The 498,879-nt window shown below is 42.6% G+C and overlaps 7 protein-coding genes across 21 annotated transcripts in view; 3 read left to right on the forward strand and 4 right to left on the reverse strand.

Annotated features, from left to right (window-relative positions):
* RASSF8 (Ras association domain family member 8) lies at positions 1-71,715 on the forward strand. Of its 5 annotated transcripts, XM_039708051.1 has the most exons (7): positions 60-104; positions 11,125-11,195; positions 37,918-38,000; positions 54,589-54,782; positions 66,629-67,518; positions 69,443-69,587; positions 70,696-71,715. In XM_039708051.1, exons 4-7 carry the CDS (start codon positions 54,680-54,682, stop codon positions 70,815-70,817), a joined length of 1,260 nt encoding a protein of 419 aa, XP_039563985.1. In that variant the 5' UTR covers positions 60-104; positions 11,125-11,195; positions 37,918-38,000; positions 54,589-54,679; the 3' UTR covers positions 70,818-71,715. The 5 variants fall into 5 exon arrangements, with proteins under 5 accessions (XP_039563984.1, XP_039563985.1, XP_039563987.1 ...); XM_039708050.1 differs by lacking the exon at positions 11,125-11,195 and having other exon boundaries at positions 1-104; XM_039708053.1 differs by lacking the exons at positions 60-104; positions 11,125-11,195 and adding an exon at positions 5,382-5,821.
* A 17,673-nt stretch (positions 71,716-89,388) lies between these two features.
* BHLHE41 (basic helix-loop-helix family member e41) lies at positions 89,389-93,563 on the reverse strand. 2 transcript variants are annotated; one of them, XM_039708049.1, is made up of 5 exons: positions 93,210-93,561; positions 92,889-92,952; positions 92,499-92,606; positions 92,211-92,322; positions 89,389-92,087 (listed from the first exon to the last, which is right to left on the reverse strand). In XM_039708049.1, exons 1-5 carry the CDS (start codon positions 93,269-93,271, stop codon positions 91,081-91,083), a joined length of 1,353 nt encoding a protein of 450 aa, XP_039563983.1. In that variant the 5' UTR covers positions 93,272-93,561; the 3' UTR covers positions 89,389-91,080. The 2 variants fall into 2 exon arrangements, with proteins under 2 accessions (XP_039563983.1, XP_039563982.1); XM_039708048.1 differs by having other exon boundaries at positions 89,389-92,322; positions 93,210-93,563.
* A 26,490-nt stretch (positions 93,564-120,053) lies between these two features.
* SSPN (sarcospan) lies at positions 120,054-139,102 on the forward strand. The gene is given in 4 exon segments (XM_039708090.1): positions 120,054-120,083; positions 120,085-120,543; positions 130,880-130,966; positions 135,831-139,102. Coding segments are annotated over 4 exon segments (942 nt in total). The 3' UTR covers positions 136,197-139,102.
* A 27,508-nt stretch (positions 139,103-166,610) lies between these two features.
* Positions 166,611-411,095, reverse strand: ITPR2 (inositol 1,4,5-trisphosphate receptor type 2). 7 transcript variants are annotated; one of them, XM_039708062.1, is made up of 58 exons: positions 410,796-411,095; positions 381,586-381,656; positions 374,507-374,622; positions 373,965-374,069; positions 373,276-373,362; positions 372,446-372,604; positions 368,524-368,622; positions 367,294-367,377; positions 366,322-366,468; positions 365,011-365,106; positions 352,722-352,766; positions 344,448-344,602; positions 342,984-343,083; positions 342,686-342,846; positions 340,366-340,507; positions 339,455-339,613; positions 338,406-338,578; positions 336,131-336,250; positions 335,844-336,029; positions 335,005-335,256; positions 334,009-334,153; positions 332,913-333,063; positions 317,120-317,313; positions 314,689-314,821; positions 313,698-313,755; positions 312,014-312,179; positions 309,917-310,090; positions 305,106-305,195; positions 304,820-304,945; positions 303,636-303,758; positions 301,920-302,120; positions 298,304-298,555; positions 296,737-296,862; positions 291,641-291,769; positions 290,942-291,062; positions 280,258-280,448; positions 278,926-279,068; positions 276,811-276,919; positions 242,061-242,169; positions 240,326-240,513; positions 239,072-239,255; positions 238,222-238,478; positions 237,118-237,318; positions 235,080-235,190; positions 230,265-230,360; positions 228,987-229,106; positions 209,988-210,095; positions 208,282-208,474; positions 205,126-205,251; positions 201,925-202,100; positions 200,466-200,630; positions 198,226-198,421; positions 196,036-196,128; positions 191,445-191,572; positions 189,946-190,111; positions 188,535-188,695; positions 167,997-168,158; positions 166,611-166,771 (listed from the first exon to the last, which is right to left on the reverse strand). In XM_039708062.1, the coding sequence occupies exons 1-58, from the start codon at positions 410,885-410,887 to the stop codon at positions 166,685-166,687; spliced, it is 8,208 nt and encodes a 2,735-aa protein (XP_039563996.1). In that variant the 5' UTR covers positions 410,888-411,095; the 3' UTR covers positions 166,611-166,684. The 7 variants fall into 7 exon arrangements, with proteins under 7 accessions (XP_039563996.1, XP_039563997.1, XP_039563999.1 ...); XM_039708063.1 differs by lacking the exon at positions 352,722-352,766; XM_039708065.1 differs by lacking the exon at positions 373,965-374,069 and having other exon boundaries at positions 344,448-344,599; positions 410,796-410,887.
* Positions 411,096-449,204: 38,109 nt separating this feature from the next.
* INTS13 (integrator complex subunit 13) lies at positions 449,205-466,776 on the reverse strand. Its single transcript, XM_039708074.1, has 17 exons — positions 466,309-466,776; positions 465,013-465,244; positions 464,014-464,088; positions 463,073-463,275; positions 462,742-462,822; positions 461,505-461,595; positions 460,364-460,492; positions 458,660-458,744; positions 456,842-456,931; positions 456,299-456,388; positions 455,188-455,366; positions 454,269-454,439; positions 453,743-453,897; positions 452,555-452,785; positions 451,503-451,642; positions 450,707-450,842; positions 449,205-449,911 (listed from the first exon to the last, which is right to left on the reverse strand). Exons 2-17 carry the CDS (start codon positions 465,235-465,237, stop codon positions 449,872-449,874), a joined length of 2,121 nt encoding a protein of 706 aa, XP_039564008.1. The 5' UTR covers positions 465,238-465,244; positions 466,309-466,776; the 3' UTR covers positions 449,205-449,871.
* A 956-nt stretch (positions 466,777-467,732) lies between these two features.
* Positions 467,733-478,658, forward strand: FGFR1OP2 (FGFR1 oncogene partner 2). Its single transcript, XM_039707863.1, has 6 exons — positions 467,733-467,851; positions 470,691-470,827; positions 471,925-472,042; positions 472,929-473,071; positions 476,072-476,185; positions 476,532-478,658. The coding sequence occupies exons 1-6, from the start codon at positions 467,848-467,850 to the stop codon at positions 476,667-476,669; spliced, it is 654 nt and encodes a 217-aa protein (XP_039563797.1). The 5' UTR covers positions 467,733-467,847; the 3' UTR covers positions 476,670-478,658.
* Positions 478,659-479,248: 590 nt separating this feature from the next.
* The window catches only part of TM7SF3 (transmembrane 7 superfamily member 3), a 20,354-nt gene continuing 723 nt past the window's right edge, over positions 479,249-498,879 (reverse strand). The window contains exons 2-13 of one of the 4 annotated variants that reach the window (XR_005627327.1): positions 492,989-493,143; positions 491,036-491,186; positions 489,806-489,926; positions 488,888-489,059; positions 488,396-488,573; positions 487,261-487,347; positions 486,774-486,854; positions 485,985-486,137; positions 484,773-484,870; positions 484,048-484,210; positions 482,856-483,594; positions 479,249-479,831 (exon numbers count right to left, since the gene is read on the reverse strand). Coding sequence is in view for 2 of the 4 variants with exons in the window: in XM_039707862.1 (XP_039563796.1) it covers positions 483,332-483,594; positions 484,048-484,210; positions 484,773-484,870; positions 485,985-486,137; positions 486,774-486,854; positions 487,261-487,347; positions 488,396-488,573; positions 488,888-489,059; positions 489,806-489,926; positions 491,036-491,186; positions 492,989-493,143 (1,622 nt within the window). In the remaining 2 variants the exon portion in view is untranslated. Of the gene's footprint in view, positions 479,832-481,422; positions 483,595-484,047; positions 484,211-484,772; positions 484,871-485,984; positions 486,138-486,773; positions 486,855-487,260; positions 487,348-488,395; positions 488,574-488,887; positions 489,060-489,805; positions 489,927-491,035; positions 491,187-492,988; positions 493,144-498,879 lie in introns of those variants that run through there. The other 3 variants (XR_005627326.1, XM_039707862.1, XM_039707861.1) reach the window with 3 other exon arrangements.

Raw genomic sequence — 498,879 nt, forward strand, 5'->3', positions numbered from 1 at the left:
AGGCACTGCTCCGGCCGCGCCGCCCCCCGCGGGCAGCGAGGCGGGGCCGGGCCGCTGGCGCTGCCCCGGAGCGGGTGCCGGCGCGGCGAGCGAGGGGACGGGCGGTAAGTCCTGTTCCCCTGCTCTGCTCCCCTGCCCCGCTCGCTCCCTCCCTCCGTCCCTCGCTCACTCTCCTGGTTCCGCGACCCCTCTCCGGCAGCTCCCGGCTCCTCCGCGCTGGGGCGTTTGTGACCCTTCCTTGCCTCCTCCTCACTCGCCAACTTTCCTGTCCCTCTCGCCCGTTTCCAGTCTCCCTTCGGATTTTCGTGGGGTTTTTCGCTTTCTTGTTTCTGTGGGTTTTTTTTTTGTTTGTTTTTGGTTTTTTTTGGCAATTTTTGGCTCTGCCGTTCCCTCTCTCGCCTCTTCCTAGCCCTCTCGCTCTCGCTGCTGTCCTTTCGCTTCTTCCTTCGCTACTTCCTCGGCTTCCTCCGGCTTTTCTCTGTCTTGGCATCCGCTGGGCATCGTGTGGAAAAGTAAGGGATATTTTTCCGTGTCCTTGAGGAAGGGAATTCAAAATCTACTTTTCTTACACAAGGAAATCTTTGTAGTAGTTTTCTTTTCCCTTCTCTTCCTGTCACCGGAAAGAAAATTAAACCTATTTTTCTCCTTTTCATTCCCCCCCCCCTCTTTTGCTACGTGGACTGTTTGTTTTGGTATTTTTTTATTCTCCTCCTTCTTCGGGCAGTGCCGGTTTGTTTCACGATTAATCTCTTTTATTCCTGCCCCAACACCTCCCTCTCTCTTTTTCTTCCCTAGTTAGAAGAAAGAGTAGAAGAAAATGTGTTTTGCCGGCAGGGAATGCATGAGATTTTTTTTTTTTTTTTTTTTTTTTCTGGTGGGGTACTATTGATGAGTAAAGCTTAAGCAAATACAGTGCGATAGGGCGATACAGAGGCATGAACTTTAAAGGCTAAGGAAATGGATTCTGCTGCTTCCTTTATACAGCTCTGAAGTGGTGTTGGGGAGGTCTGCTCTAGGGTCCGGTTTGGGGTTGTGCTAGTCTGGTGTGTGCCAGCCTGTTTTCTGTCCAGCAGAGTGGTGATTTAAACGCAGTCCTAAACTGTATTTCAGGGTTGTCCGTGGGTTTGGTCAGTGTGGGGAATAAGGAGGCGGGGGAAGGTTACAGATTCCCGTGACCCCTTTGGAATTACTCGTCACGCCTCCCATCCCCAAGCTGCAGGTGTGTCGGAGGTTGACACATTTAACAAAATCGCAGGAAGCTGCCCACGTCTGTGGCAAAAAGTGCTGCTGGAGGTTTAGGAAGTCTGATTCGGAGGACCTGTGAATTTCTGCCTCAGCTCTGGTCGGTATCACACGTTGAAATTGAATGTTTCTCGGGCTGTGGAGAGCGAGAAATCAATTGCCTAATGATTTCTGCAAGACACCTGTTTAAGGACTTTCAGGCTCCCTGCTAATTGTTTGGGCGCGGTGCGATTGTGTTAAGCGCCGTGAAAGTAAAGGGCTCTGTCTTTTTCTGTAGAGAATGTGTAGCTTGTGAATGAACTGCCGACTCTTTTGATTGGGGGTGGTTCTTACTTCTGTTACCTTGCCTCTTCTGATAGATACTGTTCCAAAACACCACGTGGCTGATCTGGAAATAAAATCAGCCTTACTTTTCCCCCCGATTTTTTTTTTTTTTGAAGAAGAGAGAAAATTTAATTTCGGATTAACTTTTTGTTTGATGATCTCATTCGAAAGTAGACTAGACATGAAATTGGAAGTACTTCTCTAAGTCTTAGAGAAAAAGAAATTGATACGGAATGAATTGCTGAGGGAACTGAAATGACTGCTTGGGGTTCATTGTACTTAGTTGTGTGCCCTTTAGGACAACTGAGAGATAAAGGTGATTCACTTCTTACAGTTAAATAATTTCTCCATCTTTTCCACCTTTGGGAGCTCAGTAGAATTTGATCCATTGTTTGAATTAATCTTGTTTTTAATCTTTTCTGGAGATGAAAAAGTTTGGCATAGTGGGAAATAGGAGGAGAAAAATACCAAGTCATACTTAGCAAGAAGTTTTAAGTCTTTCAAAACTACTTTGAACCATTACTGGAAACACCAGCAACAATTCTGAAGAGCCAAATTAAGTTGATTAATATAACTTCTTAAAATCTGCTTGAGGGAAGCTCTGAAAAGGAATGAAGGAGATTGAGTTGCTGAAAGTGCAGAGTTGAGCACTGATGGTGGTAGGTTCTGTTCCTGCTTCTGCCATCGCAGGGCAGTGTGACCTGCTAAACTGCCTTCCTGCCTACACCTTCCAGGATACTGAGATTGCCCCGATTCTCTTAAGTGCTATTTCATATTGTTTGTAAGAATAATTGCATGTAAATCTTCAGTTGTCGTCCTGATTGCTGATAAGGTGGTAGTTTGGCTCGTGCTGATACTCCTTCTTAGAAAGTTGTAGGGATCTTAAGCAGCACCATTTATTTGGAGCAACACTGGATTTTTGCATTGCTGCAAAGGTTTTGAGACTAGGGCTGTTTTTATCCTCTGAATATCTCTGACAGTATCAGCACATGCTTTTTCTGTGGTCCCTTAAGTCTGCCTCAAGCTGACTGTGAAGGACAGCATTGACCTCTCCAGAAAGAAACTGTTAAACTGAGTGGAAAACTGTGCTGTGGGGACTGGGCTGAGGACCCCCCTCGGCGTGATGCTTGCTGTTCATGATAATTTTATTTTGTGAGGTCTGTAATTATGAACTTAGCTCAGTCCACCAGTGTGTTTGTTTTCTAATTTTAGGGTTTTGTTTGGATTTTCAAGTCTTTAAGACTTGTATCTTGACACTAAATGTAAATGTTTTCTGGGGCTTTTTTGAAAGCCTGAGTTTTCCTATTTTTTTCATAGTGGGGTTGGGACTTTACAGTGTGATGAGATTTATTACAATCTCAATGCCTGCCTTCCTGTAACATTTGAGACCTGGGGTACTTTGTAAGTGTGGGGCTTTGACCTGTTGCTTTTCTCTAGGGAAAACGATACTCGGTTCTGTAAACAGTTGTTATTGGGCAAGTATAGGTGTGTTTGTGTGTATATACATTTTCTGTGTTTATAACTTTCTGTCCTCCTGCATATGCACGTAGCCAGCTCTGTGCTTCTGAATCTGGGCAGCAAATCTAGTCTCAAATTCAGTTTCATAAATAACTAATTCTTCTTACCCTTACCATTCCCCTTCAAAGCATGCAGTGATCTCATGCCTTTGACAGGAGTGGTTTTCCTGGCTGATAAGGGGATGGTCATGGTGTTTTCTCCCCTGGCTCTTCTGAGGGCTGCATGTAATCTCTCTCTGTGCTGATAAAGTGTGGGGAGGGGGTTGAGTGGTCTGTGTGCACTAAGCAGTGCCATCCTGCTCAGTCTCTCTCTAGTTTGTCACCTGTGAAGCTGAGATCACAGAACTTATCCTGCTTGGGAAAGGTAGGTGGGTTTGAGCTGTAGATCCAGGGGGTTGTCACATCTGCCAGGGGAACTGCAGACCCCTCTGGGTTGTTACTTCACTTGTATCTCTGCAGGCATCTGGTCATATTTGATGACAAATATGGAGAGTGTTAATGTGTCTGAGAGGACTCTAGAAGACAGGCACTGTGAGCTTTCAGCTGGCAGGCACTTGAGAAATTCGCATAATTCATCTTTCTGCATTTGAGTCACTCCTTAAGGAGGGAGGAATCTGTTTACTTTCTTGTTGTGCTTGGAAAATGGGCTCACCCACACCAAAAGACCCTGTAATGCTTGCTGTAGTGCAGGATTATTGCACAAAAGCATCTTGCTGTGCAGTGCTGTGGCTGTGCTCAGCGTTGTATGATAACACATGTTTCTCAGCTGTTGTTGATTCCTCGGTGGAACAGAATTCAAAGGAATGCGCTGAAAGAGAGCTGCATCCAGGGAAAAATGGGGTTTGTTCCAGTGGCCTGTACCATCCATCTGTTTAAATACTCTACTGAACTGTTCCAGAGTGGTCAGGCATCCAGTTAGGACTGATGAGCAATTACAGCTGGGAGTAGAGCCTGCTGCAAGGGACCACCTAGGGGAGGCTTAGGTTCTGTGGGCCAGAGCCCCCCTGCCCTCCCAGCCAGCCAGGAGAGATGAGGCTCCTCCTCTGGGGTATCTTTCAACATGACATTGTCTAATTCCTAATGCTGTTGAGGATTTATTTATTTTTACTCTTCATGCTATCTTTAGCACAGGAAGGGAGGAATGGTAATGAGGACAGACGGTTATCTCTGTAGTCTCCTCTGTGTAGGTAGCAAGATAGATCTGTAATTTAAATTAGTAAATATTTGTAAAAAGATTTTTTTTTCCCCTATATGGATGGGATAGTTCACAGAGAGTGATCTGTTGATCACTTGTGTCTCCCAAGGTAGTGATATACATTACTGGGTTAACTTCAGCTCCAACATATGAGCAGTAAAGTTATATGGCAGCCAATTACATTGTGCTCTTTCAAACTGAGTTTGGGGAAACACTTCACAACTTCATCCATAGTAACTAAAAAAACCTCCAGTGTACTGCATTATAATACAGGAGGATGCTGCCAATTCCAAGTATTATAAGTTACGTTTTTACTTAAATTCCAGTATTGGAGTCTGCTGTGCAAGACACGTGTACACCCATCGTTGCCAACTGAATCTTCATATCATCGTCTGTGTGTTCTATGTGGTCCCAGACAGTGGAACTCAGAGGAAATATTAGCAGAGAGGCTACAAGTAATCCATGGATAACCTGTGAAGTTCCCTGAAGTTTTTCTGTATGGGACTGACATTAATTTTGAGGATTGGAATGAGCACAGTAGATAGAGCAATGTGTGTTTCAGCTAAGAGGGTTTAACCTTCTTTGTCAATGGAAAATGCTCATGCAGATGCACTAAGAGGATATTTGAGCTTGGAAGAGTTGTGAGGCACTCCAGGATTTGTTTTTTGCCAGCAAGCAAGCATCACAGCTTTAAAGGTGAGCTTGAATGTTGTCCTCTCCTGTGGTATTGCTCCCTCCTTAGTACTGTGATGTGACATTTATGCCTTTGAGAGTTCAGTGCTGGCGGTCATGATGGTTTCATGGTATTTTGAGACATCAGGTTTTATTGCCTTACTACCCCTTTGAGTGGAAAGGGGAGGGAAACTTCTAGAAATGTGTAATGGAACTGACTTCCCAGCTTCTGCCCTTGCTCCAGGCTTGACATCATAGTTTGAATTTATTTACTTGCTTTGAAAGTTGTACTCAATGTAACCTTGAGTTTTACTTCCCTTCCTGCAACAGTATCTGACATGTTTCCAGCCTGTACCTTGATGTGCTTCTGCATTGTCCAGTTTTAAACTGGCCAGGCTCTCAGTGCTTTCTTTATATTGTGTTCTCCCCAGGAATCTTCAGAGCTGGAACTTCCTTTTGCTTCAAGTGAACTGGAAGTATTTTGCTAAAATATTTTTGGACTCCTGAAGTGTTTGTCAATGTTTCCAAGCTGTTGTTTGAAAGGAGTTTGGAGTTTCCGGAAGAACCTTTGGAAACTTAAGGTTTTACTCTCAGTCAGCAGTTCTGTGAGCATGGATAAAGAGAGGCTGTAATTCCACTGAGCAGCCAGATGTTTTGTGTCTGTGCTGAAGTGGGGAGACAGTGTGGCTTTAGGGGTTGAACGGTCTGCTGTTCTTGTCACGGGGCTGTTTGGAGATCTTCAACAGATCTGATCTGCTTTCTCTCTTCTCCCTTCTGTTCCCTCCTGCCATCCCTGTGCTGATGGTAATTACCTCCTTCTGAGTAAAATGGGATTATTGAGAGCAGAGCATAATTTCTTGCTTTCTAAAAGGTAGGTATTTGCTTGTCAGTCTGTGTTTCTTAAATACTAAGCTTGAAGCCATATAAAAGCTGCATGTATCTTGATAATTAGTGAATTAATAGCAATTATCCAATAGATTAATTCTAATGCTTATTCTGACTAGTGTTGCATTAAGTGAAATGTATAAAGAAATCAGCTTGCCTTGCAAACAGAAGAGAGCACTCATTGATGCAAATCCCCCAGTTCCATATTAAATTGCACCATTTTAGGCACTTAAACACTTGTAAAATCTGTGTCTGTCCTTGTCTTTCTTCTCCCTCTTCTATGTGACCTATGAGGGAAAGCTAAAAGGAACTCATCAGTGGTTGCACATGTCAGCATCTTCCTGGAGAAGAAAGTACGAAGATGCTACACCTGATAATATTTAGAAGTTGGTATTGGGAATCAAGAGAGCACATTCTTGAATGTGCCATTGTAGCTAGCTGTGTAGCTGGCAATATTAACTAAGTTGTTTCTGGAATAATAATCCCTATCTGGAGAAAAACATATGGCAGTGGTTGAAACCCTTGTCCTTGCCCACCAGGAAGTGATTATAGTGGTTTTTCAGTTTTTTGGGGTTGGTTTGTTTTTTGTTTTGGTTTTTTTTTGGTGTTTTTTGTTTTGTTTTTTTTTTAGCAAGTTTGCTTTGGGCTTCCTCCCTGCCTCCAAGTCAATCCAAGCATTTGCACTGTTTTCACTGGGGGGCAAGGACAGAAACTTTGAATAAGCTGAGTTGGAGACTTTGTGTTTTGAGCAGTGGAAGTGGCACAGAGGAGCTCGGGACTAACAAAGAACAGTCACACTGAATACAATGCAGTGTTTTCATGCAGCTAATTGGATTGGAATTGGTAACCTGATACTCCAAAGAGATAACAAAGGCTGTTTAGCATACAAGGGAACATAGGGTTATTTTTTTTTAAGGAGTTGGTAGAGTGTAGCAGAATCTTTTGTCAGAACTCATTCTAGTGAACAAGTTCTGGCAGAAAATGATAAATTAATAAGAATTTGACACACTCTGAATAGAAATTGAATATTTTTTTACTACCTGTGTTCTTTCACTGCAGTTTATGTATTTGCTTAGCAGTTTACCTGCTTCCCTCATGTCCTGTGAACTTAGTCTTTGTTTCAAACTGAAATATACCATAAATTTAAAGTCTTTGGGCTTTTCTTCCAAGAATGGAAGAGGGGAGCAAAACAAAATTAAATGTACAAAGTTGTCATAACGAATCGGGTACCCTGCTGTGCCCTTATTTCCCAGGAACTGACCAGAAAGAGACTGGCTTGATACAGACCACAGCAGTGCTACTTGCGGTTAAGTTGTCCTGTGTGAGACCACAGAGAACTGTCTTTAGATGGCTTTTGATGTCGTGAGGATGAACATCTGTGATGGTGATCAGCTGAAGAAAATCTAGTCCGATCTCATAACTAAAGAATTAAGATAATATTGTACTTTAGGCCTGCTGCTTGCCTCCCTTGTGGTTTCAGTGAATCAAAGGAACTTGCAGTCCATGTGGGCAAGGCTGGAAGATAAGAGGCACATACCTTTAGGAAGTGGTGTGTGCTACAGGAAGAGAGCTGGGTTGGCAAGTTGTGTACCATGGGCTGGTCATTTTTCTGAGACAGAACTTAGGGGAAGAGGCTCACCTTCCTTAGGTAGGGTGTGAGAGATCTGGGCTCCTGACAGCAGCCAGAAATTACAATTTAAAATGTTATCCTGTGGTGGGTTTGGTTTTACTTAAACTTTTGGCAAGACAGAAGGGGGGTTGGGTCTATTAGGAGTTGCTGGTTCTTCTGTTTGTAACTCATTGCAAAGCTCCTCATCAGCCTTGATCAGCAACCTGGGCTGGTGGCAGGTGTCCCTGCCCATGGCAGGGGGTTGGAATGAGATGGTCTTTAGGCCCCTTCCAACCCAGAGCATTCTGTGATTCTGTGCTGGATTCATAGTGTGCCTTCCAAAACACAGGGCTCTTTCCCAACTCTTGCTGCTCTCCTGCTGCCATTCTTTTAGCACTTCCCAATAGTGACTTGTTCCTGTGCTCCCTGTGTCTGCCTGATGGCACTGCCACCCCTTTCTGCCCTGCCACCAGGCTTCCCAAACACTCCCTCATGACTTTGTGGCTTTCCAGATGCCCCTCTTAAGTTGCAGCCCAGCTTTTGGTTTTGGATGGGAGGGAAAGACCCTGGCACTTGCATCTCCCAGCAACAGAGCATTCCTCCAATTCCTCTACTGCTGAGCTATTTGGAGTAGAGCGGGGGGAACACTTGCTTTGCTGTTTTGTTGTCCAGGAGTTGGATTTAACTTGCACGAAGCACCTGTCCTGTTGTGATCCTGACATCCTGTCAGTGCTCGTTTCCCCTGTTCCTTGAGAGACAGCGTTTTTGTTGCTGGCAGCTCTCTGCCTTAGCCTTCTAGGGAAGCCCAACCAGAAATATTCTAGAATTCTTCCACTCTCTCCCTCCTCTTGTCCTTCACTGACCTCTAACCACATTTTTATCTTTCTTGACAAGGTGCTTAGTTTCATTTATCAGCTGCTTTTCCATTCATTCTTCAGCTTTGATTATTTTTCCAGAAGCTGCTTAGAAACATTAACCATTACAGATGTGCAGAATTGTCAAATACAGTCACATTCCTTAGTGTTTTGGTTTATTTTATTGTACTCTAATACTCAAGTGCCTGTGGCAGGTAAATATTTTTTTAGGTACACTACTTGTCATGACAAAAATATTCATCCTCAGCACAGAATAAGGAAATGCAGTTGGCTGTATTTTCATATTATTATATATCAGTATTACTAGCTGCAAGAGCCCTGTGTTTCCCTCCCTGAGCATAAACTAGTGTAGTAAGTTGTGACTTTTTTTAAAGTCATTAACATTTTCTGAATTTTTATTTACACACTGTAAGATAAAAATGTGACATAAATAGAAAGAAATGGCAAGTACAATTTTTTGTCTTAGTCTTGTGACATCCTAAGTGCTTGATAAATGCTGTGCCATCTCTAAACAATATTATTTTGTTCTAAAAAACTTAAATATTACCTAAACTTTTGTAAAAATGTGTTTGCTTCAACTGTGGATAGCAGAGCAAAGGATGACTGGATTTATTTAAATATATGCTACAAGGGTATTTCTTTCCTATTTTACAGTGCCCTTCATGCTTGTCATTGTAAGTGTATATGCAAAAGCCTAAATAATTGGAAATCTATATGCTTCCTGAACATGGTTTACTTCAATAGTCCACAATGATCTTTGGACAAACTATATTTTATTTCAAAAGACCTCCATTATCCTCAGCTTGACCAGTATGAATGAGAATAGCATTCAATGTATACACCATTTTTAAGAATACCCTTCTTTTTCTTGCTGACATAGACATAATGCATGGGGTAAGGTGAAGACAGTTCTATAATGGAGTAGAAAATTAAACAAGAGGGAAGAAGGAGGTATGGCTTCAAGTTTATAGAGAGGAAGTTTAGATGGGATATTAGGAAGAAATTCTTTCCTGTGAGGGTGATGAGGCACTGGAAGAGATTGCCCAGAGAAGCTCTGGATGCCCCATCCCTGGAAGTGTTCAAGGATCTTATGAAAAAAGAATATTTAAGTCCCTTGTGGTGATGTCACAATGTGTAGCTATAATGTGTAGCCTCTTCATTGCTGGGATTTCAAGTACAAGGCAGATGGGAATGTCTGGTCTGATTTTAATGTTGGCAGGGGGAGCCATCTGTGTTGCTTCATTCAGGGTTCAAACCATAGTTTGAACAAGATTACAGGGTGAACTTCCTTTGGACATTCTCTTGTGGACTACTTATCAGAGGCTTTTTTTCGTGTAAAAATAAAAGGTATGGCTACTAGATGAATAATTAAACCATAAATCAGCAGTTGGTAGGTGCATGTCCCACCCTCAGTGGGCGAGCCTGTTGGCATGCCCAAGGATAATGTCTCTGTAATGAAGTCCAGCTCTGGAACAAGTTCTTGATTAACCTGTGTAGCAACTTGACAGCCTATGTTGTACCCTGAAAGGCTCCTCAGCCAGGCTGGAGTGGCAGAGGCACAGATGTAGAGTAATGATGGCCAAACGGTGCCACCTGCGAGCCACTCTGTAAGTCACTGAGGCTGTGTGTGCTGTGGCTATCACATCACCAAGGGGAAATGCCTGGAAATGATGTTAAGCTAATTTACCTGGTACCTTGAATGGGATAACAGCAGGCATGTAGCTGAGGTACAGCTTCTCTGATAGCAAGAAGCTCAAGCAAAAGGAAATGTAAACTAGAGTGTTCTTTTGGAATACTGAACATTTTAAGGGATGAGTATCAAAGAAAGGCTCATCTTTTTATGAGAGGAGGTGACTGGAAGAGTCAGATTTGTTGTAAGATAATTGGAAGCAGCCATGAATTGTTACTGTACCCTGTCGATTCCAGGGGCTGGGAAGGTTGTAAAGAGTAATCCAGCAGTTGGTACCCAGATACTGTGCGGCAAATAAGCCACTGGCTGTTCTTACATCTTTTCTTGCAACTTTTACTTCCATTTTCCTGAAGGATAGTAACTCCAATGCCAGTGCTCCAGTGCTGTTTGAGCATACAGAGCTGTCTGGGAGGGTTTGTATGTTCTTCTGATGGAAGTTCAAAATAATCTTGCTGTACAGCCAATTTTCATTTTGCTCTGTGTTGTGTTCTTCTTTTCCCTGTCTTCCTGACTCCTGCAGTATTTTAATAAAGTCAGTCCTGTGCTTTTTGAGCTAGGAAAAAGGAAATAACTGTAATGCTCCAACATGGATTCTTTCTAATACACCTGACATTCAAGTAAGACATTAAAGCCAAGGTAAACCTTGTAGTTTGACTTGGTTCATTTTCATAGTCCTTTTCCAAAACATGCATTTTTGTCATGATTTCCTGCAGTGGATTTATTCCTCATGTTGAGATTTAATACAGACCTTCAAGGCAATCACAAAGTAAACAATCAGTATTAGTTTAGAAGCTTTTACTGTGTTTTTTTTTTTAAATTCATACAGTAGCAAATTGGTGGGCATATCCTTTGAGAAATTCTTTACCATCAGTTCTATTAAAACAATTCTAGATTCTATTTTGCTGTGCTGAGCCCATCATCAGGGTGTCTGACTGGTTACCTTATATTCTTAGCACTCTTGAGGTGCAAATGGTGTCTGTTCTTCTTCTGTTCTTCTGAACCCTGTGGATTTGTTAAAAGATGTTCTTACTGTGCTTCGTTCATGTCACTTAATTTCATTAAAGCAAAGGCCAAGCATGTCCTGAAATCTGTAACAATATTGTTTGCTCTCCTAGTACCTGTTTGCTCAGTGTCACCAATTTGACAGTGTGTGAACCTGAGGCAGAGCTTGACTATGTGGGAATTGGTGAGTTGTGCCTGCATTTGCCTCTTCTTAGGGAAATTTCAGGTTTGGGTTTTTTTTTTTTTTTTTTTTGGGGGGGGGGGTGGGGTTTGGGTTTTTTTGTGGGTTTTTTTTTTTGTTTGTTGGTTTTTTGGGGGTTTTTGTGGGTTGTTTTTTTTTTTTTTTTTTTTTGTTTTGTTTTGTTTTGTTTCATTAACATTTACCAGACGTGGGTTTTATTTGAAAAGGAAGAGGAAAAAACCTTAAAATATGGATTTATGTAGGCCTGTAAAAATGTGTTGCTTTGTCAGCTTATGCCATTAAAAATATACCATATGTAGGAAATAATCTGTTGGTCTTGATGTAAGATGCTCTTTCATTTAATAAGTGCCAAAGCTTATTTGAAGCATTGGAAATGTGTGTAGAGGGTGAGGTAAAGAGTGATTAGGCACAAGTCAATTTGAGCCATCATCCCCAAACAAATCTTGTGACCCAAACCATGTAGGTAAGATTGCTTTTAAGTGTTTGCTTGTTTGGGTTTGTCTTTTTGTAAATCAGTTTGGGAACTGATTTATTTGTGGTGTGTCTTGGATCGAGGGGACAGCAAAGCAGTTGTGATGGCTGGTATTAAAAACTAGTGTGCAAACGTACCTCTATGGGTTATTTCTACAAAATTCAAATTGATTTATTCCACCTTGTCCCAGGCTGGGAGAAAACCAGCTACTTACTTGGAGTCAACACTGGTTGTCCTAAGAGCTGACATTCCAGCTCTGCTTGCGTTGATGTAGTCATTTGTGAGAATATCTTGCTTTAAAATGTATTCAGCATCAATAATAGGGGGTACTTTTTGCACTTTATTAAAAACTCTTAGAATGTATTGGGAAACTGGAGTAATTCAGTGGCTCTGAATTTCATTAACTTTAGAAGTATTTAAAGCAATTTAAGATTTGTCACTGGCTTAGGGCTAGTGGGAGGTCTCTGATCTATGTCATTATTAATGACCATACATAAAGAAGGCTTTAATTTTCTAGGGAAGCGTCTTCATCCTTTGAGTCAGTTTTCAGACTCAGCTGGTGCAGGCAACCTGGTCTGAATGGAGCACTGGCCTTGCTTTGAGCAGGAGGCTGGGCTCCAGCAGCTCCTTCCTGCCTGAAGGGTTCTGACTTTTGGTTTATTTTCTTTAAGAGGTGTTTGTACCACACAACCACCGTCAGCTGTAATGGGATTGCCTTGCTGATACTGCCAGCAGTTAAGCCAGAGTGGTAAATAAATCCTTGCTTGTAAGTAATTAAAAAAAAAAAACAACTTTTTTTTTTTTGCTTATCTTTATAGAACTTCAGTTGGATAAATGCAGAACATGTAGGATTTTCTTCGCATCTTGTTTTCTGGCTGCTGCAGAACCTTTGTTTAAAGAGGTAGAGTAGGGTATTATTATGACCTTCCTCTAAACTGTAGGGTAAGTTCTCAACTTTCCAAGAGCTGGATTTTATATGGAATCTAATGATTCTGTACTTGAATGCAGCAGACAACCTGTGTTCTAGGGAAACTTGTCACAAATGTATAATATATTTAAATTACCCATGAATTATTGAGTTGGAAAAAAAGCTATAAACATAGCAAATATTAAATGTGATAAAGAAGAGAAAGGAAAACTTTTATCCAAAGTACTTCTAACAGAATGCAGTGTATGCATTTATGTGGTAAGACTTTAAACAAGGAGTTAAAAATACAGATTTTTTTATAGGAATGTTTATGCACATACATGGGTAAGGTGATATGGGAAAAATACATGCCTGGTGATGAATCTAGGATTTCAGGGCTGCTTGTTCACACACCAGCTTGCTTTGTGCAAGGGATAGTAGAGTGGGCATTCCTTTATGTGTCTGGACTGGTGTCACAGAGGAGCCTGGTGACAGCCGAGATTTAGAGAGTCATCCCACTCTGGACCCAACAGGAAAAATCAGGCTTTCATCTGGAAGCTTTGAAGTGCGAGCAAAAGAAGAGATTTTTAATGAAGTTGAAGGGGAATAAGTGATTAATATCCTGTGCTTCACTAGGTGCTACATCACTGGAATTTTTTTATTGAATTTAAATCCTTGATCAAACCATTCTGCTGTTTCTTTATTTGTTGAATGAAAGGGGTCCCCTTTGGTTCAAGTACTGTCATATAATTTTTATATAGTTGATGGTTGAGTAGGTGGCTTGATGTACCTTTTTCATGGAAATCTGATTTCCCTCCTTTCAGTTAATTGTTTGGTTTTTTTTCTTTTCTGGTAAAGCAATGCTTGAACATACTATGAAAAAGGGACAAATTAATTAATTCTTCATTATTTTTTACTTCTAGGTGAAATGATCTTGAGAAAGGCAATGATAGATGGAATAGAGATAAATAAAACTTTGCAGGAGTAAGGACACAAAGGAAACTCACTGGGTGGTCACCTGTGCAAAATCAGTCAGCAACTACAGCATCAATTCTTAGAAATTTTGGCAAATACCTGAACATGACAGCATGTGTTTAGTTATTTATGTAAAGGCACCTGAATTGCAAAATCTTGAGTTTCTTAATTTAAAAATCAGTAAATTGAAAGTACATTTAATAGAGCTTGCACCATGAGTCAAGAGAGGTTAAAAGGGAAATGTCAGGACAGTGGTGTAATCTGGCATCATCTGCTGATTGTTTGATCATGTGCATCCGTAGTTATCTACCCTAATGATAACTTTGATTTTCTAAATCAAGATTAGGTAGAAATTTGGAGTCACTGTGGTATCTCAGTTGGTTTCCTGAGAATCATTTTTGTATCCCTTCCTGGTTTTGATAAAGTGTAAGACTTGATTTAACTGCTTGCTGGCTTGTGTTGGAAGCTTATGGGTTTAGCTCCTTAGTTTATTTACTAAAAATGATGATATGCTGGAATTTGAGCATGGGGCTCTGAATACACACTTGCTGCACTGGTTCTGCAGCCAGTGGCCCCGTGCCAGCTGGGGTGGGCAGAGCTGGAACTGAGCCACTGTAAAACACCTCTCCAGTCACAATCATCTGTGCCATGGGAAGCTGCTGTGCCATGAGCACAGGGGGAGGAGGAGTAACATAATTTGGATTGGATTTTAATTTTTTTTGTAAAGATAGGTGGGAGTAGGAAGGTTAATTGCAGTAGAGGCCGTGTCTGTTGGGATGTGGAGCTGCAATATTTTAGAGTTGAAATAAACCCTGTAGTGTTCGGGCGCTGCCAGCAGTACACCAAGATGCAGGCTCATGGCCAGAGCTGTTGTAAAAGCAGTCGTAGCAGCTCTTGTAAGCAGGTCCTGGAGGCCACTGAAGTGGCAGTCTGGGACCTGTAAGCTCTAACTACTGACCATGTGTGGAAGTAGGATCTGCTGGATCTTGGAGAGCTTCCTGTAGTGGATCAGCTGCAAACCATGGTATTGATACTGCATGGAAGTGTACTGGTATTACTGGGAGCTTTTTTATATATAGATGGCATTTGAAGATCTGGGAACGCTGAGCTTGTCATGTGTTTCTTTAGCATGCTTTAGCCAACTTTCAGCCATTTGTGTTAGTAGACTGCTGAAATAAATGGCTTTTTGATGATGTGATTCTCTTAAAGGGATCAATTGATTAAAGTGTTTGTTAAAAGTTCGCTGGTCAAGCAACACTTAGGAATCCTGTCTTCTTTTGATGGGACTTTAAATAGCAGAGCAACTGTGTACTTGCATCTAACTTTTTGAATGGGGAAAAAGAAGCTTCCATATTTTCCCAGCAATAATTAAAAAATACTTATTGTTGCCTATGGAGCTTTTTCTAGCTGTCTATTTTCACGTGAGAATTTTGCATTTCCTTTGCAGTGATGATTTATGGTGGAAAAGCATGGGTTTTTTTGGCAGTCTTCTCAAAAGAACCCAGGTTAAGATCTTTGACCTACAGCTGTTGTAAATGCAAGTCTTTTTGTTCTAAAGCCTTGTGGAGTTCTTCCCTTTTTGTGTTAAGTGATAAAAATGTGTGCTGGGTTGGCCCAAGTTCCTCTTGATAATTGGGTAAAATGAAGACCCAGAATAGATAGAAAAATCAACACTACACCTTCCTTTTGGGGGAAGTTGATTATTATTTTGATGGACTCTTCTTGCCTGCTGTAGGCCGATACACACACAGATATATATGTATGTATGTGTGTGTTTTAGCCTTGAGACCCCTTAGACTGACACTGCACTTCACCAGGTCTGTCTCAATGTACAGAACAGATGGTTAATTCAAAACCAAGAGTATTAAAGCTGAGTAGGCAAATCTGATCTCCTGAAAACAAGGTTGCCAAAACAAGCTGCTGTATTTGCTATAGGTGCTGAATTGGTAGTTTATCTGCTACAAAGGCAAACCTGAGTCAAATGCCTAAATGCAAAGAGGTTGGTAATGTCCAAAGTTTTTCAGCTTTCAGTTTCTCTCTCAGCCTGTAACTTGAAGCAGGAAGTTGCTTACATATTGTAGGGGTTCTGGAAGAGAAAGAGGCTCGTTTCAAATCCATTGTTTTTTTCTGGGTTTATCACCGTGGTCCTGGATTTTTGAAGTAACAAAATTGCAGCAGTAGAATGAGACTGATGTCTGTTTTTCACGTGCTGAAATTTGCTTTTGTCTTCTATTTAGGTGGTCAGTGAAATGAGAAGAAAAGGGCAGATTGTTAGCAGAAAGAATTTGCCTGTAAACACAGTAATCCTTTCTCTGGTTGTCAGGAAATAGGATAGAAAATTTGAGACAGGTGTGCTAGAAGAAACCTTTAGATGTTGAATCCAACCTGCACACCACAGATCCTGGTTATCTCTGGACAGGCCTAATAAATATGTGCTGTACAAAAGGGATTAAAGCATTTATTTCCTGCATTTACTGTTGGGATTATTTCCTAGGGATGCCATTTCACACTAACATACTTTCCTGAAATGTAATGAAACATGAGCAAGCTGATGCTTTTTATCTCAATTCTTGGGGGTTAAATACTTACAATTCTTATGTGAGCTGCTGAAAGTCATAGTCACTTTTCAGGAATCTCTGACCCTGTAATCCATTTTCCTGTGGTGGATTCATCTTAAAAAAGAATGCTGTATGTGACTTTTGAGGGGTTATTTTTCACTTATATGATGCTGTAAGATGAGCTCTTACATTTTTAGGACTACTTTATCTTGAGTGCATGGCATCAAGGTAGTGTGATCCTTGTATAAAAGTTGGAGACAACAGCCAAGTTACTTGTGTATGCTTCTGCTTTGATAAATTCCCTAAAGTTGAAAAAAAAATCAGGCTTCCCAATCTTTATTTGCTTTTGCTGCTTTGTTTAATGTTTAACTCTGGCAAATGGGTACAAATAAATAGGTGAATCCTTCCTTCTTTGATTTACATCACAAGTTTTGTGGGTAGAACTGCACTTGCTGCATAAGCATCTGAAATCTTATATTTTTTGGGGGTAGGCCACTATTTGCCATAGAGAGGGTATGGCTTTACTTGCTTGCATATTTAAATGCTAGGGAAAATATTGATTTCCATAGGACTTCTGGGCTTTTCTTAAAATAATGAGTTAGTTTAGGTCCTTTTAAAATTCTGCTTCTTCTCATTGGCCTGGACCCTTTTATTTCAGGGATTTTGCCAATTCTGTTGATGCCATCAGCCACATCCTCAGGCTTCTGGAAGTGATGGTCTTAAGAGGGGGAGTTAATTTGAAATCTGTTTGCTGATCTGTGTGTTTGGGCATGGGATAGGTGTTCACATCTCAACTTGAAATGTCCTCTTCAAACATGGTAGAAGTGCAGGAAGCAGAGAAGCCTTGGCAAAGCTTGGAGGGAGCACCACATTAGGGAAGAAGTCGGCAGAGGCACTGAAGTGTTTGAGAGCAGGTGGAGTGTTGTCATGAGCTGCAAAATCAATGTAAATACTTCCAGAAAATTATTCTTCCTCTGCTTTTGCCAAACAGAAGGAACAGGAGCCATAAAAACCATTGGCAAATTGTTTTAGCTGCCAGTGAGCCTGCTTACAGTTGGAATTCTCCCTTGCAGCACTAGGCAGCCACTGCTGCAGGAGCGTTGCATTAGTGGTGATAAAATAGACTTTTTTTTGTTTCTTGCCTGAAGATTTACGGTTGGAAAATCCCATAGTTCTGTGCAGTTCTGTTGGGTCATACCAACAATAAAAATAAGAATTTCATTACTGATTGTGCTGTATGGCACAACTTCCCTATTTTGGGTGGTTCAGCATGGGGTTGTAAAGCAGCTATTTCATGTCTATTAGCATTATGTAACTGGGAACCCAGTCCTCCCAGATGGACAGTTTTGGGATACTGTCATGTTTATAAACGTCTGGCTGGCTGCTGCTGAATTGATGGCTCTGGTGCCCGGTTTAGAAGGGGCTGGCAACCACTAAATGAAAATGGGGAGCCACAAGGCACGGTGAGTTACTGGATCACAAATGTGTGTGGCGTTTGTGCCTCTCTTGACCCCTTATTACCCAGGAAAATGAATGCTGGAATAGAGCATAGAAGATGGAGAGTGTTGGGTTTTAAATTCTGAAATCCCTGTTCGTACTGATCCAAATTCCATTTTCATGGAAACTGGAAGTTTAGTACTCTCACTTGTCAACTTCAGCTTCTGGCTGGCTTTGGGGAGACTAAAATTGTTCCCTTATACTAAACCTTCCAGATCTCAGAGTCATGTCAGGATATTAGCACCACGTATTTTGTGGAGACTGAGAAATTATAACTGTAATTACTTCATGCAATTATTTTCTGAGAGATGCTTAACTTCAGCTGCTTACAGATAAGAAATCTGAATGTTCAGAGCCTGTGCCATGTAATCTAATGGTGGAATTTTCATGTGCATGATGTCTAAGATCATAGTTTCTAGTGGGGATGGTTTCTTCATTGCTGGCCTGGTTTTGCAGATGCTGAAGAAAGCCCATTTTATTAAATTAGCTGACTGCAGTAGTGCAGGTGTCCTCCCTTGCTGTGCACACACCATCTGCAGCAACAACTTTACTGTAACCATGATATTTTATGAAAAATCCTTTTGGCAGGATTTTTCCTCTCCTGAGGAGCTGAGTGCCTCAGGAAAGAAATGTAAACAATAACTGTCTGCTGCTGTGGAATGCAACAGGTGCATCTTCCATTGGTCCATGTGGATTGTTTTCACTTGATGACCAATCACAGCCACCTGTGCCAAGGCTGTGAGCAGTCACAAGATTTTGTTATGCACTCTATTCTATTCCTATTCGTCAAGCCTTCTGATCATTCTTTTGTCTCTGTTCTTCTAGTATAGTTTTTATGTAGTATTTTAATATAAATAACAAGATAATAAATCAGCCTTCTGAGAAAATGGAGTCAAGCCTCGTGTCTCAACACATGGAGTGTTCCCCTCAACACTTTATCCCTAAAGACATCATCAATCCACACGTTCCTGGGGTTCATCATGAAGAATTTGAGTTCTTGTGCTGCCCTTGCCAGCAAAACAGGGCTGCCAGGTGAGATCTGCCTGGAGCGTGTGCTGACAGAAGGGTTGTGTCAGGCCTGGGAGGGAAGCAGTGGAAGGCTGAACTTTCTGGGAGAAGCCCTGAAGGAGCTGATGGCTCTTCCTGCCTCTGAGTAGAATGGAATTGGAAGACTGTGGAGACTCTAAAGAATGTACCACTATGATGTGGAGCTGAGAGCAGAAACCTGCAGTCCATTGGTCAATCAGTGAGTGTGGGAAGGTAAGTTTTCTTCTCTTGAAGCTTGGCTGGTGAAGTGAAACTCTTGCTAATGATTTAGACATACTTTTATCAGTGTTCTGCTTTCACTTAGAGCTGCTTTGGGAGAATTATCATCACTGCAACTGCTGTTTGAAAGTAAGTATTCTTTATGGATTGGCATTTCTGTGTTTCTGTAACTTTAATGTGCAAGAACATACCACAGTAATGGTATATTGAGTATGAGAGGAAGCAGCATTATGTTAGAGATTTGTAACCTGAAATTTTTTCACTTTTTTCTTGGTGTAGAATAGTAGTGTAAATTAGTGTAGCAGTGCCTTTGTGAGCTATTAACTCTGTATGTTTGGATGCCAATTCTGCATGTAGCTTCACCAGAAACACTGATGCCAGCTTTCAACAGGTGCATTAAACTTGAAATTCTCTTCTCTGAGTCTTTAAATACTCAGCTGTCAGTCAGGGCAGGTGACCTTCCCCTTAGGTGCTGTATTCCGTGAGCACAACTGGCTGTCCTGCATGTTTGAACTAAAACATTGAAGGAGAGAGCTCCTCTCACTTCTTTTGTGCAGTAATAAGGCAGTTTGAAAGAAGATAATATCTTTTTGGTAGGTAAATAGGGCTACTTTTAAAACAAAATTTAAAAAAACCCCTAATCTTTCAGCATCATAAATAAGTTACAGCAAGGTAACATTTTGATTTTGAAACATGAGTAAGGTGGTTCTGAAGTAGTGCCTGAGATCTTGGAAGAGATGTCTCCCAAAAACTTAAGGAAAAAATTGTTTACAATTAAGAACTTAGATGTAATTCTGTGCATTTTAAGGTTTCTTTTATCTGGCAGAAGTGTGAAAAGAGAGGATAATTTGATTTGCACTTCTGTCACGAGCTGGAGTTTGCTGGAGATCCATCTTCCTGCTTCGATTTCTTGAATTCCCAGTGCTTTTTTAGGTGCAGTATGGTAAGCTTGTTTAAGGGAAGGAACATGTAGCATCACTGCTCTGATGGCCTTGTCTGTCTTCAGGTAGAAGGTTGCAGGTTCTTTCTAAAATGTGGGCAACTCTTCCCTGCTGTGATGGCTGGAATTTGATTGGAATTTGCCAGTATAAGCCAGCAGCTGGGAGAAAGAGACTTGGATTTTTTCTTACAGCACAGATACAGGGTTATGAGAGAAACAGTCAGAAATTAGCATAATTAAATAATTCTGATGTTACCTGTAAAGCCAAGAAACCTTATTTGTTTGTATTAGAAAATTTGCCTTATGCTTGAAAGGTGTTGCCATAATGATAATTTGGCAAAGGCTTCTGTTCTCTGTTCCAGCAATCAGTAAGTTTAAAAGCTAAAGACAAGTTCTAAAAAGGTACATGTGCAAGGTAATAAACTTGAATTAGGGAGAAAATTCCCAAACTACCTGCAGCTAAATGCAGGAACATCGTGTAATCCAATGGAGCTTCTAATCTTCTTTGAAATGTTACTTGAGGAGCTGCTTTAACATGCAAAAATTGTTTTGTTGTGCTGGTGTTTCTGATCTTGTATATGAATTTAAATAGACAAATATGAAAACCTGAATGAAGCTTCAGCACAGCTTCTCTTCCTGTGTCATGGGTGTTATTTAAAGGATCAACACAGGATATCTGTATGCACAGCTGGGCAATTATTCAGCTGCTTGTTTCATGCCTGGTGATCAGTTCTCCTATAATTACTTGACTTCTCACTACTTGTGTAGGTCACAGATTTAAAGAAAAAAAAAATTAAAAATCAGTAATAATGGAAAAGATGAGTATTAGTGCATGAAATCTTTGTGTGAAAGAAGTGTGTCATTACTGACTAGCTCAAAATCCTGTGATATTTCATTCTTTTCACAAGTGGGAGTTATCTTGTTCCCATTGAAAAAGGCTTTCTGTCCATGCTGTTTAATGCAGTTAGAGCATAACAGATTATGTTTACCAGGGATTTTGTTACCTAGGCTCTGTTCAGTGTATGTAGAAAGCCAAGATGAAGGTAAACTTTAGAAATACAGAAAGGCTGAACTCTTGTCCACCTTCATGTAATATGTGTGGATAATAGACATAAAAATAATCACATACAAACAAATAAATAAAAAAGTCCGTTTTGTGGTGATAATAGTCCATTGTTGATGGCTGTGAGTAGGTCCTTGTCCCACCCAGAATCTTAGAGCTGAGATTCTTATTCACATCATTCTTAGATGCAGTTTGCTCACCAATAGTCACTCTCCTTCTATTATACTCCTTATTTTTAGAAGGCTCAAGGAGTTGTGTTGTAATTGAATTACTCTAAAGAGTGTTCTGATCCATTATCTAGCACACACTCAGTCCTGGTCAAGTGGCTTTTAATGGCATTAAAAAATAACCTCATTAGTACTCAGAATATCTGTGTTTTCCCCAGAATCATTGTTTAAGGATGGAAAAAACAGCAGCATGTCATAGTCTTGTGTTGTAACACAGCTGAGGAAAAGGGAAGCACTTAGGATGCTCTGGGTCAGAGACATTTGGCCATTCTATCCATAAAAGAGGTAGGGGCTTGTACTTGAGTATAACTGATTTTACTTTATGTGAGGGTTTTAAGTACTGTGCTGTGAGCAGCAGACAAAACCACCTCTCTCATGCCTCTCAAACCCATGGGGATGTTGGTAGGGGCGGATCTGCAGTTAGATTTGCTTCCAGAAGAAGATGGTGACTTCCAACTCTCGACTTGGAGGAGATGAAGAGCTCCCCTTGCTGATGACAGCAACACCCTGGGTTAAACTGGTTTTGCCTTGTGACTTAGCTCTAAATCTTACATTTCTAGGGTTTATGTAGACCATAAATCATGCTATAAATATAGCTTTTGGCCTTTCAACTAATATGCATAATAAGTCAATTCTGAAGTCCATAGAATACTAATTATGGTTGGTTTGTGAGCATATGTCTTAAACTGATGGTTTTCCCCTGCACCCCTTTATGACAGTGCCTCGGGGTTTTCTTTCTGGTTGAGATGATCCCGAGGTGTGTTAAAAAAGTGTCTTTTCCCCAACCCAGCTGTCCGAGGAAAAAGTCAGACATCTTCGGCTGTTGTTCTCAAGGCTGTTTATTATTTCTTATCTAAAACGTTTTCCGTCTGATCTGTTCTGCAGGTCAGTCTGAGGCACACACCCTGCCCACGGGGCTGGTGTTGTCTTTTATACTACAAACTACATATTTGATATTTACAGTTATTTTCCAATACCTATCACCTGTGTTAGACAGTGACTTTCTACTCTAAACCAATCTCAAAATGCCACCATCACCAAGAAGATGGAGGCTAGGAAGAAGAAGGAAGGACAGGACAATGCCCAGATTCCTCCATCTTGGCCCTAGACCCCCATAGTAAAATTCTTCAAAATTCCACCTTTCACCCTGTGACAACTACTGTTATGGTACTTAAACTTTTGTGACTTGTCATTCTTCATATAAGGCTGGTAGTTTGCTCCTTGGGTTAAGACTGAATTCCCAAGTGTGTTTGGCTTCCTGCCAGGGTCTCTGACCCCCCTGCCAGGGCTTTGAGCCATCCAGGGCATCCAGAGGGATGTCCTGGGTTCCAACAACAGTGTATACTGTGCATAGTTCCAGGTTAATTTTAGGCAGTGTGTATTTAATTAATGTGGCTGGCTAAACAGAATCAGCCTCTGTGCTCCAAATGATAATTCCTTTTGGAGTCTAAACAGCTATTTGAGATACTGCGTCTTGCTTTGATTTTAATGTGAACCATTCTTAGAGCTTAACATTGGTGTCAAGCCATTGCTTAGTCTCTTGTTTTCCTTCAAGTGGTGTGTAAAAATGGGATTTTCCCTTCTGTTACTGCATTGTGACTTGCCTTTTGGGGTGCTTGGTATCTGCTTTCACATGGTGCAGCAGTGCTGGTTCTGTACTTGACGATGCATCGGTTGTAGCACTGAACTGGACCGCATGTGGGTTATTTCTTCATGCTGCAAATAGAGATGAAAGATTTGATCTTCCCGTTCCTACAGCAATAACAGATAAAATAGTTTGAATGATGGTGAACAGATTTTAGGAAGAAACTGTTCCCTGTGAGGGTGCTGAGGCCCTGGCACAGGTTGCCCAGAGAAGCTGTGCCTGCCCGTGGATCCCTGGAAGTGTCCAAGGCCGGGTTGGACAGAGCTTGGAGCAGCCTGAGATAGTGGAATTGGTTGGAGTGAGATGATTTTTGGGGTCCTTTCCAACCGAAACCACTGTAATTACTTGATGCAGTATACCACAGGCATTCCACTCATGTTTTTCAGGTTTTCAGGTTGGTTTTGGGTTAGGCTTTTTGTAGCTGTGCATTATTGCTGTGACTTTAGAGCACCACCTGTTCTGCTTTATACTTATGAGGAACTTTCTGAATTTTCCATTTTGTCTAATTTTTGCTTCTTTTTGGATTAAAAAAATGTGCAAGAGAGGTTTATGTTCCAAATACACAGCTTTGTTTTGATGAATGAACTTGCAGTTCAAAATGGTGAGATGAAAGCAATTATTTGTGTGGGGAAATCATGGTCTAGGTTTGTTTTGCCCTTCAGATTTCCCTGTGAGTCTTCCATCTACATCTATGGCAAAGCTGCTGCTGGGCACAAGGGCTTTTCTAGGATGTGCAGCTAGGGTGCTGCAATGTTAAATTTTATTACGTTTAAATTATATTTTAATAATTTAATAAAATAATATTTATATTTTAATGCAGTAATATCCAATGTATGAGGCGCTCTTCTGGTCAAGTGACAGGAGTCTTGCCTGTACTGCATTAGTTCAAGTAATGTAAACTAATTTCACCTAATGTTGGGTAGGAAGCAAGCTTGAAATGGAATAACTTTTAAGTTGGATTGCTACCAGCTTGCTACACTGGCAGAAATGAAATTATTTGTCTGTTAATGGCAAACTGTCAAGAAAATGCTGATTCTGATTTTAATGTGTTTCCAAAGATTATTTATTAATAATTGTGTAACAGCATACTGGGATGTTAACATTGCAGCTTTGGTGGGTTCAACCTAAAAACTGATTTTAATTTTTTTTAAGATTGTGTTTCCAAGAATGAAGCATAAAGAATATGGGGTTTGTGTTATATGGTGGAATTTTTTTATTGTGAATATGCAAGCTTGGTGAAATGTCTTACCTGTATGCACTCTTTTATTATAATGTGTTCTTTTGGAGGTGACTGAACCAATGTTTTTTGTTCTATCTTATATCCATCTTAAAAATATTTTCTATAGCAAAGAAATAATTTCATGGTGATGCCAGGTCACTTTTACTAAAATCTAGTAATTGTTCTCATATGGGGTATTGTGTCCTATGTCAAGTATGTGCTTTTCTATACGAAATGAATCTCAAGGGCAAGAAGGACAGAAATGACTGGAATCAATAGTAGAGAAATATAATTTCTATTTTCAAATAATAAAAAAATAATGTCCTTTCTAAAACATAACTGAGAAAAATGAACAGCAAGAGTGTCTGGTTGTATTAATGTTGGTGGAGTTTGATAATTTTGTTCCTCAGCTACCCATCAAATATAGATAACTCTTTTTGCTCCTAATCCTCATCACTGTTGGACATGGCTTTAAAAAATTTAGCTTCCTCCTCTAAAGATCTGGGCTAATTAAACTTACATTCATCTTCTGAAACAAAAAATGCAGTGTTTCACTCTGCTCTTGGCTTCTGCAGAGAAGGTACCACGGGCATCAGTGCATCCAGTACCTGGCAATGTGGCACTCCTGGGCTGTTTTACTGAATATCTTTATTTCCAAAGCCTTTCTCCATCACTTGCAAAGTTGTTCCAGGTTGTATAATGCTTTTTTGTCCTGCTGAACTCCTCCTCTGGCCATTAGTGGTGAATGAATGCCTGAAGAACAGAGTTTCTACCACCAGCACACTGGGGTGTGGAGATCTTAATTCCTTAACCAACATGTCCTCCTCATGCTGTGTCAAATAATTTTAAGGTTTGGTTCATGGTGCGGCTGTGTTTCAGATTTGGGGTTTTTTTGTGTGTGGGTCAGCTGTTAGATTTTTCTATCAGTTCTAGCAGGCTGTTACTTGTGGTCAGGGAAGGCTGTTACTTGTGGTCAGGGAAGGCTTGTTCCTGAAAATGCTGATAGGAGGCTGAGATAAGCAGTGAGTGAGTCACATTGATTCCTGTGTAGCACAGTGGTGAAAGTCTTGCGTTGCTGTGCTTCATATTGGTTTTTCCCCTTGTTTCTGGGTGCCTCCTGTGGATGTTGGAAAAATCTAAAACCTGATGGAATGCTTTGCCAACCATACTGTTGTAGTCCTTTTGCCAGAATTACTAACATGAATCCTGTGATTCATATACATACAGAATTATTTTAAAACTGCTTACCTGGCCTCTACATCTCTTCCTTTCCTTGGTGCCTTGCAGACCTGGACTAACACAAAGAACAAGGAGCTACAGTGTTCCTGAAGGAAATTTGGCAAAGGAAAGTAGAACTAACCCACAATTGGTCGATTTTGGTAGCAAAATAAATCTTTTTGGTGACAAGTTAAAAGTGCTTCTGTCTGGCACTGTCACCCCATTGCTCTGTGTTTTTTTTAGCCCAGAGTATCCACGTGGCAAGTTAAGGTTGGGCCCTCATAACCAATATGTAGAATGTTGTTTTGTTTATAGAACTCTAGAAGTTACCTAAGCAGTAGTTTCAGTTGAAAACTCTGATATTAGAAATATGGAAGAGAAGTCTCAACACAGGAAGTTGGTGCTGTGGCAGAGAACCAGTTTACAGTATAGAATGATTTAGCTGTAATCCATCAGGTGAAAAATTAATTATTTTTTTTAACTTCTGTCAGCAAACAGGATTCTCAGTCAATTCAGCTGAATTTAATATTGTGTGCAACTGGTGTATTATGTTATAAAGAGTGCTGTAGGTTGATACTTTTTTATGAAGCTGAATAAAATTTTCATTGCTATAGATGTCTCTTCCAGCTGAAGAGATTGCCTGAACTCAGATGTTGTCCAGTGATTACAAACAGCAGTGTCAAGTAAAAATGTTTGAATGTGGCTTTTAACTCAAAAAATTGAGATGTCGGTAATGTACTGAGAAGTGGCCCGTTTTCTCACCACGAAGTAGGATTTTCACTTAGTGTTTGGCTAATCTTGGAAACTATGTAAACGTCCTTTAAAGCTTTTGATCGTTTTAATGCATAACTATGCTAAGTCAACTGAGTTGGTGTGTCCTTAACATAATACTTACGGATTATTATTAATAACTGAGTGTTCTTTGTGGGGTTTTTTTCCACAAAGAATTAGCTTAAAGAGTATGCTGTGCAGATTGTACTTGATGGTGCAACAAGAAAGCACACAATAGAAGGAATACAAATGCAGACCTTCTGGTGATACTTGTTTCTGCCCAGTGGAAGTTTAGATGTCTATATTGCATTTCTGTAAGGAAGTATTTGCCTGCTTAAGGGCATCATTGAGGCACATTGAGGTAATTACTGGTTTGTACTGATTTCTTTGGAGGTGGAATTGTCTTGTGTCCTTGTAGGAATTAGCAAAGGGATGAATGAGCCAATCAAATTCCTGGTCTGTATGTGTCTTGAGTAAATACAGAAAAGTTAGTGAGGATTTTCTTGTTCAGCTCCCAGCTATCCTGTCACCGGCTAAGTATTCCCAAGATCTGAGCTTTTTGTTTGGGTCGTTTCATCACTTGGTACCTTCTGAGCCTTTCACTAAGTGGTATGAAACATAAAGAATTTTTCCTGAAATAATTTTCAGAGAGCTAGTGCTGTCCTGCAGGTTTGTGATGGAGTTTGGTCACTATGCAAGTCTTGTGCTCTCAGTTTGGTTGTTTCTGTGTCTCAGCTCTCTGGTGGTGTTGTGTACCCACCTGCTGTTTGGGTGTTGCAGCAAGAGAGTATTTTTAAATAAGTCAGCATTAGACTTTTTATAGAAACAAGCTGTGCATCTCTTAGCCTCCAAAAGCCTTTTAACATTGTTAGTCTGTTATTTTCATAGAAGGTTAAAACATTCTGTTCAGCCTCTTTGTTACATTTGCAGTTTCAAAAGCTGATTCATTGATTATGTTCATTTCAGGCAATATTTACACTTTGCTATTGACTGTTTTCTAAATTTTGTGTGTAGGTGGATTCCGTTTGCCCCCAGGGAAGAAACTAGCCTAAGGCTTTAATTAGCTGTTTCTTGGTTTTCATATAAATTCTGGAAATTGAAAGTGTGAGAGCTCATCAGAATTGGTGTAATTTGGATGGGATCTGAGTCAATTTTAACTAAAATAATCTCAAAATCCCAGCACAGGAACGAGAGGGAGCTGCTGGAGAGAGTGCAAAGGAGAGGCACTAAGGAGATCAGAGGGATGGAGCAGCTCTGCTGGGAGGAAAGGCTGAGGGAATTGGGGTTGTTCAGCCTGGAGAAGAGAAGGCTTTGAAGTGATCTCATTGTGCCCTTCCAGTGCCTAAAGTGAGCCCAGAGGAAACACGTAGAGAGACTCTTGACAAGGGCCTGGAGTGACAGGACAAGTGGTAATGGCTTCACACTGACAGAGAGCGGGTTTAGATTGGATGTGAAGAAGAAATTGCTCCATCTGAGGGTGGTGAGGTCCTGGCACAGGGTGCCCAGAGAAGCTGTGGCTGCCCCTGGATCCCTGACAGTGTCCAAAGCCAGGTTGGATGGGGTTCTGAGCAAGCTGGGATAGTGGAAGGTGTCCCTGCCCATGGCAGGGGGCTGGGACGGGATGATCTTTAGGGTCCTTTCCATTCCAGGCCATTCTGTGATACTGTGAATTAGATTTGTAATGCCTTTAACAAAATGTTTGCAGTTTTGCAAACAACTATGTTTGCGGAGGAGGAGAACTTATAAAATTGTGTCTGGATGTGATTGAAAGAAGAGCTTTGATAAAAACACACAGCAAAAAATGGCAAAATCATCAAAAGAACCAGACTTAGTGTTGCATATCAGTAGACCAGGACAGCCTATTTTTTGGTCACTTTGCTTCAGGTCTGCCTTGACTGAGCAGGACTCTGAAAGGTATCAGTACATCTTTACAACATGTTGGTCTCGTGTGTTTGCAGCTCTCTGGCTTTCAACAGCAGTTGGACCTCCCACGTGTTGTTACAGTGCATGGAACCTTTTCAATGGGAATTTGGGGGGTTTGCTGGCCAGTGCTGTAAATCAGGAGAGAGACGGTTCCAAAGAAGTCTGAAAACAGTGTAACAGGCACAATGGGCATTATTGCTGCTTTTCTTTATCTTGATTATTATCCTGTTTTTTCTGCTAATGGCAGCAGGACTTCAGTCCTGCTTTTGAACTCTGAAGAAATCTTTCCATTTTGTCTGGCTTATGTTGAGCACTTAATTTTAGGTAATGAGTCTGACAGTCCCCTACCAACACCAAGCAAACAAAAAAGTAAGTAGCTGGTTGTTAAACTGTAAGGGTCTTTGAATAAAAGTGTTGACTTCTGCCTTGGTCTGACTCTGGGGTTAATGTGAGGACTTTATTAATCAGGAAAATTTAAAAAAGAAAGTATTCCCTGCTTTGAAGATCTTGTGAAGAAAAAGCTTTGTGTATATGAAGATTTTTCTCTCATTTCACTGTTCCAGTGCTTGGAGAATCTGGTTATCTAGAATCACAGACTGATTTAGGTTGAAAGGGAGCTTAAAGATCATCTTGGTCTAAACCCCCTCCACAGGCAGAGATGCCGTTAAGATTTATAGATTTATTTTCACTTTGCTATACAAGGTATTTTTTTAATCCGCCCAGTATCATCTTTGCTGTTAAAAACCTTTTTGTGATTGCTTTCCTTTTTTTATTTGAGCTAGTAGACTTGAGCACTCATCTATAAAAGTAGCTTTTCCTTGTCTCCCATTCCATGCCTTGCATGTCACCCCCAAAACCACACCTTTTTCAGAGAATTCAAGTACTGACTGTTAGGGGTCATGTTTGTATAAGAAAACTTGGTTTGAATGTTTGCATTAAAATTATTTACATTTAGCAACTCCATTATTGAGATGTGAGGAGGTGGATTTAACAGTGCAGCACCAGTCTTTGCCATAAGCTGAACAGTACAACTGGACAGTAAAGTGTTGCTTTCTCCTTGATTATTTAGTGACCTTTGAAGTGTTTAGTTGCGTTGCCAATGACAAAAATTAAGTTTTGTAGTAGATGAAGCAAGAACTTGTTATGTACCTTTATACTATCAAATAAACAAATAAGTTTCAAAGACTTTAATAGCATCAATTGCTTTTCCTGGCAGCTGATGATGAGTTGGCCCTTGTCTCTCCCAGGTGCTAATTAACTACCAGTAAGTGTCTAACTAGAGATTGTAATTAGTTTTGAAACTGCTGTGCCTCGATCACTTTCTGCAGGGTTTCTCCTAAGTCTCAAGAGAGAGAAATGCTGTGGCTTTACTTCCTACTGTTTGGGAAGGAGGCAGTGGCTTGCAATAGAGAAATTAACTTTTCTCTCTCTCACATTTGCCTTACGCTTGCACCTGTGCAAGGTCCAAATGTACCTGGAATTTGTTGCACAGAGGGTTGATTAAATTTCCTCGGACAGAGTGTAGTAAATCCAGCAAAAATCAGCTCCGTGTTTGTCTTCCATTGACTCCCAGGTAACTGCAAGGAAAGAAAAAGGAACTTTGGCATCTCTTGACTACATAATGAAGTGAGAGATTAAAGCTCCACATGAAAAGAAATCTGTGGTTATATAATAGCAGTAGCTGCTGTAAGATGTGTATTTCTTTGGTTAGGGAAATGGGGTGTTATAATCCGTATAATATTTCCTCACACAGCCTGAGAGGGGAACGCGATGGCACAGGACAGGGACGTTGGATGAAGGACTGATGGCGTGTACTCATCTTCCCCAAGGACAGTGCTTGTGGAGCAAGCTGGAAATCTGCAAGCTTGCAGGCCTGGCTTTGCTCTCTGCAGGTGCCATCTGCAACTGTTTTTTACAGACATCAAACAAGTAACAGCTGCTCACTTTAGTATTTTACGTCTTATTAGCCAGTGTGTGTTGGGATTCATTTTGGGGGGGGGGGGCACCCCAGTGGGCCCCCTAGGCTGTGAGTTCACTGGCAGCAGCAGGCAGGCAAGGAAACTCCACATAGCTTCTGAGGGTGCTGATTAGAAGAGGGTTTATTGGGGGTCCCATCCCCGGGAACAGCACGGTTACTGAGGGGGAAGGAGGGGGAGAGGAGGAGAGGGCCTAGGGGATGGAAGGGCCAAGAGGTGGGGAAGGCTAAGAGAGCGACTGGTCTCGCTCGCATGGTTTGAGAGGGAGAATGAAAATGGGCACGGAATCAGACTTGTGCTAATGGGATTACAGATACATAATGGTTCAGGGCAGGACCACAGGCTTCAGATATACCATACATTTTGGAGGGGTGAGACAGAGCATACCATTTAAATAAAATGCAATACTGCAACTCTGTGCTTTCAGTTAAACACATTTGAAGTTCATTAGATGGAAGCTATTTGCAGGCACAAGTTACCTGAAAGAAATTATTGCATAACAAACTTACTGTATTACTCTTACACTGAAATTGAGTTACTTTGAGGGTGTTTCGACATAAACAAGAAAACTACATATTGTCCATTTTTCCATATTTCACATACATTAATGAAGTTGTTTTCAAGACATCTCAAATAAAGATGTCTTAATGTGTTGATATATATTCTCTTTGGCCCTTGAGCATTTTGCCTTGTGTACCAAGGCAGAACCAAGGGATGGGCTTTTGATGGCTCTCATGAGTGAAAATTGTTTGCTTTGGTGGGGTCCTTTCCTTGTGGATGAGCACTGGCATAGCCAGGGAGGAATTCACAGGCTCCTTTTATCCTCTCAGCAGTTTTGTTTTATTGGCTTATGCATATTGCTGGACTCTTGTGAGCTTCTGGCTCTTACAAATATGGATCTGATTGCTGACCCAGTTCACTCAGAACTGAGGGGCACCACGTGGCCCAGACAGAAAGGGAGCAGGCAGGAGAATGGTATAGTTCAGAATTCTGCTTTCAAGTGTCAGTGGAGCTGTGTGCTTTGGAAACGGGGAAAAGATGAGTTTGTGGAATCCGATGGAAGGCTGCAGCAATGCGCTGCCTGCAAGGTGGCAGTCACAAAAGAGATCACTGCAGGCCATTGGAACAAGGGCTGGATTTCTCTGTCAGCTGCCAAGTTTTGCTGCTGCTGAGAGTACTGTCTTAAATGTTTTGCTTTGTCCTGTGCATTTCTAAGAAGTCTGGAATCGGGGTTATTAGCAGGGGCTTATGACTCCTTGCCAAGAAAAGGGTAATTGAAGTTAACCTTTAGACCATCTGTAAAATCACTGGTTTGGGTGAGAGCAGTCTTGAAAGGGTTATTTGGAAATGCAGAATGATGTTGAATATTCTGCTGATGTTACAGATGAAAGTGACCTGACACTGGATATTTTTGCTGGCTTGGGTTAATCCTAAACTGGATCAATTTGAATTTACAAATAGTCACTGTTTAATCCTGATATCTTAATTATTTTATGCTCCTGATGCTCTGCAAACTAACCTACCTCGGTGCTCATACAAAACCAGGCTAAATCATCACACAAAGGGATGCTGTGTAAACAACCTAGAGAAGCAGAAAAGAAGAGCTTGTACTTGCAAAAATAGCAGCAGTCTTTCATTATTTTCAAAAATAGAACAGGCTCTCAAGAATTGCCTAGAAATTAATATGATGTGGAAATGGAAATTTTCTGGCAGTGTCTAGAAAGTGGAGCATTGTTTAGTCAAGAATTGTGCTATCAACTGTGAGCGAGATGGAGGGGCTGTTGGGTTCTGGCTGTACTGCAGATACAGGCTGCATGGCGAGCCACTGCTTTGCCACCAGTGCAGTCATTCTGCAGGCAGGGACACCTGCTCAGTGGTAAAGGGATCATAAACTCTTTCAATAGCTTGGGTTGGAAGGGATTTGAAATCTCATCCTGCTCCAATCCCCCTGCCATGCGGGATTCCACTATCCCAGGTTTCTCAGAGCCCCATCCAGCCTGGCCTTGGATACTTCCAGGGATGGGACAGTCACAGCTCCTCTGGAAAGGGAGATTTGGGTTTGTTTTTCATTAGTTCTACATAGTTTTAACTATACAAATGGAAATAAACCAGAATCTTATTACTTTTTTTTTTTTTAGTTACTGTCAAATATCCTCAAAGAAAAACTAAAACAAATGCCATGTCATTATACTTCTGTTTTTGTGTGCTACCCCTTCTATGTTGCCTAAATACCTGGATGACTTTTCCAACTGTACTTTTTCAGAGATGTGCATGATAATGAAATACATGTTTTAACTTGAATCATTCCTTTAAAGTGCCTTCTTGTAGTTCCAGCCACTAGGATTAATAACAAGAGCTAACCTCCAACCCAAACAGGTCAGTGGGTATGTGAATAGCCAGGCCTAATCCTGATTTCTGCTAAATGCTGCTTGACTGTATTACTCAGTCTCTTGTTCTTTTTCTTTAAATATGCTTCCTTATACATGCTTTTCTGAGAACCAGTGCAAAATACTTAGTCATAGGTAGGTATGGCAGGAGTTTGCTGTGTTTGAAGAATTAGTAGTCAAGTGTGAAATTGTGCAGGTAAGGCAGGAATGTAAAGTGAGGGAGATGCTCCCTTTAAATCAAAGGGTAGACTTGGGTTTGACAGTGAGTGAAAAAGAAATTTTCAACAACAAAGCGAATTATTGCCATGACTTTCTCTGTTGTTCTGTTCTGTTGAATAATTACCTTGTGAAGTAAGCCTGACTGTGGAACCACAGCGGTGTGGCCAGGGCAGTGTTTTGGGAGGGAATCCTCTGATCAGCAGCTTGTTGGAACCATCCTGCTTTCAGGGCTGCTGAAGGAAGCAGAGGAAAGCATTCCTCCTGTCAGTGAGTGTGACACCTCAGTGCCTCCTGTGTTGAAAAAAACAAAGTGGTCTTGCTGACAAGAAGAGAAGCTCCTGGTTTCTGTACAATTCGCCTGGTGTTTTCCAGGCACAGCTGCGAGGATGAGGGAATAGAGTTGGATGTGCAGGTGAGTCTGTGGGTGAGCTGTGATGGTTCTCTGCTGTATCAGCACCCCCTTTTCATCCTGGAGTAATAGGGTTTTAATCACCAGGGTCGCAAAATAAAGCGTTCATTTGGAGGAAGAGAAAGCAACATGCTCTACCTGTGGGTATTCTGCTCTGATGTCCTCTAAGATCATGTGCCAGGGCTCTCCTGGCTGTGTTGTTTAAACAAAAAGAAAATAAATCACTTCAAGTGTTTTTCTTCTTCTCTTTTCTCAACAACTGTAACTCTAAAGGCTTAGAAACGTATTAAATGAATTCAAGCCTCTTGTTCCTCAAAATCAGATGCCCTTCATGTACTTGCAAGGAGACAAATGACAGGCAGAACTCTGGAGATCTCAGTCAAGACTTTTCTTTTACATCTTTTTCTTTATAATTTTAATTTCACTCTTCTTGGTTTATGTGTCAACATTTTTTTAGCCCTTGCTTTTCATCAACACAGTAGACCTTAAAGAACTAGGATGCATTGTTGTGGGCAAATAAGGAGTAGTTTGGGGCTGAATTTGAACGTAAGCAGTTTTTTTCTCTTCCTGAAAAGAGCTAAATAGCAGTAACAAAGAAGCACCTTTTCTGGGATGTAAATGGTGTTGCTCCTGCTAAAACAGGGTGTGGGACTTAATGGTGCAGTGAAGTCTGGGCTGGACAAATCCTTTCTCAATTCTATTTGAGGTGTTAGGTTGCTCAGGGAAGAGAGGCAATAAAATTTTTGGATCTTATGACTGGCCACTTCAACAGTCAAGTGAGGACATGAACAACAAGTGGCTTCAGTCAGTGAAGACATGAAGAGCTTCATGCTCTTTATATTCTCCAAATAATGTATCTTGCTTCCAGTTTGGATCAGTTTTGTTCCCATAGGTAACAGCGGTAGACAAAGCAGGGTGATAGAGATCCTGTTAACTTGGGAGCACATGCTGTTTATCAATAGGGTCAGGGCAGAGAAGAGTGAGCTGACAGGAGGGAGAACTGCCTTTTCCTCCCCATTGGTGTGCCCCTAAGTTTTCACACCTGATGCAAAGACACCATCTTGCACCTGCAGAGCTTCATACAACAGGCTTGTAAATGAGACTCCAAGACAGGATGCTGCCTGCACTGACTGACTTGTGACAGGCAAGCTCTCCCCTTTCTAGAAGCCAAACACCAATCCCAGGTTTATTTTTACATAGGTTATTATATAGCTGCTGAAGGATGACTTCTGATTAGCAGTGATGAGAAGATAATTGGGACCATCTGCCCCAGATGTGGTAAAAGGCTTCCCTAGCTGGCAGCACCTGATCTTCCTTACTGCCTTGTCCAAAACAAACACACCTTTCATCACTACCTCAAGGCATCCACAAATCCATCTGTACTTTGGATATGATGTTGTATCTTTCTAGGCTGTGGCCTCAAGGCTAATAATTTATAGTGGTGTAGGCTCCAAGTGATATCTGCAGTCTTTCAGAGTTGTCATTGCCTTGATAGGAGTAGAAGCTAACATCTTGTATTTCCCATTACCCACAAGAACTGACTGAAATGTTCTGACCTTGTTAACATTAGATGTTTCTCCTTGAAGATGACTCAAACTTTCTAAGCTCTGTATTTTTTTCTTCTTCTTTGTGGCTAATTGTTATTTAATTCAATGAAGACAGAAAGGGATGTAATTTCAAAGATTTCCTGCATTTAATCAAGAATGCTGCTTTCCTGAATTAAAAAAAAAAGCAAACACCACCCCCCCACCCCAAAAAAAAAAAAAGAAGAAAAGAATAAAACCAAAACAAAACCACCTTGCTCCAAGTTTTGGAAAGTGAACTTCACACCTTTTTAAATGCTCTTTCTCTGTAAGGTCTTTGTCAGTGTCATAAGCTGCTTTGCGTTTCCTGAACTTCATTTAAACAGAGGGTTGTTTTTGCTGACATGAACTGTGGAACAGTTTTGGTCATTCAGTAAGTTGTAGGCCAGCTGTGAAGAAAATAAAACACGATTTAAGGTAAAAAGATTTGTTGCCATGCCGATCTTGTTTTCCTTCCATGTGAGTGGAAGGGCCACAATTGCTTTAGAAGTGTGTGACTGCAAGAGACCACCTGAGTTGGAAAGTAATTTCTTGTTCTTCCCAGTCTTCCTGCACTGCAGACTATTGACTAATGAAATTTCAGTCAAAGAAGTTTTGGGAAAAGCCTGCATGGGAATAGATCATCAAAACAGGCAGCTTGCATTTCCAGCAGTCCCTCCAGTGTATGTTTAGTTTGGTGAAAGAATGACTCTGGTTAGGTTTGGGTTTAGTGTTCTTCTCCCTGCTTTCAAAGGAGTGGGAGATCTTTCCACCTTCTGGAAAGGGAGTTTTCCACCTACAAGAAGTAGAAATCTTGCTGCTTTCTGTATCCTCCCTCCTGCTGAGTTCCTTTCATGTGGGGAAGTCCTTTTTTGTGGCATCTCTTAAGAGAAGCTCTTCCTTTGAGCTACTTGTGGCATTTGCATGTGTGCATCTCCTCAGAGCCTTGTGGGAATAGACTTTTAATGCCTCTCTTATTTTACCTACTTCTGTTAATTATGTTTTCTTTGTAACTTTTGGTTTTTTGAGATAGTATGCCAGTGGACCTAGGTAGCAATTTATACTCTATCTCTGCTAAGATTCAACTAAGCTGGACTCCTTTCTTGTTGGTTTGACTGACTTCTCTCTATGTCTGTATCTCTGCATTTTATGTGAGGATCTCCTTCTACAAGTACGAACTGGAACTGGGGCTGCAATGTGAGAACAAAGACCGCTTCAGTATTTTCCTCGGGACTTTCATAAAATAAAATACGTAAAACATCTCCATTAAAATGTCTGGATTGATGAAGGGAAAGGGGGGGAAAAAAGCCTTTTGCTCTAGCAGTGGCTTTGATTAATGGATTTATTGTTTGTACAGATTTTGTCAGGAAGCCGTATGGCTTGAGGAAAACAAAGAGGAAATGGCTGAATAGAGGTCCCTAAGGACAGAATGTGGCTCTTATCCTTACTCCTTCCCACTCAGTTTGCAGAGTGGTCTGAGAGGAGCTTTAGGGTTTCAACAGAGCTGCAGATAATGCAGCTCTGTTGGAGCAGAAGTGTCAGTGCCTGCTGCTGGATCAGCATCACAGCCACTCTACTCCCAGGTTCAGAATCTACTCTTCTCTGTATAAAGTGTCCTGGGGTAATTAAAAAACAGTGGTAATTGAGATGTTTGCTATTTGTGTATTGGCAGTTTATCAGTTTGCAGTAGATGAAGACAATTTTAGCATCTCAAACCTAAGTTTTCATAGTTTAGGGTGATTATTTCTCTCTTCTCTATCTCTCCCTCCCTCAGCAAAATTCAAGCATCTGTTCCTCTGGATTAACTAATTCACCATCTGTATTCTAAAACCAGATTTATTTTCCTAATCTAACATGTGTAAGTGGGGATTGTAAGTGACTGGGGCTCAAGCACTGGTGCTTTAACCTGATGTGTTGGATTAGATGAATGTTCTGCATTTTCTATGACTGTTTGACCCTACTTAGGACTATGCAGTGAATAAACCTGAGTAGAGAACTTAAAGGAATGCTCTCTGATGGAACTGCAATGAAGTAAATTAAGGAGATTAATAAGCATATCTTCCTTCTATTAAGTTACAGCTTCTCAGTTGAGAAATGTAAATTCGCAAAAAATTATTCTGTTCATTTCAGAGCTAAATGCTCATGCGAACTGTTAGTAAATGTTAGTGGGTCTGCAGAGTGGAAAGCACAAAACATCACAAAAACATACAGTGGCAACCCAGAAATTTAATTAATATCAGTTTATGAATGAAAGCTGCATATTCGATCAGTCATGGTAAAAATTATATGTGCCTGAGACTTTTGGAGCTCCTGAATGTGCTGTTGTGGCGTTTTGGGCTATAATGAGAGATGCAGTTACTTCTGTAGGACTTTGATGCATGGTGTGCATGGTTTAGTATTTTACAGACTTCCCTTCTTTCCAGATCGTTAGGAGGATTTTGTTGTTTTCTGAACTCTTATGATGTTCTTATGCTGGAGTTGGTACTTATTACATCTTTCCATCAGATAGCTATTAGGAGACAGACATTTTGTCTGGACAAAATTCAATGTCTGACAACAGTGGTAGAGGAGATGCTGAAATACCAGTGGCAAGTTTTTCTGATTTAGAGCTGTTTTTCCATGCTGCACTCTATAAAGTTCCCATGTAGAGTTACACATAATAGATATATTCCTTTAGAATATAACTCAAATATTTGGTCATGAAGGCTTAAAAATAACCACATCTCACATGTTCTCCTTGGCTGTGCCATAATGTTAGGCCATGTCTGTCACAATGATGCTGTTAAACATTGTTCTAGTAAGCATCCCTTCCAAGCTGATTATTAGTCTTAATCAGCAGTTGGGATTTGTTACCTTTTGCCCAGTTTGTTTGGCTGTTTGTGCATACATTGCTTGCGATTCACTGCCGTGAGGGAGTCAGGGTGTGCAGCACTGGAGCACTTGGAGGGTTATACACTGGAAGTTATCCAGTCTGAGGATTATTTTCCCTAAAAAGAAAAATGGGAAAGATTATTTCACAATCTCCTATATTGACAATTTACCAGTGGTAGATGCTCCTGACTACCTAATACAGTGCTTAGGATTTGGTTGGGTTTTTTTTGTTTGTTTTTGTGGTTTTTTGTTTTGTTTTGTTTTTTGTTTTGTTTTTTGGGGGGGTTGTTTGTTTGGTTGGTTTTTTTCCTCCTGATGTTCTGGAAAGCTGTTGAATTGTTGTTTACCACACTTAGTTATTTATAGCAGGAACATGTCACACCAGGTATAAGAAGCGGCAAATAGCAGTATTCCAAGTTTCTTTTGCATTAACTTTTCAAAGATAAAATACCGCTTGTGTGTACCAGGCTGTTGTAGATCTATAGGTGCCAGGTGAACATGGTGTTTTTCCAAAAGACTGAAGGAGGACGAATAAAACTTCATCCTCAAGAAGTTTGTTTCACTAATGTATAACAATATTTATCTTTTTCTCCTTCTAGGAACTGCCCTCGTCAGCAGAGTGAACACTGATGCCTGGAGTAGCAGATTGTGCATAAGCGGACATCTCTGTCTTTATCTGCAGGTAAGAAGCTAGCACCAAAACCCTCCAAGAAAGAGTTTCCCTGCTCTCTTCTGAAAGTACTTCCACATAAAGCATTCAGAAAACTCTAAAACTTAGAGTCACAGAATGGCCTGGGTTGGAAGGGACCTTAAAGATTGTCCGTTCCACCCCCTTCCATGAGTAGGGACACCCTCCACCAGACCATGTTGCTCAGAGCCCCGTCCAACCTGGCCCTAAACACTTCCAGGGATGGGGCAGCTTCATAAGTTCATCACTCCCCCTTTTTTCCTAAGATGAGTAACCTGAGCAAGATCCCAGGTCCCCTGCTCTGTGCAATGTCTTCTCTAACCAGTTGTGTTCTGGCCAGACCTGCCCTGCTGAGTTTTTCTCTCCTATGGTGGTGTGATCTCCATGGATATGCACCTTCCTTCTGTGTAAGAGGGGGGCCCACAGTTAACCTGTCACTAGGGAGTGTGAAATGAAAGGAGGCTTTTGTCCTTGGCTCCTCTGCTTGTTGGATGATCCTGGGCAGCAGATCTTCACTTGAGAAAGAATTTCTTTACTGAAAGGCTTGTTAAGCATTGGAATGGGCTGCCCAGAGAGGAAGAGTCACCATCCTTGGAGGTGTTCAAGAAACAACTGGTGTTTCTTTTTGGTTTGGTTGACAAGGTGGTGTTTGATCAAAGGTTGGACTCCGTGATATTGGAGATCTTTTTCAACCTTAATGATTCTGTGATTTACTGTAAGGAGTTGTCCCCAGCTTGGCCACTCAGACATTGCCAAAAATCAAAAAAAGTAGCAGGTGGTGTTTTTCCTGGCAACGTGATGAATCCTTGATACAGGAAAAACATCAGAATTTAGACTGAAATACATACTTTCAGATTACGCATTTGTTTTTTCTTATTGGTTTGAGTTTTTGAGTCCCTGTTTTATGATGTGGCTGGTGAATCAAGTGAGAAAAAGCCTGAGAATGCAGCTTCTTCTCTGGCTTGTCACCATTTACAGGCCTTGTTTAAAGCTGATTTGCCTTTTGTGTACACATCAGCTTCTCAGTGATAGACTTTCATAGCAGTCACACCACCTTTTTCATTTCTGTGTGTATATTGCCATTTTACCACTCCTTCTATTGCAAATGTAGTATTTGTAGCCGTCTTATGTTGATAACTGAAGCAGCTGAGGGACCAATAGAACAAAATAAATTAAAATGCCTTATTCATTTGCCACAATGACAGCTTGTCCCATGCTCTGTGTATCAGAGGTACAGATAAGGATAAAGGTACAACGGCTTTATCTTACTACAGGAAAAGCTGAAGCAAAGCAGCATTGGATGGATGCTTTCATGATCCTTAATACAGTGTAGAACTAGTAGAAATATCAATGCACATACAGAAAATGCACTCTTTATGGTGAAGAGGAGCTTTGCTGAAGGGTGGTACGTCTGTGGATGCATCTGTCCATATGTACAGCACCCAAAATGCTGTGTTGGCTAGAGTCTGGCTTCAGGCTTGTCTTAAGTTGCCTCAGTTTGAGAGGTGTTTTGGGTTATTCATTAAAGCACTTTCAGCCCTACATTCTAGGCATGTTACATGCCTCTTTAATGCACATAAGTGGATTAATTCTAAAGCAAACCTATCCAGAGCATTAATTGCTGCCCTCAGCCAACAACATCTTCTTGCTAAAGGGGTGCAATGGTTTGTGTGGGAGGTGGTACCAGCCATGGGGACAGTCCTGCTGGCTGAACCAGCACACAGAATTTAGACACTGGTCTCTTATTTTTCTCGGGTGACACTTAGCCAGAGCAAATATACGTATGTTAACCTGGAACTCCAGGAAGGTTGGAATATAGTGGTGTTGAGCCAGGTTTTCTTCTGCCAAGTTGAAATATTTAAGAATTTGTTGTTGACTCTATCTTGAATAAATTCCTTTCAGTGGAGCGAGTTTGTGGCCAGCTGCCAGGTGACTGCAGTGTCACTCCTTTATTTGTCACTTTGAAACAGGTCATGTGAGTTACTGTCTCTGAATGATTTTTTGTATGAGAGCAGAAGTTATTTGCCTGCTGGAAATTCATTAGGATGGTGCCTGCGCATCCTCACATGGGGAGAGTGACTTATCTACCTTTGCTTGTTTTGAATAAACCAGTTTGGGTTTTTTGCCTTAAGCATCACTAATGTAATTTGTTGTTGTTACATGACTTTATTTTGCTGTCTGCTTTGGGGCACAAGACAGGGTCCGCTTGTACTATGTGTTTTAATAAATTTTTTTTTCCCCAGCTGAAATCATGGAGTAATGATAGATTTTTGTACTTTTAAGAAAAAAAAAAATCCACTTTTATTCAGTGTTAATCCATAAATAAAATAATGAAGAAAAGGAACAGAACTTTTACTCACTCTGGCAGCACAAGTGGGCACTAAATCAGAGGAGTTAACTTTGGGAAATATTTTTCTTTCAATATTTAAACTTTAAATATGAAGAGCAGACAAAAATAGATATAACTTTTTCTTTGAAGTTCAGAGTAGGTATAATGAGTTGAATTAACTCATACAAAGTCTTAAATACACTTGACAAAAATGTTTTAGGACTCACTTCAGAAGCTTTCACTCACAGAATGCTGCTTCATGTTTTTCTGCATAGTGGTATTGCATTTTCTGGGATGTTTGATAAGCAACAAAGCCAGACTGTTGGTTTGTGAGCACTGACGATTTGTATCCACCAGCTGTTTTGTGGCCTGTGTTTGTCATGGTTTAGATGTCTTTGACCTACCTGGGCTGGGCAGATACTTCTGCTGGCTGGGCTTAGAAATGTGTGTGCTCCCTTCCAGAGCCATGGAAGCAGAGTGCAATTCCTTTTTCATCAGAGTGTCATGAATCAGAAAATACTCCATTCATTGAGCTCATGATTTTCTGCCCTTCACCTTTGAGTGGTATCTACTGACAGGCATTAATAGGTGGGAGAAATTCCTGGATGCTCTCCGAGAGGATCTCTGGCTCAGGGAGAGTTTTGTTTTGACATGCTGGTGAGTTCTGCTTGAGGTGAGGAATAATCTCAAGCAAAAACTGCTGCCTCTCAGGTTCTCATTGCTTATCCTGTCTGTCTCAGCTTTGCTGGATGCATACCTTTCTCCTGCTGCCTGCGCACTGAGTCACTACAGGAAAAAAGTTTTCTTTGACAGTGGTGTTGTTGGGATCCTTGAGTTTTGCTCCATTCTTTGCATTACAAGAGATACTTTTCATCTCTCATCTCTCTTCCCCACTTGAGAACCTCACACTGCACAAAGTACCTCTTGTTTCCTTGCTGTCTGTGTTGCACTTGTTCAGACGGGTGGGGTGGCAGATCTGAAAATGAAGATACCATGTCATGTGCACTAATTTCTTTCCTATTCCTCACTTGGTCACATTTTTATTATGTGAGGTTTCTTGCTTTCTCATTTAAGGCTTCTTTTCCTTTACTTTACAGTCCTGTGTAAATCTGTCCTTACATAAAACGTGGCTCTTATATCTACATCTGGATGGTTTCTTTGCATTTGAAACAGCAGTATTTCAAGTATTTGAAATGCATTTCAAGTTGAATAGTTTGAAAGTGTTTCTGAAGAAATACAGTGCTCTGATAGTTGGGGGGAAAAAAAAATCTTCCAGTGGTTTTTCAGAGTTGGGATTCATCTTGTGCTTGCCAGCTGAGGGCAAACTGAAAATGGAATGTAAGTGGAGACAGGATGTCTGGAAAGGACAGAAGTATTGATAGTAAATGATGGGGGGGGGTGGTGTGTGGAAGTGCCACTTACATGAAGAGACAGTAGTCCCTAGCTTTTCTGGTTCAAAAATATTTGTTTCTTGAGACGTGGGTTGCTCCATCCAAGCCCTGACTGTTGCAGGCAAATAATTTCCTCCTTTTTTTTTTTCATTAATTTATCAAGCTTGGCAAGGTTTGCATCCCTCACTTGCTGTGGAACAGTGGGAAAAACAGAATTATGCAATTCCTGTGGACTCTAAAGATAAAATTACTTCATTTGGATTTTATTAATTTATCAATCACTAGGGAATTCTGAAATATTCTAATCTTTACATTACCAAAATGGGGAAGACCTCACCTCATGGGTGTTTAATGATTCACTGTCATTAAACATTTGAGAGGAAAAATGTGCTTATTACCCAATTCAAAAGTTTTTTCGCTTTATTTACTGCAGTGTAAACATCAAACTGTAGTTTTTTCCAGTCTGCAACTGCAAAGATAGTATTATTTTTTGCACTAATTACAATGCACATTAGTAATTTCTCTCTCTGGCAGGAAAGAAACTCGGCTTTTTGAAGGCATGTCATTCTGATAAAATCTCTTCTCTTTGTTCCATGTAGTTTTGGAACAGATTGCAGATTTTTTTGCAGATTGCTTCTACAAAGGATAGTTGCACAATGTTTGAAAATGAGAATTTCTGGGCTTTAAAGAAACAAAAGTTTGTTTTGAATTGTATTTGTTAAGGAAACATGCTTTAGTATTTGATATCTTAGAGTGAGGAAGAAAAAATAGTGGCTAAGTGAAGTCAAATGCATCTCATTTGTCAAATTGTAAAAATCTTACAAATACCTGCAAATTAGTATTCAGCTTATTCATAACTAAATAGGAAGAGAAATGTGAATCCCTGTCTTACCTCACTTAGTAAGCCTTTGTACTTTTATTTATAAGAATTTTATAAAGAATAATATAAGATTTCTTTCATATAACCTTTCCTAGGTCTGAGAAAACTTATGTTTGATTTTAATTTAAATGTTATGTTTTGGATGTTTTTATGATTTAAAGCTCTAAATTTTGCACAGTTTTAGGTGTTTATTTGCTTACTATCTCATGATTAGCACAACATTCTGTGGGCATTTCCCCTTGAGTTCTTTCCAGGATTTACATTGCGTGCCAGGCTCTTTTCATTGAGTTTCCTCACACACTTCTAAATCCTTAACCCTGCCTATTATTCAGTGCTACCAGTGGCTTTCCTGACTGCACAGCCTCTCCTCTGTTTCTGTGGAGAAACAGGATCCACAGATACTGGGGTGCTTCTAATTAAGAAAGACTGGGGAAACTAAAAAATGTCCTAATTAGATCTCTTGGTTTTGGTTTGTTGTTGTTGGGTGTGGTTTTTTTTTTGTTTGTTTGTTTTGGTTTTTTTTCTGCTTCCGTAGAGAAATGCAAGCTGGGCTTTGTCCATCATAAGCAGGGTGATGATAACCCAGAGAATTCATCACAGCAATTCAAGCAGCAGTGCTGAGATGCTCTTTTTTGTTTAATTTGGACTCTCTCTCAGGAAGGCTTCAGGAAGAATTTCTTCATTGAAAGGGTGGTCAGGCATTGGAAGGGGCTGCCCAGAGAGGTAGTAGAGTCACCATCCCTGGAGATCTTTAAGAAAAGACTGGATGTGGCACTGTAGCCATGATATTTTAGTGAAAAATGTTCTGCTAAGATTTTTCCTGTCCTGAGGAGTTGAGAGCCTCAAGAAAGAAATGTAAACAATAACTATCTGCTGCTGTGGAAGGCCACAAGTACATCTTCCATTGGTCCATGTGGATTGTTTTCAATCAGTGACCAATCACAGCCAGCTGTGCCAAGGCTGTGAGCAGTCACAGGATTTTGTTATTCATTCCAATTCTATTCTTGTCTTGGTAGCCTTCTGATCTTCTTCTCTCTGTTCTTTTAGTATAGTTTTAATGTAGTATTTTAGTATAATATATAACATAATAAATCAGCCTTCTGATGAAAATAGAGTCAAGCCTCGTGTCCTCGCACAAAGGGTCTCAGCCTAAACAAGATGGCACCTAGCTGACAAGGTGGTGTTCAGAGGTTGAACTCAATGATCTTTGAGAACTTTTCCAATGTCAATAATTGTGTTCTTCAGTACCAGTGTCTGGCATCCCAGGCATCTTGTAAGCTCAGAAAAAATGGTGAAGATCCACCATGATAGGAGGAATGATGATAAAATTCCTTTTGGAGGGATGAGTGTACTTCCAGAAAGTTTTGATTACATTGCCCATCATCTGGGTGCTTTGCAGGAGCTCTTTAAAGCAGAACTGTGCTTGTCTTGGCCTCTCTGAAAGGCAGCAAAGAGAAGGTGCAACCTGCCGAGGGTGTGGAGGTGAATAGAGTAAGCTGAATCAGCCCAAAAAGCAGTAGGGTCTCACCTGCTGATCCCTTGTGTTTTGGTAGGTGCTCTGCACAAGTGGGTTAAGGGACAGCATGAAGAAGGATAAAGAGATTTACCCAGTAACTTGGTGGAATTCACTTCCCATGTGCATGTCTGAGGTGACAGGCGAGTGAGCCATAAAAAGTTCCTGGGTAAACTGAGCAAGAAGTGAATAAGAAGGGCAGAGATCAGTGTGGAAGGACTTCCTGAGGGAAAATAAGTTGATCAGGTGAAGAAAGGAGAGGGCTGCTTTGCCCTGCCTGCATTTAGCAGGACTGCATACTCCAGAAATCTGTCCTGACATCCTCGTGCTGGGCAAATGGACACGATGGGGTTGCTGAGGGTGCAGTGAGGAGGAGAATGTAGCCATTAGGAGCTGAGAAGAAAGTCTGTGACTGCATGGCCAGCAGTGAAAGGCTCCATCACAGAAAGTGCAAAATGTAGCTGCTGTCTGAAAATATGGAGGGAAGTTTTACTGGTTTAAAAATTGTTGCCATGGAGAAAGAAGGCAGGAGCAGGAAAAATAAAAATTTTCCCCCCTTGCCATATTGAATTTGACCTAACATCTATTTTCCATTGGCATTGCTGGCTGACTTCTGTTAATTGCTGTCAGTTTTTTGGCAGAGAATCATGTTTTTCCTGAAGAACTCTTTGCTGGGTCTTTCTATGAACATGATAAGTGACCTTCATTGGACTTCCAAGGGGAAGTGTATTTGCCATTATGTTCATATCTGCCCTTCTCACTCCTTCCAGTGAATTTTGGAGTTTAGGTGAGTTTCAGCAACACTTATAGATAATTAGGGGTTTAGAAAGTACAAAGTTTGTAACACTTTCCCTGAAATTATCAGCTGAATAGAGAACCTAAGCATCCTCATCTCCTGAAGTGGAATTTGATTCCACGTCCATTCTGTGCAGTGTGGCCAGTTGGCCAAAGAGGTGTAGGCTTCTCTTGCAGCTGTTGTGGCAATGCCCCAGAACCATGGGAATTCAGACTGAAAACTGTGGGGATTTCAAACTGAAAGAGGGGGAAATTAGGTGAGATATAGAGAAGAAATGGTTCCTGTTAAGGCCCTGCCACAGGTTGCCCAGAGAAGCTGTGGCTGCCCCTGGATCCCTGGAAGTGCCCAAGGCAAGGCTGGACGGGGCTTGGAGCAACCTGGGATAGTGGAAGGTGTCCCTGCTCACGGCAGCTGGATGGGAATGAGATGGGCTTTTTCCACCCTAACATGTTCCATGATTCCGTGAATTAAGTAATACAATTTGAATATTTCAGCCCATAAGCTATTGCTGTGTGTTACGATTACCTCAGGTTTTGCTCTAATAAAATTAGCTAAGCTCAAGGGAGGGGAAATACTTAAGTGATCCAGCTGAGTCCTATAAATAGAGAATAGAAGAAGCAAAGAAGTTCTTTTGTGCCTGAGGAAATATGGAAGTAAGCAAAGCCAAGTGGAAATTTTAGAAATTGATGGGTTCCCCCCACTCATTTATCTTGCTTAACTGTTTAAAGACTCCTCACAGTAATAGCTCTGTTCTGTCTTGCAGACTTTTCTAGGTTGCCTGGAGAGCAACTTGAAATTTCTTAGGTAACGTTTAATGAATAATGGAGCTGCTCACTGAATAAAGCTTTGAGATTATAATTTCTTGGAATAGTTATGTTGCTTAAGTTGAAAGTGCCTCACCTTGTTTCTATTTCAGAAATTGCATTTCATTACAGTGAGATTTTGGTAGTTGGGTCATACCATGACTTTAAACCTTGTGCTTTTTAGACTTTTATTAATTCAAATTTAAGTAGATTTCAGTTGTGGGATATATTTTATTTCCTACATACTTCAGTGCAAGCTCTGAAGGGGAGTCATGGGCTCATTTGTATGCAAGGTTCACCACAATATAGAGGAAGAATGTGTTATGTTTTGGCCCATATTTTGAAATGTGGGAAGTGTAACAAGTTTCTTGTACTTTTATTTTTTTTCTGGAATTTGCCCTCAGCTCACATTTGAGGTGGGGGGGAACACCTCTGAAAACTGAGACTCAGGGTGGCTGTAGTCAAATGACAAAGCAAATGCTGGGCTTAAGTGTAAAGAACAGATTCAGCCGTACAAAAGCAAGAGTTAATGCAGTTCTTGCCAAAAGGGAGCAGATGAGCTCATTGCCTCATTCATGTAAATATTGGCAATTACACAGGAATGTCTTCAGTCCCTCTCCTGGGTGTGAGTGTGGATAAGGCCTGAAGAAAGGGAGAGGGGAAAAGTTGAATGGGTGGAGGTGTGTCTTCCTTGGAACCAGTTTGGAGAATGACCTATTTTGTCTCCTTTGAAGCCAGGGCATTTCCAGGTCTAAGGCAACTTTTGAAGTAACGTGTATTGTAGCTTGTGTATAAATATTTCCCCTGCAATGAACCAGCTTGCTTATTTCTCTGCTCCTTGTTTTCTTTCACACCCACCCTATATAGACCATATTAGAGAGGTACAGATAGGACTTCCACCTAATGCTGCTGTTTATTAATAAAGTGGTGTGTAATAAAGCTGTTTTCTCAAATGCACTATATATTTACTACTAATGAGGAACAAATACTTACACAGCTTTGGAAGACATTACAGTGCAATAAATGTCTGCCTGTTAACTGAGATGATGAATCAGGAGATGTTTATTTAATGCACGTGTCTTTTTTTGAGCTGTTTGTCACAGCATTTATGTGCAGTGCAGGCTCCTTGGCTAACATATCTGGAAAAAGATATTCCTCTGCCACAGAATAAATCCATCCCAGCTGCTGTCTGAACCTCTGCTGTGATGCCACCAGCTATCCTGCCGGAGCCAGTCTGCAAGAGGGACACCAAGGGGATCAGAGGGATGGAGCAGCTTTTGCTGAGAGGAAAGGCTGAGGGAATTCAGCCTGGAGAAGAGAAGGCTTTGGGGTGACCTCATTGTGGCCTTCCAGTGCCTGAAGGAAGCCCAAAGGAAAGATGGAGATCCCCTTTACAAGGGCCCCCAGGACAAGGGGGAATGGGTCACACTGACAAAGAGCCGGTTTAAATTGGATATGAAGAAGAAATTATTCCCTGTGAGACCACGGTTGCCTAGAGAAGCTGTGGCTGCCCCTGGATCCCTGGAAATGTCCAAGGCCAGGCTGGATGGGGCTTGGGGCAACCTGGGATAGTGGAAGTGCTGCTCCCCATGGCAGGTGGTGGGAACTGGATGATCTTTAAGGTCCCTTCCAGCTGAGACCATTGTATAATTCTATGATCCAGTCCTTCCTAGAAGAGTGGTCGCCAGTGAAGCTTTCTAGGATGAATCCACTCAATCCTGCTTCTCTAGGATTGTGATGTTTCATACTGATGATTTTGTTTGTTAGTAGCTAAGCTAGAGAATGAGGAAAAGGAGTGCTGTGTGTAAAATGAAGGTGATACTTCAGTCCTAATCCTGAAACAGATTTAGGGTTGGGATTTAGTGAGTAAACCTGCTTGAATTGAATTCACACTTGTATCAGAGTAAATCCTGTCTCAAGAGCTGAAAGAAGTGCTGCATCAGATATTGTTTTGATTTGCTGGTACATGTCCTAACTATATATACTGCTCTTAAGTTTTAAATGTTTAAATTTCTGCTTTAGAAACTCTAACTGGAATCTAATAGAAGCAAGGATCCTTGAAACTCTGTCTTGAGTGCTGTCACCATTTCCAAAATACCTTTGGGTTTTTGTCCCACAAGTCCATGTAGAGTTGACATGCTTTTTTATATCTAATCTTAGGGAAAGGAGAGTATCAATTTCAGAGTTGTTGTTCCTGTTGAATTAATTCAAGTGCAAGAGTGTGAAACTTACTGTTAAAAATGTGAGGTTATGCTCTCAGCAGTGACCAAATACACAGAACTTCACTAAGCCATCTGTTTCCTTGGCTTACCTGCTGGCTTGCTTCCTTTCCAATATTTTGTGGGGATTTGAAAATATTTTGCAGCAGAGTTGGGTCAAGCCTGGTAGCTCCAAAGTGTTACAGACTGTGATGGGAGCACTATCACTCCAGCCATCAATCTGTGTTTGTGACAGCTGGTTGGAACTCACTTTTCTATGAAGGCCATGAGAATTTTAGACACAGTTAATAACTGTGAAGGTTTGTAACTATGTCATCACCTGTATCCCAGGTTGGATAAATGTTTTGTGCTGTGCTGAAGTTAAATCTCTACTAATTCGTGTCTCTGGTTTCTTCAGATTGTCACATGTGATTTAGATTAAAACATTGTGCAGGAACATGTCCTAAAGGCTTAACACACTTGCTGAAGTCAGAGATCAGTCTTAGAATTAAAATACTGAAGACAAAAATAAAATTTTCAAGATGGAAGAATCATTTCAGGTAATAACTGAATAGTTGCCATTAACAAACTGTATCTTTGTAAGAGCTGACGAGAAGCGTGGTTGAATGCTTTATCTCCTCCTCTCATTTCTCCGCCCCCAAAAGAAAACAATTTAATTCATTCTAGCTAATTCTCACCGTTACAAAGAGAAGAGACAATTTGTTTTTTCTATGCTGTAAAGATTGCAGGTCAAGGAGAGATTGTAGCTCAGGGAGAGGTCAGAAATGTTCTCTAATTAGGCAAAATACCAGTTGTAGCATTCAGTGCTTCAGAACAGTGTTTCTTTCCCTCATTTTTTCCCACCAAATTGTTAGCTGTATTGCAGCAGGAGAAATTGCAATGCAAGCAGTAGTTCATGTTCTAGCCAGCGGAGGGTTCCTGGATAGAAGTCAACTGGTAATTTGTCTGGGAAACTGCGACTTGGGGGAATTTTGGGTTATCCAGAGGCATGATTTCATGCAGCCTTTTTTGCCAGAAACACACAACCAAACTGCCTGCACATCAATGCTTGTACAAACTCCTGTGTTGGTGCTGTGCTGTCCTCCCACAGGTGAGGGTGTGTGTGTTGTGTGTGTTTAGATATCACTTGTGGCACCAGGATTTTGGCCTGTTTGACACAGATGGCAGAACATCTCTTGGCCAGTCTCATGGAGGAAAATGCCTTGGTCCTAAACACACTCTCAGGCTTGTTCTCAACACTGTCACTGTCATGGTTGTGGGACCTCTGGTTTATTTGTTTCAAGCAGTGCTTATTATCTCAGAGCATTCTTCTGGAATAGCAAAAAAGTAACCTCTATGAGGGTTAGTCCCACAAAAAAATCTCAGTGTAAACACTCTTCTTTTCAAAGAAAGTTGTGGGCTGATTTCAAACCCATAACCTGTTCCTTTCAGTAAAAGTTTTGTCTGCAGAAGACTTTCACTTGATATTTTTTACTTGAACCTGACATGAAATGTTTTTGCCCATTTACTTATGGGAGGCTGCATATCTTGTAAGATATTTCTTCTTCATCAGTCTAAAGGAGGAGCCTTTTTGGTAAATACTAGGGAGCTTAGTTTGGTAAATAGTAGGGAGCTTATACAGTAGCCTATTCTGTATTTGCAGTCAATTTCATCTGGAAAATGTTCCTTGGCTCCATACCTGGATTCTTCTGGTTGGGAAGACCTCCCAAATGCATCCCTGTTCATGCTCTTCTAGATGGCTTAGAAACTTTCTGGGTATCTGGACTGGCTTCTTTGTGCTCATTTGTTTGGTATTTTCCAATCAGGCCTTACTAGCACTGAGTAATTATTCTTATTAATGGCTCACAGCATAGGTTGAACAAGCTGCCTGTTTGTCCAGGGCCCTACCTGGTGTCATAGTAGGGAAAAACAAGGAGCACAACTTTGCCATAGTGCACAGGGAATGGAAAATAAAGGGTAAATGCCAAACTCCAAATGATGTTTGGTTATTACTAATTACAAATGAAAGCACCCTGACTTTCAAGTGTATTAAACAATATGCTGGTGACTTGCTGGGGCTACAGAAAGTCACTGAACTGGTTGGTCAAAATTCGACTGCAGCAGGATTTTAGCCCTGATTTGAGGTGCATGATGCTTTCAGGTGGTGTGAACCTTCTAAAAAGTAGAAATGAGGGAAGTTGGCGTCTCGATTTTAGCTCTTGGGTTTCCTTGTGACTTAACGTTTATGGCAAGATGTCTTGCAAACATCTGCTTGGAATATTGTTTCTTCCTAAATGCTAAAAAAGTCCTTTGCACTTAGTGTGATCTGCTTGTCTTTTGTGAAGCTTCAGCCTTTTCTATATTTTGTAAACAAGTTGTGGAGAGATAGCTAAATAGTAGCATATATATGCTATATATATTTGTGAGTGTGTATATGTATATATATATGCTGGATTTTCTTTACACTTAAACTGAATAAATACCTGAAAGAGTAAGATACCATCAGCTAATTAGGATAAAAGGGGAATTTAGGGAAAATGCTTAATGCATGGTAAACAAGGTAATTGGGGAAACTTCAGGCAAGGTAATGGAGAAGTGGGGGAAGGAAGTAGCTGTGGAATGCCACATTTCCAGTGCTTGGTTCCAAGCACAACTGTGTGTGGCTGTGGAGCTGATGGCTGACAAACTGGGGAAAAGCTGTTGTGATCCCAGGCGTGCCTTGGCTTGCATGCCTCTCGGCAAATTAGTTTTGCATTCCTATTCCCAGTCATTGCTGAAATTAATTGCATGAGGTGAACTGGTTTTGAACTTAGGGGATTGAGAAACCTGAAGTGAGATTTCCTCCCCCCCCAACCCAGCCCTTCCACTGATTTCAGAAAGAAATTTGCACAGTGTTATAGGTAAGGCTTATTTTGCCTCCTATAAGATAAAAGCACAATCTGCATTAGGGGCATAGATTTCAGGTCAAAAAATATATTTGGAGCTGCTGTCGAATGACCATCAGTGGGGAGGCAAATCAGCTTTTACTGGTATGAAGGTTAACTAACAGCAGATGGAGAACAGAATACCTATAAAGGAAAACCAAACACTAATAAAACAGTGCTACAGAGTTATATTTGGGCAGCAGAGGATAAGCACATGACCAGAAAATTTTCTGGTTTTCGGATCTCTCTGTGAACTTCTACTGCACAATCCTAGAAACCAAACCAGTCCTAGATATATATATATATATATTTTTTTTTTACATAGTACAGATGAGCTTTGCTTGGAAACTCTAATGAGGCACAGTGATTTCAGCACAGAGTTCTTACATTTCTGATGTGAGTATGTGTTCCTAGTGGCAGGTCCCCAAAAGGGAATCCTGTGAGCTCTTGTGGGGCACATGGAATCCCAGAATCCATGGAGGAAAAGACCTCCGAGATCATTGAGTCCTACCTGTGATTGATCCTCACCTTGTCAACTAAACCAGAGCACTGAGTGTCACATCCAGTTGTTCCATGAACACCTCCAGGGATGGGGACTTCACCTGGGCAGCCCTTTTATGAACACACTCCTTTAATTCTCCCCTGCCTCTTGGTCTGAGGGATGAATGTACCACAAATTCTTAATCTTATTTGGTATATTAAAACTATTTGTCTTGTAAGAAATGAATGGGAATATTTCCCCTGAGCTTGAACTGATTCAAAGGCACTATGTTCAGATCATCTGCATCTTTGGTGAATGCTTTCTTCAAACATGGAAGTGTCAGCAAATAGTTCTTTATTATATGATGCTTCTCTTTAGTCTTTGCTTTTTTTTAAGATGGACTGTAGGAAAACAAATGACCAAACCTGATCTGCACTGAGCACAAGACTGTACATTGTGTGCTGACTGGGGGAAAAATGCATTTGCTGGCTTGCTAAATTGAGGTAATACTTTGGATGTTGACAGACAGAAAAACAATTAGAGCTGTTGGATGCTTTGCTGACATGTGCGTTGTCACATGGAGAGATGGCTTGGTCAGTGCCAGGAAGTCTCAACTGTTCAACCCTCAGCAAGTTAAGTTTATTAATTAAGTTCCTTACAGCTGGGCTTGGAATGTGAGGTCTGTTTATTTCTGAAGACAGCTGGTCCAAGAATAAATAACAGAGGTCACTGATGAGGCCTGTGAGGTGTTTTCTCAGTCACTGTTATGTTACAGGCTGGTAAAAGATTTTCTTGTGCTTAGTTTATTGGTACATTAAAATGGTGTTAACCTGAGTGAAGTGTTTCTTTGTTTGTACATGGTTAATGTTTGTGCAGTTAGATGTTTTCTTTGAATTACCTAGCTTTATGTGGGTTTATCGAAACCTCTTTGGATTTTCAGGTTCTTGTTCATGTCTCAAAAGACTATTTCTGTATACATCGATATTCTTCAAAGTGATCACTTTTCTATTGAGTATGCAACTCTATCTGAGACCTGGTTTTACTTACAAACTTTATCTATACTTCTGAACAGGTAGGTTTTGCCAGGATTTTGGGGGTGTTTGTTGGCGTGACTTTACTGCTTGGTGCTTTTCTGCTAAAGCTCATTCTGTTGGTGTGGTGGGGCTCTAACCGGCTCTGAGGTTATTTCTGCCCCAGCCAGTTAGGTGAGGAACTTCCAGTTGTCCTCTTCATCATGTGTTAGTATTTGTCATCTGCTGGGTGAACTGTTTGGTTGTAGATAGGAAGTAATTTTTTCCCTTCTAGCTTGGGGGATGCAGTGGTGCATCTTTTAGATACAGGAAGAGATGTTCATATCCCCAGGAAAAAGCAGCTCTAGTTACACTGTAAATGTGAACACATTAACCATTTGCATAGCATTCTCTGCACCATTTCTGCCTCCATGCGGTGCAGTTCTGTTCAATCCATCAGCATCATCAGATTCCATGTTTCTTGCGTAAACCTGCCTATCTTCACTAATCTACCCTAATTTTCAGATTTCTTTTATTCCATCCCTGTGTTATCCATTTTCCTGGTACTTAACTCTTTAAAAAATATTGTCTTTAGTTTTATCACTTTATCCATATGGGATTACCTGATTACATGAGCTTCTTTTATTGTGTTATCACCATTTATTTTCCCTCTATCTGCTTAAGGAGCCCAGCTGTCTCATTAGGTTTTCTTTATTTGATTTTGGTTTTTTGTTGTTGGGTGGTTTTTGGGTGTTTGCTTTCTTGTTAGTTTCTGGGGTTTTGTAGGATTTAATCATCATTACTGGTGACTTGGTTTTTGTTTCATTTTTGAGGGAACATTCTATCTTTTGAAGACAACAATTTTTACTGGGTTTACTATGAATTTTTTTGCATAGTATCATTGTAGAGCCTAGGGAAAAACCTAGGAAACGACATTAGAAAACATCTGGTTCCTCACAGAACCAGCATAGTGCTGGCAGGGGTTAAACCCCCCTAGAACACTTTCCCTGATGTATCTCTTTGTTTTAGAGGGAGAGAGAAGCAATATCTGTCTCCTCGCTTTGCTCTCTGTGTTCTGCTACAAAATGCATGGGTTTTTTGGGAATAGGAACATTCAGCTGCTTCTGCAGGGACACAAAAGTCTCTCATGGATGGTTGTAGTTAAAAATGTTTCCCTCTTGTTTTTCTGCAGCTCCACCTGATAGAAATTATTGAACAAACACTGAAAGCATCCTTACTAGTCCCTGGAAGCATTCAGGCAGCATATAAAGGAGTAAGGGCACCTGTTACTGGAAACTGTTATGAGTTTATTCTGGAGTTGTTTATTTAGTGCTTTTTCTCTGCGTGCTCTTTTTGTAACAACTTACAAAATTTCAGGAAATAAACTGTAATGAAGCTTTGGGTAAGTCTGCAGAAGAGGCAGACATTGTTGAAGCAAGGGATTCTAGAATGCAACCACAGAATTATTGAGGTTGGACAAGAACACCAAGTCCAGCCTGTGCCTGATCCCCACCTTGTCACCCAGTCCAGAGCACTGAGTGCCACATCCAGTCCTTTCTTGGACACCTCCAGTGGTAGGGACTATGAACCTACCTGGGCAGCCCCTTCCAGTGCTTGACAAACCTTTCATTATTAAATTCCTCTGAATATCCAACCGAGCCTCCTCTGGCACAACTTGAGGCTGTTCCCTGGGAGCAGAGCCCAACCAGTCCCTGGCTCTCCCCTCCTGTCAGGGAGTTGTGGAGAGCCAGAAGGTTTCCCCTCTGAGCCTTCTTTTTTCCAGCCCAGCTCCCTCAGCTGCTCCTTATCAGGCTTGTGCTCCAGCCCCTTCCCCAGCTCTGTTCCCTTCCCTGGACATGCTCTAGTCCCTCCATGTCCTTCCTGAAGTGAGAAGCCCAGAACTGGACACAGATTTGAGGTGTGGCGTCACCAATGCCCACAACAGGGGGACAGTCACTGCTCTGGCTCTGCTGGCCACACCATTGCTGACCCAGCCCAGGTGCCAGTGACACACTTGCCTACCTGGGCATAGCTGGCTCATATTCAGCTGCTGTTGACCAGCACCTGCTGTCCTTTTCTGCTGGGCACTTTCCAGCCACTCTGCCCCCAAAATGCATAAATATGTGGTTCTTGTTGTTGTTTTCAAAGAAAGGAGGTTGTGTTGGCTCTTCTGCCTGTTAGATGTCAAGGTGAAGTTGTCAACTTTTCAAATTGGTGATTCTTTGCTCTAAACACCAGGATTTTTTTTCCATTCCAGCTGCTGCAGGAAGTCGGCTGCATGTCTCTGGTACAGCTGCAAGAATGACTTGACTGATTTGCATTCATGGTCTTGGATGATCTGGTGAACCATGGAGCTCAAAGTATGGGTGGATGGAGTGCAGAGAATCGTGTGTGGGGTCACCGAAGTCACAACATGCCAGGAAGTTGTAATAGCCCTTGCTCAGGCTATTGGTGAGTACTGCCAGATGGGAAGTGGGGTGAAGCTTTTCTTGTGAAGCTAAACCCACGGGAGGTGGGGGAGCACTGGGTACCAGCAGAGCAGAAAATACAGTGCACAGTGGGATAGTCTTGCAGTGTAAACTTGTAGCCTTGGATTTTTCACCTGCCAGAGACTGAAAAGACAGAAAAGAAACATTTTGAAATCTATAACCTTCCCTTCAGTAAAAATTTATTCTTTATATAATAATAACTATGCTGCCATTGGTTGTTGTAAATAAAGCCTGGACTAAGGAAGGTGCTAAACTGTCAATATTCTGAGTACCAAAGAAAATATAAAAGCAGTGCAATATAATTGGTTGGCTAATGATGTTCATTGAAATTATACCCACTGTATCTTTAGCTATATTGGGAATAGTATAGGTCAATGAAATAGATCCTTCAGGGTCTCCTCTGACTCCTGCATGCTACATAACTCACTGCTCATGAAAGGGTAACTTGGAAGTCTTTACACTGTTAGCCCTTTGCTGAACAGTTTAGAAGAGAAAAATAAGATCTTTCAGGCTCCACCACAGGAAAGTCTTGTCAGATATTTCTCAGTGATTAAGAGCATCCTGAATAAGCCTCAACCTTATCCCGTCAGTATTTCCTATGCTGATACTTATTCTTCACTAAAATGTTATAATTTGCTTTATATACCATTTAAATTTATGCATTAAAACCTATGTTTTACCTAAAATTAATAGTTTAAAGGTAAGCTTCTGCGTTTTTCAGTATGCCAGCAGTTTTGCAAGATTGTATTAGCAGTCTGACTCAATTTGAAAATAATGATTTTCTAACAGAAAATTAGATCTGTGAATGTCAGCAAGGTATTCTCCCTGTAAGCACAAAGTCAATTTCTCTGAAATTGATGTTTATTTAAATATTAAACTTCTAAACATAATTTCCATCTACTTACATCTGATGGAGTGGAAGACTGGCATTTTTTTAATTTTATACTTTAAGAGGATTGAACAAAATGCTAGCATGTGCTTATCTATATGCACCAAATAGCTTTTAAAACTTCATTCAAAAATTGTAGAAAATCAGTTTGTTTCTCAAATCTTGTAGTTGATGTTAAACTGTTAAATGTTTCTTTACTGGTTTAGTTGCAGCTTTTTGTTTAATGGTAATTGGTTCATCAGTTGCTTCCATATCTCATTTTCTTCCTGCAGAGAAACATTCTCAAAAGTTTTGAGAAACAATTCTGCTAGCGTGATCATTTTCTAGTCATGATTAAGTGATACATGTTTAGAAATAATGAAGTGGTTGTGACACTTTTGTTCTTCACTTTGTTTTCAATATCCCTTTCATTCTGTTTCCTTCGCCTTCTCCCACAAAAATGTCAGACTCCCAGTTCTAGACAGTAACTTAATGTTCTCCTGTGTAATTTCTCCTTGGGTTTTCTTCTGTATCCTCAGTTATTAGCCTGAACTTGGTAAAGACTCCCTCAGCCTTGGAAATGCACACAGGTTTTGTCAGCTCTGCAGACTTCATTTTCTGTAACATGTCACCAGTTTGTCTGGGACGGGTGACACTGCTTCCATGCTGAGATAAATTTCAGCTGCAAGCAGAGTCAAATCAAGATAATCCTTTGGAAATTCCTTTCCAAGGTAAATACTCTCTCTAGAAAACCCCCAGAACAATCCCCCTCTTGCTGGGACAGCTAGGACAGTATCAAGCACCATATAAATTACACCTGTGCACGTCTTTGGCAGGGAGGGCTTCCCCAGCTCTCCTGTCAGGCCATTCATCAGGACAGAACTATCTGGCTGCCCCTGTGACTTGGCTGTAGGTCCCAGCTTACCAGGAGTAATTGTCACTTGAATTTGAATGGGAATCTATGAAAATGGATCCCTCTAACTCTCACCTGACATTTGGTGGTGGAAAGTAGCCAGTCTTAGTTGGCTTCCTCCTTGCTTGGCTCTGATGGGATTTTCCACTTTGCAGTCTGGCTCCTTCAGCAGTCACATAACTTGGCCGTACTCATGATTATTTTGTCTTTCTGTAAAGTTTGTGAGATACTTCTTTTGTTTTGTTGTGCCTTCCGGTTTATTAGGTCCTTGACTTAAAGCATACAACACACAAAACAGTCGTCCTCACTGAGCTTGAAATGTGAATTGCAAGAATGTATTATTTTCTTGAAGTGCATGTCTGGAATATCTGAAAATTGGCTTATTTTACAGCCATATCCACTGAGGAAAGCACAAGCCAAAGATACCTGGATTAAGACATCCATAGTTAAGAAGCTTCTCATGGACAAATGAAGCTGCCTCTGTTCTAGACATGTGAAAAATAAAGCTTTGTCCAGTACTTCAAAAAGAGGAAAATCAAAATTAGTATAGAGCTGTGGTTAGAAGGCATCTTCGGACACTATCCAACTCTGCTGCTCAGAGTAGGACCAGGCAGAGCAGATTGCTCAGGACCAGGGGCAGTTGGGTTCTCAATGTGCACAAGTGTGGAGACCTGACTGTAGTAGTGTTCACTCACCCTGGCAGTCAGAGTGTGTTGTCCTTAAATGGAATTTCTTGTATTTTAAAAAGCGCCTTTTGCTGTCACTTGATCAGATGCATGGTCCTGTCTCCTGATCTCCTGCTGTGATAAAAGCAACAAAAAGATTTCCATCTATGCACTTTCCAACTCTTCCCGCATATCACGAAAATTCAATAACAACTTCAGGATACAAGTTTCTTGGGGTTTTTTTTAATTTTATTTTTTTATGTTCTAGGGCTATTTTAGCATAAAAAAAAATCAAGTTATACTGGGCTATGAGCCTTTGTAAGAGGTTCTGTTCCATATCCAGTATCTAATCCTTTGGCCATGGCACTGTGTCACTAAAACCTGCCTGGCTAATGCTCTTTGATTCCTTAGAAATTGGAGCTGTTCCAGTAAAAAGTCTCTCTCTGGGGCTGTACTCCTGATAAATAACATTGGTGTTACCTGTTCTTGCACTGTGAGATCCTTCCCTTTCCCCTGCTGTCCACCTCTTGATCACTGCAGAACAGGAAATGACTACCCAAAGTAAGAATTTTAAGGTTTTTTGATTGGTTGTGGTTTTAGGTTTTTTAAAATTTCTGTTTGAAGTTAAATCTCAGTCTCAAATGCCCCCTCATTCTTTAAAACAAAAGAAAAAAATGGGAGAGTTGTCTCATTTGGTGCCCGAACAAAGCTTATTTTCAAAAATGTGTATGTAATTTGTTGACTGCAAGAGAGAATAATATCACTTTGGATACTAAAATTATCTGTATCTGTAACTTAGACTTCTGAGTTGGAATTGCCTTAGCTGGAGGGCGGGTCACTGGCATTCTGTTCAGGATAGACATAAAACTATTCAGTTACAAGTTTCCAGAGAGTGAAATCATCTCTCACTGGGATCTTAAAGAACACTCGGTACTACCTTTTATGAGTTATATCTAGCTCTGCTTTATTTTCTTTTTAACTCAAACCGTTTGCAACTGACAAAAAAGATTTGGCTTTAATACAAATAAGAGAAGTGATTGTTTAATTATGAGAAACAAAGCCCTCTCCAAAACAAAAATACATCACAGCACACAGTGTAAATAGAGAACCATGACTCTTGTTTTTAAAATATTTTTGCCAGGAGAGATGAGCTTTTCCAAGGTTCATCCTCACCTCTTTTAAAAATGTGCCTTTGACAGCCCATTCTCCGCTAAGTTTTCTGTGCATTTTGTGAAAACCAGAATGGCTTCATATAAACATTGCTTGATCATTTTGATTCCTCTTCATAATTTGGACAACTGAAAAAAAGTAAAAGGAGTTGTTGTTACTTTTAAACTTTGTGATGAGCTGATTGATGAATCCAGCCAAAGGTCTGTTTTGAATGTGTGTGAGCATAGACTCCTCTCAAAAAGTCATTGTAATAGTGAGGGGAAAAGAAGGTCTAGCCTGAAAAAGTGAGTCAGTCATTTTAGCTGATGGTTAGGCAAATGCAGTTTAACTATATATATTTTTAATGGGCTTTTACTGGTTGTTTTCCATTCAAACACAAAAAAGAAAAAATCTTCCAAATGAATGTGGTGACAAATAGTGCAGTCACAAATACGCTTGTCCTGTTCCTTCAGAAGTGCTGCTCTCCCACTTCTAGCCCCCATGAAGATTTTTATTGAATTTGTTGTGATTTTTTTTTAGAATGCATCTCCTCTGCTCAGAATGACATTTGTTTTCTAGAAAGTGAATATTTCAGTCTAGAGACATGAAGCTTGAATTTCTTACCAAAATAAACCTTCTGCCTCCTCCCTGAAATTTTCTGTGGCAAATAATTAAATTGGCAGACTTGCTTTAAATAATGCTGTGGATTTTAGTGCTCCTGGCTGGAGAATCATGAGTGGCACTTCACTGAACAAGAAGTACAGCTGTCTCCTTCTAAAATTAAAGAAATGCAGCCATCAGGGTTCTTTTTTCCTTCCAGTTCAGTATTTTTCCTCAAAGGTAAATGGAGTATATTTATTAAAATGTCAGGGCTGTCTCAAACATGTGTTAGAGCATTGTAGAGCTCAGCCAATGTTGTATCTGGAAAGATCAAATAAATTATTTTACAAAACCATATAGTGACAGGACAAGGGGCAATGGCTTTACACTGACAGAGAGGAGGTTTAGATTGGATATGATGAAGGAAATCGTCCCTGTGAAGGTGGGGAGGCGCTGGCACAGGTTGCTGTGGCTGCCCCATTCCTGGAACTGTTCAAGGTCAGGTTGGACAGGGCTCTGAACAACCTGGGATAGTGGGAGGTGTCCCTGCTAAGGATCTGCTTAGAATTTGTGTTTTTTCAACCCCAAGATTTCATCCTCTGCCTCTTCAAATAGTGACATTAAGAGCAATAATAAGTACAGGAAATCTGCGCTTTGTGGTGATCCCATGGTGTGATCATATAAACTTTCTGGTTCAGAAATCTGGTGACAGTAATGTCACTGAGAGGGACCTGGGCTGCTATATGTGCTTTGCCATGTGCTGCTGTGTGACCTCAGCCAAAATTCCCCATTGTTTCACCTATTTAGGACACAGCTCTAAAATAAGCGTGGTACCTCAGGGTGCTTGGAAAAAAGGCAGTTGAAAGTATGAAGTGATGACTGAGAGCTTTGTTCTGTTGGTCTGTTGGGTTGTGATAAAGTCCTGCGTACTCTCTCTTTTTTTTTTTTTTTTTTTTTTTTTTTTTTTTTTTTTTTTTTTTTTTAAGAAGAAGAAGAAGAAGCAAGTAGGTACTGAGGATTGTAACCATGCTAATTTAGGATGTCTGTCATACCGCGTCCCTTTTTTTTTTTTTTTTTTTTTTTTTTTTTTTTTTTTTTTTTTTTTTTTTTAGAGCAAGGATAATAGTAATGAACTAAGGCTTCAGCCCTGATAAAGACATAGAGAGATGGCTGTGCCTGGAGAATTCAGCAGACCTTCAATGGAGCCTGTATATCTCTGGATGTTTCTTCCTAGGACTGGACAACTCCTCTCACTCTTTATTTTATATTTTATTTCATACTTGTGGTTGCAAAATAAATATAGCATGAGTTAAGAAATCAGAGAAATGCAAACTCTAACCTCTATTTTGAAGGGGTTTTTTTCCTCTTAATCTTAGTTATTTATTGAGTTTCAGGTAGCCAGAATGGCATTTTTTAAAAAAATTGCTATGGATGTTAACTTAAGGATCACATAATGAATGAAAGAAATGTCAGCTTCATATTTCAAAGATACTGAGTTCAAATCATTCTGGATTGATTAAAATTGCCAGCAATTACTTTTCTGTCAGTGCTGTTAAAGATTCAGGAGTTAATGCTGTTGTCCCTTTGGTAAGGCAGAGCATTTTCACCCACATGTTCCACATATTAAGAGTTCGTAGAAGATTCTACCCACATGCAATTACTTTTTCTTTGCATAGCCTTGTTAAGGAAGACAGCCTAGGGCTGGAAGGCTGTCTCTGGGAAACCAAGTGGGTCAGAAAGGTGTATCCATGTGCATTTTTCAGTGCTCTGGGCGGTCTGGATTTGGCTTGGGCCAGCTGTTGGCAGGTCTGGTTTTACCTCCATGGAGACCGGTGTGCAGGCAGGTGACAGTGTCTTTATTCTTATTATGCACTGTGATAAGTCTGGGGTGCTCATTCAGATTCAGCTCAAGACTGAGTCTAGTGCAACTTCTCTTTTAGTGTGGCTCTCTTAAAACTTATGTCTTAGGTGACCATTTTCTTTTTTACCCTTCCCACCCCCCCTCCCCCCCCCAAGACTGTTCAGAGTGCTACTTTGCAGGGCAGACTCTTGGCACAGCTGCTGTGCAGCAGAGGTGATGGCATCCCTGGGGAAAATGGGAGCTAAGGAATGTGTCTGTCAGGGAAGTTCCCTGGCACTGAGTGCATCCTGGTGGTCTCAGGGAAAGAGTTAAAACTGGAAGCAAGACTGCATTGAAGGGTTTGGGAGCAAGTCCTGTGAGGAGTGGCTGAAGGAGCTGGGGGGGGCTCAGCCTGGAGAAAAGGAGGTTCAGGGGGGACCTGGCTCTGCACAGGTCCCTGACAGGAGAGGGGAGCCTGGGGAGGTTGGATTCTGCTCCCAGGGAACAACAGACAGGACAAGAGGGAATGGCCTCAAGCTGTGCCAGGTAAGGTTCAGGTTGGACATCAGCAGGAATTTCTTCATGGAAAGGGTTGTTAAGCATTGGAAAGGACTGCTCAGGAAGTCCCCATCCCTGGAGGTGTCTAGGGAATGACTGGATGTGGTACTTGGTGCTCTGCACTGGGTGGCAAGGTGGGCATCGGGCACAGCTTGGGCTTAATGATCTTGGCAGGCTTTTCTAGCCTAAATGATTCTATGACCTCTGGTGACAAAGACCTGCTCCTGCCAACCTCAACCCCTATTCTAGGGAAGGACAGGTACCCTCATGTTTAAGACTGCTCATCCCACCACTTTTCCCAGAAATTATGTGAGACCAGGGCAATGAGTCACCTGCTTGCACTGACTCACTGCTGTAGGTTCTGGCTCTGAAGCATGGGAGACACTTAATGGAAAGATGGATCTTGCTTGGTGCTTGGCATAAACATTTGTAGCCTGATGGGAAAGATAATACACAGGTTTTTGGGGTTTTTTTCCGTGGTGTACCATACTACCTGCAAAATAAATGTAGTGCCTGAAAGGCTTTGCTTGTAGAGGATGATGGACTTCTGTGTGGGATTAATGGAATGAATAATTTCTGTCCTGAAAAAGGGAATTGATGACCTCGCAGGTTACAGTCCTGCCAAGACTGTTGCTACTGCTGCTTTCCTTTGGAGTTTCATTTTCGCTTTTGGCAGCAGAAATGGTTGCTCTGTCTACTGTGTCAGCTGCAAATATTAAAGCATATAGAGGAGCTTGAAGTGAGTAATGTTGTCCTACTACCTTCATGGAGTAAAATTTAAAAATCTGCCTCTCGAGTCTAAAAAATGTTCATTACCTTGTACCTATATTTCATTAGTTTAATCACTGTTCATTATGATAGAATCTGTGTTTAAATTAGAAAATTATATCAATCCCAAGCTAAGACTACAGTGGCTGGGCATGTGGCTGTGGAGCAGAGCCAGATCTAGGACACTGAGTGCAGTTTACCATTCAATGTCATAGGAAATCCAGATTCAAACCACTCATGACCACTATTTGCAGGGTGTCAGAGCATTCTGGATTCTGTATATTTCCTTTCTTGATGTCTTTCTCAATTTTGAAATAAATTATTCTTTTGAAGGTGTGCCTGTATTAATAGAACCTGTCATAAGTTTGTGTGCTTAGAGAGCTGTAGGTAGAAACTTAACCTATTAACCTTGACACTGCCATTAATGCAGATGCAGTGTATTTTAGGGATGTAAATATGTCTCCTGTTATTGTTTGTCATTTGCTGTCTGCAAAACAGATCCAAGTTCTTGGGAATTGCTTTAAGATGGCAGTGTCATATGGCACATGTAGGGTCCCCATTCTGGGGACCATGTAGTAATCACAGAATGGCCTGGGTTGGAAGGGACCCTAAAGATCATCCCATCCCAGCTCCCTGCCATGAGCAGGGACACCTTCCACTATCCCAGTTTGCTCAGAACCCTGTCTGGACTTGGACACTGCCAGGGGCAGTCACAGATTCTCTGGGCAACCTGTGCCAGGGCCTCACCACCCTGACAGGGAACAATTTATTACATATACCCAATCTAAACCTTCTCTGTCAGTGTGAAGCCATTGCCCCTTGTCCTGTCCCTTGTCAAGCATCTCTCTCCATCTTTCCTGTGGGCTCCCTTCAGGCATGGCAAGGCCACAATGAGTCATCCCAAAGCCTTCTCCTACCCAGGCTGAACACTCCCACTTCCCTCAGCCTTTCCTCATAGCAGAGCTGCTTCATCCCTCTGATCCCCTTGGTGTCCCTGCTCTGGTCTGGCTCCAGCAGCTCCCTGTAGCTGGACCTGAAATGGGGTGCAGAGGTTCTGTTCTTTTTCCAGCCCTTGATTTCCTCTTTTCTGAAGAGGAAACTACAGAACACAGCACTACTTGTGCTATTTTAGGGCCTGAATGGTTTTCTCTACCATTCCCATCAATACAAGGTTTTGATAGTAGTATTTTAAAAAAATAAGTCTAATATGTTCTAGTTGCAGTTAAAGCAAAATTTTATTTCAGAAATTTTAGGGGGATTCACTGCTGAACTGGTCACTGAACCTTCCATGGAGACATTGCCAAGTTCTGGGTGTGATTCAATATAATATTCAGCTAGAGAAACACACTGTAATTTGATGAATGCTGTGCATTGCTGATACATGGCCATTACCTGAATGCAACTCCAACTTAATTTTTAAAATAATAAGGTTGCATGAATGAGGCTGGACTGAGTTCTGCCAGGTGCTTTTTGTGTCCAGAAGCTTGTGGACAAACACACAGGGCAAGAATCAGCATGCAGGTGTTGAACTGTTCCTCATCAACAACCCAGGCAAGCTGCTTTCTCCTTGTCAGTGGTGGCTGCACATCAAAACCAGCAGTTTGCTACAGGGACGCCTGTGTTCTGAAATACTCTGTCATTAGTTCTGAATTAATTCATTCACCCTTTCATTTGTGAATTAATCCCCTCTAATGCAGGCAAACATCACAGTTGTGGTTGTCTGGGTATTGTTAATCTGCGTCATGCACAGGCTGAGCACTAGACCTGGGTAATGATCTTGGAAGAGAACAGCTTTGTTTTAGAACAGTCCTGAGCTGCAGGTCTGGTTGCTGAACTGTGCAAGTATTACCTCTACAAAACACTTTCTTTTATGTGGATCTTGAGTGCCAAGTTCATTATTTAGGGCTGTGTGTTGATTTGGAACCCTAAGCTAAGATGAAAATAGTTCTTGGCAAGTCTGTGCTTAATTCTTTAATTCACTTTTGGTCAAGGTTGTTAAGAGTTTTATCCTCCTCCCCCCCTCTTATTTATTTTCCTTTTCTTTTGTGTCTTCTGTTACATTTCTTTTAAGTAATGAATTTAATAGCAGAGTGAATAGAAACTGCACTCTCCTCGCTCCCCTAGTGGTACCTACTCTAGTTTGCAATTTCAGGACGTTAAACCTGATTGTTTCTGACCTGACATGAACATTAGTAGCACAACCATGATTACAAGCTCAAAATTTCTAAGATTAACAAAACAGAGCAGTGCAGTGCAGTCTTTGTCCTGGGGTATGTTTTTACTAAATTATTCTTCTCCAGGATTTATTGTCCGTATGCTATGGCAAACAGCACTAGGTTTATTTTCCTATAACAACACCCATGCCTACTACAAATTATACATCTTCATGGATCAATTAGCGATATTGTGAGTTAGCAAAAATCTCTCACTTTACACCATATACCTTTATAAACTTGATTTTGAAGAACTTTATTAGAAAAAGTCTTAAATCTCTTTCTGAGGGTGTTAGCCAAGCATGTTAGTATGCTGACAGGTTTGGGGCGTTTTCCCACTTTTTTCTCCCAGTCCCTACCCAGAGTTATTTATTTATATGGCATTTGGGGTGGTGGATTCCTGTTCTCATGCTGCCTGCCTTGTTTTCCTGACTTCCATCAGCCAAATATTTCAGTCCTTACTCCTAACTTGGACGTGAACATGGATATTTTGGTTTCTGACTGGGAAAGCAATCCCCCTGGGATGAGCCATGAGCCAAAACCTCCTGTTATCCAGGTGGTGCCTCTGCAGACAGTTTTTGTTCTTATTCGTTACTTTGGTAGTTAATTGTGAGAAAGTGAGAACAGAGGAACATTTCCAATGCAGTACTAGTAGCTTGGGAAGCTCTTTAGAAGGCAGTGTTTTATTTTAGAGGGGTGTATGGTGTGTTAAGCACCACAGTGCAGCTTGTTTCCTACAAATCTGAAGTGAGGAGTCCATGTGAGTGTTGTGACTGGAGTCAGGGGTAGATCCCCAGCCTGAGATAAGAATATTTTTGTCCTTTTGAGAAAAGTGTGATAATTGGGAAGGTAGTATAACATAAGAGAAAACATCAAATGCATTACCACTGATAATGACTCCTCCTCTCTGTAGTTGCACATATGACAGGTATTTCAGGCTTTTATGTGTTGAAATAAATTATTTGAATGATCATTTCTCATGAAAATGAATGTAGGTAATGCATTAAAGTAGCTAATAAGGCTTTTAAGGTTAACTGCAATTGTGGAGCTGTTCAGAAATTCATTAGCATGAAATGCTATAAAAGCAGTTGATCTTTCCCATCTTTTTGTAAATAATGTTGTGGCTTTTAAGCGAGGTTACTTTGACAGGGGAAATTCTTCTGGAGAGGGAGCATGCTGTATTTCAGAGTAGTGCGAGTGCTTAGAAAAATATCCCATAAGTGGTGTTGGAGGAGGAAGACTGGTGAACTGAATTTGTGTTTGATAAGAACCCAAATGAAGCCATGAACATAAGTTGTATTGTCAATGGAGCGATTAGAAAAACTCAGCATTTACAGAAAGCTTCTTCCTGAAGGCTGGGATCCCAGTGGGCATGTGGGAGCCGCTGTTACAGATGATGACATTGAGCAGGGAGCCCGATTGCTCGTTCACAGCTTAGGCAGCCTCTGCTGCTCTTGTCCCTGTGATCTCCTCAGTGAAGGTTTGTCACATCAGCAACACTGCCATGGGCATCACAGGCTATGCCCCAGCCTGGATCAGTGTCTGAATGAACTGGAGGGCATGAACAGGGGAGCGGAGGCTCTGTCAGTCATTAACAGCTGCCTCTGATTGATGAAAGTTTAACAGCAAACACCGTGCCCCCACATTTGATATTTCCTTGTGGTTGCATAAAAGATCTGGGACTCCTGTTCTTGTTTTCTTGCCCTGGAGGTTCTCATATTTACGTCGTCGTTACCAACACTGCCGGGTCACTTGCTTTATTGTTCCCTGTGAGGGTGGTGAGGCCCTGGCTCAGGTTGCCTAGGGAAGCTGTGACTGCCCCTGGGTCACTGGCAGTGTCCAAGGCCAGGATGGATGGGGCTCTGAGCAAGCTGGGATAGTGGAAGATGTCCCTGCCATGGCAGGGGGATGGAACTGGCTGATCTTCAGATCCATTCCAACCCAAACCTCTGCGCGATTCCATGAATCCCATTTGTCGCAGCCTGCCGGCAGCCCGGGATTGCGCAGTTCCGCGGTTCTCCTTCACTGCTGCCGCTCCCGCCCTGCGCGGGGAGGGTTTAGAGGCGAACTCGGTGATGTGCGGACAGCGTGTGCTGCGACAGGGGCAGTGCTGCAACAGCCTGTGGGCGACGGGAGCGTCCTGTCCTGCCGTGTCCCCCTGTCCCGGTGCCGTCCCTCACGGGCGGAGCGGTGGCGCCCCCCCGCGGCCATGCTGACGCTGTGCTCCCTTGCAGGGCGCACCGGGCGCTACACGCTGATCGAGAAGTGGCGGGACACGGAGCGGCACCTGGCGCCGCACGAGAATCCCATCGTGTCCCTCAACAAGTGGGGACAGTACGCCAGCGACGTGCAGCTGATCCTGCGGCGCACCGGGCCCTCCCTGAGCGAGCGGCCCACGTCGGACAGCGTGGCGCGGATCCCCGAGAGGACTCTGTACCGGCAGAGCTTGCCGCCCCTGGCCAAGCTGAGGCAGCCTGGGGACAAGGCCATGAAGAGGAGGGAGCCGAAAAGGAAATCCCTCACCTTCACCGGTGGCGCCAAGGGGCTAATGGACATCTTCGGGAAGAGCAAGGAATCAGAGTTCAAGCAAAAGGTGCTCAACAACTGTAAAACAACAGCGGATGAGTTGAAGAAACTGATCCACCTCCAGACGGAGAAGCTTCAGTGCATCGAGAAGCAGCTGGAGTCCAATGAAGCAGAGATCCGCTACTGGGAGCAAAAGTATAATGCCAGCCTGGAAGAAGAAATCCTCAAACTGGAGCAGAAGATTAAACGGAATGAAGTGGAGATTGAGGAGGAAGAGTTCTGGGAAAACGAGCTGCAGATTGAACAAGAGAATGAAAAGCAGCTGATGGAGCAGCTGCAGGAGATGAGGCAGAGGATCCTGGAGTGTGAGAGTAAGCTTAAGGACTATGTGTCTCAGATCCACAATATGGAGAGTGGCCTTGAAGCAGAGAAGCTGCAGCGAGAAGTTCAAGAGTCCCAGGTGAATGAAGAGGAGGTCAAGGAAAAGATTGAGAAGGTGAAGGGAGAAATTGATGTTCAAGGCCAGCAGAGTCTGAGATTGGAAAATGGCATTAAAGCAGTAGAAAGGTCTTTGGGCCAAGCTACCAAGCGATTACAGGTAAGACTGTAATTTCATCCATAGCTAGAGAGAGTCAAAGACTGTGACTAATTTCTCTTACACAAATCTGAAGCCTATGAAAGACAACACAAAATAAGTTTCCAAAGTGAATCAGGGTAAAAGGCAAAATGTGTTGCTTTCATTTTCAAGTCACATTTCAGCTTGTGGGTGTTTTTTGGAGAGCAGACAGTTTTTATTTCACCTGTGTTTAATTTGCTCATTTAAACTGTCTAAGAAGAAAAGCAGTAATTTGCACCATCATAGCCTTTTCTGAGGATAAACTTCTGCTCTTTGCTAGGTTTGTCTGCCACCAAAAGAGATGAATTACAAAGAACAGTCCAAAAGCAGCACTTGGAAAGATACAGAGCTAAAGCACCTGCAATGTTACAGGGCTTTGGTTTTAGAACAGCATCCCTCTTTTCCTGGCTGACTGGCTGGTGTTCAGGATTTTATTTTCTCCATGCCTCAGGCATTTGGGGCACATGTGTCAAAAGAGAATCCAGTCCCTGTTTCCTTGTTAAAGTTAATGATATCACCTGGAACTTGATAGAGCATGAAAGAATAAAGGAACTCCACTGCTAGCTGGATGAGGTGGAGGAAATATTGGAGCTCCTGGGATAATGTGCCACGTAAGGTAGTCCTAAGGCACCACACATCAGTTGGAGTTGTGGTTCATGCTGATTCCCAGAATTCACGGTTAGTATATTCACAGTCAGTATTGCAGCAGCAGTAAGGTGATTCCACTGTGAATATGTAAAGGGATTTAGTTTCCTTACTTCTGCCTTAGAACCATGTCAGTATGAGCTGGTTTTCCTGAGGGGGTGGGGGGGAGAGGAAGGGAATTAATCTTTTCATGGGTGAAAACTGTAAGCAGTTTGGCCATGATTGTCTATGCTAAATTTCCAGACATACTACACATAAAGATTTGCACTGATAGAAAGCTTCAAGTCCTCTTTATGTGTTTTATCTATCCTCAGTCACATTCACTGAGGCTATGCTGGAGTTCAAAATATTTCTGGCTTGGTTCTTTTCATAGTCTGTTTTCTTGGGAAAGCTCCCATTCAATTCAGATCTTCCAGTCTTGTTCTAAACCTAAAGGTGCACAAATCTGGAAGTCCACAAGAAAATAAACTGAGCTTTGCCTTATGGAGCTTTGAGAGGGAGGAAACAGACAAATATTTTATTGCATACCTGAAGTTAAAGATTAAAGCAGCTCAACCTCTGTGTGTGGGAATAATAATAGTCCAAGACTGTTATAATGTATCAGAGCTGTAACTTTTGCATGACAGAAGTACAGAAAAAGATCCTAAATGATCATCTGTGCTTTGAAGGAGTGGGGAACCAGCCAGGCTTGGGCTTCGTTACACAGAACCCTTGCAGAGTGAGAAGATTCTGGCCAAAAAAGTTAAAATAGAAAATGCAAAGAACAAGAAGAAAAAATATTTTTACTCCATTTAAGATCAGAATAATTAAATGAGCTGTCCAAGCCATGCTGGACGCTTCAGGAAGAAGTAAGACTTGGTGCCAGACTGCTGCTCAGTTGATTATTTTTTCAGCATTCACACTATTACCTTTGTTTGCTGATGTGCCAAAATATTTCTCAGGTGCTATGAGAAACATCTGCTAGTCATCCAAGAAGAATATAAAAATAAAATACATTAAGAAAAAGCCAATTTAGGCTCGTGGGTTGGACTTAATGACCTTAGAGGTCTTTTCCAACCTAATAGATTCTGTAAGTGCTAGCAAGTGTTGACTGGCTTTTTAAATTAAAAGATGAAAATACCTTTCAACTAATCAATTTGCTTTTGAGCTTTAAAAATTGAAGGCTTTCTCATCAAGAAGAGAAGCATTAGTTGCCCAGCTGTACCTATGGTCATGAAATGCTGCTTTATTTGCTCAGCAGATGTTTTCTGTTTCCTGGCAGGACAGGGAACAAGAACTGGAGCAACTGACCAAGGAGCTGCGCCAGGTGAACCTGCAGCAGTTCATCCAGCAAACAGGAACCAAGGTGACGGTGCTGCCGGCAGACCCCGTGGAGGTGGAGGCCCCACATGTGGAGCTTGAGAGAGGTGCAGCCCTCGGAATGCTTTGGGAGAGAGGGAAGGAGGGAGAAGGGGCGGGCAGTGCCTTTATTGCCAGTATTAATGTTAATGCTGGCAGTCCTACATGAAGTGAATACTCCTTTAGTGAAGACATTAGCAAAACACTATAAGAGCGAGAGAGCGCATTGTACTTCTTTTCATTCCAGGGGTTTAGCAGGCTTTAAATAAAGAGCAGTATGTGGAGAACTTCTCTCCCACTGTGCCCGGGCATGCGTTTGTCCCATCAGCAATGCATTGCATTAAGGCTGCAACTTTCAAGAGTGGCCACCATGGCTGGTTGCCAGCATGGAACGTGATTGTACATCTGACATTCGTCTGGGTTCTTCCTCTTTTGGTGGGGGTGTTGTCAAAGCAGAAAAAGGAATGTGTCTGGATCCCAAGAAACCCCAGACAGCAGCTGCATGGGAATAGGAGCCAATCCAGCTGGGCTGCCAGCCGTGCAGAAGTCCTGCACAGATGGCTATTATGACGAGTGCGAATTGACTTTGCCCCCAGTGAGGTCAGCACAGCCTGCATGTGCCTACATCTGGATTCAGAATTTCCTAGGCAGAACCACGGGAGCGTTTTGAATGCGTGTCAGAGCTGCAGCACCAGCATAGTCATGTGCTTTTTCCAGCACTCTCCTTCCAAAGGCCTCTTTGTCTCAGCATTCTCCTGTGCTTTTCTGTCCCTCTGCTCAGAAAACTTTATAACCAAAAGGCACTGTGAGGGCAAGGGGGTGGGGAGAGAAGAAAAGACAACCAGGCCTTCAAATGCAGCACTTGTAGGGACTTTTAAGTGGGAAGGAAGGTGAAGTTTTGAGTCATGTTACACGTTCAAACTCTTTCTGCACATTAGCATATCAGTGTGTGTGTGTCTGTGTACATGTTTCTCGTGGGAGGGTAATTCTTCTGTGTGGGCTTCGTTCTGTTATGAAGTGAGTAGGAAGTGTGCACCTTAGATCTCCTCACTTCCTAGCCAAGCACTTCAGTAGTTTGTTACATGTGGAATTAGTTTTTCTGTATTGCATTAAGCAGGAGGAGGAGAGGTGCACCCCTGCTGAATGACTTTTCTAATTGCCCTTTTTCTCATGCAGAGCCAGCCTTTCAGTCTGGGTCACTGAAGCGCCCTGGCTCATCGAGGCAACTCCCCAGTAACCTTCGGATCCTACAGAACCCCTTGTCATCTGGTTTTAACCCAGAGGGCATTTATGTATGACAGTATGTACCTCTTCTAGAGAGGACCTAGCAAGGTACTCTGGACAAGATACACTTTATTTTATTCAGCCAATGATAAATGGAAGAAGTTTGTCTTGTTTTGGTTTTTTGTTACTCCACCGTATTATTTTTTATTCTTCCTCCAACACTACTTGGAGCCATACGCTGTGCACTGATGCTAAAGAGACAGGAACTGTCTCGATTCATGACTGGCAAGGATGACCTTGCTGTCAACACAGCTTGAGTGCAAAAACCTTCATTGTTTTTGCCACTTCAGAAGTATTTGGGAAAGTATTGTTCCTTGTATAGTCATAAATGGAAGACTGAGGGTAAAGGAAACTGTGTATGCAACTTACCTGAGGTTTAATTTATTCCCTTTAATCAATGCACCTGTGAATGTTGATCTTTTATATTTTTATTTTTAACTTGTGAATTATTATGTATGACTGTGTGTCAGTCTGATGAGGTGACTTTAATTTGTGTGTACCAACATCCCCCATCTGATGAAGTAGAGCAACCTGCAATGCAGAGTTCTGAGGGGTGCTGAACCATTGCAGTGGTTTCTCACCACTAAGTGTTCATTTCTGTTATGGGTCATCATATGTCATGTTCCATCCATTGCTACCTTTTATGGCTTGAAAAGAGAGCTTGTGGGGTTTACTTGCTGTTGTGTCTTGCCTTGAATGAAGCACCTAGTGTTCAAAAGATTTATGGATTTTAAATCTTGGCTTGGTAAAAATATTTCCAGCATATGATTGAGGATGCACTAGTTAGATGATATTTTATTATATAGAATGTATATTTGAAATATTTTGCCACATTGTATATGCCTTTTGAGAAAAGAACAATATAAGAAGTTGTCTTCATATATCTTACCAAAAGAGAGTAGGAGGCTTTCACTGTGTGTGATTTTGTACTTCATTTTTTCCACTAGCCATTACAGTGTTCTTGTTTCGTTACAAATCTTGCTGTTGGAGGGGAAGAAAGACACAACACAAATGAGTATCCACTTCCAACCTTCCAGAATCCTCTCAAGTTTTGTGAAGGGAATAAACCTGGCAGAATCCCAAGAAGTCAATAGCAGAGTTCTTATTGACAGGAGTGAAGCCAGGATTTCATTCAGCTCCCTGGTGGAGACATTTGGTCCCTTTGAAAGACAGTTACTTAGAGAAGTAGTAGGTAATATATAGCTTCCAAGCAGAAAATTCACACATTTGGTGGTCATTTTTCTGCAAAACATATGAAAAAAGAACATTATCACATCTTCATGTTGCACTAATGCAATCAAAGCTAATTAAAAATTAGACAACAAGGGTTTTCTGCACAAAGTAGCTGCTCCCAAATAGCTCATTGGTTGCAGGCCTTGAAGTGAGATTGCTGCAGGGTTTGTGGAGAAAGGGACTGGCATCAGTGGGACATACTGTAAATGTTGGGGGCTGGCCTCATGGATGAGTTAGGGAAGGGATGGGCCTTCCCTGGTTCGGATTTCTGGTTCTAACAGCAACTCACAGCATCATCCGCTTGGAGATCCCCTGGGCACAAGACGGGGACACTGTGCCCTCACTGCAGTGCTGAAGACTTGGACTCCTGATGCCCTCCTTGGCAGGGTCAGGATTTTACCACTGCTAGGAAACTCCAAGCTTTTAGCCGTACAAAAATACTTAACTCCCAGCAGCCTCTTGTATTGATTCACTGATGTGCAGATAAATTTTAATTTAAGTCTCCTTTTCTAAAAAAGGAGCTTTCTGACAAATTGAAATTTTAAAAGATATAGCAGAAAATGAAGGATTCTTGAGTGTTTAATGCATTTTTTTCCCTTTCCACTTATTAATGGCATCATATATTCTAAAAATACTGCTGTAACAGATAAGGCTGTAAATATATAAACAACCTTTCCAAATGGACTCTGAATTTTTACAGTTTGACTTATCAGGTCTTTTTTTTTTTTTTTTTAATCTTCCTTTGTGAGCAAACTGGAAAATGAGATATTCCTACCGGACGAATAGTGCTCACCCATTTCACTGTTAGTTTATAACAATTCTGTGCTCATGTTTACTGTGCCCATAAATTTGTAATTAAAAAAAAAAATTGGTGTGTGTATATATATATATATAGTGTAAAATATACATAGTTTGGGGACAATATCTGTCCAAGGTACTTAAGCATATATGCCTTACAGTCTGGGTTCAATTTACAGAAATGAAATGGCCCTCTCCAGTGGATATCTTGCATTTTCAGCACCTCTTGATGTTAGAGAATTGAGGCACTCAGCACCTTGCAAAGTCTGGCCCAAATTATGCTGCATGGGGTGGGGGGGGAGTCTTGTCCTGAGATGAAGTATTTTTAAGGCAGATCAGCATATTTACCCCAGCTAATGATTTTGTCATATTCTGTGACTGGTCCATCTTCCACAGATGTCAGTTTGAGCTGAACTGGGCTCTTGTATCATAAAACCTGCTCTCTTTCTCTGCCAGGTTATTCTGCAAGACAAGGGGAGGAGGAAAAGGATTAAAGGGAGAGTAAGAACAACTTTGGAGGTCTTGAATTACAGATTTGTCACAGAATCAAGGGAGGAATTTGCCATTTGAGTTAAAAACTAGCACCTGGTGACTGCAGCAGCTGTTGGACACAGAAGCCGGCCTGGAGCTGGCTCAGGAGTGACCACTTCAGCACCCCTGAGTGGCCCCTCCTTTGGCATATGTCAAGGTGATCTGAAAAAACGTTTGCAGCTTCAGCCACTCCTATGGCCAAGGAGAGGCTTTGATGTCCAGACCTGCCAGTTGTGAGACACTGACAAATTCCCCTGCCCCCACCATACTCCTCTTGCTTATTGAATTTCACTCAGGCTGAAGTTCCATAACATTTTCACCCTCTCTGTAAATAAACCAAAAAGAAACGGCATGCTCTTGCATTAAATGTGAATTGACCTATGTGTAAGAGTTAGAAAAATCCCTCACACTATGGCGTTTAGAGTTTTGCTTCAGATCAACTGCAGAAACTCACTCTTTCTTTACAACTGTACAAAAAGTCAATTTTCAGAAGTGTTCCAACCTCCTAGGGCATTAGCAGAAAGGAAGCTACACATACTAATTTTAACAAGTGCCATATTATTTACTGGGCAGCATGATAAAAATGGGGTTTTTTTGCTTGCATTAAATAGATGAATACACAAGGAATACACAGGGAATTTATATGGAGAACTCCTGTTATTTATTACTAATGGAAATTAACTGTTACCTCTCTCATTCATGAGGATGGAGATGCTGTGTTGTTAGGGGAAAAGAGGGGGGTGATCATCTGAAAAGCCAGTAGGTTAAAGCTAAGGTGAACAGTTTGAATGCCTGAGCAAGGGAGAAACCAAATCCTACTTTAAAAAGTCAGTTACCAGTGTCTTTTAGTGGGACTTAGGTTCCCAAGTGCCTGAATTGCTTCTGGAAATGGTATGTTAGTTTTGAGATTGCTTGTTTTTCTAAACCCTAGCAAGTTTGGAGGAAGTTCTTGAAGAATAGAACTACCACTGCTAGCATTAACAATATGCAAACATGTGAGGTAAGAGGGAAAAGGATCCTTTAGTGAAATAAACATCTCCTCTTGGGGCAGCAGTTGCCTTGTTTTTAGTGTGGAGAGTATTGCATTATTTTAGTGAACTGGGATCATATGAGTATGATCAAAGAAACATCAATCTTGTGATTTTTACTGAGTTACCTTGAAGCATATAAGTTCCTGATGTGCATTAACTTGAGTGAATTAGGCCTTAATGATACATGTAAATAACAAAACTGTATTCAGATATTTTTTCCAGAAAATAGTCTCTAATGGTCTGTACTGTATCAAAAAAGTGTCAAAGTGTTACTTTTGTATTACACCTCTCTTTTTTTTTTTTTTTTTTTTTTTGTTTTGTTTGTTTGGGGTTTGGGTTTTTTTTAGAACATTGAAATGTGCATGTTTGTTCTATTTGCTACAGTATTTTAATGTTTTGGATGAAGGCCATCAGTTGTATGGAGATGACAAAACAATCATTCTGTCTATTTATTCAGTATTGCTGCTTAAAGTTTTCAAAAATAAAGCTTTCAATGCCAATATAGTGAGTGATTGAAAGCTGTTCTAGCTCTCTTCAGGTGTTTTTTATTTTCTATATTTGTAGAAAACTAAATAAGTGAAACTTGGTGTATGAGCTATTATACCAGCAAAGAATTATTGGAATAATACTGGGGGCTGGCTGTAAGTGTGTGTAGTAAATACCAATGTATGCATTCAGTGAATGCCTTTAGGTTTCTAAGTGGAGTCCTGAAAAATGTTAAATTCTTTGTGATCTTGCAAGAACTTTACACATGTGACCAAGTACTGGTTAGAGCTTTGTGCCCATGTGTGCATGTGAGAAGGGGGTCACAAAGGATCAACTCAGAGCCCTTTGAACCAGACTGGATTTAAGGACATTTTTGAGTGTTCCACAGATGTGTGTCTGACTGGGGCCTAAAAAACATGTTCTGATACAAAACCCTTTCAGTTGCAGCAAGGATGCCTCAATTGCAGCTGGTACCTCTGAAAATTTTAGTAGTTCTGAAATGGATCAAGTGTGCCTGCGGTACTTGTGAAGTGTGTCAGAATGCTGAGAGTGTTCACCCTCACCATCACCCCATGAAACTGCTAACTAGGGGTTCTGACTGGAACACTTGAGTTGCTGATGCTTTAACCTAGAGAAGCAACACAAACTGTGAAAACACAAGTGAGCATTTTATTACTGCTCTGCTTCAATGCAAGATGAAAATCTGTATTATATGTAACCATATTTTTTGTCATTTAAAAAGCTTCTATTTTTTATTATTCTCATGAATGGTTGACAAAAAGTATTGGATATGCTCCCATACAATAAATTCCCCTCTGAAACTTTGGGTCTTTACAGTTCATGGTTTGCTGGGATTGCATTGTTCATGTCGCACACATTTCACAACAGAGCTGCTGGGACCCTGTCAGAGAACACCAGGCCTGAAGGCAGGGCCAAGGCTCCTTTACTGTAAGCATGCCGTAATCTCAATCAGATAAAGCCCAGGCACTGCAAGAGTGAAGAGGAGCTTGTTTTCAGTTGAAGAACTGTTACTAAAATTAAGAATAACTCCAACATGACAGAATTGGTCAGTGACTCGCGAGAAGTGTAACTTAAAGCAAAGAGGCAGAGGTTCACTTGGTGGGAAGAATCTGTACATTCAGTTCACCTCCACAAATGCAGGGTGCCCTGATGCTTCAGTGAGCAGAAAGAAATTAATCTTTGAACAAGGAGCAGAAGGCCTTTTAGGCCAGGTTCAGGTGTAGTTACTGTGCTGAGACCAGAGAGGGTGTGAAACTTGCTTGAGATCATTTGAGCTAATCAAGGCTGGGAACTTGCTACAGTGGAGACTTGGGATTTAAGCCATCCAAATGCAGTCCTTACTCTAATATTCCAACAAACTGATGTTCCTAAGCTAACTGGAGCCTAATCTCGTTAGATGTGAGGAGAAGTGAGCTAACAGTAGTGGCCCTATTTACTGGCAGTAGGACAATGCCACAAACTCCACTGAAGCCCTAGCACATGGCACTGTTGTTGTCAGGGCTCTGGAAGTTGTGGAGGCCCTGTGCTCTGAAAAGTGCCCTTTCCTGTGCCAGTCAGCTGGCTGGCTTTTGTGGTAACTAAGGTTTCCCAGCATGCTCAGCTGACCCAGGGCTACAGCTGATGTTTCTGATCTTTTGCTTTGCCTTTAAAGAACAAAGTGGTGTATTTGTATGTGCTGCTGCAGCACTAACAAGCTCAGTGCAACTGGACCACTAATGAGTTGCAAAACCAGACCAGATCAATGATCCATTTTGTTCAGAAGCCATACTGAATTCTTCTGCCTGTTATGTCTGTGTCAGCTAGGTATTATTCCTTTATAAGCCAAATTTTTAATGATTGTTTCAACTAAGATGTCCGGTGTCTGAAGCAGGACACAATGAGCAATGGTGCCCATTATTGCCATACTTGAAAATTATATATTTGCTACCTTTGATATTGTAGCTAGTGTTAATGAGTATTTTCTCGGTCAGCCACTGCTTCATCATTAACTTTCTCCAGAAATACTGGATGGAGACAATCTCAGTTGGTCTATTTTGTCCCCTTTTTTTCCAGGTGGATATCCTGTGTACTTTTTTCCCCCATCCTTTACAATGAGTTCTGTGTACTATCCAGGGCTGACTGGAAAGGAGCCTCTTTGGCATTTGCTAGTGCAACAAGGAACTGATGCAATCAGAGGTGATAAACTTCCCTGAGCAACCTCACCACTTGTCTGAGCAGCTCAGGCACTGCCAGTGTTCTCATGCCACTTCTGGTGACTCTGTGTGTGCCTCCTTCCTTGCTGCCACACAGGCAGCCCTGGAGCTTCTCCCCCATGCAATCTGAAGTTTGATTTCTAGAAGCTTTTTGGATCTGAATTCATTGCTGTGGAAAGGCTACAGGGATCTCTGGAAGACTGAGAGTGTCATCACACTTCTGTTCAGACACCTGGAAGGTGATAGAGGTGAAATACCACTACACCAGACTGTGCTTACTGTTTCAGCGACATGGTTTGTCTTGTTTTACCCCTCTGCAAAAGGAGGAAGATAGTTGTTAATTGGCAAACTTAGTAGAAAAATGCAGCATAAAAGATCTAATATTCAATCCTGGGTCAAGTTATAGGAAAGAAAAGTTTTCTGTGATTTATTTTTAATGAGCAAAAGTTTGAACAAAAAATATTGAGAAGAGCTCTAGCTGGGCTTGTGGAAAGTGCTTAAAAAACCCACCTAATCCAATGCAACACAAATGAGTGCCAATAATTACCTGCCTAGGTATTTTTTAAAGGTAGGCTTCTGGTTAAAATAGAAACAAACAAAAAAAACCCCAAAACCCAACAACAACAAAAAAAGGGAGGTTGATGGAAGGAAGGGAGTGGGAAGTAAAACACCTTTAACCTGATTTGTATTTGCCCTGAAGTCTCTTCCAGTGCCAGTGTGATGGAAAGTGAATTATGCAGCTTTGGAGCCAGTGACATGGTATCACAGAAGTACCATCAGGAGCTATTGCTAAAATGAAATTCAGGCCAGCTTTTAAGTGTGAAATAACTGGAATTTCTTTGTGGTTGCCTGTGGAGTTTCTCCTAAATCACTACCTGCCACAACTTTTATTGTGTGTATCAAACTGCTGGTCATGAAATGTTTTGTGCGCAGAACAGGTGATTTGGCTTTAGCAGTCCAAATCAGCCTGAGGTGGAACTGGCCCTCCTGGCACACTGAAGGGAAACCCCAGTGTGCCAGCTGACCTTTGACAACATTTTGTTGCTACAACATTGTCTTAAGTGTTTCCTTGACCTGGCAGATCTGCAGTGTGCCTGCCAAAACTATGACCTGGATTCTGCACTGTCATGTTGCTTGTGTCACGCACAAAACAAGCGTGAATAAGACAGTGACAGAGCAAATGAGAAAAGCAACAGTGTGTATTAGCTGTAGGGCTGGGGTAGAAGGTTATGCAGGGGCAGGCACCAGATAGTCTGGTCTCCTCGACCGTGTCAACACTGCAGTTCCTAGTAGGCCCACACGAGAGGGCAGCAGTACACGCAGCAGCCACACACTGACGGGAAGCAGGTTTTCTAGGAATACACAGCACATGGTAGGGAATTGTGTAAGGCACCCCACATTCCAACTTTAAAGGTGTTTTTTTCAGAAAGGACACAGTAATACTTAGACATGTCTTATTCACAGTGTCAGTGTAACTGATGCACAAATGATGCCATTCCTGCAGTTTCTGAGCAGGCCTGAAAGCTTTCTGAAACCCGTACAGATGTGGGTTGAAACATTCCATTTTAGATACTGTCCTGTGACTGGTGTATTTGCCTGTGCCTGGGAAGCTCTTGTTTCATTTCCCAGCTCTGCTACAGATTTCCTGTGTGTGACCTTGGGCACGTTACTATAATCCCTGTGGATTGGAGTCCCCCAGCTGTAAGCCTGAGATAATACTGCCTCATCCCCTTTGTCTTCGTCTATATATACGGCAGGCCCTGTGGGGAATAGCATCTCGATTCCTGTTTGTTTGGCAAATAGTACTGAGCACAACATGGTCCTGAACTTGGTTGTGCCATTCAGATACAGCAGCGTGAAGTGTATTTTTGTATCCTACCCAGAGGGTGACAAGAAGTCATTCAGAGTTAGCTGTACCTTGCAGTGAGAGCAAGATGCAGGTGGGCTGAGGGAAGCTGGGGGTTTCTGAAGGTGAATTCTTGTTTAGCTTTAAGTAGATTTCTTTTTCTAAAGGGGTTATAAGGAAAAGCAAGTAAAGGAATAGAACCTCATTTCAACTTTTGCTCAACACTCTTCTTGCAAAGTGCCACTATTGCCAAAGGCAGCCTAAATCCTTTTGCAGGTGCTACTTGGGAGTATGTTGTACCTAATCAACTGACTGAACAGGCTGAGATTTGCTTGGTGGTCCTAAATGTTCCAGTGTTTCTGCAAGTCTTAGGATGTTCTAACAATGTGCATGTAACCAGTAATGCACCATGACAGGCTGCCATCTCAGTATTCCATTGATACCCAAGTGCCCTTTGGTATTAGTGGCTGAAGAGATAAAGCACACAAGAGTTAGAATTGTAGGAAAGTGCCTTTTCTCATAGTTTTCCAACTCCAAAGTATTTTCTACATGCTCCAAATAAATTCAATTAACTAACAAACACCTCAGCTGCACTTACACCAGCATCTTGCTGAGAATGAGCATCCTTCAGCATGTCTGAGCACAGAGAGTCCTTGCTGCTCAGTTCTGAGGTCAAAGGTCATTTAAAGATGATGGCCATCTGAATGTATTTCAGTACAATCAGTGCAGCTGCTGGCATCTGACAGAACAATAACCATTTGCACATTATCCAAGGAACTTTACAGCAGGAGGCACCTACTTCCAGGAACATCTTCCACTTTTGGTAGGAAGAATAGACTGCCCCCAGGGTGCAGTCACACTGGCCGGGCATGTAATTCAGGTGTTGTGAGCAAGTGCAAAAGCAGGAATCTGGGCAGTGTGAATACCTTAACATCTTTGTTCAGTGGCAGAACACAGCCTAAAATTCCAAGGAAAAACTATTTTCTTACGTTACTAGGACTATCACAATGATCCAAATCATACAATTTATGTGTATGCACACACATATAGTCAGCTTATTAGATGTCATTATCCCTTTTGTCAGCTTGGGAAACTGAAGCCCAGGGAAGTGCAGGGCTTTCCAAGAAGGAGTACAAGCCCTTCATCTCCATTTACTGCCTTTTGCACATGGGTCATTTGCTGAAAAGTCTGTTCTGAGCAACACAGAGTTGTCACGCAATGGTTCAGTCAGGCTGGGGGCCACCTGGCCTAACATTCTGCCTTGAGCTCTATAGAAAGAGCTGACTGGGCACATGAAGCTCAGCAGTAAACTACCCTTGGTGTGGTGTTGCCAAAATAACCTACTTGCAGAGGAAGCTTTAACTAACCCTTCAGTCAGAGGTTAAACCTCTTCCTGATAGCAGAGGATTTCTATTCCATCTAAACTGAATAACAAGAGCACTTCAAAGGAACTAAGACTTATTCTCTCCTTTAGCAAGTATTGCGCCAGGTTCAACCAATAAAGATTTTACCTTTGAGATCTAATTGATTCATTTGTTTCAAACTTAAAACTTTGCAAAATCAGTATCTTCATTTACTGTTGATTTTAGCACACTGGTGTCAGCATATGCAGGAGTTCAGCTCCTTGCATGATTTGAGTCTGTTCTGATTTCCTCTTCAGGTAACTGCCTAGTTATTATATTATTATATGATTGCTTTTCCCGTCAGCCAGAGGCTCACAAGATTCCTGCACTGTGGAGGTGCCTTCAGTTGAGGAGTCAGGCTTGCATCCCAAAGGCACTGCTGTGTGGGTGCATCAGGAACATCTGGGGAAAGGAGGAGATCCCTCTTCACAGAGTTGTACAAATAAAGATGGTTTGATGTCATTGTGCCCTTCCAGTGCATGAAGGGAGCCTACAGAAAGTCTAGACAAGGGCCTGGAGTGACAGGATAAGGGGAAATGGCTTCACACTGACAGAGGAGGTTTAGATTGGATATTGGGAAGAAATTGTTCCTTGTGAGGGTGCTGAGGCCCTGGCACAGGGTGCCCAGAGAAGCTGTGGCTGCCCCTGGATCCCTGACAGTGTCCAAAGTCAGGCTGGATGTGGCTCTGAGCAAGCTGGGACAGTGGAAGGCATCCCTGCCCATGGCAGAGGGTGGAACTGGATGATCTTTAGGGTCCTTTCTATTCCAGGCCATTCTGTGATTCTGCTCTATGATGTGACTGTACACACTAGGGAAAGTGCTACGTTAGCCCTAAACTACCACCGTGCTGCCCCAGCTCAGGCAGCTTTGTTCCTGAAGGTAAAGGTAGTGATCTCTGTGGAAAACAAAAGTCAGGGACAAGCAGTGCCTTCCCACTGGCTCTGCCAGGCAGCTGAATTGCCCTCTACTCCTTGGAATGCACTGCCCTAGGATTGCTAAACTCAAGCAAGCCCGTGACATTACTGTGTATTTTTAAAAGCAGGTATTGCAGACTCTGCATGTTCAGCAATCATAGCAAACAGCTGGAGTCCTGGAAATGCCTTCTGGGCCTGGCAGGACACTTATGGGAGCATGCTTCTCTCAGCTGGCTCCTGGGGTATGGCACACAGATTGCTCTCAAAGGTCATCTTAAATAAATGTACTTACCTCGTAATTTACAACACCAGCATTAGCCCCATGACCAATTAGGCATTTTTCAAAGCCACTTCACATTTTGCAGACACATTTTGGATGTATCTTTATGTTCTCGTTTCTGCACTCTGCAGAGCAAACTGCACTCCAAACACAACTTCTCTGCTGTGCCAAAGAGCAGGAACTCATGCAGCCCAGGTTCACACAAACACATTTTCATTTGCAGACTAGGAGTGCCAAGGAGCATTATCTGATGATGGCAGTTTGATAAGCAAAGGTAGCTCCTTCTCTCTCAGAGAACAGATGTCAAAGGGAGCACAGCCTTAACTCTGACCCTTGTCTACACACATTCCCAAACCCTTCAATTACCTTTGTAGCAGCAGTTAAGGAATTATTGCTTATTCTACATGTGTTTCTACTGTTTAAGCATTTTTTCCTAGTCATGTTGGTCCATTTGTCTCTACACGTTTCATTTCTGACTTTACTCTGGAAAAGGAAGTCTTGATGGCAGTGCATTCTGCATGACAGACCCTGTGTCCAAACTAGAGCATCTGTAAGAGTCTGCAGCACTGGAGTAAACAAAAGAACCTCACATTGGTGATTTCAATTCCCTAACTCCCAGCAGCTTCTCCCTGGAACAACAGAGGGCACCACTCCTCACGCAAAATGCTGGAAGAGGAGCAGCCCTGCCTTTGAGTCACAGTTCAGGACCTAGAGTATTTATCTCTCAGTAGGTGATTGAGATTGAATATTCTTCCTCCCAGGAGGTTCACCTCTGCATCTCCTGCTCCCTGTGCCAAAAGCTGCTCTCAGAGATGTGTGCACTGTTCCTCTGGTGGATCTTGTCCTACTTTGCACAGAATGATTAAGCAGTTACTTAATGAGAAATAGCTTTAGCCTGCTTGATTAGAATCTGCCCTTGAGGAAGCCACCATGCCAGCTCCTACCCCTGCCCTGTGAAGATCTGTTTTTATTCCAGTGAGTTTACAACATAAAATGCATAAACACACAGCGTATCACGGCTGGAGCCTCAGTTTCTCCTCTCAGGTGGCTGTGTTATCTTTTGATCTTGCTGTTCTGTCCAACCAGTGCCACCATGTCAGTGCTGCCACCACCATTTTGAAACAAAGGGACCTACAAGAGGCTACAGGAAAGATGGAGGGAGGATATTTACAAGGCCTGGAGTGACAGGGCAAGGGGGAATGACTTCACACTGAGAGAGAGGAGGGAAGAAATGTTCTCTGTGGGGGTGGTGAGGCCCTGGCACAGGTTGCCCAGAGAAGCTGTGGCTGCTCCTGGATTCCTGGAAGTGTCCAAGGCCAGGTTGGACAGGGCTCTCAGCAAGCTGGGATAGTGAAAGGTGTCCCTGCCCATGGCAAGGGAGTGTAACTGGATGGTGTATAAAGTCCCTTCCAGCCCAGGCCATTCTGTGATTCCATATCACAGTAACAACATTGTTATTTCAGAAGAATCTAAGTTTAAAAACAGCATCTACTAAGGTTTTCCCTGATTTATTAACCCTCCAGCTGATGACCTCAGGGTGTAATTATTAATTTCTATACAGAATTGGCCCATATGCGCATAATGTTGCATTCTGTTTGCTCAATGTGCATGAGCAAAATTCCTGAATGACAGGACTCTGAACCCCTTGCAACCCTTTCTGAGAGGACAGGGGAGGTTTAGGTTGCATATTACAGAATCACAGCTGAGTTGGAAGGGACCCACAAGGATCATCAAGTCCAACTCCTGTCCCTACACACACACTCCCCAGGAGTCACATCATGTGCCCAAGAGTTGTCCAAAAGCTCCTGGAGCTGTCAGGCTTGGGACTGTGACCATCCCTGGGGAGCCTGTTCAGTGCCTCTAGGGGAAGAACCTTTTCCTAATATCCACCCTAACCCTCCCCTGACACAGCTCCAGCCATTCCCTCGGATCCTGTCCTTGGTCACCACAGAGCAGAGATCAGGGCCTCTGCTTCATGAGGAAGCTGCAGAACTGCTGTGAGCTCTGACTTCACTCTGCTATTCTACAGCTAAACAGACCAAGTGCCCTCAGCTGCTCCGTGTGTGCGGCTTCACCTCAAGGTCCCTCACCACTCTCTTGCAGCATAATCTCCTTCCTACGTTGCAGTGACCAAAACTACACCCAATCATCAAGGAGAGACCGCAACAGTGCAGAGTAGGAAGAATTTGTTCACAGAAAGGGCGATCATACATCGGAATGGGCTGCCCAGGGAGGTGGTGAAATCACCGTCCCTGGAAGTGTTTTAGGAAAGGCTGGACGTGGCACTGGGTGCCATGGTCTGGTTGACGCGGTGGTGTTCGGTCACAGGTTGAACTCGACGGTCACAGAGGACCAGCCTAATCGACCCCGTGATTCTGTCAGAGGAGCCCTGGCGCCTCCCGCCGCAGGGGCAGCCATTCCTTCGGGGCGGTGGGGCTCCGTGAGGGGAGGCTGACCGCGAGCCGCGCGCCGGCCAATGGCAGCCGCCGCCGCCCAATCCCCCTCCCTCCCTCCCCGCTGCGGGCGCGGCTCCGCGCGCACGTGCCAAGCAGCGTGCGCGGCGGTCACGCGGGCGTACGCGTGACGGCGGCGGCGGTGGCGGCCTGAGGGGCGGGCGCGCACTTCGGACCGGGAAGGGAGCCGGGGAGGGAGCCGGGCAGGGAGCCGGGCAGGGAGCCGGGCGGGGCGGGGGGAAGAGTAGCGGTCCGGAGCAGGGCGGGGTCGCCAGGGAACCGGCCGGGCGGCTGGGGAGTCTGTAGCGCAGTCCCCGTGAAGCAGCCCCACGGCCCCCTGCGGTGCCTCCCGGGAGTGCTACCCGCACTGACGCTCCTGGTGCGTGCGCAGGTACTGCCCGAGCTCTCCTGCCCTCCGGACAAACCCGGAGTGGGGCAGACCTTTTCTTTTCACAGCACCACAGAAGCATTTAGTCTGGAAAAGTCCTTTGAGATCATCGAGTCCAACCTATGACCGAAGACCACCGTGTCAAGCAGACCATGGCACTGAGGGCCACATCCATTCTTTTCATAAAAACTTATAAGGGACCGTGACTCCATCTCCCTGGGCAGGCAGTTTCAATGTCTGATCACCCGTACAGTTAAAAAAATTTCCCACATGTCCAAGCTAATCCTACCCCTGTGCAGCTTAAGACTGATGCCCTCTTGTTTCAAGCAAAGCATAAAAAGATTTTCCATCTTTTTTTTTTTTTTCCCCAGCCTCTTCGTCCCACACAGAAGAAGAGAATTCAACTTACATGTTAAAAGGAGGCACTTTCTCCTACTGGTAGTCCTGAAAACACTTCTGGAACTCTTGATGCCAAGAGATGATGTGGAATCTTCCTCACTAGAGAGATTCCAGAACCATCTGGATGCAAGCCTGTGCCATGTGCTCTGGGATGGTCCTGTCTGAACAGGAGGTGGGACCAGATAATCCACTGTGGCCCCTTCCAGCCTGACCCATTCTGATATTCTGTGAAGAGAAGGGGTTTTTTTCCACATTTCAGGCTGCCTTATTGCTACAGAGTCTGCTCTTGGTGGCTTATGACTGTTTTTGGTGGAGGTACTCATATTCCAGGTTTTGCAGCTGGAACCTAGGGCCCAGCCTCAAGCTTTGCTGGAAGCTGTGATATCCATACCACAGAAATGCTGATCTGGGTCACTACTCACAGGTTCCAAACCTGAAACCAATGCACTGAACCCAACCACACCTATAAGTATTAGGCTCATGCAGAGGGGCTGCTGCTCCCACCTGGATGGGCTCTTTTGCCAACAACATCTTTGTAAGGAAGGCTGTGGGCCTGCCTGCCACTCACAGGAGGGCTGGAGCCTTGGCAACCTTCTATGGTGAGAACAGAATCCACTTCAGCATCTGTTGGCTCATCTGGCTTTGTGCTGCAGGTATTAATTCAAATACACTTGGAGAGACAATTTTCTCTTGAGGAAGAAGGTGCCATACCTACATGGCTCTTTTCCTGACATTATTCCCTAGAAATTACACTGTTGTGAGAGTGCCTTGGTCTCATCCTTATAAAACACCTTTCAAAAAGCCAAGTAAAAAACCCAACCAACCAACCAACAAGGCTTTATGGAGGCAGTAGAAACAACTCTCCTTGGTCCCTATGACCCAGTAGAGCTGCCTGGGATCAAATTCCCTGCTTGCTGAAATATAAGGGAATCTTTTCTCGCCTGTCCCAGGCATCACCTGCATCCTCTGGGGTGCCGGGAGGGCCATGCAGGGCGGGGAACGTTTGCAGCGGCGGCAGCAGCAGGTGCACTGCCACTGGGTGCCCGTGAGTTCAGCGAGGCAGAACAGCCTGTCCCAGGCAGGGCAGCTCCTGTAGCCCGCGGCAGTGCCGACATCGAGGCTGCCCTGAATTTAGTGCTTGTGACAGACTGACAGCCCTGCAGGCTGAAAGGCTGGAGCCGCGGGAAGGATGCAGAGAGCGGAGCAGCTCAGCTCTGCTCACATCCAGCCCACACGTGTCCAGGCCTCACGCAGCTGCTGCTGGCAGCAGGTGAGCCACAGGCTTGTCTCTGCTGCTTCCCAGCGAGCTGCTCTGAGCCTGCAGGAGAACCAGAGACAGTCAATAGAGATTCAGACTTTCCTGAGTGAAACTGGCTTTAAAACATCCAAGGCTTTTTTCACAGAGAAAATTCAGCATTTTTGTTACTTTCTTTCTCTGAGGTTGTACCTTCATGTCCATTTCTGCAACTAGAAGGCAGGAAACTTCTCAAAGAAGGCTGGCATCACATGATTCCAGGAGCTGAAGTTTGAAGGGAAAAGGAAATGTGTTGCAAGACCCAGGCTACAAGGCAGGCCAGGAATTAAGAAGTGCTGAAACACACCATGCGCACAGTCCCCAGACTTGCTGGATGTCAGACATTCAGTCTGCCCCTACTAAAGTGAAAATTAAACAAACAAGGCCCAAACCACAAACTCGGGACCTACTCCAAGGCCCACTGTGCTCCAGAAAAGGAATCATATGGCTTAAATGGCAGGTCAGGCCTTTCTCAAACAGAGCTGATAGTCAAGATCTGTAACTGTAACACTCCCAAATATAAAAATACCTTGTCCTTCTGTTGAAGGTACATTATATTGCCTTCCATTGGCTTAACAATCCCAACCATCTTAATTTAACATACTTTATTGGCGCTGTCATGCCACTATGATATACTGGATTATAAAATCTGTTTTCAGCATTTATTGCTTAAGAAATCTAGCTTGCATCACTTATCTTGTGGTTTATGGGACAACAGAATATGGATTCAAGTGTAAACGGTAAATGTAGCACCCAGTCCTGCACTCTCAGTGTTTCCCTAAGGGAATGGGTATTTAAAGGTGGGAAGCTCTTGTCCCATGTTCTGTGATTGTTTTTAACCTCAAGAAAATTCAAGACATACAATTGATTTAGACTCCAAAGGGATCTGAGGAAGCCTGAAATTTAATAATTAAGGCTGACACTAGGGTCCCTCCTTGTCATTTGCCTTTTGCCTCCAGGAGCAGTGGGCTATCAGCCTCAATTACAAACCTTTTTCCCATATTTGCTTTCGTTAGGCATTGGGATTATCAGTAAACACATAATTTGTCTTTATGTTTTATATCATAAAATGTAATAGATTTCACTGTAATAGATTTCACAGTTGATGCTGCAACTTGGCATGAAGTCATTTGGCACGTTTAATTCAAGGGCTAATAAAAACAAGCCTTCCTGTTACTGTACCTGGTGAATACTGAAATTTATAAAGCCTTCTAAGGATCTGGGTTTATAGCCCATGAAACCTAAATGGATTCATATTCTCAAAGGAAGAAAATCTGAAGGAGACCTAAAACCTTGCTGACGCTCAGGTTTTAAGCTGAGCTCTTCATGATGGGCACAGGTTTTTATGAAGTGCTTGTGGCTCCAGCCTTTTTGTTGGGGCAGTGATCTGGCGGGAAGAGCTTTGCACTCAGTTAGGCCGATTGCCCAGCTGGCAGGAGGACTTGGAATACACAAGCATCTTCATCCCAGACTAAATGCTGGCCTAACAAGTGTTAAGCTGTTCAAGTATGCAGGTCAAAGTTACCAAACGGAAGGGCTGAGCCCAGCTCACTTTCATTCCTGTGAAAACACAGTAAGCAGAACCAGATCTAAAGACAGATGGAGGCAGACACAGACTTTTTCCCATTTCCCTACCTAGTAATTTACTTCGTCAGGAAAAGTGGTGCACTGTGGCAGCCTTTGGTCCATTATTTATGGAAAAAAAAATGTGTCCATTGGTATTTAGATAGTCTGCCTGTATCTCTAATTGGAATTAAATTTACTACAGCTTCCATGTGAAGATGCCTATTTCTTAGCAATCCTACTCGACTAATTTAAAAGAAGTGCTTCTTTTTCATCCAATTTATAATTCATCCTGTGTTTTAAGGGATTGATGGAATTAACACAAGTTTTAGGAACTTTTTATTCCATTCCAGCTTCATTCCTTGTCACTGTAGTCACCGGTACTGGAGAGCCAGCAGAGGGAGCACGGAACGTTCCCCTCATCTCTCTCTTACGTAAACACTGGCTACTGTTTGAGGCGTTCCTTTAATTTTATTTCCCTTCAATAATTTTTGGAAGGAAAGGTGATCTACAGCTCTGCTATTCAATCTGTTGAAGCCTTTAGGGTGCTGCATTTCCCTGCTAGGAATGATCTGCCTGCTTCCACTCCATTCCTCTCCCTCTCCCTCTCCCTCTCCCTCTCTCTCTTTCTCTCTCCCTCACCACAAAATATTTGGTTTTTGTACAGTATTTCCAAGCTGGGACACCCATCATTCATTCCTGCAGAGATTATAATACATCATTAGATTGTTAGGCAAATCATAAAGTTTGTTCCTTGTGAGCAAAGAGAGCTCCCATGCAGCACCAGGGCTGACAAGTGTTAATTTTAAAGATTAGTATTTTGCAAAAAGAAGAGGAAAAAAGTAGATGTCAGGAAGAAACCTGTGTGTTCCACACTTTGCTTTGTGAAGTGAGCACATATTAAACCAGAGTTTGCCAGAGTTAAAGGAAACACAGCAAATTCAAACCCAGATTAAAAATGTGAATTAAATCATCAGCCACTCAATCATACAATTTGAAGCTCAATGCACCAATTATTATGTATTATCATTGCATTTTAAATTAGTAGACAGCCCCATTTTGTATATTAAAGTTTTTATTCCTTATTAAGAATTTTTTAAATCACAAAATAGTGTGGAAATATTTATATAATAGAATTCATGGAGTGCTGGAAAATACTGAATATAAAGATTGATTTCTAATGTATCACATATTAAACTGTTCTAAAACAGCTGGTTTCTTGCAGACAGGATTTATTTTTTTAAATAATTTAAGACAGCATAAGCTTGTATCAAGCATCCCCCTCCTCCCCTCCCTCTCCCTCTCCCTCTCTCTCTCTCTCTCTCTCTCTCCCTCACCACAAAATATTTGGTTTTTGTACAGTATTTCCAAGCTGGGACACCCATCATTCATTCCTGCAGAGATTATGATACGTCATTAGATTGTTAGGCAAATCATAAAGTTTGTTCCTTGTGAGCAAAGAGAGCTCCCATGCAGCACCAGGGCTGACAAGTGTTAATTTTAAAGATTAGTATTTTGCAAAAAGAAGAGGAAAAAAGTAGATGTCAGGAAGAAACCTGTGTGTTCCACACTTTGCTTTGTGAAGTGAGCACATATTAAACCAGAGTTTGCCAGAGTTAAAGGAAACACAGCAAATTCAAACCCAGATTAAAAATGTGAATTAAATCATCAGCCACTCAATCATACAATTTGAAGCTCAATGCACCAATTATTATGTATTATCATTGCATTTTAAATTAGTAGACAGCCCCATTTTGTATATTAAAGTTTTTATTCCTTATTAAGAATTTTTTAAATCACAAAATAGTGTGGAAATATTTATATAATAGAATTCATGGAGTGCTGGAAAATACTGAATATAAAGATTGATTTCTAATGTATCACATATTAAACTGTTCTAAAACAGCTGGTTTCTTGCAGACAGGATTTATTTTTTTAAATAATTTAAGACAGCATAAGCTTGTATCAAGCATAAGCATTGTAACAAAAGTGCAACTTTTTAGCAAATCTTCCCAAAAGATATTTAACTCAAAATATCATTAACACATATTTTTCTCCCTACAAAAATAGCATGTCAGACGTCATTAATTGGATGTATTAACAACTATTTACATACAGCCACTCTGTAGGCTAGTAAGATTTTTTTTTTTTGTAACGTTGTTTAAACACAGCGTTTGAGGCAAACAGTAGCAACAGCAGCAGCAGATGCACCAAACGGACTGACGGACTCCGGACACGCACACACTCCTTGCCAGGCTGTGGTGTCTCACCTCTTACATAACATTCAAGTGAGATTTCTCAAAGTGCTACCTTGGCAACAAACTAAAAATATCTAGGCAAGGTCTTAGTTTAAGCCTTATTATCTGTGTGATTATCTGGTGTCTGGTTTGTCTCCAGAAAGGGAAAACGCGGTATTTGAGCATGGGATGAGGGAAAAACCCATATGGGAAACTTACCCCAACTGGGTTAATTGTTTCTGGTTGCACAGCAAGGTGTTTATCTACGGCCTCCAGTTTGTGTCACTCGGAATTTAGGATAAAATGAGTTCAGGCTGACAAACTGCTCTGTGTTTTCTTGGGGGAAGAGAAGGGGGTTTCTTTTTGTAGTTCAGTGCAGTAACATTCATTTTATACAGCAAGGTTTTGGGGGGGAAATAAATCTCTTGTGAACATAGTGAATTAAATAAAGATGGGGTGAGAACAAATGCACTTGCCACACCTGTATACCTTAGCCAAAAAAGAAATTAAAAAAAAAAAGGAAATAAACACAAGGTTATGTAATGGGTCTGACCCTCCTTTCCTTGCACACCCAAAACTTGCTGGAGCCAGCGGCATCCCCGGGTGCTCAAGGCACGGCAGGTTTGGGCTCAGGGTGCATCCTCCACACTCCAGCTCTCCACAAAGTGCTAGCACAGGTGCTGGGCTCTGCCCTTCCTCCCTCGCCTCGTTCCCCGCCCTCACCCTGAACCCATCCAGGTCTCCTGGACAACAAGTGCAAGTTCCCAAATGGAACTTAGGGACACACTGTGTAAACCCACTCCAAATAAGGTGCCACATTTAATTACTCTATATATATATAGAGAGGAAAAAAAAACCAAAAACCAAAACAAAAAAAAACCGGATCCTTACTATGTTTTCTTCCTTCTTCTTCTTCTTCTTTTTTTTTTTGTTATCCTTATTTATGCATTTATAAAGCCAAACATTAAAAAAATACTGAGTAACAAATTTTATCCTCGACGGTCCTCTGCGGGGGCCGCTCCGGGACCTGCCGCCCCGGCAGCGGAACACCCCCGGGCCGGGCGCGACATCCCGCGGCCGCCAGCTCTCGGCGATCACCGGCCCCGGCGACCCCTGCCCTCCGTAGGAACCCGGGGGCGCAAGTGCGGGCCCGACGGCCCCTCAGTCCGAGGGGAGGGCAGCGGCGGCGAGGAGCCCCCGGGGCGTCTCACGGGCCCTCGGCGCAGGGCTCCTCGGCAGCTGCGGGCTCGGGCTCCTCGCCGGGCTCGGCGGCGGCAGCGAAGGGGTGCGGGAGGTGGGGCGTCGGGGGCAGCCCGGTGGCGGCCGCCGCCGCCTTCTCGGGGCCGAGCACGGAGGAGAGGCAGGGAAAGGAGGCGGCGGCGGCTGCCGCGGCGGCGGCCGCCTGGGCCGAGATGCCCGGGTAAAGGAGCGGGATGGGGGCGGCGGGGTAGAGATACTTCTCCAGACTGCTTTTATCCAGGAAGGGCTGCATGTAGGCGGCGGCGGCCGAGGGGGAGATGAAGTAGAAGGGCAGGCAGAAAGGGGCCGCCGGCGGCTGTCCGAAGGGGCCACCGCCGCCGCCCGCTCCCAGGGCCATCAGCGAGCCCAGCAGGGCGGCGTCGGGTCTGACCAGCGCCGCCGCCGCTGCCGCCGCCGCCGCCTCGGCTCCCCGCGCCGCTAGCCCCGGCGGGCCGGGCATGGGGCTCCCGCCGCGATCCAGCTTCAGCCGTTTGGGCGCAGGGGGCAGCTCGTCCCCCGACGGCTCCTGCTTGATGGCCAGGGCGGGCAGCGCTCCCCCAGCCGCCGCCGCGGGGCCGCGCTCGGGGCGCGCCTCGCCCTCCCCGCCGTAGCCGCTGTCCGTGTCCGTGTCGGTCTCGGCGCTGAGCTCGGCGGCGTGAGTCCGCTGGATGACGGGCACGCAGTTAGCCTGGCCCTCCGGCTTGTGGCCCGGCGCGCAGGGGGGGGCGGGCGGGGAGGAAGAGGAGGAGGATCCCTTGCTGAGGGGGCCCGGCGGTGGGGAGAGGAGCTGAGGGCCGGAGAGGAACTGCGACGAGATGGAGTGCAGGTGGCCGAGGAGCTGCGCGCATCGCTGCTCGCGGGGGGTCCAGCTCTCGAAGCGGGAGAGGTACTGCAGCACTTCCTTCGCGCACGTCTGGAAGCCCGAGTGGAAGGCGTCCAGGTCGGCCTGCACCGGAGACTTCATGGACCGCTCCCCTGCGGGAGAGACCGAGCGGGGACAGCGTTTACCCGCGGCTCCAGCATGGGGTGCCCCGCTCCGCGGCCCCCCCGCCCGCCTCCGGTGTGCCCTAGCGGCGGTGTCCCCCAGACTCCGCTTACCATTCTGCAAAGCAATTATCTTCTGGTGCTGCTGCTCTGTTAAGGCTGTTAGCGCTTTCAAGTGCTTCAAAGTCAGTTCCAGCACCACCGCTTTCTCCAGGTGTCCCAGCGTCTGCAAAGGCAAGGGTAGGAGGCGGCTCGGCTACCTCCCGGCACGTTTTTGCTACCCTCAAATGCCACCTCCATTAACTTCGGTGAGACCGGTCCCCGAGGCATTAGGGGGACGGCGGACGGGCAGGCTGCCGGCGCCTGCATCTGCACGGGCATGTAAGCTCCTGGGCACCTTACCGTTAGTTTCAGATGCTCGGGCAGTAAATCCTTCAGCTGAGCAATGCATTCGTTAATCCTGTCTCGCCTCTTCTTTTCTATCAATCTATGTGGCAGTTTGTACGTTTCCTAATTAGCAAAACCCGGAAAAGCCAAGTGTTAGGCAGAGTCCCTCGGAACGCTGATCAAAACCAAAACAAATGTCATGCGGACCACATGCCGCGCAAATTATCGTCAAGGCACCGCTCTCCCGGCCGTGCCAGCTCGTTCGTAAACCCACTTGTGATTCGGGAGGCAGGTTGTATGCGCAGCCCCCCGGGGATGCTCTTGGGAGCGAAGGTACTCTGCAAAAATCAGCAAGCCCCAATTAAGCGGTTAAGCCAGAAGAGAGCCCCAGAAACTTATCCTTACCTTGCTGTCGTCCCTCTTCACTCCTCTTTTGGGTTTGCACACATACAGGGCAGGGTAGTCCAGCCTGGAGAAAAACAGAAAGATCCAGCATCGGCAAGGGCAGCGATAGCTTGCCTAGCACCTCCTCGAGTGGGCACACGGGCGCCGAGCACTCTGCCCGAAGGGCCGGGCAAGGGCTCTCCCGCGTCCGCCAGCGGAGGGAGGCGGCGAGCCCCGCGCCCCGCCGGGGAGCCGGCGCCGCTCCCAGCGCTTCGCAGCACTTTCTCAAGAAGACGAAACGCCGTAGAGATACGAGACGGAGATAGTGCCCCGGCGCCTTACCCTATAAAATCCCTATGCTCCAGTAGCTGCCTCTCCGGCAGGCGGGAGATTCCTTCATCCATGTCTGGCAGCGGCTGATGTTTCGTCGCTGCTTTTTACTGAGCCTGCGGGATGCTGAGATCAGTCTCGGGAGATCCGCGAGCGACGCTGCGCACATGCAGCCTCCGTCCCCCCTCTCCCGTCCAGTGGCCAAAAGTGTGCGGCAGTTCGTCCCCCTCCTCCAAGTGCCTCCGCCGCCGCTGCCGCTCCCCCCTGCCCGCCTTCGCTGCGCTCCCTGCGCACACGCCCGCAGCTCCCGCCGTCGCTCCCGCCGCCGCCGCTCCTGCCCGCGGGGCACGCGCGCCGCCAGCCAGCTCCGCACCCGGCTCACGTGCGGCGCGGGCGGGGGCGGGACCGGGGAGGGGACGGGGGGGTCCCGTCGCCCGCCCAGGGCCGCCCTGCGAGACAGCGGCGTCCCCCCGTGTTACTGCTGCTGCCGCTGTCGCTGTCACCGTCAGCGTTACCGCCGTGATGATTCCCACTCTCGCTGTGTTTTTATGATTTTTCTAATTTCAATAATTATGAAATAATTGTACTCTTATTATTGTATTTTTTTTTTTAAATTTGCATCCAGGGAGGAGACACGCCAGTGGAAAACGTGGCCATGGGATAAAGAGGGTAATAATCGAGCCCCTCTCTTGGGGGGGTGCCGTTGGGGCGTCACGTTCGCCATACGTTTTCTGTAGATTTCTGTAGGATGCGTGGGAACGAACAGGCGCACGCACACGCGTGTTACTGCGCGGAGCGCTCCCTGGCCCAGCGCCGCCGTGCCGCAGCTCTCGTCCCCCGGTGCTCCCACCCGGCCTCCGCTGCCCGCGGCAGCTCTCCTTTCCGACCTTTGGACGGGAGCCGGATCTGCCTGCAACGCCAGACCGCGGCAGAAGCGCTCCTTCAGTACAGACGGACTCACGTATAGAGGCACATACATATAAAAATATGTCTATCTCTAATGTAAACACATCTGCTGTTGACGCTGCCCTCTGGCAGCCCGCATCCCTGAGGGGCGCAGGGGATGACACTGGCAGAGGATTTGCACCGGTGCAGCGTGACCGACCGCAGCAGCCTCGGGACGGGGCGGGAACCCCCCGCCCCCCCTCCCGCATCCCTGCGCGCCGGGCGCGCCCGCGCAGCACCCGCTCCCCGCCGGCGGCGGCGGCACCGACAGCCGCCTCTCTAATCCCGTCTCACACTGGTACGAGCACAGGGCCGGCAACGTGACCGGACCTGCTGCCACATCACTGCCGCCGGGCTGCACCGGTCGGCCCTGCCTTGCCGCCCCCCGCTAGCAGGCGGTGGTACCGGGCACCCCCGGCACGGGCTACCGCGGGCCGTGCCACTCCAGCCTCGGGCAGCCCCGCGCCCCTCGCCCCTCGTCGGGCAGCCCGCCAGGACCCTCCTGCCAGCGGAAGGCCGGGGTGCCAGTGCCCGAGGGAAGGGGATGCTCTTCTTTCCCGTGCTCCGTCAAAGGCGCTGTCTGTGGGTGCGTGTGTGTCCCTGCGTGTGCGTGTCCCGGCCTGTGTGTCCCCGCGTGTCCCCGTGTGTGCGCCGTGCCTGCACGCCGGCGCGGCATGTGTGGCCCTGCAACGTGCGGGGTGTGCAGCGTGTGCGGGGAGCCCAGCGGCCCCGGCCCCACGTGCGGGGCGGGGGGAGTGGACATCCCCGACACCACCACCCCCTCTCAGAGCTGGGCCGGCGGGTTTCTCTCCGGTATTCCTGCCGGGGACCGCAGGCGGGAAGTGTCAGCTGAGGCGATCCATAGCGATGTATTTATCCCCGCCGTCAGCGCTGACCGCTTGCTTTTCACTTGGTTTAATTTTGCTCTCTCCCTTCCGCGGGCTCCGGCTCCAGGAGGTGCGTGACCTCCAAACCCGGGTTCCCACGGAATCCGGGCGGCTGGGGGAGGCGGGGGAATTAACCCAGTAAATACCAAACACGCCACCGCCTGCCAAAATAGAGACGGGAACCTCACATCATTCTTGTCTAAAGATCGTGCTTTACAGGTGTTCTGTATTCTGGCCAGAGGGGTAACTCGTGTTTTTGTGTGCCGGGGGCGGGGGGGGGAGGGGGGGGTGCTGCCGAACCGCACTGCCCGTATGTAAAGTGCGAATGAGTTTTAGGAGCAGCAGCGAAGGCTCTGATGAGGTGTTGGAGGCTCCTGCTTGGCAAGCAGCAAGCGGCACTGCGGGCTTGTACAGCTCTCTCCCTTTTAACTTGATGGCATTTCCACACTGTCCGAAACTAAACCGGGGACAAAAAAAAATAACATACATTTGTGCCATGTGTGTATAGGTTATAGGGGTGGGAGGTCAGAAGGAGAGGCTTGTGGACTGCTACAGAGGTGGGTGGGAGAATCTGCTGCTGCTGCGAAAAGCAAATTGTTACACATGTTCAAAGGGACAGAATATTCTGAGTTGGAAGGGACTCAGAAGGATCCTGGAGTCCAGCTCCAGACTCTCCACAGGACAATCCTACCAAGTGCCTGTCCAAATGCTTCTTGAGCTCTGTGAGTCTTGAGGCTGTGGTCACTTCCCTGGGGAGCCTGTCCCAGTGCTCAACCACTGTCTGGGGGAAGAACTTTTTCCTGATATCCAACCTAAATCTCCCCTGGGACATTATCTTGGGTAAGCCTGGACTACAGAGCAGTTCCCTTGGGAAGGAGGACCACAGACTGCAAGGGAAACATGCTCATCAGGGACATATTGCTTGCCTCATGTCAGTCATCCAAGCTGGACATCCAAGGTAGAGCTCCAGGCTCTCTTGTTAGTGAGTGGAGAGAAACAAGGAGCTTCAGCATGAAATATCTCTCCTCCTCACTGGACTGGTCCTTGAAAAAGTGTCAAGAAAACAGCCCAAGTAAAAGGAGCTTAACCCTGAACTAAAACACATGGAGACCTTTTGGGGGAGTGCTGACTCAAAGGGAGCTTGAACTCTGAAAGAAGACAGTTCCCTGCAGGTGATTCCTCCCATGGGCAGGAAAGGGCTTTGCGTGGTTTCTGTAACTAACAGACAAGGTGGGGAGCAGGGGGGCGGGGGGTGAGAATTTCTGGAGTAACCTTTTTGTGGAACACCTGGAACATTTCTTTGCCATCTTCATTCTCTCTGGAACAACCTGCATATCTTCAAATTATGGAAAGAATGTCCAGGGTGAGACTCAGCTTCTAGGAGAAGTCCTAATTCTGGAATTCCTCTGGAGCCAAGTGGGAACAGAAATTAAAAATTACCAAAGACTCAAAACGTGAGCCAAGACAGCTGGAAACTTTGCAAAAGGAGTTCAAGCAACATCTGGAAACTTCTAAGAGTTTTATAAGAGGTCACCTGGAGACAACGATAAAATACTTCAGTGTCCAGAGAGAATGCAAAATTCTTCTGGAAGATTCCCAGTTTAAAAATGCAGGTTGGATCAAAGAGGTGATCAGCAGCTTGAGTATCATGCAAAATAATGTTTTCCAGAAAATAAGAGGCATAACAAAAGCTTTGGCCAATTTATAATCCAAGATGAACCACAACAAGGAGTTAAGAAATTGAGAAAACCAGTGAGAAAAGGATATAAAAGGCTTGCAGGTTGCAGCAGGAAAAAACAGCCTTCTGCTGCAGACAAGCTGGCCAGCACACAGCCTACCACCATCATCCACCAGCATTTCCAGTCTCCAGGAGGAAGGAATCAGATCATTTGTCCCATCTGAATCAGCACAAAAGCCACAGTGTTTGAGGAAAATGCACCTGGGAGATTTGTTCAGCTCTGTCCATAACCACGGCATGAGGGAATGGCACTGAAATAGGAGGCCTAGGAGCCATTTGATGGGGTCAGCTCTTATGTCAGTGAGCACTTGCCTTCAGGAAAAGAGATTAAATTATCTAGTCTGGCTGTATGACTAGAATCAACCATCAAATTAGAGAGAGCTCGTCAGCTGTGTGCCACAAAGTGGGGGACAAAGAGAATTCAGCTGAAGGATCTGGATTATTTTGGTTGAATAACAAGGTATTCAACCAGGGGAAATTGGACAGTGACTTAATAATAGATTTTTCAGTAAGGGAATGACCAGATTTAGTTCAGGGAAAAAGGGAAATGTAAGCACATAAAAATCTGAGCTGGGTCAGACAAAAGGTCCTGTAGTCCTGGAGTCCAGGAAGAGATGCTTTGGGAGGAGCAGACAAACAGCATGGACGCAATGCAAGCTCCCTATGCCAGTCTCCCAGGTTCTGGTGGCCTGCAGAGCAGAGACTTCCTGAGCCAGGAAGGATATCTCTGTGTTTAATGGGAGGCCAAAGATGCCCTGAGAGGCTGAGGAATGTGCCAAGTCTTTAAATGATGGGCTGCAGCAGAGCATTAGGCCAGTTAGCAGGCAGTGGTGAGAAGGTGATCAGTCCTGCCAGCACAGTGCTGTGGCTCACGTGTGGACAAGAAAAGAGAACTTCCACCTCAGAGAGTACCACACACACCCAGCATATGTAAAGCAAGAGAGACAGGGGCCATGCAAAAACAGAGCTGAGCTCAGAAGCAGAAATAAAATAACCCGAGTGTGGTAAGGTGGTGGGCCAAGACAAGACACAACATGCAGCAAGCCCTTTGCAGAGTTGCAAAATGAGGAAATGGGGGGAGATCCAGCTGGGGGACAGTCAGGACCACATTTTTGTGGAGGACTGGTGCAAAAACCTTACCAGGGGGACACTGGTCGCAGTCTGGAATACTTTGGCCCATCTTAGGCCATGTGAAATGCACCGGTGATACCAGAGATGGGCCAGTCTTCCAAACCAGCCTGTGGTCTAATGGTAACCAAGCGAATCAGCTTATAGTGGATAGTGGTGATAGGAGAATGTAGACACTTCCCAAACCTGGGGAAGTCAGAAACAAGGCACTGGAGCAATAAGTAAGGTGTGGTGATGTCCTGATAAACACCAGGAACTGTGCCTTATCCCATCAATATGGAAATTCTCATTAAAGGTATGTTTCCAGTGAAGCTCATTGTTTGCAGGTAGCTGAGAACCCGTCCTGCCTTCAGGGACAGTAAAAAAATAAAGGTGGCTCCACTCTGAGGTCACTGCCAGCCCTGACTGATGGGCGAGTCTGAAGCTTGTCTGGAATCCTGGGACCTTCAGAGACTCTTCCCCAACAGGTCAGTCAGACCTTGGGTATGTGTTACAGAAAGGATCTCGATCTGTCTGTGGGATGCCTTCTGGGAACATCAACCAGGAACAAGTAAAATAAGCTTTCCCTAAGTTCCCCCTCTAAAGTCCCTGGAAAGAAGCTCTGTCTGAGCATGAAGGCTCCTTGGATGATGGGTTCAGTTTTGTCAGTCCCAAGAGATCTGAAAGGTGTATATCAACAGGCAGAAAAGACAAAGAAAGAAAATTGCTTTCTCAGCAAAGCCCAGCCTGACAGTTTAGTGATGGTTGGGGGCTTATGTAAAGCCCCAGCTGCACTGGAGAGGCTGGTAGAGAATGTAGAGCACACCATGCCAACAGGAGGCCTTGGATGGCCTCAACCTTCCAAGAGGTCTGTCGTGCTTAGGCTATTTATGGGTACATGCCTAGACCTTTGAACAAGTGGTAGGTGCATGGACAACGTGGGCTCTGATAAGTTCAAGGCTGACAGTCTCTAACTGGTCCCAAAGGAAAGGGAGCTTTTCCAAGAGCAGGTGACTTCAGCCTGCTGCACCAACTGGTGGTGGGGAATTTCCACTGAAAAAAGCAAAAGTGAGAGTGCCCAGAGCTGGCCCGCTCCCTGGAGCTGCAGGTCCACAGGACTCTGCTCCTGTTACAGAAGGAGATGGGCTGTTTGTAGATGTGCTAACATTGCAAAACCTTGCTTGGGCACAGTGTCAGAGGGAAGCATTTCAGTGGCCAGCAGAATGAGATTTAGCAGTTTCCACCTGTGCAATTCTTGCCAGTGGTTAAATTTACTGATGAGCTCTGCTGGTGTTTGCACAGGAGGAACAGTGTAATCAGTGTACTGATTTGTACAGGGGTGTAGGCCATGAATCCCTGCACTAGCTCATTTTGTGGGATTCCCAAATGCAATTTACCCAAGTCTTTAGGAAAATGGCAATTTTGCAACTGCACCATTTACTACACCTCTGGTCATAAGTTGAGTAGCAGGGATGCTGAATACAGGCAGAACCTTTGGGACCCAGTGCAACAGTGTCACAAAGAGTTGATTCTTCGGAGGGATGAATGCAGAGAGGGAGATGCTTATTTCCTTTCAAACCACTTATGGATGTGCAAATACTTCCAGTTCACTCAGGAGAACCAAGGAAGGGAAGTGCCAGAGGAGAAATGTGGGCTCCTGAAGGTTCATCACAGAAAGAATCCCAGTAGGATACAACTAGAAAATGAGGTGGGAAACTCCACTGTCCTAGAGTGCAATTACATACATTTGGAGCACAATGGAGTGATGGATACCGAGGGAAAAGCATTCTGGTCATGGTGGAAAAGTCTGGAGTGAAAGGTCAAATAAGGCATAAAAGTTCTAGTGCATGAAAACAACCTATAGAGCACATTGTTAGGTGGTGTATGGAGCAGGAAGTTCTGAGATTATTATTTTAAAAGCTGGCAAATGTTTTAAGCCACACTGTTTTTCTGTGCATTTCCAACAAGCCTTAGCTAAGCTAAGGGAAAAAAGTCCTACATTGGTTAAGAATCAGGAAGGATGTAGAAAATGCATGCAGGACATTAATGCCCCTATTGCAAATAACAGTCCCACAGAAACACAGAGACACCCCATGAAACAGTATCTGACGGACTTATTCCATTAATGGCTGCATTGCCTGGTGTCCTTGGGTTTCTGTCTGGAGCAGATTCTAAAGGCTGCAGACTATTTCACAAAATGCCCTGGAGCTTGTCTGTTAGGACACCAGTACCAGATGTCCAAGTGAAAGATGTCCTCTCCCTCCAAGTCCTAGGAGGTATGAGAGGATTTCACAAAGCTTGAGGGAGAAACTCTGAAGCCACAACTTTTCAGCAGATCTGTGGGGTGGTTGGGATCCCCAAAACAGTTCCATGCGACCACAGCCTAAAGGGTTGGTGTGATTTTTTTTTTTTTGCAGACTCTTCCAGTCAAATGGCTTGCTCCTCAGAACTGCCTGAAGTGGTAACACCCAGCATATTCCAGTCCTTTGGGAGGCCCCAGGAGAAGCAAAGCACTTCCTCACTGTTTTGATGAAAACCTAAGGCCTTCTGCATGCCTTTTTATGGACTTCTGGGAGAAGAAGAAAGAGTTTTGGGTCATTCATAGAAGCACATGTTCCTTTTTTTTTTTTTTTTTCCCAGTCAAGAGGAAATCTGATATATTTTACCATCTTAGTGTGAAAATCTTTAAAAGGATAATCCTAGAGCAACACTATTGGACTTGCTATATGGTACTGACTTGGATATTTGTGGTGGTTGCACACTACAGTAGGGTCCCAGGCTGTCACAAGACCCGTTAGAAAATGTAGGAAAACAACACACTGGGCAAGCAAAACTTCAGGGTTTCACTCTTTTTCTGTCCTTCCTTCACTGCAAATGTAGCTGTGGAAAGCTGAGGCTGGAGAAGTTGAAGCACAGATCCCCTTCCTCCTTGCTAGCTCCAAAGGGGCAGAGATTTACAGGAATACTACATGCGCCTTGAGAGCACACTGGGAGTGGCTGCCTAGAAGGAAATCAAGGAGCAGAAAACTGGGAGAAAGGGGAGTATAAATGTTTTGGATTAGCGATAGGAAAATACCTTCCTGAAGCACACTGTGTAATTACAGTAAATAAGAATGTGTCATTCATCACTTCTTAAATTATTTTCCCTCATTCACAGGATGGTGGGTTTATTAGAGCCTTGTCATTTTGAGCTCCTTCAGAATACAGAAGGAGGCTGAGAGGTCAGATGTGGCAGGGAGGTCCTTTTAAATCCAAGTGTACAAGACATGTGGGACAGTCTCCCTCCTCTAAGAAACAGAAACCACTCCATTCCAGACACTTGGCTGCAGACAGGTGAATGCTAAGAAGATGTGAGAGAAGTCACAGGAGGCTCCCAGTGTGTGTTTTTGGAAGCAGATGCTACTTGGAGCCAGCTGGCTCGGAGCAAAGAGCCCAACTGCTGTTGTATGATTTCTCCTGAGTTCTGCTTGGGAAATACTGAGCTTTTTAGCTATAAGGACAGGAGGAGAAAACAGGGGATCTGTTGGTGCCTGTCTGTTTCAGCCACCACCCCAGATGTACCTGGAATGTGCAAGCAAGGAGAAGACCTCTGCATTGTATAAACAGCACTGGACTGGAAAGCCAAAGTATTCCATGGGCATAGGCACCAACTGCAGTCCAGCCCCAGACCACAACCAGGACAGAACAGAGCTTAGCACAGAGACTTAGGAGAAGGGACAGGCCTGTGTGATGATCACTAAAACCCACTGTCCCAGTGGGAAGGATAAGTCAGCCCTTAGACCCATGCTAGCTTGTCAGAACGTATCCAGGATACTTCTGGATCTTGTACCAGCTGTACTCATCCATTGTGCCTGAATTCCCTGCTCTCTCCAGCATGCCCTTTGCTCCCAGACCAGATGGCAGCATGGTCCCCTGTGCTGGCAGTGCTCCCTGGAGTGTGCAGCGCCACAGGGAGCTACCCCATGGTACGTGGGGCTCTGAAGCTCTTGGAAAACCTGCTTTCAGGGTCACTTGCCCACAGTGTTATTCACCTCCCTGGTGTTTTACTATGCTGCTGCAGCTGGGGTGGGAGCACCGCCTGTGTGCGAGCAGTCGTGGTGGCAGGCCTGGCAAGCCTCACTTCTTCACAGGGAGACTCTCCTCCCCGCGATGAGCAGGTTTCCAAACAGCTGCCTTTTATGAGAGCAGATTTCAGGAAGGCTCTAAAACCCAGCCTCGTTCATCTCGTCTCCCAGTCCTGTGCTCTGTGTCCTGCTGGGGAGGCATTCCATGACCCCTTCCAGCTGCCAGCAGCCAGGCTTTCAACGTGGCAAGGGGCCAGGCTGTGTCTGGGCAAATGTTTCCTTTGTGTGGTCAGAAAGCTGGGCTGGGCAGAGGCGCCATGCCCGAGGCACATCCTGACAATGAGCTCCTGCCCACCCAGGCCATGCTGGATCCCGATCTCCCACGTTGATGGCAGGGATAGCGATGGTGGCAGTCACCCAGGCATAGTGCTTTTATCTCAGGAGCAGCAGGGACACTCACCCTCGTGGGGAGGGATGCCAGAAAAAGAGCCTGGGGTGCACCACAGGATGGGGACAGTGCCACCCACACGGCCCACCTGTGGGATGTGCTGGCACGCACTGCGTCCATGGCTTGGTTTTAGTGTTGGCCCCGGGGCAGAAGGTAGTGCGCCCAAGGAGGATGACCAGGGACTGCTGTCCACAGACAGGCATTGCTGAGGTTGCTGTTCCCATCATCCCCACACACATACATATGTGCACACCCCACAGCCGTGGGGGTCCAAATCACCTTTGCATAAAACCGCTTTGCATCCCAGACCCCAAGCACAAACCTGCCATGCCTGCTGGTTGCCTTGATGAATAGAAAGGAATTAAACCACCAAACCCAAGGCTTCAACATGTGCCCATTAAAGCTCATGAATTTATGTCAAAGTTAGAAAAGGTTCTGTGTTATGCAAAGGTCAGTGTTCTGTTTTATTGCCCTTTGCCTTCTTTGCTGTCCTTCCAAGGTGTGTGGAGGAAGTCATAGGCTGGAGGGGTGCAGGACTCATGGAAGTGAGCAGGTGAGCCATGACATCCAAGCCAGGCAAAGCAGTGGGTGATGTTCACCCCACCTTTCCACTCAGAGCAGGGCAGGCAGCAGGTCCCCACAAATCTGCTCTGCTGCTAGGAGAAGAAGCCATGCAGCCATGTCAATATTTTCTTTGAACTTTACACTGTGACTTTTCTAAAATAGCTGTGGCCAAAATTCAGCCTGTGGATCTTGGCACAGTGTCCAGGCCTTTGCAAGGAGGTCTCACTTGTGGGATTTCCTGTATGGTACAAACCACTCTTTAAAACCCCAATGTGTGAAGTCTTTAGCAAGGCAATAAGACCTTGACCAGAACAGTTTTTTCCTGAAGATCCGAGGCACTGTGAGGTACAAACACCTGCACCTGCCCTTGGAGCTGAGCTGAGATGTGGGAGCTCAGCTGGGCAGAATCAAGCAAGCAGGACCACTACAACATCCCCATTCATACCCATCCATGGCAAGGAGATTGGAAGTACATGATTTTTAAGGTCCCTTCCAACCCAGGCCATTCTATGATTCTGTGATTCCTCAGCCCCACAAACCTGAGGGAGACAATAAAGCTTAGAGTTTTTTATTACCTGCCCATTTTGCAGATTAGCATTACCATTCCTGTTACATTTTTCATTTTAAACACCTTTTTTTTGGTGTAGTCAAAACCATTTAGAGGAGTTCCTTCAAGCTTTGCAGAAGGAGGACAGAAGCTGGGTGCTGGCAAGTGCCTGCAGCAGGACAATGTGTCTCCTTTATGTCTCCATTTTCTGTGAAGCCAGTCCATCCACTCCCAGGAGCACTACCCTCAATATCTGGGGTTTTTAGCCTCCTTTCTGGGGTTGACCACTGCAAGAGTCCCCTCAAAGCACTTGTATGCAGCTCAGTGTGGCAAAGTCCACGCTGGCAGTTCAAGATCCCCACTGGCACCAGCAACAGATGCCAGAATCAGGCAAATTTCAGATCTGTATCTTCATGCCTGGAGAATTCAAGCCAGATGAGACAAGAAGCAGAGACTTTCTCCACAGAGGGAGGAAAAAGACCCCAAGATGCCACACTGATATCAAATCACCCTGCTTTTGCCACTGTCTGGCAGCTGGAACCCTGGCAATAGGAGAGCTGGAGGCAGTTTCCAGCCTGGTCTGTCTGCAACATGGTGCCTTAAGGACCTATAATCAAAGTTTTGATTATTAGCATAACATGGGTCATAAAGAGGAAATAGAATGAAATAAAATGAAAGTGCAGCTATCAGCTTCCCTTGAGCTTAGCTTGATCTATTTTAATTGAAATGGGAAACACCACATAACTTATCTATAACACGCTAAAGCCCTAGTAAGGAACATATTGACAGCGCTAGATAGTGGCATGTTTTAGCAGCAAGATGATGGACATAAAGCCTTTTAATACACACAGAAAACTAGACCTCAAATGCTCTGTGAGGAAAGTCATTTGGGCCTTGTCAAGAAAGTAGGGAGCTTGGGGCAGGAAGAAATGCACAGTAGCTGGCACAGAGTCCCATCATGTAGCTTGGCACCTTTTTATCTGTTTCTGGAAGTTCTGAATGGCAAGAATAGGAAAGGTGCTCTAAGGCAATTTTGTGCACGTGAAGTGTTTCAAAAGCCCTGGAAGCCTTGCCCAGCTGAGTGACCTCGGGCAGGGGGTCATTGCCATGAGCTCCCAATGTCTCTACAGCAAAATGACCAGAGGAGCTTTGCTCCAGTGCAATTTGCACTGAAGGTCCTGAGGGCAAAAGCTCTTGGTTTGATGGGCTCCTCCAAGATTATGTTCATGACACATTGCAAGTGGAATAAAATTCCTCTTCCCCTCAATAAAGGCTTTGGAGAGATGTGCAAGGTTTGTCTTCTGGAAATGCCCCCTCACATGAAGCTGGCACCCAGGTGGCAGGGAACATCCCCGTGTCCTTTTGTCATGGTGCTAGGAAGGCAAACCTCTTCCAGCTCCCACCAGCACACTCGAGTTCCCACTCAATGTGGAAAGCACCAGGATGGTGTGGAGAGCACTGCTCCAGTGGCTTGGCACCAATATCAAAGGCAGGTACGTGGCCTTATTTGCCACTGCTGCAGGACAGTGCTGCTTTCCTCTGCAGGGGGAAAGCTCATGCACAGGGCCGGAAGCTATCATGGAACAGCCAGCTCAGGAAGGGGCCAGGGCCAAGATTTTGTTTTTAACCTGTTTCTTGTTTATTTAAGCCTTTGAGGCAGACGAATAAAAGCAGCCAGTGAGCGAGGGGGGCTGTGTTGCAATCGGAGCTGCGTGTGCTGGCTGGGTTGTGGCGAAGGCTGCCTGTGTGACAGTGGACACAGCCTGTCCAGCCACTCCTGGGCCCCATAGACTCACCAGCAGCTTCCACAGCAGCCAGGCTGCTCAGAGAAGGTGTTCTGAGCACATCCAGCAGCAGCTGGTGCTTTGGCTGGCTACAGGAGAGCTGTGCTGCCTGCCAGGCAGTGCCGCAGGATCAAGGCACTGGAGCTGCTGCTGCTGAAGGAGGAATTGGAGGCACAGATGTTTTGGTTATTTTGTGCAGAACAAGTTAAAGTAACTTGTTCCCTTTTGCAGAGAGGCATCAGTCCCAGATGCTTGCTCCCAACTAGTGCTGCCTGTGCCACAAGGCTCTCTGCCTTCTGCCCTAAGCACAGGGACAGGCCAGTCCTACAGAGCTTCTGTCCCTCTGTGCAGCACCAAGAGATGTAGCACTGCCATACATTTGATGCTGCAATGGGACAACAGCAGATTTGCTATGATCAACCAATTTTTGTTGCAGTTCACATCTCCCTTGCCTCATTCATGCTCCCCGGTTTAGGCTCCAGGTTTTGCTAAGTGCAAATTCATGTTCTATCGGAGCAATGCTTACCAATGAGGGCAGTGGTCCAGGTATGGGCTGTGGGGGAATGTCTGCTCCTCTCTCCCATCTGCACTGGCTGCTGCTTCCCCTGTCTGCAATCTCACAGTGCTTTGGTTTGGGAGAACATTGCTTTGGGAACCCCCAACTACTCCCACCAGGTCTCAGCAACGTGGAGCTGGCAGCTGTAACTGAGACTGGGATCACTGGGATGGAATTTGAACCAGAATTTGACTGTAGAGCTGGGAGATAAACCCACAGTTTCATATTGCAGAAAATATAGACTCAGGTAGAGGTATCTTGTTGTTTTTAACAGGCAGAGAGTTAGTGCCTGTTTGAAGTCATCCCAATTTTTAAAAGGGTAAATAAGATGTAAAAGCTATATTAAGTGAGAATGTCAACATGGGGAGGGTCTGACTGGGGCTTGGAGTCAAGGTACAATGTATGGAATAAAGTGAGAGCATCATGGGTTTGGATCCTCTAACTTTCATCAGTAGGGGCTACCTTCTTATGTTATTTTAGAAGGACCCATAAAGGGCACTTGGTTTAACCCATTTCAGAAAGCTCTAAGCCAATGTTAGGATACTTTTCTGAAATGCTCCATTCCCCTAAGAGAGTGGATGGACGTGTCCTAATCTATTTGTAGTTCTCCTTCCAAGTTTGCTTAAAAAGTAAATGAAGCCATTTCAGAAATTCAGCTGACCAAAAAAAAACCAGCTCTGGCAGTGATTTCAGGCTAAGCTAATGCAATTATAATTCTTATCCATATTGTCATGCAGTTAGTCCCGCTGAGCCTAGCACTCAACTGTCCTGATTTTTCATCATAAATTCTCTTTGTTCCTCTTCAAGTATTACTCCTGATTAAGGTCTGCGATTTGAAAACCTTAATGTCAGATTTTAAAGTGACAGCTGATTTTTCTTTGAGTAAGTTGTTTTGTATGGATAAGCTTTTACACAGCATTGACATATTTTTGACTCCTCTTTACCATTCAGTTTTTCTTTGTAGATACTCTTCTTATTGTCTCTGGAAAGATAGTTGAGCTTGTACTCTCAGAGATGGTAACAAACCCTCTTGCAGGTGTTTTTGTGCAGTGGGGGGCAGACATGAAATGGAAGCAGGCACCAGGAATGCAAATTCCCGCTGCAATTTGGGTCACATGTCCAAAGAGAATTATAATTCCTCACATGCTTTCTCACGAAGCAGGACACAGGACCAGAGGGACTGATGCCTTGGACTGGGCTCCCAGCTCATCTACTCCACTCTCTTCTCTCTGAAGGTGCCCAGTTGCCAAGTCCTGTAAACCCAGAACAAGAAACACCAGAATGGCCGAGCCTAACTTGCTTATAGGAAAGTATTTTTTTAACCCTAGGCATATATCACTTGGCATGTCCCCTGAAGAGCTCTGGTTTATATCACTTCTGCTTGATTATCTCCAATGAGGTAACCCTGGAGATATCCACAACCTTTATAAATGTCCATGCATTTTTTTCAGACCTCCTGAGCTCTGCATCTCAGCAATTTCCGGTGGCATTGAATCCCAATCTTGCAATGCTCTGCTTAGCATATCCCCATTGCTCCTGCCATTCACTGCACATTTTTAAAATCGAATCAAGCATTCCCATTCCCATTCTGTGGACTTTCTTGCCCCAGCCTCCCTTAGGCTTTGCTCTCTGCTCTCTGTATCCATCAGTCAGCACCACCTTTATTAATAATCCCTTCCACCTTTGCACAAAAGCTTTCCAGTCCTTTTGAGCAGGAATTGCTTTGGCTCTCAAGGCACAGAATTGCCTGCCCTCCAGTGCATCCCTCTCCCTCCTTTACTGCTCCTCACCAGGACTGCAGATGTGGTATAGATTATTTTGAGGTCTGGGCGTAGGGACTCACACTATAGATAAAAATGTGCTGAAATCAGGAGCTGTCTCAGCCAAGGTACTAAAAAGATTTGCTTTTGTCACCCTGCTCTGGGCTAATACTTACAGCAGTGACATCAGCCAGGGCCTGCAAATATAATTTCACCCTCACAAACCAGACCTCCACGTTCACCTTCCCTGTGCCACTGAGGCCATTGACCTGCCCATGCGAGGACTCCTTACACAGCTGCACAAGGCCTCACTTGCACCAGAGACTTCATTTTGTGTAGAAAAATATATGTCTATAATCCCTGATTGGGATGCACAGTGCTGGCAGTGGGCAGTCTGCTCTCAGCCATGCTGGTGGATGAAACAGGTGTAAAAAAGTTAGGAGAGAGATTATAAGAGCTATTACAGCCAGCAGAGACACAAAAAATTTAATCTAGCACAGACAAGGTACACACATGGCACATGGAGAGACGTTGGAGTGAGGGTTTGATTGACAGCATTCCTTTGATGGTGCCTGTGGGAGCAAAATAGATCCTTCCAGTGTTCCCAGTTCAGCTGTGGCTACCCAGAGGAGAGCTCCTGGGCTCTAGAGAGCAGCAAAGCCAGCAGGGAGCTGCCAGAAAACACTGCTGTCACTGCAGAGGAAGCCCTCTTGTTGCCTCTTTAAGGTGGTTATGGATGCCTGAGATAAAAGGCTGGTTTTGCTTTTGCCTTGTAGCTTGAGGTCAAGGTTGGACACTCTTGAAGCAGTGGATGTCCAAGGGCATGACTCCCTCCCCGTGACTGCACCCATATAAAGTGGCCTGTGCTGGCAGGAGGCAGATGACAGTCGGAGATACCACTGACATAATTTTAAGGCTGTGTGAACACACAGCATCTGGAAAAACATGAAAAAAAGGGCATTTACACACCTTGTACAGGCAACTGCACTACAGGCAGCTCTGGCAGGGACGTTTCCTTTTCAAGTTACTCAAGACATCACATTATACAACCCCCTTTTCAGTCAACTAAAGCTTTGCCAAGCATTTTGAGGTGATATTTTCCATGCAGTATGGCTGCCTCTGACATCTTTGAGGGAAAGATCCAGCCAAATGGACTGGGCCAACACCTGGTATCGAGCACAAGAGGAGAGGACAGAAAAAACTGTTTTGCACCACATGATGTGCTTCTGGTGACCTTTTTCCTGAATGGCTTGAGCATAGCCTTGCTTCAGAGCAGGGGTTTGAAATTTGTCATGAGGGCTCAGTGTCATGTCAGGGGTTTGCCATGGGTCTTTCCACTGTCTCCCACCCTGCACCACCTCCCTGCTGCTGCCAGTCCCTGGATTGTCTGAGGTGTCTCATCTGGTACTTCCTGGTTTTACAGCCCTGCTAATGAGCCATGGGTCTGTCAGAGTGGCACGAGACCGTGGGATTTCTGTCCTTTTGTGATTTGAAAATCTACATTCAGAAAGTTGTATTATAAATTATTACAGCTGCAAAGTGAATTATTGAGAGGTTTAGAAGTCCCAAGATTGAACTGACCTGTGCAAATTCAATTCACTGTCCACAGCTGGTTTAAAAGGCATATCTGTTGCTGCTTTCTTCATCCCACACAGCTGGCTTTTCCATCTGAAGTTTCCTGGAGTTTTAGTTACAATGTATTAATAACCCCCAACCTTTTGGTGCTTTTTTCAACATAGCTTGAACTGGATGTTCTATATTTGAAACCAGTTGAAATTTCACAAATGTTGCTGTGTATCCTAAAAGAAATACTCTTCCTTGCCTCTTGTGCAGCAATGACATGGAAGAGATATTTAGGAGAAGGCCCCATCCTTTGCCATCAACCCACCAATTTTTGTCTGGATACCTGAGAGCCCCCAGGCTAGCACTGACGGGGCACAGCTCTTTGAATGATGGTTCTGAATCACACGATGGTCAGTGGGTTTTCAGCCACATGGATAGCCCATTGTAATTGTCTCTCTCTGCTGTCTCATTGTTGTGTGTGAACTGATTTTTATAAATGTCATCCTAACAGTGCTACATGAGCAGGCAACTGTAGTTGAAATTTCTCTGGGCAGAGTGTTTCTAATATACAGCTAATAACTCCTCTGCAGCAGAGGATTTAAAGGCATGAGTGACATTGTTGTAAAGGCACTTGCCTGGGCTCAAATGGCAGGAGAACAGCTCCCATCCCTGTCACAGGCTGCCTGTCTGACCTCAGACAGGCCTCAACCCAACTCACCAGGCACATTTAGGGATGCACATCCCATTGGTGTTACCTGGAGGTAATCTGAGCACCCTGTGGACCTGCTGCACTGAGGATCCTCAAGAGAGCCTTTATCTCATCATCTGGGCAGCCTCTCCTCCTACCTTGCCAGTTCCCTGCACACCTTGGCAGGCTGGGCACTGAGGTGTGCTGCTTTGCTCTTCTCACACTGTGAGACTTCCCAAAGAAAGGGAAAGGGCCTGGAGAGGAGCATGAGTCCACCGCTGCAGAAGGAGATTTTCTGGAATTAAGGACCATTACTAAATATTGAGGAAGCCCATGGGTGCAGTGAGCTGAGATGAGCTAGAATGAGGTAGAAGAGAGCCCTGCTTCAACACAGGTCCTAAGGAATGTATAAGAAGAGATTAATACTAAGAAACACAGAGGATCTCTGGCAGGAGGGAGCAACACAACAAGACAATTTCAATAGCGTCTTTGACTCTACTGTGCTTGTTAGAAGGCTGTGCTTTCAGCATTGCTCCACTATCACAGTTTCCCTTTCAGTTAGTGCACAGCTCCATGGATCTCAGTTTTAACCTGTGGATTCCTGAGGGATTTGTGCAGGTGAGGAGTTCAACTGTCTTAGGTATAGCAAATTTTGTGGGCAATACTGATGTGGAGTGAGCGACATTTGCAGCTAATTAAAAGTGCTACACTTTAAAATAATTTCTGCTAATTACAAAATCTTTAGCAACACTATTTTAACTACATTTTCCATGTTCCATGGGGATTTGGACTCTGTTAATTTTGCACTGACTCTCTTGGCACCATTTAGTATATCAAAATTGCCATGAAATTAAAAACTTTAGCCATTTTTACTTCCCTAGGAATTAATGCTAGAAGGAACAGGAAAGAGTTTTGCTGCAAGAAAAACATGACTAAATTCAGGCCCTTCCCCCCTTTCTTCCCCACAAAAGGTCATTATATTATACTGCTGACTGACCCAGAGGAGCACAGGAGCTGCTCTGGGCACAAGCTGTGATTGCTGTGCCAGAAGGAGGATGCACAGGGCCACAATTCTTTGTCCTATAAGACTGGACAGTGAGTTAGTGCTAAGTGGCATTCTCTTGGCCTCAAAATGAGTCAGTACCTGTCAAAATCAGTACCCTGGTGTTTTAACTCCCACTCTGGGCTCTGGCCACTGAGATGCAGCAATGTCAGACACCAAACCAGCACCTGAATGAGCACTGGGCCTCAAGTGTGTTGTTCCCAGGTTCCCGTTCTGCCTTACAAACTACACTGCTTGCCCCTGTGAGGCAGAAATGTCCTTTAAAAAGGGTGAAAAAGAGAGGGGAAATGTGAAACTTCTTTTTGGAACCAGGCAGAGTGAATTTGCAGTGTCCTGACATGGTCACAGCAACCCAAACACACAAACAACATAACTGTGAATTTGCAAGAAAACGGCTCCATTATTTAGTAATGAAATTTCCAAATCAGACTCTGACAGTCACTCTGAAAAATGACATAAACATTCAATACAAGAACAATCAAAAATACATCAGATGTTTGAGGTTTTTTCTAACTGAGAGGGAAGACTCACATCATTCCACTGAATGCATGTCTACATAGATCAATGCCAGCTCTTATTCATCAGCTGCTTCTAACTATGTGCATTTATTCCTCTTCCTTGGGCCTCAGTCACCTAGCCACTGTGATGGCTTTGTTCTGCATGCTCTGATAAAATGGAATTCTGAGTCTTTCTCTGGAGCATAGGGCACATAATTTTCTAGTTCTGTATCATTCATACAGCATCCTATGAGTGTCCCTGCACACAGCCCTCACTGGCAGCCTCTCTGTCTTCTCCCTCTTTGGAACAAGGGGGTATCCAGGAGAGTTATCAGCCTGCCTCCTCCACTGTATTGCTTGTAGATCCTGTGCACATCATGGAACCTTTTCTTGCCTTTTCGAGCCACCAAGCTGCATCAGTCCTGGTGGGATGAGCCTGGCAGCAAGGATTTGTTCTGTTTACTTTCCTCACTTGTAAGCTGAGCATCATAATACTTGCCTAGATCAAAGGGGGTATGGGGAGAATTAAATAATTAATGTATGTAAAGCACTTTGAAAGATGAAAGATGCTATATAAGCTCAAAGTATTAACTAAAAAAAAAAAAAAACAAACCAAAAAACAAACAAACCCAACACAAAAACCAAACAAAAAATAGAAGAAAAAAAAAAAAGAAAAGGGAACTGGTTACTGATGTAATCCTCCAGTTTATCCTGTAAGAAATGCATGAAATCAAAATAACTGCCACTAACAAATTCAGAGTTCAATTATGCCAAGCCCTAACATAGCTAGTCAGGGGACTGGCAGCCTTGCCTTCTCCTGTGACTGAGTTAGGACAATCCATACAAGCAAGAAGGCTCCAAAAGTGTACCCATAATGGGGATTTGGAAGGGAAGGCACTTCCTCCATCACTGAATCATCTCAAGCCCCATGTCAAACAGTACAATTCAAAAACTGATGCTTCAATGCCCCACAACAAGCTGCTCCTTGCTGTTCCTCCCCTTCACTGCTCTAATGGCCAGAATGGTTCCCAGGCTAAACACACTCACAGCCATTTGTATCCATTTGTCCCTGTGCCAACATTGTTTTAAGTTTAACACAGGATATTTATAGATCATTCCTGTCCTCTCTAGCCACCAATGTTGTTGGGCAGAACCAGGCAGTCCCTTTGTGTTTCCTATTGTTAGGTAGGGTCTGCAGCCCCAGCGAGCACCCTCAGTTGCACTTGGTCCTGTTGCAGTTCATCTTTCTCTAACAGAGATGAATTAAGCTGAGTGCAGCCTCCTCACAGGGCCCACCAGTACTTGTTCTCCATCACCAATACTTTTCAGCCTCCTGTTGGAAATACTTGATTCATCCTCTCTCACATTTACCTTTCTCTATGGCCGTGCTGTGCTGCCATTTCAAGGCAATCTGTGACCAGCCAAGGCTCCTGAGACATTTTATTTTCCCAGAAAAACTCTGGCCCTTCAACCTTACGTGCCAAACCTTACATTTGACACAATTGAATTTTGTCCTATTCCCCTTGTTCCCACCCTTGAGGTCATGCAGTTCTTCCTGTTTGATAGGCTGGGGCCTCCCTGTATTGACAAGTGCTCGCATGTCTGTGTCATCAGGAAATATCATCATGCACTCCTCCCTCTTTTGCGTGACAGAAAAATATGGACTAAAAGCAGTCCCCAGGCAGCCCTCAGACAAATCCATGAGCAACTATCTTCCAGATCTGCTTTCAGCTCATCTTGCTTTCACCTCCTACCCCACTATGCCTCACCTGTCTTGCAGAGATGGTTGAGTTTCTTTAGGAGAGAAAGATGGTGCAAGTCTGTAGGGCTTGCCGGACCCAACCAATGCTTTGGAAGTGGTTGTGTCCCCTTGGGGACATTACAAAAGAGAGTCAGACAAGTTGTGAAGCTCTGACATTTCATAACAATGCCAAGCCAGGGAAATATAATACCGAGGGTAACTTGGGATGGAAGGGAAAATTCTTCAGCATCTGGTGGAGAACATGCAGTAATTCTGGCAGCACAGAGAGCTCTGTGTCCTCAAGAACCCTCTTACATTACAACATGTTGGTATTGCTGCTCAGAGAGAAGCCAAGTCCAGGTGGAGGGCAGAGACAAGGGCTAGAGGGCTGTTCCAGGGAAGAGGTGGGCAGAGGTCAAGGCCGCCAAATCTGTCACACAGTTCTAGCCTAGGCTCCAGGCCTCTGTTTCACCTCAGATGAAGACCAGACAGCTTTGGTCATTTGTGGAGATGATTTATAGATGGTTTACATCAATGCAGCAATGCAGGAAGAAAGGGGATGCTGATTTTTGTGAGTAACCAGCTGTTTGTGAGGCAGAATATTATGACCCAGCATCTACTGGGCCCTGTAGTTGCTAAGGCAAGCTGAGGAGGAGACTGGAAAATATGAACCCCAGTATACTCTGGTCTTCTGTCTCCAGGGAAGATCATGGGGTCCAGTTTTGAACCAGCCAAGAGGTAAAGGCAAATCTTGGCCATACCAAGGTCAGCAGCCAGCTTCAATTGGGCTGAAGAAATCAGCTCCATCACTTCAGAGCTCCAAAGATGACTTTGAGAAAAGCCACCACTTATGGTGGACCCTGGTCAGAGGAAAGTCACAACCACTCGCTTTCGAAAGTGGTCAACTGGACTCGACTGATTTCTCAGAAAACTCCTGGTGGTGTTAAGCTGGTGCCTTCCAGAGGACCCAAAACTGTATTTCAGGCAACTGCAGTGCCTGTGAGTACATCAGGCCTCGAAGTACTGCTGGAGCAGTGAGTAACATAGCGAGACTGCCCAAGTGCCAGCATGAGACCTTGAACCAACTGCAGAAACAAAGCCCTGAGTGTCTTTGCGTTCCAGAAAGTGCAAGAAATGAGATACGTGTGAATATGCTCCACAAAGTTTGCCCTGGGTCTTTGGAGAGAACACCTTATTAGAGCTGCTGGTAGCATTACACTGGCTCAGAAACAGTTTTTTTCACGTCTCTTGAAAATAAGGCCTTTCTAATTTTATTACAAAACATCCACTTGCATGGGACAAGTTGAGCACATTTGGCACCCACTGCTGTGAAGCTTCTTCGTTTTATCCTTCTCATTAATGAAAAGTGAAAGCAGGAGCTCTTGCCCTTCCCTCTGCTGCCCACAATGTCCTGGTGTAAAGCCACAAACAGATTTCCTGGAAGTTCTGTATATGGTTTAAAACAGCATCCTGAGCCCTGCATGCATGGGGCAGCAGGGTGTGTATGTGTGAATGCATTCCTGTGAGCACAGATATAGAACAGACCTAATTGTTATCCTCAGGAAGAACATGGATGAGAGGATTTGCCTCTGTTTAACCAGGTAGTGATTAACACCTGGTGAGAAGATCTAACAGCCATAATATCTCATTAAAGTACTTTGATGGACAATAACCTCTTCAAATATGCATAGGAGAGAGAGAGAGGACTGGCTTTAGAAAAGGCACAGAGCATTTGTAAACCTGGTCATCCCTGGTTTTCACACTCCTTAACCCTGCTCAGGGAGTTGCAAAGGTCTCTGGGCTGGAATAAAATACTCACCAGAGTGTGGCGATGTGTAAAGCAAGCTGCAGCACTTAGCTTTGCTTTTGTGCAGCATTTCAGCTTCTCACTTCTTACTTCTCCAGCCCAGTTTTGAGGGACTATCAGTTTTAGCCCCTAAGGATCCTCCCCAGGCCTCATGCAGAAATCTGATAATATGTGCCCTCCACCCCAAAGGAGCTGCCATAAGAGTAGAAGATGAGGCAGAAACAGTCAGATAATTATGGACAGCTTAAGCACTGTTAAATTATACAGGAGACCCCCAAAAATGCCTGGGACACTGGATTCAGGGAACCACAGCTGGGCGTGAGGATCTCCAGGCATGAGGCATCTAAAGGAACCTTAGTAAAAGCAAAGGTCTAGGAATTTGAAATGGTGTAGGACAATAATTTTGGAGACTTTAAGGCACTCTTTCTTCCCAAGCTGATTTTTTTTTATATGCACAAATTTACTTTGTGGTCAGAAGCAACGGAGGGAGTAAGGTGCATTGTTAAAGAAGTTGCCTCCAGGGGTGGAGTACCCTGACATAAAACAACTCCTGCCCTCTACTTCTTTCCACATCTGTCACCGCAACCAGCTTAACCAAGCTTAAATTCTCTGTACCTTGGTCTTACCCCTAGTGATGCCAAAGGGCACATGGAGCACATGCAAAGAGTACCGTGGGATGGATGGTTCCTTTGGAGGTCACCTGGCACAATCCAGCTCTCACAGCAGAGCCTACAGACACTCAAAATAACATGAACTGGCCTCAGAATAGCCTGTCGAAAACAAGCCTCACCTCCAGATGACCTGAACTTTATAAGTGGCTGTGGCAGAAACCAGCATGGATGCATCTGTTGGACCCACTTCTAATTTGCCTTGACTTTCATGCAAATGTGCTTTCAAGAGCTACGTGTTGTTATTATCTGTTGTCGATGGGCATGAGGTTTTGGAAATCACAGCTTGACTTTAAACCTTTTTCAGGGAGTACTTTTCATCATTTGCTTTAATGGGGAACTCCCCTTCCCAGTTTGGCCCAGCATTTAAGCTGAGCTGTGGCTACTTGGCAGTGCTTGGCCCAGCTCTGCAGTCTATGGCTTGCTGCAGGGTGAGGGGATCAGGGGAACAAGAAGCAAGGGTTAGGCAGGGTCTTAGCTTCTCCTTATCCCTTGAAGAGTGGTGATCCTTTGGCTGGCTGTGGCACATTTGGCTCTCTCCCAACTCCAGCTGTCACACTGGGGGTGGCATCTCCAAGGGGACCCTTGGGTCAGCAGCTCTTCATGGAGTTGCTCCTTGGGCAAAGGGAGCCAAATGTCCCACAATACTTGGGGCAATGAGGACAGCCCTGTTCAAGCCTTTGTTCCTTGATAGTTCTGCTGCTATCAGTGTAATGTGATTATGTGGGAGTGAGCACCTGTGTGTCTCTGGCAGCCCAACCATGCCAATCCTGCCATATATCCAGGTCAAAGATGGCAGTGGGGAAAAAATCCCAGCTTTCTGGAGTCCCATGTAGTGCTGTGTGTTCCCAGCCCCAGGAGAAGCAGTAGGAAAGACTGTGTCACCACAAAGCTGCAGCCCAGACCTCGCCTTTTCCACGCCTGGCATTGTGTGTGCTCTTTGACTTGTTGTCACCGTCACCAGGGCTGTGCTGCCTTCTGGCAAGGAGAGGAACAAGGCAGTGTTTTACAGAGGATAGTGTCTGGCCATGAGAAGCTGTGCAACATGACTAATTTTGTGTAAAGGACAAAATTACAACTGCGTGCCACATGAGAGATGCTAGCTGGGCTCGAATCAAAAAACATTCTCATAATCATCCAGGAAGGGTATTCAAGCATGTGCTTAATTTAAGAACATACTTAATCAGGGCCTTTGCGCATAAAAGGGTAATGATTATTCTTGTGTTGCTGGGAAAATCCGAGTGACATCCGGAAGATGTATTACTCAAGAAAATTTAGTGTTGTTTCAGTGTCCTTGTTTAATCTTTCAATTTCCAAAAATGTAATTCTTTTAATTTGTCATTGCTATGAGTTCCTTCACAGCTGTTTTATACTCGATTTTTAATGCCAAGTGGAATCAGCAAACACAATCTGGTTCAGATAATAAGTATGGAAGATCAATCCTGCATCCGTCTCTTTTCTCCATCCCCATTAAACTTCCCAGCAAGTAAGATACTTGAGTCTGACTTTGCAGGGACAGCTAGCCACAGAAAAAGAACCTCTGGTACACACCATTTCATAATTTAAAATCAGCGATATCCCTGCCTGGAGTTTTTTCAATGGATTTGACCCTTAATTTTCTCTCTAAATAGCCGTGTATTGCTGCAGAGATTAGAAATGGTGGGATTCTAAAATAAATATGCCTTTAGGTGTGCAAGGAGCCAAAGAGAGGCTCCCTGTCTCAGTGCAACCAGGGTAGATGGCAACTAAAGGTCTTTGTTTTCCATGGAAAAACTGCATGGTACAGCCCAACAGCTGGGAGAAGGCAGCTCTGCTCTATGTTGACCATATTTCATGGTTTCGTACCCAAGCCTTTCTGTCACTGCACAGAAGTTGTCCCCTAAGCTGGCCTAAACTTTTCCTGCCCCAAGGCATCTGGGCACCAGCTGGAATTTTCAAAAGGGGTGCAAGGGTCTGGGACCCAAGGGGACATCCCACATATGCCCTGTAGAAGATATTCTGCCAGCTGCCCTTGGGCATGGCCTCATTTATTAGTTACTTGCTATACAGTAAGGATATTCAGGCACCTGTTTTACCAGAGATTCTCCAGCCCAGAGATAAACAAGGGTTGTTATTGGCCATAGGGTAAGTTCTTGTTAATTTTATTGACCTTGAGTTAAATCCTGTTCATCCTCTTCAGGCAATTGCTCCCACTGAAACCAGTATGAATGTTGGCATGAATAAAGCAACTGGACTTTGTCCCCTTTGAGAAGACAGCAATCATAAATCCAGCTGCCAGCACAAATCCAGGTGCTATACCAGGGATTTTCCTGGGGGAAGGTCCACAGTAAAGATCATTAGGATAGAACCAGAGAAGTGAATGGGCATAAAGGAAAAGAAAATTCTAACTTAATTTCACTCTAATTATTATTAGGATAGATGTTCAACTGGGCATCATTTAAACATGCCCTCAGCTTTGCCACTGCTTCCTGGTCTGACCTTGGTGATGATCCTTGAACACCCTGTCCTTCTCAAAGCTGTGGTTAAATATAGTTGTGTGTGGCTTTGAGAGGCAAGAAACACCCATGAGTGCAAGTTATTGTAAGGATATTTTAAAAAGTGAATGATAGTGACAAAACATCTTAGTGGGAAACTGTGAAAACATGCTACTCTATGCAACATGACTAGAGGAGGAGAATTTTTTTCATTTTTTTTTCACCTCTTGTTTATTTTCCTCTTCCTTTTTTGAACAATGTATCTTAATCTCTCTAGATGAATGTAGCATCTGAAACCACTTTGTTTCTAGTTTTCTTTCATCCATTTGGTGTTATAAATAACCAAAGAGGATATTGCTTAACCCATAAAACAAAGTGACATCATAATTTATTAATATAGAAGACACAGTTCATTGCTGTTTAAACGCCATCAAGAGCTGGAAATGGAGTAGTTTCTCAGAAGACAGGGCCAGTGTGTCAGAGGAAATATTTGCTCAGTGCATGTGCAAAATCCTCTCTGAGCACCTCACCATTTTGGTCAACCCCAGTTAAGCTGCTCTGCCACATCCAAAGGCAATTTTGCTGGGGATTTCTCCAGTCTCTGATGTCTTCTTTCCACCTGCCCCACACCTCCCAATGCTTTGCTCCCACTGTCTGCTTCTATGGAAAATGAAAAAAAAAAAAAAACTGCAACAGCCCCGTGGTGGGGACAGAGCTGGCTGGATCATTAAAGTTCTCTCATAGGTGTCTGTGGGGCAGCAGCACAAGCCCACGTGTCCTCAGGGTGTCCCTGTGCCAGCAGGGACATGGAGCTGCATGCACAGAGGAGTGATGCCATACATCAGGCTGTACACACTTGGCCCTGGGCCAGCAAAGTATTTAAGCACCTGTTTATCCCTAAGCTTTTGAGTAATTCCTCTGGCCTGAGCTAAGCACAAGCTTCCCACAGCCTCCCTGCTTCCCTTGGTCTTCCCTCACAGGATTTGTGCACCATGGCCTGGCTGAACTCAGGGCTGGCACAGCCCTGGTATAGCACCACTCAGCACCCACCTCTTCTTGCTCTCTCCTCTCCACAGAGACAGAATTGAGTGTCTGCAGACCACAGTCCTGCTGGCACCTCCACGGGTGAGACCCTCCCGTGTCTGAGAGACTCTTCCAGGGCTCCCAGCGCTGGATTCAGCCACAGAGCAATTTTTGAGTATTTCAGGAGAAATTCCACCACTTCTGTTGCTGTGCTGTCTCCAAGCACCAGCCTGAGCCCACATATGGATGAAGTGTAGTGACCACATGTTCACAATAAGACCTCCCTCTGTCTTTTAGGTAACATAAACAATCTTTCTGGTATGGATAACTTGCAGACCTGGAAACACACTCAGCAGATGTTTGCTCCACGCTCTACCACTGCCTGCTCAGAAGCACCAGTCCTCACTGCTGGTTGCTGTCTCTGTCATAAAACATGCCTAGCTGTGCTTTTGCAACTTTTGGGGAGAGACAGGATCCCTTTTGGCTCCCCAGGACATTAACTTGTATTTTCATTTGTACTTACTTCGTATTTTCCGTACACGCAGTCAACTCCCTCCCCCTGGGACGAACCTATTTAAAGCGGTTCAGCGGGTGTGTGGAATGTGCACGGTGCTGTCTGGGTGCCCCCAGCCACGCTCTGCCTGCCGGTAACCCCCAGCGGAGCCACAGTGCCATGAGCTCCTTCCTGCCTGCTCCCTGCACCGGCACTGCAGTGTTCCCGGCTCCCTGGCAAGGCCCATTTCCTTGCTGTTCACCAGCCGGCGGTGCGGAATTCCTGCCCTGCTGTTTGCCCGTGCGTCCCCAAGCACCAAAGATGCGCTCACACCTGCGGAGCCGTGTGAGCGCGCACGCCCAGCCCGGTGCGCGCACAGCCGGCGCCTGCACGTTGGCAGTGCGCTACCCCCCTTGCATCCCCCCATTCTCAGGGCTATATGTGGCATTTCGAAGCTCTGACAATCTGCTTCCAAATGTTTTCCATATTTGTTCAGCCTCCTTGATTCAAATACCAGGAACAACTCAGCCGGCACAAAGCGAAGCTTTGGGGGGCAGAAAACTAACACCCCCATCGGCGCACGCACTCGTGAAAGCCCAAAGCCCGCCGGCATGGGAAAGGAGGAGAAGAAAGCCCGCCACGGCACGTCCCCGAATACCCAGAAACAGGCAGGGAAGGCACCCGGAGGGGAGAAAAGCACCGGCTCGACGCAGGAGTCCGAGATGAAGAAGAAGCAGAAGAAAGCTAAGGGGGATCCCAAAACTGGCCAGGAGGAGGAATCCCACACTTGTTGTGGTTGCCGTTTCCCGCTGCTGTTTGCGTTGCTGCAGCTGGCGTTAGGCACCTCTGTAACAGTGCTGGGCTTCCTTATGGCAGGCATCAGTTCCTCTCTGCCAGTCAGAGACACTCCATATTGGGCTGGGATAATTGTAAGCATAAAGTCTCTTTCTCCATTAAGTGCCTTTGTCAGCATTAATGCAAGTTGCATGACGCTCCACTTTAGACTAACCAACTGCATGCACAACACCATTTGAGTTATGCTAACTATAAATATTCCCGGGATTAAGTGTCTGGCTGTACATTCTCAAGGAAGACAGCTCCTGCAGAATAACACAGCCTTTCGTATTCTTCCCTGCAGTACCCAACAGACCTGAAATAAAATACAGGGTTGCTGTTCACTGGATGTATGTATTAGCTTGTGCTTTGCAGTGAACTCCTGCCTGGGGATGCTGGAAAAAAAAAGTTAATTTCTTATGCTGCCTACCCTCTTTGCCCACCAAATCATAGCCATCAGGTTTTGGAAGTGAGAGCATAACTCTGTAAAGTCTCAACTTTTAGCTGGGTGAGAAGAGCAATGTCTGTCTCCAGAGCTGGGATTTAACCCTCTTCCCACTGTTGCTCCTGACTGCATGTGGCCATGGGGAAGGGGATAGCATTGGCAGACGTGGCAGGGACAGGGAACCCTTCACAGGAGCTGGTGGCTCCTGCCAAGTCAAGTTTAGAGTGACACACCAGCCTCACTGCGTGGGCTGGGAGGACTGGGCAGAGGGCAGTGTTCTGCTGGGTCTAAATCAGAGGCATCCCTGCTGGGGAAGCCTTGGTGGTTCCCCAGCAGCAGCCACCCCTGCAGAGGTAGGGAGAGGGTGTGTGGTGCCATCCATGGTGTTACTCTGCTGGCTGTGGGCTTGGGGATGTGAGGTTTGCCTGTGGAGGGACAGGGTCAGTGATTATGAGCCTGGGATAAGCCATGGATATAATTAAGCATGCAGGTTTCTTCCCTAGGCAACAGGTTTCAGGAAAATATGTCCTGAAAATATGCCCTGATGTGTTAGCACAGTCCTGGGTGTTGTCAGATTGTAGGAATTCCCAGCAAATAAATTTGTGTTTAGGTACTTGGAGAAAAGATTTCTTGAAACACTGAAGAGCTATGGGAGCATCTTCTGTAAATGTAATTAATTTTTAAAAGATTATCTGAGCATCTGAACTGGATGGGGTTTGCTGTGTTAATCCTGCTGGGTGTCCCCTCAGAGGGTGGAAGGAGCAGGGCCTGAGCTCCCAGAGGAAGAGCTCCTCTGACTCATCTCTTCATGTTTCTCTTCTGACTGAAGAGGTATCCAAGAAATTAGTGGTGTTTTGTGGAGCAAGAGCTTGCCCTTGCTTGGAAGAGGAATTTCTTCCTGGGAAGTTTTGACTGTTACAAGCCAGAGGGAATACAGATGATAAAATGTGGCATGTTCACTCCTCATGTTTATTTTGAGGATTCTGGAGGTCAGATTATGTATTTTCCAGACAGCACTGTTGCAATAACAGGTTTGAAATAGCTTTTTCACTAGGAAAAGATGGGGAAAGAGTAAGCTGGACTGAACTAATGTACAGCCAGGGATATGAGAAAAGCCATGAAGCAGCCCCTGGCCTGTGTGAATGTCATCAGTGCCCCAGCAGCATTCATCTGAGACATCCACAAATGGCTGGCCTCCCTTGGGGAGGCCTGAAACCCCACCAAAGTCACTGCTTTCTGAAAACAGAGCTCTAACCCCTGTTGTTTTTAGCAGCAGCTGCTAGCAGTAGTGACATTTAGATGCCCACACAAGGCCAAGCTCAGTACTTTCAGAGTTCCCCCTGAAAATCAGGAATAATTCTCCATGTGTGTTCCTGAGCTAATTCCTGACTCAGAGCAAGCCTCAGCTTTCAGCTGTGGTTGGTGACCATGCTCTGCACTCACCAGCCAGGGTAATCCCTGGGAAAACATTTCCTGGGGAAACATGTCTTGGGACTCTGAGAGTTTTGGTTCATGTTGCGGGGTGCCCTGGCTAATGGGAGGAGCAGTGCAGGCTGTGGGCAGCCCCATGGGGAAGGGTGACTGCACCTAGGTTCTGAGTCAGATCGTGATGCTTACTTGGGGACTCTGGTGAGATGTTGAGTCACCAGCACACTCCAGCATGGTTTGATTCATCTGTGGCTCAAATTGGCTTTTGGTGCCCCTCTGTTTACCCTCCAGGTGATGACAGGGACTCTCTACCGGGGCATATGGCCAGGCAGGCTCCTGGGCAACCATGCTGCTCTCCTGTATCCTTAGCCCAAAGCAGAAGGGAAGGAGGGATCTGCCACCATGTCAGAGGGAAGTGAAAAGGAAACTGGTGCTAGAAAGGAGAGGATGAGGAGGTGGAGCAAGCCCACACCTCCCAGTAGCAGAGCCGTGTGGAGCACTGGCTGTGGTACCAAGGGACCAGTGCAAAGCACATCTGAGGGGCAAAATGCAGCAGGTGCCACAGCGTGCTGCATCTACTTTGTTCCTGTGCTGTGGTGTCTCCATGGAGGGACTTGGTGCCCACTGGGACATCAGGTGGAGATACCCAGAAGCTGCTGGGCTGGAAATTCCAGGTGTGCAGTCACAGAGTGCTGCTGTTGAGCTGTGGTGGGGGACTGTACTGAGGACTGGCCTCTGGAGAGCTGGGGAAAACTGGTCCACAAAGGAGAGTCCTTGGCTAGGAGCTGCATGTGGCTGGATGTCCTGTGGACTGGTTTTTGGGCTGCATGGAAGGTGTTAGATAGGGGATGGATGACCCATGTGCTGCTCGAGAATAAACCTCATGGCAGAAAGCAACTTTCTAAAACTTGTATATTCACACAGAAATGAGCAACAGGACAGAAAGATGTGGTGTAAAATACCAGAGCATATTTGTTTTAGTAGCATCCCACTCAAGTACTCTTTTTAAAGGACTTGATTAGTATTCTGAACTTGATTCTGAACTGAATCAAGAACTTAAAAAATCTATTATCGAGACCTTTTTAGCAACATTAGATATAATGAGTGAAGCACATTCCTGGTGTTACTCCTTTGGAATTACACCAGGCTGGATTTGACCCCATGGCTGTTAATGCAGGATGACAGAAAAATGAAGGAAAATTGCTAATGTGTTGAATAGAACCTGGTTGATTGATTGATTGACTCATTGATTGATTGAAAACTGTTTTTTTTCTTCTTTATTAATGACAAAATGGTAACACTGTTCCTTGCTGAAAATCAAGTGCTTCAGTGCATTACCATGAATGGAAAGGAACTGTTTTTAGAGGAGCCAGTGAAAAATGCTAGTGAGGAAAACCAGGCAAGGCAGTCTGAATTAAATGGGAATTCAGAATTCCCATTTAAGAATTCAGCATCAAATGCATTCAAAACCTGACTGTAGGTTTGTGAGGCTGGAGCAGGCCAGGGATTGGGTTCACCATCCTGGGAATAAATGTGGCCAGTGATGCTCTGACAGGGAGTGGAGGAGGGCTCCAAGCTGCAGGGCTCCCTCCCCAGAGCATCGGCCCTTCCCTTCTGAGCCTCTGCAGAAGGAAATGATGCAACTTGTGTTGCACCAAGAGCATTTCACCATGAAAAGCAGCTAAAACCCACTTAAAACCAAAATAAATTTAGTCCAAAAATGTATGGACCATGAGTCAGAAACCAAAAGACAATTTTATGGACAGAAACTATGAAGCCTTCAGGATTTACTTCTGCTTTAGCTTCAGTAACCTATTCCCTATAAAAAAACCTCTCCCCATTGCTAAGGACAGGCAGATAGATGCAGTAAAAGTGGTGAAGGTAGCATTTGTTTCACTTGCCTGGAACCAATTACACTGAAGGTGCCCATGAGACCTCCCAGCTCCCCGAACTGCAGGCTGGACTCCCTGACAGTCTCTTTATTCTTGCTGCTTTGCAGGAGCTTGGACAAACTTCACAAACCCACTCATGAGTGCAGGGCTTTATTTTTTCCTGTGCCTTGCCACTGGCTTGGTGCATAGCTTTGGGCAAGTTACTTAACCTTGCTAAGACTTTGTTATTTCCCCTGCAAAGTGGGGTTAATAGTGGCCATCCGTCATCCCTTGAGATCCTGGGATGAAAAGTGTTGCAGAGACAGTAGACATTAATGGTATCCTTTTCATTCTTTTTCATTAGCTTGTGGCCTTTTGACACCCAGAAGAAGTAACAATGTATTTCCCCTTGAAAAACATACTTTAGATTCTTTCCACTGTGATCAAAAATGGAGAGTATCAGAGTTTTCATGGGCAAGCTCCCTTTTCAGCCGTGTTTTGCAGACTCAGGGAGTTAAGAAAATTACAGAAGTGCTTATCAGAAATGATTATCCAGGGTGTTTATTATTTCTGTCAGGAAGTTATTTTAAATGTATACATATAGATGTTCATAAAATTAGGACTCTTAAAAGCATTTAAAAAAATCTGATTCACAAGCTGCTCAAGGCAGCAACCATGGCTCCAGCTGTCACTTTTATTGCAAAAAGCATCCCAAAAGATCCGCCATGAGCTGAGCCCCCAGCCCAGAAGCTCTGATACTTCTCCCTGCTCCAGCCCTTCTCCATCTCCCCAGGTGTTCCCCAGGACAGAGGGTCCCTGAGCATTACTCAAGGGTGGCTGTGGCTTGTGGCTTTTTGGCATCAGTGCTCAAGCATTGGCTTCTCTGCCCTTGTGGAGGTGAGGCTGATGTGGGGCTGTGTGGTGCAAAAGGCAGGCAGATTTTTAACTGATAAAGCAGCTAAATCGACCTTCATTTACCTGGAATCAGAAATGTTTTTTTCTCTATAAACTTTTGCTTGTTTTTGGGGAAACAATTTTTAATATTTCAAATAGAAGGTGACTCTTAAAACCTGGTGTCATCAAAAAGTGCTGCAGGCATCCATATTTTTTTGGTACAGGCTAGCTTCAGTTAGCCACGGGAAAACATCAAAAGGTTTAAGGGAGGACTGCCTTGAAGAAGAGGCCAGTGCTTGTTTAGAGCCATGTGTAGCACTAGGGCAGGACTCTTCAGAACCCTCTGGCATGAAATCTCATCCTTTTCCAAGAGTGACCATGCATTGATTCACTGAAATTCACACTTTTGTTTTGCTCAGGTGTGGAGTGGAAAACCTCGATAAGGAGAAATGTTCAAACACTCGGAAGGAATGGTTTGAGAAGGTAACTGCACACCTGAGGTGTGTCTGATACCTGACCAGGGCTGGTCTAATCCTGGACCCATCTGTGGCTTAGCAGTTTGACTGCAGAATTCCTGGCTGGAATTTGTGCAAAAAGCCTGGTTAAAATTTGGAGAGGGGATATCAAACAGGTTTCCCCAGCCCAGGTAGCCTCATGACTATGGAGATGGTGGCTTTCACCATCACAGACACACCCCAAACCACAAATACTTTTCACGAGTACTCTCAGCCATGCTGCACTTCTCAGGCTGAAAATCACTGCTGGTTCTGTGAACTCTTCATTTTATTTTATTTTTTTGATCCCTCAGGTGTTTGTTCAGCCAGGACTGTACTTTTGGTTTAACAGCAGCAATGGACTCCTGCTGCAGCTCCTGGCTGTGTAAGCGATTGTAGCCTTTGGGGGAATGAAATCTTACCTTAACACAAGTGACAAGCAACTGACCTAAACAGCAAAGATTATTATGGAAAAAAATATCATTTCATTTGATTGTGGATGCTCTTGCAGGATTTTGATGACTTTACAGGATTAAGAGAAAGTTGTGGATCTGCCAGGGAGTGTTATTGCATGGCTTGAAGAGACCAGTAGTAAAGACATCATTATTTTATTCTGTAGGTGGGGCAGGGATGGGCAGTTATTGTGGGTTTATGGCTGTTTAAAGAATGATTTCCTAAATGATGATGATGGCCTTTGCTTGCAACCATAATATACGTTTGTAATTTTTATTGTTATAATAATAACAACAATTATTATTAATATTATTGTTGTTGTTGTTGTTGCCATTATTTCTGGTAGTAACTTATATGCAACTAAATTGTCCTTAAATTTAACAAGAAATCTGTAAGGGGTAAAAAAAAAAAATGTGGGCACAGTACCTCTGTGCTGCAGACTGGCTTCTTTCACACATGACAGTGAGACCCAGGCTGACCTGAGGCTGATGAAAGCTGGCAGTGAAAGCTGCCTGCAGCACCACTTCCATCACAGCTTCCTCAAACCTCATAAAGCCAATAAACTTCAGTACTGCTGTTGGCAGCATCCTGTAGAGATGTCTGGCACCAGAGGTGATCCAGGTTTATAATGGCAAAGCCAACAAGGACAAGCTCTTTCCTGCATCAAAATCTGTGTCCAGTGGGAGTGTTAGATTTGGTGGATAAAGCAGTTTCTCCAAAGGTGTAGACAGAAGCTAAGCCTTGCCATATCTGATAAGGTGGGAGAACCATCAGCCAAGTATCACCTGTGAGGGAGAGCCAGAAACTCCAGAGACAGCTGCAGGAGATCATTCTTTACCTGTGTCCCTAAAAACAGAAAGACCCCCAATGTCTCCAAGTGAGCAACTACAAAATAAGTTCTCCATAATGGAGCTGTCTTCCTAATTCTATTAACAGTCATTTTCCTCCTGAAGTTTGAATTTACATTCTCATTAAATAGAAAGAGTCCTCCTGTGGGTCTCAGCAGTGTTGTGTGGCATTGCAAGGTGTACCTGGGAGAGGTTTTGTCCTGCAGTGTGTTTGCTTCCTGCCCTTAAAAATGGTGGCAGGAGGTTTTCGCTAACGAAGCCCCCACATAAAGAGCTATACTGTGTCTTTGTGAGTGTTTGCAGCATTTGCTTTGTGATGTGGCACAGACCCAAGATGCTCCTTAGAGCCAGATTTTTGTCTCCTGCCTTCATTTCTTGGTGGATGTTTCCAACCTTCCTGGTTCCTGCCCTCTTTGGGGTGGGAGCAAGCTGAAAAATTTCTCCTCCTATTTTGATTGTGGCTTAAAAACCCAACAATTCTTAAGTCACTTTTCAGCCCTGAGGTGTTCCTGTCCAATGGGATGAATGTCTACTTCTTCCCCCCAAAAAGAAATATTATTAAAAATTTTGTAAGCCTAAATATTTAAGTTCTTCAGCCAGTGTTAGTAATAGTTGTCTCCTGGGTTGTGAACTGGAAGGATTTCACAGGGTGTGCCTTAAGCAAAATGACATCTTTACCTTTCCTAAATACTTCTGTATCACATTTGGGTCTTTTTCTAGGCAGTGCTTTCCAAAATTAAATTCTTCCCTTGGATAACCTTTCACGTCACTACCTATTCAGCAAGGGATGTGTTAGTCCATATGGAAATTTTGAAGTAAGATCTTGAAATAAACTTGAGTTGAAATATGCACAGAAATGCAAATTCCTGGATTTCTGGGTAAAAGTTGACCAGAGCTGATCTAATTAAGTGCCATCCTGCAGGTCTCAGCGAATCTATTTTATTTGTGTAGCAAATGCACATTGATTGGTGGCAAGCACGTGCTGAAGTGGGTTAAATTGCATTTTATGTTGTGTGCTCAGTCAATAAGGCATGGGAAATGTGTGCTTCACACTGGGATGTGGCAGTGGCTGTTGCAGCACCAGGATGTGGGATTACCTAATGCTGCTTAACAATCACTATCAACAGCGCCTGTAACACACCTGCAGCTGTTATAGTTACTTAGAGGCTCCTAAAAAATACTTACCAGTGGATTTTTATAGTTATTCTGTTACACTTCACAGGTGTAATTCAAAGCTGATCTATTAATAATGTATAAAATAGCAGCATAGAGCTGTTTGCTATATAAATGTTCCATGCTTTGGTTTCCTCCAAGGAGTGAATTTACCTTTAAAGAGCTGAAATGTTAAACATATGTGGGTCATAATTCTCAGCCATGTTATTTTGTACTGCCATTTAGAAAAACACACATCTCTGGTTTAAAAAAAAATTTAAAATTGTACTGTATTCTTGTAAGAGAAATGCTTAAACTTTCTGAAATATCCTGGCCAAGACTTGCCAGAATCCTGACCCAGTGTAATCCTTTATAGATACCTTTCTACAAATGTTCCTCTTCACTTGTCCCTGAGTATATTATTTAAATCCCAGAGGACCTTTAGAAAGCGTGTACAGGAAGGGAGATGCTTTTAAGTGATAGCCCTTTGTATGGAAAGTTTTCTGAAGAGGGAGGTCTGATCCTGCCAAGTGTGAAGCCAGCAGGAGTTTTGCAAAACTTGTCTGAGGCACTTGATGGCAGAGAGAAAATTCTAGCATTGGTCTCTTCCCTTCAGAAATGAATGCAGCTCTGTCAGCCCTCTGTGGTTAAATGGAAGGGGAAGGAGGGAGTGGGAACAGACCCATAATATCTCATGGCAGTCACCTGGAGGCAAATCTGGCTCTTGGTCCATGCAAGTGTAAATGCCCACTCGTGTAGCTGAAGCTAAGCAAATTTGATTTGTTGCTCATAACAGGATCCTTCAGCACCAGATCCTGACAATACTTAGGTCCAGCTGGGGGAGTTTATCATTTGGATATTATCAGCAGTAGGATTTCTTGTGATTTAAGTTTTATGGGCATGTTAATTGAATTAAAAGACTAATATATGGTGCAAGGGGCCAAGGACAAAGGCGATTAATCCTGAGAAATAAAACATGGTTCAGTCACACAGAAGCACTACAGGGCAAAAAAAACCCCAGCACTGAAGGACCTTTGACAAGAAAGGTTGCTTTTTCCCCAGACAACCCTGCCAGCTATGGCTGCCAACAATAAAAAGAAATAAACAAATAAATTGGAGGCTCTGTGTAAGTCACAGGATCAGAATATAAATACACATGACATGGAAAGGAGTAAATAATACTGACGCATTCTTTAGACATGTTCTGGGGCAATACTTCCTATTCACGTCCCCTGAAATGACATGAAATAAAACTTCATGGGGAAAAGTGTTACTAATTGCCCAGGTTCTTGAGGGAACCTGGCTCTGTGTGTATTGGGAGGTACTTCTCCTTTGCAGGGCTGCTGCCTCGGGCCTTGCACCAACAATGCAGATGCAAAAAGTTGGATACTTTCTGCAACAGATCATAAAGGAACATGTTTATCCATCACTGTCCAAAAGGACAGCTGGGCATTTTTCACTGCAGGACAAGCTTCCTATGGAGCCGGAAATCTGGATGTAAGCATGCAGGTGGGGATAGGGCTGTGATGGAGCCCCACATTCCTGCAGGCATCTCCATGACATGGCCCCACCTTGGCAAAGGCAGCTCACACATGGCACTGGCCAAAGAGGGCAAATCCCATTGCTATGGGAAAGCAGAGAACTTCAAATTAATGACAACTCTTCCAAAGTAAAGTACTTCTTTCAGAAGTAAAATGGAGAGGGTGAAAAAAAAATAGAATCTTGCTGCAGTCACTGAGAATTTAACAGCTGTCATCTATAACCAAGATAGTCCTAGCAGGGAGGTGAAGACTTGCTCCTGGCCCTGCGTGCAGAGAGGATCTCTGAAAGAACAGTGCCTGATCTCATCCAAAGTCTCCACTGATGCTCAGCACACCTAAAATGGCTTTTAAAGGTGTGATTTGAAGGGTCATTTAAAAACACATGCATGCCATCAACTCACCTGTTTTTCCAAGGCAGCTCAAACATGCACAGATTCCTCCAAACACAGCTCCAGCTGCCAACAGTCTCTCTCATGCCCAGATCCAGCCCCACAGAGAGCTCTCACCTGGTGCCTGGGTACCCAACTCCTCCATCCAGGGGATGAACTGCCAAAAAGCAGAAGTTTGCTGCTCCTAAGTCCTCCTGTGAGGTTTGCTCACTGATCCTCCAAAAAGTGGGAGAGGAGGGCACTTGACTGGAATGCTTAGCACTGTATGGCGACACACTGTGTTTTCTAAACAAAAAAAACCCAAATCACATTAATTGAGCTAGTTCCTCAGAGGAGGATCTTTCCTTCTTACCTGGAAAATGCCAACCTGTACCTGCTTCTGCAGATAAATCCAGAAATAATAATTAATGCAGCTAAATTAATAAACAAGTGTGCAAATATTTTTCCATTACTTTTAACCTTCAGCAATTACTGCCACAGGGCTAAAACATAGTTTCAGATTGCAGGGGAGATGGATATCTTCTTTAGTAAGGTGTCCACTCCAAAAGTGGGTGAAAGCCTCTGCAATAAACTCTGCTGCTTTTTACCCAGTGGCAGCCATGGTTTAATAATTTAAAACTTGCATGGATGACATAAAAACCCTGTCAGCACCCAGAGCTACACAGGATGGTACTCTTTGGGCTTGTAAGCCCAGCTTCAGAAACCTTCTTCTCTTTTTTGATGGTTGTGTGGGCAAAACAACTTGACACATCCTGGAGGCTGTTGCTGTGCTGTGTCTTTGATGACTGCTTCCACACTGCTTCTTGAATTATGGTTCTGCAAACACAGAAAGGTATCTTGGCTTGCAGGGGGGTAAAGAATTTTGGTTTGTAGGGTTTTGTTAACCTTGACACATTTTACATCTCTTCCCTTGCAGATCTGTGTGGTGGCCTTAGTGGGATTTGTTATGGTTTGTATCTCGTACCAACCTGATGAGAAGACATGTGCCCAGTTTACAGTGAAGGTACCTGAACATTTTTTAACCTTTTTTTTTTTTTTTTTGCTTCTTATGTCATTAAATATAATCAAAAATGTTGATACAGGGGATATTTTTAAGACCACAGGAAAAGAAGTGAAAATGCACCTGAAATGCAGGAATGGTTTTCTGTTACTTTCCAGGCAGCCAAAGAAGACACTAAGAAACTGTATCCTATAAAGGGGAAACTCTAATAACATTTCATATCAGAACAAGATACCATTTTATTCACCATGTTTTAGGAATATAGACAAAGCTGGAATAATTTGGGAAGTGTTCAGAGAGTTTAAGTGGATTAAGTGGAGATAGTGAGCAGGGTAAGAAGTAAGGTGGCATAAAATGAGTCCACTTAAATCAAGGTTTAAAATTTAATGGGAAAGTACTCAGAAAGCACAGGGACATGCATTCTTCCACAAAGCAAATTCCCATCTAAGCATTGCAGGAACTGCACCATACCCTACCTTTGTCTCCAAAACTGCTTTGCTGACACTGATGAGCAGCTAGAAGAGCAAGGCTGAGAACACTTGGTTTTAAAACTATTTTTCCTGGGCTATTTTTCCTTATTATTGTATTTTTCAGGGCTCTTAATATTTTGCAGACACATAATAACCAAGAAAAATACTGACACAAGCAGCACAAAATAACAGCGATTATTAACTGGAAAAAGGCAGAAGGAAACAAAATGCAAGAAGCAGCTTTTCAAGCCCTGGCATCCATCCTCCCTTAGAAATTAGACCCCGGTGTGTCTTTCGTGTCTTTCTCAGATTTCTCCCGGACTTAAAGAAAAAAGGGGAGAGGAACAATTGTGCCTGCCCCGTGGCTGCATCTACATTGTCCCTTGTCACCTTTCCGCCCCCAAGGAAGGTTACTGGGCTGGGCAGAGGCTGCCACGCCAGACTTTTTACTGTCTGCCCTGCAGCATTAAATTGAATTTGGCATCCAGGCAGGAAGGGAGTCATCTCTGCTGTTGGGAACGGCATGTTGGGCTGGGCAGCTCAGATGTCTCTGCCACCCACCCAGACGGTAAGGAATGTGAGGCATCGTTCCCCATAGGAAAATAGACATTTTGGAATTGCTCCCGAGGTGATGTAAAATGGGCCATCACCTGGCAGAATTAGAGCTTAAATCTCACTATTTCAGTCAATAGCCCATGGACTGTTGCTTACCCAAGGCACCCTCCTGCCCAAAATCTCCCTTCTCAGCATTTCTTATTGCAGCATGCCCCAGAACTTCATCATTCCCAGGCTGTTCACCTCTCCTGTCCCATGTCCCTGCTGGGAGTTGCTATCCCACAGTTTGGAATAACAGGACCAAAAAAAAAAAAACAAAAAACCCAAAAAAAGGCTTCTGTCTGAAAGGCTCACACCTATTTTAACAAAGTAGGAGCTAAAACTCTTCTCCAGGACTTTGATCACATAGGACTCATCTACATCTCCAGTATCACTTCTCAAATCTTTGAATTTCAGTTAAAGGCTATCTCTGAACTTAAAACAAGCATTAGCTATGACAAGGCTGAGGATGCAAGATTGCAGTCATGAGACAGATTGTTCAGAGGGTTGTTCTTTTCTCCTTGAGGGCCTGGAGCTTCATCAAGCACTGCAGTTGGGTTCAGCCCAGTTCACTCCGACCATCCTTACGGGGTGTGGCCCAGGTCCTGCCCTCACACTGATAGCTGAGTCCCATCAGCCAAGCATCATCCTGCAGGAAAATCATGTCTGAAATTCCCTGGAGTGCATTAAGCACCCCAAGTTCCCTTACACAGCCCAAGAATCACTGTGAGAGAAGGACCACACACACACACACACAGAGGCCTGGGGGATTTGGTCAACCCCCAAGGTGACTCTCTGACCACTGCGAGAGACTCCCTCGGGGTGGAAAACAGGAGGACACCTGTGGAGACCTGTCTGCCTTCCTCCCTCTCAGCAGCTGCTTCTTTCATTTCACACTTGCATGAACCCTGGATCCTGTTAAAGAAGGAGGTGTGAGAACTGATTTCGGCAGAAGTCCCTTCTGGAGATTGCTGTGGGTACCTGCAGCATGCCATGTGTCCCTGAGAAAGGGAGGCCACCCAAAGAGAGGATGGCTGTGCCCTTCAGGAGGACATCAACAGCCAGTGAGTGCCACACAGGAAAATCTTGAGCCATCCTGTGGACTTTCTGGGCTCTGTGCTGACATTTGACAGATCATTCCCTGAAGCCCGGGGTAGTGACACCCTCTGCTCCTGCACACCCAGGCCATGCCGTGACACACCACAGTTCCTGCTCCCTGCAGGGGCTCATGCCTGAGCTACCACTGCCCTCAAAAACGGCCTCCTGATCCACCTTTGCAAACCCCTCTGCCTTCACCTCTGATAAGTATGAGCAGCCTTTTCCATGAGGAACTTAATCCACCTTCCTGTTATTTATTTCAGTTTAGTCACAGAGGACAACTATTGCCAGTAAATATTGCTAAAATGTCTCTTCCTCATATGAGGAACATAAAGGAGGATGAGCTGCCATGCTCTGAGGTCACTGTACACTGTCTCTCCCCACTTCTCTTTTTTCCTTCTATTTAAGCAGCAATTGCAGTGCCTGTCTCTCTGAAACTGCTTAAAAACAGTTTTCCAGTGGCAAGTCCTGGTTCCTGGGCAGAGCCCACCACACAGTTGTATTTATGATGCTGAAGTTGCCTCCAGGTCTGGCATGTGATTAATCTGCTGATGGAATCTCAGCCCTCACAGTCTTGTGCTCCCTGAGAGGCAGTGCTTGCATTTAGCTCACCTTTGATATTTGGGAATGTGTTCATTTTCAGCAGCTTGCAGAGAGACTCCTCTGCAAACATTTAGTGAGAATAATAAGCTTTTTGAAATTGCCCTGTGTTCCCCATGCATCTCCCTTTGCCTCCAAGGATTATCATCAGAGCTGCCTGTGTATTCAGATTCTGAGATTTCCTTCCCTTTAGGAACACAACACACAAATTCTCCCTCACTGTACCTGGAGCATAGATTAGGCTGTTGTGTCCTGACTTTGGATAGAAGTTGTTAGCTAAATAAAATGCCTGCCAAGGGAGAATCAGGCACATGGTACTGTCTTGGCTTAGTATTCCATCTGTTAGGGAGGCCTGATTCTGTCTTCTGCTGGGCTGAATCCAGGGATTTCCACCAGGACTTCTATATCACAGAACAACCAACATTTGTCCATTTTCTGTTTTCCCCACTGAACATATTTGCACAATCTTTGAAAACAATGCCATTGGCTTATGAATTACTACATCTTGGTTTGAAGGGGGTCCATCTGTCAGCAGCACTCCATCTTCTGTACATTTAATATGAGGAGGTGGCCCCATTTTCCAGCTTCACCTTTCCCATGGACCCTTCCCTTGAAAGTTGCGGGGGCAAATTAATTGCGTTTAAGAAGAGCCACCCTCATTTTGAAGCTGCACTTGGTTTAAACCCACAGAGGAAGTAATTAAATTTAATAGCAGCCAAGTCTTGGAAACTAAGATCTTTCAGTAAGAATTTGGTGATATGAGGGGGAAAATGTACATAGTGCTTCAGGACCTGCGATAATACCAAATATTTTTTTCAAGCTGGCAACCAAACAAAAAATTGATTCACAGTTCTAAGACAAATATACCAGGAGTGTGATTTTTATCAAGACATACGTAGTTGGAGTTTCAAGGTCAAAAAGAAAAAGCTTTTATATTGATATTTTCCTTGCAGTATTGAATTAAGAGAGAGAAAGAGAGAGAGAAGCTGCTGTTTAAAATAACAGATTCCCAACCATGGCAAGTGTCTGACAGATAAGATGCCAAGGAAAATAAATGTTTCTACAGTGCTGAACAGAACCAAAAAATGCGATTTTGGCTAAACACAGAACATGATATTAATATACATTCACACATATTTTGTATGCCGTACAGCAACTGCCAATTCCAGCTATCAAAAGCAAAGGGAAGTCCAAATGTTCTGATATCCAAAGCTCTCAGTTGAATCCCAGAGTGTCAAAGGCTCTGACTTGCTGCCAGTTTCCATGTGTTTGTGGGGGTGGACTCTGCAGAGCTAGCCTTGATAAAAGCCACACTATTTTTAAGCTGCCACTGTTGTGAGGAGCAGTGGAGGTGATGAGCAGACCCTTATCCTTCTCACTCTGTAGCACTGGGAAAAGAAAGGTGCTTGCTGCCCTTTCATGCCTGTGAAAGATTTCCCCATGTTTATGGGACAGGTTTTGGAGGCAGACTGAGTATAGCACACTCCACTTTTTTTGTGGAGATGTGCATTCCCTTTCTACAGTGGGACTTGGGAAGCAAAAGGCTCGCTGCATCCACAGGGCCTAAAGTGGGAGATCAGCCACCCCGCTGCCTGATTTGGAAGTATAAATCAGATTGGTTCAGACATGCAAACCAAGAATAGTGCATGAGCAAAGTCTCAAAAACACCTAGAGTGAGCACAGCATGGGGTAAGATGGCAGCCCAAGGCTCAGTCTGCTCAGCTCTGCTTCCAGGCACTAATATTTCTCAGGTGATGACCATGACTCCTGTCAATGCAGGTACGACTGGAGAGGAAAATGCTCCCTCCCTCTCTAGAAAGCTTCTTGATGTATAGGCACACCAGTTCCTTGGTGCTCTCCCCAGAACTCCAAATTGCAAGGCAATGCTCATATAAAATATGCAAGGCAATGCTCATATAAAACATGCAAGGCAAGTTCTCAAGTTCTTGAGATGATCTGCTGAACTTCTCATCACACGGAGCCTTGCAGTTGTTGAAGCATCCAATCTCCAGACAGTACATTGAGGGTACGCATTCCTTGTGAATTCCTCAATCTCTATGAAGCTGGAAAAAGGGGTTTATCTCTTTTTTTTCCCTTTCTTTCAGCTGCTGTATTTTCTCCTGAATGCCCTGGCTCTGGTTGCCTGTGTTTTGGCAGTGGCTTTTGCTGCACACCACTACTTGCAGCTGACCAAGTTCACCTGTGACACCATCCAGGATTCCTGCCAGTGCAAACTGGACACTGCAGACCCCCTCGGCCGTACCTTCATATATCAGGATGCGGCCGACTGTGGCAGCCTGACCAGAATGCTCAGCCTGTACCTCCTTCTGCAGATGGCTGTCAACCTGGTGTCAGCCCTGCTGTGCCTGCTGATGTGCTTCATGGTGTGGAAGCACCGGTACCAGGTCTTCTATGTGGGCGTTCGCTTCCAGCCTCTCATGGCTGCTGAAGGCCAGGGGCAGCAAGTGTAGGGTCTGGGCTAGGTTGGCAGGGGCTTGTGGCCAGGGATGGGAACTGCCACCACAGGCACAGCAGAGGGATGGATGCTTGGAAGGCGTTTGAAGAGTAAAAATGCTTACTCAGCTTTAATGAATTTATTTTTCAATTATTTTGGGAGCATTTCATACAGCTGCTCTTGAGAAAAGGCCTCTTGTGAGATTAGCTAGAGGTCACAGAGTCCTAAAGATGCAGCTGTACAAATGCTCCCCACAGAGGATCTTTAATAGCCATGGATAAAATCTTTGGAAACTTATCTGCAGGGCTACAGCCATTACAGAATAGGGTCCATTTTGCTCTTACCTTTAGAGAACCTATGACAATTTCTGCCAAATAAGGATCTGATCCAAACTGCTTAATTATATCAGTGGGAACATGCTTCGGGAATATATCATATCTTGGTGCTCTGGGTGCAATCCATGCTAACCTGGTGGGAATTTAACCTTCAGACAGGTGATGAGGGAGGTCAAGACCTCTTCCAATTCAGGTTGAGATCAACACCAAAGTAAATATATTGATGGCTGCCGTATAAAATATACATATAACTTTTCAGAGTGAATAATGATATAGGCTATCTAACCAAATTACTAATAAACAACAATTATGAGTGAGTTCACTGAAAGTTCTTTGGTGGGCCCTGCTTGAGATGCCAGGCAGATTTCTGATGTTTGGGAGAAAAGATCAGTTTAAGAAACCTTAAGTTGCACTCCTAAAGTAGAGGGACCCTAAATCAGTAGTCATGTTGAAAACTATGTCCATATTGCTCTAATTGCAGACTGACAAACCCGGATTTTAGCCAGTTCCACCAATTATACTTCAAGCACAAAAGGCCAAATGCATTTTTGGCGTAACTCCTATGAAGACAATCAGCCTTACACACCAGCAGTGGAGTTAGGCCAACAGCCCTGAAAGATACATCCCTGCAACAATGAATGTTTTTAAAATGGGGTGGAGGGAGGAAAGCAAGAAGAGACTGCCAGTCTCCCAAAGACATCTCTGATAATGATGAGGGCAACAGAATAATGATTTCTTAACGAAGATGGAAAAACAAAGTGTATTTAAGCAGTGCTTTTTCACCCTGAAAGTGCAGCTCTAGAAGTTCTTTACATCTCATTAGCCTTCTACCAAGACAAATACGTTGGTTTGTCCCTTGAACTGCCATTTCCACTTGCACAGCTGGGACAGCTAAATTTAGGAGCAGTTCCTAATTGGCAGCATTTGGCACTGCTTCCTGATCCATATCTGTGCAAGGGCAAGCCAGCTGGTGCTCACACCCTGCCATGACGAGGGATTTCCTGATCCCAGCCAGAATAAGGATGTCTCTGAGGTGGAGCAATCATATGCCAGAAAAATTGTGCCATAATCACTAGCTAGGAGGAAGAAAATGAAATTTATATAAGGCTTCAAAGAAAAAAAACAGCCAACTTTCTACAGCAAAAAAAGTCATCAAAAAGTCAAAAACCCAGACTGGCACAAACCTAACTGCTTAAAGAACTCTAATCCTACAAAAAAAACTGTCTTCCATATGGTGATCACACATCACGCAGGGGCTAGACCATCAAGCCTCTAGGGTCAGAAGATCACAGTGTAGTGAAGTGTCCTGTGGCCTATCTAGAACACTGCTGGCTGTAGTTTTAGTCTTGGAAAGTTCCTCTGGAGCAGACATAGCATCACCAAGGTGCTCTATGCCAAGCCACAAAGCGAGGAGCTGCAGGACATGAGAGGTTTTGAGATCTGCTTCCAAATGACCTTTTTTATTGCACTTAAAAGTAACAACCACTCGTAAGCCTGACTGCAGGGCGCATTGGCAAGGGTGCCTGTGTCACCACCCATCCAAGACCTCAGTCTGCCTGCCAGGCACTGCTGGGTCAAGCTGAGACAGGGGAGGACTGGGATGGTGAGCTGGTGGTGTCAGACTCATCCTTGGGGCCATCCATATGGATCTGGCAGGAACCAGCCCATCTCCCATGGCTCTGGTGGAACATGCTCCCAGCAGAGCTCACAGAACTGTGGCAGGGCCATCCTGCCTGGAGATGGGTACACAGGGGTGCCTCTCACCTTGCGGTGTGCTCAGGTTTGTCCCCCATCCCAACACGCCTCCAGCCGTGCTCTCTGTGAGAGCTCAGGGCAGAGGATGTACCTTCCTCCCACCTGCACGGCCCTCGGTGCACCTGTCCCTCCCTCCAGCCAAAAATGTGGGATCCTCTCTCCACACAGAAGATAACAAGGAGCAGAAAAGGGATCAAAGGGAGTCTGAATGACAGCTGAGCTTTGGGGCCTCCCCCCACCCTCACCACTGCATGATGGCTGGCACAACAAGAGGATGGCTGTGTTGGCAGAGCAGGGCATGCTTCCTCCCCACCCATCCCAAACATCCCTTTGCTCAGGGGATAGCTTGGTGTGCAGCACTCCACCCTGGCCCATCAGCGTTTCCACCAGAGCTGCCTTTTGTCTCCTTGATCCTCTGACCTCTGCCTCACCCACAAGTTCTCACTCGCAGTCTCTTATCATCTCACAAGTGCTGTGGGATGGGGCTGGTCTGGCGGTGCCTGGCCTCTGCCTGCTCACCCCTGGGCTGAGATTTGCTGGGACTGCTCTAGGGCATGGAAGACACAGTGGGGATGACCACAGAGCTGCTGGAAATGCCTTCGGCATGTGGGAAGGGAAGAGAAGGGAGGTCTGGATAACAGAGCCTGCTCCACTTAACAAGCTGTGCACCTCCATATCAGCTCACCCTCCATTTCCAGCCACAAATTCGGTTTGCTAATCAGCACAATGCAGCTTAACCCTTTGCTCTGGAAGAAAGCAATATTCATCATGTATTCTGTTGGTGGTTTATGTGCCTAATGAATAAATATGGGGCATTTTGATCTAGCAAAAATGAACTTCTTTGTTTCCTTTTCATGTATCTCAAGAGCATAAAATCAGAACAGGAGAGGTGGAGAAACAGACACAGAAGGTTTAGGAACTGGTTTCCCCCAGGTATGGTTTTACAATGTGTATTTTGCTTGGATTAAGAATTTTGGAAGGTACTAATTAAAAGATTTTCACCTACCACAGCATATCCACACATCTCCCAGCCTTTTCCCAGTGTCAGATCCATGTGGACTGCACCAGGAGAAAAGCTGGGACTAAAAGTCTTGAAAAGGACAGAGGTGTTGAAGAAGAAAACATTTTTTTTATAAGCCTGGGAAATTTATCTTGTAGGTGAATTCCACAGAAAGAGGTAGGATTAATCCTGTGTGGACACACAGAATTTGTGAAGAGCCCTATGTAATTTACTCTCACAAACCCAGGTGTGATTCTCATTTGCACCCTAGCCACTTTACACTGTTTTCCCAGTGTAAAGGGGTTATAAAGATGGCATCAATCATCTTTACACCTACCTCATGACCATTTTACACAGCTAAAAGGGCCCTTTGTGTAAATGAGAACTGAAGCCCTAGAGAATTTAATAGAGAGGAGATCCTTTCTATAGACTGTGCTAGACCCTCTAATAGGGTCTATTACTGGGATATAACTCTCCACTGGATTTTATAGCTTGGCTCAGAGATCATCCGTCTCGATTAAATTCAGTTCTGCAGACCTTTTCCAAAGACCATAACCCTCTAGTGTCATGCCTGCTCCTCCAGCCTGAACACACACAGAGTGATGGTGTTGCAAGAATAACTGTTTGGGATTTTAAAAGGAGAAGCAGTAGCAGCCACCACTTTCCTCTGAGGCATTTTGATGTCATGCTATGCAAATGCTGAAGCAACAGCAATGGCAGCGAAAAGGGAACTGAGACATGGCGCCTCCCAGGAAGCCAAAATGTCACATTCTCAGCCCTGGCAGAGCTTGTGCCCTCTCCCCCCACCTGCTGCTACTGCAGGGCCAGGGGCTGGTGGGTGAAGGGGAACCACTGCTAGGTCCTGGCCCCGCGATGGGATTGCCACCAGTCTTCATGTGATGGCCATCTGCACCTCGCTGGCTTGGCCGCTGCTGCGTGGGCACTGCTGGGAGCTTTGCCTAAAAAACAACTTTGCACAAGAACAGCAGGAGCTGCAATCAACTCGCAGGGCTAAACTTTGTCTTTTTTTTTCTTTTTTTCTTTTTTTCTTTTTTTTTTTTTGTTTCTTTGTTTGTTTTTCACTCTCTCAGCCAGTGCAATATTTGCTCTGGGGCCCTTTCGAAAGAGAAAGCATGCTGCTAAGCGTGTGAGAGAAGCTGCAGCTCAGGTCCTCTATATTTAGAAAGTCAGGATGTCATACCTCGCCTTGAAATTTTCATGTCCCCTGCACCCCACCCACCCACACACATGCATACGCTTGCGTCTGGAAAATGTTTTTCCGTCTTAGCAAAGGTTGTTGGCTTAGGGGGATTTGAGGGAGGTGCAGAGGAACAACAGCAACTCAGTCCTGGGCATGAAGCTCAAGGCCTCCTTAAGGCAGCGGGCATGGCAGGCACTGGGGACCCACTGCTCCCGTGGCTGCAGTGCAGGACGTCTGTTCCTCCTGGGCCTGTAACACAAATCCCAAGGCACAGCTGAGCTGTTCTGAGGTGTAGGGAAGCCCCACCCTGTGTCACGTCAGGCACTGCTGGACCCTCAGCCAGTAACATCTTGGCCAGGTCATTTTTGAGTGGCTATGCACAGACTGCAACACCTGTAACAAAAACTTCAAGAAAGTGAATTTTGGGGGTAGCTCATGTCTCCAGCTCCTCCTCCCCAGGAGTTTTTACCATCTGCTAAATGGCTGTCTCTAGTAATCACTACCTAGTAGCATTTATCCTCTGCTAACTTGCCTCTGTGGCCAAATAACAAAAAGAGTGATTTTGTCTACGAAGACTGGGGTACATTTTTCTTCTGGTTTTGGTACCTGGTCTCCATGCCTTTGTCCGAGAAAATGGTTGAAAGCCTCATCTAAACTTCAAACTTTTTGTGGGGGAGCTGGTGATTTCTTTTTCTTTCCTTTTTAAAGAAGATATGGGCAATACCTATTTAATTTGTTGCCTCAATACTCCACAAAGCTATCTTTACACTGGAGTAAAAGATGCAGCAGGCCCCAAGGCTGGCTTGCAGTGTCTGGCTGCAGAGAGAGAGAGCATGGAGCTGAGGCCACTCAAAGTCATCAGCGACCCCCCTCTTCACCTGGGTGCACCCAGGTACCCCTGCCTGGCAGAGACATCTGAGATTCAGACACCAAATATGAGCAGCAGCCTAGTCTGAGAGGAGAGAATAATCTGCAGAGGGTAATTTGAGTACCTGCCTCTCTTTCAATCAGTGGGATTATAACTGATGAATGCTGGGCTGACCTCAAGTTACAGGAGATATAGAGAGTGACACTGATTAAGGCAGCCCTTGGCTTTCCAAGCAGTGATTGTCGTGGAAATGAGATATTTGAGCTAGACAGGGTTTTAACTCTGTTTCACTCTCATAGCTGTGTAAGGAGAGCTATTTTTAATTAGCCCAAAGATAGGTGAAGAGGGATTTCTCCTCACTTCAGTGTAGGATTTCTCTTTCACCAAAACTATGATGAGAGGAATCCTTTCCCTGATCTGTCCTCCTTGAGGCTGCCTGTGAGCATCACTGCTGGAGGCACAGCTGCATGCGTGCAGAGGTGTGTGGAAAGCACCCTCATATCTTTTTGGGGACATTTTCTTCCAGTTCCACAGCTGCCAGAGCTGACATGGGGAGGGCAGGGGAAGCTGGTGTCCCAGATCCATGATGTGCCCGAGTCAACCAAGCCCTACAGCGATCCCCATTTATACTGACACTACTGGTCACCAGGGATTTAGTGGGGTAGTTTAGGGAACAATATCACTGAAAAGGGAAGAAAATAGACATTTACACTTTCCCTTCCACCTTGTGAATCCAGGCAGGAGAGCAGCATGCACATGAAGGGACCCAAGAGGAAATTAAAAATCCTCCCATCCGTTTTGCTGCCCAAACCTGCCAATGTGCCGAGAAACAGTGAAAACCTGCAGAAAATAAACCCCCAGAAATCAGGCACTTTGGGCTTTCAAGATCCAAAGTGTTTTTAGATAAGGAACTTGAAAAATAGTGTATTTTTATGTCTTGTCCAATTCTTCCAGACTGCCTCAGGTGGGGACCCAGGCAGCCAGGCTTCTTTGCTGTCACCAAAGGAAGGAAATTTTGTAACCTGACTAGGAGAGGGAAGGGATGGGAAAGGGCAGTTTATAGGATGTACTCATCTATCTATCTATCTATCTATCTATCTATCTATCTATCTATCTTCTGGTAAGGCCACTTTTTGCATAGATTCAGCAACTTTTTTTCTCTTGTGTACAAAAGGAAATTGTAGGATCTCAGCTGGCAAAATTCTGTGCTTCTGAATTAACAGAAGTTGCTTCACCACTTTATTTCTAATAGAATTTTTCTCAGTCACTCCACCCAGGTTTCAGTGCTTCTCTTGCTTCTCCATTTTCTGGTGAGGCAGGACTTTCCTGGCACATCTTCCCCTGACCCCACAAAAGGCACTGGGTCTGTGGGTTCCATGTGAGTCGCCCCTGCTTAGCCAAGGCAGGGGAGGTATGATTTGTAAACTGGCTCCTGAGACTTCTCCTGAGTTCTCCAGGCACTGATTATGCTGTTGCTTACAGCAAATTATCAAAAAATGACAGAGATCCAGTGCTTGAAAATCCCACAGGATAATTGCCTGCTAATAGACAACAAGGGCATTTCATTAGCCCAAGTGGCAAGTGTGACTACTGCATGGTGGGAATAGCAGGCCCGGGCCTTAATGCCACCAAATTATACCTGAAGGGGAAAATTTGGGACCTGTAGGCAACAACCAGAGACCCCTCTGAGCTCAGGTTTGGCACTGAGTAAGAGAGGGTTGCAGGGCATGTAGGATCATGGGGTGTGAAGGCTCATCCCCCTGAGGGAATCTGATCCCATTTGAAAGGTTCACTCCAGCTGGGGCTCACTGCCAGGCTTGCTCCACTCCTCATCCCCAGATAGCTTTGGGGTGACAAATCCTCAGCCCTGAAGGGAAGAAGCAGGTAGAGTAGAAGAGGAATAAAGATTTGTTTGATTTGTCTTTGTCTGAGCATGGCATATCTTACTGTAAGGCTTTCCCACTAAGAGGAACATGTTGATTTGGGCTGGTATGGAGTCTGATAGGTTTTTCTTTCAGTGGCTGTATGAGGATCTGATTCAAGGCACTGAAATGGATAAAAAACTAGCTCATATTTCCTGTGCCTCTGAAATATATAAGAAACTAATTCATATTTCCCACACCTAATACAAAGCATCATTAGCCCTGCTGTAGCACAGTAGGGGCAACACCAGCTATTAAAGAAAATGGGTTGATTAAGGGACAACCTTGAAAACTAAAAATAGTCAGGGAAATAAGAGTCAATGCCATATGAAAGCAAACATGCAGTCAGTTGTTATCATAGAGCTTTTCACGTGATGGTCTGTGCACTGATCTCATCCGGAGAGTGTTTGTTTTGGCCAATCTTAAAGGGTCTGGCCCCATGGATTGGCAGCAACGCGTATGGAGTGATCCGAGAGCACAAGCCTGATCCAAAGTCCATGGAAGTCAAGGCAGTGTCTCCTCCAAGCACTCCCTGTAGGAATCTCTCTGGGTTTGGAAAGATATGTTGCAGTTAAAGACATTGGTCAGGGCTTAGGGAAAATGTACTGACACTGTCACTGTCACTGTCACTGTCAAATCCAGTCAGATACAAGTGAAGAACAGAGGGGTTGTAGCTAATAAGTGCAACACAGAATAAAAATAAAGTGGCTGAAGGAAAACTTGAAAATGCAGCAAGTTCAAACAAACAGCCTTGGCCCAGACACATTGCACAGAACATGCAGTGATTTGAAGGGGAAGAGAAGAAGGATGGCAGGAACTCAGCATCCCACTTTTTTACAAACCTCAAAAACATCGCAGGCAATGTGAGAAGAAAAAAATACATGGCTTTAGTCCTGTCTGGAATATGTGGTACAAACTGAGGCAGAGGAGATTAAACTTGGCTTTGCCGTATTTCCCCCCTCTTTTTTCACTCCCCTGCTCTTTGCTAGTATTATCTGGGCTGCTTGGTCCTCAGCAAACAACCGAGTAGCCAAAATATGGGTAGGATTCATGCCATAACCAAACCAGCCAATGAATAAAATAAGGCACTTGTTTCCCGGAGCAGAGGGAGGGGAAGCGGGGGGATTTAAGCATTTATGTGTGGTGTTGGAAACCCACCTTGAGTAGAAGCATCCCTCAGCTCACACAAACCACTGTTGCTCCTCTGACGTCAATTGGCAGCCACTGCTTTGCACCATCCCAGGGCTGGCTGCAGCAGCACAAGCAAACAGCTTGCTCGGCCAGTGGGACACACGGCAAGAGGCAAGCTGGAGTCCTGCACCCCTTCCCTCTGCCTCACTGCTCTCCAGCATCACCCACAGCTCTGTTTTCAGAGGCAAAAGGGTGCAGACCAGCTATGGCAGGCGAGTGTCTTGAGTGAGCAGCACATTGGCTGGCAGTGGGTGGGTGGCAGAGGGTTGCAGGGAGATGCCAAAAACCTGAGGGCGCAGTGGGTCTCTGCTGCTGAGGCCCTTGGGACTCAGGGCCACCCCTGAGCTGTGGCAGTGTCTGGGCAGGCTGCCAGGGAGAGAGCAATGCTCATGCTGCTACGTGAGACGCAGGACCTGCGTCCACAGAGAGGCTGTTGGCTCCATGAAAGGGACGGCTGATGTCCTTCAGCCTCCGTCTGGAGATCCTGTGAGAGAGGGTTTGGGAGAGCTTGTGAAAGAAGGATGGGAAAATTACTGACCATGGCGCATATCACAGACACTCATCCACTGTCCTTTTCACTCTTTCCATCAAACAGACTCCAGGCCTGAAAGGAGTGGGAGCAGGAGGAACCTGACTCCTCTCAGGGTGCTTCCTGCAGCACACAGCAGGAGGAAAAGGAGGCAGCAACTGTTCAGCTCCTTCCCTGCCCTCCCACACCAGGTTCCATCCCACAGCCACCCATTCCAGCCCATCCCAACCCTGAATGCATCCCACAGGGGACACAGGGAGAGCTGCAATGCAAAAACTGCATCCCGTTGTGGCTTGTGGGTCTTGGCAGCCCTCGGTTTCAGAGGATGCTGCTGAGCCAGCAGTGGCAGGATGAGGCAGCCTGGGGAGCCTCTGGGGACCACACAGAGCTGCATTCCTGGGCTGCATTTTTCAACAATGGCAGAGCAACCCACTGCCTTTCTTACCACCTGAAAGGCCTACAAAGACCTTGACTTCCAGTATAGGAGGTAGCTACAGCCTCTGCAAACCAGCCCAGATCAGATGAAGCTGCCCTGAGATGAGCTCACAATGAAGGTAGTCAGAATTGCTGATTGCCTCTGAAAATAAAAGCACCAGAGACCTTTAGCACCCATATCTCCTTCTCTACCTGTGCTGAGGGCTGATCAGGAGCTTGGCTTGTGTGGTGCAGTACAGAACCCCCACTGAGGTGTCTGCTCCATCATTCCCATGGTCAGCACTCATTCCTGGAAAAAGCTCTGTGGAGCCATAGGCTGGAGCTCAAAGGCACAGTGGAGAAAGGAGGCTGGACATGAGCTGTTCCCAAGCCAGAACTGGATTTCCCCCAGCACCTTTTCTGCTTCCAGAGACAAGAAGTGGGCTGAGAAGGTGTGTTGTTATGTTTCTGCACAACACACCTCCTTCTTGGAGACCCTTTTGTGGAGTTCCTGGACCTACATTTTAAATGCTCCAACACAGTTGAAGAAAGGCATAAGCCCACCCTGGGACTTTAGTTTGAACCTGTTCATTTTATGGGACAGTGGGAGAATGTGGGTCCCTTTTCATAAATCTACTTTTACAAGTTTTGGTTGAAATGCTCACCAAGAAGACAGAAGGCCCAGCTGATCCCTTGCAGTGATGTAAGGAGACCCAGTTTTGAGGCATGACAAATTCAGTGACCAGCTGAGGGCCATGGGCTTGGTGGGGAGGCAGGAGCCCTGCTGGACAGGGACACAATGGGAGCACCAGCTGCCTGCAGAGTTCAGGGGCTGGCTGGGGCAAGCACAGCAGTGGGCAGGTGTTTCCATCAGCAAAACCTCTCGAGAGCAGCTACTTGCTAAAATTGATGCCATGCAATCAGCTGAAAGTCCCAGTGCCCAGCTGCCTGCTGCAGGCACAGTGCAGAGGCGAGTGGCTATCAGGGACAGCCAAAGGCTGTGGAAAGTGATTGGGGCAGCATGCAAAGGTTTTCCCTCTGCACCATGCCAGAGCTGCATCCCAGAACTTCCCTGTGGACCTGGGAATCCTGGCTGGCTGGAGGGCCTCTGCTCACATTCCCTGGAGCTATCATCCTCCTGCAAGCCCTGTCACAATCAGCTGCACCTGATGAGTATGCCTTCTGGGGATGCCCTCACAGGCATTGTCCCAAAGGGGAGTTAAGAAACACACCAAGTCACCCACACTGTGCTGGGTGCTGAGATCAATGAATCAGCCCCTCCTGCCTTAAATCATGGGATCAGCCTCCGGGTGACTGGAGTGAACTTCTGTGTGTGTGGTACTTGGGAGTGGCCATTCCTCATCCATGGGACACCACAGGGCTGGGGGCATGTTCCTCAAGCACAAGGGTATGAGTGCTTGTGCAAAGTAGCACCCTGGGGACCTAGGAGCCCAAGCAAACCCCCCCCCCAAGACATTGTGCTGTGGGAATGTGTGGCTTCTGGGCACACTGGCTCTGGCAGGAGCATCCCACAGGCTCCTCTGAGCAAGCTGTGGTAGCACAGCCGCAAGACTTACATCCCAGCATATGGAATCCAGCCCTCCTACAAATGTCACTCCCTGCCTCTACAGGCACCACCCAAACCTACCTACTGCTCCAATGAAAGCCTGAGTGTGGTTTTGTCATCTGCAAGGAGCAGGACAGCTGCAATCTTCCAGACTTTCTGCTTTAAATTGGTGGGCTTTTTCCCTATTTAGTGGGCCATGTGTGTTGTGATAATTGTAGCAAACTAGGACAAGTAAAAAAGAAAAAAATCTACAAGAAAAAGGGAAAAAAACTTATAAATATTGTTCTTCCTCCTCTTCTCCTCTAAGATACCCTACAGCCTCCATCCAAAATGCCCTTGCTGTACCCTCACAAGCAGCTCTGTGGTCAGGAGAGGCTGGAACTCAGCAGTGCAACCAGGTGCTGATGGGAGAACCACCTTCTCTGGGACTGAGCCTGAAGTTCATCCTGTGGGATTAGAAGATTCACTGCTGATAGCTACTCATTTACATGTGATTATTCTCTTCCACACACAGAGTAAATGGCCTGTGTGGCTCTGAGCATCACAGGAGGCAAAGCTCTCATGGGAAAACCAACCCCAAAACACTTGGAGAGAGGAGTAATGATTTGCCCATCATGGACCAAGCTCTCAGACTTGACAAATGCCCCTGCTGGGATCCAGACCCCAAGCATGCTGTCACAGCTTGGTACCACCAGCTGTCCTTTGGGTCATTTGGAAGCTGGTAGCATAATTCCATGTGCGCTAACAGCAGAGCACAAATCTGAGAAACACAAATCCAGCTCTGCTGCTGACCTCCAGCATGGTCCCAGAGAGTCACAGCATCTCTGTGCTCCTGCCCCCAGCCTTTTCCCTCCCTACGCTGCAAACCTCTTGGCCAGGGACCGTGGTTTTCATGTTTGCAAGCGTGTGAATCATGTGAGGCAAACCCGCTGGGCTTGTGCCAGCATTTCTGATTTACACTGTTGTAAATTACTGCCTCTTCATTCAAAAATGTTGTTATTTTGTTGGACAGGGTCCTGGTAACTCTGCAAAGAAGGGAGTGGGAGAAATTCCTCATAGATTAATTTCTTATGATTTATTTGCAGTCGAGCATCGTGCAACTACTTGCCTTGTGCAAGGCTGTGCTCCCCACGAAGAATGACAGGGGACACAAGTGACCTGCAGCTTGTTTGTCACCACCATTTGTCACCAGGACCACATAGAGAACCAGGCACAGAGCAAATGGAGGTCAGCCTCCTGCTCCAGGGTCCCATCAGGCTGGCACCAGCAGGACAGGGCTGGGCAAAAGACTTGTCCTAAGCATCATGGGGAGAGGCCACATGGCCTCCAGCACTGCTCTGCCCTCCAGGTGAGCAGGGCAGGGCTGCTGTGTGGTGCTGAACATTAGCTGCTGCTCTTCAGCCTCCAAAGCAAGCTGGGAATCTTGGCTCATTCTCTCGCTTGGGCAATCCCATGGAGCTGCTTGGAGAAGCTTCAGCAAAAGGATTTATCCAGGGGTTTGTGTGTGTGTAAAAGTGCAAAACTTATTTCTGGGCTAAACAGAAGAATGGGGACACAAGCATCATAAACTCACCCCAGACATCGTGTTAATATTTGAGGTGTCTGCAGCTCACGTGCTGTAAAAAACAATGTGCCACAGTGGATAGTGGCTCCAGAGCACTTGGTGCTGGACAAACAAGTAATAAATTGGCTGCTTCTGCCTAAGAAGGAGCTCACAAGACTGTTGTTCACCTTTGCAATGGGAAGGTAGAAGAAATAAAAGGATATACAGGACAGCTCACCAGTAAAATGCACATTTTGACCCAAAGTATTAATTCATCCTTTTAGCAGCAGGTCCAGCCAAGTCGCTTTGACTGATTAAGAAAACTTTCCAAACAGAGATTGGGGGTCAAATAAGAAGCTCAGCCACAAAAATTACTTATGCTGTGTGGAGGATAAAGAGGGAAGAAGAGCATCCTTGGGGAGGGAAGTTGCTGAGAGCAGGGCTGGTGGGGGAAGCACAAGCAAGAGGAGCCTTTGGACTGCTGTGTTGCAGCCAGGGATGCAAAATAGATGTCCATCAGGCAGGATGGTTCAGGAATAGAGGTCACATCTCCACAGGATGACCCTCCTGCTGGGGCTGTCAGAGCTACCAGGAAGGCTCTGATTGCTTCTCCTTCTGAGAATGCATTTATTTGTGGGTAAAAATTAGGGCCTAGTCTATATCAATCTGCCATCTCTTGTTGGTTAATTCACTGAAAGTGGTCTGAAAAAATATAGATAAAGAAAAATACTTTCCCTTGTTAGTCACCTTCTAGTGATGTATAAATGCTCTGACAGACAATTACCAGTGATACTGATTCTAACTAGGACAGAAAATGAACAGGCGAGTGTGAAATAAAAATTTATTTATAAAGATGCAATTGAAACAAAATCCATCCTGTAGGTCTGAGAGTTTAAGAAGGAAAAAAATGCCTTTACTGTATGTACCTCTGCTGAGGTTTGGATGATTCCTCAGGAGCGAGAAGGCCACATCCCTGGAAACAACAGGCTGAAATAAACTGGCAGCATGGCAACAGCTGAAAATAGGCATGAAAAGCAGCCCAGAGAGAGACCCTCAGACCAAGGCAGAGCAGTACAGCATCCATCAGGCTGAGCTGGTGCTTGCTCAACCCTCTACAGCAGGATATCAATAGTAAATGCATTTAAAAATGGAAACAAAATCTTAACTGTGACAAATGTGGCTGTAGGTGCTTCTTACAGTCCTGGGACATGGAAAAATGCCACCACCACTGGTGAGTCTTCTCAGGGCAGTGATGGTGACTCCATTTGTCTCTCCTGGAGACCTGGCCTCTCTTAGCTCTGTGCTTGTGGGTCCTCCAGCCTGGGAGCTGCAAACTCTCACTGTCACAACCCTGAAATGTTTTTGCAGGTTTGCCCTGTGCCAGAATCCCAAGGGAGGCTGTACTGTGGCTGCTGGCCCCCAGTACCAGGCTCACTTTCCCCAGCCACACATCCTCAAGCCAGGCCAAGACCTAATTTGCTGGCCACAGGCTGGAGGTTGCTCTCGCAGGGGAGGGAAGGCTTTTGCCAATTTGTTATTAAATCACAGTGCTTTTCACGCTAGCATTAGGCTGTCTGGGAATAAAGGCACAGCAACTACATACCTGGGTTCTGCCAGACAGCTTGGGGCGGTGATCCAGGGAGAGCTGGGTCTTTGAGCAGGGCTGTCTTCCTGTGGCTGACTTGAATCCTTGCCCTGCTCAGTCTCTGTTGCTGCCAGGTTTGTGACTCTCACCCTGGAGGTACAGGAGGGAGAGAAACCTCTGGTGATGTGCTTTTGGATGTAGGAACTGCTGCAGTGCTGAAGTCCTTTTACTGCTTTATCCCTTGGTATCCAAGTGGCTCATCCTCTCCCCACCCAGAGCCACCACTCCTGGCAAAGCTATGACAGCACAGAGTTATATATCAAATGCACAACTGGTCCCAGGTTGGTTCCCAGGACACCCCCAAGGCTCTGGGCTTGGAGGAGCTGAGTATCACAGGAGGTCATCTGGCAACAGCAAGGGTATCTATGTGGGGCTGCCTCCCCCAGCAGTCCTGTGTACCTGTCCTTGTGGAGAAGGAGATCCTCGGGGGCCACCAGTCTTCCAGGAGCAGTTCAAATAAAACAGGAAGGCTATGAGCACATGTGGTTGCTACACCACTGCTGCCAAGGCTCTGCTCCACAGGAATCAGCTGTGGGGAGAGGTTTAACCTAAGTTGCAGTGCCACATGCCCATCATCGGTACATAAACAGCCTCCAAAATCATGACAGTGAGTGTGTAGCTCTTTCAGAGCCGATGGTTCCCTCACTTGACATGTCTTCATCTTGAAACAACATCACTTTGTTGAATTTTGTGGCTTTCTATGTGGAACAACATTAGCTCATCCAAGTCTGTGGTTTATTTGAAAATAAAATTCCAGTAAGCTTTTGTACCATCTGGCAGAGTCCAGCTGAGTGAGGTTTAGTGAGAAACCGCTGCACACGTGTACACAAACATATAGACACACCAGAAACACTGTAATCATCATAATCAGTAGTTGCAGGAAGCCTGGCATCATTAGGGCAAGAGGAAGAGGAAAAAAACCAGTGCCTGACTCCTCTCTCAGCCATTTACCTTCCATGGGGCTTGGCTCCTTCCAGCAGAGGGCATTTTTCGAGCAGTCCCTCCTGCACTGCTTCTGCCCCTTCCTTCCTCTGTCGTGAACTTCCAAGTGGCTCCAAATGTAAATCAAACACAGCTGGGTAAGCTGCAAGCCAGCGCACCGCGTCAAATTCACAGCTGCTGCAGGACACTGCACTGGTTTTGGGGTGTTGATTGGGGGAGAGGTTCTGATTTACACCAGCCTGGCCAGACACATTGAGGAGGGCATGAAGAATACAGGAGAGGAGTGGGGCCAAGGCAACAACTTCTTGGCTGCTCCATGCAATAGATGAAGTGTTTCATTGGGTGGATTCTCTTCTGGCTCTTCTGGTCCAGGCGGAAAGCAGGACACATGGCAGATCCCTGAGATTTTGTACCACTCATCGCACCCTTACCCTCCTCCCACATCTGTGTACAGAGACCTGCAGCTGGCAAAGTAAGATGTGGCAATCACCCACGTACACAGGAAGCCACCAAGCATCCATCTGTCATCTTCACCCCTGCAAGAGGGCTTAATTATTTCTTCTCCCTGGTATCCAGGGATAGGATCCATGGGAAAGGTTCAAAGCTGTGCAGGAGAGGTTTAGACTGGGTTTTAGGAAACATTTCTGTACCAAGAAGGTGGGGAAACTGGAGCTGACTTTCTAAAGGGATGGTCAGTGCCCTGGGTGTGCTTCAGAGGCATTTGGACAATGCCCTTTACAACGTGCTTCAACCTTTGGTCAGCCTCAAAGTGCTCAGGCTGTGAAATATTCTGTTCTTCTGTTCTATTCTACTCTATTCAGTTGCTTTCCTTAATTTCTTTCAGGTTTCTCCCTTCTTTCACACTCAGCTGCTCATGGGTGTAGTATTAAATGCATGTGTGGTGGAAAAGAAATGGAACATGAGATGCTGGTTAGGATATGGAGGACATTTACTGGGAGAGCCAAACCCAAAGTCCCCTGGAGTCAGCAGGGAGGTTTCCAATCTCCATTCAGAACCAACACTGCTGGATTTCAGTCAGAATGCATCACATGCATTTAAAACCTGTGCATGCACATCTGAGGGTATTTTTTCCCTGCACTGGACATGGGGAGAAACCTGTGACCCTGAAGTAAGTGGAGGGCAGAAGAGGAAGGCAGGGTGCCCTCAGCCCCAGCCTGACAGGGTCTGCTTTTGCCTGACTGCTGAGTCCCAGCTCCTTCCTCCACATGAGATCACTGGCATCAGCCTAGAGCTGCTAACAACAACAGGAATTGGATCACCTAAGAGCGTCCCCTGTGATCCTGACCAGAAAAATAAAATAAAATCAACCCCATCCAAAAAGGCTTTAAACCCAGAGAGCACAGCATTTCCAAAATGTGGCCCTGGTGAGGCACTGCACCAGCTGAGCTGCAGATGGGAGGCTGATACACTGTGATAATCCTGCTTTAATTCTTTTTTTACAATGATTTTATATATATATATATATATATATTTGCCTCTGGCATATGCTGTACTAGTGTAGCAGCTCTTCAAGTACTATGTTTTTCAGCGAATGTGTGAGTGACAGCACCTAAAAACAGCAGGTGTTACATAAATAAGGCTGGCGCTTCCCTGCAAGCACCGCGGTGGCAGTGGGGACAGAGGCCAGTGCAGCCCAGGGGATGACATCACTGTCCTGGACAGAGAGGGGCAAAGTGGAGGACACCCCCCCATGGCAGCACTGGCCACCATGAAGCTCCCCAACCCCCACAGATTGTCACCTCCCCAAGGCAAAGGCTGCTGCATGCCTGCTGTTTGTCACAAGTGACGTTCCTGTCACTGCCATCCTGTAAAACAGCAAATGGATTAAAAGAATAACCCAAAGTATGGATTTGTGGCATCCCAGTTATTTTGCTGATGCTGTGTATAAGTATTAAGGTGACCATTGTTCCAGCATGATATATGTTGTGTCTTAATGAGCAGTTTAATTATTTTACTTAGCAGGAGATAGCCAATAAAGTATTAAGAAGCCAAATTTGGGACTTGCTTTCCTTTCATATTAAGATGCAAAAGTCTGATTTGTACTGCCTGTAAATTTGCCGTATCTCAGCATGCAAATACTCCTGAATAATTTAGGCTTTCCTTAAGAAGCGATATACCCAGAAAAGATTAATATTCAACAGACGTCCATCATCCAAGCAAACACTTTTTTTTTTTTTCCCCCTAAAACTGTACCAAGTTTCTCATAAATTCCCTTAATGGGACAGAAACCATCCTGGTCTTTCTTCATAAGGCTTGTCTCTTTGCCTCAGTTCATGAATGTGACAGGAAAACTTAGCCTGCATAAAGCTTAAGAATGTTTGGCCCCTTGGAAGGACAAGAGAGGATGTTCTTTGAACACTCACCCAGATCCAAAAAGGAATAACAAAGAGGACAGCAGGAGGAAAGCTGGGATCTGTGATCATGTTTGATTTTGTAGGAAGAGGAGATGGCAGAAGCCTGGCTGGATACAGCTTTGCTCACACACCCCCTGCCTTTGTGGACAGGAGCAGGGTGAGGGTCACTGAGGCACTCCCAGGGTGTGCATCCCACTCTTGTAACTTTTCTGCACATTGTAAAGTGGCAGTCAGGAACCAGGACTCCCACGTTTCCATTTTGAGAGTGGAAGTCACTGAAACATAAGCAGAACTGAAACATAGTGTGCTTCAGGCTCAGGTATCAGCAGGAGAAGGTTTTCTCTCTGACACACCTACAGCTGATACATCTGTGAGGAAAGTGGTGTGAGTGCATCAGCAAAGGTGTGTGATTCACCCACAACTAAGTGGGTACAAAAAAAATCACCAGGTTGGGATTATAAAATAAGCATCAGCTTTAAAATTTATGTCTCTGTTCATAAAGCCAAGATTTCTGGTAGGAAACAACTCCAGCAAAATATAAATGGGCATTGATTATGAATTTTGACAGAAATTCAAGTTTTTCTGAAGTCTGAGGTAGTCTCAGGTAGCTCAGCCTCCTGGCTCCTGGCAGGTGAGAACCAGGTTTGTGTTTTGAACCTGGACCTCAACTTTCTGTGGGTCCAGATGCATTTTTGGGGCTTGGAACTGCTGGCAAAGGATTTATTTCAGATTGTGAAGTCACAGAGGCAGACATCAAGTTACAGCAGGGAAGAACTGCTCTCTAAAAACTCTTGTTCTAAGACCAAATGTCCAAGACATTCATCATTACAAAGGGTAACAATAAAGGCTGGAGGGAATTAATGGCTTCTTAGAGGTGATATGGTCCCACAGAGGAATTCCAGGCAAACAGCTCTGGAATAAATTATGCTGCTCACTACTTGCTGGAGAAGCAAATGAATTTCCTTAACTACTGGCTGAGCTTCAGAGCATCTTCAGCCACTTCAGCTTGCCCGGCTGAGCTTGTGGACATAATGCCTGTTTGGAAGGCCCAAATATCCCTGTAAGAGCAATAGTTGAACCCCCTTGCCTCATCCTATCAATCCTTTAATTTGAGACATTTGACATTCATGTCAAGTTGCAGAGTCAGGTAAGATTATTTATTTCAATAAATAATCAAGAAGTGTCTTCAATCGAGTGACAGCCTGCTCTCATAATGTAATTAAGTTTGAAGCTCAATTACTATTATCTAAGTCAATGGCACAGGCAGGATTATTAAAGGAAAATCCCCAGAGATGTCAAGATCGGTATAGAGGTGTGGAAATGTGGAAATTCAATGTAAAGCTGAGTGTAACCCAGGCCAGATCCCGCTGCTGAGCTGGTCCTGTGCTGTACCCTGGAGGCACACATCAGTCATGGAATTGCCAAAAATCCTTTCTACAGCCTGAAAAAGGAGGTGCAACGATATGTGAAAGCAGCAGCTAGCCCTGAGAAAATCAGTGCAAGCTGGACATCAGCTTCTGGGGCTGGATGGGCCAGCAATGTGACTGGCCCCCAACCTCCCCCTGTGCTGGACTGCACCCAGGGCAGCAGTGGCAGGGAGGGCGGATCCTGCCCCTCTGCCCTGCTCTTCTGAGACCCCCCCTGCAGCTCTGGGCCCAGCACAGGAAGGACTGGGAGCTGCTGGAGTCAGGCCAGAGCAGGGACACCAAGGGGATCAGAGGCATGGAGCAGCTCTGCTGGGAGGAAAGGATGAGGGAATTGGGATTGTGCAGCCTGGAGGACAGAAGGTTTTGGGGAAACCTCATCACTGCATTTTTCAGCATTTAAAGGGGGCTTAATAAGAAAGATAGGGGCAGAGTTTTAGCAGGACCTGCAGCAATAGGACAAAAGGTAATGGTTTTAAACTAAAAGAGGGTCAATTTCAATTCAATATAAGGTAAAAGTATTTCACAGTGAGGATCTTTCATGTAGGCATAGGCTGTACGAGGAGGTAGTGGATGCCCCATCCTCAGCCACATTCAAAGTCAGGTTGGATGGAGCTCTGAGCAACCAGTTCTGGTTGAAGATGTCCCTGCTCGTCACAGGGATGTTGGGCTGGATGACCTTTAAAGCTGGCTCCCACCCCAAATTATTTGATGAATCTGTGACTCCATGTGTCTGTGGCTGGGCGCTGCCAGGCAGCTGTGGCTGTGTGGGAGCTCCAGCTCAAACGTGCATCTGCATTCTGTGAGCTCGTTATCCTGCTGGGCTGCCGAGCTGCTCTCCTTCCCCCCACCCCCAACTCCTCTTCCCCACGAGGCTGTTTCCTCCAGGTGCAGCAGAACAGCTTAACCACAACGGGCGGGGCAGGATGGGGACAAATCCCGGCACCAGCAGGGGTGAGGACCTCCCGAGGTGAAGGAGCAACCCTCCTATCGCTCCCTGAGGACAGCACTAGACATGGCTGGTGTCCAGCTCGCAGCTGTTTTCCCTCGGCTCAGCTCTGGTTATTGCCCGAGAGCTCCACTTCATCCTTGCAGCTTCCAAGTCCTTCAGCTGCTTATCCTGTTAGTGCTGAGGGATGAAGGAAGGCACCAAAGCCTAAACTGAGTGTTCCCCTCCAAGGGACAAAGAAGGAGAGCATCACTGAGTTTATTTGGCTTGTATTTAATGAAATAATTTTAAAAGTATCTTTAGCTTTGGAGAACCTGGGTGGTAATCCTAAACACAGTGGTTCAGATGTCACACTGCTAGGATGCTGCTGCAACTAGCTCAGAGCCTCAGTGCAGCTTAAGCTCAAGGCCCTTTTGACCATGGAGAACATTTTGGAAAGTGGGGATGGTTTTTCTCCCCTTTCCCATTTGAATTTGCTCATGAAGTTCAAAAGGAAATGGTGCCTCTGAACTGCCAATAGATGTCTAAGATAACGTATAGACTGTTTACCAAAAAAAAAAAGCACAGTGCTAATGGAATTACTGCTTGTACAACACACAGAAGTCCTCACTATAGTGCAATCCAGAATTGACATGATAATTTCATTTATTAAAGAAAAGTTATGTTTCCTTTATCCCTCTTTGCCAAGCAGTGTCCTGTTATGAAGAAGTTTCCTGCTCTTGTCTATCCTCTCTAGCTGCCTGTTTGTGTTCCAGGTGTCACAGCTTTACATTTCTTCCCAGCTCTGCAAGAAGCAACACCACCACTGCACGGAGCTTTTCATAAGCCTTTTCCCCTCCTGCTGGGAGTTCCCAGCATGGGACCCTGCAGGAAGCTTGATGCTGAGTCTCTCACTGTCCACCAGCTGCTCACAAGCAGCCAACGTGACCACAGGCTTTGCCACGTCAATGGTGCTCAGTGTCAGCAGCACAGCGCACTCCGGGCCCTGCTGTCTCCTCATGTGTGCCCATGGGCTTGCCACCAAGTGCCCTGGCGGTGGGCACACATCCTGTGCACCTGGACTGACACTCCAAAATTAGGCTTTTCCCCCCTGAGCAGAGCAGGCACTGCAGCATCTCCTGGCTGTGCTCTCAGTGAGCTTTGGTCTCAGCGCTGGGGATCACCTCTGGGCACAAGGAGCAAGCCCAGGCCCCATTGTCTCCTCCAAGCTTCATCTGCCGCCAAGGAAAGTGTCAATTAGTGCCAGCTGTCCTCAGCTGCTCGTTGCAGAGCTGAGAGTGGGCCTGGAGCTGGGCCTCCTCTCTTGTCTTCTCTTTGTGGCATCTCACTCCCTCAGCTGGCCCATTGATGTCAAGGGATTTCCTAAAAAACAAAAAGCAAACATAAAGTCCTTATTCAGGCAGCTTGATGTTCAGTGCCCTGCTTTATTTCATATGTTTGAAGTGTAATAGATTATTATTAAAATAGAGCAATGTGGTAATAACTCCCCATACTGTGAGGATGCTCAGAAGCCAGAGCAGCCTGGTCTGGGGCTTTTGCAGCCCTCTCACCCATCTGCACTTACTGGTTCTTGCCTGCTGTCCAAGTCTAGCACAACCAGCAAGAGGAAATCAAGAGGCATCTCCTAAAAGTAAATATTTCTGGGTTTCTGATGGTCACCAGCACCATGGTGCCACCAGAGGAAGCGGAGATGTCACCAAAGAGCAGCAGCACATTTCCCAGCACAGGTTAGCTCATTTAGCCATCATTCCCAAAAGCTGAGTATCTTAGCTGGAGTTTAAGCCATCCCACAGGGCTGAGTGGGTAAATCCATGCCCATCCTCTCGCCACTGGCACACTGGTGTGCAGTTGTCTTTGAGTCTGACCTGGGACATCTGTGCTCCCAGGTCAGGATGAGCTCCTGACCTGGGAGCACAGATGTCCCAGGTCAGGCTCAAACTGTGCTCCCTGTGCTGGGAGGTGTCACTCAGCCTTGAGGGGCAGCAGGGTGCCCTTTGGCCATCCTGCCCTGCTGAGGCTGCAGGACTCAGCAACGGCTTTGTCACCTGGGGTGGTTTTGATGCTTTAAGTTTTAGCTTTCATATTTTCCAGATTCTGTACTGCCTTAGTGTGTAAAGAGTTACACACTAAAGCTCAGAGGAGCTTCATACAAAATGTTAGCAAGATCTCTTCACAGTTTAGTTAGACAAAGCAATCTTTTTCCAGCCTGAGAAGCAAGGACGCTGTTGCAGCTTCAGGCCCCAAAAGTATAAAAAACCAGCAAACTGAGGAGAACAATGTGGGAGGATGGGACTTCATAACCTGAAGCTGTAATGGAACAATTAGCCCCAATATGTAAATGGACCAAAACTTATAAAAGTGTGAAAACTTGTGACCCATCATCCATCTTGGTTAGAGCCACACCTGGGCTCTTGTACTGCCCAAGGTATATCCTTTGAAGGCCTTTTAATAAAGACCTGCTTTATTCCTCTAACACTGTCTAACCTCTGTTCTAGGTAGCCTCTCTAGGCATCAGAGCTCAGGCCATACAAACCAGTCAGAGTTCCAAGCAGCAACTTTCTGCAGGGTCACAGCATAGGGCCCTGCACAGAATCAGGCAGAAATTACAGAGGTGGAAAGATTTTGCCATAAAGCAGGAGGCAAGGCAAACAATTTTTTTTGTCTGAAGCCATTGCTTCATCAAACAACTCACATTCCTCACCCTGGCAGTAATTCCCATGTACCAGCCAACCCCTCTAGACTCACAAATGGCACATGGATAACACTGCAGCTGGTCATTTGGCCATAGCATGTTTGCAATTTATAGCTGACTTCCCCAGAGCCCTGCTAAGTCACCAAGCCTTGGTCACCAAGCCTTGTGGTCTGAGCAAAGGTTTAAGAGCCAAATCTGGGATGAATCATTTGCTCATGCACTAGTGACCTGAGAAAATCAGTTGACCTCCTTGTGCCTGGGCTGTGAGAGCAGCCACCAGGAGCCCTGCAGATGTCAGAGATTGTCTTGCCTGGCTCCAGCCAAGAGCAAGTCCCTGGCCCTGGCAGCAATTGTGGAATGCACAGGGTGTGTCCCAGAGCCAGGATCCCACAGAGCTGCAGCCACTCAGGCTGCCTTGACGGGGGTGCCAGCCCCAAGCCCTTTGAAAGCCAAGGGAAGACTTTCAGAGATTTCTGTGTGTTGCAGCTCGGGACTCACTTCCCTTCAGTGTCTGTCTGGATTTTGAATAGCTCATATAATATGTTATAAATGACAATTAAAACATAAAATGAAGAGGGGAGCAGATGGCTTCAGGCAACATTTAAAAATACCGAGACTATTTCTAAATGCAGATTACCAGATCCAAAACAGCCCTGGGCAGACTTAGCTGAAGGTTATTTGCTGGCTTGGCTGAAAGGACATGTGTGGTCTCCATCAGTTCTCAGAAGATGCTGTTAACAGAACATTTTCTAGCAAAGGCAGGAGGGGACACCCCTCATGGGCAGTGCTGAGGACACAGACATTCACTCCTCTCTTTTGAGGGGGGAGCAGTGATAAAGGCAGGTTGGATCAATGTCCTGTTTCACCCTGAGGAAGGTGCTGTGCTGGAGTTTGGATCAGGGAAGAGGGGCTGTGCAGTGCCCTAAATTCCCAGCCATCTTCTCCTTAGGATGTGGCTGCTCACACCATGGGCATTCTCTGCCACAGAAATATCACAGCCATATAACACTGTCCCAGCAGTGACACAGCTTTGTTTCTTTCCCTGACACCTCAGCTGGCATAACTTCTTCCTCCAAATGTTTGACCTGATGGGGAAAATTACAGGGACACCACGAGATAACTTGTCACTTGCCTGGAGAAACTGTGTCTGTGAACATCTGGCTGAGGGAAGGCCATCATGCCACTAAAACAAGACAAAAGAAGGCATCTGCAGGAAAAAAAGAGGTGATCTGGCAGCACCATATCTGCCTAGATTTTGTGTGAGTGCAGAAGAACCACATTCAGCCCACGACACAACTTCACATTTGTGCTCCTGGCCTTGGAGGCGATGACTTGAGCAGTGTGACACAGCTTTTCCTCCACAGGCTCAGTGGCCAAATGCCGCAGCCACCACCCAAGACCATGTGCTGAGACATGTGGGCTATTTTTACAATGCCTGTGCTGCAGAACAAGATTTGCATCCTGAGATTGCATTAGACTGGATTTCCCTCTCCTGGAGAAATGGGAACCAGCATGGCCTGTGGGGAACGAGGTTTGCTTGGCCAGGATGCAGCACTTGGGCTGAAAAGGAGTCAAATACACCCCATGTCTTCTGCGCATGGAGACTTCCAGGCCAGGTTAGCTCTCATTTCCACAGGTTAGCTCTGTGCCACAGGGGAGCAGATGGATAAAAATCTACGCCCTGCACCGCACAAGACGTTTGAGTAGATGATCACAGTGGCCACTTCAAGCATTCTAATTAAGAGTTTGATTTTGCCATGTTAAAAATGGGCATGGTTATAATTTACTTTTGTTTTTCCTCTCTTAAACATGCTTCCATCTATGGCTTTGCGCTGAGCCTGGAAGCAGAAGTATCACATTACCATGAGAGAAGTGAGTTTTGTGGTATTTCCATCCCATCCAGAGCCAGGAAACACGGGCAATTTTGCAAGACATCTTATAGTCAGTAAATTTCCAGCTTGGTTTATATTTCTGTATTTATTTAGATTTGTGCTAGCCATGTAATAGAGTACTCATCCCAGGTGAGGTGCTGTGGACAAACTTGCAAAAAAACCCCAGAGTTCAAAGATCGAGGACCCCGAGCAATAGGGATTTCAGTGGACCAGTGAATCTTCTCTTCTGAAAAAGCACTCAAGGTTGACAAAGACATGGACAGCCAGCTTCTGGTAACACTAATTCTTCACAGTAACTCAAAAGCAAACTTCTAGTAAAATCCCTGACAACATTTTCTTATACCCTTGAGACTTTCCCTTGAACTTTTTTCCTTCCTTTCTTTCCCTGCAGTGTAACACATCACATTTACAACTCACACAGTCTGGGGCCAGGGGCACAATACCCTCCTAGCATCTTACCACATCCCAGATGACAACCAGGAACCTGGACAGATGTTTACACCTGCATAGGAAGAGCCATGACAGCTCCAGGGACCAAAATCTCCTCTCCTGACTCCTTCATCAGTGGCAAAGTTCTGCCACGGGCAGCAGGATTTGGATTTCTCATGGGAGGGCAGCGCTCACATCAGCTTTGCTTGTTTAGGTTCACAGCCAACCTGTCCCTGTTCCTGTTCCTGTGTTCCCAAATACCCTCAGACTGAGCTGTGTGTGTGCAAACCACTCGCAGTCACATACAGCACAAACACCCTCAGTTCCTAGAACAGAAAGATGAAGGGCTGGGAGGGGTTTTTGGGAGTAATAGGAATTCTGCTGGCTTTATCAAATTGAGGTGGGAGCTTTTGTGCCAGACAAAGCCACCACTGTAACTCCCCAGTGGGCTACAAATGGGCCGGAACCAACCTCAAAGCCAGCAAAAGTTGACTTGAAAAAAAAAATACAAACCCTGAGCCAACTTCTATCATCCAACACCAACTCATGACTGAAAATAGATTTTTTAAACCCTGTTTCTGGGTTGTCCTGTGCTCTGCTGGACACAACTGTAGGTCTCTACAGCAGGGACTGAGTTAACACAGGTACTGGGTATTTCATCCCATAATGCTGGCAGGGCAGGGAAGAAGAAGCAAGGAAAAATGTCTTTATATTTTTGGTAAGGGAGCAAGTGCTCCTAGGAGAGGATTGTGAAATTCAGATTGACATATCCCAGTTGAAGACCATTACAGGAAACACTGAGGGTGTGCCCAAAATCCAGTTTTTGTGGCAGCTCAGTGTTATTGGGAACAAAACCTATAAATGTTGCAGATTTTGGGGGCCAGAAGGGAGTAACTTATAAAGGGAATTTGGGCCTTTGGGCTGTAACTGAATCCCCCCACTGCTCTTGCCATCTGGATGAAATCTGAATAGTGACAGAGCCCACACAGAGCAGTGGCTGGGCTGACCCCACAGCCTTGCACATGGGTGTGCGTTGCCTTGGCAAAGGCCACATGGCTGCTCCATCAGGGGATGGAGACTGTGCAATGATTTACCACAAGAAGGGCTGCTAGGAAAACCTCCTGCTTACATTGAGTCAGATATTGGATGTTGATGATCTACAACATTTAAACAGAATTATTAAGTCATAAGAACACCATGCTCCTACACATTTTAGCTTATTGCTTTGGTTAATCAGTAAACCCCATGGTCCAGGACATGCCCAGGTCTCACCTTACCTGAGCGGCAGCAGACAAAGGTAGAGACACAGAGAAAGAAACTTCCACTATGAAAAGAAAGTTAACTCTTGGCTGTTTGCAGCAAGAGAAAAACATGGAAATAGCAAATTAGAAAGGCTGCTTGTCCTCTGTCTTGCAGCTTCCTGCTTCGGCCTGAAAAATTGCAGCATATAAATAGAGCGGGCAAGTGTGAGCTTATGGTAGTGATACACCACTGCACATTTCAAACCCCCACAGCCTGAGCTCCTATTGAGGCATTCTGAATGATTCTGGGCAAATTCAGGATGTTCAGCATAGTCACCTGCAAGCAGAAGTCGTGCTCCTGTGGGCATCCCAGGACAGTGGAGAGGTTAGCAGCCTTACATCTCAGCTTTCTCCTCTCAAAAATAAACTTGGCAGCCTTCCCCAGAAGATAAGCACGTGCTTTCCAAAGAAAACATCCTCTCCTGCAGATGCTTTTGTCTCAGCAGCAGCAGCAGCAGTGGTGGAAAGGGAGGAGCAGAATTCACTTGCAGGCCAGAAGGGAGTGAGCTAGTGCCGAGGGAGAGGTTTGCTCCCTGAAACACCTCTTGAATTAAAATGTGCCTTGAGGGCAAACATTTTGAAAAAGAAAAGCCTTGGCATTAGGTTCTCAGTCCTGCATGTGAAACTGCTCCCCTTTGGGCTTAGAAGGTTAATGCTGGTTTGGGGGCTTTTTAAGTATGACTGAGGTTGAAAGTTCGTTGCATGAAACCCCATTTTCTCTTAGGATATACTTTGTGCAAAACCAACTAACAAACCTAGTAGTAAACAAGCTCCTTTCTATTTAGCCTTAAAATCACACCAGAGAATAGAAAAGAAAGTTAATTTTACTCAAAATCTCAGTAAGCTGGTGGAACAAGTGCACAGGAGAAAGAGTATGCTCCATTTAATAGGATTTTTCTTACTAATTAATTAGCATGCTTTTTCTCGCTAAGAAGAGGCCTTACTCTTTTCCTCATTAATACTGACTATTTGTAAAAAAACCCCAAAACAGCTGGGAAAAAGAGAAAAAAGCACTTGTGTGATGTAGTTTATCAGTTTATCAGAGGTTTGTAGGAAGGGCTCTTCCTTTTTTCACAAGACCGCTTTGCTTAGCCCAAGTTGAGAGACACAATTTGTCTTTCTCAATTCTTTCACCCAGAGGAGTGGGGAGAGCCCTTGGTCCCTCTCTCAATGTGCTACCTGAAAGAATTACACTAAAAACATTTAAAAAAAAAGGACAAAAATGTGCAAAATAATCTCACACAGAAAAGCCTGCATCACAGTATTGTGGAATCATAAAGGTTGGAAAAGATCAGTCAGCAGCAGAACTCCTGAGGCTGTTTGCCTTGAGCCTGCTCATCCCCACCTGGTAACACTTGAACCATCACCATATCCCTGCCTCTGCCCACTTTCACCCAGGGCTCCCCTGGCTTCAACAAAGAGCATTCCAGCAAATCCTACACCCAGCTGCCACCCAACCTCTGGAAAAAGCGGCATGTCTGGATCCATCATCCTGAACGGAGCAACCTGTGCCTGAAATAAAACAAATTATTGCATTCCTTGCTGCATTCAGACTCCATCCAGTCAGGGCTGAAGGAATGGGTGCACACCCACAGCCTGGTCCCCCAACTCAGCCTTCTCTTCCCAAACCAGAACACACATTTCCCCCCAGCCTTAGCACCAAGAATGAGACAGACATATATAAAATTACACATTTTATTAAAACTTACATTCAGCAGCATTGGACACATTTACTTAAGTAGATTTTAATTGTCAAGGAGGTTATAATTATAAATCTCTCGAAGGCATTAAAAGCTCTTAGATGTTTCAACTTCATTGCAATCATTTCATATAAATAGGTAAAGTAAATTGTATTTGCCTAGGAAGAGGTTACCCCAGCTGCATTAAACAAAGATATACACATAAATATATGTATAAAACAATGCTTTTTTTAATAAACTCATTCACGGGGATATTTCACAATCTTCAAGTCTTGGGGCCTGGCCCTGCAACCATTATCCACGCAAGGAGCCTCCTGTTTTCCTTACCACGTGTGAGTGTACGGGTTGCTCACACAGATGAGAGCAGGGCAGGGCCTAAGTTTTGACAGAAACAGCAAAGATGTTGAAATTCTCAGTGAAATATATTTACAGTCTGTGTAAGTAGCATCACCTATGGTTTCTGATCATGGAGGTTTCTCTGGGAAGCTATGTACAGCAGAAAGGCACCATGGCCAAGGCGAACCAGCATCTGTTCTCTGATTTTGATGCTGAAACTCTCCCTTCTGAAGAGCAGAAGCTGGGCTTCTGAGCCTGAGGGGATATGGTTTGGGGTGTGAGCCAGAGGGAACACCAGCAGCACCCACCTGCAGCCCTGAGCTCGGCGTACAAACCCATTCAGCCTAAAGTTCTTTCAGCTCCAGCAGCAGAAGCCACCCCTGATGTGCAGCTGCTTTTTCTGAGTGTAAACAACAAAAGTGCCAACTCATTCCAGTATTAGCCAACTACAAACCCCCCAATAAATAATGAGAGTTTAACTTATCTTATAATGGAACTGTGCTTTATGTTTTAGAACCACACTTGTGAGAAAGAGGAAATTGCTGTTGCAACAGAAGCGGTGAGTAGATCTGAATAGCTCTATGAACTAATTTGAATTAATACAGCTACAGGGTCTGAGTCTCTACCAAATGACTGGCTGACCTTATGTTTGTGGGTAACTCCTTTGGCCATCACCCCTCACAACCAGGGTGCTCTCTGGACTAAGGCAAATGGAAAGAGATTTTCTTCCAGTAAAATACACAAACCTCTGATTTCTACACTATTTTTGAAGGACACAATTGAAGCACATGTTTTAGTGGTAGAAGGTATAAATATATTGCTACAATATATTTCTTATATCTCAGCCACATCACTGCCACAAAAAAAAGGAAAAAAAAAAAAAGTAGCTTCAAGAACTGGTTTGAATTTGGGATAAAGAGAGTGAAATACCCCTTCCTTCCCTTTACTCTAGGCCTGTCAGTTTGAATAGTGCCTTAACCAGGACAACAGCATTTCTCCAGGACGAAACTGGAAAATATTTACACCAACAATAGTTTTTCCTTCTATCAAAATGTCTTTTATAACAAAATGAAAATTTTACAGGGGCAAATCATTGCAAAAATATTTTGGTTTAAAAAGTGATTCCATGTAAGAAGAGGTGCATTTTCAAATGTGAGACAATCTGGTAACCAAAACCCACTGAAAATGAAAGTGAACTGAGGACACAACTCCCATTTGTGCCCCTCAATTTTTTTCCTAAAAGATAAAAGAGTCCCCTAGGGCTCTGTGGAAACCCTGTAACTTTTCTTCTTCTAACCATCCCAAGAAATACAGGATAGAGCAGAAACCTGCACTGGTGATTTTAGCTGCTGCCTTTTGTAGGGCTGAGAGCTGGAAGGAGCTTCTCTGATGTTGGCCCCCTGTTCCCCACCAGGCTTCCCTGCAAACCCCTGGAAGTGGGAAGGGCAGGCAAAACCATCAACCCATGATCTTTAGCTCAGAGGAAAGCTGGCAGAATTTGGTGTTTAATTACTCAAGTCAACTCTTGCTGAAGATGAGTTTATGACAGGTAATGACACCATTACAGTTCTGTACACAAACACATTTCTAAGGTTTTTTTTTTTTAAATAAAATCCCATACATGCTTCAAACTATGGGTGTAATTTTTTCCCCCTGAATCCTCCATTGGAACTTGAATTTAAAACACAGTTTAACTCTCAGTATGTGAAACCTCACGGCCACATTAATCGAGAACATCTGAAGCCAGGAGAAAGAAATCACTTCCACTTATGCTGTCAGTATTATGTGCATAACATTCCCACAGCTGTAGATCCATTGTGCTCCATGTTATAAATAAGAAATTGCATGGTGACAGCTAAAATTCAAAAGCGTTAATGTTTCTCTTTGCAACTTTTTCTTTTTTTTTTTCTTTTTTTTTTTCTTCCTTCAGTCTTTTGAGGTTTCTCCCCTTTCCCTTCTAGTAGAAGTTACTTGAAGAAACATCACCGCTTACGAACTGACATATTTTCGGTAATTAAAAAATAGCAAATGCCAAGCAAATATGACTGATGTTGCTATTTGGCAAATGAGCCAGAGACAACTATTGATTCTGAGCCAGGCTGTCGTGCTTGCCTCAATAAACACCTTTCCTTCTTCTGCTCAGCTTGGTTCTCCCAGCACTCTGGGGAGAAAGGGGCTCCCAGGATGTGGCCAAGCGCTGTCCCAGCCTCTGTCCCAGCCAGCCCTGGAGCCAGAGCTGAGTGCAGCCCAGCCGGGCCAGGCAGGGAATACAAATGAGCTGCCTTGTATCGCTCACATTCTAGGTTGTGGTCCCTCTCAACCATGAAAAACAGCTACAAATTGTTCCCAGAGCTAAACCACTTAACATCTTGGCACTTGGTTGTTTTTAACTTTGTAACAATAGGCACTGTTCACTCCTCTCAATCTCAGTTTTTTATTCTATAATAAAGCAGGAATACTGATGAAAGGCTAGTCACGGCTTCTCCCTGTGGTATCAGGGTGGTGGCATGTGATGATTCACATGGGGTGTGTTTGATCCAAGAAAGCCCAGCCTCTGCTTATTCTTCCTTTGTTCTGTCATCTAAGGTGGAAAGGCAGAGAGAGACAAGTTGAGATTTTTTTGTCTTTTCACTATTATTTAGCAGTCACAGAGCAAGATACATATAAGCAAAACAACAGGAAGTGGAATTCTTTTCTTCAGCATAGAAAATTAAAAGTAAGGGATGTCTTTGAAGTGGCAGATCTGTTTCCTGCAAAGTATGGACATTTTATGCTCATTTATACATTATTCTTATCCTTAAGCAGATCTTACAGAGTATTATTTGTTGTGTAGCTATTGTGTTGTGTAGCCCTGCAGAGGGTAAGCATTTGCTCTTGGTGCTGTAGAATCACAGAATGAAAAGATGGCCCCGGCCACACAGAGTTTAAATTTAAGCCAGGAGAGAACAGATTCAGCCAGAGGGAGATGAAAAAAATCCCACCAGGATATTGTGGGTAAGCACAATGAGCAATGGTCTCAGCACATCCAGGCTAAACCTTTGTTGAGTTTTTCACAGCGATAAGTTTTAAAGAGGGATTTGAAGGGGAATAATTAGATAACTCTGTTGATGCCACTGAAGGGCTTCCTATAAAGAAAACACACATGCTTTTCTGAAACTGTAATGAGCAAAGCAGAGGTGACCAGCACCTGCAGCAAAAAAGGAGCTGGCTCCCTTTCATCCTGAAGGGAGAGCAAACACACCAGGCAGGTGATGTGCGGAGGAGCAGGGCTTTAAGGGAGGCCAGCAGCTTGTGTTCCACACAAGAGAGCAGAGGGAGCTGCAGGAGGGGCACCAGCACAAGGGTGACAAAAGCAAAGCAACAGGCTCTGCAAACTGTTTTCACAAGGGCACTGTTGGTGTTCTCAGTGGGGGAAAAACCCAAGGGCTGGACACAGAAAGCTTTTTTTCATCCAGGCTCCCATCAGTATGCAGTTATTCCTGACATGACACTGCTTTCACTGTTGGGTTATGCAGTCCCCCATCCCTTCTGCAGTTTCCCCTCTGTCCTTGCACACTCACCAGGAGCATTTCATGACTAATTCCCCCCCAGAGTTTTCCTCCTTACCTGATCTTTGCTGTTGCTAACAGAGTACAATTTGACTCCAAACCCTTATCAGTGTATCTACCCAGAAAGCTTGCCAGAGGGAAAGATAAAACCTTCCTGAGACAAAAGTCTCTTTTGTAACCCTGTCCTGACTGTGACTTGATGGAAAGCAGCACCTTCACCCACACGTGCTCACTTGGCTATCCACACAGAGCACTTACCTGCTCCTTGAGCTCAGCCAGCTGACTGGAAAGCTGTTTCACAAGGCTCATGGTTGACTCCAGCCTTTCCTGCAGGTTCCTGATTTCATTTTGCTCACTGTCGCCTTCATTGTTAACCAGAGACATGGCTCTCATCCTAGGGAACCAGTCCAAATTCTTCTCCTACACGGGTATTAGAAAAATAAGGCATGTTAGAAAAGGCATTAGAAAAATAAGGGTTTATGCAGGGCTACTGCATACTAAGCTGAGACTAGAGAATGAAAGCTCAGAAGGACTTCTGCGCAGTGGATGATACGCAACAAGTGAGCTTAAGCAGTAAATTCAGAAAGTATTTAAAACAAGCAGCTTTATTCTTGGTTCTCATTGGCTACAGAGGAGGTACCAACAGGAAAATCTGAGTTCCCCACAGCTGCACTTGTGCTGCAGTTGAACAGTGTTGGCACATTCACCTGTGGCTCTGGCAGGCAGAAATGCCCCCACTGGGAAGACTCCTCTGGTACACCAGGAAACCCTCAGTGCTCCCTGTGCTTTGCTCTTAAGTGTATGCAGGGACACATTTCCCCTCTGTCTCTTCAGCTCGGCTGGTCTCCATCTATTTTGGCTGTCCTTGCAGCAATATCAGCAAGGCAACACCAGAAAAAACAAGCCAAGAGACTTCCAGATCAGCCTCAAGCACTTCTACTGGAAGAGCAGAAGGATCTGGATCCAGCTGCCCACAGTATGAGATGTGGGGTCCTGCGAATGGCTTAGGCTTCAATGTGCTGGTCAGACTGTACATCTTGGATAAATGCAAGCACAAGCCCAGGGCCAAGGGCTAACCTACACTGCATGGAACAGCACTGAGCTGAGCTGGGTGTTTCTTTATCCATGGACTCAGGCTATGAATTCAGCCATGACCAACACAATGTAAACAGACAATATGAGACAGGAAGGTGCTGTGAATCTGCATGAGCGTGAATTGTGTCCATGGCTCAGGGGAACAGATATTTGTGTGCAGAGCTTAACAGATGGAGGAAACAGAAGGGTGCAAGACCAGGAGGAGTGGCAGCCATGTGGAAAGCAACCTGTTTTGCCCTGAGACCAAGGGAACAAAGCAGGTCCTGCAGTGGGCAGCATGCACACACCTATGCCCTGTGCCTCGTGGGCAGTGGGAGGATGTGGTTGGGCCACATGCACTTGATAACTTGAGAAGTAGAATGAGTGTGTTTCTTCCAGTCCTCTGAACTGTGAATGGCCCCACACAAACAGCACTGTGTTGGGAGGAATAGAAAGGAGCTCTTGCCAAAAGTCCACTTACAAGACACCTGGAAGGCAGGAGCTCTGCTACATATGCTCTCCAGGTATTTGGTAAAGTTTTAAGTCCGTCAAACTGATCATAGTCTTAGACTTTGCCTCTATTTTTCCTATGAAAATAGAGAAGGCAGTGACGATTCTGCAGCATTTACAGCTAAGCAGCCCAGGGCAGCCATGCCTGAGCAGGGTCCAGGAAGGCTGGTCCGGCAGAGCTGTGAACCTGGGATAAACCAAGGCTTTATCATGCTTCCAGGAGGATTTCCTTTCACCTCTGTAATACTCTGTCCTGATCACCAAACCCTACCCTCCTACAGCAGCATGATTTAGAAACAGCTAGGCTAAGCCTGAGTGAGCATGGCAGCACTAACAGTACACATGTTCATCCACTCTTTGTGTTAGCCCAGTCCCCTCTGTTACTCTGGATAAGACTAAATGCAAAGCTATATGAATTTTATCTTTTTTTCTTTTTTTAACTCAAAACTTCCAATGAGTTTTTGATTGGCTGTGCAACCCCTGGTCCTGTCCCAAAATCACCAAAGATGCCCGGGGAGCAGGAGTGTGTCCCCAGGTTGCATTCTGCAGCCCTGGGCTGGCAGCTGTGGGCCCGGTGGAACGCGGCCTCTTTGCTTGCCGCTCACTTCTTGAGCCTCGTGATCTCATTATGACAATTTACTGTGGTTACACATGATGCCATTTTCAATGGGTCACAACTCATTCAAATCAAAACCTGTTTTCACCAGCTCTGCTGGTGAGCTCAAGAGGAGCGCACGTGACCCTCCCTGTGGATATCCCCAGCTGACACGTGGAGCGGGAGGATCCTGTTTCAGCCACATGCAGTCCTGCTTACAAGACCAGCATTCATCTTCCACCAGTACACACTGATATTTATTTTAAATTTATTTTGGCTAGGATGTAGCAGAGCATTCATCACGTGCCTGGTGTCGAGCACAGGTGTACTCATTTATACTAAGCTTAGTTTGTGCATAGTACCTTTCTGGATTGATGCCTTTTTCTTTCTTTCTTTTTTTTTTTTCAAAACGTTTGCCAGCAAATTTGTCTGCCACTACAGGCACAGAACTTTAATTCAAGGCAGCTACAGTGAACAGAGCTGCACTTGTACCTGAATGCTTCCTGGAAAGCTCTGGTATCTGCACTCATTACAGCTCCTCCTGCTTGAAACACCTGAGGATACCAAATGCAAGGCCATAGGAGCCAGCAGAGGGAACAGGAGCCCTTTTAAGCTTCACAACAACGCCAAAGTTCCTAAAGCCAGGCTGCAAAGGAGAGCAATCTGAGACTCCATCATTGTGGCTTGTCTGTTTGCCAAGTACTGCTGCCAGGATTGTGAAATGCATTTTGCTAGTTTTGTTTTTTCCATCTGCCACTCCCTCACTCCTCCAGGACACAAGGCAGAGACCTCTGGCTGCTTTGGAAAAATTTTTGTGGACTGACCCTGCACCATACTGCAGCATCCAAAGGAATCTGTGTAGGTGCCAGACACCTTGGCTGTCCTGAGGCTCCCAGTGTCACTTGTTTCCCTCCTCCTTGGCATGACATTACACAGCCTGGAGAGAGGGGTGGCCAGGAGCAGCTGGAGACAGGGATGGCACAGGCAGCAAGCACCTCACCCACTGCCACACGATGCTGTGGAGCACACAGAGCAGATGTGGCTCTGCAACTGGAACCACTCTGCACCACATGCCATCTCATCTTGGCCACCACAAGCCCCAGAGTCACGGGACTTCAGCAACAGACTCACGTGTGCCCAGTTATTGTCTTTCTAGAAATGCTGTGACAATCTCTTCCAGGAATTAAAGCCAGGTGTGGTTTAGTTACATATCAGGAAAATCAGGGCCTTTTTTTCCCCAAAGTATTATGGATAATCAAGTAAGGACTTGATCCAAGTTCTCAGAGAAGCTGATGGTTTGCATGGACTGGAGACCTCCTGAAAAAATACTGCTGACTTTTGTAGGTGGCAGAGAGGCAATAGGTCAAACATCTGCCCACAGGTCCCACTTGGAGTCCCAAGAGCTTTGTTAGGTGCAGGCCTCTTGGTTCGCAGCTGCAATACACATCTGATGAAATCAGTCCAGCTGTGTATTTTTGTCATGCAAAAGATCAGAAAGATTCGAAACTCCGTAGGTGACACATTATAGCCTGCCAAGCTGTCTTTAGGTTAAAAATACTTACCTAGTTTTCACTGATATTTCCTTTATAGTGCACACAGCAGGTACTTTCCCTTGCTGAACCGCACGCTTTTGCCAGTCAATATGATCTTACTTTTTCATTGCATTATGAACTGAAGAACTTTATTAAAGGGTAGCCTGAAAATTAGCTTTGGCAGACAGCTTTGTTTGCTGAGTCTCTACCACAAATAAACAGCAGCTGGTGCTGGGGACAACAAACTTTTGATCACAGATCTGCCAGGATCCAGAAGGCAAGTTGGACAAGGCTTCTTGGCCAAAAATTTCAGTGTTCACAGGGGGACAGGCACTCTTGTGACTGTTCAGCAATGGGAAAGCTATTTTTATGTCAAGGTAATTGCTTGCCAATTAAGTGGGGGTCATTAACATGTTTGTACACCCCCAAACATTTGTTCTGGGACTTACATGTTTATGGGCTCGGTGCATGGTTCACCTTGACCAACACCTTCAAGCTGTAACATGCAGGAACACTCCTGGGGGTGTGCAGGATGTTATCTGTCATGCCTTACCTATTACTTGTAGAAATCCGACCATTTTGCCCAGGATAGCATTCACTCAGAAATTTGAACCCTGCTTGGAACAGAGAGGCAATTTGGAGAAGGAAGGCAGGCTGCTGGCAGGGAGCAGGGCAAACCTCTGCAAACAGCTGTCACGGGACTCAATCAACAGCTACCAGATTAGCCTGAGGTGACACAGCTTGAGCATTAATGAGCTCACAGAGGGTGAGCTATGTGGACGGGATGCTTTTAAACGAAGTAGCTGCCTGGATAAATAATTAATTGTGAAAATGTGCCGAAATCTTCTTTCTAAAGAACCACTGTTTAAGGCAGTATGTTGTTAGTTGTTATTGTTATTTCATTCTTGCACAGGACAGCAGCAATTCACAGCCCACCTATGGATCATAGTATCTTCCTGCTCCACATTCTTCCTGTAAGCATAACTTGTGCTTCGCAGGATCCATATTTAAGCAGACATCTGTGTCCAGGGCACAGCATCAGCCAGACAGGAAAGCTGCAGGGACAGAAAGGAGCTACAACCTTCTCTCCACCAGTTCAGCTGGGGGAAAGGGAAAAAAAAAAGGAAAAAAGGCAGGTGGGGTGAGCCAAAAGGCTGCGGACCAGAGACTGCACACGAGCAGAGCAGACATTTGGTGTGACGATCTAGCGTGCTCTCCCCCTCAGCTGGCGGGGCTCCAGCTGCAGGCACAGCTCCCCCAGGACCAGACCTCTGTGCAGTGCTCTGGGTGCACATACTCGAGGTGCCCACGGCGAGGGCACATGCCTGATAAATCACAGGGCTTAGAGGATTTGCTCCTTGAGCTCGCTGGAAAACCTCAAACCTTCTGTCTCAGAGAGGCAGGCTCAGAGCAGAAGTCTCTGTCTGCCTCCTGCAGTTTTCTGTGCAGCTTTCTCCTTCCCTTCTATGGGCTTTCCAGGGGGATGGCAGAGCTGTGGATAAGTTCTCCCTTCGGCAAAATATCGCCATTTTTCTGACTTTGCTGGCTTCACTTGAACATGGATGGAGGAAAGACTGAAGAAATCTGTTTAGAATTTCTATACTTTGTATGAAGCCTCTCTTGAGCCATCCCTCTCCTGTTGGCACAGCCAACTGGCTTCAATCAAGCTCTCATGCTGAGCTGAATCCATGCCTTCGGAGTAATTGGCAGAGGGATGTTTCTTTAGGAGGTGCTGGTTTCACAGCGTAGCAGCAAGATGGATTAGCTGCGACCAGCAGGAAAGACTGGGCTGAGCCTTTAAAAAATAGATTACTAGATAACAGTGAGAGAAAATAGGTCAAAGAGTAGGACAAGGGGGATGAAGTAGAGAAGCAAAGGCAGCATAATGCAGACTTTCAGCCGGCGCTACTGCCACGGGCTGTGAGGGCCACTCCGCTGTCAGCTGTGCCAGACTCATTTCTCCAACATGCTCTAATGCAGTGACTCTCAGACTTTTCCACCCCATGACCCCTTGTTGCAATATGAAAACAAGCCCTTTCAGGACTTCCCTCCTATCTGTTCACCAGGAAAGGTGGTGATTACTGCTCATGACTCCTCCTGGGCTGTGACCAACCCTGCTGCATGCACCAGGGCAGGGGAGCAGCCTCTCTGTCTCACAGCCCACAGTTCTGCAAGGATCCTTCTCTCCTTGGTGATTCAACAAGGCTGTCATCAGGAGGGCTGTGCCCTAACAGCAATGCTGAGAAAATAAGGAAGCCCTCATGCTCCTCAGCTAGATGGCTGCTGAAGGGTGCACAAAAGGAGCATGCACATCAATTACCAGCAAGATTTGCTACTGTCACCTTCATGTGCTGTGCTGGGCTGCCTTGGAACACATCTCTGTGGGCAGGCAGCAACCGCAGCAGCAGCCTCCAAAAAAACCTCCTACAGCTTTAGGAAGACTGAGCCTCTTTAGAGAGACTGTAGCCCCTCAAGTTCCCTTTTGGGTTGGTAAAATTCTGCTGCAAAATAGTGCTGAGGAGAGACCCTGCTGGTCATCCCATGGCCTCCAGGGCTGAGGAGTGGTACTGCCAGTCCTCTGTGCCCTCAGCATGAGGGCAAACAAACTGGGCATCACTGATCTCCAGCAGGCAGCCCCTGCCCTTTCAGGCATGAGAAGGAACAGTTCACTCCCCTTTTTCGGGCCAGCATCTTGAACAAATACTTTAGCGCTGGGTATAAAGAGATCTATTTACTGAGAACTATTCTGTATGTCTGAAATGCAAATAAACCCATCCATTCTCTTCCCAGTGTGCTGCCCATATAAGCAGAGAGGGATCAGTCCAAATGACCTTTTGAAAGCAATTATTTTTTTGTCTAGGGACAGAGTCTGGTCCTAAAAGTCCGGTGTTATGTAGCTCCTACAGCCACCTTAAAAAGGGATTTTCAAGATTTAAGCTATCGTTCTTTAGATGACACAGGGCAATAACCACTTTGTGATTTAATCACAGACAATAATAATTTGGTTCAGTGCATGATTCAGCTAATCCACAATTTGATAAATGTTCATCCTAAACTACAAACCTAAATAGCTTTCTGCAAATCCTGTTTGACACTTTAATGCTAAGACTGTATTTGATAAGCAATCTGTGCTGTACAAGAATATAGGGAGGGAAATTAGGAATTGTTATGCATCTATATGCATCCAGAACAGTAATTCAAAGAAAATAAAAATAAACCTTGGCAATTACAGATAAATCTTTATGCAACAAGAGAAGTAATAGGTTTGGCTGGGTCTGCACTGGATTGATACGTGCTACAGCTCCCAGATAAACAGAAAAACCTGTTACCCCCTGAAAGAAGGTTGAAACCACAACACAGACCCACAGTCTGCTTCAGCAGCGTCATTGATGCATTTACTTTCATTTTAACTTGGCTGGATGTTTTCGAGGGCTGCAACAGAATCTATCACCGTAATTCTGAGTAATTGTGAGTTCTTCAAGACTGATATCTAGGCCAGGCAGTTATAAATGTCTCAGTGTTTCTGTATCAACATTCTCACTTATGATAACCCTGCAAAAATTATGGTGAGGAATGATAATAAACCCCAAATTGCAAAGAATTTTCTCTGATGATCTATGGGGCAGTTTAGACACCCAAATTGAAGCTCTGTAAAGGACAAGCACCAAAATATTTCTGCTTATCAAACAAACCTAAGGGACTTTGTATTTACCTCCAAAAGATGGAAACGATCACGAAAGTAATTTTTTCCATAAGTTTGAATGTGCTCTCACACTGCTGTTGTTGGCACGCCACATGCCAAGAGCAGGTCTGTGAGTCACAGCGTGTCCCTAGAGGAAAAGGCCACCCTGACCCGTGCTGCAGCAACCAGAGAGCAGCCACAAGGGGAGGGATCCCACTTCAGCAACTCTGCCTGGAAGGTGGCAAGCAGAAACCAAATTAAGCAGCTTTGTCTCTGAGATAGCACATTCCAGCCACTGTCCAGGTGAAACTCAGGGATCTGCAGGTGTGCAGGGACCACAGGGAACTCATGAGAAAGCCCAGGCACAGCTCCTGTGTGCTTGGAGAGCCTCAGCTTGCGTCCCACCCCAGCACTGCTCTCCTTGAAGACACCTTTGCTTCTGGTGCTGTCCCTTCCCCACAGCATATTTCTGAGCTGTTGCTTTCTTCTGCTGTATCAGTTGTTCTCTGCCACCTTATCTTTCTAGTGCACATCTTCAAGAATCCCAACAATACCATTAAAAGCTAGGATTTGATCCATAATATTTGTGCCCTTAAAATAGATACAGTTATAAATTAGTGTAAAACATGAGTTTATTTTTCCACATTCCTATGTTTTCAAATCCTTAGTGGTTATGAGACATACTTTAGGAAAAACACTTCAGATCATTAATTTAAAATAATTAAATTATTTCTAATATAATCCCTGGATCTTGTGCATAATGAAACATCTGGTACAGAGGTTAGAAAATAAATGTTCTTGGCTTTTTTTTTCATCTTTTGTTAAACAGATGTTGTTGATACAAAACACAGAACTAAACTGTAAATCATAGCCTGCATGTGGACACAGACTGTCACTACTGAGTAGAAATTTACTGTGGCTAGATAGAGGTTTGAAACAGCAATGAATCACTGGCTTACTAACTTTGTTCACGTGGGTATGGTTTCAATATTCTGACATTAAGCGTACATGTCCTTAAAGGAAGAACCTTGTAAAGGCAGCCTGGGAGGCTCTGGTTCACTTCCAGCTGTCTCAGCGTGGGAAGCTCAGCACAATTCCAGGGCAGCCTGTGTGCAGGGGAACATGGCAGGTCTGTCTGTCCCCTCCCAGCTGAGTGTGCCCAGGGTGCTGCTGTGGAACCCCACAGGCTCAGCTCCCTCAGCACCACCAGGCAGCCCTGGCACAGCAGAGGGGCCGAGATGCCCAGGCAGCCCCAGCTCTGCCACCAAAATGCCTCCAACTCCAAACTCTTCCTCCCTCCTCTGCTCCCCCTGCTGCTCCCCACAGCATTTCAGTGAGTTCATGCTTGGTTTGTGGGCCAGGACCCTGCCGAGCCTGGCAGCGGTGTCATTGCTTCCCATTGGCTTTGTTTAGTGACCAGAATTCTGATGCCTCTCTGGCCCCTTGCCTTTCTCGCTCCCACACTGCTTGCACCAGCAAGCTGAAGTCCCCCTTCTCCCATTCCTGTTTTAATATTGATTTTCCTTCACAAAACATGCCAGCAGCACACTCCAGATGCTGATCTCCAGACAAAAGCCAGTGGCATGAATCCCACTGCAATGTAAACATCCCCTGCAGTACCAGGCCACAGATGGTGTCTCCCCCTTAGACACATACGTACCATCCAGCTGGTGAGGATACCACAAATTTGGACCTGCTTTTGTCAATGTGCCTGCTGGTTTGATCCAATGGATCAAGGTCTAACTCCATGGTAAACTCCAAGCCATGACCACTGCTTCCTAGCTTTTGAAGCACAGGATTCAGGAGCATATTTGTTGACATTTAAATTTTGGGGATTTTTTCACATTTAGCTGTAATTCTCTGGTCCTGTCACCCTGTATTTTGAAAGTACTGTCCATTTTCTGGCTTTAGCTTCAATTTGGTGTAACAGAATCTTTGGGAAATAAAAAGACTCAGCTGGAGACTCGTTTTTCAGAGGCTCAGGACTTGACCTTGTTCTCAGCTTTACATAGGCAGAGCTCTGCTGATGGCAGTGCAATTGTTCTGGCTTAGGATGCTGCCAGAGCAGAGGCATTTTGAGTCCTGATGTGAATGTTCCTGCTTCAGGCCCATTTTCACTCTGATGTATTTTGCACATGGGGCAGTATGAAAGGACAACTGAAAGAGTAACATTTTCTTTGAAAATTAATAAGAATTATTGACTATCACCACACAGAACAGATTTTTAAGCAATGATACAATCATGCACACAACTTATGGAATTATGGAATCATTAAGGTTGGAAAAGACCTGAAAGATCATAAATGCACATACTTCAGTACCACTCAGAAGAGAGGATTAAGATCTAAGCTCCTCTATGAAGCATCTCTTGACAAAACAATGCCAAGAAATGGCCACCTTCCAGCTCTATGGGCTTGAACACTATCAACCTGCTCTCTGACCCCTTGCTCTGCTCAAATGCTTGCCTGTGGCTTGCTTCCTCTGCACAGCAAGAACAGCTCCTTGCCCATGCAAGCATGATGGCCAAAGAATGGCCCCATGGCAGGTCTGACTGCAGCACACAAGGTGCCACCTATCCACTTGCACATTTATTCCCTTCAAAAAATAGGTGGGAAAGAGCACAACTGGGCCCTCTGTTTGTTCAGGTTTGTGTCTACTGTGGGTTGTTTTCAAGGCTGCAGGCATAGATGAATAAAAGAAAAAACCACCATGGTACTGCATGACCCATTATCTGCCTATACTGCATTTTCATTTAGCACTTTTGCTAGGAAATATTATGGATCCTCTGTACAGATCTGCCTTTTTTTTTTTTTTTTTTTTTCAGTCCAGCATTTTAAATGGTTTGCTGTGAATTTTCACTTGAGAACAAGCAGGTGATCAGTTTCACAGGCCTGAACTTAGGATTTTCCTTTGACATCACCCAGCAAAATAAAAAAACAGAAACAAAACATTTTTACTCACACGTGTATAAAATACACAGGGTTCATTAAACATGATTTAAAGCTGCCTGTTTGTTTTGGAGGCTCTTTAGAGCTCCTACTAGCCCAAACTCACAGAAGTGCAATGTGATTCCCAATCTATTGAATTTTGGAGGATGGCTGTAGTGGGTTCCATTATATATAAATTGGGTGCAACCACTTAACAGTCTCTGATATATACTTTTATCTCAAAATGCCCTGTGAGGCAATTGTGCAAAGTACTTTATCAGGGATTGTTGTTGGTAATATTGCAAGAATTCATGATGTAAAAAATACAGCAATGCCATTTAAATTGAACAAAATAGTTCCTTTTTTTTCATTGTAGAGCATTTTTAACCATCTTCTTAACAAATTTGTTCAATAAATACTGTATGAAACAAACATTTTGCACTTTGTCCCACAGATGCAATTTGCCAACCTGAATGATTTCTTTCTCTACAACTGATATGATTTCTCTAGGCTATACATCTTTACTTTTATTAAAGATGATGCAATCTTAGCTTTTTATCATACACACATCCACCACACAAACAAGAGAGAAGATTCTGCAAAGCAGCCTTGCAACCAAATAGAAAAGCCTGACACAAATTGCATAAAGCTGATCCCAAAAGATAAATGGCACAATGAAACCAAAGTTACACAAATTCAGAAACTTATCCATGCAGAGTAATATGGGCCAGTGGATTTTTCCTTCCATGATAGATTCAGCAAACAAGTAACTTCATCATATCTGTAGTACCTTGTAAATCAAGCTTATGCCAATGTTGCACTAAATTCCCCCCAAATCTGCCTCTGCATTGTGAGAGGTCAGAAGCAGAAGTGCATTTTTTTTGGTAGCCTTTCCCTGATTTGCATCTTGCAGAATCTCACTGCTATGTTTTGAGTCCCAACAACTTCAGGCCTATTTACTTTTAAATGTAGTTCCTGGTAAGGCAATAAATTGATCTCTCCTTTCTTTTACTGACTGCCCTCATGTCTTTGAGGAACCCCGCTGTCCTTCCCTTCCTCAGCATCTACAGTTATCTGTCTTGGCTGTAAACAATTTTTCAGTCTCTTTCCCATTCAAGTAGCCAGAGGCTTAGTACCACTGTAATACAAAGAACATTAATTGTTTTCACATGTTGAAATAATATTCTCAAACGGCACTGTAATGTTTTGTGTCTGTTGCTTCTCCCAGTTGACACGTTTCAGGATCTGCTCATCACACTGTCCCTCTGGGTTCAACTTCTTATCACTAGCAATGATCCCAGTTAAGGTCCAGCTTTCACTGGCAAAGCCCTGTGCAGCCAGTCCCAGGAGAATCAGGGCTCTGTCACTGCCAGGAGTTTAACTGCAACAGTAGGTGCCTATGCAGTGCCTTGGAGAGCCCTTCCATCACTTGGAATCACAGACTAAAGGTCTGTCCACACACAGATTCATCTCAAGCCACAGGCTTCTTTAAGAAAGGGATAAAAAATAGCTTTTGCAGGCTGCCTGGAAAGTTAACAGCTTCAGCCTCTGGCAGGTTGAGGTGAGAGGGATTCCAGCAGGGAACTGCAGCCCATGTCCTGCCAGCAGCACTGCTTGGCTCGGGGTGCTCCAGCTGGAACAGCTCCCCTCCCTGCTCCTGGGGATGTGCAAGTCTCAAGGAACACAGCCTCATGTCCAGACCCCTCCTCGAGTTTTTAAGGCCAGCAGCATGCAAACAAACAGGAACTCAACTCAGCTAATTTATTTTAATTTACAAATTGAACAAGTAGAAGTTGGAAGGAGTACAAGTAGGCTGTGACTACACTGTATTACCAAGGCAGAACCCATCTTTGTAGCAAAATCTTTGAAGCCTAAACAGACAGGTGGCCAAATCTTGAAAATACAGGGGAAATCAAGCTAAGCTAATTAGTGAGCCACAATATCACAGGGGTCAAAAAGACTAGGTCTGGGTAGCGTCAAACTGCTGATTCTGGATTTCAGGGGTGGGGGAAAAGCCCCAAATATCAATGAATACTTTTGAGGAGTTTTAGGCTCTGCTCTGTAACTTGCAATTACATCACAGCTGTGTACACAGAAGTGATTTTAAAGGAAAGAAGGAAATCGACAGGATTGTGTTGGTGCTTTACAAGTTAACAAGAATGTGAGGGACTGAGCAGAGACAAGGGTTTTGTGCCATGGCCATTGCCTCCCCAAGTCAGCTGGGGGACAAAGGTCATCACCATCCCCTCACTGCACACAGCAAACCTGCCTGTGCTGCAGCATCTGCCCAGAATACCAAGCTCTCTTCTGCTCCAGCTAATGACATGATTTCTAAGGAGGTAGGATCAGATCCACGGCTTCCTGTTCAAGCAGCAGCATGATAATTAATTTTGCCTGTCTGAAAAGGATGTATATAAACATAAACCTACAGAATCCTCAAGCTTTTGCAAGGAGGTACCAAATGAAGCCCACCTTTCCCTTTATTTACCCATGTCTCATGCATCACTGAGCCAAGCAGGCCAACTAAATTATTTATGGCAGGCCAAAAAGCCCATTGCTGGAAGATGCAGTACCCTTCAAGTAGAAAAGAAGATGCTCAGCTCTCTTGAAGAATAGGAGCTTTCTGCAAAGATGCAAAGTCCTCACGTGATGTTAACTTTTCAAGCTTTGAGAAACACAAATGAGCAAGAAAGCAGCTAATTAGGCATGCTACTGTGATTTCTTATTTTATGAAGTGGAGAGGGAGGTGTTCAGCACTTTAATGAGATGATAGGAAAATTGAGGCAAAATTGTACAGAGAAGCAAAAATAGCAGAGGTCTTCCCACAGAAATGAAAATTATTTCTGAGGAACAAGAAAAGCAACAATAGAAAAATAACTCAATACATAGCAGCAGAAAGAATAGTGCATCAATATATTCTGTCCATATAAAACCTGGCTAATACTCGGATACCTGAGGATGGCTCTGCTTTAGTGACTGTATCACTCAATAGTGATCAACTCTGAGCTCCTCTGTGGATTTGGGGCAGGCTTTGATGCAGAAAAATTACTTTCTCTGGGACCTGGTGCACCTAATCCAAAGCCCTGGACTCCCCACAGGGCCCATGCCCACGTGGAAGGACACAGAGAGCTGCGTTCTCACTCAGTTTCCTATTTTGAGCACAACAGAAAAATGGGAGCTGTAAATCATCTATTTAGGCGTATTTCTTTAACTGCTTATTTTATGAAAACCCAACTGCAGACAAAACCAACACTGCATTTCCTAGGAAATGAGCCCTTCTCAGAGACCTCAGATCTTATTTAGCAGCTGGTTTTTGTGCTCTTGGTGTTACTGCCATGGTAAGTAATTACTCATAACATGACATGCATCCCATCAGCCTTTTAAAAGTAATTAAGAAAAAGTTGCATTGCTTAATGATATGTACATACATCTCATCCTTGCAAGTTTGGCCTCAATAACATCTGCTAGTTTTTGGAGCAAAGGATTGCTCCAAAAAAAAAGTAAAATAACCCCGGTCTTAAAAAGTAAAATAACCCAGCCCTAACAATGGGACCATTATTAACTTCCCAAAAGCTATAAACTCCATGCCCCACTCCAGCACAACATTTGCATGCACGAGTCCTGTAAGGACTTTCAAGCCTGTGAGTTGCCAGATCAGAAAGTTCATGCTGAACTAGAATTAATGATAATGAGGAAGCCTTAAAAATACGGTTTATTTATAGTGAACCAGTTTAGGAGCAGCAGCTCACCATCCCTGGCAGATTCAGCTGGGGTCACCCCAAACAGCTGGTGCCCTTTCTCCCTGCTGATATTATCCCACCTATCCAGAGGCAGCAGAACCAGAGCTGTGTCCTCTCCTCAACCAGTGCAGTTCAGACTAGCGTGACTTTAGTGGCCATCAATTTTCACATTAGTACTCTGGGCTGTGAACTGCAGCAGCTCAGGAGTGAACAAATATGTCCCTAGTCCTCCCTGCTCTGCTCTTGCTGTGGCAGAAGGGTCTGGTGGATATCTGGGGGAGTAAACCCCTGGAATTGTCTGGGATTAATCACCAAAGTGCATGTGAAAAGCACACGGAGTGTACTCCCGAGATCCCAAGTGCCCATTCTGCAGCATTCATGCTAACTTGGACTAACATTTCTCTGCTTTAGGTCATCCTCTCTACCCATATGATGTTTTGTGATACTTGGATGTAATAAGAATATCTACAGAACTAGCAGAAGAAACTTTTACCTCCAAAATTCAAAAGGGTGATGTATAACAAAATAGAAGAATTTTGGATGTCAGAACTTTTTTTCTTCCTTCTGCAAAGAAGCTTTATTTTAAGAGCAGAGGTCAACAGACCTCTTAGTACATATAATTTTATTACATTCTTTGACAAAAAATCGACAGCAGTAAAGAACAGCTTGTTCCACAAACTCCCATGCTGTCAGCAAGCCCTTCCCCTTTCTGTACAGCACTTTTTCACTGTCTCCACCTCTCCTGCCTGAATTTCCTTTGGAACTGCCTCCCCTAGAAGCTCCACATGGCCTGCTTGGGGATGGCCACTGACTCTGTCAGACATCAGGGGAGCACACCAAGTTCTGGCATCAGTGAAATGCCTTTTGCTCACTGAGTAACCCTGGAGCAACCTCCCCCAAGGTGTGAGGGGATGGGCAGGCAGTCGCCTGACCCACAGCTATTTGGCTCCATAGGTGCTCTTGGCTCACACCTTGGCTGTTTTGACACTCGGCTACATCTGCTGAGGTGGCTAAGATGAAAAAAATCCCCTTTGCAAGGTGTGCTAGGGCCTGTACGCAAGCATCCAGGAGGGAGCTTGCCCCTCGCCCTGCTCCTGTACTGGGGGGATCACAGCCTCATGGAGCAACTCTGGCCACAACCTGACCCCTGGGAGCAGCCAGGTGCTGCCATGGCTCACATCACACCTCTCCTCCCGAGGTGGGAACAAGCAAAAGGCAGAGCAGCGAGGCAGGAGAGAGGAGGATGCCGAGGGAAAAGGGCTGGCGCTGCCCAGCACACAGCATGGGCAGAATGACAACTATTGTGAGCCTTCTCAATGGCTCATTTGGCATTATTCCCAGCGCTGCTTTTCAATCTAACACCCACTTATGGGCATCTAATAGAAAAAGAAGGCAAAACCATGATGCTGGAGATAGGAAGAACAGAAACAAAACCACCAGCTCAAAGGAGCACTAAATTTTCAAAACTTCAGTATTTAAAAACAGCAAACAAAACAATCAGAATGTTTCAAAAGGGGAATGCATTTTTCCTTGTGACATGGCTAAATACCTCTTTTATTTAATAATTTAAGAGAAAAAAATAATTTAAAAAAGCTGACACCTTCAAAATATTTAAAATAAAACAGTTAAAATATTTTGTCACGCAGCCAATGCCAGGTCATTGTTGTGCGACATGAGTGCTTTTAAAAGAACTGAATCAGAAGACAATTGTTCAGAATTTCAGGCTGGTGTTGCTCAGCCTATCTGTACTGCTTCCTCCCTGCCACATTGATGGGAATAAAAGGTTTATGGGCCCAATGACCATAATGGAGAAAAGAACGTGTAATTTCCCAGCAAAGTTTGCCTTGCTTTAGAGAGATGTCCAATTCACCACAGTACCTTCTACTCTTAAGAGCACAGGCTGGTTTTAGATCATTTTTCAGCTGACTGAGGAGTTACATAATTGCACAATTACATCCAATTACATAACTAGGATAAATAAGTATAATATAATTAGGTGCTGTAATTATGTAGTTATGACAGGTACCACTAATGCTGATAAAAGCCATTACGAAACTTGCTAAAAACTGTGGACAGAGCACTTGAGAATGAAAGTTTCAGGGCTTTGTTTGCCTTAGTGTTTCATTCTTTCAGTGGGAAAAATAATTTAACTGCTAAGCCAATAGCCTTTTACTTTTGAAAATGAATGGAAGTACAAATCATAGGCTAATTCATATCTCTGTTGAGCTGCAAAAATTCAGTAACTAATCATGTCCTTTTTTTTTTTTACCTCTATATACCTATTTACAGCTACCAAGGCTTGTGTGAAATATGTGTGTAAAAATTATACCTCTGAAAAGAGAAGTATAAAAGTTTGGACATTAACCTTCATTGTTCCAGTTATCACCTTAAACTGTCTCCTGTGACAAATAGACACAAGGAACATTCAAAGATTGCTGTATTGATGTAACACAAATTATGTGCACCTCTAGGTTTGCTAGTGATGGTGTTTCTGATCAAATGGTTCAGATAAACAAGGTTTTTCTACAGGAATGAAAATTCAATAGAGGAATCATTCATGCAGGTTCTAAGTGCAAATACAAGGCATGCAGCCAGCTTTTCAAAGTTTCTGTCTCTTTGGATATTGTATAATACCTCTCTGACTTCATAAAAGAGGCCTGGAGAGCAAACAAATAATAAAACCTACTGCCCTGCTTTAACATTCACTAATATTTCACCCAATAACAGATAAAAGATAGTGTGCAAGAAGAAAGGGCAGCACTGGAAGAGCTGAAGTGCTTTATTCCCACCAACATCTCCGTAAAGTCTAAGATGTACAAACTGTGTGTTGCTTTAGAATACATTTTATGCTTGATGCTTTTTTTTTAAAAAGGAAAAAAACCCAGAAAAATTAATATCTTTCTTTATGAAAGCTGGATGGTTCCTGACTACTTCAATCACTGCTCAGAGCAGTATGCTAAGCACTGAAGCAAACACAGAGCTTCTGGGAAAATCAAAACCACAGGGAACACCAGGAGTTTGCAGAGACATGTCCACAGTGCAGAGCAAGAAAGCAAAACAAGTGCTCTACCTCAAGGTCATCTGAGGCCAGAGACATACAAGACAATGGGAATGCCTTGGGGCAAACCACCTCTGGAACAGAAATACTAGTGAACTTAGAAATCTGCAAGAATCTTGCATTTGAGTGAGGGGTATGTACAACATCACCCAGACATTTCTTTCCCTTTCTTGAGCTGAAAAACTGGTGAGGTGAACAATGACGTGCAAATAGATCCCATCCATTTTGGCATCCAGCCTTTCAAATAATATTTTAAAACAAGGAAACCACAGCAATTCCTGGGTTGTGCTATCAGCAAGCCTTCAAACCAGATGCTATGCTGTTTTCTGGACAAATTATTCATAGAAAAGACTGAGAGTCACAAAGTAGACAGTTATATTTTTGGGCTCTGATGAGGGTGGGCAATAGAGAAAAGGACTATCAGAAATTGTAGATGCTTTTCCTGGTGCTTAGTTAATACTGATCATTATTCCAATGTTACTTTTTGCAATACTTTGTAAGACAGGAGTAGGCAAATGCAAATAATAAGTGGTTCCTCATGGCCATTGTAGGGACAGTGAGGTTGATACTTGGAGCTAAACTCTATTTTCTATTAAAGTCACTGCAGCATACTCCAAAATTTTGACCTATGTGCATTGAAGGACTTGAAGACTGGATTTGGGTAGAAGTTCTCCTTAAGTAATTTGGCTATGAAAATACAGAATTCCATTAAATTCCACAGAATCCATTAAAGCTACAGAAGCAGCCATAGAAGGTATTCCTGATCATAACAAAAACAATTAAAATTAAGAGAAACCTTTCAGCAGTATGATTCACAGAGTTTTGTCAGACATATTCTATATAGTAGGAAATATAAAATATCATTCCACCTTGTCCTTTTCAAAGAGGACCTAAGACTGCCCTGCTACCCCAACCACCCATATTTATAAATATTTGCTGGAATCCCATACAGCCCCAACAAGCCTTTTTCAGCAATGAGTCAATTCCATTGGCAAGTCCCTTGTGAAATGTTAATTTCAAGTCTCTTTTCTGCCAGATCCTATGCCAGGATGTGCTGTCCTACCTGGGACTTGATCACCTCTCCCAGCATCACAAGGGTGGTCACACAGCTTTCATGCTCACACAGAGTCTGAATCAGCTTATCTGTCTTCATGACAAAAGCCAGGCTCAGGCTTAATTAGTGCATGGAATGCAGCACATCTCACTTGCCTGTGGTGTAATTCATTACTACCAGGCTGTGTTTGGGACACACCAAACACGTTTGCTACAGCAGCTCATATGTCTGACAGCTGCAAAATTGCCTCTGAGAGTTTTCCTTTGACTCTTCTTTTGGTCCTAAGCAAAGCTGTATCTCTAAATCTCTTCTTCCAGTCAAATATCATACTTCATTCCTGCAGTCAGATTATTTTCTTTAATTTCTTAGTACTCCTTGTAACATGTGGCATACAGTAAATTCTCTGGCTCCAAGAGAAAGTGTCCTTTTTTTGTTCACTTTCAAAGTTCCAATTGCTTTTGCTATGCAGCACATCTTCCCTGGATTTCATACTAGGAATTTAAACCACACAAAGACACAACTACTAATCCCATACCAGACAGTTGTAGTTTGTTCAACCATTTATTTCTCTTTTTTCTCCCACTCTACCCTTTATACTTTCATCCAATGTAAGCATTACATTTCTTGATCCATAGGTACCTCTCCAGCATCCAAAATAACCTTTAACTGGAAAAAGAGAATTTAATAATCCCAAAATCTGGATTACTTCTAACCACTTAAACTACCGGCCTTCTGCCTTAGAGGAACAGGGTCTTTGAGAAATCAGTTCAGTGCTTGGGGTCACATGACTTTTCGGTGCTTTTTTGTTTTAGATATTCAAAAAGGAGTTCCAGCCATTAATGCAGAAGTAAAATACATTCGTGGATTACACATCAGAAAAGTCAAACTACTGCTGCCACAGGATTAATATACTTACTATGAATATTAATGCATCTCTTGGAATTAAACATTCATACTTAACATACATACCACAAACTTTTAAAATCCTACAAACATTGCAGGGAGAGGAAGAGGAGGAATGGACAAATGAGACAGGCCCCAGAGTCTGGTTCCAGAAATTAAAATGTATTGCTGATATAAGCTAAAATATTTCCATGGGTAACAGGACAACTCGCCACTATGAATAATTTATCGTAATGCAACAAAGTCTACAAGGATTTGGTTTAGGTTTTCTACCTCGACCACCAAACTACAGATGTGTAGATCCATCACTGCCTACAGCATAAACACCCTGAGCTGGGCAATGAGACTGATGGTTCAAAATTGAAGGAAATAGGCAGTTCCTTTGCACCTGAGCACTGAATTCCCCTCACCTGCCGTAGCACCTTCCCTTCCAGTGGCAACAGCACTTACAAAAGCTCAATTTAACTGCAGCAATCAAGCATACACTCCTGTCTAAATACCACCATTTCCACTAATGTGAGTTCTTCAAGGTAAGCTCTGCGTAAGCCTGCACAGTGCATGGCACTCAGCTCCAATTTTAGCCTGTTCCCAATTAGGCATCTTGTCTAAACTAACTATTTAGGCTCTCAATGGAGTGAGAAAGGCGAGTCAGCCCAGCTATCCTGGACACCCATCTGAAGGCAGAATAAATAACCCAGCTTTCTGCACTGTCAAGGCAGAAAGGAGATGGGATCGATTAAAACCTGGTGCCTGACTTGATGACAGCTGAAGTGAAAGGAGAAGAATCTTCTCCTTGGCTAAACTGGGGAGTAAAAGGCCACCCAGCACCTCAGTAATGAAGCTGTGTGGTATATCCAGTCAAAGGCTTGATGAGGGATAGCAGAGAGATAGTCTTCATAAGAAATGTGGCTCCAGAAGTGCATAAACAGAGAAGCCTGATACGCATTTGGTTACAGCCTCCTCCAGGATTCAGACATATGCCAGCTCTGCAACCACAGAGCCTGGCACAGGCACTGAGCAGTGCAATAACTGCCAGCAAGTCCACAGGAAGAAAATACTGCACCAGAAAATCCCAGGAGGCAGGCAGAATTCCTCAAAAATGAAGCCCCAAGCCAGGCAGCCTTGATAATCCACTCTTCTTACTCAGCAGAACGAACCCTCTTTGGCAGCAGGCTGGAAACAAAATGTAATCGAACACCTCTCTGGCCCAGCATCATCACATTTCTCCCTCTTGCACTCTGCTTCACAAGGCAGTTTCTGTGGCTCTTCAAATCCCTGTAGCTGCTCTGCTTGATCTTTTCACTAGCTTGTTTAGAGCAGCCATAGGAGAAAAGCACCAGCCCTGAGCACTGACCCCGCAGTTCAGTGTGCAGCAGGAGATGTTATTTTTCTGGACAGCAGCCCAGAGACACTGGACAAAGCTGGAGTAGCAGCAGATGTTATGATGCATGCTCTCCTGCCTCAGCTCTGCCTAATGAGGCAGCAGAACTCACAGAGCATGATAGCACTGATGCCAAACTGGCAACTGAGGCCTGCACCTTCATCTTTTTCATTATGCTTAAGATCGGGTTTTGTTGCAGACTAAGACACGTGAAAAGATCTTTAAAAATACAGATCGATACCTCCTATTGTTCAGAGAGAGGGGAAAAGAAAGATATTCTCTGCCCTAGCTGCAAGGAGCATCTCTCAGTTGCATAAAGCACTTGCACAAATTGACTTACCACAATCATTTGTGCCACGTAGCTCTCCGGACCAGTGTATTCAGTTGGATCTTTAACTTTGACAAGAACTATAAAGTACAAATAATGCCACATGTTGTGTTCTGCCTTTATATGCTCCTCAAACGAAACTGTCTTGTTATCAAATTTGTCTCTCTCCAGTCCTGCAAAAAAAGAACATAAAACAAAAAAATAAACTTCAACATAAAAATACACAAATCTGTTAAATATGTTAGAGAAGGGAACCTAACTTTATTTAAAGGATCATAAATTTGAAATATCTTAATTTAAAAGCCGTAACTGCCAGGTAAGAAATACCAGGCCAGAAGGCATTCCTGACAGAAGTCTTTCAATGCAACATTTATTCTCTTTTGTGATATTTTCTCTTAATAACAAAAACAATATAATAAATATGTTACAGTTTTACAGAGCCTTCTATGCTGAGGGCCATAAAGTGTTTTACAAGTGTTGGCTCTGGCTCTCTCTAGATGTATACTGGGAAGAACATAGTATGATGTCCAGGACATAGCACATAGCAGTCCAGGACCTGATCTTACAAAGATTTATGCATGCTTTTAGCATATCAAACATATAAAGAGTCCCACTTAAGCTTCAGTGAGATTGTTTGTGGGCTTAAACCTGGCAGAGAGGGTGAGTCCCTGCAGCTCTGTTTTCACACAGTCTTTAACAGAGCTCTAGTCATAAGAAATTTTTATTTATTTTTCCCTGCAATGGTCCAGATCTCTGAAGAATACCAGAAGTGAGGTAGGAGAGGAATCACCAATGTTTGCCTCCCTGGATTTCCTGTCCACAGACACTAAAAACATGTTGTGTTCTGCACAGCATTCATCCCTGTCAGTACAACCATGGAAACAGCATCCAGGCTACAAAAAAGCAGGTATCTGTGAAGTCCCCCAGGGAGTGAAGGTCTGCCCTTCTTTGTGAGTGCACTTCAAAATAAGTGTGATTTTCCGTGGGCTTTGTGGGGATGATTTCCACCTAATTCTTTTGTTCCCTGCTTCATATCACCTTCTGAAATTGGCAGCTCGTGCTGATGCTCCCCCTCTGGAGCTGTGAAATAGAAGCTGCACTTTCATCTGCAGCAAGCTCTGAGAAACAGTCAGCAGCTGCCCCATCTCCATTAGTGGTGATGATGCAAGTGTGAGACACAGCTCTTCTGCTTCAGATTCTGGGTGGAGACTGTAAAGCCACCTATCAGCAAAGCTAGCTTTTGATTCATAAACCAAATCTGTCTCCTACTGAGAGAGAATAAATTTGGAATCAGCCTCTGGAATTTTTACAGACTTTCCTTGTAGAAGATAACCACACCTGGGGTCCAAGCTTTATTTATTGAGGAATAGTTCATTTTCACTCCTTTCACCCTCAAATATCTCAAGAGATCAGTAATACCTACCACAGATGAAACAGGTGGTCTTTAGTATCTCCTCCTTTTTCTGCTTTTCACTCCTGAGATCAGCAAATGTATCAATGATGACTCCAAAGATCAGGTTGAGAACAATAATTATTACAATGAAGTAAAACAGAAGATCATAAACAACTCGTGCAGCAAACAAGGGCTCCTGCAATAGCAAGGTTGCAATAAGGTATAAAAATAGCACAAATCTAAAATATTAAACATTTTCACATGAGCTCAAGCAAAGCTACAGTTCTTTCTTTTCATATGCCAAATTCTGCTAGCCTTCCTCACAGGACTAGGGAGGGACTACCCAAGTCCTTTTCTTCACCATGACAGAGACCTGAAGTCACCCAATTGCTCCTTTCCCACATATTAATGGGAATAATAGCAATATCCTTTGTGGAGTTCATCAATATAATTAGCATTAAAGAGCTGCTAAGTGGCAAGGGTAAATTTCAAAGGGTCGCTTTCAAAGTCTGTAAGTGCTTACAGACTCCACTGGGGATAAATTTTGGCTCCTGCAGAACCTCCCAGTCTGTGAGACAGGATACAGACTCCTACAACCAGCATAGGAAGGTCTTCCATCCAGATGTGAGCTGTCTCTGGACTTTTGCAAGCCCTGATGAGATCCTACTTTATCCTGAATTTATTTATAACATGTATGGTGTGGCTCATCAAGCAAAGTGCTGCTAGATTGCCTTTGAGATGTTCTTTTTGAACCTAAATAAAAATGCATGAAGCCACCCAAATATTAAGGGAGGTCCTTAAATAAACCGCATTTTTGAGGAAACTTCTGGAAGAGAAAACACGCCACAACAGATCAAATTCTAGTTTGATCTTCATGCTGGTTCAGTACAAGTAAACAACAGGACCTATTCCAGGACAGGTGCCATACTGAGTATAAACACAAATGTCCAGGTGGAACCTCCTGGGATCAGTCACTGCCCGTTCCTCTGGTGCCATTGCTGGGCCCCTGGAGCAGAGCCTGGGCCTGCTCAGAGCCCTCCCTGCAGACAGGGACACCCAGGGCTGAGGGCCCCTCTCAGCTGGGGCTCCTCTCCAGGCTGGACAGCCCCAGCTCCCTCAGCCTTTCCCTGCCAGAGATGCTCCAGGCCCTAAATCATCTCTGCATCCTCCACTGGCCCCAGTCCAGGAGCTCACTGCCCCCCTGTCCTGAGGAGCCCAGGACTGGACACAGCACTGCAGATGTGCCTCCCAGGACTGACTTCTTAGCAATTCTTTGAAGGTTATGATATTCTGCATTTTTCCAGAAGTGGTAAACAACTATCTAGAAATCCTTCCTTCAAGTATCATCATCACACCAAGCCTAGCTCTTCCCATTAAATATCCCATCTGGATCTAAAAATCACATGGATTAATCAAATGTGTGACATGAGATCAGACTAGATACAAACACTGTCTATAACCTCCAAAAATTGACTTTGGAATTGATGCGATGCACAGGGAGTAATGCATTTCCTGAGCCAAAAACTCACATCTTTGGAAGGCTTTCTGAGCACATCTCCCACACCACCACCATTCCGCAGGCCTTGGTTTAACACGGTCACAATGCACATGAGCAGGGTGTCACAGGTCCTTTCTATTCCATCCTCTTCTTCTTCACCTGCAAACACGAACCACAGCATCAAACAATCACTCATCGAACAAAGCCACAATTCTGTTAGAGAAATCAACTGCAAGACACATCTGCCTCTTGTATTTCTCATGCAGCACCTCATTGATCATCCCCACCCATGTGCACATCCCTGCTGGTGACATACTTAGGCACATCAGGCACACTTAGCCTGAAGAGAGATGGAGAAAAGCACAAGCAGGGCTCCCACCAGAGCTGTTAATGACCAAGAGCCACCATCTCTGCTCATGGAAACACCCCTTCTCTTTGCAGTCCTCCCACTGCTTTTCCAGTGGGCCGCCTAAAAATGCAGCAGAGACAAGAAGCAATATAAACAGAGAATTAGAAGCACATTTGTAAAAGGATTGTCTTCCTGTGAAATCATTCCTCTACCTACTCATGTCGAAGCCAATCATGTTAGCATTTCAAACCATTGGGGAGGGGCTGGCTTTTGTTTCAGTCAGTCTGTCTGTGATTTTTCCACCAGCACACATGCCCAAGCACAGATCTGACAGACATTTAATTAAAGGCTCTCCCTGGCCTCATCTTGAAAACTTGGATTCTGTTATTTGTGCTGCAGAGCTGCTGTGTGGGTTTGGCTGAGCCACAGAGGGTACTATTGTACAGGAGATATTTGAACGTGCAGAGGAGCTGGGCTGGAACACCAAACCCCAGGGGGACTTGGTCCACCTTGGCCAGAGTCCCTCCCACCACATACTCACTGCTTCCACAGCCTCCCTTTGAAGAGCCCTGCTTGAGCTGTTCCCTGTGTCCTGCTGGCTTGGGCTGAAGGGTCAGGGCTGTGACTGCCATTCTTCCTGCCTTCCTTCCTATTTAGGGACACGCTTGCTTGGGCGGGGAAGGCAGCGATTCACACTCGCTTTGCTCTGTGCACTCATTGTAACAGAGTTTAATAAATACCAACATCCTGCTGTGAGAGTTGACTGAAACACATATTTAACAGCCCCAAACCACCACATCTGGGGCACTCAGACTCTGATAAATTGAACTGATTGCAAGCACTCACATTGCAGACAAGTAATTTGGATTTAAATTTAATTTTGGATTTGTGCTCCCAGATTGTGGTGCATGTATCCTGGCTGGGATGGGCAGGACAGTGTTGGTGTCTGCTGCTTTTGTCATCGCTGCTTCTGCTCCACAGGGAAATTAAATGAGAAACAGCTCCCTACTGAGGGAATTTTGAGCAAAAAGAAAAGCAGACATCAGGACAGACTTCCCTGTTAAACTATATGGTCATTACAGACACTACTCCCACAAATAATCCTGGATTTAAAAATAACTGCTTAAATATTGAAACTGAAAGGATTGAAACAAGAAACCTTTTTTATCCTGTCATACCTATTTTTTTTTTTACTAGCACAGTGATGTTATTCATACCAACTAATCTTTGCTGTTGTATCCTGCCATTATTCCCTTTTTCAAGCAATTTTTTTTTTTTTGAGCTGTGCTTGAGAAGGAGACCATCCACAAAATAAATAAAAAGCCTTCAAAAAGCCACAGCTTCTATTTTTTTCTGGTAACTACAATATTTTCTCATTTTCTCTGTTCACAAGACCAGACACAGTTGCTGGAAGCAGCAGATGATCAGATTCTGGTGAACAGAGAGGATAATCCAGGGCTGAGAATTGAAGAGGGAATTATCTACCAGCAACCCTAACACCCAGCTCCCCCTGTCCACTGAGATAATTCATAGCAAGCCAGGCTTCAGAGAAAAATATACATCACCTTGCACATCTTGTAACACAGAACATCAGCATCCCAGCCAGAAAAGCTCCCAGAAAAGCAAGCTCAGGTTGCAAGATCTTTGCCAGAGAACCAGACAGCCCAAAATTGGCAGAAACCTCTAGAGCAGCAACGTAGACTGTGGACAGTGTACAGACATTGTTTTTGCTGTTCTCTTCCACTCCCAGATGTGGAGCTGCCTTCAAGCTGGGAGCCAGGCAACCCTACAGGCACATGTTCTGCCTCAGCTGTCTGTTCTCAATGCTCAACAGCATTCACAGTTCAGGCTCAGCCCCTCTAGGCACCAGCTGTGCCCGTACTTGAAAGAAAGGAGTGGATCTGTGGAGTGCACTATTGTTAAGGACCCAATACTGACATTAATTGAGGTTCAGGGGGGGTTGTTTGAAGCAGTTCCACCCTGGAAAGTGGCTTGTGAGGGTCTGGATAGCATTAGGCAGGCTGTCTTCTGATTAAATTTAATCCACAGGCAAAACAGGTTAAGGACTAAGACCACCCCACAATGTTAATCACAGGGGAGGGATAATAGGGAGATTTACTTCAAAAATCCTCACCTGATAGCCCACAGCTACCTGGGCCACACAAGCACATCAGGTGAGACACAGCTGTGCCCACATAGATCCAGCAGAACTTACACAGAGCAGGACCAGGCCTGGCGGTGGAATGAGTCCTTGGAAATGTCCCATTTTACAAACAGGTATCTCTGCACCTTTCTAGCACAGGTGCACAGGTCTTTATGGGCTACAGAGGATGAGGAGATATGTACTGTAGGATGTGAAGTTCCTTTAAATGATTAGGTAGTTCACCAGGCATAGACTGAAGTGATATGGAAATGTCTTTGCAGTGGAGAGAGGGAGACTCTGAGCCAGATGAGATGAAGTATTCTCATGCTGACAGCCCAGAGCAGCAATGAGTAGCAGGCAGCAGAGAGAGGAGTCTCCCTGGGCATAGCACACTGCCTCCCCAGGGAGCTCCCTCACCAGTAAGAGCAATGACTGGGCACAGTGTCCACCAGTGAAACCCAAGGAAGAAGCAGAGTCCCATCAGAAGAAATGATCAGCGGTGATCTGATCTGAAAACCAATGTAATTCCTGTCTTACTCAGGACCTGAGGTGCCACTGAGAACATTTTCTCTCTCCCACACACAGCTGTGGACTTCTCTGGTGCTGTAATGTGAAACTCCCCAAATCTCACAAAATCATAGCACCATTAAAGCTGGAAGAGACCTCTGAGACCCAGTCCAAACCACTCACCCAACCATGCCATGTCCTCCACTAAACCACATCCTAAGTTCCCCGTCCCCACAGCTTTTGAACACCTCCAGGGATGGTGATCTCATGCCTTTGCATTCCACCATGCTCACACTTTTGCCAGAGGGGAAATATGTCCCAGGAAAAGAAAGTAGAACAATTCTTTTGACCAGGTGACTAAGGTGAGCAAAACTGCTTTTGCTGAATATTGGTGGATTTTAATGGCACTGGATAAATAAAATTTCTTCAAGATTAAGAAAGAGTGCACTTAGATGTTTTGTACAGCCCTCTGTCATTATGGTTTGATTTTAAAGGAGCAGTACCCAAACAATGAGAAATGTGAGATTTCTATCATTTAAAGAGCTTGGCAAAAGCCATACTGCATCTTATTTACTAATTGATTACTCTTTGAATGCAGCAGTTTTGCCAATAGCTCTTAGACTGTTTTCTCTATCTAGCCAGACAGCTTCCCATGTTGTTTATGAGGCCTGTTTACACACCAGCTGGGGAGAAAAAGCCTGCTTTTATAGCCCTCTCCCAGAAGACTTTGATCCTAAAAACTCAAAAATTAGCAGAAGAATAAAGCTTATGAAAAAACATTATACTGGCACACAGTAAGGGACTGTTTATGTCCTCACTTTCAGCTCCCAGCAACCACAGGCAACTGTGGAAATAAATACTTTGAGCCTGCAGACCATCCACTGTGCACATACCTCCACTGCAAAGGCCACAACACATCAAACCAAACTTAAGACCTGCACTGAAACACCAGCCACCTCAACTAGACTGTGCCCCATGGAAAGAGTGGGAGACAGACATGTGGGCCTGGATCTGGGTTCTTAGGTTTTCTGGCTACAGTACCGCACTGGCCCAGATACATATAGAAAAAATACACAAAGTGTGCTGATAGAGCAGCTATGCAATAAAAATGAATTTTTGTGGTCCTAACTGGATCTAAAAGTGGCTCACTGTGTTCAGGTGAGGATGCTGCAGACAAGCAGCAAGCTGCTTCTCTCTGCTAAGTCACTTGGCAAGAAGCAAACTGTACATTCAAGCATAATGATTCAGTAAGCTCTTTTAATAACAAAATTAATGTCAGTGCATTTGGAAATCAGGTGTGGGAAGCACTCCTATTCACAGCAAAGCTGCCAACTAAGCTCCAAGCTTTGCAGAAGCTGAGCACTTCTGACTCACAAGAGTCATTGTCACTTCTCACACCAGCAGAAGTCCCTGCAACAGCAACACACAGATTAGAGAATCACAGAACCACAGGTCTGGGCTGGAAGGGACCTCAAAGATCATCTCATTCCAACCCTCTACCATGGGTAGAGGCAACATCCACCAGACCAGGCTGCTCCAAGCCCCGTCTAACCTGGCCTTGAACATTTCCAGGGATCCCTCGGTTCTAAGTGATCATCAGTCTGAGGGAAGTTCTGTACTGACCTGAGTTAAGAGCTGGGATGCTCGTGGAACAGTTCTCCTTTGCACAGGCTCCCATCATTGATGTCAGGGTTGTAGTGGGAACTTCACCAATACCTGTGGAAAAGTGGGATGTTGACAAAAAGACAGGCACTACTACATTGATGTTAAGTTTTAAATCATTATTTTCTAGGAGTGAAGCACCAGGCTGGAGAGTTACGAGGGAAAAACAGAACAAATCACACTAGCAATTCCTCCCTCCTTGAATTATTCTACCTCACCACCTCCAAGCAATCACAATTAACAAAACCACAGTTTTATATTTACTGTATATCACAGCTATTCCCATTTCATCTCCTGAAATTAATAAATCTACATCAAATGCAGCTGTTTCTGGTGAGCACAAAACATATTCAAAGCAAGAAACAACCGTCAGATATGAAAACAATGTCAGTTTAAAAAACCATTAGATAAATTATTCACAAAAGCTGACAAGAAGGACACCAAGCTAACATTCAGTTATCCCGAATGTAGAATATTTAAGGGTTTTCAAGGATTATAACACAGTTTGGCACTAATTTGTAAATATGTAGGGGTTTGTGTAAAACGCTAATTTAACATTACCAAAGTGGTAAATGTGTACATCAGCTTGATTTTATCAAACCAATTTTCGTTGTGCACCTTCAACAATTTTCTGCATTTCAAATTAGAGATAAAAAAGGTTTAAGGAGAAGAAAATGAAGGCAAAACTATACAATAAAGTAACAGTCTAAGACAGTATGTGTAATGCAGGAAACATGCGCTCTGACTTACTCTTTCTGCTACTTTATAAAGAAAAAATTTTAAGCACTTGTTCTGGGAAGCATAATGTTCCATCAATATGCAGTCTGCATATTTTCTAGATGAGTTTTTGATCAGAAATGGCAATGTATGAAGCCAGCAAGAACATACCCACACCACAAAAATCTTCCAAGAACTCAGCAGAAGCAACACAAACACACAGGAACTGCTGCCCCTGGATCAGACCAGAACTGTGTGTAGCCTGTTTCATTAAGATGGTCACAACTGCCTTTCAAAGTGAAACTTCACACCCTAAGTTCAGTCCCAAAAATGAATGGTAAGTCAAATATAAGCCAATTTAGCCCCTAATGGATGATCAGTGGGAGAAAAAATTTTCAAAATCACAGTATATTAAAGAAATCTGTCAGGTTCATTTTTTTTCATATGGTTTTGAACCAGCTGCAGAGTACACCAGGCCCATGAGTCTTGAATGACCTTTGCCTTGTTTGTGAGCTTTAAATTCTGAAAAAACAACTTCAGGGAAAGAGTGGCAAACACAGAGTGCACACAGCCCCGACTGGGTTCCGCCAGCTCTGTGCTTGTGTACAGGTCTGAAGAGCTCTGCATTTGGGAAAATCATGCCCCGAGGAATTTAGTCAGAAGCTATTCTCAAGTATTTCTCTACACCCGGTTGTTACTCCTCGGCCCATGCTCCCAGCAGGCTGGTTGGCAGCATACACAAAGCTCTCAATAGACCAGACCTGGCTCTTTTCTAGCAAAGCAAGTTTGTAACTATCTATTCACTCTGCTAAATTCTCTTATTCCAGAAAACTGAAATCCTGGCTTTTTTAAAACTGGTTCCAAACCTCCCAATGACTTCACTGAAGCCAGGATTATACCCTAAGGAAGATGATTGTGGAATACACACTGAATTTAAAAGATGCTCCTATCAGTAGAAATGTGAATTCTGTAATAAATTTCTGCTGGATGAAGCTTAAAAAGCAATTAAATGAATACAGCTGATGAACATGTTAAGATCGCATGCCTCATACAGTATACAGAAATTACTATGAACTGCTTTTAAGGTGGGATGCACAGGCTGCAACTCAATACAATCCACTTGGACCTGCTTTTCACTTAGGAAGATATTTAGGAAATATAGATTTTTTTTAATTGTTATCATGAGTTTGTGAATTAAGCATAATAAATCAAATGTGTTAGATTTTAGCATTTCAACAAATAAGCCCAGACCAAAACAACCCTACACACATTAAATTTTACACAGAGACTTAATTCAGTTCTAAGGTATATGGAATTAGTTCTGCTCTCATGAAGGCACAGATAAAGAAATTCAATGTCCTTAGTTGAAAAGTTAGGTTAGGCAGACAGAAAAAGGGATACATCAGAAGCAAATTTTAATATAAAAGCCAATACCTGCAGCAGAGGTCCTGATTTTCAACCTGTCAACCTCCATGATAAAGTCATCTTTCAGGAAGAGGAAGCCAATGATGGAGAAGAGATAAACCAGGATGAGAGCAAGCACTGCAGTGAGGATAATTGAACGGCCATTCCGGGTAACACTTTTTATCACATTTAGCAAAGTCTCCTCCCTGTACACCAGATCAAACAGCTGGGGAAGACAGAGAGTATAGGAAAAAAGAATACAAATGCGGCAATATATAGATGCTACATAGGAAAACAATCTGAACTATTGAAACATACATTGAGCCATGTTCTACATTCTCAGCTTCATAAACTCACATTGATCTCAGTGGGAGCCGGTCATGCTTATGGGGGAAGAAATCTAGCACAGAACTTTAAATTTTAAAATTAATTATAGCAGAATCCACAAAATATATTTGAGCCTGATTCAGAGATGGACCTGAATCAAGATGTGTTGTTTCCCCATGTTTAAAACCAAGCTAGATTAAAATTTAAACAGTGTCTTCATACTATGGATCTATATCTACAAAGTAATTTTTCATGTTATCTCTCATCTGACAAACATGCACAGGCTGCAACTCAAAAATACACTCATACATGTAAGTGATAACATATTTGTAAACTTTCTTTGAGCACATGGCATCATGTAAATGTTACATGGACAAGGATTGGAGGCACCTCTCCTTAGGACAAAGTTAAATTCATGTCACTGTTTGTATAAGACTAGAAACTTCTATTCTTTTGTACCCTGCACTATATGGTTTCCTGGTATTTAACTTTAAAGAAAACTGTATATAAAGATAATATTGCTTTAAATGTCAAAAGCCTAAACCAGCAATTAAACGTGACAGGAGCTTTACAAGAACCTTTAACCTTTTTTTTTCTCCTACAATTTTCTTGATGCTCTATAATGCTTTCGACCTTATCTATAATGTATGTATTTCTGCTTCAAAGCTCTCAGATTACAGATATAAAACAACACACTATGATTTATCAAAATGCTCCACAGAAGAAGCAGATCAATTTATACGATCTGAAATTGACAGCCTTGTGAAAGGATTAATAATAAAGAAAGAGGGGAGACAGTTATGAACAAATATTGGAGTTTAGACTACATCCATGCCTAAGTGAACACCTGGAAGCAACATGGGTATGTGGATAAAGTCCATGAATCATGGACACTGGTCAATAGCAGTCACTGGAAAAAGTAAGTACACAAAATGTTCCTTAAGCTGCTCGACACTTTGTAAAGTATTTTAAGATAGAGATCACTTAACTCATTGAAAGAACAGCAAATAATTTGTGCATTTTTTAAGCAGGAGAGTTACATCCATTTGAAGAGGGTCCTGCAGCTACAGCCACAATCTTGGCTCCTTTGGAATCTGCACAAACTTTGAAGCAGACTTGAATGTTGAAATCTGGAAAGTCTGACTTCAACAGGAGCTCTGCCTGAGTTAGCACTGAACTCCTGAAAATTTTAGTGTGCTTAACATATCTTTGAAATGCTGGGAGTTCACCACTATTCAAGAAGCTGTGAATAAATACAACAGGAAATATAATGACCACAGTTTACTCAGTGTCCTACAAGTTTCACATGTTCCACTACAGAGCAAAAGGATTAGCAAACAAGAGCAGTGAAACACCTTTTACTGCTACTCAGCATGAAGGGAATGGAGTTTAGCATAATTTTGTCTGATTCATTTTCACTGCACCTGTACCACATTATTAAAAGGCATTCCATCTGGGTAATGGCAATAAAAAAAAAATGAAGTGGGATACATTTCAAGTGATGAATCTTCCTGCCACACCGAAGGCATACCCCATCCCCATTTCCCAAGTAATTTGTTAAAAATGTATTGGGGATGAGGAATGGGATCCTTTGGTACGTGTGATGATGCACACACCCCTGGACAACTGCCCCTGAAATGTTAGGACTGCCAGAAGACACAGGAATGGTGGATACAGAATATGGAGAAAGCTGGGAAAAAGGAGTGGGCTGTGTGACTGTCTGAGAAGAAAGGAGCAAACTTTCAGCTCTAAAACAGATAAAATAAGTCCTAACAGAAACAGGTTTTAATAAAAACAGCAGCTCTTAAGGGGCAGCAACACAACGGCATGCTAAAAATACACAATTTGGCTTGATTTGTCAGGAAGAAATTGAAGACAGCTGCATGGGTAACGGTATTTTCTATTTTTGCAAAGTTTCCCCCTCCACAGCAGCACATACTTACCAGGAAGCTGTAGAAGAACTCATGCACGCAGAGGCCCAGCATGCAGACCAGGACATAAGCCACGTGGTAGAGAAAAGCCATGTCCATGATGACTGCTCTGTAGCCACGGGTGAAGGTCCCACGGTTCCCAACAAAGCTCACCAGGAACACAATTTTGTTACAGAGCTGTGGAGGTAACAAAGCCTAGGTTTATGCCTCAGAAAAATCCTGGTATTTATTGTTTGGGTTGCTGTGTAGATAGGTTGGTTTGACTAAATGCACAACTTTTAGATAGCTGGAGTGAGGTGAGGGAAATCCAGCTCTGAGAGCACACTGGGAATGAGCCTGTGAGGGTGAGTGAAAGTACATCACCTCTCCAACACTGCACCATGCCTCATCACATTGTGATTTATTCTTATAACATTAATAGGTAGGCAGGGTTAATGTCACAAGGCATTAAAATCCAGCTGGGGAGTGAACTCCCAACAATTTTGACTTTAGATCCGAGACTATGTAAGAGCAGGTAGGCATGCTACTATAAGAGAACAATAGTAACACAACAGAAAATGTGGGGGGCGTATGTGAGATCTATTTCCTTCAGATCATGTTCTTCAATTTAAAATCCCTAAAAAATCCCTCAGAACTGAGGACATTTTTGAAGTGTAGCATTTAAACAACAGTATCAGATTCTCCATGGCTCCCAAGCTTTGCCTGCACACGAGCAGCAGTACAGCAGTGAACAGGAAAGGGTCTCACCTCATCTCTCTGGCAATCCAGGACAAGGAATGAAGACTCAACATGATTCCTTTGCTCCCAAAATTGACATGAGCAAAAAGGCTGTTTACTTGGCTTTACCTTTGACTATATGTCTGGGTATTTTTCAGTATGTGAAATTCTCACATACTGGTGGCAAACAGCCCAATACTTTGTGCTGGGGTGAATTAGACCTGTAGCTGTCAGGCAGAAATTTAAACAGACGACTTGTGAGCACAACTGTGTATCTTACCAAGCCCAGTAAGCATGCAGACTTATTCATGACTAAGTTAAGAGATCTGGCAAAGGGCTGCGAGAATTTTTAATTTTGATAACTCTTCCTGAAAATATGTTTAAGGTCTCAGAAACATTTCACAAATTTGTGTTAATAGTGCTGAGAGTATTGGCAGAGAAAATTATTCTTTTAACATGAGAAACTGTAGGTTTTATTGCCCTTATCCAGCAATATTTCTTTAAATTTCATATTGTTTTTGTTTTAAAATTATTTGCATATGCACAAAACTAAAGCAACTTTTTTTCTTAGCTTCCCACTTCGCTGACACTGCTGTTTCAGGATGACTGGAAATTATTTATTTCTTTGGCTTAACCAATGAACCAGAAAAAGAAGTTTTTGCACAGCTCTAATAAAATGAGTTTTTTAATAGGAGACCCTTAATATCTTTCCTTCTGCTGAAAGAGAAATTCTGGTTGCTTTTGAAGTACTTACATTAGCAGCACCAAGGAGTATCAAGGTAGGACCAAGCCCTATAGTATATATAGACCTGAGAATAACAGACACCAAAAAGGGTCGAATGCCAACAGGCTTGGAGATGAAAAACAGCATTGCTGTGCAAAATGCCACTGCTATCCAGAGGAGCATGGAAAACAACGGCGAGAGTGTGCCTGTGCAGAAGAGAAAGGGAGATTTGAGAAAGGCATCTTTGGAGACTACATTTTTCACCGAGAAACGGATCCAAAAGATCAATTCCTTTGCCAGCAGAGCTAACAAAAGCATGATTCATGCATCACAACTGCTGACCACGGCTTATCCTAATTGCTGCAGGAGCTATTATTCTCAGAGTATTGTTGCTTTTTGCACAGGTAATAATATGAGCAGCTAATGAAATTTCCATTAAAATCCAGGGAGTGCTCAGAGATGGAACAGTTTACCCTTCTGGAGGAAGCCACTAATCAGCTCCCTTCTGCAGGGATCATTAAGGCCCCTCCAGTCTGATTCCATGATTGCTCAGCTACAGAAATAGCCTGTCCTGGGGGCAGCACAGCAAGTGGCACCGCGCTGTAGAGCCACGTTACCAGCCGCGGCTCCCGAAAAAGCAGTTCCCTCCTGAAGGGCCGCAGCTGTTCCTCAGGAGCCTCTGCCTCTGCACGGGAGTGGAGCACTGGGCACAGCGGGATCAGCCCGGGCAGGGCCAGGCAGCAGCTGCGTGGCCTGCAGCACTGAGCAGCTGCACTTGGCTCCTGGGCAGGCAGCGGGGCCCGGGGCCTGCCGCCTGCACTGTCAGTCCCTGCTGCTCTGCAAGATGCTGGCTCCAGGCGCTCCCTGAGCTTTGAGCGATGTCCCTGTTTTCCCTCTCTCCTCTGCTTAAAGCTCTGGAAACACACCATGCTGCTGTGATATAAAAAGCACATTCAGATCTCAGGGCACTGTCACCCTTGTACACTGACTTCTATTGTTACGGGATGAACTGACAGGTCAGTGACGGGGGAGAAGGGAATAGAAAATTTAGCTAGATTCACAATAGGAATCTCTTTGGCAACAGATACACAGCTGAGCAGCATCACTGGGTTTAGAAAACAATGAGACAAGGCCCTAGCCTCAACATTCAGGTGGCATCTGAACTTTCCAAAGTTCAGGAGTGTTTCTATCCCTGGTGGGAGGTTCAAGGTCAGCTCTAGCAGAGAACTTCTTTGCCAACAAGATTTGCAAACTTTTAATGGATCCTAAAAAAAATTACTTTCAAGCCCATCTGAAAGGCAAGGCCAAAGTTCTCTGCGGTTCTTTCACAAACCAGTTTTCCTTCTTCCCTACTGCAGGTCCAGCAATTTCATGTTGCAGGACCCACACCAGTACCATGTGCAGACAGGCACCCTAGAGGCAAGGAGTCTTCACAGAATCATGGTTTCGGCTGGAAAGACCCTTAAAGATCATCAATTTCCATTCTCCCTGCCTTTCCACTATTCCAGGTTGCTCCAAGCCCCATCCAGCCTGACCTTGGACACTTCCAGGGATCCAGAGGCAGCCACAGCTTCTCTGGGCAACCTGTGCCAGGGTCTCACCACCCTTACCAGAAAGAATTTTTTCCTAATATCTAAACTAAACCTACTCTCTGTCAGGTTGAAGCCATCCCCCCTTTCCTGTCACCACGCGCTCTTGTCCCTTTCTTTGTTTTAGGCTCCCTTCAGGAATGGTGTTCAGCTGGAGCAGTTTTGCCTATGTCATATTACATAAGAACTGCAAGTACCTACTAAAAGGCGGCATTTGGGGATGATTAGATCAGTCCAGGCACCTCAGACAGGTGAATACAGGTGGATTTACACAAGGTGAAGGGGAAAAATGGGAGACAAAGCCCAGCTGTTGGATCAGGCTTTGGTGGAGAGGAAGGCTGGAAGTAAGGAGGCTGCCTCATTATCTGCTAATCTGATTTGGCACACCTATTCCTTATTGCTCAGGAGTTGCTTTGGCTTTACAAGCAGCAGCAACTGGAATCCTGAAATGCACTGTCACTGGATTACTGGGGCCACTTAAACTAATGCCATATAAATCTGCAGTTCAGAATAAGTATTAATACCTGCTGATTGCAGACTAGAGGATTTCCACGAGTATATATTAGCTAAAATTTAGCAGGTTAAAAGGTTTATTTTTAACCCTTTATTTCTCCTCTCATCCTCTGTGGGCTCTAACATGCTCTGAGTGACTTCCTAGTTTACAAAGCACAAGATACTTCCCTTCTCCAGGGCATAGCCCTGCAAATCTGCCTCATTCCAGGAGACTGCCTGAGCTATGACCTGCAAAGACCACCCTGTGGGCTGCGAGAGCAGCATGGTCCCCATGCCAATATATTTTAATCTGCTGCCTCTCTGTTCCGCCAGCCAGCAGGAATGTTTGCCGGTGCCAGCTGCAATGCTTGTGAAAAGCACATGTATCTACTAGGATCTGGACTGGTTCCACCAGCCCAGTTCACATGCCATCAGACAGAGGTGACTCTCAGTCACATTACTGACTGACCAGGAATCAAAGGTCCAGAGGTGAATGGCTCTGCTCCCATTACCAATATTCTAAACTATTTAGTGTCCTTTACCCCAATTAAGCTTGTTTGGGCTTCAAAGAGGCCTCCTGCTAGTCTGCTACATTTATAGCAAATAAAAAACTTGATTAAATATTTCCTGTGACATGGGATGAAGTGACAGAATAATAAGTTTTAAGAGTATTTTTACATAATGCATTTCCCTTCTGCAAAAGTTATGCCCTTTTATCCCAATAAACAATACAGTCAAAAGCCAACAAGCTAGTTTTCAAACAATTCTCTTCCATATGTTTTCAAGACTGCAAGTCATTCAATTTGGTCAGCCTTAAGGAATCTCTGTCCCTCTCCTGCCAGGAATCCTCCTTCAGTTCAGAAGCTGCAGCTAAATGTATGCAGTAGGACACTGCAATATGGCAATATAAAAAAAATTAACTGAGATATCTAGATAATCTCCAGCTTATGCTCTGTCCATTCTGCTCTGCACTGTGTGGGCCATGTGACACACAGATCAACCACCACATTTCAGACAACATCTGGTACCTACTTAGGAGACACTAAATAGCTTCCAGATATGACTGCACCTGAAAATGCAGCTTTATTTGTTACCTTGGAAATAAAAGCATCTAAAATTAAAACAAAAAATAAAACCAAACTCTACTTGCCTTCATCTCCATCATCTCCAAAAGGGTAGAACAGAGCAACTGCTAAATTGATGAATACCGCAAGGTTGAAGGAAATGCTCCCCCAGAGAGAGATGTGTCTGGAGAACCAAAACAGGGCTGGATTATCTAGAAAGGGGAGAAGAGCAGCAATCAATAAGCTGAAAGGAAGCAGAAACTCAATCACCAATAGCTCCAAGGGAATTAAATACAGATTAATGTAGAAAATATGCAGATCTTTAAAATTAACTAAAATAGACAAATATTAAACATAGGTTTGCCATAAAACAAAGTTTCAAGCAGAGCTTTTAATCCAAAGATCACAGTACAGTTTATTATATACTGGAGTCTTGCCTCTGGTAAGACTTTAGGCCTAGATATTTTGAAAGGGAGTCTTTTCAGCTGCATCTGAATCTGCAGCTTCTGTGCATGGGGACATAAAAACAAGCAAACAAATAGATTTTAGCACTCTAAATGCCAGTCAACCAGAACACCCAGAATGTATCATCCAGATGACTTATTTGGACCAAGTATGCCAATGACATAGGCAAAGAACCATGGAATAGGCATGGTTTCACAACTGCAGTGTTTTCCCCACCTCTGTCAAACTAAAAATATTTTTATCTGCTTGGGAAGCAGGCAAAATTTGGTCTGCCTGGGTTTTGTTTCTACAAAAGCTGACTATTTCCTGTGTGATGCTCAGAAGCCCATGGTCACCTGCTGACAAACAGCTCTGTACTCCTGCTTAAAAGGACTCAGCCAAGCCATGATCTCCATATTTCTGTGTTCTCTACACACAGAAATAGTCCATATGCCAAAGAACCTACAGCCTAGCTATAAAGGACTAAAAAGGGGGAAACAGGGTTGAATTTGTGTCCAGAGTCACATAGATGGTTCAGCAAGAAGGTCAGGAACAAGATCAGTGTGCTAAAACTCAGGCAAGCACTATTGGTGCACTAAAATATGTTTAAATGAACATTTGAAACAAGATCCTATGTGCAATAGTGTGAAAACACCTCTGGCGAGAGAGGTTTTACACATGATACATCCCTATTAACTAGATTTTAAAGTACTGAAAACTTCCTGCAAATATGCAGAGCATCCAGTGAAGTTTTTATAAACAGCAGATTCCTTCAACTGCATATGACTGCCTCAGGCTTTAGGACAAATAGTCTTTAATAGCAATTAGATAAATATTCAGATTTCACTGTGATAACCTTGTGCTGCTGACTGCTGAGATTTAAGCATTTGGAGCCACTGCAAAAATGGCATCTGTGAATTTAAGCAGCACAGACTTCATGCTAACAGACACTTAGCTAAAGAATGAATCCAGCTTCAACCAGAATTATCTTCTCAAACAATAATAAAAAAAACCAAAAACAAACAAACAAAAAACCCAGCACGGAGACTTGTGGGCTATTCTACTGATGAAGGGAATTGAGAAATTTTTGCTCTGAATAAAAACAAAGTCATTTTCTTTGTTTATAGCATTAGGCAGGTCTGGTCTATCTAATTGTTGGGTTGGCTCTTTTATTTGTGTTTCAAATGCAAAAACCCCCAAATTTTATTTTATTTTTTTTTTACTGAAGTAATTTTTCTACAATACAAAGACTTTATTCCCAAATATTCTGCAGATTCTGCAATCATGCATTTTTCAACTTCTATTCTGGTCAGTTTGTCACTACTAAGTTTTTAGGGTGCAACCAAGAGAAGCAGATTTGAGTTGATGGGGTTTACACTGAAGACTTGCTGCTGCTGAAAATTAAAACCTGAGAATTGACATATAAGAAATTGCAATAACATCATGCTTCCATCACACTCAGGATGCTCCCACATTGCTCTGACTATCCTGCTGCTCTAGACCCTATTCCTTCCTTCTTTCCTGATCAATTGCTGCGAGCAGATGATGTGTGACACTCCAAGAGTATCTGCGTTTTAGCAGTGAATGAAGTGATCACTTTAAGCTATTTTTATATATGTTCAGCCTGGAAAAGAGAAGGCTTTGGGGTGACCTAATTGCAGCATTCCAGTGCCTGAAGGGAGCCTTCAGAAAAGATGGAGAGAGACTCTTTAGAAGGGCCTAGAATCACAGCAACAGAGGGAATGGCTTCAAACTAAGCGTAGATTTAGGTTGGATATTAGGAAGAAATCATTCCCTGTCATGGTGGTGAGGCCCTGGCACAGGTTGTCCAGAGAAGCTGTGGCTGCCCCTGGATCCCTGGAAGTGTCCAAGGCCAGGCTGGATGGGGCTTGGAGCAACCTGGGATGTGGGACATGTCCCTGCCCATGGCAGGGGGGTGGAACAGTGTGATCTTTAAGGTTCCTCCCAACCCAAACCGTGATTCTGTGTTTCTATGATATATAAAATACAACTTTCTGCTCCAAAAGCCAAGGGCAGAATTGACAATGGCTGAGCTGGCAGGACCCTCCTGATCCAGGCACATTGGCAATAGCCCCATTCCTGCTGACAGCCAGCAGCTGTACTGCCCACCAGGGAGCTAAAGACATTCAGAGTACCTAGTGGGGCTTCCCTGCCCCTCCTCTTGGTAGCCTCACTTTGATCTCTCCCCCGATCTTGACCAAGCAGCTCAAGGCCACACACGTGCCTCCCCAGTACCATGGGACATGCACCAGTATGGGCCAGCTGGGACACCCTGCAGCCCAGTCATGTCAGGCTGATGTGGACTGTCAGAGGGGGACTGACTCCATGGGAGCTCGGCAGATTTAAAGCATCTGAGGTTCTGGTGAGAGATGTTTTTAAGTGACTGATGTTTATGAGTCTTTTAATGGCCTTTCAGGAACCTGCAAACCTCAAATATGCAGCTACACATTTTTTTGTTAAATATTAGGGGCCTTGGTTTAATTAAGTGCAACACTATCAAGACTAGTAGAACTATACCCAGTTCTTCCATTCCTCAATTTAACTTCTGGAGTCCAAAACATCATCTTGAACACATTAATAACTGCTCCATATTACACTTCTTTTATGATGGCATGCAAGTGTCTCAGCAGACCTACACTCCCAAGCCCAGAACAGTTTTGCCTGTTGTAGTGTCAGAGTGAATAGAGAAAAGTGTATCATTAAAATGAAAGTACTTGAAGATTTAAAATCAAGGTTTTAGCATAATGAAGCTATTTTTTTCAAATTACAGTACTTACTTCTAATTTTCTTTTGCCATTTCATCTCGTTGTACAGATCGTCAGTCTGCTGGAAAAAGTCAATGACTTTGCTCCCTTGTTCATCTCTCTCTGTTGTACTGAACACCCGACTTTTGGATTCCCGAGTGAGGAATTCACAAATATTTGGGACAGGAAAGACAATCTTTTCCATTGTTCTATCATGGCGAACAATCTATAAATAAAATGCACATTTTTGCCAGAGTCAGTGACTATCCAACCATTTTGTCATATCTTTTCTTGTTCACAGCTCCCCTTTTATTTACAAATGAATGCATTAATTATTTGAACATTACAATAAAATTGGACCAATCAAGCCCAAAACAGAGTAAATCTGTTTTTATTTTCAAAAGCCTGCCTGAATAAGGTGGCAAATATAAGTCTCAAGAAAAACCTAGGTTCAGACTTTGTCAAATATAAAAAGTGCTGCAATTCAGGATGCTTCAATTTGTCAGCAAATTGAAACAAATCTGACCCAGTAAAAAGTGGAGAAGTACAGGGGCTTTCTGCTCTGATTACAAAATACTTTTCTCATCTTGAATCTATTTCTATGATGGAATAAATTGTAAAGGTGAACATGCAAAAATATCACTCAGGCAGCACCCACATCTTTTCAGTCTTTATCTTTTTACTTGATAAAATCCATGGTTTTGAATTGTTTACATTTCAGCACCTACCAAGCTACTGATGAGCGAGATAGATTTTATTTAATCTCACCACACTGCCATCAAATTTGCTTCCCCATTCTGATCATTGACTCTGCATTACTAAAAATACAGAAATGGGTAGAAAACCCTTTTAGACTCCTACAACCATGCCTCCGTGCAGCCACTGGTGAAAATATAAAAATACCACTATTTGAATTTCAAATCAAACAAATGAGATATGTTAATATAGGGGAGATAAAATCTGAAACACCAAACAGGTCTAGGACACTTTCAAAGACAAGCAGTTATCTATTTCGTATAGCAGCAATGCTGGGTTCGGTTTCACTTTTCTAGAAGAAACTATTGGCCACATAAAAGTTGACCACAGTGCTTGTTTAATGCCTAAATTTACCAGCTACCCAGATAAACTGGCTGATAATTGCTAAGAGAGATCTCAGCAGCAGCCAAAGTTTTAAAATACATTAAGAGAAGCACTGACTGCCCTCTGGACAACCAAGGCCGTGTATCTTCTACCCATCCTGTGGTGGGATACCTCTGTGGACCTCTATGTAAGTCCAACCCACGGCAGGTGCAAAGTTTAAAACAGAGAACAGAACTTCTGAACCAGGCCAAACCTTGGTATTTTAAACAAAAGCCTATTGAATGTCTACACCAATTCAAAACCTCTTTGTACTCCCGTCAGAGTTTTGACGAGCCAGAATCATGGCTTTGAAATGCATGATTATTTATTTGAGTGATGTACCATAGAAGACAATTCTTGACTTCATGACACAGCTCCTGTCCACAGTCATTATTTCCCTAGCAAAACATGTTTGGTAACACACAGGAAAGCTATTGTGAAATGATGGTTTGGAGCCACTTCTAATACAGGTGTATTCCTTTATCTTCCACAGCCAAAAGCATATTATTCAACCTTCTCAAAAATAACCCACACTGTTTGGATGCCTAAAAAGAGGAGATACACCACATGTAAGATGCAGACTTGTCTCACAGTCCATCTTCTGGAGAGCAATCCTTTACCTCTATCTGTGCCGTATGTTTGGCATAAAACCTCAAGGCTTCATCTCCTTCATCTGGATCTGACCCTGGCTTCAGCATCTGTTGCAATGTTTTATTGTGACAAGCCAACTAGAAAAAGAAGAAAAATCTGATTTATGTCCTGCTATGCTTTCAGTTTTATCATCTCCACTTAACTAACACAAATCCACCTTCCCCCCATTCCCATATACTTACATGCTCAACGCAGTGAGGCTCTTTCCACAGATAACAACAAAAATGTAATTACTTGAGAACAATAGAAATAATTTAGTCTTAAGAAGTCAGCAGAAAGTCTTCAGTTGTGATTTATGAAAGGCAGATTAGTCTGCAGCCTGGATGGTTTTTGGAGGGCTTTTGACAAATGCCAAAAAATTAGACTGAATGCTTCTTTTCACGTGAGTTTAGACATGAAATTTGCATACCACTGAATACGAAATTACATTTACAATTAATTTTTCTCAGTGACTTCAAATGGCTAAACTAGCTTTTAGGTTGGTATTCCAGGGCTGTGACTTTTTCTGAGGGAGCTGGACTGTAGTGCCAAGCAAATACATCCTTAAATGTACAGTTTATATACACAGCAAATAGATACGTACACACAAATATGTATCTTCTATAAACTTAAAAAAATTATACACTTCACATGATTGATAAAATACATCAGTTACATGTTGAGTAGTAGATATTTTAAATGCTCCATTGCTGTACAAAGTTTAAAAAGACAGGTGTTGGCAAATGCATTCACGGTGTCCTATAGATGAGTGAGAAACAAAGACCTAATTATAAGGCATAAGGAATTTACTAAAAATTCAATTTCCCCTACATCATAGCAAGTGGTTTCCATCCAGAATAGCTGAGGCGTTTCACCTGTTTTAAGATCGGAAAACTGCAGCAGGAAAGAGAGGAAAAGCCACCTCACAGAGTGATCCAGGGCTGAATGATTACAGCTGACATTACCACAACAGACCATTAGAAATAAGGCAGGCACGCACTCAAAATGACCACAGGAACTGGGGCTTTGAAGTAATGATCACCACAGGTGGGCTGGGATTGTGCTACATGAAATTGCACAGCCTGGTGAGGAATTATAAAATAATTGCACAGCTACAAAAAGCCTGACAGGACTTAAGTCTAAAAGTAACAATGGATCCAAACAGATACTGTAATAATCTAACCAGCACGGTCTCTCTCATCAGGAATTTGCATGTCTCATTATATCACTTTTTTTTGGTAACAAAAAGGCAGGGGAGAGATACGTATACAATTTAGTCCATTTATTGAAGTTCTCTAGAATCTACTGATCAAAATAAATTTTCTTCTGGATCACAATACAAACTTATTAAATAAAGACTAATTAAAAATGGAACATCCAAAAATAAGAGAATATCAGAAAGGGATATTCAGGAAGAATAAATGTGCTTCCAGCAACTTCCTTGGGGACAGTCTGTTTGGTCCTGACAGCACAGCCTGAGCCAATGTGGCACAACATCAGCATTTTATGTGTCACGAGCAAATATTCAGGGAGACCAGCAAAGAAATGTCATGGGTGTCACCATGATATTTTATGAAAAATCCTCTGCTAGGATTTTTCTCTCCTGAGAGCTGAGGGCCTCAGGACAGAAATGTAAACAATAACTATCTGCTGCTGTGGAATGCAACAGGTGCATCTTCCATTGGTCCATGTGGATTGTTTTCAATTGATGACCAATCACAGCCAGCTGTGCCAAGGCTGTGAGCAGTCATAAGATTTTGTTATGCTTTCTATTCTCTTCTTGTTCTTTGCAGCCTTCTGATCATTCTTTTCTCTCTGTTCTTTAGTATACTTTTTATGGAGTATTTTAATGCAATATATATCGTAAGACAATAAATCAGCCTTCTGAGAAAATGGAGTCAAGCCTCGTGTCTCCACACATGGAGTGTTCCCCTCAACACATGGGGGTTAACTGCAGAGGAATAGTCCTTCCATCAGTAGCAGATTTCTGTCCTGAATAGTTACTTTTTTACTGTATCTAGCAAGTGCATGGATAGTATCATTACACACATCAATGTCTTTAACTAAACTTCCACTTATTTTTGAGACTAAAAAGGTTCTTTAAGACTATCTGACAAGTTCTTCCCTTCACACAAGCCAAATAATCTGATCCAACCAGCAGCTTTTGCAACATGACCACAACAACTGCTTAGCAAGACAACTTGAATTCATCTCCTAGAGGTCCTTGCATGCCTCTAAGACATGCTCTAGAATCAAGGAGAAAGAAGATGAGCCATTGGAAACAAGATAGTTACTGTTTAAAAATGCCCTTTCAACAGTGTTATTACTTTTGCCTTTCTGCTTTATTGGATGTCCCTCTGCTTCTGTACTTATGAAAGGGCAAGCAGGAGTGCCCAGTTCACCTTTTCTGTATCATTCATCATTCTGTACACTACTGTCACATTCTCTTTTATTTGTCTCTTCTTTAAATTAAAACAATCCCTATCCTTCCCATCCCTCCTCAAACAGAAGACTCTCTGTGACTCAATTATTTTCCCTGTCTATCTCCAAGTGCCATTTACTTTGGCTATATCTCTTCTTTAAGATATGAAGAAGAGCACTGACTAGACAGAATGCAATCACACCGTGCTTGGAGTGATGAATTAGCATAACCAGGAGCAAATATATTCCCCTTTTATTATCTTCTGCAATACAGAGGAACTTTGCCTGTATCTTGACCTTTATTTCTTCAATGTAAACCATTAAGATTTTCAGTTTTCTAACAAATGACAAGTCAAGAACATATGGAGAGTTCTTCTTATTAAAACTATGCCAGTTTGGAGTAAGGGACCCGCAATAGATTCAGAATTTTGCATTAGTACCCCAAAAAGCTTTCTATATATGTACTTGAACTTGTGTACAGAATTGGAAATACCATTTGTAAACCAAATAAAAACTCTAGATATCTCTTCCTTATATGCTTTGAACTGTCCATAACTTTTACTGTAGAAGTGTCTCTTGGTAAGTATCAGTAACAGAAATTCCCCTATCACATGGAGTAGAAGGGAAAACAATGTCAGCCTCTCATGCTCTAATGGGACTGGCTAGGACAGGGTGTTCAGAGCCTGCTGAGGATTTGAGATTGATCATATTTTGCTATCAGGTTTCACATGAACAGCAGCCATGCTCTTTAAAACACTGTATATTTGGTCATCTGCACTGTGCTTTCTGAGGCTGTGACTGTCCTGTGCTGATGTGTGAACAGAACCTAGCACTGCACAGCTGGGGCATTCCAGCACAGCCACTGGACAAAGTGACCTGAAGAACAAGCCAGGATATTCTGTGCCAGCCCCTTGACTGCCAGAAAAGACACATCAGAAACAACAAGGAATTTCTGACCAAGCTGGAGGGGCTGCAGCACATTTCAGATGGGGAACCTACCTAAAGGCACCAGCAATCTTCAGCTGGTAAAGCTGAATGTTTTTCACTCATAATTTAATTTCTCTCAGCTTCCAAATCTCTCAATATCCACTTACCTTCTATGTACTCTAAACATTCAGACAGTAAGCTCAGGGCAAAGGGCCCATCAGTTTTCTGCTCATATTTCAGTTTCTACACAGGATGGATTCCTCTACATCGACACAACAATAACTACTGCTAATACTTCTGTATTGACACAGCCACACTGATGAAACAGCAATCTGAGAGAGCTCAGATCCAAAGCAGAGGCCCACAGTATGACACAGAACAGCTTTAGGAATTCTGTTCTTTGGCAACCATGGTGTTTTCTGAAGCTCTGCTCTCATGAACCTTCTTTCACCCCTTAAAAAGCTCAAAGGCCCACGTAGGCCAGGGGAACTGTGTCAACAGATGCCTTGACCAGAGCAGAGCTTTTTGTGAGATCAAAGACACAGCCATGAAAATAACAATGCAATGACAAACTGTGAACCTAAAACACAGAAAGCTTATCCAAGTTTATAATACACCCTAGGTGACAGTTTGTGCATGGCAGGTAAAGGCCGTGCAAGCTCTGATTTTTTTTTTTCATATTTAACTGCTGTGATGCAGTAAAGCGTTATATCCAGTGTGCTGCACAAATCTTTTGGCAGAGGATGGACATGGCTGAGAGCAACTACAATGAGAAGAACAGTTCCATTTACGTTTGCAAAGCAAAGCTCAAAAATGCACCTCAAAAATACACTGCAAGTGTAACTGATACAAAAGAAAAGAAAAAAACCCCATCACTAGAGCCTGAATTTGCAAAGAGCACCAGAAAAATCACCATTGTGGGGAAAACTCCCTCACTTCCTCACTCCCTCACTCACTAGCCATGCCAGTGACAATATTTTAAATGTCTACACTGTATTTTACTGCTCATCAAGGCATGTAGTGACAAGGAAGCAATAGCACATAATGGAAGAGTGGTTTCCAAAGAGGGGATGATGTGCAAAGCAATAGCTATATGAATAACGATCATTTGGCTTTCAGTCAGCTTCCAAGGAAGGACTGCTGTTCATCTTGAAAGATTTTTACTGAAAAAATTTGGAAAACACTGTAATAAACCATCAGTACAAAATGTGAAAGATTGAGGACAGACCAAGAACGCTGAAGACATTAATAAAGAAACAGTAGAGATAAATGACAGAATTACAAGTAATACTCAGTCTAAACTCCTGACACAACATGACTATAAAATCAGATCTGCTACTCATCTGGAATGCCATATATGATCAGCAGTGTGGAAAACCACAGCAGACCCAGCTTTTGCAATTAATACATGGGTTTCCTGCAGGCCTGTATTTTTTAGCCAAGATTACGTTGAACAAAAATGAAGTTATTTAAATGCTCCTAAAGAAAAGACTGATTTAAAACTGTGAACATTTATTTCACCAGCCTGTCATTAACTCACTGACATGATATAGTAGATTGGTTTGCCAAAATACCAGTGTGTGAATATATATGTGCATGTGGAAAAATTGCTGGAAAAGAGAAAATTTTTCTCCACTTTTCAACATTTCTGTAAAACACAGAGCCCCTCCATATTTTAATAAGGATATGTCAGTCCCTGGTTGTAACTTGTAAACTGCAGGGGCCTCTCAATTCTCATCAAAGGCATGAGATCTTACCCAGTACACAGCGGAGACGGTTGTCAAAATTCCTGCTGATTACACCAGGCTTTACTGAAGCCCCCAAAAGGACACGAAATACAAGAAAAAAGTAAATAAATATAAGCTAGTGACACTAGGTTGGAGACTCCCAAATTCTGAGAGATTTATTTCACTCCCCAGCATTTGAAAACTGCCAAACATGACGGGGGGGGGGGGGGGGGGGAAAAGGTGGGCAGCACTGACAGTGAAATAAACGTTACTGCTGCTGGCTCCACTGCGCCTCGGAGCAATCCTCGGGCACAAATAGCCGGCTTAAAAAGTGACTGTCACTTACGTGAGGGTTGTTTTTTACCTCTCTTCAGAGAATCTCGGGCATATGCCGTGGGCGAATAAGCAGTTTTCTTAGATGAATAAAGAGGATGTGTCGGAGTTTTATTGCTGTCTTAATTAGAATAAAGTTAACACGCTAAAGCCATGTGGTCATCTGAGGCAACTATATTCCTACACCTGCATCCAGAGGCGGGGAGATTTTGTGGGGGGGGGGGGGGGGGGGGGGGGGGGGGGTAAAGGTTACTTTTTATGACTAGAATGGTATAAAGGGATCTAAAAAGGAGTGAGGTTTAGTGTAAGCCCCTTTAGTGTAAAGTCTGTAAGCAATCAGGCTTTTCAAGGAAGAGTCAGTTCACGTGATTTCCTAGGAAAGGTTGATGGAATAGTACAAAAAGCACTGGATAACTGGCTGAGAAGTAGAAATAAAGACACAAAGAGCACAAATAGCTCCTGTGCCTTGATATAGTATTACTACTAAGATATGTTACAAACATCTAAAAAAAATAGAAACAAAATTCTTGAAATAATTACTATCCTTGCTCTAATTCTCTCAGTTCTTCTCCCTGCTGCAAGGCAGCAGTAAGGCCGGCATGTGAAGGGGCACACAGGGCACTCCTGGCAGGGAAAGGGCACTGGGTCAGGCAGCACCACGAGTGTGATGGGGACTGGGGCTTGTTTTGGGGAGGGAGCTGGGTGTGGATATGCCTGTAATCTGTCACACTGCACAGAGCCCTCTCTGTCTTTGCCTCACTCCCCCTCTGGGGTGCCAGCCTTCCCCTCGAGCCTGTCAGGGCAGGGAGGCCACTCCACAGGCCTGGAAGTTAATGAACTACAGCCTTTGGGGGGAGTGAGGTGAGAGTGTTTGTACCCGATGCCAAAGGCGTGACATCTGGGAGATCTGCTGTAAATTATCTTCACCCCTGTCAGTAACCACACACCTGCAATGTGGGTTGCCAGCCCAAAGGCCAGTGGTCTTTCACCAGGGGAAATTGTGACAAAATGTAACTTGCAACAACAGCAAAATAATGCTCAGATGAGTCTCACCCTGCTGGGCCAACAGGCTTGTGCAACTGGGGCTCATTTACAGCCTCAGTCTCTCCCTCTTTAGTCCCCTTGGCTCCCAGAGCCAGGCAATGTGAGATCTGGCACCACCAAACCCCCTCACCAGGAATAACCCAGTCAGCTCACGAAACACTTCATTTTCTTCTTAGAGAGCAAGAAATTATAAAAAAGCTGTCTGGGGACTGACAAGAAAACCCTAAAGGACTGAGAAAAAACAGCCAAGAGAAAGTCAAACAAGTAGCAAACAGGATGGGTGACAGACAGAGGAGTATAGGAGACAGAAAAGGAGCTCCTCTTCTTTGGTGCCTCCTCTTACCACGTGCCAGCTCCCTGGCCAGGGCAAAGAAGAACATTCCAACTCCACCAGTAAACAAGGAGAGAAAAAAGCAGGGAAAAAGGAAATGTCATCTTAACCATAACTGAGCAGAAATTTTTATTCCAAGTAGCTGTACTAAAAGCAATAACAACCCCTCAGCTCCCCATGTTCCAATCAAAACTGAATGGTGCTTTCTGCAATACACAGGGCAACTTCCTATCCAGAAGTCATTACAGTTTTATAGAGAGGCACCTTTGCACTCTGCCACAAAGCAATCTGTTAACAAACATTAGGAACAGCAGGGATGGAGCAATGGGAGACTCTCAAATCAAGTATTCATTGATTTCATTTAGACAATTATACTGTACAGAGCAACCAAAAGGTTTAGAGTTAATCTTTCCCTGATGGCTTGTGGTACATGAGAGGGTCCCTGGGTGGTCTAGACACTTTGAATTCTGTTGCTGGGTCTTCCATGGTCTCATGTAACCTCTGAGGCTCTCCTCCCCAGCCTCCACATGGAGCACACTACAAATTGTGGCTAATAGTGATCTACCTCACAGGGGAGAAATAAAACACCTCAATATTATCACATAAAAGAAACCACCACAGCTAAGTGAACTCTATCACTATTATGTTTGCAGCCCCTCATAGTAATTTCATTTCTATTTTTGTTGTGGTTTTGCTGTTCTTTTTCACCCTGATGAAAACGAGCAGAAGACAAAATGACTTGTTAATATTTCAATGAATTTACTTCCACTTGCCTCCTTTTTAATTTGTTTTGCAGGCAATGCTGAGTTCCAAAAACATGAAGTGCACACGTGTGGGGAAGTTCAGGTCAGACAAAATGTGCTGCAACCAAACAAAATTAATTTGAGGTGGGTGGATGTGAAACATCTCCACAGGCTACATGTAAAATGTCATGGGCAGCTGTGCCTGCTTGAGTCAAACCAACACAATGCATACAATTGGATTTTGGTGTACACTGGCCATACCAGATAGCAGTGGACATAGGATGTGGACAGCAGTATGCAATCCAGAATGTTCTAACAGGAGAACCCAACTGCACTCAGAGACTGTCTCTTGTGATTACTGTAAGCAAAATCTTGCAAATACAGGATAGAAGGAAATCAGATGATAGAAGAGTCAGATGTGATTATAGGGAGGTAACGAGAAAGTTCAGTGGAAAAGAAAGAAAAGGAGAGCAGAGTTTCTGCTATCAGTCTCCTTCAGAGCAGTAGGAGAAGATCCCCAGCCACATGCTATGCCATAAAAAGTAGATAAAACCACTGGCACCAATGTTGTATAGACACAGTTTGGGAAAGGCCCATACCAGCAGGTATATGGATCCACATCCACAGAGCGAGAGAACAGGTCACCTCTAAAAGCCACCAACACTTTCTATACATCCAAAATACATAATATATACATACACCTGAGATAAGAGAGCTGTGAAAGGCACATCCTTTTCAGGAACTCTTAAAATCCTTTTGCTCCCAAGGCCTTCACTTTCTAATGTTTCTCTTCTCTGCAGAATGGGACTCTCTGCCAGCTATCTTCTGTCTACTATGTTGCTTCTCTAGAAAAGGCAGGCTAGCACAAAAAAAAGGAGGAATTGCTGCTGACTCTTACTTTGGGAGCAATGTGGTGAGGGGAACCACAGTTTCAAGTTCTTCAGAACAGACTGACTTCCTTCTGTGAGCCATAAGACCAGGAGATGTTGACTGGCACTCAACATCCCTTCCTCTAGCACGATGAGCAGAAAGTTCCTCGTGGTTGATCCTTCCAGAAAGGACTTATCCTCTTTTTCAGGATCTACCCACACTTGTCTTCTCTCTTACATTTTCAGGATAGTGCCATGGTTTCTTTGGCACACTGTGACCCCTTCAGCTGGATGCAGGTCACCAACCTAACCTGACATCACCAGCTCTACCGTAGGCAGGCGTGGCTTGGAAGACAGCCCTTGCAAAGGCTAGGATAAACCATCTCCCTGTTTTCAATGAGGCACATTGAAGGGGCTTAACTCCTCAGCTGAAGCCTGGAATTATGGCTCAGACTGTGATTTCAAGTTACACTGATGTCAAACCAAAAACCCTGTTCATAGCCAGGCCTGTTCACATCCCACCTTCTAAACACGTAATTCCACAACACTCAGAAAAACGTAACTTGCTCATTCAGGGTCAAAAACATATGAGACTGTAGCAGCAAGCAAACAGCTAAAGCTGAAACCTGTTGAATCCACAGCAGACATGGATTTCCTACTATCTGCTGTATGTGCATTGTAGGGTACAAAACAGAGCAGTGTACAAGTGTGGAGACGGACAGGAACTGAGAGATGACTCCTCTCAAACAATTACAATGGTGAGATTTTCCAACATTTTCAACCATGCTGTTGAATCTCTGCCTCCCCCTTCAATCAGTAGAGCAAAACATCCCTAAAAAATAAAACTAGGAGCATAGGACCAGCAAGAAGAGAATGTTAAATGATGAGTTGCTCATTACAACTCTGTATTATGGCTATTGTCCTCAGGAGAGCACTTTCACCTGGCACCTATGAAATAAGAGTTCTTGGTAGGAATAAAAATTTAATCTCCCTCCTTACCAGATATTCACAAATAATGCTGTTTTATCCAACCAACTTAAATGGTGTTCTGCAGACCAAAAGACAGAAAAAGCTGGAAACATTTTCCAAATGAAGTTCATTTAAGGTTACCACAGACCATCATTTGTGAAACAAATTCTGAAAATCCTTGCCCATAGAAAAAGGTGGAGAAGGCTTCTTTAACCCCAGGTTGATGATGCTTATCTGTGTGCAGGTCTGAAGGTGATCATAAGCAACTGATCACCTCACTTTTGGTGTAGAAAAGCATAATCAGCTGTTAAAACTAAATTTCACAGCTGGACATTTTATTCAGTATCTCATAAATGTGCCTCAGAGAAAGTGCAAGGTGAACCTCATTTTCACTTTTCTGCACTGTGTTAAATGAATGAAATACAGAGGATGGCAACTGAGCTCTACTGATTTGTAGATTACAAATTCAGATCTTATCTGGAAAACTCTATAGTGACTGAGATACCTAATTAAATTGTGCATCAGAAGAGATGAGAGTTAAAACAGAGCAACTGTAAGGAACAGACATATTTTGACATTCTGTTTAATGCTCTTTATTTTTGTTAACCTGTAATTACTTCAATGACTACTGAACATACAAAAGTATGTCTCTGTTAGAGAAGATGCCCCCTCCCGATTTTAATTAAGGTGTAGGATTTCACAATGCAGATATCTGAGCCTATTAGAACTGCTCTGATACTATTAAGTGAGACCAGACTTCACTTCCATGGTATTTCCAAGGTACCTCACTTCCTCTCAAACCAAACCCCAGCTTGGGTAAAACATTTTAGTTGGGCTGTACTTAGAAGAAAAAGGTGCACCTTGGTTCACTTGAAGGTTACCTCTAATGGAAAAGCTCCAGCTCTGTCTCCAGTGCAAGAACTCAACACTTTGTGTAAATCACCTTCCTTGATGAGCGGAGTTTTCAGCAATTTGAACAAAATAGCTACATTACACACATTTCTGAGCCAGTGAAATGTGCACACAGCACTCAGGGCAGTTCAAAGCAGTGTGCTTTGAACGGTGGCTTTGGAAAGATAGTACTTTGTAGTCCCACATTTATTGCCTCTCAATGGCTTCTGGATTGAGTTTACTCAGTTTCCAAGGAAAATTATGCTAAATTCTACATAATGCTTCTCCAAGCAATTTCAATCTAAAAGTTTAAAGTCAAGCCAACCTCCTTGTGACCCCTATATCATCACTCTTAAAGCATGACAAATGTGAACAGGCAGCTCCAGGGTAAGAGTATGGTTTGAGGCCAACAGGGCAAGTTCTCTACCAGTATAAATTAGTATTGCTTGCATACTTTGAGTGGAGGCATTCCCACATGACCAGCTGTGGACACAGCTATATGAAGACCCATTCTACAAATGGGAAGAGAAGGAAGTGCCTCATGGGTGACAGAGAACCAAAGGAGGACTGAAGTCCCTCTGCCCACCCCATGCTGCTTCAGACAGCAATAAAAAGATAGTGTAGTTATTGCTAGGACAGGGCTGCAAACATAGCCTGAGAGCAGAGAATGTCTTGAACAGTATTTTGTTGTCCCATAGCCAAATTTCAGAGTAAAACCACAGACTAATGAGAAGATTTCACAATGCAGACATTTGACAAAGAAAGGATATTTCTTCTGGGGTAACATTTGGGCCCCAACACCAATTCAACATATTTCCCAATGACAAAAAATCTTGTAAACTACAAAACACAAGGATTACAGAAGTTAAAGACAGAAGAAGAGACCCACAAAGCAGAAATATTAAGGCCACCTGTGCACTAGTGAAATGCACAGTTGCCACAGTCAAACAGGATATATCCCTCATTAACATTACATATAATAAATCACACACATATGTAGAACAGACACTTCATCTTATTCTAGAGAAGTAGAACAAAAATAATTAAAATAAGCTAAAGCTTTTGTGGCCAGTCTATGGTAAAAAGCTCTAGCTTGAATCCTAGCAGCTCTTAGCAGCCTAAGTCAACACAACACCAGATGGAAAACAGAGGTTCCCATGTAGGTTCCCAAAGCCAGAACAGGATTCTGAGATGAATGTTTCCAAGGAGAAGGGGAGAAAAAGAAAACATCAAAGGACAAGTTGCTAAGGTTATAACCTGAGACCTAACATCAGCCAGAGAGGTTTATTTAACCTTTTAGGTGCTCATTAGTCAAGCCCTCGTGGCAGCCTCCATGCTGTTTCTCCATCCTGCAGCTGGCTGAACGTGGAGTTATATCCCATCCTAATGAGCCACAAGGAGGGTGATGTGTGTCACTGGCTTCTGTTTCAATCTTGGCAATCTCAGTGTAAAAGCCTTGCATCTTCCGATTCTCCTAATATTTAATTGGCTGGTGTCATTTTGATTCCATAGCCTGTCTCATCAGGATGATAACTACAAAACAACACATGGAGCATAAAAGTTCCATGAAAAGTTTCAGGTCTGGCAGCCAAGCTTATGAGTCCCCTGACAGTCATGGTTCCTGCGACTGGTTCCCATTAGCCCTTTGTTTTGGCACTGCTATCAGAAAGAGCTTCTCTGTTAAAGACAGAGAAACAAAAAAACACCAAAAAACCATGAAGCTCAGCATAGCCTTGCAAAAAATTACATCCTTTAGCTTGAAAAATTTTACCTGTCCTGCAGAAAGGGAGCATCCTCATTGTGCAAACTCACATCTATTCATCCTAAAGGACAGGTTTATCCTACAGTATAGAGTCCATCTTCTGGCTTCAAAAGCAGTCCTATTTATTTAATTGTGTACAGTGTTTTTCTCCATTTGTCACCGGGTACTTGGGAGGACAATCTCTAACAACATCTACCAACTGCTTCTTGTCCACATAAGCTGCACAATTTGACAATGGCCACTGTTACACAAAATGGGAGCCATCTACATTTGCACTCAATATAACCAGTGGTCTTTTTTCCAAAATAGTCTCATACATGAAAACTTCTTTTTTTTTTTTTTTTTTTTTTTTTAGTGTACCAGTCAGAGATGTGTAAAAACTCATATGAACCAAAACATTTCATTCACAAAACAGAATCAACTGAAAATCTTTGTCATCAGAACACAGGCACAAGCTAATATTTTTGTAAAGACAGACATGCAACTACCTGAGGCAGAGGATGAGCAGAAACAACTCCCCAAGCTTAAAAAAATTACTGAACCAGTGTGGTCCTCAAACCTCAGTTCATCTGGAGGGTCTTTGCCTGAGCTCAAAGCTGCTTCCCAATTGGATGAGCCTATCTTTTAAAGCAAAATGCTCTGGGAACTTACAGCTTCCACAGGGACAGGGAGATTTCTTTTAGGCAAATGTTATGGTCTGGTAATGGCAACATCACTATCAAGGGTGAAGGTGTTCTTGCAAGAACAAGTTTTCCACTTTTCTTCTGCTCATGTTATTTCCGTGGTATAACCATGATATTACAATTTCAGACAGTTCTTGCCCACTGCAGACTACTTGGCTGTAACTAGTCCCACCAGTTCCCTATCCTAAACAGCATTTCAGGTGCTTCTTTGCTGTGTCTTAGAGAAGGTGCTTGTCAATGCACATTACTGAGCACTTAACTTCTGCCTTCCTTAGCAACATTCTTTTTAAAAAGCCAAATTTCACCCTGAATTTATGCGTGACCACAATCACACTTCATGCAGGACAGTGTTTGGTTCAGAAAGCTTTGAAGGAGTCACATGCAGTGATCCTATTCCACATTTGAAGGCCCACACTTACAGTGTTACTTCTTGTTTCCTCACACATTAAGCCATGGAAGATAAGCAAGGTCTTGGCATGGAATCCCTTCACCTGGTTTGAATTATATTCAGGTCAAGACAAATGGATAAGTACAAGAATCCACATCTACCTTTTAGTGTAAGTTTTAATAATTGTCTTTTACTTTGTACATGCACACATATACTCAAGGGAAAAGAAGGATGAAGGTCTAAGTGAATCTGTCTAAAAGTTAAAATACAGCAAAGTGAAGGAAATCCAGGAACTGCTCCAAAGTACAACACCAAAAATAATCACCCACAAAAAAGCCCTTAAGCCCTACAATACCTCCCTCACACACATGAACGCATTTGCACCCATTACTTTACGAAAGCTCTTCTTGCCTCAGCAACCCATAATAGTAGCAGCATGGGAAAGTTCATTTGAAAAACACATGATAGCATGTCTCTAAAAGACTTCTGAAGTACTAATGTGCTCAGTGATTATGCACTACCCAATAAATGCCAACTTTTCACATTAGCAAAGTCTGGGATAGAGTGAGCATAGGAGGGAAGCCAACGTGGCAGTCAAAGCAAAGCTCTGGCAATCAAACAGACTTCCTTCCCATGACAGCTCATGACTTGCTCTCTGTGCCTGCTTCTGCCTTGGTGCCTTTATCTGTAACACCAGGTAGTACCACCTACTTAAAAAGGTGCAAATAAAATTAATGAGGGCTTTTAACTGCTCCAAAATCTTGTAAAAAATAAGACTAATTCTTTAAAATTTTCTGAAACAATTATTATTGTAGTTTCTTTGTTCTGCTGGACAGAGATGTGAGAGTCCCAGAACTAGGCAGCTGCAGGCACAGTACTGATGTGGAAAGTAAAGGTGGTCCCAGTCCTGGGTGTACTCAAGTCTAATGAAAGCTACAGAAAAACAGACTACAGAGAAACCCACAGAAACAAAAAGCTTTGTGCATCTTAGAATTTTTCCTATTTGGATAGCTAATTTTTTTTTAACTGACTTTATTTTATCCTTAATGAATATATCATATCCAAGTCTCATTATCAAACCTCTCCTATTTCAAATGTCAAAACCAGTAACTTTTAAAAAATAGCTGGTAGTGTATGCCTACTCCCAAACTATAAATCCATGCCATCAATTATTGACATTTTAATTGCCCAGTTAGAAAATACCCTTCATCTGTATACACTATTAAGCGATGAAGTAAACATGGCAGTAAGACATTAGTTTGATAATGCTTGTCAAGTTTGATTAAAAAAATCTTGATTCTGTTATGAATATACTAACAAATATATAAGGCTGAGTGACTTATTTTGCTCAGTCCGTTTAAAATTAGCATCAGAGACAAAGATGTGTGTTCTTAGCAGCACCTGCAGTGAGAACCTTACAGTTCACAGCAGATTTACCTTTTTCCTTGGTTCATTTTAAGAATTTATAAATGGAAGGACACTTCAAACTGTGTTAGTCTATCAGAAGGTAACCTGGTTCAAATTTGTCTTCACTGCACTCTTCTAACCTTATGGGGTGAGGAAATATTTTTCATTAAGTCTTGGTGGCACCAGATAATTTTATAAATATAAGTAGTTTACTTGGTTAGGACTTAAATAATATTTTAGATTAATTTCATTGAAAAAAAGAATACCAAAACAAACAACCAAACAAATAACCTTCTATTTACCTGGAAGTGACAAAGGTATCATGGAGTTCCAACACTTGTGCTCCCTCTCCAACAGGGCATTTAAGCAGAAATTTAAAACTGAGAAAATTTTGCTAGCCTGAGAGCACAGAACGTGCATCATGAAAGGGGTGACACGCTGTGTCAGTACCCCTCCACTCCTGCCACAGCCTTGGGAACCAGGCAGAAGACTTTATAAGGCATTGGAAATCTGAAAGTTTTGTTACAGTTTGTTCCCTTACTCCCCCCACACCCTCACATCCTTCCAGATCAAGGACATCTCTTCACAGCTCTGCAGGCAGATGAAAGTGCACTCTTGCCATGCTGCAAGCTGACAAAAAGCTATGTCATTCTTGTGACCCTCATGAAAAAAGCCCCTGCTGAAAGGTACAGTGGATTGGCTTGGGCTCCATGCCTGATTTAGACAGTTTGCATGAGCTGAAAAACACAAATACTCCAAAGTATTTTCTGTTAACAGAAGCACACACACATATATATACATGTGCATGCAGACTACAGGAAACTCTAGTTATAATCACTGCTTTATCTTGCTTCACAGTATACCAAAGGAATAATGAAACTCATGGAAATATTGCCAGTGAAGTACTGTGTTTTAGTTTACAAACTTCTGAAGTACTTTGTTATGACTGGCAGCAGCCAGCTCAAGCAGTCATCTGAAAGGCCAGAGGATTTCTTTAGCTTTTTCTGCTTTTTTTCTTTGTGCAACCATTTAAAAACTTGATTCTCCTACACTAAAGCTCCTGCAGATAAGGACAAGAATGAAAATTTTTTTTGTGCTTCTGTGTCAAAAGCTTTGGTACTTTCCTACAGGGACATCACATCAAGATGAAGTCTCTTCGAGGACAGCCTTACTAACTTTGCAAAACAGTGTCACCAGCTCTAACACAATCTCTTAAGAGAACAGCGGCAAAAATACTATACCTATTGACTGAGTCTGGAAGAGAAGTGGTATAAGAGGTGATAGCCCTGTCCATAACACACTCTGGGACTCACCTAAGAATACTGCAAGGAAATAGCAAGGTCAAGGCTTGGCTCTGAGCATGACATTTGAACCAGAGAAAGAAAACAGAATCTCCTCCATGGATTTTCAAAAGAATTGTGAACCCTTTCTACCCACCTATAACGGGCTTATTTTTCCAGTATGTGACCTAAAACACCAGCTCATGTCACTGCTCCACAAGCAGCTGCAGAGGAGCTAAATCTGGAAGGAGCCCCAAAACCAGGCTGCAGAGTAGGGCTGCAGCTCAGGGCAGCTCCTCATGGACAGCTCAGTTCTGCTTTCTCCCAGTGGCCCTCCCTTCTCCCCTCTGCTTATTGGGGAGCAGAAAAAGAAACAAGCAGCAGTGCCCAGACAGCCCAGGGTCAGTGCAGGGGAAGCATCAGAGCCACGGCACGTGGCACGCTGGAGGAAGATGAAGAAATAAAGCAAAGAGAGGACAAAGAAACATGTGGAGGATGTGTGATCACTGGCATGACATGGCTGCTGTACCCACACACCTCTGTCTGTCCACCATGTGCAAGGGCACATTTAGGGCAGGGGCTGAGAGGCTGTAATGAAGATTTACTAACAGAAATCTCAGCCTTGTTTGTGACACATCTACAACTTTCTATGCACTGTGGGTCAAACATTTACAAGAATGCCTCTTGCTTCTGGTAAAATCAACCACAGGAAGGGCAAGGAAGGATGTAGTGGTGGCAAAATGCAGAACCCAGCATTGCCCTGAAGAGCACAACGACCAAAACTGAAAGTCAGAGCTCCCTAAAATAAACTGTCTGTGTTTGAGGGCTGGAACAGCAAAAAGGGAAACTCTCAGTCTTGATTCTGCTATTACAGAGGGACCAAAAAGCTGTAACTGCAGCAAGTGGTCACCAGGAAGTGTAAGGAAAGTGACTGAAGAGCCACAGTTGTTGTAGAAAAAAGGTAAGTCAGATGAAGTGCCTTAGCAAATAAATATTATATAAATCAGGTCAGCTAAGCCAAGCAGAAGGCCCAGGCACCAAAAAGCCACTCTGACAGCAAAGCAGAGGGTGTTTGGAGACTGAAGCCAGCAAAGGAACCCAGCAACAATGTCCTTACTGAGGAGGGTCCATGCTTGTATCCTGCCCATCCTATGGCGAGCAAAAAGGGCATACATGGAAAGAGTTTGGGGTCAAAGATTAGCAGGTCTGTGCCAAGAATTGTAGCATTTCATTAGCAGAGGACACAGAAAGGCCACAAATTGCCTGGCCTTGCACTGCTTTGTTTTGATATGAGGCTTGACATGGGTGCAAATCTATTGTAAACACAGGTACTATGTTACAGAAATGCAAGAAAAAGAAAAGAGTCTCTTTTTTTTTTTTGTAAAAAAGATGGATATTTTTACAGCATACATAGCCAATCATGACATTTAATTTTACAGAACAGGAAGCAACTCAGTAAGTTGCTGTAAAAATATCCACCCTTATGCAACCAAAACACCAGCTATGGATCAGGAATAGCTGTGGAGTGGCACCATGGACCTCTCCAGCACTGTGGATATGAACCTCACGACAGAGCTTAACCTACACCTCAGCCAGCTGGTGTAACCCTGGGGCTAACCTCTTGTGTAAAATGACCCCAGCAGTCACTTCATATATAGCTTTAGGCCTATATTATACTCCCCCAAACAGTATTTTCCATGTCACAGACCCTGTTAAGTAATTTAACAAAAACAGTAGGCAGAAGACAGAAAACATCAACATTTCAATTTGGCAGGCATTTAAATTTTCATTATAAGCACTCAGACAAGGAGTAAATTCAGACAAGGTAAGGAGCTGCAGATGCTTTCTAAAAATACTGTCATCTCTGATGGGCACCTTATGTACAGCCCCACACACAGCACGAGAGTAGAACATGGTCAACCACACCACCACCAACATAATAACAATACCTACTTATTTAAATGTTCTGTGACCACGCCAGGATAACTCAGGAACTGTTCTTCTGCATTCTTTGCTTGAAAGAAACATTGCATAACACTACTGCAACTATAGATTGCTTTCTTTTCTTTTTTTTCCTGCCAAGTATTCAATTCCTAACAACACTTAATAAACAGAAGGAATGAGGAACACTGCCTATCCCCATCTGTTTATTTCTTCTTACTTAGGGAAAAACTTTTTTTTTTAAATTTGGCCCTTATATGAAATACCAAATGCTGTAATTTATTACATAACCAAGAAGTTCATGGTCCTTATTCTTTCAATTATACAAAACTTTTCAATACTCTGAACGTAACTGAAAGATAAACTACTTTTGACACCAGCTAGTCTGAAGAATAAACAGCCTATTAAATAACAGCCTCCAGTGCACATTCTACCTTTACCAGTAAAGAAGTAAAAGTGATCAGAAAAAGCTTGAGGGCACTACAACATAATTCAAAAGGAGAAAGCAGTAAAAAGGCCCAATTATTCTTATTTGCGAAGTAATATATCTAAAATAATAGGAATCTTCTGAAATCCAGTTCAGTTGGTATCACAACTGAAGGCACTATTTAAAATACACCAGTAAAGATAACACAATTTATGATTTGATTGATATAAATGATTGGTTAATGTTAAAAGAAGACAAAGCTAAGCAGACAGTCACTGTTTTGTTCTACATTGCTATTTCACAAAAATAACAATTTGTGTGAAATTTCTCCTCAATGGGAGGACTAATATATTCAGGATCTCCCTTTGGTCAGGGAATGGCTCTTAAGGTTGCTTCTCAAGACTGAGGGATTCCTCACCACAAGACACTTTTGGTAAGTGGCTAAGAGCATGCTAAATTCTGAATTCTTGATGGCTAAATGATATAATGGATTGATCATGTGCAGATAAACCTTTAGACAAACTGCTGGGAAACGCTGGGACTAAGTCTGGATCCAGCTGCACCTAAACTCCCATCTGAGAAGGAGTTCTGAATGCAAGGGGATCCTTCCTTAACATCATGACTCAACAGGAGGGTCTCCCTGACAGTACAGACTGAGCCTGTCCTGTATGCAGTAATCAAGTCTGCCTTGCCATTGAACCTTGTTAACCCACTGCCACATCTGCTACCAAACTTTGGTTTTTATCAATAAACACAGTTACTTCTCTCTTAGCCCTGAAGTGCATGACTCCACCTGTGACAATGTAATGCTTTTCTGGAAGTTGTCACAAAACCAGTAAGACATACCTGATGTGCCAAAATATAGATATTATGGCCAACATCTTTTGGGGAGATGCTATCATCTCCATTCTCTTCCCCGTGGTCACAATCCAGACCTTGGTTGTAGGCATTCTTCATCACATCCACCTGCAACACAAATCCAGCCAGGGAGAGATGAAATAAATGTGGTTCTTGGGAAAAAAAATACAGTTTGAACACAGACACTTTGCTCAGATCCAGCCTGCATGGGTGCCCTGCAGTTCTGCAAGAAGAACGAGCAGCCTGAGAAACACTTTCTGAATAAAGACAAGCTTGAAGGATTTATGAAGCTCCAAACCATTACATTTTTCATCAGTAACCATGAGAAAGGAACAGCAATGATAAGCCTTTGTGAGCAGGTATTTTCACAAATGCTTCTAAAGACTGGTCTAGATATGGTGGAGACTGTTGTGCAGCTCTTAAGAGTGCAGCCATGATCTTCTGTCCAGAGCAAGCAGCAACACAATTTCACAGGAAAAACCACACCTAAACAAAAAAGGAAAGGAAGATCTGGGCATGGTGCTGGGGAAATTCCAAATATTCAAAAGGACTACCATAGGGTTCCCCACACAAGGCCTGATCCTGCAGCTGTACCCTAGGGATGGCCTCATCCTGCTGAGATGCCACCTTAGTGGTGATTCCCTGAAACCAGCAGGCATTGGGCTCTGCCTAAGGGCAGGGACAATGTCCCCAGATTCTTCCCCAGAATCCCTCAAGAATTCCCAGATCTCTCAGTCTCTGTTGTTATGCAATCAAGTGGTATTGGAAATTACTCCCCCCAGATTTCCAACCCCTTTAAAGTTCCTGGAGACCTCCATAAACATCAGTGTTGTTCCAAAACACAGCAACAACTGCTTGGAACTCTCTTTGTTCATGAGACATAAATAAATAACATACATGTATATTAAATATATTATACGTCCACACACACATTTCTGTTAGCACTGCTTCACAAATTGTACAAGCTTAATTTGCCAACCCCTGACAAACTGCACTTGAAGACAGTCTACCAGAATATGATAATTTAGTTAGGAAACAATTAAAGAAAAGTGCTTGGAATGGATAAAAATAATGAAGTCGTAAAGACTGAAATCATGCATGCTTGATCCTTTTAAAGTACTTTTTGTGAATTAGTACTATCCTTATACAATGTGACATCATACACTGCCAACACTTCTCAGTTTAGATACAGAGCATTTTAAAAATGTTTTAATGACAGATTTTTTTTCAGCCAATAGATTTATGAATATTCACAAGCTTTCTCACCAGTTCTCTTGGTCTCATGTTGAAAAGGATTCTTTCCGCATTCTCACTGTCTTGTCTGCTTTCCATAATAGCCAGCAAAAGCTTGGAGGCATTGTTCTAGAGATACAAAACCAAATTAATGCAAATTTTAAATCCCTTTCATGGATTAATGACCATTGAATTTGTTTTAATTGAGATTATGAGGACCACTTTTTTAGTGGATAAGATTTTCAACCACTTGCATCTTTTATTTTACTGACATATTTAACCTAGTTTTTTTAATGTCAGCATACCATAACACTAACTGTGCATGCTATATTGGAAGGAAAATTTTAAACACTGAAAAATATTTGACTTAAATACAGAGTGTTGCTGCAGACTGTGCATAAGAAATTAAATTCCATTTCCTTTCCTTATTTCCCACCTCGCAATTTTTGCCTTGGCCTTCTGTTAAAACAAGACTCAACAGAGGTAATTACAAAACATATTATACAGAAGGTTTTATGGTTCAGGCAGGTTTCCTTCCCCTTTGGTTTTATGAAGTCCAACTGGTTATTATTTGAAAGGCTGCAAAATGAACTGTTTTCATGCAGTCCTCAGATTTTGTTTTACTACTAAATATTCCTGGGGGAATATATAAAGACAACCTTTGCTTTGTCAACTGGCTGCTTTTCCCCAAAACTGCTACTCAGGATTACACAGTATGAGCTTTAGCTGCAGTAGCTCAGTGGTGCCTCAGATACCTGCCTTTCTCCCAGTTAAACCAGCTGTGGTGAAGAGGAAGAATGGTTCTGAAGGTTTGGCTGCTTTCTGACAGAGCAGGGTTGCCTTGGCTGACCTGTCACAGCATCCCTATCATTCCCTGTTACAGACTGAGCTGTTGGAACATTTGGAAGCAGGAGACAGTCCCCAGGGAAGAGGCAGGGGCCAGGAAAATTGCCAAGCCACCCTACAACCCCATTCTCAGTTGCTTATTGCCATTATCAACATTTCCAGCTGAAATTTCTCCAGTGACGGTGTGACTCAGACAATTGGCATGGGCAGTTTCAGATGAAAAGGGTTCAGCTGCTTTTGGGACAGGGGCAAAAAGAAAGATATTATTCCCTACATGTTCAAGACTGTTTTAAGCAGCCTTTGTATCCCCAAGTTTTGATAATAGACCTAAAACTGTGGAGCACTAGAGGCCAATAGAACAATCACACGCGTTATAGTCTCCCATTCAAACTTGTCCAACTTGGAAGCATTTTGTAAATTACAATTTGAGTACTATAGAGCAGAAACACACTAATTTCACAGCTAAAAGCCCACAGGGGTTATTCTTGGTGAGCACAGAATCAAAAAACTATGCAGGCTGGATCATAAAACCATACACTAAAGGCTGCCCTCTGGACTAAGATTCCAATAGTCCAGTCCCTGCTCAAAGCAGCTTGCTCAGGGCTGTGTTAGGCTGAGAATTAAACACCTCTGACTGGAGGACTGAAGGTAAATGGAAGGAGAGTAGATTAGAAGAATTGTATGTAACTAGGGAATTAGAAACTTCTGGTAGAAGAGACTGGGAGCTGAGACAGAGGAGCCTGGGCTTGCCAACACAGGAATGAGATAAGGACAAAGAAAAAGAGATGAGAAGAAAAGATCTAACTGGGACTGGCTCAAGGAGAACAGCACTCCATATGAGTTTTGCCACATCCCTTTCCTTTTGCTTCTAAATCAAATGAGGACCATCCATGGGAAAGTTCTAATCAGACCCTTTACCTAGAAACCAACACTGCAAAGTTAAATGTGCACAGTGAACAAGAACAGGGGGAGGGAGAGAACAGCACTTTGATGAGGATTCCTGACAGGATGCTGCCCTGAAAAGCAGGATGCTTCCTTTTCTACTGCAGATTTCCTTTACAGTGGTGGCCAAGTCAGTAGTGGTAGCATTGGCAGGATCTCAAACTGAGGAGGAGGGAAGGGGCCATGATAGGCTCCCAGGTAGCTTGGTAAGGAAAGGGAGGAAACAGGAGGAAGGCATCAGTCCACTCACTCATGGCTGAGGAGGACTTTGAAGCTCTTTGCCAGTGCAGACAACCCTGGGGATGGACAGAAGCCTGCTGCAGCTTCCGGGAAGCTGGGAAAGATAGATAGGTAGGACTTTGTGTCATCAACAGCCAGCTTCCTGTTACTGACTCAGCAGATGTGCCTTGCCATGGCATAGAATTACAGCAGGCATTTGTGATGGTTATTTGGTTACTTATTCCTCACTTTCTGCATATATGAAGAGCCTAGGATCTATTCCCAAATATCAATGAGGAAAAGACATCCATCATTTGCAAAACACTGCACAAAGTTCATAACACACTAGTACAGTGAAAAATCCGTTTCCAGGTACAAAAAACCAGCACAGCCCAAAGTACTTCTACTCTTCATTTCACCATTACCTGGAATCCCATCTCAGCTCCTGATAAAAATTTTGGAAAAACAAATTAATGAGTGAAGCAACTAGATACAGCTATCAGGGAAAAAAAGAAGACATTTTTCTTAGACTCTCTGTACTCTTAGACTAACAATGTTTCTTCATCCTGTCACAGATGTGGCAGATGTTGAGCTCTTAGAGTGTGCCAGGGCTTATACACTGGTCAGGAAGGATGGCCAGGGGGTCACACTCGAAATAAGAAGAAACAGAATAGAACACTGGTCATCTCTGCACTCAGTGCACTGTCTGCTCTGCTCACGAAATGATTTGGGAGTCCACTGGAAAATATAATCTATGAAGATGTAATTAAATGCCACATCAAAAACTAAGTGCAAAACAAGCTAAACTAAGTTAGCATGGGAAAATATAATTCCACATTGCCTTTCCTTTGGTTGGAGGGTGTAAGTTCAATATATAATGTTCCCTGAAAACAGTGTCTGAGCTTGTTTGTAAGTGTAAACATATAGGCCTGCATACTTTGAATTCTATATTTTCAGTGCAAAATTTGTGTATTTGCAACTTCAAAGTTGCCTATGAACACTGACAGTTAAACATTACTTGGTAAAGTCATTGCTTTATTACTTCAATGTGTTGCCACTCAAAATCAAAAACAGCAGCTTCTTAATTTGGATCCAGTTCTTGAAATCACATCTTGCAATGTGTCCAGATCCAGTACAAGAGTGATATGGACATAATGGAATGGCTCTAGCAAAAAGCCATAAAAACCATGAAGGAATGGAGCATTTTTCATATAAGAAGCCACTGAAAATTGTGACTGTTCAGTCTGGAGTACAAATGGCTTAGATGGATCTTATCAATGTGTAAAAATACCTGGTGGGAAGAAACGCAGAAGAGGGTGCCAGACCCCTCTCAGCAGTGTCCAGTGAAAGAGCAAGAGACAAAATAAAACACCCATGAAATTCTATCTAAACACCAGAAAACACTTTCATACTGTGAGAGGGATCACACAGTGGGATAGGTTGCCCAAAATGGTTGTAGAGTCTCCAGCTGTGGAGATATTCAGCTGCACATGATCCTGAGAAACCTCTAGCTGATCCTGCTTGAGCAGATGGCTTGGACAAGATGACCTCAAGTCATCCCTACTAAAGAAAAAGACTCTGTGACTCTGCAAAATCTGAATCATTTCCACAGTCTGAACCTCTGCTATAATTCATCATAATTTTTGCTAATTGAGTGAGTCTGAGCAGAGCCAGCCCCCTGTGAATAGGTTCACACTGGTCCTTGCAGAGGTGTCTCTAAGCTTCATGTTTGGTCACTACACAGAAAAGCTGTTCTACAAGCATTTGCTAGCCTTATGACAATGGCAAATCAAAATAACATTGAAGTGAATGCAGATACATCTTTACAGAGACTGAAATTTGGACTTCAAAAGAACTGTCTGCATGTTCAAAGTTAAACGTCTGCCTAAGTGTTTTGCTAGAGGGAGGCCTGAATTACATTGCCATTCAAAAAAATAATTACAGTTATTAAAATCATATGTAAGGCACTGTTGATTCAATGTTTCATTGTACGTGATATATAGCTATATTAATTATTTTATTAGACATGTATAACATTGCCAATATGATGCAATGCAGCTACCACAAAGTATTTGCTCGTCTGGGGAGGAAACAGACCATCTGCAATGGAAATACTTAATTTGGGAGGCAAGAAAAGGCAATAACCCAGGGCTCCTCCTGGGCAGATTCTACCCTGTTTGGCAGACAGTGCAGCTGCAGAGTTCCCCTCTGCATGCACTGGCACACAGACAGGAGAAACTTATCTACAAGCCTGTCCAACTCTCCCCAGAATACAGAACAAAATTACATTACAAGCCTCCCCGCTCTAGGCTTTGCCCTCACACTCCACACTTTGTGTTTCCCCTCAAAGGACACTGAGAAGGGAGATAAGGTACAATTTACTTGAACCTTGTTTTCAACTTTATTTGACATTGCAGGTCATATGATGTATTGTTCTTTTTCACAGCATTTCCTTCTCAAATATTTAAGAGTTCAGTATTTAGAGAGCATGCCTGATTTGTTTCATGCCTGTGCAGTGTGGCTGTTTTATCAATTTTAACAGATTTTACATCCACAATACAGACTTTTCATGCTACCTGTGTCATGCCTGACTGATAGGATTTTTTTTTTTAAAGCTGAGACATAGTCCCAAACATAGCAGTGGGTCAAAAGTGTGGCAGAGGGCCTCATAAGGATTCAGAAGCTGAGATGAACCCACTTGCAAGATTTTGTTTTTCCTAGGCTTCTGAGTATACTGCACTATGGTAAGATTAAGTAAATGTCAGGCTGCCTAGAGCTCTCCCATAGATATGTCTTCTGTTGCTGCCCAAATTCAAATAAATAAATTTACATATACTGTACCTTGAGCTGAAGCACCAAGTCCATGCAGTATTTGCCAAGAGGATTTATGTCGTTCAAGATGAGAGCAATTATGATATCAATCCCATTAGACTCATGGGTGGCTATGCATGTCTGCAAAACAGGAGAAGAGAAAGGAATGAGGCAGGGGCAGAAGGGAGGGGAGGAGTGGGAAAATGAGGGAGGAAGAGAATATGCACATCAGCAAATTTCCAAAAGAAGGACCCAGAACTTAAAACACCTTGCAAGAGCAATGAAACCTTCAGTCACAGCAAAACAGCCTGAAAATACAACACAAGAAGCGCTGGGGGAGACTTGTGTGTACAGAACTAACCCAAACACTGCCAGTAGTGAAATACCCAACTGGAAAAGAGGTGGTGCAAACTAAAATCTGCTCCCAGAGAATCCCACAGGGCTTGGCACCAAGTGGTACAACTTGCAGACAGCAGCCCTCAGGATCATTGCCAGATTCAGCTGAGCACATGCCAGCCTCAGACATAAAAGTGAAGCTTGACTGCAAACACAACGAAATTTGCACGCTCAGATTCTTCATTTGCCCTCAGCAGCCAGCATTAATATTGCTGTTACAGCACAAAATGTTCATGAAAATCAAAGTTTTCCCATGCACCTGGACATGTCCTGCAAAGAAGGGTATTTCTGGATATGGAATTCATAACTGTATTTATGACCAGTGGTACTTCCCAAATGCCTTTACAGCTGGAGTTCTAGACCTTCCAGGCTTTGTGCATAACAGTCAATTATACAAAAGCCTACTGCACTTTTTGCTGTGGCAGGTTTGGGACAATAAGAAAGGAAAAGTCCTCCAGGAAGACAGAGAGAGAGAGGGGAAAAACGAAAATGAGAGTGTGGAGCATTTACCCCTGAAATATATTGAATTAGACTTGCAGTTGTTGTAAACAAGTATAACTCAAATCCTGAGTGACCTCCCAGCAGACAGGTCTAAGTATTACAGTGTAATCATCAATCCCTTCCATATCAGGGTTCCTCAAGTGCTTCTCACATAACTGTGTTGGAGAACATGCTAACTTGTAACATTTTTTTAATCTCCAGTCCTGTAGCTATACTTTTTTACCATTGTTTTTCCCATCCAAAAGTGGTTTAAATATTACTGTTCAAAATTTAGTCCACTAAAGGATTTCTGTTTGTTTTTAAAATATTAAGTAAAGACAGCTGATTACCAGCAATGGCAGTAATAGCACTTTACGTTTCATTGGTGTACATTAATGAAGAAGCATTAATATTGCATGTATTTCTTCAGCTATTTCTAGCACAGAGAACAGATTGCTTCTGTAATTTGCCCACCACAATTTCCCCAATGCTAATCCATACCAAAAATTCTGCAGTTTCATCCACTATAACAACTTTACTGCAGTTCTCTTCAGATCAAATATGGCAGCATGTAACCACATCTTTTACCTTTCTACACTTCTTCAGCACGGTACTAAAGAGACTTTTACCAAAAGTCACAGCTGTGTGACTTCCAAAGGCTGCACAGAAGATCAGAAGCATGGTCTTTAGTGTCATCCATTTCACTACTGATACCATAATTAAAGATGCTGCTAGGTGGTATGGCAGGAGGGTAAGTTAAACTTTGTGGCAGTTATGTGAAATAAGGAAAGTATTAGCAAGATGTATAAACACCAGCAAGGGCAAATGTGTGAAAATGAAGTACACTGAAACACAAACAAGTCTGTGTTTGCAATGCACTGCCAAAACTATGACTCCAAATCCAGTCTCACAAAGTGAGGTTTAAGCTATGGACACCGCAACATAAAACATGAAACTCTCTCCAAAAGGTCTGCAAATCCTCAGAGGAAGAAGAGGTACTACAGGAAGAGTCTGTTTTCAGCTCTGACTTAAAAGGGCCACTCAGGCTTCATGAAAGCTTGAAGTGTGTTAAGTCTAGTCATAGCAGCTCCAAGTGAATTTATGTTATCAGGCATACACAAAGGTTTGTGATAAGCACCCAGACAGCAACATTTAGGTACAGTCTTCTGCATCCAGAAGTTCTTGAGCATACCTGGTTTTCATGGCATGGGCCCTGGCAATATTCTGTCAAGCTTTCCAGCGTCTGGTTGACAAGAGCCACGTTCCTCTCATTGATGTAAAGCCCCAGTAAGCCCAGCCCACCTGTGGTGCTCCCACAGATGCAGTCCAAAAACTGAAGAGTCTCACAAACAAGGTTGTAATTTGTTTTATTGTTTTGATGTCTTAAGAAATTCTGGTGGGTGGAGGAAAGGAACACAAAACAAAACAAAAAAAAAGGAAGAGAGTCAAGGCAAACAAAGTCTTTTAGTCTTTTTTTCATGAAAACATTGGAAGATACAATTTATAAACATATGACCACTGAGTCTCAGGTATTGAAGTACACTACACTACTATAGAGAATATATTAGGACTTAATGCAGCAATTGAGAACTATTATCTGATTAAATCATAGAGCAGGGAAGGCTTAGGAAAGCGAACTTGGCAATCATATGGACTGGCCTTAAATGTCTTTTACATGTCCTGCAGACCTGCTCCCAGGTACCCATTACAGCCCTTCTCTTGGAAGCTGTTGCCCCACAGCTAAGCAGGTCAGGTGGCACATTATGAAGCTCAGCTCAAACCACCCCAACCACAGCTGGAAGGGAAGGAACCACTCCTGGCCATGGCACTGATGTATATTTGCAGAAAATACATTTTGCAGAGGTTGTTATGGGGACAGTAATTTCTACCAAAAGAACTGTTAGCAGAGACACACAGAGCATCTTAAAGCCTTCAGTTGTGATACTTTGGGAAAAGGGAAGTACCCAGAAACTTCCTGTGCTCTTCAAGTCCGTGGTAAGTGATCCACCAATTGTGTAAAGGAACCTTACTAGCAGGGACATTTAGATCCTGCTCCGTTCCATGTGACTGTGCTGAGATCCCCAGGCAATTCTGAGGATATAAACATACACTCCTCCAATAAAGAACCCAAATGGTTCTTGAAAAGGGTGCTTTTATCCCTTGGACCAAAAAACCCCAACATTTCAGACAGCCCTATTCTATAACATGAACCAGGCACAGGTGTGTTTTTCTCCCATTAGGAAGGTGCAGCCCCTCTAATAAGACCCCTACAAAAGCTCAGCTCAAAACACTTTACCTGGAGCTCTCGGTTGTGATTCTCACACAGCAGCTGAAGAAATCTCAGTATTGGCTGCATGATTGCAATGGCAGGGCTCATGATAGCTTCTTCTGCAGACTTCTCTTCTGCATTTGCAGCATCTGCTCCTGAGCCCATCAGATCTATTTCTGGGTCCATTTCTCTTCTGTACACAGAGTAAGCCTTGGAGGTTGCAGAAGATGCTTCTGTTAACTGTCCTTTCATTCCCTCTTTCAGATGCAGAGTTGAATCCTTAACTGAAAAGAAGACAATTTTCCTTAATTTTTGAAAGTCTTTCTCCCCATTTGATTAAACAATAAGAAAACAACAATAATGAATGCAACTTTTTCTTTGTTGGTGTCTAACTCTTCAAAGACATCTAGGCAACTCACAAAGAATATCAAAGCAACATTCATGCAGGAATAGCACATTCCAAATAAACCACAAACCAGAGTGAAACAGAACATTAACACAAAAAGCCCTACTATTCTCTCCCATATATAATAAATGATGAGAACAATGGGAAGACCACAGGGTGGGAAATCAGTTCCTGCGCCTGCTCTTGTGAAATATCCCCAATAGCAGCAGCCTCTGCTTCTGCTCCTCTAAAAATACGGCTCAATATCTTTTATTGATGCAAACTGGCAGAGCTTCACTGATTTCATTAAAGCTAATTCCTTGTGGCCAACCTGAGATGGACTGTAATTCAGAGAAAAACAGGCAAAATATGCAAATTGACAATGATCAATATTAAAAATTATTGATCAACTCAGCAGAGCATCAGTGGTGCAGTGCATGCAGTGTCAATATAAAACCCTTCTCCCCTCTTTCCCAGGGTGTGCCTCCTTACCTCTCTTTTTGGGAACAGATATGGTGAGGTCGCCATCATCCTCCTTCTTTTTGCTCCCCAAATCAATAGTGTTCACTGTCACTGTGGATCGGATCTCCTGCTGAGCAGCTTTCATGCGATCATACAGCACTTTGAAGAACCTTTCTGACTTTTTCTGCTCCTTTAGTTGCTGGTAAGTCGAATACTGCAATAAAAATATAATTATTTAGATATCAATCTTCTAAGGAAGAAGAAATACAAAACCACACTAATTATTTTGTGAAACAAATTATGAATAATTATTTCACTTAACATAGAACAAATGTTGGCCACTCCTGACCAGTTCTTTCACAAACTGATATACAAGGCTGGTAACAAAGGCGCATGATAATATTTTAAAATTTGGGGGGAAATGGTGAACTGTGCTATTAGCAGTCTTTTTAATGTCACAATATTGTACTTGAAGTTAAATTACTTTGTGACACTCTCCATTTCTTCCGGCTTACTAGTCATTATATTCCATCTACAAATAACAGTGAAAAGTAACTTATTATGTAACAACAAGAGAAAGCATGGAACATCAAATATGTAATATTATAGCTCAGATTATATTATTTTTTTGTGATACAGACAGAATTTATTACTAAATATTATTTTAGATTATTCATTCCAGTCCCTTAGTATAACTGTCAAGCGGGCTGAGAACCATTTGCATCAGTTTGCAAACAATCCCAACTCTCCCAGCCTTCCCTCATCATATCAATTCTCTCTCTTCCCTCAATCATTTGATTTGGCTAAATCTGGGTGATAACACTTAGAAAACATAGTTAAAAGGAAATATATAGAAAAACACCTAGAAACCATAGTTTAAACCAAATATTTTCTATCAACTGGGATACTGGTCTTCTCAAATGACCAGATTTTTTTCTCTTTGGAGATTTTGATAAATGTCTCTGAAGGTTTACAGAAAGTATTATAATTTTTAATCTTACAAACACTGACATAAAATAACTGGGAATAACGCTCAGATGGCAATGACCAGATTAAAAGCAGCACAAGCAGCACAATGTTACACAGAGAGGGAGAGCTGAAAAACATTTTCTTCTCCTCAAGAGCTACTGCATAGTAACAGGGCATATTTATATTTGTATTACAGTGGTACATATTCTAGTGACAAACTTCTCAGACAACTCACAGCAAAAAGGTTATCTTTATTTGTCTCCAGACCACATGTATCTGAGAATCAATATGTGAATAAGTAGATTAAATAAGTACCTGTGTTTGCGTATTTCCACCTTCAAGCAGCGCAATACCAAGCAGAATGCCCTCAGAGAAAATCCTGTCATTTCTGGTGTTCACTATCACATCTATGACCAGTTCTGAGGCACCTTCTTTGTCCAGGAGGCACTGGATATCAAACATGGTCACTCCAGACTTATCTGCATCTTGTCCCGAAAATCCACCTGCAAATTAAACAAATACACAAATACCATTCATGTTTGTTTCACACACATATATGAAAATGAACCTATTAGTAGTGATAAAGCACACAATAGCAACGTAATACATTTACTTTTGAAATTCTGTCAGGCAGAATTCTCTTTGATAAAAACAAGATTTTTGTATGAAAATGCAATATTGGGCTGTAAGAATAAGAAATAAAACAAATCCCCGCACCATTGTTCTGTCAGAACATTCAGACAATAAATAAGATGGAAAGGACACTGATTTGTTCACTGAACCATTTTTTAATTCCACTGCTGCATACACTAAACTGTGATTAGTGTCAGTGCTCTGAGACCCTTTTTAAATCTGCTCCTCAGCCTCAGGTCTAATCTACACTAAAATTGTGTCCTGGTAAATCCACCCTCGTTATGGGTCTGACCTTCCAGTCAAATGCTTTTGCCAACTCCTAGATCATCATCATCACCATCATCATCATGACACTTTTTTTAAGAACACAGACTTGAGTTAATCCAAATTAAATGTGTCGGTTGAAGAAATTTTGCTAAATTGTATTAGCTCATTAAATCAACCACCTTTTATTATCACAGCTTATCATCTTTCCGGCTACACTTACTTCTCTAAAGATGGAACTGCACCTACTTCATTAGTAAAAATACAGTACTGCTTTAATCAGCCAGCACTACTTTGATTAAACTGATTAAAATGCTTCAGATTTTGTGATGAAACCATACACATGCACACTTTTTAGAGAGAACTAAAAAGACAGTAAATCTTCAGTCTCTTATTTGTTAGAGAGCAAAATTTGGCATATAGAATGTTAAGACTGCAAAGATTTTCAGAGCCTATACCGAAATAGTAAAGGAGGAGAAGCTGGGTAAAATCTGCAGAAATGCAGATCATCTGGGCATGCCTTCAGCGTACACTGAAAATGCAAAATGCAGTTCTGACCTGGCTCTGACATCCATTTTTATGGGTTATCTTAGAAACCACCCTGCAGTAACTTCCTGTGGCTTCTACAGCAGAATGACACAAAAAATTAGCTTATAATGGACGTACAGAGATCATCTACTGAAACTTCTTGCCCACAGAAAGATGGGACAGGATCGTCAGAGTCTTGTCCAGTAAAGTTGTAAAAAGAACTGACACCTTTTACAACCTCTCAGGAAAATTTGTTCTGTTGTCTAACCAGTATTTTTGTGAAAAGCTTTTCCTTAGATCTTTTTCACATATCAATAAAGGATCTGGAACATCAAAAAATTCTTTAATTTCCAGAAACAACACCATCACTCTTCAAAGGTTTCCTGCTTCGCTGAATTTCTGGATGGGGATTTACTGGTACCTGCTTTGGTACCTCCAGACGCACCATCTGAGACAAGTGTTTGCAACTTAAAAATAGAAGAGTCTGATACTACCTCTCTTCCAAGTGGTTACAGTACATGTTTGATTTATTTACCAACTGAATGCCTGGAGCACGTCCAATGTGCCTATTAGAAAAAATGGTGCTGCTATTTTTTCTCTCTTGAAGTGATGTGTGTTGATTTACCTCCAATTTGTGCAGTTTTGCTGTAGCTGGCAGACAGGGGCCCATTCACACCACTTCCATATTCCCCTTTAAAGTACCGACACAGGAGGATTTTCCTTAAAGTGTTGCCCTTTAAGAGAAAGATAAAAATAGATGAGAGTTGTGGCAAATTTCCTTTGTTTGAAAAGCAAGCTGTTTAACACAAATACATAATTTAGTAGGTCTTTCCATTATAATTATTAAGCACACAAACAGGAAAATTGTCCAGAAAACAAATATCTAACGGTCTCATCTAACAAATCCCAGGGGGAAAATTCTAAAATAGTGTTGTACAAAGTTTTTTGCAGTTTGTTTTAAACTCATTGATTATAAATAAAACACCTCCACTTCAGTAATTCTGACTGGTTATCTGTGAGATGTGTACATTGAAACAACGTCCACAAATAGTCAGTGCTATGCAGTCAGTGTGTCTATGCCCTACCCTGACATGGCAGCACTTTCTTCCTATTTTCTGCAGCTGAGTAGTACCACTCCCTTTTCTCTGATCTCAGATAATCCAGCTGATCATCTGAAAGAAGCCACATCACATAAAATATTAAAACAGAGATGACATTTCATAGAACAGCTTAAAAAGCATTCTCTGTATAGCCTTGCTCCTTGACTTTCAAAACCACAACCAGTCAAAATTTGCGTGCAGCTCTCTGAAGATCTTCCCTTTCATTTTACTTATGTTCTGCAACACAAGACACACTGGATTGAGAGTTAGGGGTACCAGTGACGTGGCATTTTTATTTTGCCTTCAGTCTCCATAGAACTCCTGCAGTCAACATTCAGCTTTAGAGAGGCAGAAGGTGACACAACAACTGTAGGCATATGTGTAACCTCAGACTTCATAAAGAGGAATAAGTAAGGTCTCCAATGCTCAACACAGAAGGGGGAAAATGGTCACTTCAAGTGTTTAGCGTTAAAATTGAACATTTTTTCCCTACTTTTACTAAACTGCTGGTTTTAATGAAAACAGTTTTGAAAAATATGTGCACTACAAGCATCCTCAGCATTCAGCAGCTTGCCAGTACCTACACATTAGTGCAGCAGTCAAGTTTTCAATCAAAACATCTCTGTGGCCACCACAGACAGCAGGCACTGGGGAAACAAGCCCCACACATCTCACTTCCCTGTTAACTTGGCAATATTTCCAGTGGCAGCCACACACCACAGAGGGTCTTCACTGCTTCATGGGCCTTGAAGACAACGGCCTTGTCCACTTGAAAAAAGTGCCAAAATGCAGGATTCTGTGCGCTGCCTGACAATATCAATCAGCCATTTCTTTCCTAGTTCTCCCTTTTTGATGTTTTCATTTGACAATAGTCTGTACAGAATTCCATCATACAGCCAAGGAAAGTACAAGGCCTACAGTAAAATATCAAAAGCTATAAATACAATAGCTGCAAGAAAAATAAGAAGCATCACCTACAGGGAGTTTACTGGGTGGATTTTCCAGGTGAGATTAATCCAGTGTGCTCTGCACTACAGAGCAAGGCAAAGAACCAGAAGTCTCTGAGGACCTCATACAGAGACAGATTCCTTCCCATCCTGGTTGTGATGGGGTTTAACCTGGAGTTATACAGTAATGGACAAGGTACAGTAACTAAGCTCATAAGCAATTTTAAGACGGGTAAGAGCACCAGTGCCTCCTGCTCAATATCCTGTCTTTACCTGGGACCAAAATCCAGTGTCTCACAGCAAAGTGAACCTCATTTTCCTCATCTCCTGAAGAAGAAAACCATATTGGTGATGGGAAAAGAGTTCCCACCAGAACTGATAAATATGGACTGAGAAGAAAGCTAAAGCCCCTTTTCAAGCTTTCTCAGGCATATATATCACAGACTCATAAAACTGTCACACAAATGGGATCACAGCACAGAAACCATTCCTAACTCGCAATCAGGACCCAATCCAGAATGGGCACTGGCTTGAGAGATGATCTTTCAACAGAAAGGCTGGCATTTACCATAGCACTTGACTAACCACTCAGTTTGAGTCAACCTCCTCAACCAGCAACCTCTACAGTCTGTTGATGACTAATGGTAAATTATATAAACAGTCACAGAGCAGTCATGGGAAGAAACACCAAAAGCCATCTATATATAGTTAAGAATACTACCTGTGGTCACAAGTTTTATTGTTCAACCAAAACAGCCTTTTTTAATCAAGAAGAATGTTTGAAACCATAAAATAGCTTTTGACTAATAAACTGAGTGATTTAGCACTGGGGTCTCAATACCTCGAAGCAAGTAACTACCAGAACATCTCAGATCTTCCTCCTGTCTTGTTACTTTCAAAGATACCAGGGGATATGAAGATGTTTCTCCAGCTGGCTACAGAAAGGAGAATCCTGCTCCACCCATATCCAAACTAAGGAACAGATTTAATTTCTTCTTCCAAGAAGTCTTAATTACTAGGATTCCTGCTCTTTCTCAACCTCCCATGAATCCAGACAATAGTTATAGTTCCCAGAAGACAAAGTGTCAAAAGTCAAGGATGGCGTGTTTGAAAAGCAGAAGAGTGGTGGAACCTCTGCTTTGCCTGACAGCTGTGTCAGAAAAGCACCCCCAGGCTCAACCCACATATTTGCAAACTCAGGATCTTCATCTCCTCTGTGATGACCTCAGGCAGCCATATGACTTCCATGAGCCTTGTGAAATGAGCTGCCACTACAAAGAACAGAAGAGCCCAGCCATACAAACTGGGGCTGAGAAATGCCCAAGGAATGTATCAGAAACATCCATCACCTCCAGCATGTGACTGTGAGGCACCACCCTAGAAAAAGCTGGAAAGACCCTGCTTCCAGAAAAAGTGCTGATCCTGTTGGCACAGGTGTGTGGGAATGTTTTTATGGGAATGCCAGCAAACACAGTCAAGAACAGACCCATCACATGGATGAGACCAGCTGCTGTCAGGACAAGCCAGACAGCCATGCCACTGATGTCCTTGGGAATGGATTCCTAACTTAGCACAGCCACAAAATTAATACTGCCCAAAAGCAAATGATCACAGCAGCAGCATGAATAAGCAGTTTGCTGCAGCTACTACTGACACTTGTGGCACTAAAGCAGAGGCCAAAAATAAAAGCACATTAGGCAATGCAGTGTAATCTTCCTTGACTACGTTTCTATACGAGGCAGAAGTCCTGGCCTTCCAAGCTGAAACTCTCCCCTGCTGGCTACAATACACTGTCTTTTATATCTCTTATTAAGGTATGGAAGTAACATGTAAACATCACTCAGCTGACTGCAACCCTTCCATAATGGCTAGAACATTGTATAGCTTTGGAAAAAACACGATGAAACATAACAGGCTTATTGTTGCTGATGAATACCACTGCATTGTCCCTAACAAAAGCTAGCATAAAGACTGAGGACACAAGAAAGCAACAACTGGATATTGTTGTTGCAGTTTTAAATAGCTAGGGATTGACAGGCAAAAGTTTCCAATAGGGAATAATTATTCTAATAGGAACATGTAGACACAAACAAATTCCATTTTCTCAGTCCATATTTCATTATACTCATTGATCTTTAAACTTGATTTAAATGCCTTAATACAATGGTTTATTCACTTGCCCTCTCTGAGCCTGCAAAAGGCTGGTTCCACATGAGGATGTGCCAGGAAGCAATGGCTGAGAGAGATACCTAAGGCTTATCATAGATACCTGCATCAGCACCAGCTCTCCCTAGTACACCACCAAACCTTATCTATCCTGCCTTATATAACTCTGCAGACTTTTTAAGGAGTTGGAATTATACATATAACATTCTGGAGGCTGAACTAGAGGGTCTGGTTATCTCTTCTAGTTCTTAATCTGTATTAAATTAATGAAGTGGAAATGCTCAGGTTGTCAGTGATTACACAGAAAAGGCAGCTACATCCAACCAGTGATACATTGGATGACATTGTGAACATATTCCAGCATTAATCCAGGAAGAAGTATGAAAACTAGGCTTATTAAATCTTCATATTTTAGTAACTTGCAGCCAAGTATAAAAGAGGAGCTGTTGGGGATCTCTGGTCTACTAACACAGATTTTCAGAAAGTTTGGAAGAGACATAAAATCCCAGAGAACTCTTAAGACATCTCACATGCAATGATACTTTACCAAAAGTACCAGGGAGTACTTACACTTTTCAGTGATATCCAGCCACCTGCCATGAGTTTGATATCAGTTCTGGGAGAGGCAAAGGAATGGCTGATTTTGCATTCCATTAACACAAAATTAAAGGAAGTTACTATATACTGATGGCAGTTTTAATATTGGCATCATATTGTAATAATTGCCTCAATACAGGTTTGCTAAAACAGACCTTCTGAAACTTCTGAAGATTATCTTCTGCTTTTGCTAAAAATTAAAATGTCATTCTGGTAAAGTCTGATAAACTGCACAGTGTGACACAATGCTGTAAGGCAAAATTTTTGATTAAGCAAGTCCAGAAGGATAGTTATCAAGTGGCTTAACAACTTAGTGACTGACAGAATTCAATGTGCAATTTAAAGCAAGAAATCATAAACAAATGTATGGGCTTCTAATGGGAAAATTCATGAAGTATGTATTGTCTGCCTCATTTGGGGCTTTTCTTAATGAAATTAAATCATACAGAAAATAATTATTAATCATGTTTGGAAAGGACACACACAAAAAAAAGAGGGGATAAGGTCAAGTCACTGCCAACAATTTAGGCATCATGTATTAAACTGACTAGAAGTAAACAATATGAGTGTTATTATGTCCAAACCTCTGTATGCCTTATTAACAATAAAATACAGAACACACACAAAAAAATGAAGGATTCTGTTCTAAAAGGTCATGACTTTGGGGAAGAATGAAAAGCCTAGGAGAAAAATCAGTGCAATGACAACTCCCCAAATCCCACAGTTCTGCAAAGGGCAACGAGCTGTTATGTGGGATTTGTGAGACTCCCTCACTTATTCACATGCAGGAGCACATTACTGTAGCAATACCACATCACAAGTTGGTGTCCACAGTTCAAGAATGCTGACAAATTGGATCAGGTTTGGAGAAGCTCCATGAGAGTGATTAGAGAATAAAACAAGTCTTTTCATCAGAAATTCAAGGCATTCAATCTACTGAGTTTATCAGTCTAAGCATGAACTCTGTTTCTGACTATCTACATAAGAAATCTGATATAATGGATGACTTCAGTCTAAAGATAAAAGGTGCAAGACATACTGGTGAGAAGCTGAAAATGGAGAAATTCGGCTAGAAAAGCGGTAGAGGCAGCTGGGTTATTCAGTTTGTGGGTTATGAATTTTATTTTTGTTTTATGTAACAGTAGTGGCATTTAACTATTGGAACAGTTGAAGAAGAGGTGTGATAGTCTGTAGTGCTGGCAGTTACTAAACCACGACTAGGTGGCTTCTCAGACAGAAACTATTTGAAGATCTTGTGGTCTACATTAGGAGAACAAACTGGGTGACAAAAATATGTCCTCTCACATAATCTATGAAGACATCATACTAACTTTTCTTGTAGTAAATATGGATGAAGCTTTCTATGAAGGCTGTTTAAAAAACAACTACTTCTACATGTTTCTTGTCATTATTTATAAATTAAATTTCTATTCTACTTAATCTGAGTGCCCACTTCAGGATAATTTTTTGGTTGTTGCTTTTGTTGTTTTTGTTGTTGCTTTTGTTGTTTTTGTTGTTGCTTTCCACCCATTTTGTTCCCTCATTACTCTTGGAGACAAAACATGGTGGGAGAAGGAGTTTTGTGCAAGTGGTTTCTGTGGAGATACCACACATGGTTTTTTATAAGTCTTTAAATTATGATACAACATGCTCTTGAAATGCAAGATGACACAGAAATCTCCCCATCTCCAAAAGGGATCAGCTGAGGCCACTACTACCACACGCATGGTGTTGCACAAGTACAGGCTTGGAAGAGAGCCCCAAAGTCTTGACTCCTATTATGTCCACAAAGTGGAAAATTTCTGTTTTCGTGATGCCAGCAACTTCCAGGGGGCTCACGAATTGGGGGAAGTTGTTTGTTTTGGGAGTTGTTTGTTTGTTTTTACACAGAGTGAGCTTTTTCTTGGTTTTGATCTTTTTGCAACAAGATGTTTTCATAGCCAACTGATAGTTGAAAGTGATATAGTTTGACCAATAAAATATGACCCCCAACAGCACAGTTATTTGCACAGTGGGGCTTTTATTCACACCAGGGGAGAAAGCACTTTCAAATATGAAGTTGGGTCCAGCTGGTGTCCAGTTCTGCTTCCACTAAAATCAAGGGGACATTTGCCAGCAACTTAAATAGGAGAAGGAGCAGACATGCACTTTGCCAGGCAAAAGCATTTTATCCAAGCCTAAAAAGAAAAAAACAACCCAAAATATGCACCAGACTCCATGACACAGTTCTCTTAGGAGAGCAGAGCTGGCCACCCACACCTCTCAGCTGTCTCTCATTAGGCAGAGAAAGCCCACATTTAAAATGTGCCATTGTTCAATCCTACACAAAACTGGGAGGAATCCCACTTCTCTCAACAGAAATTTCCTGCATCAAAAATACTAACTGATAAACTTGAGACTGTAACTAATGCAGAGATGTATTAACAGGTTCAGATAAAAAAAACAAACAAGCATGACCTTCTTTAAAACCAAACTACAGTTGTTCTAAAAAGGAGTTCATTTTTTAAGCAGACTTTTAATTCTTCTTTCCTTTGCAGTTCCAGGTTCCATAGAAACTTAAGTGCCAAACCACTGCAAAACAACTGCTATTGCCAGTCCATTTTCAATATGAATAGGGAAAAGGATACTGGATACATCACAAAAAACCCCACAGGTTTTGCTTGATAACTGTCCAATTTTGCACCCTGAAGAAACTCAGGAAAGCATCATATTAAGAGAAAGATTTTTTTGGCAGTAACTCTAAAAAGTGGCTCCACTAGGAATACAGCAGGAGATAAAAATTGTTTGGGTTAGTGAAAACCACATAATTTGGATATTTAGACATAGACTGAGAAGAAAACACTTTGAAAAACAGTTTGATTTTGTAATTATGTAATTTTTCTATTGGGTCATAAAGTATTAGTAGCTGCTGAATGAGGGTTTTTTGTTCAAATATCAGATCTCTAGATATGTATATATGCATTTATATAGGGAGAGAACAATCTTTGCTGTGGGCAAATATTATTGTTTATATCTGTCACTTGAGCATATAAACTGTTCTCTTACAAACCAGGTCATATTTGCACCTCTGTAATTTTTCCTTTCAGACTTCATCCAGTACAAGACAAAGCACTGAGATACACAATAACTCAAGTTCTCCACCACAGAAGGAAAACAATGTATGATTTCATCACGATTATTCAGAAGTATTTATGAGCGCACCATCAATAACAGACTATAGGAAAAGACCCGATCTGAAAAGCACAATTTTCAAATACTAAAATTATCTAACTCTTATGCTGCAGGGGGTAAACTTTCAAAGTGATGCACAGGGAGTTATGCACAAAAATCCTATTATCTTTAACAGGATTTCTGTGTGGAACTCCTCATTCTCTGCAAGAAAAAAAAAAAAAATACCCCCTAAGTGCCCTAATGTGAATATTTACAAAAACAGACACTTAATTTCCAGATGCATACTTATGAGCACTACCGTGCTCTGACGTTTTATAAGCAATTTGTAACAGGCAGCAATGGAAAATAATAGAAGTGGCCAAACACCAATTTCAAGTCATTATTCTCTTTTGCCATACTGCTATTATATTGAACTTCAAAGCCGGAGCATTACAGATACCTGATTTACTAGCTAAGGGATACTCTGCAGATGTAGTGCCTGCCCTGGTTTGGATCAGATACAGCAGAATCTTCACCTGTTGGCTCAGAGCTTTTAAGTTAGCTCAGGAGGCACTTCTATATTTCAGTTTTCTGCTCATTTTTACCTGCCACTAGTTCCGCTGACATATTCCTTGTCTACTAATAAAGATCACAAAATCATAGAATGATAGCCTGGTTTGGGTTGAAAGGGACCTTAAAGGTCATCCAGTCCATCCCCCTGCCATGGGCAGGGATAGCTTCTGCTATCCCAGCTTGCTCAGAGCCCCGTCCAACCTGGCCTTACACACTGACAGGGATGGGGCAGCCACAGCTGCTATGGGCAACCTGTGCCAGGGTCTCACCACCCTCACAGGGAACAATTTCTTCCTCATATCCAATCTAAACCTCCTCTCTGTCAGTGTGAAGCCATTCCCTCCTGTCCTGTCACTCCAGTCCCCTGTAAAGAGTCTTTCTATCATTCCTGTAGGCTCCCTTCAGGCACTGGAATGCCACAATGAAGTCACCCTGAAAACTGTTGATGACACTTCAGAAATTCAGAATTTGTACTTATGGCATTGCTTACCTCTGAAGGAACCTATGCACTTCCTAAAACAGGTTATCAGAATTATTTTGCAACCCAGGTTGTAGGCTTTTCAAAAGCTTTCTTTGGATTTGATATAATTTTTGGGTAGTACTAATATAATACTAAATGAGTACTTCTCATTGGTTAATGGTTTCTAGTTTTACTGTGTACATGGCATTAAACCATGTCTTGTGTCACTTTCTTCAACCAACAGAAATGTTCACAGTTAATATGAATTATTCAGTTGAAGTGTTCTATATGTCTACATTATTTTTAAGTGATTATAAAAGAAATTAATTTTCAGCATTCTTGCAAAATAATCAAGAGGGGTATGAATTGTATCAAAACAATCCCAAGACCAAGTCAAAACTGACCATTTTTTCCTCCAGTGCCACTCACCTCAGAACACCACTATATTCAACACACGGAACTGCCAGATTCTGTCTTTCCATGATTTAAAGATGTGCTTTGGACAATGATCAGCAACCCTGTATCCAGAGTGCCCTGAGAGTCAGCCTGACAAAATTATCAACACACCTGAAACTTCTGGGAAATGCTTCTTTCATTCTTACATGGAAACAGATACCAAATTTTGCTGATTTATTTGATTTCAGACATTAAGGGGAAAAAAAAAACAGGTGTGTATATGTGTTTGTGTCAGTCTCCAAATATACTTGTGGCTAGTGCAGAGGAAAACAGCTGGTCAAAACATATTCCAGCAGCATCCATCCAGGCAGCAAAACAGAAACAGCGGAAGGGAACCAACCTTGCAGTGGTTCGGGGCAGCAGAAATATCTGAAGTGCTATCAGTGGTGTGTGGAAACATTGTCTTAGCATCCACCTTGCTGGAAAACCAGCACAAATCAGCTCCAAAAAATAATGTGGTTGTGGTAAGGATACAGCAGGGGATGTCCTAAGTAGTGACTGCAGTAATGGGCAGATTGTCCCTTCACTCTGCGCTGCACAGCACAGCAGGGAAAACAAAGCACCCCCCTCCTTTTCTAAGCGGAGGAGAACAATTCCCACCTGGAACAAAGCCAGCTCCTGCACTGCTTTCACTACATCTATGAAATTAGGTGGCATTTCAGACGAACAGAAAAGTAGAGCAAAGTTAGAAAAGTCTAGTGCTTTATTAGCTATCCATTTTGACAGGGATAATTTGAAAATATTTATAATTCATGTTCCCCCGTTTAAAAAAAAAAAAAAAAAGGTAGTAGTAGCAGCTTGAATAAACTTCCAATAAACTTGATTAGGAATTTTCTATTCATGTCAACTCTCCCAACTGTATAATCCTTTTCAGGATGATATCAGGATAATAACTGGCACCTAAAATTTTGTGCTTTTATGAGAATTCCAGTCTACATTAAAAAAAAAGTCCAGAACAAAACCAAACACCCCACTACTATGCTAATTTCTACTGCTCCTGGTCCTAGGAATAGTATTTGGAAATGTGAAACCTCAGTGGCCAGAGCCAGAGGGCCAGGAAAAAAAAAAAAGAAAAGAAAAAACCCCTAAAATGTGTGGATGGACTTTGATTGCCAGAGGTGACAAATATCAAATAAATATTTAAGCAACCTCCTCTGGTAGATTTGTTGATTTTTGTAAGACCCTTGCTGCTGACTGTTGGCTGTTACCACAAGGAGCAACATCTCCTCTTCCTCAAACAGCAAATCCACTCCCAAGTAGCTAAGAAATAACGGCAATGCAGGATTAGGAGGGAAAGCCAAACCAGAAGGAAAGGACCCCTTGATCAAGTATAAGAACTGGATCATCTTATGACTAAAACATCATTCACCACCTGAGCTCTTGTTCCTGCCCTGGCAAAGGCTGTGCTGCCACAGAGAACAGCTGAGCTCTACCATATCCCTGGTGTTGAGCTCCTCAGGAGGCTGGAAAAGGTCTTTGGTAAGTTTATTCCACAGCAATGAGGAACCAGGTCCTGGCACAGACCCTGCACTAGGCCAGGCTACCTCATCTCCTATTAATGTCATTCTTAAATAAGCAGGCTAAGCACCTCTCCAGGCTTATTCAGGAATTATCCTGGACCTTACCCACTGTTTCACAAACCTACAGTGACTTAGTGATGGAGCTGGTCTTTCCTAGCATATCTGAACTTTTTATGATAGAGCTTCTCTTCCAAACGACAGACAGACATTCTGATTTTTGAAGGCAAGGTTCACTATGAAAAACCTCTCTTTTTCCAAAGCAGTTCACAATTCTCCCTTTTAAATTAGAGGCCAATATTTGCTTTTCACTCTTGGAGTCTAAAATTTCATCAGTTCAAACAAATAAATCCAATAGCATGCTTTGGAGACTGCCATTGAAATAATTCTGACTTTGTGCAGCACTGCAGCAGAAGGTTCATAAACTACTTCTATTAGCCAAAGTTGCTGCATGAAACTGAGACAATGTATTAACAGAGTAGCATTTTGTTTTTAATAACTGTCAGAGATATATTGGCTATCACACCAGAGCCCAATAGTTTTTTAGGTGTCGTCTTATTTCAGGAGCAACAACAATTTCTAAATGCCAGATTTCCCAAGATCAGGAAAAAGTTATCTTCTATGTTGAACAGAAAAAAAAAAAATAGCATTGAAGCCACTCCACAACTGATTGAAAAAATTTGCTTGAAATTAAATCAGCTCTTCAAAGGTACAGACAAGTGGGAGATGAAGTCACATTTTCATGAGCCTGTCTCAGCTTTTCAAATTCCCACTACTAAAAGAGATTCATGTTTATTTAAAATTTAATATGCAAGCTGTTCACCCATAATATTAAACTGCCCCTTCATATTTAATATTTGCTAAAATTGTGGAATTATTTATGTCCTAGATAAGACTGCAACACACGTGCATTATCTGTTTCATCATACCAGATTTTGGTCTATATTTATTATTAAGCTGTTGCCATTATAATGCCTTTCTATTGCTTCCAAGGAGAAATATATTATCACTGGAATGTTCCTACATGCATAGCATGTAGCTATGGAAATAAAATGTCATAGGCTTCTTTAGAGGTGTTAAGTACACCACAGATTGACTGGGAGCCAGCAGGAAACCTGCTCTGGAAGTCCTGGAACAGCAATTTTTTTATCCTCTGTTTCAAGGGTGCTGATATTCCCACTCCTGACATCTCTCTGATAAATGCCATGCAACATCCCAACATCAGGGCCCAACAGCATTATGAAAACCAAGAAGAATTTTACAGTTCCAGTAACTGGGAATTAAACTGCACAGGCATGGCATGAAGTCAGTGCTTTTAATGAACACAAAACAAAACCCACCAACAGTTTTAGAGGCTACAGAACTGATTATTTAGGCTATTCTGATTATTGGTAAAATCCTCCGTTGTGAATGCAGCAAAAAACCTTGTGAAAACATAGAGTAGGGTGAGAAATGATACAGACAAAATTAGTGCTCTAAGTTGGATCATTGACACAAGTTTCATCTAGGTCCCGTATTTTCAACAGGTTGCCATTTCGTAGAAGGCTCAGAGAAGTGCTGGGAGCACACAAAGGTATGGAAAAACTCTGGTATTGCAGACTGAGATTGCTCACCTCGGAAAAGACAAGGCAAAAGCACAGCAAAGCTTTAATGGGGTGGAGATGGGGAGGTTGAGAATTCCTGTCTCTACTCCCACTCAAAAAGTAGCCCCCAATGAAATGTGAAGAGGATCAATGAAAAAGTGATAAAGAAGTACTTGTTAGCCCACACATAATCAGATGGTCATGGGAAGTCACCAAGGCCAAGAATACAGCAAGACTCAGAAGAGGATTTGGGCATTTCTACAGACAACTAAAACCACTTACAATAGCAAATGTTTAAAAAAAAAAAACCTATGGGAAAGAAGACAAAATCTCTTGCTTTAGGGCCCGCAGATTTATGATCTTACTGTTAAGGATTATCCCAAGATTCCAGGAAGAATAGAAAACTTGAAGTCTGCCTGCAGTGGGGGTTCTTAAGACTTTCTGAAGCATCTGGTGATGGCCACACAGCAAGAAACACTCTTAATCCTCTGGTATGACCCTCTTTAGCAATCCACATGTGTTTAAAAGAGACCATGAAATGTACCAAGTCTATTTGTATTGGATCAAAAAAACAGTGCAACCCAATGTAAATTCAAGGGGAAAACAGTTTTTATGAATCTCTGACAAGGAGACATAGAGAGCACTACAGTGATCCAAAATATCAGCTGGAAACCAGATTCCAACAGGCTAAACACAGAACTCCCATAGCAAGAAAACACATTACCAAAATCCTAACATGAAAAAGATCTGCATTTTGTCTATCTGATAAATATCCTTAGCAAAATACTACTGGTTTATACAAAAAACAATGGTAGAAACACTTCAGCTTTTCAACAAAAGGCAGCCTCTTAGAGAGAAGCTCCAGGCTCCCTTCCCCAGTGAGACATTCTGCTGGGGACACACACTCACTTGCTGAGCCAGGTGACTCCAAATTCTCCTTCTCACTTCCACAGAATACTCCTGGTTTGTACTAACAAAGTCTAAAGTACCTGATCTTCTAAGGCACTAAAGAATGTCTCTGCATGGCAGAGACAACCACAGCATCAGCCTTCTCAGCTCTGATGACAGCTTATGAACAACAGATCCCTCATTTAGCCCCAAATAACACTGACCAGAACATCACCATTATTTAGTTCCTTTAATTAATTACGACTTTGCAAAGGCTTTGTTACATAAATTGGTTTCCTATACATATTAGTGCCTTTTTGTCCCCCTGTGGGTCCAGTTGATGATGAAACGACTTTTTTTTTTTCTGCAAAGGACTGAATGTCACTCGATGCCTCTACCTACATACTTAATGTCCCTCTCTGGCCTAAAACTCCTTGTAAGTAGGAGCAAACATTAGTATTCTAACTGTGGCACCATAAGCTGCTGAGACTCAGCTGAAAGCTTGACAGATTTATATAGTGCAGAAGGGATGATGCAGGAGACCAGGAGAGGATCTGGATTTTTTCTCTCCTTCTTTGCTATCCTCCATCTTTTTTCTTCCTCCTTGTCCCCTCTGAATTTGCGTTTTTCCTCCCTATCCCCTGGATGTTCCAAGGACACATTATAATCCATGTGACACTTGATTTGTAGCTTTTGCCCCTCAGTTACCCTGGCTATCAGGCCTCTTGTTTAACAAAGTAGCTCTGGAGGACGCTGGGAAAGGGCAAGTGAGCATTTGGGAAGGAAGCACCTGGTTAAAAGTTGAGCCTTTTCCTTCTCCACACTTGAGTCACCAAGCCAAACTCCCAGCAGAAACACACCTGATGATTCACTATAGCAAAAGCATTGGAACTGACAGAACAAACCAAGACGAAGCAAAACGATGTCCAAAAAAATTAGACAAGAAAACTTTAAGATGGGAACAAGCTGGCAGATGAAAAAGTTCCAAGTATGGCAGCTGTTTCTGCAGAGAATTTTCCTCAGGCTTTGGTATATGCAGATAAGTACCTCAGACAACTGCAAAAAATCATTATTGACAAGAACAGAAACTCATCTTAATGAACATGTATTCTGCAAATCAACAAGGAGATGGGGAAGGAAGTAGGATAATTTTTGGAGTCTAATCTTGGACTCAACTATGAGAGAAATCAAAGGAAACTGAGTATACCAAGTACTGACAGAGGATCTAGATGAAAAAAATGCTATTGTAAACCTCACAGCAGGATGTTTCTACAGTGCTAAGTAGAAACTTTAATTTAAAATTTGCTTGCTACACAGCCCTTAACATTTTTAGCACAAGACTCAGGTTTAATTTGAATAGGTCTGAGCAACAGACATATTTACAGTGACAAAGGTGTTTTATTTTGTTTTCACTAGCAGAATGCTCAAATGTCTAATTAAAACCAAATTCTATTACCAAAAAAGAAAAAAAAATATCAGAGCCAGTGCCTTTTTAAAATTACCTGATGTTTAAGGCAGACTAAATTGAGTCAGTTTCTGGGAATGTGCGTGCTCTGACCTGTGTGAAAAGGCTGCCGAGGGACTGTGTACAGGCAAGACAGTTACCATGGATACCTCACTGCTTTAGGTGTAGAAGCTTAACATTACAAACAACTTTGCAGCATTAGGCTGCCAGCCTCATAAAAACACTGCAAAATAACAATGAGCTCTGAGATAACCATTATGATCTGCTTTGTGCCATGCAAATAATTCTTCTATCCTAAGACAAAAGACAAAGTAGGATTAAGGGGACATGGCTAGACTTTGCAGGCCTTAATTTACAGTCTGCTCCAGAAAGATGCTGCAGTCTTTGCACAGCACTGATGATAATGGGAGTGTGCACTACCTGCAAGTAGGCAGTGTGCCTCAGAATATCGTCCTCCTGCCTAAAGCTTTACCTAAATTAGGACTCCAAACTTGAGCCAACACAGCACAGGCAGAGGGAAATACAGTCAGAGTAAAAAAAGCCACAATTATTTTAAATTTTCCCTTTAACAGCACAAGTTACTCTGTAAATACTACCACAGGGTTTATGGTATCACCCACACTGATTGCATTGAAGGACAGAACTTCCACATGAGATATTACAATGTATTATTCCCACATCTTTCCAAGAGCATGGGGTCTTTGTGGGGAGATGCTGACTGTGCCTGCTGGGCAGTGAGCTGTGTGCCTACTGAATGCCCTTAGCCTTGAGAGAGCCAGAGATTTTTTAAATTTACAAATGCAAGCCTAACTACCACTGCACCTGTCACACAGTCTCAATGAAAAAAGAAAATCTGCTTCATACCATTCTAAGAGTGGCAAAAGAGATTCAGTCCCTCACACCAAACAATCTGATCTATTGATCCAACAGCCAACCATTTTTCAGGCAGTGAATGCATCTGTCTCCTCCTTCACCTTGAGCAAAGATTCACAGGAAATCACTTGAGATGCTTTCTCCTGCTTCTGGTATTAAATTACACACAACAGAAGTTCAGGTGCGAGTGAGGCTGGGGTTATGGTTCAGGGGATGAAAAATCCATCTCAGAGAGATTTATGATAATTTCAAGTATTCCACAGCCAGGAGCTCACATGGCTCAAAAGCAGTGCTCAAGAGCCAGCTCTTACAACATTAATTAAGATGCTTCAACAACAAGATTATAGATTATTTATTGCAAAGCTGTGACAGCCAAACCCTTCCATAAGGCAGGACAGCAGAATGTTGTGCTGGGAGGGCTGCAAGTTACAGGCTGAGGAGCAATCAAGAAGTTGGAGCTGATGTGGGATGCAGAGAGGGGCATTCAGCTCCTGAGACTCAGCTGACCACAGGTGTGCATGACTGCAATGTTTCATAAGCAAACAACAGGTACCCCTCCAGCATTTTGCAGACATACTTAACAGGACAAACTGGACTTCTTTCATGCTCTGTCAAATAGTTTTGGCAGTGGGTGCACTCCCCTACACTGTAATTAATTCTGCACTGAAGGCACCCTGAGTTTTCACCAGCACAGAACCATTTCTCAGCCATCATGGCACAAATAAACAGAGGCTCATCCAAATGACTGAAACCATAGACCTGTGCCACAAGAGACCACATTTTCAATATCAGGCTTTGTGCCCATAGTTACAAGAAGGAATAATGCAGATCACATAAATGGCAAAGTAATTCATTCTATCTGCAAACCAGGTAGGCAGACTTTAAATAACAGTACCAAGGGCCCACTTGGCTTGTTTGACAGCACTGTGGGGGCTCAGGTCCCCCTGCAGCTCTCACCATCAGCATTTCTACTACAGCTACATGAGTTTTGTAATGGTCAGGAGCAGGTCCAATGACTGGGAAACCTGCAATCCAGTAAACACCAGTTTCCCAGAGGGCAAGGGTGTAAAAGTTCCAGCTTGTTACGACTGATCCCACTGGGATCTCTGAGCAGGCAATGCTAGAAGCAATGGAACAAGGAAAATGTAGCTAGAGCGATCCCATCATGGCTCTAATAACATTAGAAATCTTTTTACTGGCTTTAATGGGATTTGGATCAGGTGCCAAGGAAGCCACTTTACATTCCCCTGATCAGTTACTCCTACCAGCACAGCAAAACAACCAAATCCTAAGCATCGTTTTTTTGCACGTCTGCACTCCATGAAGGATACAATCCCCCCACATCCACAAAAAATAACCTCTGCAGTTGCAAGACAACTTGTTTCTTAATCTACTAATGAGATGAATTAGTAAAGTAGGTAAGAAAAGGAAGTAAAAAATTAAATATGATTTTTTAAACTTGCCATTTTCCCCTCTAACAATGTTACTGCGTATTTTAAGCAATCAACCATTCAAAAGAGGCCTATAAGTGGCTAGAGCTATACTTACAATATTATCAATTTTAGTGTCCGAAGAGAGGGAAATGAAGTGCTCAAAATGCACATTAAAGCCTCCCATGTAACAGTGCTGTGCTGCATGTCCAAAACTACTGCTAATGTTGTACGAGCCGCAAGAAAAGCCAACTGGTTTTTCTGGATTCTGCCTGTGCTACTGTTTAAAATCAAAGGGAGTATTTAAACAAATACTTCATTATGCACATTGCTGGCTGAGGTTTGTCACTATTTCTTGCCCTTCTAATGAAGAAATTAAGTGGATTTACAGAAAGACAAAGTCCTCAGTGTTTTCCTGGATAAAGAATCCCACTCCTCCTCATTTAAGAGCTGCTAGCCTTGCCATAGGTGGTAATTATGTTGAGGGTGAATTATTGTAGTTACTGTCCAGCAACACCCAGCACTGGCACATATAATCCCCACAGTGTCTGGAAACAGCATTACATCAAACCATCCAAGCTAGTGGCTTACACAACCAGCTACACCCCTTTGAAATCTGTCAGCTCCAGTGACTTGCTGTGTGCACTTCTGCTTCTCAGACATCAGCTCTATCACTTATATCACACAGGTATCAGCCTCCTTCAAAAATAAAAGTTGGAAGCATTGATCTTTAGCCTAACTTAAACTCTTAGGATAAAAAAAAATAAATCTATGTATCAAACAGTAAAGAACTGCTTGATTTTAACACCAAATCTGACCTCAGCTCATAAGAGGCTGTGGGTGCATCCATGCATCACTATGGAGAGAAACCTCAGAAAACAAAACAAGACAGCACCAGAAAGGGAAGCCACAAAATTCTGCTTGTGAAACTAATTCATGAAATGGGTTAATTTGGAGCTAGCCTAGAGATCCCTAAGGCAGGGCAGCACTGCACACTGTAAGCACGTACATCCCATCATTAAATCTAAGAGCCATGGATCAGGTTCTTAATTAAAATCACTTCTGCTGGGATCTCTGCACCAAAATTAAAAATCACTGAGAAATCTCAAATCAAAAAAGGCCTTCATGTCTCCAGCTCTCAGTCAGACACGTCATATTATGTGAAGACCTGTGAATAAGAATTGTCTTGTGAAATCAGTGGGACCAAACATCAAGCAGGGGCTGCTCAGCTCAGAACAGCTGTATCTGCAGCATAGCTGTATGCTAAGCAGGCAACAGCCTAAGCCACAGAATCACTGCATTTTCTACAGGATTTGAAAACAAACATGTTGTACTTTAACAAGAAATACTGTAACTATGTCCTTGGAGGATTGTTGTTCTGTACCAAAAAAATTATTTCCCTTCCCTCTCCTCTCCTCCCCCACTTCCCTTCCCTATGAACTAGTAAATTAATTTCTGCCACAAACCCTCAAATCATATTCTTCCCAATCAAAGAGTCAAACCATACCCAAGAGAGCAAGGCATAACAGAACTAGTGAGACCCTGCAGACAGCCAGACTGGGTGGAAAGCTCCTGTCACTGCCACACACAGATGGGCACACACAGAAAGCCTATGGGACAATACCAGAAAGAGGATTACATCCAAACTACGTTGCTGTAAAATGTTGTCCTGCAACTGGACAGCTGAATCATCTGCTACCTGACCAAAAAAAAGACTATACTCAACAAAAGACAGTCCATGTAACTTAATAGGTAAGCCAAGTTTTGGTGTTTTGCGTTTTGCCTTTTTTTTTTTTTTTTTTAAACTTTGATCCTGCACGACAAGGTTGGAAACAATTCCTTAAGGGCAAGGTCCATATTATGGGAGAATCCAGCATGGGCACTTATGGGCAAATCTATTACAATCTGCATATATTTCCAAGGGAAATGAAGCCTGCAGTTTAGCTCAGGGTCTGCACTTCGGTGTTTTAGCAAATGGGGGATATAGTGTGCGCCTGTGAACTCAGACAGAATACAGATCCAAGAAGACAGGATTCTTAAAATTTTTTTTTTTTTTTTTTTTGGTAAGACACAGTGCTACAGGGGCTAAATAAAAAGCTTTTGAAAAAGTCATTGCACATAGCATGAGAATAAAGTGCCAGTCCCAGCAGTGGCCGCACAGCCGGTATCCACATTGTACAACAATCGTACAGCTCAAATCGTGACTATGAAAGGACAGCCCAAGCAGCAGGTGGGATGGAAGGATGGCAGGGGGCCATACCCCAGCACCTCTCTCTCCAATCTCTCTGTTCATTAGTCATGTCACATGGGCTGTTCCCCTGCAAGGAACATCCAGAGGAACAGAGAAACTAGAAATTAAAGTCCCGGGCAGGGGAAGCAGCTGGTAGGCATCTGTAACTGAATTCCAGGAGGACTTGGGGGCTATTTTTAAAACTCTCTGTAGGCTGGCTTGCTGCTTTTTTTTTCCTAACAGGTGAACATTTCTAAAACTCAACACAGTTTTAAAGTTTCACTGCACACGTCTCTGAGTTTCAGCACCATGTAAAAATCAGGCAACAGCAGCAAAGCCCAAGCAATCAGAACCAGATTCTCAAACTCTGCACCAAGGAGGAAAAAAAATAAACAATTTTATTTTAATATACAGTTTTCTCTGCAACTGTATATTTTAAGAATAAAGAACTTTTGTCTTGGAGCGCAAACACACAAACCCTCTTCCACTGTATTTACACCCTGTGGGGACATTGATTTCCTAACAACTCCAAAATAAAACAAATGTCATTTATGTGCTGTGCTTCTGCAGTATCTAGTAACCCACAGCTCTGAGGGCACATTGGTATTTAAGGAATGAAGGTCCACAAAACGTAGGCTACAGAATGGGAAGAGTTTTGCTGTTTTCTTTCCATAAGTGGTACCTGAATAAGGTGATTCCATTCAACCAGTCAAACACTTTCAGCACTGGCAGAGTCCAGCAGGACTCCTGGCATGCTTTTGTTCATAAGCAACCTGACCTGTTCAAGCTGTAGTAAGAGCTTTCCACACCTTTGGAGCTCCTTTATCTCCTGTAATATCTGATAGAGGATAACCAAAGTCCCAATATTCCCTCTCCACACCTTGGGAGAAGAATGGCCCTTTATTCTGAGAGAAGGCCTGTTGTCAGTCTCCAGCTGTCAAGACCTCTGAATCTGTTTACCTGTCTGGGCATTTCCTCCGCTCGTGAGAGGCAAGGTCTGGCACCATTTCCATGCCCATTCTTGGAAAGATCAGCAATGGCTGGTTAAAGGACCTGAACCACAGCTCAGCATGACTGATATGAAGCAGGAAAAACCAAAGACTGCTAAAGCTGCAGAGAGAAGTTCTCATTTCGCTCACAACACAGTCCAGTCTGAGCTGTACTCATTTATTTTCTGAGTTGCTGCAGCAAGTTAAATTCTCTGATGATAATGAGCAGTCACCAACTACATCACCAACTCATTAAATCAACTCAGTATCCACTCGTTAGCAAAGACATTTATACTCTTTGGTTTCAATATTTACTGGCTAGCAAAAGCATAGCATATTATATTTGTTGGGGTATAATTTATATTATTTTTGTTCTGATTTGTGGGAAACTATCCATGTAGTAGCAGCACGCCTCCCTCTGTCTTTTTGTGCTAGATTATACACAAAACCTGTTAATTTTAAAAAATACTCAGAAGATAAAGCCAGGGATCATTTTTCAGCACTTGCAAGACAGAGTTATGTAACTATATATAACAATGTATATTTAAACATGAGTCTGCTGTATATAGAGAGGTGAAGCAAAAGAATAGAGGAAAAGCAACAGAAGGGAAGACAAAAACCTTATACCCACCAAAACAAAACACCGTTTTGTGATGCTTATTAATACAAAAACAACTCCAACAATAACTTCCTCTTGGAAATACAATAAATACAGGATAATAGAATCTGTATCATATGAAGTGATATTATTTGTTGAATATTCCCCAGATGCACAACCAGTACACTTGATCTTATCAAACAGCACTGGAGTTTGTTGCAAGCACAGCTTTATAAACAGCTATTTTCTTACTAGTGGTAGCAGGGGAAATGTTTAAAAGGAAAATGTTTTGGCTGCCATGCAATCAGACTGCCTGTAAGCAGTATATTCTGGTCCTTAAAATATAGGGGAGATTTAATACAGCTCAACATTTCAGAGGGTTTGGTTTCTTCACAGCTCCTGGACAGCACTATTGTTCTTTTCAAGGGCAAGACAATGAACATTAGCTTCCATCAGAGGAGGATGGGATTATAAATGGTACTTTGGAGAAATGGTGAATGCTGCAGGGTGGGGATGGGGGAAGCACTTTTCTATATGTCAGATCTGTTACGTCAATTTGCTCCTCAGCTGATTATCAATAAAAATTGTTACTGAAATTTAAAGCTGACCCAAATGCTCCACTATAGTGTTTTGTTTTTTTTTCCATCCCCACAGTCACAAGACCTTGTTGGGTTCTTTCTTGTTTTGTTTTGAGGTGGGGTTTTTTTTTTCTTTTTTTTTCCTTTTTTGTGTTGGGGTTTGTTTGGTTTTTTTTGTTGTTGTTGTTGTTGTTGTTTTTGTTTTTCCCAGAGAACTAGATAGAAGGTGAGAAGTTGATGTCAAGAACATCTGCAGCTTCACACAGGCACCCCCGTGCAAGACCACCGGGGAGTCACACACAAAATAATTTATGGGAACTCCTCACAGGCCCCCTGCACGGCCAAACCTCAGTGCCGGCACTCCAGCATCCTCTGCCAAATCCCGCGTCCACCAACACGGGAAGGCACCACTGCTGCCTGCGGAACCCCTTCTCGAGGCGGCGGCCAAGCGGGAGAGGAGCCGCTTAATAAATAAAACCACGTTCCAAGCTCTTGTGACAGAGTAGAAGGAGCGGGGGCGCCGACTGTCCCCCGGCGCTGCTGCCGCTCCCGCCGCGTTACATAAGGCGCAATAGGCGTCTCCCTCGGGCGGCGCAGTAGATGCGCGCTCCATGCAAATGCAGTCCCGGAGGAAGCTCGGGAGCCATTTCTCCGCTCCTGCCGGCGGGGCCGCACTCCCCGCGGGCTCGGGGCCACCGCACGGAGCCAGACACTGCGCCCATTACATAACAGCGCCCACGCCTCCCCCGGCCGCGCCACTCCCATGCGCCGCGGTCACATGCCCAAACTGCTCATTAAATCGCTGCCCAGGCAAAGGCGATTACAGCGCGGCAGCCAATTGGAAAGGTGGAAGCCGGGGCCTTGCACCCGCCCGCAGCCCCCCGGTACAGCGCGCTGCCCGCGGGAGCAGCCCTGGGGCACCTGCTGCCGGAGCTCTCACCCAAATCAGTCTCCTGCCACCTCTGCGGAGGGCTGGGCACCGGCCTCTCCCGTCACCACGCTGATCACTCACACAATCCCAGGATTGTTAGGGCAGGAAGGGACGTCTGGAGCTCGTCCGGTCCAACTCCCCTGCCTTGGTGACAAAGGAACACGTCCAGGTGGGTTTTGAAATGCCTCCAGTATCATCCGGAGGGATTTTCTGCAAACAAGGCAGGTGGTATTTGATAATGGATATATAGTGGCTGCTGGGGATAAAACATGCTCCTCCCCATGTCAAAGCCACATGCCCTCCAGGCAAGGGGGTCCCTCCCAGTGTCACCACCCGATGCAGGTTTGCATCCCCACAGTATAATGGACATAAACATTTCCACAGGTATGACAGGCATGGATCACAGGAGTCTGAGATTAACACATGCCCCAGATCTCCTAACCAACATCCATCTGGCTGCCTTGGAGGCTGGTAGCCACCCCCCACACCCTGGGCAGCAGTACCTGTGCCACAGGCACATTTGTAGGGAGGGAGGGTGCTCTGTAGAAGGTCTGCTTTGTCTTTTGTTGGATCACCCCCTTGGGTTGCAGATTTTTGGAGCCATCGTGACCCAGAAATCCACCTTCAAGAGAACGGGCATTGCAAATCAAGTTGGCCAACACAGCAGGAAGATTCTCTGAGTCTGTACAACTCAAGAAGCGGCTCCTTTTGTGTATGCCAACATTGCAGCAAATTTCTAAAAGCATGATTTTTTTCCAATAGAAGCCAACTTCAGAACAAGAATTTACACAGTAAGCCAAGCTTAATAAATTAATTTCTTTTAAGACTTCATCCCATTTTTTCCCCCAACAAATCTTTCATTCACAAAGCCCAGGAGCACACTCCTTCATTTAGGGAGAGAGGATGGGCGCCCTGCCAACCTGCGAGGTTCTGCACTATCATACACAAAGTCCTGCTTCCACTTTCAGAGAGACCTTCTCTCAAGGTGAGTTGCTCAGTCCCCTGGAGAGGAGCCCAAAATGGGAGTGAGCTTGTGCTACTAAAGTACCTTGTGCTGCACTGACATGTGCCCACGGTGGTGGTACCTCCCTGTGCAGCAAGCTCAGGGCAAGAGGCAGCACTGTTCGCGAGTAGTCTGTCAGGTGGAACCTCAGTTCCCTTTCCTTGTCCTTCAGCAACCCTCCTCACCACAAAATAATCTAGAATTAACAAAGCTCTGGGCCTAAACACAGCGCTCACCAAGTCAGAAACAAGCATTAGGGCAATATATCTGTTGACCAATCTCAGGAAAAAAAAAAAATAAGCTTCCCCAGGGTGGCTGCTGCTCAAGTCAGATAGGCAGTGAAACTTGTTTTAGCTGCACATGTGCTCTCCTAGCAGGAATGTGTGTGAAAGAACCCCTTTGTGCAGGGCTGAAGCTGCCTGGTGCTGCTTTTGCCACCTCCTGTGGCTCTGGAGGCCCCTGCTGGAAGATGGAGCTGGATGGGCGCAGGAGTGGCAGGGGCAAGAAATCAGCCACTTTTCAGCTGTGAAATTAAGAGTTGAGAATCATGCAGAAGAGGCTTGAGAAAACTCTTTTCATTTACTCTGATTTTACTACCTCATGGTTCTTGCAGGGGGCAGACCCCCAGCTGGCTCAATAGTAACATCACACTGCATAGGGCTTAGCAGCAAAACAGACAGATAGTGATCAAAGTACTGGACTTAAGACACAGAAGCCATAAACTGTGGGGTAGATCAAAAGAAAACATTATTCCAGCAACATTTCCTTTCTTGCTCCCAAATAAAGTCTTTCTTCAGCTAAAAAATCAGGGGGAAAAAGTAAAGGAAAAAGCATGTGCAAAAATAGGAAAGAGATAATTTAAAGTGATAAAAGAATTGTTTCTTTAGTTTCAAATTGTTTATAATTTAAAAAACAGGTTAAATATATGATGAATTGAAGTATATATCAAATACTTGACTTCTTGGGGTATTTTTTACTTTTTTTTTCCCCTTTAAAAAGGGAAGTAAAAGACCTGCATTTAGAGTACCCAGTGTGCTAGAATTTGCTACTGAGTTAAAACAAGCTCTTTCAGTATTGCATGTATGGAAATAATATCTTTATATAAACAGCTTCATCAAGTGGCTCCCTGCAGACCACACTGAGGACAGCAAACCCTTCTCAGCAGCCTGGCTGAGCATCAGGTAAGACTCTAGGAGGACCCAGTTCAGCTGCTACCTCCCAGCCCTGTGCCCATACACAGCCAGCACTGCTCTCACCTCATGCCCTGCACGGGCACAAATAGGTACCACTTTGCCCAGATTTCTACAGTACAAATTACTCATTTCTGTCTAAGCACACCACAACTCCAAGTAATCTCCTAAATTTGCTGCTCTGACTGATGTTTTGGGTTGTTTGGGTTTTTTTCTTCATGAAAACATTTCCCCACTCAGAACAAAAATCCAAACTCAAACAATAAAATCTGAGGTTTTCCCAGGCGTGATGATATTTGCTGTAAGAATAATTAAGTATGAAGAAAAAGAAGAAATAGTTCAACTTCCATTTTTCAAACAGCCCTTTCTAAGTCCTTATGGTTGATTTTATCGTGAGAATTATCATGACTACAACAAAGCGCCAGCAACAGCCAGGGCAAATTTAATAAAGACTCTGACATATAACCAGAACAATCCTCTGTGCCATCCTGGGTGAATTTACTGACCAGCCCACACTTTATTGCTAGCAGTAAATTACCACTGTTAACATCCTCTGCCTCACAAAAGCAACCTAGTTAATGTGCGTCTCCTTGCAAAATTAAGAATACTCAGGCTGCACAGTCTGTTCTCCGGGAACATTTTTAGCCCCTTTGAAAAAACTGTAAAAGCAGAACTTCTCAACAATGTGTAGGGCTTCCAGCATTTGTTTAAATGCAAAGGTTTTCATTTTTAGAGAGCCACAGTCAAATATTTGTATATTTAGAAGAGTTTGGTTTCTTAAAATGCTGAACTGCACCCAGTAGAGCAGCCTGGGGAGGAACCTTAGAGCTAGGAACCTCTTAACTGGTCACAGCTGAGAAAATACCTGGTTCAAGGGAAGATTGTTGTTCCTCTGAAGCAGTAAGGAGTCTTAAAACTTAAATACCTGAGAGTTAAGGTTATCTAAATTTCTTTTGCAGTAGAGAAAAGTACTGGTATCCAGTAGGGTTGGATACCAGCAGGCAGACTGGTATCCAACCCTAGTGGATGGAGGGCTAATAGGACACAAATGCTACTGTAGACAGCTAAGGAGTCACAAAATCAAGGTTTTTGCAAGAAAGAGGAGAAAAGTAATAAAAACAAAAGTCAGGGGGAAGGGTAAAAAGCTTTCAGGAAAAAGGTGTATAAGGAGACTTTGCTGGTGTAACTGTAATTGGGAACAAAATGTTTTGGACAAGTCTGCCAAAAGGAATTTTCAGAGTGACAAGGCCCCATTCCCAACCCCCAGTGACAGCTCTGTACCTGGATTTACCAACACCAGTCCCGCCCTGATTAGCACATTTCCTTGTGCTCCAGCTGAGGGCCAGCAGTGCCTCTTGCTTGCACCCCTGGCAGTAGAAAGGATCCCCTAATGTGAGCTCTGAGTATTCTGGTCTTTTCCCCACAAACAGAGGTCAGGTAACCATAAATGAACCTGGCTTTTATTTCAGTAAATAAACACATGCATAATTCAGCAAAGCATACTTCAAACTCTGGGATTTGTACAGTAGAATTGGAAGAACAGACACTCTAAAAACTCAGAGAAATCCCAAATAAACTATTTGTAATTAAAAATCTCATGATTTTCAAGCCAAATCTCGTGATTTGTTTGTGGCCTGAGTCAGGGCTTTCAGTGCTTGGGGCTGGCAACTCTGACTAAGCAGGGATATGAAATAAGAGCGAGAGTGAATGCCCGCCAGGCTTCTGTTTTCCTGGGACAGAAGACAAAGCAGCTCTGACAATTCCAGCTGGCAATATCATCCAGGCACTCCTCCAAGGCCAAACATGCTGGGTAAAATCCTCATCAGACCAAAAAAAAAAATTTAAAAAAGCCTATCCGAAGTAGTTACTGTGGTTGCTTAATAGCTGTTTTCCAAAGTTCAGTATAGCATATATTTTCTTTTTCTTGAAAAGGGAGAGATGGGCCACATTACAGACTAATCCCTTTCCAGATGTCACTAGTGATGAAGTCCCTTAGAAATTACATCAGTTTGAAACCAATCAGAAAATAGTGAGTTTCCATTTCCTCCTCCTGCCTGGCTAGACAGAGACCTTGGGATCAGCTTTCATCCACAGCCTGGAATCAGTCCTCCTCTACGTCTTGCTTGGTGTGGCAGGGGTGTTAAGGAAGTAATTGCAACTATTAAAAAGAAAAATAGCTCACTTGCTTCTGCTCCCCATATGCCTGTCAAATACCAGCTCCTTCATTAGGCTTCCCAGGAGCTGTCTCAGCACTCTGCAGGAGATTCTCCCTGCTCCTGGTGGAGGTGGGCGCATCCAGCTGTGGCACACATCTCCAGCCACCACCCCTGTATGCTCCTGGTGATGCCAAACTGGCAGCTGTCCTCTCTCTCCTGACGACCCCAAGTGTCCCCTCACACCTGGTATCTGGTAAGACAGCCTGGGCAGGGAGTGGAATTTAATTTCCAGCCCTGTGCAATGCCCAGCCCTCCCTCTACATGCTGACAGGGTGATGGATGAGAAGAAGCACAGAAAGAGGTCGAGGAAAAAGGCCTTGCTGGTTCTTAGTGCTTTTGCTGTCCCTTGTAAGGCAAGAGCATGCCCCATCCTGGTATGTGAAAGGGATGTATCTTCAATTCTTTGTGCTTGGACCAACTAAACCAGAACAATATCATAAACTGATGTTTTCTGTAGAAACTTAGTGCCTGAAACACATTTCTGGATCATAAATCTTGGACTAGAACAGTTCATGTAATGCCACCTATTCATGCTACCCTAAGTAACCATAACTAACCATTCCATTATAATGAGTCCATTATCCCCTGCTTTACTGTATTTTCTCTTAAAAGAGAGATCAAAGATTTGGATCTAGTGGCATCACGCTGATTTCATTTTTATTACTGGCTCCCTAGGTCTATCATAAATATTCATTGGCCATCCTTAATACAAGGCACTGAATTCTGCTCACTGCTATCTCTGGTGCGACTGCAAAGTACAAACAGGGTTGTTGCTCAAACATATTAAATAAAGCAGAAGCAAATTTGTGATAGACAACAACAACATCAACAGCAAAAAAACCCTAACAAAACAAATCAAACCAAAACCACCAAAAAAAATTTAAAAAAATCAGAAAACAAAAGAACCCTTTTCCCCTTCCAAGGAAATTCAAAACCAAAGGAGACATTTTCTCTTGCCCTCTCCACAACTACTGCAGACATCTGCCTGCTGTGGGAATTGAGCCGTGCAGCAGCAGCTGACCTGCTCCCACAGACAGGAGATGTTTCTGGAAAGTCCACAGTTGCCACACTGTGGTCTCTGTGATACTGCAGCACTCTCTGTTCTTCCCAGCAAGAATTATAACCATTACCTGGCAGTGGTACTGAAACTGCTCATACATGTGGCCTTTTCATATAGGAATTAATTCTGAAAAGGGAATGGGAAGCATGTGGAGAGAAACATCTTCCAGAATCACAGTCAGGAAAAAAAGTTTATGCAGTTTTATTCTCCTAACTCCCAGAAAACCTTGCAACTATCCCAAACATTAGGGTGCCTGCAATTTGTTTCTCTCACCTGTTCCTCTGAACTCCCTTCCCACCTCAGTGTAACTGCTCTCTGAGTATGGAAAGCCCTGTTGCACCCATGTCAATTGCTCCTGCTCTACCAATAAGCACAAAGGTTCCTTGGGGTGTCAACCAGGAACTTTGAACAACCACCAATCACTAAAATTAGGGTGGCAAATGGGAATTATGTTCTTATTCCTATTAAGTAACTCTGATAGCATTAATACATATAATTCTAAACAAGACCATCTACTCCATTAAAAACAAAACAGTATGCTAAGACACCAAATTAACATTCTAACATTTATCTTCTAATATAACTCCATCATGGAGGTTAAAGAGAAGGAATAGGAATAAATAACCTAAAATAAATAATTATATTTATGAATCTGTCCTCACACAAAACTCCACACACCTGGAGATGTGAACCATATGATAAAACTGTTGACTCATTCTACATATTAACTTACAACATATCTTTGGTCCTTTACCTAGCCCTTGCCAATCTAAGATCTGCTAGAACCTTCCACTAAATTCCTAAAAATCTGCTTTATTCATAATTTAAAATATAGAAATAAAATCAGGGAGAAAACCTTGATCCTGATATCTTCATGATGTAGAATTTGATTCAAAGAGCTATAGGAAGCATGGAATTTAACTTCCAGATGCACTGAAGTCTTTAGAGAAATTCATTTCACCTGTATTCAAAACAAGAAAATCTAGTTGCTGTTGTTCACAAAAAGGATCCTGATCAGTTCCATGAATATTGTACCTGAGTAAGGTGAGATGAATCATCCTGAGAGCTCTAACAGTTTCACTTATTAAACAGCTCTCTTCTCTTGCACTCCTTTTTATTTGTTTTTATTGAGTAGCAATATCAATAGAGAAGGATGTCAAACAGTTTGCAGGCAGTTAAGATTTTCTTGCTGGTTTGCTCTTCTTAAGATCACATCCACAGGAAGGTGTTAATGTGAAATAAGAAGGGCAAACCCCCTATGTCCCATAGGTTGTGTAAAGAGCACATTCCAGAGCAGAAATTGGTCATTTAAAGTTCAGAGTAAGGAACAGGCTACTCCAGTTTTATTGGTTTGGTTAATGCTGTTTTAATTAGTAGCTACAAAAAATATTTTACAGCATCAGATGCTCCTTTAGAGGACAGATGATGTATGTGAGAAGGGCAAATGATATAAGTTCCAAAATAATTTATCAATCAGGATTTGGGGCATAATATTTCTGAAAGAAAAATGGATAACAAGATACCATAATCTTAAAATTTGATAAATATGAGCTACTGAGAGACTACAATCTTTTAGATGGAATGTGTTAACAACCATGTGTTTTTACAGCTTGGGCATCCTGTTAGATTTGTTAGATCCATTAGATTTGTTTGTGACTTGAAGAACAAATAAACAAAAGAAAAATAACCAAGGTTTTGAAACGAAAAAGAGTAAGTACCAGAGAGTAGTGAGCACCACTGCTCACTGAACTATCACCTGAGACAGAACCTTTGGGTCTCTGAAGATACTTTATTTGCATCATGGTGAGTTAACAAACACGCATATTAAAGAGAGGGCAAAATCATGACTGCAATGTAATTAGGCCTGTGCTCACTGCCCCTGCAGCAGATTAAACTGCTCCTGCCTTTCACTAGATCAGGACCTGCACTTTGCACTTTGTCAGGAGGGCTGTCTCCTCAATTACCTGTCCTTGATACACGACTTTAGGTTCTTGTCCAGCGCAACAAAGGCCATGCATTCTGCCTGAAACCAGCCATGGCACAGACCCCTGTTGGTGCCTCACAACTGGCCCAACCACAATGGCTCTCAACAGGCTTCTGAAGGTGACATAAGCAGGTGACAGTCCAAAGCTGGAGCAAATATCTTTCTGTTACTTACAGAAAAAAAAAAATCCCCTTAAAAATAAGTCACATTTTTCATATACCCAGTTCTCACAGGTTTTTTGCATCGGCAACAAATGGACATGATCAAAAATCCAGCAGAGTATCTCGGGGCTGTCAAGCAGCATTGTCCTTTCAGTCCAGAACAATACACAGCACAGGAGGGAAAAGGGGTACCCCAAAGATGAGAGATGCTAATTCAGAATATTCTGGTTGATGCTGCCTGTCACAGCCCAGAAGTGTGCAGCAATATCAACACAACAGTGGCTGATGGCCTGAGGCTCTGAGCACTGTGGCTGACAACACCTGCCTAGAACAAACAACACCATCACATGCCTCCTGGTATTCCTTTGCTTAATTATCCCAGCTTGAAGCCTAGAGGGGGAAAAGTGAAATGATGCTCATTTGTTTTTCTGTAGGTTTTCTCTCTTTTGTAAAATGTCAGTGCATGGGTCTAATGAGAAATTACCACACTTTCAGGTTCTGACCACATTCAGTGTTTAGTCTTGCATATCTGAAAGCTCTGGTGCTCCTGCCACTGCAATTACTGGTTCATAGGATTCAGGGCAATAGCAAAACTTGAATCCTGAGCTGCAATGAATTCCTGGAGGCTTTGGTTCTGCAGCTGATCACTACCTTCACACAAAGCATCTCCAAGACCGAGGCGTTTGTCCCACTTGTGTTTGAGTTTTCACTCATCATTTAACTCCCATGAGCCACAACAGCAGTTTTTGACCATACCAGAAGTGCTGGTCCACAACCAGGCTGGCACTGCTGGAGATAACCAAACATTCTTCCTCCCTGCACCTCTAGTCCCTCCCCGCGAGCTGTTTTCCTAAGGAGTGTTTTTAATGCAGCACCCTGCAAAAGTATCCTTTATCAGCTGAAATAGATATGCGATTTAAAAAAAAAAAATCAGTACAAACAGCACTGAGCATGCATGTTCTCCTAAGCTGTTTTTGACCCCCTGTCACCTTATAGGCACACTGAGCTTAGTGAGGAGAATGGCCTGTTGACAACAGGAAAATACCTGTGCAGGCCAGTGTACAGGCATTTTTATACATCAGCACAAATAAAACTGACAGCACAAATGGGGAAAAAATAAATGTAATTCTTCAAAATGCCTGCAGTGCCACTAACCCAAAATATGAGTAGTAGCACAAATAAAGGACTTTGGATCCTGCTCTCCCATTTAAAAGAAGCATTCTTCTGAGGTATGATACATTCAGCAAGCAACACATTTTCAGAATTATTCTTTTTTTTTTTTCACCTACAAATGCTGTTTTCTGAATGCTAATTTGCACATGCAAGTAAGTCAAATCATCTTGAAACGATGAGGCTATAAAATAGAATGCAGTTTAAGTTGAGAATGTGATTCAATGAGCTGCAATGCTGGGACACTGTAGTGGGTCCCAAAATCTCCTGACTTCTAAAACCCATTAAGGCTATTTACCCCATCAGAAAAAGACCTGCAGCTCCCACTGGCTTCAGCTTCCCTTGTAGATCAATACAATAATAAACTGGCATGACTGCTTTTGACAAACTCACTGGAGTTTTGTCAACAGCTCCACATGAAAAGATTCAGTTCTTCTGGCACAAAATGACCAAGAGCCAGCAGTGGCCACAGGAATAAAATACATTTGTATTTCCACCAAAGCTGTACCATTTCTTTCACATGTATGTTTGGTAGTGTTCCTGCAAACAAAGGGGAGAGGACAGCTTACATTTCATATCTAAAGTTGAATGCAGAAACCTTAACCCTGCAAAACAAAAGGCCATGAAGCTACTTCTATGATTTTAAATTATGAACTAGTACAAATGTCTAAGAGAAAACCCAACATTTTTCATGAGATTTGCAAAAAAGGCAAAAAGCCCAACTACTTATTTCTGACAATTAAGCAGCTTACAAAGTCTTGTTCTACTGACACTTAAAAGTGCAGTTTTCAATTTTTTATTGAAGTTCAACACCTAAAAGACAAAGAAAAAGTATAAAGTGTGAGCTCTGCAGCACAGGCATCCCTTCCTGAAGGGCTCCATTCATTTACAGTAGTGGTTTTCAAAGGAGCTGCCTTAGGGAGGGGCACACGTTACACATTCTGTAACGCCCTACCATCCACTAGCACATCTGATCAGATGTAATATAAACATGGTAGAGGAGATGATATTTTTCTCCCAGAAGTGCTGACCTGATTTATGAACAGCTGGGAAATCAGCAGGTTGTCTGTGCCCAAGGCATTGACATGCCAGCAGCTGGAGACAGGCATGAAGTCCACATGAGCACCACTGGATCAAGAGTTCAACAACTTAATCCAATTCACTAGGGAGGGTTTAATTTAAGCTTCTGAACCCTCCCTGAAGATGTTGGACCACCCTTCCTGGCCCAGCAGCTCTGCTGTATAGACAGACACTTTAAGCAGGGCAGCAAGGTAATGCTAAGATTTTAAACAGCTCCAATCATTTGCAAAGTGAGCACACGTCAGTCTACATGTTTCAGGTGCTTTTGGAAATGTTACTCAGATTCAAACTGAGGTGTATAAATAGGTCTAGATGCAACATTCACACAGAAATTAAACTGAAATCAAGCACTATGGTGAAACACAAAAAGATACGCCTAAATAAATTTTAAAATCCCAGTCCAAGATCCTTCTGGTTTTGCAAACTGGGTATAAAAACTGCCAGTGATTCTAAACTCAAATATAGATGGGGCACATTTAGTCCAAGGACAGTCCTTTCTGTCCCTCCTGCTTTTCTTCTCAAATAATCAGTCTGAAGCAAGCTTTAGATAAATATATTTAGATACTGCAGTAGCTATCTGAACAGAGGCAATGCGAGCTCCCCCCACACACACTGCCTTTCTCAAGTGTTTTAATGCTGTTCTGGAAGAGAGGAAATGTAGATCACATTTCACTCCAGTTGGTGACCTAATCAATACAAACAGGCCTAGGACACAATGCAGAACTCCCCCAGGAGATTGCAATAACCACCCACAATTACTTATGAAAGCTAATCAATGGCCAGGAGGTTTTTATATCTCATTTATATATTTTAAATCAAACTTCTGAAATTAAACTTTGATTCCCAGCACGATTAGATGTCGTGGTGCTAAGCAAGTACAAGGCACAAGAGTGCTGCCTCGGAGGCTGACTGCCAGGAAATCCAAGGATGTGGAGCCAGGAAAGCATCAGAGACCTGAAACTCACCACCAAGGGGAGGTGCAACAACAGAGTTGACATAGTGGATGCAGGAATAGGTATAAAATCAGTTAAATAAGCTCTTACTCCTATTTTGCCTCCTGTTCCTTTAGCAAATGACATAGGTTACCTTCCAGTGGTCAAATGAAGGACAAAGACAGTAGAAGGTGCTCAGTGGTGGGAATTAACGTGAAGAGAGAGGAGAAAATTTTATTTCATTATTTCATCCTTCTTTCTCACTGTGGGAAAGTCTGCAGAAACTGGAGGTTGACCATTTCTGTCAGGTTTATCACAGAAAATACAATTTGATGGGTGATTAGCAAACTCAGGCTTCGTGTCAAAATGTCCCAAGTCCCTCTGTAGCTTTGTTCTGGTTATGACCATTATGTATTTATTACTTTTTTTTTTTAATATCTGCATACCACAGTTGAATAACTTTGCAAGCAGTGAGATCACAGCCCAAAAAAAGATGGGAAACACGCATATGAGGCTATTCATTGTGCTATTTTTACTGTTCTGAAGTCCATGGCATTGAACAATGACTCATAAGAGTAGCACGCCAGAGAAGCACTTGCAAAGCATATCCAAGCTTGTTTATTCACATATTTGTTTGCACTGATTCATTACATTCCTCAGTGTAAAACCAATGGGACTCCAGAGGAAGCACAGGGGAGAACTTCTGTTTAGAAAGAGCTTTTCCAGCCAACATGCACCCTCAAGATGGTGGAGGTCACATCAGGGATTTGGGAATACACCTCCTTTACCCACTCCTGAAAAGCAGGGCTCTTACAAACCTATGGAGCACATTCCTTCTGATGATAATTCCCTCCCTTAACTCTATGTCCCTTTATCAGCAGCCAAAGGATCAACTAAAAGAAGCAAATCTTCTTGCTTATTTCAAGTCCTACATTAAAAGTGTTGTCTTTTTTCCTCCCCTGTAGTCCTGAGATGAGGTTGACTTATGGTGGGTCTATGTAATTCTTTTGAAGAGGTTTGGCAAAGGTCAGTTAAAAAAAGCAAATTATTTTTCCCATGTGATGCAGTGGTGTTATGCACCCAGAATGCTATTAGAATAAATATAAATAATAATTAAGAATAATAATATCTACTTCCCCTGTGAAATTTTCTTTATGACATTAAAAAAGAATTTGTCTGCCCAGGCCTAACCACGGTTTTCTTCAAGGAGGAGGTGAGAATGGGATTGGTTTCCTCTGCTTACACTGGTTATTTTTGCACAGGGCAAGTCTGATGTCAGCACTGAAAAATTAGATTATAACTCCATGATTCATATTTAAGAGTGAATAATGCTGAAATGGTTTGGGGAATACCCAGAAATACAGATAAGAGGTAATTACACAGAAGACACTGGGATCAGGCTCAGAAAGAACAGGGACAGCTGACATCTACATCTGAATCTGCCAACTGATAGGCAAAGGAACAGGCAGAATGAAAGAGGCATTTGAAAGACTTGGTTTTGCAAGAGAAAACTGGGCAAAGAGGGGAAAGAGGAATGCAAGAAATAATTAGACACTTACAGAGTACAGACTGTGTCACTTCTTCCCAAAACTGGCAGCTCTGCTTAAACATTGCAGATTTCCTTTCACACATTTGGGAGCATTACAAAGCGTGTGGAGTACAAAACTCTGGCACCACAGGCAGCAGGGAAAAACTGTACAATTGCAATTAAAAATCCCTATATTTCCATTGATTTTATGGTAAAGTTGGGCGTGACAAATTAAGACTAATCTCCAGAAGTAGAGAATATCCAATATATAATTATACATAGTAATACCTGCCACTGCTAATTCATTTCATCTTGCTTGCCTTGACTCTTATCAAGTCCCTCACACAGAACTATGTAAGGCAGAGAGTTTCTTTTGTTCCAAACCAACTTGCTACCTTACCACACTGTTCCTAAGACACCAGGTTATCTCCAAAACATGCACAAAACTGAAATCCTGTCAGATTCTGGTATTATCACTGTGCTGTTAGTTCTATATTCAATATTAAAATGGAAGCAGTACCTCTTCTGCGAAGTTGGTTTTCTTGTCAAGCATTTCTCGTAAAGTTTGAAGGATTTTAATGCAGAGCTTTTCTTCTTTCTCCATCAGCTTCTTTGTGTGATTAATCAACCTGAAAGTAAAATATTAAAACTAAAAGAGCATTGCACATTGATGCTAAGCCATGTTGCAATTTCTTTATGTAAAAATTGTCCATTACTATATTTTTCCTCTAGGAAAGGAAATAAAAGTGGTCAAGAGAAATCATAATTAAAAAGGAAAGGGGACTTTCAGGTGTTGGGAGATTTTTGTGTCAATTTGCATATCTTACTGCCCATACTGAAGACAAAATTCTACATCCCCTTTTTTTGAGGGTTTACAGTTTAAGATCCAGACTTGCTATTTCATCCTTTCCTTATTTAAAGGTAACTTAATTTAACCACTATTTAAAGGTAACCAGTATTCACCATGCATCTTGCAAACTTTAAAAGCTACAAACTTTACACCTTCCAACTTCTATGATGGTTATATTATATTTATGATATAATTAGCAAATGGATTTCCAAAAATCTTTATTTGGAAATAAAAATTTGGAAAATTTGGAAAAGGAAGCATTCAGAAATACAGACATTTGGATGAAACATAATTGTTGTTTACATTCACACAACCACTTGACAAGCCAGAAAACAAGGTTCATTTCTGTCTCCAGCTATGATGGTGACAGGAGTTTGTATTTCAGTCAGCTGAAACCGATACCAGAAGCAGCCTTTCTGTCTTTGTGGAGAACAGATCTGTGCACAGGGCACAGGTCCTTGCACTGGTTCACACATTTTTGGAGAAATGTTTGTGGAAATAAGAAGGGAGGAAATCCGAAGACCTTGGACAGATTTTGGGATGGGAGGTTTTTTTGATGCTGGCTTCAAACAGGAGTTTGGACAGAGAACATGGGATGGGATAATCTCAAAATTTAATTTTTTTTAAATTTTTCCTAAAATATAAACTATATTGTTACAATGGTACCTCTGCAGAATATGCAAATAATCAAGGAATCAGAAGGGCTGCCAATACATTCATTTCTCCCAAGTTATCTCTGTTTCAATTATAGTTTCTTAAGGACAGGGAGGGCATCTCACTTGAGGACTAATAAAAAATTTGCAAGACACTATTCCAATGCACAGACTGCAAATAATTCAAGACCAGATAGAGGTCCAAGTGAAATGTATTTTCAAAGAGCTGTTGGCAGCTTAAAATAAAAATATCAATTTGCTATATCAAAAAAAATCCAACAAAAACCCATGAGCCTTGAGCAGCCCACTGCTTCATTATGAATTCTTGAAAATTCTGCTATGAAAAATCTAAGTTTCCGTAGGAGTAGGAGAGTGCCCCCTAATAACAGAGTGGCAAAGCTAGCCTTTGTCCCCCAAAAAAGGAAAGAAGCCCAGAAATTTCTCCCGACAATCAGGTGAAAAGCCACCTTACAGGACCCCAGAGACTTCACTAAAACCTTGGGGTCACCTAATTGGATAGAAGCCAAAAAGTCCCGCCTGGCCCATAAGGTAGAAAAAGAGGAAGACAAAAGAACTAAACTGCTTTTGTGAAGGTGCTTCTACCAAGGGCAGACCTCTGTACCTGGCTCGGATTTTCTGTTTGTTATTTTGCCTTTTATTAAACCTTTTTGTTTCTAACACTGCAGCAGAAGCCATCCTGCTCATTATTTGCTTCCAAAGGTAGTAGCTAAGCTATCCTTGGGTGTATTAGGTTCCCTTTTGAAGGCTCATAAAACCCTGCTCATAAAACCAACAAAATAGAACCTAGTAAGTTTCTGTTGTAGATTTGGTGAAATGTAACAGCAAAGTAGCCCATTGAGAAAACAGAAATAGGTTGAGCCTGCCAGAATTTTTGCAAGCCATTAACATCCCATTTCTACCAGGTGAGTCAAGCAACCCCCTCTCTCTCTGCTTTCCAGACAACAAAACTGCTGAGAAATATACAACATGGATCAAAAGACCTCACTGTAAGCTTTCAAGAGTAAACTTGGTCACCTGCATGCTTAAGTCTCTGCTGAAAACCAGAGGTAAATGCTGTTGAAAAAGTTAAAACCCTGCCATCTTTCCCAAGGCCCCTCTGCACACCACTTACTTGGACATGAAAGCACCACATCTTATTCTGGCATCGCTGCCCTCGGGGAACAGGAGCTCTGGGCTGTGCAGCACATCAACCAGCACTGAGAACTCAGCTTGCATCATGGGTGTGAACTGCTGCTCCAAGGAGGACACCACGTCCTGGGGGAGACAGGAGAACATCCATAACTGCAGGAGAACTACAACAACATTGCTGTGGAGTCACACAGTTGGCTGTGATGCCCAGCTGGCTGTAAAGCCACCTCAAGCCTTTTTTCACACCACTCCTCACGCAGAGCAGGGGGGACAAGGTGCCCATTGTTACTCTCTTTCAAATTTCTCCTCTGCAGGAGTGCTCACAAAACCTGTGGCAACAGTTAGGATGATGGTGTCCTGGAAAAGCGATGCTCACCACACACAGTTAATGCGTCACCTCAGGTGTTGTGTCCTTGGTGTTTAAGGCCCCTCCATTTGTCTGGGTCCTGCTGTTTTCTCAGGTAAACCCCTCAACCTGTTTAGGCTCTACATGCACAAGGTGATCTCCATCTCTTGGCAATCTCCAGTGACACAAACATGACCTAAAACCTCCAGTATCTCCTCTGCAGCCAGAACAAGACACGTGGCCGTAAAAAGGCAGAAAGGAGATGTTGCTCTGTGGACAACTTGAACATTGTGTGCAGTTTTGGGCACCACAATGTAAGTGTCCAAAGGAGGGACATGGAGATGGTGAAGGGCCTGGAGTTGAAGCCACATGGAGCAGCTGAGGGCACTTGGTCTGTTCAGTTGGAGAAGAGCAGACTGAGGTCAGAGCTCACAGCAGATCTGCAGCCTCCTCATGAGGGGAGGAGGAGGGGCAGGCCTTGATCCCTGCTCTGTATGACCAGGGACAGGACCCAAGGGAATGGCTGGAGCTGTGTCAGGGGAGGGTTAGGGATATCAGGAAAAGGTTCTTCCCCCAGCGGGTGCTGGGGCACTGAACAAGCTCCCCAGGGAATGGTCATAGCCCCAAGGCTGCCAGAGCTCCAGGAGTGTTTGGACAATGCTCTTGAGCACAGGGTAGGATTGTTGGGGATTGTCCTGTGCCAGGGCCACGGCTTAGACTCACTGATCCTCATGGGACCCTCCCAGCTCAGCTCATTCTGTGATACCTCCTACCCTCTCTGACTTCTGTAGGAGCCAAATACTGATCTTGAAGAGCTGAGCCTTTTCAGCCATCCCCACCCAGAAGTGCAGTGGCTCCTCTCATCCAGCACTAAAAATGCATTGGGCCTGTCTCTGGTGTTCTCCATATCTGGCACATATGAGATAACTGCAGTCCCACTGCTGCCCAATCCATTTGCTATTTCTGTACCTGTAGTTTCTCTATGATATTCCTGTAATCCCAGGCCGGCCCACCAAGAGCTTCTTTGAAGCGAGGTCCACTACGGGCTGACATCCTCCAGCCCATGGCTGCCCTCTGCACCATGTTGGAATGACTCTTCATGAACAAGGTGTTCACCTGGCTGTCCAAATCCACTGGAATTGCAATCCCACGGTTCTTTGCTTTAACAGGAAGGAAAAACACAAGACATTTACAGTGGCAAAAACTTAAAAATCTTATAGAGATCATGGCATGCAACAGCCTGATCTTGCTGAAGTTAAGGGGCAGGGTGATATCACTTCAACAGGTTTTAAAAATAAGGATCCTAAAAATAAGAACCCTTAAAAATAAGAATACCTAAGTGGTAGAAATCAGCCATAATCTAGTTAAAGAAAGCAAGCTGTACTATTTTAAATGAGATGAGAATAATTTCCAGCATATATTTTCAAAGATTTTTTTTTAAAGAATAATTTTTCTACTAACTTGAAAAAAAATCTGGAGATACTAATAAGAGTAACAAAAGGAGTATGTGTTATTTTAAGAGTTAGTTTTAATCTATTCAGAAGCAAATTCTGAAATTTTTCTTTCTAGTAGGCATATGCACATTTCTCCAATTTATCCCAAGTACTGTTGCTTTACTGTATATTTACTGTATATTCCTCTTGTGAAGACCTTGACGAACCAAGTGCATACAAATTAAATTTGAAAAAGACTGTCCTCTCTTCTCTCCAGGTTTCCTGTACTGCTAGGGTTGCTAAACCCTGGATTCCTGGATGGTGCCTGGATGCCACTGCAATATATCCAGTAGTTAATAAACATCTGATAGTCTAACTGATAGTTAAAAAAAATTAATAGCTAAAAATTGCAATTTTTTTTTTTTCTTTTTAGACTTTAGAGGCAGGAAATGACAATAGAGACAGTATCAGAATAAAAAAAATGAGAAGAGACTTGCAGGACATCCACTATTAAACTACTATTGCATCCTGAACTGTTGTTTGAAAGGCAGCATTAGAAGGTATCTGCCCTCTCCTCCAGTAAAATCTCTGTGTTAGCTGCTCCTTTCCATCCCACTGGAGATCAGAGTGACATTGTTCTCTGGCTAGCATGAGTAGTCTGAAATTTGACTAATAAACAAGAGTTTTCCCCATCCCTGGAAGTGTTTCAGGCCAGGCTGGATGGGGCTCTGAGCAAGCTGGGATAGTGGAAGGGTGTATCTGCCCATGGCAGGGGGTAGAACTGGATGCTGTTTAAGGTCCTTTTCAACCCAAACCATTCTGTGAGGCCTATGATCAATATCTCTGAAAGACCAGGTTATGTCCCAGTGATTAGGCTCTGTATTCCCTGTCATTTCACTTAACTTTTGTGGCACAGCTTATGTTTAATGAAAACTTATAAATAAAATGGAGCAGTTCTAATCCATTCGTAATAATGACCAATACTAAGTAATTTTTCACTTTTCCTTATTGAAACAAGCTGAAATTTAGAAAGCAATTAGCCCAAATTGCAGTGCTGCACAACACTTCTCTGAGGCATTTCCCCACTACTCCTCACTAACACACCTTCCACAGTGGAGGAAGGCATCAAAAATACTCCACCTCTTCCTCCCAGCTCTCAAATACATCCAGCTTTATGTCCTGAACCTGTGAAGTCAGCAGATGCCCTTCTGTCCCAAGCAGCCCATGCCTCCAGCCTCACAGGAGGATGTGCAGGCAGAGGCACCACACAGCTCTGATGAATGAAGGCTGCAGTGCTGCCAAGCACAGTGAGTCACAGATCCCAGGCTCAAACTTCCTCTTCCTCTCAGGACTAGACTGAAATGACAGCTTTTATTATAAACCTAAATCTGGCTGTGACACCTCAACCCTCGGCCTCAGAGACTGTGGCAAGGGTGTTCTGTCATGGGGACTCTCTTCCCTTTAATGGATCCCACAGGTTCAGAGAACCCTCCTCTCTTCCCACTGAAAGGATCCACTGAATAAAAAGCATCCTGCATCAGGATCCACTGAAAGGTTGGATCCTGATGCAGGACTGGGGCTTCTCCCCATGGATCAGGCTGTTCTATTGGGATGAAAGAGAGTTCTCTAAATCCATTTCTGGTAGGTACTTTCTTTTAAATGGTTGGCCACAGGGAATTGAAAAAAAAATAGGTTAAGCTGGGAAAACAAACTGACTTTTCCTTTCCAGTCTCCATTTGTTTTGGAGGCACATTGCTGATTAATATGTGGGAAATGCCATGTATGGTTGGCCATTATTTCTAATTACTTGTTTCAATATAATTCAACTGGGCTGTTTTTCAAAATACATTTGCCCTGTTGCTGCCTGCTTTACTAGAGAAGTCCATTAAAGTTCTGCCAGTGTGTGTAGGGTGCTGCAGCCTATTAATCAAATTTATTGTGTCCTAATGTCAATCACTGGAATGCTACTGGACAATGCTCACTTCTCAGTTAAGTGGAATATATGCAGAATCCCAATATATCGAAGAATAAAATTAGCAATGGGGAGCACACTGTTCAGAGGAAAACCCAGACCCTAGACTTCTGCAGTCCTAGAGATGCCATTTGAAGTTAACAACTTCCATCAGTGTCTGAGGAACAGTCAAGTACTATGATTGTTCAAAGAGTTGCAGCTAATTAAAACTATCACAAAGAAAACCAGAGAGAGAGGAAAAAAATACCCCTTTGTTTTGAGCAGTTCTTACATGTATAATTCCATTTGTAATTAAGATTTATATTGGTTGTCAAAGGGCACTGTTGAAGTCTAAGCTATAAACAAAGCCTTTGTCTTACTTCTTTTCAGCTTGTAGAAAGTTTATCTTTCATTTGTTTCACATTTCATTATTTAAAACTACATGAAACATATTTTTACATTTTGGAAAGCTGATGAACAAATGTGAACATAAATATTTAGTTTTAATTTAGGTGTTGTAGGCTGCTTTCCTCTTCAAAATGTGTCAATCTTCCTTAAAGAATCAACATAAAATATTTAAAAGTATGTTTATTTTTGTTCCACTTAGAAATACTTTTGGACAGCATTCAAACTTGCAAAGTACAATTAGAACAAGTAGACAAAGGAGCCAAGAGGAGGTAAAATTCTGTCTTTCATCTGGTTAAGTTGGGAAAAAGCTATATGGATACTTACCTGGATAGACTCAATGATCCTTGTGGGTCCCTTCCAGCTCAGAATATTGTGTGATTCTGTGATGTCTTCAGCACAGGTAAATTCTGCCCTGCTGTGGAGGGCATGTCCCAGGCTTATACAGTGCCCATTTCCCACCTAGGGCACTGTGCACGGGGCTAATTACATCCTGAATATATAACACCATTTTGCCAGTGTCAGAGGAGATGGAATTTCTGGGAAATCCTTTAAACTACTCTCAATCTGCTCTTCCCAATTATCTCTCAGCAAGAGAGCCAAGAGGAGCCAAGACAATCAAGCAAACACAACCTACAGCAGTGGTAAGAAACACAGCACTGTGAATTCAGCCAGGTCCCAGCAAAATGCCCTGCTCCATGCTGGATGGGTCTGTGGGCATCCAGTGATCAGCACCTTTTCTCCCCCTTACTGCTTAAACAATGAAATAGAACTCAAAGACTCAAAAGAAAAGGCACCAAGAATGCCAAGAATCAAGCAGGTAAAAACCAAGGCACTGTGGACAAGCAAGCTGTAGTGAAGTCCCAGGAGCACAGTCCAGCTCCCACAGAGGCTGAAATGGGCCCAGGTGTTATTTTGTTAAATTACCTGCAGCATGTAGTTCTCTTCACAGGAGCACATCAATTGGACCTATTTCAGGAATGCCTCCTCAAGTACTGTCCTTTCACTGTGCTGCTGCCTGTGTCTGAGGACCAATTTAGTCCTAAGGATTTCCAGGAAGTGGCCGTTGCCTCTAATTTTCCTTAGAGTATTCTGAAGAATGGTCATCCATCTTGCCATAAGGAATCTCGCTGTTCTCGCTCTTTCCACCTACTGCTCCCTAATTTTAAATGTCACTCCATTAACTTTTGCAGTATATACAGAACACACCAGGGTGTGGTGGCTTCACAGCTAATTAACCATGAAACATCCCTGGTGTGGGTTTTCAGGGGGACACACAGGCATTTGGTTCCTAAGAGCCCCTCAAGGAGGAGTGTGCTGGGCAGTCTGGGTCAGGAAAAAGGCCCAGCTGTACCTGGCTGTGAATCCTTTGCTCTGCTCCCAGTTTACACCCCCTGGTAGTCACAGACAGTTCTATAATGTTCTCCCACGCTTCCCAGTTGTCACATAACAGAGTGATGCATATTTAGTTCATTAATTTTGTTCCATAAATCAGCCCCTCCAGCTCTTTAATCATTTACTGACTGCTTAACAAATGCATTCAGATGGAGAGACACTAATGCTAGCAACAGCAAGACTTTTTAAGAGAAATAAAAGCTTTGTGTAGACAAGACACAAACCTGCCAATCTTGTACCCTTCAATTGGATGGGGTTTTTTTCCAGCAGAAAATCTATGCTAAAATATTTATCAGCCTGCTAAAAGATCATCATTGAATTTTTCTTGCAATTAGGGAAACACAAACAGTTAAAATAGAATAAAATATGGGCTTCATCTGAAATGTATTCTTCTTACTGTCAAAAAGGTAACAACAGGATAATTATTTTATTTGAACTAAAAATTGAAAATGAAGGTCTAGCTTTTCATAAGATGGAAAAAAGATTTTAAAATTCAAATGGGAAGCGAAATAAACATACTTTCAGGTCTGAAAAAATTGTTATATGAAAATTCATCTATATGGACATTAAAATACACATCATAATTTCAAAGAAGCAACAAAATGTGACCTAGATTTTATGTTTAATATTTCCTATTTGTAATTTGTCAGGGAAAAGTAAAGGGCTTTAGAGGGCATAAAAGCATGGTCAAGAAGAACCAGAGGAGAGGGTTTTTTAAATTCTGTACAAGGAGGTATTGATGACTTTAATATAGAGAATAAATACTCAACTAGAAAGGACTTCAGTACTCCTTCAAACCATCTGCTCTCTGTTACAGACAATCCATGCTCTTTAATATCTTTGGAAAAATTTATTGAGCCCCATTTAAAATGATGGCAGCTTATCTACCATTCCTCCTCCCTCCATGTTCTCTCAGCCCACTGACCAAGGACATCCTTCCAAAGTGTGTTCTAATCCTCTGATTTACAATCTAAATTTATTTAAGTTATTTACAACCTACTGTAATTTTTGTTCAGTTGATTTTGGCTCAGCACTGTCCTTCAGCTTAAACATCTCTGTGACTATTTATCTTCTTAAGTACATTTAAAGAGCAACAACACAGGCCTGTGTTTTGCTAAGCAAAATGTGGGGGTTCTGAATTCTCTTCCTGTAACAGAGTTCTTCTTTCTCCTGACCACCCCAGCAGTGCTTTCTCTGTACCTGTTCCAGCTTTGAACTTAGGAAATAGCAATCTTACAAGGCTCACCTCAAATACAGTAGTATGGAAAGAAGAATTCTCTTCTTGCTTCTCCTGCACAACATCCTAGACCATAATCTGATAGTGACTAATGTAATTTGGCTTGCTAACAGATTTATTTTTTTTTAGGGTCTGCCAAGAGACATAGTGTAACAAAATGCAGGTTCCTATCTGGCAATGTTTACTCATCTGGGGCATTCCAATTATTTCATTATTGGTGGTCACAGCACAGTCACAGACAGACCATATCTTTGGGATAGACACCAGAGGAAAGATTCAATTTTTTAAAACATAATGGAGAAAAATAATGGATGCTGCAGAGATAACAGTGTAAAACAACTGAATTTACCCTTGTAACAGAAAACTAATGCTCAGAGGTGAAGATACAAGAATTGTAGTCTTAATTAAGAAGCAAAGACAGTTCTTTGCATGGGTCCTGAAGGATTGGTCAGCAAAGACCCTGCTTCAATACCATTTAGGATATGTAATTTAAGATATACAATCTTTGGTTGCGAGGCGATATTCCCCAATCTTTAGAGAAGGCTAGTAGCTGGTTTAAAATGCAGACTTTGAGACTGGCCTCCCACCCTTCTCAACCTTGTGAAGATCATAAAATGCATGAACTGAAAGTCCTTCGATAAAGAATTAATTTGAAATAAATTAAATAGCTGGATGTCTTATTTCCTCTGTTTTCACAAAGGTCTGGGTATTTTTCAGTTGTTGCTATTTTACCAGGGAGATGGGAGCTGCTTTGATTATTCACTTTTTGGACTGTGTTTTCAAGCAAAAGCTCAGTCCTATGTAATAAAAGAGAAAAGGCCAAATTGATATATGGATGTGTTCATTCTCACCAGTGTGATAACCTGCTTCAGAAATCTATGCGGACAAGCACACACACACACACACACACATATATGTTGCAGTTCGTTTGAGGTGGCTCCCCAGGGTGTCCCGGAGGGCCCCCTAAGCTGTGAGTTCGCTGGCAACAGCAGGCAGACAAGGAGACTCCATATGATTTCTGAGGGTGCTAATTAGATGAGGGTCCCGCCCCAGAAGCACATGGTTACTGAGGGAAAAGGGGGGAAGGGGGAGGGGGGGGGAGAGAGGGAGAGCTTAGGGAGAAAAGGGGCCAACAGAGCATCTGGTCTCCCTCACATAGCTTAACAGGGAGATTCAAAGTGGGCATGGAATAAGACTTGGGCCAATGGGATTATAGACATGTGATACTTCAGGGGAAGATCACAGGCTTGGAATAAACCGTACATTTTCAAGACATGAGACAGAGCATACCATTTAACTCAAATGCGACACTACACATATATACATATGTATGTGTGTGTGTGTGTATATATATGTAATTTCACAAGTGTTTCTATTTAGGCCAAGTAGCCAAATGTTTCCTGGGCAACAGAAACCTGGTGCACATTGATATCTGTGTTCCAAACCTCCTGAAACCACTGAGGGATCTGCTGAAGAAGAGGAGCAAGCCTCTATGCTTCCTGCTGAACTGGAGGCAGTAAAGTGCCTGGAGACAAAGAAGCAACTGAGGCTTGAAAAGCTTATGTCGTTTTTCCCTGGTGGTAAAGTGGAGTTGAAGTACCAGGGTATAAAAATAAGCTTCTGTGAGATATCCTTTTGTTGACCTGGAAGGTAACACACATCCTTACAGTGCTCATCAGAAAGTAGATGCAATGATCTCAAGCTGTTGAGGCAGTGCTTGCATCCACCTGCCAGCAATAAACCAGGAAACACTGAACAGACTGTATGTTGCTTAAACGTGCTCTGAAGTGTGTCATTTCATGGATCATTGATATCTTGGGAAATCTGTGTATGATCTTTCTTTCTTCCCCCTGAGATTCATTTGTAAATCCAGGGCAATGTCATCAACAAAACAAAATCTTGTTTGTTCTTTCAGGTCTATACTCCATTTATTTTCCTTCAGAAGTGTTTGGTCCCTGCTGTAAATCTGTCCAATACTCCATCTCTCTGATATAAGCAAAATCTTTTTAGAGGTTTTTTAAAGCATTGCTGTGAAACACAAAGGCCCCCACGTTAAACCTGTCAGATTCTCAAGTCAGAAGAGGGGAAAAAAAGGATCCACATATGCAGCCAACAAAAGAGCCACAAGAAGGTTCCTATGTTTGTATTGTATTATGGAAGATGCGTCTGGCTTCTCAGAGTGAGGCATCATTTTGAGCAGAGGAACACCCGACAGAGAAAGGCACCAGGCACCCACTGCAAATCACAGAAGGGCCTTGGCTGTAAAAGCCTCTGGTATCCCCAGCTGGGGCAGTTTTTTTGAATATTTCCACAGAGAAGAACAGGCCTACCCCGTTAACACAGGCAAGACACATTTGTCACCGTTCCTAAGAACACTGAGTATCATCCGCAGTTAAAATCTCTGCTGGCCAGGCAAATTTTGCACAGGGGTGTTTGTCAAAAACTCTGCTTCCACTTATTCTCCCACTACCTTGCTCTTTGGGGAAATCCCCCTCACCTCTTCTATTCTGCACTGTCAAAATAAAACACTCAATAAAAACATGGCAATTGTCTGACACGACACAATTTTACCATGCTGGATATTGCTATTAGTGATGAATCCCTGAACAGTTGTTAGGATATGGGCAAGGAAATCAGCAATGCTGTGTGCTTTCAGGGAGCTGCTCTGAGGCTGCCAGCCCATGGCATTCCAGGGGTTCCCAGACTGGCAATTCCTGCTTCTGCTGCAGGGAAATCCCAGAGGAAGACATGGAGTGATGCCCTTCACCAGCAGCTCAGCTCCGCTCTGCCACACCTCAAAGTACCCAAGGCATGGCTGGGGGCCCATGGGTGGAAAGCCAGAGAAGCAAGAAGGAGCCAGGACCCATAGGATAGCACAAGAGCTTACTTAAAAAAAACCCCAACAAACAAACAAACTCTAAACCATCTCCAGAAAAAAGAAAACAAAATGAAAGAAAGGACTCTAGTGGAGGTAGAAACTGAGTTCCACAAATAGGATACAAAGTCACATATCTGAAGCAAACTCCAGACATCAGCCATTCCTGGAGCCCCCAGAAACAAGAGGCACACAGAGGACTGCCCACCAAAGCCCACCAGCCCCTTTCATGTGCTGGCACACGTGAGATGAAGCTGGATCTGCCATCCCCTTAGGGTGACTTGTGGTTTCCCTCTCAAGCTGCTGTGGGACAAGCTCAGCTTGGCTGTCTCAACAGGGCAGAACCATAGAATAATTTAGGTTAGAAAAGACCTTCAAGACAGAGTCCAAGCAGTAACCTAACAGTGCCATGTCCACCACTACACCAAGTTTTTAAGTGCCACATCTACATGTCTTTTAAGTACCTCCAGGGTATGATGACTCAGCCACTTTCCAGGGCAGCCTGTTCCAGTGCTTGACAACCCTTTTAATCAAGAAATTTTTCCTAGCATCCAACCTAAACCTCCCCTAGTGCAACCTGAAGCCTTTTTTTCTTGTCCTAGCACATGCTCCTTGGGAGAAGAGAGAGCCCAGTGAGATCCTGGCCTGACTCATCCAGCAATCAGCGGAGCTCTGCATCGCTGGAATTTGCTGGGAATTTTTCATGCTAGAATCAGCTGTGTGCTGCGGGCACGTAGCCAAATGGAAAATAAACCCATACTCAGATGCCTCCAAACAGTATCATCTTGATGAGATAACACAACGACCTCTCTGAGCTAGAATTTGATTTTAGATGCATCTCTACAGGAATGAAGACATTGAGCTGTCTACAAGCACACAGAGGGCATGATTGGCCTCAAACCTACTCTCACCTGCCTTATTTCTCCCCCTTTCCCCAGACTCCCAAAGGAAGAAATTTATTGATGACTGTTTCCAAAAATGCCAGAGAAGAACAAGGGGATAAGTGTTAAACACACAAACAAGAATTTGTAGAGATGGAGCTTTATGTGAGACTAGTAGTAGTTATAGCATAAAGGAAATAAAATGTCTTCAACTTCCAAAGTTCATTTGCCAGATGGATCCCTAATTAAATCATTTGCACAGCAAATAAAACAACTGAAGGTTGCTAAACTTTTAGGTAACTGGTTATTCACATTGACATAGAAAGTTAATGAGATGTTTTGGCTAAAATGTTAAATGATACTTCTGTAAAGCTATTCCAAAAATCTAAATTTAGAGTTGATTGTTGCTGTGCTGCAGGTGGCTCTGGGACCCGCTCATATTGTTTTGTAATTATTTATCAATACTTTTTAATAAATATATCAGCAATAGAATTTAGCCAGTTTCCATGTATCTCTACCTCTACTCACGTTTCATTCACACTAAGCAGAAACTTATTCTACAAGCAACCAGCACCACTGACTTTTGGAAACTACATTGAATAATCCTTTATTCTGTCATGGCAGAAGACTTTAAAATCATATTTACAGAAATGTAACTTAATTAACTTTTGCCAGTCTTAGCTATGTTCTGGTGAAGATTTTTTTTTTTTTAATATAGGATAAGAAGTTTTAAAAAAATTATTTTAACAGGGATGCTTATGTTGTGATTTAATATCGTAACTTGCTTGATATTAAAAAGTTAAAATCATCAAGAGTTTCAACCATCAAATTAAAATTGGTGGCTGAAAGCTCAATCAGCACTCACTTAGCAAGCTCATCCCTGTGCCCTACCAGTTTCACCTTAACAACCCTTTCTGATGGGGCAGGTTTGAATGGGTTATAAAAGAAGAAACAATTTAACCTCAGAAAGTGGGATTTCTGAAATCACTACTGATACAATGTAGAGGATTTTGTGGACAGTTACCTAGCTGACAAAGGTCACACTGACATAATACCGTTAGTTAAGGAAGAAGGAGACGGGTATAGGAGCCAGCAGTTAGTGTCTATATTAGGCAAGGGCACTGTGCCCTTGGTGCAACATCAGGATGGGGGAGAGGATCCTTAGTTAGAAATATGAAGAAAAGATCAGAACAGCTGCAACATAGTAGCCACAAGAATGCTAAGGTAGGCCTAGTTAGCTGATAAGTAACTAGCCAGTAATGAGCTCTCCTTTTGCAATATGTATTAGCCTCATTAACACCAATATAAATGTGTGTGCCTATCAATAAAGTTCCGAGATTTGCTGATCACTCATATTGAGCGCCACATTTCTTCCGCCGATCTCAACAATACAACTTCAGGATGGTAGAGTCAAATAAAAAACTGATAAACTTCAAGTCTGATCTTTAAACAAGAAAAGTAAAACCTGGCACCTACCCACTTCAGCCAAAGTCTTGATGCAGGACTCCACTGAGGCTTTCTGTGTTGGGTTTGGCCAGGTACAGTTGTAAATTCTAAAAGCAGACTGCAGCAGCTGAATAAAAACAGGCTGGTGTGTCTGAAAACAAAAACAAACACAGAATTTTTCCATCAAGGATCTCCTCACAGCTGCCCTAGGGTTTGATACAATGTAAACCAAGGGGGTTTTAGCTTGTAGACTCTAGATATGTCTGCATTAAATTCTCTTTGGTCTTTAGGTCTGGCAGGAGCAGAAATCAATGCTGCACCTCTAAAAAGGCCAAATCATGCAATTTTTCCTTAGATTGCTACTGATATCAAGGAAACACAGTACACACCATAAGGACAGAGGAGTTTTTCCCATTCTCAGGCGTATGTCTCTTCTCTCACAGGACACAGCATCTCCCTTACACAAAGATTTTTCTGCAAGGATATCCCCTCCAATGAATTCACAAGAGCCAAACTAACTCTGACCACATTGAGCTGTCTACTAGCTCAAGATGCAAGTGACTAAAATGAAGAATTAAGTGTTTGAAAGAGGGATTAAGCTGGTAGTCAGTGGCATAAGAGGGGACAGAGAAATAAAAGGAAGATGAAAAGAGACAGCATTCCTATGCAGGTAGCAGAAGGTATCTCATTAAACATCTGAATAACTGATTTGTCTGTGTCTCTTCTTACCTGGAGGCTGGTGCTGTTATCTGAAAATGGTGAATTGAAGAAGCCACTCACAATGCTCATGACAGGTTCAGTGACATATTTCTCCAGAGACGTGTCTGCGTGTTTACGATCCGTGGTTGTGTTACAAACCTGCAGGGAAGGAGGAGGAGACAATGAGATTTAGTTCTTCCCAATAAGCAAGCTTCATTATTTTGTATTTATTACTGATATTTCTTCTTAAAGTAAAAACAAAATATTTTTATATGGTATCTATCAGAGACAACTATGTTAGAGTTGAAGCTGGATTTATTATAGCTTATCTTTCTTCTTGGAGGTCCACCCTTCTCTTCTGAACTAGTTCTTTCCAGCTGACTGCCTCTTCTTTCCCACACCATGAAGGAAAGATCTCCCTAAATAAGCACACTGCATGCCACTTAGACATTTAGACAGATTCAAGAAGAAAAGGGACCTTTCCTCCCATTGCAGGGCAGGTTGGAAGATGCTTCAGAGACACATGAGACAAATAACTCAGGTTAGAAAGATTTTATACAACATTTAACTTCTCTCAACAATTAATTACCACAACTGGGTGGAAAAGGTGAAGCTCATTTGCAAGAAAAATGTTTAAATGGAGGGAAGGAAGGGAAACAACACACTCAATACCAACAGGCTTTAGGATGGTACTGGAAGAGAGGCAGCATTTTGTTGGGAAGCCACATGGGGAAAATACAGAAGCCAAGCTAAAACAATGAAAGAAGGGAATGGATGATACCAGGACAGCTCTGGAGCACAGAAGGATGATTGAATGGTGGGAGGAAGTGGGAAGATTCGTACAAAAGGTTCCTGAAGACTCCCTTTGGTACAAGACTTAAAATTTGTTGTTGCATAAAGATGTCACACTTAAAGAAAGGGGGAAAAAATACTGATATGAATTACATCCTTCAGTATTTCCTTTATTTCTCTTCAACACTTTTGAACATCTATACAGAGTCATGTTGACTTTGCATGTGTCAGTGTACACAGTAATGAAAGGAGTCTACAGAGAGCCAAAAACGGTGAGAAAGGCAAGACTGGACAAGTAAGTAGTACAGATTGTAGTCATACTACCTCTTAAACAGCCTTTAAATAAGCAGCTGTAGTCATGTTTAAGAAGAAATGAAGTCAGAGTTGTTTTCTCTTTCACCTGTGCACACCAGAGATGACTACATTGTTCTAGGGAATCTATGCAAAAGCAGAACTTACTTTGCATACAAAAATTCCAGGGATAGGAGTCATTGCCATCCGTGCATTTAATACATAACCCCAAACCTGAGTGGCACACACTTACCATTACATCTCTTCAGGGATGGGGAGTCCAGAGAAGCTGACTGAATTGCTTAAGGTCACAGGGAAAAGTTGGTGACAGAAGCAGAGAGATAATCCACATCACCTGAATCTCACACAGGGCAAAGATTCTTTCCAATTACACACTGCCACTGTCACTACAAGACAGCAATTTCACCAGGAATGTTTTAAGGAAGTCTGCTGAGATGACATCCAAAAGCACTTGTGTTTAGGGGATGCTAGAGCTCAGGGTAGCACCGAAGCACCTTGGGTCCAGTACACAAGCATTGTCATGCAGTAGCAATAACCAAAGATAACTTCAGACCTAGACAAATGAGGCATCTTGAGGAGCTTGCTTGTCTGCTTATCTAAAATGTATCAGATAAATCAGTCATGCCTCCAGAGAGTGCATTTTTTTCATCCCAGGAAAGATTCTGGTCAGAGAAGCAAGAGAGGCTAAAATGAAACAGCAAACTTATCAGCCCTTCTGTTTTGGGAAAAGTGTGACACCACCCCCAATCCTTCAGAAGGTAAATGATTCAGTTAATAATCAAAATTTGTTTAAATTTTTTAAAATAAAAAGATATCATAGAACTAAAAATCTCGGTAAGTTCTTTTGCTTTTAATTAATCTGCATACCAATTTTGGCTGGAACCAGTAGCTCTGAGCTCAGCACTTGCAGTCCCAATAGGAAGACAGGGAGCTGTGCAGTGCTAGCACAGTGAATGCAGAAATCACCAAAACTAAATTCCAGAACACTTTTAAGCTTTCCCCTTCAGCTGCCTGAAAGGCAGAGCCATATGTGGGAATGCCACTCTGTTCAAACACCTGAAAAATTCCCACCACAGAAGGAATTTGGAAATCTTCTCATTTGTTCTTATCTCTCTGCCCTTTGGGGACTGAAAGATCTTCCTCCATGGAAGAAAAAAACAAAAACCTGAAATGCATGAAACAGAGATGAAGATTGAGAAAGCAGTGTTTAAAAACCCCTTAAGAGGCTTTAGGACCAAAACTCACATGAATAATACTTCAAAAACTCTGCAGAGAAAGCCAGGATGACTTTACAGCTGTCAGATCCTCGGCTCTTGTCTTTAATCCTGCTCAGACTACAGCTGCTGACTTACACAGGCTGGCCACATGCAGGAAAGGGAATCCTTTCCTTCAGCAGCACCCACTTTGCTCAGCACAAGGCGGAAAGTCACACCCAGCAAAAAGTAGGTTGGCAGAAGCTGTAGAAGCAGGGTGTTTTTAAAAGCACAACAGCTTTTCGCAAACCCAGTTTATACACAGATCTGCCTCGTGGCTGCTTTGCAATGTATCATGTTGTTGAAAGGAAAATGACAGCTGGGGAGTAAGTATTTCCTTCCTCAATCCAGAAACAGATTTTAAAAATCAGTTTTGGTTTTTTTTTTATAATATATCTTAAACAGAAGGAATCCAACCTGTGGATAACACTCTCCATCTTTCAGCTTGGTGCTCTCCAATAACAGACTCAAAGCTCACAAACTCACCCACTGACAGGCATTTGTAGCAGCTAAAAGAAAAGCATTTCCCCTTCCCCCATGCAAAAGCATCCCTTTTAGCTCACTGGAACACAGAGGATCAAAGGGCTCTTTTTCTAAATGCTTTGAAAGCTATTATAACATCTTTCATTATGCTGACAGCATTCTAACTGATCTGATAGCTACAGAACGCTGATGTATTTATAACACTTGGGCTCTGTTGGGGCCCCAGAGCAGCACATCTGAACAAATACACTCCATAACCTGGAAAATACAGCTATCCATGGCTGAAGAGCAGGACAGGCCAGAGCACTTCTGACACGCTTGCAGGAGAGCAGAATAAACCTGCATTTTGCCAACAGCAGCCACACACAAATTGCAGCATTTCCCCTCTTCACCTCTGAAGACCTGGGGTCTAATTTCTCTCAGGAGATAGGTGTGTGAAAAAAAGCTCCGTGGTCACCAGCATCAGAAAAAGCCCCCAGCATTTAGCACAGTGCAGTTTGTCTCCAGGCCCATGAGAGGAAACTGGACAGAGCCCTCTTTCTACTTGTCTGCTTCTAGCCCAGGGGCACAGAAAATTGACCATGTTCAAGGGGCTAGGGAGGAGGGATAGTCTGGAAAGTCAGGGTCAGGTCACGTCAGGAAAGAGCAACCAAGAAATGAATTAAATAGAAGAAAATACTTCTTGAGATAAAACCAGTAAGGTTAAAAGACAGAACACTCCTTCAAGGATGTTTCTCATCTTAATTTTCAACCCAGGTTGTTTTTGTTCAGGAGGGCTTTCACTATGTAACACAACCACAGAGACAAAGCAGCAGGAAAACAGGGTTTGTAGAGGACTAATTACTGCTGAAAATGGCTACCACCAAAAAACAGAGAGCACAAACATCCCTGCCTCAACCTGCTCCCAGGGAAAAATAAAAAGGTTAAAAAAATACACCAAAACAAACCCAAAACCAAACCAAAACACACACACACCCACAAAAAAAAAAACCAAACAAAAAAACAAAAACACAAAACAAAACAAAAAAAAAACCAAAACAAAACAAAAAAACCAAAAAAAAACACAAAAAAAAAAAATAACAAAAACAAAACAAAACCAAAACCCAATGATGTATAAGGTTTCTGTTTCACAGAAAAAATGAACAGGTCCCAGTAACTATTGTACAGCATAACTCTTTGCATTCCTTCTTGTTTTAGCCAAAATTAATTGTATTTTGTCCTAATAGGTGTCACAGGAATTATTTTGTGGCACACTATTACTTTGGGGTCATTGTCTGCTGCAGGACCAATTGGGATTCTTTCACCTTTTCTCTTAATTTCAATGAAATGAAGAACGCAAGGAGTGAGAACTTAAGTATTAAAAAATGTAATGGACCATGGACTGGGAAAAACCCAAAAAGCCATGGTTCTACTTCTTCAGCAAGAAGAGCAACACCATTGTTTGTCATTAATATTGTAATTATTTATAATTACAAGAAGCATTAACCTCCTAGAAAAGGATGTGTAGTGTAGGCTATAATCATTACATCACACTAGCTTCCCCTCATGGCTCTACTACTGTATTTAATCTCTGTGGAAGTCATAAGATTGCTCTTGTTCTTTGCCTTCAAAATCCCTGGGAACAAAGCTTAATTCAACTTGTAACTTAAAACTTAATTCAACAAGTACTGACACCATGAGGCTCACTGTGGACCACAGGAATGGCAGGCCTGTGGTACTGACTGTGCCCTGTCTACTTGCAGCTGTAATTTATATTTGAATTAGTATTCTGAGGGACCACAGCTCTACACATGCCTTTCACATTGCACAGTGAGAATGGAGTGACAGGAGAATGAAAGACAAAAACAGAGACTAAAGAAGGAACACAAGCCAGAGAAGATCTTGATCCCTGATCCTCACTATAACAACAGAATAAAGGAAGAGATTACAGATGTGGGGTTCTTTTAGTCACCACCATAATGACATGTAATACAAATTCCCAAAGATGTATACAGGCTCTCAACCATGTACACACCCCCAATTTATTTCTTTGTAAGACAAGATAAAGGCACAGGTTCCAAGATGCCCTTTTAGAAATAGAAGGCTACTAGTAATTAGCAGATTAAAAGATTATAAATATCATAGAAATAACTGTTTGTTAAACAAACCAACTAACCACACTTATCCTATTGTTGACTTTGAATAAAAATAGTTAACAAAATAAAAGTTCACAAAAAAACCCTGTAACTGCCAGTTCAGTTGTCACCCATAACCATTCTGTAATATTTAACACCTGGTGAAGCTTACCCTTGCCATATCAACAAGGAAGTTCTCAAAAAGTTTCCAGATATGGTTACTGGCATAGATTTCTTTCATTTCCACTTCAGTGTCCACGTAACAGTGGTTAACAAAATTAACATAGGCAATTTTCACCTGCAGGAACAGTGAAAACACAATCACTATGAAATGGAACATTAAAAACAATTAACATGTTTTCTATCTGCAAAAATTCTGAACGAAAAAGATAAACCTTCCAGTACTAACAAACATTCATAACCATAATAATGCACATGTTTTATTCTGAATATTTAGGGAGAAGCTGGGCAACACATGCCTTAATGTGTTTACTGAAAGACCACAGGAAGAAAAATGAAAAGGTTTTGCAAACATCCTTATTCTAATGACAAAACCGCCACAAGACAAACCAGTAATGATTCTGGTATTTAACTGATATTAAGACCAGCAAGGCCTGGCTCCAAAGCCAGAGGCTGTCAGAAAGCAGGACACTCTGCACTTGCCAGTTAACTGTGGTAGGTTGAAGCCTTGTGACTGGCTTGCCAAATATAAAATAAAAAGTCTTTTGCAGAGCTGGGACTTAAGTCCCTGTATTTCCACAATCCTAATGCAGCACTTGCATCTGGGATCTAAATGGCAGAGAAAGGTTGTGGCACACTGGGACTGCAGCAATGGCAGCACAAGGCTTAGGAAGAGGACATGCCAGGGCTCCTCTCTGGCATGACAAGCCTGCATGTGCACAGCATAAAAATGGATACCCAGTGCCCAAAAATGTATAGATTAAATATAAACATATGCAATTGGACTGAAAATTTCTTATCATGGTCAAGGGAGATGAGATAGTTCCATATGTTTAATACAGTGAAGAGAAAACTCAGATCAGACCTTCAGGTTTTTTTCATTTGGGATTTTTTTTCTAATTACCATCTGTTGAAATTAATGTTAAGCGGAACTTTTGGGCAAAGCAAACATATTTCTTTTTAGGAATAAGATAATTTGATCACAAGGGCAATTTTCATGGTACAGGGGGAGTTTTAACTCCTGCAGGCCCCAGTTCTGTTGCTTAGAACCCCATTTTTCCACCAGGTAATACCACAGTCCTACTTTAGCATGACACATGCAGAATTGTGCCTTCATCTGCAGTGAATAAAAATATTTGCTGGACTGCAATTGAGTTTAATAAAATGAGACTTCACCAAATTCCCACTGACTTCAGCATGGACAGAATTTTATCTATCATTTCCAAGAAATTCAGGCAATGGCAAAACATTGGCTTAACCCAGCATTCAGCTGGGTCTTCACAGTTTCAGCCAGAAGTTATGAGTGCATCAAACTCTGACAGTGGCTGGACAAACCCAAAATAAGGTGTCTGAAAAGCTGACAAACAATGCATTAAGGACAAGGAATGTTCTGTGGAATAAATACTGTCTATCCTTTCTCACTTTTTCACCTTAAGAAGCACCACCCATTTCCAGCCCACTCCCTATGCAAATATTCAACTTGTCAATGCATTATAACAACAAAACTTTGTCTGCTTTCTAAAAATGCTATGTCTGCTTCCTCCTGCCATGAATTGTACCTCAGGAATGCAGTCATCATGGGTCACTACCCTCACAATATCATCCAGGGGCAGCAGTGAATTGCACTTGATCTCTGTGTACACATTCTTGCCCTCGGTGCAGGCAGCCAGCAGCTCCACCAGAGTGATGTGATAGGCCAAGGGCCCGCTTTCGTCGGCTCGGTCTCGCTCAGAACACATCATCTGGAGCAGCACTGGGAAGGATGCCCTGTCATTGTAGAATATCAGCACATCTTCACCACCATTTATCAGCTGAGAAAGAGAGCACAAGGTTCTGAGCACCCTGCACTGCAATAATTTTGGACTCAATGATTTTAAAGGTCTTTTCCAACCTAAACGATTCTATGATTTTCTTAATTTCTTCTTTTATCTCTAGCTAAAACCCAAAAATGAAACCAAATTTACTCTGATGCAGTTTGCCAAATGAACATGTCAAAACAATACCCAAGGCAAACTTCTGCTCTTATCAATGTATGTGCAAATCTGGAATAACTCATCAAGGAATGCACTAACGCAAGGTGAATTTGAGGTTTAATTTCTGTGTAACTCTGTCTTTACCTAAGACAGCATACCGTCTTTATTATTCCTACCATTTCAATGTTTGTGTGAAGTTAATTAATTATCCTCACCTCCTGCTAGAAGGCCAGGATGCATTATTATCCCCGCTTCATAGATGAGCACTTGAGGTGCATTGAGATTAAATCTTCCACACTGCCTCACACAAAAAGCCTGTGGCTCACCTGGAATTGAACGCACCTTTACCCCACCCTTGCTCAGTACTGGAAACAAAAGGAGATTCTTCCCACTCTGTGCAAATTTGCAGGTGGGTAATGACTTTTTCAGTGTCATGTCAGCACTTTCATTTAGCAGAAAACTGGTGTGTGTGATAAATGTTTGATTCTGCTACAAGTGCTCTGCTCATCTCAAGAGGATCCAGAGCAGCACTGGATGCCAGCAGCCCCATCTCAGCACATCTCACTGAAGAGCTTTTCCCTAACCCTATTTGGAATTCTCTCTCCATCACTGTCCTTTGAAGCACAATCCACTCTCAAATTGGATGAAATAAGCTCCCACAAGCCCCTCCTAGAACACACACTAGCAGATCAAAAATCACACTTATTTTGTGAATTAGGCACTTGACCTATTCCAGTCCATATGTGACATGAAATCCCAGCTTACTCAACTCAAGGGTAGTCATAAAGGTTGCTGGAGCTGCTGAGAAATGGAAAAGCAGCAAGAACAGGAATTAAAATTAGTCTCCCAGAATGAAAAGTCAAGAAACATTTCATTACACTTTCCAAGATTTCAACACTTCAAATTTTGAATTCACAGCATTTCTGTTTGTGGTTTCCCTGTTTCTTGCTTATTTTTACTTTGACATTTGGCTGGAGTGAATTGTGAATTCAGTCTCTCCTGCAATTCCTATTTCTCATTTATCTTTGGGTTTCTACAGTATTTCTATACCCACGACTTTTCAGACATTTTCTGAACAATCCACAGTACAGAAAAAAATAATTTAAAAGAATGAGAGCTTAGGACAAAACAACCTAGCAGCATTTTCTGCCATTAAAGTGTATTTTCAGCAAGTTTAGAATTCTATGGTAATATAATGAAGGCTGTCCAGTATTAGAGCAGCTGTTGATACTGTGCAAAATATTACTCCAGAATACTACAGGTAATAGAAAACTGTGCTGCCACATTGATCTGGCCCAAAGTAAATTCTGCTTTCCCTTTTGTAATAGTGTTTGCACTGACAGACAGGGTTCTTCCAGGAACTCAAAGCCTGCTTGTAATGAGAAAAAGTGCCCTTTAATGTTGGCAAACATCATTGCAGACATGGAGACCAAGGAGATGAGAACAAGGGAATCAGACAGATTGGGGATGTCCAATGGATTTTATGACAGCATTCACTTGCTATGGTGCTCCTTCATCTGCATGCATTTTCTAGAACATATAAATATGAGGATTATCCCTCACTCCCAGTAAATAGGAATAAGCTACAATATATTTCCTGTGGGTGAAAGAAAACGCAGGAGGAGCTGAGGCAAGCTGTACAGTCATATTATATCTTGTCTTGCGGTAAATTGTTCATGTGCCCCATCTGGAGGCACAGGAACAAGCTACAGCACTTGTTTAAGGTCACAAAGTACATCTCAGCTGTCTGCAGAGAAACTGTTGCGACTCGGTGGCAAGTTCCAACCATTTGTTCCCTTTAGAGTGGATTGCAATTCAAGTGCCATTCAAATTTCACAATTAGCATCCTTTTCTAAGAAATCATGATTACTTATCTCTAATTTCCTACTTTTAGAAAAACAGATCATTATCTTATCCTATTTCATCAAAATAGGGTTGCTCCCTCCCCCCAGAAAATTCCTGCAGGACTTATGATGTGAATGCTGTATCCAAGTTCATTTCTACTTTCATCATGGAGTCAACTTGAAAATGTAATATGACAGTTTAACTTTGTGCTGCTACAAGTCAATACCAAAATATATTGAAACTGAGAAAATCTGAAAATTTTGTTTGATGATTAAAAAAACCTCTACAAGAGCCTTCAGTGGAAGCAGAAAAATCTAAAACCACAAAGGCACAAGTGTTTGAATTATGTAAATCAAAGGCTTGTAATTGATATTGCATGTTAAAATACTTCAGTCAAATTGAAAAGGTTGAGGTGAATTTCATGAAAGGTTATCCATGTAGCCAGAAGCTTTATTTTCTTAATTAGAAATCTTCCCTCTTGTTTCTGTGGAATAAAATTTCAATGGGATTTCATTTTGTTCATACCACAAAAAACTAAAGCTTACCTCTGATTTCTTTGTGAAGATGCCTTTTAAAAAAACCAAACCAAGCAAAAAAAAAAAAGCACTTTGTAAAGCAAATAAAAATGTTCCTTGGACTCTAATCCGACCATAACTTTTCACCATATTCAACTTTACCCATTTACAGATCTCAAGGAACTGTTAACATAATTAGAGTTAAATGTACAAGTGTCTGCAAGTTGAAGACTTCATTTATCATGCTCACAATATATCAAATCCTAATTGCAGAGAAAGTCAATTAGGTATTTTCCTAGGAAATTTATTGGCATAAGGATTTTTCCACAAACCACTTGGTTGAATTTACTGGTTAGTTAAAGCTAAAGGAGCTCTACTGACCCTCACAGAAATGCTCTGAAATAAAACCAAAAAAAGAGCAGAAACTAGGATTTAGAATTTCTACATGTTAAAAAAAAAAGGTCTACAACACTATTTAGACAAATCCATAGAGATAAGAGCCTCTTGTATGACAAACCCATGTCATAACAGTGGGTAAAAGTGATCCTAAATTACATTACAGGAAAATGAAGGTTTATGTAACTCTGAGATTTCCATGCTACATCATCTACAAATAGACATCTCTGTATCACCATGCTAACACTCATGTTTTCTTTCTAGTAGTTATACAGATGGCCTTACAAAATTAGATCAAACTCCCAAAAATGTCTGCTAAAATATTCATTATTTGTGATACCACTTAAAATACTAAAGCAATGATGCCATTATATCTCATTGGTATCAAGAGCATGAAAAACAGCCTTAAAATACTCAAGTGATAAACATGTGAAGTCTTTGCTTACCTCTGTCATTACCATGTCCTGGCACTTTTTCACATATTTGCCATCTGCTTTCACTATGGTCTGCAGGAATCGCAGGTACTCCACGTGCCGGCCATGGGTCTCGATGCAGTGCACAAAGTGCTGCACCACCATGTCACTGATCTCGTTGCACAAAAGGTAATTATTCATGAAGATGTGCCTCATGGTCTCGGCTTCCAGGAGCTGAACAGATCAAAAACAGCCTCATGAGCACAGCAGATCTACTTTGAGATTGAGAGTGGCACAGGATTCTCGAGTAGAGGAAGGCTCACTGGTAAAGGGAAACTGGAGAAATCCTTTTCAATGATCTCAGAGCCCAGCTTCCAGTTTTATGGGGATTTCTACACACTTCCCTATAAGTACAAACAGTCCTGAAGTGGGCATAAACCAAACCTATGTCCATGTAGAACGTGAACACACAAACACATACACACTACACTGCTAAAGCACTCTGCAGGGGCTTCAGAATATGAGACACCTGAGACCACCCTGGCCCTATTGACCATCAAACTTTGCAATGATGCCACCAGATGAGATGATGAGCTGCTCTGGGTGTCTCTGGGGCTCAAAGAGGAGGCACTTCCAGCAGTCAAATCCCTGCACGTGCAGCCTGATGGTCTCAAAGATAATGTCTCTTTCCACATTAACTCCAAAAGGAGCCTAGGGCTGTGTATCTGTGAACAGTATGGAATAAGAGGAACAAATCTGGAGCAAGAAGATATTCTGCTGAGGACACAGCATCCAGGCTTTCTGCATTCTTGGGGTTTTTGTTCTAGGTTGGTCCCTTGGACTAAAGGCTCCTGAGGGTCAGGTGTGCTCCTAAAGTATACATGTTTGTTTAGTGTCGTCTGACACTAAACTATCCACATCAAGTTTGTTCCATAATGTGTACAAAAAGCACAATAACTGAGATGGATGGATGGTCAGGAAATCAGCTTCAAAAGAACAGAAATACAAGTGCAAGCTGGTTCCACACTGCACCCAAGTTAAGTGTCAGCATTGGATGTGATGGAATCCAGGCTCTGGTTCCCACTGTGGTCAGCTCAGAGCTGCTCACTAATATCATAAAAGAGCATAAATAAAAAACAATGGAACAAATGTTCTTAAAGTGCACAGGCCAGGGCCTGTAATCCTCATACTCACAATTCCTTCTAATAAAATAATGTTTTGCTCAGTAGATCCACTGAGCAGCTGTCATTCTATATGAATATGTCTGTAAACACACACACAAATATATACAAAGGGATTGTGATAAAAAGGTATATTGTAAAGACAATGATTTAATAGAAAATCAGACTTTAGATTAGTTGAATCAAATGGGAACATCATCAACAAACATGTATGAATCCGATTCTGTTGTTACACAAGGTTTATGACAGCAGTCATGGTATCTTCTACCTTGACTTTACAGTCCATCAGTGAGTCAGGATGAATAAAATCAGAGTCAAGTTCAAGACAAGGATGTGACACATATGCACAGATTCTTCCAGTAAACCCCACAGGTTCCTTGGATTTGGTTTTCCACTTTTAAAATGGCAACATTAAAGCAAATGACATAAAAAGCAACACTAAGGGAAATGAGAGAGGAGAGCGGAGGGGAGGCATAATTTAGTGAAATTATTTATGTAGCACTGGGATGTTTCAGCAAACCCAAATTTAATTCCAATTATCATATTCTATTTCAAGTGAAATACTTACCCCTGGAGTTAAGAACAAGTTGAGATTTTTGTGGAGGAGAACTTGATTCTGAGGATTTCCTCGACAGAAATTCTGAAGAAAAGTGTGGGCTAGATTCATAACTTCATTCATCTTTTCATCACTCTGCAGGAAGTAAGGACAAACAAAATTAGCTGGTTATACCTAAACATACTTGTTAAAACTACACAACATCAATTCAGCCAAGAATAAACCAATTCTCCTGAGCCTTCATAGGGCAGGAATTCTCCCTCTGGCAAAAGTAACTAATGCAGTTTCCTTTGGAGTCCATTAGCAGCTGTATGTTACTCTGAATGAAGCCATAGTGAATCATAGGCAGAACCATAAAATCAAAGTAAGATTTCTTCTTTGTGGCTATAATTTCCTAGTTTTAAAAAGTGCTAAGGTGCTTGATTTAAAAAAAAAAAGGCAAAACAAACCACAAATGTCACTCTGCATTAGTTTTAAGCTTTGGCAAACATTGGGTTTTCTATCGCTACATACAGAAACAGATGTATGTGTGCATGTGTGCATACACATACTCCCACACAAATATATCTCTAGTTTCATCCCTATTTTATAGTCCTCTCATGTAGTATCCTAAGTATGATTTGATGAACCACCTGCATGGACAAGCACTATTTTACTGACAACAGCTGCACCCAGTGTCCGTAATATAACATGCAGGAAAACATAGCCCAGCAAAGGTTTTACCACCTCTCAGTGATTCCTAGAAGATCTAGAATGATGTGCTCTTTCAAAGCCTATCTAGTTCATTAATTTGTATGCTTAATTCCACCAAATCAACACCAAATAACTATCTTGTGGAAAAAAAAAAAAAACCAAAAAAAAACCAGCACGTGGAACTAGGTTAGAGATGTCCACCATAAAAACAAAGAAGTTATTTCAGATTTGATCTGTAAATCTTTTGGTCCTAAGGTTTGCCTACTTCAGGAATGGGTACAGGAATGACAGCACTGTGACATCTAGGTACCCAAGGCAGTAAATATTAAATTTTAAATAGAACTGTGCAGGCATCTGTATTGAAACTGAGCCCAAACTCACTATTCTGAAGGCAGAAAATGACATCATCAGTTCATGTTTGTACCACAGCCCATTGATTCTTGGGCTCAGGCTTTTCCCTTCCTTGAGTTTGTGTTCTCTACCACTAAAATTAGGAAAATAACCTTTTCATAGGGGATCTGCAGAAGGTCCAAGACCACCAGGTGGGCGCCCATATTTTTCAGTAAACGCTGCTGTTGATTCCGACATTTTTTATTCTGAACACAAAGTTTGCTGAGTCGAATCAAAATCTATAAATTAAAAAAAAAAACAAAAAACAAATAAATAAGCATGCAACCAAGCAAAGAAACCAGTCATGTCACACAAAACCAAACAAAGACACTTTATTTCATTACTAAATCTACTAATCATACAAGTATGTCAAGCAAGTTTCTTGGCAGATAAACTAACCTCTTTAACAATATTGTAGTTATTGCTTTTAATGCTGTCTATCTGGGGTTTTTTGGTCCCATCCTGTATTGGGCTCAAAATGTTTGATTCCTGTAATAAAGAACACATGACAAGTGGAAATTTATTGCCATTTCCTCAACGTGAATTAATTGTATTTAATAGCAGCAAGTGACAAAGTATTACAGCAGCTCATAAGGCATTAACATAACACAGATAATAAAGAAAGAATCATTTATTCTTTATCCAGTGAGTGACAAGACTTACATTCAAGTTCTTCCTCTGATTCAAATGTCCAGTGTAATTTGAGGCAATTACTCTATGTCTTCAGGTTTCTGATTATTCTGAAGGAGTATGTCCCTAAATCACAGACTATGGAAGTCCAAGGAATTTAAATACTGTGAGGAGATGTAGCAAAAGTGTATTTCAGTAGTGACCAAACGTTCCAAAAATCTGTATTTGCAGCTGGAAAGATTACAAAATCTCTGTGTGAACACTAAAAATCTTGAGAAAGAGCTTAAGACAACCTCTGCAGTTGAGCAGGTTGGAGTTCTCAACAGGAACAAGCAGCATGTGGAAATTAAAGATGTTCCTCCCACAAAGGGGATGCTTCTGCCTGTATCTCTGGATGATAGAGGAAAAGATTTAAAAACAAATAGGAACCATATGTTAAACTGCACCATCAAGTCATGATGCTCTGGGCCCTGGCACCAGGAAAGCCCCAGCTGGGTATGATAAATAAGAGAAATCAAGCAAGGAACTGCCAACACCCACACATATTTCCATGCTTATCTCTCAATCAAAACATGGGAGAACATGTACACAAGTACTGCCACTAAGAATACTGGCAGTGTTGGGGGTTTATCTGCTGTCAGTTGTGGTAAGCCTTTCTTAACAGGAAACAAAAATAAATTGAAATATTGGACTTTAGATGCTGATGCTATAAAGCATGAACAAAAAAATCTATCAGATCTTGAGACTGACTCACAGTATGACCACAAGGATGTAAACCAGTATAACAGCATTTAAAAAAAAAAGAAGAAACAGGGGCACTTCTGAGTTTCATTGTATCCTCAAACTTCCTACTGTTTTAGAAAAGAGAAATACACTAAAACAAACATATGTATGCCAAGCTGAATGTTTATATGTCCTGAAACCTCTCTCTGAACTTTCTTCATCATCTCTGATGATGAAGTTCAGGAGTTCTATAAGTCCTATCTGGTCCTAATTTCCAGTGAGGTAAGAACAGCTGCACCACTTGGCCATGGAAGCTGTTTATAAGAGTGTCAGCACTGCTGTTCAGTGCTGATCTATGTAACAACAGTGGATTTTATTTGGTTAGGTTTGTTAGTATGCAGGCTGCCATCTCTCTACCTGTTTGAATCAATGCTTCGGGAGATGTTTCAGGCTTTTTGCTATAATTAACCACCCTCCTCCATTCTGGAATTGTGGGTTAACCAAGATTAATTTACCTGTTAGTTTTTTCAGCATTCTTCCTTCATCAAAGTAGTTTGATAATCCATGTGAACTGTATGTCTTATCTGGAAGTGCTGATCAGCACTAAACTGCTGAATCTATCCTTTATTTTAACAAAATAAACAATTATTTATTGAACCCATAAGAATATGCCAGGGATGTTGTTACCAAGAGATAATCATACCACTGGGATATCAGTTGCAGATCTGGCCTCATTATGCCCCATGATAGACATTCCCTGTCACACTTTTCCACAGGGGACAGGCTGGCATAGAGATCTCAGGGAGAAAGGTTCTCACTTGAGTATCCCACCTTAAGGAAATAATATTTTCTGAAAGAGACTACTCCCTCTACCCACAGAATTCCTGGAATAACACTCTGCATCAGTCTTAGATCCTTTTTTGCTAGCTGCCAGTGGAGACTCAGATTCCAGCATCCAGTCTGAGCAGTCTGCCTGATCCCAGCAGGACAGCAGTGCAAGGCACATGTCAGTGCCTTACAGTGTCAGGGCATAGTTTTGCTCTCCACAGGCTCCACCAGGGGAATGAGGGACACACACAGAATTTTCAGTTCACAACCTCAGCTTTTATGTGATGTTTGTTCAAACATTCCCAAAACCAAAGCAAGGTGCCACAGACCAGAAAAGATAGGAAGTAAGGGAACACTAGGTGCATATAGGTGCTGAAAGTTTAGACCACTTGAAATCTCACTGAACTTTCTCAGCAGGTGGAAAAGATGAGGAAGTCCATAATTCCACTGCACTCTATTCCAGTTTCACCTTAAAGTTCTTTCACTGAGCCTGCTTCTCTTACTCAGAGTTGTGTTTCTGGTGCTACACTACCAAAGCATCCTCCAGGGACAAGACAATAAAAATCACACTTTCCATGGTCTGTGGTATCTACACAGACCCAAAACACCCTTCCTAGAGAGAACCAAGTGAGCAGGCTTTATCTGATTTCACCTTCTCAAGCATGGCTCTTATGTGAGCTCAATTTCAGTATTTCTTCCTAAGCCTGTTGATGTCTCATCTATGTCTGACATAGCTCCAAGTACTCTTTCCAACTCTGATCTACAGTCTCTATCCAGACAGTCCTGCATGGATGCAAGATTTGCCATTTTTCCTGTGGAGAACTCTGGATACTTTTATAAGAGCGAGGCTTTTTTTCTACAAATCCTATTCTGGAGTCATATGACTTAAAAAAAAAGAGAAAAAGGCCCACAAGTTATGACAGTAAGGTGAAAAATAATTACCTAGGAAGACTCAGACAAAAAAAAAAAAGATATTTTTAAACTTTTATGTACATCTTTCAACAGGCTTCATGTAACAACAGAAACTTGGGTTTAACGTAAGAGTTTTCTGGAATGTCATTTAAGTCCTTGTGCGCACTTTAATGTTGTTTGGAAAAAAAATAAACACATGAGGCATATTCCCTAAAGACATAGAGGTTCATCCAGCTCTGAATACCCAGTATCCATTCCAAGGAAGCATGGATCTCATGGGATTTTTGTCTGCTTAAAGCTAGCCACCTGCTTCACACATTGCAGGTTATGCCCAACATCATACCTCCTACATCTGATTTAAGACCTCAAAGAGAGTACTGACTACCTAATGCTACTTTTTTGCCAGGTAAAAACACCTCCTCACTGTTAAAGAAGAATTTAGCAGGGGAAAAAAAAGATGGACAAGATTCTAAGCTATTGTAACCTGGCATAGCTCTCGGGGAATTACCAGCAGAGGATGCAACCAGCAGATTACCTATTACTGCTCTGACAATAATCTCTCTGATCTGCCAGATAATACTGTGCATCTACTGAAGCTCTGCTAAATCCATACAGACCCACAGATGTCTCATGGGAAAAAAACACTCAAAATATCCCATTGAGAGGTGCCTCTGTTTCAAACACATTGTTTTGCCCCCTTTTCCTGGAGTTTCCTTGCTATCAAGGCTACCCATAGGAATAAATTACACTTTAAAAATGTAGTATAGCTAAAAAACTTTGTAATCCTGACACAATTATATTTTCTATTTCCTCATTACCTTTTCAAGTCATTAAATACATAAAGGAACATTTTCTTTCCTACTAGAGCTGTGCTTGAGGAAAGGAAGGAAGAGAAAGAAAGAAAGGGAGAAAGGGAGAAAGGGAGAAAGGGAGAAAGGGAGAAAGGGAGAAAGGGAGAAAGGATCACATACTTAAGCTTCAACTCCAGATTCCTCCTTAATTTTGACACTGCTAAAGATGTGGTATCAGAACATCACCTGAGATAGATCAGAGAAAGGGTAGGACCTACACTGTTGCAAGAATTTGGGATTCTTCCTTGAAGTGTTGGATTTGCCCCCTGCATGAAGCTAACCAAAAATCTGCTTCCCTATCTAAAAGGCCACATGTGCGTCACGTGGCCTTTTAGATATTTGCAAGCATCCTCTCTCTTCTACATGGCTCCAGCTTTTTTCCCTAATGTGGGCCTCCACAACACTGTATAACCGCTACTTGGCTTTCTACTTCTCTGGGAGCTTCCTTACCCACCTTTCTTGGCACCACAAAAGAGAACAAGGAAAATGCTGTGTCAGAAATCACAGTTATTCATCTCTCTCCACCTCCTCTGATGAAAAGGGAAAAGTGGGAATAAATATTGGTGGAAAAGCCTGCTCTATCTACTCTTATGGCACAAACCTCAGTCACCGCAACACTTTGTGTTTTCCTTAAAAGCTCATGCTGGAGATAAATTATTAAATGGCGACCTCAGTTTGCACTGAAAAGCAAAAATTTAAAAATCCAAACAATGAAATCTAAAAAAATAAAAAAAAAATTAAAAAAGAGGTCTTCACAGCCCTAATTCAAGTTCTACATCCAATCAAAGTACATCCTGAGAAAGTGGTATGACAAGGCCCAAAGAAACTAAAAAATTAGTTCACCTGCAAAATCTCAACATTCTTAGGTCAGTCTTGTGTGGTGAAGAGTGGAATTACTTGTGATGTTTGCAAACATAGGTTTGACTGTGCTCCTCTCTCTTAGTTGCAGGACACTGCCCACTCCTCTTTTCTTTTATCAAGTCAACCCAACTGCCAGCATGCAATTCCCAGAGTATTTTCAGGATGCTGCTGCACACTGTGGCTTGCACCCAGAAAGGAAGGCAGCTCCTGAAAGCATCAGGAGAGAATACTGAATACACTGATAACAGAGATGTTATTTCCTTTTCTGTCAGTTCCTAAAGCTCGGCCAAAATACTTCACATTCTCACTCTGCCACTTTGCTTAACCAGACTATGATTTTGCAGTTGTTCATGAAACTACCTATCAGTATTCAAACAATTCTGACAACAAAGGCTTTAAGCCCACCTCCACTGGCTCTTCTCCTCCTTTGGTTTGATTGTCGCCCACCTCTCCACTCTCATAATTGCTGCTCTTCTCAACCCACAATTCGGATTTTTCTACAGTCAGACGTAGCTGGTCAAGATCAGCCTTGATTTGTTTGTAGTTATCCACATCTTGATTGGACACCAGCAACTGAACCTGGAAATGGAGAAAATTGTGAAGCTGTTACAGCAGTAGCACCAGCACTTATGGCCAGATAATTTGCTTAACAGTTCCCAATCTAAGCCTCTTTCCAGGTGCCTCGTGCAATCTTCCCTGTGCAATTCAAATACGGCACATGCAGGCACTTAGCCTCCATTTATCAAAAATCTTTAGCAGAGACAGAGGTTGTAGTTGTCCAAAACAGGATGGTTAAAACATTTACAACATCCTCTCACCTTCTTGAATGCACTGTGAAACATTTTCAGCACAGGCAGATTTACAGGCTCTTGAGTTCTGCACAGAGTGAACTGTGATGCACTGATCATGATCCTCATAGCATTATAAAATACAGTTACACACTATTAAAGTAATAGTTAGAAATTCCTACTACTTTAGCACTGTACTTCAGAAGGAAAAAAAAAAAAAGGATGGTATGATAAGGGATCAGGGCATGCAAAGAACAGTCAGAATGGCCAGCAATTTTAATGATCTCCTACACCACCATAATCAAATATCAAAAAATAACAGACTTTCACACTGCTAGGCCAGCTTAGAAAAACTTCTCTGAATATAGCTGACAAACTGACTTTCAGGTTAATGGAATTTCTCACCATCTGAGTGGTTGCCAGTTATGAAGATTAATCTCATTTTTTCCTTTTCCTGTACTGCTCAAATTATCTGGGTTTTTCACTGTTATGTGTAGTTCTTGATTTTGCATGACCTATGCACTTTATTTCTTTGTAACGCTCTCTGTTCTCCCAAGATTACTAATGAAGACAATATGCCAAAAAAAATCAGCAATCTTCACGGTAAATTAATAAACACACTTAAGAAATCATACTCATGTAAAAGATTAGGGTCATTGACAACACTGATGTTGTTTTTAAAACCACGTTACATCTAGGCAAATATTCACTATTTTGTAATATAAAGTTTTCATCATAATAATCTCTCTGGGCTTGGCAAAACCTTGTTATTTTACAGAATTTATGAATGCTGCTCAACTGCAGGCATTCTTATTCCATGTGCTCTAGAGTCTTTTTTGTTTATCTCTCCATTAGCCTCTTCCATCCTTCACAAAAACACATTAAGCAACTCAGTCCTTGCTTACCTGGGAATAAAAGCTATTTATGCAACTAAGCAGCACAGCCTAGCATTAAATACCTGGTGGGAGGCCATTATGCTGCACAACAAAAACATTAAACAAAAGCTTTTCAGGTCTTTATCATTCATCTGTTTGCACAGGAGAGAAACCTCCCTACCTTACATAATGATGATACATCACACTACCCAGCTCCTGAAATAAGCATCAGATGTTCTTATCAACATATGTTCTAAAGAGTTACGTAAAGAGGCATCTCTGTCATACAGCCCCATGACATCAGATCTCCCCATCCTAATCCACGGACACATGGAGCCTGCACATGCACCCCTACCAGAGGGACAGAATAAAAGCTGAAAACAGGCTTGGCCCTATCCCTGCCTTCCTGCTATTTGAGCATAGCTGTATCAGGCAGGGGAGCCCTGTGCAAAGACACCTGAATTGGAATTAGAAGCACCAGGTGAATAACAAAATAACAATACCCAGCCTAAGTGGCCCTGAAGAAAAAGAAGTCTCACTGCTCACACGAGGACACTGCTTGCCAAACATGAGGCACTGGCTCTGTCCCTGAGGGATCCCTGTGAGAGGCTCACCACGGACCTACATTTTCCCTAATGGATGCAGTGCCAGAAATAACAATTTCTTGGGGGCACAGAACTATAAGATATACCAGCACATTTGGCCAAAGAAGTCTGCTGATACTTGACCTCTGAGGAAATAACACTGTCATACAACAAACAGTGATTTAGGTAGCAGAACTACCTTTAGGAAGGCTCCCTACATTCAGTTTCCTGGGATAACACTCAGGCCATCCATACCTGTTTGAATGCTTGCAGAACTTCTGCTCTCTGGCTGAAGTGCTTGAACAGCAGGTGCAGAGCCCCTGAGAGCAGTGGGGGGTAGTCATGCATGATGAGGTGAATGAGGACCCGTAAAAAAGTTCTGCCCCCTTCATCATCAAGCTGAACTGCATTCTTCTCCTTTCTGCAAGAGAAATGGGGAAAAAGGACCAAATAAAGTAAAGTAAATAAGAAAAAATAAAAGCTCTTGTGATAAATATACACAATCTTCACTCGACTGAGCTCTTAAAATCAAATTAAATATGCTTCAGGAAGGAAATTATAAATATGACTTTAATATATTTTACAAGGACTTCTATCCTACAGTTATTGCAGCAATCTTATAGCACAATGAACACTATAGAGCAGAAGTTATCTAAGAAATGTGTCAAACATTGTGATTAAAACCTATATTGTAAAAGCATTCATTTATGTCATGGATAAATTGAGCCAGATACATCCCCAATCCAAATTAAACGAAGTAAACTGCATTTCCTCAGAGATTAATTTGACCCTTTCCTTTTCACTTCCTCCCTTTTCATCTGCTATTAAAATTTCATTTGAGACAAAATAAGATGAAAAATAGCAAGAGTTACCAAAAGCATCATATTTCTAGAATCATATTCCTAATGTGGAACAGCAGAAAGCAGATTTACACTTAACATATCAAAGCAGAAATAATGTTTCCAAGAAACCATTGGGTCTCTCTGGTCATTTTAAACATACAGATGCCAAGGGCTGTGTGTTGCTTCACAGTGTGGGAGTTCAGGAGAGGCCTAGAGGCATTGCTTGTGCTGGTAAAGATTGAGAATGCACGAGGGACTGAGAAAGGAAAGATCACAGTGCCCATATTGCTGATCCTTCTCCTTAGCTCCAAGAAAAACTTTAAAGTCTACGGCCTTGTCTAAATGGAATTAATTTTTACTGGTATAATTATACTCGTAAAATTAAACCAATATAGTGATAATGATAATAACTCTCCAGTGTGAGTGTTTTCCATGGGTTACTTTTTTCTGTTCACAGCATAGTTGAAATACTTCCAAAACTCTGCAAGCATAAATTGTGATCTACAGGCCTGTGGTGGACCAGGAGATCATGGCAAGTGGTCCACTCCTGATCTGAGGAGTTACAGGAGAGATTACTGTTGGCACGATTTTCCCAAGGAGTTTGAACACCAAGTGCAATGACAACAGGTCATGCAATCTATGAGAAATCCTGAGGGCCAACAGCAAGCTGCTGATCCAGAAAATTTGGGGCTGTAGCCATAAGACACACCAGAAAAAGAGTGGCTTTTCAGCACCCATGTGAAGCATTATAAGATAAATAGAAAATTAGTGTGGTTCAGCCTAATACACCTTACACCATTCCCCAGCTGCCTTTGGGAACATGACAAAATCTTTCTACCAACTCTCTTACAACTAAGAGGGTGCTCATAGCCAATCCCACAGCCATCCAAGCCAGCTGGGCTCTTTGCTTGATTGAAATCCAGGTCTTTCCTGGCATGTTTCTGTTCAAGTGTGGCTTATACAACTAACAAGCAGGCAAAGGAAGAGAAAGAGCTATAAAAATAAGCACAGAATAAACAGAGATTGGCCATGAGAAATAGTGACATGAACAAAAAGATATATAAATATACATAGAGATAAAACTTCAGAGAATATACCTGCCAGCAAACATGGTTTCAGCCTGAGCTGCAATTTCTTCTATGTCAGGAACAATTGCTGGGGAAAAAAATCAGAAGAAAAAATTGAAAAAAAAAAAAGATAGGAAAAAAAAAAAAAGCCAGTGATCACCATTTAATCTGCACAGCAAAATGGAATTCTGTTCCTCTTTAAAGCAGATGGTATCAAGTAAAGGTCTAACTAGTTGTTCCCAACTACCCAAAATTTGCTTTCTGCAAGAGTAGCAGAGAACAAACAGGATATGGGGCAGAGGTAAATTGTGTATTACTATTCCTGAGGAAGAGAATTGTGGTGATGAACCAAAGTCACATGGTGATAGGAGCTGTACTAGCCACCAGCAGTGTCCCAGAAATGACACAGATTGTCAAACTTTTAAATTTTTTCATACATTTTCTTCTTTTTTCTTGAGCCAATCCCAGCAAAGCATATACATGAACTTTAGAATATTTACCATAAACCCAGTTATTTGCCACATCACCATTTTGCTTTAGTATGGCTTTAATATGACTTAATTTAATATACTTAAGACTTCAGTACCCCTATATTGTACATATACCCACACCCAGCTAAAGCAATTCTCCCCTAATTGCAGGTGTTCATACAGACATTTTGAGCACTTCTGTGTGCATAGGAAGGCTCCCTGGAAAGCCAAATCATTCTGTACCACATTCACCTGACTTAAACCTGGCCTCATCCATCCCCAGCCATTCCCCACTTGCCACCATGCAGTGTTTTGGGAAGAGCACAGATTAAAAGAACAAAATATGATAGTGGGGAAAAAGGAATCACTTTTTTTTGTTAGAGGAGGAGGACAGGCGAGCAAAAAAAAAAAAGTGGAATTCCTTAATTTTTTTATTTTTTCACAAGCTTTTCAACATGCAGCAGCCTGTGTCATTCTGCTACAGTTGAGCTCAGTGTTTGCAGTTGCCTAGCCAGAATTACTTTGCGTTGAAAGAAAATAGCAAGGTTTACCTGAGACAGTCCCTGGTGTGTCAGGTGGGGATGTTGTTGAGCAGTCAATGTTTTCAGTGTTTTCCCCAAACTCTCTCTTATAGACAGACAGCATGTAGGATATTCTGTAGTCCAGTCTAACACTGAGAATAAACTACAAGAACAAAAAAGTGAAGTAAATAAATTCAAGTTACTATGAAAAAAAACATTCCAATAAATTCACCAGTTTTCTGTGATTCCTTTCTTTATCCTGCCTATCCTGAGACATGTTGAACTCTGCCCTATGGATTGCCTGAGTACCACTGGGTGCGTGCAGGGACTCCAACACGCTGCCTTGTCCTCACTGCCTGCGAGCCAGATCAGAACCTTCAAACCCATGCGGACATCAATTATTTCATATTTCAGCTGGACTTCCAATGCCCCACGGAGTGGAATAGAGAGCAAACACAACAGGCTCAAGGCTCACCCTTCTCAGATACCTGAAAAATGCCTTTTTGTTCCTCAGCTGTGAAACTAGAAACTCATACAGGAAAAATCCTAATTCAGACCTGGAAGTACTACTTTTATATTGGAATAGTGAGGAAAATAACTACGATGGAAGCATTAGTATGAAATTAAGGGCTGACACTTATACATATGGATGCTTCTTACCCATAGAAAATCCAAGCATGTAATCAAACACCTTTAAGATTATTTAACGTATTTTACAGTCAGTGGCTATGAAAGACATAGGCTGAGTTTTCAAGGCTGAGGTGAAAGGTGATTTGAAAGGTGACTTAGCAAACAATGGCAACCAGTTTCTTTGATCTACGGCTAAAGCCAAACATGCTTCCCAGACCCACAGTAATGGGATTTGTCTATTTTATTTTGGTTCCATTATTAAGTTGCCCAGAATTGTACAAACAAGATTTTTTAAAATAAAAATTTCCCAAGTCCACACATAGTCAACTAAGTCTATCAGACCATCTGTTTAATTCCGGCTGAGTGCAGAACAGAAATCATAAGTTAAACAGTCTTTACTTAAAGCAACAGGAAGCTATGTCAAGAATTAAATTACTATAAACTGAAATATTTCTGAGAATAGAATAGCTTTAATCACTGTTGTACTTGCTATGCATGTTAGAACAATAAATCTAAAATATTCTTACTCACCGTTGAGGCTAATAACACAGTAATGAAAGGTAACATGATTTAAATTAATCCTTCCTCATTGCATTTTAAATGAAACCGAATTATTTTGTATTTCTTGTCGGCTAGGATCATATATATGCACATTTACTGGGATTCACCCAGCATATGACAACTTGTTTATCTGAAGTAATTTGACCATTTGACCAATCCTCAATTGCCAAACCACAGATTAAGTAAGAAATTAGGATTAAGTGCTCTTCAATCCTGAGTGCTCTTGCAATAAATGTGCTGTGAAAAAGGAATGGATGAGATAAAATGCGATTCCCTCAGGGAATGCACAGGACAAGGTCCTGGAATCATCCTCCTAGGCATCAACCAGTAAAGCAGCATAGTGTGGAGAGAAATTCAGTCATACAAACAAGGAAAATGAAAAGCAATACAAGTGAATGGTGTTATTTAGGTCATATAATTTCATAGCACTATCTTTCACTATAAGTTTTAAAGTAAAGACCTACAACCAAAGAATGCAGTATTGAGTATATTCTAACAGTCGATAGCCTTTCAGATGACAAGTAATTAGAGTAATTGACATAATTTATGAGCAGTCAGAACAAATTGAATCCTTCAAAAGTGACATTGGTACCAAGGAATCCAGAGAATTTACAGAAAATACTGAAACATTCCTTCAGGGCCCAAGCACTGCAGAAAGCAGGATTCGATACACAGAGCAAGCGTGTGCCACTTCACTTATTAACAGCACCAAGTGAAAACTGCATCTCAGGAGGCAGGCTGGTGTCACCCAGCTTGTCAGGTCAGCTGGGAGAAAAGCACAGCAGCCCACAGACTGTTCTCAGCCCAACAGTGGAAATCTGAAATGCATTAAATGCACCAAGTCTGCAGCCTCGCACAACTTCAGTAGGGCCAGGGCCAATTCTGCCCTTTATCCAACTACTGCAACAGAGGGATCAAATGCTTAAATCAAGCAACCACCCCAGTGTTAAGTATGTGAAAGAAACTGGAAACAGATATGCTGTCTTAAGGAAACATTAGTGAGGCAGATTAGAGGACAAGTTGTTATTGCAGAGTTATAGTGAGAAAGTACCTGCAGCATCCTGTTCCTTCAAAAGTGAAGCTGGTACAACAGGATGAGGACTACAACTGTGCAATTGTTCACACAGAAGACTATCCTTCCTCATGTCAAGGAGTTATTTCTACAATGAGCAGCCAGTGAATACTAAGAACGTGGGTAACAGAACTGGCCGCTACATGAGTAACAAACCCTGAAATGACTGCTGTGTAATATATCACCCCTCATTATTACCTGCAAAATCTCAATGATTTTCAATTTGGTGTCCATTACAATCACATCTTCACTGTCTGCAGTGCTGGCTTGCTTGCTTGGGTGAATGCTTGGCTGTATGTCAGGAGTACTGATGGGAAATACAGACCCTCTACTCAGCACCATTTGGGTCATCATCTCTCCTACCCCATGGATTGTCCTCATGACGTTGTTCCCTGTGCATTAAACAAAAACAGACACGTTTCCTAGGACTAAAGCAAGTTTACAATGCTATATAGCAGATACATACCCATGTTGTCAAACCCCTTTTCAGTCTCAAAAGGCATATTGAAAAAGAAGCCCTCATTTCCTGAGTTCATTCAAACTACCCAATTAGGCAAGAATTTCCTATGCTGATTTTCCAAGATATCATTTCTTACAGGTCAACAGATGGTAAATATGCCAAAATATTTCCAGAGGTCTGTTAACATGCTCAACAAATTATAAAAAGTAGAACTAAAGAAATCTCACTCATTCCTTTGCCTGAAGATATATTATCCACATCCAAGATAATTTCTTAAAGGTTTATTTAACTTGTTTTTAAGAATATTTGCAAATCGAGTGTTGCATATCCAGTATTATAGAACATCCCTAGGCAAGCAATTCCAGCACCTGACTATGCTTATCGTTAGAAAACTTTTATTGGTATTTTATTAATACCATCTATTGCTGCAATTTGGAGACATATTGGAGGAGTTTTAGCTGTCACATTGAAGGAGAGTAAAGAGATGAGGTTTTGCCAGTCTGATCAATCTCTTTGTGTGGTTCAAACAAGAGGGCACAACCCAAACCAAACTAACACAACCAGCCAACCATCCCCCTTAAAAAAAAAAAAAGTCCCAGGATTATGCCAGGCTTGAAGGCTGTCCTGAAGGTTAAACTGGTATCTGTAATCACAGTGCCTTTTGTAAGTTATTCATGAGGGAGAAAATTATTTCATACTTACGTGGTAAAACCTTTATCTAGATTGCAATGGTACACTGAAAAAATCTACCAAGAAATACCACCTGTTCCCACCAGATTATACTGGTCTTTGTTATGAATAGAAAATTGTAATTTTTTTTAGTTTCAGAGTTAAAAAAACCAAGCCAGACCGAGTCAGCCTCCTTTAGGTTCGCTGCCGAAGGAAAACTTTTCAAATACCTGTTAATGGCGGGTGATTAACTGATTGTTTCCCTGATGCTAGCCGCATGCCAAGGAGATACCAAGGGAAACCCTCCAGGGTAAAGAGAATAGGCAGTGACACCAGAGACAACATGCAAATAAGAAACGCAGTGCACCCTGGATTTTTACAGTTTTACAGTTTTTATAAGAAAAACCCCTAAAATCACGAGCCAACAAAGTGACTTAAAGTGACGTCTAAGGATGGGAGCATTGTCCCGTACCTGCTTGAATCTTTTTATTTCTCACCCTAACCTGAAAAGAAACTGATTAAAGAGACCCCCCGGGTTTGTAAACAAACAAACCAAGGACTCAACCACTCTCCCGTGAGGACAGAGTCCCCAGTTCTGTCTGCAGACCAGCGGACAAAACTGCATCGTCCTCCTCCTTCGTGCCACGCCTGGGAGCAACGGCGGCGAGAGCGCAACCCGTCGATTTCTCCCCACCTGAGCTGATTCTTCTTAATAAAGGCATTTAAAAAGGAGACAGATCTCCTGCCCATTTATTTCAGTCTTTATAGTGAATTTTGATGGGAAATGTTATGAATAGAAAGTTGTATTTTTTTTTTTTTTAAAGTTTCAGAGTTAAAAAAACCAAGTCAGACTGAGTCAGACTCCTTTGGTTTTGCTGCCGAAGAAAAGCTCTTAATCACCCGTTGATGGCAGGTGATTAACTGATTGTTTCCCTGATGCTGGCCACTTGCCAGGACAGACCCCTCCGAGGTAAAGAAAATAGGAGTGACATCGGAGCCAGTATGCAAATAAGAAATGCAGTGCACCTTGGGTTTTTACAGTTTTACAGTTTTTACAAGAAAAAAACCCCTAAAATCACGAGCCAACAAGTGATGTAAGTGACGTCTAAGGATGGGAGCGTGGTCCCGTGCCTGCTGGGACTTTTTTATTTCTCACCCTAACCTGAAAAGAAACTGATTAAAGAGACCCCCCCGGGTTTCTAAACAAACAAACCAACGACTCAACGACTCTCCCGTGAGGACAGAATCCCCAGTTCTGTCTGCAGACCAGCGGACAAAGCAGCATCATCCTCCTCCTTCATGCCACGCCTGGGAGCAACGGCGGCGAGGGCGCAACCCGTCGATTTCTCCCCACCTAAGCTGATTCTTCTTAATAAAGGCATTAAAAAGGAGAAAGATCTCCTACCCATTTATTTCAGGAAAAGCATCTCAGTGAATCAGTGGCTTCCTTGCAAAGATGGGACAAGAAAGTGTAGAATATTGTGCTACCTACCTACATGAATCAGTTTCTTTCCTTGTAAAACACAGATAGGAAAGAATGGAGGAAGGGAAAGGAATGACAGCATCTCTTCACAGGAAGAGTGCCAGGACCTAGGCTACACTAAAGGCAAAGAAAAGACTGAAGGAAATGTAGCTTTGCTGAGAGAAGCCTGAATAGTTCTTGTCTTGTCCTTTAATACACTTTAATCACCATGTCACGGCCAAGCTTTACTCACACTGAAGAAACCCTCTTCCCAGATAATCTGCTGTAAAAGCTAAGGCTGGATTTTAATTTTTTTTTTTGCAAAATCCTCCTCTTAGTCCCTTCTTTTTTCAATCCATATAGCTCAATTACAATGTGTATGGGAAGAGAATGCCTTTAGCCCTGACTTTAAAAGGGAAACACACAAAAAAGGTGCTTTTTCAAAATGAATGAGGCAGATTACTGTCAGGTTTGAGGTCCCATTCAGCATCTGGTCTCGTGTGCAATCACTCTGAATCAGTCTTTTAAAAATAATACTTCAAGTCCCTACAAAAGAGGGTTGGGGAGGGAAATGTACTTCTGATTTTGCATGTTGTTAGGGGGAAAAAAACCTAGAAGTCAAACTACAGGCTGGATCCTCACATTAGGCAGGCACAGAAAGTTCTAACTGCTTACACAGGCATAAAGCAAATAAATTCATCACAAATACTCTCCATAACACAAAATTAAAATGGTGTGTTTTCCTTTCAAATCAAGTAAAACAGTGTGGGAATAACATGGCATGGATATCTCTCTCCCACTCCCCAACTCTTTTCTTCCAGTGTGCTAAACAAGTATTTGTATTGACCACTACTCAGGGCACCTATGTGAAGCTACAGTGTTATGAATAAAAAAGTTATCAATTTTTTTTTTAAGGTTGCAAAGTTTAAAAAAAAAAAAAAGTTGAACCAATTGCTGTTAAATTGAAGGTTACCTGCATGTTGCAGGGACCTATTGTTAAAGAGTTCTTCTTCAATTACCTGTTAATGGTTGGTGATTAGCCATTGTCCCCTCTAATGCTTGCCAGGGGTGACACACCAGACCCCGCAGGCAGCAGGGGAAGGGGAGTGACACCAGAGCTAGTATGCAGATGAGAGAATGCATTTCACCTGTAAATTTCAGGAAAAAAAACCTAAAAACAACGAGCCAAGATGGAATTAAGAGACCTAAGTGACGTCTAAAGATGAAGAACTTAATCCAGTATCTGCTAAGATCCTTTTACTTCTCACCCTAACTTAAAAAGGTCTTAACTAGAAAGAGGACCTGGAATGTTAGACCGAAAAAGGTGAGAATTTCCTACACTCCCATGAGGACTGAAGCCCCGGCTCTGCCTGCAGACCAGGGGACACAGCTGCACCATCCTCCTCCTCTGTGCCACTCCTGGGAGCAGCGGCGGCGTGGGTGTGACCCGTCGGCTTCTCCCCACCTGAGCCGATTCTTTTTAATAAAGGCAATAAAAAGGAGAAAGATCTCCTGCCCTATTTATTTCATACAGTACTACATGAAGGACCTTCAACCCTTAAAGTACCTTCAGTTAAACCAACATTTTGTGTCTTCATCATTTCAAACTATGAAATAAATTAAATCCATTTCATTCTGTCCTTAATGCTGACAGATAAGCCCATAAACAAGACCTGTAGCTTGGGCAGCTGGCATCATGGCCTGCAACACCCCTGGCATACACCCCAGTTGAGGAATTATCATCTCTCAAAACATCAAATCAAAATCCCTTTTGCTCAATTGGGCAGAGGGAAATATAAATAGAGGGCATGTGGAAAGCTCAGGAATTCTTTAAAAACAAACTTCAGTCAATGGGGTTAATGATAAGGAAACCACTTAGGTCTAAGACAAGTCCAGAAGACAGTCTTCTCAAAAACAAGATACAACTGCAGTTTGCCCAAAATAAGGAAGAAAAATTCCACTTCATCTTGAAAAGTTCCTGCTCACCCTTCAAGACTGAATTCTACTCGGTGTAAAACGAACAAAAAAGTTAGTGTCTTATAGACAAGATATCAGGCATCTTGGGTGGACCTCATTTCCTGGAGAAAGAAACCTGGGATATTGCCCAGACCATATCTTGCTTATTTCTCAGCTATTACTGGGGTGCTGCACAGGCATGGCAGGGAATGGGATTCAACTCCTTCCATGAAAAAGGAATTAGTCACCATCTCTGCATTTCAGGATGACCTCCATAAATAAGTAGATAACTTTTTCCACCTCTAGGAAGGGCAGTGAGAGGCCTGCAATAGCAAAGACGCTGAGGCACTCAGCTAAAGTGATAGTGGAGCCTAGAAAAACATCTAGGAAATAAAAAGAAATTAGGTGAGTGCTGTTCTTTCCTCGTACCCACAGAACACCAGTAGTCAAAGGTGACACAAACCAGTGAGAGGAAGCTGTTTCCCAACAGCATCAGTAACAAGGATAAACCCTCTGTCCACAGCTTTCCTTCACTATTGACTTTAATGCAAGTGATCTCAAAAGATAGCAGTGGGAAAGTGAAGGAAGATTAAGGTGGTTACTTATTATCCCTGCCATTTCAAACAGCATTTCATTAATGCATAGGAAAGGATTTTAGTAAGAGAAAAGTCTGCTTAATCAAGTTCAGTATTTACAGCTGAAATGGGTAGTGATTCAATACTGCATTACTTCTGTCAATAACAACAGGGAAATAAGGTGTCATCTGGGAAAACTTTTTAACCAACTGCCTGATGCTGACTGTAATTTTCAGTTAATTCAGAGCAGGCTTGAAGAGAATATTCCCAGAGTTAAAATGCTGCAGCAACTGGAGCAATTCAGCATTTCTTGTCAGAAAAGGTATCTCAACAACCATGTTTTGCAGGTGCTGATGAAATGCAACCCTCTCCAAGGAGCAGACAGCAGTCAAGCAGCACATTCATGGACGGCAGTGAAGCAGCTGATGTGTCTCAACACTGAGAGGAGAAGCTTTGCTTTGTGAAAGAAGCTGTGGAGATCTTCCATGTACATAAGGAGTGGGGAGCAACTTCTCTTCCAAAAGATCCCCCAGTAATCATCACTGGTGATACTCAGTGTTGTCTGTCCAGCCTTGGAAGCCTGGACCGTGTTAAGCATGGTTTTAAATCTGTCAGCTACAAGCACGAGGGGCCAGCAGCAGTCTTGCTTGAACATGGTTATCCCAGCAGGGATTACCTGAGGTAAGGCACGCAGGAAGGGTACTGCAGTTTAAAAAGCGGCTGGCTCTCTGTCAGCTAAGCCTGCAACAATGCAAGACAAAATACATTGGCTCAATAAAAGAGATTTAAGTTCTTAGTATACATGTGCACACAATGACTAAAGTAAGGGAGCTCTGATCTTAGTCACATCCCCAAAGTGCTTCCTGAATACCAATGACCAAGGAAAAATTAACTTACTGTCTCAGCTAGTTAACTGAGATAAATCAGGAGAGAGAGCAAGTAGATGTGAACCTTGATTACTTTTATGTGCACTTTGCTAGATAAGTGAAGAGAAGCTGAGCTGTGCCTCCATATGGTACTGCCACCCTTAACCTGCTAACCTCATCTTTGGCTGTTTTCTTTGAGGTCAAGGTACTAACATTTATATATGCTGTGAAGTATGGCAGGGAGAGAAACAGTCCTTGCAATGTTGTGAGGTGCTAATGCGTGCACTTCTCTCAGCAGCAAACTGCTGCAGAGGAGCTCAGAGCTGTGACTGACCAACAGAGGAAAAGAACACAAGGAAATCTCCTTGAATCTTTTTCCAATTTTTTCTTCTTCTCTGTTCCTCTGCCAAGACAAGTCAGACACCAAAAGCCTTCCACAAGCAGTGGACCCATTAGAAATGTCTCCTATTTAATGTACAGTCTCAACAAGATTAGTCAATGGAAGAGTGAACTCACTATGCACAAGTGGTAATTTAAAGAGCTGCAGATTGACAGACAGTGAAGGAAGAGGAAAGAAGAGAATGCTTGTCATGTTTTGAATAGACAACTGTGCATCTCCTTTTCATTACTTTTTATTACAGTGATCACAACTTCCTAATTAGTATCAGTTTCTGTCACAAACTGTAGCACATAATCTCATGCAATTTGGCACGATTGACAACACAGCGGCCTCTCTGAGAAGAAAGGCTTTTCAGAGGAGTCAGTTATGGGGAAAAAATAACAACCGCCCAAGTAATCAAAACAGTGGATAATTTGACACTTCATTTTCTACATAAACATATTTTCTTGATAAGTCATTTACTGGTTGCAAAAATTCTAAAAGCAGAATATAAAACTGAACAACAATCTGCTATGCAGCATAGTATGGATGATAAGTGACAAAATACCATATTCAGTAAGAAAAACAACTGTCAAAGGCAGCTGGTAATTTGTGCCTTTTCTTCCAGTTGTTCCCAGCCCATTGTTATGGAGCATCCTCAGTTTGCTCTCCAGGACCCACAGAATTTTGGATATTTCACACAGAGAGCAGAGAACTGTGCAGAACCTGAGGGTGAACAGTCAGTGGAAGCTTCAAAGGCTGGCAGATTGCCTTAGGACTCCGGCCCCAGTCCACAGAGTCCTCTGCTCCACAGAAATCTCCAAGATACCAGGGAACCAACATGCAGCCTTGTTTATTTGAAAGTTACCTATAGGCACCTGATCTGGTCCCTGGTTGCCAAGGAGGGAAAGAGCCTGCTCTTATGATCATTGCTGTTCAGTCTTCCTCGGAAGAAAGAAAAATGAATTCCTAGGACTCAGTTTTGAAAACTGCTCAGCTGTTTTTAGCTTGAGCAGTTTCCCACAGTGCTTATCTCCCTACACAGAAATTTTTAAAGTGCCCATATTTTCAAAAGGATTTTAACACCAAGTAGCTTTCCCTAGGGACTGGACCAGCTGGATGCTCAATGCTTCTGGGAACTAAGTAACTAAATGGGAGCTGCCACATGGAATCATAGACTGGTTTGGGATGGAAGGGACCTTAAAGTCCCCCCAGTTCCACCCCCTTTGCCATGGGCAGGGACACCTGCCACCAGGTTTCTCAGAGTCCCATCCAGCTTTGCCTTGGAAAATTCCATGGATGAAGCAACCGCAGCTTCTCTGGGCAACTCATGCCAGGACCTCACCACTCTCACAGGGAACAATTTCTTCCTAATATCCAATCTAAACCTACTCCTGTCAGTGTGAAGCTATTCTCCTTGTGCTGTCTCTTCATGCCCTTGGAGTAAATAGTCTCTCTCCAACTTTCTTGTAGGTTCCCTTCGGGTACTGAAAGGTCTGATCAGATCTTCATGAGATCTGTTAATGACCAGAAAAGATAAATGTATGTGCATCCACTACCCCAACAACCTTCATTAACCTGTCCATAAAAATCAAATATATTATTCAATCTTGCTTACAGAAAAAAAGAGGAGGGAGGAAGAAATCATCAAAGACTTTACAAAAATATGACAATTCTCACATGGTCTATGCAGTTATTAAGTTACAGAAACAACTCTCTGATGTCATCAAACCTGAGCATGCTTTTGATTAGGACATTGATACTTCAGTCAAAACCAGCACACAGGACCTTGTCTCAACCCATGTGTCAGTGTACACGTGTTCAACCAGGTTTTAAGAAAATATTCACAACAGCAAAACTCCAAATATCCTTGGCTTTGGGAATTTCAGTTAGATTTACACTATTGTTCCACCAAAAACTTCCCAAAGAAAGCTTCAGTGACATCTTAAAGCACACAACACCTCCAGTCCTCAAGGATCTTCTGTCAGGGAACCACATGTTCAGCAATATCTAAATACCAATAGCAAGATTAAGAATCCAATGGCAGCTTTAGCTCTACATTTCTTTGCTGATTTGGCTACATTGCTTCATGCAATTCAATTTTTCTTCATGAAAAGGTGCAGCCATTTTAAGGATATATAATAACAACACTAATTTTTAAAATTAGTGTTCCTAAAGGAACACATTTTATTTCAAGCTCTTCAGAGCTGTATATTATTTGCCAGAAGTATTAAAGCTTTACAGCTCTGCTTGTAAAAGAGGTATTAATTTTTACAGGTTTTCTACAGAATTTATTCATAAAGACTTCAGAACCTACCACAAACAGGCCAAGAATCACACTTTATGTCTTCATTAAACCATTTTTCATTGTTCAGTAACTAGCTGACCTCAGGTAACGCTTACAGAAAACCTAATGCCTGGCATTAAGGACACTTGGTGAGGTATCACGTCCATATTTTATAGTCCTCAGAAGCAACGAGGCAAAACAAATAAAAAAACTTATGATGTGCCATGGACGTACATTTGCTCCCTAGCCCTTGAGTGAATCTGGCCACTCCAGCCTCCACCACAACAAAACCACAAACCTTCCCTTTTTATATACAAACTCTCAGCTACCCAGCCATGGTGAAACTCCACCAAACTTTACCTTCTCCTGTCATTCTGCAGGTTCTGGGCTTTTTTCCTATCCCCAAAACCACTGAGCTGTGTCAAGCAAGGAAAAAAATGCATACATCAGCATTCTGGCCTTGAGGGTAAAAAGCACCATGGGAATCAAGCCTCCTAACTGAGTTACATCTGTAAAACAGATATTGATTCCTAGAAGAGCAGTGGTCTCTGGAATCCCATTAATGCATGGGTCTTATAATGAGGGAAGGAGTAAGGAGGAAAGAGAAATGGCTCACGCCACAGAATTAAGCTCTCAGTCAGACCTCCCCTTTGTTCTGCCAATACTCTGCACTGAACAGCAGTTTCTTCTCCGTAGCTATCTGTGACTAACACAGTTAACTCTCCCTTTTCCTCTTAGACTATTTCTTTTCTGGTAAACTGCTGGTATAAATTATTGCTCCAATCTGCCAGGCAGCCATTGCCTCATTAGCCCTGCTAATCAAAGTATGCCTCAAAGAAGATACTGCAAATTGTTAACTAGACAAAAGTGGAGGTAACAGATGCAGATGCCAGGCTGAGAAACAGTAGAGCAATTTTGAATAGTCTTGGATGAAGTCTGGTCCTCCTTGGACACAGAGGACCCATAGGGACCACAGAAAAGGCAGGTACAGCCTTGTTGTCAACCGTCAGTGGCCTCACTGGTGCTTCCAGTCACTGTGTACCTCTACTTACAGCCAAAAGGGGTTGGAAGAAAATATGACCTAACTGGAGCTGGAGCTGAGGAGGCTCCTGGGCTGTGTAACAGCAACAGAAGCCGGGACAAGAGTCCCCTGACACATAGAAACACAAGCATTCCTCTGCAGAGTGAGGCAGTAGATCTCACCAGTGCTGAAGACTCCAGGAGAAGGCAAGGCCCCCTGTCCTGCCCCCTGGCAGGATGGAATCTTGTGTCCCTTCCATCTGCAGGAGGAACACACCACCAAGATACAGACCTAGGCACAACATGAAGCAGCTGGGATATATGACCACCAGTTTGAACAAGTAAAAAGAGGCATCTCCTTAGGTAGTTGTGGGCCACACATTAAACATGAGAATCACAGAGGTGGGAGCAATTTAAGCTTATTACAGGCAGTTTTAAATTTTTTTTTTTTTTCAAAAAGACTGAGCAGAGTAAATCAAAAGACTCCCACTGATATCAGTGGACACTGGCTCAGGAAAATTGTAGAGCTCCTGAGGGACAGATACACTCTACAGATAACCCAGATTTGCACGACTGAGGGTTTTTTTAGCAGGTGCCCAGGACTGTGAAATGCATCCCAAGACGCATGCAGCTCAAATTCAGGGATGTATTTCCTGGCATGTCATTATTCCCATTCCCAAACAACAGAAACTAAACAGCACTGAGCTGTGTGGCAAATGTGTCGCTTACCTGCTGCTACTACCATGCTGCTTCCTCTTTCAGACCTGACATATGCTGTAGTTTCATGGTACGACTAAAATCACCTATTTGAAACAGCAAATAGCACCTAGAGAAAGATGCGCATTTTAATTCACAGAGAATAAATTAGCAGTATCGGACAAGAGAGATTGGCTCCTTACTCTGGAATGACACAGCAGGGTGCACTTACTAAGAAAGCAATGACTTTACCTTTTAATTAAAACTGCAAGAGATTATAATGTTCTTTCAAGGTGCCAAAATGATAGTAGTACTAAATGAAATCCTCATTTTCTCCTTAAGAAAAAAAAAATAGAGGTAGTATATTTTTTATATCCCATATTTAATGTTTTTAATCTAAAAGGGGAAAAAAACAGAAAACAGCTTCAAATATGCACAAAAATAATTCAAAGTTAAGACACACTGACTGAAGCAAAAAAAAAAAAAAAAGAAGTTGGTTGCAAGATTTTCAAGTCAGTTAATTTTTAGGGTGCAATCTAGATAAGAAGCATTTCCAAAAATATACATCCTTAGTTTTTACAGGATCTTGTCTCATAAATGTTTCTTAGCCAGCTTTCTTCAAATCTGTCTTCATCAAATAAGGTCACCCATGAAACTACATGTACATTAAATTTAATTCTGGTTCAAGTAACTGACAGTGGCATTAAAATTAAGTTTTCTAAAGGAAGTAACGAACATTTATAATAATGTAAGGATCAACAGGACAAGGGAGAATGGCTTCACATTTACAAGAGTAGGTTTAGGTTGCATATCAGGAAGAAATTGTTCCCTGTGAGGGTGGCACACGTTGCCCAGAGAAGCTGTGGCTGCCCCATCCCTGGCAATGTCCAAGGCTAGGCTGGATGGGGCTCTGAGCAACCCAGGATAGTGGAAGGTGTCCCTGCCCATAGCAGGGAGTTTGAACAAGATGATCATCAATGTCCCTTCCAACTCAAGCCATGCTATGATTCTGTGTTTTTAGAATCTTTGCCAAACCAAGACAGAGAAACCCACAGAAATCAAGGACTACCTCAGCCATCAAGGTGGCTCCAAATTTAAGCAAAGGAGGGAAAAGGACTTCTTAATGTAAAAGGTTAGTTAAGTCTTCATGTAACTTCCACTAAGCCTAAAAATACATTCCCATTTTGCAGATTTGCCTCAACAGTTCAACACTTGTCATATGTAATTCCTTACTTAACAAGTAGTTTTACTGAAGTAAGTGGGTGTACTTAAGAAATAAATATTAAACAGGGAAGAAGACTCAAGACTGCTGGTTGAAAATTTTTATTCTTTCAGTTCTGAGGTACATACCTCCAGGAAAGCTTTCCACAGCCAAGACTCACCACATTCTTCCACCCATCATTAATGTATTTCCCAAAATCCTGACTACAGTTTCCACAATGCAGACTGGCCAAACCAGTCAGGAATCCAACTCACCAGTTCCCAACAACTTCACATTACCAGAATCAGATGTTGGAAACTTTTGTTGCTACTGACCTGGAACAAGTAAATGCAAAGACACCATAACCTACCAGTCCCCAGATTTTTTCAGCACTGATTTTCCCATAGAAATCAATAAATTTTAAGAAAACTAAAATACAAACCTATAATGTAAAATACATATATCCTGACCAAAATTCTCAACTTCTACAGAGATACTACCTACCACCTACTACAGCTATAGAATAGAAATTAAATGACTTATCCATTTGGGCAAACCTCTTTTCAAGTAATCTTTCTTTGACCCTGAAATAACTGTGATTTTGAATCGGCTTAACTATTGAAAAAGTCTTGTTGTTAAATATAGGTTTACTATCAATCTATGCAAATTTACACTTAAATAGTCATGAAAATTAAAATATACAGAACCTAAGCTGGTATTCATTAGCACTTTTTCTCTACAAAAGCGTTACAGGATCACATCCCTAATGCTTGATAAAACTTAAACATATTTGTTTATATCAATAAACTGTCAGTCTCAGGCATCATGACTGGCTTTCAGTGTTTGTCAAAACTGGAGTTATGAGCTATACTTCGAAGCCCTAAGCTCAAGGAATGAAATACATCTTCTTACTGATTTAAAACTTATGCCTAGACAATTGAGATCCCTGACTGGAAGCTTTAAAAAAAACACTCAACCAATAAACAAACATAAAAACCCAAACAAAGCCCCACAAGTTCTATAAACTCCAAAATTTAAACTTCCATACATTCACAATACAGACACAAAAATCACAACAGAAACAATCATATCTTTTTGTTTGTTTGTTTAAAGAACAACAGCATAATGATTTTTGCAACTCAGGAAGCTATTTTTTCTTAGAAAGGATCTATGGTAACCTGCACATCTCTAGAGTAATAATGTGTTGGAGGGACACCTACCTGCAATATTCTGCAAAGGTTTGGTATGACTGTTATAAGTAGTGGACCTGCTAGAGAGGATGCTGCAGTCTGGAGAGATGTGGGAGAATGGAATGTGACCTCCTCTAACGGCAAGAATTCACCCTCACACCTCCCTGACTGGAGAGAGAGGTCCCACCACTCTGAAAGAGGGCAGGGAACAATCCATCTGTCTGTGTTTTATGGAAGTTACAAATAAGAAAACACTTGCTGGAAAAAAATCAACAGACCATTCTGATCTTAGAAATTGCCATTACATTTTCCAAAATCTAAAAAAGCTGACTGAGATAATTCCTAACTTCACCCTTTTTAATAGTCTAAGAAACTAATATCGTAAATTAAAAGAGACAATAAAAAGCCAGGATAGATTACTAATGAAACAACTAACATGTTCTGAGCAACACAGTTTTATAAGAGAGGTTATCTGTGTAAAAAGGGAAGGCAACCCTTGCACGTACAATCTTATAATTATTATAAAATGGAAAACCAAGGTATATCTACAGCTTTGCATGGTGAATGGTCCTTACTCTCAGAGTGAGGGAAGATCTAGAAAAAAATCCTAAGACCAATTTCTGTGCTTGCCTGTTAATTCCTCAGGATCCCTACTGCATCCTGGACAAGACAAATCCAGACTCCATAGGACCCAGGGAACACCTGTGCTTCTGGACTCACCCTTGGGATCATCTACAGTCCAACACAAGCAGAGGCCCAGAAGTTCCAGCCCCGCACCTCCCCTCAGTGGTGCAATGTGCAACTAAAGTGATGCTGGTTGATTCTTGTGTGGTTCTCCTTAACGAAAAGCACTCCCCAATTTTGCTTGTGATTTTCAGACATGAAATATGTTCTTTGAACATGAAGCTCTGTGAGCTGGGTGCTCAAAGATAGTGAATAGGGGTTATGAAACTCCTTCAACTTCATTCTTGAGACACATGCATCTTTATAGCTCATGGGTAGGTGAGTTTGCACCTCCAGGGAAAGCAGGAGGAAAAGCAAGATGCTTGGACATAGCAGTTAAATATTCAGGATCATCCTGTCTCAAGTGCAAAGCAAATGCACACTTTATGTAGTTTATAGTTTCTCAATCAGAAAGGAAAAGGGAGGGTGAAGAAAAGATCTGACCATTCAAAGGCATCCTTTTATTCTACAAAGGCTGTAGAAGGCCTCTTCAAGAAGTCTTACAGCTATTTCTACACAAAGACACATTGTCTCATCACAGTTTCAATGCCTGCTTTTAAGTCTAGACAGCACAGCCAATATCTCCAGACTCTTGTAAGATTGCGGACTGACAACAGTCTGCAACAGCAAAAAAAAAAAAAATCTCCAAAGTTTTCTAGACATAGAGTTAGTAGAAAAGGGGAAAAACAAACCAATCACCAAGCAAACCAAACCAATTCACAGGTAATTAACAAGAGAACATCCATGGATTGTCACATCCTGAAGTGGTCAGTGTTTGAAAGGTAAACATCCATGGAGACAGCTACAGCAAGAAAGAAATTTAAATAATCTGTACAAAGGCTGAAGGTAATAAAAAAAAATCACACCCTTGTTCTGTGCCTTTTTTGCTGAAAGAAAGTGAGAAAAAAACAGGTTTGTGACAGAAAGTTTCCAACAAGGTTCCAGTACATGGTTGAGCACTACTAAAAAGGCTACCAAGCTTCCATTCGCAAGGTGCTGCTATTTGCAACATTCCTTCACCCATTTATTTCAAAGTAAGTTCATTGATTTGCATGGAATTGCTAAGGAAATTCATATAACGGAGAGCAGGTCTGTTTGGAGTTAAATGGGTGGTTCCTTCCTCTCTTATATAGCTTGAAAGGAAACCCTTCTGCAGAAATAAAAGGGAATTAAGGACAAAACATTATTTTATGGGTAATAAATGTAAGTAAAAACACTAAACAAGATGTATAATCAGGATTAAAGGCTTGGGCAGAGTGAGAACTAAGCAGAAGAACCACATCTGCATGTCCCATGTTTCAAATATGCCAAGATTGTGTCTGGAGTCAAACTGTGTCCAGAGCAATTTAAGAAGAGAGTCTGCAATGCAGTCTTTCAGGGACAAAAAAGGAAAACATAATTCTAAGTGCCTGGACATACAGTCTTTTCTCTAGTGCTGAGGAGGGACTGCAGCCAGCTAGAGCATGATTTGATGTGCACTGCATTGCAGAAAAGACTTCCAGAGGGTGTCAGTAAAGTCTGCAGGCAGTGATGGAGAGAAGATCAAGAGAACCAAGCATATGACTTCTTGGTTCAGAGATGACAATGACAGTCTAGACCTCTCCAGAGTGTGTGAACCTCAAAGAAGAAAAAAGTTATGAAGAACAGCACACTCCTGCAGGGCATCTGTAGAGCCCTGAGCAAAATGATGATTAGAAAAACTCAAGGCTGGGAAAAGGCCTCCCAGAGAAAACACAAAATAATTGTTTCCAACAAGACAGCTCATCCATTTTGGTGCTGTGAGCCAGCTCGCTGGCAACACTAGCTACGTATCAAAACAGAATTTGCCATCAGTCAGTCCTGTGGATGCTCAGCCCACATCACTGTCAAACCTCTCTTCCACTCACACAGGAGAACTAAACTGCTACGTTTCAGCACCTTCCTGGCATGTTCATTCTTCAACCCAGTTTTAAACCGTGGTAGCAAAGGCAATGGGACATACAGAATAGTCCTAGGGTTGTCAGAGGCATTGTGGTCTGGGTTCAGAAGAGCTTATTCTAAGTTGACAAACACAGGCAGAGGATGGCCTCGTCTGGACTTCCTTTGGGTACTTCTGCCATTGTAGAACCAGAACCATCTCATTCTCCCTTTCAGTAAAGTCCTAAGAAGATTAACAATCAGCTGTGCCACAGATGAGCCACCATAATCCCTGTGCCCAGGCAAATACTGCTTCAACTCCCTCGGGATGTTCAAAGCAAGGGGCATTGAGGTTTAGAACCAAATTTGAAATTTGAAATAAGCAAAGGAGCAGCAACGCCAATGCAGTACCCACAAGTCATGAAGGATACAGCTCTGTTCAAAAAGGTTCCTTTTTAGCTGATCATCTAAATGCCCCTTGCAATGCATTCCTGTAGGTGGGCTGATGTGGGAAACACAACCTTGAAAGAGTAATGAGATTCTCCATAAATTATTTCCAACTTAAAAAGCTAATTACCCACTGGAACAAACATCTGTGCTGCTCATCTCACCTCCATCCTGAAACTTGCTCAGCCTTTCAAAGTATGATGATATGGGAACTTGAACAATATCTAGAATTGCCAGCAGCGTCCGGGTCAGTCTGAGGAGCTCACTAAAACTATAAAAGCCAAAGTATATGAGGTTTCGAGCCAGATGTACCACCTATGAGAAAAAGAAATTAAAAATGAAGGAAGTACTGACAGCCCTTGTGGTTTTCAATTGCATTTCACACAGCAGCTTCCACTGTTCAGATTCAGATCTTGAGTGCATTCAAACTAGCACAAGTCTAGCTACTGATTTTCAGACTAAGGCCAGTGACATTAAATGTCTGTCAGGATTAGACAAAGCAATTGATCAGTCAGGTTACAGCAGACAACAAAACCAAGGTGAGATTTAGGAAGGCTTGAGAGGATAAAATTGCATCTGTGAAAATATATAAGATCAAGAAGAAAGACTCTGAGAAATTATTTAAAGAGGCAGCAGCTTTGAGGAAGATTTTGGGGAAGTCAGCAGAAGAGTAAGATGATATGTCTGCACAGAGGTGATTTCAGGTGACCAGAGGCAAAAGCAACAAAGAGAAGTAGGCTGGAGGAAGAACTATAAAAGCTGTAAGCATTTCCTCTTTATTCCCCTTTATTCTTTGCTATGTGAACCTAGAAAATCTAGGCCTATCTAAAGTTTCTGTTAGTAATTTCAAACAATGTTTAAACCACAGGATTAGGGTATTCAGGGTGTTTCATTGAGTGTAACACCCTATACAGAAAACAGCACTTACTTATGCTGAAGAATCTTTACAAGTTATTTCACTAATGTAGAAAGAACAGGAATATTCACTATTCACTCCCCAGAAATCCCCTCTCCCTCCACTGAGGGGTGGGAGCAACCACCCCAGGAGAAGGAAACAAAGGTTAGAAAAATACAGCAGACAAGAAAATTATTTTCTGCAATACCAGTCAGCACCAAGAACAATGGAATTAGGAACAGATACTTCTTTAGGCTACTTTACACCAACATTTATTCTGCAACTGGCTTTATTTTGAAAGAATCAACGTCATCTTCTCTGAAATGAGGAATAATGTAAGTAGGATGCAGATAGCTGAGAAGTACCTCAAATGTAAGTTTGTTTTTCTCTTTGTCTCCAAATGGAAAGGGCTGATTCACAACTTCTTTCAAGTACTCTTCTACAAATTCCATTGTTAGTGCAAACTTTGTCTTCATTTCATTCCTTGAAGAGTCAGTGAAGGAATCATATCTACAATACAAGGCACAGAAAGAAGGAAAATTAAATACCTCTAATATCAGGATCAGCTGTCACTAAAGAAAAAAGCTAACTAATCATGACCCACTGAGATTACTCAGTTCAGCTCTCTGGAGATATGGAAAGTGCATGCCCAAAGCTTCCCTTCAACAGTACCAGGAGTGGGAAGAATACAGACATGATAATACGACTCTTGTGGCAGATAGGACTCTTAAACCTTGCTGTGGCAATTCAATGAGGTCATTAACAGAAAAAACACTGCCTGCTGCACTGCTGTGCTTCTTCCTCTGTCTCTCCAGCCAAATATTCCCTGGCTGGGAGCACCCCAGTGCTGCTGCTCCATCAAATCAGTGAAGCCAGGCAGAGTTTCCACTGAAAACAATGGTCCTTTCTCTAAAATTAAATTTAACATATGCTTAAGTACTTTACTTAGTGAAGGCCAAAGCCTCTGTGAGTTGTTGGTGGATAGAGGCTGTGTCTTAATTCTGGGTTCCTAGCTGTGGCTTTCTGTTGAACTTGAGGTATAAAACTAAGATCCAGCCTAGCAAACCTGTCATGTGAGACACAATGGGATTACTTGGAGTGCAGCTGGTCTGAGGAAAGGCCATTCCATCTTCCCCAGCTTGTTCAATAAAATAACATAGCGAAAAATAAAAATTTAAATATTTAATGATTGAAAACTGATTATTGAAGTTTCCAAGGGTAACAATAATTAATAGCTCCGTGCTCTGCAACAAAATGCCTTTTCACACGTTTTGTGGACACTAAACATCTGCAACCATTTTGTGCTGAGACTAACTCTACAAAGAGCTTTTTTACTTTAGTTTGAGGCACTTTCAACTCACTCATGAATGGTGATCTTGGTAGGAATTTCAGTCCACAATCTGGCATACTTGACAGGCACCACAGACTCCTGGGGATCTCTGTCCACATGCATGTGCAGCATCAGACGGCAAAAGGAAGCCCGCAGGTCATAGGGGAGGCTCTCATCAGACATACACCTGAGGATCAAGTCTACTGACAGCTGGGCAGATATCTGGTTGATGGCGAGATACTGGCGGTCCAGGCACATTCTTGCAAAGAGGTTCAGTTGGTACCTTTAGAAAAAAGGTAATAATGTGGTATTCAAGGAAATCAGTCGGAAATGCAAGAACACACCTCAGAATCTTATGTTACAAACCTGTTGTGAGCTTTTCTGATATAAATCCTAAAAAATAATATGTGATTTTGTTAAGCAAGGGAGCAACTTGACATTAAAAATATTTGTTCAATTCTTGTTTCAATTTTGTAAAATATTATTCCATGATCCCATTTCTTCTCTAATCCTCAAGACACTCAGGACATTCGCTTCTCAGACCGTGCCTTGCTTCCAGGGCAGCATAACCTAACATTAAAGCTCAATAAATAGAAAGTTAGAGGCAAAATAAAAGACACACAAAGATATGTGATGAGCAGAGAAAACTCAAGGTTTGCCTGGAGTAGGCAGCAGAGACTGTGACAACTCCCACAGGTAAAACTTGAAATGAATTCTTAGTCGCAGTTTCTGGCATGAAACTGATTTCGTGTTTTTTTTCTTTCACGATTCTGGTTTCCTTTTTTGATATTGCCAAATGAACTGGATAAGAACAGCACTGGGGTTCTTCAGAGAGTTTACATTTTCTTCCCTTTGAATAAGCAGTTTTACCTGTAGTAGGTAAGAACTTCTAAATCAGCTTTTGTGCCCTCCTTTGCCTCCTGAGCCAGATGCCTGATGGCTTTGCCGTGAGGCTCCTTGTTGCTGTCGATCCAGTAAAGCCACACTTCCTCTTCATCAATGTCATCTGAGATGACTGGGCATTCCAGGGGATTGTCCATTTGGGTTGAAACCAGCCTGCAAACACAAACCACTCACAACAGAGCCACGAGCAAAGTGCTGGGAATTTAAGAGAGCAGACAACAAAAAGGTGGCAAGTTCTGATTACAGATACTCACTTGGTCTGGATGAGAATGTCAGCATTTCCTGGGCTAAGCATAAACTTGCAAATGAGTTCCTGAGTTACTGGTATTGCTGTGGTGTTAGATACACACAGGTCTGACAGGTAATCCAAGAATCTGCAGTCAAAAAAACACAGGTGCAGCAGAACATGAGACTTAAACTACTACTGGGGAACTGCAATAGAAAACTCTAGCACTCAGCACTAGAGGATGGGTAGACTACATTTGGTAGAATCCCCATTATACAGGGATTCTGTATAATGATATTTATCAACATATGATCTTTGCCAGTTCAAACTCTTGCAACTCACAACACCTTCCACTAGATCAGGTTATTCCAAGCCCCATCCAACCTGGCCTTGAACACTGCCAGGTAATGCTGGGCTACCAGAGAAGAGTGCAGACTGTCAGGACTTTGCATTCAAAGAGGTCATTCTATGTAAAGCAGAAAGAACAAAGCTTTGCAAGGAAATCAACTTCCTATTAACTTGTATCTCAAATTTAGGTCTTCTGATGTTTAACAAGGTTCAGGCAGAGGCTTTCCTCACACCTGGGACATTAATTAGGTACGTGGGTTTGTCTCTTTTCAGGGATTCCTGTGTGTGCAGTAACAGTAATCCATTTTTCAGCCTTTGAAACACTGCAATATAGAAAGGGCCCCTGCCTTCTATGTACTTTCCATTTTCCATTATAGGAATTAAGTATCTCTGAGTCCACCACTCCACTAGCAAATGCAGCTAAAACTGAGCAAGGTGCTTAAGAGCTGTTGGGGGAGCACTTGTGAACAGGCACACACTTCCTTAGAGATCTAGGTACAAACTCTGACCATCTGCTATCAACCATCCAAGGATCCAAAAGTCTGAACCTCTAAGCACAGACCACAATCCCCACTGAAGTCTGGGAACTGTAGTGGGTGAGTACAGACAGCATTTTTAGGGTAGACTTAGGAAAAAATCCACCCACACTACTGAAATGAAACTTTGTGGCAACTGGTAATTAAAAGTGCATAGCAATCACAAAGATAAAATTAAGCAAACAGCGCATAATTACATGGAATTCTGGGGAAGTCACCTGGTTGGAGCCAAAACTCAGGAAGGTTTTTAATTTTGCAGCTTGTGTTTTAGAGCAGAATGCCACAATTCTCCCTCACCTCAACAGTGCTGCAAAAATCTACAAGACTCTCCATGAAAATCAGTATCAAGATCAAGTCTTTACTGTCCAGATTACACCATTCTGGCAAGGAGCAATTTTGAAACATTTATTGCTCCTGAACTCCTCAAAGAAGTGGATACACAGCAGTTGCATGATGTGGTTATGGCACAAATTCCATTACATCCTCCACCACAAGAAAATGCAATGTGTGATTGTCGATAAACACAGACCCTTCAGAGACAGAGCTGATCCTGTGATTTCCTCTTCATATTGACCAAGCCCAACACAGCTGAGCATGGGAGAGGCAATGAGATTAGAGTGAGGCCAAACAGGCATATAGAAAATAATTGAGGCAGTGAAGCACCAAGGCCTTGAGGAATATATCCTTAAAAGCTACTTGGAAAATGGTATTCACAATTACAGAGGACAATACTTGGCCTTCAGTATGTTCATTTTTATACTTGTATTACTTTACCCATTTTACAACTGAAAATCCAATAATAAAGAGATTTTTCCATTTAAAAATAAGGAAATCCATTTCTTTTATATTCTGACTTGAAGCTTATTAAAAAAAAAAAATCAGCTGAGTGAAGTTCAAGGACAGAAATTTTAATGTGGGACAAAATTCGGTTTAGGACACAAGTTTATGGGATCTTCACTGTCCCAGGCCGTTTTCAGGTCTCACCTGGAGTCAGAACCTGCAGGAAAACTGCAGGTAAAAGCTGCAGTTTTCCTGCAGCTTTAGAAAAGCTTAGAAAAATTGACATGTGTGTATAATTTACACCAGGATTATTAGCAGGGGAACCAACACAAGTGGCAGTTTCACAGAGGAGCTGCAGAGCTGGGAGAAATTAAAGTTTATCTTAATTTCTCTTTGCCCCAGTCAGAACAGAGACCAAATTTTCAAGATTGTCTTGTAAAATATAAGCCCTCTTTTCAGTGAGCCCTAGTTTTAAAATGTGGATATGGATAAATTCCAAGAACTACAGATAGTTCTAGTATTTTCTGTACAGGTGGGGTTTTTGTTTGCCAGGTCAAAACAGGGAGAAAGAAACACCAAAGCAATAAATAGCATTCAATTCACAGCTACTGCAAAAATGCCACATGGACCACTTCAAACCTTGGCTCTCGATTTCTCCGGAGTAAATTCACAAACGTCTCTATTTCTTTAGCTGTGATGTGTTTCTCTAGCAGTTTTCTGTTGTTGTGCAACAAAGCTGTGATGGTGTCTTCTGCCAGAATATCATAACCAATCTGGGACTGCATCACGCAGAAGTTCTTAGCAATATATTCCTGAAAAAAGGAAAAATTCCCATGATGACCTGCTGAGCAGAAATGCTTTCTCTTTTAGAAACAAGGGGCATCCAGCTTAGTTAGCAATCAAAATAACACTCAAAACTTTCCTCTCTGAACTGGCCTGAACAAAAGAACTTCTGAATACCTCAAATATGTACCCTGAGAAAAAGATTCCAAGATTCCATATTAGGGATGTCTAACTCCTCTTATTCTTTCACAAACCAAATGAATGAATCCGTGAAAATACATATAACATTGAAGAAATGTCAACCTCTTTTTTTTTTTTTTTTTAAGGAAAAATGGAAAGGTCTTTATAGTGTTTAAGAAGCCTTTTTTCCTGAGTCTTCCTTCCTCCTTTTCTCTCCCTTCAGGACAGAAATATTTCTGTAAAACACTGGAAAGAAAACAAAGAAGCCACCCAGCAGTTCAGGCTTTTATCTCCAGTCCCTTTAGTCCATGTTCTGAAATACCTCTTGCTCACAGGGAGCCTCCAGCAGTGGGAAATCCGGCTACCTGATATAACAGCCTCGCTCTGACTCACTGCCATCCCTCTACAAATACTTAAGCAAGAGAAACAGACAGTTTGCAGATTTCCCACTTTGCAATCCAGGCTCCAAGAACATATTTTTAATAACAGAAAGCTCATGAATGAAGCAACGAGCCCCAGTCTCAGCCTGAGCCTGCAAAAGTACAAAGTGAACTTATGATATTCATTGTTGAATTTTCAATTCACACACTACTAAGCTACACACACACAAAAAAAGGCCTTTCCCCATTACCACAGAATCCCACTCCTAAGTGCAGAGCACCATGACAAACCTAGGACATATAATTATAAAAATCAGGAGGAAAATTATCTTTAATACCACTGACCTGGTTCTTCCTATAGTCCTGTTGGGAGTGTCTTAGAACTCTGTAACATAATCTTAACATGTATTTGTAGGGAGCGTATCTCTGGTCACCCAGGTCCTCAAGTCTGAGCATTGATCCTTCACCTTTGTCCTTAAAAGGAGCTTTGAGGATGCCAAATATCTGTTCAGAATCAAAACCACTGAGAGTGAAAACCAGACCCAGATTTCTGCTTTACTTACAGAATGGAAGTTCAGCAGAAATCAAAGACAATGGAAATGTCCTCTGACAGGATCAGCACAACAGCCTTGACTAAACACAAGTGGGGACACAATCTGAGACATCACAGCTTTATGCATTTAGGGCTAGCTTTACATTCCCACCAACCTGATTGATATTGCTTTTTCTTTACTAGCCCCAGCTTTAAACAGTTTTAGTTACATGTCTTAACTTTGGATAATTTAATGATGAAAAAGCATGATGAAACACTGGCTTTTGTCCAGTCTCATCCTTTTCCCCTTTTTTAAAATTTCAGTTGACTTCTCAAAAAGGACATTAATTTTATTTACTTGCAAGTTTTCCCTTGTGCAAACAAAGTCAGAGTTCCACAGGGGCACTACGTGGGGAACACTTCCAGGATTGGGACCACGTTCCATGTTTGTCTCAAATTTTGTGAACAATTTGCTCTCAAACATGATCTTAAATTTTATCAGAATCACATGAAATTAAGAGCCCTCTACAGCCCCTTGTGCTTGACTCTGCTTTAGGGACCAAGAGATGAGCTTTGACTAAGTAGTGTCATTTCTATCCAATCCAACAAGACACAAATCCAACCTGGCATAAGCCAACTTACCCAAAAATAACTTTTTCTCACATCACTCTATCCTACAATTTGTTTGCAAATACAATTAAGTTATTAACACAGTAGGACATACCTGAGCCAATATATTTTGCTCCCTCATTAATTTCTGTCGTTCCCGGTTTGGCTTGGTAATGATCACATCCAAAACTTCTTGCCCATTATTGGGCACATCAGCAACAAAGAAAATGAGATCTTCCAGTAGCTTGGTTACAAACCTAGAATGAATAGACAAATCATTACTATAAACAGTCACTCAACTTCCTAGGATTCATTAGAAACAAAAATCACATTTATGGTAAGCTTTACCTGGCACAATGGAACTTCCACCACTGCAAAGTTAAGTTTGACATGTACTTAAAGATTCCAAGCCTTGGTTCAGCAGAAGCTTAAATCAATCACAGGGCTGTTCACCAAGGCATTAAACAACAACCAGAGGGAAAACAAGAGAAAAATACAGGCTGCTGGAATGATACACAGTATTCAGAGACCCAAAATCTATACCTGGTGGCCTCAAGGCCCAGGAGCAGTAAAAAGAAACTTACACAGCCTAGCAAGGATTTTTATGCTTCATCATGGGTCCATGAAAAAAGATGATGGACTCACCAGAGGAATAAAAACATTCTGCCACTAGATAATTTCCCTACTGACCCATGAAACTGTTTCATATATACATTTTTTTCATATTCTTATTAATATATAACTGTTTTCCTATATATACTAACCCAAGAAACTGCATTTGTTTCACTCTTTGCTAAACAAAAGATTTGTCAAAAGCAGGTGCTAAAAACAACAGAGACAGTAGTAATTCCTTCTCTCCCAGTTTCAGAAAATAAGACAAAAAGACAATATAAATGGAGAAAAAAGAAAACAAAATCATTGCTGCCTCCTTGTTACTAACACCTTACCAGACATGCAGTGAGAAACACAGATGTCCACAGATTTCAAAGAATATCCCTTAACAGTACCAGCAATATTTTACATGAAAAACTCATCATCTCAATTTGGTCAATGTCTAGTCTATAACTAACAAATTTGCCAGCTATGAAAGAGGCAGGAAGATCCCCAAGAGATTTTCAGTCACCTGTGGGAGCCAGACAGAAAGTTCCCATTTTGACAAGTGAGCTGGGCTGCTCACCTAAACCCTCTGAGTGAAGGTGTGTGTCACTCCCACAAAATAAAGTAGAAAAGGCAGCTGCAGGATGGAGCAATAAGGAATTAACTGTTGGGACTCCTACTTCTCTATGCTAGAAGGTGATAAGACAGGAAAAAAAATGGTTTGGGGTTTTTTTCCAAAGGAAATCACAAGAAATAAGAAATAATGGCACTGTTGTGAAACAGCTCTGAATTGTTTTACACGTTTGTTGTACAAATCTGCCAACATCAAGACCTGACAATACTGACAGTGACAGGTTCATACAGGGATGCCCCACCTGGACACTGTCATATACCTCTCTGGGTCAACTCAATCATGAAATGGCCCCCATGGCTTTTCAAGGCTGAGTCCCAACACCCAGGCATTAAAATCTGCATGTTAGGATATTAAATCATGTGGTCTAATTTGTCCTGGAAACTGACTTCAAAGATTCAGCTTCATCACCAAAAATCAACACTTTCAAAAAAAAAACAAACAAAAAACAAAAAAACAACCAACTGTATATGATGTATTACAGTTATGAATTCACACTGCCAGAGATGCTGTCTTATATTCAGTTTAACCACAGGCAGCTGAAGATACATAACTGAACTACATAACTGGCAGTGATATATATCTGGCTACAATGTGCAACAAATATACTACAAAATCCCTTGATTCAGGGGAGGGTGTGAGGAGCAACACATTCTAATAGTGCCACAGACAAAATGGGGATGAATAAAAGGGGTAAACACCAAATTGATGTAAAATAGAAAAAGAGAACAGGGGAAAATAGGTATGAGAAAGCAAATGGAGCAGCTTCTCAGTCACACTGAAACCTCCTTCCAAGGCTTTTGCAGGTTTGCAGGGTGGTGAACTTCACACAAGTCCAGAGCCCTGCAGTGCTGTTTTCATGTACATGAGAATCAGATGCAATGCACCCTCACATTACAGCTCAGAAGCAGACTACCAAAGGAAATCCAGACAAAGACATTTGCCCAAGAAACTACCCATTTAATTATGTGGCCAGTGAGCTGGGAAGGTGCTGTTTACCCCATTTTTACACAGCAGATACAAAGATCAGCCTGAGGTACAGCAAGGATGTTCCAACAGAGGTGGCATCTAACCCAGGCTGACACTCTCAGAACTGAAGTGTCCTTTCCCAATTGCCTCTGTTCATGTGGCTATCACCTACCCATGACTGTGTTATCATGAGTAAACAAACACCAATTTAGCAGGGGAAAAAATAAAACTCACTAACCTCCTTTCATTCTGGGTTATTGTTCCACTCTCCAGCTTTTTAACAGTTGATGCTAAAACCTTGTTGGCATCATTGGCGAAGTCCAAGTCTCTGACCTCAGACAGAGGAACCGATACAATGGCAAAAGCTTCCTTGTCCTCTTTGGTTTGGCACGTCCCAATCTGCAATTGGTTTGGTTTTAAGTGGGATTTTGGTTGAAAGTGGGTGAGAAATCCTCTTACCTTTACCCTAATTATTATGCACATTTCATAGGTTAGAAGCAAGACAGCTTCAGGAATGAGTTTGGGATTTTGTTTACCTTTAACATCACAGGCCTCTCTTCCTCAGTGTCAATCGGGATGCTGGTGCTGGTGACCCAGGTGTTGGTGCACAGGTGCCTCAGTCGGACATAGGAGTTCCTAAAGGGGACCGAGTAAACACAGCAGCTGAGATGGATCAGTCCTGAGCCCACATGGGCAAATGGTGTGCCCTGCAACACCTGCCTGTGGCATGAGGCTGGAGAGCAGGAGCCACACCAGCCACTGCAATAAAAAGGGGAGGTGCACCTAAAAGACACTGCAGTACACCTTTTCCTTGACTCCTTCTTTCTCACCCAGAGCAGAGCTGCAACAAGAACAGCCAGCATCTTGGTATTATGCAGAATGCTGGGTTTAAGTAGTTATGTAAGTCTAGGAGTAAAATATTCCTCAAAGGAAAAAAAAAAAAATTAAAAGGAAGACATTATAAAATCCCATCTGAGCAGAAATACATTTCATGAATAAACCAAATTCTTTTATTTTTTTCCTGCAGAATAACAAACCCTTTTAAGCTGTCACAGCACAAAAGCCAGAAAGTAAAGATGACCATGGTTTCACAGCTTCATCATTATGATCTGCAAACCCTTGTTCCAGAGCAAGCATTTACAGTACCAGTTCTCAACTGAAAACCAAGTGCACAAAAAGCAGATATCAGATCCTTCTAAATTCTTTCCATAATCTGTGGTATTATCAAAAAGCAGAGCAGAGAAATCAATTACAATTTTAACTCTGAATTTTACTTTTGAAATATATTCACTATGGTCTCCATTCACATGCCCTCTTTCATGCTGATGGGCTTTTGACTATTCAAGCAAATTATCTGGCAGAACTTAGCATAGCGAACACACTTCCAAGTCACATACATCAGTATTTGTGAGTACCCAGCTTTAAAATCCACCCTCATAACAACCAGCCCCAAGTGTCTGCAAGGCCATTCAGTCACAACCAACACTGTGTGACTTATCTGACCAATCTCAGCTAAATATTGACAATTAAAACCCACAAGCCACTTGCTGAATACTTTTGAATAAGAAATGTGCTCAGTGGTATCATGGTCTGTCAGGGAAACAGAAGCCCAGCTCACCTCACACATTATTATGCTGGGAGCACTTCAGTTAAATCTATTAAAAGTACTTTTTTATTTTTCAAAAAGTGCACAGAGCTCAATTCTATCCTCACACAAATCTGTGTAATATTTAGACCATTATTTTTTCTCTTCACAGACTCAAAGTGTCACTTGTTTTATCCTTATAATTATTTTGCCCAGTCACAGCAGCAGTATCATATTTTATACGTCCCTTATTTATCCATGAACACTCCTCAAATTTTAACAGAAGGATAATAATTGCTCATGTTTGCTTTTTTTTCTTCTTTACTCACCAGCATAATGCCAGGAAGAAACCCTGTCAATGCAGCACTATTTTCTGCCCTTTTTATATTTCCTTTTTTTTTTTTTTTAATTTTACCTTGGAACCAGGCAATCAGCTCTCTGAAGCGTGGTAGCATCCAGTTCAAAGAGAGATGCAATGTCATTTCCATGTGGCACAGAGACCAAAGTATACATAATCTTCTCCCCTGCCTGGCGTTTCTTCTTTGAAGCAGGAAGGTCGCCTTCTCTCTGCTAATTAGGCACAAGGGTTATTTGCTTGCATCGGGGCCCATTAGAAATTCTTCAATTACCTTCAGACAAGTAATACATCTGGTTTTTGGGGTTTTTTTACCCTCTAGCAAGAATCTACCACGACTGGCTTTGGAGTAACACAAAGGATGCACTTTGCTCCATGGGATCTCAGGCAGTCATTACAACAACAGCAAGCCACATGCTAAAGAGGCATTGCAGCACTGGATATGCTTTATTTGACACCTACAACTTCAAAAACCTGCAGTAGCTGCAGACTCCTCATTCCCACCTGGTGCAACTAAGTGTTGATCTGGAAATCTTTCACATTTGAAAGAAGAGAATGAATGAAAATTAGATTTTTTTAAATTTTTTTTTTTAAGACAAGTAGGGGATTTAAAAAGTAAACAATTTGTTTCAATCTATTTTTGTTTTATGTAAGTTTGATAGCTTTTTCCTCTCAGATTGTAGAATCAGAGCAGCACACTTTCAGAGAACCACAGAATCATTTCGGTTGGGTAAGAATTCCAAGATCATCAAGTCCACCTTTTGACCACCTTGTCAACTAAACTCGAGCCATGTCCAGTTGTTTCCTGAATACCTCCAGGGACGGGGACTCCATCATGTCCCCAGCAACCCCTTCCAATGCTTATCAGACCTTTCCAAGAAGAAATTATTCCTGATGACCAACCTGAACTTCCCCCAGAGCAGCTTGAGGCTATTTCCTCTTGTCCTGTGGACACTCTCCAAAGAACAGGAGGCAGAACATCTGCTCCATCAGGACCAGGTTGTCATGGTAAGGGGGGCAGGCAAAGCCCCAGCTGGATTGTATTACAAATCTCAGCACAGGCTGATAACACACTGAGGCTCGTCCAGCACAGGGCTGATTTTACCCCCTGCAAGGGCAGGAGTTGTTTCCTTTGAGGGACAGAGTTACTCAACCAAGGCCCATGAGCTAAGGTGGGATCTGCTTCTCACCAACTGCTGAGAGCCCACAGAAATTTTGTGACCCCGCAGCACCATCCTTATATCTTTAGTCACCTCCATAGCTTTGCCTACAGACTCCAAATGCCACCTTCCCTGAGAACATTTCTTGGCTTGATGGAGCATTCAGAGTCTGTGCCCATATCCACACAGCAACCAACAGAATCACTGGTGTGAGTAAAAGCTGCTCCTCTGGGGTGCCAAGTTACACACCTTACAAAAGACTGATAACCAATTAAGAGACTGGCAGCCCAGGGCTATTCATGTACAAAAAATACATCACAGAGAGGGAAGGGGAATGAGGAAAGCCAAAAGAGAAAAAATCCAACCCTGGAAGCATGAAATGCTATTATAATGATTTACAATACACCACTAAGGAAGAGCTGTGCAACATAAAAGGCCAGACCATACTTGGTTTGCATTAGTAGCTTGATTAAAAACTAAACTGTAAGGGATAACCAAGGGCAAAGCTTTGATTATCCATATTGCCAATTGAAATTAAACAACAAAATCAAGGACGAATGAAATTATGGAAGAAAGGGTTAGTTATCAATTCATTTCAAAGCACTTTTTGAATCCTTCCAAAACATCAATTTTTTCATTATCAAGCTTACAAAATGCCAGCTTTCCATCCCATGACTTCTATCAAGGATGGAGAGAGTAAGGAAAAAAAAAAAAACCCAAAAAAAACCCAGAAATCATTTTTTCTTAGGCTCCTCTAGTCATTAGAGTACTGCCACAAGTGTTTGAGAGGAAGGTTTGCTAAGACAAAGAGCAACCATCTCCTGTGACATGCACAAGAGTAAACTCATCTGACAGGCCCCGCATCATCTTATATCTAATGCCCAAAAATACTACTGAAAAATGCACAAAAAATTTAACCTATATGAAAAGATGGAGAAAATAGCAAATTGCTTTTGTGATTTCCATACATATTTTGTTGTACGTACTCATGATGAAACACAAACTGAAAAGGCATAGAAACAATTAAAAAATCCTTCTGAGAGCTTAACAGGTGTGAGTCAGAGTCTAATATTAAATGAAAAACTACTTCCTACACTTCATAACAAAACAGAAAACTAGAAATCCAGTTTACAATTTAATAGATCTGGAAAGGGTTGAGTAGTACATGATAGCTTAGAACAGCATCCAAACTTTTTGATATTTTCCACAACTTACACTGAAATCTAATTAGGATTTCCCAGACACTACCCACTTCATTATAATTTCCAAACTGAAATGACTGGTATACAAAAAGGCAGAACAGTTCATAATTGTATGGTTTTCTTTTTTATCCTGAGTAAAATGCAGACCCCAATATGAAACCATACTGGGAGAGAACATAGACAGGACACATGACCCAGGCTGGGCAAAGGGATATTCCCCACCACAGAACATCATGACCAGTGTATAAAGTGGGTGAGCTGGCAGGAGGAAGACTTAATAAAAAACAAAAAAAAAAAAAAAAGCCCAGGGGAATTACATGCCAGGAGTATAAAGAACTGCGGGTAAAACAATATTACCAAATAGTACATTCCTGGAAGGACAATTAATATAGCTTTGATTGTCCCAAACTACAACAAGCTAGCAGCAGGCTGTCACAAGTCACATCAGACACATATCCAAGGTGAGGAAGATGCAATCACTTCATTCTTGTGCACTGGTTAAATCATTCACAAGGATCAAGGAGATCACAGACTGAGTTCTGCTTTTGCTCAGCAGAAGTAGGACCCATCCCTGCCAAACAACCCAGTGTAAGTATCAGTGATACAAAAAGCAGTCAGCTCCGTCAGCCTGAGAAAACCTCAGTGTGCACTGGCACAGGGAGCTGTGAGCTCCCATCCTTATTCTGCAGCAGCAAAGCTCGATAATCACATCCAGGAAGGGGAACGGAGTAAACCCCCATGACACCGCCAGGGAGGGACCAACCTAGGAAAGCAAAGGCTGAACATTCAAAAAAAGGGTCCTAGGTAGTGAGAAAAACCGCTATTTTGGTGCGAAGGGGAAATATTGATCCAGGCTCACAACAAAGTCTGTAACTCCTGGGCTACCACCACTGATTTACAGTGCATTATGATTTAAAAAGAAGCTTAAAGAGAAGAAACAATGCAGACATTGTTTCTTTTTCACAGCTCTTCACAGAATTTGCTACTATCCCAAAACTTCCTTTTTAAACTCAACTGGGCATCATACCTAAAATTCAAGAGATCTACATGGAGTTTTGCTTACAGAAGGGCCTTCATTTCAACTGCAAAAAGCAATCCAAAAACATTACAAACCTAAAATACCTTTCCTTTTAGAAATGCAATCTACTATTCCAATTGGTGAAGACACATCTTGTGGCATAGAAACAAACAAGGATAATGCCCTGCTCCTGAATGAATACATTAAGCTGCACTACAAATTTCGGCAGAAATTAAATGTAATAGCAGCCAGAGCTCTGAAAATGCCTGCTAAATCCAGAGCAATGTGGTATCTCAATACGTTAATCTAGTTTAGGAGGCTCTTACAAAACCAGCATTTTCACGGAGCAGTAACGTGAGCAGAACTCCATAGGTTAGATTATTTTAAAAATTCCTTATGAGAAGAAAATGGAGTAGATGAATGGCCAGCCTTGCTCCTGCCTGATAGGAGCCCTGGCAGACAGCACAGCAGTTAGCCTCCTGTAACACCTTCACTGTTGACTCATTTGTGAATCATTGCATTTTTGGCAGAGACATCACGTTGCAATCCTGTTGTTAGGAGCCAGAGACATTCTGTAAGAAACACTGTATGCCTTTCCAGAGCTGATTCAGACCCGTGTGCAACAGCAGAATAATAATAATGTGCCAGCATCCGTGTCTCCCCTTCTCCCGCAGCCTCCCCAATGGTCTGACTGCTGACTTTATATAAGCTGCCATTTTTAAGCTGATGATTTTTCTTTTCTCTTTTATTTTCAACGTTTTTCAGATTGTCTATTCTACTTGTTTAAACGGCATCACCCATATAAAATATATAATTCAATAAAGGTCATTCCTGGAAGGTAAAATAAAATATTTTGTAAAAATAATAATTTACAATTTTTATCAGAGAAAAAAAAATCTCCTGGGTTGGCAGCAAGAAGGAAAAATTAGAATTGCAGAATGTTGGGAATTTATAAAGATATATAAACAGAAATCAAAGGAGATACATCAAATTGTACCAGGCAGCCCATGGTAGAACTACCCAACTTCCTTACAAGATAAGTAAGTGCATACCAGTCTCAATCCTAACAAAAATCTCAGCAACAAAAGACAGGAACTGATTAGAATTAGCCCTCTCATGAAAATGCAGAAAAATGGAGATAACATACCTATCCAAAGACAGCCTTTAACACAAAGGCACTAACAAATGCCAGGTTCCCAACTGCTCCTGACATTTCCCAGATATTTGTAGCATTCTTCTTGATGCTGTACATTTCTCTCTTTAGAACAAGCATAGCAATTTGCAGCATAAAACCCACCAATTTTGGGTTTAGTGGGAGCTGTAACACAGAGCACTGCATTTTGACACATGACACGCTACAATGTCCTAGACTGTAAGAGATGAAGAAGTACTCCTTTGATAAGACCCTTAAATCTCAAAAAGGTCTTTCCACTTAAAAAAAAAAATTATTCTGGAACTTAGATGTGGGAATATTAATAAACTCATTGTAAGGCCAAATTTTGCCAGAATTAAAAGCAGTGCTTCACAAGACAATTTGGCTGGATTGTCAAGAAGCAGCTCATAAACAAGCAATGAACCTCAGTCCAAACATAACGCTTGGGAACAGAAGTCCTGGTGACTTCCAGTAATATTTATGTTCTCTGGAGCCAAAACCCTTTCAGACTCTGGAGCCAATTAAGGCAAGGCAGAAAAGATATGCTTAGGCAGAACCTTGGTGTCTGTGCCCACTGCTGTATCATGGAAAACCATTCTCCATTGCTGCTTCCCAAAATGCAGTTGCCTGAGCAACTGGGATCAGGCCTTGTAAACCAGGCTGTGACTACGCACAAGCGGCCCCAGCACATGCTGAGGAGTTCAGGGTTGGCACAGAATGACTGTGCTGCCTTTAAACAACAAAGGAGGAGCTGCCAGCCTTTCATCCAACAGCCCAGTAGAGAACAGAGTCCCTGCATGGGTCAGGCTGAAGGGACCACAATGGGTCAGTTGGTGCCACGTCCCTGCTCCAGCAAGGCCATCCCAGAGCACAGGATTGTGCCCAGAGGGGTCTGGAATATCCCTAGTGAGGAGACTACACACCCTCTCTGGGCAACCTGTGGAAGAAGTTCTTCCCCCTGCCCAGGTGGAACCTCTGGGATCAGTCCCTGTCCATTTTTCTGGTGCCATTTCTGGGCCCCTGGAGCAGAGCCTGGGCCCTGCAGACAGGGACACCCAGGGCTGAGGGCCCCTCTCAGCTGGGGCTCCTCTGGAGGCTGGACAGCCCTAGCTCCCTCAGCCTTTCCCTGCCAGAGATGTTCCAGGCCCTAAATAATCTCTGCATCCTCCACTGGCCTCGCTCCAGGAGCTGTCCCTCCTGTGCTGAGGGGCCCAGGACTGGACACTGCACTGCAGATGTGCCTTGCAGGGCTGGGTAGAGCGGGTAGGATCACTCCCTCACCTGCTGGCAGTGCTCCTCCCAGTGCACCCCAGGACACCATTGGCCTTCTTGACCTCAAGGGCACAGGCTGCAAGTTCAGCCCTTCAGTCACAAGGAATTGTTTATTCATCTCCCATTTCCCTGCTACTCAGACTTCAAATTTTGCTGGGGTAGGTCTACTTCAACCTCTCCACTCCAGATTTACTTCATGGGCAGTATTTCAAAATTAATTTCTTCAAAGGGTGGAAAAGAAGATGCCTTTGGTGTGAGCCAGTTAGGCAGTGACCAGGCAGAGGAAACACTAGATGATAACCACAGAGCATGGAAAGCCTGCGTGCTTCTGGTTACATGCTATTGGATACAAGACTGACATGACTGTCTTGGTTTGACAAGACAGAAGTCTGTGAAGGAAGGCAAAAGCCTCCTGTGAAATGGAAAAGGTAAAACCCCCTCCTTCCGAATTATCACAATTTCAGAATTAAAAGGGCTCTCAGGCAAAGATATGGGAATGGGAATAACAGGCTTTTACTAGGAAGAAAAAAAACTAAATAACAATGTAATTTAGCACAAGCAAAAAACCACTGGCAGAGTGAGAAAAACCTGACACCCTGAGAAGTCAGGGTGTTGATAGTAGTCCAGCCAGATAGTGGCTGCTCCTCCTGGAGCGGCGATCTGCAGAAGGGTGTAGATCCTTTCTGAAAATGCGGCGAAGGAGCAGCTGGGCCTTGGTTCCTGATTCCTCTGGGAAATCCAGCGAAGAAGGCTGTCTGTGGTCTCAGAAATGCTTGTTTTATGGTGGCAGGGATGCTTGGCTCCTCCCTCTGGGTGGAGCATCTCCCAATGGGATGATGTATCTAATCTTACCAGCCACAGTGAGTAATTCAATAGCCCATTAGCAGGAGATTATCTTCCTGGCAGTGTCATTGTTCTTGAAAGAGATAAGAAAAACTGCCTAACCCCCAACAGATGGCAAAAATAGAATACATGCTTATTTTACAAGCCAGGACACTGACCCTCTAAGAACTCCAAATATTACAAGATTCTTGTACTTTTGAGGGACAATTCAATGCACTGCATCATTGGAACATAAAAGAAATTCCTGTGAAGTTTCTATATTGGGTTGCTCCAGGGCAGAATGAAGGCTTAAATAGCCATTGCTGACTCATGGCATTTTCAACACAATTATAAAGGGGTGAAGGATCCAAAAGGATTTTTACCACACTAATAGAGCCTGTGGGCTTGGATTTACTTGGATTCACCAAAAACTGCTAGATCTTCCACAAAATATCTTTAACAGCAAAGTGCTGACTGCATAAATTAAAATTTCCACAGAGATATCAGCTTTGATTATCAATCAGCTTTAATTATTATTATTGGAAGTATTTCTCTAATGTGATTTATCCGGTCTGGGGTTTTAGCTGAAACCATACCCCGGAAGAATAAGACAAACTGGTAGTGAAGCCACCTTTAACACTCATGCTTAGATTACATTTGTGCCTTTGTCATTATCCAGTCCAGGGAATATTTAACTATTTAGATGACCTGGAATGGCTACAGAGAGCAAACTTACAACATAAATAAGTATGGTGTGGTACAATAGGATTGGCTCCTCAGTGACAAAGGCCTAACACCTACTCACTGGGGAACTCTAGAAGTGACTTTGATTTCTATTCCAAAGCTCCAAAGGCCTCAAGTTTCATTCCAATACAAAAGAGAAACAACTGGTGGAACTTCTGTACTTTCATAGGAGAGAATTCTCATTTCTCTAGACAGCTTAGCTGTTATTACAATATCACCACAAATGCCAAATATTAGGGAAGATGGAAAACCAATGTTGCCAACTCTTATGAAAAGCTTCATTTTTATTAAAATGCTTGTTACATTTAATTATGTAAGAATCTTGAGTTTCTTCTCATGAAAAATCAAAAATTTCTTCCCTGTACAGAGAAAAACTTGAAAATGTGTCCTCTTGAAGAACAAAAGCCGTAAGGCAAGCAGAAAGAAATTAAATTGAATTTTTTTGAAGATCTCAGCCTTTCCAAGGCAATCTCATGAATTTGATGGGGGAATTATTCTTTTTGGGAATATTTGTTGACTCAGTAACAATAAGAATCCCCTTAAGATCTCCCAACTCCACTTCCTTCACACACTATAATCTCCACGTCTGGCCTCATTAGTCAGAATTAGCTATAATGCTCTTGATGCTGTACCACGCAAAGTCTGTTGCCATGATGTATCTGAGCTGAGAAGAACTAATACATTTCATATGTGCAGTCAGACAACAAGCACAACAGCTTCAACTAATGCCACTTTGATGCAGAATTTGAATAAGTTTCTTATCGTTTGCCTCAGAGTGAGGGAAAACTTTCTAAATTGCCAGTTCTGAGATGCATCATACCTTACACAGGATATGGAAAACAATCCCAGCAGCTGGAACACAAGAGGAAAAGAAAAGCTGAGAAGAGCTTCCTTATGTCAGAATGTGCTGGGTTAAGGATACAGCATTCCCCAGACTATATGCAACATGTAAGTTCCACTTACCAAAGCTTTTCCTTCATTATTACCTTCTGGGTAGTGTGGGTTAAGCTGGAAAAGAAAAGAAGTCAAATACTACCCTGATAGCTTTCAGACATTTCGTAACTGGGGGAGAGGGTTTGGTTCAGTTCTCTGTTATGTTTCCACCCTGTAAAAGGAGAGTGGAGTTTTAGAAGCAGTATGAGAGTAAAAGACTTACTGCTTCAATTTCTGGCTGACTTAGCTGGCTATGTCCTCACCTCTAGAAAAAGCATCTTGTAATCAAGCTTGTTAACTCAGGAGGAATCTCAAATAACCAACCCCAAAAAGGATTATGAAGAAAGCACAGTTACTATTCTAAATGCAGCCAGTTACAGTCACCCATGCACACGCAAGCAGTTCCAGGACTGACCCTGGGCAGATAGATTGAGATAAAAACATAACATTCTCTGTGTCTACTGAGATTTTACAGGAGAAGACAGTGAACTCATAACTAACACATCTTTGAAACAGGAGTGACAATGCCACTAGAGAAAACTATTTCATTACACTGTAGTTCTGTTTAACCATTATTAATATTATTAATATTTTCCATGTCATATCAGGATTATCAAGCACTAATTAATACTAAAGTACTATGAGAAGCTTGGATGAAAGATGCTATACAATAATAAATTTAAAGTATTACTACTTAAAAGCTGTTAATATCATACTTTTGACAGGTGAAATAGGTAGCCTATAAGATGAGGGATTATGTAGGCAGACATATTCACAAATAAACAAAAACACACACACCCACTCACTAGCTGCACATAAAACCTTTTGAGATTTGATTTACATGCAGAAACAATTTTGTGTCAATATTTACCAATATTCCCTGACACAGGATATGACAAAAATGCTGAAGATTATAAATTATAAAAGACAATTTTGTTCTTAGGCAATTACAGTGTGTATACATCTTACAGATGAGTACTGTCATTTTCTTGGCTTGAATTTGGCATTACCAGTGTGGAAGAGTCAGAAGAGAGTTGCACAGGGCAAGATGCATGAGTCCCAGTGGAACTTTTCAATAGCACATTATCGTGCATCTAACATTACACAGACAAATGTTGTGAAGAGATTTTGTTACACTGATAACACTTTTACTAAAAAATAATCATTTATATCTCTTTAACCCTTCAAAATGTCTGCTCTTCTCCACAACAGAAGCCTGAAGAAAGGAGGAAAACTTTCAAATCTTTGTCAAGTGGCTGAAAATAGCTTCCCTACATGTCACAACTTGACGTGCTAACACAGAAATGACCAAGGGTTTATTCGGTCTCCATTTTATTTTTTGCATTAGCCACTGTATTACCATTACACACCTAATTTAGAGATCCTGCTTTCTTCCCTGTGGTGACACCTGTCTCAAATAGCCCATTTTGCTCCTCCCTGACATTGTCACAGTCTCCCAACTCCAAGTGCCTCTTGCTACTGCTATGCAGCAACAGGAACGAACACCAAAAAACTAGAACTTATACGCATATGTAACTATCTTCATGTAGTTTTGGTTCCTTCTTAAGTTTCCACAGTTCTTTCAACATGACATTTGTTCACCTGACACCTTAAAATAATTCTGGTGTCCCAATTTTAGCAGCCAAGCTGAGCTCTCTGCCTTTGGTCCCCCATCAAGAAGAGACAAAATTAGCAGGCAGTGCCCCTCAGTCCCAGCTGTGCACTGTGGCCTTCCTGCAAAGGTGCACAGAAGGTACAGGAAGGCTGAATTTCTATGCTACCTTCAAATAGTGTTGTTTGCAAGCAAGCAAGCAAAAGTCTGGGTCATCTCAGGTTTGTCACTAGAGCCAGCACAGAGAACTTGGCACTGGGGACTTGATCCTACAGGCTTTCATTGAAGGATTCTAGTGAATATAGTTGCCTACCCAGTATGAACTGAATTCTGGTAGCCTTCAGCTGTTTGCTTTCAACACAATGGTGATTAAAATATATAGAGATATTTATAACAGTAACAGGAAAAATTAGGAGAATCTCCCTCCCTTAACACTTTCTGACTTCTTGAAAAATGACTGAACAGACTGCCCTCAAACTTCCAAAACAGGTCACTTGTCGACTGAAGGTGATGTAGACAGAAGACTCAGGTGAGAAAAAAAGTACATCCTTGATGATGCTTTTTCTTGCCCTGCTGTTACAGAAATAATAAAGCCAAAAATTTTTTTTAAACAGCAAACACAACGGAACTCAGTTTTCAGGCTGACATCCACAACCCCATTTTCAGCTCTGGTCAGCAGGTGCCACTTTCATTTGCATTTCAGCTGAGATTGTTGGTGCTGAGAGTTTCTAAAAAACAGACCTGTAGCTATTATTCTATGCTATGTTCTCCAGGTAGAAGGGGCATAAATCATCTAGTGTTGTGTGTCATATTACACCTGTTCTGAGTCCCTTTCAATATCCCAGCCCAGAATGACCTAAGGACACAGTGACAGTCTCAGCACTACAAAACCTATTGCTTTTTCTGATTTATGTAAGATCACTTCCAGATTCTTCAATAAACTGCCAAAACAAAAGAAGCCTTGAAAAGAACAACATTAATATTTTTATCTTGCTACTAATGAAACCAAGTAAAATTTTCTTCAGGTGTTTAGAAAGTAAGAATGTTATGCTAAAATAGGGCTTCAATAAAGTTCAACACTTTCAAGCTTTTTTGTGTCATTGGATGTCTTGGAATTTCAATTTACTGAATTGTACCTGAAATATAGCAGTAAATATTCCTGCAAAATGCCACTGGAAGGTGCATGCAGCCAATATGCACCAAAAACAAGATGAATTGCAGAGCTTAAGCCAGTACAATTGTATAAACTATTACTGTAATAGTTTCATTACATGTTGCTTTAGGTCTGGTTCGGATTTTTTTGTTTGGGGTTTTTTTTTTGGTTTTTTTTTTTTTTTTTTTGTTTAGTCTATCACCTTCTTTTCCATATAGAATTCTTTTCAGTAAAGAATAATCCAGAAATCCTAATCCTCTGCGGCTTATTTTCCAACAAACTCAGGTACAGTAATTTTTTACCCTTCCATGAATGGGAAAGAAAATGGTAGCACAAAAGGAGTTTCTCATCTACATTTCTCATTCTGGAGTTTAGAGACAGATTTTCAACCACAGAGAAGGCAATACCTTCTTTTAAGTCTACATTTAAATAGCTTTAGTTGCACTCCTCTTCAAGAAGCCAAATTCCCAAATTGTGATGCACACCGGGTATCTCAGACAGCCTGAAGGTGCTCAGACTCAGGAGTCAGTGCTGCAGTGGTCCTCCTGAGTATAAAAATTGCTGTCTCTTGCACAGATTTCAGGCTCAGCCTTGGTACACAGTGGTCTGTGAAAAGATTAGACGTCTGAATGCATACATATATCAGCATCCTCATCCTGTGGGAACAGCAGAAGGCCCCCAGGAAAAAGTAAGTATGAAGTCAGCTTTTACACATGGAAAACTGAGGTATAGACAAAGTCTTTATTTCTGGTTAAAACCACATGGACAGGCAAGAAATCTCATTCCCAAATTTTCATCTAGTGACTTTACAAGATCTGTAAAGTCTGCATAGCAGGAAGGCAACTTTCATCTCTGTGTGTTTGTGTGCTACTGCTAGTATTTGGTGCTCAGAGAATACCAGTAACCTGCTAATCCTGAGAGGGATTCTACTACATGGACCACCAGAAGTTCCAGGCTCTGTCATCTCTACTGATTAAAGCTACTTGTCCTAGGGTGACGTTATGATGCTTGTATCCCCAGTCATCTGTTCTGTTTATGCTGGATATTATGTTCTGTGCCTTCAAGACTGGCTCTGAAATCAGCCTGCTCACTCCCCCACAGATGGCAGGATGCAGAGATGGGGCAGTACTTAGAGCTGCTGTTGTGCTGTTGTTTTGGCTTTTGCTTTTTGCTCTTGCTTTCACTTCTGCCTGTTAGTTAGTTTAGCCAAGCAGTCCAAATTTTCCCTGGACTGCTTTTCTTTCTCTTTCCTTGGAACCACTCGAGCCTGCTCTGGACTGAGACCTGGGAAATACCGAAAGTTTTGCACCTGTGGCCTGCAGCAGTCATTCCCAGCGCCGGAGGGACCGACAACAGAGCGACCACTCCCAGGAGAGACTTTCTGAATTTGTCATCTTTTTCAGAGCGGTGAAAGAGTGTTGTCATCTGGTATTGTTCATTTTGTGTGCGGGAGGATGCTTTGCCTGTTAAATAAACCGGTTGTTTCCACTTCTCTCCGAGGAACCTTTCTCAAACTGGTTGGGTGGAGGGGCCATGTGGGTTTGCTTTCTGGAGGGGCCCCCTTTGGAGGTTTTCTCCCAAATTTGCCCTAAACTAGGACACTACTCAAAGTTGCACCTTAAAGTTTTCAAACCTCACAAGTCTACAGTGAGGTTTAATAATTTAATAATTTCCTGGGGTTCTACTATTGTCCAGATCATCTCACAGGTTATTCATGGCTTTAATTTTACTTATGCATCTAGATATCCTTTACAATCCAATAAGTTTGAAACTCCAGATTTTTACTGAATGTTGTTTTCTTGGAGGAATACATGGAAAGTACCCAAACAGGCTATTTTTGGACACTCAATTAAGAAGAGAGGAGTTCCCCAAACTTTCCCAAAACATGGGAAAGAAACACCCAGGCTGATTTTAATCAAACTTTGTTGACTAGGTAAAGGACATTTAAAGCATCTTGTCAGATTGCCAAATTTCAGCTAAATGAACATTTCAATGACTTGGTTAAAACCCACATTTATGAAGAAAACCCTGACAAAGCATAAAAGGATCTAATTCAACACACTCAAACAGTCCCCATTTCATTTGATAACTAGCCTGTTAACACACAGCTTGTTGCCCAGCCAACAAGGGCAAGCGTTTTGGGGAAGAAAAGCCAGGACAAAAAAATAATCCACTTTTCAAATCTTTCATCTTCATTAGGCTTGCTTTGTTCTTTGTTAATATCATACTGATTCGCTTTCAATAAATCCAAAGGACTTTTGCACAATTTCAAAGACTTTCAGTGGCATTCAAAGGACTTTTGCCATCTTATTAACTTGCCAGACAAAGACTGGCTACAACTCTACCTTGCTAAACTCCATTCAATCCCTCCTCAGTATCGGCACAGAGCTCCTGATAATCATCATGTGAGGAAAGTTTAAAAATCTTAAAAGGCCTTTTCTTTCAGGATTGTCTTTTCTTTATGAGCCATGTCTTAGCAGATTAGACAAGCTTCCAGAATGTGCTGGGAAAGCTAAACCTTTTTGTCTGCTTCAAGCCCCTCTGCTAGTCAAAACCAGGAACGAGAAGCAGACCCAACACCTTCCTGTCCTGATTTTTCACCCTCTTTACAAGAGGAAAGATCATCTTGATTCCAGCTGCTGTGTAAGCAATGGCAGGCCAGCATTCTGCCATGACTAAATCAGCACAAATTTAAAGGACTCACACAAGCAGCATAAGCTGGAATAGCTCCATGTTATGAGTGGTAACTGGGAAATTCCATTTCTTCTACAGGGATCAAGGGCAGAAAACCTGAAACCAGTGCTCAGCCCCACTCAGCCATTTCCCATTCTGCAGAGGAAGTCAAAGGAAAGAAAAAATGTCTAAGAGATCCCTTAGCGTAACTTAGATGCTGGGCCATAACCTTAGCCTGAACTTCCGCAGCTCTGTGTCTGTCTGTGTTATATAAAAGAAAGCATCCTCATCTCTTCAAGAGTGATGTTCTAAATATTAATACCCCATTATGCCTTTCAGCAGTCCTCACAGGAGTAACTAGGGATGATTGAATTAGACATGACTGACATTTCTACTGTTAAAAAAAAACAAAACCAAAAACCACAGGCACACAAAACCCCAAAACCAATAAAAAACAAAGGAGGGAAGTCTTGGAAACCACCATCACGCATCACAAACAAGCACAAATACAACTGAATAAAAGCTTCTCATGTGATCTTGAAAAAATAAAAATAATGCACTTAAGGACACACCACATATCTACATTTGCTGTTTTGGAAGACATATAATAATAACGAGATAATTAGGCCTTGTAATGACTAAATGACAATAAATGCTGTATTAATAGATTTGTACTTCCTTTCTCCTAAAGCTTGTATATATACAAACATGGCGCCAGTGTAGCCAGCTTCAGGCAGGATCAAAAAACCTGAACACTATGGCAGATCACAACTGAAAATGAGTTGGCTGGGGGAAAAAACTTTCCTCTGAGATCCAGATTTATGAAGGTATTTACACACAAGCAGATTCCTCCAAAGTCAAGACAAGTCAGGTCAAGAAATTTAGCTGCATTCTCAAGGTTCTAAAAATCCTTGGAGAAATCTAGTTCTGGGTTTTGCTAAACAGACATCTAGATCTGTCACTTTAAAAAGCCATATCCAAGTCTGCAAAACAGGTCAGGCTGGCTCTGTAAATCAGTAATCCATACTCCTCCTCTGGATCTCTTACATCTCTTCATGCATAGCTGGATATGAGGATATATGGATATGAGTGAAGGATAAAAACAAACCCCCGTTCCTACGAGACAGAAAAACTGAAACACGGCTTCCAGTACTGAGTTAACCTGTCACCTTGGCAAACCCTTTTTCTTATGAGAACCTTTAATCACAGAGCTAAACTGACAGAAAATAATCACAATGCTATGCTGAAATTTAATGAAGACACATTGCTTCAAAATCTTCCTCTGGGGCTGTTTTTTCCCAATCTCCACGTGAGGAGGTCCTATAGCACCAAGGAATGAAATCTCTGAGATGTATGAAGGCCTTGGTAGATGCTGCCATCTCCTGGCATTTTCTCTGGCTTACAAACTGTTCCTGAGCAAAAGGTAGCTCACATCTCAGTTAAACAAGGCCATTTTTACTTTATTTGTTACTTTCCTCACTCTTCTGAAGGCAGAAGGAATCACAGAGCATTTAACACTGTACTCTCCCTCTCTGCATGACCAAGGCATGAACAAGTCCTTCTGCAAAGGTTTGTTTCCATGTCATCCAAAAAAAGAAAATAAAACTACAGTGGCAAGCTGTGGTTCTGTTGTTGCTTCCTAAATAAAAAACATCTTTATCAGTAGTCCAATTTCCAACAAGTGGATAACAAAAGTCCTAAGTTATGGACTTCAAATAGTCAATCTCAAATGCCTTAATAAAATACCCTATGCAGGACTTCATTTTCCAGCAGTTTAAGGAGGTAGAAGAAAAGTCCGTAAAACTACAGAGACATTTTCTTCAGGGTACCAGGAGTTTAATCCCAGTTTAGAGCCTCAAGTTTAAGAACTTATTTGCCTTTTACATTTCTTTTATCTTAGCTAATGCCGAGTATACTATTACCCAGACAATTATGTGATCTTAAAATCTCATTAAATGCTTTGTTTTCTATTCTTGTGGGATTCTCGTGACACTCTTTACTATTCAGAAGTCAGGAGAGGATTATTTTCTCTCAATATTAGCTTGAGTATGTACTCAGCTATCTCCATCATGATCCAAATCAAATGATTATTACAACAGGCTTAAATTTACTATGAAGGGTATGGACCTGTCCATCTGCATAAATGCATAGCATAATATCTATAACATGGCAGGCTAATATTTTCAATCACAGAATCATAGAATGGTTTGGGTTGGAAGGGACCTTAAAGATCCTCTAGTGCCAATCCCCTGCCATGGACTGTAAAAGCAAAATTTAACAGCTATTCTCAATTTAAAGTGAACTATATACATAAGCTTCTTTGAAAAGAAAGGGGCAGCTTGGGGCAATTTCGACCAAAAAGTAGAGTAAGATAACATGGGAAAAAATTATTCAAGAAAGACAAGAGAAATACGATTAACTTCTATTAGCCATTGATCCAAGAGTTCTCAGCAAGTGTTTTACACAACAGTGTGGTGAAAATCAGCTAACAGTCCTGCAAAGCTTCAGCAGTCCCACCCAAAACACTCATGCTCTGGGTGCCTTAGCTCAGTGACCCTGTTGCAGCACAGACTATTCCCTCTACCCCATGCCCTGGAGTCCATGCCTACAACACCTCAGAGACCTTGTGTCTGCACAATCCAATAGCTGAGGAAAAAGGACATTTCTGAAGCCTGTATTGCTGCTGCAGTGCTCCACCACTGAACTACAGCCTTGCAAGTTGGACTGCACTTCCTGTTCAGTTAATATTAATCTAATTGTCATTTCATCTCGTGTGTGTAACCCTGTGCTGCTCAGCCCAACTGAATTCAGTCATTCCCACCTTCAAAAGAGTATTTAGTGCTAAAATAATCCTAAAACTGGAGGAGTGTTTCATGCAGGATTTTACTAACAGAATTTACAACAAAACTCTGATCAGAGTTGATCCACTTTACAGCTGCCCTTTCACTCTTACAGAGAAAGGAAGGAGAACTCCCCAAGAAAGCCAGAGAAGTTTTCTACAGCAGTAATTGTTTATGGCCACAGTTCTGGAGAAGCACAAAATGTGAACATTCAGGCTACCATTTTACCTGACTTATCTTAATTTGTTGAGTTTAGTTGAGCTAATTTGGTGTTGAAGACCTCACTAGATTTACTGCCCTGTTTTGGCCAAGGTATCTAGTAACTAATCTATTCAGCTAGGTAAAACAGAATTATCACAGATTTTTTCTTACAAATTCTGCACAGTGATTATGTACATGCTCACAAGGTTTCACAAACAACGTAGCGTGGTTTATCTATTGTCTACTGCAATATGAGACCAACATGTGATTTGATAGATGCAGATGTCTTTTGTAATTATTTTAGCCACACCTGAGAAGTTGAATATGAAATGACAGACTTATCCTGCATTTCTTGTGTGTGGGCACACGTATCCATTTAACAGCCTCATAAAACTAGTGTTAATAGTTTCAGTATCAATTGCCCAGTTTAGAAATCACAGAACCGGAGCTGCTCTAAATGTGGAGAACAATATTAAAAGTGCATGTTTTGGTTCAGCACAATCGATAAGCTGATATTCAATTCAAAGAGACTTTTATCTTGGCAATTTAAAATATTGAAATGGTTATGTGTGTTCATGAGAAAGGCACAGCTGTGTGGTCCCAACCTGCAGCATCTGCAGAGCTATTCAACCAAACTGCAGCTCACTCCCACACACAAACAGATAGCTTTGGGTGCCTTCTGCATGGGCTACATGCACTGAAAAGACTTTTGGGAAAATCTTTGTTATTTTGAAACATCCAATTGTCACCTAACCTCTCTTTATAAATGTAAAGCTTCAAAATAACTTGGGTCATTTTCCTATAACCAGGGCTATAAAAAGGATCTTCAGCAGAACTTTTTCTAAAAGACTGCTGACTCTGTAAAGATGGGAATAAAACTCTGTTCTGAGAATAAAACTCAGCAGCCTGGATCTTAGCTGGTGGCTTAGTACCTAAATCTCCTGCTGAAGATCTGGCTCAATGCTTTTGGGTGAACAGAAGCCCTTATTACACTAACAGCAGAACTCCTGCTGTCTCCAAAGAAAACAATTTCTCTTTTCAATTTTTCAGCTGAGTATTTGGTTCTACTTCTTTGGGAATGTCTAAGCCTGTGGCTTAAGGTCTCAATGTCTGACATTACCAAGTACCCAGATTTCCAGTGTCCCAAGTCTTACCACCAAATAGCAAACCCTTTCTTCAGTATATTCCTCCTGTGTCTTAAGTACTTGTATGAGAGCATACAGACACTCTGAGTGACCCAGGGTGTGCAGAGCAGCAGAGAAATGGCACTGCAGGTGTGTGGAATCACCAAGTGTCTCCCACTGGGACTCCTTCAGCAGTGGGCCTTTCAGGGTGGCTCAACTTCAGCCCAAAGTGTGGGAGAAGGATCTAGGTTGCTTTAAGGTATTAGTAGGTCTTAAAGAACTTCAAAGCACAATAATTGAAATTAGGCTAAATAATGCCTATTGTGTCAGAAGTCAGAGCTCTTAGAGGTCTTTGAAAGGCAACAAAAGTTGGATGACTGATTGTACTTCTAAGGAACATGGACTTTAGGATTTACACATCCTGACTTCATCCTGTCAAGTTTATAACAATTAGATTTACAAGCTGTCACCTATTTTAACTGAACAATGATATTGCCTAACTTTTTTTCTATTAATTCACTTACTGTAGTATTGAAACACCTTTATCAGCTTTAAATTCCTTAGTTCTTTGAGGCAAGCATCTTCGCTTTTCTTAGTTCCCAGATCATTCCCCAGCCTTAACAAGCTGCAGGGGCACCTCTTCACAACGAGGCTCAGTACTGACCACCCACCAATCCCAGACTAGACTGACCAGTTAAATCTGACACAGGATGACTCCAAGGAAAAGAGAAGGCACAGGCTGCTCACACAAGGTATGAGAGGAGAAAAGGGAGGCACCCATGTGAAGGATGCTTCTGCTCCTTATCTGAGAGTTGACCCATGCAAGACTCCCCTGCAGAAGCCTCCATGGCACACATCAAGCTGATTTAAGGGAGGATGAAGGACAGCTTTAAGCAGTGATGAATCCTGATTTACAACAGCTCAAACTGTGACAGAAATTGCATCAATAGCCAACAACAGAATGCTTAAAAGATTTGTAAATTTTCTTCTTGTGTTTGTACTTTTTATTCTACTCTAGATACCTTTATCAAGGAGGCTTAAACAAAATCAGGTTGTGTGATGCTGTTGATAATCCATACCATGAGTAATCTCCCTGTGCTGCCAGAGCGCAGATAAGTGCTCAGTAGGCTTTGCCCAATTGATTTAAAGTTGGGTCATGCACATGAGGTGTCTGCCTGCCTCTTCATAAATCTTTGATGTGTCTGGCTGGTGTGTTATACCTGACATACAAACTGTGCAAAATACAGTTCACAGGGTTTTATTACAGCAGTACCTTTAATATCTCCACTACAGGTATTTTACACCTCACAGACAGACACCAATGTCTCAGCAGATCACCTCTGTTCAACCCAAAAGCTCTTCCAGCTCTCACTCTGCTGTTGCTAATTATACTCTCCATATTACAAGTCTGCCTGATAGGGATTTCCTTTCTAGAGATAGAAAGGACCTAACTCAGGTCTGACATTCAATACAGCATGGCACCTCTTCACCTGAAGATTTTTCACCTAAAAATCCCCCAGACAGAAACCCTGGTGGAAGAAAGAAGCCCATCAGTATGCTCAATGCTTTTCTTGACTCTCCATCAACTCAAGCTAGTAAAATCTTCCTACTGGGAGCATCTGTCACTGTAAGCAGAAAGAAAAATACTCCCATTCTCAGGTGGGAGTACTGGTTGCCTCTTGAAAATTAGCTATTATTAGCAGTCCACTGCTTATGTTTTGATAGTGGCCTTGACAGAATTAGAAGTAAATGAAGCCTTGATAGTTCCTGTTTGTTCTTCCTCTGAATTCAGTACAGGCTAATACAGGAGCTGGAACACAAAAGCAGCACCCTGGGAATACTAAAGAGTTGTCTGCATACAGAAGTTGCACTGCAGTAAATCTAACTCAAGCCAGACAGAGCAAGTCTTTTCTCAGGGTTCCCTAACATATAGTAATTTATAGCTTTCTTCTTGCAGTAAATTTTTGCACTCATACTTCAAACCATAAGTTAAAACAAGCAAACCTAACTGAAGCAGTGGGAAAAACCCTACTTTTAACTCCATTGATAAAACTTGTACACAGACCTGTGTTAATATGGATTACACATGACTCAAAAAGTTCACAGCTTCTTGCAACCATTAAAATATCCAAGGCTGTACCATTTCATACACTTGGTATTATCTGCTATATTCCAGCTTGTCAAGAGCCATATTTTATTTTTAAGGAGTCTTAAAATATATTAAGCTGTTCTTTTGGGAAGTCACAGTACTCTTTTGCCTTAATACAAAGACCAGATAGTAACCAGACAAGTTGCAAGATCTTCTTTCTCCTCTGGGACCTTCCATTCCACCAAAAGGGGCAGAGACTGCCTCAGAACTTTTTTAATTCAAATTTTAGTCAAAAGGCAAGAGGTGCAATAGCAGAACCCTGCAGCCTATATAATCACAATGAACTTGCACGACACCAATACATAGTCACAACACCACTCCAAAAATTAAGGGCAAACAGGAGCAGAGAGATAAATGAGCCCAAGGGTTTTCAGTATAAACATGGTGGATATTAACAGTAGTGCTTGTCCTGCAATCCCTGGATGGAGCAATACAGTATGACACAGCAGGCGCCCAGTGCAGGATCTTTGTGAAGATCTACACTGCAGACCCACCTGCTACAGCAGTTCTGAAGCAGCAGGACTTGGTTAGGCAGCACACAAACCCTTGTTTAACTGGCATTCTTACCTCTGCAGCCAAATAGTTTCCAGTTGCCAAATGCTTGAATCTAAACAAACTATTCCACTGTCCTGCCCCTCCCCGGCAAGGGTCATGGTGGACAACCTAAAAGAAAAATTTAGATTTTAATCCTGCTCCTCAAGATCATACTTCAGGTCACTGACATTTCCTGCAGCTCACTCCTAATAAAAATATGCAAACAACATCCTTACAGCCTGCCAAAGAGAGGAATTTTGTGCATACATGAAGCTCGCCATAGATAACAACTACTCACATTTACTTTTTGCTGAGTGCCAGGAAACACTCCTCCTATTACTTTCCGTGCTTTCATTAATCTATTCCCTGCAAACATGATGAGCCAGATTTTTCTTTGTAGTGACATAGTGTGAATCTGCAGCTCAAGAAAGTAAGGAGAGCTGTTCTACACTACTAGGCACTACTTAAAAGCAAAATGCAAACCACCTTACATTATTTTACCAATTACACTAGCTCTATTTTTGTCAATACTAGGGGCTTCTCAAAAATTTTCATTCAAGTGATATCTTCATATCATCTGAAATATCACAGGTTCTTTTATCCCTTGACTGAGCTATAGGCCATTTGCTTTCTTCAAATCTAACAGTGTCTGTCTCCTTTAAGGAGGAATCTCCAATAAGTACAGGCGCAATACACTCTACTTCAGACAATCCAAACAAAAATCAACCATTTTTCTGAAGATTGTTCTAAATACACAAAGTTTGTCCATCACATAAGAACTTTTGGGTATATAGCAGTTACATTATTGTAATAGCAAGGATTTGAGACTTACCACTTTCCAATGTTTCTTAGTTGAACAAAAAAGTTTGCTAGTTCCCTTCTCAAAATTACCCCCATTCACAAGACCACGTTTGTTCAGGTTTACTTTAAACAAATGTTGATGTGTTGTATGATGTTTGGGAGATTTCCTGTCAGCCATGGATTTCCATTTTTTATACTGCACACAAAGCTAAATGTAAACACTCAAAACTCAGGAGAGGTGAGTGTCCTTTGATTGGCTTTGGTAAAATCACACCATTTACATCAAGTCTGAATTTGAAATTTGACTCTCTCATTTTAGTGCAGGCAAATATAGTAAGAAAGACTCCTGTCTCCACACATACAGAGCAATAAAGCAGCTCTTCAGGATTCATCCTACACAAACCACTTCATGAAATAATAACAGTTACAGGGAGATGTGTCATAATATCAGGAGCCTATGAATGACTCATGTTGTCCTAAAGTTTTTTTACTGAGCCCTGGCCTTCAGGTCCTAAAATATTTATAAAAAGAAGAAAAAAATACCTCTATTTCCCACAGTGCTTTAGAACTTGTTGCAGACGTGGCTGACTGACGTAACGTAGTGCGGAGGAAAATGTGTTGTTTCTTCTCATATTCATCACACGTCAGAAACTTCTCTTGCTCTGCATGAAACAGCCTCACAACATCTCCCTAAAGAAATAAGAAAAAGAAGCACTGTTAAATGGTAGGCAAAGCCGCCAGAGTAATTTTCTATGTGTAACAGCTCCAGTAATGCCAGCAGAACTGATAGGAAGAAAATACTTTCGAGCTTCCTATTGCTGGAGCAGGTACCAAGTGAGGAGTATTCAATCTTAGCACCGTCTGGAAATCAGATGGGATGATTCACTCCTGCAGGAGACCCATGGTCTTTTGGGAAAGCACCACAATGAACAGTGGGCAAAAATTAACCTAAAAGTGATTTTTAATTCTAGATAACTTTACTAAATTGATTTTTTTGTTTCTAATCTCTCTTACTATTTAAGGGAAGTGAAGAGATTTTTCTAACATTGTATTATCTTGTCACTTCTACTCTGCAATCAACCCTCTCTATTTCTTCTGCTGGAAAAATTTTTGTTTCCTCCTGCTTCTCTCCCAAGACTTGAAACACTATCTTTAAATGGATCTACACAAAGATACCATTTTCCCTTTCAAATTCTTCAGCAAAAATTGCTGCTACCTTGACACCTATTGAAAAAATATCCATTGATAATGATTTATTAAGGTACATGTGAGGACAAATTAAGCTTATCTCTAAAATGAAAATGTAAATTATCTCAGAGATTAAGCTACAAGCATTAAACTGTTCAATACCTCAGCATGTAAAGCTACATTGTCTTATTGCAGTTATTGTTACAGTTTCTTGGAACATCTCCATAAAGTCCTTATTTCTTCTTTTATACACCAGGTAATATTTCTCTAGAGTCAAATACAGTAAGACCTTTTGGATCCAAAAACTAATTTAAATATCATACTTACTCCTTTCAGTACATCATCTCGGTAGCTACTGAATTTCATGAACAAAGTTATTTTCCAGCTTGTGTTACAGTTGACAGCATTTACCTTTAGAGAAAGAAAATCCAGTTACAGTATATATGGATGGGTTTTTTTTTTTTGAGACATTCCATTCTTCTGAAAGACCACACCACATCTAGGATGGCAGGGGCCATGGCTTAGCTACATGTCTACACAGTTCTTAACACTGGTCCCGAAGCTCTCAAGTGTTAATGATTGTCACGTTGGAGAAGACTGGGTGGGGAAATGCAGCTCTCTTTGCTGACAGCCTACCAAGAACACTCCAAAGTGATGCTGAATGAGGATTTACTCTTATCAGTCAGAGTTTGAGATACTCAAGGAAACCTCACACAGATTTCAGTGCCAGGACATCACCGCAGCAAGATTTCATCCTGAGTTTTTGAGGCTAAGCTAGAACCAATTTTTTAGGCTGGCTTTGAGCTCATCATGGGCTCATAGTGTGTTCTGGTTACCAGTAAAGCACAGCATATCACAGAATGGCCCGGGTTGGAAGAGATGTAAAGATCGTCCCGTTCCAATCCCCTGCCATGGGTAGGGACAACTTCTACTATTCCAGCTTGCTCAGAGCCACATGCAGCCTGGCCTTGAATACTGCCACAGATCCAGGGACAGCCACAGCTTCTCTGGGCACCCTGTGCTGTCGGAAGGATAGTGGAGGCATGAGGGACACCAAAAAAGGCTTCAAGCATCCGCAGCCCTTTACTGTCCTACAGTACAACCTTTTATACTCTTCATCTTACATGCATTGCACCTGTGTACCCTCTGTACCCTTTGGTGATTGGTCAGTGCACCTGGGCACTCCATGTCTCATTACCTTCAATACTGTTCCCCTGTCCTGCACAGCTGTAGCCCATTAGGAATGAGGCTCAGCCACAGCCCTACTCCCAATTACTACAAACTGTGTGCCTACAACACCCTTACAGGGCCTCACCACCTTCACAGGGCACAACTTCTTCCTCATAACAATCTAAACCTCCTCTCTGTCAGTGTGAAGCCATTCCCCCTTGTCCTGTCACTCCAGACCCTTGTCAAGAGTCTCTCAATCTTTCCTGTGGGCTCTCAAGGCCACAGTGAGGTCTCTCCAAAGCCTTCTCTCCTCCAGGCTGACCAGTCCCAATTACCTCAGCCTTTCTATAACCATCTCAGATCAGCAGTTACCCCTCCTGAACTCACCTCTTTGCAGCCAGGGTTGTCTAGAAGCTCAATGTTGCTGGCATGCAGAGGCTGTCCTGCATTAACTGGCATGAGAACAACTTTATCTCCCACCACAACCTGGAAGTCAGAAATAAAATGCAATTTAGACTTAAATAGTTATCCAGTAAAATGAAGTAATTATCATATTTAGAAAATTACTCAAATGCATGCTCTAGGAGTGGCACTTGGTGAATTTATTTGCAGACAATTCACACAGCAGGTCTGTTCCCCCATGATCTGCAATCACTTGGGTTCAAGACTTCCAACTAATCAACCCCTTGCATTTACAATAAGCATGTCCCCTGGTTCAGCAGAAATTCCAGACCATAAAATAGGTATGAATCTACAAATTCCAGGAGCAGCTCAGTTCATCCAAAAGTTACACTAAGTTCTCTTTATCCCAGAGAAAGCTTAGAAAGCAATCATGAGCCCTCAGCTCTGTGGACCATCTGCCAGTAAATGTCCTGACAGGCTCAGTAGTTCTCTGATTCACACTGCTCAACTGCAACCTAGAAAGACACAGAAATCATTGGAAATTCAGAAAGAGATGAACACACTCCATCCCCTCTGCTGTTGCTCCCTAAATGGTGTCTGAGCTCAGCACAGGCAGCAGGTTCAACAGCTGAGAGGCCTTCTCTCTACAAGAGGAATTCCTGACTGGCTTCCTGCAAGCAAATTCCCATGCCCTTGCAATTCTTTACAATATACAAAAAATTTCTTTAGCCTAAAAACTGCTTGAGACATGCATATGGAGAATTCAATTCATGCCTGGAAGGGGAAAAAATAATTAAAAAAAAAAAATCAATCCACATAGATTGGTTGGCACTGGGTCCTGATTTGCTTATGTTCACAGCAATTTTGAGCACACACAGACATGAAGACAAGTGGCTACATGTGATTTTTTACTACATGAAATGCTGCACAAGCCATGCTTTCTTTTGGAAGACAAATAAATAAAAACATTTTCTGCATTGATCAGCACATTTCCTATGAAAAAGCTGAGACCAGTTCAGCCTTGTGCAACTTCAATGCAGGTGAATTTGGTCCTCTCATTGCAGAGGTGAAAATGAAGGTTTACATGTTCTTTACCAACACAGCTAAAATAAACAGTAGCAAAAGACAGTGTCACCATGCTCAGATCACACACACAAATCCTATTTGATCCAAGGCATGAGAACAAGTTCACTAACAGAGTCAAAATAATGACAAGATGCCTATAAGACACATTTCTTATGCAATACATTCCTGCATGCCATGCTTCATACAGACATTACTTACAGCCTGTTTTAAGAAGACAGACAATTCATTAACCAAAATACCACCAGGTTTGCATCCTGCAAAGTGGAATCAGGACTTCAAAACTGTTGCATGCACACCAGAACTATCACAACTAAATCAGTAAGAGAGCATATCATTAAGCATTTTATTTAAAAAGAAAAAAACCCACTAAAATGGCAAATAACTGCAGTGCAATCCACACAACACCAATCCTGCTATTAGGGCATATTTTGTTGTTCAGTCCATCTGGAACCAGCTCCAGTTTTAATGAGTCCTATCTTCCATTGAAGAGCAGCTTCAAAAATTATGAAGACTTAATAGAAGTCTGCAGAAAATACTGCAGTTATGTCAATTACTGTAGTTATGTCAATTACTGTAAATTTTCAGTCATATTCTTTAATTACTTTCATTGACTTGCAAAATTAATCAGTTACTAGTGAAACTAAGCTAACCTTCTTTCAGAAAATGAAGTTCTAAAATATTTCACAAGGCTAAAAAGCTCTGATCACTTACCAGAAGAGTCACACACATGACTTCCTGTATCAGACTCCCAGATTCCTTTTCTTTTAGGACATATGGCATACTTTGCTTGCATTACCTGGCACAGTAGCAGCCATCCAAGCAGTACTTCACTACTCACTTCCCTTGCTTAAAAGACTTTCTAAAACAAGTTTTCTAGGGAATTTCCTCATTACAGCACAGAAATATAATTTTAAAAATCTCAAAGTTTCTAAACAGAGTAGGGGCCTGATATACCAAGCTAACACCATGAATTGAAAGGTTTCCATATCTGGGAGTAAATTAAAAGGAAGCAGTGGGTACAAGACTGAAGCCTCCCTCCATCTGTGAGAGAAAAATTTTAAAAACCCATCACTTGCTACTCCACAGGTGCCTGGTTTGCATATCTGTTGAAGAGGTAGAAATGCTCAAAAGCAGGGAGAGCTACCAGAGCACTAATGTTTATCACTGGAAATTTGCAAAGAAAATTGTCAAATCCTTTTGGGCCTAGCAGAAACAAGAAACAACTTCCCTTGGTAAATTCCCTCTGTAAATTACAATGGCAAGTTGCCAGCTCTGAAAAGCAACGTAGAAACAGAAAATGAGCAGAAGGCTGTTCCAAAGGAACCAAGTCCATTGAGTTAGGTATAAGCCAGTTTGCCACATGGCTCCGAGTCTGTCAGATAAATCCCCACGGGAACAGACAAGGAAAGGGGTCTGTGGCATGGGATGGTACTGCCATCACTACACTGATCTGCAATCTTTGTAGATCAGCAAGTCTGCTTCCAAACCCTCACATGTGCATAGTGAAAGATGGAACCAAAATCTCTGTAGTACTGAGAATGACTTTGAAGGCCAAGTATTGTTCTGCTGCTCTCATCTGTAAGAGCCCACCGTGGCTTTGCAGATGACAGGTCCTCCCTCTGGAGAGCATGACACACATATTTATTTTCCAAGCATGAGGAATTTAAAAATATGCTAAACTGATCTTATTCCAAGAAATTAAGCCAAAAAGAAGAAGTCACCCTTTTTTCTCTCCAAAGAAGGAAAAGAAATACCAGGCTAATGTTTGAACCATGTTTGTTTTCCTCAGCTGAAAAGCCATGCAGAGGCCCCCCCAAGGGCTATATTTGCTCTATTTCTCTGCAACAGGCTTTGGGAAGAAGAAGGATTTTCAAATACCCTTTTGATCACTACATGGAGCAGGAGAAGACTCTGACTCTAGGGATATTTGAGCAGGAGCTGGGAATGCAATCCTTCTCCTCTCTACAGGAGATTGCAAAAGGAGTTGCAAGCAACCACACTCATCATCCTGGAGAGCATCCCAAGGGCAGGCTAACCACAAAATTAATGAGAGAACATACATTAAAAAAGAGGCATTCCCTTCTACAATACTAAGAAGGCTTTCGCTGATTACGCACAGGGGAAAGCAGCCAAACATTCCCAGGTCTACAATGTAAAACCACACAAGTTCATCATCGTGTGGCCTTCCCAGAGGCAGATCTGAATTTTTCACATCGGGCACTCAACCAAGCCACAGAATGGAGAAGGGAATTGTAATCTCATGGCACAGCTCTCAGATCTGCAGCAAAGAACTCTTCTGTGCATTTTTCTTCTCATCAACATGCAAGACTCCAGCTGTAACCAACCCAGAAAAGGCTTCCAGACTATTCTATCCAGCTCAAATCATAGATACCATTTTCACATCAGAAGGGAATACAGATTTAAAGAAAGGTGATGTAGATGTTTCTTAGAGACATTCTCTACTGACCCCTTGAAAAAAACCGCTGCCACAAAATTTAAAAATAAAACAAAACCTTTTAAAAAAATAAGACTCTAGCATAAACTATGATTTCTTATCAGCTTTGTAAATCTGCACTCAACAGGTACACTTAGCAAAGAAGCCCCAACAGAGAGGCTCAGTTGAATGTGGCAACACATGAGATTCCAGACCATATAATTTCATAACACTTTCCAGTTACATATGAAAGGTAAAGTTCCCAATTACTCTTCTAATTTCTTCTTTCCTGAACTGAATCCATTATGAAACAGGCCAGCAGTGAAGAAGTTACACCTCCTGGAATTCTTCTCCCTTCTCCTTAACACATTCAGTATTTCCACTCACATTGTCACCTTCACTCCTCAATTTCCAGAAGGGCTGGATATAAAACCAGGAGCCCTCATTCCCTGCAGCATCCAGGGACACCCGCATAGCATTCTTCTCTAGCAGAGCTGGCAATCTCTTGTTGACTGTGAGGTATTTGTTGCTTTTTATGTGCAGTAGCTGGGAACAAAAAATAATTTTTAAAAAAAAAGTACAGCTTTTAGTTGCTTTTTCTCCCTCCAGTCAAAAGAGGAGGCACAGGCTTTCACACTGCAGAGATTTTCTATAATAAATATAAATAAAAATATAACTAGAAGATAGTCATCAAAATATGCTACAGTTTAGGAAAAAAGATGATCTCAGATTGTGAGAAATGTGTCAAGGATCATTTTTATAGCAGGGCAAGTGTCCATTGCAGTGCTCCCTTCAGGAATTACATCCTTTACAGAAAAGTTGTACTGCACTTAAGAACTTAGCTCCTGTTTCATGTATATGTCATGAGATACAGATTACTTCAATGATTTAAAAGGAGCTGCACAGAACCTCTATAGCATGATTTTGAAATAACTCTTGAAAATAAAAGACATTTATATTCAGTTCTAAACTGCAGCACCAAGAAACACACAGAATTTTTATTATGACATATTATTTAAACAGGAATACGCAGCACTTCTGGTAGGCTTTGAAACAGGCAGAAAAGCACAATACTGTAAACTTCACCAAGTTCTGTTTATCTGACCCTGACAATCCAGATTACAGTGGGTAGATAGTTAATTTTCACTGTAACCTTGAAATGAAACAACTGTTTCTTTTCCAGCACTGAGAAGGCAGATGGATTTCAATAGGTTTACCTGGATGACGTTGCTGTATTTTACAATTTCACCCAACAGCTTTCTGTTCTCGCTTTCATTCTGCTTTTGTTCCAGCTCTGCTGCATGCTGCAAGAGAATCACTATTTCTTTAGACTCTACAAAAAGAAGTACCTACTATTTCTTTAGACTCTACAAAAAGAAGTACCTGAAACATATTGCAGAAAGCAAATGCCACCATATTTAAATCCTGCAACCTACAAGCATTACTGCACTGGAAATACTAGCAGCCAAATCCTGATGCTGATTCTGACTTTATTACTCAAAATAGGGACTCTGTCACAATTTATGGGTCATACCTGAGATGCATGCTATTTTAAAGCTTTTCAAGTCCAAAAAGTAATTCCAGGGGCTTTATTTCATCCTATAGAGGATAAAAAGGGGCCTATGATTAGCTTCTCCCTGTCACCACTCCTTTTACATGTTGGGGTTTAATTGTACATAAACACATAGACTTTACAACAATACAAAAACATTAGCTCACAACAGGCAATATTAAAATTAAACAGGATAGACTGGGTCAAACACAGCCACAGAGCAAACTCTCCACTCCCAGCACTAACTGCTGTGTAACTCTGGCCACACACCACGCGCCTTCCTTGCTGTTTTTAACTGGAAGCACTGGTGACCTCTCCACTGCTCACAAAACTATCATCCAGGTTTGACAGGACCTTGTTTTCACTTAATCTCATGCATTCAGTTACAACATCAGGCCAGCTGTTTTTCAGATACAGATGAGTTGCTCCATCCACACTGTATTTGAGACAAAATAGAATCTGCAAAAAGGTCCACAAAAGAATCACTCAGACAGACGGCAAGGACAAACACAATTTTGAGGAATTCCCTGCTAAAGCACTGAGGACATCTCTTTGTCCACTCTTCTACCTAATTCCTCATAAGGATTTCCAGCATTATTCCCAGGGCTCCATCCTGATTTTAACAACTCCATTTTTATTTTATAAAATTTCTGAAAGCACTACCTCGCTTACAGCAAAGGCAAAACCCCCAGCCCAAAGTGAGAGAAACACCAGGTCAGGGGCCATAAATGCCAGTCAGGAGGTAGGAGAGCTAAGGAGAATATGGAGTTGCTATGGGGGCATAATAATACTCATCACAGTGGTTCCCAAGGCACTTGTTATTATTCTTTCTGGTGCTATTGTAATGCTACAGCCTGCAGATTGAGATAAGATTACAAAATACAGATGTCTCTTACTTGAAGTTTCTTCAGCAATGCTGCTTCAGTATGGTTCCCTTGCTTGGCTTGCTTGGCTTTCCAGTACTGCTTCTGGGCTGAGTATCTGTTCATAGGACACACCTTGAAAAGGCAGTCTGGGGAAAGATTGAAAGAAATACTCCTGAGTCATGTTGAAAGACATTTCCTTCTTTTGTAAATATGCATTGGTTAGGTTTGTTTTTCCAGAAATGTCCAGATACCAGTGTTTAAACACAGCCACCAAGTCAGCTTGGTGGTAATGATACAATAAACAGGGTGGTACAACACTAGAGTTGAACCTAAAGCCCTTAAAGCTTCGCAGGTTCTCACTTTGTGCAATCTCCGTAAGAGCGCCAGGCTGTGATCCTGCCATATCTGCCTGTTGCTTTTTAGCACCCCCACATCACAGATGCACTGTTTGAAGGCACATGAAACCTTGGAAGAGTGGTCCTGCTATCTGTATGCCAGACACCTTGCTTGCCCAGCTCCTCCTGGCGCTGCTGAATCCAAGGGTGGCAGGGGAATTCAGCAGCCAGCCACCAAGCAGGTTCACACAGAGTTTGGGTCTCTGTGCCTTCACTGAGTTGTTTTTACTGTTAGAGTTTTTCAATCAAAGTGACACAAGCTGAACATCACTACTGTCCAACAGACTAGGGAAAAAGCAGGTGATGAGAGAGGAGCCACCTGAGCAGGGTGGCTGTGCAAATGAGAGAAAAGGATGAGAAGAAGGAGAAGGAGGAGACTGCAGCCAATGCTGAGGTGCCAAATAAGAAATCAGCAGCAAAGGAAAGAATATCAATACACCAACCCTCATCCCATCCCCACCACCTCCCCATGTGGAGTGAGGGTGTTGCATATCAAGGAAGGGGAGAGATGTCTGGAATGAAGCCAAGGGGTTCTTCCTTAAATGCTTGCTCAATTGTTCATCTTTATTTCCCAAAACTGTAATCAACAATTGAATGTTTAAAAATTTAATTTTGTAAAATTCCCTGACTCAAGGGGTTTTGGGGGGGGGGGGGGAAGGGGTTTGTCCAGTGACAGTCCTATAAACTGGAAATAGAGCCTCATGATTCATCTAAAGCCAATTACTTTTAGAATGATAAACAAAATCTAGTCTTGCATAGTCACAATCATCAACTGCTCTAAAAGCAGCAAGACTTGACATCTCACGTAGCAAGCATTGCTAATTGTCCTCTCACACGGACATTTTTTAAGAAGCAAGAGGGAAGAGTTCTGCTGTGGGAATAGTAAGGACTGTCAGGACTGGGTGTTGTAGGGTGAAACTCTTTCACAACATGGGCTGCAGCCTGTAGATGTCAAAGGAAGGTCTGTCTCCAGCTATGAGCCCTCCATATTTCACTGGCACAGATGGCCAAGCACTGGATGAGGACTGACCCAGCCCCTATTCAAGCAGCAAAGTTTGTCCATACAAAATTGCCCCCAGTGGCAGAACTTTCCCTGGCACTGACCCAAAGTGCTCATGGATTTACACTCTTCCCCAGCCCTGAGTTGCTGTTCCAAGGAAAAAGTCCTACAAATCCTTATCAAAGCAAACCCAACCACTCTGCAAAGGTGTTTGCTCTCATTTGACATTTATAATGGGAATGATATCACACAACCTAGAGTACAGAACTCCCAGGTAACTTTAACAATATTCTGGAAACCAAGAAGGTGAAAAAAACCCAAAGTGCTGTGTGCCAATAAATTGTACTATATATTACAGGATATTTTACCTGAAGTATCAGGATTTCAGCTCATAAGACAAAAGTCTGCTATTATTTTCTGTCACAATCTATAATTAATATGCCTTCTCAAAAGGCTTCATGAAACATTTATTTCTCTGAAGTGACAATAACTTCTTTTTACAGGACCATTCTTCATTTCTTAGTTACTCCCCATGTATCCTGCTCCTTTGAGTAAACACGGTGCTTCCCAACCTCCTGCAGAGTCACAGAGCATGGTGCTACCACTCTGTAGAGGACCTTTTCCAAACCAGTATTACTTCAATTGTATTTCCCTCAATTTATAGACTAAAAAAATCATATTATTTCTTCCCAGACAAGAATTTTCCTATTTTATTTTTTTTTAGGATTTCAAATCCATAGAAACCAGATCATTCTCATCATTTTTCTCTGGGTTTGTTTTTTTGTTTTTTTATTAGAGTAACAAAATTATGTGAATTCAAGTTTCATGATCCTAAACATTGTAAGGAGGTGGAACAGAGCCTGTCCTAGAGATGCTACAGTTCAAATAAACAGGAAAAAAGGGAAACTGAGGCATAAGAGTATAAAGCAACTTTCCACCACACAGCAGATCAAAAAGCCATTCCCTCCTGGAGGTCAGTCTAGCAACCCACTCATGAGACAGAATGTCTCTTCTGACTTCTCCAGACATTCCCAGATAGTCCTAGTTCCCAATCCATTACTTTATGGAGTCTTACATAAATGTTTCTCTTCCTGGGAACTAATTAAGGAGGGAATATCAAAGGTAAGCAAATAGCACCTTAACTCAGGAAGTCTGAAAAGGAAAATAACTCCTATTATACCCTTTAAATTTTTCTTGATATTGGATAAGGATGGTTTAGAACTGTATCTGTCAGATGCTTTCTCTCCCTGCCCTCTGTTAGGGTTTTTTTTTTTTAAGTGTTAGAAATTCAACTCTTGCTCATCATGGAAGATTTCTTTGGTTTGCAGAACTAGAGAAATTATCACATGGCTTTACTAAAACCAGAGAAATGGGTAAGTGGAAGTGACAGGGCTATAAAATCAGTGTGTACAAAACTACTTGTTTTGGGGGGGAAAAAATGGACAAAAAGGTAAAAAAGAACTAGTGTGAAAATGAAAAGGGAAAAATGTGGAGGAGAAAGGAGTGGGGCAATGAAGTGTCCTAGGCAGGACAACAAAAAAGAGAAGGAAATTAAAGCAATTATGGAACTGGAAGGAACAAGAAGAAAATAAAAGGATAAACCAAAATTACATAGAGGGCAAGTAAAAAGGAAAACAGCAGATGGAAGAGGAAAGGGTGGGAGGAAGAAAGGAGGGAGTGCAGAGAAAGGTAATGGAAGGGAGAGAATTAAAAAGAATAGTCAGGAAAACCTTAGATCAGACTAAGACCTGAAAGGCAAAGGAGGGTATTTAGGAACCAGCATCACTTTCACTGCAGAAGCCTCAAAAAAATCAAAGGAATACAAATAAGAGTTTAGACCAGTTTAAAAACTTAAGTCATTTTACATTTAAAATATGAATGAGACTTGTGCCCCTTTTCCTTGATCAACAAGCACGTCTTATCTGTGCTATTTTAGACCTTGGAAGCTGAAAGTGTTTCCCACTGGAGATAGAAGCATCAAATTGGAGTGTGTTTAGGGTCCCAGACTAAGGAAACCTGCAGTTGTGTGGCTCATGATGTGGCTTTTCTTCAGAGGTACACAACTCCTGGCACACACTGCTCTTGCCAATCTCTGTGAACCCAGCCCTGCAGCACGGTACATGTTTCCATCACCACACTCAGTGCTTTGGATCTCACCAGCTTCAGCTGAAATTAAGACATGAAGCACCTGGTTTGATCAGTCCCTTCAATGCAATATAGTGAATGTTCTGTGGGGTTTCTTCACAAGGCTTCAGAAAACACCTGAAGTGTGTGGGACCAAATTCCATCCTCTTTTGCACTGATGCAAATCTGGATGTGCACCCTGGTGAACACAGAGCCACTCCAGGTTCATCCCAGTGTGACTGGGGGAGGAATGGGAAGCACAGCTTCTTCATATGGACACAGAATGAAAAGCAACCACATCTTTCCTTAGCTTAACAATGCTCCACACTGCAGGACATTCTGAAACAACCAGAATAGCAACCACCCACTCATAAAAGTAAATACATAGCAAAAATGAAACTGCTATTTTGAGACACCTCTTTACATAGGCTTTCAGTTTAGGCCAACAGCTCCGTACCTTGATTTGATCTCTGAGTGAACCCTGAAGGGGAGATACAAGTAAAAACCACAATCTTTCTTTTTTGTCCCTACCACTGGGAAAAGGGTTGATAAAATATTACCAAAGAAGAACAAACACAGTCCTCTCTGACATTAATTTTCAGAGTCAGTCCTTGAAATCTAAACATATTGTTAGAAACATGTTTTTCTCATACGTCTTTGACACCCAGGCCATGCTCTAACCTCAAATCAACACCAGTTCAACTATCAATGATAAAAACATTGTAAAGCACAGAGACAGCAGTTCCTATTAGTGAAAAGGCCCTACTCATCCTGCTCTTAGATGTTATTTTCAGTTGCTTATGTCTAATCATACAATTAATCGTTCATGACTAAGTCTTCTTTTCATGTTAAGAACTTACTTAAAGCAGTTTTTGTTTGGTTTGTTAACTTTGCTGCTTTAATTGAAAGCTATTTCCCAGAAGGCTCTTGGGGAGAAAAATATGGATTTTGCTTAGATTCTTGATTATAAGAACAATATTTAGAAACTCTTTTGCCTTAGGGCCCTGAGCAGAGCTAAGAAATTTAGCGAAGCATAGGCGAAATGTGCTTTTGGTCACTCTCATGGTAGAGACACCTCTGTGGTTCGAGGCACTAAATCTTAGTTAGACAGCAGGTTTCTGCTGAGCTTTCAGCAAAGCTCCTGCTATTCTCACACATGGAATTTGACTTAAAGGATGAAGGAGAAAACATCCAAAAGATAGGTTTATCTTTCCTGCAGCCATCCTCCTGAACACACATTGCTTATGGATACTTGAAACTAATATGATATTCAATGCCCCTAACACTATAACCATGCATTTATAGAAAGGCAGGTTGCATAAATTAATGTGACAATACCTTTTTCAGTAATTTAGTTTCTCCTTCCTACAGGTGTTAGAGACCGTATAGCACCTTTCAATACCTTCAGGGGGCTTACAAGAAAGCTGGATGGAGAAGGACTTTTTAAAAGCTGGATGGAGTGACAGGACCAGGGGGAATGGTTTCAAACTGAAAAAGGGTAGATTCAGATTGGATATAAGGAAGAAATTGTGCCCTGTGAGGGTGGTGAGACCCTGGCACAGGTTGCTTAGAGAAGCTGTGGCTGGCCCATCCCTGGCAGTGCCCAAGGCCAGGCTGGATGAGGCTCTAAGCAACCTTGGATAGTGCAAGGTATTCCTGCTCATGGCAGGAGGCTGGAACAAGATGGGCTTTAAGATGCCTTCCAACCCGAATCATTCTGTGTTGTAGCTCATCCAAATTTGCATGCTACCACCTTGCCAGCAGTCCCAAAATTAAGCTATGGAGCACTATAAAGAACAGCGAGCTAATGAGTGACTGGAAGAAAGACTACAAAAGGAGCTAAGCAGCAGCAGGGACAACGCGAATAGCTACTAAAAAGTTTTGGGGGGGGAGAAGGGGGGAGCAGGGGATGTGTTATGCAAGCAACAGACATAGGATACAATAAGGGACAGAGCCAAAACTGTCCACAACTAATGGAAACCACTCCCCTACAGAAGCTGAGACATAACTCAGGAGAAAGGACCTTGATTTCCCCAGCAGCAGAAAACAGCTGTACATTTATCAGTGTCCCATCCCCCTCTGGCATCTGCTCCACATGTGCTGCCACCAGTGATGGCAAATCAATCTGCTTCCAACCTGCATCAAAGTGCCCAAGTGATCAACACAAAAACCTATCAACTTTTTCTTTCTTTGCCTTTTCTTGCAGCACAGAGCTGCAAGAAAAGAACTCTAATGTACTGAAGTTATAAAATCAAGCCCTCAAACACTAGACAGTGAAAAAACTATGGTTGTCTTTTTAAGCTCTGTTGAGATCCTTAGTTTTAGGCATTTGGGTGTATTCAATTATCCTATCACAAATCTTTCCCAGTGACCTTGGTCTCATCTAGAAACCTGGATATGCTCAACTTTAGAAACACATCAGGGTAGCCCAGTAACAGAAATATTGTCCAAAGAACCCCCACCTGATATTTTGTGCAGCCTGGAAACTGTGTCACTTGCAGGCAGTGAGGGGGTGAAATCATAGTTATGCAGCCTGAAAGCCACACTGGATGTTACCCTCGGTTCTGCTTTAAAGTTATTCAGTCACACCAGTGACTGAAATTTATTACTGTTTGTTAGTATCTAAGCATCCTCACTTTTTTGCTTTCCAGTATCTGCCAGCATGCTGAATACTCACAGCTGGAACTGGAACCAACTGCTGATGTTTCCTGAATATATAATGCAAAAAACTCTTGAACTCTCTGGGAAAGCAGAACTTCACTCTCATGATGTTTTAAATGCTTTATTTTTTGCAATAGTAGCATATACATAAACACTGCAAATAAAATACTAAGGTTAAGAATGTCACTGGAATGCCTGACAATCACAGAATGGCTTGAGTTGGAAGGGACCTTAAAGAACATTGAAAATAGATAGAAACAGCCATGAAACATATTTTCCTACCTCTAAATCAGGCAAGTCAGACTCCTTATCTCAGAACTGGTGTGAGTCCAAGCCCTTTTAAGCCTTAAAAGAGGCTTAAGGCCCTTAAAAGAGGCCTGGATCAGGCTAGTAAGGCTCTGCTCTGGCACAGCTATGAGTACTTTTTTAACAGTCAAGAAGTAAAAACTACCTGTTGTCAGCACACTGTGATTTTTTTCCAATAAGCAAAACAGCAGAATTATCCAAATCTACAATGTTAAGTTGACATAAAAGGAAAAAAAAAAAAAAAAGCTGACAAAATATTTGGGGGTACTCCTTAAAATTGTATCTTATCTTGAAAAGAAAATAAACAATCCATCAGCTCAAGTAGCTTTGGACCTCACAAGTTTCTTTGCCATTTACAGTGACAGCAGGGCTGGAGCAAAGAGTTTATCACAGAGCAGGGGATCAGTGCTCAAAGCACAGAACAGGACTATAGGAAAGCAAGTCTTGGACTATAGGAAAATTCAGCCCCTTTCCCCATATTTTCTACCTGCCTCTTGTGCCTTTGCAAATTTTGTAATTCGTTCTCAAAATCTGCCATTCATATTCCAGTTTGAAACTTCATGCCCAAGGAGTTAGAACTGCATCAGTTGGTCATTAAAAAGAAAGTATCCCCACTTACTGACCTCGGAACTTCTTTGGAGGATTAGCAAGATCACCTGCCTCTGGCTGGACCACACATCGGTCATCCACTAACCTAGAAAAACAAAAGTTATCACACTCACTAAAACATGCCATCAATGTTTATAAATGCACAGACACCTGCCACCCCATAGATCCAAAAGCTTTCACATTTCTTCAGTGTAATACAAAAAATACCTTAAAAACTCTGTTATTCAGTTACTAAGCATAAACAAGAAAGTCTACATTTTCGTTCCAGACAGGGATTTCTTCTACAGCACTAAATTATGGTCTGTGTTTCAGCTCCCACTTCATTTAAATCCAGTTAAAATCCCTTTTGTCACACCAAATGCATTCATGCTCCATGTAAAATTTATGTTTTCCTTCACTGGAGCCATTAACCTTCAATCAAACAGTTTGTTTCTCTGCAGCTGTCAGATTTTCTTCTTCACCATTTCCCATTTTTTTCCTTTGAGGAGGCATGTGGAATTAAGGTTCAGCTTAATTCTGATCAGTTCTGATCAAAACTCCCAAGACCACATTTTCCTGTGCTAAAATGAATAAGCATTTCTTTAGTCCACAGCAGAAAATAAAGATGACAAATCTAATATATTTCTTGTAATATTTTAGAAGCTAAATAGACAATAAAATTTAAAATATGAATTGTTAAACTTATCTCAGAACTTCCTAGACATAAATTCATCTTCCTTTCAGGAAGCATGCTGTAAATAATTTGCCCATTTCAAACAATTATGCAGGAAAACCATGTTTAAGGACACACTACTGCCTGCCACTTCACAGCAACATTCTTAGCAGCCTTTTTGTTTGAAATTGAAATAAAAAGCATACAGCAAATTTACACAATAAATGTATTCACCTTTTACTCAAGTTGGTGAAGGCTTTGTCTCCAGCCACAAGCACAGCAAGGCCAATCTCCCAGCACACCCATGAGTTTTTTACCTTTAGCAAGATGACAAAGCCTCTACTGTAGCTGCAACTCCCAGAAACAAAAATTACAAAGAATTTTCGAAGTCAGCAGTTCCAATCTCACAACAGACTTAGATGCAAACATGCAGTGTCAGTGAGAAAGGGAAATTGAAAAAACAGCTTCAGGAGCGAGCAGGGAGCCTTAGGGAGTGGTGTTCTTCACAGTATGGGTTAGGCCAGGCTTAAAAAGAACGGAGTAAGGTTTGGAAAGCAGGACTCAGGAAGTCTTGCAGGCAGCCTGCATTCTGTCCATGTTCTAATAGGCCAAAGCTTCCTGCAAACAGCACCTAAAACCTGGAGTCACTAAGAGCTGACTGGAAAGAATTACCTTAAACAGAAGCTTTGCCGAAGGATTTTAATGCCAAGGAGCACCTCCCACTCTCAACAAAATCCCTGGAAGGTTTTTAAGGAGGAACCCATAAGATTTGACCTTAAGCACTGTCAGGATGGAAGCATATTGAAAAGTCAATCATAACTCACAAGGAATCTCCTGTATTCCTTGGTGGCAACTTCTACACCCTCATGACAACCACAACTGTGTGTGAAACACAAAACTTTCAACATGGCATGTTACTGTAGCAAAAGCCAGATAGAAAACAAGGTGTTGGTTCTGAGCAAAACAAATGGATCCTGCACGCTCTCTGAGCCAGCCAGCTGCAGTGCTCAAACACACTAGCCTTGCGGAGAACAGACATTCAATAATTAATACCCATCACTTGCTGTTCACCATTCTCTAAAGGCACAAAGATAAGGACTATAAATTAGTTTGGCAGCATTCAGGAACCAAAGACATCAGAGAAGACTAAGGAAAAAGGAACTGGTGCCGCTCCCATCCTATGGACACAAAATCAGAGCACAGAAAGGTTGATTGACATGTGCCAGGGCAGTGGCATGACAGAGCAGGAACATCATCTCCTAAGCCCTTGCTCAGCACCTCAGCTTCTCACATTTTTGTTTCTTATAGCAAGGACAAAAATCTGAGGAAAATATTGTTTTGTTTATTTAGCAGTTACTAAATTAACAATTTAATCCCCAGCATTTCCAGGTAATGCTACTCATCCTGTATTCCAGCTGCATAACTTTCAGGGAGTCTAAAAGCTCCTTGTTTACCCTGGAGGTGCTTGTTACAGTACCATGGGGTGAGCTGAGCTGCACATTATGCAAGACTTCAGCCTGCTCTGTGGAGGGGAACAGAAGAGGCTCTTCAAACACAGACTGTTGCAGCGAACACTCTGTGTGTGGGGACAGGAGGCTTGACTCCATTTTCAGAAGGCTGATTTATTATGTTATACATTATACTAAAAGAACAGAGAGAAAAGAAGGATCAGAAGGCTACCAAGAACAAGAATAGAATAGAATGCATAACAAAATCCTGTGACTGCTCACAGCCTCGACACAGGTGGCTGTGATTGGTCATCAGTTGAAAACAATCCACATGGACCAATGGAAGATGCACCTGTTGCATTCCACAGCAGTAGATAGTTAGTGTTTACATTTCTTTCTTAAGGCCCTCAGCTCTCATGAGGGAAAAATCCTAGGAAGGGATTTTTTTTATAAAATATCATAGCTACAACAGATCACTTCCTCCGACACACAATTCAAAATATTCAAATCCCACTTTTATAGTGAGCCAAAAGCAGCTGCTGATTTGTTACTGATGCCTGCCAGGTGGCTGCATTAAACAAGCAGCAATTCAAAACCTTTGTAACCTACTAACAAATCCATTTGAGATGAGGAAAACCAAACAACAGGATTGACTGCAAAAGGTCCTGGCCACCTGCAATGACTGTCAGACCACACCACAGCAGGTTTTAAGATCACTTGCTTGTAGGTTTGAATAGAAGGCCAAAGTGCACTAGACCAGGCTTTTCAGACAAAGGCAGAATTTACTATATTATATTTATTGAATTATATCATAAAATGTGCAAGCTACGTAAACACTGATCCAAACTACGGTGCAAATATTCAAGCCACTTAACCATGGTACAATCAGAGAAGCTTTAACAAACTTCAAGGGGTTTAATTCCTTAGCTGGACCACAAACAATACTGCTTTGTGCTCTCTGCTGTCATTCAGCACCTGGCACATACAACACAATTGCATTTCAGTTTTCCATACACTGGCAGTACATAAATGACAAAGAAGATCCCTGCGCATGGTATGAAACTCTCTCTAGCTGAGTGCATTCTCCCCTGAACACAATAAATACCTGGGCTTTGCACAATCCCCCCAAGTAACTGCTGTAATTAAGCTATACAGCTCATTGTTAGTGCCTAAGATAAATCATCAGGAAAGTCAAAACAGTAATTACAGCCCTAGACTTTACGCATGGCCCTTTTTATTCAGTAACTGCTGAATCAGGGGCTGAAAGCAACAACGCTAATGGGATTGGTTGTCCCAGATGCCCAGTCATTCTCCCACTAAAGCCAGTGGAAAGTTTTCCACTTACTGCAGGGCAGTCACGAGCACTTCCTCATCATTGTGCCACAGGCAGCCAACCTCACAGACCAGCAGGTGTTTAAGCCATAAAGGCCTCACAGGGTTCAGAAGTGTACACAACTACAGCATACAAAGGCTCATTAAACAAGAATTGGAGCTACCGAAAGCAATGCCTAGGAGATAAGGTGTGCTTCTCCACAGAGGCAGAGGGGGAAAGTAAAGGCAGTTCCAACTCTCCACTATCATCACAAAATCATCCAGGATCAGTCAGGGTGGAAAGAGCCACAGTGGGGCAGCTGGTCCCACCTTCCTGCTCCAGCAGGGCCACCCCAGAGCACAGGATTGCACCCAGGCAGCTCTGGAATATCTCCAGTGAGGACACTCCACACCCTTTTTCTGGACAATCTGTTCAGTGCTCAGTCACTGTACAGGAAAAATGTTCTGCCTCATGTCAAGTGGTCAAAGCACGACCTTGTAGAGCTCTTCACCTCTCTTCCTCTCCTCTCTTTCTCCCCCATCATCTGGTGGAGTTGAAGTTGCCTCTTGTCTTATGAAATGGGAGGGAAGACACTGGGGTGGGAGGAGCAGGACTGAGCAACAGCAGTATAATTGATAAGCAAAGTATGTTGGCAGAAAAGTCTAATGGTGCCCGGGTTCACAGATAGGAATCATATATGCTCCATAAGTCTTTGTGTCCTGCAAGCTCCCCTGATTACCTCTAACACAGGCTAAAGGTAAATACACCCAAGGTTTTGAGGAACTTGCAGATGTAATGCAAGAATCAAGGAATAGTTGTACAGCTGTAATCCTAGAAGACTGTTCCCAGTGATGAGTTATTTTAGATTTACTACTGAGATACAATTGCATTCTCAAAGAACAAATACCAATGTAAGAAAACAATAGGAAAGGAATTATGGTGGGTTTCATGAATTTTAGGTCTCTTTCATAACATAAGATTCTTTTTAGATTGTCAAAGAAAGCAGCTACATAATATCATTTATCTTAGCTTTATACCTTGAGTTTCAAAAATACCATCCTGAAATGTATTTTGTCTCTTCCTACCAACAGAGAGTTCAGAATAATCATAGCCAATATTATTACATACAATAATACCTGAATACATGAGCACACAGACTCTCCCATAGGTGGAAATGCACGTGTGTATGGGTGTAACTTGTTTAAAAATACAAGACCCAGCTGCTCATATCTATTACACATTTGGTACTATTTATACATCTATGGAGTATTTTACTCCTCAAAAAGCTGAATAAACTAAGCTAGAGGTGATGTCTTCAATGCAAGACACTCACATTGCTCAGCTTTTATTCTCTTAATGGTATCATAATTTCACTGCCTTTTTGGGCAGCACAAGGCCTGGGCAGCAGCAGCAGGAAGAGGGGAAAAGTTGGTAACCAGCATCAGCAAGAGAAGCTGGACATTTTAACTGCCAGTGGAACCCAGCAACCTATTTGTTCACAGAGAATGCTGAGGTTCCGTCCCAAAACCAAATAACCTCAATACCCCCTCATGAACAAAGGAGCAGTCCACAAATCCTCCTTCACTTTGCTCCTCAGACTTCCCTTCACACAACCTCCTCCACAGAAACATTCCTCCAGGGCCCCTGCCACCCAGGACACTTCTTTCCTCCCAGACTGCAGCGTGAGCCTCTCTCATGCTCCACACATCCCAGCAACTGCTGGGGAAAAGAGGTGCAAGTCACACCACCAAGAAACCAACCAATAATGAACAACAGGTGATTAAAATTTTGCTGCCCTGGAAATCAAACATCAAATACCTAAGTGCCAAAACAATCAGATCCACCCAGTTCTTTTCCAAGTCCACCCACTTTTCATTTCATTTGGCTTATTATCAGGCATTGTGTGCTTGAAGTGGTCTCCTGCCAAAAATCTACAGTCATCCTACCTCACCCTTCCCAAAATATGAGTTCATAGTCCTTTCTGACTACCAGTCCTGCTTCAAATGATTTACAGCTCTATGATTAGCTACCCTGTATGAAATGTGTCCTTTTTCCTCTCTCTTTCCAACAATAAATTTTTCACTATCATCTTTTCACATCCTTTAGGGTCCTCTACAGTAATCCCAGCTCAAGCAGAAAATAAAAAGGCTCTTCCTTGCACTTATAGAAGGGCTATTACACCTCTGTAAAATTTAGGAAGATTCCATGCTAAAAAGTCCTTTCAACAAATGGGAGGACAGCAAAACAATATTTAAAGAACTTCATAGCGGTGAAGTACAGCAGCACAGAGACAAGTCTGGCTCCTGCCTGCCTCAAACCTTAGGAACTTTATACTTTCCTTCCTGAACAAATTTTAATTCCCACAAACACAAAGCATAGAACAGGTTGAAAAGTGCTGTTTAATAAATACTTTTACACTAGGAAAAAAATTCTATGCATCTAAAACATTCCAAACTTCTAAAGGTGTCTAAAACAGCACACAAATTTCACCATGAACAACCTTTAGTGCAAAACCAAGATGTGGATGCACTTTATCTGAGCTACACAGAGCAGAAACACTCAGCCATTCCAACCATCCCAAAAATGCTTGTGTGGGTCACTTGGTATTAGTAAATGGTGTGGAGACACAAGGGCAGAAAGCACAATCCCAAGCACATAGTGGGAAACAAAACACCACCATACAAGCAGGCAGCTCCACATTTGCACTAATAACTGCACAAATAATTAGCCCTAAAGTTTTCCCCTTATCTGATAGTGCATTATATATTCTTGTAACTTTACCTGCAGGCTTGCAAGTCAAGGGGGAGGGAGTAAAAGCAGAAGTTTTTCTGCTCAATTAAGTAATCCAGCTATAAATCCTGAGTGCCATTTTGTTATTCTATTGTATTGTGGTATATCCAATCATGCTTTTAGACTGAAAAAGCTTCTGTTTGGTAGAATTTGTTTATCCCTTTTTATAGCTATATTTACATCTAAAACATTGTGCCATTTTCATTAAATTAGAAGAATAGAGCTAAAATAAATTATTACAAAGGAATAAAATGTTATTTGGAGGTTGCAGAGGAAGGGAGAAAGCATGGTTCTTGGATTTTGGTCCCAGTTTTGCAATTTTCTTGGCCTCTGTAATAGGTAAGCCATTATTGCACCAAGATAATGGTACAGAGCTTCACTTGGACATACTGATTTTTGCCAAGGAAATGAACATTTGCACAGTATTTCAAGATCCTCACATCAATATAAGATACATCAAGTCACTCCTCTCAGCAGTCCCTATATATATAGTCCAAGCACACCTATATATATTCTGCTGTCAAAAGGTGACTGGGAATTGGTCAGCCACAAGGCTGAGAGGGCACAAAAAGTGTTTGGACAATGCCCTCAGGCATAGGGTGTGATTCTTGAGGCTGTGCAAAACCAGGAGTTGGACTCAATGATCCTTGTAGGTCCTTCCAGCTCAGGATATTCTGTAATTCCATAGGGAAGTGGCAATGGGAGGAGGTGTGCCAGCCTATCCCACCCAGCTCCCTCCCCAGGCACACCCAGTTCTGCTGTACTTCTCTACAACACTGGCGCTCTGTTCCCAGGCAGGTTTTGGCTTCAGTCTGCTTTGGTACCTTTGATAAACAAATTACATTCCCATAAACCCAAGGAAATGGTTGATTTCTTCCTTTGTTTCTTTTCTAATTTTTTTTTTAATATGAAAAGTAAGAGTCTATCATACAAGGATGTTACGACAGCCTAAAGGCATTTAATTGGAAAACCCACAGGCAAACCCTCTTTTGGGTGAAATTTGTATTAAAGCTAAAAAATTGAAATTATAAAATGAGTATTAGGAAAGCTTTCTGAAGGCTTTCTTTAGTGGCTTGCAGGACACATCACCTGGAGGACTGGACAATTTTTCCACTACTAACATTTTCCTTTTAGGTGAAATCTTGGCTGTCTTAGAAAGGACAAAATTTCCACTGATGTCTCTGAGGCCAAGATTTCACCCCCATCATCCCAGCTTCCCAGAACTGCACTGAGGGATGAAGTTGAAAGACGCAGCAGTGTCAGCACCTCACACAGATTTAACTGCAATTTAACCTCTGCAGCATTTCCACTGAATCCAGCTACCTACATATGGAATGCAAACACGGGAACAAGCCCAGGATTTGGCCCAAACCTAGATGTTAATCCAGATTACACACATGACTTTAACTCTGCTTGCTCACACCTTACAACACGTCTGCAACTCAGCTGTCTCAAAGTAAAAAAAGCACAGATAAAGTAGAATTACTAGGTATTTCAACCTAACACACATTAGAAACACTGACACTAAAATATATTAAAAATGAGGGTGTCAGAGGCAACCCTGCATCTTTATGTGAATTTTAGGCATGTAGGTCACTAACTGGTCCCTGTCAGACTGAGAAGTTTAAATTTCCGTGGAACACAGTGACTTCAGAAAAGAGATCCTAGTAACAGCATCACTGCTCCCAAAACCAAGCAGAACTCATTGCAGAGTTACCTATTCAGCCACAGAAAAAGATAAACCAACAGCATAGAGAAAATAATCCAAATCAAAATAAATTCTACGTCTAGTTTACAACAGAAGAATTTAAGGGTTTTTTTCTCAGCTTTGCACATATCTTTCAAGTGACCATCAAGTGAATGGTCACTTGAAAGGACTGCTTTGAAGAACTATATGCTAATAAAAGGAGTCAGAAAGACTGGATCATTCACTGCTAACAGCACTTAATGAAAACTGAGAGATTTATCCAAAAAAACACTATAGAGAAATGCCAATATCTGTCCAGTGATCAAAAAGTTACTTCATCCCCGTAATGAAGGCAGTCACATCTACTCATCAAAACGGCAACACTTACTGTAGAAAGGAAGCATAAGCAAAGGAAGAAAATTAGCAAACTTTGCTGAAATAGCACAATGTAAAAATATTGTTGTTTAAGCAAACAAACCAGCCTCAGATGCTAATGTAAGGCCTATAATGAACCTCAGCATCTGGAATGACAACTTATATGTAGGCAAACAAATGCATACAGAATATATACATACACAAATATGCATGAAAAAACTATCAATCCTGCAAACACAGGTTGGAATGTAAATTCTGGAAAATGAGCCAAGTTCTTTCTCCATTTTGTAGCACAGAATAATAATCCAGCAGACCAACCCATGTCAGACTATGTAAAAACATGAGTGGAAAACATTGCTCAACCAAAGTACTGACATTTTACACATTCTGCAGCGCTTATTTTACACAGGCAAAGCAAATTTTACATGCATTATTTTTTAAGCAAAAAAACCCAATTTTTCAGACAATACAGATAACAAAACCCTCCATGTTACAAACGCTGTTATATGACAAGGTACCAAACAAAGGGCTCACCTCATTTCAGAGGCCAACAATGGGGACAAGTCCCAAGCTAGTGTGAACACAGTTCCGCTGAAACGAGTCAAACAGCCCTTTTCTGCAGCAACACAGTACCTAACCTAGCACTTTTTATATCCCTCCTGTAGTGCACCTTCCTTCAGCAGCCACAGAAACTGTCCAAGCACACTTGTACAACACATCCTGAGCTCCCCCAGCCATAGCCCCTTTCCATAAGATGTGCAATATCCTGGCACTGTGCAAACCTGGACTTTAGACCAGGAACATAAACCTTTCCTGACCACCCCCTTGCTCTGGAATTACAGCACTGCCTGGTTTTGCCTTCAGATAAAAGGAGACAGCTCTCAGGTTGAACAGCATAACCAGCAACAAGCTTGTAGCCACCAAGCAATCCAGCTCCCAAAAACTCTGCTGCTGGTTTCAGCCTCTACTTCTGCCCCTAGGGACAATGACTTTGGCTGGCAGGAATTCCCTGAACGAGGTCTGCTCACCCTTTAATGTGTCCAGCGCTCACCAGTGGCAATGAGAATTGTGCACAGGAGATGCCTCTACATCAACACATGCTCCAATTCTTTCAACAAAGGACAGTACAATTTTTATTTTCACATTGCAATAATAAATGTTTACAAATTTTTGCAGCTTGCCCTGCAGCTTGCAGGATTTTTTTTTTTTTGCATATTCTTTGCTCTTTTCTTTCTTCAGCAGCAAGTTAAAAAAAAACTGAAAAAAAAAAAACAACCCAAAAAACCAGCTGAGAAATCAGTGGCTTTATTTACTTCTCTTAAAACTGAGAAAAGCCAGTTTCCCACAGGGAGAGATCATTTTGGGAGCTGTTCCAGATTGTCTCAGAACTGCTTTCCCAGTTGCTGGGAGCTCCTCTGGGAGCCCTTTGCCACACCTACCCCAACCTGTACACACTCGCTTGAGAGAGTCCCACATGGTAGCACAGAGCCAAAACCTGAAGAGGAAATGCTTGGGAATGCTCTGGCCACAGTGGAAGGAGCTGGGAAGTAGGAGAGTCACAAAACAGTGACTCTGCAACAAGCAGGGGGGCAAAACAGTCACTTCTGTGCAAGTGGACAGGTGTGACCCTGTTCTACTTGTGGGAACATTTCATAACCAACATTTTAAAGCAGGAAAATGACATAACAAGCAGGTTCACATGTCAAAACTGTTTCAGACCTTTCTCAAACCAACCACCAGGCAGGCTGTATCTCCCACCAGGAGGCTACACTCACAAGAGCCAATCTCAGATGCCCAAGGGCTCTCCCAGGCTCTGAGGCACAGAAAACCCCACATCTGCTCAGCAGATGCTAACCAGTGTGGCTGTGTACTCCAGGAGGAGTTTCCAGGACTGCTCCAGGCTCATCCCTGCACAGGGTCTGAGGACAGCATAAGTGGCAAAAATCACTCCAGAAAACACAGCAGTACAGGCTATTGCATCTAGCACCCAAAGCACACAAGAGCAGGTGTTTACTAATATAGATTTATTTTTTTTTTTGGTCCACCTGAGCTGTCAGTAATGACTCTGCTGAGCACCAAGGGGCTCTAAATCTCTGGCTGTGCTGTCACCTGTCAGTCAGATCATCTTCTAAGGTGTGTCTAAACAAGATCTGTTAGAAAAAAATAAGTTTGGCCTTCTACCTTCAGGCCCTCCAGTTCAGCAGCATTCTTTTCAGCTGAAGGAAATGCTTCCAGGTCTCCTCGCACAGCTTATCCTGACACCTTAACAGAGGAAAAACACCTGCAAATAATAATTTCCTACTGGGAAAACTGGAGTCTTTTATCACTTACATGCATTTACTGGGAATTAACTGTCAGAGAAACAAAGAAATCAGGTTTTTTAAAAAAGACTTCACTTGGTGATACAACAAGTGGAACAACAATAGCCACTTCGTTTTTCCTTTTTAAATGCAATCCTGCTATACACACATACACTTATCAACACTCATGCTACAAATCCCACAGAATCAATGGGTTTTAAAGACACAGACTGTGTTTGACCTGAGAGAAAGGAGTGTGGTTCCTCCTTCTGGATCAGTATCAAACACAATCTGGGTACATACAACGCACCTTCCCCCTTCTGTGCCAAAGTATATACCTCAGAAAGCAAAGGCAAACCAGCTCCAGGGTTACATCTAACCAAGCCAAAGTAATCAACTCTAGAAGAAATGTAATGCTATCACAAATTTTATTCCAAACCATGTGATCTTTGTTATCTTTTCTATTTGACTTCCTGATGCTGCATTGAGAGATATTAAAAACCCCTCTACTTTCACTGGAAAGGAAAAGAGTGCATGTTCCTTGCTGTCACCACTGCCCTGAAAAATGTGAAAAATGGCCTCCAGTTCTGAGAGCTCAAAAACCAAAAGACCAAGAGATCAGATGCACGCATGATTACTTTTTTTAAATCTCACAATTTTTCAAACTCCTCTCTTTTGTTTCTGGGGGATCTGACTCATAATTTTCAGAAGCAAACAGGAAACACTGCAGACATCTCCAAGTGTTTCCTCTCTCCACCCTCCCACCCACCCCTCTTGTCTTTTACATAATTTCTGGAGACTTTGTTATTCCTTTTCTATATTAGCAATGACATAGCACTTCCCTACACCAGCTCCAGTGTGCTGAGGTGCAAGAGACCCTCCTTTTCCCAGCTCCAAGGGAGAGATATCCTTCAATCCCTTAAAAGGACAAAGCAGGGCTTTCCCTGCCTGAGGAAGCCAGGCCTCGGGAGTGGCAGGAGCCAGCTGTGGGGAATTCAGTCCTCCTCCTCACAGGAGAGGGGGACCTGGAGCAGAGAAACAGGATGAAGAAGTGTTAGAAGGTAATGTGCCAGGAAAGCCTTTTTACCTCACTCCATTTATTAAAGCGCTTCCTTTCATTGTATACATGGGAAAAAATAACATTTCCCCTTCTCCACTCACCAGCAGGACCTGTCAGAGCACTGGGCAAGCAGCTTCTTAGCAGGCTGGGCAGGAGGCATGGCAGAGGGATAGCCTTGGGATCAGCTCCTCTGCACACAGAGTAGAGCCCTGACTGAGCATAACGGGGCTTTAGCTTGTGCTGCAAGAAGTTCTTAATGCCCTCAAGCAACAGGGGAATGGGGAAGGGCAGAATCCAACATGTGGGAAAGGTAACGTGGGACAGCACAGGGCTCCAAGGCACAAGCAAAGGGGACAGAAACAATATGAGGGATGACAGGAAAAAATAAATTACCTGTTTTGAAGAGGACCATGCAGCTCCCACAAGGAACTGAAGCAAGGTCAGAATATGATGGGTAATGGACTAAGTATCCACCATTCCTTACTCCTGCATGACCAACTCTCAACCAGGATGGTGGGAACCATGCAGAAATGCAATGGAAAGCCACCTATTTCCCTTTTTAGAGACGTCAGCTCTCTCTGGCCAGAGCAGACAAAGTAAATGGGATACATTTTAGCAACTCTACTCAGGAAGAAGGCATTGTGCTTTTCAGGGTGCTTTGTGTATTCCACCTCTTTGTGTCAGTACAAGGTCTTAAATGCAATTGCAGGCAAGCCTGAGATCCTGAGGTTTATTTTCATGACACCCCTGTTCCATAGAGACTTTGTAGGAGCAACTGCTACTGCACACTCTCCCTGCAAAGGGAACCTGGGCACAAAAACAAGCATACCAAAGCTCACATCTAGTTTCAAGTTAAACTAATTGGTACAAACAACCCCCATTTAAATAGTTCTAAGCTAACATGGCGCAATAATATTTAGCACAGTAAAATTATTCTAACCTTTTCCTTATCACTCCACAAAGCTCTCGGACACATTATCACAAGAGCTTAACCTGCTGCCTGGCACATTAAGATTAAAAATCTGGCCACTGCCTCAGCTACTAGTCCCTATTCACTTGTGCATAGTAAATAATACTCCACAGCTGTAAGCTGATCTGAAAAGATAGTAGAGTACCCCACCCAAAAATCAGCTCCATTTTTATCACCTCCCCAGATTTTATGACCTAATCAAAAAGCCAATCATCTATCACAGTGGTGCAGCTTTGCATATGGTTACATAGTTCCTTCTCCAAGTCAAACAGCACCACATTGTCTGGGATAATCTCATCCACTCACATAAACAATTAGTCTGCTGTATTTTGATTAACACTTCCGTTCAAGAGGACATTGAGACGTTTCAGCCTAAGTGGAAAAAGGTCTGGCCTCCTGCTAAAACAGACATGGTTTTTCCCAAGCTTTCTCCCTGACTGGAAATCCCAGCTGCCAGCCTTGCCCCAAGCACCTCTCTGGAGCAGAATCCTCCACTATTTTCTGATTTCACAGACAGAAATAAAACAGCATACCTGATGTTGCAGCATATGTCACAGTTGAGAGTGACACGATACACAGAGTGTTATCATATAATTTCAGAAGGCTTCAACCCATACAGCTTAACATCATGTCACTTCAGAAGGCTGCAAGCATTCACCCTTCTTGTTCTTCAGCCCAACCTTTCATACCCCTCGTGGTTCATGCATTGCACTTGTGTGCCCTCTGTACCCTTTGGTGATTGGTCAGTGCACTCCATGTCTCATTGCCATCAATGCTGTTCATCTGTCCTACAACAGCTGTAGCCCATTAGGGATGAGGCTCCACAGCCCCACTCCCAATTACCACAAACTGTGTGCCTACAACCTGACATTCCTTTGAGTTACAAGACTCACAGATCACAACATTGAATTACAGAACTAAGTTGACCCAAACACAGGCAAGGGCAACAGTAAACATTAATCTGGGTCATTCATTTCACATTACAACCTTTTAGAGCCTGAGGGTCTCTAAGCAACAGTCAACCCCATTAGCACAAATCATCTACAAAATTGATTAAATATATGAACTCATATTGCTCAGAGAGTGCTGAGAAACAGTCACATAAACTTTTGATGGGGAACAGTAATGTGAAGCCACTGATAAAAAACAGTTTGCAGAATAAGTGTACATCCACAGCCCTGGTGGTTTGAAAAACTATTCACCAAGGCAAAAGACACAATCACCTCTGACACCACAGTTCACTCACATAAAAATTCTTCCATCGGTACAGTGCCCTAAATAAGACATCAGAAGTTAAGTGCTCTCTTGTGATCCATTAAGATAGAAACAAATATTGGTTAAACCTAAATATTGTCATACTTCCTAGAAAAACTGAAGCAGAAACAAGGCTTTATTCTACTGCATGTATATGCTGCTTGCTACTCTGGTTAGTTAAAAGGACTACAAATTATTCCTGTACCTCACCATGCGCTGTTCATCTGGCTGGACTGCAACTTTGTGTCAGCAGTTATGGGAGTTGGCAGTGAGCTTGAGCCTTTGTTCTTTCTTTTTTCTAACCTTTCATATGACAATGTTTTAGAACGTTTTTGTTTATTTTTACCTTTCAAGTTTAATTTTTGTCATAGGAAAAGAGCACCAAAAATAACTATTTGTGTTTAAAGCTTTGTGTTTACACAACAGAAAAGCTTGTATCTAACTAGTCATCCTGAAATTAGGAAAAAAGTATCACAGCACTTACCTCACCAAAGTTCTGCTAAGTTCCTGCCAACTAACTTTGAAGAGATCCTGTCATAGCTGTGGAGCAGGCTTTCAATGGAATTTAAATCAGATATTCTGCTAACTATACTCTAGCAACAAAATGCCCAGAAAACAGCTGACCAGCAAGTGATCAGTTCTGTATCTACAAGGGATGGCACAAATATCCAACTTCCCCTCCTCTCAGCACACTGTAGCCAAGGTGGAGGAAGTAAAATGAGACTTCACAGCACTCTCTGTAAGCCCCTCTAGGCAAGACCCATTTGAAAGCAGCTGCTGCCACATTAGATCTGATATGAATCAGAAACCCAGACACACAGAATTTCATCTGTCCACCTAGCAGCCTCCAAAGGAAAAATACCTCACCCCCAGACTAGGACCAAACCACGAGCTACCAGTAGAGCTACTAATAATGGAAAGGACTATCAATATTCACAATGCACAGAAAAATCCTCCTCCTCTTCTCTTCAACTAGATTAAATAACCTACACCTTATTGCATTCACAACAATTTAGTCCCATTTTATATGGAGAAGGAGTGAGACCTCACAGAAGGTATTTAAGGTCCACCCTACAAAACAGATCCATATTTCTTTTGGCTGTAAAAATCAGGGACAAAAAACTTGCACCAGTTTTTTAACGCAAACAATAAGTGCCTTTAAAAGTCCTTAGAAAACAACTACTCAGATTTTATCCCTCCAGCTACCAGCACACAAAAACAACGAAAACCCAGCCAAAACAGGAATTGTGAAGCTCCTTCAATGGCTAACATCATCCACCAACATCAGATACCCACAACCAAGGTGTAGAGATCACTCTGACAGCATTTGAAGATACTTGACATTTCATCAGTCAGATGAGCCTGTGAATGCATTATCTTTGTTATCCTCAGAGGACTGAAGTGTTTGAAAAGAAGAGCTGACAAGATACTTTCAGTCCTTTCGGGCTAAAGGGATAAAATTCCTTTAGTTCTTCTACGAACTCTGCTGAACTGAGATAATAGATGAAAAGCAGCCACTGAAAAAAATGCTTTCACCTCAGCTTGTTGGAAATGTTTATTCTTGATCTGGACATGAACTTCGTCTTCTTAGTCTATGTACTTGTCAGTACAAGGGTTGACTATTTTAACACATATTTCAACTACTTAGGAAAAGGAGGCACAAAAGGCAATTGGGACTGAATTCTCCTGGATTCATTATGTCTCATTCACATCCAGTCAATCCCTGGACTTCATCAGCTCTCCTGTAAAATTCCATCCAAGAGATGTTCAAGTTACCAAACAGGCTGGAACAAGCTTTTCCAACCTTGTGATTGATCTTCTACACAGTCCACATCACCCCAAAAGTTCTTAATGGTGAAGGACTTTGCTTTATATTGAAATAAAATAACTTCTGGAGTATAATTCATATTCACATCCACTCCTGTTTTAAAACCCTCAAAAGCAGTGTGACACAGTGCCCTCATTTCCTTGAATCTATAATGAGAGAGTTGAAGGTAGAAGTCCATAATGATTTTTTCTGCCCACACCCATCAGCCTGTAGGCACATTGAGATACTGTGTCTTTTCTGAAAGCCTGCCATCTCAAAAGCTTAGCAAAATACTTGGAATTCCAAATTCTCCTTTGATCCATAGATAATTTACTCTTTTTTCTATATCTACAAAAGTCATTCAGCCAAGTTTCTCCTATTTGCAGAGCCCTTTAATGCCTGACTTCATAAGCACTGGGTGATTTTGTGAAATAAATCACAACTGTCTTAGTGGACAGTCATAACTGCCAGTTATGACTGGCAGAAAAAACCCTCAGCTCCTCAGCCACACACTCCAGTGATGCCCCCATAAGACACTGTTGAGCTGGGCTCTCTCCCTTTTATCTGTCAGGCCAATGTCACATTTCCTGCACCATTTCCCACTTCCTGCTTACATGCCATCAAATCATATATTTTGCAAATCAGCCATGACTCTTCCAGCATCCCCCATTTCAGCAGTTTCAAAGCCATGATACAATTTCTGAATGAATATAACCACCTGTGTACTACCTCATTTCTAAATTCCAAATTTGCCTGATGAGATCAGAAAAAGTTGATCTTGCCACTTTGAGGGGATGCTATGCTTTCACATGATGGCAAGAGCCCAAATGGTCTCTGAAAGCTTTTGGCTGATCTGCAATCTGTTCTAGAAGCAATACATTCATCAGGTGTGTGATTCTGCAGGTTTTGCACCTTATTCAGAAGGTTTTACAAATTATGAGAAGGAAAGGAAAAGCAATGCCTTTTTCAGCAGTAGTTCTTTGAAATAGTTCCTTGATCTTCTGCCTAAGGCAATATCTGCAAAGAGTTAATTTGAGTGAGGCATCAAGGCTCCCAGATCTTTGAGCACCTGTGAAAGCACAGCCCTATTAATTCCTTCAGCGAAATGTGCCAAGAAGCCTCAGCATAGTACTGACCGTGTACTTCTTCCTCAGATAAATTAAAATTAAAACATCTGAAATTTTGAGTACCAAGAAGAGGTCTCCCCAAAGAGATCAAAAATTTCTGTCCTACATTGTCACCTTCTAAGCTGCCCCTTGCCTTCTCATACATGTGCTTTCACAGCTGAGTAACTGATCTGCGAGGTCATTCCTAAAGTCAAGTTCTGCTGAGGCTCAAACACAAAGCAATCCAAAGCTCCCCTCACCTATATTTTGTGGAAAAATAGATCAGAACCACAGCAAATATATTTATTACCAACTCAGTGACCCCACTCTGCTGTTTGAGAGTAGTTTTATTTGCCACTCATTTCCCTAACTTGCCTGAACAGTTTTTAATTGCTGCCCATAAAATATTTTACTTTCATCTGCAAATCATCACTCCAAGCGCCACTAGGAAACCTCTTTGCTTTGACTCCTACTGATGTACCCAGCTCTTTTTCCAGATGGCATTTTTATTATTGGTTTAATTCTACCCCCAAGGCTTCCAGTTCTCGTATTAGAAATAATATCAATTCTTTCTGGTCTTCTTTCTTTTCTGTGATTGCTTCTTGCACCATGGATCCACACGAATACCAGCCACAAATTTACACTTTGGAAGTTGGATCCATCCCATGATACCAGATTATTGTTAGTCAGAAGCAACTATGTCAATTCTGGAAACTTAAGGGCTGTTTCTGCCATAAAGAAAAGTTTAGTTTAAAGAGATGATGTCAGGTATTTTTTTCATCAGTCATTTTGAAATAGTTGTATATAATCAGAAAATCATTTAGGTTGGAAAATACCTCTGAGATCGTTGAGCCCAGTGAGTCCAAGAACTTGTGAATTCTTGTTTTCCTGAATCCAGGACATATCAAACAGCAGGAGTTTCTTTGATAGCAGTTTTCAGAGAGAAGAGTGCTCAGTGGCACACTCGTTTTATTGCTCTTGGGTCAGCAGATTTTCTTGTCTATAACTGATGTTATTCTCTTGTGTTCTCTGTACTCATTCAGGCCTGTATGCCTTGCCCTGATGATGCTGAATTTCTCTCTAAGAAGTTTCTTGGGTAACACAGCCCAGTTTTTATGCAGCTTTACCAAGAATAAGTGCTTTGGGTGGTGACTTCTATTGCCCCACTTAGCAGGTTGCATAAAGGATTTTCTCCCTCACCTGCATTACAAAAGAAGAACATTAATTATACTTATCAGCCAACCAGGTTCTCCCCAATGGGAGAGCATAATAATGCCAGCAAGTGTAAGACTCTTCAGCATACAGTTTTCTCAAAGTGATAAATTCTGCATCTTTAGACACATACTTAAAATAAAACACACCTTTTGACATGTGGGAGCCTTAATGAACTAACTTTGTCGCTACTGGCATAAGCCCAGTTACTGTGAGATAAACCAATATAAAGGAATTTATGCATTGAACAGCTCGCTAGATCGATGCTTATAAAAGAGCACTGGGCCAGAACTTGGAGACTTTGGTTGTATCCCACAATTTGTCAACCACCTTGCACAAGTGGTTCCTCTGCTCATGTCCCACCCCTTAATCCCCTGTTTCCCTTAAAAAATACTTTAGATCCATGCTTGAAAACTCAAACCAGCGCTGTCCCACTTCCAGCTATGCTCCAAGGACAACAGTTCCATTCTGGCACAGAAAGGAAATAGATCAGATGAAATCCAGAGTTTGTCTCGACCAGCCCCTTGCACGCCATGGCCTCAAATGAGCTGTTACAACCAAACTTTACATACCATGGTTTTAATGTATCCCAGATATTACAGGGGAAGGGGGTGTGGGACATTCATTGGTTCTTGACTTCAGTGACAGAAAAACCTGTCCAACTGCAAAAGTTAATACAGACAAGACTTAATTGCCTGCCAGATCCTGACCTTGTTTTGTTTCTGCAAGAGAAGCCACTGCTAACACAAACTGAGCAAACCTCTAAGCCAGACCCTGCAACTGCCCAGGGGTCACAGCAGTACCCTCTCTGCACAGCCAGGTAACTGCCTCTGAAAGGTCTCTTGGTCAAATCCTAATTTACCTTTTAATATTCATGAAGATCAAGCCAGGCAAGTAAAAATCTGAATTTGTATCCTACCTATTCAACAGGTTCTTTTAAAAAATTCTCATTACATCTTTGCAGTAGAAGTCCACAAATTTGCAGGTGTAGGACCTACATCTCAAATCACTTATAAAGGAAATAATGTCATGAAGCTTTAAAACAATTTTATGAGTTACTTTTTCTGAGGGAAATAATATCTAATATCATAGAATAGCCTGGACTGGAAGGGTCCTTAAAAATCATCTCATTCCATCCCCCTGCCATGGGCAGGGACATCTGCCACTATCCCAGCTTGCTCAGAGCCCCATCCAACCTGGCCTTGGACACTGCCAGGGATGGGGCAACCACAGTTTCTCTGGGAAACCTGTGCCAGGGTCTCACCACCCTCACAGGAAGAATTTCTTCCTAATATCCAATCTAAACCTCCTCTCTGTCAGTGTGAAGCCATTCCCCCTTGTCCTGTCACTTCACACCCTTGTTAAGAGTCTGTCTCCATCTTTTCTGTAGGCTCCCATCAGGCTGAACAATCCCAGTTCTCTAAGCCTTTCCTCACAAGGGAGGTGCTCCATCCCTTTCATTAGCTTGGTCAGCCTGTCACACATAAATTGTTACCTTCTCACTGACAAAATAAAAAAAAAAATCATTAATTTTTCTGTATGTTATTTTGTACTTTTATGATTTAAAGGCAAGGTTATTCTTTAGAAATAACATGCTACAATGGTACATAAGGATATCTGCAGAGATAACTGAAATTCTCATTTGAAACTTGGACTTCCTGTATTTAGTGAAGTAATCAGCTTTACAGTTCTCACAGCAACATTAAAATCCAAAATACTTATACATCAGTCCAGGACTTAGGAAGGCTGTTTGACAGTAAAGTTTGACTTACTAAGTTCTGTCTTCAACCTGAGAAGCAGTGTAGATGTTGCCCTGCCTGATTTTTATATCAGCAAGCCTGATGGAAAATCTCATTTTACTCCACTGAAATTGCAAAAAACTCTCCACTAAACCCTGACTTTTCTGTTTTCTGTAAAGAACCAAGCTCACTGAGCCCTGTCAGATTTGGAACAGGAGTTTATGGATTGGCACCCTCACCAGTGCCAGGCAGCAAAGCAAGGACAGTGCATTCTGCTGAAACTGAGACCACCTTAGCAAAAACTGATAACCTAAAAAAATTGTCCAAAACATCAAAGAAAACATTATTAACAGGCAGTTAACCTTTTTCACTCCACACAGTCAATTTGTTGGTTTGGGTCTTTTTTTTATCCCAACCTTCTAGGAAGGCTTTAAACTTTTATTCTTTGATCAGAAGAATCAAACTTTCTTAGTGATGCATTTGAATGTTTTTCAGCATTCACAACTGAACAAAGATCTCTGTTTTCAAAAGCGATATCCATTCTTTCCTAATACATTGGTTTTGCTTCCTCTCTTTCTTTATAGTTTCTGAACAGTAAAAAAAAATTAGCCAAACTGAAAAGGAGACTGAGAACATTTTAGCAAAGCACATGAGGGAGAAGCTGAGGCTATCCAAAAGTAAGAGAGCTGTAGGAGTTGGTATTTTACAAATCAAGTCAGGTATTGCAAGATTCAGGACAAAATTATACTGCTTACATCCAACTTTGATGCCCTCTAAAGCTGCCAAGTTAAATTTTCCACATCACAGTGCTCCATGTGACAGAAGTACCCAAAATCTACTCTTATGAACTGGATTCCTGTCTTTTAACTGCAAGAAGCAAGTATTAAAAAATCTGGGGCTTACTAAGAGTTTAAGCAGTTGTTTCCCTAATTCTGTGTGCTTTCAACTGCCCCTGCAGCACTGATTAACTTGTGTGTGTCAAGTGCAGGGAACAAAAAAGCTGTTTGAAATTCAAACAAGCCTCTAAGAGAAAATCAAGATAAGAAGCCCAAGCACTGAATCACAAGAAGTTTCTGTATTTTGAGTTGCATATAAAGAGCCTCGTTTCAGGGTTGGTTTGTTGATATTCCTTCTAAATGAAATTGATTTTTATCTGTCAGAGGTCAAAGAACAAGAAGTCGACTACTGTTTTAATATTATACAGCAAAGAGCTGGAGGAAGCTCAATTTGGTGTCAAATCACAGAACCACAGAGCAAGCTGAGTTGGAAGGGACCCAGTGATAACCACCACATTTGAATATGCTCGTCCAGCCTCCTCCTGCCAAGAATTTCATACAAATTTTAACCCAAAACCTTCATTCATGCAGCAACAATGACCTAAAAGGACATTTCAAATTAATTTTCCAAACTTTATTACATAACAAGATTACCAAGCACCACGATTTGTTATATCTAATTTTTGTTGTTACAAAAACTACCATAGGCAATCTTAAAACTGCAATTTCTTTCTGAGGAGCTGGCATTTTACCTCAGACATTCTCTTGGAGAAGGTGATATAAAACATTCATTTTCCTGGACAAAGTCAAAAACCTTCAGAACAAAAAACAAACAAATATTCAAGTATTTGAAACCTTAGCACAGGCCTCAAACATTTGAAATAGCAAAGTAAACGGTGGCAAAGGCAAGCTGACTTGTTCCCTTTGAAGGGAACAGTTTGTCAGTAGGTTTTAGAGCTATTTTCTCTCAGCAGGGGCTGCAGATCTCTTGGTAACTGCAGCTCCTGCTCCTCTTCAGCACCACTTCCCTTCTAACACTTGCTCTGTTTGTTGCTCATCCTGAACTCATCAACACACCTCTCTTCTTTCTTTTCATCATCCAGCAAGGGAGCACTGGAAGGACAAGGGAGGCTGTTTTCCTCACATTCTTTTCTGCAGCCTATAGCCCATTCTTCAGGGTCCTCTTTCCTTTGTTACTAAGCAATGAATAAGAATTGTTTTTAAATCACATACTCTGGACAACACTGTATTTGTGTTCAACAGCAATCAAAACATGCAATGAGGATAAGAAGTAGTTAGAGACTGAGGTAGAGTCACAAAACCAGCAACAACAGCAACAAGACCATTCCTGACACAACCTTTTGGCTACCACAGCCAAAACAGCCCCTCAAAACCTCAAGCAGTACTTAATATAAAACATGAATAAGTACATTTTAACCCTGTGGTTTTCTTTTTTAATTCTGTTTCCAAAACCTTACCTTGCAAGAATGTAATTTCTCAGTTTGTTCCTCATTTGAAGTGAACCAAGGCACCAAAACCAGAAATTATTTTTATTTCTTCAGAGATATGGAACACAAAGCAGCTGGACAACTGAAGCTCTCCTGTAACCTCCTATTGTCACCTTATTGCAAAAGCTCCATACCTTCTTGGTGATTTCTTACGGGCAGCTTCTCGCAGTACTGACTCCTTCTTCCTCACAACATAGCCAACAAACTCCAATTAACTTCTGGATCAGCCAATCTACTCTTTTACAATACCCATCCTAACTGGATCTAGTTGTGGCCTATTAAGGGCAGGCCTGTTCCTAATGCTTGATAATTAGCACAGCTGTAACTCCTTAGTGGTGAGATTACCTTCATCACTATCTCTATTCTCCTACATTCCATCCATCCACAACCTCCCAGGAAAGGAATCTAGAAATCCTGAGAATTGGGATTCACATCCCACACAGATGCAGGTCACGGTGAGGGCTCTTGGTGCCCAGTGTCAGCAGACAGAAGCTGTTCCTGCCAGGTAAAACTGCTGCCCCCCAGCAAGAAGCAGGTATCACGACAGCCCATGAAGTCTTAGGCTAAAATCCTTCCTCAACTTACACCTGCTAAACATGGGCAAAACTCCACAGGGGCAGAGAAAGACAAGCCCTCCATGCTGGAGAAGTGGTGCTGGAGAAAGCCCTGCCCTCAGGAAGACTCTTGACACACATCTGCAAGACTCTTGGGTTTTATTGAAAAATGGTGATAACATGTTTGTTAGGGGTTTTTTTTGTTTTTTTTTTTTGTTTGCTTAGGTGGTTGTTTGGGGTTTTTTGATTAACCCTGTTCTCAGAAAGGCCATTTTACTTTTTTACATTTTACATTCTACAACAAAACATTCAGCTCCAGGCATCTACCCTGGGTCCCAAACATCAAGGTTTAGCACCATAAACAGCTGAAACCAGGAAGTGCCTACACATCTACATAGTGGTGGAACTGCTGGTTCAAGTAATTAGATGGAATCAGATTTACAAATAACAAATTTGTAGGATTTGAAGGTTTAAAGGAATCAGTCATAAGGGGGATTGCATCCTTAACAGAATTAAAATATGCATCTCTGATCAAGTGCCAAAATCCAACACAGACAAGGTAAAAAATAAACCTTGAACTACTGTTAGTTTTCTTTTCTCCATTTTATACCAAGCGTATCAAAGTGATGGAGCTTCACCCACATCCCTTTTCTGTTACAAGAAGTAGCAGACCTTTCCAAGCAAGCAGAAACCAGACTTTCAAGTGCAGAGGACATGGCTTTGAGCTGTCACCCAACAAACAGGCTCAGGCTCCAGCTGAGCAGCACTGTCAGGGGAGGGTTCCAAAGACCTCACCATGCTGTGAAACACCCGGCTGAGCCAAGGTCCATATGCCCTTTGCGAAATAATCTTCCAGGCTGTGGAAGGCAGAGACTGACCGACTTCTTCCTCTGCAGTACTTTTAAAATACAGGTAACTGTGGTTTCAAGTGACACCAAGAACCACACACAGGTGGTCTAGTTTAATCCCCTCATTATGGAAAAGCAAGGTAGAAAAGACTTCAGGTCACTCAGGTCAAACAATCTCCCCCCTCTTTCTTGACTACTCCCTACATCATCCACAGCCCAGCTGAGAACTGAACATACATACAGAAGTTGTATGACCTATCTCAATTCAAAATCCAAGTCCCCTCTTTTTCCAGTACCACCACACAGCAGGTAAACTCACTTCCACATCAATCAATTAGTTCTCTCCCAAACCCCCATTTTCTCTCCAACTCTGTTTGAGAATAAGCCCTTTGAACCAAGGATATTACATTTAAGCATACAGACTCATAAATCATACTGCTGTAATTAAGCCTAATGTTATATTCTCTCACACTGAGGCTGTGTTCTGTGAATAAGTAAAACTTCTGAAACAAACCAACTTCCCCTGGGCCTGCTACATTCCCCTGAGGCTGCTTTGTGGAAAGCTTTGTCTCGTTGTTTATTTAAAGATGGCACTGCTGTTACAGTATATAAAACAAGCATCAAAATAAGGTTGTTATAAAAGCTGGAGCAGTGCCTAATTGCTGGTGAGAGTGGATAATTACAGAGGATAGAGCTTTGATATATGGATTGAATAGCAACGTATGTGAGATATAGAGGTGTATTTATATGCCTACATTTCCACTTACAAGGCATTTATTGTAAGATCAGTGAAAGTAGTTAATAATGCATAGCTTATTAGTTATCACAGAAAAATACACTGTGCAGCTGAAAAGTGTACATCATCATATACTCAAAGCAGGCGCAGAATCCAGACCAGGGCTGCTGCATTAGAAAGACAACCAAGAGAACATATGCCTGAAAAAGCCAATCCTAGACAGTATTTTAAAAAAAATCAGAATCACACAATCAAAACTGTCACATTTCATTGGTTCTATCAGTCTAGAGGATAAAGTACCTAGGAAACAAAACATACAAGTACTTTTTCCTACAGAAAAGCTGAAATTCATACTCCCGTCTCTCTTTTAGGTATTGTTTGATTCTCTATGTGTTAGAATCAAATTATGATTAATTCTAGTTATGTCACTCTTTCTTTCTTCAGGCTTTTTATTCTTTCCTGACTAATTACCCTTTTCCAGCTGGCACATGAAAGAAAAGTTTGCTATGAATTAAAGGACAGATACTCTGTTCCTTAACCACAGCTTACACATGCAGACAGCAGGAGAGAAAGGTTGAAAAAATGAGTCCACTGATGAAAACACTACATTGGCTCCTGGAAGCATCATCAGTCACTACATCTTTTGTCTTAGCACCATTCCTGAAGCCAGAAAGACAACATATTTCAGCCTTTGCTATACTTGCAACATTTTGATTTATGCTGCTTCTTAAGCACTTTCTATTTAATCTTGTCTCTTTACAGAGGATGATTGACTCAAACCCTCTGTGAAGCCCAAGTTTAACAAGACAACTAATTAACAAAAACCCAGTGAAGAAACCTGAATAAATCTGGGATGTTTTGAGTAAGAAAGTTCCAGCAAGCACTCCCACAAATTAAGAGAAGTTCTTCAAGAAAAATCAACATTACATGCAAGGAAATGAGTCCAAAATATTTTACAACACAGTTTTTGCTGCCTATTAGAAGTAAGTTTCAGCATCGCTTATCATCCAGGGCAAACTATCACAAAGCAGGTGGGCCCTGCTGCATGCTCCATTAATTATGCTCCAGGAGATCTATCACTGTACATTTATGGAGGTGGGACAGGAATGCAGCTCCCCATGGTGACTAACAGGCCCATCATCAAACTTTCCTACAGCTGATCCTGGCCATTGTCATTACTTACCTTTTTTTTTTCCCCACCTCTCCAGTGAAGAATATTTTCTTCCCCTCATTGTACTGATAGGTGATTAATGCAGTTTTAATTGCCACCATGCATCATTTGAGAGCACTCACAGCCAAAATACTGGGAAAGGTGGTCTCAACACCAGCCTAGGACAATGTGAGATCACTGGATTCATTGCCTGGCCCTGCCATACATGTCCCGTGGGTCATAAGGCCTCCAACTGGGCAGAAGCCAAAACACACTAAAAGCTAAAGAAATAAGGGAAAGCCCTACAGAATTAGCATAGTTCAATACTCCAGTATCAAACCTATCTTGCAATGACAGAATGCTACCAATGGATGTAAATTGCTTTTCCCAAACATTTCCTCAGCTATCAGCTACCAAAAGCATTCTCATTTTTTAAAAGGAAGGAGGGCAAGCGAGAAAACTCAGAGAGCCTTGATGTTGGTAAAGCCAGACTACACATCATCAGCACCTCAAAGCAGCATCCAAACCCACAGGAAGCCCAAAGCCAAGCAGGAAAAAAGAGCAGAGAATTTCTTGGGCTCTCAGTAGCTCAAGAATCCAAAGGTCTGCAGTAGCCAACAGGGAATGCTGAGGCCTGAAACCCTCTCCTTTACCATGATCCAGAAGTGCCCCTCTCCTTGTGGGATCCACAGCCTGGAACATTCTCCTGGAGACAGATGGTTACACCTCTTCTTCCAAAACTGAGCAAAACTGCTCTCTTTTAAAACATAGACTGAGGAGCAAGAATTGGAACAGCAGTGCCCGACTTCCCTGCTCCCATCTCACCCTACAGCACTAGCCCCAGGTGCACAAGAGAGCTTCAGTTTCCTCTTACTAAGGGAGATCAAAGCTGAAAGCAGAGCCTTCATGCTCACATCTAACAGCTGTTTATAGCACCGAAACCACTCAAGAGACACGGAGGGGCAAGGGCAAGCACACAGACTTCTTCCAGCTTCAAGAAGTGTTCCAAGCCTTTGGGACCCACTGACAGAATGTAGTTCCAGCAGTTTTCAAAGCCTCTTTGTAGAGGGGAGGTGTGGAAAGGCACTTCTGCCCTCATCTAGCACCTCTCAGCATGCTCACCTGGACACAGGGCCACAGATTCTCTGTCTCGTAAAAAGAGATAGTTTATACCTCCTGAACTACACCAGAGCAAGATTACTACTCTCAGGTTACAGCAGATATCAACCTGGCCCAACATATCATCTGGACACGGAGCATGTAAAAATTTCTGCACTGGAAAGTGAGGAAAAAATACTCCAAAATTCAAGAAACAGCCTATGCTTTGAAATCTCCCTCAAAACTCATGTGTTGAGCTGGATCAACCCTTCAAGGAGTGATGTCCAATGACTGACAGACGCGCTGCTGGGAGAGGTGCTGTGCGCTTTTTTACCTTATTTATAGAATGGCCTTGCTCATGCTTTGTTTAAGAAACAATTACCCTTTGACTGTTTAAAATAAACAGGACTCTCTCTCTGCTGAACAGTCACTAGCCCTGAGCTGGATTTCAAGTTGTTGAAACAGCATGAGACTCCCCAGTGGGCTCAGTAGTGTAAGAGAGGTGCTGGGCCAGCTAACCTTTCAGAACAGCATCCTGAGCAACCCAAGCAAGAGTAGTCAAACAAGGATTCCCATCAGTCAAATGAAGCAAGTAACCATTCCCAATCCTACCCCACTTTGTCCTCACTACTTAGAGGCACCTTTGGAAGATGAGACCTCCTTTTTACAGAGATTTGCAGAGAACCTGAAGGATTGCAGATGGTGCAGGAGTTCAGCAATGGCTGCACACCAAAAGTGCAACTGGCCAAGCTTTTTCCCTGAACATAAGAGGTTTTTCTCCCTCCTGTGTTGCTGCAGCCAGTCGAAAGGCAGCAATTGCAACAGCTGGCACAGATAAAGTCACTTGACATCACAATTTTAAATTTCAGTCCCAGCTCTTGTACCACCAGCAGAGAAGTCAGCATTCCAACTGAGTAGCTATGGGAGTTTTCCACTGGTGACTTCAAGCTTCCCAGAGCTCTTCCACTCCTATGTCTTGGTTCTGCAGCTGCCTTTACCATGCCAGGGAGCAGGGCAAAAAAGGGCTGTACTGAAAAGCCAACAGAGGTACATCAGCATTCTTGAACTCCTGTCTCATCCCAGGTATTTTTTTTTGAGCTGGGTTCCCTGGCTAAAAGAGAGCCTGGATAGAACCCGTTGGCTTGAGCTCACTTGTTTCTTTTAGTAAAGAGCTCCCATGTGCCATAGGCAAGCCTGGATCTTGGCTTCTCCCACATAAAACTGGGAGTAAATGTCCTGCCTTAACTCTGAGTGATCAGGGGAGGATAAGCAGTCTGAATACTGTGTCAGGGTGATGCCAAAACATATTCAAGTGACAGCTGTCCAAGCACGAGTCACAGCAGGAACATCCATGCCATTAGCAGGTGTTCTCAGAAAGGAGGAACACAATGAAAAGCAAAAGCATGGCATATGCAGCTTCCTCCAGATAACAGAACCCAGTGATGAGACACAACAACACCACCAACCAGCAACAGTCTGTGCCAGCAAAAAGAAAGTGCTGGGGAGAACAAGAATAAGAAACAATATCCAGCAATTTACATCTGCAGAAAGCAAAATTTTTCAGATGGAATTTAAAGTTGTAAGAGCCAGCAAAACAAAAGATGTGAGACAACATGGGGAGTCATGGAGAGACAAGGCGCCAAATTAACAATAGAGGAACACACCACGGAAAAACACTTGTGAACAGATCAGAAGAGTGAAGAGCAAGGATTGGACGCAATAATAAGGTATCAAGAAATATAAAAGACCTTGAACACCAGCTCTTTTCCAGTAACTGCAGCACACCAAGTTAACCTAGACATTCATTGTTCACAATTTCAAACCAACAGTCCTCCCATTGCAGGGATCTCAGAACACGGGGAGCCTACCACAAACACGGGAGCGATACCCAGGCACACATTAACCTGCCCTAGCAAGTTTCACTGCTACTCCGAGGGTACCACTAATGTTTAAGCAGGTATTTACTAGAGTTTGGCCTGCCTTGCCGATCGCATCATTACAACAATGCAGCACAGGAGCTCTTTCCAGTGGTAAAGGACATGTCACAAAGTCACTGAAGCTCCCGCAGCTCTCCTACAAACATCAGACACCTACAAACACCGCGCCCTCCGGTCAGGTCACTGCAACCGAACTACAGGATGGTTTTTAAAAATGTATCAATGTAAAGAAATGTATCAGTGTATTTGTCATTCTGCGCTGAGGCTTTCCCTCCTGGATTCCAAAAGGGTGATTTGCAGTGGTCACTGTTAATAAAAACCTGAAACAAGCAGCGCTTCAGTGAAGTAAAATATATCTTTTCACCTCGCAAAGAGAAAGAGCTCAGAGGAAAAGCATCCCCATGAAGTTAAACATATGTTTGTAAATATCTCATCACTGACAACCAGATTGTGCTGGACACAAACCTGAAATAAAGGGATACACATTTAATAAGCTGATTAGGACGATAAGCAAGAACGCAAAAGGTTTGCCTTTCACATCTTTGTCAAAAATTCTCGGACGGGCAATTAGTTAATTAATTAATTAATTAAAAGGTCAGCTATACATAAAGACCGTAGGAAGGCGTTTGGGCAGGGCAGAGAGCAGGCTCTGGAGCTGCGCTCGGGGCCGCCGCGGGGGCGCAGCCCCGGCAGGAGCCGAGCGGGGATCCCGGCACCGCCGCCCGCACCGCGGCCGCCCGGGCCCCGCTCGGGAACTTCTCTCAGTCCCCGCCGCTCCCCATCACTTCCTACTTTCCCCGCTCCACCGAGCAGCGCTGCCGCCCCTTCCTGTGCCGCTGCCGCCGGCGCTGCCCGCGGGCCGGCTCCGCGCAGCGCACACGGCTCTGCTGCCCGGCCCCACTCACCCCAGCGTGCTGATGAATCCATTGACGGAGCCCTCCGCGTAAAGGGACACGATGTCCCCGATGTACAGAAAGCTGGACATCTTCTCAGACATTCTGGTTCATTTTCCAGCTGGGTTCCGCGCTCCTCCCATTCGAGGTGGAAAAAAAAAAAAACAAAAAAACAAACCACAATTAAAATAAATTCAAAGCAAACGACAGCGATCCTTGGGGAAGCCGTGGGCTGAGGCGGGCGGGCCGCGGGCTCAGCGCGGCCCCGGTGCCGAGAGAGCTGACAGGAGAGCGGTGCGCGGCTCGGCACGGCTCGGCACGGCCCGGCCCCCGCCCGCCCCCCGCGCCTCCGCCCCCGTCCGCCCCTGCCCCGCCCCGCGCAGGGGACTGAGCCTCGGGACAGGCCACCTAGCCTCCGGGCAGGCGGCCCCGGCACCCCTGCCGGCTCGGAGAGGGGCTGCCGAGACCCCCAGTCAGTGGTTCCCCGAGGGCGTCTCCCCGGGGCTGGAACCCGGGGGGCAGCGGCAGAGGGAGCCCAAACCGGGGGGCGTGAGGGGACGGCGACCCTTCCCCACAGCTGAGAGAGTGTGCTTGGAGCGATCGCAGAAAGTGTCACCCTCTATTTGATGGCTTACAAGCTTCAGGAACCACAACTCCTGTAGTTATTGTTTTTAATAAGAAGCAGAGCATGCTGCAATGCTGTGCAGGAGTACACAGAATCACAGGATGGCTCAGGATGAAGGGACCACTGTGGGTTGGTCAGCTGGTGCCATCTCCATGCTCCAGCACAGCCATCCCAGAGCACAGGGCACAGGATTGTGCCCAGATGGTTCTGGAATAACCCCAGTGAGGAGACTCCACACCCTCTCTGGACAATCTGTTCAGGGCTTGGTCACTGCACAGGCCAGAAGTTCTGCCTTATGTCCAGGTGGAACTTCCTGGGATCAGTCCCTGCCCATTCCTCTGGTGCTGTTGCTGGGCCCCTGGAGCAGAGCCTGGGCCCTGCCAGGCTGCCAGGGCTCCCCCAACATGCCCAGCTGGAAGAGAGCATGGTTGCCACAGAGGCTTCAAGCCATAACTTGGTGGCCAAAGGGGCACAGAGGGGCTGCACAAACCCACTCTGCTTCAGTTCACTGCCCAAAACCAAGGACCAGCCCACCAAACCACGCGTTCAGTATGGGATGGAAGTGTTCAGTTCCAATGTAAGGTTATCCCCAGCAGGCGACTCTTATTCTTAAAAATAATGTGCATTCTTTTAGCAGAAATGTGATTTTCACTAACAGTTCTAAGAATCAAACTATATATTTTTTATGATTTTTCAGGTGTGAGTTACCTGAGACAGGTCTCCAAATTACAAGCAAACTCATTAATAGTATTTGTTAACCACTGTATTTTAAAAAAATACTGTTTGAATAAAGACAATTTAAAAGGGCCTGATCAAGTACTAATTCTTAAATTATAAGAATATTAATTTAGTCACAGGAGTGTGCAGACTGCTAGTAGTGAGTAACAAGCTGAGGGTTTCACACTTAGATTTAGTCTCTCAGATCTACAACTTCCAACCTTATTGCACTTCTGAGCATAAATTGTTGAGATCAGAAATGATGAGTTTCCAAATTTAAATAAAAGGTTGTTAGCATCTAGATGTATGTTATGCCATTCCAGAGGTCCCTCTTTTGCTCTTTTATGGTGAATATATTGGATTTGCCACTTTCTTTTGTACCCACTGGTATACAAAAATGCTAGGAAAGATCCCGCCTATGGAGACAGGCTGAGAGAGCAGGATTTGTTCAGCTTGTGGAAAAGAAGGCTCTGGAGAAACCTTATAGGACCTTCCAGTACCTAAAAGGGGCTTACAAGAAAGCTGGAGAGTGAATTTTTACAAGGGCATAGAGTGATAGGAGAAGGGAGGATGTCTTTAAACTGAAAAGAGATAGGTTTAGATTGGACATTAGGCATAATTTCTTCCCTGTGAGGGTGGTGAAGCCCTGGCAGAGGTTGCCCAGAGAAGGTGTGGTTGCTCCATCCCTGGAAGCATCCAAGCCCACGTTGGATGTGGCTCTGAGCAACCTGGGATAGTGGAAAGTGTCCCTGCCCATGGCAGGAGGTGGCACTGGGTGGGCTTTGATGTTCCTTCCAACCCAATCCATCCTGTGATTCTGTGTACACACAAATATAGGCCCTAGATCTGACACTTCCCCACATTCTTCCAGCTCAGTCTCCTAGAGTCACCACAGTTGTTAAATCCTTCCTGGAAATCCATGAGGAAAACAGGTGCCAGAGCCCTCATTCAGGAACCAGCCCTTGGACAGGAAAACCAAAGATGAGGCCCTTCAAACTGCCCCAAACACACGCAGCAAACCCCGAAGCTGGACTAAGTTAAAACACACCGGAATTAGAAACTGAAAGTCCAAGCAGCACAAGGCACCAGTGTGCAGAGAAGCTTTGGCTCCCTGCCCACGTGCTGACTACCTGAAAAGCGCTGATCCAGGGGCTCTCTGGGAGCCACCACACAGAGGGCTCCAGTGTTTTATTTCATGGAAATGTGCTTCTGGACAGCTTGAGCTGAGCAGCAAAGGCTTTACAATGCACTGACAATATCCTTTGCCCTCCTGACCCTGTTTATCTCAGCCATTTTATACCAGGCTCTAATGGCCTAATTAAGACACTTTAGCCAGAGCGGTTTCACATTTCCCAGCAGTAAATGAAATCCTGGCATGCCTTAGATCAGTGGGAGTATTCCTGAGAATGAACTTCAGAAGTTGGCCAAGCAGCAGGATTGTGTGTCCTTGGTGTGCCTGGGAGCAAAGCCCCATTTGGGACCATTCTGTCAGGAGGGGACAGCTCTGTTGCTTAAACACAGGTTATTGGGGCCATATGAAATGCCCTTTGGCACCTGAGACATGCCTGTGGCTTGTCAGCAGTGAGGCAGGACTGCTGTGTCCTTGACAGCTCTGTCTGCATGGGGAGAAAGGGGCCCACAGAGCCTTTCTGTTAAGGTTAATCCGGGTTACTTTAGAAAATATTTGGCATATGCTTGCCATGGCAAAGCTGGAACTGCTAGGAGTCCTACACTTGCAGTCATCTTTGCTTCTTCCCCTCCCACCAAGGAAATCAAGGCACAGGCTGCATTCTCATTCACTTCTAGGCTTGTTCATTTTAGCTCAGGCTGGATGATGCCAGCAGCTGAACATGGTTGCAACCTTGTAGCTCTCCACTGGTAAACATGGAATGAACTGGAAATCTCAATCCAAGCAGAGAAAGCTGTTAACTAAAAATGAGTTCTATAAAAAGTCACATCCCGAAGGCAGTCAAGTATTTAGGCTTTATTTTAAACCTGTGCCATTGAAACACCCTGATAATCTCAGGTGATTTCTATGCTGAAAAACAACCAGCACTTACCCACTTTTGGAGACCAGGTCTTAAAATGGTAGAAAGATCACCCTAGAAAAGCAGATCTGAAGAACCCTCGCTCTTCTTCTCCTTGGAGACAGGAAACATAAGTAGTGACAATCCTCCAGTATTTTTAACAAGTATTAACTCTCGTCTATTAAAAATAATGATTACGCCTCTCTGAGTGCTAGTTTTATGAAGATGGTATCTGGAAAAAAATTAATTAAAATGAAAGGGATTTTGTCATAACAAGATTACATAGAAAAAGATAAAACAGGGCCAGAGATTATAATGGAATATTGTTTCATTTATCTGGAGCAGAAATACACCAAATGGGTTATTTGGATAAATAAGGAGTTTTTTTACCTTGTAAAATGTTAGCTGCAGGGTGAAGGTGAGACTGTTTAGTCAATAACTGGGATATGTTTTCCATCAGTTATCTCTGGTAATCTTTTGTTCCAAAGCTGGGAATACAGGCTTTGCTGTGAAACAGGACCCAGATGCAGGAATCATCAGCTGGTGCTGACAGACTGCCCTGGTGCACATATTCCTCTGTACATTGTTAAACTGAGAAAGTCTTCCTTTCTCAACTCTCATTTCTGGTTTACTTATTTTCTGAGAAGAAAATATTCAAGCAATTCCTGCAGTGGTACTCTGACATTAAGTCTCTTTATAGAAGTATTTGACTATATTTTAATGCAGGGAATCTTCACCTTGATGTCTAGGTGCTAGATTTTGATGTTCATTCCAGTGCTGAGGCACAGAGAAGAAGCAGCTTATCCACAGAGTCTTCAACACAAACACCTCATTGCAGCACTGAGCATCCACCTTAGATGTGAAAATACACAATATTAAAGAGTCCTCAGACTCCAAAAACTCACTGAGTTAAATAGGCCGATGTCATCCGATTCCTGCTCTTTTTCCACCCCTCACATCTTAGGAAGATGTCTGAATTTCCTGCTCACCTTGTCTAAACAGGGGAGGCTCCTGACAGAAGCTGAGCTTTTTATGCACTTGAAAAACAATTTATGCAATTCTTTGATTGGAAAGATTTTAATCTCGCACCTACACAGCCTCCCTGTTGGATGAAGTTGCAGGTGTATGGGCCACTCCAGAGAAGCAAACTGAACCAACCAGAGGCTTATACAACAGGCAGCATTGATGTTTGTTTTCTTGAGAGCAGAGTATAGTGCCTTCCAGCTGCAGGGGAAAAGGGAGAAGAATGCCTTTAACTGTTTTTATACAATAGATGTAGATGGGAGCAGGCCAAAATCCAGGCAGGCACCCCAGAGCTTTAGCATGAAGCTATATGAAAGTTTGGATTCAAAGCTTTGGGTTTGTTTCTTATCTTTCTAATAGACAAGAGGAAAAAAAAAAGGAGAACAAACAAACTATTCCAGATATTTTGATATTTAAAATCCAACTCTGATTTTAAAGCCCATCTGTAGCTGGAGTATATTTAATAAACTTATCTTAAGCAATGCACAATTAGCAGCTTACTTGAGGAAGGCCTGGTTTTTCAAGGCACCCTTGAAGTTTCAAGGCACCCAAATGAAGTTTCCCACAGCAGCTGAAGACACCCATTACCTTGTGGATATTCATATTTGAGCCAGCCAAGCTCTTCCCTGAGCACCTGACATTTCAGAACACTAGTATGTATAAAATCAGCGTGACTTGGCCCACGGGTTGGATCAGAGAGCTCCAGAACAGCTCATTTTGACAGTACCCGCACACAGGAATTGATTTACTGCTGGTGGAGCTTTGTTTTACTTTGCCTGTAGCAAACGTCAGAGCAGGAGCTGATTTCTTGAGAGATAGCCAGCTGTGGGGACTCATTTTGCCTTTTTTCTCCTTGTAGAAGTAACTCTTTCTGGCGTTGTTTCAAACAATATGTTGGTGTTGGAGCCATACAAAATATCAAACATTTGGTTAAAAATAAAATTACACCAACCCCAGGAAAGAAAGGCCTGACGGAGATAAATGTGATTTAGTAACGTGATAAAGCAGTGAATCGTGCAAAATAAGCATCATTACCTGGTTGAGAATGAGAAAACCAGAATATGGAACATTCGGTGCTGGTTTACCTACTTCATTCAACCTGGCTTAGGTAGAAACAGGAAATTCCAGCTCAATTCCTAACACCTCGTCTTGTAAAGGACTTTCCCTTGGAGGGAAACACATTTTTCTTAACATTAGGAAATGAACACCTCTTGCTGATGACCTCTTGGGGGTTTTACTAGGAAAAAGGTGTGAGCTTTGCATCCTCACTGTCCAGGCACACTGGGTCACATTATGGTGTGAATGAACAGACAGGGGCTGTCTCACTTGCTCTTTGCTACATCTGAATTTGCAAGAGCTCATATACCTATTAATTCAAGTATTTAAATATTCACTGCCTTGCTGTAATAATCTCTTGAAAGAAACAAACCTAGAAATAAAGAAAACTGAAGCTATTTGTGAATAATAACTTAAGTAAAAGGAGTTTAGATTAAAGAGGAAGCTTGGCCACTCTTGTAGCTGTGGCACGACACAGCAGCTATGTAAATAAATTCCTGAGAGCAGCTTCAAGCCATTCCAGTGAAGATATTTCCCCTTGCCATACACTTGAGCCTCTTGGGAATCAGTTTCCAACTGTTCCACCACCAAAGCTGTCCATTCAAAGAGCCAAACAAAAAAATTCGAAAATTCAACCAAAGCAGAAAGCACAATGTGCCTTTCTCTGGAAAAAAAAAAAAAAAAAAAAAAAAAAAAAAGAAGAAGAAGAAGAAAAACCACAAGCAAACCAACCCCTGCAGAAAGGATGCTTTATTTAGAGGGTTCAGGAAGTTGAAGCGTTGCCTTCTATCAGCTCCCAACCGCAGAGCGAGCATCAGGAAGCACACAAAAATGAACTCACTATTCCTGCAGGGAGCAAGTGCCAGCGGTTTGCTTCCAACCTTGCAGCCCTCCCTGCCATCCCCCACAGGCTTGTTAATCAGCCAGTGTCTCCTGGGGCTCCTGTGCTGCTTGGCTGCTTCAAAACAAAGCCTTTCCCTACCAAACACAGAAAGGGGCACTTACCTTGTTTGAATTTTCTCTTTTGCCAGCTGTCCTGAGACTTCAGAGACCTGAAAACACAGGGGGAAAAGCGAATCATTACCATAAAAGTGGGGGAAAAGCCTCCTGTAGAGGACAGTGACGGAGTAATTAAAAGGCAATTGTGTTTTGAGTGCTGTCATTAATACTGGCTGACACAATGGTAGCGGCTACAGTTTGGATATAGCATCAGCAATATACAGCAGTTATTTAAAATAAATATATTTTAAACCATGTAAGCAATATTCTACATAAACTCAAAGTTGCCTTTTTTTCCCCAAAATCTCCAAAACTGAGAATGTTTTGCAAAAATTTCCACAGTAAAGTCTAAGAAAAGCAACAGTTCTAGTAAGAGGTCTAAAAAAAATGCAGCTGTGTTGCCAAGCTGGATAAAGTGGCAATTGTTAGCAACTAACTAAAGAAGTGAAAAATATCTGTTGAAATAAATGAGCAGGAGATCTTTCTCCTTTTTAATGCCTTTATTAAGAAGAATCAGCTCAGGTGGGGAGAAATCGACGGGTTGCGCCCACGCCGCCGCTGCTCCCAGGCATGGCACGAAGAAGGAGGATGATGCAGCTTTATCCGCTGGTCTGCAGACAGAGCTGGGGATTCTGTCCTCACGGGAGATTAGCAGATTCCTGCTTTTTTGTCTAACACCCCGGGGCGTCTCTTTAATCAACATCTTTTCAGGTTAGGGTGAGAAGCAAAAAGGATCCAAGCAGGTACGGGACTACGCTCCCATCCTTAGATGTCACTTAAGTCACTTGTTGGCTCGTAATTTTAGGGGTTTTCCTGGGAAAAACTGTAAAAATTCAGGGCGCAATGCATTTCTCATCTGCATACTGGCTCTGATGTCACTGCTATTCTCTTCACTTGGAGGGTCTGTCCTGGTGTCCCTCCCTGGCAAGCGGCCAGCATCAGGGGGACAAGGGTTAATCACCAGCCATTAACAGGTAATTGAAGAACTCTTCTTTGGCAGTGAGACTGACTTACAGCAACTGGTCTGACTTGTTTTTAACTCTGCAACCTAAAAAAAATATAACTTTCTATTCATAACATCTGTAATTTCTCTATGGCTGCAGTTTATTTGCAGACATGGAGCTTGGAAAGCATATCTGAGGAATACCTCGCTACCTTTCCTAATTTCCTCAGGAAAGATCCTTCAAACCTGTGGAAGATTTACATTTCAGGGCTGCTTTAAAAGGCTTGTGCTTTTGGTGTTTTTTCTGATCAACATTTTTTTTCCTTTCTGAAAAGCTTTTGCAAAATAAATACAGCTCTATTTTTTTTTGCCAGAATTGTCTCCTTTCATCAGCATACTGGCCATGTTTAGAGTGAAAAAAGAAGGCTGTGGTCAGCTTTTTCTTTTCTGGGGCACATTAAATGTTGTGAACAAGGGGGTAATTTGTGCTGGAAATATAAGATTATTAATGTAATATAAAATAAAGCTTTAAGATCATGCCAGCCGAGGGGAGAGGCTGATTGCCACACAGGACAGCTCGCAGCCGAGGAGGAGATGCGTCATTAACATACGAAGAAAACCTAGCCTGCACAGGAGATGGGCACTCCCCTATGGCATGAACAAGAAGCCCCCCAGCGATGATGGCCCATGTAGATGTCCACCTCAGATAGACAGGACCATCAAGGACATACTTCTGAATGAAGGATTCCAGGAACTGGGGACCAGGAACTGGGGACCGGGAAGTGGGGATCGATACACATCAATTCCCAGACTTTGTCCAGCACAGGACAGAGAATAGACACTGCATGAATATGGAGGACTCCAGGAGGGGACAAAGGGACTCCGCTGAGGGCAAGAAAAAGAGTATAAAAACTGAACTCCGCCAGGCCTCGATGTTGAGCAGGGGGATCCGGTGTGATAGAGGCCGGATCACAGTTCACCCGCACCAATCCCGGGGTCGGCACTACTTCTTGATTGTTGGCGGTCAGGACTGTGTATCAGTCACAAATAAATTTTATTTTTATTTTTGATCTAATTGGCTGGATCAATTTTTACCTATAACTTTAAATATTACTGGGCTGGAAGGTTTGGAGAGCGGGGGGGGAAATTGTGATTAGTTTTGGTCAAGCAGCTGCCACCAGGCCCATCCTTCCTAGGCCACACCAGCATTTCTAACCTTGGGGTGAAGTGCATTTCTCTTTCTGGTCCATGTTCAGGCAAGGAAACATCTGGAAAAACAGCTTTTTTTCAGGACAGCCGGTCTTCCCTCATGACAGCAGGGGCCAAATATCTTCACCTCAGGCCCATTCTAGCTTTCAGATGGGTAAAATAAACTGAAAATACCATTTTAGGGAGAGGAACGCAAGTCAACAGGCTTCAGGTAGTTGGCACTACATTTCCAGAGAAATAATTTAGGGAGGTCTGCAGTCATTCAAGCCCTTCTAAAGCCATCACTCCTCTCTCTCACCCCAAGAATTGATGTTTCTCAGAAATGTATTTGGAAGGGAAAATTAGAGATCAGGAATTCTATTGGCCACTGTGTCAAGAGATTTTTTGGATGGGGAGGTCCAAGAAATCCTCTTTGCCTGTCTCAGCTTTGCATGCACTCATCTCTGATCAGTGCTGGCTCTTTCCCAGTTCATTTCTACTTTTACCTCTCCCAAATGCAGATTACTTTCCAGGACACTCTGGAATTATTTAATTAGCGCAGCCAAATAACTGGGCTGTGATTCCAAATAGACAGAAAATGTCTCTGATGGCAAATATGGACCAAGATTTGAGGCTCGCACCACCTTTATTTCAAACTGATTTTATGTTTAGTTGAAGGAAGTGCCCTATATGGAAGATATTCTCAAAGGATTTCTGTCATCTCAGCCCAGCTGTGACCAGGAAATGAGAGTTTGAGTAACAATAAGAAAGGAGAAAATATTTGGTGGTTTTTAAATAAATTAATATGGAATTGTGAAAATCATCAAAACATTACAGCACATTTGGATTCCCCAGACTGGAGTCTCTCTCCTTCTACCCATCCAGAATGCAGTGGGTTGAAACAAAAATCTTATCTAAAAAAAAAAAAAAAAAGAACCCTGCATACTAATCACATGGAAATACCTAATTTGCTTTTTCATTTAGGAATGCCTTGTGCATTTGCCTCTGCCCCCTACCAGTATTTAACATTGTGTTAAAGGTGTAAGACATGAGTCAGAAAATAACTGCTTTTGTTTGCATTTATTTTGTGGGTAGTTTTTAAATATGTTCCTCATTTAGATATCTTCCTTAAGCACAATAAAAGTTAGCAGAATAGCTGAATCCTGAAAAGCTGAGACATGCAATTTCATATCCTCTGGCATCATAGGGTTTAAATAGATCTGTGATGTGGATACTTGATGAAATAAATCTCTGTTTCAGTGGACTTCACCTAAATCAATGAAATAACCTCCTGTTTCTCAGCAGTTCTTGCAAGATGTTTTGCATCTCTGCAGCAGCGGAAGTTAGAAATATGAATGTGTTTAGGAAATTAGATTTTACCTAATCCATCGCTAACCACAAACAAGTACATTAAAAAAGCAGAACCATCACCCACCATTTCTATTTTGTCAACCCAAGAAAGGATAAGTTAGCAGCAGCTTAATTATTTTACCAGTGAAACTGGATTTTGCTTTAAAAGAACAGAAGAAATGTATGTTGTTACCATGTCACAGGCAAAGAAACTGCTGGAGATAGCTAGTAAAGCCCAACATTTAAAATGCACATGGATACCTTTAGCTCTACACTTGATGTTATCTCCTGAGCGATCTGCAGAGATATTAAGGTGCTGGTTGAAAACAGATGGGTAACATAAAAGTGATTCCTGCCCTCTGACATCAGCACAATCAGCACCTCTGTTTCCCAACCAGGCTGGGAACTGGCACCTCTTTAGTGGCAGGGACATAAAAACACTGACCAGAGACATCTTGCCTGGTGCACACTCCTTATTCCACAGCTGCAAGCACCAAGAACAGGCTCACGAGGTACAGGACTGGATCACATCAGGGCAGACTGGATGGGCACTCACCCACAAGTTAATTAGAAACATTATTTTTCCCTTTTTGTCTTTACACCCTCATTTCCACATTAAATGTGGAAATGAGGGTGTAAAGACAAAAAGGAGAAAAAATGCTGATTTCTATTAATTTTCCTCTCATGGTACAATTTGGTTTCTGACATCTAGGAGAAAAACACTTCCCATGGCAACCAGAGGCTGTAGAAATCCCCTGATCTGCCTCCCTGGCAGCTGGCTAGTAGAGCAAAAGGGGAACAGGCAAATGCTTCCATGAGGACACTGCTGAATCCCTCTTAAGGACGGGGAAGGGGACAGAGGATGTGGTTGGCCCTCAGTGCCATTTCTGTGACAGTGAAAAGCACCAGCAACGCACCATTCCTGCAGCATTCCCATACTGGGATGAGCCCACTCCTGCTCCCAGAACACACACCAAGCTCTCATTTATTCCTTGCTCAGCTCTTCCTCCCCATCACCCCTGTACCTCCTTTTTCTTTCTCTTTCTTTGCAAGAGCCACAAGGCCACTCCATCCTTCCCTGGCAGGGACAGTAATGTCTAGCTGCTGCTGCTTCCTGATGTCTTCATTCCTCCTTTCCAGCCCCTGGATCATGCACATGAGCTATGAACAGCAAGCACAGGGGATTTTGGAAGCCATGGAGAAAAGCAGCGCTCCCCCGGCACAAAGACTCTTTCAGTGTATTTTGAGAGATAAAGGTTTCCTCTTGGCCATCTCATCTGAAAAACTGGTTTATCCCCCATTCCCACCGTAAATAATTAATGAAATCACATTAATGAACATATCTTGACAACCCCCACCTGAGAAAGCAAAGTATTAATCACATGAGTAGGGTACAGCACAGGTGAGGAATGGAAGAACTGAGAAATCTTGGAAGGCATTTATGAAGTAAGACACTGAGAAGCAGGCGTGCAGGAAGATTTATTTATTTTGTGACCCAACAGAAGCACTTGCAGAGATCAGTGAGACACTGGCTTTTAACCTGGCTATATGCCTTTGAAAAATCTGGGAGGCTCCTATCTGAATCTTAAATCTGAGAGTCACCTCTCTGAATCTCAAATGTTTTTGGAACAGACTTAAATGATGAATCCAAAGGGACAGTGTTGTCTCCAAGTCCCAAGTTAGTGTTCAAACCACCAGGAAATCCTGACACTAGGAAATCTGCTGGATCCCACACTTTAAATCCCAGGGATACAACAGGGCTTGGATACCTTTTTGTCTTTACACCCTCATTTCCACATTAAATGTGGAAATGAGGGTGTAAAGACAAAAAGGAGAAAAAATGCTGATTTCTATTAATTTTCCTCTCATGGTACAATTTGGTTTCTGACATCTAGGAGAAAAACACTTCCCATGGCAACCAGAGGCTGTAGAAATCCCCTGATCTGCCTCCCTGGCAGCTGGCTAGTAGAGCAAAAGGGGAACAGGCAAATGCTTCCATGAGGACACTGCTGAATCCCTCTTAAGGACGGGGAAGGGGACAGAGGATGTGGTTGGCCCTCAGTGCCATTTCTGTGACAGTGAAAAGCACCAGCAACGCACCATTCCTGCAGCATTCCCATACTGGGATGAGCCCACTCCTGCTCCCAGAACACACACCAAGCTCTCATTTATTCCTTGCTCAGCTCTTCCTCCCCATCACCCCTGTACCTCCTTTTTCTTTCTCTTTCTTTGCAAGAGCCACAAGGCCACTCCATCCTTCCCTGGCAGGGACAGTAATGTCTAGCTGCTGCTGCTTCCTGATGTCTTCATTCCTCCTTTCCAGCCCCTGGATCATGCACATGAGCTATGAACAGCAAGCACAGGGGATTTTGGAAGCCATGGAGAAAAGCAGCGCTCCCCCGGCACAAAGACTCTTTCAGTGTATTTTGAGAGATAAAGGTTTCCTCTTGGCATTCCCACCGTAAATAATTAATGAAACCACATTAATGAACATATCTTGACAACCCCCACCTGAGAAAGCAAAGTATTAATCACCTGAGTAGGGTACAGCACAGGTGAGGAATGGAAGAACTGAGAAATCTTGGAAGGCATTTATGAAGTAAGACACTGAGAAGCAGGCGTGCAGGAAGATTTATTTATTTTGTGACCCAACAGAAGCACTTGCAGAGATCAGTGAGACACTGGCTTTTAACCTGGCTATATGCCTTTGAAAAATCTGGGAGGCTCCTATCTGAATCTTAAATCTGAGAGTCACCTCTCTGAATCTCAAATGTTTTTGGAACAGACTTAAATGATGAATCCAAAGGGACAGTGTTGTCTCCAAGTCCCAAGTTAGTGTTCAAACCACCAGGAAATCCTGACACTAGGAAATCTGCTGGATCCCACACTTTAAATCCCAGGGATACAACAGGGCTTGGATAGGATGTTTGTTTTAAACCCATCCCGTAGAAAAAGAGGATGCAGGCTTGACTGATTGGTATAGTCCTCTACAGACAAATTCAAATTAACAGAGTTCTTACCACTGATCATCCCCATCAGCTGCAGTATCTGTTCATCAAAACATCTGCTCAGAAACTCCACAGAAGTGGAGGCAGAGAGCCCAGAGGAAGCAAGATATTTGGCACAGGCAACAGGATATTTCTCCATGGTGAATTCTCTTCCAGCAATTTCTGCACATGGTGCAGAACCCCAGGAGGGACTGCTGTGATTCATTTTGTGTTACAAGTTTTCATTCCTATTTTCACAGCTAGCATGGAAGCATGATTCCTTCATTGATGCTTAAGTTGACAGGGTTTGTGTTGCAAGGTGACAAGCCCTACTGAAAGGCTGTCTCACACACGGCAGAGAGTGATCTCCTTCAGGTGGGAGGTGCATGACTTTGGGAAGGGCAGCGTTTGCTGCTTTTTGGCAGGTACCCATCCCTCATCTCCCTCTAAAAAGAAAGCACACATTACTCTGCAGAAAAAGGATTTGCTTTCATTCAGATGCCAAACTAATAATTGGCATTTGTTCTTCACAGTTAATCTTTATTCTTCTCCCTCAGAGCCCTTACTGGTCATTAGGACCTCATCACAATGCACATCCCACACGAACCAGGCATCAGTTTCATCTTTACATGTGACCTCAGGTGAGGGCTGTGAAAGAATAAGGAAAAATCAGTGCATATATTGTTCAGCCCTGAAGTAGAGAAAAACGTCTCCCATTTTCAGTGGGCTTTTATTCAAGTTTCTCACCTGGATGTGGTGCCCATACCACGAGTGCATGCACAGCCTCTGCTGCTGACGAACTCCACATCATCACACATCAGTTCACTGATGCAACAAGGATGATCTGTATTCCCTGAACAAAATCTATAAACTTGCTGCAAAATTTTTACAACCCATTTACAGAAAAGTACCAGTGTACCACACAACACACAACAATGTTAACAGCAAAGAGATATCCACAAAAAAATGAAAAGTATGATTTAAATGAAAGGGAACACCCAGCAAATAAAGGAGGCAACTTACGTGGTTCTAACAAAGTTAAAGATAAATCAGCATAAACAGAGAACACAAGGAGCTATGCATGGCTTGCTTGTATGTGGAATTAGCTGACTGTTTATTGCATAAATCTCAGAGTAAATGAGATGCACCAGGGAGCTCTTGAATACTCTTTACTAGTAGTAAATCAGCTACTTTTCATTATTTCCCACTGATGCTGTTAGTGGAAGTGTATTCAGCTAATTTTTAAACAGAGTACTTTCTGTACCCAAATAGCAAACAAATAACTGATTAAATGGAGAGATAGCATACCCAGAAGATTTGCATCTATCTAACATCACCTCAAGTCATATAATTATGCTTTGTAACAGCACTATGAAGGGCTTGAACTAAAATTTACCCAAGATGGGGAGAGTAATTGCACCAACATGAGGTTCCTAATTTATTTTTTATTATCACACACAACCCCCCCCAGGAGTATTGTGATGCCTGAAGATCCCTCCAGTCTCCAAAACAGAAGTAAGTTCAACTTTAGCCTTTTGAACAATATTTTGTGTTTACAGATATGAAAGTGTTTTGTCCAGGGATTTTTTTTCTTCCCTCCCAAATCTGCGTGCATGAAACCAAGGGCAGAACCATTGTGATGTTCCACATGTCATCATTGCTTCACCTTCACAGTGAGATGCAACAAACCCACAAATAAACTGACAGTTACACTCCTGGCACTCACATTTCCATTGAAGCCCACCAGCTCCACAGCACAGGTCCTTGCTCCTGGACATGTAGAACCATGAAAATTCCACATCCACAAAGGAGCAACTTCTGTGCTTCCTCCCAGGAGTACTGGAGGTAAGACAATAGCTCCAAACATGCAGGGAGGTGATGGCAGGCAGGATAGGCAGGCTGTGACTGCTCTGCAGCAAGCTTAAACATTACACTTATGTGACAGCTCTTTGGGAGAGGGAGACATTACTAGCCATGGCTTGGATTAGAGACAGGAAAAAAAGGGAAGCAAATATGGCTTGGAGTGGAAAATAATTTGGCTTGTGCCACTTACTTTACAGTATTTATTGAGGATGGTTCAAAAACATTTGTTTCTAACAGCTGCACGTCCTCTAAGATGTGGCCAGGTAAGATGGTAAATAAGCTCTGTGGTAATTTAAGTCTCCCCTGCTTCACCAAACACTTTGAGCACTGCATTTGTGGAGTCAGCTTCCAGCCTCTGCCTCAAATTTGCTGCCTCATCCATCCAAAACCACCTGGCCTCAAGCATGGGAGAAGATGGAGAAAAAGAAATCTTGAACTCCCAGCTGGAGAATATTCTTAATGCAGACAAAGTCCAAATAATTGCATTCCTCATGCTCAATTACCTTTATTTACTACCTGCTCAACAGATGAGAATCCTACATACACATACATAGATAGGAAACTTCTTGCAGATCCAAGGACTGCCTAAAAATGAAGCTCCTTCCTCCTTTCCAGCTCCCCAAAACTACTCTGTCTCTGACCAGCCCAAAATTGCACTGCCTAAGGTGTCTAGAAACAGGAACCCGCTCCAGATCATGTTTGTCCTGGGGGGATGAGACAGATGATGTTTCTTCCAGCCTTTCCTCAAATCACTCCTGCTGGGGAGCTCTCCTGGGCTCCAGCCAGCTAAACCCTTGGAAGAGGGGGAATGTCCTGTCCTAACCAACAGGATAGTCCCAGTGCTCAGCAACAAAGTGGGGCAGGGGTTTTTAAAGGTTAGCACTTTTCTCCTGTCAGGAGAAAAATAAGGAGCAAACCAGACAGAGGCTCTATTCTACCACATGAACATTAAGTTGGCCCAGAGCTCATGATAAAACCAACTTCCATTAAAAAACCAAGCAAACAAGCAAAAAAAAACCTCCATAACAATAAAACCCACAACATTAAGTGCACAAACATTCTCCAGCAGTCTGCCACAACAGCATTGCCATGTGGATGGTCTCCGGGGACTGATGCTTATACATCTCTGATAATGCAGCTCAGAGGTGCAAAGTGAATCCACAGAGAGGAACCACTCAGAGAACAAATCAAAGGCTCAACAGGCAGCACATCCACATGGCTCCTTCCCCCAAGAAACTGACAAAGCTTATAGAATATCATGGGGGGAGCAGAGACACCTCATCCAGTTCGTGGATTCCCTGAATTGTCTGGAGGATTTGTCACTGCACACGTACGTGGTTCTTGTCTCTCCTCAGGCTCCTATCCCTGGCCAGTTCTGGGGGAGAGGATTCTGAGCCAGGTGAATCACTAGGTGTCCCCATTCTTGCATTCCTGTCACTACTGAAAAAAAATGGCTAAACTTTAGCTGGTTTTAGTATTTCTGGTCCTAGTTCCATTTAACTTGTTTTTAAAAAGTTCAAGTTTATAAGGCAAGCTACAAGTTTGGCATGCACCTTGTAAAGTGAGGGGATATAGATATAGATAGATATAGATGTAGATATAGATATACATACATACATATATATACACACACACATGGAAGGAGAGTCTTGTTGCTCCTAATGGACAGAATTATCCTTGGGATTTGTCCTCAGCCCCAGCTGAAGCCTGGGAGGAAGTAGTCAGGCTCTGCAGTATTGTTGAACATTTTTGTGCAGTGGGATTCAGATTGGTTTGTAACCTGCATGCCAAATTCCACTCCTTAATATCATGTCATCCGCTTGGTTTTCAGCTGGGTTGTCTCTTTGCTTAATACTAAAATTGAGAAAAATAAAATAGTAGAGCTTTCTCTGGGGGTTATTAAAGATGGTGTCCTATTCCAGGGGTTGGACCTGAGCATCTCATCATTTTCTGTAACACCACAAATGAGAGCTGAAGTGATGCCAAGGGCTGTGGCATGCCAGCTCCTGAAGCAAAGCTGCAGCCTGGGGAGAAGCACCTCATGAATTTAGGATGTGTGTACCAAATAGATCTCTGAAAGCACAGCAACCCCCATCACCACTTGCAGCAAACCTGTCAGACAAAACTTCCCCTCACATTTGAGTTGGAATTTAGCCAGAGTAAATAATGAATGAATGTCATTTCTTGTTGTTTGACTAGAGAGAGACATTGGTGATACCTGGCAGGTCAAGTGTGCCAGTCCTGCCCTCTCCTGTGTCCCATGAGCCAGCTGTAGAGACAAGATGTTTCGTTCAGATCGTTCTCAGTAATTACCGAGACTCTCCTGTTTACCCTGGTAGAAACACCGGTAGTGGAGCATGCACCTCTGTTTTACCTGCACTGGCAAAAACACACAGTGGAGATCAAGAGATGAAAGAGAAAGCTTTTTCAGCATTCTGGCTAGCTGCTCTGGAAACCCTAGGAATTCAGGAGCAAGGATGCGCATAGACAGGCCTGGAGCACTTCAAGCAAGTGTTGCCTTTGCCAGATCACCTCCTTCTTTCAGCTTCTACCAAGCCAAGAGTGAGGACAAGACATTGTCAGCCTCCTTTAAAAAAGAGGTTATGAAATAAAAAACAATGTGGTTATCCCATCACAGAGCAGCCCCTCAATAAGCGTAGCTCTTGAAAGCCAGTGCTGCAAAGGGGGGATTGAGGGAATTGGGGTTTCTGACTTGAGTCAGGAGCAGCCCTTCCCTCACCCACCAGCAGGTTCTCTTCAAAGCTGTGAGCTGACACATCATTTTCAGAATCATTTCATCCTGTGAGCAGTGCCTGGATCAGCCTTGCTGCACACAGTCATTTGCAGACCTGCTTCATCTCCAGTTATCCCCAGGGGATCACAGAGCCCCTGGTTTTGAGGTGGCAGGGGTTTACAGTCCCCAGTGCCTGCCCAGCAGCAGTTGGACCTAGTGGAAGTATTTAGGATTTACATAGAATCATAGAATAATTTAGGTTGGGAAGGGATCTTAAAGATCATCCAGTTCTATCCCCCTGCCATGGGCAGGGACACCTTCCACTATCCCAGCTTGCTCGAGCCCTCTTCAGCCTGGCCTTGGACACTTCCAGGTATCGAGGGGCAGCCACAGCTTCTCTCAGCAACCTGTGCCAGGGCCTCACCACACTCAGAGGGAACAATTTCTTTCATGCCTCGATTCAAGGTAGAGATTTCCTCTTGATTTTTTCACATGCCTGTTGTGTGCTGGTGAGGCAGAGCTGCTGTGCTCACCCTGCCTGCTGTGGGGCCAACACTAATGCCTATTAGGAGACACAGATAGATTTATACAGACTCTTTCATTCAAAACCAAAAATGTAGTCAACCAAACAAGCAAGACTCCAGCCCTTCTTCACCTGCCAGTATGGAGGTGGGGGAAGGAAATGGGAGCACAGGAACTTTTGTGAAAGAACAAAGGGAATTCTTACAAGATAATTTCTGAAGTTCAAAAACTAGCTTCCTCTTACAAGGTGTTTTGCTCCCCTGAAATCTCTGCATACTTACAAAGAAAATACTCTTTTCTAGCTGAAGCCCAAGCTGCCTCTGGACGGAAGTCAGAGAAGTACAGATGAGGATGCAGCCTCTCCTGTACCCCTGCAATGTTTGACTCTTCCAGACTGTCTATTTTTCCTACACTTACTGTATTTTCCATGGTCTCATCACTTGCCTGTTTTCCATCCTCTGATCACTGCAGTTTTCCTTCTCCACTCTGCTCCTGGGCTTGCTCCTGCACAGGAAAAACCAGCAGCCAGGCTGTGGCAGATCAAAAGGTCTGAGCTGTCAGTATTCAAACCAGCTGCACAGCAGATAAAAGCAGTTTGCCTGTGCACTGCTCACTGCTCAGGCAAGGAAAGGACATTTTCCCACATAGCACTTCATTGCAAGAGCCCCTGACAACATGAACAACCCAGCAGAAAAACCTGACCCCTCTTACAACACCAGCTTAATTCTCTTTTGCCCTTCTCTAGTAAACCCCAGTTTGGAGACTCCAGTGCCATAAAAGTTGCTGGAGAAAGGAAGTCTTGAAGCATAAATCCAGCACAAAGCCTACAGAAGCACCTTAAGCTCTCAAAACAAAGGGGTTTTTGCTTACAGGTGTCAAATTCCCAAGGACAAATATTCATCTCACTTCAAATTTAATTTTCTAAATTGTAATTTATCTACTGAAAACAGAGCTGGTTAATTACCATCTGTATCAGCTCTTAAAAAAAATTTGTTTTCCTCCTCTTTTTCTATAAGAACAACAAATACCAAGGATTTTAGGTTCTGTTTTTTTCACCCATGGTAAAAAATAAAACCTCAGATCTGAAGAGCATGAAGCTTTAAGGAAGGTATTTGGTTTCAAACATTCCATCTAAGGCAACTCTTAAAAACTCTCTTTCTGAGGGAGAACACCCCACACCAGTATTTTCCTTCCTTTGACACAAATAATCCCATGCAACCACAAATAAATATTTCTTTTTCCCTCAAGAGAGATGCCACACACAGGAATGCATTACAGAAACTGGGGGAGAAGGGGCAGAATAAGCATATTCTCCCAAGCTGACACTATTTTGGTGACCCCAGGACTTGAGCCCCTGTCTGTTCCTGGCAAAACAAGCGGTTTACAATAACTCTTCCTTGCTTGAGGCTAAATTGGGCTGGGTTTTAGGACTTGACCATCTCAGAAGAAAAATAAATTTTTATGTTGCTTGGGTCATCAAGTAAAATACTAAGGAGGTGTAGATTAAAAAAATAATCCTACTTTCAACAGAAATAAATCTTATCCATGACACACTCATCAAATATTTTTAACCACCCAATGCCTCCAATGCCTCTCCACTGCCACTTAGGGCTTGCTGTAAAAACAAGAGCTGCTGTGCTCACCCTGCCTGCTGTGGGGCCAACACTAATGCCTATTAGGAGGGAGGGAGGACAAAAAAATCTCTGAGGGAGAGGACAAAAAAAAAAGTTATCAGGAGGAATTCTGTTAATTGTCACCAAAAGGCTTTTGCTAGATCATTTCCTGTGCCCTGGATCCAGCTGGAAGTGCTGTCCGTTGGAAGGCTGGCACACAATTGCCCGGCTCTGCCACTCGCTGCTGGACAAACGGAGGAAACTGCAGCCTATCATAAATCTGTCAGTCATGGACCAAATGGGCATCATAAGGGCTGGGCTCCTCTTCCCCCCAGTTATCACTTGGCAGACATACAGAAACAGAGCTGGGAGATAAATAGCTTTTTTCAGTGGCCCAGTCCCACAAACTCAGCTTAGAACCACAGGATGGCCTGGGTTGGAAGGGACTTTAAAAATCGTCTCATTCCACCTCACTCTGTCATGGGCAGGGACACCTCCCACTATCCCAACTTGCTCAGAGCCCTGTCCAACCTGGCCTTGGACACTTCCAGGGATAGGAAGCTTCTCTGGGAGATGTGTGTCAGGACCTCACCACCCTTGCAGGGCAGAATTTCTTCCATAGATCTGTCCCAAATTCCCCCTCTTTGCATTTGTACCCATTACTCCTTGTCCTGTCATTCCAGCTCCTGATGGAGAGTCCCTCTCCATCTTCCTTGTGGGTCCCTTCAGATCTTGGAAGGTGCTGTGAGGTCTCCACACAACCTTCTTTTTTCCAGCTAAACAGCCCAAACTTCTCTCAGACCCAAAGCCAGAGAAGTGAAAGAGGCTGATCCATGGAGGAGTGGAATCAGAGGGAGCACAGGAGACCTGCCTATGGTCCTGCTCTGCCACTGGTCTGCGGGGTGAGCTGTAAACATTTCTGCTTTAAAAAATGTTATAAATGAAAAATAGCCAATTTTGATTAAAAAAATTGAAAAGAGAATTTATTTCGCGACCGTAATACAGTCCCAACAGCCACCAATCAATCGGACAGCGTACCACCCCCGGGAGGTGAGCCGGGTGGAAGTGAGATTGGTCTCGCTAGCACCAAATCTTCCTCGTCCACACCTGCTGCTCCGAGGCAGCGGTTCTTATACGATTTTTTTTGCCCGCGGCAGAGTCTCTTTGTCTCTTTCTAAGTTCTTCATATTCAAGTTGGTTTCATTCTTCGGTTCGGGCTGCACAAAACCTTCGTCCGGGAATAGAATAATACACTTCCCTGATTCCTGGAATCTGGCATTCAGATGGAAGGTGTTGATGGCCCTGGTCATCTCAGATAGGTATCTCGTCCGGGCCATCATCGCTTGGGCGTCACTGGACACATGCCTTCGTGAATGCCCATCTCCTGTACAGCTGAGGTTTCCTTTGCACCACAACATGTTAATGTTGTGGTGATGCCACTCTGCCCACCTGCCACGGTTTCGCCATCCTGGGGAAAAATCTCTCCCCCGCCCTTGTGTACCGGCAGTTTATTTTGTCCATATATATTTTATACATCTTTTATTTCCACGAATTACTAACCATATTTCTAACAAAAAACAACAACCAACCAACCACCAAAAAAAAACCCAAAAAAAAAACCAACCCAAACAAAATCCCAAAAAACAAACCAACAAAAAATGCAAATCCGAGCAAAAACAAGACCAACCCTTCTCTTTAGGTGTTTTCAGTGGATGAGCTAAAGATAGTGATGTCAAGCAGTATTAAGCTAATTTATTTAATGCAAGGTGATCATCTCTGTTTTGACATGCACAGGCATATTTGAGAAATAGGACAGTAGGTAGAAACAAAAAGACAAAACATTTGTGAATTTCAGTAACAGAAGAGCTGTCCTGAGATTCCTTTCTCCAAGCATCTGGTCCTGAAAAGTGTCAACATTTTCCCAACAGCTCGGTGGCAATTACAGATTAACAGAGGTAAAACCACAGTGACAGCCACTCCTGAAGTCAGCAGGGCAAACCTGGGCTCAGAAAGGAAATGGAGACACCAGGAGGCAAATGGCAGGAGCTACAGAGGAATTTGGGGGAAGCAGGGAGGCCCGGAGTCCCTCTGGGATGTGGGAAGGGGAGTTGGGGTCAGGGGTTGCCAGCGAGGTGTGAGGAAAGCCCTTGGACGTTGGAAGAGTCCTTTAAGTAAATGTTGTGGATGCCAGAGGTTGCTAGGCAGGGACTGGGTGGCTGCCCAACAACAGGCACACAACAAATAAATAATCAATAAATAAATAAAACCACTGAAATGCTTTGCTGGTTCCTGCCAAGGGCACCTCAGGCAAAGGCAAATGCCAGCAGGCGAGGCAGGATGGAGCCCAGCTCTGCTGGCTCCCAGTGCAGCACCCAGCCAGGAGGTCGAGGTGCCACTCTCATCCTGCTTTCAAAAGGAAACAGACAAAGCTGTTACCCTGGCAACTTCCAGAGCAGGGGCTGTTGCAAGAACATACATTATATATGCAAATAAAAGCATCCAGGCACAACAGCCTGGGGAAAACAAACAAAACAAAACAAAACAAAAATAGCCAGAGTAATATTTCCAGAAATAAGTGTCTGAAGTAAGGCTTCTACATCCAGAGCTAGGACTTTAAATAGATAATTTACTTTGCAGAAGCTCTGAAGGACTGCAAGAAGAGAGCTTGAACTTTTCCTAAAAGCTTAGCTAGTTTATCAAATGCCTTATTACAACACCAAAACCTGCTGTTGAGGCCTGGCTGTGAAAACACAAAAACCTCTGCTGTCTTTTATAAGAGCAGCTACAAATCTCAGCTCAAGGCTTTTTACATTGTTTCATGCATAATTTCTTTTCAGGCACAGGGCATCTATACAAACTAAATGGGTTTCGTTTTCTCTATCCCCCAAGTTCAATACAATTTATAGCTCCTGCACTTTCCCATTGTTAAACTCATTCAAAACTTCAAGAGCTGCCTATGCACCCCTCTTCTTTTCTCCCTATTATACTGATAAGCCTCCATAAAAACCCTGGAGCACCTCAACATGAGTCATGCACACATTTACCAGGTCCTTGGAGCAAGTCTAAACCTACTCTAAAATCTGACAAATTAGTTGTCTTTAATGCTCACATATTAAATATTTAGGGATTACTTTCAATCCCCTATCAAAGATCTGTCCTCTTCACTGATAAGTTGTATAATTCCCGAAAAAGATGAAAGCAGAGCCACAGCTGCCTCTCTGTAGAGCTCTCAGTCATTGCTTTCACACACAGGACAACATTTTCCCTGGGCTGTGGTTTTCTGGGCAACACTTCACCTACAAAAGGACAATTGGCAGAAACTAAAAAATAAATAAATAAATAAATAAATAAAATAAAATAGAGGCAGAAACTGAATCCCACTCATAATTTAGGGCAACCCCTTGGAAAGGAAGCTGTAAACATTGTCAAGTCAAGAGTGAGCATAAACACTACATTAACTATCACAGAAAGTCCTTTATTTTAAAGTGATACCATGCTTTCTTCCCCTCTTTTTGTTGCTCCTTTGCAACTGAGGCAGTCCAGCCTCAAATGCTTTGCTGAGAATACGGATTTTTATTCTGCTCAAGTGCTTTTATCAATAGCAGGAGCAGCTCGCCCAGACAGCTCCAAGGGATGCAGAAAACAAGTGTCCTTTTTACAAAACAGGCTTCCAGGGACTGACTTCCACCTCGGTGCCATGAGGAAACAAAACTTGTGCAATTGCAGCCTGTCCCCTCCAAGAACCCAGTCCTCTCCCCAGCTAGAAATGCCTGATCCCATTATTAGCCCGTTTAGAGCATTTGCAGGGGGAGGGATCTTATGGATGCCTTGAAAATTATGTTAGGTCAAGATTTTTTTGAGAACTAGAAGTTGGCTAAAGGACAGATTCAAAGCAACGTCCCCACTGAGGGAGGGAAAAGACAAAAACAGCCCTGCTCAGCTCCTGGCTGCCCTTCCCCGTGGAAAATCTGGCAGATCATGAAGCTGAGATCATTAAGTCAGAAGAAAGGGAACTGCAGAAAAACCTGAAGGAAACCAGACTCCATCAGCTGCACCACTCAGCAATTTGTTTAGTCAATTGCCAAAGTAAAACAAACATCGAAAGAAAAACATCTGGGAGGAGAAATTGGTGAGAGGGCTCTGGCTGTAAATTTCCTTCCTTTCCCCCATCAGTCAACAGCCTCTTGGCTTCTACCACACAGAAAGGCACCGGGGTTGAGCTGTTATTTGCTTTTTGGAGAGAGCTTTAGGACAGGCTTTACAAAACAAGCAGAGGTGAAGGAGGGAGAACCGCTCAGTTGCCCAGTTTTTAGCACTTCTGGAAGTGCCTAAGGGGGAAGGAGGTGCTCTGCACACCCAGACCCAGCCAGCCTCCCATCTGCTGGGCAAGGCTGCAGCTTCCCCATCACTTCTAGGCACGACTGAGTTCACTCTCCTTATGAGAAGATCCACAGCTGACCACTTGGAAATGTAATTTTTTTAAATCTTCTTTCCAGCAGAGAAGACAGAAACCATCTCATACATCTCTCTGTCAACAAAGACAGAGCAATAGCAACAACATCTGTGTTAGTGGAGGACAGCACTGAGTTTAGCAGAGAGCTGTGAGCCACATTTGGGGCTGGTGCCAGGAGAAGAGAGCTCTGTCCCAAAGTATCACATCACCTGACACCCAGGTGAAACCGAGCCCATTGAGTGAAACACAAACCGTTTTAGGGTTATTACAGCAACTGGTTTGAGAGTGTGCTGTGGGAGGGCAGCAACGCTGGCTGAATGCAAAGGCTGGGCCCGGCAGCAGCAGCAGGCTCCATAAATAAGATCCTGTCAGCCTGGCCATTATAAGCCTTGTGATCCTTATTTGGTACATATCCCATCCCCTTTTGAAAAATCACATGAGGCTGGAACTTGGCACACCAACCTCCATCCTGCCCTGGGGTTTGTGCAAACCTCAGCTCTGCTCAGACTCCTCCATTTGGGCAGAAGGAAAAAAAAAAAACAAACAAAAGACCCCTCCATTTGGGCAAAAAGAAAAAAAAAAAACAAACAAAAAAAAACCCAAAAAAACCCCCAAAACCAAAACAACCATGAAGACCTTTGCAGGAGCCTTTAGCCACTAGCTCTTTTTGCCATCAAGGACAGCCCAGAGTGGTATCAGCTGATAGGATTTCTAGATACCCTTTTGAAGTGACAGCCCATGTTGGTATTAACAGCTGGAGAGATATGCAGTTTTAATGAGGTTTTGAAGGTTTGCAGGTCTCACAATGAATTTAACAGATGTACAGGCAAAAGTCCTGCTTTATGAACAGCTCTAGCATCTTCTCCTATTTCCCTTCCCTCAGAGCACAGTGTTACAAACAAAGCCTTCCTAAAAGAGATCATCATTATCCTGACCAACCTAGAGATCTTTCCCTTAAAGGGATTAAATAACTAATAACTTTGAAAAGGCCAAAATTTAATATTACTTCAAAGATTATGAAAATATGATCTTTCATTAGGAAAACAGAAAAGGACATTTTGAATTTAACCCATTTTCCTCATTTTCAAAGAAGCTGAAATGGAAGACAAAAAGATGGTGCTTTGGAAAGTGAAATCGTTGAAGTAAATTATTTCTTTTCGCTTTTTAGATCTCCCCAGGATAAAAACCCAAACCCAACAAACAGCTAAGATGAAATAGTGAGGGCTTGTCTGAGCTGGAAAGCTTTATCTACTAGATATGTAGCTGTAACTCTGTAAGTCCCTGACTCCTTTTAGTACAACATTTTCCAGCTCAGTTTAGTCAGTTTCCAGTGTCATAAACTGACTTAAAAGAGGAAAATAAAGCCAAAATTTGGGAGAAAGAAAGCTTATAGCAAAACAAGAGTGTTCACATGGGTAGTTAAAACAAAATTTAACCTTGGTATAAAATCATCCCTTGACTTTCATGTTTAAAACTTTCCCACATAGACAATTTCTCAGAGGAAACATGAGGGTTTGGGAGGGAAGTGGGGTGGGAAGTGAAAATACTTTCCCACTGCTAAGCAAAATGAGAAATAGAAGACATAAAGACAAGGTTTAAGAAACAGTTTTCTCTCAGATGTTGTTCCTTTGTCCTTTCCACTCTTTCTCCCATTTGTTTTAAAATAAGAGGAAAATAAATAAAACCTGAGGCAGCCACTTAAAGATAAAACACTACCATGATTAAAATTAATAAAATTGGGGGTGGGGAGGGGGTGCATTATTATTTTGAAAAACTCAACTCTTTTTCTGACACTTATCCCAGATACTAAAACTCTGACTTTCTAATTAATTCACATTTGGCAACACAGGAGTGTCATGGCTGTGACACACAGGCTCCATTCTCCCACCATATTAATGTCTGTCTTTCCCAACATGTAGTTTCCGAGATTCTGCCTTCTAGAAACAGATAACATGTTAATTGCAATGGTCCAAGCACAAATATCTCCCACATTTTGCATGAGACTCAATGCAACAACAGCCAATTTGTAGGCATATCTCCACAGGTTTCTAGGCAACTCCAACAAAGGAGGCTTTTCCTGGAATTTAATGGAAGTCAAAGGTGAAAAACTCATACTGGACAATTCAGCAGAACATGTGCTACTACCAGGCTTCCTGTTATATCCACACAAACCATTCTGAAACTGCCTGGCAAGTCACCAATCTATGGATTCCAGGGCTGCCAGCACTGCCAACTTCAGACATTACAAAAGTAATGAATCAGGCCACCAAAATACTGTTCTGAAATTACCTTCTGCTTGCTGAGTTTGCTGGGGCTACTGGAAAAAGATCTAGACTTCCTTTGCAGCAGACAAGGGGGCTGGAATATCAAAGACACTTGAAAGGAAGTAAAAATTCCCAAGCAATTACTTGTTTCCAGGTGCTGGGGATTTAATAGATACTAAAAACAACATCATCAAAAAAACATTCCTTTTGTGTTACAGACTGTAAAGCTGAACCATTCTAGGCTATTTGGGATGTTGCAGGAGACCCTAAACCCTGCCAAGCAGGCTTGCTAAACATGGACAGAGAAGTATTGGACATTTGTTCCCCATTTCCTCTAGGAAGGAGTGACAAGAGAGTGCCTTAGAGCAGCACATGGAAACAAAACAGTCATAATTCCATTTTACAAGATCACCCAAAAAGAAAGCAGAAGACAGTGTATCCTTCAGCTGTGTCCTTTGGTGTTTCCGATAAGGATTAAGGGGTGCTTCTTTCCCTGGTTTCAGAATTGTGTTTGTGTAAATGCAGCACACACTTGAAGGAAAAAGTGTCTAAAACTAGAAGTTAAGTAAAACAAGCAAGTTATTTTTGTCTTTGCAAGTACTAACAGGTGCCCCAAAAAGATCCTGCTTGATTCAGTTGCCCACCTTTATCTCTGCACCCTGGTCAGGAAATCACATGAGAATTAAGTTATTCCATAAAACTTTCGATATTTCTTGATTCTGTGTGGGAAAGATAGCTACATTTGTTCCCAAGTTTCTCTGTGTTTAGTCAGAGAGTGACATTTGAGATAGTTTCAGAGAATCGTAAAATGGCCTCAGTTGGAAGAGACCTTAAAGTTCACCAGTTCCAATCCCCTGCCATGGGCAGGAACAGCTTCTACTATCCCAGGTTGCTCAGAGCCCCGTCCAGCCTGGTCTTGGACACTTCCAGAGCTCCAGGAGCAGCCACAGCTTCTCTGGCAATTTGTGCCAGGGCCTCACCACCCTCACAGGGAACAATTTCTTCCTCATAGCCAATCTAAACCAGCCCTTTTGCAGCTTGAAGCCATTCCCCCAGTCCTGTTACTACATGCTCCTCTGTGAAGTCTCTCTCCCACTCTCTCTTTTTTGTTTTTATCAAAAGGCATTTATCCAACAGACTGCCACATGCCTCTGTTGCAATATAGCAAGAACAATTCATTATGAGCTCAGTAATTATATAACAGTGAGGATTACAGGGAGACTCCAGAGAAATTTTAAAAATCTAGTTATTTTAAACCCTTGCATATTCATGTGAGATTTCAGTAAGTTTATATCCAGAACATCACAACAACAAGCAGTGTGAAAATATTCTGCGTCACCTGACACTACAGAGTAAATACACAATGTCTGTTGCTGTCAAAGCAAATGCACAAATGTTACTGAGGAGGGACAGGACCCAAACAGGTGAAACACTCACTAACATTCCCTCACCTGAAGCAAAGATGTGTCCATAGGCTTTGGATCCCTGAACTGTGCAGATGTTTCCTTCCAGAGGTGGTTTGGTCTGCTGTCAGCTCACAGCAACCAAAGGATCGCCATCATTTCAGAGCATGCTGATGATTCATACATGGTTACATGGCAATATTTACTCAGCTCTCAGGAGGCAAATTCATTAGTAGGGATTAGTGAGCTGTCAAGCACCCATTCCCTTGCATAAGAACGATATTCCCTAAATAAAAGTTCTTATCTCCAACTTGAGCTTCTACCCCAGCACCTATTCCCTCTTATTTAATAAGGGGTGAATGAGGACTTGTAATTGTTTTCATGGATTGCAGGAGAAAGGAACGCGGGGGAGGTTGACAGTGAAAAATGGAGAGGTGAATGTAGCAGCTTGTTTCTCAGCACAGCTGAGCATAATCAAAGTACAAACTTTTGATTTATTCAGAGCCAATCATGGTTGCAAGGGATACAGACTTGCTGGATAAAGATTCATCTCTGGCCAAAAGCAGACAATGGCATCAAGCACTGCACACCTAGCAGCAGAGCAAGGGGGTTTCTGTTTTTTTCCTGAGTATAGGAACATACTGCAGGCTCTAGCAAACCATTGCCTTTTGGCAGATATCACACAATTTCTGTCTTTATGTAAAATTTGTATCACCAGTTCTTGCTCTATCCAAAGCATGCTCCACTCATGGCTAAAATGGAAGAGATCTGTGCAGAGGAGCATGACAGAAAGCTTGTCAATTACTGCAAACACATCCACAAACAGAAGGAAGAAAATACTTGTTAAAAATCAGCAGAGCACAACCTGATCCCTTGATAAATGGCCACTGAATTTGGGCCAAAACAAAGTAGGCTGTGGTTTTCAAGCCATCCTGCTGCCAAAGATATACCAAGAAAGGAGCACTCCCTGCTGCTGCAGTCTATCTAGCTCCAAAATACCACCTATGCTTTACCAGTTCTATCATTTGAGCTAGTAAATGTTATTTTCTTCTTGTGCACTTTTAAATAAAGCTGTCCTAAGCAGGACAGGCCAAGAATATGGTATGCACTGCTCATCTAAAAGCTGGAAGCCACTCACAGGTGTATGAGAGCCCTTAATTCTGCCTTTATCCTCATTTGAAGAAGCAGCATCAAACACAGCAAATCGAATTCCAGCCCTTGATGCTACGGAGGAAAGAATAGTGAGTCTCAGCCTGCCTTTGTCCCCATGATCAATGCCATTTGCCATATTCACCTTTCCCTTTGGTACCACTACACCACAAAATCCCAGCAGGTCAGGTTACTGCACTGCTCACCTGCCTCTGCCCTATGCCATATGTTGGAGGGTCCCCTGATGAGGCCCTGGTGTAGCATTTCACTTCTGAGTGGGCTTTTATCATAACAGAAACAGAGATGGGAGCAACAGTGAGACTGAAGGCAACTGGGTTAAAAACATCATGAACCAGCTTTGTGCTACCTGTTGTTTGCCCATGGAAATCCTTCATTTGAACAGAGCAGCGATGGTAAGTATTGAGGCTTCTGAAAGCCCAGAGCCCTCCCTAAATATCCCTGTGACCCGAAGAGACCCGCAGGGCTTTAACCAATGCAATGAGAAGCCTCAGACATTTGGCAGTGTTTTGCTTGCCTGAGAGATGGAGCTGGGTGCTCTGATGAGCATGTGCCCATGCAGCAATGACATTCACTTTATGTTTAAAATTAACTCACTAAAAATCTCCTTCTAGAAAGTGCCTCAGATATATTAGAAACAGGTAGGACTGATAGCAAAAATCTCACCATCATTCACTTCCAATGTGGCAGTTCCCTACAAAGCAAATAAACAACCTACATACACCTGTGTTTTATCTGCCAATAGTCTAGAATGCAAGGTCTTGGAAATGGACAAAAAGTGTTGCCACTATGCTAAAAAACACCCAAAACAATCACTACATGAAAAGCCAACGCACTGTGGTTTCCAAGATTTTTTAATGGATCAGTTGTGGCTGTTTCTGAACTTTTGTTCAGCTAGAGCTTACAGTATCTAAAACTGGAGCAGTAACACCATTTCCTATCACTAATTCTGTTTCTCTGCCATCCTCTTATGGAGAAGGTCTCTTTAGCCAGTGGTGCACATTTGCCAAAGTGATTGGAATTCAACCCTGAAGAAAACACACTGCAAGGGCTGCTGATGGTAGGGGAAGGAGGAGTGTACCTACTCAAACTTGCTGCCTCTGGAGGGCTGTCTGCCCAGGAAACACTGAGGGCTGCTGGAAATTTCACCATCCAACTGTGCAGGACAGCAGTTTATCCTTGGAAATGCAGAACTGGAAGCACATGCCAAACAGCTAGCAGTGAGTACTGCTGGCCTCCATAGCTTCTGCTCTAATCAGTGAGGGGAGGGAAAAAAGGATTTTTCAGAAAAAGAGATGGGTGCTCCCTAATTGACACAGGGTGGGTTTTTTCCTGCTGTGGAAATGTGACATCGAGGAACCAAAAACAAAATGAAATCCCACAAAATATTGAACAAGCACATGTTGAATATAAAAGCAGGAGGCTTTGTTGTCCCAGAGCAACAGTGCACAGCGAACATGGGCATGAAGGCTGCAAGCCCACCAGCACAGGGATACCAATTCTCTATTGTGCAAGTGGCATCCAGCTGCCCTGCTCCAGTTCCTAACTCTTCTGTGAGCAGGGAGAGAGACAGGCTCCCAGCGAGGCTCCAAATTTCCTCCACAAGACACTGATTGTTACTGGTGATGGTATTTTCTCAGTGTAAGTACCTACATATGATGTGTAACAGACTGGGAATATCTCTGAAGTGAATTACTTTCATAATGAGGACAGTGTTTGGAAATTCAACCCATGCTGCTGTGTTCTGCACTAGCAGTAGGATCAAACTTAGCAATCCGTGAAATTAGTGGGATGGGAAACATTCATATTCACGGAGAAGGAAGTTTTGGATTAAGAGGTAAAATTTTGAGATGATTAACTAAATTCAAACAGGGATCTTCACAAAAATGGGGAGAGGTAAGAAGAATGACTCTTAAACACTCTAATTCTGGACTTTCAATATCAGGTGTGGGAAGGAAGCTCCCATCACTAGTGCAGAAATCATTCTCTCTGCTGGAGCCGTAGCCCTGGAAGCTCGGGAGCGCCTGTCCGTGGTGTGCAGGATGGCTGAGTACCTACACCTGGACAGCTCCCTGCTGACCCTGCTGCAGCACACCGGCCTGGCAGCCAGGGGCTCACACGTCCTGGCTGAGGACACTGGGCACATCAACCCCGCCGCCAACAACTACATGGGGCTCTCCTCGCCCATCACATGTGGAGGCTTTGTCTGCTCCCTGAGTTCATCCAGGTCCTGCAGCAGAACATGAACTCATATCACCTCTCACAGCTGCTAGGGTATGAAATTGCAAGCTGGAGAATACTCAGGAGAGGGGAGTACGAAAGAAAGTCCCTAAGACTACCCTGCAGGCAACTAATGATCACTCCAACACCCGCATTAAACCAACTAGAATTACCCAGAGACTAGCTACAGGAGAGGCTTCCAGGCCTTTGTTCTTTCCTGTGCCAAGCCAGTTACTCACACCACTTGTGCTATCACTCAGAGCTACTCAGAGTTTATCAACTTTCCGTGCAGAAAGTATAACCATGGCAAGTTACAAGATGCAGAATAATATCCACCTTGCTAGTCAAGAAAGCTTGGTCACCATAGAACAGGACATGCCAACTAACCCCACAGTATCCATTATGTTTGCAGATTCTCATTTCCCAGATCTTACACCTTCACTGATCTCTGAACTGGAAATGCTGCCTGCTGGAGTTTCTGGTACATCCTCGCTATCAGAGCAGCCAGAGCCTCACATCCCTGAGGCAGACTCCTATTTCCTTTTCAGTAAATCAGAGATATCTACATACCATCTCCTACAGGACATCACTTCAGGCACCGAGCAGCTTTCCACATCATGGGTGGTAAACACTCCTCAGGAGTGGCCTCTCAGCTCAGCAGTGACATTTTCTCCCAAGACAGAATTACACCCATTTTTCCTGGAGCAATCAGAAGTGTCAGGTTACAGCAATGAGGTAAAAAGTCGCTTTCCAGAACCTGAAAAGCTTTCTGATGCATCCCTCTGTCCAGAAGCACTCCCTTCAGTATTCCAAGAAGCTTCAGTAAGGGCCACAGCTTTGTCTGGTTTCACACCTCCCATCAAGGACACATTCCTATCTGTTCTAGCAAGCAGCAGTCTGAGCCAAATGTTCACTAATGGCTGTGAACCTCAGTCTAAACCTTCTATGACTATCCCACAGCCCAGTGGCCTTTCATTTGCTGGACGGAAAAGCACAGCTGTGGCCTGGAGAGAAGCACAGACCCTCTATTCCAAATTGATTTTCAGTGCTGAAGCCTCAGCCAACTTTCCTCATACATTAACCAGCACTGTCCCTGGTACAGCTGAAGCACCCCATGAGCCATGTCCCACCCTGGCACCACTCCAGTTCTTACTGTGCCAGAAGATTTTTCTGCCTTTCACATGTCCAGTTATCCAGACCAACACTCCCTCCTTACAGCAGCAGCATACTCAGAACAGAGCCACAGCACACGAGGACTTTACTCAGTGGCACAGAGGAATTGCTTTCAAAGATCTGGGAACAAATGGGATTTTGCCAACTGTCACCAAGCCTAACTTGGAGTCACACAACATCTCAGGCATCAAGCCAGACGCAGTAGAAGCACCTCTGGTGACTTTATTTAATGCCACTTCTCACATGCCCAGCAGCATAGCAGGTATGTTTAAGGTTTGACTTTCCTTTTGTCCTCTTTCCTGCCAGAATAATTCTATACAATTTCTTGGCAAAAGCACAACTTCCCTGCATTAGGCATGTGCCAGCAGCAGTCTTCCAATAAGGGAAAGCAATTTTTTTTGCTTAGCTGGAAGCAGGCAACAGCTCAGCTGAATGATCAGGCCCAGCTTTGACCATCCTATCTAAGGAAAGATGTGGACCCTTAAAAAAGCTCAAAAAGAACACAAGGATGATCAGAGGTCTAGAAAACATGTCAAACTAAAATAATTAGTCTAGAAGACTGGGAAAATACATGGGTTGTATAATATTTTGCTTAAAAGATAAAAGATATATTCTCAAAATCCCCTGGGAACTAACACAGCACTAATGACCTTCAAGTCCAGTTAAGATGATTTAAGTTAGACATTAGATAAACTTTCTTACAGTAAGGATAATAAAACATTAGAAAAGATGCTTGAAGAACATGGTGGAGGATTTTTAAGAACTGAACAATAAATATATACCAAAAATGACACAGAAGTAGTTGAGTATCCTTTGGAGTAAAGAATTAAGCCAGACACACTTTTTAGTCTGCCTTCTCTTCCAACTGCCTGAATCTGTGACAGGCTTAAGTGTATACTAGACAATAGAGATGGTTTGTTTGTAGTGTCAGTTGGGTAAATTTGTGGGATTATGCCTTACATTAAACCTGTAAAAATGTACACCTGGTATATTTTAAACTGTTACAAGGTGTAGAATTCAGAGCCTTGTTAATGCCTTTCAGAGCTATCTTATTTGTAAAACTTTATTAAACCTACATTAAGTCTGTACCCAAAGCTTGTACACAGACTGCAGTCTGAGATATTTAGGTGTGCAATCAGGTGTCTCAGCAAGCATCACAGGTTTAGATTGGATATTAGAAAGAAATTCTTCCCTGTGAAGGTGGAGAGGCCCTGGCACAGGTTACCCAGAGCAGCTGGGGCTGCCTCTGGATCCCTGGCCGTGTTCAGGGCCAGGTTAGACAGGGCTCTGAGCAACTTGGCCTAGTGGAAGGTGTCCCTGCCCATGGCAGGGGGTTGGACCTGGATGATCTTTGAGGTCCCTTTCAACCCAGGCCATTCTGTGGTTCTGTGATGGATAATATAGCCCTAACACATTTCTGTTATTAGCATTCTTCCAAGCACATGTCATGTAGAAATATTAAAAAAAACCCAACAACTTTATTCTCCAGAGATAGAAGCCACTTCCATTCCCTCATTTTTTAAAGAGGAGGTTGAAGTCCAGCCTGCTTCCCATGGTCCTTCCTGTGCTGAGAGAAACTGGCAAAGGTCTTCAACCACATGCCATAAAAGCATTCAAATACTGTTCCCAACCCTGTAACACATTATTGACATGAGATTCCTTTTACATAGATCTAAATGGTCTTTCACCTTAAAATGTAATGATCTCACTTTCACAGAGCTGGGTGAGACACTGCTGCCATCACACCTGGATCTAAGCACCCAGTTGTTTCCTTCGTCTGAAAGACTACAGTTTGTGGAAAGTGAATGGATTCTTCCTCTATTTTCTGCTTCACAAGAGCTGCAGATTGTTACCCAGGGTAAAAACAAGTTTACTTTTCTGTTCTTGCTTCTGAACACAGGTGCCATCAACCCTGCAAGGTGTCTCTGGCTTCCTGTAATAGAACCCATGCAGCCCTCAGACTATCACAGTCGAAATAGTCGTGTCCTGAATTCATCCCTCTCTAATATTTACATGAGGTAATATACAAGGAGAGGATAATAATGGCACGACTTTACTAGTCCTCACCATAAAGTGTAGAAAGCACAAGTACACAAGATCCAGAAATGGCAGGAACAGAGAACCATTTTTGTCACAAGCTGCAAGAACTGCATGTCATGATTCTTCACTCTTTGAGCCTGGTAGCAAACTTCAGCTGACAGTCACAGAGACATTTCCTTTCAAATTTGTCCCCGCACTTTATCATCCTCCAACTTACCTGGTGCTTGCTCCCAAATTCTCTGGAACTCTTCAAAGCAGGCAGACGTGAAGCACTCACAGCAATCCCATCCCAGGCATCCATACTTTTATAGAATTCCCCCCCACCCCCCCAAAAAAATATCCATGATTAATGTTGGAAATAGAAGATGAAACAATACCACGTTGTGGTATTTCTGTGTAGAAGTTACTAGAATTAGATGTAATTGTTTGGGAAGGGGCTATACAAGACTTGATTAATATTTTGGACTAGACAAAACAGTGTTGAGGATATTTACAGCTCTTTAAATAAACAGATATCTAAATATGCTTAACAAATGAGGTTAAGATGTGATCAAGGACAAGACTTTACCGTTAAAAATTTCCGTTTCAGCACACTCCACAATCCTGAGGCTGACAAGATTTCTTTGCCATCAGTCAGCAAGAGATAGCAATTTTTCCTCCTAATTCTTTCCCTCCCTTTTCTCCCTCCTCTCTAAACAAACATTAAGCAAACACTTCCCCAAAGGTTGTTCATTCCATTAAATTCCTAACAGCAACCATTGGCTGCCTGTTCATTATCTCTATACCTGCCAAGACATTTTATGACAAGGAAGATGGCAACTCCACTCAGTTACCTCTACAAATCCTCCCAGCTGATGGCCCTCCATGGGGATCCAAGAGCTGGCTGCAGTTTAACACCTCCCAGCAGGCCATGCATGACTATCCCCTAGAGGTGGACTTCCAGCATTCCTCGCAGGAGTTTGTGCTGTCTGCCACAGATTCCGGTGGGCTGACAGCCTGGCAATCCTTCACCATCAAGCTCCTGAAGCCCTCCCAGCCACCCTGCCACCTTTTCACCATGCAGACCAAGAACAGCTACTCCTCTTTCCTGAGAGAGAGGAAAAGGGTGGATTTGTTCCTGGAGAAGCTCTCCTTCTTCCTAAACTCCAGCAGCCCCAAAGACATGGTGCTGACAGCTCTCTAGCCTGGCTCCAGACTCATCTCCTGGTACAACAGCTTGCTGTGTGCAAGCACCAACACATCTTCCAGTTGATGCAGGAAAGACGAAACCCACCAGGCACTAGAGAAACTGAGAGTGACAGCTGGCTCTATGAGCCCACAGTTTGTCCAAGCAATGCTGCCAGAGTACAGAATCGATGTGACCTTCAGCATTTTCTACAGTGAGGACTGCCCAGAGCCAGGACCAAGCTGTTCCCCAGGCCTTGCAGAAGCACTGGGCCGACGCTCCAAGCCAAGAACAACTCCATGGTGAGGAGGAGCCCTCACGCCCTACTGAGCAGTGTTCGTGCTACTGCTGGCATGGTGCTGGCAGTAGTAGTCTGCTGGCTTTACAGGTGTCCCAGGTGGATTCCTGGAGCACAGCCTGTGATGGTTCAGACAAACTCCCAGCTAAGTTACGCTGATGTGGAACTGGATACCCTGAGACCTCGCAAAACCTCTGTACATGAGTGCAGGGCTCCACTTTCACCTCCATTATGGATCCCACCTTCAGGACCACTTCCCTCCCATGGGCAGCATCCCAGGCCAATGCCTCATATCACACCACCCTTCCAGCCCCCAAAATACCAACTCCCTCCCCACTACTCCAAGGCTCTGACCACCCGCCATGGCAACCACCCAGAGGCTTAAGTTTTAAAAATTTTTAAATGGTATTAAGAGCAAATCTACAAAAAGACAAATTGCATTACAAAGTGCTATCCTTAACACCCATAAAAAACCAACATAAACAGGAGGTTAGTGATTTTCACCATGTTTCAATTTAGAATAGAATATATTTGACCCACACCTGACAAAGAGGCAGTGGCAAAAGCAGAACCCAAGTGAAGCAGGCAAAGGGATCTCCTGATGAAGGGGTAAAATTACAACTCCACAAAAGTCGGAAGAAAATACGCATCAAGCTGATGCTGGTGGGAATGAAGGGTCACAGTCGGTGCTGGGCAAAACTCACTCCATCATGTCTCCCAGACTCATATACACTTTACACAGAAGAGGCAGAACTGTCACAGAAGGATCACCACAAAACATTATGGTTCCATTGAAATTCAGAGGTGCTACAACCCTAGAGTATAGGCCATCTTGGAATTATAGTTTTAAAAAAAATTCTTGACATTGTCTCTTTCCTTTCAATCTTTCAAAACTTTTTATAGTGTTTCTATAAATACTTCATATGTAGCATTTCTAAAGGCAATAGGAGCTACTGAACTCCTCCTGTTAGGCAATTTGCTGCAATGTACCTTTAAAGGTATTTTTTAAAGTTCGAGGCTTGCCTTCTTTACAGTAAAACTGTCTCGTCTGCTTCCACCTGGGACCTGTTCTAGCAGAGAACTCCTGAAGTTCTGCAAAAGAATTTATGAGGACTTTTGAAACATTTTTAAATCTTTCCAGCTTAATAGATTATCATGTACAAAATGCAATCCATAATTTATGAACTGAATTTTGCAATCACATAATTACAGATTAAGCTACTTAATCTGTAATTTCCAATTTTGATCTGTAAACTCTTTTTAGAACTGACAAAACCTTCCCTAAAATTGAAGGCAGTGTGTGAAATAGGAGCAAAACAGCACCAGTGCCACTGTGCAGGGCAGGAGAGGAATATGGAATGCCCTTTCCAGAAGTGCAAAGATCAGCCCTTGCAGTCTCTTGCATCCCTGTGACACTCTTGAAGTACATGAAATACAGACCCAGTCACCAGGCTCTGCTCATTTAATCACCAATCAATCTGACCTGGCAGATGCTCCAAATGTGGAGAATGAAGTTAGTAAACAAGCTAAACAAATACACATTCTAATAGCAGGTGCTATCAAATTTCTCTTTCTCTAATGAAGTATTTAATTCCTGTGCATATTTTCAAGGAGTGCAGCTGAATATTAATGGCACATGAGGAGATGCAGCAAACAATTTCCAAGGCACAGGATGAGCTTTTCAGCTCTAACTCTGCAGCCTAGTAAATTGCAGAGCTGACATTTACAGGCTCCCCAGCTTCAAGAGTTCAACATTCCTCTAGGAAACAAGAGAAACACCCAGAGTGATATGCAGTAAAATTTCATTAAAATAACCCAGAAAGTTATGAGAACCAGTAATTTTGGGGCAGTTTTCTCCATCAGAACACTTCAGCTAGGCTGTCAAGAGATGTAGTGATGTAGGACATTGTTTTTTATAAAATGGTAAAAATAAAAGCAGAAAGTCTTCACACTAGGATCTCCAAGAGTTACATGTTGCTTCTGTAAAAGCTACAAATATTTTACAATATGATAGAAAATATTACCATGCAACTACTATTTAATCACTCTGTAAAAATGGTTCTAAAATCATTTACCAGAAAACACACCTGCATCAGACTGGCTGAATAATCACCTTGAAATTATTCAAAGTACTTCAGCAAAGCTGAAAAAAGGATTCAGTCAAAAACGTTCAGTGAAGAGTATTTGTGTTCAGATCTATACATCACAAACTATGGTATTTAAAGTTGCAGGTGAATATAAAAATATTTAGAAAATCTCAAAGATGTGTGTCAAACCAACTGTAACATATCCAATCCGTGAGCCCTTCAGTTGCTTACAGAAGCCAGATGCAGAGCACAGGAAGGCTGACACACTTGGAGAGCTCAGGAATTCATCTTTCCTTAGCCCATGAGGAAGACAACCCAAAACCTGACAAGGGATCAGATCACAGACATTGGCTGAGTTTTCCAGTTGAGAATTCTACTCCCCAGTGAAAGAGGCTCTACTCAAAGAAACTGAAGACAGATCACCTACCTTTTCATTCACAGCCATTCAAACTCAAGTCTGTCAGACATACAACCACAAGTATCTTACAGAACACACTTCATTAATAATGTCATTAATAGCAAAAAATTTTATTGTACTTTTGCTTACAAAGCCTTAACGCCAACACAACAACTTGAAAGGCTTTCTTTCTAAAGACCATTTCCATTCCATTTCTTAAAAGTCTTTAAACCAACAATTTTTATCTGTAAAACCCTCCCACCCTTCAGATGAAAACCAAGACTGGCACTCTCTCAGCTCAGTGTCTGGGTACTCAGTGTGCGGTCTTTTCCATAATTCTGAACTCCTGAGGAATCCTCATATAAATAAAAGGTGTTCATGAACCAAAATTAACGATGTTATCAGCTTATTGTAAATTACTTGAATTTTTTTTTTAAGATAGTCATCACTGATTTTGAAATAGTAACCAGTACTTCTAGGCAAGGACTTAAAGGTGACTAATATTTTTGATTACTTGATTTTACTCCATGGCAGCAGAGGTTTTCTTCATCCTAAAGCATGACTGGAAAACACTTCAGGACAGCTCCTATTTGCACACAGCTGGTTTAACGTGATATGCAGATTTCATACTTCATAACAAAAATAGGACTAGAAAAATGTAAAAACCAATCAAACCACAGCTATACAATTGTATCAAAACAGTACCAAGAGCAATTCCAGCATTAAATATTTTTTCATTTGGCTAAGTTTTATCCCAAGAAACAGAATTAATCCTCACTGCCGGCCTGCTTTTCCATTTTCTGTTGTTTCCATTCTGAAAGGCAAGACAACAATTGGTAAGGCTTGTTTATGGAAGAACAATCAACAGTTTAAAAAAATCAGATTTAAATGACTTCATATTTTTTACTTCACTAACTGTCCTGTCTCTCCCTACCCCAGCATATGCAATCTTATATCCTCTTAATACTTCTTTAAGCAGCACTCAGTACATAAAGGAAAGGTTTCTGCAGAGATACATTTCAGCTGTGAAAAACTGTCCACTATCAATCTCACCAAAATAGAAAATATTTGTGTGACTGGAGAATATTCATGTGACTGGAGAATCCATTTTGAAAACTTGCTTTGGCCATTTTTTCCAAGGACTTCATTTTCACCCCTCTTACACTGATCGCTGTCTACCGTTATCTGATTTCCTTCAGAGGAGGCTGGTTTGGTTTTTCAGTATTTTTTGTAGAACATGGACTACTGCCAACTTCATTAGAGCACAGCCTAAGAGTCAACCACTTTATTACCAACAATATTTCTGTATCAGCCATTCCTTTGGAAGCTGAAGCAAGCAGTAAGTCTCAGCTACTGTTTAAACCCCTAAAGTTCAATAAGAGTTTTGCTGCAGGCGTAATCCCTGTGACCCAGGAAGCCCAGCTCTCAGCAGTTAGTCTCACTCAGCACAGATGAAAACAGAAAATCAAACACTGCTGTGTTCTCCATCAATGCTGAGAAGCAAAGGAATGTATTTAGATATTTTAATCATCAAAGGAGTATTTAATACTGTAAACTCCACACTGACTGCTACCAAGATATGGGTAGTGATGCATTTCCTGATACAAACCCATTTTCTTCTTTCAGATGTTGATACAGCTCAGCTTTGTTGTTGACAGAGTTCAACCGACCAATAAATTCCTGGTGTTTCCTAGAGTTGGCAGTATTAATTCTGTTGCTCCATAAAGACAGCAAGGACATTGGCCCTAAAATTGTAAGTAAAAAGAGTCTTAAGTGATGAAAATTTTGAATTAACATTACATCATTATAACACCTTAAAGGAAGTTACAGATTATGCTAATATAACACATTAAAGCAACTAATATTAGACAAACTTACAATAGGGGCTAAATAAATAGAAAACATGCAAAGTGATAAATGGCTGAGGAGTCGCTGCACGTGAGGACTCTGCTTTAAATGCAGAATCTCAGCATCAGCTCAGCCACTGTGACAGAAAATAATTCACACCAAGGAAGAGTGAGAACTGTCAATCCTGACAACTACACAGCTTAGGCAAGTTTATTATTTATTAGCAGGAGACAGTGATTTCTGATACCTGCCCTCAAACAGCATTTCTCACATACCGTACGTCAAACAGCACCAGCAGGAACTTGGCCAACCCCCTATCAACCCAAGAGTCGATCAGCAGACGCACACAGTGTCTTGGTATCTCCCTTTTTTCACAGAGCTAGTGAGGTTAACATGTTTTCCAAGAATTTCTCAACATTTAGCATTCAATTAAACATGATCTTCACTGACTTAGCTTTAACTCCAAAATTATTCACCTCATTACTTTAGAAAACACAGACTGATGCAACATCATCTACCTTTAAATGAAATAATCTATTGCAATTGTCCTGGTTTACCTTTTGCCTTTTCAGCTGTGGGCATTTCATCCATTGTAATGAGTGGCTTTTTGTTGGGGGGCTCAGGAGAATCAGGGGAGTCTTTGATAACTTCAGCTTCTCCCAGTTCTTCTTTCTCCCGATCCAAAAGACCTTTTAACCTTTTTCAGAGGAAGGAAAAGGGTGAGGAACAATATGCTTTAGCAGGACATAATTCTTGATAGCTTTCTGTACTCCTAAAAATTATACAGGACCCGTACCATAAGAAAATTTCTTCTGATCCCTTGGAGTGGGTGACAAACAATAGGGAATTCTAGCCAAATAATCCTCTGTATAAAGCATTACATATAGGAAAGGTTCTTAAATACACAGTTTCACTTTAGTTGTTGAGACAGTTGATGTCTGAATTTTGAAGAAAAGACTAAATTAAATACACAGAGAAATACTATACAGTTTGCTATTATCTTTTCTAGGTGAATTCAGACCCATTCACACCAAACCCCTTTTATCTCAGTCCCCATTTCGGTTCCACATGTGAAAGCTAAGTTGTATGAATGATCATTCACAGGAAGGTATGGAATGTCATCAGCATGGTGCCAGCAGGATAGACGAAAAGGCCCTCCCATCCTAAATGATCCTAGCATACACAGAACACATGCAAATTAAGCTTATTAAAAAGTTTTTTTGATCTCTGTAGAAAGTAGTTTCAAAGAAGGACTACAGAACAGACTTACAGGTGCTTGTCACTTAGACAAGCTACAATAACATGAATTACAGACAGGAGGTAAATGGACAATAACCCTGATGCTCAGCTGACAAAAAGAGCCAAATCAAGCTGGGTTGTTTAATCAACCTGAACAATGAACTATCTACAGCTTGATAAAACAAAAGAACTGCTTGTCCCACATTTTCAGCCATGCTTCAGGTTTCCATAAAGCAGTTTAATTATCTAATAGGTGGTGTGGTTATAATAGAATACAACAGCAGGAACTCCTCAAGGTAAAACACCTAGCTAAGAGGCCAACTAAGAGCAATAGATAAGCTATAGTTTGATTTCACTTTAGAAAATGTACCTCTCTGATTCCTGCCATGGCTTATCTGATTCATAGTCTTTGCCCAACTTCTCCAACTTGTCCTCTTTGTCTTCTCTCTTTCTGCCTCGTTTCTTGCGCTCCTCCTCCTCTGGGGGTTTGCTCCTGCACGCCATGAGACACTCAAGAACTCGCTGGTGTTTGTCAGAGTTGTTTATGTGCGCTCGGACCAGGGTCTCCAGCTCGTTCCACATAATGCGGTACTGCTCATCCCTAAAAGGGTCAGGAAAAACAGATCACATCAAGGATCACCAACACCATTAAACTACTGACTGAATGAATGCAGACCTTAAGAAACAAAACAGAACCCCCAAACCAAAAATAATTCCAAAGAGATTGTATGTCCTCCTGTACTGCTCATTTCTCCAATGGGATTACTCCATACTTGAAACCATATTAACATTTCCCAGTTACCACTCAGAGTAAAGTATCAATTGAAATGGATTATGTCCATTAAAATATTGTTCCACAAGATCTCACTGCCAAAAGGCACTTGTGAAATCTCTCAGGTGCTTGCTAACAATGCAGTATCAGAGGGCCACTCATGTACTGACATGCAAATTAATGATTACATTATTTGGGTTAAAAAAAAAAGGAAAGAATTGCACCACACTACTGTCAATAACTCCCAGTCACGCAGGCAAATCAGGAGCTTTTGAATTTCTTTTCAATCAATTATTGGAAATACAAGGAACACCTCCTGTGATTGAGGGATCAGAATATTTTATGCTTATTTTAAAGAAGTATCCCCTATTTTAAATAACTGTTCCAGAAGGACTCTAATACATCCCAATTTTAATTCATCGTTCATTTAAAATACATTTCAGTTTTCCTTTTTATTAATTTGAAGTTATTCCACTTTATCTGTCCAATTTGTATCAATTTCTTACCTTTGCTGATAACTATCTTTGATTTTACATTTTTTAACACATTTAAGTTCTTAGGTAATAAGATTGTAGAGGTTTGTTTCCCTAACATACAGCAGTAACAGTACTGTTATAGCCCCTAAATGATACAGGTGAAGCACTCACAGCATTTAGGATGTGCAATACAGTGTTTAGTTCCCTATGTATTACTTTTAGCCTGTATTTAAAAAATTTGGTACAAAAACATTGTCAACAGTATTTCTGAAAATAGTCCAGAATCAACAAAGAGAGATATGCATGTAACCTTTTTGGCCCCTTTCCTCTGGTACCAACTGTTGAAATTGGCAGTGGATCGTTCTTCCTCTCCATGTCTACCAAATTGTATATAGTTTTTTGACAATTCAGCACATCCTCATCAGTCATTGTTTCCTTTACAATCACACTAGCTAATGGCACTACCTGTAAGAAAAACCAAAAATGAACACCAAGAAAATGTGTGTGTGTCACAAGAGAACAACAGGGAGAAAAAAATTGAAGGAAATGAAACAACACACCCTCTTATCCTCAGTTTAGTACTAGCTGCAAGTGTAAGCAGATGCTTCCTTTATCCAGCAGAACTGGAGCTGTCAGGTTCAAACAATTTTTACTTAATTTAGCATTCTAATAATCTACTGCATTAAATACAGTGTTACTTCAGGAAAATAAGGCTGAAAATAAACTGATTTTACAGCAAGGGATTTATCACCCCATAGAGTTGGTATTTCACCAAATGACAAGGGGAAACTTAATCTAGGAGCAGAACAAAAATGTACACAGCCCAGGTTACTTACAGCTTGCATGTTGAAGATCGTGGTCTGAGAAATAATCATAGGCCAGTAACGAGTATGTTTCTCTAACTGATCTTTTGCACGTTCCAATGGAATTTCAAGACTTCCATCGATCTTATATCTGGGCTCTAGAAAAGGAGTTAATCGGTTTTCCCTCATAAATTCACCAAAATCCTAATAACCAAACAAGATACAATTAGGCATTTCTCTAACAAAGTAACTTTCAGTGAAGGGGCTAAACAGCTCAGCCTTGCTTATCACTTTGTACCATCCCACTGCCACATCCGACCCTACCAACCACAGCCCTGTCTCTAGCACTCATGCATTAACCTAAGGGAACACAAAAAGAGGGGCACAGAAATATGGGGTAAAAAAATCAATGTATGGGTTTTGACAAGGAGGACTTCCTGATCTGCGAGGTACTTAATATATGGGAAGAGTTATATTTTTCCAGAAGGAACTTCTACTTATTTACAAAAGACATCAAGGATGTGTTGAAAAAAATAAAGGATAAACAAAATGCATGTCAGCTGATTGATATCACGGTTCAAAGCTGTCAACTTCATCTTTTCTATTTATTGTACAAACCACTGATGTGCAATCTATCCTTTGACAATACTCACAATACAGTCCTATGTGTATCCAATACACAGAAGAAAATTGCCAAGAAAAGTATTTTTCTAGAGTCAGAACAAATTTTAAACATTCCTAGTGCATTAAGGAGGCATTTCTTGACACATGACGTATTTTATGAAGCAGGCGTATCAACAAGCTTAGTATTTTCTACTAAATATTTATCAAGATACTTATTACAAAGGAAGTTTGACCATGCAATCCACTCTAACATTTTATTCCCACATCTACTGCCCTGCATCTGTTGTCATGTGAGAGAAGCAGCAATGTAGGACAGAAGGACTCTTACTGTGATCCTGTAGTCAGTGACCCTCCCACCACAGCCTTCGCTAATTGAGGGGGGATCTTCCAGAATTGAGCGGGAGCTGCTCAACACATGCAAGAAAATCTCTCCGCCGTGGCTGCTGAGCATGTGGCTAATGACTTTTGAGCCAGACTTGCGTGGTTGTTCCAACAACACCGAACGACCTGGTGGAAAGGAGATCACTTTCATTCACTCATTCCTGTGTGCTGCAATTTTAAATTTCGAGCTGCAAAAATACAAGTTTGTGCTTGGCTAAGAAGAATCTGAACCCACCAAAGTGGTGTTTTCACCCAGCTGAACAAAGAACTGCCATCTCCGCATTTCTTGACACAGAACAGGGTATATGTTCCTTAAAATTTTACAAAGCAACACCAAAAGACCTCTCCTAGGCCAATCAATCATTTTTTCTATAGGATATTATTCTTAGGAAAAAATACATATTCACAAGGCATTCAAGAGCCCTGCCGCAGAACCATTCCCATTAAAAGCAATTTTCAAAAAGTAATAAAATAACCTCTTGAGTATAAAGGTATCAGCTGATACCACCTGCTAATGCTTACTGGATAAATGGATTTTTCAGGCAGAGAAATAAAACTGCATTTGTCTTATTTCCAGTAAAATACACCAAGCATTAAAGGGTGCATTCTCCAAATAAATTTCTTTTCATCAGAAAGCAGAATCAGAAGAGTGAGCTGAAATATGCTATTAATTTTGGTTCTAACCATTTTTATTAATGAAAGGACATTTTCACCACACAATCTCTAGAGTAAAATACACTAAGATATAGTGTTTAATAAAACCACTGCATGTTTAGACAAATTACTTGACTACAGGAAAATTCCATTAAAAGGATATCTGTAATGCCATTTTGTTTACATACAAACCTCCATTTCAATACTACTTCTTCTTTACATCTTTCCTCCCATCTTCAATTACGAAACACATTTGCCTTCTCTTATTTATAGGACATTTTAAAATAAACATAGTATTTTTACAGTATACACACATTACTGCTATACAAATCAAAATGTGCTACATGCTCCATTTACAAAATAAAAAATTATGACGTCAAATAATTAGCCAAGGACACTTTTACCATTAAGGAGGAAGTTTGTAAGGCATGAAGAAGGTCTGCTATTTACATCTACTGGTGAAATTCTGTATGCTCCAGTGCAATAGTGCAGTTCTGAAAAAGAAAGGAGTAGAAAAGTGGAGTGTAATTCTAGAGACAGAAAAATAAAATCCACAAAATAAAAGAATGGAAGAGGAGGAGACTAGTCCAAAATGAACAGAACTAAAAAGTCTAGATGCCTCTCAGTCTCAAAGTCCTCACTGGAAGGATTCCCAAGAGTCCACAGCTCATAGAATCTCATACACTTCCAAGCCCTGTTTCCAGCAGAAACCGCAATTCTTTATCTCCTGAATTATTTCACTGACCAGTCAGTCTGTTCTTATTTCTCTTACCAGATTTTCTGGCCTGCTGGCTCAACAAGTCAACATAAATTGATAATAGTTAATAGGCGCATGAGCTCCATGGCCACACGATTCCTGTGTGACCTCAGATCTGCCCTGTCTTTCTCTCCTGTACTCAGATTTGTACAAGTTACCAACCAGGTCTGGAACATTCCACGTCACCTACCCACACTGTTGGTTCGAGGAGTGCACCATTTCAGGGTAACAGTTTCTTTAAATGTGCCTTCTCTGCTATTGCCACCCACGTGGTTATCACCTACAGAGAAAGGCAGAAAGAGGAGGGGATCAACCAGAGTTTACTACAGAAAAACAACTCTAAACTTTTAAGGTACAAAATTACCATGAATATATACACAATGTAATCTAAATTTAAAACTTAAGATGCCCGACTTTTTGATTTGACAATTAGAAAGTTCCACATAAGTTTAGTTCTATCAGTAGCAGTCAATTTTTTCCCGCTAAAATGACCAGGACTTTTAAGACAATATCTTTATTAAAATTTTCCACATAGAAATCAGAACTATTAAATACTAGAGCTGACTGGTTCAATTGACTTTGGAAATACAATATGTACGAGAAACAATCTAAAGGTACATTTGACAAGTTTAGTTTTTTGGGGAAAGAAATATTTGGTCTCATCATCCAGTCTCTTTGCTACGTCAGATTCAGCCTGAATTTTCTCAATGTGTTCTACTGACCACAGACACTTTATTACTAAAATAGTGGAAATACTTTATTATTAAAATTAACTGCAACAATTTTAGAAATTATCTCTCAGAATATCTAAAGGCCAAACTTACTTAACCTGAAAATTCCTTGGCAAAATTTCAGAGAAATAAGACCAGTGTAACTAAATTCCTGCTTTCCTAGCATCAGAGCTACTACAACCAAAATATGTATTTAGAAACAAATGAAAGAACCCAAAATTTACAAGATCTAAGAACAGATTTTTTCCTGTCCAAGTCCTGATAGGAAAAACGTGAAGAGGAAATGCAGTCAGAGTGCTTTTGTATTTTCCTAGGACACCTAATTACTTGAGCCAACAAGTTTTACAAAATTGCTTCTGAGCTCTGGCAATAAAAGCTTTAAGATTTCAACATCATAACACAGTTTAGGTGAGGCCGAGGTCATTAATGTGACACCCTATGCTTTTCATCAATCTTTAGTCATCCACTCCCCTAAAATTTGGAGCACAGCACTTGGAGATGACAAAGGAATTAGCTCCTCTTCCTCAAAGTAATGGGATAAAAAGCACAAACTCCCCAAATGGCTACTTATGGATCATATGACATTTGATTCTACTAATAAAGATATTATAAGCTGATTTTTAACAAAGTTTTACTTCAGGCAAGATCCTCAAAAAAATAATTCTGCAAAAGACTAAGTGTTGTGCTTTTCTAATTTTGGTTGTGCTATTAAAAAATTCACCTCACAGGTATACTAAGTAGTAATTCCAAATTTACAATCATAAAAGATAGTACATATTTAAAATACAACAAAAAAGCTCAACAGCCAAACAAGTCTTGTTTTTTCCGAAGCAATTACCGTCATAAACGACATTTAGGCCTGTGGGATGTAAGTGCTGCTAATTATTATTACTTAACAAAGTTCAATTGTGCAAGGCATAATTTTGCACAAATATCCATAAGAGGGACTTCATTTTGTAAAATCTCCCTGTGTATCTGGTCTCTCATCTACTTTTTGTACCTCAGTAAAAAACTGACATGCCCTTCAAATCTCACAGCAATATCCAGAACATAGGTGAATTTGGCCTGTTTTCTCATTGCTGTATTAAAATATGTCAATAATGAGTAAAACTCTAATGCCAACATTACAAATTAAGTTTCCTGGGATACAAGGAGTAACTGAAATATCTACTACTTGAGCCCGAAATTTACACGGATTTGAAGCGCTCGATCTCTCTTTGTGAATATTCCCAAAGAGGTTGATCAAAAGCCACCTTCACAGGGCCATTTCTACTTACCACTCTTTAAAAAATCCACGTGTGCCTCTTTGTGATGAAGCAGCTCCACATCATAGTTGGCTGATGTGTTAGCGTGTTGCTCCTCCTTCAAGAGAGAAAGGTAGACATAAATAAAATTACTTTAGCTAGAGGTCACCATTTCCATAAATGAATGTTTCTACATTTATCTTTCAGTCCAGAAGAAAACAAAGTCTCCAAGTGCCTCAGACAACAACAGGATTGCAACGCTGAGGAAACTTTGCTCTCTGAGCAGTTTAAAGATGCAGCCAACTGCTTTTCATCTTATTTTCTTTTTTGAAACCCTATTCCTCTTTATACAAGCTTCACGTCAGGGTGCAGAGCATCACATACAGGTAAAAACGAGGCTTGTCTACTTCACGAAATTAGTGAAGTTAAAGAAGCCTACAAAATGTTACATAATCACCAGCAGTTACAACTTACTGAGCAGCAACAAAGGCTCACTGCAGAGTAGAGTGACAATTACTTTTCAAAAGCAGAAATCAAGAATCCAAACCAAAACCCACACTTTGAACTTCTTATTTCTTAAGCTTATGAGAAGGGGTGCAATTGCAGCTGCAAGTTTATAACTAAAAAAATGGATTTTTGTAAAGAGGACACTGCATCTTCAAACAGCTGCAAAGGATCAGCAAAAGCAGAACAGTAACTCTGCTAATTTACTTAGTTTAAAAAAGAAAAACAATTAAAAAAAGAAAATAAAAAAAACCACAGAGAACCCAACATAGTCTATTACTATAGGGACAAAGGCAGAAGGATAAGGCACACCAGCAGCACACAGGTCAGAAAGTTATAGACAAGGTATTTGCAAACGGAAGTCACATTTATGCCATGACCCATGTTAAATTCTCATAAAAACTGAAAATTATTTTCATATCATGTTTTAACTTATAAAATCCACACAATATTTTTAGTTTTCAAATATGCAATGATTGACTGTGTTACAAGTCAATTAACTTTTAAATTATGAAGATTATCTGCCTATGGCTCTTTTTCTGTTTGAATACTGACACTTGTGTCTCAATTGTCTCTTGCTGCCTCATCAGAAAATTACTGTCAACTAATTCTAAACTGCACTAATTTCCCTCCAAGTAGCAAAAAAAAATTAAAATATGAACACAACTTCTATCACAAGATGCTTAATTCAACATCTTCCTTAAGTAGGGATATCCTGTCCCCATTTCATGTTTATGGATTTTCGGAGTAGAAAACCCACTAGAAAACCCTTGGTAAAAAAGCAGCTTTTAGTTACAAACACCTTTATGTTGGGTGGGCATGATAATGAAACAAAGAAAAAAGAGACTCACTATGCCACTATAATGCACAAGGGTCAAGAATATCTAAACACAACTAGAAGAAGACGAAAGAATCACAGACAAATTGATCTGAGGCAAACAAGACTGTATTTATATAAAGTAATACAAACAGAACTGAAATAACACCTGTATTGTTACTTCAAAAATTGAGATTTGGCAATACAATATTTTGTTCTGTGATCCTTCTTTACTTTTTTTCCCCTTTATTTTTACTAACCTGATCACAGACATTGAATGTGGGCTAATAAAAGAAAAAAAAATGATATGGAGAGAAAAACAATGTAAAAATTCAATTAAAATAAACATCAAAAGTTTTCAAACAAATTTAGAAGTGATGCAGCTAGTTAACACAGAGCTGTAGACACAATATTACCTTCATAGGGATGTTAGTTATTGTGGTTGAAGCCAGATCAAAGTGTTGCTGTACTAAAAGATTCAGTTTTGTAGCCAGGTGCCTCCCTGCACGGACACTGTGCACTTCACTGGTTAGAACAGGGGAGAGCTGAAATAAATTGATACATGGAATTCATAGTTTAGGTTGTGATATCATCCAAAAGTACAGTTTGCTCAACTCTCAAATAAGCATTTATACTCCTAAACTACCTAAACCTATACTCCTAAAACTACCTAAATCTATACTCCTAAAACTACCACTCAAAAACCCACACCAAGGGAAACTACTGAGCAAGAAGCAAAACCTATTTTCTTTCTGAATTCTAAGCTTATGTCAAGTGCTACAGATGCAGTTCTTAAAAACAGTAAAAAAAACCAAAACATTAGAAGTGTGCTAAAAATGTGACAAACTTCCTATTTGTTAATAGGAAAAATAGTATCACAACATGGGGAATAAATTTTAACAGCAGCTCTGGGCCTAGTTTTACATTCTTTTACCTGCTAAGTAACAGTAGCAAAGTAATTTTTAGATGTCTACCTGTAAGTGCATCATACATACACAAGGCAAATAAACACAAGCTAGGAGATATATTTGATTTTTCCTTAGCCAAGAAGAACAGCGGGTTGGGGCTCAAGAACAAAACAAAAATTCTAAAAACCACACAACAAAAACTACAACAACAATCCCCCAAAATGCCAAAACAAGAACCCCAAAAAACAACAACAAAAAAATCCCAAGACCCAAACCCAGTGACTGCCTTAGGGAGGGAAGAAGTCTATTCATTATCTTCCATTTACAATTTTTAGCACAACTACAGCAGAGTTCTGTAGAAATAAATCACAGGAAGGTAGTTCCTCACAATCGCTTTCATGTATTAAATACTACATAGCACTACATGCTTTTCATGTTAAGTCATTTTTCTAGGGTCTTTTCTTACAGACATTAATGCAGAGCAGACTGTTGAATGGCAAAATACATTACAGATTTTTTTTTTATGCACTTGGTTTCAAACAACCACCACATGTGCTTTTGCTACTGAACAACTGAGAATAATTTGCACTATTTTCAGTTTGACGTGGCTCTCAATCTGGGATAAGCTTTCTCATTTTAAGCTCCTCACCTCTTTTTTAGGACGATCTGAAACAAGGCTGTCTTCACCGACGGGGTACGTGTGGATTAACACCAGTTCACATTTCTGAATCTGCATTAGACTTAAAAATAAAATAATTTTGCTTAGCCTACAGCATGGCACACTATCTCCTAAAATTAAATTAATTCTGGTATCTAGAACATGGAATCATAGCATAAATTAGTAACATGTTGTTTATGAAAGCGTGCTGCAGAAACTAGGTTGCAGATACGATTTTCAAAAGCATAGACTTCAAAATAAGTTTCTTATCAGAATACAAACAAAAGCCTAACACTTCTTGCTCCTCAGATGCTATAGTGTTGTGCTTCTTTTTTGGACACATCAATGGAGTAAGTCCTTAACAGTTGCAACCTGTTCAGCTTTATTCAGCTGAATATTGACACTATAGAGGATTTGTGTCTCCAAGTGTAGGTAAGAATGAGGGGATTCCTGGCAACATGAGAACAACTACCCTAACAGCACAGAGAGATGGGACATGTAATGGGATATATGCTAACCGCGATGTGGTTGGAAGTTTGGAGTGATAAAAACATTGCACCACATCTCTACCTACAGGAATGAGACATCCCTGTCTTTACAATGGATTGAACACCTAATTCCTTGGGCAGGATCCTTTATACATCCATGAAACTGCAACTGCAGCAGGAAAAATAGGAGAGTGCTGCTTCTGCTCTTGAAATGCCTGAGGAGCAGACAGGAATAGAATCTCAACCCACAACAACTTTACAAGATAACACAGTGCTGTAGGCAAACACTTCAGAGTTTAATTAGACAAAAGATATGTGGAGAAAGAGTACATCTCCTCTGAGAAGTCTATTTCAAGATTCCTGTATCTCAAGGGAAGTTCCAGGCAATACAGTCATTTAGAAACTAAAACTAGTTTCAAAGAAGTTAGCTGTAACACAGTATTATCAAGAAAAACTGCTCCAGATGAATTAGTGATTAAAAGCGTGTAACAAGGCACAGTTATGCATCTCATTTTGGAGCAGATGTAGAAGGTAACATGCTAAAGAAACCCTGTCCTATGAAGGATGACACTGGAAAGATAATGATCATACACCAGCTCTAAGCTAACAATATCACGATTTACTGCCTTCTACTTCACATTCATTCAAATGTGAGGTACAGGTTCATTATAGTGAGTTTTGACAGAAATACATCCGTATTTCCTACAGGATGCAAGAAACTCTGTTAAAAGCATACTCACTGGTCAGAGTTAGCTGCAAGCTTGTTGTGCTCATGAATGGTCTCCTGAACACAATCCTCCAGCATCCGAACATGGCTGTCACTACAAAGAAAAGTGGACTTCTTTTAAGGCTGCACCATCAATCCTCCTGTTCAAAGCTACTGAATATTTCTCTACTTAAAGTGGGAAATCTTTGAAACTTCTGGAATTTTACTGTCAGAATCCCATAAACAAAATCTTTGATAAGGTGAGAAGTACTCTAAGAAGGATCTGTGCAAAAAAGATGCCTGCAGCCCTTGTGAGAATGTCTGAACCGCTGGTGTAGGGGCAGCACAGGCCCTACATTCCCCACCTCTTGGCGTTGGTGATGCAGATGATCCTGCCCCTGTTGCCCACGCGCTCTGCGTTCTCCATCAGCGTGGTGCGGGCCTCGTGCTGGTACTCGGTGATCTTGCAGAGTGCCTCAACAGCGGCCACCAGCCCGTGCAGGATGCTGCAGCACTCGGGGTCTGCCCGCGGGTTCGGCGGCCCCACGGCCGCCAGCGCCGCCATCAGCTGGGTGGAACAAAGAACTGTTACCCAGAGGCACCTCCCGGCTTTCAAACCTGAGAAGTCAGCATTCTAACACATCTGACATGCAGATTATAGTTGCTGGGAGAAGGGCAAATGGAACAACTAACGAACATTACTGGCAGCCTTCTGGAAAACCTGTGGCCATAAATTATCCTTTTCAGTTTCATTTATTCATTGTGATTAAACAGTCTCATTTATTATAGAGAAATACCTGGCTATAACAACAACTTATATCCAACACCCGCAAACATTCTAATATTGTTAGTTTCCTTCTGCTTTTACTTTCTGAGAATTTGGAAATGCATTTCTTCCTCAAAGTAAATTTTTAGAGGATGAGCCCTTTCAGGATGAAACAACACAACCATGAAGAGGATATTAACAATTAATGTATTTAAAGTAAGTTATTTGCCTCTCATGCGAATATTTTTAAAAATAATTGAAGTTCAAGAAGTAGCACTAAATTACAGAAGAAATATGTAACTAATTTATTCATAATGTTTATTTTAAATATTTAAGTCTCTACTTAAAGATACTAGATTCTTTTTAAATTTTGTCTATAGAAGAATCCAGGCTCACAGGCAGCTATTTGAAATTCTGTTATACAATTTCAAACTAGATCCACCAATACTGTAATTAACCAGAGTTATTTCATATTGAACACAATGTTTATTTCACAATGAAGTCTGAACTACAAAACAAAAGAACAGTTACAAATCATACCTCCTGCAAGTTCTGATCTTCTTGAGTCCAAGAATTCAACACATGAGCCCCAGAATCACTCACAATGAAATTCACCTCCAAGGACCAAAAAAGCATATTAAGGTAACAGCCATTATATGGTTACTTCACCAAATTTAAACAAACATGAATTCCACTTCTTTTTTCTGGTTGTCGGGAGATAATGTGCAATGACAAGCCAAACTCAAAATAACAAATCCACAAAAATCACACACTCCTGCTATATTCAGTTTTCCCCTTAGTAATATGAGTAACAACTTCTACTTATATTTGTACACCAGAAAATCATTCTCTACACCAAATAAGATTTTCAAAATACTAGAATTTTAAGGATTAGTTTAGATTTCCAGTAGGACAGCCACAAAATAAAGTAAATTCTAATACTGTAAACTGCACATCATTCTCCAAAGTCTGTCACAGTAATCATGGGGTAAATATCTACCAAGATTTAACAAACATTACTAAGAAAATATGGTTTTCTAAACAAGAAGCTGTGTGTGCCAGGAAACTCTCCTCCCACCTTTCCAACCTGTTAGCTCCAGGGCAATCCTGCCCTCTTCCTAAAGCCCAGAATTCCTTCAATGTTGATACCAAAACTCTGTTTACAGAGAGCTACCATGTGTGTTCAGCAGCAAAATTTAACTTAAGACAGTAACTCACTGAAGCTTTTGTAAAGTCATTGTTCAGGAGGGCACAATAATAAAGCTCTAAGTTGCCCTAAAGACTTCTCCATGTTTTGCACCAGCTTGTAAAGTGACATTAGGACAATGAAAGATTCCAAAATTAAATATGTAATGAGATACTACTGAAACCAATTAAAGGACTATGAAGTATATAAAAAGCAAAAACAAATTTTAAGTGATAAATTACAATTTGATATTTTACTCTAAACAACACAAAGATATTAAAAGACTTAAATAAAAGATGAAAACATCCCTTATTGTATCAAGTACGACATGCAGCACAGCTGGCAGAACCTACCAGTTTCTTGAAAGGGAAAATATCATACATTATTCTACAGTACTCCATGGATGACTCCACTGAGCAGGTCCACAGGGACTTGGAGATGGGTGCCAAAGGAATGATGCCTTGGGTGCGATTCTTCACTAACATATCGAATTCTACGTGCTGCCTGCATGATTCTGCCATGTAGGGGCAGTGATCCACAACGAAAACAGTTTTGTGAGACTCAGAAAATATTTTCATTTTCTTCCTGAAAGAAACAGACATCAAAAGCGGAAAGAAATTGCACATGGTGGAAAAAAACCCAAACAAAAGACATCATAAGTTGACAGTGAAAATTACACACGCATCCTAGAAATATGCTAGTTTTAGAGTCCATATTTAGTAGACTACATATTTTATCAGAAGAAACTATTTTTTCTCAGGAGAAAAAACAGAGAAAAGTGGAACTATATTGCTGAAAAGGCAACAAAAATGCACAGTATTACTCTCCCCACTTTTCTATTTCAAACCAACTTTAAAGAAGAAGTACACAAACTGCTTCTTATTTAAAGCTTATTTCCTAAAATAAGGAACATGCAAAACAACAATAATAAACTTTATAGACCTTTAAACAACATAGACTTTTAAGCCAATTTTCAGTCTTGGCTTTGCTAAATACATCTTACTTTTAAACGAGTAGTTGCATCTGTACTTCAACATCTCACTGACAAATATACCAAGTGTGAAATCATAAAAAAACACAGAGCAGGTAGGGCTGGAAAGAACCTCCAGAAATCATCCAGTCCAACCCCCAAACAAGGCAGGATGACCTAGAGCGGGTAATGCCTTCACGTGGGTATGGAAAGGAGGGGGACTCCCTTCCCAGGCAGCTGCTCCAGGGCTCTGCACCTTTTATGCACAGAAGTTCTTCCTCATATTGAGGTGGAACTTCTGTGTTTTCGTTTATGGCCACTGCTCCTCGTCCTGTCGATGGGCACCACCGAAAACGGCAATTTCTAGCGTAAGAATTTATTTTTCCGTGTACTTCTGCTGAATTACAGAATACACAAAATAAAAAATACATATAAGCTCATTAAAAAAAACCCCTAAAATATCAAAGCAACGCGGCTTCCTCAGGGGGAGGGAGCGGGACATGCTTGGGCCCCTTGATCGGCTGCAGCAGACGGGGCTCACTACGGCCCCTTCGGCGTGAGCCCCGGCCGCTGCCTGCCCGGCCCGAGGGCTCGCAGCCTGCCCTCGGCGGGGCAGGGAGCCCGAGGGGCCGAGGCAGCGCCGCTGGAAAGCGTTACGGCGACGGTGAGCGTTTCTCACCTAGGTCGGCTCCTCCTGTGGTGCAGCAGCCCCGGTCCCGCTCCTCGCCGCGCGCGGCCGCGGCCCCGCTCCGAGGAGGAGGAGGAGGGACGAGGCCCGCGGGGCGCCCTAGACGGGGCGAGGCGCGGGCGCCTCCGGCTGGGCCCCCTCCATATCCCTGCGGCGCTCTGCTCGTCCTCCTCGGGCGGCTCGTTGGGGAGCGCGGGGCCCGGGTCCGGCCTGCGCGCCCGGCGCCCGCGGGGGTGGGAGAGGCGGCCGGAGCCCCCTCCGCTCCGCCCACCCCTGAGCCCACGGGGGCCCCGCGCGGCCACGGGCGCCGCCGGCACCGCGGCTCCCCCGAGGGGAGCGCCCGGCCCTTGTCCGCACTTCCCCGGGCCACAGCCCCGGCCAGGATCACTCGCCCGACATGCCGAGGCCACCACCGGCCCCGTTCTCGTTCCTGCTCCTGTTCCCCGCCCCGCCCCGCCCCGCCCGTCCTTGCGCTCCCCGCACGGCTCGGGGGAGGAGCCCGTGATCTCGCGAGAGCACGCTGACGCCCTCTGGGCGGGCCCCGCCGAGGCCGCCGTGTTCTCGCGAGATCTCCGGGAGCGGCGCAGGGGTTCCGTGTGTTATTCCAGTGGGAATTTTGTCTTGCAGCGCGCAGAGAGCAGGAGTGTGCCAGCAAAAGCCTCTCGGCTCACACTATTTATACATTTTAAGAAACACAAGCATCAGTGATCACGAACAGCAAGTTACGTAATTTGCCTGTTAATTAGTACTCAACCCCATTTGCTGGGCGTGTCTGTGGTTTCTCACGCTCATTAGTGCAGAGCCGAAGGTCTCTCCATTTGAGTCTGGAGGCTCTTTTTAGGACAGTGTCGGTGGTTGCTACCGCCGGCATTAACTTTCCCTCAGTTACTGCTGACTTCACTCTTGATGGTTCTCAGCCACACAGCCCAGTCGTTTTGGGACTGTCTCCCTTTTTTCTTAAAAGATGAGACAAGAATACGATCGTAGAAACACACAATGCCCTGGCCTGGGAGGGACCTTATTAGTTCATCTGGGTTCATTCCCCCTGCCATGTACAGGGACACCTTCCACTATCCCAGGTTGCTCAGCGCTCCATCCAACGGGGCCTTGGACATTGTCAGGAAAAAGCCAGCCATAGCTTCTCTGGGCACCCTGCGCCAGGGCCCCAGCACGCTCACAGGAAAGAATTTTTTCCCAATATCCAATCTAAACCTATTCACAGTGCAACTGCTTAATCCTGAGTGTCCCGCTAGAGCTGCTGATGTACAGTTCAACCCAAATCCCGAAGTTTGGCTCAACACCCTACTCGCACCTGCAAGACTTGGAATCTATAGGAGGGCGGGGCGTTCTCTCGCGAGATTTGGAGCCGCGGAGGGGCGTGCTCTCGCGAGAGCTGTGCACGGCCGGTACCGCCCCCGCCCCACGGTGCCCCCTGGCGGGGACGGGATACGCCGTCCTCCCCTCACGCCGCCATTTGACATCGTTCGGAGCCGGTCCGGGCGCACTCCCGGCGCGGCCGGAGTCCCGGGCATGAGTGAGTTCCGTGGAGGGGTTCGGGGACACGGCGGGGGGTTGCCGCTGTGGCCGCCGGCGGGCGATCGGGAGCGCGAGCAGACTTGCATCGGAACTCCCCACGGCCGGGGCGCCCTGAGGGGCGTGAAGGAGGAGGGTACCCCTTGCCCCCGCGTCAGACCCGCGGGACGGAGCGGGCCAGGAGCCCCTTACGTGTCTCGGCTCGCGCCGGTGTCACGACAGGCGCCGGTGTCGCCTCTTAGCATCGCGGTGGCGCCGCGTTTTGGGGGCAAGAGGCGACGCCCCCAGACGTCCCCGACTCCCGGGACGCTGCTGTCACACCGGGAGGGGACACCCCGGGATGTGTCACGCTGGGAGTGCGGCGGTGACACCCCCGGGACGCTCCTGTCACGCCGGGACCTTTGCACCAACCTAAATTCCTTGGAATTCCTTGGAAATTGCATTCTGGCTTAGCGCTGCCAAACTGGTCTCCGTGGTAACAGAGCCCACAAGCTGTGAGGAGAGATGGCTTCCAGTAAGAATAAAAAAAGAAAGAGCAGAAAGTTAGGAGAAGGTGGTGGTCGCACAGAGATCTTTATTCTTTGGTGTTGGTTTTTGGTGTTTAATTTGGTAATGAAAGCTATTAGCAAATAGCAGGAAGTGACAGTGTGTAGTAGAAGTGTTGCTGGGGTGACTTGGTGCTCTGCTACCTGTTGACAAGGTTGCAGTAACGAGCATGTGTGCAACTGGGCATCTCTGCTAGGGCAGGGCTCAGGAATCATTAACTTCAGGTCCCGTAACCATGCTCATAAAAAATAATATATGATAAGAATTTGCTTAAATCAATTATATTAGTGATTAATTGGAGTTTTTTCCATCCCCTAAGTGTCCAGGCTAACTCACAGACTTAGCTCAGCTTCAGGATCAGGCAAAGGTCTTGTTTTTCACAGGCAGCCAGAGAGCAAGTTTCAAGGACTGGTGTCTTGCTTGAAAGGTAGCGTAGCCATGATTTGGGGCCACTGTGAATTACCATGATACAAACAGTGATTTTGCTTTTTGAGGTACAAATGGTGCCTGAAAACTGGAGCTGGGCCCTGGCCTGACAGGGGACAGCAACTGCAGAATTTTTGAGGCTGTATTCCCCACGTCTTTCCCAGCACATTCCCTGTGAAAAGAAACATCAGTGTCTTTGCCACAAACAAACATCCTTTTCTCTGATATGGTTGGACTGGGGCAAAAATGAGAACATCAATTAAATATACACTGTTAAAAAATATATGTGGATGCAGACAAATTATCAGAGGTGTTGAGTGCATTGTAGTGTGAATGCCAAATGTATTCCCAGCTCATGTAGTGGCCTCAGAGGCTTTGTTTATACTGGTCAGAGAATTCCTGGACAGTGAGCTGAAATAAAGGCTGCTCTTCAGCAGCAACATGGATCTCACTAAAGCAATTTCTGCAGCAGTTCAGCCAGTTAGTGGGGAATGTCATGTTTTGTCTGGGATATTTCTGTAGGACATCTGACTGGAGGGAGGAGCAAGAAAAGCAGATCTCTAAAAACAGTGCAGTGTGATTTTTTGTATTTGAAAGAGCTCCAAGTACTAAGTCAAGGTGAATAAATTAACCACCTGTGATAGCCCAGCAGTGTGCTGAAGGCCTGGCTATCTCAAATACTTCATATGGAAAGTTAAATGCAAACACTATCCGTTAAACAGGAAAGCTGCCCATGCCAAAATATTGATGCTTTTGATAGCACATGAATCCCAGAAAATACAAGTAAAATGTCTAGTGTTTGAAATATCCTTCCTTCTGCTTACCTGGCATAAGAGCAAAAGGTCAGATGAGGCAAATTTGAGGTTTCTTTAAGTTTGGCTTAATATTCTGGGCTATGATTTGTAAAGGTGCCTGAGAAAGTTAGAAAATCAACATGAAGCGATTTTTTTTTTCATGTAGCTGAAGAAAAACTCAATAATCTTTAATGCTTACAAAAATCTTTTCTTTTGCAAATAGCCTGGCTAAGAAGTGGATTTAATAGATTCTTTCAGTATCTTAGAACATTTAATAAACCAAATATTAAGCCTGATATCAATAAGGCTCATAAATCTTATAAACTTCTATTGCTGCTGTTTGATTGCTGAAGACTTCAAGGAGTTTAAGTAGATTTCCTTTTCAATAGACTAAGTCCAACATTCCTTAAAAGAAAAAGAAAACATAGACTGAAAATCTTGGTCTTGAAACTTAACCTACAAAGTATGAATATGAAAAAATTAGTGTAAAGGTTAGTACTGTTTACAATAGACACAAGCATTTGGCAAGTTTGACAGTTCTGGCAATCTATAATTCCTGTGAACAGATGCTGCAGGTAGAATGGCGGTGTTTTAAAGGTGCAATTTCTTCTTTTCATTAGCTGAGGTGCTGTCTTTCTCTGTGCTGTTGAAAATGTCACAGTTCCATTCCACATAGCAATGTTTGTGTTCATTTATAGACATGAGCAAAACACAAGCCTTTCATCTTCTGAAATTTCCCTGAGCAATTTTCTCTACTCTGTCAGTTTGAGCTGCTCCTTCTCTGCTGATTTAAGTCATCAGAATCTTCCAGGCCACTGTAATCCTTCAGCATTCTCTTTTGTGCTGGATTTATACCTTAGTTATCCTGAAGCATATCTGTTAGGAGGGCACATGAAAAAAAGTAGCATTAAAAATGAATGAGTTCATGTAACATTCTTTTACTTTCTGCCAGAAGCACCAGCACTGCCCACAGTTGCTGTGCTCAGTGCCCTGCCTCTGGCAGCTGATCCATGCCCCAGGTAGCTGTGCTGTGCAGAGGTGCTGTGGTGCTAACACTTCCTTTGTCATGTTCAGAAATGAGCTGCACCATTGAGAAGGCGCTGGCGGACGCGAAGGCGCTGGTAGAGCGGCTGAGGGAACATGACAGTGCAGCTGAGGCGCTCATCAAACAGACCACGGCGCTCAACAGGCGGGTGGAAGCCATGAAACAGGTCTGCTCTCCAGCCCTGCTTGCTCCGGGCAATGGCAGCACATCCTCTGGGGGCTTCTGTGCAGCACAGAATGAGTGTGGTGTTGGGTTAAGCCTGTAATGCAGACTTGGTGTTTTTAGTAGAGGTGTGGCTCTCATCTAAAAATAGCTTGTTTATAGAGTTTGAGACTGTGAAAACATTTTCACAGTTACTCTAGTTTAAATATTGAAAACAAGCATTTATTTGAAGAACGCTGGTAGAAATGGGCTTGGTATCTTACAAACCACTCTGTGGTGTCTCTTGGTTTGCTCTCCAATGCAATACTACACATTTTTATTAATTTTGGCATGCCCATTTAATTAGAGGCTCTGATGTGTTTTCTTCTGTACAGAGTACTTTTTGCACTGTCTCCTTTTGTTTCCAAAATAGCCTCTTGGGCTTTTTTGCACTCACTTCTATTCTGATGTTGAGCTGCTCAAGGAACATTGTTAGATTGAGTGTGACTTTAACAAGACAACTCCTGGGAAAACATAAAGGTGTCTTGTGACTTTCCATATGGGAGTCCATCCTCTCACTTTAATGAACCCAAGATATGTTAATGGGCCTATAAACTTGTAACCTCCTGCATGCAATTCAGCCTTGTAAAACTAGGCATACAGAGGCTTAATGGCTTCAGATCAAGAGTATGACATATCCCCATCTATCGGGAGTCAGGACTCATTGATGCGGACCCAAGTAACTTGTACCCACACAGCCCTGTGGTTTAAGGTTTTGGGAAGCCACAGTAAATGTTAGGACGTTAATACCTCATGGTTTGTCTTTACCACATCTCTATGAGTTTTAAATTGCCTGATGGTGAACTTGGCCTACGTTAACTGAAGGTTAAATAGCATCTACTACACACATCTAAGGTCATGCTTTTGTGCCTCTAAAGGACAGGATGTCTGCAACACCTTCTGGTGTGTGTGTTTGATACTGTTATTTAAAAATAAGCATTGTCTTCCTGGTTATAGACTGTGAGTGACAGTAGAACTGGTGCTTTGTGACCTGCTGTGTAATACCTGCCTTGGGTTAATCAAATATGCTGTACCTTGTTGGTTTGTTTTTGTAATAACCAGTACCAGGAAGAAATCCAAGAGCTCAATGAAGTAGCAAGACATCGACCTCGTTCTACTCTAGTGATGGGTATCCAGCAGGAAAACAGACAGATTAGGGAATTGCAACAGGAAAACAAAGGTAAAATATGAATATTCTATCCTTTTCAAGGTCCAGCCTGTATCACTGGAAATAGTGAGAATTTTACCATTGATCATTTTTCAAAACAGAGCTGTAGAAGAAATTTTTTCTTCTAATTTCAGTTTGTCAGTTTAACTGATCAAAATTCATTTCAGGAGTCCTAAAGTCCAACCTGTGGGACTGATGAAGAAAAAGAGAGATTTGGGAAAAATTAGTTTTTTTGGTCCTTACCTAGTGTCCAGCACAAGTGAGGGGATAAGTAGAACTTCATTCTGCAATATAGGGATCTTTTTGGAGAAGCGTTTAACAACTGCTGAAAATAATAGGAACAGTCAGGAAAAGTTACGGTGTAAGTTGAAAAGTGTAATTCCTTCTGGAATTCTGTAGACTAGGAATGCACTGTTCCTTCAGGAAAGCCATAGGTATTCTAACAGTTCCACTCAGCAAAGGATTCAGTGATCTCCATTCAGATGAGTCTTGCCTTGTTTCAGGGGTTATTTATCCTTTGACTCAGTATATTTTGAACAGAAGCATTTTTCGACTCTGGGTTTACCAAGCTGCAGATTAAGACAGATCTGTGAACTCCTTCCTGCCTTTTGTGCAGTGTGGCTTGTAGTGGCTGGGGTAAAGCTTCTCAGCCACACTTTTGTCAGCCACAGGGACTGAACACGAAGTCACACTAACAAGAGACTGTTTGTTACTGACCAGGATTTCTCCCAGGCTGTCACATCAAAGCCATTTGCAGAGCCTGTGTAGATTTCATGGTGCAGAGCATGGGGACACTCAATTACAGGCTCATTTTGGTTTTCTCAAGCTGAAATACTTGTGCATTTTGATTTGGTTTTCTGTGTTCAACTCTTAACTGCATTTTAAATTCTGTTGGCAGAACTGCGCACATCTCTCGAAGAGCACCAGTCAGCTCTGGAACTCATCATGAGCAAGTACAGAGAACAGATGTTTAGGTTGCTTATGGCGAGCAAAAAGGATGATCCAAGTATAATAATGAAGTTAAAAGAGCAACATTCCAAGGTAATAACTTAATTGAGGGTTTTTGCTTTGTTTTTTAGTTAACACCTTAGTTTGTAGTGAATCAATTCAAAGCTCACTTTATGTCAATTTTTATGCTGTTGTACTACTAATGAGTCCAAATTTTTATAATCCACGCCAAGCAACACAATCAGGAAACTATCAATTGAGTAAGTCAACCTTACCAGCTTCTCATTTATTAAAACGTTAAACAGGTAGCATTTCATTACTGCATTTGCTTAATTTACTTCTGTTTCACTTCAGTCTTTAAGGCAACTGCCCTGTTACACTTCCAGAGGTTAGTAAGACTTTTAGACTAGCTTTAATTTATGCTTGTGATACCAAAAAATCAGTAATAAACCTGTGCTTAGGGAAAATAGGATGAAAAAGCTTTTCAAATTCAATATTTAAATTTTTTTTCCCCTAAATACTGTAAATAAATTTTAAAAATTAAAAGTACTTTAGACTATTGGTTAACTGGATGAAGCAGGAAACACAAGTGTATGTTCAAGTATACATTCGTTAGTCAAAAGGACTTTTAAATTTTGGGGGAATTCATTATTCTGGGTCACCAACAGATCTAAACAGGAGCTTTTTAGCAAAGTATTGCATTTCATTGAGATTGTAACATAATCATTAGAGCAATGCAGCTGTGTAGACAAACAAGTTCTAAGTGTTTAATAATCTTTGCCCTCAGCTAATTTAAGTTTGCAAAGCAAACTTAGGGTTTGCTTACTGGGAAAACAGAATTTAATAATTTTATTCTTTCTTGCCTACTTACAGCATCCTATGTGTGTAATTTTTGCCATTGGTATGAAAATATATTATTGGATTAGAACTGTATCTTTAACATAAAGTCTTGAAAAATGACAGATAAAGATCATTTTCAACAGAAGTTACCTCAGAATATGATATAGCACCTGCTCCAGCTTCAGGAGAACCAACACAAGTGGGTAAAATGAAATCCATCCTGAAATGGACTGTGACAGTTCATTTAGGTGCACTTCAATGGAAAGGCAGGAAAAAGAAAAAAAAAAAAAAAGAAAAAATCTCACCATGTAATTGGAACAGGAGATTTAGGCTTCAGCATTTTCATTAAACTTCTTCCTTCATGAATGCCTGATGAAAAAGATTTATCACCCTTATCCTGACACATAGGATTTCTGGAATTTCATTATTTATTCTCTGGCTCAAGCTTCATATTCAGAAGATTGAACAATGTTGAAACACTTTTTAAATACCTTTTTCTCGTTAAGCAAAAAATCCATTATACTCAAGGAGTTAAGCTCCCTGTTCCCAGTAATGCTATTTTCCCAAGTGCCAGCTATTATTTTAGTGCCTGTTTACAGATTATTACAAGAGCATTGATTGTTGCAGATGAAGAAGCACCTCCTTTAAATAGAACAAGAGTGTCTTCTGTTAGTGTAAGAGAAGAGTCTGTGTTGGTAGTAGTGACCCTGATCTAAGTGTGCTGTTTGAATTTGCTTAGCTGAAACAAGGCTCTAAAATGGGTGCTTTCCCTTTTTGGTTTTATCTCTTTATTATCTTTATTAGAGAGAAAAAACCCAATGTGTACAAAAGAGAGAGATACACAGAGGCTTTTATGGTCACTGCACTCTTTGGTTTTACCCTAAGTTTTCCACATGTGCCTTCTAGAGCAGAGCCTTCCAGTTTGGTGTTAGGGTGTGACCTAACATCAGTGACCTTGGAACAGGCCCGAAGTTGTATTGATCCAGAGCCCAAATGAGCTGTGAAAGCAGGAAGCAGGGAGGACAACAGTATATCTGAAACCCGCAGCTCCTACCCAGTCCATCTCCAGGGTGCATCCTTGCCTGACCACAGCTTCCTGTCAAGCTAAATTTGGGAGTTCTTTAAAAAAAAAAAATTCATGTCATCACCTGCCTTGGAAACTGAGAAGAAAATAAAGATTTACAACAAGTTCTTCCTCACCCCCTCACATTGAGAGTGGGCATTTAACAAGTGCTAAATTATAGCTTGAGCAATTGGAATGGCAGAGGGGAAAGGGCTGATGTTTATTTCAGTAAAAGGTATTTGTTTTCATCAGATAAGTTTATGATTCCAGCTGAGGCAGTTCTTTATGGTAGTTTAAAAGCAAGCTGATAATCTGCCAGCTGTATAGATCTCCCATTAAATTCATAATTTAAAGGCGGGATTTAGCTTTAGTCTCTACTGGCCTTCATTTCAGCCCTCCTGTCCTGCTTTTCCTGATACTAGCCAATAAATACTGTGGATTTTGTCCAAAGGCCAGGTCAGGCACAACTAGACTGGCATCCCAGCAGAGTTGGAATAAAAGACAAGTTGAAAAATGAAAGCTGTTGGAAATTCCTTTAAACTGTCTGGCTTAACTGAGCGGCACTGAATGCCAGAGGGGCACAGGCTTCTCATGTAGCAATGCAGGGAAAGACAGTGACCCTTATCCTGAACCTCTGAAGTCCAGAGCCCAGATAAGCTGGAATTGGAGGTGGAGTCAAGCAAAAGTATCTACAACAGAGAGTGGAGGACAGGCTTGAGTTTTGTAATATATGACATAGTAAGGATAACCACTGCACCTGCTCTTTTTTAGAGAGAAATGCCTGTCCATGGACTGGTACTGGAGACCCGGTTTGAAACACCTGGAAGGAATGTGGCTTGCCCTGCTGTTCTCACATGAGTGGAACAGTTTTGCGTATCCAAAATAAGAAACATCAATTCCTGCTGCACAGGAGGGCCTGGTCAGGGCAAGCACAGCACCGTCTTTTAGCCATTTTTAGGTCAGGGATCAGTTGGTTAAGCTTCTATCAATTCCACTTTGGGGCAAACCAGGTTAATTTAAATAAACAGGACCATTATGGCTGCCCACACTGTAAAGTTAGAGAGAATTTATTTTCCAAAATTGGGATCTGTGATAAAAAATGTCACAGCAGCTAAATCATGTTTAATGCTTTGCTTTTTTAATAATGCAGAAAATATATCACTAAGATATTACTAAATATTGTATCTCAGGAGTTGCAAGTGCACGTGGACCAAATTACAGAGATGGCAGCAGTGATGAGAAAAGCCATTGAGGTGGATGAAAGGCACAGCTGCAAGGAGCAGGAGCGCATCACCCAGCTCGAGGTGAGGAGAAAGCTGCAGGGGCACAGATATTAAGGGGAGTAAAGATCCTCCCAGGTGTTTTATGGAGTTTCCGTCCCAGTCACTCCCTGCTGTTGTGTTACCCTTGCCTGCTGGAGCAGGGGAAGAACTCCTACAGCTTAATCTCAAGGAGGGGGTACTTAAAGCCCATCCAAGAGAGCAGGAAGGTCAGAAACCTCATGTGCCCCCTTGGAGAAGATGACACAGTACTGATTTCAAGTCAGTGTTTTACTCCTTATGCATTAATTTGGAGTAGAGGGGAGGCTTTAAGAGTTACCTGATTTCTTTCTGGAGTTCTATTAATGTATTTTTCACTCTCTGATTTTAGCAAGAAAACAAAGGCTTGAGAGAAATTCTTCAAATCACTAGAGAATCATTTCTGAACCTCAAGAAAGATGATGCATCAGAGAGCACGTCCCTGTCAGGATTAGTAACAAGCAGTGATCTGAGCCTGAGGAAAAGCTAAGGACTTTGGGAATCACCAAGCTTCAGTTGCACACTTAAACCAATGGAGCATCAGGGGGCACTGGTCAAGCACTTATTACTGAATAGGGCACCAGCAAGAGAATACATGCAACGCCAGCTCAGTGGCTTTTATACTGTGTAACATAAATTCAGCTGGTGTTCTGCAATACCCTCAGTGACAGATTGATTGCCATAGGTCTAACCTCAGTAGGAAATGGATTCATGCACTTGCTGAATTGCAAATTCTTTTTATATGAACTTGTTTTACAGATAAAATGTGAGATTTCAAGTAATTTGTATAAATTTATATAAATTATATATAATTTATATAAATTATACAAAGTTCAGTGCAACTGTTAGATAATGAAGGTAAGATTTCAAGTCTGATCTCTGCCTTAGAAAGTAGTAACTTATATGTTCTGTGCATAATCCACATAGCATTTTTTCCTTTTGTTTTGGTTTTAATAACTTCTCTTTTTGCAACAAACCTCTGATTGGAGAGGCACACAGGCAGCCTAAAATTTAAGGATTTCTGTCATTTAACCTTGGGGTCTCTCTTTAAAATACAAGGCCAGTTTTTAAACGTAAGGAACACTGTCAATCAATAGTTTGGAGTTTTTAAATGAAACAAGATTCTTTCAAATATGTGCACTGAATTGGATTGTGAGAACATGGGAAGAGCTGTTCCCGCCCTTGTTGTTCTCAGGAACACAGTTAGCAATACAATTCCGCCTCAGCTTTTACCTTTAAGAGGGGAAATCCAGCCCAGTTCTCTGTCAGTAAGAAGCCACACGAATCCCATGTCTTTCTTCTCCAGTTGCCTGCCCAAACTTCCTGAGTGAGGAATGGCAACTGGAAAGCGCAAAAGCAGTGGCAGCAGAAAGGGATTTGATTTCTAGCCATAGCAACACAGAAGGAACTAAGCATCCAACACTTCCAAGCATGCCAACTTCAATACAGCTTCCTGTGCCCCAGCACAGCTTCCCTGAGCTCAAGTTAAATGTTCCATAGGCCTAAGGGGGAGCTTTCAGTAGCACTGAATTGACTTAGGAGCAGCTCAGTACCTTTGTTCTCTCTGTTGCTGCTCCTTCCCATAGTGCTTTTAAGAGGAAATAAGTGAGAAAGGAGTATTAGCAGGCAATAAATGCTGGTTTTCAGTGAACTAATACACATGCTGATAGAACAGGTAAATCAGGTCTCCACATTCTTACAGTCTGCTTTAGAAATGGAGAAGCTCCTGCTTCTCTACAGAGCACCTTGGCTTCTTGCTAGGCTTAGTAACACACTGAGGACATTGACATGCATGGAAAAAAGTTATGGCCATTTCCAGACTTGTGAAACAGCCATGGGGAAATTCTTGGGGAACATGTTAGCTCAAGCACAAAATATTCTTGTCTGCTTTTATATTATCTGTAAAGCTTTGCTGGTGCTTCTCTAATCTAGGTTTTGCATTTCTGCCATGGCTTGCAAGCTGCTGACTTACCAGAAGCAACATCTTTTTTTCACTGAAGTGTTCTGTTGTTGCAAACTTACAAGGAATTTTGGGTTCAGTTGTTGACGTTCTTGTTTCTAGAAGCATCTTTTCAGCCACGCACTGGTGTCAGGAGGCATTTCTATCAATTTCATACTGAATTCAGCTTCATGGCTGACTTCTGGTTTGGCTCCCGAATACAGAAAAGGGTTGTTGGTCTGTGGCAGTACTTAGAGGTTGCTCTATTATGAAATAGTGCTTGATTAGTGTTTATTTTTGTAAATCAAAAAAAAAAAGTGACTTAATTTATCTACTCATAGTCTTCACGTTTGATACGTCTCCCCTTTCATTTCCCTACCCTGATCACTTTAGGATTTTAAGAGCTTTACAGTGTGTGGAATGACTATTTTTCATTGCATACCTGTTATTTTTGTAATGCAGATGGCTTGAAAAGGATTTATGGCTAGAATTGTGTACTGTACAGTAAACTTATTTTATCAATAAAGTTGACTGAAAACATGGATGTCTCCATGACTAAAGCAAGGTACTGGCTCTGAGATGACCCTTGTTGGCAGCACATGATAAGAAAATAACCAAAACTGTTCTATGTGGCAGCTGTTCAGCTGAGGGCAGACAAACTAAATTTGGCTGGTTTGTGTAACAAAGTTTTGAACAGCACTGACTTTTTAACAAGCACATGGGATTACAAGATTGTTAAAATAGAGAACTAATGGCACTGTTTTTATGCAGAATTGCATGTACTGGGATCTCTGTATAAATGCCCGTTGGCTTAGGGAGTATCCTTAAGCAATTTTTCTGGTTAAAAGAGGAATTTCCAAGTCTTCTGTTGGAATGTAAAAGTTGAACTTGTTTTGAGAGCCTGGAGTCGGAGTGTCTATGGCACGACTGGCCATCACTTTGGTGCTGCTCACAGTATGAGGGCAGAGGGAAGGTGAGACCTTAAAGCTCCTCCTGTGCTACCTCCTGTCATGGAGGCACCTTCCACTATCTCAGGTTGTTCCAAGCCCTTTCCAATCTGGCCTTGAACACTGCCTGGGATGGGGCAGCCACAGCTTCTTTGGACAAGTATTTTGTAATTTTTATCAGTTCTTCTGTGACAAATCAGCTGCACACATCTGTTATCCAGCCAAGCTGATAAGATAGCACAAGTCAACTAAATGCAGGTTGTAGTAGATGCTGTATGCAAAACTACATCAAGTCATTCCTTTGCTTATGGACCATTTAGCATAAGTGGGCCTAAACAGGAACTGTATGGGAAGTGGGACTCAGTTTCTACTACGTGCAACTACCTTCCTGTCCCCAGACATTGAGAGCCAGTGTGGCACATGCATCAGGGAATATCCTTATTTCCCACATTCAGAAAACACTCACCTGACAACTGCCTTAACCAGCAAGAAGGGAAACACTTTGTCACTGCAGTCTTGGAAGAAGCATGTGCTGGCAGCACTTCTCAGGCACCAGCCAGAGAACAGGCACAGGGGAAACCCACCAACTCCAGCTGCAATCTCTTTCCATTTCCCAAGGTGAAGGTTTACTTCTTTGAAGAATGGCAGACAATGACTTCTCTGCAGTGTTCTCAGTACCAGAAATCCCCCAATCCATACACCTGAGGATGGCTCTTCCAGCAGTGAGCAGCAGTAGAGCTGGTTTTGAGAAGTCAGTTCTTGGAAGCTGAACACAGCAAACCAATGGATGCAGGGTGATCAGCACCTTTCCTTTTCCAATACTACACTCAGGAACTCCACAAACACATTTTTAAATGAGTCATCATCTCCAACTCATTACATTCCCGGCAAAGCAAAGAGCAACTGCCTCCTACAATTCTCTACCTGTGCTTCTTTGCTTCCTGCATATGGCTTTACCCCTCACCCTCAGCATTCAGGATAAAAAAAGAAATGAATCCGGTTTGTTTTGAGCATTTTAGATAATCTGTTGTTACACCAGATAAGACGAAAAAGTTGGAACTGATGCTTTTTCTGATGAGGCAGCCTTGTGTAGATTCTGAAGCAGGCAGAGAAGTTTTACACAACCCTCTTCTCCTGCCACTCCCTCTCGCCCCCAAAATGAGCTCGTTTATTGGTGTGGTTTGAAGTTGACTTCTCCCAGCATGCAAGGAAGCACAAAGCCCTTCCCAGCAGGAGTCAGGTGGCTGCCTGGAGCTAGGGGCTGGACCAGACAGGCTCTGAGAGCAATTAAAAAAATATAATAAACAACAAGCACCTGTTGAACACACAAGTGTTACAGGAGCTGTTGTTTCCAGAGAAAACTCAGCCACCAGAGCATATTAATCCAGGATGTGGGAGGGGAAGGCAACCAGATGGACATTGGCAAAATCCAGATAAATCTGGATATTACAATATATCAATGCATTCCTGCCCCTGAGTAAGGACACAATAACCTAACACAATACTCACCTTGCATACCCAAAGGCTCAGTGTTTCTTATGCTGACTCTTCACTGGATAAACCAACCAGGAACCAAAGTTCCACTAAAGCTTGCCCCAAAAAACACTGCCAAGATCACTGCAGACCTACAGCTGCTGACAGGTCGGAAGGCAGAGAGATAAACTCCGAGGCTCAGTGAAAAACGCACATTTTGAGATGGAGTCTACTGATGCCTCTGGAGGGGCTTCCTCTTTTTTGGAAGGCTTTCCAGATCAAGGACAGCTCTAGGCAAGGACAGAAGGGAATCACAGAATCATAGAAAGCGTTGCGCTGTATAGGACCTTAAACAGATCCTGGATTTCAAGTGGAACAAAAAAAAAGACTTGAAAATACCCCTTCAACACTGCAGTGGATCAGTTCATGTATTCGGATCATCACCACTGTTAATCATTGTGGCTTAGGGACTATGGAAGACAATTCCTGAACCATCGCTTGGCAGAACCAAAAAAAGGAAATACAATCTCCAAGTCAGGATCTCAGAAAAAGAGTTCAAAGCCCACTTCTGCTAGAAGATTCCTATGTGATCTTGCAGACCAGTTTTCAGGCAAGAAGGGGATGACAACCATTTCTTTGTTCTCCAGTGCCTCATCTGACAAAGGTCTCAAAAAGCCTCTCTGGACCAAGCACTTTCCTCAGTGGCTGCACAGAGCACATGCCACACTCTCAGCCTCTGGGTGTCACTGCAATGCCGGCCAAGCTCCCCCACCTCAGCCCTTGGCCAGAAGAAATTTTTCAAAGCAAACTCTCCATACAAGATCAAAGGCAGAGGCTAAACTGTAAAAGCATCATTGAATTCAAAGAGACCCCTTTAGTTTCAATATTTTTTGAAAAGACATCTTTATTATAAAAGATATAGAAAATGAAACTTGTTTCTTGCACAATGTTAATCACAGCAGTTATAAAAACTCACCAAGGTAAACATGTTTAGGAGCATTTCTATACCACAGAAGGGTTTGCTGCCTGCCATGACACATGGCAGAGACATGCTCAGGATGAGTGCAAGGAGGACGGGCAGAGACCGAGGGAAGAGCTCCTTGTTTACCCCATGTGCCACATAACAGCACAGGGAAATCAGACCCAAACCGCAGGATTTCAGCCTTGCTTTGTTGTTAGAGGCAGATGGTCCAGCTCCAAGCAAGGATGGGATTTGTCTCTAAACATCAGAAGGATTCAGTCATCTCAGACACTGTCTTTGAGCTCTCACTCCTTAAAGAAAGCCATTTCAAAGTCATTCATTCCTGTCTATGCAAGAGTGTTTTAACTTCTAACAAAACTCCCAGAAAAAGTTATTTTGCCAGTTTCCTCAGAAAGAGCTGTTTTCTACAGATTTCCTACCACAAATTTAAAGGGGGGGGCTGACAGCTTAAGCTTCCACCCCTGGGGAAGTCCCTCATGGAGGCTCCATGCAGGCACCTGAGCAGCCATTCACCTCACACAGACAGGACTGTGCACTTGGCTGCCCTCACTGAAGGTTGACACAGGGAGAAGGAGGAAGAGTCACCATAACCCTGTGTCAAGGTACAGCATGTGAGACATGAGTCACCCTTCAGTGCATGACAGACCCCCACTGGACACCAAGACAAGAGAGAAGCTCAGATAAAACACCATCAGGTCTTTTTGGGATGAGCCAAAAACACATTGCTCTAGCTGCCATTTTGAAAATGGCTCTTGGGATTTTTTTTTGAGGAAGAGCATAAAGCCACCACATTAAACTGGTCCCTCATCTGTTTTTATACTACATTCTGCTTTGGGCAGATGCAATTCAAATAGGTAAGGAACACAGTCAGCAAGGTTCCTGGTCAGTATCTTGCTAGCTGAATGCTGTTTTCACCCCTTAAAGGCAAAATTAAAAGATGATTAAAAATAAATAATTAGTGTTTCAGCCAATTCCAGGGGGAAACAAATAGCAATTGGCTACAAGGAGCTCATTTACAAAAGTTCTTTCATGACAGCACCATCAAAAAAGATACTATTCCAGAGCAGAAAGAAGACACAGGCTGTTCAGAAAGCAAACAGGAGACAAATCTCTTGTGTTCTCTTAGCAGCCATCTCTGCACAGAGACCAGATGACTTGCTACAAAGCCACCCAAAAGCAAAGGAAAAAGTCTCAGATCAGTCCCTGTTCCCAAGCCCCACAGTGCACACGTACAACAATTAACTCGGTGCAGTTTCAATTCAAGTCACTCAGTTTGGCTTGCAAGGTTTAGTAACACTTCTTGGAAACCAGTGTCTGCAGCCACACATTTTGTACCTGTTAGAAGGAGATGCTCAGTTCCTGCTGGAAGAACTCCTTGTATGTCCAGTACCTGTCCCTCCCCTCACAGCTGGACAGGCTGTCCACCCTTGGGAGCAAGTTGGGCACTGCCTCAGAAGACATTTCTACGTGCAAGGAACAATCAGCAGGTTGCTTTCCAAGGCCTGTTTGATATTCCACATACCTAAACAGCAAAGTAGACCCCACAGGATCAATGCCTGTCCTTGGCTATAAGTACAGGATTCTGCAGCTGGACACAAGCAGGTTGCAGCAGGCAGAGTGTGCCACAGAAGAGTCACAAACAGTACGTAGTGTACTGGATAGTGAACTGCTCTGTCAAGCTGGCCAAGCAGCAATCTCTTATTCAGCAGGACAAATTAGCAGTGGTAAATCCTGCACCACTGGCTGGTTGCTGGTAATCATCTCACCATTCCCAGATCCTCCCTCTCCATTCCCACCTGTTATTTGGCAAGTTACAGAAGCAGTGGAGTTCTCTCCCCAGCTGGTTGGTCTTTCTGGAAGAACTCTTTGATATGCAGCAGCTTGTTGTGGATCCTCTCTCTCAGGGGAGGGATATGATGGCTGGGGTCTAAGACATTGGTGCTTCTACGCTCTCTTTCTCTCTTCCAGCTGAGATAGGGATGTGGTGGGAAGGGCACCTCACTCCTCTCCCGGCGGAGCTGCACAGTGACCCCGCTGAGGCCCAGCATTGCCCACACTGACAGGATGATGAAGTCTGGAAAAACAGAAATAGATTCCTGTAGCAAAGCAAAACATTCCTTGCTTTCCCAAGCACAAACACTGAACTAGTTTTGTGACAGATGGGAATGAAGTATCATCCTCACATGCCCAGAGTGACTCCATGTGGAGGCCAGGACACACAGTCATTTGGGAAGAGTCTCTTCACTGTATTAGGCCTTTGACTGCCCACTCCTCAGCAAGCTGCCAGCACAAGTCTGAGCAGCACCTTTCACAAGGGCCTTTGTCACAACACCTGCAGGAAGGTTCCCGCCTTTGAGTCTACTCAGAACTGCTTTTGAAGGACTAAAATTTCTCATGTGGATGTTAAATCTCACACTGTACTGTGTTCTCCTTCCATCCCCTTCCTGCCCTCACTCTACTGTTTACAACAGAACCAAAGAGGCAGTGATTCCTCCTTAAAAGGAGAATACGTCTCAGGAGGACTCACCATTCCTTTGAAAAGGCACATTAGTGTAAGCTCTGCTGAAATAATTGTTGAGGACCCTTCTGAGCAGGTCTAAGGTGATGTAAGCAAGGCTTGTGTAGACATAACAAGCAATGGCCAGGACCACCGTGTAAGAGCCCACTATTCCAGAAGCCAAGATGTTCAGCTAGACGGGGAGAAAAACCACAGCTTTAGGAGACTGATGAACACTTTATTCCCCACCTCCCTAAGACAGTACAATCATAGAATCATGGAATGGCCTGGATTGAAAAGGACCTGAAAGCCTATCCAGTTCCAACCCCCTGTCATGGAGGCACCTTCCACTGCCCCAGGTTGCTCCAACCCCTGTCCAATCTGGCCTTGGACACTGCCTGGGATGGGGCAGCTATGGCTTCTCTGGACTGGACAAGTATTTTGTAAGTTTTATCAGCTCTTCTGTGATAAATCAGCTGCACACACCTATTATCCATCTAAGCTGATAAGATAGCACAAGTCAATTAAATGCTGGTTTCAGTGGATGCTGTGTGCAAAATAAGTTATTTCTTTGCTTCTGGACCATTTAGCACAAGTGGGGTTAAACAGGAACTGGCTGCAACTGGCCCTGTGCAGAGCTTCACAAAGCTGTGCTAAGTTTTCTGTACCTATTCCATGGGACAACATTTTGCATTAAGAAGTCTGATCCGCCCCTTCTCCCTCCCTCCTTCTGAGGTGACAGCAGAGTTACTTACAATTCTTGGGCAGCCAACAAAAAGCACTGGAATCATCAAGGCTACACAAGTAAAGGTCACCCAGAACACCACATCATCACGGAAGACCCTGTAGTCTCCTGCCAAGACACCACATTCAGCAGTGTGGGAAACATTTCCTTTTTTGAAGTGTTTGGGGGTCAGCTTTTTCCCCCCAAAATTCTGTACATTCAGAAATACCTGGAGTACACTGTTGAAAAGCCCAGCTTTTGAGCTAAAATCCTGACTGTTTAAGATGCATTGGAACAGTTAATGAAGAACAGAAAAACTGTCCTAGCTGAGCCCAAGTCCTGTACTCTGTGCTGGAACAGCAGATCTTGTCCATGGAACAATGATTTTTGACAAGGTACACGTTCCTCACCTCATAAGAATTAAAAGTACCAGAGTACTGCTGCCCAATAAGAAGCTGTTTTGTTGCCTCTGTGGGTTTCCAAACTAAAAATCTGCATCAGACTCCAGAGTATGGTGCAAATGTAGCCATCACCACACCACTAGGCAGCAAATTCTTCTTGGCTTTAGGAAAATTAAATCACTCAAACCCTTCTTTGCTTCCCCTGCCTTCTAAGGCCTGTGGATTCACCAGAGGGGATAAGCTGACCTCCAGCTGAGTCACGGTTCCACTTTAATGAAGAGCAACCAGGGACTGCATGGATTACCACAGAATCATGGCTTAAGTCAAATACAGATGACTGGAGAATAAAAACCTGTCCCACCAACGGACTTCAAAAAGAGAAGTTTTGAGACTGAAAATTACAATAGCTGATGCTCTGATGTCCCAGAGGGACTCCAGCTCAGCAGGCTTATTGGCTTTTAAGCAATTTGTCTAAGGCCTTTATGCCTGAAGCCTTCAAATTAGACTGTAGATTTTCTACTGGGATTTGTTCTGGACAGAGAACAAGAGAACAAGTGCATGCCTGGAGCAGAGCTGGTGTTACAGACATAGCACACAGTTTAAGTAGGAAGAGTCACCAAGTTCTCTGCAAAACAATCAGTACCCTTTTCCCCAAGTACTTTCAATTACAACACAGCTGAAGAAGCTTTCAGGTACATCTCTATTCCTCCCAGCACTGGAAAGGGAACATTAAACATCCCAATAAGATAAACCAGAGAGTGCCATTCACTCTTGAGCCTTGCAGTGTGCCTGCAGCACTGCAGGAACACAGCACTCACCAAGCACAGGATTACAGTGCTTACCTAGGGGAGTAAAGAAGAGTGTTGATGAGAAGAGAAATCCCAACACAAGTCCAATAACAAACATGCTGAGCAGGACAGAGCCAAATCTCCACCAGCTCACAACCAAGAGCAGGCCTCCAATGATTCCAGCAACTGCTGTCAAAATAAGACGTACTGAAAGAGAGACGAGAAAATTCCAGCACTCTGGAAACTTCAGTTCATGCAGTAACATGTTCAGCAGCTTTATTTACATGCATGTTTGGCCTTTTTCAGTGAGTTTGCATGAGGTAAAAAAAGTATCAGAATGTGCTTCATGCACTTCACTCAGATGCCAGCCTGCAGCTGGGGATGCACTGCTGAAAGGTGGGGGTGGTGGGACTGGAATGCTACTGCACATGTATCAAAAAAAGGAATTCTATGAGGTAGGACAGACAGGAAGAACTAATTTTGTCTGGTCTGACAAGCTGGGCACAAACCACCTACTTCTATTTCACAGATGAAACCTACATTTGATCTGAAACAGAGGTCCATGCATTGTGAAAGCAGGAAAAAAGTATGTTGCAAACTTCCACAGTTTCCACGGATAGATACTGAAATTAAATCCAGCCTGAAATTAATTCTACATCACTGTGATGCTGGAATGAGCACTTGTTCCGTTGCATTTTCAGCTATTATGGCAATCAGAGCTCAAGCACCCAGGCAACACCTTGCTATCCTTCCTATGGCTGGCCAGCAGCACAACTGTTGTACCTGAAAGGTTCCTAACAAGAGCTTGGGAAGAGCACAGGATATCCTGACACATCTACTCACCGTCATAACTAAGGCCAGTTACCCTGGTAATGAACACAAAGAAGACGAATGCTGTGACAATGAAGCCCATGAAGAATAAGTCTAGAGAAGAAGGAAAAAGTATTTAACAAGCTTCATACAGAGGCCACTTCAGTGGATCTTCAGGCATCTTCATATTACAAGAAAGGAACGTAGCAGCTCACGTAAGGCGAGCCAGACAACATTTTGGTCTCAATAGGGGTGTCCTCAAGCAATACAAATAGTCCAAAATTACATATTTATAGCTATATTGCCCAGCATGCACCCTGGTTCTAGGTTTCTATTCTTTGCATCCCAAAAACTTCCTGCTCTGAGCTTAAAGGCTCAGAGCCCATAAAAGCAAAGCAGTAGATCAAACTGGCACAGCATCACTATCAAGTGAATCTTGGTAATAATACCATCATCCTAAGTTACACAGAGTAACATTTATGAAGTTCCAACCAGATTTATGAGATTAAATATTCAGTACCTGTTTTCCAGAATCTGTGTCCAAAAAAGCAGGTGAAAAGACCAAGAACAGCAAAAGCAGTGAAGAATACTTTGGTAGAGAGTTTACCTACAAGAAGAAAGGTAGGTTTAGTAGAGCATTCCACCTAGTAGTCCCAACAAAGAGATTAAGGTATGGTCAGGTTGCTGTCACAAACTTTACTGACAACTTGAGAGCTGCCGCTCTGTCAGATCTACAGTGCCTGAACTAACAGTTGACTTGGTAAGATCTCCAACAGAACATTGAAATAGTTTCAGACTGATTAAGAAATGAAGAGCTTCCTCCTTATTCAAGAGAAGTTTCTGTAAGTAGATGTAACTAGTTTATAATACAGATATAAATTTGCCAGAAAAGTCTCTGTTCAGGTTTAAAAAAACAGACATCCAGTCATCTATAAATATCAATGCTATGGGAGTAGTGACCCAGGCAGCAGCTACAGGCTTAATCACTGCACCATTTGTCTCCCTCTGATACATTTGCCATGCAACAAAAATGATCATCAGCATCCCATTTTAGCTCACCTCTGTCTTCTATACAAATTTCTTACCTATATTTAAGCTATTTGCAGAAGTAAACTGTTTTCCATGTGCTCTGAATTAGAGAAGTTTAGCCTAGATAATTTGTCTCACGTTGTCATAGGACAACACTAAGTTTGACAACAGTCACTTGTGTCACAGTATGTAAAAAAATAATGAGAACAAATCTTACTTTATGAACCAAATTCTACCAATTACTTGTGTCCCTACTGCATTCAAAATGGCAGTGGCAGCTTTGCTGTTTCTGCACAAATTCCATCATTATACTGCTTTGTACAATGCAGTATGACTTGGTAGTCACTCTACTACTGCTGACATTATCTTCATTCTTATTTTAGATGACTGCCTCCTTTCAAATACCTGCAGAATTCCTGTTAGCACCAGCACCGTTAGAAAAATCTGGTTGGAGCCTAATCTAGTCTGTGTTTTATTACCTCAGCTTCACATCCAGCATCTGTAGTCCTACAAATTATTTGAAATTTCTCCTGCACACATTGGAAAAAGAATCTTAAAGCACATTTGTCATGTTGGAGCACAAGGAGAGGAGAGGAGTTGGCAAGGACATACAATTCCCAACTTACTGAGGGAAGAGCAGTTATCCACCAGGTCAGCAAAACTACAGGCATATGTATGCACAGGTATGTATGCAGCAGAACTGTTCCAAAGAGGGTCCCACACTATGACATTGTAGATCACACCTTGCCCATGAAGTGAGGAGAAGTACACATTGGTCTTGTCATCAGCTGTCAGCGTAAGCATCTGGAAAAATAAATATGTGTGTTAAAGGCTCACAGGATAGAACCCTTCCCTCCAGCACTACTGTGTTTTCTGACAGGAGGGAAGATTCTCCCACTCCTCTTTTTCTTCTCCCTGCCTGAGGGAGGGCACAGTTCAGGTTCCCTACCAGCCTACTGACCCAGGTCTGGCTTCTGAGGCAGGCAAGGCTGCCATTCCACTCCCCAGCAGGACAAGGGAGCTTGCTCACATCTCCCCTCCAGGAGGATAAGCACAGGGGAAGAGAAAACAAGAGAGCCCCACTGCCACATGTCCGGCACCCACTGCTGCGGGCTCACCTTGATGCCATTGGCTTTGACACTCTGCACCCCAGACATTTTCCGTATGTGGCTCATGAGCACCATCTCGGACAGGTCATTCTCAGGCAGGAAGTACTGGTACACATCGTAGCGCAGCCGCCACCGGGAGCTCTGACCAGTCCCTGAATCACAGGAGGGGGGGTTTGCTCCTCTGCAATGAAAAACACATCAGGTACAAGGCACCAGACCTTAATATTAGTTTTCAGCAGTTACCTGTCCACAGGGTTTGCCTCTACTCTTTAGAGGTGCACACCAGCAGCTAACTCAAAGCTGGACTGTATTTGTGAGCACAGGACACAGCAGCATCACACAGAACCACCCTGGCACAGGTGGTGGCTGTGCTGGTACCTGTCTTTACACTTACAGAGGCTTCCTATGAATTGCCATAACAAGAATTCCAGGAAGCCACAACAGCAAAAGACTCAACATTACTATTCGTCTTTCCATGCAGTTCTGAAGTCTTCCCCATTCCCTGCCTATCACTTGTGACACCAGGCAGCATTCAGGAAGTAACACCTTTTAACTTGAAATCTCAAGTTAAACAAAACTCTTATCATTATCATGCTTTAGTACTAGGAAAGAAATAAAACTGGCTGTAACATACAATTGCTTCTCAAACAAATTAAGCTGTTACAGGGAATGGAAAGATTCAGTATTTACTGATTGCTTACATTTCTGAAGTTGCCTAACCTCCCCCACAAGATGTAACTCTCAAATGTAACTCTCAACCTTTATCTCCCTCATGCAGTACCTCTTCCCCATTTACATTTGTTGCAGTGAACAAGATTCCTGCCAGCAGCTGGATGGTTCAGCTGTTACAGCAGGGTTTTTATTTTAGCCTTTTGGCCAAACACAGGACAGAAGATCTTGCTCAGTGCACTGAAGTTCTCCACACACCTGGTATATCCCAAGTTTGCAGGGGCAAACTTGATGTTTATATCAACCAATGTGTAGTCCACGTAAATATTTGGATCCACTTCCAAGTCAAATTCTAGATTGCAGCCCCCAGGAATAGGATCTAGAACACAGAGAACATAACTGCAGTTACACGCTTGCAAGCACAATCTACTTGCTGAGCACAGAAAATCATCAGGTTCTGGCCCTGTAGGCAGCAGAAGGGTTTCACTGCAGCATGTGACAGGTCCCTACACATGGGGGACTCCAGTAACTGAAGTGTTGGAATGGAAGCTCCTGCCAGGTCCTGCACATGGCTCAGGGCAATCCCAAGCACAAACACCGGCTGGGTGGGGAATGGATTGAGTGCAGCCCTGAGGAGAAGCACTTGGGGGTGTTGGCTGATGAGAAGCTTGACATGCCCCAGCAACATGTGCTCACAGCCCAGACAGACACCAACATCCTGCATGCAAAGAGGAGTAGGCAGCAGGGCCAGGCAGGGGGGATCTCCCCTCAACTCTGCTTTGGCAAGACCCGAGCCCAACACAAGATGGATGTGGACCTCCTAGAGTTAGTCCAAAGGAGGACCATGAAGACGAGCCAAGGGATGGAGCACCTCTCCTATGAGCAAAAGTTCAGAGAAGGTGTTGTTCAGACTGGAAAAGGCTTTGGGGAGACCTTTCCAGCAGCCTTCCGATACCTGATGGGAGCCTACAAGAAAGCTGGAGAGGGAATTTTTACAAGGGCCTAGGGATGACAGGACAAGGGGTAATGGCTTTAAGCTGAAGGAGATAGATGTAGATTGGATATTGATGCTTGGGTTTTAGTTTTAATATTTTTCAGATCCTGTGCTGCCTAGGTGTGTAGCTCTGAGCTCCATATTAGGCTGGATGGGGCCCTGAGCAACCTGGGGTAGTGGAAGGTGTCCCTGCCCATGGCAGAGAGGGGTGGAACTGGATGATCTTTATGGTCCACTTCCAATCAAAACAGATCAGTGATTCCATAATCACATGCACAGCAGTTTTCTATTATAAGGCTTAAGTCATGGCAAGACCATACAGGACATTCTATACACAACTCACAATTCAGCAGTGACAATAAAAACATTTTTCAGCCCATTTCAAAAGAATTTCTGGTATTTCCATCAGATTTCCACCATGTAAGACAGAAATGTCAACACTTAATTCCACAGATGACTTGCCTGAGCAGAGCTGGCATGCCCTGAGCACGTACCTTTCTCCATGTAGGGAATGGAGATGGCGGTGCTGAGCACCTGGCCAGCACCCAGGGCGCGCAGGTACCACGTGCACACGGTCTGCTCAGGCCGAAGGATAGACACCAGCCCTTTATCCACCCCAATTCCTGAGCTGTTCACCAATGGAGTCTGCACAGAAACAAATTATAGAAACAAGTAGTTCTTCTTGAGAAGATTTCTACCAGTTTGATAATATTCCTGTATTTTGATAATATCACAGGAGGCTATTCCTGCCACAAACCTGCCAGAAACACACATCAGTGCCAGTTACAACAGATCAGGCTCTGCCCAAAATGTATTTGTGCTTGTAATTGTCCACTCTAGTGTAGGGCTTTGCACTTGGCCTTGCTGAACTATATGAGGTCTGCCCACCTCTCAGCCTGTCAAGGTCCCTCTGGATGACATCCCTAGCTGGTGAGAAAAGGGAGCTCTGACACCACACACTGCCTGGTTCAGGCTCAAAAAACCCAAGTGAGAAGTGTGGGACTACTAAAGAGCTGATAATTACAAGCAAGTTGCAGCAAAATCTAGCTAGTAGATCTGGCAATGTATTGACTAGAAAAAATACAAAAGGACTGGAATGTGCCTGACAAAATGTTGTGAGATGGCAGCAAGGAAGTGTTCTGGCAACCAGCATACAGAAGCACCTTCCTATCTCCACCAGAATGGACATGACTGTATGACAGCTGCCTTAACATTAGCAATGGCAGATGTTTTTGGGGCCAGGCCAGCTACTGACCCAATCCCCAGCACCACCATCCCCTCCATTACCAGAGCTCTTGAGAAAAGATAAGCAGCAATGACAGTATCACAATTTCACAGCTGGAACAACCAGTTGACCTGCAGCCACATTTTCAGCATGGAAAGTGCCTTTGGCCAAGGCAGCCACAGTTACCCAAGGTAAAGCTGCAAGGAAACACATTGAACCTGAAAGACTTTTAAGGTCTGGCTCAACTTCATGTTTCTAGAGGCAGGCCAGCTGCATTTATGCATCACTGCTCTTGGCCTGATAAGGCCCATGAATGCAAAGAGGATCTGAACTGGCAGCAGAGGATTCTACCAATGGCAAGCAAAGGCTGAACAGTTGTAACAGTAATGTTTCAGCCCTGCAATCCTGGCTGTTTCACCAGTACAAGGATGGCTGAGCTGGGTGACTTGTGTTCCAGGTCATTCATCTTCTAAGCTTCCCAGGATACTTCTTGGCACTCAGTATATTCTGATTTCAAAGATGCTGGTGGAGAAAGGGGAACTGGATTGCAGGTGTCAGATCTCCATCTACCACCTTTAGCTTAGTCCATGTTCTGTTCAAATACCACTGAGACCCTCCCAACACAACAACAAAAATCAGTATTTTACTGACTCATTTTGTCTCATCATTACTGGGATGCAGGGTACAGCAGCAGGAATGCTTTTATTGCTGTCTAGAAGTAGCAGCTTTCACTGGAGTACGTGGAAGAATTTTTCCATGCGTTATGAAAGGAGGATTAGATTCAGGACAAGGACCTGGGATAACAACACATCTTAGCTGCAGTGGTTAAATCCAAGCCATGGGAACAGCAGACAACTAAACATCCCAAAGTGATCATGTATGGAGCATCTGGCAAACACTTACACAGATCTGGTTTTAATGTGACAAGCTGATGAATAACAGTCAGTAGAGCCATATGACAAAAAGCACCACTTCCACCAAATAAAGAGCCTTGAAACATTTTCAAGCCAGCTCTGACATTCCTTTGGCATTCAGTCTTTCAAAATAGCAGCTATGACATATAAGTACAAGAAAGGATTTCTGAAGCTACAGTAACATTGTCTAAAAGCCAAGCAGGTAAAAGACACTCATTCATACAGCTTCAGTCCATTAGTCCTACATGTACCAGAGACAAGTCCTTTGTTGAAAGACAGGCAGCACTTAACAGAAGTGACACTCTTACCTTATCAAAGGATATCACCACATCACTCCGCTGGGCATGCACTTGCAAAATAACCACAGTCACATTGCTGGCGATGTTCCTGATTACAGCCTCCGCTGGATTGGTCTGGTTAAGTAGCACATTTCTGAATTTTCCCAAGGAGAGCTCAAGAAGACCTGCATTCCCCAAAAAAAAAAAAAAAAAAAAAAAAAAGATACAGTGGGTTTTTTGGTCCAGAGGGAAGGAATTACGAGGGAAGCCTGGAAGTTTCCAGTAGCTCAGTATTAATCAGCTGGGAGCAGAGTAAGATGTTGCTTTGTGTTGCTCTCATCCTGTGAGCTGTACCAAGCTTTCAGAGACTGCAGCACACAGAGCTGTACCTGCAGACACAGGCACAGCCAGGGTACCTGCCCTGCAGCCTGGCACTCACCTGAGCACAAGGACAGAGCTTCCTGCCAGCAGTAGGGATTTGATACAGCTCAGCCAACCACCCAGCTACACTCCAAAAAGTGAGTAAGAGAAGATACTGAGGACTGTCTGATCTTTGGCAAATACAGGCAGGTATATACCAGCCAGCCAACTTGCACAATATCCATCAGACTTTCCAGGTGAATTCCTACAAACCATGGGAACTGAAGTCAAGTTCCAGAAGACAGAGTCAAATCTGTAGTTTACATACATACATTTACTCACTACCAGTTATTCCACATTTTTCGCTGCCATACGGTTTTTAATCATTAGGACTGCTGCAACCCCATCTCTAGACCTAAAAATCTGACTAATTTTTCCTAGACACAACCTAGACCATTTCTTCTTACATAAGCATGAATGAGCATAACCCCATGATCCACTATTATTTTAATTTAAAGAGAACTACATGACCTAGGACATAAGATCTTTGAGAATCAGCTTTGGCTTGTCATTCAAGTCCTGCAAGCAAGCCTTGGCTTCTCCCTGTGCTGCAGGGACAGGGGATGGCAAGGGAGGAAAGTGAAGCAGCCACACAGAAGCCACAAGATGCTCTTTGGTTGGTGGTTGCAGCCAGACTGCACAATGCCTTCCAGGCTTTTCCCTGAATTCCTCCGCCTGCCTCTGCACACAAACAGACCTAAAACTTATCAAGCCTGAACACACACACACTTCCTCAATGAAGTTGCCTCTGGTGGAAAGGGTTGATACTGCCAAGTTCCCTAACAAAGTCACCAGCAGCAGCATCCAAGGGATACTTGCTGATGACACTGGGAAGCTCCCATTCACAAGGAAGGTAAGTAAACAGTCCTCCCATTTCCCCGCTCAAACAAGACAGTTTACTTACATGAAACTATACCCAGTACTCTCTAACTGTTTTCCTGTTACTTTTCTCCTGCCAAGAACTGGCATCATTGGCCAGTTTCTTTGCCCTCTGATATGTTAACAGAGGGGAGCTGTTATGCCTCCTCCACTCCATACACAGTGAGTAAAGGAACTTCAACCCTTACATGCTCATTCCCAAAATTCAATTAATACCAGTACTGCATCACCAATAAAACCTTAGCTAAAAAAGCTAAAATAGGGGGTGTTCATAAACCACATGTGAGGAAAGAAAGATACTCCATTTTTCTGCTCCATTATCTGCAGTTTGTGTCAAGGTAGAAGCTTCTACACCAAATTTTCACACAGTAATGTAAAATTAAAGCTGGAAAAAAACTTTGTGTATCCTTCAGTTTCTGATTCTTCAGAGTCCCTTGAGCAGCATTCAGATACCCTCAGATCTTTCCTCATTAGCTCAAGTTCTACCACAAAAGCAAGTAGCAATAAGAATGCTAAAGAAAAGCATTCAGAAGGCACAGACTATACATCTATACACTCAGAAATTTACAGTGAATGTTTACAATGCATGAAAAATATTTTTCTTTCATCCTTAAAAACTTGAGCAGAGCTTCCTGAACCACAAGACATTCACACTTAGATGTTCTTTTCAGAAAAAAGCTGAAACCATACACATTATCTGTGCGATCTACATCAAGGGAAAAAAGCTGCATTGCTCCACCTTGTTTCCCACCTCCACTCTGTATCCATATCCAGGGACCTCTGGGTAAATAAGGACAGATTTGTCAGCAGGACACACAGCCACTACTTCAGTGTGATCATGAGACTCTAAATGTCAGAGGCACTCTCTCAAGTTTAATTAGCGTGGTGAATTAAGGTATGGTGTTCTATATTGCTCTACTGTTTGCATAACTGCTCCAAGAACAGCACATGTGACACACATTATCCCAAAGTCTGGGCACAAGAGCAGAGACTCAGGGTGAAGAACATCTACACACATCAGCCAAATCTTGCTCAGCTTGCTATTCACAGGCTCCTTTCAACCACACTTCCAATCAGGCCTAGAAGAGGATAAACACTGCAGAGCAACAGGACCTTCTAAGAAGTTTTTGGAAGAGCAAATGCTCCACAGCCACACACAACAGCATTCTCCACATTCCAGCCTTCTCCATCTCTGTCATTTGTCACTATTGGGGCACTGAGACAGAAAGGGAAGGTGGTGAGCAAGACTAATTGATTAAATTAACCAACTCACAATTTACCAGGCCTATTGCTATCACTAGTTCTCTGGTTCTAATACCAGACAAGTATTAGAGCACAGAGAGATCAGTCTTGTCAAACATCCTTTGAAGGTGGACACAGAGACCCCAATGACCACATAGTGCTGGCCACAGCGTGCAACCTTCTCCTTTGGACAAGCTTGATCTGCCCAGAGGTGGCCCACCAGACAGGTCTGCAGGACCAGCAGCACAGTTAACACCATCTCACAGGTGAGAGAATTGATCCAGCAAATCAGCAAGAGACAGGAGCAAAATCCAGGCATCCCAACTTGTTTTATCGCTTCCAACAGTGAAGGTCTGGAAACACTCTAAGGTATCAGGCTATGCTCTCTTCCTTGCCCTGGAGGAAGTACTGTAACAGTCACTGCACATGAGAGTAATTTTGGGTTAGATACATGAGAGGAACCCAAACTATTACAGAGCTTATCAACTGAACAGATGCCGAAAGGAAGTCAGTATTGCTGAAACCATGCAGCAGCAGAGCAGACATGGAGCACTCAGCATGTAGTACTCCATAAACAGCACCAGAACTGGAGCAAGATAGTCCTGCACACAGAACTGGTAAACAGAGCAAACAGCCCATTCTGTCACCTCACACTACCTCTTCTCTCACATGAAGGTCAAGACCAGTAAAGACAGCAAAGAAATACAACCTCCTGGAACTCTGAGATCAAAAGTCCTTATTCCTAACTCTAAACAACAACACAAACAATTCCAGAGCCTCTGCACTTGTTATCCCTTCCCTGTAACACACAGTTTCCCCAACAGGCTACACCCAGTTTTAACTGTTTCCATTGTGCTGATTCAGTGCCAAGCTCTTGGCTGCTCTGATGCTTTGAATAAACCACATTTCCAGTTCAAATAGTGAAGTGTCACTCCCCACCACCACAGAGCAGTTAACCACACAGGATTCTTGAATACACCTAGCAGTCCAATTTCCAGTAAGAAACACAACTGAAGAAATAGCCCCTGCTGCCTATACAGACCAGTCTTCACCTGCAGAGCCATGCTCAAACATTATGTTTCCCTCAGAGAGGTTCTGTGCAGTCAGAGAAAACACATTTCTACTGGGTGCCAAGCACCTTGCAGTGGAGACGCAAAACAACCTGATGTAAGCAAACTCTAGGAGCTAAGAAGAACTTCCCAGTGCAGGGAGTACAACAACAACGAGTCACATGAAGACATTTAATGATGTGCAAGCTCAGACTGACAACCAGTTTGAGAAAGAAAAACATTAGCATACAGTTACTTTACAGAATAAAGCCTGGAGCCATATCCTATCAGACCTGTAAGGCCATGCAGACCCAGATGATGAAAGTCTGGCTACAGGGTCTGTCTTTCTACTGAACCCCCCAAAAATACAGCATCTACCCAACTCCCAAAAGAAGCATGAACACTTCTGAACTTTGACTGTGTATTCATACCATGACTCATGTTTAGAACAGCTTGATGCTTAAAGCAGATGACATCACAGAATGTGGCTTGTCACCATCTGCACCATTCCCATCCCAGAGGACTATTCTGTTCACCAGGCTAGAGGTCTTTACAGCCTGAAAAGTGAGGGAAGAGTTTTGTGTGAACTTTTTATTCTAAAGTATCATCTCTGCATAGACTAAACAGATGGCACAAACAAGTTTCACCCAGATAAGCTCCCTTTACAAAAGCACCACTCAGCCCTGATTACGCTATAAATTCACTTTAGTTTTTCTGAACAGCCTGGTTTGGTTTGGATGTAGCAAACAAAGCCAGCTGAACTCCTCAGGAAGACAGAGCTCCCCGCAAGGCAACAAACACAATGTATAAAACACTTCTGCACAAAGACCAAGTTCGAGGAGCTGCAGCCCATCAGAAGCCCAGAGAGGTAACACAGGCCATCATGCAAAGATTTTACTAATCAGCACTTTTAAAATTAGGCAGGATCTTCAAGGATTAGGAGTTAGCACAGCCCACCCCTGCAAAGTGGGTGTCCACAACTGAGTAACCACAAGACAATTTCAAAGCAGTGAACCATTAAGCAAGTGGCCTTGTTTAAAGGCCCTAATGATCAGCTAGATTCTGGTACACAACTACATAGCTTATTAGCTTTTCACAAGGGAAATACTTTCCCCCTCCACCCTCAATCATGCAAGGAAAAACAGCAACAGGTTCCTTCAAGGCAGAGCAGTTTGCTTAGTCTCATAGTTGCTTTGCCTTTTTACGTATTGTAAAAAAATTACTCAACACGTGATCCCATTTTGATCAAGTCCAGAAGACAAACTGCTTGTTAGCATCCTTTAAGTTATCTTAAGGACATTAAGGTCTAAGAACCCTGAGCTTTCATTCCCACACCTGCTTGTGACCATCAGGTGTCCAGACAAAGCTTTTAGATCCTGCAAGAAACAGGGAATACTTGGCTCTCCATTAGGATCTTGGGCATGTGACTTGGGCAGAGAGAAGCCTTCCACACCTGGGACTGGTTCCAAATGCTGTCCTGCAGCCCTGCAAAGTATCCCAAGAGTCTCCTTTGGGACAATTAAGCTTCATTCATTCAAGGCCAGGTTGGGTGGGGCATTGAGCAACCTGGTCTAGTGGAAGGTATCCATGCCTGTGGCAGGGGGGTTGAAATGAGATGAGCTTTAAGGTCCCAAATAATTCTATGAGTCTGTGGTTAGAAGCAAGTATAAAAATAAATCAAAACTAAGAGGAGGAGGCTTACATCAGCCCTGATCCAAAGGACTGATTCTTATCTCTGAGAGGAAGCTTTATTTTTTCCTTTATTTGAACAGATAAGAATTTAACCAGAAAAAAAGAAAAAAAAAGTGACTGTAAATCTTGCCAAACTGTACTTATTATTACACACTTAACTCTGGACTCCTATTTTAGTCACATGCAAGAACACAGGGAAATTACAAAAAAAGCCCATGCCAAATAAAGTCAGATTACATCAGTACAGACAAAAAGTAAGTTTTTGAATCAAGCTGCAAATTCTTGGTTTTGCTCCTTAGTTTTATAGTAACAGTGGTTTTCAACTCACCATCCATTAGGGTGGTGAGAACCCATGCACACCTGTACGTGGTCGGGGGTTAAAAACCAAGTAAACAAAACCAAACCTCCTTTTAACCATGTTCCCTTTGTCATGTAAACTCATGTTCATAGATAGCGAATGCCACCTTCTTTCTGTTCGGGGAATACAGCCCTACACCAGCCGCATCAGCTGTACCGCACCCCTGCAGCTAAAACGATTCCGAATTATCCATGAAACAGTTAAAATTATGGCATTCATAGCAATTAAGATGTTAAAAAAATAAAAGAAAAAAAAGCGGATAGGGAGGGAAAGGGTGGGGG

Source organism: Passer montanus, unplaced genomic scaffold (genome assembly GCF_014805655.1).
Source record: "Passer montanus isolate IOZ18808 unplaced genomic scaffold, ASM1480565v1 scaffold20, whole genome shotgun sequence".
Classification (NCBI taxonomy): Eukaryota; Metazoa; Chordata; class Aves; order Passeriformes; family Passeridae; genus Passer; species Passer montanus.

Bases quoted from the DNA above. Each gene is read 5' to 3' on its own strand.
- RASSF8 (XM_039708050.1), top strand. From the start codon at position 54,680: ATGGAGCTCAAAGTATGGGTGGATGGAGTGCAGAGAATCGTGTGTGGG. The intron at 54,783-66,628 runs GTGAGTACTGCC...GCTCCCTTGCAG, and splicing joins AGCCCTTGCTCAGGCTATTG to GGCGCACCGGGCGCTACACG. The intron at 69,588-70,695 runs GTGCAGCCCTCG...TTTCTCATGCAG, and splicing joins ACATGTGGAGCTTGAGAGAG to AGCCAGCCTTTCAGTCTGGG.
- FGFR1OP2 (XM_039707863.1), top strand. The intron at 473,072-476,071 runs GTAATAACTTAA...ATTGTATCTCAG, and splicing joins TAAAAGAGCAACATTCCAAG to GAGTTGCAAGTGCACGTGGA. The intron at 476,186-476,531 runs GTGAGGAGAAAG...CTCTGATTTTAG, and splicing joins AGCGCATCACCCAGCTCGAG to CAAGAAAACAAAGGCTTGAG.
- INTS13 (XM_039708074.1), bottom strand. From the start codon at position 465,237: ATGAAAATATTTTCTGAGTCTCACAAAACTGTTTTCGTTGTGGATCAC. The intron at 456,389-456,841 runs GTAGGTGACGTG...TTTCTTTTTCAG, and splicing joins TCCTCGAACCAACAGTGTGG to AACTGCACTATTGCACTGGA. The intron at 451,643-452,554 runs GTACATTTTCTA...CCTCTGAAAAAG, and splicing joins CCATGGCAGGAATCAGAGAG to GTTAAAAGGTCTTTTGGATC.
- BHLHE41 (XM_039708048.1), bottom strand. From the start codon at position 93,271: ATGGATGAAGGAATCTCCCGCCTGCCGGAGAGGCAGCTACTGGAGCAT. The intron at 92,607-92,888 runs GTAAGGATAAGT...TTTGCTAATTAG, and splicing joins TGAAGAGGGACGACAGCAAG to GAAACGTACAAACTGCCACA. The intron at 92,323-92,498 runs GTAAGGTGCCCA...TTGCCTTTGCAG, and splicing joins CCGAGCATCTGAAACTAACG to ACGCTGGGACACCTGGAGAA.
- ITPR2 (XM_039708062.1), bottom strand. From the start codon at position 410,887: ATGTCTGAGAAGATGTCCAGCTTTCTGTACATCGGGGACATCGTGTCC. The intron at 338,579-339,454 runs GTCAGTGGTATT...TCCTTTTTTCAG, and splicing joins AGGACTATAGGAAGAACCAG to GAATATATTGCTAAGAACTT. The intron at 317,314-332,912 runs GTGAGATGAGCA...TTTAATGCACAG, and splicing joins GAGCAAGTTTCAGGATGGAG to GGAACAACGTCATGAGGACA.